Here is a 576,716-nt window from a genome sequence, read left to right as displayed (position 1 = left end):
TTGCCCACATACCTTGAGCAAATATAGACAAGAACCCATCATCAATGGTTTGAAAGTTGAAGCATTTAGAGACACAGGGGCTAGCATCACCATGGTGGCTGACTCTATAGTCCCCTCTAAGCAACTTTTACCTGGTGCCACATACCAGGTAACAAACATTGATGGAATCCAGACAAATCATCCCATGGCAGTAGTAAGTCTCAGCTGGGGGGGTGTCACTGGCCCAAAGAGAGTGGCAGTGTCACCAAACTTGCCTGTAGACTGTCTACTGGGTAATGATTTGGAAATTTCAGCCTGGGCTGAGGTTGAACAGGAAATCCATTCTAGAATGGTAAACTCCAATGGAAAGGTTAGTGGGGCTGTACTGGCTATAGCCCCAATCCAAGATGTCCTTCCTGAAAAGGTTGGTAGGGCTGTGCAAGACTCAGCCCCATCTTTAGCAGAAGCTCTTCCTGAACAGAATAGCAAAGCTGTTATGATAACAGCAGATACCCAAACTGAGTCTTCTCCTGAAAAGGTTGGTGGGGCTGTGGTGGCCACAGCCCAAACCCAAACAGATACGGTTGTTGTGAAGCCTGAAATGATGGATCACTACACCCAAACTGAGAGCATGGAGGTGGAAGAGAAATCTTCCCCTCACCAGACATTAGGACAGGATCAGCCTCCTCAGGGAACTGATCTTACCCCTGATGAAGGAACTGCCCCAGAGGTTGTTAGGCCTGGCCTGACAGAGCCCCTGATGGCAGTGGACCCTTCTCAGGTGGGACCCAGTCTGGAGCAGGTAGCCTGCCCCTCTCTACATGGCCTTAGTCAGCCCAGCGCTGCAGAGGACAAGAAGGACAGTGAGACCCAGAGGGCCCCCTGTCAAATAAAGCACCCCCATCAACAGATTAGGGGCACCAAAACTAGTAGTCCTAGTAAGGTGAACATTTTAAAAACTCCTGAGGGAGCCTCCTTAAAAGTAGTTAGGGACCTCCCACAGATGGATTCTGTTGGGCACAGCCAAACCTGGGACCCAAAGGGCCCAAACCTGAACTGTCCCCCCAGCAAGCCAAACAGAGGGACCCAGCCTCCAGCTTTAGGTAGCCAGAGGTTGACCCTGAGAGCACAGTGCAACTCAGTTGAAGAAAGAAAGGCACACATGGTGGAAGATAATTGGAGGAAGCTGAGCCCCAAATTAGTGGAGCCTCACTTCAATACTCCATATCCAAACCAGCCTTTAACTTTGCATAAACACACCCAAGGTAGTGATTCCCTATGGTGGAGACCCTCTAATACCCCAAGGGTGAGGGACTGCTTAGTGGACCATGAGACAGGGGGTACCCATGCTAATGCAGGTACTTCCTTATATGGCCACTCAGGCAATAAAGGCTTACCTGGACAAGGATAGCCTTATCTCCTTTCGTTTGGGGGGGGGGGGTTGTGTAGGAAGGTGGCTACCTGACTATGGTTACCCCAGATTTTTTGCCTTGTGTTTAGCTGGTTTTCGACTTAGTTGGCCTGGTTCCCTGCTAATCAGGGCCCCAGGCTATCTGCTCTCTCTGTAAAATGGATTCCATGTACCCTAGGTACATACCACAATTGGAAATGGACTCCTTGTCAGCCCCTGTACCAGGCACTATAGGTGCTCAGGGCATAGGTGCCACCAAGGCCTACCAGGGGCTGCAGCATATCTTTTGCCACCCCTGGCTGGTTCTTAAATTGACACAACTGGCTGATCACTCAGCTGGGGCAAGTTGGTGTAAACACCCCTTGCTTAGATGTAGTATACCTATATCTAAACCTATATCTGGACACATATAAGCCTGTGAGTCACTCCTATGGAAGGCCTTATCAATCCTGAAGGCAGAGTGCGTGGTTTAATGTGAGATGGAGTTCGAGCATGAGCTGAGCCTGCCTCCAGCTGTCGGGAACAACTCCCTAAGCTGGTTCCGGGGTAATGCCATACCACATAATATTAAGTGCCTTATAATCCTCGCGGTTATATAGCAACTTTGGTTTGGCTTTATCAAAACATGTCGTGTAAGGTGTCATACGAATTGGAATACTACACCCTCACCAGTTCTGGCGACGGGGGTAGCATTCCACCCCTCTAGAGGGAGAAGACATGTTACTTTACTGAAACGCGGTTGATTTCTAACAGAGCCTTAGATCCACAACATGGATGCCTCTGCCACAGACACGGGTCTGACCTCCTGCTGCTGACCGAAACTCAGCAGAGGAGGCCTGGTCAAAGGGTTTCCTGTCGCAGGGCGGTGTTACACCACCCCAGACAGGAGATAGTGGATTGTAGCAGGGAGGTTTGAAAGAAACCAGACACTGCCTGGGGAGCACAAGGCTGCCCCTTGCATAATCCGGCCAAACTGGTTCTGGGGCACCCCAGCCCCAGTCCTAGCACGGCCAGGATCAAAGGAAAGGGGTGTATCCACCCCCTTCCTGGGTCCCACTCATAGGAGGGGGCCTAGTAGGTAATCCAGCCCACCAGATTCGAATAAGAGTGGGAGCAGTGCCAATGCAACTCAGATTATCCTGACAAAACATAAGAAACGAAACTCTGGACCCTTCGACATCCTACTCAACGTAGAAGACTGAAGAATCTCCCTTGTGGTCAAGGAGTGACCACCCTGTGCAAACAGGTACCATCCAGCACCTCAACGCCTGCTTTGTTGCAGTTCCCGCCGGAACTCGAGTGACAGAGATCGACGAGATCAAGCTTGCCTGCCTTCCTACAGCCCGATCCACAGTCCCTGCAGAGCTGAGACCCGTGGAGGCGACCGGACGCGTGGGGCACGCCATCTTGAAAAGACCACGAGACGCTGACCGTGCAGCCCACGAGTGACCCTCGAAGCTTTACACCGGGGTCTTAGAAGCCCCAACCCTGAGCTACTCTTGCACTGAAGCTCACCCCTCCACACTCGACGAGTGCTGCGTGGTGCCCTTCTGCTGTGCTGGCTCAACGTGTTGGCCCAGTCACTTGCCAGCTGGCTTGTGGCCCCTGTGCCGTTGAAAACCTAAAACCGACCTGCGATTCTGGTTGCTCCAAACTTGCACCAGCTCCTCTGAAAAGGAGCCCCCACTCTGACCCTCCTGGTCCGAGTGAGAAGCAATGTTCTGATCCCACGTGGATTACTCTTGCCAAATGTTGTTTGCTCCAATCTTGAAGCCGAAAATGCCGACGGTGAGAGCCTGCGTGGGACAGCTCGTGACCCGCTCCTGGACGTCGCAGATGCCCCAGAGCCCACGTGCCAGCGGAGAGAAGCCCCTTAACAACCACCTGATTGCGCCCGACATTGCCTGGTTCCATCCTGGTTCTACCCTGGTCACTGCTGAGTGACCCAGACTCTGTCCCCTCTGCTTTCAGGTACTTTTCTACTCTGATCCACCCTTGGATCACACCAGACACTTCTGCTTCCCATCGCCTGCAGCATCTTCAGCTTCAAGCACCAAGAACCTGCGTGACAAAACCCGACGCCACTTCGACCCTGTGCACCCACTTACTGTGGGTGAGGTAACATTGCAACGCCGGTGTTCCCACACTGGTACACACCTCTAGGGTCTGTGTCTAAAGTTTTGTCCTTCTAGGTTCAGCGGAAGTATCCTAAAACTCTACTTGTTTAACTTTTACGCACCATTGACATTGCATTGGTGCAAGCCGCACTTTACGTGCTGCACCCGAATCCCGCGGGATTTTCCCGACTTCAGCATTGCTAGTCCCGACTGCTCCCAGCGATTCCCTAGGCCCTAGGCCTTACCACTGTTCGATTGGTATCTCTTATACCACTTTCTTAATATATGGTTTGAGTGGCCACCCGCCCTTTTCCATAATTGTGCAACTTTGTATGTTATACTGTAATTTTGATTTAACGCTTGTGCCCCTTTGCTCATAAAGAGTACTGGGGATTATTTTAGAAATAAACACATATATTTTTATAATATATACTTGTGTGGTGTCCTTTCATTTGATATTACAGGATTGTATGTGGTAAAACAGCTCGCTTAACACGACCTCTTAAGTTAAGCCTTTAGGCTGCTTAGTCCATGCTACCCCTAGGATAGCTTGTCTAACAAGGTTGACTTACAACCAGACACCATAAGCGATTGATTGGACTGATACAAGGTGTTTCCAGAATTGGAAACATAATATATCAGGCCAACTTCTCACAGATCTTAACAGCAATTTCTTCTCTCCCGGACGGGAAAGCCGCAGGGATGGACAATATACCTGTAGAATTTTGCAAGATCTTTCGCAGCAAATAAAAGAAATATTCACTGAGATGGTGAGATCCATGTTTGAAGGTGCCAAACTTCCAGATTCCTGGTCATCAGCAAAAATAATAATCTTTCCCAAAAAAGACAAAGCACTGCTAGAAATGTCATACTGACTCATAACCCTAATCAATACTGACTCGAAAACATTTTCAAATATCATCGCTACCAGACTTGCTCCTAGCATCGAGCCTTTAGTCTCAAAATGGCAACATGGGTTTATACCTATAAAAAGGCACCACTGAGCACGTCCGGCGCACGAGCACCTTATTTGATGCCGCAGAGGTGTCAGGAAACCCGATCTCGCTAATTCTTCTAGATGCAGAAAAGGCATTTGATCGGGTCTCCTGGCAATTCCTATGGGCTGTCATGCAGCGGATCGGCTTTGGTCCAAGAGTAATCCAGGCATTTCAGGCACTCTATCTAAATCCTACTGCTAAAATCCTCATCAATGGTCAGATGACAGAACAAATTAAGATTACAAGAGGGACGAGACAGGGGTGCCCTTGTTCACCCCTGTTATTCGCAATGTATATTGACCCCTTAATAAAAAAAATAGAGCTAAAGCCTAATATCTTACCAGTCATGCAGCATGGCATGGACACAAAAATCATGGCCTATGCAGACGACCTCGCTATAATAACCCCTGAGCCTGAGACTGTCATTAGGGCATTAGAACTGGAAGCACAGGAGTTTGGATTAATCTCAGGCTATGCCCTGAATAAAACAAAAACACAAATAGTGGTAAATAGTAAGATAAGTTGGGCAGATAGTAGGATAACGGAAAAGGCAAAATATGTAGGAGTCTGTATAGTCTCTGATTTGGACAAGGTTGTCTCCGAAAACCTGACTCCTCTTCCTAATACAATGGAAAAATCTCTTCAGAAAATTGATAACTTGCACCTAACCTTAGTAGGAAGATGCAATGTTTTAAAGATGACGGGGCATATTACCAACAACTAGCGATAATTTTTGTCTCTAACTTGTTTAGAGACAAAAATTATCGCCGCACATCGGCGATTTTTATCGCAGATAAACCTTGCTATTAACAAGGTTTATCGCAAATGCGATAAAAAACGGCCGAAATGCATGAATATCGCTGAAAAGTCAGCGATATTCATGCATTATCGAGCAAATGCTCTTAGCCATGTTATCCACCTCCCATTGGATAACATGGCTAAGAACTGCTCAGGGCAGGTGTTAGCTTTTGGAGATATTCCCGCTTAGCGCGAATATCTCCAAAAGTTGGTAATAGGAGATAGCGATGTTAGCGACTGTTTTCAGTCTCTAACATCTTGGCACGCCCACTTTGCATCTCATTAGTGATAAATATCACTGACATGCAAAGTGGGGCCCAAGATGGTCGCTATCTCCTACTAGCTGTCGCTAACTGGTGTTAGCGACAGCTTGGTAACAGGGAGATATTTTTATCTCCGCTTTCTTGGCTTTCAAAACCAAAAAAGCGGAGATAAACCCCCTTGATAATATGCCCCGACATTCTTTCCAAAGCTACTGTATTTTTTTCGGACCATTCCGCTCGATTTCAACAGCAACTCAATGGCCATATTTGAATGAATATTTACTCGGTTTATTTGGGCATACATGCAGCCAAGTAGAGCATTCAATTTCCTCTCCCTTCCTAGGGAAAGGGGAGGCTGGGCTCACCCTAATCTAAAACTATATTATTGGGCCTCAGTACTGCAGTACTTCAGCAACTTATTACATGAAGACTGTTCACTAAGCTCGTCAGGGCTGCCCTCTCCTTATTTTTCGCTCCTGGGGCAAAATGCAAAGGGCTGCCTATGGCCTCAATTGGAACTGGGCTACTACAAACGAGTCCGATTCAAGACTTTGCGCAGCACTTACTGAGTCTTTAACAATGTCCGCAAGATCTTTGGAATCTCTAAATTAAACCACTACACCCCGGTTAGAAACAACGATAATCTGCCACAGATATTTCAAAGCATGTACTTGCAACAATGATACTTAGCAGGGATCGGCAAATTTGGGGAGTTCTTTAGCTACGGCCATATTCGAGCATTTCAAGACCTGCAAACCCGCTTTAAACTGGGTCTTAACCAGATTTTTCAATACCAGGCCATTACAAACTATCTTAAACATAAAACCAGCGGATCTTCAGGCTTCACCGCTGTGGGACTCATTGACAAATTAATAAATCCTAACTTGCCAAGGATAGGAAGCATTTATTCCACTTTGAATGAACAACAACCAGATGACTTGAATAAAATTTACATTAAATGGCAACTTTCTTTTTTTTCCTCCCCAACAACTCACTCCCTTCCTACTTATGTTGCCTAACCTGGTTTTCCCAGAATTTACCCGCTCTTAGGCTGTCTGTTCTCATTGGCATGATAGAATAGTACTTTTGTATATGTACCTAAATGTACTTAAATGCATATATGTATTTTTTTTGTTTGTTTTCTTTTCTTCTTGCTGGTTTCAACGGACCGAGGAGAGGAGGGTGAGGTTGACTCGAAAGTAACAAACATGAATTGTAAATTGCTAGAATTTAAAAAAAAAAATGAATAAATATATTTAAAAAAAACACCCACAGGAAGAAGGACTGGGTACCTTTACAGTCTTACCTTGCTTCCAGCAGAAGAGGGGAGAGTCAGACCCACTGGAAGAAGGACTGGAGACCTTTACAGGCTGCACCCCTTTACCTTGCTTCTGGGAGAAGAGGGGAGGGTCAGACCCACAGGAAGGACTGGGGACCTTTACAGGCTGCACCCCTTTACCTTGCTTCTGGGAGAAGAGGGGAGGGTCAGACCCACAGGAAGAAGGACTGGGGACCTTTACAGTCTGGACCCCTTTACCTTGCTTCCGGGAGAAGAGGGGAGGGTAAGACCCACAGGAAGAAGGACTGGTGACCTTTACAGTCTGGACCACTTTACCTTGCTTCTGGGAGAAGAGGGGAGGGTCAGACCCACAGGAAGGACTGGGGACCTTTACAGCCTGCACCCCTTTACCTTGCTTCTGGGAGAAGAGGGGAGGGTCAGACCCACAGGAAGGACTGGGGACCTTTACAGCCTGCACCCCTTTACCTTGCTACTCAGAGGAGAGAGGGAGAGAGAGACCTACAGGAAGAAGGACTGGGACCTTTACAGGATGCACCCCTTTACATTGCTTCCGGAAGAAGAGGGGAGGGTCAGACCCACAGGAAGAAGGACTAGGAACATTTACAGGCTGCACCGCTTTACCTTGCTTCCAGGATAAGAGGGGAGAGTCAGACCCTCAGGAAGAAGGACAGGGAACCTTTACAGGCTGCACCCCTTTACCATGCTTCCAGGAGAAGAGGGGAGAGTCAGACCCACAGGAACACAGACTGGGGACCTTTACAGGCTGCACCACTTTACCTTGCTGCTGAGAGAAGAGGGGAGAGTCATACCCACAGGGAGAAGGACTGGGGACGTTTACAGGCTGCACCCCTTTAAATTGCTGCTGAGAGAAGAGGGGAGAGTCAGACCCTCAGGAAGAAGGACAGGGAACCTTTACAGGCTGCACCCCTTTACCATGCTTCCAGGAGAAGAGGGGAGAGTCAGACCCACAGAAACACGGACTGGGGACCTTTACAGGCTGCATCCTTTTACCTTTCTGCTGAGAGAAGAGGGGAGGGTCAGACCCACAGGAAGAAGGGCTGGGGACCTTTACAGGCTGCACCCCTTTACCTTAAACCCAGCAGAAGAGGGGAGACTCAGTCCCACAGGAAGAAGGACTGGGGACCTTACAGGCTGCACCCCTTTACCTTGCTTCCGGGAGAAGAGGGGAGGGTCAGACCCACAGGAAGAAGGACTGGGGACCTTTACAGTCTGGACCCCTTTACCTTGCTTCCAGGAGAAGATGGGAGAGTCAGACTCACAGGAAGAAGGACTGGGGACCTTTACAGGCCTCACCCCTTTACCTTGCTGCTGGGAGAAGAGGGAGAGTCAGACCCACAGGAAGAAGGACTGTGACCTTTACAGTCTGGACCACTTTACCTTGCTTCCGGGAGAAGAGGGGAGGGTAAGACCCACAGGAAAAAGGACTGGTGACCTTTACAGTCTGGACCACTTTACCTTGCTTCTGGGAGAAGAGGGGAGAGTCAGACTCACAGGAAGAAGGACTGGGGACCTTTATAGGCTGCACCCCTTTACCTTGCTGCTGAGAGAAGAGGGGAGAGTCAGACTCACACGAAGAAGGACTGGGGACCTTTACAGGCTGCACCCCTTTACCTTGCTGCTGAGAGAAGAGGGGAGAGTTAGATCTACAGGAAGAAGGACTGGGGTCCTTTACAGGCTGCACCCCTTTACCTTGCTTCTGGCAGAAGAGGGGAGAGTCAGACCCACAGGAAGAAGGACTGTGACCTTTACAGGCAGCACCCCCTTTACCATGCTTCCAGGAGAAGAGGGGAGAGTCAGACCCACAGGAACAAGGACTGGGGACCTTTACAGGCTGCACCCTTTTACCTTTCTGCTGAGAGAAGAAGGGAGAGCCAGACCCACAGGGAGAAGGACTGGGGACCTTTACAGGCTGCACCCTTTTACCTTAAACCCAGCAGAAGAGGGGAGACTCAGTCCCACAGGAAGAAGGACTGGGGACCTTACAGGCTGCACCCCTTTACCATGCTTCCAGGAGAAGAGGGGAGAGTCAGACCCACAGGAACAAGGACTGGGGACCTTTACAGGCTGCACCCTTTTACCTTTCTGCTGAGAGAAGAGGGGAGAGCCAGACCCACAGGGAGAAGGACTGGGGACCTTTACAGGCTGCACCCTTTTACCTTGCTGCTGGGAGAAGAGAGGAGAGTCAGACCCACAGGGAGAAGGACTGGGGACCTTTACAGGCTGCACCCCTTTACCTTGCTGCTGAGAGAAGAGGGGAGAGTCAGACCCACAGGAAGAAGGACGGGGACCTTTACAGGCTGCACCCCTTTACCTTGCTTCCGGCAGAAGAGGGGAGAGTCAGACCCACAAGAAGAACAAGCATTTGCAATGCAATAGGGCTCGCATTAGTAAAGTTAGAGGTATTAATATTGTAAATGACACATTTTTTATTTATGTTTTTGTTTTGAAAATAGCTAAATTAATAACTTTGTCATTTACAATGCCAATAGAGTTAACTTTTGCAAACGTGACACCTATAGCATTTGTAATGCAATATGTGTTGTATTTACATGACTTAGATGTATTAATATTAAAAATAACAATGGGTTGTATTTTCTTCAATATTTAATACTTAAATAAAAGTTATTGTAATTTATAATGGCAATAGCTTAAACTTTTGCAAATAACTTTTTGGAAGATTATGTTTAGTGTATTGTATTGTGATGAAAATACAAGAACAGAAGTGAAATATTAACTTTTTTTGTGACATTTGTAAAAAAGTTTGAAACATTGAGAGAACATATTTGAATCAGTTGTTGAATGGTTGCACAGATTGATGCTGTGGTGGCTCTTAATGATGTTGTGGTGGCGACGAGTAATGCTGTGGCGTTCAGTGATGCTGTGGTAGTGCATAGTGATGTTGTGGTACCCCTGAGTAATGCTGTGGTGATGTAATGGATAGTGAGGGCGATAGATAGATAGAGGGAGGGCGAAAGATAGATAGAGGGAGGGCGAGAGATAGAGGCAGGGTGAGAGATAGAGGCAGGGTGAGAGATAGAGGCAGGGCAAGAGGGCGAAGGATGGAGTGTGGGCGAGGGATGGAGTGTGGGCGAGGGATGGAGTGTCGGCGAGGGATGGAGTGTGGGCGAGGGATGGATGGAGTGTGGGGCAGGGGAGGGATGGATTGTGGGGCTGGGGAGGGATGGAGTGTGGGGCGGGGGTATGGATGGATGGATGGATGGAGTGTGGGGATGTATGGATGGAGGGGGGATGGGTGGATGGAGTGGGGGGATGGATGGATGGAGTGGGGGGATGGATGGATGGAGTGGGATGGGATGGATGGATGGAGTGGGGGGATGGATGGATGGAGTGGGATGGGATGGATGGATGGATGGAGTGGGATGGATGGATGGATGGATGGATGGATGGATGGATGGATGGATGGAGTGGGGGGGTGGATGGATGGAGTGGGATGGATGGATGGAGTGGGGGGATAGATGGAGTGGGGGGGATGGATGGATGGAGTGGGGGGGTGGATGGAGTGGGATGGATGGAGTGGGATGGATGGATGGATGGAGTGGGATGGATGGAGTGGGATGGATGGATGGATAGATGGAGTGGGGGTGGATGGATGGAGTGGGATGGATGGGTGGAGTGGGGGGGTGGATGGATGGATGGATAGATGGATGGATGGAGTGGGATGGATGGATGGATGGATGGAGTGGGGGGATGGATGGATGGAGTGGGGGGATGTATGGATAGAGTGGGGGATGGATAGAATGGATGGATGGATGGAGTGGGGGGATGGATCGATGGAGTGGGGGGATGGATGGATGGAGTGTGGGATGGATGGATGGATGGAGTGGAGGGATGGATGGATGGAGTGGGGGGATGGATGGATGGAGTGGGGGGATGGATGGAGTGGGGGGATGGATGGATGTGGGGGGATGAATGGATGGATGGAGAGGGGGGATGGATGATAGATGGAGTGGGGGGATGGATGGATGGAGTGGGGGATGGATGGATGGATGGAGGGGGGACGGATGGATGGAGTGGGGAGGATGGATAGAGTGGGGGGGATGGATGGATGGAGTGGGGGGATGGATGGATGGAGTGGGGGGATGGATGGAAGCAGAAGGCAAGAAAACGAGGGCAATCAGGGAGCAGAAGGCAAGAATTCGGAAAGTTTGAGCTATTGGTCTTGTAAATGACACATTAGCTTTGTCATTTACAATGCCAATACTTTTAACTTTTGCAAATGTGACAGCTATAGCATTTGTAATGCAACTTGTTTTGTATTTGCGTGACTTGGATGTATTGATATTACAAATAACAATGGCTTTTAATTTTTTAAAAATAATTAATACTTAAATAAAAGTTATTGTAATTTATAATGGCAATAGCTTAAACTTTTGTAAATAACTTTTGTGAAGATTATGTTCAGTGTATTTTATTGTGACGAAAATTTAAGAACAGAAGTGAAATATTAACATCTTTTTGTGACATTTGTAATAAAGCTTGAAACATTGAGAGAACTTATTTGAACCAGTTGTTGTTGAATGGTTGCACAGATTGATGCTGTGGTGGCGCTGAGTGATGTTGTGGTGGCGACGAGTGATGCTGTGTCTTTTAGTGATGCTGTGGTAGCACATAGTGATGTTGTGATGCCCCTGAGTGATGCTGTGGTGGTGCGATAGATAGATAGAGTTAGGTCGATAGATAGCTAGAGGGAGGGCGAAAGACAGATAGAGTGAGGGCGATATAGATAGATAGATAAATAGAGTGAGGTCGATAGATAGATAAATAGAGTGAAGGCGATAGATAGATTGATAAATAGAGTGAGGGCGATAGATAGATAGATAGATAGAATGATAGCGATAGAGAGAGTGAGTGCGATAGACAGATAGAGTGAGGGCGATAGATAGACAGATAGAGTGAGGGCGATAGATAGACAGATAGATAGAGTGAGGGCGATAGATAGATAGGTAAATAGAGTGAGGGCGATATATAGATAGATAGAGCGAGGGCCATAGATAGATAGACAGAGTGAGGGCGATCGATAGATAGATAGAATGATGGCTATAGATAGAGTGAGTGCGATAGACAGATAGAGTGAGGGCGATAGATAGACAGATAGATAGAGTGAGGGCAATAGATGGATAGAGTGAGGGCAATAGATAGACAGATAGATAGAGTGGGGGCGATAGATAGAGTGAGGGAGATAGATAGACAGATAGATAGAGTGAGGGTGATAGAGTGAGGGCGATAGAATGATAGAGTGAGGGTGATAGATAGATAGATAGATAGATAGAGAGATAGATAGATAGATAAATAGAGGGTGATAGATAGATAGAGTGAGGGCGAAAGATAGAGTGAAGGAGATAGATAGACAGATAGATAGATAGATAGATAGATAGATAGATAGATAGATAGATAGATAGATAGATAGATAGATAGATAGATAGAGTGAGGGCGATAGATAGAGTGAGGGCGATAGATAGATAGAGGGCGATAGATCGATAGATAGAGGGCGATAGATGGATAGATTGAGTGAGGGCGATAGATAGATAGCTAGAGGGCGATAGATAGATAGAGGGCGATAGATAGATAGAGTGAGGGCGATAGATAGATAGAGTGAGGGCGATAGATAGATAGCTAGATAGCTAGATCGATAGATAGATAGATAGATAGAGTGAGGCCGATAGATAGATAAAGTGAGGGCGATAGATAGATAGATAGAGTGAGGGCGATAAATAGAGTGAAGGCGATAGGTAGATAGATAGATAGATAGATAGAGTGAGGCAGATAGATAGATAGATAGATAGATAGATAGATAGATAGATAGATAGATAGATAGATAGATAGATAGATAGATAGATAGATAGATAGATTGATAGATCGATAGAGAGTGAGGGCGATAGATATATAGCGTGAGGGCAATAGATAGATAGAGTGAGGGTGATAGATAGATAGATAGAGTGAGGGCGATAGATAGATAGATAGATAGATAGATAGATAGATAGATAGATAGATAGAGTGAGGGCGACAGATAGATAGATAGATAGATAGATAGATAGATAGATAGATAGATAGATAGATAGATAGATAGATAGATAGATAGATAGATAGATAGATAGATAGATAGATAGATAGATAGAGCTAGGCCGATAGATAGATGTGTGTGTGTGTGGTTGCGTGTGTGGTTGTGTGTGTGTGTGTGGTTGTGTGTGTGTGTGTGTGTGGTTGTGTGTGTGTGTGGTTGCGTGTGTTTGGTTGTGTGTGTGTGTGGTTGTGTGTGGTTGTGTGTGTGTGGTTGTATGTGGGTGTGGTTGTGTGTGTGGTTGGGTGTGGTTGTGGTTGGGTGTGGTTGTGTGTGTGTATGGTTGTGTGTGTGTGTGTGTGTGGTTGTATGTGTGACTGCGTGTGTGGTTGTGGTTGTGTGTGTGGTTGGTTGTGTGTGTGTGTGGTTGGGTGTGTGCTTGTGTGTTTGTGGTTGTGTTTTCGGTTGTGCGTGTGGTTGTGTGTGTGGTTGTGTGTGGTTGTGTGTGTGTGGCTGTGTGTGGTTGTGTAGGTGTTGTGTGTGTGGTTGTGGTTGCGTGTGGGTGTGTGTGGTTGTGTGTGTGTGTGGCTGTGTGTGGTTGTGTAGGTGTTGTGGTGTGTTTGAGGTTGTGTGTGGTTGTATATGTGGTCATGTGTGTGGCTGTGTGTGTGGTTGTATGTGTGGTTGTGTGATGTTGTGTGTGTGGTTGTATGTGGTTGTGTGTGTGGTTGTGTGTGTGGTGATGTGTGTGCTTGTGTGTGGGGTTGTGTGTGTTTGTGTGTGGGGTTGTCTGTGGGGGTGTGGGGGTGGTTGTGTATGTGGTTGTGTGTGTGGTTGTGTGTGTGTGGGTGGGTTGTGTGTGTGTGGGTGGGTTGTGTGTGCGTGGGGTTGTATGAGTGTGGGGGGTTGTGTGTGTGGCTCAGCGAGATCTAAAATAATAGACACTACATGTAAATCATTTTTCCCGTTTTTCAATCCGAGATAAAAAATCCAAACTCCAATTCGAGGGGTAATGCTTGCTGGGTGAAAATAGAGTACCCTTTCCTCCCTGAAACGAGATTTTGTGCGATTGGCATTGTAAATGACAATGCCTTTTATTTATATGTTAAAAAACATACAATAATAATAGGCATTGTCATTTACAATGCCAATAGCACAAAATCTCGCAAATGCAAGACGTAATGCATAGCAAATGCTTGTTTTATTTATGGTTGGGGAGTAACACAAACAATGGCAGAGTGAGAGCTGGGGTGAAGAATTAACACAGATAATGGGAGGGTGAGTGGAAAGAAGGAAAAAACGAAAAAAGCAGCAGGAATAAAGAAAGAAGCAGCAGCAATACTGACACACATAGAAGGGGAAACGGGGGTCAGTGGACTTGACAAATACTGCGATTCTGTGGAACTTTTGGTGGTACAAATATGAACATATTCAGAAGATGCTCTGATGCTTTTTATGTCACAATCTTCTGCTGACAGCACAGCCAATCTTACATTTTAAATTGAAGGAAAGGTCCTAGAGGGATGTTCTTGGCGAGTGCGCAGAAATATTTTAAACAAGGTACCAGCTGATGTTTATAGCACACTGCTCCGTGACAACTGAGACAAGTTGATAGGAAAGTGTAAATAGTCACAGCATGTGGCTGAAAGTCAGTCCGGAATGGTTCGCTTTTAGCTGCTAATTCCTGTTGTCTAAGACATGGTGAGATAGATGAGCATGAAAGGCCTGCTTTGGAGCCAGTGAAACAAATTGCTTCAGGGCATGTATATGTCCCGTATGCAAGTGCAACATCTAGTGATGGAGTGATATGCAGGGGGCCCTTGACGATTCAAATGTCCTTTGAACTAAGAGCTTTAACAATATTTGGTGAGAACATGCTTTCAGCAACGTGTCCCTTACGTTGACACCTTGAGATTATGAGTAATGGGTTCATGCATGAGCATGTGAAGACTATCTGTGACACACATGTAACATGCAGAGTCTGCCCACAGCAATGCAGTGCTGGGTAGTTACACATGTAAGGTGGGCATTACAAGGTTCTTTTCTCACGTAAGCAATGCACAACAGACTTCTCCTGTAAAAACAAACATCACGTTTTCTACCCACTAGTTACTTTCCCCTAAAAGAATCAATTCTTTGGATCAAAAAAAGACAATGGTGTTATTGGTAGGGGTTGGAGGGCTTCAAAGGGGTGAGAATGCTTCGACTTTGTTTTGCCTGGTAACGGGCAAAAGGAAGTCTTGGTCCAAAAAAAGGATGAATAAACCAGCTTTCTGACTGCATTCCCTTCTCGGTGAGTTTTATGGCCACCATTGATTATCCTTGCTTCGTACCACAGAGGAAAGGGATCGTAAAAACCCTTCGGCATCTGGGTTCCTGTCCCGGTAAAGAGAAAATATGGCTTTCTCTTCCACATGGAGATGGCAAATGAAAAGCGTATGTGAAAACAGGAAACTAAGGAGAGAATGCGGGCAAGAAAAAGTGAAGAAAAAAGACAAAAGAGGGTACTGAATTTGCAAAGAAGGAAACAACGAAAAGGGATAGAGGACAAGAAAGATACAAACAAGCTCTGACTGCAGGCAGAAAATGCTTGACGGACGGCGGAGGAAGGGACCATAAAAACCCTTCGGCATCTGGGTTCCTGTCCCGGTAAAGAGAAAATATGGCTTTCTCTTCCACATGGAGATGGCAAATAAAAAGAGTATGTGAAAACAGGAAACTAAGGAGAGAGGAGACTGACGAGAGAATGCGGGCAAGAAAAAGTGAAGAACAAGCTCCTGGCATTGCTGTGGGGAGGGGAGGAAGAGAAATGCACGGCCGTGAAAGTGGCTCTCGGGGCGCATTCCTTTGAAGTGTCGGGTCTGATGCAATTATGCGAGGCAGGCTGGTTAGGAAGCAAATGGCAAGGGAGGGAGGCTGAGGCTTTGATGTGGGGAGTCACAAGTGAAGTGAATAATTAGGGGAGGAGAACTGGCAGGCTGATAGGCAGAAGGCTCAGGCAAGTTCGTGCACGAGGCGGCGTGCACTTCCCAAAATCCTCTGAGAGCCCTTGGCCTTAAGAAATGGTTTGACTGCATTAGGGCTCGTTTCCTATTCCTGCGGAATAGGAAAGGACGAGCCCTAAAAACTGGTGACCTTTACAGTCTGCACCCCTTTACCTTTTTACTGAGAGAAGAGGGGAGAGTCAGACCCACAGGAAGAAGGGCTGGGGTCCTTTACAGGCTGCACCCGTTTACCTTGCTACCGGCAGAGGAGGGGAGGGTCAGACCTACAGGAAGAAGTACTGGGGACCTTACAGGCTGCAACCGTTTACCTTGCTTTTGGGCAAACAGGGGCGAGTCTGACCCACAGGAACAAGGACTGGGGACCTTTACAGGCTGCACCCCTTTACCTTTCCCTGGCAGATGAGGGGAGAGTCAGAGTCACAGGAAGAAGGACTGTGGACGTTTACAGGCTGCACCCCTTTACCTTGCTTCAGGCAGAAGAGGGGAGAGTCAGACCCACAAGAAGAAGGACTGATGACCTTTACAGGCTGCAGCCCTTTACCTTGCTACTCATAGGAGAGAAGGAGCGAGAGACCTATAAGAAGAAGGACTGGGACCTTTACAGGCTGCACCACTTTACCTTGCTTCTGGCAGAAGAGGTGAGAGTCAGACCCACAGGAAGAAGGACTAGGAACATTTACAGGCTGCACCGCTTTACCTTGCTTCCAGGAGAAGAGGGGAGATTCAGACCCTCAGGAACAAGGACAGGGGACATTTACAGGCTGCACCCCTTTACCATGCTACCAGGAGAAGAGGGGAGATTCAGAACCACAGGGACAAGGACTGGGGTCCTTCACAGGCTGCACCACTTTACCTTGCTGCTGAGAGAAGAGGGGAGAGTCAGACCCACAGAAAGAAGGACTTGGGACCTTTACAGACAGCACACCTTTACCTTGCTGCTGAGAGAAGAGGGGAGAGTCAGACCCACAGGAAGAACTGGGGACCTTTACAGGCTGCACCCCTTTACCTTGCTTCCGGGAGAAGAGGGGAGAGTCAGACCCACAGGAACAAGGACTGGGGACCTTTACAGGCTGCACCCCTTTACCTTGCTGCTGAGAGAAGAAGGGAGAGTCAGATCTACAAGAAGAAGGACTGGGGACATTTGCAGGCTGCACCCCTTTACCTTGCTTCCGGGAGAAGAGGGGAGAGTCAGACTCACAGGAAGAAAGACTGAGGATGTTTACAAGCTGCACCTCTTTACCTTGCATCCCGGCGAAGAGGGGAGAGTCAGACCCACAGGAAGAAGGACTGGGGACCTTTAAAGTCTGCACCCCTTTACCTTGCTCTGGCAGATGAGGGGAGAGTCAGGCTCACATGGAGAAGGACTGGGGACCTTTACAGGCTGCACCCCTTTACCTTGCTGCTGAGAGAAGAGGGGAGAGTCAAAACCACTGGAAAAAGGCCGGGGGACCTTTACTGGATGCACCCCTTTACCTCGCTTCCGGGAGTAGAGGGGAGAGTCAGACCCACAGGAAGAAGGACTGGGGACCTTTACAGGCTGCACCCCTTTACCTTGCTTCGGGCAGAAGAGGGGAGAGTCAGACACTCAAGAAGAAGGACTGATGACCTTTACAGGCTGCACCTCTATACATTGCATCCTGGAGAAGAGGGAAGAGTCAGATCCAAAGGAAGAAGGGCTGGGAGCTTTAAGTCTGCCTACCTTTACCTTGCTACTGAGAGAAGAGGGGAGAGTCTGATCCACAGGAAGAAGGGCTGGGGACCTTTTCTGGCTGCACCCCTTTACCTCGCTTCCGGCAGAAGAGGGGAGAGTCAGACCCACAAGAAGAACAAGCATTTGCAATGCAATAGGGCTCGCATTGGTAAAGTTGGAGGTATTAGTAATGTAAATGACACATTTTTTATTTATGTTTTTGTTTTGAAAATAGCTAAATTAATAACTTTGTCCTTGGACCGAAAACAAGCATCCTGGGACTGGTTTCCGGCCAATCAGCCGTCATCAGGCAGGCTAACTTGAATCCAGTGGCAAAGTGAGCAAGGGACCCACGTCAAGGGCATACCCTTCCAACTTAGGGCGAACAAAGCAATACCAAAGGGGATGATGGACGGAGCGCTTCAGCAAATCAAACACTCACCCCCAGTCAACTGATCTGGGTTTAATCCATTATCATTCTTTAGCTCACTCGACCAACCCAGTTCAGACATGGCCGTATGCAAATTAGTATGACCCTGTGCCTCATGGGAACAGTCCAGCCCGAAATGCCAAGCCGTGTATTCCCTGGACCGGAAAAAAGCATCCCGGGACCGGTTTCGGGCTAATCAGCCATCATCAGCCAGACTAGCTTGAATCCAGTGGCAAAGTGAGCAAGGGACCCACGTCTGGGCATACCCTGCCAACTTAGGGTGAACAAAGCGATACCACAGGGGATGATGGACGGAGCGCTTCAGCAAATCAAACTTTCAACCCCAGTCAACTGACCTTGGTTGAATCCATCATCATTCTTTAGCTCAATCCACCACCCCAGTTCAGATATGGCCATATGCTAATCGGTCTGAACCTGTGCCTCATGGGAACAGTCCAGCCCGAACTGACAAGCCATGTCTTCCCTGGACCGGAAATAAGCATCCTGCGACCGGTTTCTGGATAATCAGCCGTCATCAGCCAGGTTAGCTTAAATCCAGAGGCAAAGTGAGCAAGGGACCTACATCTGGGCATACCCTGCCAACTTAGGGCGAAAAAGCGATACCAAAGGGGATGATGAATGGTGCGCTTGAGTAAATCAAACACTCAATCCCAGTCAACTGATCTGGGTTTAATCCATCATCATTTTTTAGCTCTCTCCACCATCCCAGTTCAGGTATGGCCATATGCTAATTAGTCTAACGCTGTGCCTCATGGGAACAATCCAGCCCAAACTGCCAAGCCATGTCTTCCTTGTCCTTGAAACAAGCATCCTGGGACCGGTTTCTGGCTAATCAGCCACCATCAGCCGGGCTAGCTTGAATCCAGTGGCAAAGTGAGCAAGGGACCCACATCTGGGCATACCCTGCCTACTTAGGGTGAACAAAGCGATACCAAAGGAAATGATGGACGGAGCGCTTGAGCAAATCAAAAGCTCACCCACAGTCAACTGATCTGGGTTTAATCCATCATCATTCTTTAGCTCACTCCACCATCCCTGTTCAGACATGGTCATAATCAAATCAGTCTGACCCTGTGCTTCATGGGAACAGTCCAGCCCGAGCTGCCAAGCCATGTCTTCCATGGACGGGAAACAAGCATCCTGGGACCGGTTTCTGGCTAATTAGCCATCATCTTCCAGGCTAGCTTGAATCCAGTGGCAATGTTAGCAAGGGACCCACGTCTGGGCAGAACCTGCCAACTTCGGGCAAAAAAAGTGATACCAAAGGGGATGATGGATGGAGTGCTTGAGCAAATCAAACACTCAACCCCAGTCAACTGATCTGAGTTTAATCCATCATCATTTTAAGCTCACTCCACCAACCCAGTTCAGACATGGCCATGTGCAGATCAGTTTGACACTGTGCCTCATGGGAACAGTCCAGCCCGAACTGCAAATCCATGTCTTCCCTGGACCGGAAACAAGCATCCTCAGACCGGTTTCTGGCCAATCAGCCATCATCAGCCAGGCTAGCTTGAATTCAGTGGCAAAGTGAGCAAGGGACCCACGTCTGGGCATACCCTGCCAACCTAGGCTGAACAAAGCGATACCAAAGGGGATGATGGATGGAATGTTTGAGCAAATCAAACACTCACCCCAAGTCAACTGATCTGGGTTTAATCCATCATCATTCTTTAGCTCACTCCACCACCTTAGTTCAGACATGGCCATATGCAAATCAGTATTACCATGTGCCTCATGGGAACAGTCCAGCCCGGAATGCCAAGCCATGTCTTCCCTGGACTAGAAACAAGCATCCTGGGACTGGTTTTGAGCTAATCAGCCGTCATCAGCCAGGCTAGCTTGAATCCAGTGGCAAAGTGAGCAAGGGACCCACGTCTGGGCATACCCTGCCAACTTAGGGTGAACAAAGCGATACCAAAGGGGATGATGGACGGAGCGATTCAGCAAATCAAACACTCACCCCCAGTCAACTGATCTGGTTGAATCCATCATCATTCTTTAGCTCACTTCACCACCCCAGATCAGACATGGCCATATGCAAATCAGTCTGAACCTGTGCCTCATGGGAACAGTCCAGCCCGAACTGGCAAACCATGTCTTCCCTGTACCCGAAACAAGTATCCTGCGACCGGTTTCCGGATAATCAGCCCGTCATCAGCCAGGCTAGCTTAAATCAAGAGGCAAAGTGAGCAAGGGACCCACGTCTGGGCATACCCTGCCAACTTAGGGCGTAAAAAGTGATACCAAATGGGATGATGGATGGAGCGATTCAGCAAATCAAACACTCAACCCCAGTCAACTGATCTGCGTTTAATCCATCATCATTTTAAGCTCACTCCACCACCCCAGTTCAGACATGGCCATATGCAAATCAGTCTGAACCTGTGCCTCATGCGAACAGTCCAGCCCGAACTGGCAAACCATGTCTTCCCTGGACCCGAAACAAGCATCCTGCGACCGGTTTCCGGATAATCAGCCCGTCATCAGCCACGCTAGCTTAAATCCAGAGGCCAAGTGAGCAAGGGACCCACGTCTAGGCATACCCTTCCAACTTAGGGCGAACAAAGCGATACCGAAGGGGATGATGGACGGAGCGCTTGAGCAAATCAAAAGCTGACTCCCAGTCAACTGATCTGGGTTTAATCCATCATCATTTTAAGCTCACTCCACCACCCCAGTTCGGACATGACCATATGCAAATCAGTCTGACCCTGTGTATCTTGGGAATAGTCCAGCCCCAACTGCCAAGCCATGTCTGTCAAGACTGGAACCATTGTGGGCCGCTGTCCGCGCAATGCGTAGGACTTAGCAACCACTGCTATCGGAACTACAATTCCCAGATGGCCATGGGGTCACGTGGCGCAGGACGTCAGCGGCACAACCCCGGAATTTAAACCAGGAACCGGAGACGAATGGTGCCGATAATTTTTCCTGTGTGTGTGAGTCGAGGTGGGAGGAGGACGTATCGTCGGAGCCACAGTGAGTAGCTTGTTCGTGTGTATGCCGGCTGGAAACACACCGACCCCGAGTCAAGCGGAAAGGCACTACGTCCTTGTTTGGATGACATACACGGCTGTGTGTGTTAGAACCCTGTGAGTCCTGGCTCTATTTGTGAAGGTTTGCCCCTGCTGCGGAGAATAGCGGCTGCGTTCTCCTACAGGGAAGGAACTCTTAAGAGACTCTTGTGTTTTGGGAGCAAACAATAACGAACTCGGTATAAGCAAGTCGGAGAAGTGCAACATGGGTATTGAACTTACTCTTCTGGTCTCACGCGAGTGGGAACATATTTGTATTCAAGGAAGAGTGCCCGTATGATTCCGAGTTGCGGTGTGCAAACTTTTCCTTAAAGACACTTTATCGTTTGTTTTGGAAGGCTGGGAACGAAGGTGCTGAGAACCTTCAACATATCGTTTATTATTTGTTGCCTGCAAAATTTTTGTGCTTTCTTCACTGTGCAGGAGAGGAAGAATCGAAGGGGGGTACCTAAGTACACAGAGGAGGTGGCGCAAAGCAGAACACTGTCAGAAAGTGGTATGTGAGGAGCTGTAAGAAGCTTATGAAAGTGGTAATAAGGATAGCTAATCTTATGTTTACTCTTGTTCCTTTGTTTAGCTGATCGCTGCCACAGATAGGACCCTTACCGCCCTCTCCTGTATACAGCTCATGTTATTTTCCTTTTCAGGTATGAATAGGTTTGGGTAAGAAGGGAGGTGGTCTATAGAGATCGTGACTCAGAGTTGTAGAGTAGATAGGGAGGGGTGTGATTTTAAACACCTTGTCTTTCTCGTTTCAGATCTCCCTCCCCGCTGTTCCCTTCCTTCCCCGCGATCACGGAATCCTCCTGTTGGTCTGTGATATATACCGGGCCGCGGGGTGGTTGCGTGTGCGTAGGGATAGGTCTCTCATCACAGCCCCAAGGAGAATTGTGGCAGAGCCTGACAATGTCTTCCCTGGACCAGAAACAAGCATCCTGGGACCGGTTTCTGGCCAATCATCTGTCATCAGGCAGACTACCTTGAATCCAGTGGCAAAGTGAGCAAGGGACCCACGTCTAGGCATACCCTGTCAACTTAGGGCGAACAAAGCAATACCAAAGGGGTTGATGGATGGAGCGCTTGAGCAAATCAAAAACTCACCCCCAGTCAACTGATCTGGGTTTAATCTGTGATAATTCTTTAGCTCACTCCACCACCCCAGTTCAGACATGGCCATATGCAAACCAGTATGACCTTGTGCCTCATGGGAACAGTCCAGCCCGAACTGCAAAGCCATGTCTTCCCTGGCCAGAAACAAGCATCCCAAGACTGGTTTCAGGCCAAGTAGCCGTCATCAGCCAGGCTAGCTTGAATCCAGTGCCAAAGCGAGCAAGGGACACACGTCTGGGCATACCCTGCCAACTTAGGGCCAACAAAGCGATACCAAAGGGGATGATGGACAGAGGGCTTGAGCAAATCAAACAATCACCTCCAGTCAACTGATCTGGGTTTAATTCATCATCATTCTTCAGCTCACTCGACACGGTTGATCACACCATCCTTCTTTCCCGTGTCGAGGCGGCAGGCGTCGGGGGCTCCGCCCTGTCTTGGGTCAGATCATTTCTTAACGACCGTACCCAAGCTGTCCACCTGGCGGATTTTTCTTCTACTGCTCACAAGGTACAATGTGGTGTCCCTCAGGGCTCTTCTCTCTCCCCCCTTCTTTTTAATCTTTATATTTTTCCTCTTATTTCTGCGTTACAGCAGATGGAGGTCACAGTGTTTAATTACGCTGATGACCTCCAGCTTATTTTTAATTTATCTGAATCCTCTCTTTCTATTTCCAACTTCCAGTCAGTGATGGTATTCATCAGGGATTGGATGAACACCAATCATCTAAAACTTAACCCTGATAAGACCGAGCTTGTCCTGACTGGTGGTAAACTTAATCCTTGGTCTGCTGCTTTTTGGCCCTCTCTGCTTGGTTCCCCCCCCCTCCCTTCTTTCTCTGTCAAAACTTTGGGGATTACTTTGAATCAACATCTTACTCTTCATTCACACGTGAGCACGGTGGTCTCGGCCTGTTTTTTTGTCTTGCGCACCATTCGTAAAATCTCACGTTTCTTTTCAGTATCTGCCCTCAAACTTATTCTAATGGCGATGGTCCTTTCACGATTAGATTATGGCAATGCACTATATAACGGCATTCCCAACTACGCTTTGCGCCGACTCCAACTGGTGCAAAACCAAGCGGCCCGCCTGGTCTTCAGTTTACCTAGATCTCACCACATTACCCCTGTTATTCGCTCTCTCCACTGGCTCCCAATCAAAGAGAGAGCTTTGTTTAAACTTGGCTGCCTCGCCTTTCAGGCTTTGGCTGGGACAGCCCCGGCGTTTATGATTGCTCACATTCACCCCTACATTCCAAGCAGACAATTGCGATCCTCCGCCCTCTCTCTTCTGGTGGTTCCTCGCTTTAGGAGGAAGAGGTCGGGAGGATGCAAGTTTGCTGTCCTTGCCCCGTCCTTTTGGAACTCCCTTCCCCTTTCTATCCGCACCTCAGTATCCTACATGGAATTCCGAGGGAAACTGAAAACTTTTTTATTTTCACAAGCATTCTCAACCTGAGCCAGTCTGGAGTCTCTGATTAGATTTGAATTGAGTTACCCCACAGCGCAATGAAACCGTCCGGTAAACGCGCGCTTTACAAATACTTTTAAATTCAAATTCAAATTCACTCCACCACCCCAGTTCAAACATCGCCATATGGAAATCAGTCTGACCCTGTGCCTCATGGGAACAGTCCAGCCTGAATTGCCAAGCCATGTCTTCCTGTAGATTAGTTCCTATATCCCCAATAGGCTCTGTGCATTGGAATAACATATCCTATAGATGTGACGTAGGACTGAGGTCTACTAGGTCTCTATCGCATATATTAGACTTAATTGTGAGTGCCAGTTAGCTCGGAGGTCACTAGAAACTTTCCTCAAATTCACAAGAAGGGATTCGTTTCTGACAACCGCATAAACATTACAACTTTGTTTCCCCAAGGTAAAACTGATCATCGGAGTCGTGGAAACAATGGATAGATATTTCACTCAGTCAATCGTGCATACTTCATTTCACTAGAGGTGCAGAGAAATAGATAGGCGGGCATCTTCTTTCTCAAGCATAAGATATGAACTGCTACAATGGTAAAACTGGTTGTAAAATATAATACATACAGTATAAATAGTAGAATAAAATAATACTGTAAGAGCATTTGTTATGGCTGGATTTTTCCGCTTAGATGGGATCAGCCCCCAGGGGCCCCTTATGACCCAGCCAAAACGTACTCACCTTCCCTCCTTTGAACGTATTCACAATGGATAGATATACAGATATATATATATATAAATCACACCTAAGGATGGGGAATAAATCACACCTAAGGATGGGGAATAGCAATACACATGCATAGATTTTCTACAATATCTTATTCACATCGGTTGGTCTCGCGGCCACCCCGACCCAGACCGGTCTACCCTAGGGCAGATATTGCGCACAATCCGGTGCGACTACACATGGGCCTGCAGAACCCAATGCTCCCTTTTCCAAACGATCAACAATCCTGTCGATCTACACGCCAGTGTCCCCCCTGGCGCTCTCACTTATGCAAGCCACAATCCTGTGGGTATCCGCGCTGGTAATCCTCCCCAGCGCTCTCACTAACGCCGCATATCAACGACGACCACATTCCTATGAACAGTCATCAGGACAAAGTCTCAGTTACCTACCCGGGATAAAACTATAATAATAACTTTTGATACTGATCCCAAATTATATAATGTACCTCCTATTCTTGGCATCAAAGGTCCACTCACTTCCTCTTTGTTCGATCACCATTTACCTGATCGGGATTTCACATCCGTTCACATAAACAATTCCTGACTAGAAGATGCATTTACCGAGATTGAACAGGAACACGAGGCACACGATAATTCTATAAGAATTAGGATATTTATTGACAATAGACACAAATCACATTACTATGCAAAATAATTTCTGCAAAGAAAAGGTAAAGATTAAAGTGGGAAAAGGACTGAGGTCACCTGGTTAATATGAAGCCTGGACTCGGCAGTCATCTAGGTTCCCTTCTCGTCTCTGTGTCCTGGCTCACCTTGCAGTCACACCCCAGCCGTCACAAGTACACGTCTGCACCGCTAGGCTCAACCTCGTCTGCTTCCCTCCAGGGCACCGGAACCTTGCTGGTTATTAGCTACCGTCTCTCTCTCTCTCTCTGTATCAGTGCGCTCCGCGCTAATTCTCCTTCAGTCTTTCTCAGAGAGTTTCGGTCTTAAATCTTTCTCGGACTTCAAAGATGGCGACTGTCCGCCATGAGATAATTAATGGCAGAGATGCTAACGGCTAGATGCCGCCTACGGACTAACTCACAACTGACTAACACCTTCGCTAATATCAAAGCCCGTTCCTTCATGGAAAGCTACGGCCAGTAACCTGCCGCCCACCAAATTCTTGTACCTCCCCGTACCAAGGACACGTTCCCAGCCGGCCGGCCTGAAGTTGTGTCTTCGGAGTGGAGAAAAATACATTCCTTCGATAAGGGCCAGCCTGAGCCGGTTCTCTCCAAGCGAACAACAGCTTAAAACTAAACATTACACTTCACCTAGAAAGCCTTCTCGAGCAACCGGGCAGAAAGCAAAATGGAGTCTGTCTCGTTTAAGGCCTACGGAGCCCACAATATGCGTAACTCCATGGAAAATATCCTAGCATGTTAACAAATGGGCAAATCATGACTAATACTTATATATCTATCCCCTAACTTAAATTCATAAGCCCTACATTAAGGAAAGTGACACGAAAATGCCCTAATATATGTAAGACAGGGGTCCTGTCTATAGTCCTACTCCCTATACTATGGGGATGATAGGCTGGAGTCACTCTCCATTATTCTCCCTCTCAAAAGAGCCAGAAAAGGGCAGCCATTACATTACACCCCTTGACTCCAGTCTATTAACCACAAACTAAATGAAACTAACATCAGTAGAAGAATAATAGGAAACAAAATTAACTGATCTATGTCTCTTACCAAATTAAAAAAATTGGAGCAGGGAAGGGATGCACTGAATAAAGCAGCAAATAGCTATCAAGACAGAAACAGCAACAATAACTCCCCCTAAGATCTGTCGTAAGGAATGCAAGTCGGGCAGCCAATTAAAGAGCCAGTCAAAGAAGCCCTGATCTATATGTTGTCTAATTTCTGCAGTCAAGTCGTGGAGTTTGTCAATATGGGATTGGATAGATTTAGAATGGTCAGACAAATTAAAACAGCATAGACCTTCAAAATCAGAACATTCGTGTCCATGTTTTAACAAAAGATAGTCAATAGCAGCTCTATTCTGCAAAATAGCTCTACGTTCACCTTGGGCATCTAATAAAAGATCAGACAAAACAGTAGATGTCTGATTGATGGACTTAACCATCCAACAGGCCATTTTGCCGATTGTCTTGGCATTATAAACGGCCAAAGCAGGCACTCCAATAATAGAAAAAGCTAAACCAAGGTATTCTGATTTAGAATAGAGGTGAACAGAGGAATCGCAATCTTCATGCAATGACATTGAATCACGTACAATACGGGAATGTGAAGTAGGACGTGAGGAAAACATTAATAGGCTCAATCTAGTGATGGCACATGGGCCACCAGAAATATTTGCAGGAATATAGGGCCAAGACGAATTCCCGCAGGAAAACAGCCATCCAGCTGGCAGCAACATTGAACGATAATGACTAGGGGCGACTAATAAACATTTACATGTCATGTTGTTCTTCACAGAAAGACATGAATTTGGAAGTCTCTGTAAACACAGCAATCGTTGATGAGCTGAAAAAGAAGTAGCGGCCTGAATCTTCAATTTTAAACATTCAGTAATAGCCTTAGGGTCACATGTCATTATAAAGCATAGATCTCCAGGGGTAATATTAAAAGTAGTGATTCGGGAATGAATAGGGATATCAAGGTCTGGAAGAGCAGTACATGAGGGACAAAATTCATGGGCCGCAAAGTCGCCCAGAATAACATTAGGTCGGGCATTCGAGATATTAAAAATATGTCGCAAAGTCTCAGTAGATGCAGGGACGGCAACCAAACAGGTCGCTAAAATGTCAGTGACAGATTTCATTGGGGTAAGACAGAAATGCGGAGAGTTCGTCACCCGCTTTGCGAGTGTAATCCAGAAGTTGGAGGATGCAGCCCACGCAGACCGCGGGGCTCGGATTATCCCATCAACCGGCGTCGGTGGATCCTCTCCTCTCCCGGCGTAGCAGGCCAAAAGGAGTCCAGCGCCGACACATCCTGCAGCAGCAGTCCAGAGAATGATCTGAAAGAATACAAACACAGGCCTTAATCATTCTCGTAAGTAACATTTATCAGCTGGGACAGCTTCCCAGCCATCTTTCCCTGGCTTCATCACCAAAACGGTGTTGTCATGGCCGGTCGCAATAATATCAGCCTGTTCAGGAGGATTTTTAGGCGATTGCACCCATATCTTAGCTCCAGGAAGATCAGATGATCCGAAGCCTTTTTGTCCTCGCACAGTTAGCAACGTTGGGGCAGAGCCTTTTTTGATCTCACCACTGAAGACAGGCATAATCAGTAACTGAGCAACACGGTCAGACTTTTTAATAAACAAGTCAGTCTCACTGCTATTAAGCAGGAGAACCTTAATCTCTCCCTGATAGTCACTGTCAATTACTCCTCCGAGCACTTGTACACCTTTCAGGGCCAGGCCAGATCTAGGGGCAATTAATCCAAAACTACCGGCAGGTATACAGACACCAATGCCAGTTTCAACAATGATTCGATCTTTTCCTGGAAATTTCGCATCATTTAAAGCATGCAGGTCGAGGCCTGCGGAACCTGGGGTTGCTCTACATGGAGCTAAAGCACCGGGGGTAATTTCCCAATACATGACAGTGTTTGATAAAGAATTAGGCTTCACATCAACATTCGGAGGAAACAAATGCATTAAAGGGGATTCAGCATGTAACAAAGGGCGATTATTCAGGATCAATAAAGCTTGAAACAGGACATCCCTCCACTGGCTGTAACGATCATCAGTCAGCTTGCGCAACTGTTCTTTCAACAAACCATTCATTCTCTCAATCAGTCCTGAAGCTTGTGGGTAATATGGAATGTGAAACACCCAATCAATATTATTTTCCGCACAGAATTCCTGCACCAATCTTCCACGAAAGTGGGATGCGTTATCTGATTGAATTTGGAATGGGACACCATAGTACAGAATAAGTAGCTCCAGGGTCTTAATGGTATTCACTTGGGTAGCGTTCTTACAAGGGAAAGCGACCAAAAGGCCACTATAAGTGTCAACCACTGTACAGATATATTGACAATTTCTGCTCATAGGGAGCGGACCGATATAGTCAATCTGCCAAATTTGAGCGGGCAATTTACCTCGATGCAAGTGGCCTCGAACAATCTGAGGCACCTCCTTTTTCCTAGAATGCTGACAAATGGGACAATGTAAAATGACATCTTTTATCAAAGAAAAAGGAATATGAATTCCTCTATCGGCAGCCCACCTGCTAGTGGCTTTTTCTCCAAAATGTCCTGCTTTCTGATGGGCCCACTTCGCCAATCCCGCCAAATCAGAATCCTGCATGTCCACCACTGCCTCAGCAATTTTAGACTTTTCATCTGCAATGTTATGGAAAAATTTGTCAAGGGAGTCAATTGGAGTGTGAGCATCCACGTGAAAGATTGTTACAGTACTCTGCGGGAGCAACTCCCAAATTTCTCGCCACAATTCCTTACCCCACAATTCTTTTGAATGTAATTCCCAATTATGAGAATGCCATGTTGGTAACCATACCGCCAGTCCATTCGCAGTGGACCAGGAATCAGTGAAAATATGACATGTGCCAGGTAGTTCCTGTTTCAAAACTTGGTAAATTGCATAGAGTTCAGCATACTGACTACTCTTACCATCTCCAGTTGTACTCAACAATTTCTGCGTGATTGGGTTATAAGAAACAGCTTTCCAATGTCTTTTGTCACCAATGAACTTAGCTGAACCATCCGTAAACCACACATGTTTTCTATCCTCCACGGACAGATCATCAAATGATTTACCCCACTTAACGGGAGACTCCTGCACCACGGGAACCGAACACTCACTGTCAGTCTCATTGGAGGGCGCCTGCGCCACTCGCTCATGTAAAACCGCCACACCTTTCGGACCCACACGTGCCCTGTCCTGAATGTACCATTTCCATTTAATCACACTAGCCTCCTGAGCATGTCCAATTCGATGGGACTTCGGTGAACTCAAAACCCACTGCATAATGGGAATTTCGGGCCTTAAAATCACAGCATGGCCTAGAGTCAATTGCTCGGTATCCACCAGAGCCCAATAACAAGCAAGTAATTGTTTTTCAAAGGGTGAGTAACGCTCACCAGCCTCGGGTAACTTTTTGGTCCAAAAACCTAATGGCACTTTTTGTCTGCCCTGCTTTTGCCACAGGCTCCAATTGGCATACAGGCCTTCCACGGACACATTCAGATCCACATCACCTTCACTCACGGGCCACAAATCCAAGGCATACTGAATAGCTTCTTTAGCCAAATTAAAAGCAGTCTGTTGAGACTCACCCCATTCAAACGCATACTTTTTACGAGTGACTCGATACAATGGAGCCAAAATCTGACTTAGATGGGGAATATGCTGGCGCCAAAATCCAAACAAACCAATAAAGCATTGAGCCTCTTTCCTGTTTCTGGGAACTGCAAAATCAAGTATTTTTCGTTTTACCTGTGGGATCACCTCTCTGTGACCTTCATGCCAATTAATACCTAAAAATTTCACATTCTGGGATGGAGTTTGTAATTTATCAGGATTAATTTCCCAGCCTTTCGCTCGCAAACAGTCAATGATCTGATCTAAATGGGACTGTACCTGGTCTTGCGTTTCACCTTGAATCAAAATGTCGTCAATATAATGACAGACTTGAACTCGTGGATCCGTGGGTACTTCAGACAAATGCTCTGCCACCAGCCGGTGACAGATCGTAGGACTGTGTACATAGCCTTGAGGAAGACTCCGGAACGTCATTTGACGTCCATTCCATGTAAAACTGAACTGTTCCTGACATTCGGGGGCAATCGGGATTGAAAAGAAGGCATTAGCAATGTCAATAGAAGCATACCACGTACCTGGATGCTTTTGAATTCTCTGAATTAGCGTGACAATGTCAGGCACTGCAACAGTCAATTTAGGTGTGTGTTTATTCAATTCTCGATAATCAACAGTCATGCGCCAAGAATTGTCACTTTTGCGCACGGGCCAAACGGGATTATTCCAAGCAGATGTGACCGGAGTTATGACTCCCGCGTCAACCAAATCCTGAATTGTAGCAGTAATCTCTTCATGACCACCTGGGATACGATATTGCTTTTGAGAAATCACTTTCGTGGCTAAAGGTATTTTAATAGGTGGCATGCGTAAGCGGCCAACCCGTACGGGTCTGGTCGAAATGTACTGTCTAGTTCCAAATTGATAACAACCATCATCCAAATGCAAAGTCATTCCTTTTAAAATGTCAATTCCAATTATGAATTCCAAAAGTGGTACAACCAACACAGAGTATTCTCTACGAGGAATCCTACCAATTTTAATTTCGAGTGCAGTTTGAACTGCGGGTGTCTCTTTACCACCCAAACCAGTAATCGTAAAAGACTGTCCATGAAATTTTTTTGACTTACCATGAATTAAAGTGGCCTCCGCCCCAGTATCAACCAATGCTCGGGCCCTTTGGATATTACGATGTTTCCAAAAAGTCTCAATATCTACATAGGGTCTGTTATCTCTGTGAGCCCACTTGTGTACCGGAGCTTGACCTATTTCCTAGTCATTTTTCCTGCGTTCCGTCAACCAAGACAAATCAGGGTAAATGCTCTCAGTTTTCTTTAGTATCAAAATATCTTGTTCATATCCGTCTCCAGTACGAAACGGATTAGTGTCATGTTCAAAAAATTGTGAATTACGGTCAGAAAGTCTGTTACGATCCTGTCTCTTTCTCATGTCAGGGGAATAACTCCGTTCATCTTTCCGTCTATTGGAACCATGATCATCTCTTCCCCTCTCACGGTCATCCTCTCTCCCCCTCCCATCATTACGATGAGGGGATCCATCACGTTCATAACGCCGATCATCACGGCGATCAAAATTCACACGTCGCCTCTCATCACCACTGTCATCCGAACCACGGTCATACTCATTCTTTCGCACACGACGGGCACCATCCTTTCGATCCAAACCACGCTTACGAAACATGTCCCATAAGCGATTATTAGGCTCACCGTCAATGTCCTCCCTTTTGACACCATCAGCAATGAGAGCAAGAAACATGTCACGTCTAGAGAACTTATAGTCCCCACCAGTACGACCCTCAGGTCGAGATTGTCTTTCAGGTTTAAACCATTCACCCAGCTCACCAAGCTGACGAACGGACTCAAGCACAGCAGACAAAGGATTACCAGTTTGGTTAATCAATAATGCCATCATGACCTGCTTGTAAGCAACAGGAGAAGAACGGATAATGCGATTGCGCACAGAAGATGTTAAAAGACCATCCAACAACCTATCAGCAGTACTAAGAAAGATAGCCGTTTTCATGACTTCCTCCTTTAAACGTTGCGACGCATCGCGCAAAGTGTACCATGGTTTCTCATCAGTGGGCCAATCAGATTCAGTTGGATATTTATGATTACAGCCGTCAGACGCAAGCTGGAGCAAAGTAATTTGACCAGCGCCATTATAGTTTCGGAAATGATCCTGAATCGTAGAATCAGAACTTAAAGAGCAAAATCGTAAGCAATCAACAGCATCGAGCATAATACCGGCAGCGCCAAGTTCATAAAGACGCACCATCCAGGTAAGCAAGGCCTCACCAGGCCGTTGTCGAAATCGTTGTAAAATGTCACTAACCTCCTGCTGAGTAAAATCTTCAATACAATCTAAAGCTATACCAGCCGGGTTACCAGGGGCTTGTTGTAATTTTCGTCGAAAAACAGGGTGAGCAGAAACTTCAGGAAGAGCTTCCGAGGAAGCCCGCATCTTAGATTTAGTAGCACAATCAGTGCAAGCTACGTCATCCGAACGGGAAGAACGAGCACGGTCGTTGTCAGGACCTATATCAGTACACGAAGCAGATTTACAATCACGTCCGGAGCGAGAAGACTCGCGCTTGTCACCCTCCTCTGCCGAGGAGTCAGAAGTATGAGAATCCCAGATATTACCGTCCCACTCATCGGGGTTCCAATCCATTCCAGCTTTCGCTACAACCATACGCACTTTGCGTGTAGATAAACGAACACGACGGTATTTATACTTATATCGTGCAATACGGACCGCAGCTCTTTCGGCAATGGTCTGATATGTTTCAAGTTTGTCGGCAAGCAATTTATTTTGACAACGCAACAGAGTATGTGCATTTTGTAATTCAACACACTGTCCTTCCATATCTTTAAACTGCTTCTGTAGCTGAACAAACTTCTCATGCAATATTCTGTATGCATTAAGAACAATCCAACCTCTGCGTCCTAAAATAGGAAGCTCATCACCCTTCACTACTGGCGCTTTCTGCAAGCACGATACCACATCGGCAGGCTCCGCCTGCTCCAAGCATGAAGACCAATTTTCACTCAAACCAGTAGAATCAGCCCACTCACGGGCCAAGGCCTCGTAAGGGGTACATTCCCAGCCGGGAATCTGAATCGGTAATCTGAAAACCGACGATGATTTTTTCGCAAACATATTGACACAAAACAAACAACAAAAAAAAAATTATATACACAACTATAAACAAAATTTAATACGTATAAGCCGAGCGCAAACCAACAAGGTTAAATCAACACAATGCACACAGGCTTCGTAAACAGTTCGTGACGCCAGATGTTATGGCTGGATTTTTCCGCTTAGATGGGATCAGCCCCCAGGGGCCCCTTATGACCCAGCCAAAACGTACTCACCTTCCCTCCTTAGAACGTATTCACAATGGATAGATATACAGATATATATATATATATAAATCACACCTAAGGATGGGGAATAAATCACACCTAAGGATGGGGAATAGCAATACACATGCATAGATTTTCTACAATATCTTATTCACATCGGTTGGTCTCGCGGCCACCCCGACCCAGACCGGTCTACCCTAGGGCAGATATTGCGCACAATCCGGTGCGACTACACATGGGCCTGCAGAACCCAATGCTCCCTTTTCCAAACGATCAACAATCCTGTCGATCTACACGCCAGGGTCCCCCATGGCGCTCTCACTTATGCAAGCCACAATCCTGTGGGTATCCGCGCTGGTAATCCTCCCCAGCGCTCTCACTAACGCCGCATATCAACGACGACCACATTCCTATGAACAGTCATCAGGACAAAGTCTCAGTTACCTACCCGGGATAAAACTATAATAATAACTTTTGATACTGATCCCAAATTATATAATGTACCTCCTATTCTTGGCATCAAAGGTCCACTCACTTCCTCTTTGTTCGATCACCATTTACCTGATCGGGATTTCACATCCGTTCACATAAACAATTCCTGACTAGAAGATGCATTTACCGAGATTGAACAGGAACACGAGGCACACGATAATTCTATAAGAATTAGGATATTTATTGACAATAGACACAAATCACATTACTATGCAACATAATTTCTGCAAAGAAAAGGTAAAGATTAAAGTGGGAAAAGGACGGAGGTCACCTGGTTAATATGAAGTCTGGACTCGGCAGTCATCTAGGTTCCCTTCTCGTCTCTGTGTCCTGGCTCGCCTTGCAGTCACACCCCAGCCGTCACAAGTACACGTCTGCACCGCTAGGCTCAACCTCGTCTGCTTCCCTCCAGGGCACCGGAACCTTGCTGGTTATTAGCTACCGTCTCTCTCTCTCTCTGTATCAGTGCGCTCCGCGCTAATTCTCCTTCAGTCTTTCTCAGAGAGTTTCGGTCTTAAATCTTTCTCGGACTTCAAAGATGGCGACTGTCCGCCACGAGATAATTAATGGCAGAGATGCTAACGGCTAGATGCCGCCTACGGACTAACTCACAACTGACTAACACCTTCGCTAATATCAAAGCCCGTTCCTTCATGGAAAGCTACGGCCAGTAACCTGCCGCCCACCAAATTCTTGTACCTCCCCGTACCAAGGACACGTTCCTAGCCGGCCGGCCTGAAGTTGTGTCTTCGGAGTGGAGAAAAATACATTCCTTCGATAAGGGCCAGCCTGAGCCGGTTCTCTCCAAGCGAACAACAGCTTAAAACTAAACATTACACTTCACCTAGAAAGCCTTCTCGAGCTACCGGGCAGAAAGCAAAATGGAGTCTGTCTCGTTTAAGGCCTACGGAGCCCACAATATGCGTAACTCCATGGAAAATATCCTAGCATGTTAACAAATGGGCAAATCATGACTAATACTTATATATCTATCCCCTAACTTAAATTCATAAGCCCTACATTAAGGAAAGTGACACGAAAATGCCCTAATATATGTAAGACAGGGGTCCTGTCTATAGTCCTACTCCCTTTACTATGGGGATGATAGGCTGGAGTCACTCTCCATTATTCTCCCTCTCAAAAGAGCCAGAAAAGGGCAGCCATTACAGCATTGATTGGTTCATAAACCATAGATAAATACATACATAAATAACATAGGCTAAAAGTACTCAACTGGTGCTTCTGAAATAGGCCTACCCCGATGTACCTAACCTAAGCTTAGTACGAGGGAAGAAGTAAGTGAGGTGTAGCATAAATATAGTATTCTTTTGCCAAGAATCTGTCCAAGATTTCTCTTAGGGTCTAATCAGCTCCGTACCTTAGTTTGGAATGAAGAAGGTCAGTCTCGGGACTCGATTTCCGCACCACCCGCAAGGGTAGCTTGGAAACACTGGAGCTGGATTTCTTGGCAGGAGAAAAGACAGCGTCTCTCTCTCAGTGCGTCTGCTGGAGGGTCGGCTTCCTTTGGCACTTGCAGTAGCAGGGAGCGTCGGGCAAGTATATAGTCGAAATGCTCCAAACCACCATGTGTTTGCTAAGGCAAGTGCACATATGTACCCAATGTTAACTGCCCAAGCAAGATCCCTGATTTCCAGAGGCATAATACTAAGTAAACTGGACTATTGCAATGCTCCCCTCCTGGGAGCCCCTAATTATCTACTAAAGAAATTGGAATGCGTTCAGATAGGTATAGCTAAATGAACACTAAATAGATCTCAGAATATCTCTGCCTCTGATGCTCTTAGAGATCTCCACTGGCTACCTATTAAACAGAGAAATTATTTTTAAATCACTCTGAATTATTATTAAGGAATTGCATATGTATGTATGTATGTATAGCATGTTATATAGCGCGTACTGTCACCCGAAGGCTATCCTGGCGCTTTGACTCCAAAATCGCAACACAAGCAGAGGAAGATCAAACCGCCCTAGTAAAGAGGTGAGCCTTCAGACCCTTTTTGAAATGAGGCAACTCATTCAGCTTCCTTAAAGAGAGTGGAAGAGCATTCCACAATTTAGCGGCAGTAAAGCTGAAGGAACGACCACCCATTCGTATCCTCTGAACGCGAGGGACCCCGACCAAGAAGGCAGAAGAGGAACGTAAGGGCCTAGCTGCAGAGTACCATTTAAGCTGATGTATAGGCAGCCAATGAAGGTCTTTAAGTGCCAAAGATGAAGAAGCAGAACGTGCACATGAAAGAGCCAGCTTGGCTGCCGTATTCTGGATCCGCTGCAGTTGTTTTATCAAGGAGCTAGGGCCTCCTGGAAGTAGTGCGTTACAGTAGTCTAACCTACTGAGTATGATACTGCGCACTACCTCAGGTCTCGCCAGCAAAGGTAACATGGGGAGAATTTTACGCAGCATTCTTAGCAGCATCATGCAGGTGAGAATAGTCTTATTTACATGAGCATCTAATTGTAGATGGGGACCAAAAATTACACCCTGATTGCGAGCAGAGCCAGCTGACTCAACAGTGTCCTTAGTGGTAGAGGGCCAGAAATCGTCAGGCAGAGGGCGGGGGATTTTATCTAGTGAGCAGTATAAGACCTCTGTCTTAGATCCATTAAACTGGAGGGAATTTTCCCTCAGCCAGCCCGCCGTGGCCAACATGCAACGATGGAAGGTCTTGGTAGAGACAGCATCTTTACCCTCAAAAGAGAAAATAAGTTGCGTGTCATCTGCGTAGTTTATTACAGTGATACCAAAAGATTTAATCAACTTGAGCAGGGGGCAGAGGTTAAGATTAAACAAGATGGGGCTGATCGCTGAGCCCTGAGAGACACCTTGACCTACCATTCTATTATCAGACATGAAAGGGGGCAGAGTCACTACTTGGTCTATTATGGAGGTAGGAGACTCACCAGTCCCGAGCTGTACCAACCACCCCACTGTCCTCCAGTCTCCTGATCAGTATAGAATGGTTCACGGTGTCGAACACGGCTGACATGTCGAGCAGAACCAAAAATGCCACTCGACAACTGTCGACTCGCGAACGTAGGTCATCCAGAACAACTACCAGCGCCGATTCTGTACCATGTGCTGGTTGAAAACCGAACTGGGCCATATCTAGGCAGGCATTCTCCTCAATGAAGTAGGAGAGAGACTTAGTTACAAATTTTTCCAGAATTTTGATTGGGAAAGGCAATAAAGAAATGGGTCTATAGTTCGCAGGGCAGAGAGGGTCCAGAGTGTTTTTTTTTAAAAGTGGCGATACCACTGCCAGTTTCCAGCTATCAGGAAGAGTGGCAGCTCTCAGAGACTGGCAGCAGATCGAGTATAAACGAGGAAAAAGCTCAGTCTGAAACAACTCCCAAAACGTGTGGGGTAGCAGATCAAGCGAGGAGCCAGATGACACACTGTTAGCCATAGTACAAAAATCCTCATATGAAGGGGGAGTAAAACTAGACAGCACAGTGAGCACAGTACGTTCCCCCCTAACAGATGGAGTTCGTGCAGGCGATGGCCCTGCAGTAGCCTGATTGTTGAGAACACTTGATACAGAAAGTCCAGTTAAAATGGAAGTGATCTTGTCCTCAAAACTAGAAGCCAAAGAATCACATAGTGCCTGTGAAGCCGGAATACAATTAATGGCACAGGCAGGGTTAGAAAGATTGTTAACAATTTTAAAAAGGGTTTGGGACTTATTAGCCGACTGAAGTAACATGTCCTCTAAGTACTTAGCTTTGGCGCTTTTGATCTGTGCTTTGTTGACCTGGAGCGACTGCTTTAGATGAGTTTTATCCGACTCAGTATAGTGCTTCCTCCAGGTTCCTTCAGCTTGTCTACAGCACAATTTCAGCTCACATAATTCCTTGGAATACCAGGGAGCAGAACGTTTAGATCTATCCTTCACTTTCCTTAAAGGAATAATTTTATCTAAAGAATCTGTTATCTGCGAACAGAGACTCCGATAGTTATCTTCCACCCCCTTATCCAGAGTAAATCCACTTGTAACCAGACTAGGTAATGTAGGACATTCCAGAAGCTTAGTCCACTGCCGACTGAGATGAGTGTTAGCTGAACTATTATCAGTATGAGGCACATTGGGGAATTGTAGCGAAAACTGAATAAGGGCATGATCGGTCCAGCATTGTACAGTTACATTCTTGACCTTAATCCATGTTGCATCCGCAAAAACAAGATCTAGGATATGGCCCTTCAAATGTGTAGGAGAGAGCACCAGCTGCTGAAGATGAATGTTACTGCAGGCTTGACACAGCATAGGCTGAGTCAACGGGCCATTCAACCAAAGATTAAAATCCCCTAAAATCACGAGCCTAGCATGAGAATTAGAAAGATCATAGATGAGATCCACCAGTTCATGTGAGACTGTCGTGGCACTGCAAGGGGTTTCTATAACAAAGCAGGCCCAAATAGAGAGCTCCCCTGTGACCTTTGAATGAAAAACCCATCAGTTCCATGCCTTGAACATCTTTGACCTCAAAGTCCATAAGATCGAGGGCCTTCTTGTAAATAAACCCAACACCCCCACCTCTACCATCCACTATAGGTTTATGCCTAATCTTATACCCAATGGGACAAGCAAGGCTAAGCTCAACCCCGCTATCTGCCCTTGTCTAGGTTTCTGTCACAAACAGTACATCCAGACAGTAAGTTTCAATAAGGAGTACTATTTCCGAATGGTGCATGCACAGAGACCTCACATTGAGCAGACCGCAAGACAAAGTTGTTATGGAGTTGTTAGTACCATTAGGTTGGACTTTCGGGCCATGTTGTTGATTTACCTGAATAAGCTCTTCCCTGGTATAGACATAATGAGCTGAGAGAGTTGGCCAGCATGACTGGCGCTGGTCGCGACCGGTGCGCGGACGGGCGCAGACGGGCTTGCCTTTGCTTTAAATCCCCCATTGAGCGCGAAAATCCGAGGAGTCAGCCTCTGGACCCGCGACCAAAATGGCGCCTGTTGATGGCACCTAACGAGTTACTCCACCCAAGATGGCGGCAAAATAGCTGCTGCGAGGTGCAGATCTGCCTAAATCCTGCAAAATGCAGGGTGGTATATACTTTTAAAGTCCGGGTAAGATCTAGCTCGTATTATCAGGGCAGTAGCAAGATACGTTAAAACAGCAGCACAATTCAATAAACAATCGACGGCACAAAGGACAAGAAAAGACTTCTAAATGATTAAAAAAAGTTTCAAAAGTATTCAATGGAGGAGCGGGCAGAATTATCGCACGCACTGCCGAATTAGTAAAATGAGGTCTCATTTTGCTAACAAAGGACTAAAGCTTCTGCAGGCCAGATTGAGGAGATACATTCCCGGCAGGTCTCTCTGTTCAACCACACTTAACTTTGTCCGTGAACAGAGATTCAGCATATTATGTCAGGTAGGATGTGCCTTCACTGTGAAAGCAGCGCACCTATGGATAACGTTATCATTCCAAGTAAGATCCTAAACCGACCTGCTTAAGTTTAGGAAGGCCCTGAAAAGTTTTCTTCATTAATTATTGGGATGAAACTCTGGTTCTTCGATGCAATTTCCTCTTTAAAATACTTATGTCCCTACAGATGAGTCTTTCAGCTATCTAGCAGCAGGATACCATTCTGGTCACAATGCGCTCTATAAATAACTGATACAAATACATTTTCAACTGTAACATGCCCAGAAGTAGCTGCTGCATCTTGTTATGGGCCTTGTATAGTTTTGCGTGTGGTTGCAGTTTTAGTGCTAGTCTTAACTTCAAATTTATTTTTAAAGTTTGAATTTATTGAATACCAGGAGAAATAGAACAGCATATATAATAAGTATAATACATCTCAGTTACATATAGAGATTATAAAAGAGGGAAAAGGTACAATGGTTATCATAAAACATGCTGTATGAAGAAAGAGAGTAAAATTAAAGAAAAATAGAAGGAGAAGGAAAGGAAAAGAGGGGGAAAGGAAGAGAAAAAAGGGATGAAAAGTATATTATGACTATACCACTAGAAGAAAAATGATATATGAAATTAATCACTGTACGCATATTAAACATTTGGGAAAAAATAACATAATATAATATAAATACATAAGTGAAAAACAGTAATGTCTTAATAATTTAAGAAAAAGACAACAGGGGTTGTCGGACTTTAAGGACTTTGTCCGAGGTATGTACAACATTATCAATAGAAGAAGTGGACCAGGTCAAGTAAGTAGTCAAAGGGAGTCATAAAAGATCTCTTTTAATTAATCGAGAGATTGGGGTGACATAATCGGTATCGAGTCTGTGATGAAAACACACCTCATTCCACCAGACTATAAAGGTGACTTTGTCTGCATGTTTCCAATTTGAGGTTAATAAATGTAAAGCTAGTAATAGATCTATCAACTTTAAGTTAGATGGGGCCTGGGGCATTGAGGTGACAAGGAGCCTAAGAAAATGTTAGGTAGAGAGAAAGAAATGTTAACTTTAAAAATCTTTTAAATTTGGGGCCAAATTAATTGCCAAAACTGATAAATACTAGAACAATTGAAAAGCATATGTTTTAAATCAGCATTAGAGCAGGGACAGGACCAACAGGTAGATGGATTGTTAGGAGAGAAGGATGCTAGTGTTGCGGGAGAAAATAATAGGCATTGGTAAACAAAATAAAGGGTTTGGGAAGTATTAGAGGTTCTTGATTTTTTGTGAATCTTAAGCCATAATTTATTCCAGATGGAGGTTGGCCAACATTTCCCTTGCCAATTCAGTCTTTGACTCATCTCTGTCAGAAGGTAGTAATAAGTGCTTATAAATAGAAGATGCAGAAGGAGAGCTATTTAATATGGAAAAAAGAGTAAAACATGCCATAGCAGGCTTGGGTGCGAATGATGGTGAGTGGAAATATTGATCAGGAGAGGGGAGTAAAAGATTATATTGAGATTTAAAGGAATTAGGCAATTCAAATTTGGTTTGAAGATCAGTAAAGGATAGGGAAAAATTCTTAGTTAAGAGTTGTGAGATCCAAAACAACCCTTTGGATCTCCAAGATTTCCAGTAAATGGTACGATTTTTGATACGTAAAAATTCATTGCGCCCAATGGGTTATTAATCAAGAGAGGTAGATGAAGGATAAGAATATGGTAGAAGAGGATTTAGAAGTTTACGAGTATGGGAAATAACTGGAGGATGAAAAGAGGAAATGTTATTAGTGAAGGCAAGAGTTTCTTGAAAGTCAAAAGGGGAGACAAGAGATTTCTCTACAGAAATCCACACTTGGGGATGGGTAGAAGGATCAGAGGAAAGCCAACGGTAAGATTGTTCTAAAGAGCAAGCATAGTGCTAAGATTTGAAATCAGGGAATTTAAGGCCGCCACTAGATTTGTCTAGTCGAGGGGGCTTGCCTTTCCAGAGAAATTTTGTTAAAAGTGAATCAATTTTCTTGAAATAAAATCAGGGAATATGCACTGGGATCATTGAGAGAATATATTGAATCAGAGGAGTAAGCATTGTCTTAATTGAATATAGTCATTCCCACCAAGAGAGGAAAAGATGGTGACAACGTGCCATAGTATCATTGAATGTTTTTATAATATGATCAAAGTTTAGTTTTATAGTCTCTGGGATAGATGAAGAGCACCATAAGCCCAGATATTTTAACTTAGAAGGCTGCCAGGAAAAACCGGTAGGGATAAAATATTGTTTAAGGCATAACACACTGAGAGGCAAAATCTTACATTTATCTGGATTAAGGCAATATCCTGATATTTGTGAAAAAATTTCAACCTGATGTAGAAAAGAGGGAGGAGAAGTTGCAGGATTAGAACATTATAGTACAGACATTTTAACTTGATGTAAATCGAGTTGAAAATCAGAGATCTGAGCATCCTGTCTGATCTTAGTTAAGAAAGGTGCTAATGCTACCACGAATAACAGGGGTAATAATAATAATAATAATAATAATAAGCATTTATTAAGCGCCTGGCTGCACAAAACTGTGTGTCCCCGCGCTGACTGCAAATGCAAACCATCAAGAAGAAAGAAGTCGGGCGAACGGGGATTAGTTTTTGGGAAATAGGTGAGTTTTGAGTCTGGCTCTGAACCTTGTTTCGGATGGCTCCATTCGCAGCTGAATTGGCAAGGCATTCCAGAGCTTGGTGGCTAAATAGTGGAAGGATTTTCCTCCCATCTTAGCTTTGATGATGCGAGGGATTTTAAATAGCATCATGCCCGCTGATCTAAGATTTTTGATCGGCCTGTGGATGGTAATGAGGTCTCTTAGATAGCTAGGGCCTTTATTTTGGGCAATGCGATGTGTGTAGCAGAGAGTTTTGAATATAATTCTTTCTTTGATAGGGAGCCAGTGAAGCTTGGCAAGCGCATTTTTTGTCGATGCTCTCCGAGGGAGACCGAGCACCAGTCGCGCTGCAGAGTTCTGTATGCATTGTAACTGGTGCAGGCTCTTTTGATTGAGACCAAGTAGGAGAACATTACCATAGTCCAGATGGGGGGATATTAGGGCATGGACTATGGTCTTTCTCGCTTCAATCGGAAGAAGGTCAAGTACTTTGCGCAGCACTTTTAGGGTGCTGTAGCATTTACTTGTCACTTTGTTTACCTGGGCTCTACCTGAGAGATCTGGGTCAAGCATGACTCCGAGGTTCTTCACCTTCTCTGCAGGGACAGGTAGTTCTCCCAATTCGCTAGGCCACCAGGCATGTGACCAGACAGAGGGATTCTTCCCAACAATCAGTACCTCTGTTTTATCTCCGTTTAAACGGAGGCAGTTGGCGTTCATCCATGTCGCTATCCTTAGCATACAGTTTGAGAAGTTGGAGGCTAAGTCTCTACTGTCTGGCGTTATTTTGAACAGCAGCTGGGTGTCGTCAGCATAGCTGACAATGCCCACCCCAAATTCCTCCACAATGTGTGCCAGGGGTTCCATGTAGATGTTAAATAAGGTAGGGCTCAGACTTGAGCCCTGTGGAACCCCATGGCTAACACTGCGAGGTGATGACTTGAAGGGTGGGCAATGAAGTTGGAAAGTTCTGTCAGTGAGGTATGATTGGAACCAGTTCAGAGCAGAGTCTTTTACTCCCATGTCTGAGAGCCGAGACAGCAGCGTGGTGTGCAGCACGGTATCAAATGCTGCACTTAGGTCCAATAGGACCAACGCTGCTGTCTCTCCCTCATCCACCAGTTTCCGAATCTGTTCGGTGGAGAACAGAACGGCTGATTCCGTTGAGTGGCCTGATCTAAACCCTGATTGGGAAGGATCGAGGAGTGATTCTTTCTCCAAAAACTCCATGAGTTGGAGATTGGCCACCTTTTCTATGATCTTAGCACAGAAAGGGAGAAGAGAGATTGGTCGCAGATTTTGAAGCTGGGTAATTGGGATGTTCGGTTTCTTTTTTAGTGGTATTACCTGGGCAGATTTCCAGTTTCTCAGGACAATGCCTTCACGGAATGAGGTTGTGATCATGTTGCTTATATGATCCAGTAATACGCTTTCCATGACCGCTTTGTACTGTTCCGGAGGGCAGGCATCCATAGGGGAGCCTGAAAAAATAGTGTTTATAATTTTCATCAGTTCCTGTTTATTGGGAGTTCTGAAATTGGTAAGCTGGGGTTTGTGGGGGCAGGCGTCTAGAGTCTCTACCTTATTATTATCTGACCTGGTACTGCTGGAAAACGTGGCATGAATTTTTTCTACCTTTTCCACGAAGAAATCGGCTATTTGTTCACATATCTCTGTGGAGTCGGTGTCTTTAGTATCCAGGCGAGATGGTATGGTGATTTCTCTGTAGATACCGAATAGTTCCTTGGTAGGGTTTTTGGCTTCCATAATTCTGCATTTGTAATAAAGACTCTTTTCTAATCGTACCATTTTTTGGTATTTTTTCAGCTCGGTTCTATACTTTTCTTTGAGTTCTGGGGTGTAGTTTTTCCTCCACATTCATTCAATGGATTTGCATTGTGCTTTAGCCTTTTTCAATTTTTCAGAGAACCAGGGGGCATTTTTAGTTTGTCGAGCTGGGGGCTTGGTCGTCCAAGGAGCAATTTTGTCTAACGCTTTAGTTAGCCATGATTCAAAGTTGTCCCATACCTCCTGTAGGGAATCGCCTGTTGCCAGGGGATGTTCGGTAAGTTCCTGCAGCAGCACTTCAGGGGTGCACTTTTTAAAGTTACGGCGTCTGCAAGGAGGGTTTTTCGCATGTAACTTGGTGATAATGTTTTTAGCTATTCTAAATGGCACCATACTATGGTCAGACCATGTCAGTGGAACTGGTGGGGAAGTTTCAATGCCCTCACAGTTCGTAAATATCGGATCTAATAGATGCCCTTGTTGATGCGTGGGCAGGATGGATAGAAGCTTCAGATCGATAGCATTGAAAGCATTCAAAAGGAGTTGCGCTTCCTTGGAGTGGCTATCCTCTAAATGGATGTTAAGGTCGCCCAGTATGATGATATTTTTATGTCTAACGGCTAACTGAGTGGCCAGTTCAATAAGTTGGCCACAGAAGGATGTTGCAGCTCCAGGAGGTCTGTATATTAGTAATCCTGTGATTGTATTGGTGGTGTCTAATTTGATGGTGAATCTTCCGCACTCACTATCCTTGATTTTTTGTTCAATTAAAGTGCACTCAAAGTCATTTTTGAAAATCATTGCCAGTCCTCCCCCCCGTTGTTTCTGACGGTCTATTCTCAGAAGGCAATAGTTGCTCGGTATAGCCTCTAAGATCTCCGGGGAGGAGGCTTCATCTAACCATGTTTCAGTTAGAAACACGATGTCATGATCTCCATTAGTCAGCAGGTCGTGAATTTCAGTTTTATGCTTAGGCATAGACCTACAGTTCAGTAATATCATGTTTAGGTGCAGAGTTTTGTTTGAGGTGGAGTTACTATTGGAAAGTAATTGATGGCATATATTGCATTGTGCGGGTAAAGATAACGGGTCTGTAGCATGCAAACAGTGGGATGATGCTGGCTTACCAAGATTCAGCAGGTTGGCTTTAGTGTAATGATAGCGAGGACTCTGAATGTTAAGTGGCAGCATAGGTGATGGGAAAGCGGATCTGTGGAGTCCTGCCCCGAGCCCCGTCCGGTCGTGGACGGGTGCAGACGGGCAGGACTCTGGCTTGACTCCGGCGCGCGATCGGCGCGCCCGCAATGCGTATCCGCTGCGCGGAGGCATGGACGTATGTATTTATGACGTCGTCCGCCCGACGTTCTCAGCGAGCGCTCACTAATATGGCCGCTTTTGTGTTCACCCAGTCCCTGCAGATGACGGCCCTGTAATCGGCCACACCCACCGAGAGAGTCCGAGCAAGTAGGCTGCTCTGGCTGGGGAAACGGAGCGATTCTCTAGGTGTCAAGCCCCCTTCCTCCCAAAAGAAAGTATGGGCGTAGCTACGTGGCAGTAGTTGGTTATTTTAAAAATAAGCACAAGGCAAGATCGCGTCTAGCCCTTTAGCGCGATGGGGGGAAAGGACACACAGGGAAATTCAGCAGGTCACAATTTTAAAATTAGAGCGAGCTAAAATTGACATAACCTCCCGGCTCAAGCCTCAGGAGGGAAAGCAGCAGTCTTTAAAAGACACCCTTGTCTCACTCCCCTAAAGAGTGGAAAATAATCCAAAATATTTTCGTTAATGAAGATAGAAGCTCTGAGTCCCGAATATAATAAGGAAATTAAGGAGATCAATTTGGAAGGAAAACCTATGCATTTTAAAGCATGAAACATAAAATCCCAGCCAATCCTGTCAAATGCTTTTTCAGCATCTGTAACGACCGGATTCTCGGACCAGATAGAATAAGCTCATCAGAGCACCACCAACCCAGCCGGAACATAATCACCTCCCTCCTTAGGACCTATTTACAACAGGTAGTATAGTGTATAATGTCTCCTACCCAAGGATGGGGAATTAGCAATGTACATGCCTAAGTTTTCTACAATATCACACTCATACCAATTAGTCTCGCGGCAACTCAGGCCCAGACCATTCTACCCTGGGGCAGTCCTGATTATATACCATTACACACTGGCCACAACCAGTGCTCTCTCAAGCCACAATCCGGTGGGTATATACACCAGTATCCTCCCTGGTGCTCGCCAAACAAGCCACAATCCGGTGGGTATATACACCAGTATCCTCCCTGGTGCTCACCAAACAAGCCACAATCCTGTGGGTATAACGCTGCATCCCAAAGACGATCACTTTCATATGAATACCATTAGCTCTCCTTAGGGAATCTCTTGCTATGTACTAAGGGTAGAATACTACAATATTATGAGTCACAACGATAACCAAATTAGATGATATGCGACTTATCCTCTACTTCAAGGGTTACCTTTTTTATATAAGAATAAGAGGCACATGCCGGTTCACTAAGAACTGGGGTACTTTATTACAATATAACAATAATATCAATATGACACTATACTATAACACATAGCCTGCAAAGGAAAATGAAAGGTTAGAATGTGCGCATTACAAAGAAAAGGGTCGATATCACCTTAGTCATGTGAAGTCTGGACTTAGCAGTCATCTGGGTTCCCTTCTCGTCTGTGTCTTGGCTCGTCTTTAGGGTCACACCTCTGCAGTCACGGATACACGTCTGCACCGCTATGCTCTGTCTCATTCGCCTCCCTCCAAGTCACTGGAACGTTCCTCTCATCAGCTGCATTCTCTCTGGCTGTTCTGCACTACTTCTCTCTCCTCTCAATCACGGACAATCTTCACCTCTCATCTTTGATCTTATAATTCAGTTTCAACCGCTCTGGTATTCGTTCTCCTAACTAACTGCTTCACTAGGAATGCTCTGATCTTAAAGGTCAAAGCTCGCCAGCTGCTCCAGCTACAATAACTTCAATCTTTCTAAGAGAGTATCAGCTTCTCGATCTGTCTCAGACTTTTAAAATGGCGACTGTTTGCCCTGAAATAATTAATGGCATTGATGCTAACGGCTAGCTGCCGCCTACAGACTGACTCATTCACTGCCTCATGCTTTCACTAATATGGAAGCTTGTCCCTTCATGGAAAGTTACGGCCAGTAACCTGCCGCCCACCAAATTCTTGTACCTCCCCGTACCAAGGACACGTTCCCAGCCGGCCTGCCTGATGGTGTGTCTTCGGAATGGAGAAAAATACAGTCTTTCGATAAGGGCCAGCCTGAGCCGGTTCTCTCCAAGCGAACAACACCTCGTAACTAAAACATTACATTTGACCTAGAAGCATCTCAAGCTGCCGGGGCAGAAAGAAAGATGGAGTCTCTCCCGTTTGAGGCCTACAAGGCCCGAAATAAGCATAACTCCATGGAAGGTATACTAACACTCTTACAGAAGGACGGATTATTACTAGTATTAATGAATCTGTCCCCTAGTATAAGTTTATAAGCCCTGATCTAAGGAAAAGGGTACAGAACTAATCGGCACGCCTTGTGAATAGGCTCTATTTACGGTTCTAATCCTTTCACTAGAATGATAGTAGACTAAAGTCACCTCCAATCACCTTCCCTCATGAAAGGGCCCAAAAAGTCGGTCAGAACATTTCACCCTTGAATTTAGGCTACTATTCATTCGCTAAATGGAACTAACATCTGCAGAGGAATAATACGAAATGAAACTAACTGATCTATGTCGTGTACCAAATCTACAGTATTGGAGTAAGGAAGGAATGCACTGAATAAAGCAGAAAATGGCTACTAAAACACTAATAGTAATCATAATACCCCCTAATATCTGTCGTAGAGAATGTAAGTAAGGTAACCAATTGAAGAGCCAGTCAAACCAGCCCTGGTCAATTTGTTTTCTAACCTCTTCAGTCAAGTCATGAAGTTTGTCGATATGAGCCTGAATGGATCTAGTATGGTCTGACAAATAAAACAGCAAAGGCCCTCAAAGTCAGAACAGTCATGTCCATGTTTGAGTAAAAGATAATCAATGGCAGCCCGGTTTTGCAAAATAGCTCGACGTTCACCCTGGGCATCTAGTAACATGTCATACAAAATTGTAGAAGTATTATTGATGGACTTGACCATCCAACAAGCCATTTTTCCGATGGACTTAGCATTGTAGACAGCCAAGGCTGGAACACCAATGATTGAAATAGCTAGACTAAGGTATTCAGATTTGGAATATAGATGTAAGGAAGAATCACAGTCCTCATGTAACATCACAGCATCACGAACAACACGGGAATATGTATTAGGATGTGAAGAAAACATCAATAAAATTAGTCTAGTGATGGCACACGGGCCTCCGGAAATGTTTGCAGGAATGTAGGGCCAGGAGGTATTACCACAAGAGAAAAGCCATCCAGAAGATAACAACATTGTACGATAATGGCTAGGGGCAACTCCTAAACTTTTACAGGTCATATTATTTTTAACAGAAATACATGATTTCGGAGGTCTTCGGGAGCACAACGTTCGTTCATGAGTTGAAAAAGAAGTGGCTACTTTGAGTTTCAAATGCAGACACTCAGTAATTGCATTAGGATCGCATGTGAGAAAGAAACATAGGTCACCCTCAGTAATATTATAAGTGGTTATTTGGGAATGAATCAGTGGAATCGGATCTAAAAGTACAGTACATAAAGGACAATATTCGTGTGTCGCGAAATCGCCAAGGATAATGTTGGGACGGGCATTTGATACATTAAAGATATGGGTTAGAGTCTCCAACGAAGCAGGGACAGCAACCAAACAGGTCGCTAGAATGTCAGTCACCAAACGCATCGGTGTCAAGCAAAAATGTGGAGAATTGGTAACTCGTTTAGCTAGAGTAGTCCAAAAATTAGATGATGAATCCCACGCAGCGAAGGAACGCGGTACTCGGGTTATCGAATCAACCAAAGTCTGTGGGTTCCCTCCTTTCCCAACATAGCAGGCCAAAAGGAGTCCAGCGCCGACACATCCTGCAGCAACAATCCAGAGAGTGATCTGCTAGTGGCTCTCTCTCCAAAATGTCCTGCTTTCTGGTGGGCCCACTTCGCCAATCCAGCCAAATCAGAATCTTGCATGCCCACCACTGCCTCAGCAATTTTAGATTTCTCATCTGAAATGTTATGAAAGTATTTGTCAAGAGAGTCTATTGGGGTATGAGCATCCACATGAAAGATTGTGACAGTACTCTGTGGGAGCATTTCCCAAATCTCTTGCCATAATTCTTTTCCCCACAGTTCTTTTGAATGCAATTCCCAATTATGAGAATGCCAGGTCGGTAACCAGACCGCCAGTCCATTAGCAGTGGACCAGGAGTCTGTAAAAATATGACATGTGCCAGGTAACTCTTGTTTCAGAACTTGATAAACAGCATATCATTCAGCAAATTGACTACTCTTTCCCTCACCAGTTGTACTCAGCAATTTTTGTGTGATGGGATTATAGGACACTGCCTTCCAATGCCGTTTCTCTCCTATGTACCTCGCTGAACCATCCGTAAACCACACATGGTTTCTGTCCTCCGCGGACAAATCATCAAATGGCTTACCCCATTTAACAGGAGATTCCTGTACTACAGGTACGGAGCAATCACTCCCAGTCTCAATCGATGGCACCCGCGCCACTTGCTCATGTAAGGATGCTACACCTTTCGGTCCCACACGTGCCCTGTCTTGTATGTACCATTTCCATTTAATCACACTCGCCTCTTGAGCATGTCCAATTCGATGAGTTTTCGGCGAACTCAAAACCCACTGCATAATCGGAATTTCAGGTCTTAAAATCACATCATGTCCCAAAGTCAATTGCTCGGTATCCACCAGAGCCCAATAACATGCAAGCAACTGTTTCTCAAAAGGTGTATAATGCTCACCAGCATCGGGTAACTTTTTAGTCCAAAAACCTAATGGTACTTTACATTTGCCCTGTTTTTGCCACAAACTCCAATTCGCATAAGGACCTTGCACGGACACATTCAAATCCACATCACCCTCGCACACAGGCCATAAATCCAAAGCATACTGAATCGCTTCTTTTGCCAAATTAAATGCATCTTGTTGTGGTTCACCACATTCAAATACATTCTTTTTGCGAGTGACTCGATATAAAGGGGCCAATATCTGACTCAAATGTGGAATAGGCTGACGCCAAAAGCCAAATAAGCCAATGAAGCTTTGGGCTCCTTTCCTGTTTCTCGGGACTGCAAAATCTAGAATTTTCTGTTTCTCTTCTGGAATCACTTCTCTGTGACCCTCGTGCCAATTAATACCTAAAAATTTCACATTTTGAGATGGACCTTGTAATTTGTCGGGATTGATTTCCCAACCTTTTTCACGCAAGCAATCAATAAGTTGATCTAGCTGGGTCTGAACTTGATCTTGTGTCTCACCTTGGATTAAAATGTCATCAATATAATGACATATCTGAGTTTGTGGGTGTACAGGTATTTCGGACAAATGTTCCGCCACCAGCCAGTGACAGATCGTAGGACAGTGTACATAGCCTTGGGGAAGACGTCTAAACGTTTAATGACGTCCATTCCATGTAAAACTGAATTGTTCCTGACACTCAGGGGCAATCGGAATTGAAAAGAAAGCATTGGCAATATCAATGGACGCATACCATGTACCTGAATGTTTTTGAATTCGTTCAATTAAAGTAATGATGTCTGGTACTGCAACAGTCAAAGAGGGTGTATGTTTGTTCAATTTGCGGTAATCAACAGTCATGCGCCAAGAATTTTCACACTTGCGTACGGGCCAAACGGGATTATTCCAAGCAGAAGTAACCAGAGTTATAACTCCTGCATCCACCAAATCTTGAATTGTAGCACTAATTTCTTCATGACCACCTGGAATACGGTACTGTTTCTGAGAAACAATTTTTGTAGCCTGGGGAATTTTTATGGGGGGCATTCTTAAACGACCAACCCGTACAGGTCTGGACGATAAATAATGTTTAGTTCCAAATTAATAACAGCCGTCATCTAAATGCAAAGTCATTCCTTTTAAAATGTCAATTCCAATTATGTATTCCAAAAGTGGCACAACTAGTACAGAATATTCTTTTCGGGGAATTCTGCCTATTCTCATTTCAAGTGTAGTTTGCACTGCGGGAGTTTCCTTTCCACCTAAACCAGTAATTGTGAAAAATTGGCCTTTAAATTTCTTTGATTTTCCATGAATAAGAGTGGCCTCCGCTCCCGTATCTACCAATGCTCGGGCCCTTTGGATATTACCATGTTTCCAGAAAATTTCAATATCTACATAGGGTCTATTGTCTTTGTGAGCCCACCTGCGAACCGGAGCTTGACCTATTTCCTAGTCATTTTTACCGCGTTCTGTCAACCAGGACAAATCAGGATAAAGACTCTCATATTTCTTGGGTGTCAAAACATCATGTTCATATCCATCTCTATTACGAAATGGATTTCTGTCATCTGTATGATATTGTGAATTTCGATCGGAAAGTCTGTGTCGATCCTCCCTTCTCCTCAACTCAGGGGACTGATCCTTTTCCTCTCTATATCTGCTGTTAACACGATCGTCTCTCCCCCTTTCTCTTTCCCCCTCACGCCCTCTCTCTCTTTCACGGTGAGGGGACTCATCACGCTCACGTCGTCGTTCACCACGATGATCAGAATCATCACGATGTCTATCATCCCCACTGTCATCAGAATGTCCACGATCACAATCATTCTTACGCACACGTCGGGCACCCTCCTTCCGATCCAAACCACGCTTGCGAAACAAGTCCCACAAGCGATTATTAGGCTCACCATCAATGTCTTCCTGTTTCACACCATCAGCCAACAGTGCAAGAAACATATCACGTCTAGAGAATTTATGCTCACCAGGAGTACGAACATCGGGTCGAGACTGCCTCTCAGGTTTAAACCAGTCACCCAACTCACCAAGCTGACGAACAGATTCAAGCACCATAGACAAAGCATTACCAGTTTGATTGATCAACAAAGTCATCATAACCTGTTTACAAGCAACAGGGGAAGAACGGATGATGCGATTACGCACAGAAGAAGTCACAAACCATCCAACAGCCTATCAGCTGTACTCAGAAAAATCGCAGTTTTCATCACCTCCTCTTTCAGCCGCTGCGCCGCATCGCGCAAGGTGTACCACAGCTTGTCATTCACAGGCCAATCAGATTCAGTAGGGTATTTGTGATTACAGCCATCAGTCGCTAACTGGAGCAGACTAATTTGGCCACCAACATTATAATTCCGAAAATGATCTTGTACAGTAGAATCAGAACTCAAAGAGCAAAATTTCAAGGCATCTCCGAGTTTTATATAGCGACTGGTTACCAATAAGCATCCCCATGCTTATCATCTCCTGCATCTAACATGATACCTGCAGCGTCTAGCTCATAAAGGCGCACCATCCACGTAAGCAAGGCCTCACCAGGCCGTTGTCGAAATCATTGCAAAATTTCACTTACTTCCTGTTGTGTAAAATCCTCTAAACTATCCAAAGGAATACGATTCGGATTACCAGGAGCTTGCTGTAATTTACGTCGAAAGACCGGATGCGCAGAAACCTCCGGACGAGCATCCGAAGAAGCCCGATCCATTGATTTAAAAGAAGAATCAGAATGTAAAACGTCATCAGAACCGGAAGAGCGACCATGGTCGCCGGGATCATCATGTGTATCACCAGTAGCAGATTTACAGTCACGTCCGGAGCGAGAAGACTCGTGCCTGTCAGACTCCTCAGCCGAGGAAACAGAATCATTTGAGTCCCAGATATTACCATCCCATTCATCAGGGTTCCAGTCCAGTCCGGCTATCGCCACGACTAAACGCACCTTCTGTTTAGAAACATGACCATGACGATTCTTATATTTGTATTTCACAATTCGAACCGCAGCCCTTTCAGCTATCGTCTGATAAGTTTCAAATTTGTCGGCAAGCAATTTATTTTGACAGCGCAAAAGAGTATGAGCATTCTGCACTTCAACAAACTTTTCCTCCATATCCACATATTGCTTCTGCAATTTCAAAAGCTTCTCATGTACAATCCTGTACGCAATTAAAACAATCCAACCTCTGCGTCCTAAAATAGGAAGCTCCTCACCCTTTACTACTGGCGCATTCTGCAAGCAAGAAATCACAGTAGCCGGCTCCGCCAGCTCCAAACAAGAAATCCAATTCTCACTCAAACCAGTAGAATCGGCCCACTCTTGGGCCACGGCCTCGTAAGGCATCGATTCCCAGCCGGGAATTTGAACAGGCAATTTCAAAGTGGATTTCGATTTCCGCGAAAACATTTTGAAAATCAAAAAGATATATAAAACTATGAACAAATAATATACAAAAGAAACCACGTACAAGCCGAGTGCAAACCAACAAGATAAAAACAATACAGCGCACACAGGCTTCGTAAACAGTTCGTGACGCCAGATGTAACGACCGGATTCTCGGACCAGATAGAATCAGCTCATCAGAGCACCACCAACCCAGCCGGAACGTAATCACCTCCCTCCTTAGGACCTATTTACAACAGGTATCTATGTCTCCTACCCAAGGATGGGGAATTAGCAATGTACATGCCTAAGTTTTCTACAATATCACACTCATTCCAATTAGTCTCGCGGCAACTCAGGCCCAGACCATTCTACCCTGGGACAGTCCTGATTATATACCATTACACACAGGCCACAACCAGTGCTCTCTCAAGCCACAATCCGGTGGTTATATACACCAGTATCCTCCCGGGTGCTCGCCAAACAAGCCACAATCCTGTGGGTATAACGCCGCATCCCAATGACGATCACTTTCCTATAAATGCCATTAGCTCTCCTTAGGGAATCTCTTGCTATGTACTAAGGGTAGAATACTACAATATTATGAGTCACAACGATAACCAAATTAGATGCTATGCGACTTATCCTCTACTTCAAGGGCTCCTCTCTCCCTCATTATTCGGTCACTGCTTACCTGATCGGGAGTTGCGTCCGTTCGCGTAATAGTAACTGACTAGAAGAACAGGTTACCTTTTTTATATAAGAATAAGAGGCACATGCCGGTTCACTACGAACTGGGGTTCTTTATTACAATATAACATTAATATCAATATGACACTATACTATAACACATAGCCTGCAAAGGAAAATGAAAGGTTAGAATGTGCACATTACAAAGAAAAGGGTCGATATCACCTTAGTCATGTGAAGTCTGGACTCAGCAGTCATTTGGGTTCCCTTCTCATCTGTGTCTTGGCTCGTCTTTAGGGTCACACCTCTGCAGTCACGGATACACGTCTGCACCGCTATGCTCTGTCTCATTCGCCTCCCTCCAAGCCACTGGAACCTTCCTCTCATCAGCTGCTTTCTCTCTGGCTGTTCTGCACTACTTCTCTCTCCTCTCAATCACGGACCATCTTCACCTCTCATCTTCAATCTTATAATTCAGTTTCAACCGCTCTGGTATTCGTTCTCTTAACTAACTGCTTCACTCGGAATGCTCTGATCTTAAAGGTCAAAGCTCGCCAGCTGCTCCAGCTAAAATAACTTCAATCTTTCTAAGAGAGTATCAGCTTCTCGATCTGTCTCAGACTTTTAAAATGGCGACTGTCTGCCCTGAAATAATTAATGGCATTGATGCTAACGGCTAGCTGCCGCCTACAGACTGACTCATTCACTGCCTCATGCTTTCACTAATATGGAAGCTTGTCCCTTCATGGAAAGTTACGGCCAGTAACTAGCCGCCCACCAAATTCTTGTACCTCCCCGTACCAAGGACACGTTCCCAGCCGGCCGGCCTGATGTTGTGTCTTCGGAATGGAGAAAAATACAGTCTTTCGATAAGGGCCAGCCTGAGCCGGTTCTCTCCAAGCGAACAACACCTCGTAACTAAAACATTACATTTGACCTAGAAGCATCTCAAGCTGCCGGGGCAGAAAGAAAGATGGAGTCTCTCCCGTTTGAGGCCTACAAGGCCCGAAATAAGCATAACTCCATGAAAGGTATACTAACACTCTTACAGAAGGACGGATTATCACTAGTATTATTGAATCTATCCCCTAGTATAAGTTTATAAGCCCTGATCTAAGGAAAAGGGTACAGAACTAATCGGCACGCCTTGTGAATAGGCTCTATTTACGGTTCTAATCCTTTCACTAGAATGATAGTAGACTAAAGTCACCTCCAATCACCTTCCCTCATGAAAGGGCCCAAAAAGGTCAGTCAGAACAGCATCTAAAGCTATGGCGGCAATAGGATAATCCAGGATAGAAGCCTTACTAAAGACGTCGAAAAAGACTCTAGAGTTGTCGGATGATAATCAACCTTTTACAAATCCAGATTGTTCAGGGTCAATAGGTTTAGGTAAAATAGGGTCAATGCGAAGAGCCAGGATTTTTGCAAAAATCTTATAGTCTGTGTTGACTAAAGAGTTAGGGTGATAATTTTTACAAAGGGAAGGGTCTTTATCATCTTTAGGGATTAAACATATCATGGCTTCCTGAAAGGTGCCGTGAGATGAACCATTTGTAATAAAAGAATTACATAAAAGTAAAAGTTTTGGAAGGAGAAGTTTAGCAAAGTGTTCATAGAACTTGACAGTAAATCCATCAGGTCCAGGTATTTTCTCTCGCCGTAGTACCAATACTGCATGGGTAATTTCTGTTAAAGTAATATCAGATTCCAAATAATCAAAATCGATATGTTGAGAAGGAGGAAAATTAATAGACTGAAAATAAGAGGATAGATCTGATTGAATTGACTGCGTCCCTGGAGTATATACATTTTCATAAAAGGAAATTAATTCATTTAAGATATCATTGTCTTTAAATAATGAAGTACCGGCAGCATTCCGCAAAGATGCTATTTTAGTTCTTTCTTGTCCTATTTTAAAGTAGTTAGCCAGTAATGTCCCCATTTTATTTTGGCCTCCATAGTATTGAGAGCTGCTTTTTAAAAGATAGGAGGAAGCGGCCACAAGGATATTCTGTTAAAAGTGAGCTTCGCATCAAGAAGATTTTTTAAAGAAGATTCAGTATTAGAGTGGTAATAAGTATATTCCAGTTTTTTAATCTTAGTGAGTAATTGAGTGGTTTTGACTTCAAAAGATTTTTTTCTTTTGTGAAACAAAATTCATTTTGAAGCCTTAAGCGGCTGCCTTAAAAGAATCCCAGACCTTTACAGCGGAAGAATCTGGTGTTGAATTAAGAGTGAAAAATTCCGGGATAAAACAGCTGAATTAGCTAGAGAAGTTAGGTTAGCAAGTAATGAATTATTAAAATGCCACCTACCAGCATGTGAAGTAAAAGGTATCAAATCAAAGTCAACTTAAACCAGGGCATAGCTAGATCTTATCTCGGAATGCAGAACATGTTGAGAAAAGGACTTACTTAAAAAGAGGTAGTCAATTCGGGATTGTGATTGGCGTGGGGGTGAGTAGAAACTGTATTCTCAGAGTACCGGATGACAAAGCCTCCAGATATAAACTAGCGATTAACAATGTATAGTGGAGGTAAACTGTGAGTGCATTTTAATGTTGATACATTTAACTGATAAGTGTCTGTCCAATATGCGGTCAAGTATTTGATTGCAGTCGCCACCAAAAACAATATAGTAATCATCAAGTAAAAGTAGTTTATCAGAGATCTTAGTCCTAAAAACATTGTCAATGGAAACTGGGCCACATACATTAAAATAACTAATGGTATTTTATCAATAAGAAGTTTAACAATAACCCAACGGCCAACAGAATCGGATTCTTGATGAAGAATTGAAACATGAAATTTCGTCTGACAAAGAATCAAAACACCATTTCTCTTACCTAGGGCCGGGGAAGAAAATAAATTGCATACCCAACATCTCTTTAGTTTAGATGCTTTAGTTTCAGATAGATGTGATTCCTGAAGTAATGCAATGTCCGTTTTTAATGGGTTAGTACCCGGTGTCTCTTAATGGGATTAACTAATCCCTTAATGTTCCATGTAGTAACTCTGATTGTAACCAAAAGGTTTTAACATGAACAATCAGTAAGCGAACAGTGATACAACTGAATTCAAAATTGAGAGAAGTTGAAAAGATAAAAGTATAGAGACAAAAGTGCTCTTTGAATAGGAAAGAAAGGAGAGAGAAAGCGACAGAATAGTTCCTAGGAAGAATGTTAGGGAATAGAGTTATGAAATGAAGAGATAGGGAGAGAGAAAGAACATAACAGAGAACAAAAAGAAAGTACAAGTCAAACAAATGACGACTGAAAAACATACCTACAAAACACAAGACCAAAGGGGTGGGCGACGCCCAGCAGCGACAAAAACAACATCTGAGTCCCAGCAAACAGAAGGGCAGCTTGGAATAAGAAAAGTGGGGTAAGAAAAAACACCTGTAAATAGGAAGGAAGAAATAACATCATAAGAGAACACAGAAAAATCTACAGAATAACTAGAACAAAGATCAGACAAAATATACATAACATATACACAACATAAGCCTATACCCGCTTCGTCGTGGCGCACATTCCGCCGCGGTGCGGCGGAATTTGACGCGTGCGCAGATTGGACAGCCCCCGGCCATCCGACGCATCGAAGAGGATAATAAATAACAAGGAATCAAATAATTATTTAATTAAGAAGGTTTCGGAGTGTCCATGACATCTGCACTGACTTGTTGAAGAAATTCTTTCAGAACCACTGGCTCATCGTAGATGGTCTTTTCTTTGTAAGTTACTTTAAAAAGACAAGGATGGATAACGGCCTATCTAGTGTTTATGGATCGTACTTAATGACGAAGATAAAGAATTTGTTTCCAATGATCTGCAGTGATTTTTGCTACATTCTGTGAAAAGAACAAGCGGTGACCCTCCCAGGAAACCTGTTTTTTGGCTTTAACAGATAACAACATTTGTAATAGATCTGTATACTGTAAGAATTACAGGATGACGCCACAAGGTCTTGATGAAATCCTGGGACCAAGCCTGTGAGCTCTTCGAATATTGATGGAGAGGGAAGGGTACAAATCCAGAGGTTTTGGTAAAAAAAGTTTGGAAATAAGCCTTCGGATTTGATCGAGGAAAGACCATTTACTGTCAAGAAATTGCATAGTCATGTGGTTTCTTCCATAAAAGCTTTCAAAGCTCGAATTTCTTCTAAAATCAAATCCAGAGATACTGTAGAGTATGTCCTGGGGATGGAGGGTCTTTTTTTAATCATTTACTAGAGCTCCCAAGTGGTTTTGTTCAAGGATACAGTTTTGAAATGGCGCCTGATAAGGGTTCAGGTTTGTGAGTAATATTATCCTCCATGTCGTTATGTAAGGAGTTAGTCTCTGAGAGAGTAACATGCTTAGAGGTAGCAGAGCTTGAGATTCTTTAATCTTCCCATAAGGGGGATAAAGAATTAAAAAGGAATTATTGTGTGGCAAAATAGACACAGACTAAGGTGAAGAACAATTAAGTCACACATATTTGAAGGGCCAAGCAGGCAGAGTAATGAAAAGTCAAGTTAAACAATATTTGTCACAAACTGCCTTAGAGTTCAGAATGCAGAAGAAAAGATTGAATTATCCACACAAAAGTAAAACATTTATTCCTCAATGACAAAGGGAGCCAAGAGTGTTATCTATGATGTGATTGCTGAATATACTCTCCTGTAAGAGAAAATTCATGAGAAAAACACTTGATGTAGAAGTTGAAGTTAAAACATTTATTAAGCGCACGATTAAGCAACAAGCCGAAACCCATCATCCACCTCCAACCAACTCTACAAAGAAACTGGAACAAAATCACCACAGAGCAGATCTCCACATCACTCCTTCAAACCTCCCCAACCCCATCTTCTAACGCCAACGAAGCCGCCTCCAACCTCACCCTTTGGTTATCCAACACCGCCGACACCTTAGCACCACTGAAAAAACATCAACACAAACTTGGCATCAAGAAGGCCTCATGGTTCAACGATGACCTCAAGAAGTCCAAGAAACTGTGCCGCTCCCTTGAAAAGGCCTGGAAAAAAGACCCATCCACCAGCAACAAGGACGCCTTCAAAAGCGCCATCCGTACTCACCACCAACTAATCCGAAAAGCCAAAAAAACAGCATTCAAGGATCGACTTGACAACAACGCCCACAACAGCAAGGAACTTTTCAACATCGTCAAGGAATTTTCCAACCCCTCGGCCAACTCCAACGACATCACCCCCTCTCAAACTCTCTGCGACTCCCTAGCCTCTTTTTTCCACAACAAGATTGCTGACATCCACAACAGCTTTGACAACCAACCCGGAAGCCAACCCACCCTACCATCAGCTGACCACCCTCCCCCCGTGAACACCCTTAACGCCTGGAACCCAATCTCCACTAAGGACACCATCCGCCTGATGAATTCCATCCACTCTGGATCCCCCACAGACCCATGCCCTCACCACATCTTCAACAAAGCAGACTCCGTCATAGCTCCGCACCTCCGAGACGTCATCAACTGCTCCTTCAACTCCGCTACCTTCCCAGAAGACTGGAAACACGCTGAACTCACCGCCCTTCTGAAAAAACCAACAGCAGACCCCACCGAACTCAAAAACTACCGCCCCATCTCGCTTCTTCCATTCCCGGCCAAAGTCATCGAGAAAGCCGTCAACAACCAGCTCGCCGCCTTCCTCGAAGCCAACAAATCACTCGACCCCTCACAATCTGGCTTCCGAGCCAAACACAGCACTGACACCGCCCTCATCGCAGCAACAGACGACATTCGAACACTACTGGACAATGGAGACACAGTCGCCCTCATCCTCCTCGACCTCTCTGCAGCCTTCGACACAGTCTGCCACAGCACCCTTTTACAACGCCTCAGAAACATCGGAATCCAAGGAAAGGCACTGGAATGGATCACCTCGTTCCTCACCGGAAGAACCCAGAGAGTCCGCCTCCCACCATTCAAGTCCGAGGCATCTGAAATCATCTGCGGCGTACCACAAGGATCCTCACTCAGTCCCACCCTCTTCAACGTATACATGAGCCCCCTCGCGGCCATCGCCCGCCAACACAACCTCAACATCATCTCTTACGCAGATGACACTCAACTGATCCTATCTCTCACCAAGGACCCCAGCACCGCCAAAACTAACCTACACGAAGGAATGAAAGAAGTCGCCGAATGGATGAAACAAAGCCGTCTGAAACTGAACTCAGACAAAACAGAAGTCCTCATCTTAGGTAAATCCCCCTCTGCATGGGACGACTCCTGGTGGCTGGAAGCCCTCGGAAACGCACCCATCCCGACAGACCACGCACGGAACCTTGGCGTCATCCTGGATTCTTCACTCTCAATGAACAGACAAGTCAGCGCCGTATCCTCCTCCTGCTTTAACATTCTTCGCATGCTCAGAAAAACATTTCGCTGGATCCCCACCGAAACAAGGAAAACAGTCACCCACGCTCTAGTCACGAGCCGACTGGACTACGGAAACACCCTCTACGCAGGCACCACCGCTAAACTCCAGAAGAAACTTCAACGAATCCAAAACGCCTCAGCCAGGCTCATATTAGACATCTCACGCAACGAACACATCTCTGGCCACCTTAAAGACCTCCACTGGCTACCCGTTAATAAGAGGATTACTTTCCGACTACTTACCCACGCACACAAATCACTCTACGACATCGGACCAGATTGCCTCAACTCTCGACTGTCCTTCTACACCCCCTCCCGCCAACTTCGCTCTTCCAGCCAAGCCTTCGCCACTGTACCTCGCATCAACAAGACCACCATGGGAGGCAGATCCTTCTCATACCTGGCTGCCAAAACATGGAACTCACTCCCCGCTTACCTTCGCCTAACCCAGAATCACCTAGCCTTCAGAAAGCAGCTTAAAACGTGGATATTTGACAAATAATCCTCCTCCCCTTCCTAAGCGCCTTGAAACCCTCTGGGTATGTAGTGCGCTATATAAATTTTATGACTTGACTTGACTGACTTGATTACCAGATGGTTCCTTGGCGCTAGGAATGCACACCCAGGAGGACAGGGGAGGGCGTTAGAGCGGGAAGGCTTCTGAGAAAAGTAGGGTCTTCAGCGCTTTGCGAAACTCAAGGTAGGAGGCAGAGGACCTGATGGTGGAGGGGAGGGCGTTCCAGAAGTTGGGGGCAAGGACAGAAAACTTCATGCCCCGGATATTTTCTTCCTAAAACGAGGAACAGAAAGGAGGGACTGGGTGGAGGAGCGCAGCTCTCTACTAGGAATGTAGACTTTAATTTCAGAATTGATGAAAACTGGAGCGGTTCCGTGCGAGCCTGGAAGGTCGTACAGCCCATCATGAAGAGGGCGCGTTCCCGGATGGGGAGCCAGTGCAAGGTTTTAAGTAGGGGAGTGACGTGATGGGGTTTAGAAAGACCGTAAATAAGACGGGCAGCTTGGTTTCGGACCAGTTGAAGGCTCCGGAGGTCATAAGCAGGAACCCCATAGTACAGAATGTTGCCATAGTCCAGGGGTGACAAGACCATGGCCAAAAGAATCAGTTTGAGAGCAGAAAAGGAGAAAAAATGGGATATCTTGCGAATAGTGCGGAGAGTCAGAAAACAAGATGAAACCACTTAACTAATCTGGGAATGGAGAGTGAGGTGTTTATTGAGTGTTATCCCTAGTGTCTTGACTGAAGGGGAGGGTGAAGGAGGGGTACCCAGGGAAAGGGGCCAAAACAATGGGGTCCAGTGGCTGGAGCCCCCACCTGTAAGTACCAGTTCGGTTTTATCTGGGTTTAACTTAAGGTGGTTACAGTTCATCCAGTCCCTGATGAAAATCATAACCGATTGGAAATTGTGAATGGACTCCGGGGAGGGGGAAAGATTGAAAATAGGCTGGAGGTCATCGGCATAATTGAATACTGTGACCTCCATCTGCTGTAAAGCAAAAATGAGAGGGAAAATGTATAAATTAAAAAGAAGAGGGGAAAGGGAAGAGCCCTGGGGAACACCACATTGAACATTGCGTGAGGGCGCGGAGAAATCGGCCAGATGCGTTCGATCCCTCAGAAAGGAGGTCAGCCAAGCCAGGGCGGGACCCCTGATGCCGGTCGCCTCAACACGGGTGAGAAGGATGGAATGATCAACCGTGTCAAAGGTGGCGGACAAATCAAGGAGGACTAGTGCCTGGGGCAAGTTAACATCCGTCCCCTCTCTGAGTTTGTCCATAACGGAAAGGATTATCATTCGGTGGTGTGGAAAGGACGAAAGCCCGCCTGACAGGGGGCTAAGCTGCCGCTATCCTCCACAAATACGCTAAGGACTTTAGTGACGTGGCATTCCAGGACTTTGCCCAAGAACAGAAGATGGGATATGGGACGGTAGTTGGTGGAGGAATTTAGGATCGGCACCAGGCTTCTTTAGAATAGGGATTATGAATGCTGATTTGTGGAGGTCGGGAACAATGCTCTGTGCCAGAGAGTCATTGGGAAAAGTAAGGGGGGGCAGAGGGCAAGCCAAAAAGATGTCCCTCAAGACATATGCAGGGCAGATGTCAGAGGGGGAACCTGACTTGACCTTTGCAATCAGAGACAAAAAGGTTTCCCGAGTCAGGGGGGGTATTTGGTCCAAATGAAACAGATTGGGCGGAGGTTGAAATCAGTAAAGGAAGGGGAGGGCAGTGGACTATTAGACTTAATAGCAGCGTTTTTTTCAATAAAATAGTCATTGATAGAATCACAGAGGGATTGGGAAGAGGAAGGTTTGAGGGTGACCCTATCTGAGGAGGCTAACTCATGGACAGTGGCAAAGATTTCCCTAGGTTGGTTTTCGTCCGAGAGAATTTTTGAGGAGAAGTAGTCGGTCTTAGTAAGAAGTATGGCTTTTTTGTAATCTTTAGAAATAGAAATGTACTGCAATTTTAACACAGGGCAGTAGGTGCGTCTCCAGGCGCGCTCAGCCTGCAGCACTGTGAGTTTTTTCTCCTTGAGCTCGGCGTTAAACCATCTATTAGCGTCATGTGCACACCTGGTTCTTACGCGTCTGAGCGGGCCACTTGGTCACATGTTGTGAACAACCAGTTGTTGAAGGTGTCTGCTTGAGATGAGGGGGAAAGGTCTGCGAGGTTGGGACAGGAAGCTGAAAGGGAGGAACAGAAAGAAGGCATGTCTACATGGTTCCAATTGCGGCCCAGGTGTTTCTAGGATGGGGAGGTCTTTTGACGAGACTTTGGTTAAGGAAAAATGAAACCAGGGAATGATCGGACCAGGATCAGGGCATGACAACCGGGGGGGGACAGTGATATTCATTTACCAGCGCTGATCCAAGATGTGACCTCAGACATGGGTGGAGTATGAATATGTGATAGAAAGTTTAATCTAAGGAGAAGTTCGGTAAAATCTTTTGACATAGAGTCTTCAGCAGGATGGGAAGGCCAAAAGTTGAAGTCTCCAAGCAGCAGGACAGATGAGTTTTTCACTGCTAAAGTTGCCAATAGATCTTGGATAGCGGAGATAAAGTGCGGTGTTTGCGTTAGTGGACGATAAACAAGTACACAGGTGATAGGGACTTGAAAAGAGGCAGAGTGAACAACTAAACAGTCGACCGCCGTGATAGAGGGGGGATGATAACAATTGAAAGTGAAGTCCAGAATGAACTATCAGGGTGACACCGCCTCCAGCCTTCCCCGCAGGCCGGTCGGCGCGTAGCACATAGTAGGAGGAAGGGAGGGCCGCTAACACATTTGGCAAAGAGTCTGGGCAAAACCAGGTTTCTGTAAGAAAAAGAAGGTCTGGTTTATAGGTGTCTAGGAGGACAAAGAGTTCAGAATAATGTTTGACAGCCAACCTAGTGTTGAGAAGAAAAGCCGAGATTGCGGGTGCGGGGCAGGGCGAGGCGAGGCAGAAGGCCCCCATGCAGTTGCTGAGGGGGGGGGAGTGGTGAAAGCATATTTGCAGGTAGAGAGGGGATGGGGTTGATCTGGCTGAGTCCGACTTTAGCAATGTAGGCAGCCGTAGGGGCACCTAGCGGCCAGGGGCCTTGACATGAACAGAGTTGTTCTGAGGAATAAGTTAATAAACAGGCATAGTGGGGTGCGCATGGGGAGAGATTTAAGAAGGTCAGGAGCACGAGAACTGCAGCGCTGACCTATGCAGCCACTAATGCCCCTATCCAATATGGCGCCAGCAACCCTGTCAGCCCTCCGGTTTCAAGCGGGACTCAGCCGTGCCGGAATGAGGCTAGGGGAGCTGGAGGATGGCAGGTAAGAAATAAGCAGTTCAGGTAAAAAAAGAACAGATAGTTTTTTAAAATACAGCTTTTTTAAAACAAAATGCCAGGGCAAGCCTCCACGCACGACCGCAGCTGGCGCGAACCCTCTGCCACCAGGTTATGTGCGTCCGCTGCTCGTGCGCATGGGGCGAGCTTTAAGAAGGTCAGGAGCGCGAGACCTGCAGCGCTGACCTATGCAGCGTCTAATGCCTCTATCCAATATGGCGCCAGCAACCCCGTCAGCCCTCCGGTTTCAAGCGGCACTCAGCTGTGCCGGAACAAGGCTAGGGGAGCTGGAGGATGGCAGGTAAGAAATAAGCAGTTCGAGTAAAAAACAGAACAGACAGTTTTTAAAAATACAGCTTTTTTCAAACAAAATGCCAAGCAAGCCTCCACGCACAGCCGCACCTGGAGCAAACCCTGCTGGAAAGCAGGTAGCACAAGGGAATGGTGAATGCAACAAGACGCTTTCACCTCAGGAAATACCCTTCAGTGCTGTGACATGATCTGACATGCCAAGGGTAAACACTTCTGCCTGCCAAATAAATTCAACCTACTGTTTTCCTCCAAGAAACTTCATTGCATCTGCAATTACAGCCACACATGAGGAAGTTAAATGAGCCCAAGTGCTCTTGTTGAAATTATTGCATTCTCAATATTTCATATCCTGTCCATTAAAAATGGCGGACGCTACCGTTGATATGCAAAGAATACCCTGGGGCCATTCGGCTGTGGTGCACTGGCGACTCACCATCGTTCTCGTTCTTGTTCCTTGGCGAGTGACAGCGCGGTCTCCGGAGTTGTTGGAGGTTCCTGGTCCACCGAAGCTCAGTACGAATTTGCAGGTCGCTTCCTAAAGGGGGCATGTGTTTTGTAATGTTTTCCTGCCCACCACTGGGGGTAAATCGGCCCATTTTTGGCTATTTTGCCCCCGGGGGGGCTTAAAATACTGCTAGCCACCAGGGTTTCCATTTGGGGACATTGAAATTTGGATGGAAGTGATCCCATAGGCAAGGGTTGCTTTCAAAGGTGAGCATTTCTTTTTGATGTTTGTCTGCCCTCCTGTGGCAGATCTGCCTGTTTTTTTATTTTTGGCCTTTCTGGGAGGGTGGGAGGGTAAGGCAGAAAATCCTACTAGGCACCAGGGATCTATTTTTTTCCCAAGGAGCGATAAATATCTGTCTCTTTTCTGCCCCACGTGGGAGATAGGGTGGCTTGGTGGCAAACCTCACCTAATCCCCATTTTTCTCAGCCATATTTGAAGGCCCATCTGGCCGAACGACCATTTGGGTAGCGACATTGTGTGTTATAATTTTAATTGTCATATTGTTGGTGAAATGTAATAGTAATTTTTTCATTTCTCTATTTTATTCTAGTTCAAGGATTTTGCTGTTTAGACTGTTCCAGATTGCAGTTTTGTTACAGCTGGTTTTGCAGCTTGTGTAGTTGCATGTGCTTTGTAAGCGATTTTATTTTATACTATTTACTCTAAATTAGTTTAATTTCCCTGTATGATTGTGTTTTTTGCAAATGGTGTAGTAATTACAGTATGTTTGGCTTCTGTGTTTTGATTGTCAAAATCGTTTTGCACAGAAGAAGAACTTTTATAAGAAGGACGGTGCCGCCAAGAAGCGCAAACAAACCAACACAGCCGGAGAACCAGAGTCCAAAGTAGCAAAGAACGAGGAGGGTGATGAAACCACTGGAGGTAAAAAAAAAACATGTAATAGAATACCTTATGCTTTGCATAACATTCACAGCAGATTTACGTTACCATCCTTTATTAATGGCCTCGGTCACATTTAGCTGTGGAAAATAACATACTACAAGCAATCCTTATAGTTCAAACCTATATGTTTAGCAATGCCTGTTTTACGTGTAGTCTCTGCCCCTTTTTTATTTTTAATCCAGCTGCAATTCTCTGGGAGGCTCTTCCCTGTTGCAGTACTTCTAACTGCATGTACTGTGGTTGATACTATGAGACAAATTGCTTTATTTGATTTGCTAGTACATCCTGCTGCCAGTGATCAAGAGTTTGAGCCCACTGCTGATCAGAATACTGTGCACCCTTGACCTAGACTCTCGTAATTCGGGACTGTCCATTCATTTGTGTGCCTACCTAGAACCTGCTTAACATTGTGACCCAGGGCTGGGTGGATTTTCACAGTTTCCAGAGTTGTTAAAGTATCATGTGTTAAAAAAATCATTTTCCCTTTCTGTGGTTACTGTCTTTGCCTGTGGGTGTTCTCTTCTATGAATCCTAACAAGTTATTTTATCCACAATGTCCTGCAAACCTCAAAATGTCTGTCACATTTTCCTTGCAATATTGTGCCAAAATTCTCATGCTGCAGAAATAAACTACTAATTATCTGAAAACTACCTGGTTTTGCAAGGGGGTCACCTGGGTTTTTGGCCCCGTGCTCGGTGTCCATTTAGGGAAACCTACAAAACCCATACAGTTCTGAGCAGGAGAACATGGCGGCTAGCAGGCGTGGCTAGTCGCGAGGCTCGGAGTTTCGGGCGCTCGGCACTGCAGGAATGGCGAGAGTGGAGGCGGCGTAGAGAAGTCGAATCAGCCGTTTTTTCTGCCGTTTGTGAGCAGTAGCGGCAGCCGCGAATGCCGCGAACGCCGTGAATGTGCTGGAGTTCCTCTGCGGCATTATATTATAATCAGCCCGTAATTGCGTTTCGTCTAACGTGACGCTGAAGGCAAGCACAGGCAAACACACGCCGGCATTAACACCAGGACGCCGGAGCCCGGAAACAGGTGGAGCGCAGACAACTCGAGCACTGCAGAGGCTGTGGCAGACAGTACAGAAAATTATAGGAAATTACCGCACACAAAGTTCTTTCTTGCAAGTAGCCAGATCAGCGGTATAACAGAAGCAGTCTGTCACTCTCCCTGCCAGATGTTTGGTGTTTGTGGCAGCCCATAGAGGAGCATTTAAACTACAGATTTCATTTTCATCTTAAAAAAGGTAGGAACCTCTCATGCTTGCAAAACAAGGCTTAATACGGTGGGTCTATGCGGCACTTGAGTTGAAGAAGGGGAGGAAAGCCGGGTACAGACACCGTAATATTGAAAGCATTAAACACTCTAAATTAAAACTACAAATCCCACAATGCAATGGGCTATGAAAAATTTTCATTAAACTAGCTTCTCCAGCTTCCCTTGCAACCTTAAATCCTGAACTGTATATGTCACAAAAACAGTCAACAGATTCCCAGGGCCTGGGGTATACCCTTAGGAGTAGAGAAGGGAAACAAAACACGCTAAATGTGTCAACAGAATCCCTGCCGTTACCCAAAACTAAGGCAAAATCCATAAAGAGAACTGGTAAAAAGAACTTAAACGCACAGAAGACAGCTGAAAGGGTAAAGCCACCTCCGTCTTTGAAGGCATATTTTAAAACTGTCCCTACAGTCCTGGAACTTAAACCGTCTGATGAGGTCTCTGCAGAGGCGTCTATAAAAGGTCTTCCAACTTCCAACAGATACCAACCCCTAGAAGGCTTAGAGATGGAACCGTTATTGGAACAAGTTATAGGGTCAGCCACAGGGCCAGCAGAAATCCCCAAACAACTTCAAACATATTGTGAGGATAAGGAACCTGAGTTTGGACCTGATCCTTATTTAGAGGGGGGAGTACCAGTTCAATCAGCTCAGACAACGAACACAACCAGTGAGAATGACATATTCAAGGTCCCACCGAGCGCAGAAAATATGGATCAGTCAGTTATATCAATGTTAAAAGCTCTGAGTTTCGAGGTAAAAAGTGGTTTTGAAGCCACACTAACCAATCAGCAGGAGCTAAAAGAGAAATTTGACGCATTAGCCACCAGAACTTCCGAACTGGAGTCTTCAGTTGTAGATTTAAAAAAGCTTGCTAACCAGCATAGCAAGAAGCTCGAGGATCTCAAACAAAGGGAGCAAGGGCTCCAGGAAAAGATGGAGTCCCTAGAAAATGCGCAAAGACGCAATAAAATGCACCTCCTGAAGGTTCCGGAAGGGGCAGAGGCGGGCAATATTAAGGAGTTTGTAGCTAGCTTGATCAAGCAAACTATTGAGCTGGAGATTTCAGAAGCAGAAATAATAAAAGAAATCCAGCGAGTTCACAGGGATCCATTCAGGTTGAAACCGAATAAAAGTAGACCTAGAAAGATCCTGGTGTACTTTAAGACTTATACTTTAAAAGAGGAGATCCTTAATAGAGCTTTAAGAACTAGAGAACTCTCGTCGGAAGGATTCTCCTACCAGATCAGGTCTGATGTCTCCTCCATTACAGCGTCTAGGCAATGGGAGCTTGGTAAACTATTAGAACCTTTTAAACAACTAGGCGCTACAGCCCAGCTCAAATTTCCTGCATCACTGAAAGTGATGTAGAAAAATAAAATGAAAGTTCTAAAACGGTTAGATGAAGCAGAGGAATATCTTCAACTACTTACAGATGATCATCAGAGAGAACAAGCTAACAATCATTCAAATTACTAAAAGATTCTAGATGAGGCACCCTCTATCACTATCATCATATTTTTCTAACTCTCTTTCTATATATAGTTGGCTGAATTTCTTTTCTACCACTCACAACTTTATACGATACGCCCGGACAAAAGAGTCTCGATGGCCAAGTTAGGCCAAGAAAAGGAGGGGGTTCTACAGGGGAGCACAGGGTGTTCAGGGGAGTGAGGGGGGAGGTGGGGACACTGGGTGGGGAGCATGGGGGAAAAAAACAAAAAAAACCTCCAAATCGCCAGATTCTAATTTTTTCTGTTTATACCTTTGTCAGGACAGATAGCGCAAGGTAGGGTAACAACAGCATCATGTATCAAGATTCTATCATGGAATGTGAATGGGTTACGAGTTAAACATAGAAGGGAGAGAATCCTTCAGTATTTAAAGGACGCACCCAAAAATATATTCATTTTACAAGAGACTCATTCTACTGAACAAGAGCTAAGAGACATCTTTGAGAAAAAAAAATGGATCCAACAGATTATAACTTCTTCTCAACAGTCCTCTATAAAGGGGTTGCTATATTGATTAAATCTAATTCAGGGATAAATCTGATACAGTCTGGGTCTGATAAAAGGGGAAGATGGGCTATAGCAAAGATAAAACAACACATACATAAATTTACGATTGTAGGATATTAAGGTCCAAATACAGATGACCCCCTACCTTTATCCCTTTAGGTGCTACGCACGTTCACCGGCCGATGGCACCACTACCTCGGGAGTGCTGCCGTCGGCCGTTGAACGTTCGAATTGCACCTGCGCAATGGAACGTCCAGCACTGGAGCTGGACGTTCCATAGCAGCTAAGGTGTTAAAAGAACTCCTAGTTGAACTTTTAGATTTTGAAGATCCAATCATTCTTGCATGGGACTTTAATCTAGTAATTGATCCAAAAATGGATAAAACCTCTGCGGCCAGGTTCTCTCATGATCCTTAAACCAGGGCAATATTATTTACTGCAATAGCCCAGTTTGGCTGGAAATATATCTGGAGACAAAAAAATGGTATAAAAAGAGAATTCACATTCCATAATAAGAAACTCCGTCACAAATCGAGATTAGATTTTTTTCTAATCACAGAACATTTAGTCCAACAAGTGGAGGAGATAAAACATCTTGCTGCCCATATCTCCGATCATTCAGGGGTTACTTTAACTTTAAAGCTCTCAGGACCCCAGCTGGTCAAGAGATGGACTATAGATAGAAGCATCCTTTTAGATAAAGAAGTAACAAATAAATTGATTGAAGAATCAAATGAGTTTTTCACGTTTAACTTAGACACAGCCGCACTCCCAATAGTCTGGGACACGTACAAAGCCTTTTTGAGAGGGGGATTACTAGCATATCAGATTGCAAACCATAAAGCATACAGGGCACTAATAACACAGATCGAAGAAAGAATAAGGGCCTTAGAACAAGCTGTGCTAGTCCCCAGCTCCCCAGACGAAGAGAACAACAATAAAAAAGATCTCCTAACCTGTAAATTAGAACTAGAGCAGGTATTAGACGGAAGGCTGAGGAAGCACTGGCAGGCTAGTGCATTCGCACATTTTGAATATGGAGAGGCCAGCGGAAAACTCTTAGCCTGGAAAACAAAGAAAGATAATGAAAAGAACTCCATAAAGGAAGTGCAGATCACAGACTCGGATGTGATTTCTGAGAACAGGCTAGATATTGAACAGGCCTTTTTCCATCACTTTGACAAAGTTTATATAGAAGATGTACACCCTCAACAACAATCAATATATTCATGGCTTGACCAATACCAGGTTCAAGCTTTAGATGATCAGTCCTCTCTTAATCTTAATAGAGAGATCAGTTCCACCGAAATAGCTGTGGCCATAGATTCCGCCAAGAATAGTAAGGCTCCAGGCCCTGACGGGTTACCATCAGAAATTCACAAACTATTAGCTCCAGTAATTATACCCATTTTGAAAAGACTATTTTCCGGTATATTTGAGGAAGGGGATAATATTCCTGTTTCTTGGAACGAGGCCATAGTGGTTCTCATTTTAAAACCAATGAAGAGAGCATACCAGTGTGACTCATATAGGCCCATCTCCCTCCTTAACACTGATTATAAGCTTATGGCAAATATACTAGCAAAAAGACTAAACGGATCGGCAGCCAAACTTCTACATTTAGATCAGAAAGGCTTTATAAGGGGTCGTTATATACAAGAGCTTACACAAACATTGGTGGGAGCGATAGATGTTGCTTCTCAATACAAAATCCCATTAGCGGTTATTACCTTAGACGCCGCAAAGGCTTTTGACCGTGTCAACTGGGAATTTCTTACTGAAGTATTAGCAAAGGTTAACCTGGGAAAAACCTTTGTTGCACAATAGCAGTATTTTGTCAAGCTCCGACGGCCAGATTATTGATAAATGGTAGTCTATCTTCTCCTATAAAAATTCAAAGGGGGACAAGACAAGGGTGCCCGCTATCACCTTTACTATTTGATTTATACATGGAATCATTCACAGAAAAGATCAGACAAGATCAAGATATCCCACCCTTTAAATATAAGAACTGGGTGAAGAAAGTTGCCCTTCATGCGGACGATTTGATGTTATATACCATTGACCCTATCAAATCAATCCCACTTATCTACAAAGCGGCAGAGCAATTTGGTCAAGTTTCTGGATGCCTGATTAATCAAGCTAAATCAGAGGGTATGTGTTGGAATATTCCTCAGATTAATCACATTCCAATCCTGAAAAACCAAATCAGATATCTGGGAATCCAAATTACACAGGACATAAACCAACTTGCAGGAAAAAATCTTGAAAAGATCGATAAAGAATTGGCGGATTCCCTAAAAAAATGGTCACTCCTGCCTCTGACTTTAATTGGTAGGATTAATATAGTAAAAATGATGTTGTTACCCAAAATGATATATATATTTCAGAACATTCCACTTGCTTTCAAAGAAGCTAAATTAACTAAAATACAAGGTAAATGGAATTCGTTTATCTGGGCCTCAAAAGGAATAAGAATTTCTTGGAAAAAACTACGAAGGAAAAAAGGCAAAGGTGGGCTATGCGCACCTGATCTGAGAGTGTATGCCTGGACCCTATTATTGAAAGCCGGAATTAGTTTATTTGATACTTTTGGGGATACAGAAACAGACATTATGTTTCAAAATATGCTTTCTGAGATTCAGGGAGGGTCTCATGCATTTATCTTTAAGTTTGGAGATATGCGATTTTTTAAAAAAGTGGGTCTAAAGGTTCTTAGAGACATGGCATATGTATGGGCCAGAGTAATGAAAAAGCTTAACATCCAATATTACGCCAACTTAGCACCAATTTGGGACTCTCCGGGCGCCCCAGAATGGACTAAAGATCTATTATCCCTAGCTCTCCAGAGTGCAAATATCAGATTATGGGGCCAGCTAATGCCTGAAGGTAATCTTTTGAGCTAGGAAAACATTTCTGCTCTCACAGATAAAAATCTATCCAAATTTAAGTATTTACAAATAAAAAGTTGGGATCAGGCTGTCACAGAGGGCAAAGGTGCTAAATCTATCCTGGATGAACTACTAATGAAGAAAACAACTCCGCTCAAAACATCCACTCTATACTGGACAATACTTGAAGGAGAGGATGGAGAGTTCAGCCTTCCAGAACATCTATGGAGAGACCAAGTTCCGGATGCCGACTTGCAGACCTTATGGCAAGTATCCTTTGATTTGCTATACCTTACGGTCTCACCTGCCAATTTAAAGCGGAAACACTTGTTTATTCTCCATAGGGTATACTGGTCTCCGGCCAGGATTGCTAAATTTTCAAAGGGGCCTACTCCCTGTTGTCCAAAGTGCCATCTGGAAAAAGCAGACAATCTCCATATGTTTATGACTTGCCCCGAACTATCGCAATTTTGTTTTGAAGTACAAGAAGGTATGAAAGCCCTCTTTGGGTATGAAATACAGGTTAGTACACAACAAGTATTTTTGGGAATTCCCCCCAATTATGAGGAAGTATCTCAAGATAATATTAGGTTATTTTTATACTTTATTATTTTAGCACGTAGAGAAATATGTAAATTGTGGTTGAGTACTAAAGCACCAATATATTTAGATTGCGTTAGGGCAATCAGACATACTCTTAGCTTAGATAAAGTGGTATGGAAGAGAAGGAAGCATTTTTGGACTCCTTGTATTAATTGGCTCGATGGACTATAAATGAACTTTGTCCAATGATTATGCCTTTTTGCGGAACGAATCACCCTAAAATCAGTCCAAGGGTCTGGTAAAGTGTAAGACTGAGCTGACTATAGACATGGTGGTACCGTAAGATTTATATTGGGTGTCTGCAAAAAGAGCTTCCATAAAGATTCTTAGTATAATCAATACCGAAAATACCTTTGTTGGCGTATGAGGACAAAAAAAAAAAACCCATACAGTTCTGAAAATTAGACACCCGGGGGATTCCAGGGAGGTATGGCTTGCGTGGATCCCCCAATGTTTCCTTACCCAGAATCCCCTCCAAACCTCAATATTAGTTGAAAAAAATCACTTTTTCACACATTTTTGTGTGGGAAAGTGTGGCATCACCGGGCTCACACAAAGCTCCTACCACCCAGCGTTCCCCCAGGTCGCCCAATAGAAATGGTGCCTAACTTGTGTGGGAGGCCCAGGTACCCACGACAGGCAAGGACACAAAATGTTTTGAGGCAACATCAAAATTGCCAATCTCAAAACCACCTGGTTTTTCAAGGGAGGTCACCTCGGTTTTTGGACCAGTGCTCGTCGGCCATCAAGGGAAACCTACCAAACCCACACATTTCTGAAAACTAGACACCAGGTGGCTTCCAGGGAGGTATAGCTTGCGTGGATCCCTCAACGTTTCCTTACCCAGAATCCCTTGCAAACCTCATTTTTAGCGGAAAAAAACACTTTTTTCACATATGTTTGTGTGGGAAAGTATGGCATCACCAGGCTCACACAAATTTCCTACCACCCAATGTTCTAAAAATAGTGCCTCACTTGTGTGAGAGGTCCAAGTACCCGTGACAGGCAAGGACCCAAAACATAGTGAGGCAACATCAAAATTGCCTATCTCCAAAACCACCTGGTTTTGCAAGGGGGGCCACCTGGATTTTTGCCCCGTGCTCGGCGGCCATCTAGAGAAACCTACCAAACCCACACACTTCTGAAATCTAGACACCCGGGGGCTTCTAGGGAGGTATGGCTTGCATGGATCCCCCAACGTTTCCTAAACCAGAATCCCTTGCAAACCTCAATTTGAGCTGAAAAAATCACTTTTTTCACACATTTTTGTGTGGGAAAGTGTGGCATCACCGGGCTCACAAAACATTTTTTGATATGCAATGTTGATATTGCCTCAAAACATTTTGTGTCCTTGCCTGTTGTGGGTAATTGGGCCTCCCACACAAGTGAGGCACCGTTTTTATCAGGAGACCTGGGGGAATGCTGGGTGGTAGGAAATTTGTGTGTGCCCGGTGATACCACACTTTCCCACACAAAAATGTGTGAAAAAAGTGAACATAGGACTGACAGGAGGATTCCTAGACTGCATGGGTAGTAACTGGGTATTTAGAAGAGTGAATCAATGGTATGTAGCTGGTTAGAGGTTTGCATGCATAGAGCACAGAATATTGTAGCTATACTTGTGTTACTGGCTAGGCCATTCCATAAGTGCATGACTAGTAACTGAAACGATTACAGTGCTGCAAACAGAGTGCATGGGGAATGTATAAGTTCTTAGGTTTTGGTGCAGTAACAGGATAAGTAGATCGTGCTGGATGGGTGATTGGAGAAGTGGATGGGACTAACATGGGTTCTGCAAGGGTTCTAACTAAGTGTACCAAAAGTATGTAGCTGGTTAGAGGTCTGCATGGAGAGTGCAAATGTGATTGTATCACTGCATGTGTTAGTGTCTGGGTCAATGCATGAGTGCATGGGTAGTAACTGGATGATTATAGTACTGCAAGAAGAGTGTATGGGGAATTTATAACTGCTTGAGTATTAGTGGACAGATTGGATTAGTTTATGGTACTGGCTGGGTGACTGGAGGTGGGCATGGGGAGTGATAGTGTCTTTGATAGACTGCATGGGTAGTAACTGGGTGATTTTTTTCACTTCTTTTTTTTGTAATGTAAATTTTAAATATTTTAAACTTTATTAGTAGGGTCTGTAAAAGAGAAGAAAACAATTCTGTTATTACATATACTTTTTCTACTTTTTACAACACAACATAAATACACAATTACATCACATATTCAATTTGCCTTTTTTGCTGTCTTCAGATTCTATTGAATTTCACCATACATAGGGGCCCATTAGGATGGCCGGCAGATCGCCCACGCCGGGCCGATGGTAGTCACGCCGGCCCGTTGGGGCTGATCCGCCCGCCATCCACACTTCAAAGACCCCTCTTCATATTTGGATGGCTGAGGGGTCCGCGGCCAACAGAAAGACCGGATAACATCGATAATATGGTGGCGGTGTCTGCAAGACGCCGCCATCCATATTACGATGACTGCAGAGATCAGCCTTTTTATGGTGGCACTGCCGCCATGGAAAGGCATGTGGTCTTTGCCTTTGGGGGCCCGTAGCGGGCCCCCCAGGAAACTGAGGGGGTGCACCTTCATTACTATGCCCAAGGTGGCAGGCACCACGCGGTGCCTGTCACATTGTGAATGCAAAAGCACGATGGGCATTCCGAGCATTGTGGCGGACGGTGCTGTGATCACCACCTGCCACAATGATGGGGATAGGGTTTGCCACTGCCACTGTGATGGTGGCATCCTAATTTCAGGTGTGGGACCGCCGCACCCCTTGCGGACGGTCCCGCATTCCGATGCGGTGGTAGGCAGAATTCGTCAGCCCGCCATCATAATAGAGCCCAAACGGCCACATGCATCAATGTTCCCGTTTGCAAATTCTTAATTGTGAAAATTACGGAATCGCAATTAAGAATTCCCAAACGGCTATGCATTAAGAAATCACATTTGTTTTGCGATTTCTTAATTTTCCTTAATTGCGATTTACAATTTGCGAATCGCAATTAAGGAATCCCTTTCCATTGATTCCTATGGGTCTGGAGGCCCCTATGAATGAATGTGAAGGCATTCTCATTTTGCGATTCGCAATTAAGGAATCGCAAAATGTGAATGCAATTTCAAGGGTGCTGGGGGGGGTCCTTTGGACCCCTCCTGCACCCTTGAAATTGCATTCTTGATATTGATTTCATTTTACACACACACATGCCCTTGGGGCATGTGTGTGTGAAAAAAGTACTTAAAGATAGATTTCAGGGGTGCAAGGGGTCTTTGGACCCCCCCTGCACCCCTGAAATGTACCTTTAAGTACTTTTTTCACACATACATGCCCCAAGGGCCTGTGTGTGTGTAAAATTAAACTTTCAAAAATGCACTTTTGTGCTTTTTTGAAAGTTTTTGCAAATTACCATGAAGGTTTACTTCATGGTAATTTACCACTTCCTATTTGCGATTTCGCAAATTTAAAAAAAATCATGCATTGCATTTAAGAAATTGCAAAATTGTGATTTCTTAAATGCAATCGCAATTTAAGAAATCGCAAATAAATTGCGATTTCTTAAATTGCGAAAAAAGCAAAAACCGTAATGCATCCCAAAAAAGGGATTTGCATTCGCAAACGGCCATATGTTGCGATTCGCACCGTTCGCAAATGCAAAAACCCTTGATGCATGTGCCCGATAGTGATTTCAATGTTGATCGTTAGAAGACAGCGGGCAAAAAAATACAATCAATAACATTGGTAAAAAAAAAACATATTTCTCTTCAAAATATCTACAACAAACTCAACTTTGTATTTACATTTTCACAAATGAACATCCTTAGTAACATAGTATGTAATACAAAGATCAAATAAATGACCACTTTCTTTCAAACACAATTTGCCAAAAGCAATACGAAAGAACAGAATCAATAATTGAAACTGTAATTATCAACATCTTCCCAATAGGCCGAACAATGTTTCTAAAAATATTTCCATTGAGTATTTCCAAAATAAACACCTGAATTCATATTCACACCTTCCCAATAGACCAAATGATGTTTCTGAAAACAGTGGCAATGAGGATATCCAAGATAGACTTCTAAAATCATATTCACATGTTTCCAATAGGGCGAATGATGTATCTAAAATCATTTGTAGTGGAAACCTCCAAAATATACTCAGTAATTCATATTGATATCTTCTCAGAATTTTGGCATCAAAAATATTAAATATGAATTTAATAATTCATTAGGCAACCGAAATTTGAACTCTAAATTTCCATCATTACATAGTGTCTATCCTTTATTGCCTTTTAAATACACAGTTTATTGTCCAGATGTTGAAGTAGGTCCATCGTGGACAACAATAGCCACTGTTTTAAAAGTTCTTCCTGAAATTGACACTTGACCTGCGACAAAACTTTTTATTTTGGTTTCCAATTTTGTTCCATCTGCTCTACAAGGTTGCAGCATTAAAATATTATATTGTCCACAACTTTCTATAAATAATGTTGACAACATTTCCGATTTGCACTGAGTCTCTGCAATTAGTCCAATTCTTTTTAATCTGTACCTAAGACTGCTGATCTCGTTAATTAAAAGCTATAATATCCAAATGATTAACTACGCCGACGACACGCAGCTGATCCTCTCCTTAGAGGGAGAAGATTCTATCTCTATTGAGACTTTTCACAACTGTCTGCGTGACACCTCTTGCTGGCTAAAAAACAATTCCCTCCAATTCAACGCAGGAAAAACTGAGATACTTTTTAGCACTGGTAGTAAGATTCCTCGGCCTTTTCCAGACAACTTTTGGCCACCTGAATCAGGGACCATAGTTCGCCCAGTAGTTTCAACTCGCAACCTTGGGGTTGTGCTGAATCAGGAACTCAGTATGGAGACGCACATTCAAAAGACCACTGGGTGTTGCTTCGCTATCCTCCGCTCCCTAAGGAAGGTATTGCCCCTCCTCCCCATTCATGCACGTGCCCAAGTGGTACGCTGTACCATTCTTAGTCGTCTAGACTATTGCAACGCCCTGTTGTTGGAATCCCCTGGGTTCCTGCTAGACAAACTTCAAAGAGTCCAATCAGCAGCTGCAAAACTGGCACTGGGGCTTCCTAGAAGAGCAAGTGGAGCTTCCTCACTGAGCATACTCCACTGGCTACCGGTGAGGCAAAGGGTACAATTTAAAGCCCTCTGTATAGTGTTTAGGGCATTACATGCAATAGGCCCTGCCTCCCTCCAATCTAAATTTGCTTGGTACATCCCAGCTAGGCAGCTTCGCTCCTCTGAAGCCAAGCTGGCAGTGGTTTCAAGATTCAAAAAGATCAGATCCGGAGGTAGATCCTTCGAAGTAGCAGCTGCCAAGCTTTTGAACACACTTCCAGCGGAAATTAGACATATCTCTGAATTTCTGCCTTTTAGGAAAAGAATAAAAACCTGGCTTTTTCCCAAGACAACTGTCCATTAATCTTTCGTCTCTGACGTCTATAACTCCAGCGCTCCATCAGTATCAGTCAGCGCCAGGATGCCTGCCATGGTGACAGTGCGCTTAATAAATGCTTAAAATAAATAAATAAATAAATACATTCCATATCTTGATTAGCTGATTTCACTAGATCATTGAAAGACACTGTTTTCAAATCTGGTATTGTCAAATATATGAATCGTTCAGTGTCTATTTTAGAGGAAGATGAAAATGAACAGTTGTCACATCTAAGATCCCATCTGTAACATAATCCAAACAGATTTTCAATTTGTATTCCTTCATCTTCCAATACTGCAAGCATAAACATAAGAAATTCCTGAGCATCTTGCTGTACATTCTGTGTAAATTGTGAAGAACCAGAACATATATCCAGAGGATTCTGCACATCAGAAGCAGTATGTATTTTCGTTTTATCAGTTTTCAACTTTTCAAAAATATAATGTAACAAAGAACAAAATCTTTTTTCTCAATTTTCCATAATTGCATTCTGTAGATTTTTTTTAAAAAACACAACATTCACGATTACATTAGGATAGCAGTTGATACCTAAACCATTTTCAAACTGATATCCTACAATATTAGCAACCGTGTCCCCTTCTATTTTCTTTCCAGACTCATCATTCCTTTCAATTCTTTTTTTCTATGCACCGTCAGTAAAATGTTTATCATATTTTTGTTTTGGACATATTAAACGTTTTTCATGAATATGATATTCACCTAAGCTAGGAACATAGAAGCTTCTTAACCTATTGTACTCTTTTACACAATTTACATCTGCACTTATCTTTTGCTCATCAAAATGAATCAAATACAATCCGGATAACGTTCAGACTCAAGACAATGCAACACATGCCTCACCCTCTTTAAACACAGAACTTCCAATATTTAACAAAGCACTGTTTACACTTAAACCTTGAGATGTATGAATGGCTACTGCATATGCTAAACAAGGAGGAAACTTTTCTACGAACATACACATCTTTTACAAGCAAGAAAAGAACAGAACAACTTCCAATGTGTTTCACCTCTTCAATCTGATCAAATTTAGTCTTCAAAAATTCAATCCCATCTCTATTTGCATGAGGAACAAAGTCAACAACTTTCCCCATTGCTCCATTTACTAAACCTTTCTCAACATCTAAATTACGTCGTAACACTACCCAGCAGTTTACAGATACATACAAGGTCTTTTTCAAACCTGCAGTCTTAGATATTGTTTTTTCCAGAGTCTCATTTTTACTGTAATTTCTCTGACAAAAGAATTGTTAATCATTCATGTTCTATTTTATCAATGACTACCATTTTCATTATTGGTTCATTCTCCAGTTTCAACAGTTCTTCATTGAATGTACAGCATTCTTTCAGTGTTGGCATAAGGCAAATTATAGATTTGTTTTCTGCAATTCTTTGGTAGATTGTTTCAGGTGCAATATTTTCTTTTGGAAACAAGTTTCTTAGTAGCCGACTTTCTAAAGCATTTTTTCCATCCTTTGTTAAGACACCAATTCTAATATTTTGAAGAATGTCTCCATAATCTTCATCATTTGCTTGTCACATGTTCTTAATTAGTTCCTTATATTCAAAATAAGTCCAAATGTTCACATTTCCAATACGTCTCATAGATTTTTTAGTGTCTTCATGAAGAAGGGTTATAGAAAACAGTTGGCCTTTCACAGGTGTGAGTTGTAGTAGATCACCAAATACAATTACATGTTTTACTCCAAATAAAACATTGTGATTTGTTTTTAAAATCTGCTGCATCCTCAAATGTACAAACGCAAGCATTACGTTTGAGACCATGCTTACTTCATCAATTACCAGAAGTTTCATTTTCTTCAGTACTCTTGAAATTCGAAACAAGCTTCTCCAGATAGCTTGTGATATTCCAACTTATTTTCATGTTCTAATGGTAACATAAGTAGAAAATGTAATGTAATCCCTTTAATGTTGTGTGCTGCTAACCCAGTTGGAGCAGTTACAACAAAAAAACGTGAATCTGTGTTTTCTGTAGATAACTTAACAAACATTTAACACAATAAACTTTTCCCCGCTCCAGCTTGTTTACTAATGACATTGAGAATAGGTCTAAATGATGTACATTGGCAATCATTCTTTTCATGCAGTAATCCATGTTGTATCTGTTGTGTATTTTGGTGATATATTTCTTACTGTTCACTATTCAGACGTTCATCAACATTTTCTGAATCAATATTCTCCTGTTGTGCTTGCTGCATCACTGTTTCCACTTCACTCATTGCTATTACTGCCTAATTATCAAGTATGGCTTCTCCTAGTGGATCGTGACTTAGTGGAGCAGAACTCGGACTATCTTGAGAACTCTCTCTAGCTATTTCAGCTGCAAGATATCTGGAGACAAAAAAATGGTATAAAAAGAGAATTCACATTCCATAATAAGAAACTCCATCACAAATCGAGATTAGATTTTTTTCTAATCACAGAACATTTAGTCCAACAAGTGGAGGAGATAAAACATCTTGCTGCCCATATCTCCAATCATTCAGGGGTTACTTTAACTTTAAAGCTCTCAGGACCCCAGCTGGTCAAGAGATGGACTATAGATAGAAGCATCCTTTTAGATAAAGAAGTAACAAATAAATTGATTGAAGAATCAAATGAGTTTTTCATGTTTAACTTAGACACAGCCACACTCCCAATAGTCTGGGACACGTACAAAGCCTTTTTGAGAGGGGGATTACTAGCATATCAGATTGCAAACCATAAAGCATACAGGGCACTAATAACACAGATCGAAGAAAGAATAAGGGCCTTAGAACAAGCTGTGCTAGTCCCCAGCTCCCCAGACGAAGAGAACAACAATAAAAAAGATCTCCTAACCTGTAAATTAGAACTAGAGCAGGTATTAGACGGAAGGCTGAGGAAGCACTGGCAGGCTAGTGCATTAGCACATTTCGAATATGGAGAGGCCAGCGGAAAACTCTTAGCCTGGAAAACAAAGAAAGATAATGAAAAGAACTCCATAAAGGAAGTGCAGATCACAGACTCGGATGTGATTTCTGAGAACAGGCTAGATATTGAACAGGCCTTTTTCCATCACTTTGACAAAGTTTATATAGAAGATGTACACCCTCAACAACAATCAATATATTAATGGCTTGACCAATACCAGGTTCAAGCTTTAGATGATCAGTCCTCCCTTAATCTTAATAGAGAGATCAGTTCCACTGAAATAGCTGTGGCCATAGATTCCGCCAAGAATAGTAAGGCTCCAGGCCCTGACGGGTTACCATCAGAAATTCACAAACTATTAGCTCCAGTAATTATACCCATTTTGAAAAGACTATTTTCCGGTATATTTGAGGAAGGGGATAATATTCCTGTTTCTTGGAACGAGGCCATAGTGGTTCTCATTTTAAAACCAATGAAGAGAGCATACCAGTGTGACACATATAGGCCCATCTCCCTCCTTAACACTGATTATAAGCTTATGGCAAATATACCAGCAAAAAGACTAAACGGATCGGCAGCCAAACTTCTACATTTAGACCAGAAAGGCTTTATAAAGGGTCGTTATATACAAGAGCTTACACAAACATTGGTGGGAGCGATAGATGTTGCTTCTCAATACAAAATCCCATTAGCGGTTATTACCTTAGACGCCGCAAAGGCTTTTGACCGTGTCAACTGGGAATTTCTTACTGAAGTATTAGCAAAGGTTAACCTGGGAAAAACCTTTGTTGCACAATAGCAGTATTTTGTCAAGCTCCGACGGCCAGATTATTGATAAATGGTAGTCTATCTTCTCCTATAAAAATTCAAATGGGGACAAGACAAGGGTGCCCGCTATCACCTTTACTATTTGATTTATACATGGAATCATTCACAGAAAAGATCAGACAAGACCAAGATATCCCACCCTTTAAATATAAGAACTGGGTGAAGAAAGTTGCCCTTTATGCGGACGATTTTATGTTATATACAATTGGCCCTATCAAATCAATCCCACTTATCTACAAAGCGGCAGAGCAATTTGGTCAAGTTTCTGGATGCCTGATTAATCAAGCTAAATCAGAGGGTATGTGTTGGAATATTCCTCAGATTAATCACATTCCAATCCTGAAAAACCAAATCAGATATCTGGGAATCCAAATTACACAGGACATAAACCAACTTGCAGGAAAATATCTTGAAAAGATCGATAAAGAATTGGCGGATTCCCTAAAAAAATGGTCACTCCTGCCTCTGACTTTAATTGGTAGGATTAATATAGTAAAAATGATGTTGTTACCCAAAATGATATATATATTTCAGAACATTCCACTTGCTTTCAAAGAAGCTAAATTAACTAAAATACAAGGTAAATGGAATTCGTTTATCTGGGCCTCAAAAGGAATAAGAATTTCTTGGAAAACACTATGAAGGAAAAAAGGCAAAGGTGGGCTGTGCGCACCTGATCTGAGAGTGTATGCCTGGACCCTATTATTGAAAGCCGGAATTAGTTTATTTGATACTTTTGGGGGTACAGAAGCAGACATTATGTTTCAAAATATGCTTTCTGAGATTCAGGGAGGGTCTCATGCATTTATCTTTAAGTTTGGAGATATGCGATTTTTTTAAAAAGTGCGTCTAAAGGTTCTTAGAGACATGGCATATGTATGGGCCAGAGTAATGAAAAAGCTTAACATCCAATATTACGCCAACTTAGCACCAATTTGGGACTCTCCGGGCGCCCCAGAATGGACTAAAGATCAATTATCCCTAGCTCTCCAGAGCGCAAATATCAGATTATGGGGCCAGCTAATGCCTGAAGGTAATCTTTTGAGCTGGGAAAACATTTCTGCTCTCACAGATAAAAATCTATCCAAATTTAAGTATTTACAAATAAAAAGTTGGGATCAGGCTGTTACAGAGGGCAAAGGTGCTAAATCTATCCTGGATGAACTACTAATGAAGAAAACAACTCCGCTCAAAACATCCACTCTATACTGGACAATACTTGAAGGAGAGGATGGAGAGTTCAGCCTTCCAGAACATCTATGGAGAGACCAAGTTCAGGATGCCGACTTGCAGACCTTATGGCAAGTATCCTTTGATTTGCTACACCTTACGGTCTCACCTGCCAATTTAAAGCGGAACCACTTGTTTATTCTCCATGGGGTATACTGGTCTCCGGCCAGGATTGCTAAATTTTCAAAGGGGCCTACTCCCTGTTGTCCAAAGTGCCATCTGGAAAAAGCAGACGATCTCCATATGTTTATGACTTGCCCCGAACTATCGCAATTTTGTTTTGAAGTACAAGAAGGTATGAAAGCCCTCTTTGGGTATGAAATACAGGTTAGTACACAACAAGTATTTTTGGGAATTCCCCCCAATTATGAGGAAGTATCTCAAGATAATATTAAGTTATTTTTATATTTAATAATTTTAGCACATAGAGAAATATGTAAATTGTGGTTGAGTACTAAAGCACCAATATATTTAGATTGCGTTAGGGCAATCAGACATACTCTTAGCTTAGATAAAGGGGTATGGAAGAGAAGGAAGCATTTTTGGACTCCTTGTATTAATTGGCTCGATGGACTATAAATCAACTTTGTCCAATGATTATGCCTTTTTGCGGAACGAATCACCCTAAAATCAGTCCAAGGGTCTGGTAAAGTTTAAGACTGAGCTGACTATAGACATGGTGGTACCGTAAGATTTATATTGGGTGTCTGCAAAAAGAGCTTCCATAAAGATTCTCAGTATAATCAATACCGAAAATACCTTTGTTGGCGTATGAGGACAAAAAAAAAAACCAGCCCATACAGTTCTGAAAATTAGACACCCGGGGGATTCCAGGGAGGTATGGCTTGCGTGGATCCCCCAACGTTTCCTTACCCAGAATCCCCTCCAAACCTCAATATTAGTTGAAAAAAATCACTTTTTCACACATTTTTGTGTGGGAAAGTGTGGCATCACCGGGCTCACACAAAGTTCCTACCACCCAGCGTTCCCCCAGGTCTCCCAATAGAAATGGTGCCTCACTTGTGTGGGAGGCCCAAGTACCCACGACAGGCAAGGACACAAAATGTTTTGAGGCAACATCAAAATTGCCAATCTCAAAACCACCTGTTTTTTTCAAGGGAGGTCACCTGGGTTTTTGGACCAGTGCTCGTCGGCCATCAAGGGAAACCTACCAAACCCACACATTTCTGAAAACTAGACACCAGGTGGCTTCCAGGGAGGTATAGCTTGCGTGGATCCCTCAACGTTTCCTTACCCAGAATCCCTTGCAAACCTCATTTTTAGCGGAAAAAATCACTTTTTTCACATATGTTTGTGTGGGAAAGTATGGCATCACCAGGCTCACACAAATTTCCTACCACCCAATGTTCTAAAAATAGTGCCTCACTTGTGTGAGAGGTCCAAGTACCCGTGACAGGCAAGGGCCCAAAACATAGTGAGGCAACATCAAAATTGCCTATCTCCAAAACCACCTGGTTTTGGAAGGGGGTCACCTGGATTTTTGCCCCGTGCTCGGCGGCCATCTAGAGAAACCTACCAAACCCACACACTTCTGAAATCTAGACACCCGGGGGCTTCTAGGGAGGTATGGCTTGCATGGATCCCCCAACGTTTCCTAAACCAGAATCCCTTGCAAACCTCAATTTGAGCTGAAAAAATCACTTTTTTCACACATTTTTGTGTGGGAAAGTGTGGCATCACCGGGCTCACACAAAGTTCCTACCACCCAGCGTTCCCCCAGGTCTCCCAATAGAAATGGTGCCTCACTTGTGTGGGAGGCCCAAGCACCCACGACAGGCAAGGACACAAAATGTTTTGAGGCAACATCAAAATTGCCAATCTCAAAACCACCTGGTTTTTTCAAGGGAGGTCACCTGGGTTTTTGGACCAGTGCTCGTCGGCCATCAAGGGAAACCTACCAAACCCACACATTTCTGAAAACTAGACACCAGGTGGCTTCCAGGGAGGTATAGCTTGCGTGGATCCCTCAACGTTTCCTTACCCAGAATCCCTTGCAAACCTCATTTTTAGCGGAAAAAATCACCTTTTTCACATATGTTTGTGTGGGAAAGTATGGCATCACCAGGCTCACACAAATTTCCTACCACCCAATGTTCTAAAAATAGTGCCTCACTTGTGTGAGAGGTCCAAGTACCCGTGACAGGCAAGGGCCCAAAACATAGTGAGGCAACATCAAAATTGCCTATCTCCAAAACCACCTGGTTTTGGAAGGGGGGTCACCTGGATTTTTGCCCCGTGCTCGGCGGCCATCTAGAGAAACCTACCAAACCCACACACTTCTGAAATCTAGACACCCGGGGGCTTCTAGGGAGGTATGGCTTGCATGGATCCCCCAACGTTTCCTAAACCAGAATCCCTTGCAAACCTCAATTTGAGCTGAAAAAATCACTTTTTTCACACATTTTTGTGTGGGAAAGTGTGGCATCACCGGGCTCACAAAACATTTTTTGATATGCAATGTTGATATTGCCTCAAAACATTTTGTGTCCTTGCCTGTTGTGGGTAATTGGGCCTCCCACACAAGTGAGGCACCGTTTTTATCAGGAGACCTGGGGGAATGCTGGGTGGTAGGAAATTTGTGTGTGCCCGGTGATACCACACTTTCCCACACAAAAATGTGTGAAAAAAGTGAACATAGGACTGACTGGAGGATTCCTAGACTGCATGGGTAGTAACTGGGTATTTAGAAGAGTGAATCAATGGTATGTAGCTGGTTAGAGGTTTGCATGCATAGAGCACAGAATATTGTAGCTATACTTGTGTTACTGGCTAGGCCATTCCATAAGTGCATGACTAGTAACTGAAACGATTACAGTGCTGCAAACAGAGTGCATGGGGAATTTATAAGTTCTTAGGTTTTGGTGCAGTAACAGGATAAGTAGATCGTGCTGGATGGGTGATTGGAGAAGTGGATGGGACTAACATGGGTTCTGCAAGGGTTCTAACTAAGTGTACCAATAGTATGTAGCTGGTTAGAGGTCTGCATGGAGAGTGCACATGTGATTGTATCACTGCATGCGTTAGTGTCTGGGTCAATGCATGAGTGCATGGGTAGTAACTGGATGATTATAGTACTGCAAGAAGAGTGTATGGGGAATTTATAACTGCTTGAGTATTAGTGGACAGATTGGATTAGTTTATGGTACTGGCTGGGTGACTGGAGGTGGGCATGGGGAGTGAGAGTGTCTTTGATAGACTGCATGGGTAGTAACTGGGTGATTTTTTTCACTTCTTTTTTTTTGTAATGTAAATTTTTAATATTTTAAACTTTATTAGTAGGGTTGTACTTTTTACAACACAACATAAATACACAATTACATCACATATTCAATTTGCCTTTTTTGCTGTCTTCAGATTCTATTGAATTTCACCATACATAGGGGCCCATTAGGATGGCCGGCAGATCGCCCACGCTGGGCCGACGGTAGTCACGCTGGCCCGGTGGGGCTGATCCGCCCGCCATCCACACTTCAAAGACCCCTCTTCATATTAGGATGGCTGAGGGGTCCGCGGCCAACAGAAAGACCGGATAACATCGATAATATGGTGGCGGTGTCTGCAAGATGCCGCCATCCATATTACGATGACTGCAGAGATCAGCCTTTTTATGGTGGCACTGCCGCCATGGAAAGGCATGTGGTCTTTGCCTTTGGGGGCTCATAGCGGGCCCCCAGGAAACTGAGGGGGTGCACCTTCATTACTATGCCCAAGGTGGCAGGCACCACGCAGTGCCTGTCACATTGTGAATGCAAAAGCACGATGGGCATTCCGATCATTGTGGCGGACGGTGCTGTGATCACCACCTGCCACAATGATGGGGATAGGGTTTGCCATTGCCACTGTGATGGTGGCATCCTAATTTCAGGTGTGGGACCGCCGCACCCCTTGCGGACGGTCCCGCATTCCGATGCGGTGGTAGGCAGAATTCGTCAGCCCGCCATCATAATAGAGCCCAAACGGCCACATGCATCAATGTTCCCGTTTGCAAATTCTTAATTGTGAAAATTACGGAATCACAATTAAGAATTCGCAAACGGCTATGCATTAAGAAATCACATTTGTTTTGCGATTTCTTAATTTTCCTTAATTGCGATTTACAATTTGCGAATCGCAATTAAGGAATCCATTTCCATTGATTCCTATGGGTCTAGAGGCCCCTATGAATGAATGTGAAGGCATTCTCATTTTGCGATTCGCAATTAAGGAATCGCAAAATGTGAATGCAATTTCAAGGGTGCCGGGGGGGTCCTTTGGACCTTTGGACCCCCCCTGCACCCTTGAAATTGCATTCTTGATATTGATTTCATTTTACACACACACATGCCCTTGGGGCATGTGTGTGTGAAAAAAGTACTTAAAGATAGATTTCAGGGGTGCAAGGGGTCTTTGGACCCCCCCCCCTGCACCCCTGAAATGTACCTTTAAGTACTTTTTTCACACATACATGCCCCAAGGGCCTGTGTGTGTGTAAAATGAAACTTTCAAAAATGCACTTTTGTGCATTTTTGAAAGTTTTTGCAAATTACCATGAAGGTTTACTTCATGGTAATTTACCACTTCCTATTTGCGATTTCGCAATTTAAAAAAAATCATGCATTGCATTTAAGAAATTGCAAAATTGTGATTTCTTAAATGAAATCACAATTTAAGAAATCGCAAATAAATTGCGATTTCTTAAATTGCGAAAAAAGCAAAAACATTAATGCATCCCAAAAAAGGGATTTGCATTCGCAAACGTCCAAATGTTGCGATTCGCACCGTTCGCAAATGCAAAAACCCTTGATGCATGTGCCCGATAGTGATTTCAATGTTGATCGTTAGATGACAGGGGGCAAAAAAATTACAATCAATAACATTGGTAAAAAAACCATTTTTCTCTTCAAAATATCTACAACAAACTCAACTTTGTATTTACATTTTCACAAATGAACATCCTTAGTAACATAGTATGTAATACAAAGATCAAATAAATGACCACTTTCTTTCAAACACAATTTGCTAAAAGCAATACGAAAGAACAGAATCAATAATTGAAACCGTAATTATCAACATCTTCCCAATTGGCCGAACAATGTTTCTAAAAATATTTCCATTGAGTATTTCCAAAATAAACATCTGAATTCATATTCACACCTTCCCAATAGACCAAAATATGTTTCTGAAAACAGTGGCAATGAGGATATCCAAGATAGACTTCTAAAATCATATTCACATGTTTCCAATAGGGCGAATGATGTATCTAAAATCATTTGTAGTGGAAACATCCAAAATATACTCAGTAATTCATATTGATATCTTCTCAGAATTTTGGCATCAAAAATATTAAATATGATTTTAATAATTCATTAGGCAACCAAAATTTGAACTCTAAATTTCCATCATTACATAGTGTCTATCCTTTATTGCCTTTTAAATACACAGTTTATTGTCCAGATGTTGAAGTAGGTCCATCGTGGACAACAATAGCCACTGTTAAAAGTTCTTCCTGAAATTGACACTTGACCTGCGACAAAACTTTTTATTTTGGTTTCCAATTTTGTTCCATCTGCTCTACAAGGTTGCAGCATTAAAATATTATATTGTCCACAACTTTCTATAACTAATGTTGACAACATTTCCGATTTGCACTGAGTCTCTGCAATTAGTCCAATTCTTTTTAATCTGTACCTAAGACTGCTGATCTCGTTAATTAAAAGCTATAATATCAAAATTATTAACTACGCCGACGACACGCAGCTGATCCTCTCCTTGGAGGGAGAAGATTCTATCTCTATTGAGACTTTTCACAACTGTCTGGGTGACACCTCTTGCTGGCTAAAAAACAATTCCCTCCAATTCAACGCAGGAAAAACGGAGATACTTTTTAGCACTGGTACTAAGATTCCTTGGCCTTTTCCAGACAACTTTTGGCCACCTGAATCAGGGACCATAGTTCGCCCAGTAGTTTCAACTCGCAACCTTGGGGTTGTGCTGAATCAGGAACTCAGTATGGAGACGCACATTCAAAAGACCACTGGGTGTTGCTTCGCTATCCTCCGCTCCCTAAGGAAGGTATTGCCCCTCCTCCCCATTCATGCACGTGCCCAAGTGGTACGCTGTACCATTCTAAGTCGTCTAGACTATTGCAACGCCCAATTGTTGGAATCCCCTGGGTTCCTGCTAGACAGACTTCAAAGAGTCCAATCAGCAGCTGCAAAACTGGCACTGGGGCTTCCTAGAAGAGCAAGTGGAGCTTCCTCACAGCAAACTCCACTGGCTACCGGTGAGGCAAAGGGTACAATTTAAAGCCCTCTGTATAGTGTTTAGGGCATTACATGCAATAAGCCCTGCCTCCCTCCAATCTAAATTTGCTTGGTACATCCCAGCTAGGCAGCTTCGCTCCTCTGAAGCCAAGCTGGCAGTGGTTTCAAGATTCAAAAAGATCAGATCCGGAGGTAGATCCTTCGAAGTAGCAGCTGCCAAGCTTTGGAACAGACTTCCAGCGGAAATTAGACATATCTCTGAATTTCTGCCTTTTAGGAAAAGAATAAAAACCTGGCTTTTTCCCAAGACAACTGTCCATTAATCTTTCGTCTCTGACGTCTATAACTCCAGCGCTCCATCAGTATCAGTCAGCGCCAGGATGCCTGCCATGGTGACAGTGCGCTTAATAAATGCTTAAAATAAATAAATAAATAAATACATTCCATATCTTGATTAGCTGATTTCACTAGATCATTGAAAGACACTGTTTTCAAATCTGGTATTGTCAAATATATGAATCGTTCAGTGTCTATTTTAGAGGAAGATGAAAATGAACAGCTGTCACATCTAAGATCCCATCTGTAACATAATCCAAACAGATTTTCAATTTGTATTCCTTCATCTTCCAATACTGCAAGCATAAACATAAGAAATTCCTGAGCATCTTGCTGTACATTCTGTGTAAATTGTGAAGAACCAGAACATATATCCAGAGGATTCTGCACATCAGAAGCAGTATGTATTTTCGTTTTATCAGTTTTCAACTTTTCAAAAATATAATGTAACAAAGAACAAAATCTTTTTTCTCAATTTTCCATAATTGCATTCTGTAGATTTTTTTCAAAAAACACAACATTCACGATTACATTAGGATAGCAGTTGATACCTAAACCATTTTCAAACTGATATCCTACAATATTAGCAACCGTGTCCCCTTCTATTTTCTTTCCAGACTCATCATTCCTTTCAATTCTTTTTTTCTATGCACCGTCAGTACAATGTTTATCATATTTTTGTTTTGGACATATTAAACGTTTTTCATGAATAGGATATTCACCTAAGCTAGGAACATAGAAGCTTCTTAACCTATTGCACTCTTTTACACAATTTACATCTGCACTTATCTTTTGCTCATCAAAATGAATCAAATCCAATCCGGATAACGTTCAGACTCAAGACAATGCAACACATGCCTCACCCTCTTTAAACACAGAACTTCCAATATTTAACAAAGCACTGTTTACACTTAAACCTTGAGATGTATGAATGGCTACTGCATATGCTAAACAAGGAGGAAACTTTTCTACGAACATACACATCTTTTACAAGCAAGAAAAGAACAGAACAACTTCCAATGTGTTTCACCTCTTCAATCTGATCAAATTTAGTCTTCAAAAATTCAATCCCATCTCTATTTGCATGAGGAACAAAGTCAACAACTTTCCCCATTGCTCCATTTACTAAACCTTTCTCAACATCTAAATTACGTCGTAACACTACCCAGCAGTTTACAGATACATACAAGGTCTTTTTCAAACCTGCAGTCTTAGATATTGTTTTTTCCAGAGTCTAATTTTAACTGTAATTTGTCTGACAAAAGAATTGTTACTCATTCATGTTCTATTTTATCAATGACTACCATTTTCATTATTGGTTCATTCTCCAGTTTCAACAGTTCTTCATTGAATGTACAGCATTCTTTCAGTGTTGGCATAAGGCAAATTATAGATTTGTTTTCTTCAATTCTTTGGTAGATTGTTTCAGGTGCAATATTTTCTTTTGGAAACAAGTTTCTTAGTAGCCGACTTTCTAAAGCATTTTTTCCATCCTTTGTTAAGACATCAATTCTAATATTTTGAAGAATGTCTCCATAATCTTCATCATTTGCTTGTCACATGTTCTTAATTAGTTCCTTATATTCAAAATATGTCCAAATGTTCACATTTCCAATACGTCCCATAGATTTTTTAGTGTCTTCATGAAGAAGGGTTTTAGAAAACAGTTGGCCTTTCACTGGTGTGAGTTGTAGTAGATCACCAAATACAATTACATGTTTTACTCCAAATAAAACATTGTGATTTGTTTTTAAAATCTGCTGCATCCTCAAATGTACAAACGCAAGCATTAAGTTTGAGACCATGCTTACTTCATCAATTACCAGAAGTTTCATTTTCTTCAGTACTCCTGAAATTCGAAACAAGCTTCTCCAGATAGCTTGTGATATTCCAACTTATTTTCATGTTCTAATGGTAACATAAGTAGAAAATGTAATGTAATCCCTTTAATGTTGTGTGCTGCTAACCCAGTTGGAGCAGTTACAACAAAAAAACGTGAATCTGTTGTTTTCTGTAGATAACTTAACAAACATTTAACACAATAAACTTTTCCCCGCTCCAGCTTGTTTACTAATGACATTGAGAATAGGTCTAAATGATGTACATTGGCAATCATTCTTTTCATGCAGTAATCCATGTTGTATCTGTTGTGTATTTTGGTGATATATTTCTTACTGTTCACTATTCAGACGTTCATCAACATTTTCTGAATCAATATTCTCCTGTTGTGCTTGCTGCATCACTGTTTCCACTTCACTCATTGCTATTACTGCCTAATTATCAAGTATGGCTTCTCCTAGTGGATCTTGACTTAGTGGAGCAGAACTCGGACTATCTTGAGAACTATCTCTAGCTATTTCAGCTGCAATAGTTCTTTCTTGATTAATCGCTTCATTCAACATTTGGAGATAAGTTGGAAAAAATGTACGTTCAATGCTATCTTTACATGCATTGAAAGAATCTTCATAGTAGTCACAATCTCCAAGTAATTCCATTTCAGTCCGCAACGGTTTGAAGAGTTGCAGAAGAGCTAAATAGAAAAACTCTCTTTTATCTGGAGTATTGCAACTTAGTTTCCTATGACTAATCAGATTTCCTTTGGCATGCTTTACTAAACATCCTTCAGATCCAGTTACAGCGTATTTTCCTTCATTTATATTTTCCGTTACATTTTTTTTTAAACTATAATGTTGCAGTATATCACATAGACATATGTTTTCCAGGTATGGACTTCTATTTGGATAGCACATATCCAACATATTTGTTTTCAGAATATCTGTACTTTCCAGTTCATTCAGTGCCAAGTATTCAATTTTTTTGGACAGATTTCAAAACTTGATTTTGTGTTGCAGCAAGACCTAGACTTATCCAGATGATACCTCTTGACTTTGAATATAAACTTGCAGAGGTCAATTGATCTGAACATTCATACGATACAATTTCTCGATTTGAAAGCATCTTCAAGCTGAACTGTACCATTTTTTGCTAAGTGTCTTCTCCTGTGAAATGTCCTCCCACATTTCTTTCAATTCCGTCTTCTCAGATTTGGTAATATATGACGTGACATAGTGAGCAACAGCAATTGAGATATCTGCAACATATTGTATGTCCATATTTGCATTTAACATCTTCAAAATCACCGGATTGTAATCATTAATGTACTTCAATTCTTCTGTTCTTTTTATATTATAAGTATTTTTTGGTGATTTTCGAGTGATCGTATGCCTCACTGCTGACATAAAAATGTTCCCTCTTCCTTTGGAAATTACTGGACGTGGAAAACCAAATCAACATTTTGTGTAAAATGTATCCTTTGACTTATATTTCCATCGGCAATATTTTCCACATCGATGACTTTGAAACCGTAAAACTTGCTGTCTTCAGATATTTTCTCCTCCTGTTTTCTGAATCACACAGGTAACATAGTTTTCAATAAAAGATAAAACAGTCTATTCTGAATCAGTTCCAAATTTGGGTGCATCCTTGAACCATAAATGTATATGTATATGAGAAGCACCTCTAGCTTGATATTCCTTTCTCCAAAAGCAATCAATAACTTCGCTAATAGGTGGATTTTTTTATATTTACAGATGAAAGACATCATAGCTTCAAACCCATGATTAAAATGTCTGCAAACATTTACAGGATCCAGGGAACACAGTTCTCCAGCTGTCTTCAATTCAATATTTTCTATATTTGAATTTGCTTCTCGTAACAAATCCAGTAAAGCATCCCATGCGTATTCAGCACAGCGAAGTGTAACAAACCACGTTAATACCAATATCCATTAGTGCCACGTTGACATGCCATCAAATTAATTAACTGTGATTCTAAATGTTAATCTCTTTCTTCAACTTTGTCCATAAATTCCTTTGCAGAAACATGTGAAAGATGTGTTCCTGTTTTTAATATATGGTTGACTGCATATGAAAGTACACACAGATCACTTTCAAATAAAAGATGAAACAAATATGGAATACACTGGCAACATTTTGGTTCTTCCAAGTATAGTTGTAAAGTACGATATTCTGAAGCTGGAATTTGAACTGGTGGTTCATCATGTCGTTCACCTTTTCCAGTAGGGAACCGCTGTGGAAAACATCGAGCTTCTAAACACTCATGGGAATTTCTTTTTGCTTTTTTCATCTGGAACAAATCAATAGTATCTCCTATCAGTTCTTTTGAATGTAGAGGGTGTAATATTAGAGTGGAGAAGTGTGGCTCAATGGTTAGAGTGGCAGACCCTGATGCAGAGGTCTAGCCCGGGGCCAGGGTTCAATTCCCCGCCTCGGCGGGTCTTGAGCTCAAAAATTCCACGGACCTGATAATTCTTGCCTCGGTGCCTATTCTAATCATAGAGTGCAACTCTGGGCAATAGCTTGCTTAATCTCCACAACGGCCCCCACAACGCTAAGGATGCCTGGCCTCCACCCTGGGGGTGCCCAGGATTGGATACCTCACAGGGAAAGCCAGGATGGGTTCCACAGCGGTATTCGTACAAGCACCTTGAGACTCTTGCGGGTGAGTAGTACGCTATACAAGTATCAATTTACAATTTACATATAGTATAATGTTCATAAAATTCTTCTTTTCTTGTGGTCGGCAGGGGTCGCGGCTCCACCACGTCCCTAGGTATCAAACCATTGATTTTTTTAATTTCTCAGTAACTACTGAACGGATTTACACCATTTAAAAAAAACTCGCTTTCTGATCCAAGCACTACCTTCTATTTTTTAAGAAGTGCCCCCTGGACCTAGGCACCCGGGGGCCTCATTAAAATAAAATGCCAGAACCCAAGCTTCATTTTTTGCTTCTGGGACCCCCTGAGCAGGCCTAGGGAGTAAGGGTGTGTCTACCCTGCCCCTTCTCTTCTTTTGTATCTCTGTTTCTCTGTTTTCTGGTGACTCGCTTCTACCGAGTCACAAGATGGCTGCCAAAACTTCCTGATTTGGGGTGTTGACAGCGAATTAGAATGAAGCTCATGGTCATGGCAGCCACATTAGAATGAAGCTTGTGGTCTGGAGGGGACGCAACTCCACAGTGTCCCTAGATATTGAAACTTTTATTTTTTTAATTTTGAACAGATTCATACCATTTAATAAAAAGGTCACTTTCAGATCCAAGCACTACCTTTTTGCCAAATTTGGGGTAGTTCCGTTCACTAGTTTCGGCTGTAGCCTTGCCCAAAATTCCCTATGGAAAATTGATTTTTTGACTCTTACTTTTTGAACTGCTCAAAAACTACTGAACGGATTTACACCATTTTAAAAAAAAGTTGCTTTCTGAACAAAGCTTTACCTTTTTGACAAATTTGGGGTAATTTAATTCAGCAGTTCGACCTGTAGCCCTCTCAAAATTTCCTACAGAAATGAACATGGGAAAAATGCATTTTGAGACCCCCCTTTATTGTCAGCCCCCACTTGATGAATCAACCCCAAACTTTCAGGATAGGAGCTGACCTGGATAGATCTTTTTTTGGAGAATTTCGCGAAGATTCGTCAAACGACGCCAAAGTTATTAGCAAATCAAAAAATGCTTTTCCTATTAAAACTAGGTTCTGACTATAATTACCTACTGGCGCCCCTATAATGAGCACCTCTGTTTTTGTTCCGTTTAATTTGAGGCAGTGCTCATTCATCCATATAGCCAGCTTGCACATACAGGATTTAAAATTATCGGCCTCAGAGGAGGGGGATTGAGACAGGGAGATCAGGAGTTGAGTATCGTCGGCGTAAGAGACAAGCTCTACGCCGAACGATTGGACCACCTCTGCCAAAGGTGTCATATATAAGTTGAACAGGGTGGGGCTCAGGCCAGAGCCCTGAGGTACCCCTGTTCTAAGGTCAAGCTATCCGAGAGATAGGTCCCTCTTTGGACCTGAAAGCTTCTGTTGGTTAAGAAAGCTTTCAGCCAACCTAGAGCCTCTTTAGTGACTCCCGCTCTGTTTAGACACTGTAGCAGTATGGAGTGAGCTACAGTGTCAAACGCGGCACTGAGGTCCAGCATGATCAAGGCCATGGTTTTGCCTTTGTCGGCTCCCTCCCGCAGAGTTTCAGTTGCTCTTAGAAGTGCTGTCTCTGTGGAGAAGCCTGATCTGAAGCCCGATTGTGAGGGGTGAAAGGTTTTTTGGGTTTCGAGATGGATCATTAGTTGAGCATTAGCTACTTTCTCAGCTAATTTAGCGAGGTAAGGGAGTAGAGAAATTGGACGTAGATTCTCCAATATATCCTGGCTCAGGTTCGGTTTTTTCTTGATGTGGAACACTATAGCTTTTTTCCAGTCCGCAGGGAGGGTAGCTGTGGAGAATGATGTTTGCAACATGTGTCTAAAGTGCGGCTCCAAGACCGGGAGGCTAGCAGTTAAAATTTTAGGAGGTGCGGGGTCGCGTGGTGACCCAGATTTGATACTCTTACAGATTTTTGTCAGAATTTCAGTTGGAGGTACAGAGAAGGCACATAGGTGGACAGGAGTGCTTATATGAACTTCGTTCTCTGTAAAATCATTGCCAGATTTTATGTTGCTGGAAAAATTTGCATAGATGTTGGTAATTTTATCAGAGAAATACTTGGCAATTTTATTGCAAGTATCCACTGAATCATTCTGGGAGGTGGGGTTGGACTCAACTATAGAGATCTCCTTGTATCTGGTTTTTATTTCGGGACAGAAATTAACGCGCCAATCTCTTTCGAGCTTTTTACATGCCGTTTTAGCGATCTGGAGCTCCTGACTATACCATGGGGCAGTTTTTTTAGTTCTTGTGGCATTAGTTGTAGTACGGATGGGAGCGGTAGCATCCAGTGCTTTTGCGATGTTGTCCTGTAGATGAGCATATGCAGTCTCACTATCAGATCCTTTTGGGGGCACAGCACCCTGAATAATATGAGAAAATGAATCAATGGAGACATTTTTCCAACTTCTACGCTTGAAACGTTGAGAGCTTTGATTGTACTGCTCAGCCTTTTCTAGTTGGATGGATATAGGAACTATATGGTGATCAGACCAAGGAATTGGCTGAGGAGCTAAGGTCTGAATTCCCTTCCAGTTTCCAAATACAGGGTCTAATAAATGTCCGTGTTGGTGTGTGGGATCAGTATTTTTTAGCTCTAGTTCTAAAGAGAGTAGCTCAGATTTGATGTCAACCGCCTCTTTGTTGAGCGGATCGTCAAAATGGACGTTTAGGTCACCTAGAGCTTATGGGGATATGTGAAGGAGGTCCCCCAGACACACACACATTGACAGCAATCCTCCTTTAACTAATGAATTACTGAGCTCCGATATGTTGGGGCTGCCACCCTAAGCTGGTGATAGGTATGGCTTTGGGATGCGCCTACTGTCTGGAACAGTCAACTGCCTGCTGGGAGTTAATACTGGTAAACTCCCGCCCCAAAGATATATGGTCCTACTTGGAGTAGTTTCTCGCTATCGAGGTGCTGTCCACATGCATCCCCGGCTTTGATGTCGGGCCCAATCTCGGGAGCCCCACAATGAAACGTCTTCAGTTTTTGTCATAGTAAACAATACTTCCCACACATGGAACTCGGGGGAAATAGTGTGGGCTTTGTGTGCTCGTACTTACCTACAACTCTTGCCACCCCATAATTGGACCATTTATCATCTGAATTTTTAATCCCTGATAAAGTTCAATGGCAATTGAACAAAAGAAGTTGGCTGGAGCCTGTTTTGTGATTTCATTGAAATAAAGGAAAATAAACTCAAAGGAACAGTTGTACGTCTGTATCTTTTGGAAGAGACACCTCAGTGGTGCACCTCTCCATACTGATTCAAGCTTTGCAGATGCTACATCACTCAGGGTAACTGGCCAACCAGAGCCCTCTACCACTGCGATCCCAGCTCTATAGTTTTACTGGTTTGATTGCAATCCTATGTGACTGTCAAAATCGTCTGAGCATGTGCCATCGAGATTTCTTTGTAGAGTCTTTAATTGTTTTCCCTAGCTGAGCAGTTTGCCCCCTCCTTTTTTCTCTCCTCATTGTAGTTTATCAATTGTGTGAGTGGCGGTTCTGTAATTTCAGATGTTATTTGCAGGACACACTATCCTCAACATTATAGTATGTACTGGGTTGTATACTGCATGCTTATGCTTTGCTGAAATCCTTATTATTTTTTTGAAAAAAAAAGTTGCTACAAGGTCAAAATCCTATGTTTTGGAGGGCCTATGAAAACAGTGTCAAATCTTGGACTTTCAGAGTGCTTTGCATTGGCGTCCAGTAAGGGCTAAAAAAAAAGTATGGCTGCTTTGACTACTGTAACAAGCCACCAGTTTCTTGAAGAGATAAAACAATTTGTGTACTCCACCAGGGTGTTGACGTACACAGAGTCACAGTCTATTTGATTCCTTTTAGTCTTATATCCAATAATTGGTAAGCCATAGTATGTCTTCTATCGGAATGATTTACACAATAGCATTCATTTGACATGTAGACAGGTGAGCTCCACATTGGAAATTATCATACATTCCAGAAACAGAGATAATTGAAAATCACAGAAAATAACTGTTTAACATAAAAGGTAAAACGGATATATGTACAGGGAACGATTGCACATAGCAACTGTGGAAGCCACAGGCAGACAACATCAACTTAACACAGTAATTTATTTTCCTGGTACATAATTACTCAACAACATATTTAGTTGATAACTTTTAGTTACATTATGAGCCTTTGTGCTGAGCTCTTTACCATGTTTGGGATATGAGTGAGTAATTCAATTGAAACAGTAATAGATTTTCTAACAGAAAAAGATGGACAAGCTCTTTGTCAAATCCCATGATGACAAGGGTATACATTCGATACTGTGAATATAAATTACTTCTGACTTTTAAATGCATCTTTTGTTGATATCTGGTCTGAACAGAATGATGTAACACTTGGGAATGAATATACAGCCCAGCAGCCCAGCACTGGAAGCCAAGATGGCGAAGATCTCCACGGCCACCATGTATCTACCCTTAGTGCTAAGGTAGGCTGGAAGGAAGGACACCCAGACGCTGCAGAAGACCAGCATGCTGAATGTGATGAGCTTGGCCTCATTGAATCTATCAGGAAGGTTCCTGGCGAGGAAGGCCACAGTAAAGCTGGCAAAGGCCAGCAGACCCATGTAAGCAAGCATCCCATAGAAAGCAGTGACAGAACCGTTGTCACATAGTAGGATCACCTTTCCAATTTCAGACTGAGTGTCAGTGGCTGGATGGGGAGGATAAGTGAGCAGCCAAGTGAGACAAATTACTACTGACCCCAGTGTGCACACGAGGACCATAGATGCAGACACCTGAGATCCCAGCCATCTGCTTAGCCTGCTACCTGGCTTGATGGCATTGAAGGCAATTACAACAGTGATGGTTTTCACTAATACGCAAGATACAGAAACAGTGAAAATAATCCCAAATGCAGCTTGTTGGATCAAACATGTCAATAATGCAGGGCGTCCAATGAATAGAAGAGAGCTGAGGAAGGCCAGCAGCAGAGATAGAAGGAGAGCGTAGCTGAGATCCTTGTTGTTGGCCTTCACTATTGGGGTTTCCATATATCTGAGAAAGATTCCCAAAACACCAGCTGTGGACATGGATAGTACAATAGATACAGATGCCAACACTGCTCCAAGGAAATCACCATAAGCGAGATAAACAATGGCTTTCTGGATACAACCATCCTTTCTGTCATTGGGCCACTGGTCCTCCGGGCATCTTACACAATTTTCCATATCTAAAATATAAAACATAAGAAATTTTTTTTGTTAAAAACCTAAATATTGCAAAATGACTGATTAACATAACACAACACACATGAAACTGAAGCTTCCGTTTGATAAGAAATGTTCCAAAAGTTTCCCCCTGAAAGAGCTATAGCTGCTACTGGCCTGTAAAGCACAGTGATACTAAGGGGTCAATACATCACACAATTATATTTCCTGTGAACAAGATAGCACTGTCACAACACAAGTAATTACTGCAATTTGCTTTTCGATTTCTCAATGTAGACAATCTGGTGTTGAGTTTAGAGAATTTCGATTAGATGCAATCCGAGGTGCAAATATTGATCAATGTGTTGCTGTACGATAACGATAAATCATTTAATGCTGTTGCGTTACACGCAATTTAGAATGCACCCCTCTTATTTCATGCACATCAGGTTTCCTATTGAGTGAATGCTATTCTCATTGTTATGTTATGTTATTTGGGAATTTATGGAAGCGCACGTACACCAGCAGGTTTCTTGGCGCTGAGGTTCAGAAAAAGTGAGATCTGCTAATCAAAGAAGCGACTAGTATTAGGCCAAATTAAACAACCATGTTTTGAGCTGCTTTCTGAAATGCATGCAATCCACCTTAAGCCTCAATGAGATGGGCAAAGAGTTCCAGAACCTCTATCCCAAGAAGGAGAAACGGATGCCGCCAGTGCGTATGCGTTTGAATCTGGTAACCACCAGAAGATTCAAGTGCATAGATCTCAAAGTGCGCTGGGGAGAGTACTTGCTAATTCGTGAAGAGATGAAATTAGGCCCTGTTCCCTGAATAGCTTGAAAGAGAATGCAAACATGGCTCTCTGTTCCACTGGGAGCCAGTGAAGATCTAAAGTCTTTTTGATTACTATAAAACTACTAAAATAAATGGAACTTGGGACAAGACATGCAAAGCATTTTTGAGGTAGCAAACTGCTCAATTCATAGAATCAGGCTGGTTGCAACCTTAAAATACATTTTTGGAGTACAAACACCAAAATGCTATTCTACAGAATCATAATTTGGGTTTGTAATGCAGTATTTAGAAGGAGATAATAGTGAAACTGACTCTCCTTTGTATGTACTAATGTTTTGCAACCGACTTCCATTTGAAACACATTTATATTTTACTACCTTCTCAAAGGAGGTTGTAACCCATTTGCAAACAAGAAGGGATGGCTAGTGGATCCCTTCACCATTGAGAATGTGGGAAAATGAAGGGTAAAAATGTCATTGTTTTCTTGTGAAACACAACCCATTTTCCTTTGAGGAAATCATCTAGGGCCAGATGTAGGTAGCCCTTTACCGATCGGAATCGGACGAAAATACCGATTTTCGTCCGTTTCCGATCGGTAAAGGGCTATGGAGATGTAGGTGCACATATTCGGTAATTTTACCGATTCGGTAATATTACCGAATCCGTAATTTTACCGAATCGGTAATATTTACCGATTCGGTAAAATTACCGAAAATGCTAGATTGATATGTGGGTAGCCAATTTTCCATTGGCACATGGCTTTCAGAATCGGTATTTTACCATGGAATACAAATCCATGGTAAAATACTGATTCCTGTGTACATGCACATCTGTGCATGTACACATGTGCCATGTGACAGACAGACGTGCCCTTAGGGCATGTCTGTGTGCCACATTGCACACATGCCGGTTTTGGGGGTGCTAGAGGGTGTCAAAGTGACACCCCCTGCACCCTTGACAAATTCGGTATTTACCGATTCCGTAAATACCGAATCGGTATTTGAATTGAATCCTATGGGCTTCAAGGCCCATAGGATTCAATAGCAAATACTGATTCGGTATTTACCGAATCGGTAAATACCGAATTTTTAAGGAATCAGTAACAAATCCAGATGTTGGTACCTACATCCCATTTACCGATTTTGAAATACCGAATCGGTAAAATTCGGTATTTCAAAATCGGTAAATGTGATTTACCTACATCTGGGCCCTTTAATTTGTTTTGTAAAGGGTTGTTCTTTTATTTAAAAAAAATATTTTTTTATTTTAAGCAATCATAAATATGGTGATCTTCTGACCCAAGAAGACCTATATCTCTGTGATGGCCATCATTTCTAGTGGGTCTCTACTGTGACCTGCATCATTAATATTCATGAGGTAGGTCGATTTGTGACCCAGACGGAATTTAATGTAAAAGCAATGCAGTATTTTTGGCTGCTGCACTGCATTGCTAGAGAATTTGGTAAATAGACCCCTAGGTCAATTAATTCTCAAATGTTTATAAGAAGGGTGTGCCATAGAAGATGATAGTGATATTAAACATTTTTACCAGATTTGCCACTTACAGGTTATATTTGCTTTACACTCTTCAGCATAATATAACATCAGTGCTATTGCCGTAATGAGACATGAAACAGGCAGTAGTATGCATTTTAATTACTTTTTTCACCTGTGCTATTTGAAAACTCCCCTTCTGCACATGGCAAACACTCAAAGCAACAGATGGGCTTCCCTTCTATAGGAGCTTTACGGTATCCAGGAAGGCAACTCTCAGTGCAGGCTGAGCGGGGCATCTGTAGCAAAACAAGAACAGAACAAGGAACATACCTTTGAGAAAGAGTGTGCTATTTAAACAAAATCACTGCAAGAAGGGAAACACATTCACCTACTGATCAAATAGATATTTATCACAAACATCAGCTCACAGAGTAGATTTAACAGGAACATGCTGTTTGGTGGATTTTAAATGAGGTCGGAGGATCCTTTCACTCAGAACAGTTAACACTAAACATAAAGTAGGTTACATGAGGATAACAGATGAAAATATAAATACTTATTTAAAAGGACACTTTTTTGTATGAAACCGGTTGTGTGCAGCACTGGATTTGAGAATGATTCCAAGACCTAGATGCTAAGTTTTCCACTGAACATTTAATTGGGACCCATCAGAGTTCTTCTAGGACTCAATTCGAATGGTTGTTCTTAGGGTAAATATAAATTTAATTGAAAATTAATTTGACAAAGAAAGAAAACTCATTCAACCTCAGAGTTAACAATAGGATGTGCAGTGAGCAATCAAAGGTTTCTAAGAGCTTCAAGTAAAAAATATTCCAAGTGAGAAATCAAAAATAGCAACTAACAATGATTTGAAATTAATGATGTCTTATTTGCAATTTAGTGAAATGAATGCTGGAAAAGTGGTTGCAATTTGCGCTCCGACTTCAACGGAATGCTTGGGTATTTTGAAAACTGGCTTATGTACCAATAGGTCAGTTCACAAAAAACTGAATTATATTTGGTCACAATATGACATTCCCTCATCAATATTCATGAGTTAGATTGCAAATTATCGCACACTACAATTGACACAATGAGAGGGATGGTTGCTGGGGCTATCAGACTGCCATGTCTGTGGTTGCTTTTAAATAAAGCAATATCATTTTTTTTAAGTAGTTCACTTTTCTTAAAGGAAAACAGAAAAATTACACAAACATTTCTTCTGAACAATCTTTGTCCACATTGATTGAAATGGGACTCACTTGCCACCATTGCAGGATTACCCCTAAACACTAGGGTTTTTGGTATTACTTTAAAGTAGGTCCTAAGCAAGGGGGTCACTTTGATCTTATGCGCAGCACTACCTCTCTTTAGATTTTTTTTACGAATTGTGCTTTCCTTACCCAATAATCCTCCTCTAGGTTTTACTTCCTTTACTTCTTTCCTGCTCATTCCTCACTCTTTAACACCTTTATGAGTATTATCCTGCAGCTTGGGGACTTCCACCCTGCTCCCCTTACCCACTCTCCTCAACGAGTATCGGGAGACTCCCTTTGCACTAGTATTTACATCAGTACCATTGCCCCTTCCCCCACTTTCTGTACTTGCTTTGTTATTTATTGCTCATTTTTCTTTACCAATTATCTTCAATTCTGGGGGCCCTACTGATAGAGGCACCACTAGTGCCTGTGCTTGCACCTCTGTTGTACCAGAAACAGAGTGGTCCTTGCTGTTATCGATACCCCCTCTAAACTCAACAATTCTGCTGACGCCTCCACCGTTTCCCTGGAAGAGAATCCTTGCAGCTACCCAATGCCCCTCGTGCAGCTCCAGTGACGCTCTCAGCCACGGCTGCTATGCCTTGGTTGCTCTCTCCTCAGGACTCCTCCCATCTGAAGGGACTCAATAGAGTTGTGATTGATCTCCCCTGCCTGGCCGCCTGGGTACTTTAAAGCTCCGAGCCGAACATAGAATATACCGGTAAGCTCTGTTAGTCTCCAGCCGTAACTGTCTCTACTGCTACCGCTTCTGTTTTTTGGTTCCTTTACTCCCCGCAATCAATCACAATTAATCGCGGCTCCCGCTCTCCATCACCAAAACGCAAAAATGCAAAAACTTCACTGCATGCCTCCCAGTTCACCCGCGACCTGACTCTAGCCGGCCGCCATGTTTTCCTCTTGCACAGCACCTATGTTTCAAACAGTCCTGTTGTTGAAACATCAATTAGTTGGAGAAGGGAATATAAGTGGAGTGCCGAATCTGAGGAAATGGACAGGCCATTTGAGCCCAAATCGTTTTCAGGTGTTGGCCTCAGAGATGGGGGGAGTAGATTATTCTCTGGAGGGGGAAATTTCTCCAAATGCCAGTACGGACTTTTAGACCAGTCCTCCCCTGACTCACAGGGTAGATCCCGAAACAAAAAAGCGAGCCAGATTAAGCTAATGTCTGTGGACCATCCTAGTGCTGCGCAGAAAGAGATGGGAAATGTAGGTACAAACCACATGAATAGGGATACCTCTATCACTGGTCTGCTTGCCAATCTCACACTGGAGATACGTATCAGAGCTGAATCAGAGAGAAATAAGGTCAGTGTGTAATGTTTTGGAGAAGAAGATAGATGACATAGGTGGAAGGACTCTAGCTTTAGCAGCAGAAGTAAGAGAACTTAAAGAAGTGGTGCAAGTCAACAGAAAAGAGAAAGAAGGTCTTAGCACAAGGGAGAGAGATCAGGATGAAAGAGTGGAGTGGCTGGATTATTTCCAGAGGAGAAATAAATAGAAAATTTTAAGACTCCCTTAGGGTAAGGAAGGAAGTGATATTAAGAGTTTTGTGGTTCATTCAAATGCTTAAAAAGGAGCTTTAGGTGGAGGAACCAGAAGATGAAATTGCCAGAGACATTCAAAGTATCCAAGAGACCCGTTCAGGATAAATGCAAACAGATCTAAACCTAGGAGAATTTTTGTTAATTTCCTCTCGTATTCGTTGAAGGAAAAGATCCTGGCTAAGACCTTGAAGAATACATCATTAGATCTGGATGGAGCAAAAATTGAAATAAAAATGGATCTCTCAGTAGTAACATCCAATAGGCAATGGGAGCTTGGAAAAGAAAGGAGCCTTTAAGAAAGTCAGGAGCTTCGATTCAGTTGAAATTCCCAACCCTACTTAGGAGTCAATTCCGATTACGTTCGGAAATCGGCCCGACCGACTCGTACCGGGAACGGGGTATGACCGACACCTACCGGCACCGTATGACCCGTGCAGTATGATGTAAAACCCCTGACCTACAACCGAGCCGTACGGAAAACAAGCCGTACGACCGAGCCGTACAAAAATCAGCTATCTGGATGGAAAATGGACACGAACCGCACTGACCGACACGAACCCGGAATGAACCCCACCAATACGTACCTGTGATGTCCGACATGCACAGTACGATACAAAAGACACGAAACACCCAACCGATTCGCACGGAGCCCAAGCCGCATGACCGACATGGCCCAAAAACATACCTGATGCGAGAGATACCACCTCGATTGACTCGCATGCAACACAGAACACAATCAGCGTGAAAGACACGGAGCAGCCCCCACAAGCCAATATGAGCGTCCGACTTGGTCAGAAGAATGCCTTCGACATGCCCACAAAAACAATGGGAAAAACACAAAAAAGGACCAAACAAGCTATGACAAAATCAATAAATAACAAAACAAAAAAAAGTCACAAAGACACCCACAAAAGGCAAAAATGCACTACAATGATCCTTTGCAAATACAACAGAGCAGCCAGCACAGAACAACCTGAGATACCAACCACAGACACACACACAACTCACCCATCACACAACCTACACACCATCAGCTCCCCTCCAAAAGCTCTCACACATACACCTACCAAAACAGACATTCACTTGCACTCACACTCAAACCCATCCACATCACTCCTCACCACCACCCATCACCATGCCACCTTTGGAGCCACATTTGTTTGGCACATTGGTACAAAGGACCCCCATGTCACATAAAACAAGGATGTGGGAGAGGATCTTGGACAAGGTGAATGCACACCCACCAGTGTATCATACAAAGACCGACAACCAGAACAGGTGGTATGACATGCGCAGGAGGGTCAAGAAGCTCCTCTAGAAGGAACATGCCTTGAGCCAGCATACTGGCAATGGCCCTCCTGCTAAACCAGTCTACATCAGGTCCTGGAAGGATAAGATGCAGGCCCTCTTACAACCAGAGGGCATCCATGGCCTAAAAGACAAACCAGAGCCTGGTGAGCAATATACTCAATAGTTTGTCGCAATACACACACATCACCGTTAAGGGGACAGTGAAACCATGCACTGACAGCAAAGGCATAGTAAACAAAACTCAATCAGCCCAGCAACTCAATGCTAGTCAGACAAACACAATGATGGCCGCATCATAGTGATTTTTAAGTGTGTCATGACATATACAAACCTACCAACAAATAGGGCAAGGCAGTGGCACTAATCTGAGTAAACACTGTCAGACATTCTTTCCACCATAACCACTATCTCACAGTGAAGCTGACTGACAGGAAGGAATAGTGGGTATGCTGGTGAAGTGAGTGTATACAAAAGCATGATGTGGCTGTTGTCACAGATAATGCCCCCCTCCCATTTGGACCATCAGCATCTCTCTGAAGAATGCTCACCTCAGAGGGGGTGGGAATGAGCTGGTAAGTACCCTGGGACTGGGTTCTGTTGTGGGGCGCACAAGGCCCTGCTGGTAATTGGCCACCACCAAACACCAGAACTCCACTGTCTGCCATCTTGTCAGCACAGGCCCCCCCTTCTCACAGGGAAGCAGAGTCAGAAGGAGGGATGTAAGGGCATGCTGGGAAGGGGGTGTAGGCCAGAGCATGGTGGGAGTTGCAGTCACTCACAAACCTCAGCCACCTACATGGCCCAGCAAGCCCACACTGCACCATGCTCAACTCAGAGGGGGTGGAAATGGGCTGGCAAGTACCCTGGGACTGGGCTCTGTTGTGAGGAGCAAAAGACCCTTCTGGGAATTAGCCACCACCAAACACCAGTACTCCACTGTCTGCCATCTTGCCAGCACAGTCACACACCCTCACAGGAAATCAGAGTCCAATGTTGACAGGGATTACACTCTTGTGTCAGCCACCTGATGGCCTTTGAGGACCAATGACCATGTACATCACAATCCATACATGAGCTGGGTATGCACACACATCAACATGCACATTGAAAGGTTTCATGTTGGCAGGGCAATGTGCTACCACAAAATCAATCTCTGTCTGTGACGACTGAAGACAATGCAGTGTTCAGGCATGCATCCTGACGTCCTGTTGTAAATGTCATGTATATCAAACATTGTTACAAAAATCAAGGAGGGGTGAATGGTTCACTCTTCCAGTGCAACCTGGTTCATTACTGATAGTGTTGCCTCCATTGAAAGCCTCAGATATGTACACATGCATAATGCGTGATATCATGCTTTTCCGCATCAGTGTACTGTAGCTGCATCATCATTGGCTCCCCATTGTTGCAAATATTTATTTATTCCATATAGTCATTTATATAGCGCACAGCTACCTCCAACGGAAGTGTTCCGGCGCTAGTCACAACTGCAGAGACCAAAGACCCCACAAAGAGCGGGAGACCAGCCTAATCCAAACAAAACAACCATGTTTCAGAGCTCCTCTGACGGCCAATTCCTGAAGAATTTTCCTAAGCTCTTCAGGCATCGAGTTCCAGAGCGAAGGGGTTCGTACTGAGAAACCCCGCCTGCCCCAACTTTTGAGAATCTAGGGACCTTCAGGAAGTTCTGATGATTGGAACATAATGTCCTTGATTGCACGTGCCTCTGGGTTCTAGCTTTCAAATATTTTGGGCCAACATCATGCAAATCCCGATGAACCAACATCAGTGTCTTAAAGAGGACTCTATTCTTTATCGGCAGCCATTACAAACTCACCAGATGAGGGGAGATGCTATGCATTATCGGAACATTTCTGATAAGTCTGGCTGCCGCATTTTGAATTATCTGAAGACTGGCCATCAAATATTCCGGAAGTCCAATGAACAGACTATTAACATAGTCTAGGCGTGATGTTATGACTGCATGGATGACTGTTTTCCGACAGTCTACCGGGAGAAAATGGAAGAATCTGCGCAGGGTCTTGAGTTTCCAAAAAAACACTGCTGACACCTGCGCAATGTGCTCCTTCCTGAAAGTGCGATATCCAATTTAAAACCTAGGTTCCCGGCAGTCCTGACCGGTGTTGGGGGAGGATTAAGTTTGGTTGGCCACCACAGAGCCGATTGCAAGGGGGATTTGTTGTTGAAGAAAAGAACTTCAGTTTTCTCTGTATTCAGCTTCAAACAATTGTCTGTCATCCATGCAACAATGTTTAGCAGACAAGATTTGAAGCTGGCTAAATCCACACACTCCTTTTCCTTAAACGAGAACATCAGTTGCGTTTCATCTGCATAACTAATGATTTTCAGACCAGAATTCTCCACCACTGCAGCTAAGGGGGCCAGATAAATATTAAAAAGTGTGGTGCTTAGAGCTGAGCCCTGAGGAACTCCGCACGAGAGCCACTTGGTTTCGGAGGTAAAAGGTTGAAGAACCACATGTTGTGACCGACCTTCAAGGAAAGTATGAAACCAGGATAACACCTTGCCCGACACTCCCAGACTTTCTGATCTGTGCAGCAGGATTTTATGGGACACAGTGTCAAAGGCTGAAGGGAGATCTAATAACACAAGCATTACACAGTGTCCCTGATCCAAGGTTTCCCGCAGAGTCTCAATGACTTCTAGCAGAGCTGTCTCCGTAATTAAACCCACTCTGAGACCTGACTGAGAACTGTGCAACAAGTCATTAGAATCTACGAAAGCAGAGTACCTCTTTTTCCAGAATGTTTGCGGTGGCTGAGAGCAAGGAGATGGGACAAAAAATGTTCAAGACCGCGGAATCAGCACCTTCTCTTTTTAGAAAATATGCTGTGCCTCCCACTGGAGGTAAAGTGGCTGGTTCCCCAGTAGTGCCCAGAGAGTAAAACTGAGAGTGTGTGTCTTTGCTCAAGTGCTGTGAGTCAAAATCACTTACAACACCCAAAGGCAAAGAAAAATTGTGTGCATTGTGATGTATGAAGTTAAAAACAAATGTGTTGCATGTGTGGATCCAACTACTGATCCACTGCACCAGGGTCGGTCACTGTTGGTCAACATGTTCCAGTCTCATGTGATCCTAGAGCTAATTTCTCCTCTGGACACTACAGGGAAAGCAGCCAGTCTACCTCAAGGTGGAGGCACATCATATTTGCAACAATGGTGACCAAAGTAAATGCTGCTACAGTACACTGAGGTGGCAATTCAAGAATCACCACCCCATTCCTGTATACATATATGAGGGAATTTACTAAGGAATTAAATCATGTAAATACCATGGCTGCACAGGATGAGTGATCCCTTGCCCCCTCCTTCATTGTTAGTACTACCCATTGCAAGATGAATATATCAGTACCTCTCCTCCCTCCCTGTTGCAATATACATAGGTTAACCATTGATGTCTGTAGTAACATAACTGACAATGTCTGTCTCTTCTAGACACAGGTGCTACTGGAGAAACAGCAGCCATTGAAGAGTAGTCCCTGTCACAGACTCTGGTGGAAGATGAGCTCTCTGGTGTGGATCTGGCTCTGTCCTCTTCGGATGACGAAGATCAACCTGGCACCTCCGGTGTGAGTCATCATGCAGCCCCACCATCAGAAACACCTGCACCCCTTGCAGCAACACCAAAAACATCTGGCCACAGACCTAACACCCCCACCAACATGGACAGACCTAGGACACCAAATTCAAACAGCACAGGGCCACCGGCCACCCAGGAAGCTACGAAAAATGACACCAGTAGCAACACCCAAGGGGGCCCAGGGTCTACTGTGCTTGCCACCACAGCTCCAGCCCCTGTGTTTAAGGGTGGTGGGAGAGGTGTTAGGCAGAGGTCACGGCCTGCAGAGGGGCCTGGACTGCCTGATGACCACCAACTGGTACGCCTCATAGATGCATACCAGGATAGCACCGGATGATTCAGGCAGGTAGTGGGGATCCTCAAGGACATTCAACAGGAGCAAGCTGGCCATCATGTACGCATGGAGGTGAAGTGGGACAAATTTACTGCGGTGCATAGCGACATCTTGACCTGTCTCCACCAGAACAGCAAAAATATGCCCACAACTCCCTGTGTGCCCACGACATCTCTTGCAACAACATCTGCAAATTCCACAGAGGAGGGAGGATGAATCTGGTGGAGAGTCTGATGCACTGCCGAGGTCTGCACTTGAGGATCCCCCCCGAAGAAGAAGAGGGGTCATCCGAAGAGGGACATGTGAGCCACAGTTGCCCATGCACATCCCCCTGAAACACAGAACCTGTTTTGGATATTGGTCTTTATGTGCAAAGCGTTCACCTTGTTGCACATCACACAACTCCCTAACATGACATGGAGGTTACATGTAGTACCAATGTAGAAGATGAATGTCCACTTAACTCTGGACATTTCATCTACCAATACTTCAAACTCATCTGTGAACTTTGGATTCTAAACCTCATGTACAGCACTATCTCCACACATGTATGTAAATAAACTCACTATTACACTATACTTGCCTTTTTTGTGATTCAAACTTGGTATGTGTCATGGAGATGCTGAAATGCCGAAGTACACAGTGCATGCTGACTACTACAGCAATGTCAGTACCGTTATGTGACTCATGTTGATGTGACACACATGAGGGAGACACACCAATAGGGTACCACAACACATACTCACCATGGAAATGTGACACATTACCTACAAAGATGTTTGCCAGATATACGGTGAAATGTAACTATGGGCAAATTTTGCAAATTCGCGTTCCGCGAATTCGAGCGAAATGGCAAAAATATATGCGAGTTCGCGAATTTTCTCGCAAACTCGTGGATTTTTGGGCCATTTGCACAAATATGTGACCACGTGTGTCTGTAACTTTGCCACCGTGCCGAAAGGCGCCGAGGTCCCTCGAGGGAGCTGTCAATGATAGTGAGGAAAGGGTGGGAAGACGTTGCATACCCTAGTGTATGTGTGGCGGGGCCAAACGGATGGGGCTTCCATGCAAGTTCACATGCCTGTAGTTTGTAAAGGGTAAGCGACCGATCAGAGCAGCAGAAGAGAAGGAAGCAGACTCCTAGTCAAAGGGAGTACACGGGGATTGCGCTCGAGAAACTCGTGGATGCAAAGACCTCCATCAAGGATTACATCTAATTGTAGGCGGTAGATATTAAGCATGGGCGTAAAATCCGTTCCGCTCGCGGAATTTGCGGATTTTCGGCAAATTCGCAATCCGCGAACTCTCGCGAATTTGACGAAAATTCGCAAATTCGCACGCAGCGGATTTTTTTGCTTGGTGATACAATATTGCGGCGCGCGGCGTTCACTTACCGTCATTCAGCGTTTGCAGAGTTGTTTTTCTCCATATTTTGCGTGTGCTGCGCCATTTTGGATCTTGCTGCGGGTTCCCGCGGGAGTTTGGCGACCGTGATTACGTCATCGCGGCTTGCCACCTTGAACAGCACGCATCGCGAGAGCTCGCAATTGCGAATACGTAGATGCGGCGGGCAGCAACAATCTCGCAATAGCGAAATTGCAGAATTTGCAATTCTGCACAAGAAATCCAACAGCAAGCAGCATAAACCTTTTGAAAATGAGGATTTTCATCAGAATAACTCCTCAGGTTGACATTTGCCTGCACTTTTTTTTGCAAGGAATCCATTGGGGGGGGGGGAAGGAAGCGCCCCACAGTCTCCAACTTCCTGTTCCTGTCCAGCAGGCTCCTCCCAGTGCTTTCTTCATGTGCTGGTCACTTTCATTTGGATCTTGACCTGGAAGGATTACTTTTTGTGGATGCTGCTGGATATTTGGATTTGAGGCCTTTTTGACTTTCTTTGGATCACTTTTGGATTAGAAATTTCACAAGTAAGTTTGTTTGGGGCATTACAGTTGCTGCAACTACAATTGTGGAATTTTCGATTTTTGGGCTGTTGTTGGGGCCTTTTGCCCAGGGGTACTCAGTGGTGGATGGACTGAGTCTTTCTGTGGGGTCTCTTTAATGTAAACATCATGGAAGGCATGGATGGCATGGGATTGCGCTGATTTTTGTGTGTTTTTTTATTTGTGGGGGTGTTGATGGGGACTGGCCATGTTGGTGGGGGCCATTTTGAGTGCTGGTACAGGCAGGCCCTGGCCATGTGCTGGGGGGCAAGGGGTCATTTTGAATGCCAGCAGTGTTCTCAGGCCTGCACCCATTTTGCCTAGCTTTCATCCATTATGCCCAGGGGTAGTGAGTGGTGCATGGGCCTAGTCTTTCTGTGGGGTGTCTTGAATTTAAGCATCATTGAGGGCATGGATAGCATGGGATTGTGCTGATTTTTGTGTGTTTTTCGATTTTTTTGGCTGCTGTTGGGGCCTTTTGCCTAGGGGTAGTGAATGGTGCATGGACAGAGTCTTTCTGTGGGGTCTCTTTAATGTAAACATCATGGAGGTCATGTAGATAGCAATTATAAAGTCAGGAGCTAATAGCCGTATTTTATTTGTGCATTAGGTATGATACAATTCTGTGGAGAAAACATATAGAGACTGTCCTGAAGAAGGAAGCCATTATCAACTTAAGCTTCCGAAACGCGTCGGCGCACTTTCATCAAGTCATATTCGGTGTTGCCAACAAATAACCTGGTTTAAAGGAATATTATTCCCCCATTGTTGTCAAACGAGGGCCCGAAATGACATAACTAAGACAGATAGCAGTGTCTTTTTCGAAAAACTTTCTCCATATCCACATTAGGTGGTTTTATTTGTGTATTTCATGTTTTTAACTGGCTATACATAGGAATTCATATGTTTTTTATTTATAATAAATTGTATACTTTTTTTAAAATAGACTGTTTGTGTTCCTTTCTGGTAAGTGTTCTCCCATCCAACAAGATGCAAGACAAATGAATGTTGTGGATTGAGTTTGTCGCTTTGAGTCCTGGTTTAGGAGCAGGAAATAATACCTCCCATAGGGAAAACCTTTTTGCTTTACTTTACAGGCAGGCCCTGGCCATGTGCTGGGGGGCAAGGGGCCATTTTGAATGCAGGCAGTGTTCTCGGGCCTGCACCCATTTTGCCTAGCTTTCATCCATTATGCCCAGGGGTAGTGAGTGGTGCATGGGCTAGGCATTCTGTGGGGTGTCTTGAATTTAAGCATCATTGAGGGCATGGATGGCATGGGATTGCGCTGATTTTGGTGTGTTTTTCGATTTTTTTGGCTGCTGCTGGGGCCTTTTGCCCAGGGGTAGTGAGTGGTGCATGGACTGAGTCTTTCTGTGGGGTCTCTTTAATGTAAACATCATGGAGGTCATGGATGGCATTGGATTGTGGTGCTTTTTGTGTGTTTTTGGATTTTTTGGGGTGTTGATGGGGACTGGCCATTTGGGTGGGGGCCATTTTGAGTGCTGGTACAGGCAGGCCCTGGCCATGTGCTGGGGGGCAAGGGGCCATTTTGAATGCAGGCAGTGTTCTCGGGCCGGCACCCATTTTGCCTAGCTTTCATCCATTATGCCCAGGGATAGTGAGTGGTGCATGGGCAAGTCTTTCTGTGGGGTGTCTTGAATTTAGGCTTCATTGAGGGCATGGATGGCATGGGATTGTGCTGATTTCTGTGTGTTTTTCGATTTTTCTGGCTGCTGTTGGGGCCTTTTGCCCAAGGGGTAGTGAGTGGTGCATGGACCGAGTCTTTCTGTGGGGTCTCTTTAATGTAAACATCATGGAGGACATGGATGGCATTGGATTGTGGTGATTTTTGTGTGTTTTATGATTTTTTGGGGTGTTGATGGGGACTGGCCATGTGGGTGGGTGCCATTTTGAGTGCTGGTACAGGCAGGCCCTGGCCATGTGCTGGGGGGCAAGGGGCCATTTTGAATGCAGGCAGTGTTCTCAGGCCTGCACCCATTTTGCCTAGCTTTCATCCATTATGCCCAGGGGTAGTGAGTGGTGCATGGGCCTAATCTTTCTGTAGGGTGTCTTGAAGGTAAGCATCATTGAGGGTAAGCATGGGTGAATTTTGCGAATTCGCGATCCGCGAATTTGCGGATTTTCAAATTTGCAATCCGCAAAATTCGCGAATTTGTGCGAATTTGCGGATTTTTGTTTTTTTTCGTGTTCGCGGGGCTTTTTGCGTCTTCGCGAGCCGCTTGCATAGCGAAGTTACCCATGCAGTCGTTTATGGGAGAGGAAGAGGGAGAGAGAGATAGATAGATAGATAGATAGATAGATAGATAGATAGATAGATAGATAGATAGATAGATAGATAGATAGATAGATAGATAGAAAGAGAGAGAAAGAGAGGGAAAGAGAGAGGGAGAGAGAGAACGAGAGAAAAAAAGAGTGGCCGGATCTCTGAAGGGCCAGATTCCTGAGTTGCCCCTACAGAACATACAGCTTTTTATTTTTAGCAAAATGCATATGAAAATTGTGCTGTAAAGATCTCTTTTAGTTTAACCCCTCCTGACAACTCAAAATGGGTGTATTTGCATCCTCTCCCTTCTTCCTGTTTTTTATATCTGTAAGTGCTTCCTGATGAGGTTTAATTCCTTGGACAGGTGCCTCGTTGCCTACTTGTAACTATTCTCTGACCCTGCTTCAAGGGTCAGAGCAGGGTCAGAGAATAGTTGCAAGTAGGCAACGAGGCGCCAGGAAGCAATTAGCTCAAAACAACGAACAAGGGCTTTGACTCACCACCAGTAAAGCAGAGTCTAATATTCAAATTAACAAAAAGGTGCCAGTACTGGGTCTGATTTTGTAAAAACCAGCCTAATCCTGTGCTAATAAGCAATCAATTATTAGCCAGAAATTGGAATTAATCCATCATTATTTATTTCTTTTCCGAGAAGAATTTTTGAAGAAAAACACAACCACAATAAACAACTTTATGTATATATATGACAGACAGTGAAGGAAAAAAGAAGTATTTCCAGGGGGGTAAGGACAGATACTCTAAACAATAGACAATGGAAGCATATATATTTTCATCCTCACTCAGACATCATACGTGAACCAGACATTCTTACACTCCTTTCTACTCACAGTATACCAAACATATAGCACAATAGACAACATAGAAGGGAAAGACAAGAGGTCAGTAAATTAATCCATATACTATTTACAAAAGCATAGAAAAAAAACTGTTTTCAAAGAATACCAAATATAAACCAGTTTAAAAATTGCAAATATATACAATTTTTGACAACAAGTCAGACAGATAAGGTCGACGCGTTTCGAATCGGACCCTTTGTCCGATTCTCATCAGGACCAGACAGAGCTCCTTGGTGTTTAATCTATCCGGAAGGGACCTGACAAGAACAGAGACCCTTGTGTTTGAAAAAGGACTCTCTTTTGTCCCCTCAAAGAGAACCGATTTTGTGAAAATGAAATTGGAGGTCCTTGAGTTCTGTAGAAAAATCAGACTTAAGACCTTTTTCAAAGACCATGAAATAGAACCAAGTGGAGAGGTCACTGGTTTACGTAAGAAATCATCTTTTTGTCCAACGGGAAATACAGTACCAAAGGAAATCCTAACTTTTGAAAAAATGGTATTATCCGCCATCACACAAATGGAGTCAAAAAAACAATACGTCAAATTTAATCTATCCAAGGATCAAAAGGACGCCATCTTCTCCCTAAAAAATGATCCATTGTTAACAATAAAGCAAGCTGACAAAGGAGGAGCAGTAGTGGTTTGGCAAACGGATAAATATAAAGCAGAAGTCATGAGCCAATTGGATAATACGGACTGCTATCGTAAAATCAGAAGTGACCCAACAATTGATCTACAAGGACAACTTTCAAACATCATACAACGAGGGCTGGAAGAAGGTTTCCTCAGCCCAAAAGAATCATCTTTTCTGCATAATAAAAGGCCTCGCATACCAATTTTTTATGCATTACCCAAAATCCATAAAAATGAAATAAATCCCCCGGGTAGACCCATTATTTCGGGCTGCGAGTCACTTTGGGAACCAGTATCTAAGTACATAGATTTCTTCCTCAAGCCTCTGATCTCATTAGTCCCAGCACACCTACAGGACACCACGGCGTTCATTAACAGACTGGCCAACATTACGTTCGACCCATCTACTCAGTTGTTGGTGACTATGGACGTTATTGCTTTATACACCCAGATTCCACAAGAAGAAGCACTTGAAGTCCTTACCTATTTTTTAAACATAGGAGAAAAGCCAATGAGGGTTCCTACAGACTTCATCATCTCTCTAGCTGAACTAGCATTGCAAAAAAACTTTTTTTAGGTTTGGCTCAGACTTTTTCTACCAAATCAAAGGGGTGGCCATGGGCTGCCCCTTTGCACCGGAACTGGCCGTATTATTTATGGGCCTGTTTGAGGCTAAATTTATCTTGGACAACAATCCATTTTCGCCATGCATTAGCCATTTCATGCGGTATATTGACGATGCCTTTTTCATTTGGAGCGGCAGCGAGGAACAACTCAATGACTTTCTGGGTTGGCTAAATAGACGCACCACGAACATCCAGTTTACTATCAACTATAACAAACACCAAATCACTTTTTTGGATGTCAAGGTTTATTCATCAGAAGGGACCTTGGCCACAACTTTATTTAGAAAAGAAACAGACCGCAACCGGGCTTTACATTATACAAGCAACCATCTGCGAAATCTCCGTCAAAACCTGCCATTTGGTCAATTCTTACGAATTAGGCGCAATTGCACGTTTAAAGACGAATATTTTGACCATGCCCAAAATCTGATGGAACGCCTCATGACTCGTGGGTACCCAAGGAAACTTCTAAAAAATGCAATGCGTAGAGCATGGTGGACCCCGCGTGAAGCCCTTCTGGAGAAAAAAGAGAAACAACATATTGAAAGGACGGTCTGTGTGACCACCTTCTGCCCGCATGCCAACCAGCTTAAGAAAATCATCAATCAGAACTGGCACTTAGTGAAGAACTTAGAGGACAGCTTACAACAACCACCTCTTTTTGCCTTCAAAAAAGAAAAAAGTATTGCGAATTTTCTAGTACGCGCGGCGCTACCCAAACAGGAATCACCCACACTCAGGAGTATGTTTTCCCTCCAGCCGGTCCGGGGGCATCACAAATGTGGCACTTGTGCCTGTTGTGATAAAACAATTGAGGGTGACATCTTTGTCTATAATAACATTTCTTGGAAACACTCAGCTTTCACAAACTGTAAAACCAAAAACGTGGTATATGGAATTCTATGCCCCTTCCACAAACTGTACGTGGGAAAGACATCACAAGAAATCCGTCAACGAATTTGCCAACATAAATCTAGAGTTAGAAGAACCGTAGCCAACGCACCTCTAGTGAATCACTGGACAGAAGCAGGTCACACTGAGTCTGATATAAAATGGACGGTACTATTCAAATTGGAAATGGATACCAGAGGAGGCAACTTGGAATCGAAACTAAGTCAACATGAGGCAACTCTCATCCTGCGATTCAATACAGTCATCAATGGATTAAACGAACTTTCAGAGGTTTCCCGCGTCTACTGACAAAACTTCATTACATGTTGCCTGCCTCTGCTTAACTGTGCTCTTCCCCCGGTAAACATGTGAAACCACGCCGCCCTGATCTTTAGAAGTGCCCAAAATTCATCACATGTTGCTGGCCCCTGTGCAACGGTGCTCAACCTTCAATAACCATGCGAAACTACGTCTCCCATAACTCTTTGCGTTATCACATGACTTTGGACATCCAATGGTCAGATTCATTTATCCCAGAGGTGTCATGGCCTCCGCACTCCTGGACCCCGGCGCGCACAGATTGGCGTCCCGGATCCCCGCAGTCTGAGAGTCCTGATTAAGGTATGCCCGCTCGTAATGGGGAAACGCGCTACTAACCCGCACCCTTGCCTTTGCGTTCCATAAACTAAAACCAGGCTCTCTGTAATTTTTTCAGCCTGACACGGACTGCCGCGCACCTGTCAACCCGACCAATTCAGGGTCTACACACAAAGGATTGAATACAAACCTCTTTCGGCAAATATTAAAGGTAAACTGCAACGGCCTCCTGTCCCCGCTGTACGCAATCCTTGAATTCTTTGTATACACAGTTCTCCTCAAGCGGCACTCATTTCTTTGTTTTTCAGCCGCACCTTCTCGACCATTTTGGCGAGTTTTGCAGTCTCTGGAACCATTTCCCCACAACTATTTGCAGAGGAGTTACATTTCCACACAGATTGTGATCAGGTATACGGACCTTTTGCTTTTGTCGTCCTCATAGAAAAAAACACGCTATACCCTGTCAACTAACTTTGGGTTAACTTTTGTTCACAGATACTTATCCTTCTTTCAAGTATTGCACCACTCAGGTAGGGATTTCTGCATGGTGTGGCGTGTCGCTACTCTCTCCACTGCATTAATTAGTTCTAGCTATACTAAAAGGACACTTGTTTTGATTTTTCAGATCTTCTGTCTGGTCCTGATGAGAATCGGACAAAGGGTCCGATTCGAAACGCGTCGACCTTATCTGTCTGACTTGTTGTCAAAAATTGTATATATTTACAATTTTTAAACTGGTTTATATTTGGTATTCTTTGAAAACTATTTTTCTTCTATGCTTTTGTAAATAGTATATGGATTAATTCACTGACCTCTTGTCTTTCCCTTCTATGTTGTCTATTGTGCTATATGTTTGGTATACTGTGAGTAGAAAGGAGTGTAAGAATGTCTGGTTCACGTATGATGTCTGAGTGAGGATGAAAATATATATGCTTCCATTGTCTATTGATTAGAGTATCTGTCCTTACCCCCCTGGAAATACTTCTTTTTTCCTTCACTGTCTGTCATATATATACATAAAGATGTTTATTGTGGTTGTATTTTTCTTCAAAAATTCTTCTCGGAAAATAAATAAATAATGATGTATTAATTTGAATTTCTGGCTAATAATTGATTGCTTATTAGCACAGGATTAGGCTGGTTTTTACAAAATCAGACCTAGGAAGCAATTAGCAGCAGGTGTCCAAGTTGAAGTTAATTTGTTTGTAACCCTTTTGTAAAAGGTTACAAAGAAATTAGGTTCAACTTTTTCACCTGCTGCTGTAACCCTTGCTTGGCTGAAAATTCGTCCCCGCTGATTCGCGGATTTTACCGTGATTTCGCGAGATTCGCGGATCGCGAAATTGCGTAAAATCCGCAAATTTGCCTGCGAAACAGATTTTACGCCCACCCTTAATTGAGGGCATGGATGGCATTGGATTGTGCTGATTTATGTGTGTTTTTCACTTTTTTTGGCTGCTGTTGGGGCCTTTTGCCCAAGGGTAGTGAGCGGTGCATGTACCGAGTCTTTCTGTGGGGTCTCTTTAAAGTAAACATCATGGAGGGCATGGATGTCATTGGGTTGTGGTGATTTTTGTGTGTTTTTTGATTTTTTGGGGTGTTGATCGGGACTGGCCATGTGGGTCGGGCCATTTTGAGTGCTGGTACAGGCAGGCCATGGCCATGTGCTGGGGGGCAAGGGGCCATTTTGAATGCAGGCAGTGTTCACAGGCCTGCACCCATTTTGCCTAGCTTTCATCCATTATGTCCAGGGGTAGTGAGTGGTGCATGGGCCTAGTCCTTCTGTGGGGTGTCTTGAATTTAAGCATCTTTGAGGGCATGGATGGCATGGGATTGTGCTGATTTTTGTGTGTTTTTCGATTTCTTTGGGTGCTGTTGGGGCCTTTTGCCCAGGGGTACGGAGTGGTGCATGGACTGAGTCTTTCTGTTTGGTATCTTTAATGTAAACATCATGGAGGGCATGGATGGCATTGGATTGTGGTGATTTTTGTGTGTTTTTTGATTTTTTGGGGTGTTGATGGGGACTGGCCATGTGGGTGGGGGCCATTTTGAGTGCTGGTACAGGCAGGCCCTGGCCATGTGCTGGGGGGCAAGGGGCCATTATGAATGCAAGCAGTGTTCTCAGGCCTGCACCCATTTTGCCTAGCTTTCATCCATTATGCCCAGGGGTAGTGAGTGGTGCATGGGCTGGTTTTTGTGTGTTTTATGACTTTTTGGGGTGTATAACTGATGTTACTCTGTCTTCCATTGCTTTTAGGTGCACAAGAGAACCACCAGTGCCAGGAAGAAGTCCTGCAGCTGTGTGTGCAGCATAACGTCACGCCACGTCACGTGAGGCCACAGACAAGACAACTCTGCAACTCGTGCAACTGTGGCCTGCTGTTTTGACATCTGAAGAAGATGGCCCCAAAAAAAAGCAAGAAAGTTGCCAGTAAGGAGCAGAAGAAGCAAGTGGCGCCACTTACCAAGGAGACTGGTGTGCCGGCCTCCACATTTTTTTGGGAAAAAAAAGTACGCCTGCAGCAGCAGCGGGATCTGCTAGGGACCAAGCTGGGAGCAGCACCCCACTCCATTGGGCTCAGTGCCACCACCACCACGCTAAATTAAGTCCAAGCCCTTGAGTGCTTTAGAGGCAGCCGTATAGTTGTGCAATCACCATCGACCAGTGATGTTGGCTCATCGCCAGAAAGTAGCAGCATCCCTCAATCAACACAGGTTGTTATAACTCATCTGACGAGTGTTCAACAACCACAGCCGCAACAACAACCACATGTGCAAGTACAAGCCCAAGTACATGTGGAAGGAGAGGCAGCACAAGGAGATGCGCAAGCAGAGGTGCATGGAGCGGCACAAGTGCCCTCAATAGTTGTTCCCCCCGAAGTAGGGGCACATCAGGAAATCGACATTCAAGCGGAGGTATAATTTGAGGAAGCCACTCCTCCTGATCATTCATTGTCTTCCAGATCCCTAGCAAGGAAAAGATCAAGGTTGGTGTCTACATCTTCTTCAAGCACGCTTCCTTCTGATGATATGGATTAGGCATGGGCGAATTTTGCGAATCTGGCGTTCGCGAATTTGCGTATTTGCGAACTCGCAATCTGCAAAATCCGCGAATTCTCGCGAATTTACGGATTTGTTTTTTATTTTTTGTGTTTGCAAGGGTTTCTGCCAGTTCGCGAGGGTTTTGTACCAGTTCGCAATTGCGAACTTACTTGTTGGCTCGCAACGGTCGTGACTATGTTGTTTCTACGTCTGGTTCATCATCACAGGTTCACAGCACCCTCTGTTTCACCACTGCCACCCTGTTTCACCCATGCCACCCTCTGGTACATCAATGCCACCCTCTGGTTCATCACTGTAGATTATGGGGGGGAAAAGCAAGCACACCTGCCCTGCTTCAACTGACATGAATTAATTTAAGGTTGATTTATTAATGTGTCACTGTTTTAAAATTCCAGTCTGGCACCTGCTTCTTTATCTGTAATTTGCTTTCTGTTGCAGTGCAATTTTTTTTCTATGAGCCTGCTGTGAGGGTCAGAGCAGGGTCATAGAATTGTTGCAACTAGCAACTGAACTCTGGAGGGGCCCCAGTCAGGAAGCACTACAGGGAATGGTTACTAATGATGAGTTTGAACTTTTGCACCTGCTGAGTGCTTTCAGTTTTGCAAAACCCGTTTTTCTGCAATTTCGCAGGATTCGCCGGGCGCAAACTTGCGCGAGATCGAATTCGGAAGCCGCAAATTTGTGCGAATATGCGATTTGTTTTTTGCGGCGTGTTAGTTCACAAGGTTTTGTGGGTTTTAGCGAGCCGCTTGTAGCGCAACGGTGCGAAGTTACCCTCACGGTCGGTCACGGGTGCGGCCATCTTGTTTGCATGACGTATTTCCGTTTCCGGGGGGGATGTGTAATCTCGCAAAGTTTGCGGCTCGCTAGTACAAGTTCGCCTGTGATCGCGAGGAAAATCTCGCGCGAACTTACCCACGCGGTCATGAACGGGCGCGGGCATCTCGTTTCTCATTCCTTGCTATGGTTCTGGGCATGCTTTTTGTATCCTCTCTGAATCTCTGCCATCCTTTGCTTTTTTGAACTTTTTTTTAATCTATTTTACTTATTATCTATTCCTCTATTTTTCTAGCTCTATATTTTTGTGTTTTTTGCTACTTTTGGTTAATTTTAAACTACTTTTTTAAACTCTTTTCTTCTTCCCTATTCTATTTTTTCTTTATTATTTAGCTTCCTTTCTGCCCAGAACATGGTAAAGGGAGCCGGGAAGCATCCCGAGAAGGGGAAGGGTCCCGCACCCCGTGCCCGGCTCCATTGTGGGCGTTTGAGGGGGGAGCAGGTCGCACCCCGGGAGATCTTCAGCCCGGAGGAGGTGGCCGCACTAATCTTTTATGTTCAGCGCCGCATCCCCAAGACCATCATGGCAGGCGGCAAGATCGCTAGCGGGTACGGGATCCAGGAGCGCCGGAAGCGGTGGGAGAAGGTGTGCCGGACCATAAACCAACACTCTCGGGTCCGGCGCACCTACAACCAGGCCACCCACCGTTGGACGGATATCCTGGACCGGGAACGCGATCTGCTCGACCTGCTCGGCCTTGAGATCCCCGGGCTTGGTGAGTAGTAGTAGCTATTTCTTTACTACTCTGTTTTCTCCTGCTCTGTGTGTTATTATATTGCAAATTTGTGTTTTTTACCAAGAGCATTAATGCTGCTGATTACATTGTAGGTAAATTATATTTGAAAATGTTCTGTGCATTTCAGGTGTACTGCTCTCCTTCTCAGTAGCATTGCTATTATGCTTATTTGTTTTCGATTTTGTGTTCATTTCATTGGCCTGTGAAATTATGTATGAGTGTAGTTTAAAGAACTGCGTAATGTTAGACACTAAGGGTCAGATTTTTAATTACCGGCGCATCCCCGCAAAGTAGCGGGGATGCGCCAGTAATTGTGCGCCATGCCACCACCACCCTTGGTGCGCCGTATTTACAATGCGGCGCACCATGGGCCCAAAACATCACCAAAGCGTTCACATCTGTGCCGTAAAGGCGGCGCATTGCTGGAGTTGCGTTGCAACGATGGCGCAGCTCCAGCAATGCTCTGGGGTGCCCTATCTCCCCAATGCTGCGTCAAGCCATATGTTTGCTTCAAACAGGCGCAGAGTTTGAGTCACGCATCATTGTCCTCAAAGTGACTGATTGAAATCTTGTAGATTTCACTCAGCCACTTCTAAGATGCGTTCCTGCGCAGTAACGCCCTCCCTTGCGCCGGAACGCCCCCTGATGGCGCAGGGCTTTATAACGTGATGCATCTCCCATATGCGTCACGTTGTTAATATACGCCGCACCATGGCGCCTCTTTTGTTCTGCCGCTGCGTCACAAAAGTCACGCAACAATGGAGCAAAAGAGCCGCAAGGGGCTTCTAAATCAGCCCCTACAGACTCAAGTCCAGTCCTTTCTTTGTACACATGGCGATAAGAAGAAATAGTGGTGGTGGATTGATAGTTTGAGTATTTTAATGACTGGTTAATGTAGTAGGAAACTTTTTAGTGTTGTCGCTCAACTGCAATCACAATGGACTTTGTCTGTCACTTCGCATGCTGCGGACTGCTGCCTGCCAGTCCTAGGCGAATCTTTTTAGTAGTTTGTTTAGTGAGTTACATAAGAACTTTCCAAGTCGACGGTCCGCAAATCAAGCAATACTAATAATGTAGTAGACCACATGAGATCGGTCAATATATCCCGTGGAATAGTTGTCTATTTGCTATTTCGCCAAAATATTTTGTTATTGTTCTTTTGAAATGTTTCATTTGGTTGACAACAATCATCCATGTTTTCGGGTCTTTCTTTCTTTCATGTTGTACATCAGCTCCCCCCAGGGGCAAGAGAACAGAGGAGGAGGCTGCTGGTGCTGTGCAAGGCCAGGATCAGGCAGACGAGGGCTCCTTTGCTGGCCCCGGTAAGTTTTAATTTTAATATAGAGTACCTATTTTTTCCTAGCGTTCCTCATTCGATTCTTTCTAAATCGTCTTTGATCTTCTTGTAGACTGTATCTAAATTCTTATCCTGCCTCGACTATGACTCCCTGTGGTATTACTAGATTATTCTTATTAGTCTGTCTGTGTAGCTAACTAAGATTGCACATTTGGCAATTCCATTGGACTCCCATTCTAGTCAGCAATAGCTCTATGCACTGAGTGCAGTCCTCTGGGATTGTCCATAATGTCTTTTCAAGTCTTCTAAATGTTTATGCTTTGACAATTGCCAACAATAAAAAGGTGAATGACCACCAAGAAAGAATAAGATACTACTTTACTTTTGGTTTGGATAGGAGGACAATCCATTCTACTACTGTTGCAGGGACAAATCTGCACAAACAGAACTATGGACACTAAATAATGCATTGCTTAGCTTATCAATTATATTTGGCGCTGTTAGACTTTCCACATGCAGTGATAACAGACTTTGTAGTTGAACCCCCAATCTCCTTACTGACTAGATAGTGTGGCAGAGTCATTTAGCTCCCAAAGTCACCGATGATTGATCCCCAATGATGATTATCCAACGCAGGACAAGAGTACGGAGTCAGAGTCAAGAAGTGTCAGAGGCACGGACTCATGCTTGGAAAAATTGCAAAACCTTTAGCTCAGCCACTCTAGTCTGGAGGATCAAAAACCACAGAGTCTATTTAAGTTTAAAAGCTTTATTAAAAGTAAACACATTTATTAAAATCAAGTTTGTCATAAAACTAAACGTTTAACTGAAAATGGAAAAGTGCTTAGTGCTGACGATTAATTGAACACATTTCTTATGGTCGAGCAGAGCTCTCACCTGGTTTGAACTTGATCTTGCTCGTGTTCTTAGAAGTCAAGCTTCTGTCTGTTAGGAGAAAAAGTGGTGCGTGTTAAAAATAAAAAGCAAGCATTCATCAGTTGTGCCAAAAAGTGCAGCAAGACAACAGCCTTCCCTGGAAAAAGGGACATTTTTACTTTAGAGTAGACAGTCACAAATTATTACATTGTTTTCTGTTTTTTTCACATTTCTTTATTCCTAGACCAAATATTATATAGTAGTGAGTGGTGTATTCTAACATTCTTAAATGTACTTTGTAGGTGGAACATCTGGTGCTGGGCCCAGCGCGGAGGTGGAGGAGGAAAGTTCTGGGGAGGAGGCGGTGCAAGTGCCGGACGACACCAATGTGCCTGTGAGGGTTCACATGGTGGTGGCGGGTGGAGGTAAGCTATATATTCCTTACTTATTGAGAGTGAAGACTGCAGAGTGTGCTTTCTGCACGGGGTTGGCAATCCTGGGCGGATGAAATGTCCTCATTGCGGTGGTACTAGTGGTGTGACACAGTGGCAGTTGCATGCCTATGGAAAAAAAGAAAATGAAACCTCCTTTGTCCTTACTGGAGCATTACAACGGTACGATAGAGAATATAGCAGATGACAGTACACTAGAACAGTGCCACAATGTAGCCTAACAAATGGTAAAGTATTGAAAGTATAACTAGTACTTGCGTTGAATTTCTTTGACATTGGCTACTACTACAAGAAATAGTACTGAAGCTGAGTAAGTTTAGAATATATCCTCGGATTCCTTCACCAGCCTGTTGCTATGACCTTATCCTCCCCAGCAAGTGTGTGAAATTATTGCTGTCATTTAGTCACACATCAATCAAAACCACACAGCCCGGGGGAAGAGGGTTAGGGTTTGAAAAGTGGATGGGAATGGGGGTTTCTTTTTGGGTAAGTTTTGTTGAGAGAAGAAAAAAAAAGCACAGCATGGAAAAACAATAATTGAAGATAAAGAAATCTTTGGGCACAAAGCTAACCATAAATCTTTTAAGTGACATAAAGGAAGTGCATGCACTACTGCATGCATTGTTACTGAAAAGTAAGTAGTACTTTCGACAACCGTGAATGACAGAATGCGACAGTACAGGGCTGCAGAGTTTTCACTTGCCTATCTCTGCACTCAGAGAAACACTTCTTACATTAAATTAGGTTTAAAAAATAGCCGAGGTAAAACCTATAGAATGACTTTAGGGATCAATTTAGAAGCAGAGAGAGATCCAAGAAATGCAGAGTCACACTCATAGAAGTTCACAGCAATAACATTACTTAAAAAATAATTTGAAAACAATGGATACTGTATCTGTATGTTGTTGTAGTTGTCCTGTTGAATTTGGTAAGTTGCACACATCAAACCATTCCTCTTATTAGCAGCACTCCTCCATTCCAGCTGACGCCCCGTCCATCAATGTTGGTGACCAGAAGACACCCTGTTCACTGCCTGCCTGGCGGATGCTGAATTGCGGCTCGCTAATGTGAAGCCTGACTTCATCCTTTTTTTCCCATTGCACAGACTGAAACCCGGCCTGTAATTATTGATGGAAAAACAGGAAGTGATATTAGAGCACCACTGATAAATAAATATAAGGTATGTACGCTGTGTAGTGCAAATAGTCACACTTTGAGTTTCCTAATAGACAGTACAATATTTTTGAAAGTGCGTACTCTGTCTGAGTCTCCTTTTGAAGGATAAATAAGTATGGGCAAATTAATTTAGCGGATCTTTCCCCTCAAGCTAGGTATACTGTAAACTGTGTTTTAGAACAAAATTAGACCTTCCCAGCAGTGCTCCCACCCAGACCCTTACTAAAGCCAGTCGCAAAAATGTAGAAGACCCCCAATCAGATCTCAAAAAACGAGGCCTAGTAGAAAACTGGTGACAAAACGTACTTTGAAAGTAAAAGTAGGCCCAAATACCCCCTTAGCCACCGTGGATTGTATTCAAACCACTTGCAAGCAAGCAAAAGTATCCATACCCAGCATCGCTCCAAGACTCGCAAACCCCCCCACAAACAGCCCCCCACCCAAACACATGCAATACAAATACTGCTAACCCTAACGAGCCCTAAGTTAAGAATAGTGGCAAACACTTTTTTTAACTATGCCAAATCCCCCCTTTCCCACCATGGATTTTCTTCAAATCACTTGCAACCAAAATTACACATTCCCACGAGTGCTCTAAGACCCCAGAACTCAGTTGCAAAAATCTAGAAAACCCCGAAACACATGCAATCCTGCTGCTAGGGCTAACCCTAACGAACCCTAAGTTACAAAAAGTGCCAAAATGCTTTTCCTCATGGATTTTGTCCAAACCCCTTCTATCCGGTATTAGACCTTCCCAGCAATGCCCCAAGACCCGCTAACCCACCCGCAAAAAAGCACAACACCCCCAAAGAGCCAAAAAGGAAAATCTCATACTTACAATATTTATCGGCCTTCGGTCCAAACGCGCTGTGCAGCTAGGTCATAACTCCCGTTTTCCACCACGGATTTCCTGAAAAGCAAATGCAATCAAAATTAGACTGTCCCAGCAGTGCTCCCAGACCCCAAAACCCACCCACAAACACCCGGAACCCCCCCAAAGAGCACCTCAAAGGCAAGCAAGTCAGCAAAAACGCAAAAAAAAGTTCGCCTCCGATTTGGTCCAAACCACTTTTATCCGGAATTAGAGCTTCCCAGCAATGCCCCAAGACCCGCCAACTCACCCGCAAAGAAGCAGAACAACCCGACAAGTGCAGAGTCTTTCTTCATTGGGCGTAATCCAGCAATCTGCTTTGAGGGAAATAGGAGTCTGGAGGAGGAGGATAGAGGAGCATGCTCTTGTGAACTTGTGAACCTGAGGAATGCAGACTGCGGCACCTTCAAATCAATAAGCAAACAAGTGAAGACAGTTCTGCTGTTGGGCTTGTTTTTGTGATTAGGTGATTAAAGTTTTAATTATATTAACTGTGCAAAACAAAGAAAGACAGACACGCAGGAATAAAAGTGAAAAAGGACGAAAAAGAAAGTGATTGATTCATTGGCTCATTTTCAGGGCTCGGTGTCAGGGAATAAGAATAAGAGTTCGTCCTCATACTCTGCGAATTCAGGCAGGAGAAGGTCAGTGTCACCTAACAGAGAACAAATTCCCTCATCTAAGTTGCTGTCCTCCTCGTCTTCATCCAGCGTTTGTTCTCGTACGTTGTAATCTGGTGGTATGAGGTGCTGATTCATCTTGATCATTGTTAACCTCTCCACATTTTTTGGCGAGAGGCGGGTCCGTTTGGAAGTTACAATGCCACCAGCAGCACTGAAAACACGTTCAATAGACACGCTTGCGAGTGGGCAAGACAAGTAGTTTATAGCCAGGTTGGAGATCTGTGCCCCCAATTCTTTTTCCATGCCAATACGCCAATGGGCCAGCATTAACATAGACCTCTGTTGAGTCATTCAGATAGTCCTGCACCATCGACTCAAGGTCCTCCAAGGTTCCTCCACTTTGCTTACTTTTTGCTGGGACCTTTTGAGAATCAAACCAAAGCCAAGTTAGCCAATCCTCTTCTGCACCCAATGTTACTGTTGTGTTTGGTGCAGATGATCCGGTTGCCGGTGTCTTTAACGGCTGAGAGGTCACTTGTGCCACAGCCACAGGTGCACAAGTGGATTCTTTTGACTGGGGATGGCCTGCTGATGCTGATGTACTGCCTTTTCCTTCAATTTGCTGCCGTTCTCTTTCAAACCTCATGGCTGACAAGGCTAGCCAAAGTTTGTACTTTGTAACATCTTCATCATCAAAAGGAAAGAATGCTCGGCCTGCCAGCGCCTTTTTGTAGCATGGATCCAGAATAGTAGTACAAATGTAATGCTGTTCTGAGTGGATCATTCTAAGACGTTCATCGCCAAGTAGGCGCTCTAATAATTTCTCCGCCAAAACAAAAGCGTCTTGCTTTTTTTCATCTTTTTGAAACATAGAAGACACCGCCTTCAGTTGGTGCTCCAGCATGCGCAACAATGGGATAGCTTTTCCCAAATTACAGTCCTCCTTGCTGACTGCAAGCGTGAAGGAGTGCTGGAACCGCAACTCTGGCAAAATAGAACCGGCTATCGCCATTTGTAGCATTTGTAAGCATGCAGTTAGTCGTGGTAAGTTTGGTACCAACTATGGTACCGGAGGCCAGAGAGGTCATCTTAAGAGACAGCATGCTGTCCAATGGTTTGCGCACCTAAAGGAGATCAAGGAAGCCCGAATTGCAAGTCAAGAAAGCGTTGATGTTTCATCTGATGATGACGAGGAGGAAGAAGTGTCAAACACTTCACTTACACCCAGTACCCCTGTCAGCAGCACACCCCCTGTGAGCCACACTAAGAATGTGGGAGAGAGTGAGACACCAATGCGAAAAAGTTCATCAGCGAGCATAACTGGGTCGAGTTGAATGTTTTTTTCTGAAATTTAAATATGTTTTCTATATGTGTTTTGCAAGGTCGATGGAAGCATAAATGGATAAACAATTGTCTCAATGGATTTTTTTTGTAAAAATGATTGCATAACTGACTTATTAAGTGTATCTTAGTGAAAACATGTATTAGCGAGTAATGTTTAAATATATAAATATCTGTATTAGTGTCTCACTTTGTCTATAATTGGCTGCATGGGTTGGTGAGTAGCTACATGAGTGTCTATATGAGTTATTAGTTGGCTTTTTGTGTATCAGTATGAGTGTCTGTATGGTTTGGACGGGAGTATTACTTAGCGCATAGATGCATGAATGAGTGACTCACTGATTGTATGTGTTTTGAAGACAGCATATATGCAGGACTGTATGGGTGCACGAGTGTGTGTATGGCTGTGTTAGTGAGAGATTGACTGTCTCAATAGTATCTTTATGAGTAACTACATATGTTTTAATCTACTATATATGAGTATTGATGTATATAAGTGATTATATGTGAGATTGAGAGATTGGAAGAGTTCCTGTATAAATAAATATGTGTTTCTGTAAGTGATTGTTTAAGAGAGTAAGTATATGTACGTTTCTGTAAAAGTAAGTGTAGTGCTGTGTGTATATCCTGTATATGCAAATAAATGGATGTTTGATAGTTTATTTGCATATGTGAGTATGTGTGTGAGTAAGTCTATCGATGACTGTCGGTGTGTAACAGGATGTATAAGTGTATGAGTACATCTGATCAGTGAGTACATGTATAAGTGACTATATAGAACTGCTGGTGAATGAGTGGATGTGAATGTAGATGGTGGAATTACTGAATAGCTTGTTGGTAAGTGGTATCGGTATCTCCATTTTTATGAAAATTGTAGTTTCTATTTTTGAAGGTGTGTATCAAAGGTTATATTACACTGAGTGGAGGTCTGCCACTCTTTCACAAGGATGATATCATCAGTGATGTCATAGTGATGTCATTTGAGATGTCATCAGTTATGTCATGAGTGATGTCACTGACCATGTCATTAGTGATATTATATGTGACGTCATTAGTAATGCATTGCTTGCACACGAGTTATAGTTAGCTGAAATAACTATAACAGGGAATTTCAAAGGTTTTGTATGAGTGAAATGTCCAGCTAACTATAACATGTGTGTTTGTGTGATGTACTTGTGGCACAAATGACATTTTGAGTCTCCCTCTTTTTTTTGCTCCGCCTCCAAGTCTTATTGACTTACTCCTCATGAAACTTCCCTTCCTTCGGTCCTTCTCCTTGACTCTAAAATACAGTTTCCCTTTTACAATCTGCAGGACATCTTATATTCTCCTGCATGAATGAAAGGTGAAAGTTTACTCAAGACTCATGCTTATTTATCGGACCAGTCAGACACAAAAGAGTGGACATTCCCGTAGAGAATGTAGATGCACCACCTAATTTTCTTTTAAAAATCATATTTGGAGATTTGGGTGGGTTGGTTCACTCCCCAACTTTGAAGACAGAATATTTAGATATCTGATAACTTGGGTCTTGGGGGCAGAATGTCTATTTGCAATGCATTATCTGTACTCTGTCATACTCATGTCTTTGTTTCCTTCCGCAACAGATTGATGATGAATGATGTTCTGCTCATTGCCTAGATTAATGTTGTCCTTGAGTAGTGTTTGTCTTTGTTAAACCTTTCCCCAAATCCCCCTTCCCATCTATTCATCGAACGCATAGCATTCTTCCCCCGGGCTGTGTGAGTTATTCTGATGTATATTAATTTATATCATCAATAGATCACACACTTGGTGGGGTGGATGTGGTGAAAGCAACACCAACTTACTGCAGGATCTTCTAAGCAAGAGCTCACACTGGCCCGTTTACCCACCCGCGCATGAAAAGTGATCCATATCTTAGATATAGAATGAAAAACATCTGCATCATCATTCAGGCCCTGTGTTGCACAACTGTAAACGACACTTCAGACTTTGAGTCCCTGTTTTATAACTCAAGGATTTTGCAAATACTTCTAGCTCCCCCTTTGACAAAAAGCACTGATATTGCTATTTTTTTTGTATTTTAGCACTATCAGGTATTCTTGCTATTTCGTCATGTAGTACTCTGGTGTCAATTCTTTGAAAAGCTTTCATAAAAATATAACCAATTAACTCTTTTTTATTTCCATTTAGTTGCCGACTATGGATAATCAATCATTCAGATGAATCCCTGGGTAAAACTGGAAGTGGGACCTCCCTTGCAAAGTTGTGATGCCTTCCCTGTTATTGCTTCATCTATATTCAGTTAAGACAACTAGTATGGATTCAATTGAATGAGTGAACTTAGTAAGTAAGAAAATAACTGCTACTATTGTTTATCAAGTTTGTTGTAGACAATATAGGTCATGGCAGCATTCCCTATAAGCTCTATACTCTTTCTTAAGCTACAAACACATGAGCAGGCTGCGTATAAGCTGAAGACACAAGTGCAAAGTAAAAGTTAAACTAACTACTTCACGCATAAATAAAGATGAAATAAAATAGGTTCCCCCTTTAGTTTTTTACAAAGAAACCCACCAAACATGCACAAACCTCTCCCCAGTTAAACTGACTCAAGCCCCAATGTCCCAAAATTCAAAATGTTCAAAGAAAGCTAAACCTGGTCCCAACTCCCTTATCACCCTCGTCCCAAAAACAAGTCCCTCCCACCAAAACAAAAAAATGTAAAAAGGGCTAAAAGAGGGTATTTTTTATATGTCGGTCTAGAACTGGTCCCGGATCTGCTCCATTGTGGTGAGCCGACTCTTGATGGAGTCCAGTCACTGCAGGATGTGGTTCAGCAATGGCCTGGTGGGTTGTCAGTGTGGGAGGGGGTGGCAGCAGTTGATGAAAGCTGGCAGCGGCTCTGACAATAGAATTGCCGGGAGGCTGTGGGGGGCCTACTGCAGCGGGGCCCTGTTGAGAGGCATTTGTTGCTTACTCCTCCACTTCCAGGACCACCAACGAGCAGCACTCTTGCTGGATGTGCTCCAGCCTCTGTTGGTGTAGATGGGTCACTAGCTCCTGCCTTTTGTGGCCTATGGGTGGGCTAGCAGGAGTAGCTATATTGAGAAAAAACTAAAAACACAAATTGTAAATAATGCTCTTTGCAAATAATTCTTGTAAATGACTGCGTAGCAAAGGAGCAGTACATTGCTGTACCACCAGAGCCATTGGAATTTAATGTGATTATGATTAAGAGAGTCACAGGACTAATTGCATGTTTTACCCACAACCTCCAAAAGCAGGGTTTGTGTTTTGATTGTAATGATGATTGCACGCATGGTGCGCTGTCGTCATTACAATGAAAACAAACCCCAACTTAGTTTCAGTTTTTCAGTTTTGGTGCTTGTGGGGCTATCTCAGCCCCCTGAGCCCTGAAACACATGGCAGAGGTATTGTTGGAAAGAGGAGAATCTCCCCTTTCCAATGTTACCATTCCCTAGTGAATCCTTGCTTGGGGATTGCCACTTGGGGCAATCTCCAAACTGGGATCCACCCACTAGCCACCAGGGAGGGCGGAGTGGCCCCTTGGGCAAGGGCCTTTGTTCCCCCATAACATATTGCCACCAACAGTCTTTCTGCCCACCCCCGGGGGGAAGATGGGGCAGTAGCCCCAATCCCCCCAAGGTGGAGGGGGCAGAAAGCACCTGGATGGCATGGATAATTTACTTATAGGCCGGGGGGATTGCCCAGAATGGGAATCCCAATGCCTCCTATCCAACCCCCCAAAGTAGGAAAAAGACTTTCAGCCCCCCCCCCCAAGAGGCAGATGGGGCAGAAAGCCCACTAGGCACTAGGGATTTTTTTTATATAGGTAATAGTGGGGGCTGCTCATAAAGGGCATGCCAATCCCCCACCTAAAGAAAATATGTTACAGTCTTTCTGCCCCCACCTGGGAGGCTGATGGGGCAATAGTCCCTTATATGCCCCCACGGGAGGGAAGAATGCTCACTAATCACAAGGGATTTTGTTCCCAAAGTTCAGGGTGATTACTGCCCAGAATGGCATGCCAATGCCCCCACCCCTCAAAAATTACCACAGTCCTTATGCCCCTGATCTGGACCCCAGGGGGCAGAGAGCCCACTAGACATCAGGGTTTTTGTATATGTAGGGGTGGGAGCTGCCCAGAATGGGCATGCCAATAACCCCACCCCACCCCACCGCCTAAAAATTGCCACAGTATTTCTGCCCAAACTGGGATTCATATGGGGAAATAGCCCCTTATCTGACCCCTTGGGGCAGAATGCCCACTAGGCACCAGGGGTACATTTGTTTCAAAATGCAGGGGCGGGTGCTGCCCGGAATTGGGATGCCAATGCCCCCACTACTCCCATAAATATTCCACAATTGCTATGCCCCTCCAGTTGGCAGATATGAGCAGAAGTCCCTGATCTTCCCAATGGGGGGGCTGAGAGCCAACTAGGCACCAGTGATTATGCTGGCTTTGTTATCCATAGCGGTGGGGGCTGCCCAGAATGGCCCAAATCGAGGTTTGCAGGGGATTCTGGGAAGGGAAATGTTGGGGGATCCATGCAAGCCATCCCTCCTTGGACTCCTCCTGGTCTCAATTTTTGAGACATGTGTGATTTTTTAGGTGTCCCTAGATGGCCACCAAGTCCAGGACCAAAAACTCAAGTGACCCTCCTTTCAAAAGTAAATCGTTTTGTGATAGTTCATTTTGATGTCTCCACAATACGTATGGGCGCTTGCCTGTCGTGGGTTCTTGATCTACCAACACGAGTGAGGTACCATTTTTATCAGGAGACCTGGGGGAACGCTCGGTGGTAGGAAATTTGTGTCAGCCCAGTGATCCTACAACTTTCCCACAGAGAAAGTTGAGAAAAAGTAGATTTTTTCAGCAAAATTTGAGGTTTGCAGGTGATTCCGGGTAGGGAAACATTGGTCGATCCATGCAAATCATACCTCATTGGAATCCCTAAGGTGTGTAGTTTTCGGAAATGTGTAGGTTTGCTAGGTTTCCCTAGATGTCCATGAGTCTGTGGCCAAAAAACCTGGTGTCCCCTCCAAAACCAGTTAGTTTAGTGATAGGTAATTTTTGAATGTCCACAGTACGATTTGGTCCATTTGCCGTTGCAGCCACTATGCCTATCCACAAAAGTGAGCTTCCATTTTTGATGGGAGACCTGGGCAAATGCTACGTGGTAGGATATTTGTCTCAGCCTGGTGATCCTACAACATTCCCACACAGAAAAGTGAGGAAAATGTGACTTTTTCAGGACAGTTTCAGGTTTGTAGAGGATTCTGGGTAGGGAAACGTTGGGGGATCCGTGCAAGTCATACCTCCCTGGACTCCCAAGGGAGTCTTGTTTTCAGAAATGTGTGGGTTTTGTCAGTTTCTATAGATGGCCGCTAGGCCCGGTGCCAAAAACTCAGGTGTTCCCCCTTGCTAAAGCAGGTTGTTTTGTGATAGGTAATTTAAATGTCTTAACATATGTTTTGGGCCCTTACCTGTCACTGGCACTTGACCCACACAAACAAGTGGGGTATCATTGTTACCTGAGGACTTTGAAAATTGCGGGGTGGGCGGAATTTTGTGGATCCACGCAGAATTTAGAACTTTCTATCAGAGAAATGTGGGGAAAAGGTTTTTTTTTTTTTTACAAAGTTTGCAAGGGATTCTGGGTAAGAGAACCTGTTGAGAGTCACACTAGTCACCTCATCCTGGATTCCTTTGGGTGTCTAGTTTTCAAAAATGTATATGCTTGCTAGGTTTCCCTAGGTCCCTAGGTGTTACCTTTTGAGCAGTTTCCTGTCACGGACACTGGACCTACCAACACAAGTGAGGTACCTTTTTTGGGGGAAGACTATGTGGAATGCAGGGTGGGATGAATTTTCTGGATCCACACATATTCCAGAATTTTCTATCACAGTAATGTGAGGAAAATGTGATTTTTGACAATTCTTTTTTATTTTTGAAGGGATTCTGGGTAAGAGAACCTGGTGGAAGCCAGGCAAGTCACCCCATCCTGAATTCCTTTGGGTGTCTAGTTTTTAAAATTTTATTGGTTTGGTAGGTTTCCTCAGGTGCCGGAGAGTGCCAGGGTTAAAAATATTAATCTAGACACTTTGCAAAAAAAAGAGTCAGTATTCACTGTAAAAATGTTGTGTGTCCATGCTGCGTTTTGTGCCGTTTCCTGTCGTCGGCACTAGGCCTACCCTCACAAATGAGGTACCTTTTTTCTCATTTGGGGAATGCAGAGTGGCAGGAATTTCATTGATCCATGCAGATTCTAAAACTTTTCTTCACAAAAATGTGAGGAAAACGTGTTTTATTTTTAATAAAGTTTGATGTGTGCGAGGGAATCTGGGTAAGAGATGCTTGTGAGAGCCACAAAAGTAACCCCATCCTGAATTACTATTGGTATCTCACTTTCAAAATGTATAGGTTTGCGCTGTTTCCTGTTTCGTGCACTAGGACTACCCATACAAGTGAGGTACCATTTTTCTTGGAAGACTTTAGGAAATGCAGGGTGGGAGCAATTTTGTGGGTTCACTCAAATTCCAGAACTTTCCATCACAGTAGCTTGAGGAAATTAGTTTTTTTGACAACATTTTAAGTTTGCTAGGGCTTCTGGGTAAGAGAACCTGGTGAGAGGCATTCAAGTCACCCCATCCTGAATTCCCCATGGGTATCTAAATTAAAAAAATTTATAGGGGGGGCGTGGCCAAGATGGCGTCGGAGTAAGACGTGCTTTCGAGTCGCTCCGGCGCCCGACCAGCTAAGCTTTGTACAGCATCGCCTTCAGGGCGCCAATCGGCTCTGACACGGTCGCAGAGGCCAGCGGCGTCGAGCGGAGTGGTCCGGTGTCCCCGGTGAGTCCCGGAGTGGCCGTACAACGCCACCAGGTGCCCTTCGTCATCGGGCCTGTTGAGCACCGGCCTTGCGTGGGAGCGAGGCCGCCGTGGAGTGCAGTGACTCGGCGCTGGATGGGCTTGGCTTCACGGAACAGCGGACGTCTTCTGCCTTCCCTCGCCATCGTGTTCCCTCCTCTACAGCGGGACACTGGTTTGATGGTGAGCTCCTTGCTTTGGAGGGCTGAGAGGCTCGACAGACGGCTGGCCACGTGGGAAGTGAGCCGTGGATCTCTGGCGGGCCGTGCGATCTGATCGCGGCTACTCCTGACCAACGCGTCGGCGCCCTTGACGGCCTTTGCTGGGTCGGAGGGTCCTCCCCGTCCCTGTGAGTACTGTACTGCTTGGGGTGGCCTCGTGCCCTGCATCACCTGCAGCTCGGGGCTGCTGGGCCTGTGCGGAGCGCTCGGGACTGGACATTGGCTGATTCAGAGGCCTGCTCTGCTCTGCGAACTGCTTACCCGGCCCGCACTGCCCGGTGATAGTGGACTAAGCTGTGCATTGGCGGTGTCGAGTGGTTGTATTCGTGACCCGGCTGTGTGAGACGGGAACTCCGGGCCTGCTGCCGTCCCTCTGGATCCTTGACGGGAAGCCTCCATGCCGCCATTTTCTCGGACGGCTGCTGCTTGTGACGCAGGTCTCTTGAGCGACCTACATCTTGGGCAGCCTTGCTTCCACGGCTCCGCCACGATGTCAAACTTGCCTCGCAAGGGGAGGACAGTGAAGGACGGAGCCTCTAAAGCATCGCAACCGCCATCTTCCCCCGGAGCTAGTGGCTCGACTAGACAGTCGGACGAGGAGGCGCCCGCCACCAAGGCGTTCATGTCGGAACTCTTTGCCTCGATCAAGGAGGATATCTCTGAGCTTCGTGCTCAACTAGCGTCGGACCTACGAGAGGTCCGAAGAGATGTGGACGGAATTGGTGAACGGGTGGCCACGTTAGAAGATCATGACCTAAGTATGGCGAATGACATTCACCAATTGCAACAAGATGTTCTTCGCCTTACTGACCAGAACCTGAACCTGCAAGCATACGCCGAGGACCTGGAAAACCGCTCCAGGAGAAACAACATCCGTATCAGAGCGGTCCCTTGGGACGGGGAGGCTGGAGACTTGAGAGAATATGTGCAGGCCATCTTCCTACAAGTACTGGATGAGGAGGACGTTCAGGAGATCAAGTGGGATAGGGTGCAGAGAGTCGGCCTGCCCAGGCGGGGTGGCCCCCCCGGACATCCTCGCGTGTGTCCATGACTTCCAAACGAAGGAACGTCTCCTCCGGAAGGCCAGGGCCATCACCACCCTGCACTTTTGTGACCATCGGCCGCAGCTGTTCCAGGACCTGGCGGCGTCCACGCTTCAAAAACGGAGAGAATTCCGGCCAGTGACTACTTTTCTGAGGGAGCGTGGCATCTCCTACTCCTGGGGTCACCCCTTCCGGATTATATTTAGATGGCAGAACAGGTTGGCGCAGATCCGCTCCCTGAAGGCCGCGAGGGAGCTGCTGGGGCTAGAGGAGGACCCATCATCTCAGGCGGCACAGTCTTCACCATCACAGCGACGGCGTCGCTCTTCATCTTGGCACCGGGTTGGCACTTCTCCGGATCGAATGCGTCCGGACCACTCTATCAGCCTGCAGGAGAGGGGGTCGGCGGTGGCGTCGGTGGCCTCGGCCACCCTTGCGGACACTCAGCAGAGCTCTGGAGCGGCATGATCCCTGACTTCCTTGATAGTCGGGCGCAGGAGGGCCTCTGTCCCCACGGCCCTGGGGTATTATGGTACTTTTGGAGAAGACACCCCGGGCCTTGGCCCTGGGGGCCCCCGAACTGGTGCCCCCACCCTGATTCCAGTCTGATGTGGACCGTGTGACCTGTGGCCCATTGGAACTGCTGAACGTTCGATTCAGGTTGCGGGCCTTGTGCTCTGTTTTTTTGGTTTTTGGGTTGTTGCAGGGGGGTGGGTCAGTTGGTGCTCTGAGTGTGGGTACAGCGGCAGGGAAGTTGGGGTTGGGGTTGGGGGTAAGGGGGGTGTGGTGGCGACCGTGTGTGTTGGATGCATGATGTTGGTGACTTCAATGCTATTCACCCTTGCGTTTTTTCTTTTGCTCTATGATGGTGCTTCCTCGGCTCTTGCATTTTCTGGAAGAAGGACCATCCTGGGAGGCTTGGGGAGAATGTGTATGGTCCCCTCAGTGTGGTTGTGGCTCGGGTCTTTTCCTTGGTTCCCTATGAGTGGATGTCCCCGATGGGATCGGGACCCGGTGTGTGTCGGGGGTATGGAGGTGGAGCGTGGATGTCTGGACGTATACATGGCGTGGAGTTTTAGTTCCCCATTATGCCTGTTAGCATAGGCACCTGGAACGTGAAGGGCCTCAATTCCCCACAGAAGCGGCAGAAACTTTGGAAGTACATTTCGGACCATCACCTGGATGTGGTCGCTCTTCAGGAAACCCACCTGGCTAGGAGGGACGAAATTAGACTTCGCCATAAGCAGTTCCCCCTTATCTACAGGGCGTCCGCGCCCACGAAGCATAGAGGGGTGGCCCTCCTCTTCCGGGCTTCCCTCCACTTTCAGCCCCTGGGGGTGAGTGTTGATAAGGAGGGTCGCTGGCTGATGGTGAAAGGGACGCTGTATGGTCGCCTGTGTACTTTTGTTGTAGTGTATGCTCCGAATACAGGTCAGAATGGCTTTCTGCAGGGTTTGTTAGATAAGATGGGGGACTTTGTGTATGGGCACCTGATTCTGCTGGGAGACTTCAACATGGTGTGGGACAGGGACTTGGATAGTTCTGGGGCGCACAGGGCGGACACTGGCGTCTTCTCGGAGGAAACACAGCGTCAATTGAGTGAAGTGGGGCTAGTAGACAGTTGGCGCTTTGTCCATGCACAGGCCAGGGACTACACTTTCTTCTTTCACGTTCATCATTCATATTACCGCATAGACTGCATTTTGGTTAGCCAGGCTCTCAGGGGGGATTTACAACTGACTGATATCTTTCCGCTCTCCTTATCGGATCATAGCCTGGTGGTTCTGGGACTGCATTGGGCCACGGGGGGAGATGGTTGGCGAAAATGGTACTTCTCGGCTGCTCTGGTGAGGGATGAGGTGTCCTGTAAGGCATTACGCAAGGCTATTGGTGATTTCTTTCTCCTCAATCCTCCTTCTGACACGTCGGTGTATAACACGTGGGACGCATGCAAGGCCTCCTTGCGGGACACGTGCCTCGCTCTCAACGCGAGCCTGAATAAATTGCGGCGGGAAGAGAGGGAAGCTCTGGAAACGGAACTTGCCGCCTTAGAACAGGCCCACAAGGCGAACCCCTTCAGGGTGACCCTGCGCCCCCTGACGGCGGTGCGAGGGAAACTGAAGGCCCATTATAACAACAGGGCTGAATTCACTCTTCTGCGCCTTCGGCGTGCCTCCTACTCTCAAGGCAATAAGATTGGGCGCCACCTCGCTCGGCAACTTCGTGACAAACGCGAAAGGGATTATATAGGGGGCGTGCGGGACCACGCGGGCTCTATTCAGCACAAAGACGCGGACAAGGCGGCCATATTTGGTCGCTTCTATGCAGCGCTCTACTCGAGCGACGCTCTCGACCCGGAGGCTCAATCCGAGTTTCTGGAGGGTCTGCCTATCCCGAAAGTCTCCGGAGAATGGAATGACTTGTTGTCCTCCCCCATCACTCAGGAAGAAGTTTTGGATGCTATCAAGGCCTTGAAGCTGCATAAGGCCCCTGGGCCTGACGGCTATACGGCCCTCTTCTATAAGACGTTCGCACCCGACATTTGCGACTACTTAGTCTCCCTCTTCAACGCGATGGCGACTGATGGTAGAACCACGGACTCCATGGCCGAAGCGTTGATTACTATTATCCCCAAACCGGGTAAGGACCCTACCTCTTGTACATCTTACCGTCCGATAGCGATCCTCAACCTGGACGCTAAACTGTACTCCTCCATCCTGGCGGGCAGGCTGCAAGACCTGATGCCTGCCCTGATCCATCCTGATCAGTCTGGGTTCATTAAGGGTAGGCAGACCCATGATAATCTGCGGCGCGTCGTCCATCTCATTGAAAAGGCGGAACGGTTCCACATACCAGCAGTGTTGGTAGGGCTTGACGCGGAGAAGGCCTTCGACCGCGTTGATTGGGGGTTCCTGCACCGGACGCTGGTGGCCTTCGGGTTCTCGCCCCATTTCATAAGGATGATTGAGGCCAATTACAATAGCCCTACCTCCCGAGTGTTGGTTAACGGCCATAGGTCCGGGAGCTTTTGCCATTCCCGAGGGACGCGCCAGGGCTGTCCCCTCTCGCCCCTCCTTTTTGCCCTTAGCATAGAGCCGTTGGCATTGGCGATCCGGGAGAGTGAGCGGATTCTAGGGCTCCCCTTTACGGGCGAGCAGCATAAGATCTCGCTCTTTGCTGACGATGTCCTGTTGTCCCTTCGAGACCCGGCGTTGTCGCTACCCCATGTCCACTCGGTACTCTCTGAATATGAAGCGGTGGCGGGATTTAAGGTTAACTTTGACAAGTCCTACATCTTAAATCTGACCTTGCCACCGGGGGAGGTGCAACAGATCCGGCCGCTTACTCCGCTCTCGTGGACGTCATCGTCCTTGCTCTACCTGGGAGTGCGCCTGACTTCCACCATAGGTGCCTTATTTCAGGCTAACTTTCCCCCGATGTTGGCATCGATTCGGGCAGAACTGGACCGGTGGAAGCCCAAATTTATCTCATGGCTGGGTAGGGTTCATGCACTCAAGATGGTTCTTCTGCCCAAGCTCCTTTACCTTTTTCAAGCCTTGCCTATCCCGATAGGGCTGGACTACTTTCGTCGGCTGAAGACCGTGATGCTGAAGTATGTCTGGCAAGGCGGCCGGGCGCGGCTTCCGTTTACGGTTCTCCGGCGCCCGCGATCGGAGGGAGGAGTGGGCTTTCCGGACATGCATTTGTATTACACGGCTGCCCAATTGAGAGTCCTCGTGGAGTGGTCCCAACAGCTTTCGGAGAAGCACTGGCTCCACATGGATCGGAGTGTTGCGGGTCGTTCCATCTGGGACCTGGCCTGGAAGCCTAAGGTGGACCTGCCCAGAAACGCGTACATTAGCACTCCCACCGGCACGGTGTTGAAGGTTTGGGACACGGTGAGTAGCGATGACCGGTGGACCACATTCCCGTCCCCGTTCACCCCGATCCATTTTAATCCGGCCTTTCCCCCAGCGTTGACGGAGGGTCCTTTTGAGACTTGGAGGGAGGGTGGCTGTAGAGCCCTCACCCACCTGTTCCATGGCACTGAACCCCTCACTTTCCACAACTGTATGAGGGATTATGGTGTTCTGCCAACGGAGCGCTTTAGACATCTACAACTCCTGCACTGGGCGACGTCACCTGGTGTAGTAGATGCCGCTACCAGACCCTTGACGAAATTCGAATCTTTCCTCCTTCGCACATCCACCATGAAGGGAGCGATCTCTTTTCTATATGGGCTGCTGCTAGACACTACTATGTCTCCACGGCCGCGATATCAAGATCACTGGGAGACCACACTGGGGAGGGACATTTCCGACAGCGAGTGGAGGAGCTTATGGCGGGACGTGACGGCACATAACCACTCTACCGACCTCAGGGAGGCCCATATGAAGCTGCTCTTCGACTGGTATTTATATCCATCTAAACTACACCGCATATTTCCAACGGCTTCGGATAGGTGTTGGCGAGGCTATGGGATGTTGGGGGACTTTAGCCATATATGGTGGGACTGTCCCACCATCCGGCCGTTCTGGACCGAGATTCTCTCCCACATTAAAGATATTCTGGGTTACCTGCTCCCCGATTCCATGGATTTTGTTTTACTAGGCCTTAGGGACCCATTGCTTGAACACCAGACTAGGGCGGATAAGCGCATTATGTGGTTATGTTTGGGGGCAGCTAAGTTGACTTTGGCAACCTCTTGGAAAAGCCCGCCTGCCCCCGCTGTCTCCTTGTGGCATGCCCGGCTGTGGCGTTTGTTGAGTTTGGAGCGTCTCTCAGACATCTTCCTAGGGAATTTTAAAAACTTTATGTGCAATTGGGGCCCCCTGGTGAGGTTTTTGTCCCGAGGCCTGCCTTCGGCGGTTTGTCCATCAGCGCTGCAGGCACTTCATCTTTTCCAAATTTGATTACGGATGTGACTGTTGTGGATTGTGTGAATGCTGGTCGCCACCACTGGGTGGGAGATGGGTGTTGGGGAGGGACGGAGGGTAGGGGGGGTAGTTGGGGAAGTTTTTTCTTTTTTTCTCTCTCCTGTTGCGACTTGCTGTGCCCTCGGAATGGACGCTATGTCTCAGATGGGGCTTGGGCTGCTCTTCCCGGCTGGGGACAATACATCCACTGTTGGAGTTCCAGGCACGGTTTGGACACTGCGGCGGACGGGCCTTCATGTCCGCGCTTCCGCTGCTCTACCTGGCTACCGCCATCTTTGCTGTGGATTTTGATGCTCTATTGCCCCTCCCTTTGCGAACATGTTCCTTTTTTTGGCACCCCCTGTGTGGGGATCTGTGGCGGAATGTCGCCTGTTCTTCTTTCCTTTCTCTTTCTTGATCCCCTTGCTCTGTTCCCCTCCCCTTTTCTATTTTCACCTTGCATACTACAAAATAAAAATGTTATAAAAAAAAAAATGTATAGGTTTGCTAGGTTTCCCTAGGTACCGGCAGAGCTAGGATTAAAAATTCACAGCTAGGAACTTTGCAAGAAAAGAGTCAGTTTTCACTGTAAAAATGTGGTGTATTCACAATGCGTTTTGGGCTGTGTCCTTTCCCGGTCACTAGACCTACCCACACAAGTGCGGATCCATTTTTATTAGGAGACATAGGGGTACACAGAATAGTAGAGCATTTGTTATTACCTTTTGACTTTTGATGAATTTCTGTATTCCAAATGTAAGACATTGTGGAAAAAAGGGTCAGTTTTCACTCTAAAAGTGGGGTATGTCCACGTTGCATTTCGGGCCGTGTCCATTTGCGGGCACTAGACCTACCCACACAGGTGAGGTAGCATTTGTATCAGGACACATAGGGCAACACATAATTGTAGAGCAACTGTTAATACCTTTTGACTTTTGCTGCATTCATTTCTACCTTCCAAATGTAATACAATGTGTTAAAAAGAAGTCACTTTGAAAATTATCCTATCATTCACATGCTAGTATGGGTACCCACAATTTTGGAGAAGCGCAAACAGCTACTGTTTCTAAACTCTATTTTTTGTTCCTATTTCAGAAATACATAGGTGTATTTTATACTGATCTTTCACTATTTATATTTTCCCAAATGAATTGGTTTATACCCGGTTCGCAATGAAAAACCATTGCAAGATGCTGCACAGTTATTGGCTCTGGGTTCCTCAGGTTCTTGGTGAACCTACAAGTCCTATATATCCCCACAACCAGAAGAGGCCTTTAGATGTAACTTAATAGTGCTTTTAAAAATCTGAGCTACTTAGAAGAAGTTACAGGCGAAAACATTAGCACAAATTGCTGTTTCTTTCAACTCATTTTTTCTATTTTCAACAGTTAGTTTCTATAGGAAAACCTTGAAGGATCTACACAAATGACCCCTTGCTGAATGCAGAATCTTGCCCACTGTTTAGAAATGTATAGCTTTCCAGGATCCATTATTGCTGTTATACCCATGTTTACCATTATATGGAAGGAGGTTGAAAGCACAGAAAATAGCAAAAATAGTCTATGACTTAGTAACATGCCAAAACTGTGTAAAATATTTAGCTTTTCTGACAAATGTCTTTCAGTCCCTGAAAGCAGGATGGATGGTGATTTAATCACCATAAATCCATTGTTGATACCATTTGCAGGGAAAATACCTGAAGATTTCAACTGCAGCACTTTTTTCCCATTCATATTTTTTTCTGATTTAGTTTATTTTGGCATATATCTGGGTCCTCTCCAGGTCAATCAACAAACCCTTGGTACCTCTTAAATCCCCATGATGTTGGAAGAAAAAGATGCAAATTTGGTGTGGATAATTATGTGGTCAAAATGTTACAGAGGCCTAAGGGCGAACTACACCAAACAGTCAAAAAAAGTCTTAGCACAGGGAGGGAAAAGGCCTTGCAACAAATAGGTTAATGCCACCAGAACATCGCAAAAAGTGAAATTCCGGTATCACTGATTCACTATATTGGCAGGGGAACATTCTGCAAGGCTTCTTACTTAATTAGCCAAAGCAAGCGTCAGTGATAAGTACAATTAGGTACCGCTGAGCACCTGCCTAGCAGAAACAAGACACTAGATCATGCAATAATGTTGCAACGTAACCTAAGCGTAAGTTACTTCTGAGTGTAAGCAGCATGCTATTTCGATTTTTTTTTCTATTGTAGAACACAAACAGAGAAAATATTTGTAAATACACACAGAGCCCTAGAATCTTGAATCTTAGCAGATCGAGCAGTTCCTGTCACTGTCAAAAATAGCCATCCAGCAGTGCGTCAGCTGCTGGATACTGCGCCTAACCTGGCTGATGCACCACATGCACCGGCGCACACTCCCCCATCATCGCCGATGCTCTGTGCAAGAGTGCAACTGGGCCTGCCAGCATGAGTGGAGGTGGCACTGCACAAAAAACAGTGTTGCCACGTCATCCTCACCAAAGATCACACGGGGTTGCACACCGGTGAGGCGGTGCAGCCCCCAACACAGCCACCCTGCCTCTGCTATTGCACTGGGTGGGGTTGAATAAAAAGAAAAGGAAAGCAAAGAAGAAAGATCAGCAAGAAAGGGAAAATTAACAAAATGTCACAAAAAACACAAACAAAATCCCAAAAACATAAAATACACAAACATAAAGATACACACTAATATAAAAAATTAAAATGTTATGTTGTGTTGAGTGGCTTTTGTAAAGTACGCAGCTACTCAATTGAGTCTCCCGGCGCTGAGGTGTGATAACAACATTAGCTGTGTGCTATGACAGTCCAGGTTGATTGTTATTGCTGGAATAACCAAGTTTTCAAAGACTTCCTAAATGCAAGAAGGTCTTGCATTAGTCTCAGTTCCAGTGGCAGACTGTGCCATAATTGAGCCGCTTGTACCTGACAGGAATGTCCCCCTATCCACGCTTGAAGGTATCTGGGGATGCATGCCAACTGAAGTGTTGAGGACCTTAATGTACGTTGAGGGCAGTAGAACTGGACTCTCTACTTGATGTACCCGGCACCTATGCCGTGGAGAGCTTAAAAGCCAGGCCCATGGCCTTAAATTGGATCCTCTTGTGGACTGGGAGCCAGTGTAGGGATTTCAACTGTGTGGACATCCGTGCACTTGGGCCAAGCATGAGTATTGCACTGGCTCATGCATTCTGAGCCACCTGCAGCCCTGCTAATATATCCTCTGGCAACCCTAGGTACAGTACATTTATGTAGTCCAACCTGGAGCCTACTAGTGCTTGAACCACCGTTTTCGTATGCCTTACATGCAGGAGAGGCAGAAACTGCTTTAGCATTTTCAACACGCCAAAGAAGGATTCAACCACTGCCTGAATCTGTACCTGCATGGAGAGATTCTCATCCAGCTTCACGGAAGTTGTAGGGGGAGACATATCAGCTGGCCATCAGTTATGCCAAAAGTTGCTGGGGGTGGCCAAAGAAGATGATCTCCAACTTTTCTGGATTACATTTAAGCTGATTATACTGGAGCAAGGAGAGCCCTTCTGTTAAGCAGGAGTTAATTATGTCTCCTTTAAAATCTGTATCTTTGTCGCAGGTAAAGAGCAGCTGCGTATCGTTCACATATGATACCATTTTAGCTCCAAGCCCCTCTGCCAGAGTAGCTAAGGGTGACATATATAAATGAGAAAAGGGTGGGAGCCCTGAGGAACTCCCACCTCCAAAGGGAAGGTGGGGCAGCAAAAGGCAGGGACCAAACTGCTTGCTGGCGATCCTTTAGAAAGGAGGCAAACCAGTTGAGTACCGTACCCCAAAAACCGCACTCCTGAAGTCTTACTAGGAGTCAGTCATGGGGAACGGTATCAAAGGCCGCAGATAAGTCCAATAGTATCAGCACGGCCTTGCCGTCCTTTTCCGAAATGTCCTTTATGGCCTTCCACACTTCCTGCAGCTCCGTCTCAGTGCTGAAATTTGCCCTGAATCCAAACTGACTCTGGTGGAGTATTGAATTAGTTTTTACAAATGAGGTGATGGCATGATTCACAAGTTTTTCCAGGGCCCTAGAAAAGAAAGGAAGCAGAGGTATCGGCCTGTAGTTAGAGGCTAGCTCTGGGTCCAATGTCGTTTTTTTAATAAGGTAAGAATTTTTGCCCTCTTCTATCTATCGGGGACCTGCCCCACCTGCAGAGAGAGATTAAGGATCCGATTTACCGCTGTATTAATAATATCCGCTATTGATGCCAGAATGGTAGTAGGGCATGGATCAGGGGGAGAGCCGGATTTTAGGCCTTTCATGATTTCTAAGGATTTGTCCATGGAGACCAATGGGAACTGTTCCAGAGACGGTTCTCTGACTTGAGTTAAGGAGGAGTCAAACTCACAACTGTCTCTGAGTCCCGGAGATGTTGTCAGGAAGTTCTCCTCTATATTTTTGATCTTGGCATGAAAAGAGGAGGCCATACGGTCAGTCCATGCCTGAGAAGGGATGAATGACTTGGCTGCCACTGCAGGGGAGGAAAGTTCACTAACTATTCTAAAAATGTCCTTGTTTGTGTTCGTTTCAAGTTCAATTTTAAAGGAGAAAAAAATTGTCTCCACAAGAACTTGTTTGCAGTGAGCCTTCAGTGCCTGTTTATAAATCATTTTTCATCATTCGGGTCAAAGTGCTTCCGCCCGATCCTTTCTAGGTGTTTGCAGATCCTCTTACTTTCTTTAAGGGTAGTCATAAACCAAGGTGCAGAGGATCGGACAGTCTTCCCAGGACACAAATGGGTGCAAGTTCCCCTGCCTGAAGCTGGGGACAGTTATGCAGGCCCCCAACATCCGCCTCCAAATCTCTTCTAAATGAATCGGATGCCAGTTGGTGGCAGTACTCAATGCATCAGGAGTAATTAGATAAAAAAGAGGGGTAGAATAGTTTTAAAGGGGGGAAGTTTAGACAGATAAAATAGAGATTACATTTTATGCCCAGTACCATACTGAGAGCAGACAATCAAGATGGCCACGCCAATGCGAATTGTGTGGGCTAATTCGTCCAACATTTGGAATACAAGTACGCACTTGAGAACTGCGTGATGTTGTTTGCATGTAATATGGAATAGGAGAACGCACACTGTGTTCCCATTGCAATGCGAACACGTGTGCTGGCAAACTTCGTCCGCGAGTGGAACTCCACTTAGTGCAGCAGACGTCTTTTGCGACTTTGCACAACTCACCGAATTCCGCCCATGGCTAGTAAGTAATCTTCACGTGCCAAAACAGTCATCTTCAAGCCAAAATATCATAAAACTTTTTGACCATGCACATGACTCACATGTGAGGCATCTCTAATTTGGGAGAATGCTCATTTAAATGAATCTCTAATGTCTGGTAAGAAGGAAAATATTATGCCTGAGGAAAAAATAAATAAGGGAAAAATATATTTTTTGTTAATTTCACTATGAATTGTTCAGTAACGTGACATCTATAGAGATAATGTGGTGAAGTACATCCATGAGCAAAGCATACACAAAAACATGGTCATCAATTATTTCCATATATTCCTGTGACTTCAGAGTCTATGGATGCAAATGGAATAACAGACTTCAGAGATTATGTAAAGATTTATACATTTAAATAACTGACTCATATAAAGAAACCCATAAGTTATTCTTCTTTTGTAATTACAACAACTGAAGATAGATTTAGTCAAACATCCTCACTGTATTAAAGTGTACGCAGGGCATAGCTTAGAAGGGATACCTGAGGCAGATTTGCAATGACAGATCCATTTTGTGACCCATTGAATTGCCAGATGAGGGTGCTCTCATTTATGGAAAGCTGATGTCCTGGTGGAGCTGATTGATCAAAAGTTCCAACTTGGACTCTTGAGATGGTTCCATTAGGAAAGAAATCCCAAGACATAACATCAAAAACAGCTGGCACTTCCCCATTGTCATTAAAACCAAACTCAGCTCCAGCCGGTGTCTTGAAATGAATCTTCTGAAGGAATTCATTTACCTAAAAATAAGATAACATATATTTGATATGGGTGAGAGTTAAAGTATGATAGCATTATTGTGTGTATACTTATGAGTTATCAATTATTTAATGCCTGTTGAAAATTACATTTGTTAATGAGTGAGATACATTCTGGCACACTAGTATTCCACATTTTTTAGAGCTTCTATTTATTGATTTTGGGTGAATAAAAATAAATTGAGTGAGAAGAGAACCCATTATGAATATTTGCACTTTATTCATGCCAATTACAGTTTCAAGTGAACTACAGATTAAAGTCAAGTGGGCCAGTGCAGTTTAATTTTTAGATGGAGCATAGTTCACAAAGCTTGGGGTTGAAGAGATACTCCTTAATAAATAAGGTAAATCTGTGTGCACCTAATGTAGGTTGCAGAAGTTGTTTGCACTTAGGTCCACAAACCAAGTGGAACAGTGTCACAGATATTATGTGATGTCATTAGTGATCTGTCGGATGTCATCAAAGATGATATTTTAGATCATGGTGCAAGAGTACCTGTGTTGTAAGCAGGATTGTTTTTGGGAAGGAAGGTGCACCTTCCTGCACAAAAACAATTCTCAGAATGCAGTACACATAGAAATTAACAATGAGAAATAAAGGTATTCCTCCTTCTTACGCCTCACCAGGGAAGGCGTACCATTTTGACTCATTCCAATGTCGGCCAGTTATGATAATATTAAATCTTGGAATGTACCAAAATCCACTGTTGAATATGTGCGAACCCCATGCCCCACCTAAGGAACACCTCCCTAGGGCAGACTAATGCAACACAGTGATTTGCACTGCATCGCATTACTCTATATTCATCAAGCCATGCAATGCTTGACAAATCTTACATAAAAGTTGCATCGCTCTTGCTCCACATTGCGTAGCGCAAGGGCGATGCAATGCTTTAAGAAATATGCCACTAGATATATAGGCAATTTGGGGCCATATGTATGAAGGTACCGATTTGCGATTCGGAAATAGCGATTATTAGGAAATTGCTATTTCAGAATTGCAAATTAGTATGTATGTACAAATTCGCATTTTTTTAGCAAATTCTTGGTATTCCTTAATTCTGATTAGCAAATTGCGAATCGCAATTAAGGAATACTTTCCCATTCATTTCTATGGGCCAGGAGGCCCATAGGAATGAATGGGAAGGTATTCTCAATTTTGCGATTCGCAAATTGAAAATCGCAAATTGAGAATAATTTCTAGGGTGCAGGGGTGTCCAAAGGACACCCTGTTGCACCCCTGAAATATGCATGGGTCGACATGTGGCGCACATACGTGCCCTCAGGGCACGTATGTGCGTCACATGGCACTTTGAAAAATGCTGAAATGTTCATTTTTCAAGGAATTCCCAACTTACCACCAACTAGAAGTTGGTGGTAATTTGCGATTCCTTAAGGGCATTTTGCAATTTTTTTTTGCTTCATACATTGCATTTAAGGAATCGCAAAATTTGCGATTCCTTAAATGCAATTGCAAAATAAGGAATAGGAAATTTTGTGATTCATTATTTTGCACCAGATTTTACTTTATACATACCATTTTGCAAATTCGCATTCGCAAAGGCCAAATTTCGGCCTTTGCGAATGCAAATTTGCTTCATACATATGGCCCTTGATGTCTACATTGATCTTCCCACAGAGTTTAAATGATGTTCCATGTTGTGTTCTGTATTGCAAATACATCTACACGTTGCAGATTCAAACAAGATGAAAAGGAAGGGCTTTCAACGTACTCAGATGAAATGCAAAGATCTAATGCACAAACTAGAAAATTTCACTGAGCGTGTAATAAGGTGCAATGACATGTGCAGCCACATAGTCTCATGGTCCCCTTTTGATACCTGGGATGCCCGTGTTTAGGGCTGACAAGAAAAGTGGGAGTTTAGGAATGCCTCTTTTAGAGATAACAAATGATAAAAATATGTTAAGTATATTTGGTCCAGGGATATGGGGTGATGATCAGGTACTGGACCAGGTACTGGATTATCAGGCAATCTTAATTCCTGTAAAAATGGATAATGTAAATAATTTTCAAGGTGCTCAGAGCCCTGCAGATCTTTCATTCTCAGACAAATATGACATTTTACCCAATGTTGATGGTCACATTATAAAAAATATAAACAAATATCTGTGTATTGAAAAGTGTACTAAATACAATGAATGTTATAACAAGGTGCACTTGACTACCATTCAAATAAAATTGAAATTTAGGTGGATCTGTTAAATACTTTCGCAGTCTATGTGGCCGGTATTGACTTAAAATTATAAAACCTGACAGGATTGGTGGTTAAGGCCCAGGCTGAGGTTAATGACCAATTTATAAGATGTACATGTTCTTATATGTTGGATAAAATGTCTGATCTCCCAGAAATGTTAGGTTCTCTTGTGAAAGACGTTAAAAAAAACAGCAGGGAAACTGGTTTTGGATAGAAACTTGGTTTGTACAAAGGGAGGGGGTGATAGAGTATATTGTGAAAAGAAGTTGCGGCGAAAGTGGGTTGTGATAACTCCGGTTTGCTAAAGCAGGTAGATGGGGAGACCGAGGTCAGTCTATGTCTAGCTGTACATTTTTGAGGATGGTCATGTCTCTAATGGATTCAAGAAAGGCAAGTCAATATCTACTGCCAAACCCCTGTGCATAAGCTTCAAGGAAAAGGGTGCGGAAAGAGCAGAATAAGGCCAGAAGGACAGTTGCCTTACCAGCTACAGCAGCAAAGTCCACAGATTATTATCCTATATTTAAACCAGCTGTTAAGAAATGCTTACGTCAGGTCGATGTTGTAGCAGGTGGGGATTCCTCTATAGTATTCTTGTTACCAATGAGGGATAATGATCAGGGATCTGCAAACGGTAGTAATATTTATGCTCTAAGACCTAACGGCATAATAAAATCAGACTTGTTAGATATCAGTAAGGAATGTGGGATTAAATTGGAAAATAAACCCCAGGTGCCAGGACTTTTTCCCAAAGAACACGTTGTTGATACATGGAATTGGTTAAGTACCATAGAAATGCTAGAATCTACAAATGCCCAGAGTATATCCCCATAAAAAATATTCCCTAAATCTACTTTACCTAAAGAAAGTAATTTAGGTTTGTTAAGCCCCATGTGTGGCCATCAGGAATGCAGAAATGGGGACACCAAACTAGTAATGCACCCCTTGCATGTATCCCAGGGATCCTATGATAGCCTCAACAGGGGTTTAATATTGAAAATCATTTCAACTATCCCTGACTTAGCATATATTAAATCCACTGATTTGGTGTTGGTACAATTTTGACAGGTACAGCCCAACACTCCTCGAGAGTTCACTATTACAACTTGGTCTTCGAGTGATATAGTGACTAAGATTTTAGGATCAACTATGCACTTTATGGAATGCAGAATTAGGGTCAAGATCAGGGCCAGTGTACAATATCCCCTGATCTTGAAGGTATTGGCCCTTAAGGTGGATACATTTTGCAAAATAGTTGAAAGTAACAAGCCAAATCCAGCACTTAGAGGAGCAGCGGGTCAATCAAATAACCAATCTTGCAGTTCTGGTCTGTTTATTACCAATCCCCAGTGAGGGGGTCGTGTTTGCGAGTGGCTACCTGAAAACAACGTGCGAATGGAGGACTGGTCTTGGCTGCCAGCATCATTGGCAAAGGTGCCATGTGGAGATAGCAACTGAATAACCGGAGCTATTGATATTACCGTAAATGAGATAAGTCTATGCTCCTTGAATGTCCAAGGACTGAATAATTTATTGTCTGACCCAGATACAATATTAATTTTAAATTCATTTGAATTTTTATTATTCCAGGAAACATGATGAGAACAAATGACTCCTTTATCTGGATTTAATGAATATAGTATTCCGGCAGTAAAAACCAATACATTTGGCCATGCAAAATGTGGATTGGTGTGTTATAGTGCAGCCAACTTAAACCTAGTTGTGGAAGTGGTAGACTTTAATTTGGGTTGGCTACAATGCCTTGTGGTAAAGATCATTTACCATTGATTTAAGTTGAGTTATTCTTAACGTGTACCTGAGTGCCAATAAAAATAAGTCTGCACAGTTTTATATCCTGCAGGATATTCTGAGCGCAATAATAATCCTATATCCAGGTGTTGGCTTAATAGTATCAGGTGATTTTAATTTGCAACTATTTTGGTTTTCAGAATCTAATTGTAAGTCGGGAGGTCTGGCAAAGAACTGATGTGACATTATGTCTGAGGCTGGAGCCAGCCAGTTAAAAGAAAAATCTAGATTTTCTCCCACGTTCAGGAATTCTAAGCAAGGTTTAATCATTGAGTATACATTCATTTCAGACAATTTGAGATCAAGTATATCTGAATGCAAGGTAATCGGCCGGGCACAAAGTGATCACAACCCCTAGGTTGTAAAGTTGTATTTTTCTTTAGAATGTCATTCTAAATCCAATGATCTTCCCAACATGGCATATTCTGCATATACTAAATCTAATCAGGAGGGAGAAGGAAATTGTGATCCGTCCCGTTTCCTGTATATCTAATCTCATAAATCACTTAGGGAAGGATCACTTGTCCTGCATAACCTGGGTATACAGGTGATGTTTGTGTATGTCCCAAGATAAAAAAACCCTCATGCACGTGTGAATTGGATCGAGTTAGCAGTGTATCTTGGTTCTCCGCTGTTCATTCAAGTGACTGCATAATCATTGGGTTAGTTGTTATGCAACCTCCACCCGGAGTTATTTACCCTTGGTTAAAAACAGTAGTGATCAGTGATGACTGGTAGGTGAATTAATCTAAAATACTCAGACAGCCAGACTTCTTATTTATTATTTCTGGATTCAAGTAGGTTGTCAGAAAATGTATAGATGTGCGTACAGGGAATGATTAGGATTCTTACGCACTCAATTTTCGTGATTATAAAAAGGTCGACATGTTTCAGCCCTTGGTTGCCTTGTCAGGTCATGTGGGCTTTTTTCAGGACCATGTGAAGTGTAGTGGTGTCTCATATATAAGAACTTCTTATTATGATGAAAGGTGTAGCAAAGTGACGTAATAGTCCTTCACCTCAGGGATGTCTCGTAGTACCTGCTACAATAATTGATATAGAAAACCAAGGGGGAAGGAAAGCCGGGAAGGAAAGAGAGATGCAGAAAGAGGCAAGAGGGGTACATAAAGAGGCAGGAGGGGTGCAGAAAGAATAAGAGAACTGCAGAATGAATCAACAGAGGTGCTGAAAGAGGCACACACGGTGCATAAAAAGACAAGACAGGTAAAAAAAGAAGGAACAGAAGTACAGAAAGGCAAGAGTGGTGCAGAAAGAGAGAAGAGAGGTGTAGAAAGAGGCAATAGAGTTGCAGAAAGAGGGACGAGGCGTGCAGAACCAGGCAAAAGGGGTGCAGGAAGAAGAAAGTGAGGTACAGAAAGTGGCAAGAGAGGTGCAGAAAGAGGTAAGAGAGTTACAGAAAGAGGCAAGTGAAGTTCAGAAGGAGGCAAGAGAACTGCAGAAAGAGGCAAGTAAGGTGCAACAAGAATCAATATAAGTGCAGAAAGAAGCAACACAAGTGCAGAAAGAGGGAAGATGGGTGGAGAGAAAGGGTTGCAGAAAGAAGCAAGATAGGTGCAGAAAGAAACAAAAGAAGTGCAGAAAGAAGGAACAGAGGTGCTGAAAGAGGCAAAAAGGGTACAGAAAGACATTTGAGGGGTACATAAAAAGGCAAGGAAGATGCAGAAAGAGGGAAGAAGGGTGCGGAAAGAAGCAAGAGGGGTTCAGAAAGAAGCAAATGAGGAGCAGAAAGAGGCAACAGATGTGCAGAAAAAGAAAGAAATGTGCAGAAAGAAACAACAGAATTGCCGAAAGAGGCAAGAGATGCACATAAGGAAGCAAGAGTGGCTTGCACACCATTAGTACCAATTTAACACCCACATGTAGCAATAAGTAACAGGTGACCATTCTTCGCTGTAACACTTGTCGCTGCATTTTTGGTAACGTTTGAGCCATTTGACATCGAAACAAGGCTTATTTTGTTCTTGCGATTAGGGAGCAGATGGTGAATTATGTGGTTAATGCGGAAAAGGTATATTTGCACTAAAGTCCATCGGAATGCCCCCATGGTCCCTGCTGGCTCCCCACCTCCTACGGGAGCCAACATTGCTTTTAGGCAAGGGGAGCTGCTAACATGGCCAAAAGCAATTCTGCTTTGCTTCGTTGAAGTGAGAGCAGAATTAATATTCTTACAAATTAACAACCCGGTTACCCCTATAATGCATTTGATACAAAGGTGCATAAAGACCAGGTAAATCCATTAGGACACCCTATAATTTCAACTATGGGTAGTGCCCTAGAAAATACATTGAAGTTTGTAGACTAATTTCTTTGTCCAATAGTTGAAACCCTTCCATCTTACATTTAGGACACAGGGGATTTTCTAAAGTGGGTCTATGATTTGCCATGGGAAAGTGATTTCCGATTAATGTCACCACACTATATACCAGCATCAAGCATGAAGATGGTCTGAATGCGGTTAAATATTACCTAGGAGGCAGACCTGTAAAATTCTGGTCTCATACACAAATGTTTATTGCAATGACTTCCATTTACCTAAAAAATAACTATTTTCTCTTTAATGGCGAATTGTTTCATCAGACATATGGCTCAGCTATGGGCACCTGCTTTGCCCCCAGCTATGCAAATTTGCATATGGGCTGGTGGGAGGAGCAGGTGGTCCAGAAGCTGCACCCAGATGAGTGGCAAAACAATGTCATGCATTGGAGTCAATTCATTGACGATTTATTCGTCATATGGAGAGGCTCAGACCAGTCACTAATTGATATTGTAAAGAAATTTCAGATTAACAATTGAAATCTTAAATTCAATAGCACGGTCGGCGCAACTAGTGTTAATTTCCTTGATTTGACAGTGTATATAAAAGATGGGAGGTTGGAGACTTTGTTATATCACAAATCTACATCTGGTAATACATTGCTAAACGCAACAAGGTGACCGTTGACCCGGTCGCTCCACTACCGCACGGCCCCTGTGTGCCCGGATTCTGCTGCCGCTGCCTGCTTGGCCCTCTTCCCGCCGCCTCTCCTTAGGGCCCCTGCTCTCCAGGCTTGCCCCGATCTCCAGGCTTGCCCTCGCTATCCCCCGCTTCGCTTTCCCGCTCTTCCCCCTCTACTCCCCGCCGCTGCTCTCCTGCGGCCCGCCCCCCTCTCCTGTCTCCAGCTCCCCATTCGCCGCCCGCTCCCGCCGCCCAGCTGCTCCTCCCTCCCACTTTGCCATAAATGGCGGTGACCGCGCGTACGTGCAGCGGCAACGCCCAGCGGGCGAGCCGATTGCGCTCCAAAGGCGTGCCAAAGGCAAGCCCGTCTATGCCCGTCCACGCCTGGACCACAACCAGTGCCAGAACCTCTGGACCCCGCCAGAGCCAGCCTACCCAACTGAGCTACGCACTCAACACTGGCCGACATCCAGCCTGCTACCAAGCCACCCCAAAACGCACCCACGGAGCCTTCACCTGCCATGTCTGCTTCTTCACCTGCACTTGGTCCTGCACCGCACCAGCCAACACAGCCCCCAACAACAACCACCTCAAGTGCATCCTGCTCAACACCCGCTCCATCCACAGGCACGCCGTCGAACTATGGGACCTCCTGGACAAAACGGCACCAGACGTCGCCTACTTCACAGAAACCTGGATGAACGCCTCCTCAGTCCCCGACATCACCATTGCCATCCCGGACGGCTACAAGATCATCCGGAGGGACCACGTCAACCAGACCGGAGGAGGCATCACCATCGCCCACAGAAACACTATCCGCATCACGACCAACACCGACGACACCCTCGCCACCGCAGAGCACCTGCACTTCCAGATTCACACAGTCCCCAAGACCACCCTCAGAGGAACCCTCATCTACAGACCCCCTGGACCACGCTCACAATTCAGCGAGGTCATCGCAGACTTCATCAGCCCGCTCACCCTCACCTCCCCTGACTACATCCTCCTAGGAGACCTCAACCTCCACCTGGAGAACGACCAGGACAACAACACCACCGCCCTACTATACAACCTTGCCAACCTCGGATTCAAGCAACTGGTCAACACCTCCACCCATTACGCCGGCCACACGCTCGACCCGTCTTCTCCTCCAGCAACCACATCTCCTTCAGCCACACCACTGAGCTCCATTGGACCGACCACAGCTGCGTACACATCAACTTCAGGAAAACAATGACCCACCACCGCCCTCAACAACCCCCCCGAAGATGCTGGAGCAAGATCACCACCGACCAACTCACCACTCCCCAACGAAGGAGCCCGCAACCTCACACAGTGGATCACCAACTGCACCGACACCCTTGCTCCAATGAAAAACCCTCCCAGCAACCTCAACAGCAAGAAAGCTGCATCAAAGACTCCAAGAAATCCTGCCGTGACCTCGAGAAAGCCTGGCACCACAAGCAGTCAACGGATAACATGACAGCCCTCAAGAACGCCACTGCAAACACCACCAGCTGATCCGCACCACCAAAAGGTCATCCTTCAGAGAACGACTGGACAACAACACCCACAACAGCAAGGAACTCTTCAACGTCGTGAAAGAGCTCTCCAACCCTAACGCCTTCTCAAGACCTCTGCAACTCTCTGACCACCTTTTTTCACTGTAAGATCGTCGACATACACAACAGGTTCGGCGCTCAGAACACGTACCCCACCACCAATTCTACACCCCCCACCACCACCATGTGCGCCTGGACTGGTCAGCACGGAAGAAACCACCCACACGATGAACACCATCCACTCGGGCTCCCCAGCCGATCCCTGCCCACACCACATCTTCAACAAAGCCGACTCCATCATCGCACCCATACTTCGGGACATCTTTAACAACTCCTTCATATCCGCCACCTTCCTGGAGAGCTGGAATCACGCAGAGATCAGCGCCCTCCTGAAGAAACCCACCGCTGACCCCTCAGACCTCAAGAACTTCCGCCCCATCCCGCTCCTCCCCTTCCCTGTAAAGGACATCGAGAAAACCGTCAACAAACAGCTGACAGCCTTGCTGGAGACGAACAGCTCCCTTGACCCATTGCAGTCCAGATTCCAAGCAAACCACAGCACCGAGACCGCCCTCATCGCGGCCACCGATGACATCCGGTCCATGCTGGACAACGGAGAAACCGCCGCCCTCACCCTGCTCGACCTTTCGGCTGCGTTCAACACGGTCTGCCACCGCACCCTGACAACCCGCCCCCGCCACGCCGGGATCCAAGGAAAGGCCCTGGAATGGATCACCTCCTTCCTCTCCGACAGAACCCAAAGAGTCTGTGTCCCGCCATTCGTCGCAGAAGCCACCAAGATCATCTGCGGCGTACCTCAAGGGTCCTCGCTCAGCCCCACCCTCTTCAACGTCTACATGAGCCCCCTCGCAGCCATCGCATGCAAGCACATCAACATAATCTCCTACGCTGACGATACCCAACTGATCCTCTCCCTCACCAACAACCCCACCTCCGCCAGAGCCAGCTTCCAGGACGGAATGAAAGACATCGCAGACTGGATGAAGCTCAGCCACCTGAAACTGAACTCAGACAAGATGGAAGGCCTCATCCTCGGCCCATCCATCTCCGCCTGGGACGACTCCTGGTGGCCCCCTGCTCTGGGCCCCCCACCCAAGCCCTCAGACCACGCATGCAACCTGGGCTTCATCCTTGACTCCTCCCTCACGATGGCCAGGCAAGTTAACGCCGTTACCTCCTCCTGCTTCAACACACTCTGCATGCTCCGTAAGATCTTCCGCTGGATCCCCACTGGAACCAGGAAAACGGTCACCCAGGCCCTCGTCACCAGCCGTCTGGACTACAGGAACGCCCTCTACGCTGGGACCACCGCCAATCTACAGGAAAGACTCCAGCGCATCCAGAACGCCTCAGCACGACTCGTCTTGGACATCCCCTCACACAGCTACATCTTCGCCCACCTGAGGGACCTGCGCTGGCTCCCCATCAGCAAAAGGATCACGTTCAGACTCCTCACCCACAAGGCTCTCCACGACTTGGGCCCCGAATACGTCAACAACCGCCTCACGTTCTACACGCCAACCCGCCAGCTCCGCCAGCCTCGCCCTCGCCACCATCCCACAGATCCACAGAACCACCACCGGAGGAAAATCCTTCACCTACCTGGTGTCCAAGACCTGGAACACCCACCCCACCCACCTACGACTCACCTAGGACCATCTCTCCTTCAGGAAGCAACTCAAGACCTGGCTTTCGAGCAGTAGCAGCCCCCCCCCCCCAGCGCCTTCAGACCCTAGCGGGTGAGTAGCGCGCTTTACAAATACTCTTGATTGATTGATTGATTGAACAAGCGTCCATCCCCAGAATTTAATCGAAAGTTTCCCCTATGGGGAATGCCTGTAGACTATGCATAACTGCAGTAATCAAGAAAGTTGTAATAATGAATTGGAGGTTTTAAAAGCACACTTAAAATCTAGAGGCTATTCTGAAGGATGTATAAAATCTGCCATCTACAAAGCTGCCACCCCTGTCTCAGCATAGTCAGACATAGTCAGACCTCACAGAGGTCTGACTGAGCAAACTCGGAGAAAAAGGACCATTGGGAAGGGGCTGAGAGTCAGGTGCGTATCCGGCCCCTGGGGGCCCCGGCGGCCAGGCCCGGGTTCTGCCTTTCCCTGTTTCGGAATCGCCGGACCTCAAGGAGGTCGGACTGAGGAAAAAAACTCAGAGAAAAAGGACCATCGGCAATGGGCTGAGAGACAGGTGCGAACCCTGGCCCCTGGGGGCCCCGGCGGGCAGGCCCAGGTGCTGCCTTGCCCATCTCAGCATCGCCGGACCTCATGCAGGTCTTCCTAAGCAAACTTGGAGAAAAAGAACCATTGGCAAGGGGCTGAGAGGCAGGTACGTACCCAGGCACCTGGGGGCCCCGGAGGGCAGGCCCGGGTTCTGCCTTCCCCTGATTCAGAATCGCCGGACTTCATGGACGTCTGACTGAACCTCTCCCTAGTAATATGGAGGAAAATAATCCCCCTTTCTTGTAATCCGTGCACACGAGGTGACAGAGGGGATCCAAGGCACAAAAGTACCCGACCTCCGGAAGCCCTCGCTGGGATAGGGGAGGCAAATGGTACCTCATCCGGACTTCCAGGAAAGTCCGGCCATCTGATCACCCCATAGGAAAGCATTGGGTGTGACCAGATGGCCAAGAGGATCAGTGTGACCAGATGGCCGAGGGGAAAGGTGCGACCAGATGGCCGGGCATGAAAGGGAAGCCATCTGGTCACTCTGTTGCCCAACGAAAGAGTGAGCGGGTGCCGGGGAATGGGGGACCAGAGGCCCTGGGCCCCAGCTGGGTCCCAGCCATGGAAGCTGCGAAGGAGACCCGACGGGCCTTCCGACCTGGGGCCCGCAGTCACCTTGACAATCAGGGGAGGCCTTCATGGGACCGACGGATCCCTGTCCTGGGCCCTTGGTAGAACAGTAGGCTGGGGGATGGGGCCTAGGGCCGGATCACCCAACCCGGGAACCAGCTGGTGCTCCCAAACCTGGAGGAGCAGGGGAAGCCTCCCCGGGCCTGCCAGACACCATCCCGGGCACCCTGCCACGTGGCAGGACAGAGGACCGTGCCCACGGTGGGGAGGCCAACCTCCCTGGGGCCCTCAGGGGCCACGAATGGAGCTCCTTAACCCAGACAAGAAGGGGCAGGCTCCTTGGGCACAATGGAACCCCATCCTGGGCCTTTGGCAGGGCTGCAGGCTGAGGGATAGGGTCCACGGCCAGAGCACCCATCCCGGGGCCCAGACAGGCCCCTGGACCCAGTCGGGTCTCCCAGGTACGGAGGCGCAGGGGAAGCCTCCCCGGGCCTGCGAACACCATCCCGGGCACCCTGCCACATGGCAGGACAAGGACAGAGCCCGGAGTGGGGAGACCACCCTCCCTGGGGCCCTCAGGGGCCCCGGATGGAGCTCCTGAACCCATCCAAGCAAAGGGAGGCTCCCCGGGCACAACGGAACCCCATTCTGGACCTTTGGCAGTGTGCCTGGCTGGGAGACAGGGCCCAGGGCTGGAGCACCGAACCCGGGGCCTGGCCGGGCCCCTGGACACAGCTGGGGCTCCCAGGCCCAGAGGCGCATGGGGAAGCCTCCCCGGGCCTGCCGAACACCATCCTGGGAACCCTGCCATGCAGCAGGACCGAGGACGGAGCCCAGGGTGGGGAGGCCACCCTCCCTGGGGCCCTTAGGGGCCCCAGATGGAGCTCCTGAACCCAGCCAAGCATGGGTAGGCTCCCCGGGCACAACAGAACCCCGACCTGGGCCTTTGGCAGTGCAGCAGGCTGGGGGACAGGGCCCAGGGCACCCAACCCATGGCCCGGCTGGGGCTCTGGACCCAGCCAAGCCTCCCCGGGCATGCTGGACCCCATCCCGGGCACCCTGCCACACGACATGACTGAGAACAGAGCCCTTGGTGGGCAGGCCACCCTACCCAGGCCGCAGGGAGCCACTGGACCCAACCAAGCAAGGGGAGGCTCCCTGGGCATGATGGAACCCCGTCCCAGGCCTTTGGTGGGGCAGCAGGCCGGGGGTGACAGGGCACAGTGCTGGAGTACCCGGGCTGCCCGGGCTCCCGGGCCCAGAGGCAAATGGGAAGCCTCCCCGGTCCCACAGGACCTTGCTCTGGTGCCTTGCCATCGATCAGGACCAAGGACAGCACCTGGGGTGGGGAGGCCAACCTCCCCGGAGCCCCTGGACCCAGCCCATCAGGGGGAGTCTCCCCCCGGGTCTGCCGGACCCCATCCTGGTCAGCCTGCCATGCGGCAGTCCCAGGGAAAAGACCCAGGGCCGGGGCGGCATCCAGGCCCAATCCAGCTGCTGGCTAATGACCACAAGGTTGAGAGGGGTACCAAAGTACCTTGTCCCTAGTAATCCGGAGGAAGGCTTTTCCTCTTTATGGGAACCCCTGCGTACCGAGTGACGGAGGGGACCCAGGGCGCAAATGTGCCCGAGCTCCTGGAGCCCTGTCTAGGATCGGGGAGGCAAATGGTACCTCATCAGGACTTCCAGGGTGGCCCCGCCATGAAGTCGCCCCATTGGAAAGCATTGCGTGTGACCAGATGGCTGAGGGGAGAGGTGCAACCAGATGGCCGGGACCAAAAGGACTCCAGTCTGCCTGCCCCGAGCTAATCCTTCCCGGTAGGGCTCCCACCTGTCCTAGCAGGGCTCTGAGCCCTCGGCTGGGCCTCAGGCACAAGGAGGACCACTGGAGCCCTGGGGCCCAGACACCCAGAGGAGGACTGGAGGAGGGAGCCCCGGACGCCAAGGGGAGGACTGCCCGGGACCCATGGAGCATGTCCCGGGCACTTTGCCACGCTGTTGGCCTGGAGGAGGGAGCCCCGGATACCAGGGGAGGACTGCCCAGGACCCATGGAGCCTGTCCTGGGCACTGTGCCATGCCGTGGGCTGGAGCCCGTCCCGGACGGAGGAGAGGTGTTGTCGAAGCATAGCCCATCTGGTCACCGGCAGAGAACTGTGAGCCCAAGAGGAGTGCCTGGGCATTCCCTGCCCCTAGTAATCAGGAGGAAGGCTACCCCTCTTTCTTGGAACCCGCACGCACAGAGTGACGGAGGGGACCCAGGGCACAGAGGTGCTCAACCTCCTGGAGCCCTCGCTGGGATCGGGGAGGCAATTGGTACCTCATCTGGACTTTCAGGGAAGACTGGCCATTATGGTGGCCCCATTGGAAAGCATTGCGTGCGACTAGATGGCCGAGGGGAAAAGTCCGACCATATGGACAGGACCAAATGAACTCCCAGCTGGCCACCCGATCCTTCATGGGAGGACTCCCACCTGCCCTTGTAGTGCTCCGGGCTGTAGGGCGCCGGGGCTGCAGGGCTCTGGGGCTGCAGGGCTCTGGAGCTGCAGGGTTCCAGGGCTACAGGGCTCCGGGGCTGCAGTTGTCAGAGGGGCTACAAAACCCCACGCTGGGCCTCAAGAATGGGGAGGCACGCAAGCGCTCCTGGGGCCCAGCCTCCCGGGGGAGGACTGCCCAGGAGCCTTGCAGTTCTCCGATGCCCTGCACCAGGGACCCTTGTCCCGGGCAGATGGACTCTTGGCAGGCCGTAGAACAGGGGCTCCCAAACCCAGGCCCCCAGGCTGGTCCCTGCTTTCCAACCCAGCCAGGCCAGGGAGATCAGGGAGCCTGCCCAGGCACGAGGGGCCCCTTTCCAGGGCACACAGACCCTCAGGACGTTCCCTCATTTTCCACACATTTTTTTCCAAAATTCTGCGTAGTGGTGCTTCGCAAACTAAGCCCAGCCCTAGTTATTATCAGCAAAGAGATCCGCCATCCAATTTAGTAATGGAAATGAACATACATGTTTTTCGATAGCAGAAGCCTTTAGCACAATCAGAGGACAACTTGTGTTTTCTTCGAGATAACTTTGCTCCAGGAAGTCATGTGCAGCCGCACATATGTCCCAATTTGCCAAAACTCTCTGCACCGCCGCACAGGTCATAATCCCGATTCCAGAACAAGTCAACTCATGAGCCACTAAGGGACTCATTAGATGATCATAATCTGGAGCAGGAGACACCGTATTTGAGAGACCAGGCCATCGAACATGGGCTGAATGCAAGTAAAATATGAAAAGCGGAAGGATAATCTGTATGCCACGCTCAATGTGGCCAATGGCAGCACTGCATAGTCTTCAAGCATACGATCACTGAGCAGGCTCAGCCGGGGTCGGCTGTCTCTTGACACAGACAGTGCAGCCATTTTGGAGCAAGCAAATAAACAGAAGCACACAGGCAGCCAAGGCGGAAATTAGAGGGAAGTCGCCAAAAATGCTGGAAAAAATGAAATGAAAAAATGCTGGTATCACACTAAATATAGTTTGGAATGAGGTCACAAGGCTGGAGCTAACAATGTTACAAAAATGGGCCAAGCCTGTAGGGGTAGAGGCATTAAAGATAGTGTAGATCAAAGCTCCAAAATGAAGTGGGAGATCCGTATTTAAAAAAGCATGTACCTCAATACGCGTGTTAGCAAAGTGAAGGATGAATGGTTCATGAGAAGAAGTAAGAGGGACTTCTTTCTGGGACAATAGAGCCCTTATTCTGTTTAACTTGTTGAACTCTGCTTTTAGGGTCAGAATGGATGGCCAAATGGAGATATCAAGCCTCCCATGCTGGGGTGGGAAAAGGAAATAATTTTCAGCAAACTATGCTCTGTATGACAGTGACGTTGTAAGGGATCCCAGCCAACATATTGCAGCAAGCTTCATTATTCAAAAGTAAATAGCTACCATTAGCTAACAACGGGAAAATTGGCTTGAAAGCTGGCACTGGATTTCCTTTTAAAATGCAAGCTAAAATCGGAGCCTGCATGTTACAGGCGCCGTGCGATTGTATATTCTTACACACAAGGGAGTGATCAGGCGTTGAATTGCACTCTTCCCCCTTTAAGTAAACCTCTTTACCATCTCTCAGACATCTGTATGAGAAGGTCAGAGACCAAACATCGTGGAGAAAAGTGGTACCCAGTGGTTCATACCTACCCAGGGCATAGTGCTTCATACATGAACTAAATCGAAACAGAGGAAAAGGCAGTGTTATTCAACCATGGATGAGTCACTCAGCTGAATTTGATTTGGATACAGAAAATGGTCATGGTTCCAATTTTTCAATATGCAATAAAGAATATGTTGCATCCTCGTTAAAAAGTGGGTTTCTTGATACAAATGATGAAGTGGAACCATATAGATTAACATGATGATTTATTCTTCAAGTAGTAAGGATACAACAGCTCATCCACCCAACTGTCCCGGGCTCTGGCATCATCTCACCACAAAGATGTAGAGCTTATCTCAAGTCCTGAATTCCATTCCAGAACTAAGCTAAGTCATAGGCAGAACATGAACAACATAAAATAAATAATTAAATATGAACTTTACAGCACATCTCCCTCCTTTATGGATAAATAAAACGAGCTAAAAAAAAGATTCTAAAGGTCACAATGTGACAATAACAAATCGTACAAAATTAACATATCACAAGAACATTGAAATAACCATAAAATATTCTAAGTTGTATATTCCTGTAAATATGAAGGACTACGAGTAGTCCTAGAAGATTTTCGTACAACAGGAACATTTCTATCAGTCAGAACTTTCGAATAGCAATCATCACCATCAACTAGAACTTTAGATGAATTGTCAGGAACGACTTTACCTTTGTACACAGCAGCATGGTTCAGATTCCATACTCTATGGTCAGATGTGTTTATAGCATTATTAAAAACTTTGAATACTTTAAATGGTTTAGAAAACTTAGAACCAGAAACACAAAATCATGGTCTTTTAATCATTACAAAGTCACCAACAGAAACTTTGGTTGATTTGACAGCATGTCTAGTAGCATCGTACTCCTTACTCTTAAGACACCTTAAATCTTCTTTTTCTTTCCACAAGTTTGAATCTAAGACATAATTTCCTAGTGAAAGAAATGTATTAACCCATGGAGGTTCAAGGAACGTGTCAGCTTGTCTGCCACGAAACAAAAGAAAAGGAGATTTTCCAGTAATGGAATGAGGAGCGAATGGATATACACATACACTTTTGGAAACCTCATCTTTCCAGTTAAGCCCTGTGAGAAGTTGGCCTGGCATATGATGTCCACTAGTTCTAATGGGCACCTTGCACCAGTCTAATCAACCCTTATTTATGGTGGTTGTAAAGTCAACCTTATAGACAAGCTATCCTAGTGGTAGCATGGACCAGCAGTCATAGGCTAAGACTTCGCAGAGCATGTGAAGCAAATTGTTTTACCATATGTAATCCCTTGAATACCAAATGAAAGGACACCACACAAGGTATATATCAAATATATATGTATTTATTCTAAACACAACCCCTCAGGACTATTTATAAGGTCACAGGCAAAAGTACATTACAAGTTACTTAATTGGCATACGATAAGTTGCACAAATACAGTTTTGCCCTAGGGGCCTCACAAACCATATACTAAAATAGTGGTATAAGAACCACGCCTGAAATAGAAAGTAGACCTGGGGCCTAGGGAATCACTGGGGCTGCACTAAACAACCAAAGGTTAGGAACCACGGGAGATGCGTGCAGTGTTAAAACACAGCCGCGAGCTACCATTCACTTTCTATGGGAAACGAAGCAGTTACAAAGTTACTGTTTAATGACAATTCTGTTTGGACTACGATGTAACCCCTTTAGACGGACACTTCGAGAGTCAAGACCCACGGCAGCACTGGACTACTCGTGTGACCTCACCCAGGGAATCCTGGTGCATTAGTGTCTTTTTGTGTTGGGTTTCGTCATTGTTTTCAATGGAGAGCTGCAAAAAAGTGCTGCAGGCGATCAGAGGTAAAGTGTCCTGGTGGATCCAAGGGTGGATCGAAGATCTGAAGAACCTGAAAGCAAAGGGGACAGAATCTGGGTCACTAGCCAGTGACCAGGAAGGGACCAGGAAGGAACCAGGCGATGTCGCGATGATCTCAGATGAAGAGGTGAAGCTTGTCTCTGTAGCCACCAGGACCAGGAGGCGTAGACGACAACCAGGAGCTGGATTCGAGCTGTACCACAAAGGATTTAGTTGACTGCTGTTTCGGTATCCGGATTAGACCCAACAAGCCTTGGCAAATGCAACCCATGCAGGAAGTAAAGCCTGGAGCAACCAGAAAAGCAGTTCATTTTCAAAAGTAAGTCTTCAGGGGCCTACTAGCCAACAGGCAAGGAACCAGGAAGACGCGTCGAGCTGAAATTCAAGAGCAGGCCCCACGCGGCACTTGTGGAGTATGGAAGGATGAGCTTCAGTGCAAATGGTGCTCGGGTGTGGGGCTTCTTGTACCCCAATGCACAACTGCGACTTATCTCAGGAGTCAATGCAGTTAGCAAAGTGCAGGATGTCCAGGAGTTCCGGTCCCACGTCTCTCATGCCCGCCACGGCTCTCTGGTTTTCTGGAGTCGTTGAGCAGGGTCAGAGATGTCTGGAAGTCCAAGTCCTGTGTCACAGAGTCTTCAGGTTCATTCGGGAGCCTCGACAATGCAGACCGGCAAGTTACTGGTGGTGCCTGTTTGCACAGGATGGTCACTCCTTGACCACAAGGGAGATGTCTTCCATCTTCCAGTCGATATGGAACTTCGAAGGTCCGGATATATGTATCAAAGTTTCATCCAGGCGAATCTAAAGTCCTAGGAACTCATCTCCTATACCTATACTAAGAAAAGGGGTTGGATTACCTGCTAGGTCCTTCCTATGGGTGTGTTGAAGTCATCTTTTTCTTTGATAACAAATGTAGTAGCTTCAGGCCTATTAACGTAGCCTATATCTAAAAACCTCCATCTTGGGAAGTTTTGCCCTTTCACCGTCTGAGAAATACTGTAATTGCATTTCTCTACTCCCAGACGAGATACATGACACACCGCTTGCACAATACATTTTATTAGAAATAACAGAATTTGCAATATTACTCATCGCCTTGCTTATGTCGCAGTTTTTTATGGAAATATACCAGGCCATGGCAGCTCGCATTTTAATTGACTGACCCCAATACTGCCCATTCAGATCACATGGGTAGCTACAGTATGTGTGCATCAGATGTATCAAACCTTACAAGGAGTTATTTTGTTACAGATCTTTGTCCATTGGCTGTGGGAATCATGGTGGACTGCACTACTTATAATACTTCTTGCTACGTGTCATATGGGTGGTCTTGTGGTTTGAGTCTATATAGTATACCAAACACATAAAATCCTTAGACATTCAGGCTTCTATGCTGATTGTCTCCATGTTGCACGTTAAATTGCTATTTGTTGTGCTAATAAATCTACCTTCTTCTGAGCTGACAAAGAGCTGTGGTTGTGTTATCTTTCTATCATTTATTATTCCTTATATTACAGGTTTGACTTCTACAGGTGGACCTGGGAAGGGGTTGGTTACACCCCTTTCCCTTTGTCCAGTTTCATGCCAGAGAGGGGCTGGAGTGCGCCAGCAACTGGTTTGAACCGGACTATGCATGGGGCACCTTGTGTGCTCCAGGCAGTGTCTGGAAAAGCATCTGCTGATGCAGCACTCCCTGCCCCAATACACAAAACCCTGTCTGAGGAGGTGCTGGCACCTCCCTGGACAGGAAACCTATTTTTCAGGCCTCCCCTGCCGGAGTTTCATCCAGCAGCAGGAGGTCAGATTTGTGTATGTGGCAGCAGCATCCATTTTGCGATGCTGAGGCTCTGTTTAACTTTAACTGGGTAAAGCAGTAACTACATTTCTTCTCCCTCTATAAGGGTGGAATGCTACCCCCGTCACCAGAACTGGTGGGGGGGGGGTGTATTATTCCAAAGTGTTTGACACCTTACACAACATGTTTTTAATAAAGCCAAACCAAAGTTAGCATTAACCGCGAGGATTAAAATGCACTTAAGAGTATATGGCATGGCAATATCATAGAACAGGTATAAGGAGATGATTCTGAAAGCTGTAGAAGGGCTCATCTCATGCTAGGGCACCCTCTCACATAAAACCAAGCACTCTGCCTTGAGGATTGTTAAGGCCTGCCATAGGAGTGACTTATAGGCTACTATGTGTCTATATATAAGGTAGATATTGGTATACTAAATCTAAGTAAGGGATGATTACACCACCTTACCCAGGCTGGGTGACCAACCTGTGGTGTCAGTTTAGAGAGCCAGCCAGGGGTGGCATAGTACATGCTTCATCCCCTGGTAGGCCTTGGATGCACCTATGCCCTGGGTACCTAGGGTACACTATACAGGGGCTCACAAAGGTGACCGAGTAACCAATCTGGTGTGTACTTAAAGTACATGGTATCAATTTATAGAGAGAACAGCTACGCTGTGGTCCTGATTAGCAGGGCCACAGCCAGTCTAAATTTGAAAAACCAGAAAATCACAGCAAAAAGTGGGGGGGGGGGACCATAGGAGCAGACACTACTCTCCTACAAGCCCATTTTGTTTTGCTAAAGAAACAGTTTCTTTCAACACACAATTGAATCTCTCGTCTGTGCCATTAGATTCAGGATGATAAAGTGCACATTTTTTGTGAATAATTCCACAATTATTAAGAAAACTTTCCATATTATATGAGACAAGCTGTACACATTGTCAGTGAGTAATGTTTCAGGTATCCCTTGTCTTGCAATGAGCGACTTGAGGAAATTAATTACAGTATTGGTTTTCACATTCTTAGTGAACAATATCTCTGGCCACCTAGAGTAAAGATCCATTGTTACTATGATATATCTGAACCATCGCCATGAATTGGTCCCAAAATATCAAGTGCAATGTCCTTCCAAGGACCACTTGGACGAGATCTTTTTTCCATGGGTTGTGTTCTTATTTTAAGACTTTTCTCAATTAAGGAGCATTGAACACATTCCCTGACTAGTCTTTCAATCTGTAAATCTAGACCCAGGCACCAATAGCTAGGACAAACCCTTTCTTTGGTTTTTTTAAATACCCATATGGGCTTCATGGGCCAAATCTAACAGTTCTTGCCTCAAAGATAAAGGAGGAACTAGTTTATGACCCCTCAAAAGTAACCCATCACAGCAAGAGAGCTGATCTTTAACACTCCAAAAATCTTTTATATCTGGATCAGACTGACCTTTGTGATCCCAACCACCATGAATGTGTTTAAACAGATTCAGAATGACTACATCTTCTTTACACGCATCCAGCCATTTCCTTTGTGAAATAACCTTGTAATCATTTTCACAAACAAAATCATGTGCATTTTCAAAAGTTGTGTCAGAAGAAGGATCAGAATTGTCAACAGGACGTAATCTTGAAAGTGTGTCTGCAACAAAATTATCAGAACCAGGAACATGTTTTACAGTAAAATCATAACCTTGTAAACCAATTATCCACTTAAAGATTCTTGGAGAAATGGCATCAATACCAATTAACCAAAACCTCACACAGAGGTTTATGATCAGTTCTGATACTAAAAGAAGTTCCCCATAGAAATGTCCTCAGTTTCTTGACAGCCCAATAGACAGAAAGGGCCTCCCTCTCAATAACTGAATATCTAGATTCAGCTCCTTTTAGACTTCTGGAGATAAACATTATAGTGTTCTCAGGAGCAGTCCCACCTTGATACAGGACCTCCCCCAGACCCTTTACACTTGCATCAGTAGGGATGATAGATCTCATTGTTGGATCAAAATGTCTTAGATTAGGGGCATTTTTTTTTATTTCAACGATTTATTTTTCACACAGCTCATTCCATAAAAACCTGTAGCATTTCTTCAATAAACTTCTCATGTGAAAAGTGACTTCAGAAATTTTTTTAATGAACTTATTATAATACTCAGCCATCCCCAAAAAAGCATAAGCTCTTCTTTTGAGATGGGTGTATTCAAATTTGTTATTGTGTCTACCAAATCAACCTTTGGAACCACACCATCAGCTGTTATAGTGTGACCCAAATAGTCAATTCTATCAAGACCAAATTTACATTTTTCCCGCTTGATGGTGAGATTGTGAGAAGAAAGCCTTTTGAATACCTGTCTAGCTCTGTTATCATACTCAAGTTCATCACACCCATACACTAGAATCTCATCTTGATAGACAGAGACACCTTGAATATTCACTAGAACTTTTTCCATAACCCTTTGGAAAACGGAGGCTGCAGAGACCACCCAAAGGGAAGTCTCACAAATCTAAAAGTACCAAAAGGTGTGACATACGCTGTCAAATCTTTGGAAGACTCATCTAACAAAATCTGATATACTCTATGGTCAGATGTTTTTTATAGCATTATTAAAAATGTTGAGAACCAGAAACACAAAATCCTGTTCTTTTAATCATTACAAAGTCACCAACAGAAACTTTGGTTGATTTAACAGCATGTCTAGTATCATAGTACTCCTTCCTCTTAAGACACCTTAAATCTTCTTTTTATTTCCACCAACAATCTTTCATGGACATGAACTGTTGTTTTTTGGTTAAAGGTAAAAACAATGATGAATTATTCATGTGGTCCCAAGGCAAACAGGATTACGGAACGCAATTGATTTTGACCATGGTACAAAACGGACACTTCATCTTGAACAATATCCACAACAGATGAAACAATATTATCTAAGATGTAAATCCTGGAGGAAAGCATAATAATGCTATTATCAATGACAACAAGCACTTTTTCCAAATTTGCCTGGTCTATTGCTCTTAAACGGGAAGCAGCCTCAATTGGCGACAGTTTCCAAATTTCATTGTAAATAGCATATATATAGTGTAGTGTGGGCTATGTCTGGTTTGCACACATTGCTATGTTAGCATGGCCTATTAGAAGTTTAAACGCCATTTTACCTTTTGCTGCTTTTGCACACAACACTGCATATAGATGTTTTGTAAGTTAGGCTGCACGAATGTCTTCACATGAGAAAGGCTTGTTTTCAACATCCCTTGACTTACATCGTGACCCTTGTCTGCATAGTGAGTGCCCAAGCCTCCAAGGTTATCATAACAAGGTAGCTGTTGTTCGAACTGATCAGCTCATGTTTTTAGACACAACACATGGCAGCTACGAGCCAACTGAGATTCTGGCACCCTTATTATTGCACTGTAGCCATGATTTTACACACTTGGAAGATTTCCGTTTCCAGGGATGCAGAGAGCTTTTGCTGATCCTGATGTGATACACTCTTGCATAGTTCCTAGTTAGGGAGGGTGTTATAACTAGGCACTATAAGACCTGTTTTCACCACCATTGTAATGTGACTTCTCCCTTTGTGTTTTGTGGAGTTGTAACAATGCTTATCATATCATTTCTAATCATATGTCTGCTTATGTTGGCAAAGATACTGCATCTGAGAGCACGTTGTTAAAATAAATATTTTAACCTTTCCTGTGTCTTTTCTACTTCTGTTGTGGACTGGTATGAGAGTATAGCGAAAGAGTGTTCTCACTTTCCACAATTCTGAGTATATCCTAAGTTGCATGTTGTCTAATCATTGGTTCCTTTGCTATAGGACGAGGAGCTAATGTGACACTGATTCTAGCTGGTTGGGGTTCTCTAGGTACTGAGGTGAGTTTTTGGTACACCACAATTCACTGAGGACCTGGGTCTCTGTCCACGGTTCTGTGTAGGAACAGAATCCTTGCAACAATAACTCTTGGATCTGTTACCCACAGGACCTTTAACAAAATCAGTCAAGTCAACTTTGTCGGTTAGTAAAGATAAATGATGTTTAAAAGACGCTAGGGTGCCAATGTACCTTTCCTGCCTGTTTTTTGCATCTCACTTGCCTCTTTCTGCACTCTTCCTGCTTCTTTCTACACCTCTGTTGCTCCTTTCAGCAATTCTCTTGCCTTTCTGTGCACTTTTCATGCCTGTTTCTGCACCTCTCTTGCCTCTTTTTGAATCTCTGTTTTCTCTTTCTGTACCTCACTAGCTCCTTTCTACTTTTCTCTTTCTGCACCCCTGTTGCTTCGCAGGCACCGCGCAGTGCCTGCTGCTTTGTTTATGCAAATGCATATATGCATTTTTAACATTGTGGCGGGCGGTGCTGAGAGCACCGCCCACAACAATGTTAAAAATGCACGATGCGCCCGCCACTGTGGAGGGCACATCCTAATATGCAGTGCGGGACCGCCACTCAGCTCGCAGGTGGTCCCGTTTTCCGCGAGAGTGGCAGGCGGGCAAAGTCCGCCCGCCAACCTAATGGGGGCCCAGGGGTGGGTCTAATTTGCATAGTAGCGCTACGCAAAGCTCCGCAAAATGGTAAAAAATCTCAGCGACCACACAAAAGTTCTGTGAAAATTGCTTATTCCGCCCACTCGTGATGCATTTTTCCAGTTCGCAAACGCTGTTTGCGAGCTCAGGGAGAAATATCTTGCAAACACGTATTTTGAAAGCGCTAACAAGCAAAAAATTCCGCGAAGCAATGGATCATGGTATTTTTGGCAATTCCCCCTTCTCCGCGGAAGGCAAAATTACCCAAATTCTTTGAGCGGAACTTACTGCCCAAGCCTAGTTGGCACAAGTCCTACCACAAGGCGCAACCGCCTAAGCCAACACAAAAAATTGCTTTTTGACCTTTGAGAGAGCGCAATTTGAATAAAAAGTATATCTATACCATATTCACAAGCATATTGCATAAACGTAGAAGTTGTAATGTGAAATAGCACTTGTAGAGTAAAATTAGCTGAAGTAACAAATGTAATAGGAAATGTATTTGTATTCACTTTAGAAAATGCTTTAAATTAGAAGGCCCGTATACGTAGTGGGCTAATATAGAAGTGTAGAGATGCTTAAGAATGATTAAACGTGCTAAACTGAATAGAACAGACGTATGTAATTATAAAGAGGAGAAACGTTACGAAATGTAAAGCGAAGAAATGTGCAGCATATATAGCACGGTGTAAGCATGAGAATAAACGTTGTATTCTATGTAAAATGTATTCTATGTAAGATGCATTCACTTATAATCAAGTGATTTGCTAAAATTCGATTATATATAAATGTGTGTTAAAGGTTATACTGTGTAGAAGAGTTTGTAGGAATGTTAGAAGAGTTTGGTCATGTGTGATTTTAACCTAAGCTGACCAAGGGTTCGCAGGAGTGTAGTCCGCTGTATGTAATTTAGTGGGCTCACAGGAATCGTGGATAGCTTTGATCTAAACGTGCGAGCCAAGAGTCAAAGGTCTTGTTAAATTTAAGGTGACAATGCTAGACGAAGTTTATGGCTTAAGTGAGATAAGAGATGTTTGGAATTTGGGTCTTGTTTAGAAATGACCGTTCACAGGACCAAATGAGGTTACGAATACAGTCGTAAAGCATAGAGTTCTGATGAGGTGATAGACTTTGCTCTGAAAGTGTCAACCGGAATGTCAATGAAGTCACCAGCACGAAGACGAAGATGGCGTCTAAGAAGAAAGGTCAACTTAACGGACGACGCGAAGAGACGAAGCTATGGAAAGACCTAGAGAATGACATCATATGTATGTGCATGTGGTGGGCGTCAAGGGGCGTTCCACCTATACGGTGATTGTGTATTTAGGGACAGCACCCTGGGGAGAAGGGCAGCACAAGAGCTCAGCGCAGATGGCTTGAGGAGTCATAGAGAGAAAGAGCAGAGCGCAAGAGAGCAGTAGGCCGAGGACCCTTAGAGAGCGGATGGGTAGGCAGAAAGGGTACTGCTTCTCGACATAAGTTACCATTAGAGGCTAAGAGAGTTTGAACTTCTTTGGAAGTCAAACTGCTGACACCTTTTTAGGGTAAAAGGAACTTGCGAAGTAGGGATGTCACCTAGCATAGAGTAGGGGCAGATATAACTTGTTTATTCTTTTTTATAGATGACGCAACGGAACCACTTTGTGTCTATGCTTTTTTATCTGCTGATTCTTGAATTGATATTAATTGTGTTCTTTTGTAGACTTAGGTTCTTTAGGGAATTTATGTTCCTTCTAGTTCCTGTGTATTTGTTGAATCTTATCCTGAGAGGATTGTATATGCACTTAATTCTGATTTTATATTAAACTTTTAAAACTTTATCAGTCGTAAGTGGTTCTTCAGAGTTGTGTCAGTCTATGGGGTTGATTTAACCTATGTGGGGTTTGCCTTTTACTCAATGACAGAAAATAATCGATCCAAAATAGATGAATGAGATAGGTATCAAAGTAATCAGAAAAGATATCAAAATCTCATTCCCCGCAGTTGGTAGCAGAGAAAGATGGTTTTCTTCTTGAGGAAGGCAACCTAGGTCAGGTCTAGATTACCCCAAGGTCCCTAGTCATCGGCGACCAGAAGAAGAATCCCTGCCGAAGAAGGTGCTGACGGTGCGTCGGGAGAAAAGCAGCAGAATCGGTCGAGAGTGAGTATAAGGGTCATGCGTTGCCAGATTGCGGTGTTTTGTGTTGTACCTGTGTTGTAATGTCAAGCGGAGTTGAATGCCTGTAGTGTGATTGAGGGAAGGTTGTGAGCGCGCGCAACCGGAAAAAATCTTATGTCCAGAGAGGGCTTAAGTGGTTCGGGTGTATCGAACACCCAGAGTAATTTGTCTACCATTTTAAAGGGGGTCATGAGGTACCATTGATCGCCCGCAGACCGATGATAGGGGGAGTGTTTGAGCGAGTGTATGAGTAACGGACGCTGGTCGTACGTTTACTGTGTGTAAGTAACCTATCAGTTAAGGCGAGCGTCTGAAGTGAGAGGAAGACGTCTCGTCAGTTGAGGTGACAATTACAGTTAGACTGTGGCCGTACAGTCAGAGAAAAGTGATCGCTTGGACGGAAGTAGTCATTTTTCGGCGTATGAATGAGACGTATGCAAGACCGCGAGGCAAGCTGAGAAAGGAGGGGAACTGCTGCAGAGGGGACGAGTGACGTCAGCGTAGAGCGGCGCTGAGATTGGCCGGTTGGTGTAGAACCGCGCTGGGATAGGCTGATCAGCGAGAGCCGCACAGGGATTGGTGGTTTGTCATCGGGACGTAAATAAGGAAGAGAATTAATAAAGGAAAATCGTAGATTCTTGAAAATGAAGTGTTTTAAGCGTTTAAGGGCGATCTTTAAGAGAGATAGAGGAAATTTGTATGCAGGAGAAGAAGCTCCACCAGAAGGCACACCAGCTTATTATATGGCTGTGAATGTAGGGTTACACTCAATACTATGGATCTCCGAGTAGAATAAGCTAACAGAAGGGAATAAGGAACTGATGTTCCCGAGATACGGGACGTTTAAGCTAGAAGCATTAAACCAACTGAAAGCGGTAATGCTCGCAACGAGACCTCTACCGAGGCCAACACAGTTCGAAGCCCTTAATGCATGGTTTAGAGCAGCACACGAGAAGAGCTTGAATAGGCGCCAAGAAAGAGTGAGACGATCAGTAAAAGCAGTGCAGGATGCTAAATGGGACGATGAAGCTAAAAAGTGGAGAGTGCAAAAGATAGAAGCAGATAAACTGTTCACAATGCTAGAGACTACGGGAGAAAAGAAACCTCTAGAAGAAGATGAGGATAGCGAGCCAGATGAGGATCTGATAGAGAGGCTATTATAAGATAGACCACCTCCTTACAACAGAGAAGCCAAAAGTCCCGAACTACAGCAAGGGAACGGAGCTAGGTGGGGGGAATATAAATCGCTCCCCACATCAGAGTGGGATCCCAAGAAAGGTGAGGAAGTACCTCAATCTAGTCCCGTACAGAGAGTAGTAGGAAGATTCGTGGTCCAGAAGGTGCCAGAAACGGAGCATGCAAGGTCGTATCAATTGCCGGATGCTCTACAAGTACCTGTTACCATAGGTCCTATAGTGTCAATCTACAACCCAGAGGGAGCCCAGCAGGAGGAACAGGCACGATGGGACAGGGAAAGGGCAGAGATGGAAAGTAGGAATAATACGATCAATTCCCAAAGGCAGTTGCTAGCACCAAAGAGTCGGAGTACCCCATTAGATTCAGCAACGGGTCCCTGGATAGAACAGGGGGGTCAAAGAGGACAGATGGATTTGAGGGGACCGAAACCGAAAACCTTTAAGGAATTAAGGGAGTACTTGAAAGAATGGGATGCTGCCGAAGAGACTCAGAATAAAAGATTAGAAACAGAAGCAGAATGGAGAGATCAGGATAACAGGATCCTCTCTCATTGCGGAGCTGGCGAAAGCAGCCCGGAGTGGGAGAGAGGGAGTCAAGGAAGCAAAGGAGATACTTGCCATACCACCAGTGGCAATAGACAAGTGTGCGATGACAGGAGCGCAGGGTGTGGGGGAGTGCCTCGCCTCATCCCTAGTGAGGGAGAACGAAAGACGCAGGAGTACCGAGATAGTTTCAGGTGCACTCACCATGCCCCGGGCGAAAATGTGTGACATTGGAGTCACGAGAATATAGGGAGTCGCGAAGGGTCTTGCCATACATCCGGTGATCACGGACGAGATCGCGGGAACATGGAGGACCGTGAAGGATCTTATCGTTTATTGAGCGACACCAGACAGCAAGGGAGTTGCAGTGCTTTAGAACAGAACGGAGGATCTTATCTCGCACCTAAAGAGTCCGATCCGAAAAGACAGGATGCAGTAATGGGGAATAGATCCTTGTTCCACCATACCCCAAGGGAAGATGGGAAAGCTTGGGATTTAGAGAGGTGGGAACAAAGAGAAGCAAGAAGGACGCCTCATAACTCACCTGTGCTCAGACGTAGGACTCGTAGTTGGGGTGAGAGGGATGTAAAAGAACCACCTAGGAATGAGGTACTGAGAGCCGAGATAAAAGCGAAACGGCTCGATGTAATGAGTTTAAAATCAGATTTGGAGGACATAATAGACGGTACCTTGCCAATGGAAAGGTTAGAGCTGTATGAACCGGATGAAATACTGTATATGTCTAAAGATGTTACTCGAAAGGCGAGGTCAGTTCATGAAAATTTATCTAATTTGGCAAACAGGTATATGATAGACCTTTCACGAACTAAAGCTTTACAGGGTAACCACAGACTAACTTGCACGGATCAGGATCTAGATGAGCGTAGGACGATTGGGCTGAAAGTGCACATAAAGGAACTGATCCTGAGTATCAGAGTATGGAGGGATTTGGATAAATGGGAGGAAAGATGGTCCAAGAGGGGATCCGTCAGAAGGAGTACACTTACGAGGTCCCCGGATGGAGAGCTAATGCGAATGGAAGCTTTCCCTTTGCGAGAAATCGCGAACGGAAGCTACGTTCATGTGCCCTGGAGTAGGGGGGATTTAGCGGCATTTACCAATTCCTTTCCAAAGCTAAGAGAGAACCCCGTTGAGTGGTATAAGCAGGTAGAGAGATTCGTGAAGATCTCTAAGGTACTGTGGATCGATTTGAATACCCTGTTTGATATCGTAGTACCCGGAGATTTGTGGACGGCATGCAAGCTTAGTATCGAATGGCCCACTTGTGAACCCGCGAGGGATGCACAGACGAATTGTCCATCAGAGAGAGTCATGGAAAAGTACGAGAGGGTAATTGCATGGCTAAAAGAGAAAGTGCCGGTGCAGGATATAGACTGGGTTAAGATAGATCGAACAACTCAGGAACCTAAAGAGACCGTTCACGAGTTCTATGAGAGACTGTTGAAAGCATTCAAACAGTACAGTGGATTGGACGTGATGGATCCCAAAGACATAGGACAGTTTGTGTCGAAATTTGTCCTAGGATTGCGACCAGACATAAGCCTGATGATACAACAGCATTTGATCTGTTGGCAAAACAAACCTTTAGATGAGATTCTGAGGTATGCGAGGTACTGTAGCGATGAAATAGATTCGAAAGCAAAGAAACTTAAGGAAAAGCTGATGCTAGTGCAGATGCAATCAGCTGGAAAGGGTGGACAGCGACAACAGGGAACAGGAATGCTAGGAAAGAAACAGAATAATCAAAGCAGAGATGAGGAGGAAAGACCGAGACCGAGGATAGATATTGCGACACTGAAAAAGACAACGAGGTGCCATCAGTGTAACGAGGTGGGACATTGGAGACGCGAGTGTCCATATAATGTCGAGACGGGGGAATTAGAACAGGAGGAGGATGAGGTTCAAACCAGCATGATAAAGGGAACAGCAGTCCCAAAGGGAAAGTTTATCAAAGGGGGGACTCAGACTCCTCGAGCCCCATTCCCTCAACCGCCTCGAATTGCAAATGGAGGAAAAACTTACAGACAAATGCCACTGTTCGTAGGAGGAGAAGAATGCTACTACGTTGATCCCCTTACGGGACAACGAGTGAATAGAGAAGAAGACTGTACTCTAGGAGCAGCCCTGGAGGTAGATCAGAGAGGACCATACGTAGAAGCTGAAGTAGCTGGATGTCCTACGACCTTTTTGGTGGATACGGGGGCCACACGATCCACTTTGAGATCAGCGGTAGTCCCAGGTCTGCCAATGTCGGGAGAGACGATTCAGGTGGTAGGAGTCGCAAATAGGAGAATGACGAATCCTCTGACAGAACCAGTGTCAGTGAAAATAGGGAATTACAGTGATGAACATCAGTTTGTGATTTGTGATTCTAGTCCTGTGTGTTTGCTAGGAAGAGATCTGTTGTGTAAATTAAATTGCACAATATATTGCACACCTGAAGGAGTAGAAGTGCAGACTAACGATGATGATGCCGATTTCAAGGTTGTAAACTCGCAGGAATGCGTGGAACTATATCCTACCTTAACGGTGGAGGAGCTTCCACAGGATTTGAAGGAGACTGTGTCAGCTGAGGTGTGGGATTTTACTGGAGAAGAAATAGGACTGATCAAAGGAGTAGAACCGGTAAAGATCATGGTAAAACCCAATGCCGAATACCCAAGAACACCACAATATAAGTTGACACCGGAGACGATTGCAGGAATAAAGCCTGTGATCGAGTCCATGATTAAACAGGGAATACTGAAGGAAATCGTGGGAAGTTCATGTAACTCCCCGATTATGGGTTTGCAGAAACCTAGTGGGAAATATAGAATAGTGCAGGATCTTCGAAAGATAAATAATATCGTTGTTTCATGTTGTCCAGTGGTACCGAATCCATCAGTGATATTGTTTCAGATACCGTTCCAAGCTGAATGGTTCACAGTGATAGACTTATGCCAGGCTTTCTTTTCGATTCCTTTAGATGAGGATAGCCAGTATCTTTTCGCTTTTAAGCTGGAAAATCGCGTTTTAACATGGTGTCGTATTCCCCAGGGGTATACAGAAAGCCCATCGATTTTTAACCAGCTGCTGAAGAAAAATCTTGAAAGTCTAGTACTGCCCAAGAGCTCAGTTCTGGTCCAGTACATAGACGACCTCCTAGTGGCGTCAGAAACTGAGGAAGCTTGCAAAACAGACACCATCACCTTGTTAAATCACTTGGCCGAGAACGGGCACAAGGTGTCTCCAAGTAAATTGCAGTATTGTCTGACTGAAGTGCAATACTTGGGCCATAGGATTGAAAAGGGAAAACGGAAGGTGTCTCCAGACAGAATAGAGGCGATCATGAAAATGAATGCGCCTAAAACACAAAGAGAAGTCAGGATGTTTCTAGGCATGGTTGGTTATTGTCGGCAGTGGATAGCCAACTTTTCACTGAAGGCAAAACCGTTACTACAACTGACGCACAAAGGAGTGAGTGATCCGGTACCATGGGACAAAGATTGTTTGATGGCATTTTTGCAGCTGAGGGAGGACTTGTGTCGTGCCCCGGCTTTGGGAATGCCTGACTATGAGAAGCCATTCTTGCTTTACTGCTGCGAGAGAGAAGGTTGCGCTTTAGCAGTTTTGGCCCAGATACACGGCAATGCGCGTAGGCCAGTTGCTTACTTTTCGGCTACATTAGATCCAGTAGCCGCAGCGTTGCCCGGATGTCTCAAATCCGTAGATGCAACGGGTGTCAGCATTGAAAGATGTGAAAATGTGGTTATGGGACATCAGTTAGTGGTGTACGTACCGCATTCTGTGGAATTGTTAATGACCAGGACCAAGACTCAGCATCTGACGAATAGCAGGCTCACACGCTACGAGCAAGTCATATTGGCTGCTGAGAATGTGACCCTGAAGAGATGCTCTGTTTTGAATCCTGCTACTTTGATGCCACTTCCAAGTGATATTGATGATAAATTTGTACAGATCATGACTGCCTTGATGTGACTGAACTATGCACCAAACCGAGACCAGATATCGTAGATGAACCATTGACTGACCCTGATGAAATATTCTTTGTTGATGGTTCATGCGTAAGAGACGATATTGGTCAGCTGAGAGCAGCATATGCAGTTTGTACAATTACCAGAGTTGTGGAAGCCGCTTGCCTGGAAGGAGTACATTCCGCTCAGGTAGCTGAAATTATTGCTTTGACGCGTGCTTGTCTGGCAGGCAACAAAATTCGAGTCACCATATACACCGATAGCCAGTATGGTTTCGGGGTAGTTCATGACTATGGGCAGTTGTGGTCTCAAAGAGGTTACATGACCTCCTCGGGTTCTCCTATTAGGAATGGAGAATTCGTGAGATTATTGTTAGAAGCATTACAAGGACCAACAGCTATCGCGGTTGTCAAATGTGCCGCGCACACAAAGAATGTAGACTTTGTGTCGCAGGGCAACCGATACGCAGATGAAGTTGCACGTTATTGTGCAGAACAGGGGTATTCTCACACCAATGTAAAAGTGGGGGGAATACAGGAAAGAACTGATTTGACAATGTTGTTAGACACTGTGGATACGTGGGACGAATTAAAATGTGTTCAGGAAAATGCACCAGATGATGAGAAAAAGGGCTGGGAAACAGCTGGATGTACAAAAAGTGAAATTAATTTTTGGATTTCTGCAGATGGGAGAGCAGTTTTACCAAACGAACTTGTTAGTCCAATGGCAAGGAAATTGCATGGATCAGCACACATAGGTAGAGATGCTATGGTGAGAGTATTCAGACAAACGTGGTTTAATCCGAAATTTAGAGTAGCGGCAGAAGCAGTATGTCAGCGTTGTGCGATCTGTCAGCAACTAAACGTAGGAAAGAGAACACCAGTCACATTGAGTCACATAGGGAGGTCTGGGGGGCCTTTCAATAGAATGCAGCTGGATTTTATTGAAATGCCCAAGTGCAATCGACTCAGATACGTTTTGGTGATTGTCTGTATATTTTCTAGATGGGTTGAGGCTTATCCTACACGTAGGTGCGATACACTTACAGTAGCAAAATTGTTGCTTAGAGAGTTAATACCGAGGTTTGGGGTGCCATCCTCTTTGGAATCGGACAGAGGAACTCATTTCAACAGCGAAATAGTGAAGATGCTATGTTCAGCTTTGAGTATCTATCAGAAGCTCCATTGTAGTTATCGACCAGAAGCTTCAGGGATTGTAGAACAAATCAACAGCACAATAAAGTCCAGACTTGCCAAAGTTTGTTCATCGACATCCCTGAGTTGGCCAGACGCACTTCCTTTGGTTCTTATGAGCATACGTAGTACACCAGATAGAAGAACAGGTCTCTCTCCACACGAGGTGCTAATGGGGAGAGCTATGAGATTGCCATCGGTTCCGACTGCAGCATTGTTGAACATCACAGACGATTTGATCTTGGACTACTGCAAGGGACTATCTGATGCCATTCATTCTGTGTCCCTCCAGGTCCGGGCTGCAGAGGTTCCGTCAGCTCAAGACCTATGCCATGACCTGTGTCCAGGGGACTGGGTCCTGGTGAAGAAGCATGTCAGGAAGAACTGTCTAGACGTGCGCTGGCGAGGACCATTTCAAGTCATACTAGTTACGAACACTGCAGTAAAATGTGGAGGCTTGCCCAACTGGATACACGCCTCACACACCCGAAGAGTGCCAACACCTCTGGGAGAAACAGCTCCTCTCTCGGATGAAAATCCAGCAGAAAACGGAGAAGCCACAGAGAGGGAAAGTCAAGCTGTAGAGGTGATTGAAGAGGCTGAACCTGTGTCGGAGCAGTCCGACGACGGTCAAGACACCAGTGAGACCGAAGCTGTCTCAGAAGAGGAAAGTAGCTGGGAGTTCGAGTCAGACACCGAACAAGCCGTAAGTGATCAAGAGACGAGTCCAAGAACAAGGAGCAGGAGGACAAGGAATGGAGAAGCTAGTTGGCCAGAAAGAAGGAAAGGGTCAACCTTGAGAGCAAATCCAGAGAGACCCCTTGTCCCGATCGCTGAAGATTCAGAGCAAGACGAAGAAGCCACGGATTCAGGTTCTGAGAGTCCGAAAAGATCAAGAAGGGTACGTGTGCCCTGCAGAAGATACGCCACCCCAGAGTGGACTTATCTAGCAGATGTCTTGGGGACAGAGATCTGGGAGAGTGAGAGACGTGAAGGTGATCAATCTTGATCCATTTGTGGCAGTGGAGATATGGATGTTGACGCCTGGAATCGAGACTGAGGGGTTACTGACTTTCACACTTCCCATACCCCCTTACCTAAGTCGGATCAAAGATCTAGTGCTAAATCGATTAGAGTTTCCGACTTTCGTTTGGAACTATTGGAATATGTTATTAAAGCTGCAGGTACGAGAATAATTGTAGATGCATAAAGACTTTTGTGTTTAAAGCTATTAAGAAGAAGATAACCTAGCGCCGAGTGGAAAGAAGAATAAAATTAGGGATTACATTTAGAGGACGGAGAAGGGTTAGGGTTGTCTGTTGCTAAAGGTAAAGAGACTTTTGTTGATTAAAAGAGTTTCACAGACTGAGAAATCGAATAAAGAAAATAAAGACTTGAAAAAGAAAACTTTTCCTCGAGAAAGAAAGAGCTACGCTGTTTGATGACATGGAGAACGGCAACCCAAACCGAAAAGCCAAATGCATAATAGGTACACTAATAGCAGTAGTAATTTTTCTCATTATTACAGTAGTTACCATATCATACATAGTAGGACATACAAGTGAAAAGGAGACAACAGATGTAAAGCCTGTAACGACTTTGAAACCTGCTCTTGTTGGGAAGAAGGAGGAGAGCAATGAAATCCGTGAAAAGGCGTTACTGGCAAATGAAGCTCGTAGGTTACACGTAGACGAGTCACAGGGAAATTTCAGGTCAAATGCATATGCCAAACTATTGTACGAGTATATTGATGCCATGGAAGCCAAAGATTGCTATGTTTGTATGCAATTGCCGGCTTCTGTAGATGAAGGTATCAGATATCATCATCTCCCACTGACATATGGGATAACATGTAGTTTACTGCTCAGTATATTTTATGGTAGAGAAGGGTTTGAGTACTACTTTTCGAATTATGATTCGGTACTGCCTGAAGTCCCGAATTATAAACAAATGAATAAGTGGGACTATTATAAAAAGGAAGATAGATTGGCAAAATTCTTTCTTCCTTGGGATACACTAGATACTTCATATGCACGCTGAAATAATCTGACTTGCAAAGTGTCAGAGATAGAGAAGAAATTCATTGGACAAGTAGATGACAGATACAGGAGACAGAAGATTCTAAAGATGTCAGGACAGTGGAAAACCGATGGACCGAAGAAGAAAAAGCACATAAGAAGAAGGGTAGCAATGGTCCAATAGCTTTGGATAGAACGCAGAAAGGAAAGTTATGTTTAACTCGAAGCAAGACATATTATGAGAGTGTATTTGTAGGTGAAGTTAATTGCGAACATGCTTTTAGATTAGAGTACTATACGAAAGATTTTATGAAAGAGATGCAAGCTATTCCTAATGTATATTTTGTATGTGGAAGAAATGCCTATGTAAAACTGCCTGACAATTGGTATGGTTCGTGTTACTTGGCAATTGTCTTCCCCAAAATATATCATGCAAAGGATTTAGCGATCATAGAAGGAAAGGCTTCGACAAGAACGAAAAGGGAAATAGGAGATGCTGAAGTAGTTGGAGACATATTTGGAGCAATGTTTCCTATGTTAGGTTTAATACTTAACGATGTTAAGATCAGGAGACTAGCTACAGTTGTAGATAGATTATCTGCAAGTACTGCAAGGTCATTGATGCTAGTAGAAGGAGAGATGCAGTCGATTAGAGCAATGGTTCTTCAGAACCGTCTTGCTTTAGATGTTCTGCTAGCAAAAGAGGGCGGAGTCTGTAAGGCTCTGAAGGTCCAAGAATGTTGTACTTACATTCCAGATAATTCAAAACCACTTGAGAAAGTCATACGAAACATTACACAGATACACCAAGAAATCGAAGATTTAACAAAAGTAAATGTTTGGGAAAAAGTAGGCCATGGAATGGGAAAAGTTGGAGATTGGTTTACCAATCTAGGTAAAAGCATTGTGTGGTATATATTGAAACCTGTCTTAATAATATTGATTTGTATAATCACATTGTTAGGGTTAGTGAAATTGTATAAATGGTATAGGACGAACCGGTTACAAAGGTCCATGAGAGAGCAGGAGAGGAGATTAGCTGCTTTACAAGATCAACAGTATAAAAGTTTAAGAGCTCTCGAAACGATAAAAAGAGGGAATCTTGTAACTAGTTCTGTGTAAGGTGTCATTCAAATTGCATTTTAGTGATGACCCCTAGAGGTCATCAAAGGGGGGGACTGAGAGAGCGCAATTTGAATAAAAAGTATATCTATACCATATTCACAAGCATATTGCATCAACGTAGAAGTTGTAATGTGAAATAGCACTTGTAGAGTAAAATTAGCTGATGTAACAAATGTAATAGGAAATGTATTTGTATTCACTTTAGAAAATGCTTTAAATTAGAAGGCCCGTATACGTAGTGGGCTAATATAGAAGTGTAGAGATGCTTAAGAATGATTAAACGTGCTAAACTGAATAGAATAGACGTATGTAATTATAAAGAGGAGAAACGTTACGAAATGTAAAGCGAAGAAATGTGCAGCATATATAGCACGGTGTAAGCATGAGAATAAACGTTGTATTCTATGTAAAATGTATTCTATGTAAGATGCATTCGCTTATAATCAAGTGATTTGCTAAAATTCGATTATATATAAATGTGTGTTAAAGGTTATACTGTGTAGAAGAGTTTGTAGGAATGTTAGAAGAGTTTGGTCATGTGTGATTTTAACCTAAGCTGACCAAGGGTTCGCAGGAGTGTAGTCCGCTGTATGTAATTTAGTGGGCTCACAGGAATCGTGGATAGCTTTGATCTAAACGTGCGAGCCAAGAGTCAAAGGTCTTGTTAAATTTAAGGTGACAATGCTAGACGAAGTTTATGGCTTAAGTGAGATAAGAGATGTTTGGAATTTGGGTCTTGTTTAGAAATGACCGTTCACAGGACCAAATGAGGTTACGAATACAGTCGTAAAGCATAGAGTTCTGATGAGGTGATAGACTTTGCTCTGAAAGTGTCAACCGGAATGTCAATGAAGTCACCAGCACGAAGACGAAGATGGCGTCTAAGAAGAAAGGTCAACTTAACGGACGACGCGAAGAGACGAAGCTATGGAAAGACCTAGAGAATGACATCATATGTATGTGCATGTGGTGGGCGTCAAGGGGCGTTCCACCTATACGGTGATTGTGTATTTAGGGACAGCACCCTGGGGAGAAGGGCAGCACAAGAGCTCAGCGCAGATGGCTTGAGGAGTCATAGAGAGAAAGAGCAGAGCGCAAGAGAGCAGTAGGCCGAGGACCCTTAGAGAGCGGATGGGTAGGCAGAAAGGGTACTGCTTCTCGACATAAGTTACCATTAGAGGCTAAGAGAGTTTGAACTTCTTTGGAAGTCAAACTGCTGACACCTTTTTAGGGTAAAAGGAACTTGCGAAGTAGGGATGTCACCTAGCATAGAGTAGGGACAGATATAACTTGTTTATTCTTTTTTATAGATGACGCAACGGAACCACTTTGTGTCTATGCTTTTTTATCTGCTGATTCTTGAATTGATATTAATTGTGTTCTTTTGTAGACTTAGGTTCTTTAGGGAATTTATGTTCCTTCTAGTTCCTGTGTATTTGTTGAATCTTATCCTGAGAGGATTGTATATGCACTTAATTCTGATTTTATATTAAACTTTTAAAACTTTATCAGTCGTAAGTGGTTCTTCAGAGTTGCGTCAGTCTATGGGGTTGATTTAACCTATGTGGGGTTTGCCTTTTACTCAATGACAGAAAATAATCGATCCAAAATAGATGAATGAGATAGGTATCAAAGTAATCAGAAAAGATATCAAAATCTCATTCCCCGCACCTTTGACCTCAAATTATACTTGTCTAGGTATTTGATGGTCATTATTGGACTACCCTTGGATCAATTGTTACTAGTGTTGCATTATTTTATTTGTCTTGAACAATACTTACATTTTCATTGGTTAAATTTGTTTTGAGGGATTATGTCTGTTGACCTTTGACCACTAATTTCACTATTTTAAGTCTGCACATCTACTTACCTCTGCTGTCATTGTCCCTACTGCAACCTCCGGAGCAACACCTGTTGCGGGTTTGACAAAAGAAGAAACTCTATTGAAAAGTATTAGGCTCTAGATGCTTACGTGGTACCCTGCATCCAGCCCCCCTGTGCTGCTGGGGGTGTATGTTTGGTGCTGCCTTGCTGGCCCATGCGCTTGTGCTAACCCCCAAAGCTAGGTTCCTGCAACCAATCTACTTACCTGTAAGCAGTGTGGATCCAGGCAACCCCTGTCTCCATTGGAAAATATTAGACCAAACTCTGACTTTGACCTCTGAACCCAGCTGCCCTTGTGCCACTGGTGGTGCAGATTTTGTACTCACCTGAAACTTTGCCCTTGCTGATCTTTGCTCCTGAAGACTGGAACTGTAAGTGTGATAATTACCTGTATACCTGTGAAAGTGTTTTACCCATAGGATAACACTGAACTGTTGTGAAAATATTTAAAGTGTCAGCTTTTGAAAGTGAAAAGTTTTTTTATTTAAAAAATCTGATTGTGAAGATATAAATCTTAAAATAAAATACAAAGTATATTTTTCTAAATTGGTGTGGATATCCTTTTTGAGTCATGTGTCTATTATTGATCAAGGTGGAGCAATAAATGTCTTACGCTCCTCTGTGTTAGGCTTAAGGCTCCTTGCCCAAACTTCAACTAATTGAGCATTTTGGGTTTTACATAGAGCCCTGTACACTTTTGGGGAACCCCTGGACTAGGTGCATGTTATTACCACCTAGGGGCAATATCATATACAGAGCCAGCTTCCTACACTTTTTCACATAATTCACGTTCAAAACTTCTCTCACTTTGCAGTCAGAGAAAGAAAAGTAAACACCAATGCTGCAGCAATTCGTCAGAAGACATAGCCAGATATTTGAACTCTGTCTCTGAATTACTTTCTAATGTGGAAAGTTAAACACAGAACTTATAGCCACATTTTTTTTGTAGGACTTTCCCAAACCACCAAAAATGTCACAAAGAGTGATTGAGGATGACACCTTTTCATTGCACCATTCAACTTTGCCTACAATCAAACACCAATGTGCTCAGACACCCATAGAGCCCACTGCTTTAGACATAGCTACAAGTTGATTATTTTTGACAAATGGATTGCGTGATTCATACCGACAGAGAACCCTTTCTTTGTTAAATGCCTGGGACCTGTTGCTTGTGGGAGGTGACTCTCTGGGCGATGCTGCCTTTGTGGTAGTGAAGACCAGATACCATATGACACCACTAAGGGTCTACTGGAACAGGCCCGCATGTTGGAATATAAATGAAGACATCTGCTGGAGGTGGCTATTCTCTCACTGCTGTGTTCAACTAGAAGAAGGTAGTCGAGACCGATAAAAGAATGCATTTTTCTGCTATGTAAACAGAAACAGAGCATTGCAGTCACAGGTGCCCATGGAGGTAGGAATTTATTACAGAAGACCAAAGGCTTTGATTACTGCCAGGTGTAAAAACGAGTGAGAGGGACTCTACTATACTATGGTGCATAGGCAAGGATCTGATTATTTGGGTCCAGTGCCCTCCCCTTTACTCACCTTTATTTTACAAAGTGTATCACAGAGTTGGTGGAGATCTGCTTCCTTCTTGGCCCGACTCAGTACCCCTTCCCCAGCTTGAGCAGGGGATGGCAGCACAATAGGCATCCTGTCACAGGGAGGTGTGATCTCCTCCCAGACAGGATTTAGTATTTTAGGGCTGGGCGGGCACGCTCGCCAGTGACTGAAAGTGTGCATGAGGGGCACATTTTGAGTCCCTGTGCATAGTCCAATTCAAACCAGTCCTTCAGAGCTGTTGGCTCCAGCTCTGGTGAGAAACTGGACAAAGGACGTGGGAGTAACCTCCCCACTGTCCAGAACCTCCCCTGGGAGGATCCCTGAATCTTTCAACCCCCTTCTTTGGGTACTATGGGGCTTACCTGGCAGAAGAGCCTTAGAGCAGATAAGGTCAAGATTCTGAACCAGAAACCACTGAACTTCGACCATCTGGACACTCTGGACTTTGCTGGACTTCGTTTGGGCCCGACTTTGTCTCCCACTCAGTCTGCTGCATCGTCTGTGCCCGGGCACCATACCGGATCCATTCAGGACCTGTGGAGTATCAAGGAGAACCGAAGATATCTCCCTTGGAGTGACGGAGCCACTCCGCTGCATTCGCAGGCACCGCAACACTGCTGTCTGGTCTGCTGATCCTGAGCTCATATGGACTCCAAAAGCTTCAGCAACACACAAGGTGGGTTTCTACTACCCTCGAGGTCTGAGCTGCCCTCTCACCAAGTTTGAGATCAGAATCCCTCATGGGGGCCTCAATACCCGAACTCTTGCACTTTGCATACATTTGCAAAATGTGATGCAGTACAGGTTTTGATTTCGATCCTAACACGTATAAGGTCCTTAATATGTACATATATTGGAGAGCTTAAATACTGTTACCCGGCAAACCGTGTCAATTGCCTTCTCATGACTAAAAACATCTATTAATTGCCATAATTCTAAATAGAAGACATTAAAAAAATGTTTAAAAGCGGCACTTGGGGGCATCAGGAAGATTAAGTGTGGTCATCAGTGTTGTTAACTGTGATGTAATTTGATATTTCATCAGTGATGTCACTGACCATGCCATGAATGTTGTAATAATTGACATCATCAGCAGTGCATTACGGGCGCGCGAGTTATAGTTAGCAGAACTAACTATAACAGAGGAATTTCTATGATTTGGAAGAAGTGAAATGTCCAGCTAACTATAACACCCCTGAAACCTTTTGGTTCTTTCTGTGAATTTCCAATGTTTTTTAAATGCTAATTTCTAACTATAACGTCTCTGAAACTTATGTTTTTTTCAGTGAATTTCAAAGCTTTTTTAAATGCTAATTTCTAACTATAATGTCCCTGAAACCTATAGTATTTTTAGTGAATGTCAAAGGTTTTTTAAATGCTATTTTTTAAGTGTGATAGTAGTTATACCAATTTTTTTGCACTGATTTTCTACACTTTTTTAACAGTTTATTTTCAAATATTTTATTAATTAAATAACATTATGTATTGTTCTGAAAATTGCAAAACACTTTTTTTTAAATTAAAACTGAAATATTCAAATATATATATATATGTATATATATATATTTTAATATATTTATATTACTTTATTTTTTAATATTTTTCCACATTTTTTTCGGAGTCACGCTCCCAAAGTGTACATATCACGGTGGGTGCGCAGATTGTAGCCGCCGGAATCTGCGGTGTGGAAATTTTTCACTTTTCCACCTGGAGAGAAGAAAGTAGATGCGAGAAAGGTGACATGCAAAATTTGTGACGAGTCCTGTAAGAGGTAATGAAAATAAATACTCTTGTGGCAATGCTTCTATGTACAAGCATCTCTGGACCACACATCATCTCAATCTTGCTTGGGAGGAAATGAGGTGAGCTGCTTTGAACCCCTCACCTGCTGTGGAAAGTATGTCTGGAGCACCCTCAGGAACACCTGCAATGGATATAAGGCCAGAATTTGCCTTTCTCAAGCAACACTGTGTGAAGTGTAAGAAACGTATATGCTTCGGTCAGCAGTCAGTGGATGCAATTTGTGCTGCACAACGCAACCATTGTTGTTAATTTTTTTGTTTTTTTGTTTTTGGAATGATATGTAATTCCAAAAGTTCCCTGTTTTATTTGTTCTTTTTTTTAAGCACCAAAAAAATACTAAATTGTTCAAAGAAATAAAAAAAATACAAAAGAAAAAAGAAGAAAAAAAAGTTCTTATCAGAACTACCTTATCTGGTTGAAGAAAGATCTATAACTGCAAGGTGATGTTTAAAAGTTTGGTTGAATACATGTATACAGCGTGATTGACTGAAAGAATGTATTAGTAGTGTATGGTGAATTTATAGGTGAAGATTTATGAAGAAATACTGCAGCTTGACACTGCAAGCTCTTTAGCTGCACTGTACTATGGCACTTCCAAAGCACAGGGATGTGACATATGTACATGAATATGTTGCAACCCTGTGCTTCCCTCTGCACTGATGCACTGTTGTTTTATATTTTTTTCATTATTTTTCTGAACATTTTTTTTAAAAAATTGTGTTTTTGAACAATTTTATATTTTTTGAGGGTTTTTTGAGGGAACAAACAAAAAACAGGGAATTGGAAATGGCTCAACAGGAGCAAAAAAAAGAAAAGAATTACTGTTTTCTTTCCTTGCTGCATTTGTGGTTGTCTATAGCAGTATTTATTAAGGTGACGCTAAGTTCACCATAGCATAAAGTTTTGCCGCACAAAATGCAAAGAAATTTGACCTTGCCAAATTTTGGTTGAATATTTGGCACCATTTGCCGTTCTTCTGGTCCAGAAAGTGAAGGTACTGAAGAGGAAGTGCTGGCCACAGGGGGTGGGTTGTGCCGAAGGTCCCGGACTTCAGCATGGGCCAAATTATTGGGATGCCACCTCTCCATGTGGCGGATCATGGTATAGTCACCAAAAGAATATTTCTTGGAGGGATTGCCCCTGGAGAGAACTTTGTCACAGATGAGACAGGTGACTTTGGGGGCGTTCACCTTTTTTTGGTCATCCGAAAAGAAAAAAATTGCCAAATGAACTGCACTTTGACGTGCCTTTGTCTTGGTTCTTCTGGGAGGTAGACCCTTTGATGTTGATCCTCCTCCTCTTCTTCCTCCTCTTCTTCTTGTCCTCCAAGAAACTGTGGTGGTGGACCTTCTTTTCTGGGTGGTGGGGGTGGTGGTGGGGGTGCACCAGCTGCAGCAACAAGTGATGCCAGTCTTTCCTCCAAAATAGCTCTTGCTCTCTCAATGAAGAAAGTAAGAATGAGGAAAAAAGGAATGGGCTTTCAGTATTTGAATGGAAATTTAAAATGAAGAGATCCAATGAAAAGTGTTATTTTCAAGTCACATGACCCGATGCGCTTACGTTACGTGCTCCGGCGCGCTTACGTTACGCGCTCCAGGCCGCACCGCGGAGCGCTTTCGGGTGCGTTTATGCAGCGCGTCATAAGACGCATCACGCGGCCACGCGATACGTCACGCTTACGCGACGCGTCACGATGTTGTTTTCGATCGCGACATTGGCGCTAACGGGACGCTTCCCGGTTCGCGCACCGGGGCGCTTCAAAATAGTACGCTTTCCGGAGCGCTCATCGGGGCGCGCACCGGAAGCGCTCAAAAAAAAAAAAATGTCTCAAGATATATGCTCCAGTTGTTTTTAAGAAAATTAACTTTTTAAAAATATATATTGGCCTATATTTGGGCTTTATATATGTTAGAGCCCAAATGTAGCCCAATGTAGCCCAATGTAGCCCAATGTAGCCCAAAGATGGCCACCAGAGACAAAAAATACAAATGTAGCCCAAATATCAGCCAGATGTAGCACAACTATAGCCCAATGATAGTATGTACCAGAGTGTTCTAAAGAACAACTAGAGCGGTAACAGTCTTACTTATAAAGTGAGACTTTTAGTTAGGAATTAGCATTTAAAAAACCTATGAAATTCACTGAAAAAACCATAGGTTTCACACCAGTTACAGTTAGGAATTAGCATTTAAAAAACCTATTAAATTCACTGAAAAAAACATAGGTTTCACACCAGTTATAGTTACCTTGAAATTTTACTGGCATAAAACCATTGAAATTCTCACGTTATAGTTAGTTGGACTCACTATAACTTGCGCGTGTAATGCACTGCTGATGACATCACATATTACATCACTCATGACATGGTCAGTGACATCCCTCATGACATCACTGAAGACACCATCCAGTGAATGTGTGTCTTTCTGAAAAATAAATTTGTTTTATATATGTATATGTAAAAGTCGATGGAAGAATAAATGTTTAAATAAGTGTCTAAATGGAGGTTTTTTTAATAAAAATTGATTAGTTAACTGGCTTACTAAGTGTATCATAGTGAATACATATATTAGCGAGTATTGTTTAAATATTTAAATGTTTGTATCAGTGTTTCACTTTGTGTATAAGTGGGTGCAAGGGTTGGTCAGTAGCTACATGTGTGTTTATATGGGTTATTAGATGTTTTTTTTAGCATCAGAATAGGTGTCTGTATGATTTGGTGGGGGTGTTACTTAGCACACAGATGCATCAATGACTGACTCACTGTTTGTATGTGTTTTTTAGACAGCATATGTGCCGGACTGTATGGGTGAATGAGTGTGTATATGTATGTGTTAGTAAGTGAATGACTGTCTTACTAGTGTCTTTTTCAGTAACTACATATGTTTTAATCTAGTATATGTGAGTATTGGTGTATATAAGTGAGTATATGTGAGAGTCAGAGATTGAAAGAGTTCTTGTTTAAATAAGTATGTGTTTCTATAAGTGATTGTTTAAGAGAGTAAGTATGTGTAAGTTTTCTTAGAAGTAAGGAGGTAGTGTGTGTATAGTTGTATATGGAAAAAAAAGGATGTTCAATATTTTATTTGCATGTGTGAATATGTGTGTGAGCAACTTTTGGAATACTGTCGGTGTATTACCGGATGTATAGGTGTCTCACTACATATGATGACTGAGTATATGTATGACTGACTATATAGAACTGTTGGTGAATGAGTGGATGTGTATGTAAATGGTGGAATTACTGAATTGGTTGTTGTAACTGGTATAGGTATCTCCACTTTTTTGAAAATGTTAGTTTCTATTTTTGAATATGTGTTTCAAGGGTTACTTTACAGTGAAAGGAGGTCAGTCTCTCTGTCACAAGGATGGTGTCATCAGTGATGTCATGAGTGATGTCACTGACCATGTCATGAGTGATGTAATATGTGATGTCATCAGCAGTGCATTACACGCGCAAGTTATAGTCAGTCCAACTAACTATAACGTGAGAATTTCAATGGTTTTATGCCAGTAAAATTTTCAGGTAACTATAACTGGTGTGAAACCTATGGTTTTTTCAGTGAATATATATATATTTATATATATATTCACTAAAAAAACCATAGGTTTCACACCACTTTTAATTAGCTGGAAATTTTACTGACATAAAACCATTGAAATTCCACGTTATAGTTAGTTGGACTCACTATAACTTGCGCGCCTGCAATGCACTGCTGACGACGTCACATAATACATCACTCATGACATGGTCAGTGACATCACTCATGACATCACTGATGACACCATCCAGTGAATGTGTGTCTTTCTGAAATATCAATATGTTTTATATATGTATTTGTAAAGGTCGATGGACGAATAAATGTTTAAATAAGTGTTTTAATGAATGGTTTTTTTTTTAATTGATTGGTTAACTGGCTTATTAAGTGTATCTTAGTGAATACATATAGAAGCGAGTAACTTTTAAATATTGAATTGTATGTATCAGTGTTTCACTTTGTGTATAAGTGGCTGTATGGGTTGGTGACTGACTCACTGTTTGTATGTGTTTTGAAGACAGCATATGTACAGGACTGTGTGGATGGATGAGTGTGTATATGTGTGTGTTAGTGAGTAAACAACTGTCTCACTATTGTCTTTATCAGTAACGACATATGTTTTAATCTAGTATATGTGAGTATTGATATATATAAGTGAGTATATGTGAGAGTGAGAGATTGTAAGAGTTCCTGTTTAAAAAAGTACGTGTTTCTATAAGTGATTGTTTAAGAGAGTAAGTATGTGTAAGTTTCCTTAGAAGTAAAGTAGTAGTGTGTGTATAGCTGTATATGCAAATAAATGGATGTTCAATAGTGTATTTTCATGTGTGAATATGTGTGTGAGTAACTTTTGGATGACTGTCGGTGTGTAACAGGATGTATAGGTCTATCACTACATATGATGAGTGAATATATGTATAAGTGACTATATTGAACTGTTGGTGAATGAGTGGATGTGTATTAGATGGTGGTATTACTGAATTGGTTGTTGTAACTGGTATGGGTATCTCCACTTTTTTGAAAATGTTAGTGACTATTTTTGAATATGTGTTTCAAGGGTTACTTTACAGTGAAAGGAGGTCTGTCACTCTGTTACAAGGATGAGCTAGCTCTTCCAACTCCACCAGGTCCAGTCTTGACAGCTTTTCCGCCACTTTTGGCACCTTCATCACTGGCACTTATGGCCAATCTTAAATCTGGGTCGCCTCTTGATCCATGCCCGGCCAAATTTTTGGCGAAAATGGCGGCTATCGTAAATCCTCTCGCAAATCCGCTCTTGAATCTATCCTTGAGCCAGGGGGTTCTCCCGTTGGTGTGGAAGCAGGCAATGGTCATCCCTCTCCTTAAGAAGCCGAGCCGTGCCCCGGAGGCTCCCGCCAATTACAGGCCCATCTTGCTCCTCCCCGCATCGACTAAGATCTTGGAGAAACATGTACATTGCGTGCTCTCCAACTTTCTGGAGTTTCACGATTTGCTACACTCCTCCCAATCTGGCTTCCGCTCCAATTTAAGCACCGAGACGGCGCTGTTGGTGGTGTCTGAAGCCATTAAAGAGTTGCTGGATACAGGAGGTAAAGCTATGCTGGTCATGCTTGATTTGTCGGCGGCTTCCGACACCGTCCCCCATGAGGGTCTCCTCTCCAGACTTTATGAGATCGGTCTGAGGGGGACGGTGTTCAGCTGGTTTAGATCCTTCTTGGCTGACCATCGACAAACGGTCTGGGCCTCTTCTAGCTCCGCCGAGATGCCGCCACTGTGAGTCGGAGTCCCTCAGGGCTCCGTGTTGAGCCCGACTCTTTTTAACATCTTTATGACCCCTCTGGCGACATTGGTGGTGTCTTTTGGGGCCCGGATCGTATCTTACGCCGACGATACCCAGCTCCTCTTCACTTGCCGGAAGGGAGAAGAGTTTGATGGAGAGAGTATCCGTGAGTGCCTTGGGGCTGTTTTCAAATGGTTCCAGCTAAACAGCCTCAAGTGCAACTCAGATAAATATGAGATACTCTTCTTCGGCTGCCCTTCTGACCCAGACTGGCATGAATGGTGGCCTGCCGACATGTTCCCTCCAGCGCACTCGTCCCAGCTCGCAAAGAACCTGGGAATTAAGATTGACAACGGGCTGACGCTTAGACCTCAGGTTATTGCTCTTACGGGAACCTGCTTCGGCATCCTCAGGATGCTCCGGATGTTTCTCCCTCTGCTCTCCGAAGAACATAGGAGGATTACAGTTCAGGCCTTAATTGGCTCAAGATTTGATTATTCCAATATACTATATCTTGGCCTGCCGGAGTATCTCCTGCAACGCTTACAGGTGGTACAAGACACTGCTGCACGGGCCATCTTTGGCCTCCACAGGCGGGCCAGAGTCTCTAGCCTATTGCAGTCGCTCCATTGGCTGCCTATCCGGAAGCGGATAGTGTTCAAGGCTTTGACACTGGCCCGCAAGGCTTTGTACGCCTCGGGAGCCCAATATCTCCAAAGGAGGCTTGCCTTTTACCATCCGGCCCGATCTTTGAGATCGGAGTCCCTGTTACTGGCCGTGGTTCCCCGAGTAAAAAAGGCCGCATTGGAGGCCGCTCTTTTAGGCTGCGAGCTCCGCAACTCTGGAACTCCCTCCCTTTGACTCTACGCAGTACATCTAATCTATTGGCTTTTTAGGAAGGGCCTCAAGACATTGCTTTTTGCCCCCTAGGGCGCTCCTTCTATAGTGCTGGATTCCTTCAGCCCTCTGTAACCAATCTATTTTGGTTCTGTTGTTGTTCTGTCTTTTCTGGTCACCAATAAAAGCGCCGGGACAGTCTTTTGGAATAGCCGTGCGCTATAGAAGACCAATTTAGCATTAACATTAACATTGACATGGTGTCATCAGTGATGTCATGAGTGATGTCACTGACCATGTCATGAGTGATGTAATATGTGACGTCATCAGCAGTGCATTGCAGGCGGGCAAGTTATAGTGAGTCCAACTAACTATAACGTGGGAATTTCAATGGTTTTATGTCAGTAAAATTTCCAGCTAACTATAACTGGTCTGAAACCTATGGTTTTTTCAGTGAATTTCCTAGGTTTTTTAAATGCTAATTACTAACTATAACTGGTGTGAAACCTATGGTTTTTTCAGTGAATTTCATTCGTTTTTTAAATGCTAATTCCTAACTATATATAAGGCCCCAAAACTATGTTTTTTTCAGTGAATTTCAAAAATTTGTTAATAGCAAATGTCTATAGCTATGAAATGTAATATTTTTGTAAATGAATTAATCCTATATTATATTTGCATTTAAAACAATTTTTTAAATGTATATCTTTTTTTTTTTTTGCCCTTAAGTGCTCCCGGGGCGCGCCCCGGAAAGCGTAGTCTTTTGAAGCGCCCCAGGGCGCGCTCCGGAGAGCGTCCCGTTAGCACTTTTGCCGCGAACGAAAACATCATTGTGACGTGTCGCATAGCCGCGTCCACGTGATACGCACAGCGTAAGCGCACCCGGAAGCACTCGAGCAAATACGATCGCGCAACGTAAACATCCGACGTACTTATGTGACACGACCCGGGGCGCGCCTAAGGGCGCCCGGGGGCACGTCGCGTAAGCGCGTCAGGTCAGGTGACCTGAAAATAACACTTTTAATTGGTGCAGAACAGTTTTGGTTTCATAATGATGAAATCCCTAGTCTTGTGACCTGAAAATAACACTTCTCATTGGTTCAGGACATTTTTTTTTCCAAATGATGAAAGACCCCACCTTTTTTCCTGATTCTGACTTTGTCCTTTGACTGAGGAAGACCTGTTTTGCAATCTTTGAGATATATTTTGTACTTTGAAATGGCTACAGTAGCAGCATCAGCTGGAGCATCTCCACCACCACCACCACCAAGAGGACCACCACAACATCACATTGGTGGTCAAGAAGAAGAGGAGGAGGAGGAAGAGGAGGAGGAGGAAGAGGAGGAGGGGACGAGGAAGAGGGGACGAGGAGGAGGTGGCTGGAAGTACACAATACCCCATACCAACCCAAGCCACACTTTGTATGGGAGTTTTTTTCCATCTCTGAGGGAAAAAAGTAAGTGAATGCGGCAAAGGTGACTTGCCTTATTGGTGACACGGAACTCTCAAGGGGTAACCCAAATAAAAAATATTTATTTGGGAACAATACCATGATAAGGCATATGCAGCGCAAGCATCCTAACAACTATGCTGCCGCAGAAATGAGAGAACTGGCCAGCAACCCTCCCCAATCTACACCCAGCACCTCCAAACGAAAACAACCCACTCCATCGGGACCAGAGACAAGGGAGACAATCCCTTGTATTCAACCACGGTTTGGAGAATTTAGGGTCACCTGTATTTTTTGTGGTAAGACCATCTCCTATGGTGAGCAGAGCCTAAAGCTCATCCTCCTTGCTGGTGACAACCACAATTGCCCCAAAAAACCCTAATTTTTTCCTGAATTTTTTTTTGCTCCTGTTGAGCCATTTTCAATTCCCTGTTTTTTGTTTCTCCCCATAAAAATAACCAAAAAAAATACAAAATAGTTCATAAAAGCCAAAAAAAGTACAAAATGTTCAAAAAACATTAAAAAAATATAAAACAACAAAAAGAAGAAAAAAAACAGTTATTTTTAGAACTACCTCCAATTTCTAAAAAAAGGCTACATTTTTAAAAAGTCTTTCATTCATTTTCCCCCATAGAACGCTCCCCGGTCCGCTCCCGGTGCGCGTACCAGGCCCTCCCCACGAGCAAATACCAAAATTATTTTTTTTTTCAACCGGGGGGCCCTTTTATAGCCCCCACATCAAACCTAGGGGGTCAAGGGGTGTCTACTCTGCCCCCTTATTGTCATTTCCCACTTTGTTTTTCCCACCTCTTGTGTCTCGATCCTACTGAGACACAAGATGGCGGCCGCTCCGGACTGTTTTGAATGTTTACAGACACCCGAGAGCCAATCAGCTTTCCATGCGCACCTCGCATGGCGCGCCCAGAGCGCTCCCCGGTGCGCGTACCGGGGCGCTGCCATAGATATATATATATTTTTTTTACCTAAATTACTAAAAAACCACTGGAGCACATGTCTTGAGACATAGCAAAGGCACATCGGGCTACCAGTCCCTACAATTTTGCCAAGTTTGGTGGAAATCCATTCAGCCGTTCGGGCTAAAAGTGAGTTTGACCGCCCTATGGAAATTAACATGGGGAAAACACCTTTTATCTCGGCCCCCGCTTCACGAATCCCCCCCAAACTTTCAAGGAAGGACAGGACCTCCGCAAGGCAAATTTGAGGAAATTTTCAGGCAGATTCGTCAACCGGCGCCAAATTTATTCACAATAAAATTTTGAGATTTTGCATTGAAAAAACTCCTAACTATAACTAACTACTGGCGACCGCCAGTAGGTAATATATATCTATATATATCTATATTCACTGAAAAAAACGTAGGTTTCACACCAGTTATAGTTAGGAATTAGCATTTAAAAAATCTAGTAAATTCACTGAAAAAACCATAGGTTTGACACCAGTTATAGTTAGCTGGAAATTTTACTGACATAAAGCCATTGAAATTCCCATGTTATAGTTAGTTGGACTCATTATAACTTGCGCGCCTGCAATGCACTGCTGATGACGTCACATATTACATCACTCATGACATGGTCAGTGACATCACTCATGACATCACTGATGATACCATCCTTGTGACAGAGTGACAGACCTCCTTTCAGTGTAATGTAACCCTTGAAACACATATTCAAAAATAATAAAACTAAAATTTTCAAAAAAATAGAGATACCCATACCAGTTACAACAACCAATTCAGTAATGCCACCATCTATATACACATCCACTCATTCACCAACAGTTCTATATAGTCACTCATACATATACTCACTCATCATTTTGTAGTGATACAACTATAGATCCTGTTACACACCGACAGTCATCCACAACATGAAGGACAAATGTTTCTCTAGCAGATGTAAGAGCGACCTCTTTTTGATACAATAACGCTCTTATACGGCTCATTTGGTTGACTCTTCTTTCAAGGTCGGAATCGACGGCCAGATGGAAACATCCAGCTTCCCATACAGAGGACTAAACACAACTTTTTTATAGCAAACCACACGCTCAGTTACCGTAATCATGTAAGCAATGCCTGCTAACATCGCACAATAAGCCACACAGCTGAATCGGATCTCCAATAAGTGACCACTTCTAACTATTCTCATAGCGTGCCCTGTGCTCTGATTTGACAGTGAGAGAGTGATCGCACCATAGTTTCTACTGCTAATCAATCTCAGCATAAGCTACGAATACGATAAAACGGCGATAATTTTAACACCGGTCCTTGATAATATGCCCCGAATTCGTAGCGCGCCCTGCATCGCAAAACGCGATGCAGGGCACGGAACGAAGAGGAATATTATCAACAACATAAGGCGATACATTATTGCTGGTTTTATTGGTAGGAAACTGCTGATAAAGCGACGATAATGGGCTTGATAATAGGCCCTTGTAAATTCCCACAGCAGCCCAGGTTCTGGTGTTAACCTTGGCTGCTATGGGAATTCAAAAGGGCATATTATCAAGGCCATTATCGCCGCTTTATCGGCAGTTTCCTGCCGATAAAACCGGCGATAATGTATCGCCTTATGTTGTTGATAATATGGCCCGAAATTCGTTTTATTAATTTAATTGTTTACTTACCTACAATCATCCAGATTGCGTTGTTTATCACACTGCTCCTCAACAAATTTAGACTATGGATAAGCACTTACTTATAAGTACCAATAAAGCAAAAACGTCTCATTACAAGCAACAAAGAGAAACACACATAAACCTGATAAATATCTGTAAAAGTTGTATTTTTAATTCATTTTTCTTGCTTACATACGCTTATGGAACAACTTTCAAAATTCACACTGTACGCGCACAATAAATATACAGTAAAAAAAAAAGCATACATCACTCATTTTTTACAATCACCCGACACCCCATCCACCAAGCCTCAAATAATATGTTCAACACCGTAGGTAGAGCCCCAAATCCACCATGGTACCAGCCGCCTCCCTGCATCATTCGGGAGCCGGAATTGCTTTTGGTCAGAGAAACTCCCTTACAGACTGCTCTCCAGGCAAGGTTCTAGCGAATGGGCCGGGTGGGCCAGGCCCACCCAAACATCGGCCTGGCCCAACCAAACATAAACCCGGGCTCTGGCAGTGACGTCAGCAAGACCAGCAGAAAATGGCCACTGCAATTTAAAATATTCTCTGAACGTTATTTTTCTTCTTTCTTTAGGAGTTGTGTGATTGGGCCTGGGCTCACACACCCAATTACGTATCTCCTATTGGAAAGGTGGGCTTTGTCTCCGCCCACTCGTGCAGGTACAATTGGGGCATGGCGAAAGGGACAAATCCTTTCCTTGGCCCTTGATTTGTGTACCGTCCTGCTGCGTGGATACTTCATTCTTTTCAGCTGTTGCAGAGGACTTTGTTTTTGCCGATTCATTTTCCTGACCTTCCTGAACCCTTGAGCTGTTTGTCAGATCGGACTGTGCAGAGTTCGTAATTAGCAGGTAAGAGACTGTGTGGCTATTGTTGTGTTTATAAACCTGTGAGCAAGACACAATCTTTAAGTGCTGCATATACTTCATTTAAATCGTTTGTTAAAATCGTATCATTATCATTCATGACTTGTTCTGCCAAGGATGCACGGCAACTAAATGTCCACATAACTCTGGGGATTAATATACTGCTGGCGTGCAATCTTTTGTCTATTTGTAGTTTTTAAATGCAGAGAAACTGCAGTTAACCTGGATAGCTCAGTGGGTTACTGCCTTTGTCAAAGAGATCCTTTGATTATTTGCAGTTCAGAAGTTATAATCCTAACATAGGACAGTGAACTATGGACTGTCATCAAAGACCTGCATTCAAACCAGAATGGTATAATTAGATTTTCTTTGTTTGTTTTTGTATTGCCAGTTAGTTTGAATTTTCCCAGTCTTTCATTATTCTAATGTTGCAAAAAAGAGTTTGGCGACATATACATTCTAATCAGTAAAGCCAACCACTGGGGTATGCTTTAAATTCTGTGTGTGTGCTTCTCCAGACCCAACACTCGTAAAACATATTCCCCAGCAGCATGGATGACATGTGATTCCTACACCAGCTAATCCTCATGTGACATTCACTATCGGCTGATTTGTATGAATCATTTCCCTGCATAGTGTGTCTGATGTACAGTACTGTGACACCCTACACTATGAGTAGCGCTATACAACAAATAAAATGCATATGAGAGAGGGGCTACGGAGAGATGATGGGCACTGTTGGAGGGTGACAATTAAGGAATCCAAGGGGGACATCATGGAAGTGCGGCTTTGGAGAGATGAGGGACACTGGTGGAGGGTGACAATGAGGTAATCCAAGGAGGAGGTCCTGGGGGGTGGAGATACAGAGAGATGAGGGGCACTGGTGGAGGTTGTTTGTGAGGGAATCTGAGGAGGAGGTCATGGGGGTGGGGCTTTGGAGTGATGAGAGGCACTGGTGGAGGGTGGTAGGGAGGGACTCTGAGGAGGAAAGTGGGACTCTGATGAGAAGGTCATAGGGGGAGGGCTATGGAGCGATAAGAGGGAAGGGGCTTTGGAGCAGGGAGGAAGTCTGAGGAGGAGGTCATGAGGGGAAGGTCATGGGGGGCTTTGAGTAATGAGGGGCACTGGTGGTAGTGGGGGAGTTTGGGAGGAGGGTGGCAATGAGAGAATCCGCAGAGGAGGTCATGAGGGAAGGCGCTTTGAAGCGATGAGGGGCACTGGTAGAGGGTAACAGTGAGGAAATCAGAGGAGGAGGTCAATGGGGGAAAGGGCTATGAAGCAATGAGAGGCGCTGGTGGAGGGTATTTGTGAGGACGTCTGAGGAGGAGGTCATGGGGAGGGGCCTTGGAGGGATGAAGTGCACTGTTGCAGAGTGGTAGTAAAGGTGTCTACCGAGAAAGAGTTCAGTGGTTGGACGCCAATACATACTTTCGCACCAGAGCTAAAATAGACCCTGTAATGGCCTTTCTGTTTTTGCTTATTTAATTAGCAGTTGGGTCATTAGGGCCACAGTGTAACATATTTTTAAAGTGTGTGCTAATTATATTTCCTTTTATATTCACGGTTTTGAGTTTGAAGGTGATTTTACTAATGTTTATTTAGTGGGAATTTTGGAAAATGAAGCCGGGTGTTGGCTGATATGGGGCTGGGGACCAAGGTTAGCTGTGAGATAAGGTGCATGGTAGAGGGATGGTAGAAAATTGATAATCAGGCCTTGAAGGGGGTGTGCTGCAGAGTGTGGGTCAGGTGGATGTATTAATTAAGAGAGATTCTCTCTGAAGGCTGGCAACGAGGGAGGCTGAGTAGTGTTACTTGCCTGATACTCCCACCTCAGAAACCTCCTCTTCCCATCAAAGGGACCTTACATGGGGAACAAAACACTTTTTGAGAGAGTTCACAATTAGAAAGATTTGCAAAATAATGCATTTTACTGGGCCTTGTAAGACTAAGGAGAGATAAAGAAGGGCCCTGAAGTAGGCCTTGCTAGATATATGGCCCATCTCTAGGGGTGGTTGGGACAACAAATTAATAGGTAGAGCCGAGACAGTTGAGCTATCTGTTTGGCTTGGTTCAAAGACCCTGGCAACAAGTCGAGAACTGAAAGTTTGCACTGTAAATTGTACAGCATACCACCTGTGAAATGTCTTCAATATTAAAAAAGTCCTTTCTTAAATGTTGAAGAGATTTTCCAGAGGGGTAACATCACTTCTCTGGAGGAAATAGGTTCTCTGCATAGAGAGTACCAGCACTTCTAAGGAGCAAATAGGTTCTCCGGAAAGAGATTACTGCATGTTCTCAGGAGCAAATAGTTACTCTGAATAGAGAGTACTACACTTCCTTGGGGCAAATAAGTATTCAGAAAATAGAGCTCCTGCACTTCTGGATTCTGATATTTCTGCATTAACAATCACTAAAGTCCTTTACATTACATTTAAATGGTGACTTGTAGTACTCCTGCTTTGCCGTCTTGAAAACTGCCTCCAGGCAGATTATTTCCCTAATGTTTTTGAACTTTTAAATACTCACATGTTAAACCTCACTCACAGTTCACTCGGTCCACATCAACTAGGATTCTTGCCTCCAGTGCTATTTCTGTATTAATCAAATCTGAACTAAAAGGCCAGCCGTTATGTGTGACCTACTTGTGGCTTAGATTCTTAGTGCAGAAGAAGCATTATTATACTATACTAAATTAAACAGAAAAGGTGTTTTCTATGGTGCACAGCTACAATACATGTATTTGAAGGTGCACTCTTATGTGATGATGAATAAAGGAGGCTGTTGGAAGTAAAGATTTGGCTCAGATCACACAATTGGTTCAAGCTTGGAAGCCAGGATTGATCCCACGTTTTGTAGTTTCACATTGTGCAATTCACTCAATAGGTAGGTTTTGGGCAAGCTACCTTTCTATCCACCTTACATCTTTGCAATCCTATGTTTTTCTGAACTTTTTGGTTTTTTTTTGCTTATTATCTCTCACTTCAATTTCCTACATCTGTATTTTGTGTTTTTTTAAACTTTTTGTTACTTTATTCCCTACTTTATTTCTTTTGCTCTCTCTCTTATTTTTTTCACACCTATTCTTCTTTCCTTCTTCTTGTGCCCAGGACCATGGCTAAGGGAGGCGAAAAGGGCAAGTGGAAGGGCCCAGCCCCACGTACCCGGCTCCCTTGTGGGCATTGGAGGGGGGAGGAAGTGCAGCCCAGAGAGATCTTTTCTCCGGTAGAGGTGGCCGCCTTGCTGGTTTTTGTCAAGGTCCACCTCCCTAAGACCGTGGCAGCAGGTGTGCGGATTGCTTCCGGTTACGGCCTCCGGGAGCGTCGCCAGCTGTGGGAGAAGGTGTACCGGCGCATGTATAAGGAGTCTGGAGTCCGGCGCACCTACCACCAAGTGACGCACCAGTGGACTGACATCTTGGACCGGGAGCATGACATGCTCGACCTGCTTGGTGTGGAGATCCCTGGGCTTGGTAAGTAGCTATTTAATAACTACTTTTTTTCCTTCTGCTCTGTTATATTGCTAATCTATTTTTTTCCTGAAGAGTACGAATGCTGCTGATTAGATTACATTGCAGGTAAATTAATGTTTAAATAGCTTCTGTCATTGCAGGTGCTCGCATGGTTATTGGCGTTGCTACTATGCTTACTTGTTTGCAACTTTTTAGTCATTTGAGAGCATTACTACGTAATGCTAGAGACAGTAGACTCAAGTCTAGTCCTTCTTTGTACTCCTGCTGCTGCCACTTTGAAGGGATAGTGGTGGATTGATACGTTGAGTATACTATTTATCACTTGTTCTAGAACATTTGTTAGTGGTCTGCAATCATGATGACGGACTGTGTCTGTCACGCGACATCTCGTGCTGCTGAGTGATGACAGTCGTAGTAGAACCTTTTTGTTGTTGATGTAGTTAGTGAATTACATAACTATCCTATTAGACGGTCTGCGAATCCTGCAATACTGTACTACTATCCTCTTAGTTGACCAGATCAGATGCAATTGATGTTAATTTGTTTCCCCGACATAATTTTAGATTGAGTACAAAGAAATCAAATATTTCCCAAAAAACAATCATCCATGTTGTGTTTCTTTATTTCATGATCACCAGCAACTCCCAGGGGCAAGGCGACGGCGGCAACAGAGACTCCGGTGGCAGAAGTTGGACAGGAGCAGTCCCTTCCAGGCCCCAGTAAGTTGTCTTATTGTTATCTTAATACTTATACTTCCCTAACTTTTACAGCTCCTATTTATTATAAACTGGTTCCTAATAATTCTATGTTTTACAAAATAGTCTTGGATCTTCTTTTAATGTAGACTACTTTCTACATTCTTATCCTGCCTCTACCATCACTCTCTGTGCTACTACTATTTACAATTATGAGTCGGTCTGTGTAGGTAGCTAAGCTTGCCCATTCGGCAAACGGTGTGAAACAAAACTCTGATGCAGCAATAGCTCTAGGCATGGAGTGCAGTCCTCTAGGTTGCCCTTGCTGTCTATTCCAATCTTCTTAATGTAAGTGTTTTGACAATTTGCAACAACAAAATGTAATTGTTTACACCAAGTAAAAGGTAGGAGTGTCCTTTTTGATTTGAGAGGAGCACATCCCATACCGCTAGTGTTTCAGGGACTATTCTGCACACAAAGAAGTATGGACAAGATGATAGGTGCAGTTCGTCTTTTGACATACCTCAGTCTGAACAGAAGTTGAACCCCCAATCCCCTGACCGACTATCTAGAATGTCTGACCAATGATTTTTACGATCCAGAAGACTACCTCCGAGTCCCTGCCTATCTGAGTCACTGAAACATGACTGCCAAGTGCAGTATTTCAAACCTTTCCGCTCACTCACTCGTAAACAAAAACCACACAGTTTTTGTTAGTTTTAAAGTTTTATTTTCAATTAAGAAATGAAAACACTATTTCTTTATTTTTAATAGCGTAGTATTCTGATGGATGAAGATGACGTTAAAGTTGCAACAACATTCCAATGAATGAAATTAGTATGACTCAAAATTAATAATAGTTAACAGACATATGAAATTATTAGAATAACTGTGCGGGAGCCCCCACCTTCTTTAAAGTACTTAAAGTACTGCTGGTGATGACTTACTAGTAGTTGGAGAATTGTCTGGCAGAAGGGCAATGGAATCTTCTTTCTGTAATGAGAAAAATGGTGCCCGTTAAGCAAGCATTCATCAGTTGTCATAAGAACAAGTGTAGCATTTAATGGAATAAGCATATAAAAGGTTAACACCCTCCCCAAAAACGTTACTTTTTTCAATCCCAGTCATAAAAAAAATGTGTTATGTAACATTTTCTTCCGTTACGAGACAAAATAGGGGTTGTGTATGGCATCTGAAAAAATGACATGTTTTTCCTAGACGTCACAACATCTGACACGGCACAGATGACAACCAGTGCCGGGGCCAGCAGTGCGGAGGGGTCCACTCAGGATGCGGGGGCGCCAACAGGAGGAGCTGGGGGGAAGACTCAGCGGCGGCGGACGTTGGTAAGTTATTATACGCCTTACTTATTGAAATTTTTTTGAGTAGCCTCGCAAAGGAGTGTATGATGTACTGTACAGTAGTACACAGTACACTAGTATAAGTACACTGTACTGTCAAGAACATTTACTAATTTAGAACTACTTTTTGGGCTATCACGGAGAAGACAGTCAACCTGGACTTTTAATAGCATTAGCTGCGGTACTTCTCTGGTAACCAATGGCCCCCTCTATTTCACTTCAACTCAGCTGGCAAATTTTTATTGTAATTTGTGAAGCTAAGTCATATTAGATGAAGTTTAGGGATGTGAAGAACGAAAAGTTAAAGAAGGGTGAAACGAAGGACGAGCGAGTCTTAATATTTATGACCGTAAAGAATGGTTTTGTTGAATGCAATTCAACATAAGAAGACAGCGCTTTCCAAAATATAATGAAAAGGATGTTAGTTGTTTTTTGACAAAAATAAATGTTGGTACATTTTAGACATCAAGAAGAATCATAGACGTACTTTCGAAGCCTGGATGTCATGCCAAAATGTTATACTGTTACAACAGGTATCTGTGCACACGTTGCCTTTTACAGAGTAAATGCTGTAGGTAATCAAACAACACAACCAATAGACAAACAATGTGGAAGTAGTCTTGATAGAAGTTTTTCTTCAATTCAGATTTTATCCACCACGCCCAGCCAACACGTGTTTCGTCAGGGCTAGTAGCCCACGACTTCATCAGGGCTCCCGCGGACAGCGGTTCCAAAGCTATTGCCACAATGGCTAGGTGCTCTCAGCCGCTTCCAATTCCGACCCGGCTCCCGGGACCTGTGGAGGTTCTCGCTGATTCGTCCCAGCTGTCTCAGCTTTACAGCGTCACCGCGTGTAAACTGTAAATGACTTCCGCATTTACACGCGGAGACGCTGGAAAGCAGTACGGCTTAACCTGCCGCTCACACGTATACTCCTATGGTGTGTTGCATCTTTGGTATTAACCATCACACGGATGGCTGAGACGAATCAGCTAGAACCTCGACAGTACCCGGTAGCCTGGTCGGAATTAGCATTAGAAACAGTAGAATAGATAGTACGGTACAGAACAGTACCCTAGCCCAAGCAGTGTCAACGTAAGGTAAGCATTAATCATTTCATTGTTGTTAACGTCGTGTAGGAGGAGGATGTTCTTATCAATCCACGATGGCGCACATAAACTTCTGGTTGCTTTGACCTTATCCTCCCCAGCAAGTGTGTGGAATTTAATGTTGTTGTCAGTCACACCTCAATGAAATACCACACAGCCCGGGGAAGAGGGTTAGGGTTTGAAAATTGGATGGGAATGGGGGTTTTTGGGAACGTTTGGTAGAGAGGAAAAAAACACAGCATGGCCAGTCAAACAACAAATGAAGAGAAACAAATCTTTGGATTAGAAGATATTGATAAATCTTGAAAGGGACATAAAGGAAGTGCACTACTGCAAGCCATAAGTAGTAAATGGATGGTTAGGTTACTGAAAAGTAGTACTAGTACTTACTGCAACTTACTAGTAACTACGAAGAAACAAGTTGACAGTACAGGGATGCAGTCATTACGCAATTTCACTTGCCTCTCTGCCCTCAGAGAGAATAAACACTTAGAAAATTAAATTGGTGTTAAACATAGCAAAGATGTATCTAATTGCTGGAGGGAGGGATGAATTTGAAGCAGAGATCAAACAAACGCACAGAGTCACACTCGTAGAAGTAAGTTCAAGTTCACAACAATATCATTTAAAAGATAAGGAGAATTTTGGATACTGTTATTGTTTTTTGTAGTTGTCCCGTTTGAATTTGTGAAGTCTATGCATCCAGCCATTCCTCTTATTCGTGGTACTCCTTCATTCCATCGGATGCTCCGTCGATCAATCTTGGTGACCAGTCACACTGTCCACTGCCTGCCTGATGCGGATTTGCGGATCGCTAATTGTAAGCCTGAGTAGTACATCGATGGCACAGGGTAAAAGCCTGCCTGTAATTGATGATGGAAAAATACAACAGTAAGTGTTAAAGACACCTCGGAGAAAAAAATATGTAAGGCCCGCTGTGTAGTGTAAAAATTATACTGTCACTTTCAAAGATGACAATCCCCAAAATCTAGAACTCCCCACATTACCCTCCCAAAAACGTGCAGAATACTGCTGCTACTTCAAAGAGGCCTAATTTCAAATCGTGTCAAAACGCACTCAGAAGGTATGCCCAAAACCCCCGTTTCCCACCATGGATTATGTTCAAACGACTTGCAATCAAAATTAGACATTACAAGTTTTCCAAGACCCCACCCAGTCGTAAAAATATATAACCCCCGCCCAAACACATGCAATACAATACTGCTAACCCTAACGAGGCCTAAGTTAAGAATAGTGGCAAACGCTTTCTTTAACTAGGCCAAATCCCCCCTTTCCCACCATGGATTTTCTTAAAACCACTTGCAACCAAGATTACACATTCCCACAAGTGCTGTGAAACCCCAGAACCCAGTTGCAAAAATCTAGAACACCCCAAACACATGGAATACTGCTGCTAGTGCTAACCCTAACGAACCCTAAGTTACAAAAAATGCCAAAAGGCTTTTCAGCATGGATTTTGTCCAAACCACTTTTATCCGGTATTAGACCTTCCCAGCAATGCCCCAAGACCCCAACCCACCCGCAAAAAAGCACAACACCGCCAAACAGCCAAAAAGCAAAAATGGAAAATCTCATACTTACAAAAATTTTCGGCCTTCTTTCAATTCTGTCCAAACGCGCTGTGCAGCTAAGCCATAACTCCCGTTTTCCACCATGGATTTCCTGAAAAACAAATGCAATCAAAATTAGACTGTGCCAGCAGTGCTCCCAGACCCCAAAACCCACCCACAAACACCCGGAACCCCCCAAAGAGCACCTCAAAGACAAGCAAGTCAGCAAAAACGCAAAAAAAAATTCACCACCGATTTTTTCCAAACCACTTTTATCCGGTATTAGACCTTCCCAGCAATGGCCCCAGAGCCGTCAACCCAGGTGAAAACAAGTAGAAGACCCCCAAACAGCCAAAAGTAAAAACTACAAAAATGGGGACTAAGTCATTTTCAGGCCAATTTCCAAAATCACTCCGCGCGCGCTCTGCAGCTAGGCCCTAACTCCCCGCTGCCACCATGGATTTGCTTCAAACCTCTTGCAATCAAAAGTATCAATAGCCAGCAGTGCTCCCAGACCCCGAAGCCCACCCACAAACACCAAGAAGCCCCCCAAACAGGCACCCGAAAATGCTAAATTGAGCGAAATGTCAGAACAAGCAAAAACTTGTTCCTCATGGATTTTGTCCAAACCACTTTTATCCGGTATTAGACCTTCCCAGCAATAGACCCAGAGCCGTCAACCCAGGCAAAAACAAGTAGTAGACCCCCAAACAGCCCAAAAGAAAAACTACAAAATTGGGGACTTAGTCATTTTCAGGCCAATTTCCAAAATCACTCCGCGTGCGCTCTGCAGCTAGGCCCTAACTCCCCTCTGCCACCATGGATTTGCTTCAAACCTCTTGCAATCAAAAGTATCAATACCCAGCAGTGCTCCCAGACCCCTAAACCCACCCACAAACACCAGGAAGCCCCCCAAACAGGCCCCAGAAAACGCTTAATTGAGCGAAATGTCAGAAAAAGCAAAATCCTTTTCTTCATGAATTTTGCCCAAACAACTTTTATCCGGTATTAGACCTTCCCAGCAATGACCCCAGAGCCGTCAACCCAGGTGAAAACAAGCAGAAGACCCCCAAACAGCCAAAAAGCAAAACTACAAAAATGGGGACTTCGTCATTTTCAGGCCAATTTCCAAAATCACTCCGCACACGCTCTGCAGCTAGGCCCTAACTCCCCTCTGCCACCATGGATTTGCTTCAAACCTCTTGCAATCAAAAGTATCCATACCCAGCAGTGCTCCCAGACCCCGAAACCCACCCGCAAACACCAGGAAGCCCCCCAAACAGGCACCCGAAAACGCTAAATTGAGCGAAATGTCAGAACAAGCAAAAACTTTTTCCTCATGGATTTTGTCCAAACCACTTTTATCCGGTATTAGACCTTCCCAGCAATAGCTCCAGAGCCATCAACCCAGGCGAAAACAAGCAGAAGACCCCCAAACAGCCAAAAAGCAAAACTAAAAAAATGGGGACTTATTCATTTTCAGGCCAATTTCCAAAATCACTAGGCGCACGTTCTGCAGCTAGGCCCTAACTCCGCTCTGCCACCATGGATTTGCTTCAAACCTCTTGCAATCAAAAGTATCCATACCCAGCAGTGCTCCCAGACCCCGAAACCCACCCACAAACACCAGGAAGCCCCCCAAACAGGCCCCCAAAAATGCTAAATTGAGCAAAATGTCAGAAAGAGCAAAAACTTTTTCCTCATGGATTTTGTCCAAACCACTTTTATCCGGTATCAGACCTTTCCAGCAATAGCCCCAGAGCCGTCAACCCAGGCGAAAACAAGTAGAAGACCCCCAAACAGCCAAAAAGCAAAAGTACAAAAATGGGGACTGAGTCATTTTTAGGCCAATTTCCAAAATCACTCCGCGCGCGCTCTGCAGCTAGGCCCTAACTCCCCTCTGCCACCATTGATTTGCTTCAAACCTCTTGCAATCAAAAGTATCCATACCCAGCAGTGCTCCCAGACCCCGAAACACACCCACAAACACCAGGAAGCCCCCCAAAGAGGCCCCCGAAAACATGATAGTGAGCAAGGCAAAAACTTTTTCAAGTCTGATTTTCGCCAAACCACTTTTATCCGGTATTAGACCTTCCCAGCAATGGCCCCAGAGCCGTCAACCCAGGCAAAAACAAGTAGAAGACCCCCAAACAGCCAAAAAGCAAAAGTACAAAAATGGGGACTGAGTCATTTTCAGGCCAATTTCCAAAATCACTCCGCGCGCGCTCTGCAACTAGGCCCTAACTCCCCTCTGCCACCATGGATTTGCTTCAAACCTCTTGTAATCAAAAGGATCCATACCCAGCAGTGCTCCCAGGCCCCGAAACTCATCCACAAACACCAGGAAGCCCCCCAAACAGGCACCCGAAAACGCTAAATTGAGCGAAATGTCAGAACAAGCAAAAACTTTTTCCTCATGGATTTTGTCCAAACCACTTTTATCCGGTATTAGACCTTCCCAGCAATAGCTCCAGAGCCATCAACCCAGGCGAAAACAAGCAGAAGACCCCCAAACAGCCAAAAAGCAAAACTAAAAAAATGGGGACTTATTCATTTTCAGGCCAATTTCCAAAATCACTAGGCGCACGTTCTGCAGCTAGGCCCTAACTCCGCTCTGCCACCATGGATTTGCTTCAAACCTCTTGCAATCAAAAGTATCCATACCCAGCAGTGCTCCCAGACCCCGAAACCCACCCACAAACACCAGGAAGCCCCCCAAACAGGCCCCCAAAAACGCTAAATTGAGCAAAATGTCAGAAAGAGCAAAAACTTTTTCCTCATGGATTTTGTCCAAACCACTTTTATCCGGTATCAGACCTTTCCAGCAATAGCCCCAGAGCCGTCAACCCAGGCGAAAACAAGTAGAAGACCCCCAAACAGCCAAAAAGCAAAAGTACAAAAATGGGGACTGAGTCATTTTCAGGCCAATTTCCAAAATCACTCCGCGCGCGCTCTGCAGCTAGGCCCTAACTCCCCTCTGCCACCATTGATTTGCTTCAAACCTCTTGCAATCAAAAGTATCCATACCCAGCAGTGCTCCCAGACCCCGAAACACACCCACAAACACCAGGAAGCCCCCCAAAGAGGCCCCCGAAAACATGATAGTGAGCAAGGCAAAAACTTTTTCAAGTCTGATTTTCGCCAAACCACTTTTATCCGGTATTAGACCTTCCCAGCAATGGCCCCAGAGCCGTCAACCCAGGCAAAAACAAGTAGAAGACCCCCAAACAGCCAAAAAGCAAAAGTACAAAAATGGGGACTGAGTCATTTTCAGGCCAATTTCCAAAGTCACTCCGCGCGCGCTCTGCAACTAGGCCCTAACTCCCCTCTGCCACCATGGATTTGCTTCAAACCTCTTGTAATCAAAAGGATCCATACCCAGCAGTGCTCCCAGGCCCCGAAACTCATCCACAAACACCAGGAAGCCCCCCAAACAGGACCCCAAAAACGCTAAATTGAGCAAAATGTCAGAAAAAGCAAAAACTTTTTCCTCATGGATTTTGTCCAAACCACTTTTATCCGGTATTAGACCTTCCCAGCAATGGCCCCAGCGCCGTCAACCAAGGCAAAAACAAGTAGAAGACCCCCAAACAGCCAAAAAGCAAAACTACAAAAATGGGGACTCAGTCATTTTCAGGCCAATTTCCAAAATCACTCCGCGCGCGCTCTGCAGCTAGGCCCTAACTCCCCTCTGCCACCATGAGTTTGCTTCAAACCTCTTGCAATCAAAAGTATCCATACCCAGCAGTGCTGCCAGACCCCAAAACCCACCCACAAACACCAGGAAGCCCCCCAAACAGGCCCCCGAAAACATGATAGTGAGCAAAAAGGCAAAAACTTTTTCAAGTCTGATTTTTCCTCTACAGATCTAACAGTGTTACCAGGTGTCATGAAGGAATGAAGCTACAGTATATGGAGACTTATATCCTTTACTGTCAATAATATATCACTGTAATATTTTCTTTCAAATTGAGTTTTTCACCAACACTAGTTTTAGCAGTCGCATTAGTATGAGAACAGAGGCCCTGAAGAAAGCCTAGGGTCAAATTCCCGTTAAGGCTGAAACATGTTGGCCCTTATGCAGATATTTGTTAAACTGCAGGAGTAATGTTTTGCGCTGTTCCTTGTTTTTAGTTAGGAAGAGGTCTTGGCTGAATAAAAACCATAATGAGATTCTCTATCCTATTTTAATATTTCACGCACTTTTCTTTTTTTGCACTGCACTCACCCTTCAGATCAGATTCCTATGGTTTTCCAAGTGTTGGTACGTGTGAACTATCAGTCCGTAGAGGGTACCATAGATGTCTCAGTGATCAAGAGACACAAGACCCAGGACGGAGGACCACATGAGAATATTGATCATACATGATATTGATGGGAATCCAAATATAGTTATTCACTTTGCTAACACAGGGTTAACCATCTTCTGTATGACGCCTTGAGTCAGAACTCTTGTCTCTGAATTCTTTCCAGCATATCCATCGGTTGCTGAGAAAGAAGTTGTATTCCTGATAAGTTTCTCAGATCATAGACCCATAGGTTTGTTAGGTTGTTTGCATATTGATATATGGGGGATACAACCTATGCAGGTCTCTAAATATCCCTGAGGCCCTCCCCAATTTGTGTGTTATATTAAGTCTGATTTTCGCCAAACCACTTTTATCCGGTATTAGACCTTCCCAGCAATGGCCCCAGAGCCGTCAACTCACCCGCAAAGAAGTAGAACACCCCCACAAGTGCTGAGTCTTTCTTCATTGGGCGTAATCCAGCCCTCTGCTTTGAGGGAAATAGGAGTCTGGAGGAGGAGGATAGAGGAGCATGTTCTTGTGAACTTGTGAACCTGAGGAATGCAAACTGCAGCACCTTCAAATCAATAAGAAAATAAGTGAAGACAGTTCTGCTGATGGGCTTGTTTTTGTGACTAGGTGATTAAAGTTTTTATTTATATTGACTTTGCAAAACAAAGAAAGACATACACACAGGAATGAAAGTGAATAAGGACGAAAAAGAAAGTTATTGATTCATTGGCTCATTTTCAGGGCTCGGTGTCAGGGAAGAAGAGTTCGTCCTCATACTCTGCGAATTCAGGCGGGAGTAGGTCACCTAACAGAGAAGAAATTCCCTCATCTAAGTTGGTGTCCTCCTCGTCTTCTTCCGGCGTGTATTCTCATACTTTGTAATCTGGTGGTATGAGGTGCTGATTCATCTTGATCATTGTTAACCTCCCCACATTTTTGGGCGAGAGGCGGGTCCTTTTGCAAGTTACAATGCCACCAGCAGCACTGAAAACACGTTCAGAAGACACGCTTGCGAGTGAGCGAAACAAGTAGTTTATAGCCAGGTTGGAGATCTCTGGCCACAATTCTTTTTTCCCATGCCAATACGCCAATGGGTCATCATGAACATAGACCATTGTTGAGTCATTCAGATAGTCCTGCACCATCGACTCAAGGTTCTCCAAGGTTCCTCCACTTTGCTTACTTTTTGCTGGGACCTTTTGAGTAGCAAACCCAAGCTGAGTTAGCCAATCTTCTTCTTCACACAATGTTACTGTTGTGTCTGGTGCAGATGATCCGGTTGCTGGTGTCTTTAACGGCTAAGAGGTCACTTCTGCCACAGCCACAGGTGCAGAAGTGGATTCTTTTGACTCCGAATGGCCTGCTGATGCTGATGTACTGTCTTTTCCTTCAATTTCCTGCCGTTCTCTTTCAAACCTCATGGCTGACACAGCTAGCCAACGTTTGTACTTTAAAACTTCTGGGTCACCAAAAGGAAAGAATGCTCTACCTGCCAGTGCCTTTTTGTAGCGTGGATCCAGAATAGTAGCACAAATGTAATGCTGTTCTGTGTGGATCTTTTGAAGACGTTCATCGCAAAGTAGGCGCTGTAATAATTTCTCCGCCAAATCAAAAGCTTCTTGCTTTTCTTCATCTTGTTGAAACGCAGAAGACACCGCCTTCAGTTGGTGCTCTAGCATGCGCAACAATGGGATAGCTTTTCCCAAATTACAGTCCTCCCTGCTGACTGTACGCGTGAAGACCTCAAAAGGACGAAGCATGTCTGTCAGGCTTTTAACTAGCTTCCATTGCTCCGCATGTAACCTCAGGTCCTTCATAGCTGTACCCAGTGTAAAGAAATACTGATCGACTACCGTAAACTGCTCATGCAGACGCTCAAGCATGTAGAAGGTTGAGTTCCAACGTGTTGCCACCTCCTGGATGAGTGCTTTCACTGGCAGTCGACGTTCATATAGCAGGCCCCTCAGATGCTTCCGGGCCTTAAAAGAATGGCTGAAATGTGTGCACATTCTTCGGCAGGTGGTCAGTAACTCGCACACTGGACTTTCTTCACTCAAGAATTTTTTAACAACCAGGTTTATAAAGTGCGCCGAACACGGCACTCTGAAAGAGTTACCCTTATCCATGGCCTTAACTACATTGGCGCCATTATCCGTTGAAACATAACCAATCTTGCGTTTTTTTGGGGACAGCCATTGAAAGACCTTTGTGTTAAACTCCTGCAAAATGTTTTCTGCTGTATGACTTGACTCCATGCCAACCATGGCTAGCGTTGCATGTTTCCGAGCAGCTTTAAAAACGTTGTCCGGGTCAACACCTGCCCTTAGCTTTGCTGTAACTCCTGAAAAAGAGACCCAGTGTGCAGTGATGCACATGTAATCAGTGCCTGCGCCACTGGTCCACATGCCTGTTGTCAGATGTATAGTGTGAACAGCACTCTTCTGCCCCAATCACCTCCAGCACATCCGCATGTAGTGCTGGAACCGCAACTCTGGCAAAATAGAACCGGCTAGGAACCTTCCATTTAGGGCTGAGCATTGCCACTAATTCAAGAAAACCAACCCCTTCCACAAAAGAAAAAGGGAGAAGGTCCAGAGCTAGCATTTTAGCCAGCTTAGTGTTATACAGACGCGTCATTGGGTGGTTGCGTTCAAATGGCGTTTCTGAAAACAACATGCTTCTAATGGTGGGCTGGACCATGATTTTATGGGATGATGATAATGACTTCTTCGACCCAGTTACGCTCGGTGATGATGAACTTTTTCGCATTGGTGTCTCACTCTCTCCCACACTCTTAGTGTGGCTCACAGGGGTTGTGCTGCTGAAGAAATGTTTGACACTTCTTCCTCCTCGTCATCATCAGATGAAACATCAACGGATACAGTTTGTTGACTTCCAATTCGGGCTTCCTTGATCTCCTTTAGGTGCGCATGCCATTGGACAGTGTGCTGTCTCTCAAGATGACCTCTCTGGCCTCCGGTACCATAGTTGGTAACAAGCTTACCACGACTAACTGCAAGCTTACAAATGCTACAAATGGCTATGTTTTCCCTTGTTGTGCAAACACTAAAGAAGTCCCAAACTGCGGACTTCAAATGTCTGTGGGGGGCGGAGGAGGCGATACTGGTCATGCTGCTAATGCCAGATGAAGTGGGGGATGTGTGTTGCCGAACTTTACTATGTTGTGTACTTGCACCACCACTAATTGAGGTCGAGGTGGATGGAGGTCTCTTCTGGCGAGAAAAAAATATGGAAGCGGTAGGCGGTGGTGTACTAGTTAACTCCAATGATGGTGGTCCCATTGCCTCCTCGTCGACATCACGCTCAGCAGCTTTTCGGGCTAGGGTCAAAATGTCTGTTTGCTGCATGCCCGCTGAGGCTGGAGTGGCGTGTATGATGACTGCATCGTCGTCGTGAGAGTCTTCATCAGCAGGAGTAGTATACGCCCCTTCTTCAGCGTCATCATCACACCCCATAACTATGAGTCTTTCGGGGACCTTCCTTTTACGCTTAGCTACCTTTGTCAGATCACGGTGTGCCTCACTCTCAGACGGCAGTGGTGATTCCCAAGTTGGATCCATATCATCAGAAGGAAGGGGGCTTGAAAAAAATGTATACTTCATCCTTGATCTTTTCCTTGCTAGGGATGTGGAAGACAATGAATGATCAGGAGGAGTGGCTTCCTCAAATGATAGCTCGGCTTGAATGTCGATTTCCTGATGTGCCCCTACTTCGGGAGGAACAACTATTGTGGGCACTTGTGCCCCTCCATGCACCTCTGCTTGTGCATCTCCTTGCGCTGCCTCTCCTTCCACATGTACTTGGGCTTGTACTTGCACATGTGGTTGTTGTTGCGGCTGTGGTTGTTGAACATTCGTCAGATGAGTTACAACAACCTGTGTTGATTGAGGGACATTGCTGCTACTTTCTTGCGATGAGCCAACATCACTGGTCGATGGTGATTGAACAACTAGACTAAGTGCCTCTGCAGCACTCAAGGGCTTGGACTTAAGTTGGCGTGGTGGTGGTGGCACTGAGCCCAATGGAGCGGGGGTGCTGCTCCCAGCTTGGTCCCCAGCAGATCCAGAGGCTGCTGCAGGCATATTTTTTTTTATTCCCAAAAAATGTGGCGGGCGGCACACCAGTCTCCTTGGTAACTTGCTTCTTCTGCTCCTTACTGGCAACTTTCTTGCTAGAGGAGCTACGGGGAACTTTTTTGGGGCCATCTTCTTCAGATGTCTGAACAGCAGGCCACAGTTGCACGAGTTGCAGAGTTGTCTTGTCTGTGGCCACACGTGATGTTGCATGACGTTATGCTGCACACACACCGCTGCAGGACTTCTTCCTGGCACTGGTGATTCTCTTGTGCACCTAAAAGCAATGGAAGACAGAGGAACATCAGTTATACACCCCAAAAAGTCGAAAAACACATAAAAATCACTACAATCCCATGCCATCCATGCCCTCAATGATGTTTAAATTCAAGACACCCCACAGAAAGTCTAGGCCCATGCATCACTGAGTACCCCTGGGCATAAGGGATGAAAGCTAGGCAAAATGGGTGCAGGCCTGAGAACACTGCATGCCTTCAAAATGGCCACTTGCCCCCCAGCACATGGCCAGGGCCTGCCTGTACCAGCCCTCAAAATGCCCCCCACCCACATGGCCAGTCCTAAACCCCCCCCCCCCCCAAAAATGAAAAAGACACAAAAATAAGCACAATCCCATGCCATCCACGCCCTCAATGATGTTTAAATTCAAGACACCCCACTGAAAGACTAGGCCCATGCACCACTCACTATCCCTGGGCAAAAGGCCCTAACAGCAGCCATAAAAATCGAGAAACACACAAAAATCAGCACAATCCCATGCCATCCATGATGTTTACATTAAAGAGATCCCACAGAAAGACTCAGTCCATGCACCACTCACTTCCCCTGGGCAAAAGGCCCCAACAGCAGACAAAAAAATCGAAAAACACACAAAAATCAGCACAATCCCATGCCATCCATGCCCTCCATGATGTTTACATTAAAGAGACCCCACAGAAAGACTCAGTCCATGCACCACTCACTACCCCTGGGTAAAAGGCCCCAACAACAGCCCAAAAATCGAAAATTCCAAAATTGTAGTTGCAGCAACTGTAATGCCCCAAGCAAACTTACTTGTGAAATTTCTAATCCAAAAGTGATCCAAAGAAAGTCAAAAAGGCCTCAAATCCAAATATCCAGCAGCATCCACAAAAAGTAATCCTTCCAGGTCAATATCCAAATGAAAGTGACCAGCACATGAAGAAAGCACTGGGAGGAGCCTGCTGGACAGGAACAGGAAGTTGGAGACTGTGGGGCAGTTCCTTCCTCCCACCCCCCCCAAAAAATGGACTTCTTGCAAAAAAAGTGCAGGCAAATGTCAACCTGAGGAGTTATTCTGATAAAAATCATAATTTTCAGAAGGTTTATGCTGCTTGCTGGTGGATATCTTGTGCAGAATTGCAAATTTTACAATTTCCCGAGTGCGAGATTGTTGCTGCCCGCCGCATCTACGTGTTCGCAATTGCGAACTCTCGAGATGCGTGCTGTGCAAGGTGGCAAGCGGCGGTGACGTACTCGCGGTCGCCAAACTCCTGCGGGATCCCGCAGCAAGATCCAAAATGGCGCAGCACACGCAAAATATCGAGAAAAACAACTCTGCAAACGCTGAATGGCGGTAAGTGAACGCCGCGCGCCGCAATATTGTATCACCAAGCAAAAAAATCCGCTGCGTGCAAATTTGCGGATTTTCGGCAAATTCGCGAGAGTTCGCGGATTGCGAATTTACCGAAAATCTGCAAATTCCGTGAGCGGAACGGATTTTACGCCCATGCTTATAACAGCTATAATACAAATAACGGTGAAGAATAACTAAAATGGCGGTGGAGGGAGTACGTAATCAACGTTTGGCGCCTCGACACTACCTTTCAAATAAATATAGAAAAAATATGATTATTAATATATTACAAAAGTACAGCAGCGGATGACACACACAACACGGAAAAGGAAAGCAACAAATTAACTACCTGAAATAAACAAATGTTTGCTTGTTGAACTTCAAGAAAAAGAAAAAAATGTGGACTTCGAAACGAGGCTGCGCATGCGTAGAGAGTACAACTGCTACACAGAAAAAAAAGGAAAGTTTTACATACCATAATAGAAATGAAAGGGCATATTATCAACAAAAAGCGATACATTGTTGCCGCTTTTATCGGCAGGAAACTGCCGATAAAGCGGCGGTAATGGGCTTGATAAAATGCCCTTGTAAAGTCCCATAGCAGCCCAGGTTCTGATGTTAACCTGGGCTGCTATGGTTATTCACAAGGGCATATTATCAAGCCCATTATCGCCGCTTTATCAGCAGTTTCCTGCCAATAAAAGTGGCGATAATGTATCGCCTTTTGTTGATAATATGGACCATTGCTCTTTTTTTTGACCAGTAAACTTAGGTGCATATTATTAAGGACCAGTGTTAAAATTACCGTGTGTACGGGGACAAAGAGAGAGAGAGAGCTCAAAACATATTTTTTTTTTTAAAAGACCGATGGGTGCTGCTCCCTGAGACTGCGGGGAGTAGGACCGTAACACCCCCGGATACTTCAAAATAAAACCAGAGAAGTGCCATTCCCCAGTGCTCGGGGCACCTTACAAACTCCCATTATGCAAAAAAAATGACCCCCCTAATTTGCCCACCCAGGACCTAATGAACAAGTACTGCACGAGTACCCCACCATTTTTTATTTTTAAAAAATTAAAAATTGATTCTAAACATCCATGTACGACCCCTTGAGCAAGCCTAGAGGTTCAGAATGTTTCTAGCCTACCCCCTTTCCTTATTTCTCAACTTTGTTTTACTGTTTTTTTGTGACTCGGTTCTACCGACGCACAAGATGGCCGCCTACACTTCCAGGTATCAAGAGTTGACAGACAGTTCACAGCCAATCAGCATGCAGCTCGCGCTCGCAATTGAAGGGATTTCTGTACGCGTGCTGCACTCCGTCTCTAGATGTCGCCATGATTTAACTTGCAATTTTCTCAGAAACTACTGAATGGATTTACACCAATCTGGAAACCAAACTCTACCTCTCTGCAAAATTTAGTGTAATTCCGTTCAGCCGTTCAGGCTGTAGCCCTGGCTAAAGGTCCCTATGAAAAATTGCATGGGAAAAACACGTTTTGGGACCCCCCCTTGTTTCTCGGCCCCCGCTTGATGAATCACACCCAAACTTTTAGGGAAGGAGCGGGATCGAGCAGGCCATTTTTTTGAGAAAATCGCGCAGATTTGTCCACGGGCGCCAAAGTTATTCCAAATAGAATGTTATTGATTTCCTATGGAAACTAGGTCCTAGCTATAACTACCTACTGGCGACCGACAGTAGGTAATATATATATATGCCACTCGCCATGCACGTATGCACTCCTTGCCTGCACAGATACGGACACTGTATCGTTAATCCAAAGAGATTTATTTAAAGTGCATTATAAGCCAAAGAAAATACCCTATATATATATATATATATATATATATATAGTACCTACTGGCGGTCGCCAGTAGGTGTATATAGTTAGGATTTTTTTGAATAGGGTTTTCTTAAAATTCTATGTTGAATAACTTTGGCGTTGATGGACGGAATTGGCTGAAATTTTCAGGAAAATGGCACATTTTGTTCCTGAGCGTCCGCCAAAAGTTTGGGGGGGTTTCGTCAAGCGGGGGCCGAGAAAAAAGGGGAGTCCCAAAACATGTTTTTAACATTAAGTTCTCCATAGGGCGGTTGGACTCACTTTTAGCTCGAACGGCTGAATGGATTTCCGCAAAACTTGGCAAAATTGTAGGGACTGGTAGCCCGATGTGCCTTTGCTATGTCTCAAGATATATGCTCCAGTGGTTTTTACGAAAATTAACTTTGAAAAATATATATTGGGCTACATTGGGCTATATATATGTTGGAGCCCAAATGTAGCCCAATGTAGCCCAATGTAGCCCAAAGATGGCAACCAGAGACAAAAAAAAACAAATGTAGCCCAAATATCAGCCAGATGTAGCCCAACTATAGCCCAGTGACAGAATGTCCCAGAGTGTTCTAAAGAACAACTAGAGCGCTAACGGTCTTACTTATGACAAAAGTATGGCACACCTGAAGTCATCTTGATTGGAATAAAGTGTTAACACTTAAAATATTTAATTTGCAAAGGAACAAAATGAGGGGTTTCATTTTGCCATAGAATTTATGATTAGTGCTGAAGAAAGAAAAATTAGGGCACATTTTGAGTGACTTCTCAAATCCTCTTATATTTCATTAAAAAAATTCTGATATGCAGTCTCCCAAGATGGCCACCAGAGACAAAAGAGCCCAAATGGAGCCCGAATATCAGCCAGATGTAGCCCAACTATTGCCCAATGACAGAATGTCCCAGAGTGTTCTAAAGTACAACTAGAACGCTAACAGTCTTACTTATGACAAAAGTATGGCACACCTGAAGTCATCTTGATTGGAATGAAGTGGTAACACTTAATACATTTAATTTGAAAAGGAACAAAATGAGGGGTTTCATTTTGCCATAGAAATTTTATATATATATACATATAAATAAATATATATATATATATATATATATATTCAATGAAAAAACCATAGGTTATAGACCATATATAGTTAGGAATTTGCATTTACAAAACCTTTAAAATTCAATGAAAAAACCATTGGTTAAAGAACATATATAGTTAGGAATTTGCATTTACAAAACCTTATTTTACTCGCATAAAACCATTGAAATTCCATATATAGTTAGATGCGCTAACTATATATCGCGCACCCGCAATCCACTGCTGATGATGTCACATATTACATCATTCATGACATGGTTAGTGACATCACTGATGACATCACTGATGACATCTCAAATGACATCACTGATAAAATCACTGATAACATCTCATTTCACATGACTGATCACATCACTGATGATATCTTTCATGGGATAATACCATGAACCTCTTCAGACTCTAATATAACCTTAGATACAATCAGTGTAAACAGACAGTCACAGACTGTCACTCATCCATGGAGTTACTCACACACCTAGTCAGTTATGCAAAAAATCAATCACACCTCTATTTTCTCAACTACACAGTTATACACACCTTACTTATTCAAACATATACTAACACATATTTACTTTACTCTCTTATACAATCCCTGGTACATGTTCACAATGATCCATACAACCACTCACACATTCACTGGCTCTTATGCACAGTTATTTATATATGTCAACTCTCACATGTACTGTGTTTTACATATGTACTTACTTTGACATGTAGCACTGAGATATCCATTCACTCACCAATACACTCATGCACACAGTCAACCGCCCATACAGCTGTTTCCACATGTACTTTTGAAACCATACATCTAGTGAATCAACTGCTCATACATCTATGCACAGAGTCATACACCTCCCAGCCACCCATACACACACACTCAGTTTCCCATACAAATACTTGGGCAACCAATCAATAACCCATATAGTTACTCATATAGCTACATATCAACACATGCAACAGTTTACAGAACAACAGATATAATGATGCACAAATTAAGACAGTTTAGTCACTAACCCATGCACTCAGTGAGACACATTTAATCACTCACTCATACAGTCAGTCATGCACCTACTAAATCCTTCATCCAGACACTTATACATCCACTCATTCTTCAATATGTAAGACATATTTTAACTTTACAGAAACATACAGTCACTGGATGTTGTCATCAGTGATGTCATCAGTGATGTCATTTGAGATGTCATCAGTGATGTCATCAGTGATGTCACTAACCATGTCATGAATGATGTAATATGTGACATCATCAGCAGTGGATTGCGGGTGCGCGATATATAGTTAGCGCATCTAACTATATATGGAATTTCAATGGTTTTATGCGAGTAAAATAAGGTTTTGTAAATGCAAATTCCTAACTATATATGTTCTTTAACCAATGGTTTTTTCATTGAATTTTAAAGGTTTTGTAAATGCAAATTCCTAACTATATATGGTCTATAACCTATGGTTTTTTCATTGAATTTCAATGGTTTTTTAAAAGCTAATATCTGTAGCTGTAAAATGTATTCTCCTTTAAATCTTGAAATATATTTTTCATGTACTTTAGACAATTTTTTTAAAACATTTTTTTTTGTTTCGCTCCCAGTCCGCGAACCGGTCTGCTTCCCGTTAGCTCAATTTAAAGCCGCGGCTTAGTACGCGAACCGGTAAACGTTCCTTTAGCGTAACTGTTACGTTCGCATGACGTTTTGCGTTATCGCGTAATACGTCATTGGACGCGCCAAGTTAGCGGACCCGGAAGTGGACCGGAAAGCGGAGCAAAGCGCGAAACGTAAATACAACAGGTCATGTGACTCGATAATAACACTTTTCATTGGTTCATTTCACTTTTGGTTTCCTGATGATGTAATACTTGGTCATGTGATGTAAAATTAACACTTTTCATTGGCTTAGAATTTTTCCTTCTCCCAAATGATGAAAACCCCTCCTTCTTTCCTCACTCTGACTTTCATCTTGGTGAGAGAAAGACCCCTTTTGATTCTTCAGCAATGGCTTCAATGGTTGCTTCAGCCAGTGTGCCCCCACCACCTCCTCCACCTCCTCATGGGAAGAAAAGACCACATACTTCACTAATTATAGAAGAGGAAGAAAATCAAGAAGAGGAGGAAGAAGAAGAAATTCCTGAGTTTTTGCCAGAAGAGCCCAGGAGATATAACAGGAAAGAAAATTACATCTGGCAATTTTTTAAATTTCCAGCTGACCAAAAAAAAGTCAATGCCAGATACGTCTTTTGCCGCATTTGCGGCGATCGTCTTTCCAGGGGTACTGACAAAAAGTACAGCTATGGGAATTATACAATGCACAGGCACATGGGTCGGTGGCACCCTAACAATTACAGCAATGCCCAGCTTCGCGACCAACAACAAAATCCCCCAGAAATGTCGAGAAGATCCGTTGTTCAGGAGGTATCGGGACCGGAGGCGAGGGAGGTGATCCCGAACATCCAAATCAACATGGGGGAAGTGAAGCAAGTCTGTGTGTGGTGCAACCAGACACTTTGCTACAGCGAAAGTAGCATTACCCTTATAATGAGAGCCATCAACAATCATGTGTGCCCAAAACGACCCAAGAAATAAATTCTTCTTTTTTTCGTTGCTCCTGTTGAGCCCTTTTCACTGAATCATTTTTGTTTCCCCCCTACCCCCCAAAAAATACAAAAAAATACAAAATGTTCAGAAAAAAACAAAAAAAAATAAAAAATGTTCAAAAAAAATAAAATAAAAATAAAACAACAAAAACAAAAAAAAAGTTCTTTTCAGAACTACCTCCCCATTATTAAAAAAAATTGGTAGAATTCTTTGAACTCTGCCAAGCTCTATTTCTATTAGTTCGCTCCCAGTTCGCACTCCGGTACGCGAACTTTGAGCGAACCAAAAAAACATTTTTAAAAAAAAGAACAGTAAGTATAAGGAAAGGAAACAGACAGTTATGTTACAAAAAAGACAGCTATAGGGAGTAAAGAAAAGATACTGTTACCCGCAATTCACTTCTGATCATGTCATATATTACATAATTTTTGACATGGTCAGTGACATCATCAGCAGTGGATTGCGAGTAACAGTTTTTTTTATTCACTTCCTATAGCTGTCTTTCTTGTAACATAAATGTCTTTTCCTATCCTTATACTTACTGTTCTTGTTTTAAAAATTTTTGGAGATCATTCAGAAACAGTAACATTAATAGAGACAGAATTAGTGAATAATAATGACGAAGTATGAGAAGAGAGGGAGTGAGAAAAATACTGGAAGGAGTAGAAAAATTAAGTAATAGAGAAAGGAATGAGAGAAGTAGCAAACACAGGAAAGTAAAGATTAAAGAAATGAAGCAGTAGAACTAATAGATGTTAAATGTGATAGATTAAATGATTGATTGAGGGTGACGATAAGGTGTGTCCTCTCTAAAAGTTTGTTTAAGGTGAACCGTACTCTGGGTTGCATATCAAATTTATGCTTGTTGAAGAATACAGAGGAGATAATAGAGGTGAAGACCTACCATTGTAGTAAAACATGCCCACTTATTACATCATTCATAACATAGTCAGTGACATCATCAGCAGTGGAATGCGGGTTATAAAAGTAGAAAACATTTACCTTATAATTCTTGATAACTTTTAAAGAAAATTTTTCATATATTCAATCTGTAAATGAGAGAACAAACATTTCCAAAAATATTAAAACATGTATTTAAAAATTAGAAAAAAGAAGGGAAAAGGTTCAAGAAGAAACAGTTTTTAAACAACTTTGACACTTACAGAAACCTCTACTTCTCTACGACCCGTACACAATCCTAAAGATATTTATTTTAAACAAACAGTATCTTCATGCTGATGAAATGAGGCCTATTTTGAAACATGATGCTTCTTTTGCATTGCTTATGTCTCACAATAGTGATGCAATAACAGCGCAAAAGAGATGTAAAACCATCATAAAATTGTGTCTAACATTTTAAATGATTGTTTCAGGATGCAAATAAGATGTGTGCTTTCAAGAGCTTTCTTAGAGGTGAGGCCTATTTCTTTTTTTTCAAAAAAAACAGTACCCAGAAGTACAGCACTGTAAGCATTAGAATTGACACTTACAGAAGACTCACTTTTTCCATATCTACCTCACATTTCTAAATGTATATCATAAGTACAAAAAGCAGAACATTAATTATACATGTTAAATGGTTTATTTTTGCTGTTCTCAGAATGTATCAAATTTCACTTAAATCAGTGATTTGAAGGTATTCATCATGTAACAGCGGGGAAAAAAAACCACAATCAAAATGATTGTGTTTAAAAAACCCATACAACATAAGAATTCTGAATTCAAAACTCCTTAAAATTAACTTACTTTCAATAACGTCAAAGGATCTCCTATGAACAGCATCCACTCTGTTGTGCTATAAATATTTTCATCCCGGCACTTTCTGAAAGAAAACCTCCATCATTTCGAAAAATATGTCACATACAAAAAAAGACTTCTCACATTCTATCACATGTTTCCACTAGGCCAAATCATGTTGCAGCGATTCCCAAATCTTGTAATTCTTCAAATCAAATCCCGTCATTTTCTATTTTCGCATCTTTCAAAAAGAAAACATTTGAGAATATTTTCACAATCCTGGACTACTAATATCTTACTCTTCTTTGTCACTCATGTTCTCCTTTTCCTATGACACTGATACTGCTTACTATGAAGCAGACTTACTTGCATCAGGTTTATATAGTTGGATTTTAAAATTGACATTATAATTAAAAGTTTTGGACCAATAATCTAGACAGCATTGCAGACTTACATTCCCTCTACTTGATGAACAATTTCCAATTCCTCACAGGAAATCCCCAAAAACTTTCTTTAAAATTTTGGTTTTAAAAACACCAGGTAAGAATTTTTAAGGTCAAACGGCAATTTTTTTTTTAAAGTTACAACAGAATCATTGCAGAATGACCAGCCGTTTCGAGACTTTAAGTAAGCTGTATAATGTCCTGATGTTGTTGAAGGACCATCGTGATAGATAATTGCTACAGTTACAAAAGTCCTCCCTGATATTGACAGCTGAGAAGCCACAAATTTTTTTATTAAAGTTGACAATTTTGATCCATCAGGCTTACATCGTTGGATCATTAAAATGACATACTGGCCATATCTACGTATAAATAATGTTGACATCATATCACATTTACATTGGCTACACTCCATGTTGTGATCCGCTGCATTTACTAGCTTATTAAAGGACACTGATTTACTGTCTGGCAAAGTTAAATATATAAATCTTTCTGAGTCTACACTAGTAGTACTTGATACCCTACAGTTCTCGCAGTCATGCTGCCATTGATAAGAAAGCCCAAACAGGTGATCTACATCTACACCCTCATCTTGCAATACATCAAGCATATACATTAAAAACTCCTGACAATCTTGCTGATTATTTTCAGAGAAGTCTGTTTGACCTGAACATTCATCTAACAGATAACGAACTTCAGACACACTTTCTACTTTTGTTCGATCAGTGCTACATTTCTCGAAAACAGAATTCAACAAACAGCATAAAATTTGTTCTGAATTCAACAGAATCTGTTCTTTTAAACTCTCTAGTGAAAAGAGAACATTAACCACTACATTTGCATAGCAGTTGACACCAGAACTGTTTTCAAATTGAAAACCGACAACATCTTCAACAGAATCCACTTTCTTTCTGCTAACAATTTTCGCTTCATTGACTTTTGGTCTTTTTGCTACAACCTCCCTACTATTACTGATATTTCTACGTTTCCGGCCTACCACACGTTTCTCAAACAAAGGATATTGAGGCAAATGTGGCGCATACTCTCTTCTTAACCTATTGTATTCCTTAACACAATCTAGATCCGCACAAATGTTTGTGACATCACAGTCAATCAAGTACAATCCCGATAAAGTTCTAACTCGTGACAATGCCACATATGCCATACCCTCCTTGAACACAGAACTGCCAATATTCACCAATGCACTGTCTACACTTAAACCTTGCGATTTATGGATTGTCACCGCATATGCCAAGCAAACAGGAAACTGTTTACGGCGAACATATAAGTCTTTAACAAGCAAAAACCTAGCAGAGCAACGACCAATTAGCTGTACTTCCTCAATGCCATCAAATTTAATTTTTAAAAATTCTATTCCATCTCTATTTCTGTATTTCTCAAAATCAACAACATTACCCATTGATCCATTTACCAGACCTCTTTCTACATGTAAATTCCTTCTCAAAATGATTCGGCAATTTAAACACACATTCAGAGTCTTTTCAAAACCCGCTGTTTTAGATATAGTCTTCTCTAATGAATCCAATTTTGATTTCAAATTGTCTGACAAAATAATTGTTGATCCCATATGCTCTATTTTGTCGATAGCTTCAAGTTTCACAATCTCTTGCTTTTCTAAATTCAACATTTTGTTGTTGAAGATGGCACATTCTGCAAGAGTTGGCATCAAACATATCCCGGATTTCTTCTCAGTAATTTTCTTAAAAATATTCTCAGGCACAATCTCTTGTTCGGAATATAAATTTGACAGTAATCGTGCATTTAAAGCTTCTTTCCCATGCTCGGTCACTTTTCCAATTCTAATATCTTGTAGAATATTCTTGTAATCTTCATCCTTTGCCTGACGCATATTTTCATGCAGTTCAGCATAATTGAAGTTTAACCATATATTGACGTTGCCAATGCTCCCTAGGCACTTCCTGGTATCTTCATGCATGAGTATTTTGAACACAGGTTGACCTTTTACTGGTGTCAGCTGCAGAAGATCTCCGAAAACAATGATGTGTTTGCCACCAAATAACACATCATATTCAGTTTTAAGTACTTCTTGCATTCTCAAATGCACAAAGGCAAGCATGACATTGGAAACCATGCTTACTTCGTCAATGATAAGTAGTTTCATTTTCCTCAAGACTCTTGAAACTTCACAGCAAGCATCCCCAGATAACTTGTTGTATTGTAATTTGTTGTCATGCTCCACCGGCAGCATCAGTAGACGATGCAAAGTAATACCTTTAATGTTATGTGCTGCCAGTCCAGTAGGAGCGGTGACAACACAAGACAGCGATGACTCAGTCCTTTCCTGCAAATAACAAGAGATTGCTTTAATGAGGAAACTTTTTCCAGTTCCCGCTTCTCCACTCACGTACAGTCGGACAGGCTTCAACGATGTACATGAGCACTCGTTCTTCTCATGACTTAATCCGTGCTCAATTTCCTTGGTAACTTCATCATATATTTTCCTCTGCTCAACGTTGAGTTGTTTTTCCAAGTCTTCTAAGTTAACTGAATCCTCCTGAGCATGTGCCATGGCTCTTTCTACTTCATTCATAGCAGTGGCAGCTTCATTTTCGATAATAGGTCCTCCAAGTGGATCTTGACTCAATGAAACAGAACTCTGACTGTCCTGAGAACTGTCTTTGGCAATCTCGGCTGCAATCGTTGCTTCCTGCTCAATTTCCAAAGTTAGCATTTCTTGATATTTAGAAAAAGCAGGACATTCTATGGACTCCTTGGCTGCATTGAAAGAGTCTTCGTAACAGAGGAAATCTCCAAGCAGTTCCTCTTCTGCACGCCAAGGCTTGAAAAGTTGCAAAAGTGCTAAATAGAAAAACTCCTTTTTTTCTGGAGATTCACCACTCAATTTTCGATGGTTTACTAATTGGCATTTTCTTTGCTTGACCAGGCATCCCTCACTTCCAATTACAGCATACACTCCTTTCTCAATATCTTCTTTGATGTTCCTCTTGAATATATAATTTTGGAGAACCTCATATAGACAAACATTCTCAAGGTGACTGCTTCGATTTGGATAATATGTATCCAACATGTTGGTCTTCAAAATGTCGGTACTGTTTGGTTCCTTTTCTGCCAAATACTCAATTTCCCGGACAGGTTTTAGAACTCGATTTCGCGTTGCAGCAAGACCAAGACTCGCCCAAACGAGACTCCTGGATTTGGCATAGAGACTTGCTGAAGACAATCGATCAGAACATTCGTAAGCTCCGATTTCTCGATGCGACAACATCTTCAGACTGAAACTGTACAACTTCTTGCTGAGGCTCTTTTCATGGGAAATGTCCTCCCACATATCCTTCAGTTCGGTCTTTTCTTTTTTGGTGATGTAAGATGTCACATACCGAGCCACAGCCATACAGTTGTCAGCCACAAACTGTATATCCATGTTAGCATTCCACATGGACAAAATCACTGGGTTGTAGTCATTGATGTACTTGGACTCTTCGTTCCTTTTCAAATTGTATGTATTCTTGGGTGATTTCCTCGTCACATTATGTCGCAGCGAAGACATCAAACTGTTCACTCTTCCTTTAGAAATCACCGGTCGTGGAAAGTTGAAACGACATTTGGTGTAGAACTTGTCCTTGTTTCTGAATTTACGACGACAGTACTTTCCACAACGATGGCTTTGGAAACGTAGAACTTGTTCTCTTAGGCTTTTCTTCTCCGTTGCGTTTGGAACAGCACACGTAGAATACTGTTCTATGAAATTCATCACTAAGTCATCCGGATCTGTTCCAAATTTAGGTGCATCCTTGATCCACAACAACATATGTATATGAGGGGCACCTCTTGCTTGGTACTCCTTTCTCCAGAAGAAATCCAACACCTCTCCAAGAGGTGGATTCTTTTTATTTGTGATGAAAGACATCATAGCTTCAAATCTATGATTGAAGTACCTGCATACATTCACTGGATCCAAAGAACACAGTTCTCCAGGTGTCTTGAATTCAATGTTTTCAATATTTCCATTTGCCTCTCGTAGAAATTCAAGTAAGTCTTCCCAGCCATACTTGGCACAGCTCAGAGTGAGGAACCAAGTTGGAGTTCCTAAGTTCCTCAGCATACATTTTAAATCACCATGACGACGGTACCAGTACTCATTAGTACCACGCTGACACGCCATGAGATTAATTAAGTGAGAATCCAAAATACTGTCTTGGACATTGACTTTATGCATAAAGTCACTTGCCGAGATGTTTCGCATCTGTATACCACTTTTTAAAATGTGGTTCACGGCATATGACAGTCCTGACAGATCGCTTTCAAACAAGAGATGAAACAAATAGGGAATGCATTGACGAAACCTAGGATCTTCTGCATACAATCATAAAGTCCGGTATTCAGACGCAGGAATTTGATGAGGTCGCTCATCATATCTTCCTCCTTGACCTGTGGGAAATAGCTGTGGGAAACACCGAGCTTCCAAACTTTCCTCCCAAACACTAATGGGACTCCCTTTGGCTTGTTTCATTTGAAACAACTCAATTGCATTCCCCATGACTTCCTTGGAATGCAAAGGATGAACACTATAATGTTCATATATTTCTTCACTATTAGACACCTCTACTTTCTCAATTTGGCCAGCACACAAAACGCTATCCTCTTCATCATTTACTTCCTCTTCTGCAACATATACATTCTTATAGTACTTATTATTTTTCTTCAAATACAAAGTTGCATTTTTCACTTTCCTAACATCCACTAAATCTTGCCATATTTTCTTATTCTTTGTCGGAACCCCATTAACCAAGATAACCAGAGGTTCCTCTTCCACTTTCTCAACTCCAATTGTGTTAATGTTTTTGTTCAAATCTAGAGGCAAATAAACAACTCTTCCCTTTAATCCTCTCTGTAAATCTGCTGGAGGCAACTTCCCTGTCTTTGGCTCCATTCTTACAATAGCCTGAAAGGGATGGATACTTTGAATCAAAATAGATTCATAAGTATTTAAATCCTTCAATTCTGAAGGAATCTCAACCAATTCCAGATTATTATGAACCGCCCTAGCAGGCATCTGGTTTTGATTTAATTAATTACAACAATAAGTACACACACGTTGGTCCACTCCCAAATCAAAACAATTTTCTACCATCAAGTATGTGGCAAAATCCTTCCATTCACTATTATTTTCCCTTTCACTTTTTGCATATAAATCCACTAACTTAGTCTGATTCTTATAATAAGTGCGTCGACAACATACACAAGTGAAATTAGGCCTCTCACTTGATTTCATCTGAAACGTGGCAATTTCCTTCTGAAAATAATCTGTACTGGAAACCTGTACATTATCTTCAACATTACCCTCTACTTCAGGGTCAATTTGAACATTCTCATCTTTACTACCAAAGTAACAAAACTCAATTTCTTCACAAATATTCTTCACATCTATTTCAGAACCATGCAAAAGAGCAGCACATAATTGTTTAAGCATAATTGCTGGACTCTTAGCATAATACAACATTCTCACTAATTTTCTCACTTTATTAGGATGCACTGCTAGCATCCTGAAATGATGAAAAACACTCTGGCATACTCTCCTGGAAAGACAAGCCAGTGAATGACCACGCAAACCTGTCATTTGTCTCACTCTGCAAGGATCTAAATCTTGCAACAACTTCATTTTCTGCTTCAAACTTTTCTTATTAAATGTCCGTATAAAATCACAAAGCAAATTGATGGAAACCTGTCGCACACTGCAAATAGAACTACACTTCCAAATGTACACAGGACCCTTAGGACGTCTTCCTAAAACCTCATCACTTAGCGCCTCTTCTGTCTCTGTTGTCACAAGTTGTTCTTTTTCAACTGGACAACCATCCTTCACTTCATAAGCTCGACCACTGGTGTCAACTGCAAACACCAAATCATTATCCTGAAAATAACTCTCCTCATTAAAAAATGCCTCACAACTTGAACTATGCATCCATTCTCCGGAAAAAACTTCACAAAAGTTAGTACGATTTACTACTCTCTTCCATCTACTTTTTGTTTTGAAATCAGAAATTACCTTGCTTAGTTTCCTAATTCTATTGATTACCAAAATAAACAACTTTCGCTTAATTTCAAAAGCATGATCAATAATTTTCTCTACATTTTTCTTCTTCTTATAAAATGCCGCTTTCTGTTGGCCTTTTTTTTAAATATTTTTCAATAAATTAACTATTATCCTGTTACGGAACATTCGATTTCGAATGTCCCTAAACTGTTGTTTCCTTCTACTATCATGCACAGAGTTATCTCTTCCTCTACCAGTAACATTTTTGATGGGTCTCTCCTTTCCATTTAAATTGCTTTTCTTTTTGTGGACTGAAACATTTTTTGGAGAAAAACTTTTTTTAGTACAAATATTTCTTAAGAATGATTTCGTGCTCTTACCCGGACCTTTCTTGGTGTTTTGACAAGTATTTGGGGAAGAGGACTGCTGCAATAAAACATCATCCTGCTGTCTTTGACGTTTTCTAGCCTTTCTAATTCTATTTTTTGTAGGCATTTTCCAAACTATGAAAGAATCTGCAGTTGAATCTGTGGAAAAATATAATAAAAAATGTTATTAACCACTATTACCAAACAGTAAATGAATAACAGTCATCTAAAACTTAATGCCCTACTAATTATTTAACATAGCAAATGTTTTCCACCAGCACTGCATCACAAAAATAACACTCAATGGTACAAAACAGGCATAGAACAATCATAAATCACTCCCTAATATTTTAAATGATTAATTCAGGATGACGATAAGATGTAGCCTATCTAAAGATTTGTTTAGGCCCAGATCTTTAGACTGGGGTGAATGTGTGTCAATGATCCACATTCGGTCCATCACCTGTTTTGTTTATTTGAGGTGAGGCCAACACATGGTTGCAGATAAGATTTTCACTGAAAAAAACCAAGGTAAAAAAACATGTGAAGGCCTACCAATGAAGTAAATCATTAAATGAAAACCAATACATTTCTGGAAATATGCACTGCTAGTGCTTCATAAGTTGTTTTGGGTCATATTTATAAGGCATTTGAGTGTCTATTATGCTATTTTACGTTCTTCATGGTGCAAATTTCTTGTAAATACGCTCCCACCTGCGGTTGGCAAATTTAGATTTTGATTATGGGAGTTACATAGGCATGTTAATAATTTCCCAAAAATGGTGTATGACCCCAAACAACCTATGAAGCTCTATTAGTACATATTCAGAAATTTAATTGATTTCAAAATTCGTTTTTAAACACAGCATATAAATCAATTGTATACCTGCATTCAAGAGGAAATGACTGAAAATGTCCTTGAGACACATGAAAGCGTTTTTTTGAATGCCCTTGCACCATTTTTGGGACATTTTTAACATGGCTATGTAACTCCCATAATCAAAATCTAAATTTGCCAAGCACAGGTGGGAGCGTATTTACAAGACACTTGCCCCATGAGGAACGCTTTCCATTTAAAAAGGGAAAAATAACATCAAAAACACACAAATGCCTTATAAATATGACCCTAAACAACCTATGAAGCTCTAGCAGTACATATCCAGAAATGTAATTGATTTCAAAAATGGTTTTTAAAAACAACATATCTGTTTCAGCTTACATAAGAGACCATGGAATGGGCTTCATATACAACAATAACTTGTGTTACTGCATGCCAGAATGGTACACCGAATATGCAATTACAATTTCTCAAAGAAACAAAATCTATTTCTATATCACTACAGACAAAGCCACAGTTTAAAAACACAGCTTTCTTCATCATTTTCTCCTTAGCAAGATTTATCGCAAATGCGATTAAAAACGGCCGCAATGCATGAATATCGCTGAAAAGTCAACGATATTCATGCATTATCCAGCAAATGCTCTTAGCCATGTTATCCACCTCCCATTGGATAACATGGCTAAGAACTGCTCGCAAATGCGAAAAAAAAACGGCCGCAATGCATGAATATCGCTGAAAAGTCAGCGATATTCATGCATTTTCCAGCAAATGCTCTTAGCCATGTTATCCACTTCCCATTAAATAACATGGCTAAGAACTGCTCAGGGCCCCATGAGGAACGCTTTCCATTTAAAAAGGTAAACATAACATCAAAGACACTAAAATGCCTTCTAAATATGACCCCAAACAACCTATGAAGCTCTAACAGTACATATCCAGAAATTTAATTGATTTCAAAATTCGTTTTTAAACACAGCATATAAATCAATTGTATACCTGCATTCATGAAGAAATGACTAAAAATGTCCTTGAGACACATGAAAGTGTTTTCTGGAATGCCCTAGCACCATTTTTGGGACACTATTAACATGGCTAGGTAACTCCCATAATCAAAATCTAAATTTGCCAAGCGCAAGTGGGAGCGTATTTACAAGACACTTGCCCCATGAGGAACGCTTTCCATTTAAAAAGGTAAACATAACATCAAAGACACTAAAATGCCTTCTAAATATGACCCCAAACAACCTATGACGCTCTAACAGTACATATCAAGAAATGTAATTGTTTATCGCAAATGCGATTAAAAACGGCCGCAATGCATGAATATCGCTGAAAAGTCAACGATATTCATGCATTATCCAGCAAATGCTCTTAGCCATGTTATCCACCTCCCATTGGATAACATGGCTAAGAACTGCTCGCAAATGCGAAAAAAAACAGCCGCAATTCATGAATATCGCTGAAAAGTCAGCGATATTCATGCATTTTCCAGCAAATGCTCTTAGCCATGTTATCCACTTCCCATTAAATAACATGGCTAAGAACTGCTCAGGGCCCCATGAGGAACGCTTTCCATTTAAAAAGGTAAACATAACATTAAAGACACTAAAATGCCTTCTAAATATGACCCCAAACAACCTATGAAGCTCTAACAGTACATATCCAGAAATTTAATTGATTTCAAAATTCGTTTTTAAACACAGCATATAAATCAATTGTATACCTGCATTCATGAAGAAATGACTAAAAATGTCCTTGAGACACATGAAAGTGTTTTCTGGAATGCCCTAGCACCATTTTTGGGACACTATTAACATGGCTAGGTAACTCCCATAATCAAAATCTAAATTTGCCAAGCGCAAGTGGGAGCGTATTTACAAGACACTTGCCCCATGAGGAACGCTTTCCATTTGAAAAGGAAAACATAACATCAAAGACACTCAAATGCCTTATAAATATGGCCCAAAACAACCTATGAAGCTCTAGCAGTACATATCCAGAAATGTAATTGATTTCTAAAATCGTTTTTAAAAACAACATATCTGTTTCAGCTTACATAACAGACCATGGAATGGGCTCCATGTACCACAATAACTTGTGTTACTGCATGCCAGAATGCTACACCGAATATGCAATTACAATTTCTCAAAGAAACTAATTCTATTAGTATATCACTAGAGACAAAACCACATTTTAAAAACACAGCTTTCTTCATCATTTTCTCCTTAAATCATACTATTCTCTATCTAAATTAAATAAATCTTTTCTCACCTTAGCAAATATTTTTTGAGTTTTGAAAACAGTCTCAGAAATACACCAAATTGTCTTCAGCAGAAGAAAAAGGATGCACTCCAAAGGCTGCAGCTATTGAAAGCACAGAAATACAGATATTCATTTCACATATCTCTCATATTAGCCAATCATAACTCTTCCCTCACTTTTTTCAAATCAAAACCCTCCCCCCTCTGCCCTCTCTGCCTTTTTTCCATAGCAACCACCTCCTGGAAGACCTCTCATGTTTGCAAATTCACACAACAATGTTTCAATTGAACTCTGAACTCTCAGTGCACCTGCGTATCCAGTGCAATCTTTCATTAACTGTTTCTTCCTTGACCATTCAAATTACATCTTTCAAAGAACACATCCATGCACCCTAACTTTCTGTTTTCAGAAATGGAAATGCACCAATCACTGCTAATGATTCATTAGCATTGGAAATCCACACTTTTTTTTCTTTAGAAACTCCTACTGTTTCAACTGCCCTTTCATTACCACACTTCATCTGACTGCAGAACAATCTTCTCCCACCATGTTTAAGGTCTGGATTGTTGGACATAGTTACATCCACTGGGCTCAAAGGTATGCTGAGAACAGAAATTTACCTAACCTCAATTTACAAGATGTGGAAATTAAGTGGTTGGGCCAAAGAGGATTAAAATGTCACCAATTGATACCATTGGTGAAAACCTTTATGCATTTGCCAAAACCTGACCTGTTAATAGTGCACTGTGGAGGTAATGATTTGGGCACTTTGACAGGGGTAGGTCTGGAAATGCTTTTAAAGGACACCTTTGAGCAATTAATGACACTTTTTCCTCAAACTGCCTTGGTATATTCCAATATATGCCAAAGACAGAAATGGAGGTGGTCCAACCAATTTTCTCCACAAATTGAGAAAGCGAGGAAGCATGTAAACAAATCTGTTTCAGCTTTCATGAGAGACCATGGAATGGGCTCTCTGTACAACAATAACTTGCGTTACTACATGCAAGATATCTACAGAGGAGATGGAGTTCACTTCTCAGATGAGGGCAACAGAATTTTCATTCTGAATTTAAGACTGTGCATTGGTACCTACTTATAAGTACCTAAATGTACCATAAACCCAAAAGCTCTTCTCAGAGCTACCCTTCATCTGATCACACACTTTTATTATTTTTTTTCTAACTTTTTTCCTGTAATTTTCAACAAAATACGCTCAAAGAGCGCTATCCGGTACGCGAACTGGAAGCTAACCGCGCAAAATTTCAAAAAAAAAGTTTTTTCTTCGCACATATAGTCCTCCTCAGCCACCCTCAGAAAACGTAGGGGGGCAAAATACTTGTACCATGCCCCCTTCTACCCATTCAGAACATTATTTACCCTCCATTTTATACCTTGATTCGACCGAAACACAAAATGGTGGACTCCCGTTACGCTCCTAGTTCGCGGACCGGACCGCTTCCCGGGAAGCGGTCCAAAAAAAAGGTGGGAAAGTAATTTACAGAAAAACGACTAGAGACACTCTCACCAAATATAAATTAGCTCATACTACATAACAATCCCTTTCATTCTCACAAATTTGATTGAAATTTCATTTAGCCATTTAGCCTGTAGACCTCTCCAAGTACCGTGAGGTAAATTACTTCACAAAACACATCTGAACTGTTGGAATTGACAACCAATGAAAATGTTACTTTCATTTTCTACTTTTATTACCTGACATTTGATTGGTTATATACCTGTATATATATAAAGGAAGAGAAGGAAACACAGCCATTTTGACCACTACTTCTTGTTGTACCTCACATTTCAATAGCTTCCAAAAACTTCAACTTCTTTGTGAAGGTAAGTTATAATTTTTAAAAATGAAATATATTGTGCACTATAACTTAATATAGTAGACTTTTTCTGCTAGATATACACTATCCCTCTGCAGTAGTAATGTATTTAGATAGACTTCTCTGTTATAGTTATGAATGGAGTTAGGCTTGTCTTGGTTACATCACATACACTTTTTTATAGTCCTATTTCCACTCTGATACTATACACTGCCAAAAGATAAATTCACTGATAAAAACTGACTATCTAAAATTAATCCCAACATTGCCCTATCTCTACTAATATATATTTTTTTAATCCAAATTTCAGGCAAAATGGAAGGCGAAAACCAAGTTTCTTTTGAAATGGACCTGCAAGAGAGCAGCCAAGAATTGATTGAACAAATTGACATGGAATTTATGGATGAAAGCTTGGATAATGAACTGCTGCAATGTGTCCAAGCAGTAGATGCCCTCCTTGCAAATGAGGACATTTTACAACCTCACAGATTGCAAACAATATTTCAAGAAAATAATGACATTTCAGACACTGAAATGTTAGAAAGTTTAATAAATTATGAAAAACAATCAAAATAAAAAAAAAAAATTTAAAAATAAAGAAAACAAAAAAAAACAACAAAAACAACAAACAATTAACATACAGTCTTTGAAAAGTGTATCATTCTATTATCCTTATAGTACGCTGCCCAGAACGCTTTCCGGTTCGCGTACTAGGCGCTAACCACGCAAAAAAAAAAAAAAAATAATTTTGACCCTCCTGGGCCCTTTTAAAACCTCCACATAAAACCTAGGGGGTCAATGAGGATCTACTATGCCCCCTTATGGTAATTTCCCCCTTTGTTTTGGCCTCCTCTTGTCTCTCGATCCTACCGAGAGACAAGATGGCGGCTGCACCGGACTGTTTAGAATGTTGACAGACACCGAAGAGCCAATCAGCTTTCCGTGCGCAAAGTTCCGTAACGCGAAAAGTACGCGAACCGGATCGCTGCCCGGAGCGCTGTTACAGATATATATCTTGATTTAAACGTTAATTTCTCAAAATCCACTGAAGCACATATATTGAGACCTAGCAAAGGCACATCGGGCTAACAGTCCCTACAATTTTGCCAAGTTTCGTGGAAATCCATTCAGCCGTTCGGGCTAAAAGTGAGTCCAACCGCCCTATGGAAATTAACATGGGAAAAACTCGTTTTGGGACCCCCCTTTTTTCTCGGCCCCCCCTTGACGACCCCCCCAAAATTTTCAGGGGCTGCTCAGAAACAAAATGTGCCATTTTCCTGAAAATTTCAGCCGATTCCGTCCACAAACGCCAAAGTTATTAGACATAGAATTTTCAGAAATCCCATAGGGAAAAAATCCTAACTATATATACCTACTGGCGACCGCCAGTAGGTAATATATATATATATATATATATATATATATATATATATATATATATATATATATATATATATATTACCTACTGGCGGTCGCCAGTAGGTATATATAGTTAGGATTTTTTTGAATAGGGATTTCTGAAAATTCTATGTTGAATAACTTTGGCGTTGATGGACGGAATTGGCTGAAATCTGAGCGTCCCCTGAAAGTTTGGGGGGGTTTCGTCAAGCAGGGGCCGAGAAAAAAGGGGGGTCCCAAAACGTGTTTTTAACATTGAGTTTTCCATAGGGTGGTTGGACTCACTTTTAGCTCGAACGGCTGAATGGATTTCTATGAATCTTGGCAAAATTGTAGAGACTGTTTGCCCGATGTGCCTTTGCTAGGTCTCAAGATATGTGCTCCAGTGGATTTTGAGAAATTAACGTTCAAAAATATATATATATCTGTGACAGCGTCCCGGTTAGCGCCCCGGTTCGCGTACCAGACGCGTAACGGAACTTCGCGAGGAGAAGCGGATTGGCTCTCCGGTGACTGTCAACATTCTAAACAGTCCGGAGCGGCCGCCATCTTGTCTCTCGGTAGGATCGAGAGACAAGAGGTGGAAATAAACGAAGGGGGAAATGAATGAAAGGGGGCAAGGTAGACCCCTCCTAACCCCCTAGGATTTATGTGGGGGCTATTAAAGGGCCCCGCAGGGCAAAAAAAAGAATAATTTTTTTTTCGATTTTTCGCGGTGGAAGCGCTACCCGGTACGCGAACCGGGTAGCTCACCGGTAGCGTAACGGGAGTCCACCATCTTGTGTTTCGGACGAATTTAGTCACAAGATGGAGGATAAACAATGTTGGGAATGGGTATAAGGGGGCACGGGAGACATATCCTGACCCCCTAGGTTTTCTGAGGGTGGCTGAGGAGGCCCATATATGTAAAAAAAAAAAACCTTTTTTTTTCAAATTTTCGCACGGTTAGCGCCCGGTCCGCGCCCCGGGTAGCGTTCCGGAAAGCGTAACAAGGGGAAAAAGTTCTGCGAGTCTGCATCATCATGGCCTTTGTCTGTATTTCTTGGGTGAAAGCAGAGTGAGCTGCCATTATGGCGGCGAGCACAAGTTCACGTACCAGTGATTTCTTTTGCAACCCAAGAGAAAAAAAGTTAAAAAATGCCTTTTTTTAGTACTCTCTTACTATGTATGTAGTAGTGAGTCCACCCATAGTGCTGCTAGAGGAATTACTGAAACTCCCAGTAATGTCACAGGCTTACAAAGACGGTGGAAAGATACATGCCAAAATGTTATACTGTTACAACAGGTATCTGTGCACACGTTGCCTTTTACAGAGTAAATGCTGTAGGTAATCAAACAACCCAACCAATAGACAAACAATGTGGAAGTAGTCTTGCTAGAAGTTTTCTTCAATTCAGATTTTATCCACCACGCCCAGCCAACACGTGTTTCGTCAGGGCTAGTAGCCCACGACTTCATCAGGGCTCCCGCGGACAGCGGTTCCAAAGCTATTGCCACAATGGCTAGGTGCTCTCAGCCGCTTCCAATTCCGACCCAGCTCCCGGGACCTGTGGAGGTTCTCGCTGATTCGTCTCAGCTGTCTCAGCTTTACAGCGTCACCGCGTGTAAACTGTAAATGACTTCCGCATTTACACGCGGAGACGCTGGAAAGCAGTTTGGCTTAACCTGCCACTCACACGTATACTCCTATGGTGTGTTGCATCTTTGGTATTAACCATCACACGGACGGCTGAGACGAATCAGCTAGAACCTCGACAGTACCCGGTAGCCTGGTCGGAATTAGAACCGGCTGAGAGCACCTAGCCATTGTGGCAACAGCTTTGGAACCGCTGCCCACGGGAGCCCTGATGAAGTCGCGGGCTACTAGCCCTGACGAAACACGTGTTGGCTGGGCATGGTAGATAAAATCTGAATTGAAGAAAAACTTCTATCAAGACTACTTTCACATTGTTTGTCTATTGGTTGTGTTGTTTGATTACCAACAGCATTTACTCTGTAAAAGGCGACGTGTGCACAGATACCTGCTGTATCAATTATGTTTGGATCTTGGTCCTAATTGGAGGTTTAGGTTCTTCCTCCTATCTGGGGCACCCTCAAAATAGTGGTTAGAAATTATAAATAACGTCACATACGAGAGGCGCCAGTTGTGGATCGACAATCAAAAAAACCTGGTCCGGTATTTTCAAAATATTATACTGTGTTTGCTACTTGCTGGTGTCACTGATGCTGGTGTTACTGAGTGTCAACTTTCTGTTGAATTATTTTGACTTTATGTTAAAGACTATTGGCTACAGTATTTTTCTTTCTTTTTTCATAGATGCTACTCCCAAAAAGCTCACCCGTAAGGAGATAGCTGTCCGGGCCAGGGCACATAAGCAGGAGGCTATTTGTGTCGAGTATCGACGGTTGTGGGCTCTGGAGCATGGGGAGGAAACTACAACAACCTCCAGAACATCCTCCTCCACTGCCCCCGGGTCCACCAGCCACAAGCCTCCAGCCAAACGGAGCCGTGGCCCGACAGCCTCCCGCCGCCGCCGCACAGCAGCAAAAACAACAGCTGCCCCCCCTGAGCCTGGATGGTACGCCAGCGCCGCCTCCGAAAGCGAGTGGACTACCTGGAGCGGTTGGCCGAAAAACATCAGCGCCAGCTCCGGGACCTCCGCAAAGAGCTGCGGGACGTGCAGCACCAGCTGTCCTAACGCCACCAGAGGAAGTGACTGTCCCTTGTCCCTTTTTAAAGACTGTTGTGGGGGGATGGGACTTGAGTTTTTGGGAAAGGGTACTTCACAGAGGCCTAATTTCAAATCATGTCAAAACGCACTCAGAAAGTATGCCCAAAACCCCCCTTTCCCACCATGGATTATGTTCAAACGACTTGCAATCAAAATTAGACATTACAACAAGTTTTCCAAGACCCCACCCAGTCGTAAAAATCTATAACCCCCGCCCAAACACATGCAATACAATACTGCTAACCCTAACGAGGCCTAAGTTAAGAATAGTGGCAAACGCTTTCTTTAACTAGGCCAAATCCCCCCTTTCCCACCATGGATTTTCTTAAAACCACTTGCAACCAAGATTACACATTCCCACAAGTGCTGTGAAACCCCAGAACCCAGTTGCGAAAATCTAGAACACCCCAAACACATGGAATACTGCTGCTAGTGCTAACCCTAACGAACCCTAAGTTACAAAAAATGCCAAAAAGGCTTTTCAGCATGGATTTTGTCCAAACCACTTTTATCCGGTATTAGACCTTCCCAGCAATGCCCCAAGACCCCAACCCACCCGCAAAAAAGCACAACACCGCCAAACAGCCAAAAAGCAAAAATGGAAAATCTTATACTTACAATATTTTTCGGCCTTCTTTCAATTCTGTCCAAACGCGCTGTGCAGCTAAGCCATAACTCCCGTTTTCCACCATGGATTTCATGAAAAACAAATGCAATCAAAATTAGACTGTGCCAGCAGTGCTCCCAGACCCCAAAACCCACCCACAAACACCTGGAACCCCCCCAAAGAGCACCTCAAAGACAAGCAAGTCAGCAAAAACGCAAAAAAAATGTCACCACCGATTTTTTCCAAACCACTTTTATCCGGTATTAGACCTTCCCAGCAATGGCCCCAGAGCCGTCAACCCAGGTGAAAACAAGTAGAAGACCCCCAAACAGCCAAAAAGTAAAAACTACAAAAATGGGGACTAAGTCATTTTCAGGCCAATTTCCAAAATCACTCCGCGCGCGCTCTGCAGCTAGGCCCTAACTCCCCGCTGCCACCATGGATTTGCTTCAAACCTCTTGCAATCAAAAGTATCAATACCCAGCAGTGCTCCCAGACCCCGAAACCCACCCACAAACACCAGGAAGCCCCCCAAACAGGCACCCGAAAATGCTAAATTGAGCGAAATGTCAGAACAAGCAAAAACTTTTTCCTCATGGATTTTGTCCAAACCACTTTTATCCGGTATTAGACCTTCCCAGCAATAGCCCCAGAGCCGTCAACCCAGGCGAAAACAAGTAGAAGACCCCCAAACAGCCCAAAAGAAAAACTACAAAAATGGGGACTTAGTCATTTTCAGGCCAATTTCCAAAATCACTCCGCGTGCGCTCTGCAGCTAGGCCCTAACTCCCCTCTGCCACCATGGATTTGCTTCAAACCTCTTGCAATCAAAAGTATCAATACCCAGCAGTGCTCCCAGACCCCTAAACCCACCCACAAACACCAGGAAGCCCCCCAAACAGTTCCCCGAAAACACTAAATTGAGCGAAATGTCAGAAAAAGCAAAATCCTTTTCTTCATGAATTTTGCCCAAACAACTTTTATCCGGTATTAAACCTTCCCAGCAATGACCCCAGAGCCGTCAACCCAGGTGAAAACAAGTAGAAGACCCCCAAACAGCCAAAAAGCAAAACTACAAAAATGGGGACTTAGTCATTTTCAGGCCAATTTCCAAAATCACTCCGCGCACGCTCTGCAGCTAGGCCCTAACTCCCCTCTGCCACCATGGATTTGCTTCAAACCTCTTGCAATCAAAATTATCCATACCCAGCAGTGCTCCCAGACCCCGAAACCCACCCGCAAACACCAGGAAGCCCCCCAAACAGGCACCCGAAAACACTAAATTGAGCGAAATGTCAGAACAAGCAAAAACTTTTTCCTCATGGATTTTGTCCAAACCACTTTTATCCGGTATTAGACCTTCCCAGCAATAGCTCCAGAGCCATCAACCCAGGCGAAAACAAGTAGAAGACCCCCAAACAGCCAAAAAGCAAAACTACAAAAATGGGGACTTAGTCATTTTCAGGCCAATTTCCCAAATCACTTGGCGCACGCTCTGCAGCTAGGCCCTAACTCCCCTCTGCCACCATGGATTTGCTTCAAACCTCTTGCAATCAAAAGTATCAATACCCAGCAGTGCTCCCAGACCCCGAAACCCACCCACAATCACCAGGAAGCCCCCCAAACAGGCCCCCGAAAATGCTAAATTGAGCAAAATGTCAGAAAAAGCGAAAACCTTTTCTTCATGGATTTTGCGCAAACAACTTTTATCCGGTATTAGACCTTCCCAGCAATGACCCCAGAGCCGTCAACCCAGGCGAAAACAAGTAGAAGACCCCCAAACAGCCAAAAAGCAAAACTACAAAAATGGGGACTTAGTCATTTTCAGGCCAATTTCCAAAATCACTCCGCGCACGCTCTGCAGCTAGGCCCTAACTCCCCTCTGCCACCATGGATTTGCTTCAAACCTCTTGCAATCAAAAGTATCCATACCCAGTAGTGCTCCCAGACCCCGACACCCACCCGCAAACACAAGGAAGACCCCCAAATAGGCACCCGAAAACGCTAAATTGAGCAAAATGTCAGAACGAGCAAAAACTTTTTCCTCATGGATTTTGTCCCAACCACTTTTATCCGGTATCAGACCTTCCCAGCAATAGCCCCAGAGCCATCAACCCAGGCGAAAACAAGTAGAAGACCCCCAAACAGCCAAAAAGCAAAACTACAAAAATGGGGACTTAGTGATTTTCAGGCCAATTTCCAAAATCACTCCGAGCGCGCTCTGCAGCTAGGCCCTAACTCCGCTCTGCCACCATGGATTTGCTTCAAACCTCTTGCAATCAAAAGTATCCATACCCAGCAGTGCTCCCAGACCCCGAACCCCACCCACAAACACCAGGAAGCCCCCCAAACAGGCCCCCAAAAACGCTAAATTGAGCAAAATGTCAGAAAAAGCAAAAACTTTTTCCTCATGGATTTTGTCCAAACCACTTTTATCCGGTATTAGACCTTCCCAGCAATGGCCCCAGAGCCGTCAACCCAGGCAAAAACAAGTAGAAGACCCCCAAACAGCCAAAAAGCAAAAGTACAAAAATGGGGACTGAGTCATTTTCAGGCCAATTTCCAAAATCACTCCGCGCGCGCTCTGCAGCTAGGCCCTAACTCCCCTCTGCCACCATGGATTTGCTTCAAACCTCTTGCAATCAAAAGTATCCATACCCAGCAGTGCTCCCAGACCCCGAAACACACCCACAAACACCAGGAAGCCCCCCAAAGAGGCCCCTGAAAACATGATAGTGAGCAAAAAGGCAAAAACTTTTTCAAGTCTGATTTTCGCCAAACCACTTTTATCCGGTATTAGACCTTCCCAGCAATGGCCCCAGAGCCGTCAACCCAGGCAAAAACAAGTAGAAGACCCCCAAATAGCCAAAAAGCAAAAGTACAAAAATGGGGACTGAGTCATTTTCAGGCCAATTTCCAAAATCACTCCGCGTGCGCTCTGCAGCTAGGCCCTAACTCCCCTCTGCCACCATGGATTTGCTTCAAACCTCTTGCAATCAAAAGTATCCATACCCAGTAGTGCTCCCAGACCCCGACACCCACCCGCAAACACCAGGAAGACCCCCAAATAGGCACCCGAAAACGCTAAATTGAGCAAAATGTCAGAACGAGCAAAAACTTTTTCCTCATGGATTTTGTCCCAACCACTTTTATCCGGTATTAGACCTTCCCAGCAATGGCCCCAGAGCCGTCAACCCAGGCAAAAACAAGTAGAAGACCCCCAAACAGCCAAAAAGCAAAAGTACAAAAATGGGGACTGAGTCATTTTCAGGCCAATTTCCAAAATCACTCCGCGCGCGCTCTGCAGCTAGGCCCTAACTCCCCTCTGCCACCATGGATTTGCTTCAAACCTCTTGCAATCAAAAGTATCCATACCCAGCAGTGCTCCCAGACCCCGAAACACACCCACAAACACCAGGAAGCCCCCCAAAGAGGCCCCCGAAAACATGATAGTGAGCAAAAAGGCAAAAACTTTTTCAAGTCTGATTTTCGCCAAACCACTTTTATCCGGTATTAGACCTTCCCAGCAATGGCCCCAGAGCCGTCAACCCAGGCAAAAACAAGTAGAAGACCCCCAAATAGCCAAAAAGCAAAAGTACAAAAATGGGGACTGAGTCATTTTCAGGCCAATTTCCAAAATCACTCCGCGTGCGCTCTGCAGCTAGGCCCTAACTCCCCTCTGCCACCATGGATTTGCTTCAAACCTCTTGTAATCAAAAGGATCCATACCCAGCAGTGCTCCCAGTCCCAGGCCCCGAAACTCATCCACAAACACCAGGAAGCCCCCCAAACAGGCACCCGAAAACGCTAAATTGAGCAAAATGTCAGAAAAAGCAAAAACTTTTTCCTCATGGATTTTGTCCAAACCACTTTTATCCGGTATTAGACCTTCCCAGCAATGGCCCCAGAGCCGTCAACCAAGGCAAAAACAAGTAGAAGACCCCCAAACAGCCAAAAAGCAAAACTACAAAAATGGGGACTCAGTCATTTTCAGGCCAATTTCCTAAATCACTCCGCGCGCGCTCTGCAGCTAGGCCCTAACTCCCCTCTGCCACCATGAGTTTGCTTCAAACCTCTTGCAATCAAAAGTATCCATACCCAGTAGTGCTTCCAGACCCCAAAACCCACCCACAAACACCAGGAAGCCCGCCAAACAGGCCCCCGAAAACATGATAGTGAGCAAAAAGGCAAAAACTTTTTCAAGTCTGATTCTTCCTCTACAGATCTAACAGAGTTACCAGGTGTCATGAAGGAATGAAGCTACAGTATATGGAGACTTATATCCTTTACTGTCAATAATATATCACTGTAATATTTTCTTTCAAATTGAGTTTTTCACCAACACTAGTTTTAGCAGTCGCATTAGTATGAGAACAGAGGCCCTGAAGAAAGCCTAGGGTCAAATTCCCGTTAAGGCTGAAACATGTTGGCCCTTATGCAGATATTTGTTAAACTGCAGGAGTAATGTTTTGCGCTGTTCCTTGTTTTTAGTTAGGAAGAGGTCTTGGCTGAATAAAAACCATAATGAGATTCTCTATCCTATTTTAATATTTCACGCACTTTTCTTTTTTTGCACTGCACTCACCCTTCAGATCAGATTCCTATGGTTTTCCAAGTGTTGGTACGTGTGAACTATCAGTCCGTAGAGGGTACCATAGATGTCTCAGTGATCAAGAGACACAAGACCCAGGACGGAGGACCACATGAGAATATTGATCATACATGATATTGATGGGAATCCAAATATAGTTATTCACTTTGCTAACACAGGGTTAACCATCTTCTGTATGACGCCTTGAGTCAGAACTCTTGTCTCTGAATTCTTTCCAGCATATCCATCTGTTGCTGAGAAAGAAGTTGTATTCCTGATAAGTTTCTCAGATCATAGACCCATAGGTTTGTTAGGTTGTTTGCATATTGATATATGGGGGATACAACCTATGCAGGTCTCTAAATATCCCTCAGGCCCTCCCCAATTTGTGTGTTATATTAAGTCTGATTTTCGCCAAACCACATTTATCCGGTATTAGACCTTCCCAGCAATGGCCCCAGAGCCGTCAACTCACCCGCAAAGAAGTAGAACACCCCCACAAGTGCTGAGTCTTTCTTCATTGGGCGTAATCCAGCCCTCTGCTTTGAGGGAAATAGGAGTCTGGAGGAGGAGGATAGAGGAGCATGTTCTTGTGAACTTGTGAACCTGAGGAATGCAGACTGCAGCACCTTCAAATCAATAAGAAAATAAGTGAAGACAGTTCTGCTGATGGGCTTGTTTTTGTGACTAGGTGATTAAAGTTTTTATTTATATTGACTTTGCAAAACGAAGGAAAGACATACACACAGGAATAAAAGTGAATAAGGACGAAAAAGAAAGTTATTGATTCATTGGCTCATTTTCAGGGCTCGGTGTCAGGGAAGAAGAGTTCGTCCTCATACTCTGCGAATTCAGGCGGGAGTAGGTCACCTAACAGAGAAGAAATTCCCTCATCTAAGTTGGTGTCCTCCTCGTCTTCTTCCGGCGTGTATTCTCGTACTTTGTAATCTGGTGGTATGAAGTGCTGATTCATCTTGATCATTATTAACCTCCCCACATTTTTGGGCGAGAGGCGGGTCCTTTTGCAAGTTACAATGCCACCAGCAGCACTGAAAACACGTTCAGAAGACACGCTTGCGAGTGGGAGAAACAAGTAGTTTATAGCCAGGTTGGAGATCTCTGGCCACAATTCTTTTTTCCCATGCCAATACGCCAATGGGTCATCATGAACATAGACCATTGTTGAGTCATTCAGATAGTCCTGCACCATCGACTCAAGGTTCTCCACGGTTCCTCTACTTTGCTTACTTTTTGCTGGGACCTTTTGAGTAGCAAACCCAAGCTGAGTTAGCCAATCTTCTTCTTCACACAATGTTACTGTTGTGTCTGGTGCAGATGATCCGGTTGCTGGTGTCTTTAACGGCTAAGAGGTCACTTCTGCCACAGCCACAGGTGCAGAAGTGTATTCTTTTGACTCCGAATGGCCTGCTGATGCTGATGTACTGTCTTTTCCTTCAATTTCCTGCCGTTCTCTTTCAAACCTCATGGCTGACACAGCTAGCCAACCTTTGTACTTTAAAACTTCTGGGTCACCAAAAGGAAAGAATGCTCTACCTGCCAGTGCGTTTTTGTTGCGTGGATCCAGAATAGTAGCCCAAATGTAATGCTGTTCTGTGTGGATCTTTTGAAGACGTTCATCGCAAAGTAGGCGCTGTAATAATTTCTCCGCCAAATCAAAAGCTTCTTGCTTTTCTTCATCTTGTTGAAACGCAGAAGACACCGCCTTCAGTTGGTGCTCTAGCATGCGCAACAATGGGATAGCTTTTCCCAAATTACAGTCCTCCCTGCTGACTGTACGCATGAAGACCTCAAAAGGACGAAGCATTTCTGTCAGGCTTTTAACTAGCTTCCATTGCTCCGCATGTAACCTCAGGTCCTTCATAGCTGTACCCAGTGTAAAGAAATACTGATCGACTACCGTAAACTGCTCATGCAGACGCTCAAGCATGTAGAAGGTTGAGTTCCAACGTGTTGCCACCTCCTAGATGAGTGCTTTCACGGGCAGTCGACGTTCAAATAGCAGGCCCCTCAGATGCTTCCGGGCCTTAAAAGAATGGCTGAAATGTGTGCACATTCTTCGGCAGGTGGTCAGTAACTCGCACACTGGACTTTCTTCACTCAAGAATTTTTTAACAACCAGGTTTATAAAGTGCGCCAAACACGGCACTCTGAAAGAGTTACCCTTATCCATGGCCTTAACTAATTTGGCGCCATTATCCGTGGAAACATAACCAATCTTGCGTTTTTTTGGGGACAGCCATTGAAAGACCTTTGTGTTAAACTCCTGCAAAATGTTTTCTGCTGTATGACTTGACTCCATGCCAACCATGGCTAGCGTTTCATGTTTCCGAGCAGCTTTAAAAACGTTGTCCGGGTCAACACCTGCCCTTTGCTTTGCTGTAACTCCTGAAAAAGAGACCCAGTGTGCAGTGATGCACATGTAATCAGTGCCTGCGCCACTGGTCCACATGCCTGTTGTCAGATGTATAGTGTGAACAACACTCTTCTGCCCCAATCACCTCCAGCACATCTGCATGTAGTGCTGGAACCGCAACTATGGCAAAATAGAACCGGCTAGGAACCTTCCATTTAGGGCTTAGCATTGCCACTAATTCAAGAAAACCAACCCCTTCCACAAAAGAAAAAGGGAGAAGGTCCAGAGCTAGCATTTTAGCCAGCTTAGTGTTATACAGACGCGTCATTGGGTGGTTGCGTTCAAATGGCGTTTCTGAAAACAACATGCTTCTAATGGTGGGCTGGACCATGATTTTACGGGATGATGATAATGACTTCTTCGACCCAGTTACGCTCGGTGATGATGAACTTTTTCGCATTGGTGTCTCACTCTCTCCCACACTCTTAGTGTGGCTCACAGGGGTTGTGCTGCTGAAGAAATGTTTGACACTTCTTCCTCCTCGTCATCATCAGATGAAACATCAACGGATACAGTTTGTTTACTTCCAATTTGGGCTTCCTTGATCTCCTTTAGGTGCGCATGCCATTGGACAGTGTGCTGTCTCTCAAGATGACCTCTCTGGCCTCCGGTACCATAGTTGGTAACAAGCTTACCACGACTAACTGCAAGCTTACAAATGCTACAAATGGCTATGTTTTCCCTTGTTGTGCAAACACTAAAGAAGTCCCAAACTGCGGACTTCAAATGTCTGTGGGGGCGGAGGAGGCGATACTGGTCATGCTGCTAATGCCAGATGAAGTGGGGGATGTGTGTTGCCGAACTTTACTACGTTGTGTACTTGCACCACCACTAATTGAGGTCGAGGTGGATGGAGGTCCCTTCTGGCGAGAAAAAAATATGGAAGCGGTAGGCGGTGGTGTACTAGTTAACTCCAATGATGGTGGTCCCATTGCCTCCTCGTCGACATCACGCTCAGCAGCTTTTCGGGCTAGGGTCAAAATGTCTGTTTGCTGCATGCCCGCTGAGGCTGGAGTGGCGTGTATGATGACTGCATCGTCGTCGTGAGAGTCTTCATCAGCAGGAGTAGTATACGCCACTTCTTCAGCGTCATCATCACACCCCATAACTATGAGTCTTTCGGGGACCTTCCTTTTACGCTTAGCTACCTTTGTCAGATCATGGTGTGCCTCACTCTCAGACGGCAGTGGTGGTTCCCAAGTTGGATCCATATCATCAGAAGGAAGGGGGCTTGAAAAATATGTATACTCCATCCTTGATCTTTTTCTTGCTAGGGATGTGGAAGACAATGAATGATCAGGAGGAGTGGCTTCCTCAAATGATAGCTCGGCTTGAATGTCGATTTCCTGATGTGCGCCTACTTCGGGAGGAACAACTATTGTGGGCACTTGTGCCCCTCCATGCACCTCTGCTTGTGCATCTCCTTGCGCTGCCTCTCCTTCCACATGTACTTGGGCTTGTACTTGCACATGTGGTTGTTGTTGCGGCTGTGGTTGTTGAACATTCGTCAGATGAGTTACAACAACCTGTGTTGATTGAGGGACATTGCTGCTACTTTCTTGCGATGAGCCAACATCACTGGTCGATGGTGATTGAACAACTAGACTAAGTGCCTCTGCAGCACTCAAGGGCTTGGACTTAAGTTGGCGTGGTGATGGTGGCACTGAGCCCAATGGAGCGGGGGTGCTGCTCCCAGCTTGGTCCCCAGCAGATCCCGAGGCTGCTGCAGGCATACTTTTTTTTTTATTCCCAAAAAATGTGGCGAGCGGCACACCAGTCTCCTTGGTAACTTGCTTCTTCTGCTCCTTACTGGCAACTTTCTTGCTAGAGGAGCTACGGGGAACTTTTTTGGGGCCATCTTCTTCAGATGTCTGAACAGCAGGCCACAGTTGCACGAGTTGCAGAGTTGTCTTGTCTGTGGCCACACGTGACGTCGCGTGACGTTATGCTGCACACACACCACTGCAGGACTTCTTCCTGGCACTGGTGATTCTCTTGTGCACCTAAAAGCAATGGAAGACAGAGGAACATCAGTTATACACCCCAAAAAGTCGAAAAACACATAAAAATCACTACAATCCCATGCCATCCATGCCCTCAATGATGTTTAAATTCAAGACACCCCACAGAAAGTCTAGGCCCATGCACCACTGAGTACCCCTGGGCACAAGGGATGAAAGCTAGGCAAAATGGGTGCAGGCCTGAGAACACTGCATGCCTTCAAAATGGCCCCCCTAACTATTTCTTATAACATATTCGGAATATTCTCAACCCATGATTCAATCCCGGACAATAAAGTGCAGTTTTCCTGGAATGATTGAATTATTTTTATAATTTCACTCACATACCACCCACTATCACTAATCACTACTGTTTTTAACCTAGGGTGTTCTCTTCCTGGTGGAGGGTGCATACCAATTGATCCTATGATTTTGCACAGACGTGTAAACAAAGGCGGAGAATCAACATATACCGCCCATACCACCACTGTTACACGTAAATGAGGGTCTTTTACCAAGGGACATCCCAGTTAGAACTGTACCCAGGTTATACAGGACAAATGATCCCCCCTCCCCCTTTTGATTGAAAATAAATTCAAGGCACCCCACAGAAAGACTAGGCCCATGCACCACTCACTACCCCTGGACAAAAGGCCCCAACAGCAGCCAAAAAAATCAAAAAACACACAAAAATCAGCACAATCCCATGCCATCCATGCCCTCCATGATGTTTAAATGCAAGACACCCCACAGAAATACTAGGCCCATGCACCACTCACTACCCCGGGCAAAAGGCCCCAACACAGCCAAAAAAATCGAAAAACACACAAAAATCAGCACAATCCGATGCCATCTATGCCCTCAATGATGTTTAAATTCCAGACACCCCACAGAAAGACTAGGCCCATGCACCACTCACTACCCCTGGGCATAAAGGATGAAAGCTAGGCAAAATGGGTGCAGGCCAGAGAACACTGCCTGCCTTCAAAATGGCCACTTGCCCCCCAGCACATGGCCAGGGCCTGCCTGTACCAGCCCTCAAAATGCCCCCCACCCACATGGCCAGTCCTAAAACCCCCCCAAAAAGTCGAAAAAGACACAAAAATAAGCACAATCCCATGCCATCCACGCCCTCAATGATGTTTAAATTCAAGACACCCCACTGAAAGACTAGGCCCATGCACCACTCACTATCCCTGGGCAAAAGGCCCCAACAGCAGCCATAAAAATCGAAAAACACACAAAAATCAGCACTATCCCATGCCATCCATGATGTTTACATTAAAGAGACCCCACAGAAAGACTCAGTCCATGCACCACTCACTGCACCTGGGCAAAAGGCCCCAACAGCAGACAAAAAAATCGAAAAACACACAAAAATCAGCACAATTCCATGCCCTCCATGATGTTTACATTAAAGAGACCCCACAGAAAGACTCAGTCCATGCACCACTCACTACCCCTGGGTAAAAGGCCCCAACAACAGCCCAAAAATCGAAAATTCCAAAATTGTAGTTGCTGCAAGTTGTAATGCCCCAAGCAAACTTACTTGTGAAATTTCTAATCCAAAAGTGATCCAAAGAAAGTCAAAAAGGCCTCAAATCCAAATATCCAGCAGCATCCACAAAAAGTAATCCTTCCAGGTCAAGATCCAAATGAAAGTGACCAGCACATGAAGAAAGCACTGGGAGGAGCCTGCTGGACAGGAACAGGAAGTTGGAGACTGTGGGGCACTTCCTTCCTCCCACCCCCCCCAAAAAATGGACTTCTTGCAAAAAAAAGTGCAGGCAAATGTCAACCTGAGGAGTTATTCTGATAAAAATCAGTGATGTCATCAGTGATGTCACTGACCATGTCATGAATGATGTAATATGTGACATGATCAGCAGTGGATTGCGGGTGCGCGATATATAGTTAGTGCAACTAACTATATATGCAAATTTCAATGGTTTTGTGTGAGTAAAATAAGGTTTTGTAAATGCTGATTCCTAACTATATATGGTCTATAACCTATGGTTTTTTCAGTGAATTTTCAAGGTTTTGTAAATGCTAATTCCTAACTATATATGGTCTGTAACCTATGGTTTTTTCAGTGAATATATATATATATATATATATATATATATATATATATATATATATATATATATATGTTAGAACTGGCTATTTCGGGTTGGCTAAGGCTGAAGCCAAAGCCAGGCAGAAACCACCATTCTAGTCAGGGCAAGGGAGTCACACGCCAAGATAACCCCTGCTCACCCACTGGTAGCTTGACACGAGCAGTAAGGCTAAACTCGGAGGCAATGTGTAAAACATTTGCGCCAGCACACAACAGCAACAACATCCTAGGGACACCACAAAAGGAACTCCACATAAGATTATTATAAAATAACTTTTGTATTGTAAAAACACATCAGATAGTATCACACAAAATACATGGTGTCAACTGGCACGGGCAATATTCACAAGGGATTATTTACAGGAGACAGGGCCATGTGGGCCACTGTCAGAATCAGAAATAGCACTTCTAGAATAAAGAATAATACAGGATAAAAATCATAGTAGCACGAATTAGCAACAATGGCACACAACCAGTAACCACTGGTAACAGGAACCAGGACCTCGCTAGGACCACCTGTACTAAAAAGAACAACCACCTAAGTATCACACAGCATTTAGGGGTATAAGCACAACACATTACACATGATGCATGAAAACACATTCAGCGGTGTAGTAAAGGGAAACACATGATGCCTAAGAACATTCAGAGGTGTAAGACAACCACCTAAGTATCACACAGCGTTTAGGGGTCTAGGAAAGAACACATTACCCATGATGCATAAATATACATTTAGAGGAGTAGTAAAGGGAAACACATGATGCATAAACCTACACATTCAGCGGTGTTAAGAACAAGGCACATGATGCATCACAAACACATTCAGAGGTGTCAAGAACAAGGCACATGATGCATCACAAACACATTCAGAGGTGCAGCGCTAGGAGACACATGACGCCTAAAACATTCAGAGGTGCAGCACAGGGAAAGAAAGACACATGATGCATAAAAACATTCAGAGGTGTAAAATCAAGCAAGACACATGATGCATTAAAACATTCAGAGGTGCCAGAACATAACTCAATAGCGCAAAAAACACCTTAGCGAATACTATTAAAAACATAGAAATTACATAGCGCAGAAATCACATACCAGCCCCCATCTAATAAAGTGTCCAAAATGTCAGGGCGTGCTGCCAAGCAGCGCCAGTCAGGGGTGCGCCAATGGCGCAAAACCTAAACGTAGCAGGTGCCCACTACTTGCTGGGCACCTGGAACACTCACAAGACCTAAACGGTGCAGCTGCCCACTAATTGCTGGGCAGCTGAGAGTCCAAACTGCGACAGGGTCCTCACTGACCCTTAGGCGCAAACTGCGCCCACTGCTGGAGCCACACAGGCTCTACATCACACTGCGCAGACCGTTGGAGCCACACAGGCTCTGGACATCGCACATGTCCCAAACGTTGGAGCCACACAGGCTCTGAAACTAGATATGGCCTTTGGAGCCCTCAGGCTCTGCAAACAATGGCCCCCCAAGCCTCGCTGGGCTCGTAAATACAACTGCCCTCAAGAGCCTCACTGGGCTCTAAATAACGACGTGCCCCCTAGAGCCTCCGTGGCTCTAAACACAATCTGGGCCCTGAGCCTCTCGTGGGCTCTAAAGAAATGCCCCCAGAGCCTTCGCGGCTCTAACAGAGAATTGCCCCTCATTGGAGTCCCCCTGGGGGACTCATTATCAAGTGAGGCCCCCCCGGCCTCCCAACACCCAGGCACCGGTGCTGGAGGAGAGGGGTGGGCACAGGCAATGTGCCCCGACGCCCCCTCTCCCTCAAGTCACTCACCTGCTGTCTGCGGCTGCTGCGGGGACGGGGAAGCACTCACTGCCAGTCTCTTCCTTTGGGCAGCGCGGGGCTCCTCTTCCACCACGGAGCCCCGCCTGCATTCTCAGCTACTCTCTGCCGCTCTCCCTTCGCATCAGGGCTATCCTCTCGCTCCCAGCAATTCCGGTCTCCCTCTCCACACGGGAGACCGGCAACGAGGAAGGCAGGCTTCTCCCAGGCAGGGGGAAGCGGAAATGGCCACTTCGAGGCCCCGCCCACGTCGCGCCACTGTTTGCCTGGTTTACTGTGCTGAGGGCCGCTAATGGCAGCGTGGCCCTTGGCAGGGAGGCGGGCGCAGCGCCTCTACCTCGATCTCCGGGCCAGCGGCGGTGAGACACGGGGGTAACACGAGGGGTGGGCACCCTCGCCATAAATATAAAAATAAAAGTGCTACTAAGCGCTTGGGGGGCAAATTAAAGTGCTCACAGCGCTGCAAGCACAAATAAAGCGCTCTCAAGCGATGGGGTAAATAAAGCGCTCCAAAGCGCTAGAAAACAGACAGGGCGCTCCCTGGCGCTCAGGGGGGAAATACAGCGCTCCCCAGCGCTATGAACCACAAGTTCAGCAGAGTCCTTCAGGGGATGCAGCAAAGTCCTTCCAGGCAATTTAGGCTATAATAAGCCTTGGTAAAAGCAAGAGAAAGTTCCCAGAAGTCTGTAGCAGGGGACCACAGGCAAAGGTCCCCAGGGTAGGTCCATCAGGTGTCCAGGGGCTGGGCAGGGCCCATGGATTCCCCTGGGCCCAAGCAGCAGCAAGCCCCTGGTAGGATTCAAGTCAGAAACAAGAACATTTTTAGAGTGTCACAGCACCCTTTTTATACAGAGAAATCCTTTGTCTAAAGAGTGCAGGCAGTGTGAGAACCAGCTAGAACTGGTTATAGGGAACTCCCTTCATGGTGAGGGGCAGAGGCGACAGTCGCCCAGCAGGAGGTGGAGCCAGCATTGTGACAGGCAGGCACAGCCCTCTTCACTCCCAGGTGCCATTTCCTCCCACTTCCCTGGCAGCAGATGCAGCCTTTCATCCACGGGCTGACTCAGACAATCTGCTGGGGCTCCCCAGCCCCTGTCACCCTCAAACCAGACAGTCAATCCACAAGCAGGCCCAGGCACTCCTGGACCAGGCTCACCAGCCAATCACACGCCAGACACAAATTACACAAATATGCCAACTTCTAAAAGTTTCACTTCTACACTAGACACAGTCATGCCGCATATATCATTTTGCAGCATTCAATCTCAACACTCTAAACCAGAATGTCTTGGCAGCCATCTTGTGATTTGGTAACGGAATCACAAGAAAAAGGTTGAAAAAAAGAAAAGAAAAGGGGGCAGGGTAGTAACACCCTGACCCCTAGGCCTGCTCGGGGCTTCCCCCAAACCCCAAAAGAGCATATTTTTTAAACAGCAAATTCGCACTGTGTGTGCGAATCCAGCTGAGAACATTTAAAAAAACAAAGCGTGGATCCTTGTACTTAAGCCCCCAGGTGGGCTAGGTTTCCGGGGGCAATCAATAATTATTTAATGAATCCGTTTTAAAAAAAAAATTATTTTTTATTGATTGTTATACAACTTTTCGCTACACAGTGTATAGCACAGCGCAAACTCAGTGGTATCTATCTTAGTTATACATGGTTACAAACAGTTCAAAGAAATACGCCTCTGGAATGCCGAAGATCTATGAGCGTTCCTGCATAGCTATGTATAGAAGTCTGAAACCGGAATACGAATCATGAAAAGCAATCTATCTCAGGTAGTTCACACCATTGTCGGTTGCACTAGTAAAACAGTATAACTTATCATTATCCATTAGCTCTATCAACATCCATTACCTTTACAACAATCTAACACAGCTCACCCATCTGTCCCTCCCACCCACGCTCGGCCATAAACAGCTGTAATAATACATTATGACACATATCTATATGAAAATCTTATATGTTTCGGTACCACAGTCTGTCTGAAGTGTACAAAGCAGTCTCGCTAAGCAACTAATAATAAAGCCTGCTGGTGTTATGAGAAGCCAACACTCTTTGTGGCTGTCATCAAAACCCCCCATATTATTGACACCACTCCCTAATAGGATAAGATATCTATTGCAGCATATTCCTCCATCATTGGAGGCCCCTATATTCCTCTCTCCTAAGTTCAGTCCCTTCTGCCCTGCCCCATCTCACCATTTCCGTATGCCAGTCCTGTAGGGATTGGGTTCTGGTAGCTTTCCATTGTGTGGTTATGGCTCCTTTAGCTAAATCGAGCGCACGATTAGCAAAAATACAGGTGGAATTTCCTTTCTTATCACGGGCCCTAATCCCAATATGCAATATTCCAAGGTGTCGTTAGAACGCACCGGGGCTATATCCGACAGTATTTTGCACATCGTCGCCCAGTAGTGTCCCAGACGAGGGCAGTCCCATATCATGTGTATCGGCCCAGCATTTGGTGTGTGGCAGCGTGGGCAGGAATCGTTCGCCCCTGGAAACATAGCACACAATCTACGTGGGGTTAAAGAAGCTCTATGCAACTGCATCAGTTGAATCAATTTAAATTTTTGATTAAGAGATACTTTCTTGGGGTATCGCAGTATGGTGTCCCATTCCCTAACTGTAAGTTCACGGCCAATGTCCTCTTCCCACCTGTCCCGCAACTGTCGAAGTGAGATCACCTTCTCAATTCGAATTCCGTGAGTCAACCATTTTGTCAGGTGTGCCCTGTTACCCATGAGGTATTGCATGGTAAGTAGCATATTCGTGCATTGTTCAGTGTCATCGGGTGACCAGATGGTGCCTATATATCTGGATATGTGTGCATGTAACAGGAACAGTGCATCAGAGGCACCATGTACGTGTACAAATGTTGTATGGGACATTAACACACCCTCAGTAAAAAAATCTCCTATCGTGGTGACACCCGCGTCCGCCCACGTCTGCAACGCACGGTTAGTAATAATTCCCGATTGCGTAAGGAGACCCAATAACGGAATAGTAGGATCATACGGTGTCTTATGTCCAGTGTATCTCACTGCATGTTTCCAGTAAGTAATGGCTATCTTTAGCAAGTGGGGTGTTCATATCGGCAGTGGCCTTGAGGTAGTAAGAGCTCGTGGAGGACCCCTTTGTCCCTATCCCGCAGTGACATATCCCTTTCCTGCAAATTACAGCCAGCAAGCCAATACGCTAGCCACTGCAACTGGCTAGCATAGAAATACGCGCGTAAATCCGGCACTCCCATTCCCCCTTGCTTCATAGTCAATTGTAACTTTGCGAGGCTTATACGGCTGCACCCCGTGCCCCATATTAGGTCTATAAGCAGAGAGTTCAATACTTTAAAAATTCTTGATGGGACCAGTATAGGCAAATTAGTAAAATAATAAAGCAGCCGCGACAGTAGCACTATTTTAGTGATGGGAACTCTGCCCGCCACCGATAGGGTCAGTGAAACCGAGAATTGGATCTGAGATTTGAGAGCATTGATTGCGCGTGTCAAGTTGCCATCTAGTAGGTCCGTGGCAGTGTGATAGATCTGTGTACCGAGGTATTTAAACGTGTCAGGCACTATGTGGAAGGTCCAGGGGCCGAAAGTAAATTGACCGCTTCGCGCCGTATTATCAAAGAAATACGCATCCGACTTGGCTGCATTAATAGCCAGGCCAGAAAGTTCCTGGAATGACTCAAAGATGGTGGGTATCGGGTGTGGATCTACGTTCATGTCTTTGATATAAAGAATGAGATCATCTGCATATGCGGAGACAGTGTGAGATACACAACCCGCATTATTCCCCTACATCCTGCAAAAGAACGGAGTCTGTGCAGAAGCTGCTCCAGTGCTAGGATAAATAACAACGGGGACAAAGGGCAGCCCTATCTTGTACCCGGGGCCACAGTGTATTGCCTCGATATATGATGACCCGTACGTGCCCGCGCCATGGGATTCGTGTATAGCAGACGCACGCATGCAATGTATTTCTCAGGGAGACCAAATCGTGTGAGGGCATAGAACATATAATTCAACGCAAAGAGTCGAATGTCTTCCTCAAACCAAGTGATATGCAGCCTTCTCTGGTACCCGTGCCAAGTGTGCCCAGCATGACCCGGTGCAGGCGTCTGATGTTAAGTGCCGGGTTCCTACCACCCACAAACCCACATTTATCAGTATGAATTAGTGTGGGGATAAACTGACAAAGGCAGATGGCCACACCTTACTCAGAATTTTATAGTCTGTGTTAAGGAGTGATAAGGGCTTATAACTCTAAATGAGCAAACCATCCCTCCCAGGTTTTAGCAAAGAAACCACTAGTGCTGCAATGAAGTAGCAGGGAGCCCACCCTTCTCCAATGCCTCATGATATATGCCTTGTAAATGAGAGACTAACAAATCAGAATATATTGTGTAGAACTCAACTGGTAGGCCATCGTTCCCCGGGGTTTTATTGCGCAGGAAAGCTTTAATTGCCTGTCTGATTTCCGTCCCAGTTCTTGGTCGTGCTAATTCATCACTCCGTTCTTGTGTGAGCTGCGGTAAGTCTAGTCAGTCGAAGAAGGGTTCAAAATCAGTGTCGGTCCCTGCGATGAACCATAAAGATGCTCATAATAGTCCCTAAACGTGGTATTAATGTCTATTTGCGTGTTTACCACAACACCGTCCTCATTGCGAATTTCCAATGTGGGTGTGGGCGAAGGAACGTTTTTGACCAACCGTGCCAGTAACTGCCCTGATTTTTCAGCTTGTGTGTGTTGCTTCTGTGTGTACAATCGGTGATCAACAATGCGTAGTTCCTGTAGTAATTCTGTGTACTGAATGTTAGCCTCCCGTAGTTGCGTCAATTGCTCATTTGTCCCTGAAGCCTCCCCTTCCAATGCAGCCAAACTACCCTCAACCTTGGCTATTCGGTCCACCAGAGCAATTCAAACCCCAGTTTAAGTGCTATTAGCCACTCCCCTGATGACCTTTTTAAAGGGATCCCATTCCATCTGGCGAGTACTAGCAGTCCCCGTGTTTTTTGAGAAATAACGTGCAATCGCTTCCGATTTGGCATCACGGAATACTGGGTCCTCTAGCATCAGGGGTTGCAGTTTCCAAGTCGGTATGGGAGTCAGAACCTTGCCCCACTGCAGCATTAATTCCTCTAAGTAATGAACCAATAGGGTTTTGCCTAAAGGGAGCACAGAAGCAACAGGCCCCATCAGGGCTCCAGAACCAGAGGAATAGATCTATCCTAGTGTAGAGCCTGTGTGGGGGTGAATAAAAAGAATATTCCCTGTGTCCTGAGTGTTTTACTCGCCATCCAAGTTGAATTTCCCACCACTCCGTCCACCCCTTGAGTGCTTCAGCTTGTCTTTTGCTTTCCGTAGCATGTAGTGGGGGATGAGACTTGTCTAAGTCAAAACTTAATACTGCATTAAAGTCACCCCCTAGCACCCAGGGGTATTCCGCCCAGTCAGTCAATTCTATACTTAGGGTAGCCAAATATTTATCCTGGTCAATGTTTGGTGCATATATCAAACCCATAGCCACATGAGCCTCGTCCAACAAGCCATGAAGTATCACATATCTACCATTAGCATCTATTTTCTGCCCTAGAAGCCTAAATGGAACATTACTTCGCACCCACACTTCCGTTCCCCTGGAAAAAGCTGAGTACGTTGTGGCAAACAGTTGTCCCCTCCACTTCTTTTGCAGTTTGGCTGCCGCAGCAGCATTAAGATGGGTTTCCTGTAAGTGAGCTATGGCAATCTTCCTCCTATTGAGTTGTGCCAGGTTACAGCAGTGTCTTTAATGGATGGAACTCATGCCCCTCACGTTCCAGGTGCAGTAGGTGTTCTCATTAGGTACTGCCATTGTGGTGCAGATAGTATAGTTGCCACATGACATGTGGAGACCAAATACCTGTAAACATGAACTGCATATAAGCCGAGCGTGCTAAAACATATGAATACTCCAATACTACGTTTCCCCAGAAAACATCAGAGGACCAAACTTGAAACAGAAATCCAACATGGATTATGAACAAGACATGCCATATCGCAATCGCCTGGGGGGAGAAGGCCTGAACTGTGTCAGTTCGTATAAACAACACATTGCCCATTTGGAACTGTCCTTGTTACAGTAGCATAGTTCCCTATATAGCTACTTCACTCTGGACGCACTCATGAAGCCACTCTACATAATATACATTGCAGAACCCCTTTATACGTTAAACTCCCAGACATCACAGAACACAGCATTAGAAGTCTCTGGCAATCTGAGCTGTAATTGAAGGGAGTAGCATTATGCTAGTCTCGGAGTCAGAGCTCACTGTGTCCGCATCCGATGAGTGCACAAAAGTCGCCACATCTGGGGCATCGTAAGCAGCCAACGCCGCCGCCATCAGTAGTGCATCCTTTTGGCTGTTCGTGATCTGTTCCAACGTTGGGCCAGTGTCCATAGTGTTCCCACCACTGTCATGACTCGGTCCAGGTATTCCAGTAGATCGTATAGGAGAGGCCCGGTGCAATTGTCCCGATGGAAATGAGGTCTGAGAGGTCGCCGGAGTAAAAGTTATTTCAAGCTAGTCTGCTGCTTCCTCTGAGTGTTCAAAGAAATATGATTTTTGTCCATAGACTACTTTCAGTCGGGCTGGGAAGAGCAATGTATATTTCAAGTTGCATGCACGTAAGTTCTTCTTGACTCCTAGAAAACTAGCTCTGGCTTTCTGGACTACCGGGGCAAAATCCGGGTAGAGACATTGTCTTGTTCTCAAAGCGTATGGGAGAATTCTCCCTGGCTGCCCGCAGGATCGTGTCACGGTCCTTTTAATGTAGTATGCGTGCCATCAGCGGACGGGGCAGTGCACCAAGCTGGGGAGGTCTGGATGGTACCCTGTGCGCCCTTTCAACACTGTAAAGGGGCGTGAGGCCCTCTTTCGCCATGTGGTCCATTAACCAGTCCTCCACAAACTGTGCAGGGTTAGATCCCTCACGGCGTTCCGGTATTCCAAGTGTGCAGACGTTATTGTGCAGGGCCGCCCTTCTGCATTGTCCAATCTGTCCTGTAAACCCCTCAGTTGACGTTGATATTGTTCCAGTTGAGTGGGTATGAGATCATCCAGCGCCAGTTTATTCGATGTGACCGTCTCCTTCAGGATTAGGTCCAGCTTGGCATCATGGGGTCCATCCCAGTGGGAGGTATCACATAATTTTTCGAGGTGTTGGAGGGGTCACTACCAAATGCAAGCCATTATTCTCCATCTGCGGCTTTATCCACTAGCTTGTTTTTTTGGCTGCACCCCATCATGCCATGGCATCCACCCATCCGTCTCTGCCACAGAATGTTCACTTGGGGGTCCACCAGGGCACGGCAGTATACAACAGCAGGCTCACAGTAGGCTCAGAGTAGCTGCATGCACAAACTATTTCCGCAGGCGTAAGTACCTCAACTCAGTGCATTCTCAGCCATGCAACAGATATCCACTCATGCGCTCACCTCCAGGAATGCCGGTCACCGCACCTCCAGTAGGTGTCAGAGCAGTCCCAACTAAACTATGAGAAATTCACTGTACCCTCAGTCTGGCTTCAGATGTGTTTCCAGTGTTGGCGGGCTACAGTATCGCCGGCATGTGTGGTCGACAAGCACAAGGTCAGAGTGTGCCAACGTCCAATAGTAAACCTCATATTAGTGCAACACCCAGGGAGGGGGGCTCCACTCATGATAATGCACCACTTCCCTTCACAAAGGCTCGTTTTATAGGCACCAGGTACTAGCTCAGTGAGTGGGGGGAAGGGAGGCGCTCGCAGTCCCAGTGCTCCGCTTTAGTGATGCTCCCCGTGGTCGCTCACCCCAGTGCAGCGTCTCCCGTTGTCGCCTTCCCCAACGCCACTCAGAGGCACAGTCAGCCGCATCTGCCATTTTGAGACCCGCAGCCGTTTTCATTGTGCAGTAAACAGGCAAACAATCTGCCGCCAAAAGGCGCCCCCTACTTCCCCTCCAAATCAGAACAGTGTCCCGAGCTCCGCAGATAATGCCTCCTTCAAGTGTCGTATTCATGGCAGAGGTCACGGAGAGAATCGGGTTCACCTCGCATCACCCGTGTCTCCGCCCCTCATCCCCTCACAGTTCCGGTGCCATCCCGGAGCAGCGTACAATTCAATAATATTCGTCAAAACACCACACCGTTCAAACTGCAGCTAACGGGTCCTGAAATATTCCGGTTCAAAAATACGAGTATACCGATCAAGCATGTCCGGAGTTATGCAGGATAATTTGGCTGAATTTCAGGGCAGAGAACGGAGCTCTTTCAGCTCACGTCCTCTATGCCCGGGAGTTGACCACGTCCCCCATTTAATTAAATAGTTAATTGCTTCCAAGATGCAAAGTAGAATTGCTTTTGGGCAAGGGGAGCTGAATATTAGCAGCTCCCTTGCCCAAAAGCATTGTCATCACCCGCAGGAGGTGGGAAATCGGCTGGGACCTTGGGGGCATTGATGTTCCCCCAGAGTCCCCTACATGAGGCCAGCATGATGGGGGATGGAGTACCAGGGGCCAGAAGTGGACAAGGGAAGGGGGGCCATATGGCCCCTTTCCCTAATAAAAAAATACAATCATTTAAAAAAGAAAAGATCAAGATCAACGGTAGTAAAATAATGCCTACATAATAGGGATTTAATTCTAATGTCTTGCCATTCCGCTTTCTAATCAATTAGACTGCCGGAGTAAACATATTTAACAGGCATGTTTTATGCAAACCAAGCATGATGTAGACGCTGGCAGACATGATTTTGACAGGCATTTTTTTGCAAAATCAAGCTTTGAGTAGACACTGGCACACATGATTTGATATTTTTCCACATGGCAATGAAACGTGAAAATATAAAAAGTGTTACCAGATTAATGAAGCATCTTTTCAAACATTGTAATTGGTTCCCTGGGTGAGATAAGTTATGTTTATAGTCTCTGCTAACAACCAAGTACTTTTCCCAGCATGGTGTAGGGTCATTTGACTGTCGGCTAAATGCATTGATTTTTACAGTGCTGATTAAACTAAATTTTGTCATTAATATCGCTCTTGTTGGGATGTAATTCATCCCTAGGACGATTTATTAAATCTTATTTAATCTCTACACTAAGAAGGAAAATAACGTTACACGCTTTACCAAAACTACAATTCCTATCATGCCTGAGGGTCATGTGACCGAGTGTCACATGCATCGGCCCACTTGGGATCAAAAATGGTGCCTGCCAAACATCCGGTGCCTCCCCAGACAGCGCGGACGCTAGTCCGGAGACACCGACGGAAAGGTAGGTGCCGGGATTGAGATATTCCTCCATGTGGTGTCACTGAGCGTGGTTGAAATGTTAAGCGAAGGGGCGGCTTGTGGCGGTTTTGTATCACTGTTGTCACGCCACAATAACATTAATTTGTATATCCCGCTTGGTTTCGCTAATGTATAATAACGGGGTAGATTTGGATTGAAGTGAAAACTAACGATTATGAGTGGCGGGTACAACATCGCCACAATGACATTGACTCTGTCGTCCCGCTTGATACGGGTAATGATAAAATGAAAAAGTGTGTTCCAAGTGTAATACATTGCAGTAACGTTATAAAAAGCAGCTTGATAACATTAACGGGAAAACAAACGGCAACCGATTTCCGGCCAAGCAGGCATGATTCTGCCCACAAGCCGGGCCGAAGTTGCCACTCATTCATTTTTTAGCGAGGGTGAAGACTAAGAATCCATAGTGTTCACAAACGCGGGTCAAAGAAATGCTAACTAGAAACGGATTTGACCAAACTTTATTGTTCCGTTTTGGTTTGGTGAACAAAAATGCCAAGTGTCCCCACAAGCAGTGTTATACAGTATAGCACCTGATTTGGATAACACCATTATATGATAAACGACGTATAGAGTATACAGTTTTTATAGATTGGTTAATAGAGCGGTTGAGTCCTACTCTTAAATCTGCGACTCGTTTTTAAATACAATAATAAAGCCTCTGAACGTCTCTCTACTTTTAATCTAGAGCGGTGCTCCTCTAAACCTGAGCTGCTGCCAGGTGGGGTGAAGCGCCATCACCACAACTAATGGGTGAGTGGTTATATATATCCTGTAGTAGTACAACTTTGACATGCAGTGATGTTGTGGAAACTAATTCCAACATGATGTGAGGAATTGACTACATCAATGTATTGTGAATGTGACATAATTGTGTCAATTTTTATGTTATTTTTCATTTTTCTCCTGTGGATGTCGTGTCTTCAACATGATGTGGTGATAGTATGTGGTGGAGTACATAACATGAACATTGCAGGTGATATCTTTTTAAATTGCACATTATATAAGCAGTAGTTATCATCGGGTCCTGAAGAAAGCTTTGGTACTTTTCCACTTGAATGCTGAAACATGTCGACCATTATTGCTCACAGATATTTTGTTAAATCTGTTTTTTCACTTGATTTTTAGATTTGGAAAATTGAGAGATAATATTAAATTCTAATATCTACTCAAATTATCCAATTTTATCCCTTTTCTCACTGATTACTTTTCACTCACATTTTTGCACTGCTTATTCAGTGGCCACACATATATTTAAAACCTTTCAAATACCACCCTTCTTGATAACACATTTTGTTAAGGTTTATACACAGCCTTTTGAATATCTGGAGGTTGTGTTCCTTTGTCTCCTGGGCAAGGAGAACCCACATGATGTTAAAAAGGGCGGCACAGAGCGGCTACTGATGGGAATATTCACCCATGCCCTTGAGTCTTAGCTCAGAGAATATATGTCACACTTAGTAGCTTTTTTGGGTTTCCACTGCTCTTTTGTATTGTGTTGAGGTCGGTGTCCACAGTTGAGTTACATCATCACTTGACCCCTAGATACCATTTGTGTTAATAGTATTGTCGATTGGAGCACGTATCTAGGTTGGGTCATTAAACTTGCCCTAGGACCCTCCTTTTAAGCGGTTAGTTTTCTATGATCCCCCACAGTCCCCAACATGAGGCCTTGGCCCAGGAGGATGGGGTGCCTGGGGCCAGAAGTAGACAAGGGAGGGGGGTCACGTGGCCCCTCTCCCTAATTAAAAAATACAATCATTTACAAAAGAAAAGATTGAGGCGCAGTCCCGGGGAATGGGGCCCCCCTCCAAAAATATTTTAAACATTTTTAAAGGCTGGCCAGGCCTCAGGGGATGGGTATCAGGGCAGAAGTTGCCCCCTCCCATAAGTAAAAAAAAAAGAAACCGGCAACCCGCTCTCTCCCTGCATGACTGCAAGCTCGCCACCTGGGGCATCACTCTGCAAATGTGCTTCTTGACACATTGTTGGTGGGTCCATGAGGTCCTCTTGTGTTCTGGGGAACTCAGGACACAAGTGGACTTCATCCCCCGAGCAGCAGTGCGCCAGGAGGTGCATTTGCAGAGTGGTGTAAAAAGGCGGCGTGGCCTTGGACCACTCTCTGCAATCCAGCTGTCTGGGGCTTACTGGAGGTAACGTGAGTGCTAGTTGGCTCCCAGGGACCCTCAGGAGGAAAGGGGACTTCATCCCCCAACTTAGAATGCGCCAGGAGGCGTGTTTGCAGAGTGGTAGGGTAGGGGGGCGTGACCTGTGTCTACCTCTCAGCAATCCCAGTATGTCAGGCTTACTGGATATTAGAGGTAGGCTAGTTGGCCCCTAAAGGGCCCCCAGCAGTGAAGTGGACTTCAAACCCCTTCTAAGAGTGCACCAGGGAGCGTGTTTGCAGAGTGGTGGTCAAAGGTGGGGTGGCCTGTTATGAGAACTTGGCAGTCCTGCTGTGTGGTACCTCCTGGAGGTAATAGGCGGGGTAGTTGGCCCTAAGGATGTCCTTGAGGGCCAACTACCCCTCTTGTTACCGCCAGTAAATCCCACACGGTAGGATTGCTAAGACGTCTTCGGAGGCTACACCCCTTTTCTCCACCACTCTGCAAACGCGCCTCATGGAAGACTAAGGGACAGGGGATGAAGTCAACTTTACTCCTGGGGGACTTTGGGGGCCAAGAAGCCCTGCTGGAACCTCCTGTAAGTCCTACGTGGTGGAATTCCTGATCCCTGGTCAGAGGCCAGGCACCCTTTTTCTCCCACTCTGCAAACATGACTACTAGATAAAGGAGCATCTTCCTGCACCTCTGACTTAGAGGTAATTTTAATCCCCCTGCCCTATTATATACTAGGGCCTTACAGAGGATGTCATGGCAAATGCAGGGGCTCCCCAACGCATAGTGTGCCGTAGTGTATGTATGTGTTTTCACTGTATTCTAAGTGTCTTTTAGCATAGCACTGGCTCCGGGCCTGGTTAGCCAGTGTCAGTTACCCCCAGTAACCATCAGCAAAAAGGTTGGAGGCACAGGATGACTTTGCAACAAGGCCTCTTTCTGCACCTCTGTTGGTTCTCTCTGCTTATCTCTTGCTTCCTTTTGCACTTGTTTTGCCTTTCTGGACTTATGTTGCCTGTTTCTGCATTGCTCTTGCTTATTTCTGTGCCTTTCTTCCTCTTTCTGAACACGTCCTACCTCTGTAGGCATACTTAGAAATCAGCAATTAAAAAGCTTAGAAATTCACTGAAAAATGAATAGGTTTCAGGGACATTATGGTTAGCAAATACTGTTTTAAAAACCTTTGAAATTTACTGAGAACACCATAAGTTTCAGGGATGTTATATTTAGAAATTAGCATTTAAAAAACTTTTGAAATTAACTGAAAAAAGTTTAGATTTCAGGGATGTCATAGTTAGAAATCAGAAAAGGGGGTGGTGATGAACAGAGTGTCTGAATTAAGCAGACCACTCTTACCCAGTCCAAAGATCAGGGCTTGATCCATCACCGTTTTTTAGCTCACTGCACCATCCCAGCTCAGAACTTGGCCATATGCAAGCCGGGCCGAAGACGGCTGAAATGCCAGAAACCGGTCCCCGGTAGCTTGTCTCCTTTCTGGTGAAGAATTGGCTTGGTAGTTTAGTCTGCCCTGTTCCCATGATGCACTGGGCCAGGGACAGACTGATTTGCATATAGCCAGGTTCTGAGCTGGGATGGGGCAGTGAGATAAATAACGGTGATGGATCAAGCCCTGATCTTTGGACTGGGTAAGAGTGGTCTGCTTAATTCAGACACTCTGTTCATCACCACCCCCTTTTCTGAATCGATTTTGGCCACTATAGGTGTGGCAGGGTATACTCAGACATGAGTCCCTTTCTCACTGCTCCATCAGGATTCAAGCAAGCCGGGCCGAAGACGGCTGAAATGCCAGAAACCGGTCCCCGGTAGCTTGTCTCCTTTCTGGTGAAGAATTGGCTTGGTAGTTTAGTCTGCCCTGTTCCCATGATGCACTGGGCCAGGGACAGACTGATTTGCATATAGCTAGGTTCTGAGCTGGGATGGGGCAGTGAGATAAATAACGGTGATGGATCAAGCCCTGATCTTTGGACTGGGTAAGAGTGGTCTGCTTAATTCAGACACTCTGTTCATCACCACCCCCTTTTCTGAATCGTTTTTGGCCACTATAGGTGTGGCAGGGTATACTCAGACATGAGTCCCTTTCTCACTGCTCCATCAGGATTCAAGCAAGCAGGGCCGAAGACGGCTGAAATGCCAGAAATCGGTCCCCGGTAGCTTGTCTCCTTTCTGGTGAAGAATTGGCTTGGTAGTTTAGTCTGCCCTGTTCCCATGATGCACTGGGCCAGGGACAGACTGATTTGCATATAGCCAGGTTCTGAGCTGGGATGGGGCAGTGAGATAAATAACGGTGATGGATCAAGCCCTGATCTTTGGACTGGGTAAGAGTGGTCTGCTTAATTCAGACACTCTGTTCATCACCACCCCCTTTTCTGAATCGTTTTTGGCCACTATAGGTGTGGCTGGGTATACTCAGACATGAGTCCCTTTCTCACTGCTCCATCAGGATTCAAGCAAGCCGGGCCGAAGACGGCTGAAATGCCAGAAACCGGTCCCCGGTAGCTTGTCTCCTTTCTGATGAAGAATTGGCTTCGTAGTTTAGTCTGCCCTGTTCCCATGATGCACTGGGCCAGGGACAGACTGATTTGCATATAGCCAGGTTCTGAGCTGGGATGGGGCAGTGAGATAAATAACGGTGATGGATCAAGCCCTGATCTTTGGACTGGGTAAGAGTGGTCTGCTTAATTCAGACACTCTGTTCATCACCACCCCCTTTTCTGAATCGTTTTTGGCCACTATAGGTGTGGCAGGGTATACTCAGACATGAGTCCCTTTCTCACTGCTCCATCAGGATTCAAGCAAGCCGGGCCGAAGACGGCTGAAATGCCAGAAACCGGTCCCCAGTAGCTTGTCTCCTTTCTGGTGAAGAATTGGCTTGGTAGTTTAGTCTGCCCTGTTCCCATGATGCACTGGGCCAGGGACAGACTGATTTGCATATAGCCAGGTTCTGAGCTGGGATGGGGCAGTGAGATAAATAACGGTGATGGATCAAGCCCTGATCTTTGGACTGGGTAAGAGTGGTCTGCTTAATTCAGACACTCTGTTCATCACCACCCCCTTTTCTGAATCGTTTTTGGCCACTATAGGTGTGGCAGGGTATACTCAGACATGAGTCCCTTTCTCACTGCTCCATCAGGATTCAAGCAAGCCGGGCCGAAGACGGCTGAAATGCCAGAAACCGGTCCCCGGTAGCTTGTCTCCTTTCTGGTGAAGAATTGGCTTGGTAGTTTAGTCTGCCCTGTTCCCATGATGGACTGGGCCATGGACAGACTGATTTGCATATAGCCAGGTTCTGAGCTGGGATGGGGCAGTGAGATAAATAACGGTGATGGATCAAGCCCTGATCTTTGGACTGGGTAAGAGTGGTTTGCTTAATTCAGACACTCTGTTCATCACCACCCCCTTTTCTGAATCATAGTTAGAAATCAGCATTTAGCAAACCTTACAAATTCACTGAAAAAAACGGTTTTAAGGACGTTATAGTTAGTTGGACATTTCGCTCGTATAAAGCCCGAGAAATTCAGCTGTTATAGTTAGTTGCGCTAACTATAACTTGCGCCACCGCAATGCACATGTTACATATTACATCATTCATGACATGGTTAGTTACTTCACTGCTGATATCACTGATGACATCTCAAATGACATCACTGATGACATCACTCACGTGATATTCTGATGCACCTCCTCATACCCTAATATAGCCTTTGATATACCCACTATAAAATACTGACTACCATTTTTGAAGCAATAGGTACACCAATACCAGTTACTACATACCCACTCACTGATTCCTAGGTCTACACACACATCCACTTATTCCCCCATAGTCACTCATACATGCAGTCACTCATCAACAATAAGAGAAGCACTTTTACAAAGAAAAGAGAGAAACAACACAGAACGACTGGTATGCGTAACCACGATCGGCCCCCGTACCAACTTTTTGAAAAAGGTGATCAACCAAATCTGCCTCCTGGTTCAGAAGGTACATAATTCCTTCACAAGACTGTTGTTTGCCTTAAAAAAAGATTAAAGGATTGGAAATTTGATCATCCAGCCAGCAGTACCCACATCAACGAACAGGAATACCTTAATGGCACAACTCAGTTTACCCCCTATTGTGGGACACCACAAATGTGGCACATGTGTGTGTTGCTCACAAACGATTGAGGGATCACTCTTTACATTCAAAGATACCAAATGGAAACACAATGCTTTTTGGAACTGTAAAACAAAAAAAGTTGTGTGTGGCATTTTGTGTCCATGTCCCAAACTTTACATTGGGAAGACAAACCAGGAAGCTTGTCAGCGAATTATACAATATATGTCAAGGATTCGCAATAAACAGCAAATGCACCACTAGTCAATCATTGCACAACACATAATCACACTGTAAATGAGCTCAAATGGAGCGTGCTGTCAAAAATCGGAAAAAAAACATGGAAAGAATATTAATGCAAAGATAAGCAATACTAATTGTTAAATTTAACACCACTGTAGACAGACTGAATGAGCTATCAGAAATTGCATTATTTATTACACATTCTTGCAGTGCTAACCTAACAGACTGAATGAGCGACTGAAAAATATGACTCATGATACATGCTTGCAACACCGCGCTACCTGGGAGCGATAGTACATGTCCGACTATCTTAGTTTGTACACCTCTCTTAGATAGAAGTGGAGTCAGAAGAAGGATGCCAGCCCACATTTATTGATTTTGAGCTTAGTAGGCACTGACACTCACAAGTGCCCATGCCATCCTGTTATAGTTACATTGAAACATAAATATGTTATGCACAGCAGGCACAGACATCTACACGTGCCCTTGCAATCCTATTACGGTTATAGTGAAACATGTTGTCCAAATAAAAGTGTATGGATTTTGACAATCCTTTTTAAGCAAATGTAATGTTTTTTAACAAACATCTAGTGTTTCTTAATCGTTTGTCTCCAACAGCTTTAATCAGATATGTGGATTGATATAATCCCATCTGCATGATTGTAAGCGCAATGGGAACAATAACATTTATTGAGAAGATCAGACGCTGTTCCGCATCATCAACCCGCGGGCACAGCTTCTTTGTCATGAATGGGCAGGCACGAAGAAACCAGGAAGCGGCCACATTGCGGTGGAGGAGAGATTCGTAAGTTGCTCAGTGGAGCAACAGCTTTTTAAACAGCAAACAAAAGGCCCCATTTCTATTCTGCTCCAGCTTGTCATAGCCGATAAAGGATTTTAAGAGCAGTTTCCCCTGGTGGTTCCTTTTTTAGATTACATTCACAGTCATTTTCACAATGGACATACGCGTACCGTAGATATCTCGTTAAGGTAAAACAAAGCTCCTTTCATTTTTCATGTTAGTAAAATTGGGCTCCTCCGGGGCCGGTTTCAAGGTTCTAAGTAGGGTTTAGCCCATCTCTTCAAACTTTGGGTTTTATTTCAAAACAAATACAACTGCTATCTCAGTCAGTGTGTACACGTTTTCTGCCTCAGAACTAATAACCAAACTCTTTGATCTTCAAACGCAGACATTTTGTAGCATAGGCGACAGCTTGGCATAAGAAGCCTTCTTGACTGATTATCCCTGCTTCCTTCCTCAGTTTGAAGAGTATTTACAAAGCTCAACTTTCACCACAAACAAGCTTGATTTTGAAGATAACCTTGTCATGCAAGTGCTTTTGTAACTCAAACATTTCTGACAACAGGAGCTTGTGTAATCCAGAGACATGTGTAAATCTTGAGACAAACTGACACGGTCCTTTTCCATATATATGTTTTCCTGCTGACTTTCTCCATTTTTTTTTCTCTATTGTTGTGTCTACAGTTATCAGCCTAAGTAAAGGTGGCACAAATACTGTGTTGGATGATAGCCCATATAAGGTAATTATGAACTTGGGGAAATAGGTTAGGAGTGTTTGGATAAATGAAAGGATGGATGGTCACACAAGCACCTTTTTCTTTTCTGTGTTTTAGCTCACCTGGATCAAGGTCCTGAGGAGAACCCTGTCCAAAGTCTATTAGGGGTTTGAAACACATTAATCTGTCAAACCTGTCCATACTAGCTAATTAGAGAATAAAATATCAGGCTACCCCTTCCGTTTTTTTATTAGTGTATCTAAAAAAAGAGTCTGAATCTTGTTCCATTTTTAGCATCATAGCGGCCTGAATATATTTCAATTTGTACAGTGCCCTTTATGGTGTCGTTCTTGAAATCTCAAAAAGTTGGATTCTAAAAATAATTCTCCAACCCCCTCTTGTGGGTTCCTTTTCTTTTTATGTTTTTTTCTTTTTTGGAAAAACTTTATTTCATTTATTTTATTCTTTTATGTACTACTAAACATAGGGAACCTGAGCTTGCACATGCATTAATTTATTTTTTGCCCTTTGCGGCATGTGATGTTTATTAAACATGTGAGTCAAGAGTAATGTCATATATCTGTTGAATTTTGTCTGTGGTCTATTTGAAATAGTTGAATTGGTTATTGAATCACAAACTGAATTGATAACGTTTTGAGGAAATTGCATTTTTTACAAAACAAAAATTTAAAATAACAATATTTTTCAGTCACTAGGAGTGTCACGTGTGATTTTTAAAATAATTAATATAGTGAACATCAGTACTGGCAATAGTGTTGTTAGAGACTCTGATAAATACAGCACTATTATATACACTCATACACCTATACAGAAACTCACACACTGCCTCTCATCCATAGAGTTACTCACACACCTAGACAGCCATGCAAAGCATAAATCACACTCCCATTTACACACCTATACAGGTATATACACACCACCTCACTTACTTCAAACAGATACTAACACAAACTTACTCTTTTATACAATCACTGATATAAGCACACACTCATCCATACAGCCACTCTCAAAATCACCCACTCTCACATATAGTAATTTATATCTTCCAACACTCACATATACTGCCTTTCACATATGTAGTTACTCACACATATACCACTGAGACATCAATTCGCTCACCAACATACTCAAACACACACTCACCCACCCATACAGCCCTTCCAACATACAGTCTGAACTCACACATTTATGCACAGAGTCACACACTCCCCACCCACCCAAACAGTCACTCAGGCACCATTCAGATAGTCAGACAACCAAGCAATAACCTATATAGAAACATATGGAGGTACTCACCAACACATGCAGCCACTTGCACACCAACTAACAGACTGATACAGACATTCACACAGTTTAATCACTTACCCATGCATTCAGTAAGACAAGCTTAATCACTCATTAATACAGTCAGTCACACACCTACTAAATCATCCATTTAGACACTCATACACCCACTCATTTTTCAATACAACTTGGCAATTAAATGTATAAAACATATTTAAACTTTACAGAAACTCAAAGTCACTGCATGATGTCATCAGTGTTGTCATTTGAAATGTCATCAGTGATGTCCCTGACCATGTCATGAATGAGGTACCATGTGACGTCATGAGCAGTGCATTTTGGGGGTGCAAGTTATAGTTAGCTCAACTAAATGTAATAGACAAATTCCTCTGGTTTTGTATGAGTGAAATGTCCAACTAACTATAACGTCCCTAAAACCTATTTTTTTACAGTGAATTTCTAAGGTTTTTTAATGCTAATTTCTAACTATAACGTCCCTGAAAGCTATGGCTTTTTCACTGAATTATAGCTGTGTTGGTGAGTGAATGGATGTCTTAGTGGTATATGTGTAAATAACTACCTATGTGAAAGGCAGTATATGTGAGTGTTAGAGTACATAAATGAGTATATGCGACAGTGAGTGATTGTGACAGTGGCTGCATGGATAAGTGAGTGCTTATGTCAGCAATTGTTGAAGAGAGTACATATATGGAAATATATGTATGAATAAGTGGGGTGTTGTGTGTATAACTGTATAGGGTGAACATGGAAGTGTAATAAATTGTTTGGGTTACTGGCTACGTTTTTGAGTAACTCTTTGGGTGAGTGGCAGTGTGTGAGTGTCTGTATGGGTGTATGAGTGCATGTGTGTGTATGCTTTTTCCTATTGACAAGTTAAATGAAAATAAACATACAAAAACTTGTATATAATATTTACTACATGCCCTGCAGTTCCGATTACTGTATGCCAATTCTGTCATTTATGTGTTAACTGTTGATATCTCATATCTTGGTGAGTTATAAATTGTAAGATCCCTTTGGGAGGTACAAAGGCAGGACAGGGCTGGTGAAAATCACAAAATATGATGGCCAGGTTGGCTGAGGTAATTACCTCTACCACCTTAATTGATGGAGTGTAGCATTCCATACTCTAAGGATGCCCTACATCAAAAGGTAAACTTTTTGACTCAGTCGATGCACTAAACTAAAATTAAATATACTGTTCTCTTGTTAACTTTTCTAGATAGCAATTGATTGAGATATTGTATATTGCGCTGTTTTTTTAAAAACTTTTTTTAGTGTGTTGCCTGCTGTGTACCATATCCACCATGGGTTGTAACTTTGGATTAAGATGAAAACTTTGTGGACTTAGGACCAGATGTACGACCTTTTTACATGCCCAAAATTGTTCGCATAATAATTTGCCCGCACAAAAATGGTTGTATACAATGTGCTAAAGGCAATTGCAATTGCCCTAATTCATTTATGAGCAAATACTGAGTCGCAAAATTGGCGCACACTTTTTGCGTTACCAATTTGCGACTCGCAACATGTGACATGCAAAATTGCATTTACAGAGCAGTCGCAAATTGAGACTAAGCGCAAAAAGGTACATTTGTGCATGCAAATTACTACTAAGCAGAAACAGGTGGTAATCAGGAACAACCTATAAAAACAGACCTAGAAAGCATCACAAACCTTTCCACAATGGCTGCCCTGTCTGTGTTAGCAAGAAGGGGGTGGATAATGGTGGCATTGCAGAGGAGGAGAAGACAGAAGAAGATATTCATAGTCAGGCTGACTTTGTTGGATAAGGCAAAGGAGGAGGTTTATGAGCAAGCCAGGCTAAGTAGCAGGGTCACACTAGACCTCATTGACACCTTGAAGCCACAACTTAAGAGCAGAACCTTGCGCAGAAATGCAATTCCCACACATATACAAGTATTGTGCTCCATCCACTTCTTGGCCATTAAAGTGGCTGGTGGGGTGTCACAGAGTGCGCTTTCATGTTTTTCCCATCATTTCCTAGGCGTAATGCTATACCACATCCATCAACACGTATAAATGACCAGAGATAATGAGGAAGTAGACCAAAAAAAACTAACATTTTACAGATAGCAAGATTCCCACAGGTCACAGGGAGTATAGATGGGACCCATGTGCTCGAATGTCCACCATCCATTTTTGTAACAGGAAAAGCATGCATTCCCTCAATATCCTAGTAGTGTGTGACGCTAAAAATCTCATCACACACAAATTCCCTGGAAGTACTCAGGCTGCATATATTTTCAGGCACAGAGGGCTATACCAAAGGCTAGAAAGAGGTGACTTTGATGATGGATACCTCCTAGGAAATGTTATTACAAGTCCCCAGACAAATGTTTATTCACTTGTATGTTTGTAAGTATTTAACTTCACCATCACATATTTCACAGCAGGTTACAGTGCATATACCCTGCGTCTGTGTGGATCCTCACACCGTATCTGTCTCCCATCAATATACATGAAAGACAGTACAACACTTCACAGAGGCGCACAAGGAGATTGATTGAGTGTACTTTTAGAATATTGAAATTGTGCTTCAGATGACTACATAAGAGTGGTGGAGCTCTGCAGTATGCACCAGATACAGTTTGTAAAATTGTGGCAACATGTGCCATGCTGCACAACATGGCTTGCAGGAGTGGGATGTCCATGGATGTGTCTTCCACAGATTCTAAGGATGAAGACCCGGGACCACCTGCCATACATCAAAGGGATGGTAGCGCTGCAGCAGAGGGGAGAAGGTGCAGGGACCATATTGCCAAAACTATTTCTGAAAGGTACATACACATCAGTTATACACTCAGCTGTACATAAGACAAGACAATTTGTGAATATCAGTGGGTGCTTTAATTTTCAGGCATCCAATCTCAAACTTAGGATAACATGTCCATCAGTAGATGTAGGCATAAGCAAAGAAAAAAGTACTTTGGGGTTGCATCACCACAGACGTTAAAAATTAAGTAATTGAAAGGATGATTTGGGACACAAAAAAGTTAATTTCCTGCCCCTCCGTGTAGCCTGGCCGGAGATGACAATACCCAACCCAAGGTGTTGGCTGCTGCTTCAGCGCATCATTGGTGTCTCTGTGGCTGAAATGCTGCTACGGCTTCACACTTCACTGTCAGTGCCACCAATGCCAAAACCACCAATGATCTGATTGCTCTGCAGTGTTTTCATTGCTGCAGTTACTTTCGCTAGGCCACAAGCTATGTCCCCACTGTAGTGGCCCATCTTTACCTACAGCCCAAGTGTGCGCTGGCTGTGTTCATTTGTATTATTCGCCAGCCTATTGATGGCCCTGCTCAAAGTATCAAGTTTCTGGTCCCTGCTGCGCTCCGTGCACCTAAGACTTGCCATTTCTTCAGACCTCTCTTATGATAAACCTGCCTTAGTGTAGGTGAGGGCATCCAGTTTTGATTCAATACTGGCCTGATTCTCTGCCAACTTGTTAGTGATCATGCGGAAGCCCTGGGACAGCCTGAAATGTGGTTGTCTTTGGATTTTGTTTTGCAGGCGCTGTATTTGCAGCAGTTTACGGTCTAGTGAGGCAGACATGGCCTGACTAGCTGATTCAGTGGAGGACAAACCTTTGTTCTGATGCAGGGACTGCTGTGTTGGCCATGAGAAATGCAAATGGTAGACCGAGGGCCTTGTAGTGTTGTGTCCTGCTGTGCAGCTGAGGTGACAGTGGATGTGGACTCAGAAGTGGTTGCAGCCACAGTAGATGGGATATCAGATGACCTGTGCCCACCTGTTTCCCCAACGTCCTGCCCTTCCTCTATCTGCTCCGGCTTGTGGCTACCCGCTGTGTCATTATCAGTGTTGTCTGCTTCCAATGGTGCATCTATGTGCCAAAAAATTATAGAAAATAATAACAAATGTTTTTCACTGTTTCAGTGGTGTTGAAATGTTTATCAGCTAAAGTCATTCCCTCACTACATTGAATTTGTCACAGACTACATCTCCCATGACGCAACACTAGTATTCTTTGTTGTTTGTACATGGATGTTTGCTTGTGGTTGATTAGTACGCATGCACAGTACAGGCGTTAGTGGCTATTCACAAAATACATGCACATTTTTCACTTACCAGGATTTATTGATGGCTGGGGTGTATCAAGGCTCCCAAAGCCTGCTACAGCTTCCCTCTCCAGGGTAGCTACCACCATTGCTTCAGCTGGTGATGGCTCTGCTGAAGTGCATGGTCCCCCTCCGGTTATTTTAGTCTCTTCCAGCCATATTGCCACCCTCTCCTTTGCCCTTGAGGGAAGATCATACAAGTGCTTTTTAATGTTGTCTATGGAGCGGTGTGCAACTCCTAGCGCATTTATCCCTTGCTGCATACGCAACCAGATTTTCCTCTTCTCTGTCTCGGGCAGACGGTGTGAGGCACTACTGAAGAGCTCCTTGTGGTGGTTGCAGCATTCCATTGTGATTATATTCACCTCTTTCTCTGAAAACTTCAGCTTTCTCAGCCTCGCCTTGCTTCCCTTCATGCTGTCCTTGCTGATCATGATGTCTCTGGTTCTCAATCAGCATGTGTAACAGTGCTGCTGCACCTGAACATATGACTGATATTTGTTTAGGAGTATCCTTGGGCACTGCTTCCTGTTTTGGGGTCCTTCAGCTAAAAGAGGAAGTGTTTACTTTTATTTAATGGATTTCGCTTTTTGTGAGTGCCTTATTGGCCTGTTTAATGCACACTCGCAAATAGCGGATGCAAAATAGTTATTTTTGATGAGACATTAGTGACTCGCAAATAGCGAATGAGCCAAATAGCGTTATGAGTCAATACCGACTCGCAATCATGTTGTCTGTGGTGTTAGTATGTACCAAATAGCGACTCACTATTTGCGAATCCCAATTTGTCAAAAATAGCGAGTCGCTATTTTCATGGGTGGTACATCTGACCCCTATTACTTCTGGTGGATGTAAATCCACTCAAACTAATAACCCTTACAAACTCTCAATTGTTAGTTAGATAAGATCCACAAATTGATATCCAAAGTAATGTTTATAGGAGCAAAATCTCCTGGTCCAATGCAGCTGTCTTGAAGAAAGTAGAGGTGCTGAGAAAGTTGGGAAATAAAACAATCTGTGGTGTGCAGTTCTGATTCGCTAAATAAAATTGCAAGACTTAACAACAATTCCTGCCAATTGGGCTATATTCCTTGATGTTAAAAAATCTATACCTCATTTTGAAGCTCACTTTGTGTCTGGGTAAAAAGTTTATACACCCATAACATAGGAAGAAACTAGGTCCTTGCTTTCATTACCTGGGCTATTGAAATTACCAGTTATTGATAAAATGAACCAATTGCTTTATATGCATTACAGCCAGGATGACATTGCGGTGGTGCAACTATTACAGCAGCACTTCTTCTGTATAAACAAGAACACCTTTCTCACTCAACATGTCAAATGATCTTATCAGTATCGAGCAGCTTTGCCAAGTGCCATGGGATGTTTCTTGTAATACTCACATTTCTAAGTTGAATATAAGTGTTCATAGTTTTGAGCCTCTTAAAATATTTCATAAAATGTATTGAAGTTGAAATACTCCTATTGTGAGATAGATTTAGGGATATTTGAAAAGGTTCACAAATGCAATATATGCTGACATGGACCACTGAAAACGCAACAGGACATTAATAGTACTTTCAACAGATAATGTTGATAAAATATTTCTGTTGTAGCTTACTGTTGTGCAAAAGAAGCGAGAGAGTACCTATAAGAATCCGGACACTCCTTGGTTCGAACCATTAAAAATCACCTCAATAAATATTTTGAACTATGATCTCAAAATTTTCTTCCAAAGCAGATACTCAAAGAAGAATTTTCTCCATGTATGTATGATATTATCCTTAAGATGCTGTTGTGGTCTGTTGCACCTCACCACAGCAGTATTTCACTATAAGACATCCACCTTGATTATACTTATTTTTCTCAAAAACCTCCCCACAGGATGTGTGTTTACTTGCTGCTAATCATTTTGAAAGGGTATTGTTTCAATTAAACTTCTCAATGCTGTTTATTCAACACCTATTTCATTGTCCTTGACATTTTGGGGTCACACCTAGTAGATTGTCAAAATTAAGGTACACCCTTTCCAGAGATATTAATACCTGGCACAAGTCTCACAGCACTCTCACATAGCTATGCTTCTGTGGGTAGATGTGTTCAGACAACAAACCGGCCAGAAAATCACTTACCTTCAGGTAATTTTATACCGAGTCTCATAATAACTATTCATATGTGTATTGCTATTTTATAATTCAGGAATATGCTTTTTTCTTTTATGTTCCACTCTTACGCACAATGATATATTATTGCCATCATTATAAATTATTAGAAGGGTGATGTCAAATACACTTCAATCACATTCCATTACAATTTGGAGTCAGTGATCGACAATTCACTATCTCATTGATTGATTGTGTATATTTTATACCAACCTGCGTACAGCCTAGTAAATACTTTGATGCCATTAGACCTAAAGCTTGAGCAAGTTTGTAATCATCCCTTTCATCCATCTTGGCCCACTCTAATGAGATATACTTGTTATACTTTTTCATTATATGCTTATTTATAGAGAAAATATACTTTACTTGTGCTCAAGTCCTTATTTGGTTGTATCTCATAATAAATGCAATCTAATTAGTGTGACATAAGCACAGTATTTTAAAATAAACAATACACATTGTGTCAAAATTGAGAAAACAAAAATAAAGTGTACAGAATTTTGCATACATAAATAATAATACTTAGCTCTTTCCTTTCAAACCAAAATATTTTATTTACATTTCTAATTATATGATCAATATATATTAAGAAAAATATATTTGGCAAATTATTGATTATTTAAAGTAACAAAATCTTGCACGTTGTTTAGCAGCCTATATTTTTGCCTAAAATATATGTGTTGTTCGGTAACTACACATAATCATTAGTTTATTAAGAATTATTTAACTGTACGAAACTGTTCTTCAAATTGATATTTTTATATCCAAAGGGCGCATTGTTCTTTACTACCTTGGAATTTACTATGATGCCTATTTGTCATAACTATTTTAAATTTCTGTCTAAAATGTCATAAACATTTCAGGAATCATTTTAAATTTTATATTAAAACGGTGAGTGAGCAGTGGCAGGGCTCACAGCTGCTTTGCGCGCTGTTAATGTGTAATGTTTTTTTAATTGTGCTCACGTAGTGTTTTTACGGACTGTGCTGCACAGCATACCTCATTTTTAAAACTTTATTTCTGCACGGAAAACGGATGCACTTTTAGCGGTGTTTCCGCTAAAGCCAAGCCCTTAGCGGGCTTAGGCTTCTAGAATCCCCCCCGGACTCCCTGACTCACCAGACGCATTGGGGTGCCTGTCTTGTCTTCCCTCCTCCACGCCTCGGTCCGACAGGGTGGCTAGCACCGTTGAGCGGAGGGCGTGGAGGTGAGAGACAGTCACTTCCGTTTCCGCCTGCGAGTGACCGGTTAGCGGTCTAGTCGCGGTGAGACAGACGGGCTGAGGGCTTTAAAAGGAGGATGTCATACCGGGAGCGCAGCGGACGAGCGCAGCGGGCGCGACGATGGCGCGCCGAAGTGTCGCCAAAGTCGAGCCCGTCTGCGCCCGTCCGCGGCCGACAGCGGGCTAGGGCGACAACCCCTGGTCGTATGATCCGCTGGTCTAAGGAGCAACTCCTTGGCTTCCGTCCTCGCATTACATCCATATGTCTGTATGGCATGCCGAGTGACGATAGGGAATGTCCTCACTGCGGCTACTGTTTTACTACTCTGCTGCGGGATACTACGGAGCAAGCACTTTCTTGTGGCCTCCTTAATGTAGGATCACTACGTAAACATAGACTCGACGTCTATGAGATGATCCTAGATAAAAAGTTTGACCTTATGTTTCTTACGGAAACTTGGTTAGACCAGTTTTCCGACTCGGATATTATCGAGGCCACGCCGGAGAACTATTCTTGGGTTAGGCAGGATAGGCCTGAGGGGGTGGGAGGGGGGATTGCTATTATTTTTAGGAAAACTTTGGGCTGTTGTCTAGAGCGCACGATGATTGTGGAGAGTGAGGCGGGAGTCTTCACGATCCAAATCAACGGGGGCACGACGATCAAAGGCTGTCTGATATATCGGCCGCCAGGGGCCTGCACTAAGTTCAGAGAGAGCCTGCTAGAAAGCCTTATGGAGGCTACCCTACGTAGGGATAAATTTCTCCTTTTAGGAGACCTGAACATTCATTTAAACTGCCCTGAGGATACAGGGGTTAAGGACTTCTGCCGGGACATGCTAGCTCTTCAACTCGAATTGAAGCTATCAGACCCCACGCACCGCCAGGGACACCTTCTGGACCTGGTTTATGCTAACTGGGGAGGTGTGGAGGTGTCCGGAATAGAGCCTATCCCTTGGACAGACCACTTTCTGGTGGCATTTTCCATACAGAGCTTAAAATCCAACAAAGTCAGTCAGGCACCCCCTAACTATCTCAGGAGGAAGTGGGTCAAATTTTCGGTGAAGGATTTCAACCAAGCTTTAAGTAAGGGTGGCCAGCCTGGTGGCGAAGACGTAGAAACAGCGGTCTTAAACCTGAATCAGCGCATCACTGAAGCGCTTGACCAGACAGCCCCTCTCTGCCGCACATCCACAGGTGCTCGGAAAGAACGCTCTGCCCCATGGTATAGTGGTGAGCTGAGGTTAACAAAGGCAGATTGCAGGCGAGCTGAAAGAGCCTGGAGGGTGTCGTATGACAATCAGGCCAGAGAACTGTTCTTGGAAAAAAGGCGCCTGCACCATAGGCTGATCAAAAAGTCTAAGGCAGCCTACTATGCTGGACAAATCCTGGGGTCGAAGAATTCGGCTAAAGAACTCTTCGGTATTTACAAGTCCTTGACCTCGGTAAATTCACCTACTGAGCCGGAGAGTTCCTCTACGGAGTCATGCGACCGTATTGCCGAATATTTTTCAACTAAAGTCGAGAAGATCTACTCGACTTTCCCCAATCCGACACCAGGGATTGACTTCGAAGCAGCATTTGTGGACACGGAGTCGGCAGGGCACCTTACTAACTTCCACACCCCTCCATCTGAGGATTTAGTAGTGGTGTGCCGCTCTGTTAAATCAGGGTCCCCGTGGGACCCAGTGTCTCCCAAACGCCTGGCGGAATGCCTTGAAGTTTTGGAACCTTATATGAGGCACGTCCTGGATATCTCCTTCAGTTCGGGGAAGCTGCCTGAGGGGTGGAAACAGGCGGTGGTGCTCCCGCTCCGGAAGAAACCCCACCTAGGCTTCGAGGTATTAGAGAATTTGAGGCCCATCTCCCTCCTGCCGTTTCTGTCCAAAGTGGCAGAAAAGGTGGTTAATACCCAAATCATGAAGCACGTGGAAGAGACGGGATTGCTCCACGCGACACAGTTTGGCTTCAGGCCACGCCATTCCACCGAGTCTGCCCTCCTTATGGCTACGGAACATCTGAGGGAGGGGGTGGATGCAGGCCAAACTATGGCTCTGATCTTGTTGGACCTCAGCGCGGCGTTCGACACTGTAGCTCATAACATCTTGCTACAGTGTCTGAACAGAGGTGGCATCTCTGGCATCGCGCTGAGATGGATCCAGGACTTCCTCATGGGGAGAAGCTTTCGAGTTAGGCAGGGAGACTGCTATTCAAAGGGGGTTCCCCTGGGCCAAGGCGTGCCGCAGGGTTCGTCATTGAGCCCGACCCTTTTTAATATGTATGTCGCGCAGGTTGCCTCGATTGTAGAGAGTCATGGTCTCCAATTGGTCTCGTATGCCGATGATACGCAGCTGGTGATCTCCCTATCGCACGCGCCCTGTCTTGCTGCCGATGGCTTCCGCTCGTGCATGAAAGATCTTGCCGAGTGGATGGCTATCAACTGTTTGAAGCTTAATGGCAGCAAGACAGAGGTGCTGGTGGTGGGGAGAGCCCAGTCTGCCTGGTCGTCGGCATGGTGGCCACCCTGTCTTGGACCAACCCCGACCCCCTGTCAAGAGGCACGCAATCTGGGGGTGTGGTTTGATGCGGATCTTACTTTTGGCCCCCAGATCAATCGGGTGGTAGGAGTCTGCTTCGGGATTTTGAAGAAGTTGAGAAAGGTCCTCGACCTACTCCCGATTAGTGCCCGTCAAACCCTGGTTCATGCCCTGGTGACAGCTAGGTTGGACTATGGGAACCTGCTGTACCTGGGGGCTCCGGAGAAAAGCATGGCACGCCTGCAAGTGCTGCAGAATGCGGCAGCTCGTTTGATTCTCAGGCTGCCCAAAAGGGCGCCTTCTAAGGCGGCCCTTCAGAAGCTACACTGGCTCCCCGTGAGGAGAAGAGTGGAGTACAAAGCCCTCTGCACCTGTCATCGAATTCTGAATGGCAGGGCGCCCGACCCTCTGAATAAATTGATCGAAGTGTATCAACCAACACGTGCGCTTCGATCCGCAGGGTTAAGAAAGCCCGCATGGGAGGCAGGTCCTTCAGATGCTTAGCGGCCAATAACTGGAACAAACTTCCAGTGGACCTGCGCTTGGAGCCGGAGGAAGCCAGGTTCCAAGCGAGATTGAAAACATTCCTCTACACAAAATAATTGTCTGCTCTGTCTTTGTGATCCCTGCTCGCTGCCTCTTCCTCTTTTAGCGCGTGGACACGCCGGTGTGCGTAACGCAGCGCTCTACAAATGTCCCAATAATAATAATAATAATATAGATGACAAAATGTGAATGTCCTATACTAATCCACTGCTACAAACAGTGGCGCAATACATAATCCAGTTTATTTTCAGTAGAATTCTAAAAAATAGAGAAAATGCACAGTTTTCTGGACAGTAATTTACTTTTTTAATCAGACACCAATCATTTGAGGAAGCGCATACATTAGGAGACAGTGGTAAACATTTTTCTAACTCTAGCAGAGTAGCATACTATTCACTGTAGAGCACTTCCATGCCTCCTGTGGGGATATATTAATGGTTTTACAATCCAAAATACACTAAGATTAAAGAAGTTATGTAAATGTGGGGGGAATCATATTTACTATTTTAACTCAATCCCCAAAAGACTGTGAAAAGTGCATAAATCATACTATTTTAACTTGACTGTTTTGGGGTGAGGAGTAAGAATAACTAATTTTAATGTAAACCCATATGCATAGTGGAGAGTTCCTACAACTAGGGGTGGGGTTAAAATGCAATAGTATCTATCATTTCCTGCAAACATTGTCAAAAGCGCTCACATTTTGAGGTGACTAAATCCACTTTTATAACTCCAGTCCTACAATCAATATGGAAAATATACATTTGAAGGGATGAGATTTACTCTTCTAAATATTGTCTAAGAAATATTAGGCAAAATGCATACATTGAGCGGGAGGGGAAGGACGAGGTTTGAATGATGTAACTGCAGTCCTTCTAACATAAAGAAAAGGGCATAAATCAAAGGGGTGATATTTATTGTTGTAAATTGCAATGACACGAACATTGGGGAAAGCGCTTATGTTTGTGAAATGGGGTGTTAGATTTACTAATGCAATTCATATCTCACAAATAAAGGGGACAATGCATAAAAATGTAGGGGTTCTGAGTTACTATTCTTTGTCTCCGCTCTGAGAGACGTAGTCACAGCTTATACGGGAGTGGACTCCCTCGGAGGTCTGCAGCTGGAGGTTGATGCAAATTAACCTCCCAAAGATTTAGGCATGGAAAATGTTGTGATTAAAAATTCAGTTTTACCTTCAAACTGGATTTTGAATAGAAATTACAACAATTGTTGAGTTATAAGATGATATTTTCCTATATGAAACCCCAATCAGATGGCATGGAAAACTACCAAACTCCATGAGAATAGTCATCCTCATGGAGGAAAACCAGGAAAGACCCCAAGAATTGGTATACATTCCTGTAGGGAAATGGACTACCTCAACTCTTTAGGATTCTCACCTCACATATGCATCAGCTATCGGGGTGTCCTGTAGTCTGTCTGAACCTGGAAATACGTCCCAGATAGGTATGGACTCAGATTTTTCAGTGTATAGACAACTGCAAATACCTCTCCCTCAATTGAACTGCACCTGTGCTCCCTGGATGTGGTCATCTCTCATGTAGTTCCCACTAATCCGTAAAACCTGCACATTTGTTTGGACAACACAACCTTGGGTGAGATGCCTAGAATGATTCCAGGTACCCCACAGGATATGTTGGAATAGACACCAGCTAGCTCAGAGTGCTAATTTTAGCTCCCCCTAACTTTACCAGGGAGTGAATGGTTTTTGGCAACAACTAAGCTTGACAACCCTGACTCCTCAGAGATTTTGGAAACAGATCCGAACCTCTCGCTTAGTCGCTAGTCCTGACTTATGCTCAGATAAATACACAAAATACATAGTGGGACTTTTTCAGCATATTTATTGAACCAACGTTATTCCTGTGTAGAATACTTGTGCTGTCATAATCAGTAGACAGGAGCAGATAACAGTGATTGTGAGCATCGAACGAGTAAATACCAGGTACAGCTCTACCATGGTGCTTAAACAATGTATACATGCAGGCATATAAAGAAGACAATAATCTAGTATACTCCTATTATGGAAACCCCTACTCTAAGTACAGCTAGAGGGTGTGTAAGTGTAGAACCAAGAATCGCCCCCAGGGATGATTCAACCTCATTACCTGGCGGGTGGAATGAAGGACCCCGTCTTTGTCAAGAAGTGGACACCCCATACGAGATGTCAGACCACTGCATGGTAGAGCCTCAACATGCAGGGACTCTAGGTGTCAGCTAAAGTACCTCCTCTGCTAATCTATCGGGATGCTCATTCTTTATGATAGAAAGCAGCCTTGTGATGTACGTTGTAGATAAGTGATGTTACGGATATGTAGATAGCTCTGTCGCCCAATGGATAAAGACTGAACAACATTTGTACATAATGCGTCAAGAGGCCTAAAGCATGTTGTTCAAGGCATCATGATAATGTTGTGCGCAGCTATATGTGTAAACAAAATAGTTTCAGAGAAACAAATCCAACATTGTTGTGTATGAAAATATGTGCAAAAGTTCACAGCAGAAACATTATTGTGAAAAAGTGGACAATGTCATGAAATGAGCAGCTTCAATACATGAGCCTAACTCAGGAACATAACAATCTACTGATGAAGGCTACAGGTTAGTTTTTCCTTCCTCATTGGGCTGTGAAACCATTGCCTACGCAAAAAATGCATTACATTGGGGAATCAGCTCTGTCAGGGGTAATAGAATGGTGCCATCACACCTTGTAAAGCCCTATTACTATCCAATGAGGCTTAAAAAGGCTCTTACCTGGGTCTTGTTGAGGAGTCTCCTAGGCCAGGATGGTCTGATTTTTGGGATGAAGAGGCTGTACAGATCCAGAAACAACTAGGAGACCCATATACACAAGAGAACAGTGCCCTATCTAGCATATGCAGGTCTTGATAGTCATGTCTGACTACTTCAGGAACTTAAGTAATTCATTTACATTGATCAGGTGGAGCTGAATACAGCTATGTTATCCAGGTAGGTAGCAGTGAAGTTTTCCTATGTAGCCAGGACCCGGTTGACCAAACTTTAAAAAGTGACAGCAGCAATCCTCTAACCAAAGGGCAGGACATGGAACTACAAGTTATCTTCTGGTATGGGAAATGCTGACCTTGCATTGGCTGCCTTAGTTAGAATAATCTGCCAATTCAGTAATGTCAAGTAAAAAGTACTGAGGAACTTGGAAGCTTCTAACCTATCAAGAGCTCATCAGTACCAGGGATCTGGTGTATCAGTTTTTTTGACTGGATTGAAGCCCGTGTCGTCCACATAAAACCACAGTACTGGAGTGCTACTTGGTGAGGCAGCCTTTAATACCATTACCACTGTGCTCAATCATCTGTAGATCTAATATCGTGGACACCTAATGCTCGATGCTGGCCCTCACCCTATCAGACAGCCTGTAAATTTAGTTTTTGATGGGCCTTGTGTCCCCTGAATAAATTTCACTGTTGCATCATTTTCTGAGTAATATGGTTAGTAAGAACATTGAGGCAAATTGTCAACTGTCAGCTCAGAACCATTAAGCCAACTACTACAAACTTGAGAAGCTAAGCCATGCCACTAAGAACCCCTCCTTCAGAGCCGCTCACAAAGCAGCCCTCAGCAACTACCGCCTGTGCATCAAGGAAGCCAAGAGACCAGCCATCACTGCTATCATCGATATCTTGGCCAACAGGGAGGAGCTCTTCAAAATAGTCAAGGAATTCTCCAACCTGACAGCACAGAGAACACCATCCACCCTTCTCAATACCTTTGTGACACTCTCTCTGATTACTTTCACAACAAAATAGCCCCATCTACAACAACTTAAACTCCCATACCACCTCTCTCAGCCTCGACAATCTCAACCTCACAGTTGTTTCCAAACATTTTGCATGCTCCGCAGAATCTTTAGCTGAATCACAATCAACCACAGAAAAACCGCCACATAGGCCCTCGTCATCAGCCGCCTCAACTTTGGCAATACTCTCTATGCTGGAATTTCCACAGAGCTCCTCAGAAGACTCCAAACCATATGGAACATTGCAGCTTGACTCCTCTTGGACCTCCCCAAATGGACCTATGTCACCCTCACCTCGGAAATCTCCAAGGGCTTCCCATCCAGAAAAGATGCCAGTTCAAGATCCTCACACACGCCTACAAAGCTCTTCTTGACCAAGGAACATTCTACGTCAACCACTGACTGAAACTTTCATCTGCCTTCAAAACACCTGAGCTTCTCCTCACCTACTCTTGCACATAACCCAAATCTACTACAGACATAGCGGGGGCTACTCCTTCTCCTACATAACCACCAAGACCTGGAATGACCTGGCCATCCACCTCTGAACAAAGCCCTCCCTGGGGGACTTTAGAAAGAAACTCATTATCTGCCTTTTCAACCAAGACTTGGCATCCTCAGCACCCAGATACCCTTATGGGTGACAGTGCTGCACTTTACAAATATTGACTTAATGGTCCCTCTGATGGCCTGCTGTCGGTGTGGGGGACAGAAATAATCTTTGATTTCATTCAGCCCAGTCCACTTATATTGGAGCGTTCAGAGCTCCATGGGTTCTACAATTCATACTTCATGTCCAGGTTGATATTCCACTAGAGTGGCCTACTGGTCATGCAATTGTTTGATCATTTCCTGACTGTCCTCATTTTCAGTGGCCTATTTCATGCAGCATCTACATTTTATGAGGGTTGTTGCTTTCTCCCATCCCTCTTTCACAAGAATGATAAGTCCTTTCACAGAGTGCCCAAAAAACCCCTCAAAGGCACTAAAGCCTGCTACCTTGTGTACTACCACTCTGTAAGCAAATATTAGGCATGGTAACAAGGCATCGCAATTGCTTTTTAGAGGGTGAAAGAGGCCCATGATTATATCCCTCAGGGTCTTGTTAAATTTCGCAACAAGTCCATTGGCCTTGGGATAGTATGTCTGGAGACCTTGTAGGTAACAGCACACATTATCCACATGGCCTTCATGTACTATCATATGAAGTTGATAACTCTATCTGACACTACCCCAATAGGGACCCCAACAAAGGTAACACCATCCCCATCAGTGCCATGGTTACCATGGGTATGACCCTTGCATACAAGGTGGCACTGTCTACCAACACTAGGATCAACCTGTTCGCTGGGACTATCTTGTGATTAATGGGACCAACAATGTTTACACCCACACTGTCAAAGGGAGAGCTAACATTGGGAAATTCTGGAGGGGAGCTGTGCACTTCCAAATAGACTTTTCAGTGGCCTGACAAGAAATACAGGATCTGTAGAATACATCAGACTTGATCCTTATCTGAGGACAATGAAATTGGATGACCAGGCAGTCAAGGGTTGTCGGCCTACCCTAGATGTCCTTCCAACGGAATATCATGAGCCAACTACAGTAGGAAGGACCTATAAACCTGGGGGACCATCAGCACTCTGTTTGACACAGGCTTAGAGAAATTAGCATCACTATACAGGAGAACATTCTAATAATAAATGAGAAAATCACTCCAAATGTTTCAATTTTCTGGGCCTCAGTCTGTCACAATAGGCCCCCAGAATGGGACACTCCCTCTGCCCCTTGCACAACTATGCCTGGGACAGTCCTCCTGCAGTCTGCCACCCAGCCTTGGTCAGGAAGGTCTTCCATGGCAGAAATGTATTCACCTGTAGTTAGGATATCAGGTCTTCCACCTCAGGATTTGACTCCTTTTTGACTCTGGAAAATATTTGGTCCGATTTCTCATGCAGACTGACCCCTCTCTCACTCTGGCATATTCTGGCTCCACTGCTTCAGGTTCTGGGTCCTTCCGACTCCCACAATAGGCTGCCCTGGACACTTTGGTCATAAGCACCCACTCAGACAGTCAAACATCTTATGATGTAACTAAAGCTCTACCTCGTTCTCTTCAGGTCATACCCTAGCAGACAGTCACAGGTATATCTGGAGTCACAGCTACCTTCTGTCAGCAGAGGAAGGATGAGATTTCATTTTCTAACTCCTATCTCTCCAAAATTGACAAAAGTGCTTAAATTAACAGGGTGAGACTTATGGTTCTAAATTACAATAGCACAAATATTGGGGCAGTCCATATATTTGTAGAATGTGGTGTCAGATGTACTACTGTGAGAAATAATTGTGTCAAATAATACCTTATCTACTTGTCATTTCTTTTCATTTCAAATCATTCCTATTTGTGTAGGGTTTGTAAGACATTTCACGACAATACTTATTATATTCAGAATGAATCATCCATACTCATTCAAACACTGGCTGACTGTCATTACCCTCCATCATGTTGTACTATGTGCTGGCTTGTCTCTCTAGTGTCCTTTTGTAATACAGCTTAGAATGTGTTCAACAGAATGTGTTAATACTCAAAAAACCCGTTTTTACTTGTTGCACATGTCTGTACACTACTCATAGTTTAAAAATGGTTTTCATTTTCTTTTCCTAGGGAAAATACTGGCATGCTTGTCACATTTTATCATTATTGTGGCTTTTTTTAAAGTCTTCTCTCATGCCACATCAATCAATCAATCAAAGCATTTATATAGCGCACTACTCACCCAGAGGGTCTCAAGATGCTGGGGGAGGGGGTAGGGGGTCCGCTACTGCTCGAACAGCCAAGTCTTGAGCTGCTTCCTGAAGGCAAGGTGGTCCTGGGTCAGGCAGAGGTGGGTCGGGAGGGAGTTCCAAGTCTTGGCGGCCAGGTAGGAGAAGGACCTTCCTCCTGTGGTGGCTCTTCGGATGCGGGGGACGGCGGAGAAGGTCTGGCCGGTCGATGGAAGCTGGCGTATGGGGGCGTAGAAGTTGAGGCGGCTGTTGAGGCATCCTGGGCCTTGGTTGTGTAGGGCTTTGTGTGCGTGGGTGAGGAGACGGAAGGTGATTCTCTTGTTGATCGGGAGCCAGTGCAGATCTCTCAGGTGTCTGGAGATGCGGCTGCGACGGGGGATGTCCAGGATGAGTCGTGCTGAGGCGTTCTGAATCCGCTGGAGTCTCTTCTGGAGTTTGGCGGTGGTTCCGGCGTAGAGGGAGTTGCCGTAGTCCAGACAGCTGGTGACGAGGGCCTGGGTGACCGTCTTCCTGGTCTCGGTGGGGATCCACCGGAAGATCTTACGTAGCATGCGCAGGATGTTGAAGCACGACGAGGAGACAGCGTTGACTTGTCTGGTCATGGAGAGGGAGGAGTCCAGGATGAAGCCCAGGTTGCGTGCATGGTCTGTTGGCTTGGGTGCGCTGCCCAGGGCGGGGGGCCACCAGGAATTGTCCCAGGCGGAGGGTGAAGATCCCAGGATGAGGACTTCCGTCTTGTCCGAATTCAGTTTCAGGCGGCTGTTCATCATCCACTTGGCTACGTCTGTCATCCCTTCATGTAGGTTGGCTCTGGCGGTGGCGGGGTCATTGGTGAAGGAGAGGATCAGCTGGGTGTCGTCGGCGTAGGAGATGATGTTGAGGTTGTGTTGGCGTGCGATGGCTGCGAGGGGGCTCAAGTAGACGTTGAAGAGGGTTGGGCTGAGCGAGGAGCCTTGAGGAACACCGCAGATGACTTCGGTGGCTTCTGATCTGAACGGAGGGAGGCGGACTCTCTGTGTCCTTCCAGCGAGGAACGAGATGATCCATTCAAGTGCCTTCTCCTGGATTCCGACGTTGCTGAGGCGCCGCACTAGGGTACGGTGGCAGACAGTGTCGAAGGCCACAGAGAGGTCTAGGAGGATGAGGGCCGCTGTTTCTCCGTTGTCGAGCAGGGCTCGGATGTCATCGGTGGCTGCGATCAGGGCGGTATTGGTGCTGTGGTTGGCCCGGAAGCCAGACTGCTAGAGGTCGAGGGATCCGTTCGTCTCGAGGAAGGCGGCCAGCTGCTTGTTGACGGTCTTCTCAATTACTTTAGCAGGAAACGGGAGCAGCGAAATGGGGCGGTAGTTCTTGAGGCCGGTGGGAAGGTAGCGGTGTCAAAGGAGGTGTTGATGATGTCCCGCAGGTGGGGTGCAATGACAGCGTCGGCCTTGTTGAAGAAGTGGTGAGGGCAGGGGTCAGTCGGAGATCCGGAGTGGATGGAGTTCATCGTGCGGATGGTGTCTTCGGTGCTGATCGGGGTCCAGGCGCGGAGGGTGGTGGTGGGGGGCGGTGGTTCAGTCATGGCGTGCGTCGGTTGAGTGCTGAAGCTGTTGTGTATGTCTGCGATCTTGTTGTGGAAGTAGGAGGCGAGGGAGTTACAGAGGTCTTGTGAAGGGGTGATGTTGTTGTTTCCGGCGTTGGGGTTGGAGAGCTCTTTGACGATGTTGAAGAGTTCCTTGCTGTTGTGTGCATTGTTGTCCAGTCGTTCCTTGAATGCGGTTTTCTTGGTAGCGTGGATCAGTTGGTGGTGTTTTCGGGTGGCGAGCTTGAGGGCCGTCATGTTGTTCAGTGTTGGGTCTCTGCACCAGGCTTTCTCGAGTGCTCTGCAGTTCTTCTTGGAGCTCTTGAGTTCGTCGGTGAACCATTGGGCTTTCTTGCTGCCGGGTCTGCTAGGCGAGGTGTTCGGCAGGTGCGAGGGAGTCGTCGGCGTTGGTCGTGATGCGGATGGTGTTCCTGTGGATGATGGAGATGCCTCCTCCTGTCTGGTTGACGCGGTCCCTCCGGATGATCTTGTAGCCATCCGGGATGGCGATGGCGATGTTGGGCGCTGAGGAGGCGTTCATCCAGGTTTCCGTGAGGAAGGCGACGTCAGGGGCAGTGGTATCGAGCAGGTTCCAGAGCTCGACGGCGTGTCTGTGGACGGAGCAGGTGTTGAGCAGGATGCACTTGAGGTGGTTGCTGCTGGTGCTCGGCTTGGTCAGTGCTGGTGTAGTGCAGGTCCGGATGCAGTTGAACTTGCAGGAGTGGCAGCAGAAGGGTCCGTGGGTGCGTCTCGGGGTGGCTCGATAGCAGCCCGGGATTCGACCGGCATTGAGTGCGTAGAGTTCGGTGGCATCGTAGGTCCGGCGGGTGGGGTGGCCTCTGCGGGGACCAGGGGTTCTGGCGCTGTCCAGGCGCGGATGGGCGCAGACAGGCTTGCCTTTGGCGCACCGTCGGAGCACTTAGGGCGCGCCCGCTGCGCGTCTGCCACTCTGCCATATGAGGAGAGTGGGGGGCAGAGCGAGGGAGGAGCAGCTGGGAGGCGGGAGCGGGGCGGCGAATGGGAAGGGAGATAGAGGGAAGGGGGGCGGGGCCGCAGGGGGGCAGCGGCAGGGATCGGGCGGGAAACGCGACCGGGGCTGGAGGGGGAACAACGAGGGGGACAACGAAAATCAGAGGGCACAACAAGCGGACAGCGTAGAAGGTAAAAAATGCACAAAACAAGATACTTAGAGCTGGGGGCAACACAGGGAGTAAACGATGGGGAAAACAAACGGGGGGCAACGCTGACACAAGCGACGATGATTACCGCAGCGCAGCAGAGGAACTACCGCTCCAGCAAACCAGGAGCACGGCTGCGGGCAGTGGCGGCAATCGGCAGGGTTGGAACTGGGCTCACTCGCAGAGAGTGTGCGCGGTGCGTGGGGTGACCGGCCCGGAGGGTCAGAAATCCATATATGTTCACATAGGTTCACATATGTTTTTCACATTGTATGGAATAATCGGGAAAGAAATCAGCAGTTTCTGGGTATTGTCCAGTAGAAGATGGACTGATAAAAAACTTCAGGTGAAATTTCAGATTGCCTAGTGGTAGGTTAAAAAAAAAATTGGGAATCAAGATGGCTGCTGAGACTTTAATATGTTTGTTTTGATTAATTATGATCCTGTTAGTTTACTTGATCTCTTAACCTTGCATGGACTCATCTATCTGTATGATGATGTATTCTACACATTTGTATAATATGTTGCTCTAAGATAGCACCAAAATAAATATACATTACACCCTTCTATACATCAGACGGCCAAGAAACATCTGATGCCACCGTGCTCCTGTGCATACAATAGCTCCCCGGCGTCCGCACACATGGCACAGGAAATCCCTCTGGTGCCCCCTGTGTACTGAGGCACGCTATAGAGGTATCATTCCAAAGAGGAGAATCTCCTCTTTCTAATGGTGCCCCTCCCTAGTTATCCCTGCTTGGGGATCACTGATGAGGAAACCAGGGATTTTTATTTTTATACATTGAAGGGTGGGGTCTGCCCAAATGGGTGTGCCAATGCCAACACCTGTTAACAAATTTCCACAGTATTTCTGCCCCTCCCTGTGAGACAGATGGTGGCAGTAGACCTTGATTGGTCCCCTCTGGGGCAGAAAACCCCTAAGCACCAGGGATTATGGGTTTTATTATGCCTAGGGGCTGGGGCCTATCATTCCATTTTGGGCAGCCCTCACCCCCTACTAATTAGACAGTCTTTCTGCCCTTCTTGGGGGCAGATGGGGAAATAGTCCCAGATCTGGGGGCAGTAAGGCCATTAGGCAGCCAGGAAAAATGTTATTTTGCTGTTGAGGACTAAGGCCTGCCCAGAGTGAGCATGCCAATCACCTCAACCCCTAAAACAATTTGCCAAAGCATTTCTGCTCCCCTGGGATGCAGGTGGGGGCAACAGCCCCTTATCTGCCTCCAGGGAGGGGGGGAGAAAGCCCACTAGACACCATTTTTTTTATATATACGTAGGTATGGGAGCTGTCCAAAATCTGAATGCCATGACCCCACCCCTCCAAAATGAATTGGAGAGCTGATGGGGGTAATATATCCTGATATGCCCCCCTTAGGGCAGAAAGCACACTAGGAAGCCAGGGACACCTCTTTTTGTAAATCAGGAGTGGGGGCGTCCTAGAATGGGCATGCCAATTCCCCCACCCCCCAAAAATCACTGTAGTCTTTCTGCCCCCACCGGAGGCAGAAAGCCCACTAGGCACCAAGGATTATGTTTTTTTATATGTAGGGGTGAGGGCTGACCAAAGTGTACATTCTGGTGCCCCCAAACACAAACTGAACAGTCTTTCTGCCCCCCTTGGGGGCCATATGGGTGGTATTACCCCGATCTGCCCTAAAGGGGGGGGGGCAGAAAGCCCACTAGGCACCAGAGATATGTTTATCTGCATGTCAGAGTGTGGCCCCATGGACAAGGGTTGCCCACCTTTTTTAGGGACACATTTAATCTATTTTTGCCCCCTTCTGGGGCAGATAACCAATATTTAAGGGCTCATCTGACCACCATGGGGGGGAGGGGGGTGGCATAAAAACCACTACATACCAGGGAAGGTTTGTGTTGTGTTTGTGTGTTTGTGTGTGTGTGTGTGAAGTGGAGTTCTGCTGACAGTCTGCGTGTACTGGCATTTGGCTGGCTGCATGTCTACTGGTATTTTGTTGGCGGTGTATGTGGACTTGTACTTGGCTTGTGGCATGTCTATGGACTGGTGCTTGCTTGATGGTGTGCATATACTGGCGCTTGGCTGGCAGTGTGTGTGGACTGGTGTTTGGCTGACGGTATGCATGGATAGTGCTTGGCTGGTGGTGTGCACCACAGCAGCGGCTCCTCCACTATGGCAGAGGATCATCACCCCCAAAAAAAGGGCAAGAAATTAAAAATAAAACATTGTTAAACACACAATTTATTTGCCTTTTCTAGCCCAGTCTATGGGACAGGGCAAGGTGGGGCGGCTGAGGGGTGGTAGATGCCCTCACTTCAATGTCCATAGCTATTGGCCAGTCGTCTCAGGTTGGCCAAATCATCAGGTGCAGTGGAAGCTCTCTTCGACCCAGCAATGCAGCTGAGAGCAGGCACAAACTCCCAGTTTATCCTGGAGAGCCAATTAAGGGTGTTCAGGCCAATCCTAATTCTGCTCTCATGTGTGAGTGCTGCTTCAGGATTGACCGCAAGGCATTCAGGGAGCCTGTGCTGCCTGAAGAAGAAGAGGAGAAGAGCATGGCACGGCCAGCTCGAGATACATTTAATATTTTTATTTTTTATTTTTCCAACCTGTGACACCTATGCCTGCCCCCTTCGCCAATGCCACCGCTCATTCAGCACACTGGCTGTGCCTGGGTGTGCACAAAGAAGCTGTGTGGCTTCTGTGGATCCCCCAGTGCTTTTTCTTACCCCAAACCTCATGTTTAGATAAAATGTAACATTTTCTGAACATTTCTGAGTGGAAAAGTTGTGAGATCACTGATGCCTGTACAAATTTCCTAACACCCAGTGTTCCCCTTGGACTATTGATCAAAATGATACCTCCCTTGTGTGGGTGTCCAATGCAGAGCCAGCCGAAAACATATATAAAAAAATAGTGCTTGGAGGACACTCAATCTTCATAATTTTTGCCCTTCCCTGTCACTATCTCTTCGCCCACTAACACAAGTAAGGTACCATTTTAATGCGAAAACTGAGAGGAATGCTGGCCGGTAGAAAATTTGTGTGGGTGCGGTGATCCCTCAAAGAAATATGAGAAAAATTTGTTTTTCTTAATCTGAATTTGAGGTTTGCAGGGCAATCTGTGTTGGAAAACATTGGTGGATCCATGCAGATGACAGCTCCTTGGATTCCCCTGGGTGTTGTTTTTCAGAAATGCCTGACATATTGTTTTAAAAATATGTAGAATACATCATCATACAGCTAGTGGAGTCCATGCTTCAAGGTTAAGAGATCAAGGAACTGATAGGATCATAATTAATCAAAACAAACATTTTGAAGTCTCAGCCGCCATTTTGATTCTCAAAAATATTTAAAACTACAGAGAGGAGTATTCCTTGATATGCAATCTGAAATTTCACCTGCAGTTTTTTATCAGTCTGTGTCCTAGTGTACAATACTTTAAAAGTGTAGATTTATTTTCAGATTATTCCATACAATGTTGGGAACACATTTGTCAAAGCATGAGTACCCTAAGAAAGGAAAGAAGATTTAAAAAAGTCGAATAAATGATAAAATGTGACATGCATGCCAGGGTTTTCATTTAAAAAAGAAAATGAAAAGCATTTTCAAACTATTAGTAGCAGACGTGTGAAACCACTAGAAGGAGGCTGTGAGAGGATTCACATGATCTGTTGAACACAGTCTGAGGTGTATTACAGAGGGACACTAGAGAGACAAGCCAACACAAAGTACAACAAGGGTAAAAATGAGGCCTGTGCAAACGTAACTACGCTGGAGTAATCAGAGTAATTTCAAAATTACACATTACTCTTGAAATGCAAAATTACTGATGTTACACATTTACTCCAGCTCGAGTAATTAGGAGTAATTTGGGGCAAGATTACTACTGCAGGAGCGCAGGAACAAGGATCTTATAGAGAGCAGAACGTCTGGTGGCTTTGCATTGCCTGTACCATTTAGAGCTATTGTCTTAGTGCAAAATCTATCCTCAGGCCCAGTTTGGACACAAGGGTGTATGTCTAAGAAAATATTGCTAAATGCAGGATTATGCTTCTCGTGTAATTACGCATAATTATGATAATTGCAAGTAATTGCGCTATGTAGAATTACTCCAGTGGTGGCAAGCCCTAGTGAAATCCATATATGGGATTAAACACTATGTAGTATGTTTTCTAACACCATTCTATTGAAGATAATATGACATATCATGTCGGTGTAGCTCATATCAGTAGAGGTTTGATCTGCCAGTATTTAACCGTTCCTTCAACTGAACATCCAAAGAATGCTTTACTCTATGCAGCAAACTCTCAACAGATATATTTAAAATCTATATTAAATTAAATACAACAAGCTACTGTAAAAAAGTCATGGCAAGCAGTTCAATGTCATTGTGGAAAGAGCCACATATGACATTGTAGGTGTTTGCAAGATCCCTTACCTTCCAGGGCTTGAGATCCTGATGGAGGCTCCCAGCAGCACCAGCTGTTCCTTCCTTGGAGTGTGATTCAAGCATCTCATGTAAAGCGTGTGCTAGAGCATAGACAGCTGTGTAGACACTAAATGTTTGTCTGAAGTTCACAACATCATAGTCAGCCACATCAACACCTTGCAAAGTTTCATTTCCTGAACAAAAAGGGTAATTAAACTCACTCTTATTCCCTCTTCCAGCTGATATACATTCAAAAAACCTTTCCCAGAGGACATCTAAGATATTGTACTCTGGAAACATGGCAGGATTGATACCACGAAGAACATCTTTAAATCCAATGATTTCCCCTTTCTTGATTGAAAATTTTATGATTTTATTAAATGTTTTCCAGGCACCTGTTAATTTAAATAGGTTCTCAATAAAGGCTTCCCCGAATACAATCCAAACTTTCTGAGGCACATGGTTCCAAAGAGCAAAATTAAAAAATTGTGCCATTACTGTGCCGGTGTCATACAGAATGATGACCTGAGCGGTGAATCTCTTGATAGCCCTTGCGATCAGTTCCTTTCTAATACTATTCGTTTCTGTAACTGCAACAGGTAACATATAAAAGAACTCAACACATCCTCCGCTCTCGGTGATCAACGTCATCAGTTGTCGCAAAGCTCTCTCACCGCTGTCATTCTCTGGAACAAGAATCCCAACCCAGCTCCAGGAAAAAAAATTTAACAACTGAGAAATACCTTTCAGCTGGGAGAATTCATTGGGAACAGTCCGGTAAAAGGATGGGAATCTCAATTTGTTACTAAAAATGGGATCCATAGCCCCAAAACTAATCTGTAAACGAGAACAAAATATAGAGAGAGCTAGTGAAAACGTTTAACACACTCTTATATGGGCTATGAGAGAAACACAATATTTTAACATGAAAATGGGTAATTAAGAGAGTAAACATACAACAAAATATCCCTGGTTCGAATGAAGTAAAAATATTGGAATACCAAACTCGATCTTCAAAAACAATTACTAAATATTTAACAAAAAAAAGATTCTAATTAAAACATTTTGTGTCAAGATATTTTAGGTAAAATACCTGTTTCACCTCTGGTTATTTGCAAAGCATGTCTATAAACAGTTGGATTGAGAATTTCATCTTAGAAAACGATGGCACATGATCGATCCATCAGGTTGGCCACACATTTTCCAGGAGTGATCTTTATTTTTAGGACTAGACTAGGCAGCGCTTGCGCTGTCTCGTTGAGACGTGCAGTATACACTTTAGTGTATGTAAGCTCCGCCCACTCTCCACCCATCATTTTCATTTACTGGTGTCTTAAATGGTGTCTTCCGATTGGTTGTAGGTTTTGTCCTTCCATGGCTATTGGCCCCTTTACTGCACAAACTACTTTATTCTGATGCCTTCTCACACCCCCATACTATTGCATTTCCAAAGTTTGTTTTAATTGTCTCTGCCAATGCTACTTTTTATTTGTCTGTCCCCACAAGGGTTGTTTTATTTTTCTCTCATCTGAGATCTCAGTTTATTTATTTATTTATGATGAATACATCCCAAGCCTAAAACAGCCCACGCTGAGGACCTTCTTTTAATTATTTATAATTAACACAGCCCAAGCCGAGGATCAAACTCTGCTCTACAGCTCCAACATTGGCAGCTTTATATGTTACGCCACCTCTCCTCCTTTCAATACAAACCCCTTAAAGGGGGTTATCTTTGCTTTCATTGCGTGAACTTTACAGTGCCCCTGGGGCACAAGCAGGGACCTACTAGAGTGCTTCTCTATTAGAATGCACTGTGTCGGTCTCCTGGGGCACAAGCAGGCATCCACTTCAGCATGCCTAAGCAAGCCTGTGATAAGTGGATGCGTGTGTGTTTCCGTGCGGAAGCGAGGCTGCAGGAGTGGACGGATGGCGAATTTCATGATCGCCAGGCAACCCAGAATGTTTTAATTTATCTGCTGCCCCGGGATCGGACACCAGTGTCGGGAGCCCTGAAATCAGCCAGGAATGAGGGAGATAGGCGGGAGGGGACAGTAAGTGGGGAACCCGGTTGGAGTCTCGCATTGGCTCACCATCTTGAAATCCTGTTTTTTAGTTGCAGGCAAGCGCGTGAGCGTAATATAGACACAGTTGAAATACTTTTTGTTACTGTAAGGCAAACGTCTTTATTGACAAACCTCTAACATTTGAGGTTATGCCGAGTGTGTTTCCAAGCACGTAATCTTGTTTTACATATTAGTATTAAAGCCTTGAGCATCTGGGAACACTAGGATCCATGTAGGGATCTGGCATAAAATTAACTAATTTGTTCACTGCAAGAGGCAAGTAGACACGCTCACCGGCTTTGCCGGATTGTTTTAAGCCTGACCCAAATATGCCCGTTGTTAGCAACGTGGCTCCTCCCTGACGCGGGACTGCACAGGCGCAGTGTACTGTATGCTGCCTCCTCCCCCTCCCAAATGGCTATCAGCGGGAAACACTCCGCCAATCAGAACGCTGCTAGTTTTGGCGCCCGCCGACCTTGAAGGTGGTCTGTGGAAGAGCAGGCTGACACTGGTGTTCCCTTACAGTCACACTCACAATCATGCCCCCCTCCCCCCTTTACCCTTAAAGTGATCACAGAGGACAGAGGAGGTGTCTTGGAAGTGTAAGGGACGAGCTGTTCACCAAAGTTGAGTAGATATTTGGGTCGATGGAGACGAGAGCCGTGATGTGGTAGATTTGGGGGTCTTAAGTTGACACAGGTAGGTACTTGTGACAAATAGGGACCCTCTTCTTTAGTCAGGGAAAGTGGGATTACACTCCTAAAATAACCCCTGCTAACCCTCTAGGCTGCGTGGCGAGAGCAGTCAAGGCTTTATTTCAGAGGCGTTGTAAGTTAAGCAGGTGTGATCACATACAGTAACCTAGTGACAACACTACAAATAGACACCACACAGGTTTTATATAAAAAAATACGTAGACTTTATAAAGAGTTACCACAAGACCATAACCGACAAAAATACACACAACATTTTTCATGGTTCAGACAGTCAAAGGCCGAGCTTAGTTCTACAAAACATAAATCTAAATTTTCTTTTTTTGCCTGTAGGAGAGTAGGGTCTGCTATCCTATGGTCACCCCAAATTTTTGCTTTTTGCTTCACTGGTTTCTGACTTAATTTGGCTGTGGGCCTGCTAATCAGACCCACAGCCTGCTGTTCTCTCTCTAAATTAATGCCAATGCACTCTAGGTGCATTACGAATTGGAACTGGTGCACCTTGTGAGCCCCTGTATCAGAGCACCATAGGTGCCCAGGGCATAGGTGTATCCAAGGCCTACCAGGGGCTGCAGCATGTATTGTGCCACCCCTGGCCTGGCCTCTATATTTGACACAACTGGCTGATCACTCAGCTGGGGTAAGTTGGTGTAATCACCTCTTACTTAGGTACAGTATGTCTGTGCCTAACCCTAAAACTGGACACATATGTTCCTATCAGCCACTCCTATGGAAGGCCTCATCAATCCTGGAGGCAGAGTGCTTGGAAATATGTGAGATGGTGCTCTAGCATGAGCTGAGCCTGTCTGCAGCTGTCGGGAACCACTCCCTAAGCTGTTCTGGGATATTGCCATACCATATACTCTTAAGTGCATTATAATCCTCGCGGTTATTTGCTATCTTTGGTTTGGCTTTATCAAAACATGTCGAGTAAGGTGTCATACGAATTGGAATACTATCCCCTCGTCAATTCTGGTGACGGGGATAGCATTCCACCCTTCTAGAGGGACACGACATGTGTGTAGCCTTAACCCCGGTTAAAGTTAAACAGAGCCTCAGCATCACAAAATGGATGCTGCCACCACAGACACGAGTCTGGCCTCCTGCTGCTGACCGAAACTCGGCAGATGGTGGCCTGGACAAAGGGTTTCCTGCCTTGGGAGGTGCGAGCACCACCCCAGACAGGGTTTTGTGTATTGGGTAGGACAGGGCTGAATAGAATCAAACATGCCCGGGGCACACAAGGTGTCCCCGTGCATAGGCCAGTCCAAACCGGTCCTGGGACTTTCCAGACCCAGGCTTGGTGCGGAACTGGACAAAGGAAAGGGGGTGTAACCGCCCCCCTTCCTGGTTCCTCCCAGAGGAGGGACCTAGTAGGTGATCCACCCCTCAGATTGGGAATAAGAGTGGGAGCAGTGCCATTGCACAGCAGATCATCCTGAATCAACTTTACACGAAGAAGAAGACTGGACTTCGACATTCTGCTGCACAGGAGACTGAAGAGAATCTCCCTTGTGGCCTAGGAGTGGCCACCCTGTGAACACAGGCACCAACCAGCAACTCGACGTCTGCTTTGCCGCCACCGCCCGCCGGAGCCCGAGCCCAGAGCCCGACAAGAACCAGACTCCCAGACCTCTCAGAGCCTGATCCACAATCCCTGCAAAGAAGGGACCCGTGGAAGCACCGAGTGACGTGGGACCGGACCTCTTGGAAGACACTCGAAAAGCTGACTGCACAGCTTCTGAGGCATCCTCGATGTTGAGCTTTGGGTAATGAGAACCCCCACCACGGAGCAGCCCTTGCACCGAAGATAAGCCCTCCAGCATCTCCACGATCTGCGTGGGGCCCTTTTGCATTGTGCCACTCGACGCGCCATCCCGACCACTAGCCACGTGGTCAGCGGCCATATTGGCGATGAAACCGACGATTTACACAGCAGGTCTGGTTGCTCCAGACCTACCCAAGCTCCTGTAAAAAGGAGCACTCGCTCTGACCTTGCTGGTCCGAGTGTTAAGCATCTTTCAACTTCTGCGTGGCTTGCATTTGCCAAGGCCTGTTTGCTCCGATCAGGTCGCAGACACCGCCAACAGTGAGAAGCCTACGTGGGACAGCTCGTGACCGATTCCTGGACGTCCTCGACCCCGGGTATCCACGTGGCTGCAGAAAGAAGCTACCCGACAACACCTGTTTGCACCCGACATCACCTGGTTCCAATCTGGTTCCACGGTAGTCACTGGCTAGTGACTTTGAACACTGTCCCCTCTGCTTTCAGGTCTTCACATCTTCAGATCCACCCTTGGATCCACCGGAACTCTTCACATCGAGCCGCCTGCAGCATCTTCAGCTCCAAGCACCATTGACCAGCGTGACGAAACCCGACACTACTTCGACCCTGTGCACCCGCTTCCTGTGGGTGAGGTAACTCAGCTCCGCCAGTGCTCATGCACTGGTACACATCTCAAGGGCCTGTGTCTTAAGTTTTAACTCCGTAGGTCACTCGGAAGGTTCCTAACTTTCTAACTTTGTACTTTTTACGCACCATAGACTTTGCATTGGAAAGTGCGTGCACTTTGAACACTGCACCCGAGTCCCGTGGGCCTTTCCCGACTTAGTCATTGCCAGTCTCGAATAGCTCCAGCGATTCCCAAGGCCCTAGGCCTGTTCCCTTTCCTACTGGTATCTCTTATACCACTTTCTTAGTATATGGTTTAGGTGGCCCCTAGGGCTCATCCATATTGTGCAACTTTTGTGTATTTTAAACTGTCTTGTGATTTAACGCTTGTGCTTCTGTGCTCATAAAGAGTCCAGGGGATTTTATAGTTAATAAATCAATATATATTTTCAATATATATCTGTGTGGTGTCCCTTTCATTTGGTATTCAAGGGGGTTGTGTATGGTATAACAGCTGGCTTCACATGCCTTTCAGAGTTTAGCCTAAGACTGCTTTGTCCACGTACCACTAGGATAACTGGTCTACAAGGTTGAATTACAACCATCATCATAAGGGTTGCTTGGCATGGTACAAAGTGATCACTAAGAATTAGTGAGCATTATATACCAGGCCAACTTCTCACATTGGTGAGCAGCGGATTGGGATCTGAGCTTGCTGTTGTTTTACCATTACAATCTTTGAGATTATCATTTGAAAGATCATACAGGTACCTGCTAGGTACATATAAAACAAGACTAGTATACTTAAGTTCTACTGAACTTAGTTGTTGTAGAGCAAAGGGAGTAGCACACCCTAGCTACAACTACTAGATAGGTTTCGTAGGTAAACACCAGTGTAGGTAGACTGCAACACATCCACCCACACTAGAGCAATGTCTGGAGCAGAGGGTTCCACTGGGAACATCCCTGTTGAGAGTGACCCTCCAAGGGCACCATCCAAATTTGCTATTTTCTCCTTTAAGGAATTAAGACAGCTTTGTGTCTTAAGGGGTCTGAAGACAGGGCCTTCCCCTACTACAGACCACCTAAGAGAGCTCTTAGACCAGTCTGAGACTCTAAAGCCCTCTAAGGCAAACCCCACAGGGAATGCTGAAGGAGGCCATCCTTCAGAGGATGGCACTGTAGGCACCCCTGCCCCTATCATCCTGGTAGATGAGGAAGCCTCCACCACTGTAGCTCCTCAGGTAGATGAGGAGGAAGAGGAAGAGGAAGAGGAGGAGGTGGAAAGCAGTGAGTCAGATGATGACAGAAATAGTCAGGTGCTGGTCAGTAGACTGAACCAGGCTAACTTAAGCTTACTTGGGAATGAATCAGGTAACAACCCATTCATACCCCCAGGTGGACTTAACCAGAAGCCTAGGAGGAGAAGGACTCACTCAGGTGACTCTGACAACTCCCATGCTTCTAGAGGTTCTCATGGTCACTCCAGGAAGGAGATGACTAGCCCTCAGAGAAGGGAACATGAGGCCAAGATGAGAGAGGCTGAGTTTAGGATCTAGAGGCAAGAGTTAGAGGTTGCCCTGGCCAAGGAGAAACTTGCTAGAGCAAGACAGCCTAGAGAGAGTGGGGTAATGGAACCCACTGGTGGCAGCAATATCCACAAGGATAAAGACAGGTCTTTTGATAACAGAAACCTGAGTAAGATTGTGCCCCCCTACAAAGCTGGGGATGATATCCATAAATGGATTACTGCAATGGAGAGAGCCTGCAGAGTGCAGCAGATCCCTCAGGAGCAGTGGGCAGCAATCTTGTGGCTCTCCTTTGAAGGTAGAGGCCGAGACAGACTCCTCACAGTTAGTGATGGGGATTCTAGAAACTACCTGGTCCTGAAGAGTGCTCTGATTGATGGGTTAGGCTTAACCACTGAACAGTACAGGTTAATGTTCAGAGATACCCAGAAGACACAGACTCAGGACTGGTCTGAATTTGTTGAGTGTGCCACTAAGGCTCTGGAGGGATGGTTGCTGGGAAGCAAGGTTACAGACTATGAAGGATTGTATAATTTGCTGATGAGAGAACACATTTTAAATAATTGTCAGAACCAGCAGTTGCATCAACATTTGGTTGACTCAGATTTGACCTCTCCCCAAGAATTGGGAAAGAGGGCAGATAAATGGGTAAGAACCAGAGTTAAGCAAAAGAACCAGAACCAGAACCAGGGTGGTGACCAGAAGAAAACAGACCAGAAGGGTGGGGAGCAGAAAGCTAAAGACCAGAAGTCTTCAACAGGGCCCCAAACTGAGACAGAGGGTGGGTCCCAAACTTCCAAGAAGAAGAAGAAAGAAGGTCAGAAGAAACCCTGGTGTAAAACTTGTAAGAACACCTCTCACTGGACAAGTGAGTGTAAAAAGGGTGGAGCCCCCAGCACTGCAGCCCCTAAGGCACCTGCACCCACTAGTACAGTTAGCAGTGCTGGTCCTCAAGCCAAGGGATTAGTGGGTATCACTTTGGGAACTGAAGGAGATTCTGACCTAGTCAGAGCCCTTACACAGGCTGTACTGATTTGTGAAGGGGACATAGATTTGACCCCTGACATAAGTCCCAGTAACCTGGGCAAATACAGACAGACACCTTTGATCAACAATAAAGTGGCTCAAGCTTACAGGGACACATGTGCCAGTGTCACTATGGTGACACCTAACTTTGTGGACCCTGGACAATACATGCCAGGCGATGATTACCTGGTGACCAATGCCAGCAATGTCACTACTACACATAGTGTGGCACTTGTTAACTTTTCCTGGGGAGGGGTAACTGGCCTAAAGAAAGTTGTGGTTAGTGCTGATCTCCCAGTAGAATGTTTGTTGGGCAATGACCTGGAGAACTCTCTATGGTCAGAAGTTGAGTTCAAGACTCATGCAGAGATGTTAGGGATATCATCACATGTCCTTGCTGTGACCAGGTCACAGGCCAAAAAGTGCCTCTCTGAACCTCAGGTCTTCGATCCTGGAAAAATGGACCAAGTGCCTTCCAAGAGAAAGAACAGGAGGGTTAAGGCTGTGCCTTCCCTACTGCCTACAAGTGAGGATCAGGCTTCACAGGAAACTGATCTTGAGACCCCTGAAGGAACTGTCTCTGAAGAACTTGAACCTGATCAGGTTGAGTTTCTGGGGACAGGGGGACCTTCTAGGGCAGACTTGGGGCAGGCTCAGTTAACCTGTCCTTCTCTTGAACCCCTCAGACAGCAGGCTGCTGCTGAGGCTGCTGGGAATGCTGAAGGTGCCCATAAAGTTTATTGGGATGAAGGACTCCTTTACACAGAGGGTAGAGACCCCAAGCCTGGTGCAACCAGGAGGTTGGTTATACCTCTGCAATTTAGGGGTTTCCTTCTCACCTTAGCCCATGATATTCCTCTGGCAGGACACTTAGGCCAGAACAAGACCTGGGACAGGCTTGTCCCTCACTTTCACTGGCCTCACATGTCTGAAGACACCAAGGAGTTTTGTCGCTCCTGTGAAACCTGCCAAGCCAGTGGTAAAGCAGGTGGAATAACAAAGGCCCCCCTGATACCACTACCTGTGGTGGGGGTTCCCTTTGAAAGAGTGGGGATTGATATTGTTGGTCCAATGGATCCCCCTACAGCATCTGGGCACAGATTCAAACTGGTGGTAGTGGATCATGCCACCAGGTACCCAGAGGCAATTCCCCTTAGGACCACAACAGCTCCTGTTGTGGCCAGGGCCTTACTTGGAGTTTTCTCCAGAGTGGGGTTTCCTAAGGAGGTAATATCTGATAGAGGGGCCAACTTCATGTCAGGATATTTGACAGCTATGTGGAAGGAATGTGGTGTCAACTACAAGTTCACCACTCCTTATCACCCACAATGCAATGGGCTTGTTGAGAGATTTAACAAGACCCTAAAGGGCATGATTAAAGGATTACCTGAAAAGCTCAGGCGAAGATGGGACATCCTACTGCCCTGCCTTTTGTTTGCTTACAGAGAGGCCCCTCAAAAGGGGTTTGGCTTCAGCCCCTTTGAATTGTTGTTTTGGCACCCTGTAAGAGGACCCCTGTGTCTGGTGAAGGAAGGATGGGAGTTACCTCTCAAAAAGCCTAAGCAAGACATAGTGGACTATGTACTTGGTCTCCGCTCCAGGATGGCAGAGTACATGGAAAAGGCATCCAAAAACCTTGAGGCTAGCCAAGAATTACAGAAAGCTTGGCATGACCAAAAGGCTGTCCTTGTTGAATTTCAGCCTGGACAGAAGGTATGGGTGTTGGAGCCAGTGGCCCCAGCAGCACTCCAAGACAAATGGTCTGGACCCCATACAATTCTGGAGAAGAAGGGAGAGGTTACCTACTTGGTGGACCTAGGAACTCCCAGGAGCCCCCACAGTGTGCTCCATGTAAACAGATTGAAGGCATATGTCAGCAGGGCAGACATGGGCTTGCTCATGGCTACAGATGAGGGACAGGAGGAAGAGAGTGACCCTCTCCCAGACCTGCTCACTCAGAACCCTGAGGATGGCTCAGTTGATGGTGTGGCCTTAGGTGGAAGCCTCACTGAACATCAGCAACATGACTGCAGACATGTTCTACAGGCATACAGGCATATGTTCTCATTGACACCCAGTCAGACTAACTGGTGTACCCATGTGGTGGACACTGGTGACAGTCTTCCTGTAAAGAGCAAGATTTACAGGCAACCTGACCACGTCAGGGACTGTATAAAGACTGAGGTGCAAAAGATGCTGGAATTAGGTGTCATTGAGCCTTCAGAGAGCCCCTGGGCTAGCCCAGTGGTTCTGGTCCCCAAACCTCACACCAAAGATGGCAAGAGAGAGATGAGGTTCTGTGTGGATTACAGAGGACTCAATGCTGTCACCAGGGCAGATGCACACCCTATTCCAAGGGCAGATGAGCTCATTGACAAGTTGGCTTCTGCCAAATATTTGAGCACATTTGACTTGACAGCTGGCTACTGGCAAATCAGGTTAGCTGAGGGGTCTAAAGCCAAAACAGCATTTTCTACCCCTAGTGGGCATTATCAGTTTGTGGTGATGCCCTTTGGTTTGAAAAATGCACCTGCCACCTTCCAAAGGTTGGTGAATCAAGTCCTTACTGGGTTGGATGACTTTTGTGCAGCTTATCTGGATGATATTGCTGTCTTTAGCTCCGCCTGGGAGGATCACCTGGTCCACCTGAAGGAAGTGCTTGAGGCTCTGCAGAAGGCAGGCCTCACTATCAAGGCAACAAAGTGCCAGATAGGGCAGAGTAAGGTTGTGTACCTGGGCCACCTTGTAGGTGGAGGCCAAGTTCAACCACTGGAGAGTAAGATCCAGACCATCAAGGACTGGTCCCCTCCAACCACCCAGACTCAGGTCAGAGCTTTCTTGGGCCTGACTGAGTACTACAGGAAGTTTGTTAAGAACTATGGGTCCATTGTGACTCCTCTTAATGATCTGACATCCAAGAAGATGCCCAAAAAGGTTCAGTGGACAGAAATCTGTCAAAAGGCATTTGATGACCTGAAGAAGGCCATGTGCTCTGCACCTATCCTGAAGAGTCCTGACTACTCAAGAGAGTTCATTGTCCAAACAGATGCTTCTGAGTTGGGAGTGGGAGCAGTGCTTTCACAGCTTAATGTAGATGGCCAGGACCAGCCCATTGCTTTCATTAGCAGAAGGCTGACCCCCAGAGAGAAACGTTGGTCAGCTATAGAGAGGGAGGCCTTTGCTGTGGTGTGGGCCCTGAAGAAGTTGAGGCCATGCTTGTTTGGTACTCACTTCAAGATTCAGACCGACCATAAGCCCCTCTTATGGCTTAATCAGATGAAGGGTGAAAACCCCAAACTACTCAGGTGGTCCATTTCCCTACAGGGGATGGACTTTACAGTGGAGCACCGCCCAGGGACTGACCATGGCAACGCAGATGGTCTCTCCAGGTACTTCCACTTAGAACATGAAGACACAACTGGTCAAGGTTAGTCTAATGTCCCTGCGTTTGGGGGGGGGTTATGTAGGAGAGTAGGGTCTGCTATCCTATGGTCACCCCAAATTTTTGCTTTTTGCTTCACTGGTTTCTGACTTAATGTGGCTGTGGGCCTGCTAATCAGACCCACAGCCTGCTGTTCTCTCTCTAATTTAATGCCAATGCACTCTAGGTGCATTACGAATTGGAACTGGTGCACCTTGTGAGCCCCTGTATCAGTGCACCATAGGTGCCCAGGGCATAGGTGTATCCAAGGCCTACCAGGGGCTGCAGCATGTATTGTGCCACCCCTGGCCTGGCCTCTATATTTGACACAACTAGCTGATCACTCAGCTGGGGTAAGTTGGTGTAATCACCTCTTACTTAGGTACAGTATGTCTGTGCCTAACCCTAAAACTGGACACATATGTTCCTATCAGCCACTCCTATGGAAGGCCTCATCAATCCTGGAGGCAGAGTGCTTGGAAATATGTGAGATGGTGCTCTAGCATGAGCTGAGCCTGTCTGCAGCTGTCGGGAACCACTCCCTAAGCTGTTCCGGGATATTGCCATACCATATACTCTTAAGTGCATTATAATCCTCGCGGTTATTTGCTATCTTTGGTTTGGCTTTATCAAAATATGTCGAGTAAGGTGTCATACGAATTGGAATACTATCCCCTCGCCAATTCTGGCGACGGGGATAGCATTCCACCCTTCTAGAGGGACACGACATGTGTGTAGCCTTAACCCCGGTTAAAGTTAAACAGAGCCTCAGCATCACAAAATGGATGCTGCCACCACAGACACGTGTCTGGCCTCCTGCTGCTGACCGAAACTCGGCAGATGGTGGCCTGGACAAAGGGTTTCCTGCCTTGGGAGGTGCGAGCACCACCCCAGACAGGGTTTTGTGTATTGGGTAGGACAGGGCTGAATAGAATCAGATATGCCCGGGGCACACAAGGTGTCCCCGTGCATAGGCCAGTCCAAACCGGTCCTGGGACTTTCCAGACCCAGGCTTGGCGCGGAACTGGACAAAGGAAAGGGGGTGTAACCACCCCCTTCCTGGTTCCTCCCAGAGGAGGGACCTAGTAGGTGATCCACCCCTCAGATTGGGAATAAGAGTGGGAGCAGTGCCATTGCACAGCAGATCATCCTGAATCAACTTTACACGAAGAAGAAAACTGGACTTCGACATTCTGCTGCACAGAAGACTGAAGAGAATCTCCCTTGTGGCCTAGGAGTGGCCACCTTGTGAACACACGCACCAACCAGGAACTCGATGTCTGCTTTGCCACCGCCTCCCACCGGAGCCCGAGCCCAGAGCCCGACAAGAACCAGACTCCCAGACCTCTCATAGCCCGATCCAAAATCCCTGCAAAGAAGGGACCCGTGGAGGCACCGAGTGACGTGGGACCGGACCTCTTGGAAGACACTCGAAAAGCTGACTGCGCAGCTTCTGAGGCATTCTCGACGTTGTGCTTTGAGGACTGAGAACCCCCACCACCGAGCAGCCCTTGCACTGAAGATCAGCCCTCCAGCATCTCCACGATCTGCGTGGGGCCCTTTTGCATTGTGCCACTCGACGCGCCATCCCGGCCACTAGCCACGTGGTCAGCGGCCATCTTGGCAACGAAACCGACAATTTACACAGCAGGTCTGGTTGCTCCAGACCTACCCAAGCTCCTGTAAAAAGGAGCACTCGCTCTGACCTTGCTGGTCCGAGTGTTAAGCATCTTTCAACTTCTGCGTGGCTTGCATTTGCCAAGGCCTGTTTGCTCCGATCAGGTCGCCGACACCGCCAACATCGAGAAGCCTACGTGGGACAGCTCGTGATTGATTCCTGGATGTCCTCAACCCCGGATATCCACGTGGCTGCAGAAAGAAGCTACCTGACAACGCCTGTTTGCACCCGACATCGCCTGGTTCCAATCTGGTTCCACGGTAGTCACTGGCTAGTGACTTTGAACACTGTCCCCTCTGCTTTCAGGTCTTCACATCTTCAGATCCACCCTTGGATCCACTGGAACTCTTCACATCGAGCCGCCTGCAGCATCTTCAGCTCCAAGCACCATCGACCAGCGTGACGAAACCCGACACTACTTCGACCCTGTGCACCGCTTCCTGTGGGTGAGGTAACTCAGCTCCGCGGGTGCTCCTGCACTGGTACACATCTCAAGGGCCTGTGTCTTAAGTTTTAACTCCGTAGGTCACTCGGAAGGTTCCTAACTTTCTAACTTTGTACTTTTTACGCACCATAGACTTTGCATTGGAAAGTGCGTGCACTTTGAACACTGCACCCGAGTCCCGTGGGCCTTTCCCGACTTAGTCATTGCCAGTCTCGAATAGCTCCAGCGATTCCCAAGGCCCTAGGCCTGTTCCCTTTCCTACTGGTATCTCTTATACCACTTTCTTAGTATATGGTTTAGGTGGCCCCTAGGGCTCATCCATATTGTGCAACTTTTGTGTATTTTAAACTGTCTTGTGATTTAACGCTTGTGCTTCTGTGCTCATAAAGAGTCCAGGGGATTTTATAGTTAATAAATCAATATATATTTTCAATATATATCTGTGTGGTGTCCCTTTCATTTGGTATTCAAGGGGGTTGTGTATGGTATAACAGCTGGCTTCACATGCCTTTCAGAGTTTAGCCTAAGACTGCTTTGTCCACGTTACCACTAGGATAACTGGTCTACAAGGTTGAATTACAACCATCATCATAAGGGTTGCTTGGCATGGTACAAAGTGATCACTAAGAATTAGTGAGCATTATATACCAGGCCAACATCTCACATTGCCATAGTATACTTAGAAATAATTAATGATAGGTTCAAGCCTTGTTCAGTAGTATGAAGTCCAGCCCTGAACCCATACTGGAATTGTGAAAGGACATCTTGACCTTCAGCCCATAACAACAGTCTGTTGAGTATGACTCTCCCCACGACCTTCATTAGTGAATCCAATAAAGATATAGGTCTATAACATTTTGGATCACCAGGGTCACCTTTTTTAAAAATTGGAATAATAATGGCATCTTGCCATGTAATAAAAAACCCATTATTATTACAGCTGTTTAAAACGTTTGTTAAAAGTGGGGCCCATGGTTCTAAATTAAATTTAAATACATCTATTGGTACCCCATCCGGTCCCGGTGCTTTCCCAGCAGCGCTATTACTAATGGCCTGTTGAACCTCTAAAAGAGAGAATTTTACGTTTAACAGAAAGATTTTTGGGACAGTGGCCATTGCAACAGAGTCATTAGTGGAATTTATAGCTACATGTCTTTCAGGACTATTTGACAAAGCGATTTTCCCCAATGAGGACCGTTTGTTAAACAGTGGGTCCGTTGAGAGCTGACGTTTGGTTAGTTCTATTTCTCGAGCTAAAACAGATGCAGCTCTAATAATGAAATTGTCTAATGGTCCGGACACAGAGGCTCCATGAGTGTTAGTTCTTACAGAACGTTCCGCCATGTTGTTAAGTACATACACACCAAATGCGTAATACCAATGTGTATTAATGTTCTATCCACTTACTCGGTTAATTGCTCTGTCCAGATGTTAAGGGGCTGGCCCTGCCCGGCCTCTCAGGCCTCGAACGGGCTCAAACGGGCCCGCCCTTGGCCCAGGCTTAGCCCGGCGTCGCCCGCGTGAGTCCAGCGAAGCGGGGGCTGGCCTGATTCGTAAATCGCCTCCAGGCGCGCGACTCAGCTGTGGTGGCTCCTGCTGCAAAGCAGCCTGGATCAAGAAGTCTCCCTCGTCGCTGCGGCCGAGCCGGGATGGAAGAGGCTGCGGCGGTGGGGGGAGTGAGGAGCCGGTAGCAGGTAAGGAGCAGAACAACCATGGGACAACCAGCAGGACTACACAAAGGAAAATGGTCCGTGGTTTAATAAGTCTTTAAAGGCTTTAAAACTTGCCTGTAAACAGGCTGAAAGGAAATGGAGGCAGGGATATACTGATGCTAGTAGATTGCTCTGGAAAGCTAAACTTTCCGAATGTAAAGCACTGATTCACAAATCCAAATCCGATTACTTCTGCTCCACGATATGTACCGCTGCAAATAGTCCTAAAAGCATTTTTCAGATTTTGAACGGTCTAATTCATCCTGACTACTCAAATAAATCGACCCCTCCTATGCAGGCTCTCTGTGATAACCTGGCTCTGTTTTTCAATGATAAAATAGAGACCATCATCCCCTTGTCCGGAGAACGGAGGTACAGATACTGGAGTTGGGAGCCCAGGATGGCAGCCTGCAGACTGTCTGTTGGAGTTTTCCCCTATTACGGTGGAGGATCTTGACAGATTAGCGCGAGGTATATCATCTGGATTACCTTTGGACCCTGTCCCTCATAAAATTTGGAAAGCCTATGGAGATGAACTTTTCCCTACTCTCTGCAGGATTTGTAATCAGTCACTGGTTAGTGGGACGGTTCCTGCATCCTGGGAACAGGCTCTGGTATCTCCACTGTTAAAAAAACCTTCCTTAAATCCAGAGTGTTTACAGAATTATAGACCCATCTCCCTGTTACCGTTTCCGGCAAAAATCGCTGAACGCTGGGTGAGCTCATGTCTCTCCAAACATTTGCAACATTATAAATTTCTGGACGAAATACAATTCGGTTTTCGCCCTGCCCATGGGACCGAAACAGCTTTACTCACTGCTATGGAGGATCTTCGAATGCTTGCAGACAGAGGTCAGGCAGTGGCTTTGATTCTGCTTGACCTGTCTGCCGCATTCGACACAGTAAATCATGGGATCCTCCTGGACGGACTAAGTGAGGCCGGGGTGGGAGGTGGGGCCCTGCGGTGGTTCCACTCTTTCCTGCTCGATAGGAAGCAGGCTGTGTCCCTCACCCCGTTTCGATCTGCTTTCTCCTCGGTGTCCCATGGGGTGCCCCAAGGTTCGGCGGTCAGCCCGATTCTATTTAACGTTTATCTAAAACCCCTGATTACGTTGATAAAATCTCATTGGCTTAAAGCCATTAACTACGCAGATGATACTCAACCCATCCTCTCCTGGAACGGTGAGGAATTGATTCCTTTGGAGTCTTTCTATGATTGTCTGCGAGATACGGCTGGCTGGTTACATAACAACTCATTACAGTTCAATGTCACCAAAACTGAGGTACTGTTCTGTGTGGGAAGTCGGATTCCCTGCCCCTTCCCGGTTGATTTCTGGCCTCTAGAATCAGTTACAAAACTCAGCCGGTTACCACTGTTCGCAACTTAGGTGTTATGATGGATAACAAACTGAGTATGGAAGTCCAGGTTGAGAAAAAGGGTGTCTACTTGTTCTGCCCTAATCTGGTCCCTACGTAAGATCTTACCACTACTTCCCTTACAGGCCCGGGCTTTAATAGTCAGGTGTACCATCTTAAGTCGCCTTGTCTACTGTAATGCGTTGTTACTGGAGTCTCCAGGCTTTTTGTTAGACAGACTTCAAAGAATTCAGTCCGCTGCCGCAAAATTGCCCCTTGGCTGGCCCAGAAGGTCTTCAGCCACAGCGGCAATGGCTGAACTCCACTGGCTCCCGTTAAGGCAGCGTGTGTCCTTTAAATCTCTCTGCCTCATTTTCAAAGCCCTGCATGGATCTGGGCCCAGCTCTTTGCAAGCCAAGTTTGCCTGGTACACCCCAACCAGAGCACTTCGTTCAGCTATGGCTCGTCTTGTGAGAGTGCCTAGATTTAAGAAGGCTAGGGCCGGGGGCAGATCTTTCGGAGTTGCTGCTGCTAAACTCTGGAATAGTCTGCCCCTGGACATCCGCCAAACGGAAGAACTTCTTCTTTTCAGGAAACGTGTCAAAACCTGGCTGTTTCCGAAGGCTTAACTTGCTGGTCACTTTTACCCTCTGCTTATCTATCGTGTGGCCACCCCCGCGAAGTCTCAGCGCCAGGATACCTGTAAGGTGATAGCTGCGCTATACAAATATTTTAAATAAATAAATAAATAAATAATGGTGAACACCGCTCCCCCGGGGCTGGCCTGATTTTTAGATCGCCTCCAGGCGCGCGACTCATCTGTGGCGGCTCCTGCTGCAAAGCAGCCTGGAACAAGAAGTCTCCCCCGTCTCTGCGGCCGCACCGGGATGGAAGAGGCTGCGGCGGCGGGGGGAGTGAGGAGCTGGGAGAAGGTAAGGAGCAGAACAACCACGGGACAACCAGCAGGACTCCACGAAGGAAAATTCTTAGATGCAACACTCTGCGTCAATGTACCTTAGGTTGCGTTGCGCTTCCACGACAAGCAATGCCGCAGCGATAGGAAATGCAGCAAAGTTCAGATACAAAGAAATAAAGATGTGAAGCTCTTCCAGATGCGGCACGCTTCTCTGGGATGCGAGAAGTTTCTCGGTTCGATGCGTGGACTACAGCGGTGACATCCAAGATGCGTCGGCAGCAGCTCCAGCGGCGACGCTCTTCTACCACGATGCGTGAAGGTTCCGCTCGATGCAACAACTACAGCGGCGACATTCAAGATACAACGGCAGCAGCTCCGACGGCGGTGCGCTTCTCGGGGATGCGGGGTGCTGTTGATCGATGCGGTGCAATGCGACAGATCCAGTGGCGACACCCTCCTTCTACAGAGTTGCAACAGCAGGCACAGCGATGGCGAAAAGCTCCGACCTCGTTGCGAGATTCTTCTCCTGATGCGGTGCAGTGCGACAACCACAGCGGCGACACCCTCCTTCTTCGGAGTTGCGACGGCAGCAGCAGCGATGGCCACACGCTTCCTCTTCATTGCAGCACGCTTCTCTAAGATGCGGTGCAGTGCAACAGTTCCAGCGGCGACACCCTCCTTCTCTGGAGTTGTAACGGCAGGCACAGCGACGGCAACACGCTTCTTCTCGTTGAATCGCGCTTCCAGCTCCTTGCGACAAGCAGTTCCTCAAAAGGCCCAAAAAAGCAGCAGGCACTTCCACAAGAACCCCTGGGGAGCAGGGGGTGAAGTCCGTTGTCCCTGAGACTTCAGCAGGAGGCAAGCTCTTTTTCAAGCCCTTGATGATCCTTCACAAGTTGAAAGCAAAGTACACAAAGTTCCTTTCTCCCCCTCCTTTGGCAGTAAGGCAACCACTGCAGGACAATCCCCCAAGCAGTACTTCAGCTTGGGAATAGTATGTTTCTTCATGTAGTCCAAAAGTGATCTAATTTCATGGGAGCAAGGTCCCAATATTTATACACCAAAATCCTTTGTTCTCTGAGCGGTGAGGGGCCTTTGCACAGTCCAAACCAGTTCTGAAGCACTCTGTTTACCATGCTTCTCCTTTCCTTTCACAGTGCAGGGCAGAAACATCAGACGCCCCACAGGAGGAGAAGCCAGCATTGTGGAAGGCAAGTACAGTCCTGGAGCACTCTGTTGACAGGACTCCTTCTCTTCTTTCAGTGTGCAGGGCAGAGACATCAGCCGCTCCCCAGGAGGTGGAGCCAGCATTGTGGAAGGCATGCACAGCCCTATTCAGAGTTCAGGTGCACTCCTCCCTCCCATCTAGATGCAGATCTCTCTATTCACCACTGGGTGACTCAGCCTGTCTCCCTGAATTCCCCAGCCCTGTCACTCATTAAACCAGACATAGGAATACACAACCTAGCAGAGGTAGGCTTGAATGGTTAGACAAGCAAATACCTACTTTCTAAAAGTGGTATTTGCAAACACAGAATATTAAAATACACTTTACTAAAAGATGTATTTTATTATTCTGAGTTCAGGCATACTAAACTTGAATTTCTACCATGTTCTCTGAGCCTGTGAGGATTGTAAAATGTAACAAATTCTAACAGCCCATTCTGGCTTATGGAGAACAGGTAGCCTTGCAATAGTGAAAAGGGAAAATGGCTGTAATTCACTATTAGGACATGCCACACACACCAGGGCTTGTCCTACCTTATACTTACAACGCACCCTGCCCTTGGGCCTACCTTAGGGGTGACTGATATGAAGAAAAGGGAAGGTTTAGGGACTGGCAAGGGGGTGCACTTGCCCAGTCAGCATGACAGTACCAGACTTCACGCAGGCTCTGTAATGGCAGATCCTAGACACACGTTACAAGGCTGCTCCTTTGGGTGGCACAACCAGTGTTGCAGGCCCACCAGCAGCATTCCGATTACACACCCTGAGCACACACAGTGCACTAGACTAGGGTCTGACAAGTAAACCAAATAGCCAAACATGGAGCCACTAATCTATAGATCAATCTACAATACAGCACACTCACACTGTGGCACTAAACAGCAGTGGCACAGTGCCTAAAGCATCTAACACCAGCAAAAACACATGAGGCAACAGCAAAAATGGAAGGGAGACCCACGCCAATGGTGCCAGGTCTAACATGACGTATATGGTCATAACTAGCTGTGCTGTGCTGTGCTGTGCTGTGCTGTGCTGTGCTGTTATGAAGACCCTCAGGCGGGTGTCTTTCAGGCGCACCAACGATGCAAACCGCTGGTTTAACGAGGAACTGAAGGCTCTCAAGCTCAGTGTCCGCTGTGCAGAAGGAACCTGGAGGCGAGACTACTGCCCGAACCTTAAAACTCAGTACATCTCCCTTCTGGCTTTGTACAAAAAATCAATCTTGGCGACTAAGTAGGCCCATTTCTCCGCCAAAATCCAAACTGCTGAAAATCAACCCAGGGAAATCTTCTCCATCGTGCACGATCTTGCCTACTCTGACCGTGTCACCCTTAAGTCCCCTCCTTCCCAGCATTTATGCGATTCCCTTAACTCCTTTTTCCTAGACAAAATTTCTAATATTAAAGCAAACATCCCCCCCTCTCCCTCCTTTGTTGACCCCAGTGCCCGCCAGTCTTAGCTCGCCTTTACTCCATCCCCCTTCTTACAGAAGAATCTTTCCTCTCCCTCCTGCCTATGGTCAAATCAGGCTCCCCCCTGGACCCTTGCCCTGCCCACATCTTGAAACAGATCTTTTCTGCCTGTGTGTCGCCCCCTCTTAATTTTCTCAATAGCTCACTTTCATAGGGCATTGTCATTCCACCTCTCAAATCGGCCGTCATCCTCCCCATTCTCAAAAAAACAGGCGCTGACCCATCTGTTCTTGGCAACTATCGCCCCATCTCCCTACTGCCTTTTTTGGGGAAGGTACTAGAGCGCCATGTGACCAGAGCGCTTGGCTCCTTTGTGGAGGAGAACAGGCCACTAGCCCCCCGTCAGGCTGGTTTCCGCCCCACACACTCCACGGAGTCCGTCGTGCTATCGGTCCTTGACAACCTCAGAGAAGGTATGGACACTAACCATCCCCAGGCCTTGGTCCTCCTCGATCTCTCCGCCGCCTTTGACACGGTTGACCACTCCATCTTAATGTCCCGTGTCAGGGCGGCAGGGATCGGAGGATCGGCCCTGGTCTGGCTATCCTCCTTTCTGAGCGACCGTACCCAGGCAGTGCGCCTAGGCGACTTTTCGGCGGAATTCCGCTTAGTCCAATGCGGGGTCCCCCAGGGCTCCTCCCTCTCCCCTCTTTTATTTAATTTGTACATCGCCCGTCTTATTTTCGCCCTCCAGCAGATGGAGGTCTCCGTCTACAACTACGCGGACGACCTCCAGCTAATTTTTTCTTTATCCACATCCCCCAACTCCATTTCCAACTTTCAGTCAGTGATGCTTTTCATCCGCGACTGGATGAACTTCAACCACCTGAAGTTAAACCCCGACAAAACGGAGTTGGTTCTGACAGGTGGTTGCTCCAGTCCCTGGACCCCCCTTTTCTGGCCCCCTTCCTTAGGCCCCTCCTCCACCCCCTCTTCATCTGTTAAAACTCTCGGCTTCAAACTGAACAACCAACTTACCCTTCACTCCCAAGTCAGCTCTGTCGTATCCTCATCCTTCCTTTCACTCCGCACCATTTGCAAAGTTTCTCGTTTTTTTTTCCTTCCCTGCTCTAAGCACATAGTCCTGGCGATGGTAACCTCTCGTCTGGACTATCGCAATGCCCTTTACTGCGGCATGCCCGCCTACAGCATGCGACGGCTCCAGCTGGTTCAAAACCAGGCTGCCCGCCTAGTTTTCAACTTGGCCAAATCTCATCATGTCACTCCCCTCCTCAAGCCCCTACACTGGCTCCCCATCCGAGATCGAGCTCAGTTTAAGTTGGGCTGCATCACCTTTCAGGCTCGTGCCGGCAGAGCACCTGCCTTCATTTCCTCAGAACTCAAACCCTATGCCCCTGTCAGAGAGCTACGCTGATCCGCCCAACAACTGCTTACAGTTCCTCGCTTCAAACGCAAAAAGCGGGTTGGCATGAAATTTGCTACACTTGCCCCTGCGTTCTGGAACTCTCTTCCCCTTCATCTCAGGTCCTGCACCAAATACTCACTCTTCCACAAGGTGTTAAAAACCTTCCTCTTTTCTCAAGCCTTCTCTCCATAACTTCCTTCCCCCCTCCATCCTCCGCCTTTTGCCCTCCTGTGCTCAGTACTCCACAGCGCCAAGAAGCCGCCAGGTGTACGCGAGCTCCATAAATATTTTTTAAACTAAAGCTTACATCAGACTGTGAAGATGGGGGGCCGATGCGGGAGCTGGGACTCCCAATGCTCGATCCCAGCTGTGGGTTAGCAGTCACGAGAAGCTGGGGGCCGGAGAAACTGCTCCGGACCGGGAATGTTTCACTGTATTCCCCTCTGGCGGTGCAACGGCCACGTCGAGATACCTATCGCTACAGCCGCAGCCTCGAGGAGCTGCTACTGGACGCCCATCAGCTGTGGTAGCTGCTCAAGGTGAGAGGGTGGGGAGAGCCTGTGTACCCAGGGTCAGTCACCTGGGGAGGCGTGTGCAGAGGCACCTGTGTCCGTCGTTAGCACAATGCATCAGGACAACATGGAGGTGGAGGGAATCCCTGGCCTGGCTGCACCCGGGAACTCGATGCTGGCATGAGAATGACTGCAGACTGCAGCCTGTTCCTGCTTTCCTCCTGCACTGTGGCACAAATGCAGCCTTTTGTGGACAGCTGTGACATGTTAGGACTACTGCAAGCAGGCTTTTATTCTTCCCGAGGGACAGACACTGTCCTAGATCTCTTCATGAGTGAGTTATGAAGAGCAGCACACTCTGGCCGCGGCTGTCCCCGGCAGTGCAGCAGTTGACCGCTGGCGGGGAGTGCCGCAGAGTAAACATTTGTACTTGTTCGATTACGTGGGAAAAGAGCCAGAGATATTGACTCGCAGCTTCATGTCATCTTTTATATATGTTGATATGCGTAGCTCCTTTTGTTCTAAAACATGAGCACAGTTTGGATTTAAACTCACGACAAACCTCTTCCTTGAAATACGTTATTAGCACCAAAAGCGCTTAGTTTTTCATTATAATTTAGGATTAATACGTGAGAACCGGAAATAGAAGATTCCCGCGCGCAGAATCATAAACTGCTTCCTGGGTGAAGAGAATTTGTTAATGACCAAGTGTGCACCAAAAGTACAACTTTTAGTTGCATTTTCCTTAGTGGTCAGATTTAATGTAACCAGGTACGTTTTTTAGCGTGAAAAAATATTTTTGCAACAAGATCTTTCAAGCTCTGTTATAGTTTATAAGTCCCCTACTTTCTTTTCAGTGATCTACTTTTGTTTTGGAAGAAGTTGACATCTATTTATTTTTCCAGTAGCACTATTGCCAGTTTTATTCAAACATACAACTGTTTTGGGCAGGTGTCCCTGTTTGATTTGTTGGGTCTCGGCTGACACGATTCTGAGCTACACTTCTTGTGGCTTGTGACAGGTTTTGAAAACTGAGTAGAGTACGGGAGGTACTGGACTGAAGTTACAAAGCGAGGCCTTCATCACTAGATTGCTTTGTGGTATTAGATTATGATGGTTTCATATGGTCAGGTGACCTCTGCTCTATGTAATCTATTTACGGCATTATCAAAATCATTTTTTTTCACATCTTGTATTTTCAATGAAATAACCACCGAAGACTCTGTTTTTATATTAAAAACATAGCTTTGGACTATACCATTTCCCGCTGAAAGGCAATACTTCTCTCCGTGTGTTCCCTCCCATACCTGGCTTGTCATCCAATTTGGTGCTTACTTTTCTCCATATTAAAAAACAGTAAATGTTTGAGCACCCAAACTAATGTGCTGCATACCTAAGTACATACAAGGCCCCAAAGGTGAGACCGAAGCATTGCAAATACTTGTTCTATCTGTGCCACTCGTAGAGTGATAACACGAGGTAACCTGGGGGACGTATGCAGTTTTCTTAATGTGATCAGATGCAAGACGTCTTACCTTCTAAGGACAGCACATAAAAAGGCTTAGTGTAAGGTTCTGATTGTCTTCATCACTGGGGTTTTAACAGCTCATGGTCTTTAAGTTTCTTTAAGATTGAAAAGGGCTACACAAACCTGCTTGAGCACTCAGTACAGCCTAGAATGTGTTGTAATTGAAGATTCCTCCTTAGTAAGTAGGAGTCAGATAGCCAGTTTGCGAAAGTTACCAGGTCAGAGGTTTATTGAAGAGGTTACAGATTCCTTAATAGAATACCCCACCAGGAGCCGCATCCTCTCTGCTCAGCCCACTCTCTCTATTTCTCGCCTTCAGTCCACTCATCAACATTCTATGTCATCATACACTGGCAGGGCAGGGGAACAGTGCATAGAATGCATTCCTTCCACAGCTGAATATAACACATCCCTTCCCTTAGAAAAAAAATAAAAATACAAACAGAACTAATAAAAAATACAAACAGGATAGTAAGAGACTGTATTATTATTATTATTACATTTATTGAGCGCACAGCTACCCGGAGGTTTCCCGGCGCTTGCCTTAGGAACCCGTCCTGGCTTTTCCCTGTGAGATAGCCCCTACAGGGCATCCCCAAGGTGAAAGCCAGGCATCCCACCGCAGGGGGCTGTTGTGGAGATTAAGCAAGCTTAATGCCCAGAGTTGCAGAGTGAGAACCCATGATTAGAGCAGGCACCGAAGCGAGAATTATCGAGTCCGCGGACATTTGAGCTCAAGACCCTGCCGCGTCGGGAATTGAACCCTGGTCCCGGGTCTGACCTCAGCTTCCGGGTCTGCCTGCTCTACACCGTGAGCCACACTTCTCCACTGAGCCACACTTCTCCACAGCTTTGATAAGCCCTATACATAATTTACACAACAAATAAAAATACAAATAGACATGTAAAACACTCTAACTGTGATAAGTGCTATAAATTATTCACACAATGGTATTATCCGACCCCATCCATCCGAAACCAGAAGCACACCCACTTGCAGGTCACACATGAGCCATCCACACAAAACCTCTATCATATGCAATACCTGGGGAACAAAATGCTCTCACCAGTGACACATGCAATTTACATACCTTCTAATTCATGCTCTTGTTGGACCAAGGGCACATACTCACATACGTTCCACTGCACTCTCCGGCAGGAACAGGCACATGTTCTACACATACCCTCTACTGCCAGCCAGCCGGTCACAGGACTAGGGACACAAAGCATACACTTTCTCTCTAATGCACACTTCTGTATATTGCACTTTTGTAGGACCACAGAAGAAAAGTACAAACTCCCCCTTTACTGCACACTCTTGCAGGACTGGGGACACATTTATTTAGAAATCCTTTCTCTCTTCTGAATGTTTCTCTAACTGGTCACTGTCGCTGCCAAGTTCCAACTTCCTTCAGTAAAGAATCACAGCTACACAAGTAAGAGTCACTAATCACACCAGATACCAAAAATACATTCTTGTGTGGATAATATAGTGTGGTTTAACGTTTGTTCTATCTCAGCTGCTGCTTTCGTTTTGACCAGCAGCTTCAATGTCTCAAAGTGCTGCCAAAGTATGTGTAATGTTGTGCGTGTATCCCCCTGTTTTACCTCCGTCAACATTGTGCAAGTTCTTCCTGGTTCGCCGGTACTGATGCTACTGACACTCTATGCATGTGTGGGCATATTCTCAAGACCGTGCAATAATCATCGCGAAAATAGGTTAACGCAAGTTCTCATATCGCTGTCTATCATGGAAAAATAACTCTGTGTTACATCGTTTTCTCAAAACGACGTTAGCATGCGATAATCTCCCGATAAAGCGTCAAATGTCCGCAATAACATTACCGGGACAGCGATAAAAATCTCAACCTGAACGTGAAAAAAGTTGGGATGTGCCCAACCGCGATACAAAAATCAGCAATAAGCTGCGCCAGGCCTGCAATTTACACACATCAGGCAGGAAAAATCACTATAAAAGCAGAAAAAATAAAAAAAAACACAAAACAGCTGCGAAGCACAATGGAGGTAGTCAGAGCAGGAACAGAGGACAACCAGAACCCCACAAGCCCCTCGGAAGACCAGGCCGGGACCTCGGGGTCAGGGAAGGGCAAGGACAAGAAGAAGACGCGGTTCAGTCCGCAGGAAAACAGGATCCTGATAATGGAGGTGATAAAATACCATCAACAACTGTTTGTCACCTCCAATGTGTCAATGGCGACAAAAAATGTAATATGGCAGTACATTGTGGCCAAGGTGAATGCTTTCAAAGTGCTGAGGAGAACAATGGAAGAGGTCAAGAGGCGCTGGAATGATGTGAAGTGCAAAGTCAAGCAGAAACTCAGCAACAACCAGAAGGCAGCAATGCAGACTGGAGGAGGGAGTCCAACACCACAGGAGGATCTGGATGAGATGGAGGAAATGGTGTCCACAGTCATCAGTGTGGAGATGGTGGCAGGAGTTGGGAGACCAGACACTGCTCGACATGACCTGACACAACAGCAAGAGGGTGAGTAACGTCCAGGGACTGGGGGGACTGGGGAGATGGGCACAATGGGACACATGCACAATTAAACATAGCACAGTGCACACACACAATGACTCTGAAGCATGTGCCTGATCCCCTTGGCACACTGCCGCACAACTAGAAACTGCAAGTAGGCCCCCGACGACTATGTGCCCAGAGGAGTCCCTTCCAACAATCTCGCAACCAACCCATTCACATGTGCCAAACCCAGCAAAGCGGCGAGCTGTGAGCCACACTGTACATTGTCATGCAGTCCGTTTGTTAACTTGCACAATGCGTCAACATACATGTGAACACAATGTTAAACTGCATCTCCCCTTTATATTGCAGAGGTAGAATCAACCCCTCCTGCAGAGCAGACTGTACACCTCTTCACTGATTATGAAGAGGACCTTCCCTCAATTGACACCGATGCCCTCCAACGGCTCATGGACAGCTTTGGCACCCCACCTCCAGGAGCAGGGCAGCCCAGCTACATCAATCAATCAATCAATCAATCAATCAATCAGTGACACTTATAAAGCGCGCTACATACCCGTGGGGTCTCAAGGCGCTGGGGGGGGGGGAGCCGCTACTGCTCGAACAGCCAGGTCTTCAGCTTCTTCCTGAAGGAGAGGTGGTCTTGGGTCAGGCGCAGGTCGGTCGGGAGGGAGTTCCAGGTCTTGGCGGCCAGGTGGGAGAAGGACCTTCCTCCTGTAGTCGCTCTTCGGATGCGGGGGGCGGCGGCGAGGGCGTGGTTGGCTGATCGGAGGTGGCGTTTGGGAGCGTAGAAGTTGACTCGGCTGTTGAGGTAGCTCGGGCCTTGGTCGTGTAGGGCTTTGTGTGCGTGGGTGAGGAGGCGGAAGGTGATTCTTTTGTTGACGGGGAGCCAGTGAAGGTCTCGCAGATGTCCGGAGATGTGGCTGGTTCGTGGGATGTCGAGGATGAGTCTGGCTGAGGCGTTCTGGATCCGCTGGAGTCTCTTCTGGAGCTTGGCGGTGGTCCCGGCGTAGAGGGCGTTGCCGTAGTCCAGTCGGCTGGTGACGAGGGCCTGGGTGACGGTCTTCCTGGTCTCGGTGGGGATCCACCAGAAGATCTTCCGTAGCATGCGTAGGATGTTGAAGCATGCCGAGGAGACGTTGTTGACTTGCCTGGTCATGGAGAGGGAGGAGTCCAGGATGAAGCCCAGGTTGCGTGCATGGTCTGTCGGTTTGGGTGCGGTGCCCAGGGCGGGAGGCCACCAGGAGTCGTCCCAGGCGGAGGGAGAGGAGCCCAGGATGAGGACCTCCGTCTTGTCCGAGTTCAGTTTCAGGCGGCTGGTCGTCATCCACTCGGCTACCTCTTTCATCCCTTCGTGCAGGTTGGCTCTGGCGGCGGCAGGGTCGTTGGTCAGGGAGAGGATCAGCTGGCCCGACCCCTGCACATACCACACAGCAGGAAGCACCCGCCACCACAGCTGTCTCCCAGGATCCCCATGAACAACACATGGCCTTCCAACGCCGTGTGTTAGAGGGCCAGGAAAAGATGGCTAATCAGGTGCAGGTGTTGTTCGACCTCATGGCACCCAAACTCAATGCTATACATGGGTGTCTATGTCCCATCAGAGACCACTTACAGTCCCTAACGGACACCCACAGTCCACTCCATGCTCTCGAATGATCCATGGATGACATTGTTGGAGTCATGACTCTGAGACAAGAACAACTGTCTAGTCAGAGTGGCTCCAGCGATCCCATCCAGGAGTTGGGACACATGTGGAGGGCCAAGGAGAACATGGAGCAGAGGCAGGTGAAAAGAATGGCTGCCATGGCTGAACACCAGCGAGATGAGGCTGGGACCTTCCATGCCTTGCAGATCCTCATCAGGACATTGCTGCCACAAGGCATGGTGACGATGACTGCTGCTGCTGCTACTTCTACATCCACATCTCTGCCCCATGATGTGTCAGTGCCACACAGTGCGGTAGACATTCCACCTCTGCCCACATGTGAGGCACATGTGAGGCACATGTGAGGCACATGAGACATCAGAGGACGAAGATGTGGATAAATCTGACTCAGTGGTAAGAAGGAGCCAGTAGCATTCATCTCCGCCATATGGCCTCCTTCTGCTTGGTTCTGCCTTCTGCTCATCACCATCCACTGTCCCCCGATGCACTCTGCGACACTCACCTTGGCCCTCGACATGGACTGCCAAATTCTGTTTGGTCACCAATGACACAGCTATCAGACTGCAGACTGAACTCTTCCTCTTTCGATGTGCTTGTCATTCCCTGAAAGACTCTGGCTTGCCCTCCACGGGCCAAAAATGTAAAGTGGGGTTTGCATGGCCCTGTACTGCTCCAGCTACAACACTCCACTGAAAGGGCATTTAACATTCAAATTCGCACAGATGCGTCATGTCTATGATCATTCAAGTATGAAAGTATAGATGAATGTGGGGTCAGGGATTCCCCCTTATGTCCATGTTGCTCATGCTGTAGTACTTGAGTCACAGGGTGCAGCATTACAGATTGTGGTCTGGGTGGCGCCGACACTCCAACAGACACATAAGCATTAGTTACTTTCTTGTCCAGCCTAGTACTGAACCACGCCCTGAACCCCGGCGTCATTGTTGACACCCCTACGCTGGACTGGCATACGCCAGGCCAGCCAACTCCGCTTACACCTACAGGGGGGGGGGGGGGTGGCAACGAAATATCCCAGGTCTTCCCTGTAGTGATCTGCTGATCACAGATTTAGTTTTTAGCATGCCACTCCCTGAAGGCTGGTTTACACCCACACCGATCCAGCACATGCATTGCAGAACATGTGACCTCACCAAGAAAAGGGGCCGGGCGCACATGCTCGAGTCTATTTCCACTATTTATCTGAGTGTGTCCGTGTGGTCATTATTTATGCATGAGGTCCTAAGGCCATACCACATCCCATTCCCCACAGCGGGCGGTGACATGATGGTGTCCGCACCACAAGATTCAATCATAAAGGACCCATGACTTATGGTGCACAGAGTTAGTGTCAGCCAAGGCACTTTGGCCAGCACGGGCCTACCGCCACGGGACAGTGACTTGCAGTGCACAGAGTTGGTGGCAGCCAAGGTACTTTGGCCGGCACAGGCCTACCACCATGTGATGGTTAACTTGTGGTGCACTGAGGTAGGGGCACCGGAAGAGCTGAGCGGGTGTGCAGCCTGCGATGATGTGTAGGCCTCGATACACTGTCCTGCCAATCAAGATTTGATTTGAATTGTGAGCCCAGCTGGACCGCAGTGTACACTGAAGGCAGCAGGCTGCACAAACATGATTACGCGACGTGTTACAGCAGGGTGGACTGGGGGCCTGTGGCGTGGAATCCAGTGATTGGCTGAGGAGGTTGCACTGGCATGTGGTGGTCCCTCTTGGAGACACACAGATGGGGCGGGTGAGCATTGAGACCTGGGTGCACAGGGGCGGGCAGTCATCGCTGGGTGGTGGAACGGTCTGGGGACCAGGGCTGGGGTAAAGCAGGCGCACCCCAGCCCTGGTCCAGGATCTCGTAGGCACCACCAGTCACGGCAGCGCCCTGGACCACGCATAGGCTGAGATTCACAAAGATATGAAAGAGATAAACCAGTTAAGTCACAACACAATACTTAAATACTCATGTAATCTTCTAAAGATTAGTGAACTACGCTTTGGTTGAGCTTCATAAAGATTCCAGAAGAGAAATACCGGCTCAATGATATTTCAGTACTTGAATACTCATGCACTTTGAATACTGCCTAGCATTTACCAACACTTGAAGTGTCCATACTCAATTTAAACCCTGAAGAAGTCCCCTGCATGGGACGAAACGCGTTGGCTGTATGGTGTTCTATTTACACGCATGAAATGAAGATCTGAGAATCAAGAAATATCATCGCACAAGACTTATTGCAGAATTGATATTGTTAATTACATTGTGGTGCATCTGTGTTGTTGTAAAAATTTTTATTGAATTCCCTACGGAACAGGCACGATTCCGGTGGGTGCCATTCAGTGTGCATACAACCCCTTATCTGATGTTTAGGGGAGTAAATATATATGGGGTTATTATCTGATAGGTGCTGTTAAGAAGTAGGGACCACCGTTAGGTCTGTGCTATGCTATGTTCAGATCCCATAGTTTGCTGTGAGTTAGCAATACGAATTTACATGTTTTGAAATGGTGAGATTTCAAGTTACTTTACAGGTATATTGTTAGGTAAATTGGCATACACATTACATGCTATTTTGCTCTTGTTTATTTAGCTTTGTTAACAGTGTTTGAGTGTGGCTGTGTATTTGTTAACATTATTGGCTATTCGAGTATGTACTCACCAGGCTCTGGTGCTCCTGGTATTACATAGATGCCCTACAGGGAAGGATGGCACGCACCTTCTCCATCCAGGAAGTGAAGTGCATGAGTGGTGCAGGAGGGCCATCGCCGGTCCGCTGACTCAGGGCATGGTCTCTGGCCAGCAACTTCTTGACCCTCCTTCGCACATCATAGTACCTGTTCCTGATATTATCCATTGTGCCAAGGTAAGGTGCTTGAGCATTCACTTTGTTGACTATCCTCTCCCATATCTTATTTCTCTGGGACAGGGGGGTCTACTGTGATAATTTCACTTCCAACTTCTTCTCTGTGAACTTCATGATTTTGGCTCTTTATATGCGTAAAGTTGTGGGTGTGGTTGATGATTAGATTAGTTTTTTTGTATTGTCAATGCTTGTTTGGACATTTTCTGTCTGTTTCTGTTTTACTTTACTGATCAAAACCAACACGTTATATTGACAACACCGGATGCTTAATCATGTATTTGCGGTGTGGTCTGAGTGTGTCCCATACACGCTAAGCTATCTTTCAGCATTTACTTACGAATCTGTCGCATCTGCTTTGTTTAATGAGGATTCGCTCAGATGTATTGTTTCCATACAAGTTGGACATTCGTGTTGTTCTCTGTGCGAGTCCTTTGGATTTGACATGCATTGCATCGTACTCCGTCGTTTGGACTGCGCACGTATGAGTCCTTTGGAAGGCATTCCCGATCCGAGTCGTTGGTAAGGCTTTCACAACGAGATCGTAATCAGGCCTTAAAATATAATTAAGTTAATTCCCACAATATAGCCCTACAATACACACAACCCACTCCTAAATGTACTTAACAAATCATTATTTACATAATTAACATAATTAATTTTCAATTTATAATTAATATAAATTAAAAATGAATTATTACCTAATTAAAATGTATTTACTCCTCACTCTATACTCCTACAAATCCCACAACCAGCACATAACATTTTACTTAATAAAGAAATGTCACAATTAACTTAACAAATTATCAAATTGTTGATAATAATTAAAAACATATTGTTATTAATAATTATAATTACATTATTGCCCCCCTGAATGCCTATAAACCCACGAACCACACCTAAAATATAACTTTAAAAAACGTATTGCATAATTAACATCATTATTTGAATTCAGAATTTGAAACTACTGGTGAGTGGGGAAGAAGCTCAATGAGTGAGCTCTGAGGGCTAGGGATCAAAAACTAGAAAATATCCCTGTTTAGCCCAGGCAAGACCCACCGATAGACCAAACATCAACTTACTGTCCATTCCAGGTTCATACCAGCTGAGTGGATCTCGCAGAACGCCAAAGAAGCCAGGATGACGGTTCCACAGAAGGTAGGACGCTGAACCGAGGAGGACACGGTCGTGCTTGAGCGACCTAACAACGAATGCTGATCACCAACAGTCAGAGCAGCAAGGAGAGCCCCTTCAGCAACGAGGATCAAGAGGAAACGGCGATCAGGAGTAAATGGCGATCGGGAAAGTCCAGAGTCCCCTGTTGTCCCCGTAAGCCGGAATACACAGAGAACCCAGACCCCTGCATAGAGGATCCTAACGCAGGAGCAGTCCAGACCGTCGCCGTGGGCCCAGCTGAAAGAAACATTGGAGCGGTCTGCCCTGGTGCCTGGGATCCCGCATTTCCCTGAGAAGACACCCGCAGCAACTTCAAGGTAACCTATCGAGTGTGGGCACGAATGTCACTGCCCCAGCAACCCCTGCCATTCCCTGGCCTCACACATACGTCTGGGCAGGCCTGAGCCACATCTATTAACCTGCTATGCCCGTGTATACACGAGGAGACAAACACACTGAATAACCGATGTGGTGTAACACTCGGTTTATTCAACTCTCAAGCTGCACTTCACCATTTGTCTAGTGCCATGAACTTCAATGATGAACTGGCAGTGGAAGGGCACCCAGCGCAGTGCCATGAAACATACTGATAAAAGGGATCAAAAAACCCCCACCATTTTCATTTTTTATTTCATCTTCTAACTATGGCACCCCAAACTTTCTAATTGGCTGTAGTGGTAACTAAGAGAAAGGACCACTCACCTCAAGCTACAGCAAAACACAAAGAAAGGACCACTATACACTGCTAAACTCAGGTCCTATAGTACTCAGAACACCCTCAGACAGAAAGAAAGGACCATAATGTTCATATAATCAGACAAAGGACCATCACTGGTTAGCTTTGTAGCATGGAGAGAATAATAGGACTGATTAGTGTTGTAGCATGGAAAGTGTAATAGGACTAGCTCCTTCTTCAGTACTAGTTAAAGAAGCAGCCATCTTGGAACGATAAATTCATTATTCAACGTTCACAGAGCTTATCCACTGCTCTCAATTCACAACACTCTAACCCTCAAATTGATTGATATTATTTAACCTGTTACATAAAGAGAGGCCTTCAACGTCGCCTTTCCATAACACTCATACCATATTATGGAGCCTATGGGCCCACACACCTATTCCATCAAATACCCTCCCAACCTCACAAAAAAGGCAGCCAAAAGCCTCAAACATCGCCTACTAAAACTACACCCAGAAACCCCAATTTCTGACCCTTACTTCTCAAAAATCACATGACACATAACTAACGACATCATCTTCTACACCAAAAGGAGGGCACAATGGTGGAAAGCCTTTCTCGCCCTTTTCTCAATTACATCTTCCAAAAAAAACGCGTATGGCCTCACACTAATTATCACTCATTCCACGCTCTTCAAAGCAACTGCTACTTTTACCATTTATCACACAGGGATTATCCTCATGCAGGCAGCAGACCATAACTTGAATCTACTGGACAACATCTTCCCTAGCATCAAAGCGAAGGTTGCAAGATCCCACTCCGTTCCCTCTGCAAACCTTTCACCGACCACTCTGTCAGACTCGTCACCTGTCGACCCTTCCCCCTTCCCTAGCCTCTGCACCATCTCCCCGATATCCACCTTGCCTATAACCCACATCACGTCACCCCCAGTTCTCCCTCATGCCCCCGTGACCTCCACTACCCCTTTACATCTCAGCAACCACATCGCCACCCACCTCACTGCGGGTGCTACCCCAATCGCATCATCCCACACTATAACTCTAGATCCATCCGAAGGCATATCTTCTCCCTTTCCCTGCAATACAAATCTCAGTGTCCCTCCTCACATAGCTCATACAAATAACCCCTCTCATCCCCTCCTCACCTCTCATGGCACACATTGAACTAGACCCCACCAAAGTACACAGCAACACCCCCTCACATCCATTCTCCACCCAGCCCTCTGCCATAGACTACCACAAGGAAAAACCCACACGTGGCAAACCAACTCACTTATTGCCCCAGAACACCACACTAGCTATAACCCCTCCTCGTCGTAACACAGCTCAAGCCACCAGCATGGTAACTCCAACACCTGACCCTAGAATTGACGAAATACTTTTATCTCTCCAACAAATAAAAGAGGACATCCAACGCTACACGACCTGATCTGGCTTCAGCCTAGCCCATTAACTAACCCTATGCACCGGAAATGCCCTAGCTCCCGAACGCAACTCCCCAAATGAAATACAGTACCTTACCCTAATTCCTCATCCCGCCCGATCAGGAAAAAGCTAACCCTTTCTACGAGTGAGCTCACTTCCCTGCTTCATTCCTACAATCTCCCCTCCCTTCCCTCTACTCCAACACACACAGAAAACACACAGACACCATCCCTAATTCAACCCATCCAGCCCAATGCTTCTAGAAATGTAAGACACGCCCCCAGAGGTATTAATGAAAATAACCTCAAGAGAATTCCCATCTCCCACGACCAGAGCTCCACTCTGACCAAGGCCCAGCTAAAATGTATCCTACTTAACTGTAGATCAGCATCGTGCCATGCCGTCGATATAGCTGACCTCATTTTAACTAATGATACTGACCTTATCATCCTGATGGAAACTTGGCTAAGTGAATCATCGTCACCCGTCTTAGACATTTTAGTTCCCCCAAATGATTTAATCACAAGACTTGATCGCTCGGACAAGATAAGGGTGGCATCGCCTGCATTCATAGAAACAACCTCTCGGTTAACCGCTCCATTTCCCCGGTACTCTCCTCATGTGAATACCTCTGCCTTAACATCTCAAGCAATAACAAACCTATATGCTCACTTCACTCATTCTACTATCCTCCTGGTGACAACCCTACCTTCATTGAGCACATCATGGATATTTTAGCAACAAAAGTCGGTCAACAGATGACTCAGATCTTCCTAGGGGACTTTAACTTCCACTGGAACGATGTAAATGACTCTGAGGTCAATAGCCTCCAAGCTTTCCTGTCTGATCTCAACCTGACCCGAATTTGCGATAGCCCCACTCACGATAAGGGCTCAACACTTGATCTGGTGATCGCCAAAGATGAATCTATTCAGCTTGAATCGATTCTCCCTTGCGACTGGTCCGATCATCACATATTACTTTCCATATCAAGGTAGTAGCGAAATTACTCTCTATCCAACCTAAGCGAACAACAATATGGAGGAGAAACCTAGATAACATCAATCCTTCCACACTCACCACCGCTGGAAGGACTTGATAATGTACAGGAGCTAACCAATCACTACTTTAAGTCTATGAACATGATACTCGACAACATAGCACCCCTTCAATAGTCACCACTAAAGATTCAAACCCTTGGTACGATGGTAGGCTAAATGAAGACCGAAGATCGCTGAGAGTAATTGAAAGACAATGGAGATCCGATCCATCAGTGGCCCTCCTCAAATTACTAAGGAGTACCAGAAACTCATACTACAGAAAGATTAGACGCTCAAAAGCCGACTACATATGTAAACAATTTGACCAAGCTAAAAATCGCCCAAAAAACTTTTTGCCATAATCAAGACCCAATCAAAGGGGGTATCCCACTCCACCCAAGCCATTCCGAAAACACTCCCCAACTACGAGGATCTGGCCGCCTTTTTCACCACAAAGACTGAGAACTTAAAGACAGACCTAAGTAACAACCCATTATCCCACATCCACACGTAAGCTATTACCACGCGGACCACACCTTTGACCCTGACTAACTTTTCTCCAAAGCACGACCTCAAGAACAATGCTTCCTGGGCCACCTTCAACCTCTACAGCGAAGACGTCATCTTGAATACGCTCATGGCTCTGAATCCCTCTAACCATTTCACAGACCCTCTCCCAGCTACCCACTTAAAGACCTTCATGCCACAGCTAGTGCCCCTATGGACCAGGATTATAAACGCCTCTCTTTTACAAGGAACCATTCCAGACATCCTCAAAACTGGCCAGGTAACCCCGATTCTAAAGAAAGTTACAGCCGACCCGTCAGACCTGAACAACTATCGCTGCATTTCCAACATTTCGACCTTAGCGAAACTGCTCGAAAAATGCGTCCACATACAGCTCTGTAACCATATCGACCACTTCAATCTGCTAGATCAATTCCAATCAGGCTTTCGATCTGGGCATAGTACTGAATCAGATATGACCCACATCATAGATGACGCCCTAGAAATACTGGACCAAAATAAAGCTTTTTTGCTAATCCTACTTGACTTATCCTCAGCCTTCGATACAGTCAAACACAGCAACCTACTAGAACTCCTAAAACATAGAATGGGCCTATCAGGAACAGTGTTAAACTGGTTCGCTTCCTTCCTTCAAGACAGAACGCAAAGGTTCAAGATCAACCAATCCTTATCTAACCCCACCCCAGTCTCTTTGGGAGTACGCCAGGGCTCCTCCCTCTCTCCTACACTCTTCAATTTGTTTATGGAACCACTCACTGAGCTTCTCAACTCCCCAAATATCCAATATCACATGTACGTTGATGACACACAGCTCTACATCACGGTCGACACTACTGAAGACATCAAATACCTTAACTCAACGCTCCCAAAAAAACAGATTTGGCTGGCAAACAACCATCTAAAACTTAAGACACTAAAAACAGAATTCCTCCTCATCGCTCCCCCCAAACAAACAGACACGATCCGCGATTGGATGCAGCACCTAACTGCACTAGATGGTCAACCGCACGGTATTGATTCTGCGAAATCCTTAGGAATAACTCTGGACAACAATCTAAACATGCATAAGCACATCAGTGATGCAACTAAAGGAGCCAATTTGCAGATGAACACCCTGAGGAAACTTAAACTATTCATACTTGCGAAGGACTTCAAACAGGCAGTCCAAACGCTAGTAATTCCAGGAGTGGACTATGGAAATGTCGCTCTCTGCGGCCTTCCTAGATCTTCAACCACTCCGCTAAGAGCCTCAATCAATACATCCGCTAGACTCATCACAGTTCCCAGAAGAAATTACCATGTTTCTCCCGACCTTCGTGCCCTCAACTGGTTACCTTTTGAGGACAAAATCCACCTGAACATTGCATGTATGAACCATAGAGCATTGCACCAAAAAACACCAAGATAACTAGCGGAGAAACAAGTACTAACGGGTGGTAGCAGAACAACCAGGAGTTCACAGAACCTTCTTCTTAAACCACAACGTTTCTCCAAGAAAAAAAACTACAATCGTACCTTATCAGGAATGGCCCCCAGGATTTGGAACGCCTTACCCGCTGAAACTAGACTGATTCCGTCCGCTGCTTTCTTCAAAAAAGAAGCGAAAGCGATCCTCTTAGCGAGATTCACCTGAACTTTTTGAGATGTATACTTGTTGCTATGTGTTAGTTGCTAACTTTTACTAGGATTGTATTTGCATAAGTCACTATATTCGTATGTATTTACCATATCACCTTTATGTGCCTTGGAAAGCGCTCTAATACCCGCAAGGGTCTTGTTCGCGCTATACAAAACTGTCAAAATAAAAAAATTATATTACCAAATAAATAAATAATATTAATAAACAACTGATTGTTTATTGATTAGAATTAAATTAATTTCCACCCTGTACCCCTATAAACGCAGAACCAGCTACGGTACTAAAAATCAAAAAATTTAATAAAATGAAACTTGTTATCTACTAAAAATGAACAAGCATATTAAAAAACATAAACAATAATGATTCAAAAACTTTACAGAATATATATTTAAATATATACTAAAATATATTACAAAGTATTGATATTATTAACAACTATATTTTTGCACACACTATTAATGACTTCGATATTTTCAAAATTAATATTATTTTCCTGAAATCGATCTTCTTGACAATGATATTCTTGCAGACCATCTTTCCATATCACAATATTTTTTACACAACATTTTGCAAGGATGATATTTTGGTTTTGATATTTTGTTTGAGTACATCCAGGAAATGTAAACTTAATACTGATACGTTTAATTAACTTTAAAAAAACATTAAACATTTGGAACATTTATAGTATACTTCTAATTTCAAATTCCAACTCAACAAGTTACTTAATGCTGAATGCCATTTTATTGAGATTTCTGCTGAACATGCAACTGTTTATTTACTTAAGTCTAGTGCCAAATACTACAGCTGACAAAAAAGCCAGTAAAATCTTAACCAATTATCTTAAGATTAGGAAAGAGTGCATTAGAGTGGACTTTGTTTTAAAGGAGGACAATAACCCTCCAGCTGGAAACTCTGAAAACTTGAAGTAATTTTATTTCTATTATCCTAATGTATACACGTAAGAATCACTCCCTTTCTCCTCAATCATGTTCACAATATCTATCTTCTATTTATAGAGATCACAACTCCTCTATTGACCTCTATCCTTTGGAAAGAGAAGATTACTGTTCATGAAGTCATCATGTCAATGAATGTACTCAAGAAAGACAATGCTCTTGGTCCTGTTGAATTACAAATTGAATTTCAAAAATCATATTACCTAAACTTTTCAAGGTATTTTCATTTTTATTAATAATAAACCAACAAAGGGAACATTCTAAGAAGCTTTAATCTGACTTATACTAAGGAGGGTGAAGATCCCACATTTTGCAAAAAATATAGACCATCTGGATTATAAAATGTTTGGAAAACTCATTGCTTTTTGGCTTATTGGTTGAGAACAAAAAGGATTTTTTAGTGGCAGGAACCTGATGGACGACTTTATCTTAATATAATGAGCAAATCACATTAATTTAAATATTCTTCAGCAGGGACCTCTATAGAAAGCTATTGGCCATATCAGTTGGTCCTTCCTTTTCACTGCTCTTAAATGGTTTGGTTTTGGTCAGTATTTTCTTAGTTTGGATACTCTCCTATACTCATCTCTGATGCCTAATATCTTTGTTGAAGTTCTGCTTTCAAAGCACTTTTCATTATACAGAGGGTCAGGCAAGGCTGTCTGCTTTTGCCTCAGCTTTTTATTTTGGCTATGGAAACCTTTCCTCTTTGGGATTTGGCCAAATGTGTCAAAGGGTTTTAATATGGTAAGAGACAGAGATTACATTAGCTGTATATGCAAGGACATGTTGTTGTTTGTATCTAACTGATCCTCTTCCTTGCTGACTATTTTTAATGAAGTAAATATTTTTGCTATGATTTGCTATGATTTCGGGTTATAAAAACTGACAAATGTGAAATTCTCCCTTTCCATTTTTCTTCCCTTTCCCATTCTTTTTTCTCTGCTATTTTTAATATTTCACTATTGTCAAATAGTCATCAGTTTTTGTTCTATATGTTATATATCATTTTATTGTTAAGCGATGACTTGTTATTCATTGCGTCTTAGAGGCGATTACAATGCCGGACGGACCTGAGTCCGCCGGGCATCCGTCTGGAACTGATACCTGAAGACCTCCAGTCGTCGGTTCCAGCCCAGGAATAAGGATGCGACTGAACAGGAGTTTGGTTGCAAACCTATACTTTGCTATGGGAGCATGCATTCTGAATGGAATGCATGCTCTCATAGCAAAATGCTAAGGTGCAGTTCATCCCTGCACCGGAACCAGGCACCTCAAGGTACCTGCCACTGGGTGCAGGGATCAACATGCGGGCACCATAGGTGCCCCCAAGGATACCATCCAATGGCCTTGCACCCATGGGGGCCGTGCTGGGTACTCCCAAAGCTGTTTCCATTGTCTTTTTGTGCCGGAAAGGCAATTACAAAATAGCAGTGGAAACTGCCATCATAATCTCGTGGCCAGAAAGAGGCGGCATGGGGATTACATGTGGGCTTTCTGAATGGTGGTCGGGGTCTCTAAGCCCATCGTAAGCCGATCAGAAGACTGGTTTGGATTTCCTTCTGACTGAGCCCATCACAATGGCCAAGTCCGTGAATCTGAACAATTGATTACGATGCGGGCAGGAGGACTCCTGCCCGCATCGTAATCGCATCGTAATCAGCTCTTTTATCTATGATAACGTTTTATTCAAACTCAGTTCTGCCCTTCTTATAGTGAATGTAGAATAAAGTGCCTATTTAGAATGTATTCACAGCTACAAATGTGCAATTGAGGTGTTCCCAGAAAGAGAACATTATGGGTGTTCCACCTTGTTGAAAACAATACCATCTTCCATCTGACCAATTGTTATCTCATTTCTCAAATAGCTTCTCAGGATTCATGTCTGGGATTCTGAGCTCATTGGTAGCTCTGCCCTGGTCCAAATCATCTTTTTGTTTAAAGGGCAGCACAGTGTGAAAGGAATGTGCAGTGGTCTACTGTTCCAGTGCTTCTCTAGATGACTCTGCGTTTTGCTGCTCATCAGCAGAGGATTTCTTTGTCCGCGTCGTCTTGTTCTGAAGAACAAGAATATGTTCTTCTTCTTGCGGAAATTAAGCACAGACATTATATGGACTAACAATATGGGTCATTTGCATTTTATGATGATGTCTTGGAGAAGCCTCTAACCGTTTGGTCTTTAGGACAATAGCATGCAGCTTAAATGATCAAAGTGCTGCATAAGGGCTCTATGACATTGAATTGTGTTTTCCAATGGCTGTGCTGGCTGAGTTCTCCAGGCATAGAGAGAGTGCTGGAAAGGAGGAGAACAGAGGGGAGAAATATATTATGTAGCCCAAGGCAAAACCATATTCAGAACTCCTTACTGCGGGTGTCATTATCTCAGCACAATAGGGGTGCATTCTGTTCCCTACCAGAATCTAACCCATTCCCCCCAGGAGCAGACACCTTCATAAGTTTCAATGGCAAAGCCAATCAGTCTTGCTTTGCTAATGTCTGACATTGCTAGTTGTCTCTGCATATGGTTCAAAAACGGTCTAACAAGTACTGAAAAAATTACAGCAAGCGCATATCTTGGAGTGATAACTTGTATTCTTAAGACATTGCCGTGACTTTGTGTCTTGGTGTAAGCTGATAGCCACCTTGTAAGAGTGTTACTATAAAGCATACAATATAACTTTCCAAGATAGAAGCCGTGTTATATCTAAATAAAAAGTCTATTTTAGAATGCTAAAGCATGTATTTTGTGCACTTATTGGTATACTGTTCCAACATTAGAGTCATGTTGAGTCCACACGCAATGTAATTACCATCTCAAAAGTACACAATCTAAAATTCCAAGATGATTTTGCCAATGTTGGTGCAATTCTTTTAGAATGAGTGAAGCCAATGGAAACAGTGGCAGGCAGCAGTCTGTTGGGTGAGGTTATGGAAAGAAAGGGAGGAGTGAGAGACACTTAGGACCTTATTACGATGTCAGGCTATCCCACTCGACCGATTACGATGCAACTGAACATTGTTTGGCCGGAGTCCCATTGTTCCCTATGGGAGCCCGTGTTCTGCCATATAACACAGACTTCCATGGGGAAATGGGTTTTGTGTGTAAAACCATGCACCCTGTTGCAGGCACCCCATGGTGCCAGCCACACAAGTGCAGGGTTTTACAGGGGGGTTCCTCAGGTACCCCCTCGGCCCCCAACTGGAGACCGCAGGATAAAGGGGGGCCCGCTAGTGGCCCACAAATTCACTTTCTGACAGCCTTTTCATGTCGGACATGCCGACTCAGAAAGGCTGTTGGAAATCGATCTTGTAATCTGTCAGCTGGAAACACTGTTACTAGAGGGGCAGGATGCAGTTCTGACTGACACAACTTCTCAAAGAGCCAGTCGTAACAGATTTGGAATAACTACACAGTTTACCTTCCTACCATGAACAAATTGTAAACCGACTCACCAAACAAGTTTCCTACCTGAGGATACCTGTAGATTCCTAGGAGCTCAGCCATTGAGAAGGATGTTGTAGATGACAGATCTCCAATAAAGCCAACCAGTGTGCCATTACTCTGGCAGCTGTAGTTTGGAACTGGATACTCCCTCATTGACAATATGTTTAACGTGGCTTGAAGAGCTTTCATCACACTATTGCAAGAATCATAGATCTGATAACCCAGTGTAAAGTTTCCTAAGAGATTAGGGTTTCTGTTGATCTCTTCTGTGGCATAGATTAGAGCCAGCAGGTGCCGAAGATGGCGGAAGGACTCCCTGAAAGATAAATAGCTAATTTGGCCCATGGTTCATAAAATTCATATTTTAGCAATTAAAACAATAACATTAACACTACCAGTTGACACCAAATTTAAATGTGTTGTATGTATTCTCCTTAGACTGTGTTGCAAAAAATGAGTCCCTACTGATACCATGAATCCACAAAAAAAGTGCATTTAAAAATAGATAATGGTAACGGAATGTGGCATAAACATACACAAATGGGAAGCTGCAGGTGCTAAAAGCATTGATGTTATACTATGTGAAAGTATCATTGCCACTGGGTGTATTGGTCTATGCTATGGTGTTCAGTTGGGTTAGAATAGTCTGAATAGTTTCAACAAACTTTTTCTTCCTGATAGCAAAAGTCACCAGTGCCCAGATTCTTTATGTAGTGCATGTCAAAGAAGTGATATTGTGAAGGTGTTCTTGACATGTTGTTTGGGGTAAAACTCTAACTGTCGTGATGAAAGGAGTGATAGAAGGAAGGGCTTTATATTATTATTCTCCTCATTGAGGACATAGACTGCAGACACAAACTGACTGCCTGATCATGGAAAACCACAGCTTGCAGTTCTGCAAAGGGAGACCTGCACACCTTCAACACCTCATCAGAAACAAACTGGAATAAAGTGTCCAAATGGTTGACTGTGTGTGTGACCTGAGGCAAATTGCAGTGGAAGTTATCACCTGTCAGGCAGTAAGATCTGCAGAGGGGGGGCACAATCTGCAAAGCTAGTGGTGTCCCACTGAATAGTTAAATATGAGCATGACAAGCTATACCGATGAGTTGTAGATTTTACAGTTCTGATTTCATGGAGACTGATTCTCACCTCCATCCATGAGGAGACAGTAAAATACAGCTTTACAACAGGTACTGGGTACACGTATAATAAATAATTCTGATGGCACAGTAGTTGAAGAAAAACACGATTGCCACCGGTAGAATGATAAAACCAATAAGTGATGCTTTATGTAGTTCTTTTTTCAGATTTTACAAACGCCAGCCGACACGTGTTTCATCAACAGGGCGAAGCTTGTGACTCATCAGGGGTATATATGGCGCGGTACAAAATCGGGGACCGGTGATGGTAGGAATCAATAAAGGTATAAGGGTAGATCAATGGTACGAAAAGGATAGTGTCCTGTACGAGATGCAGTCGGGTATGACTGTCAAGCGGTGACCTCGAATGATGGGTCACGGCGGGGCTGTGTAATGGGATAGTTCCTACCATCACCGGTCCCCAATTTTGTACCACGCCATATGCAGCCCTGATGAGTCACATGCTTCGCCCTGTTGATGAAACACGTGTCGGCTGGCGATGGTAAAATCTGAAAAAAGAACTACATAAAGCATCACTTATTGGTTTTACCATTCTACCGGTGTCAATCTTGTTTGCCTTCAACTACTGTACCATCAAAATGATTTATTATATGTGTGCCCAGTACCTGTTGTATATTTGTATGGTGTCAAGGCATCTTGCGCCTAGCACCTTTTAGAGGTTGTAGGGTTCTCCACTACACTGATGTCCATGGACGCCGTGCCGGAGATGGAGGTGCAATGGCAGTGAGTCCCATGGTCCAGCCCACCCTATTACAAGTTATGTTGTCTGCCAATCTATGAACACCTGCTGCTCCGCCAACACTGAGGTAATTTGAATTTTATGGTCAATTGTGTCCCCTAACGTAGACCCCAACGGCTCCATGTACGTGCTTCAAGTACATGTAATTTCCCTCCATGACCAGATATGAAGACGCAAATACATTTGCGTCTAACGTTAACATGTCCTCTTTCAGATCCACCATGAATGGATCGATAATTCAGTTCCTAAGTATGCCTTGCCACCGTCTTTACATGGTGCACTTTCACGTTTTCCTGGCTCTGTTGAGTTAGGCCCTGATTTCTGCCATCGAGCCCTTTCTGCCTTCTGCCTCAGAAAGCTACAGCCTGGATCTGCATCCCTGACCTTTACCTTACTCCCTGCGCGGCGAGCGGTGCCCGGCTCGGCCTGCTTGCCTGCCAAAGACAGTATTTTGCCTTCAAGTTATCTGCTCCGCTCCTCGAAAATACATTCCTGTCTAGTGATTTAGGTAAACATCCCCCCAGCTGCAGAGCAAAGGGCCCGGCCTTTCTGTCTCCGTGCAAGTAATTCATCGCTCCAGTTACCATGGTAGGCCCATGGCCCCTCGCCTTACACGCAGACATGTAGACGCATATACACGCACTAGCAGTCAGTATAGAATAGCCTCTACCCGAAAGACCTTTCCTTCTAGATAATATAGTTCCTCAAACACAAGATATCAGATATGATTGGGTTTAGGTTGTTCTGACACGCCAGACTTCTGTCTCCTCTTTTGGAGCTAAATGTCAAGTCCCCTTCACCCTCCAGTTTCACGTCAATCACACGTCATGTTGCCTGCGCGCGCATCCAGCCATATATTTCTGCTGACACTGCAGGATTCCTCTATGAATCCACCCACTTGTGACACTTTCATGTGACGTCTCTAGCACACACCTCCGTGTATGCCTCCGTGCACGCCTTCTGTTACGCACATGTGTTCTTATCTCGTTTTCTTTCAGCTGTTACGCCTTCTGTATCCATCACCATTGTATGCATTGACTATATATATTGTACACTGTTAATAAAGCATTGTCTATCCCTTCCTGAACCTTCGTGGTGATGGAACATGATACCATGGTTCGAACCATTCCATTACATGAAATAAAACCCTTATAAACTCAGACTCCACGGACTCTGCCTCTCATTTTGATTGAGCTATTATTGAACTTATACCGCATAGAAATTCAGTATACGGTAAATCTTTATTTACCACATAATTTGGCGCCCGAATAGGGACCCCTCCCCCACCCCACGCGCCGGAGATGCGTCGCAGGTTCTGCCCCCGACTACAGCTGTGACGGACCCCATGCGCATCTGCAGGATTTCCTGTGTCTCCCTCAGGCCTACGGAGGTGACGGAGACTGCGGCCGACATCCAGACGAGGCGGTGAGGAGTGCGGAGGATCCCGACCAGAGCCCAGCCGAGAGAGCAGTGTCCGAGGTATCGAGAGGCCCACCAGTAGAGTCAAGGCGCATGCGTAGTGCGCAGCAGAAGCAGTGACGTCAGTCCAGTCGAGTTTCCGAGGCCTTCCGTTCCGTGCTTCCCGGTGAGTACCGTTGCTGGGGACGCATCTAGACGGGTGCATTAATTTGTATCCGGTCAAGACGGGTTTGGGTACGCAGACCCGGTCTGCACTGTTTTAGCAGTGTATCTGTACTGTTTAGCAGTGCATCAAGTATACGGTGTTTGTTGTTCGTTTTAAAATGTTTCAATGTGTTTTAATGTCGTGGTATGAGTGATTGTTCGCATTTATTCCTACTGTGTTTATTGTGTATAGTGTCTAGAGCGAGGCAGCAATGCCTTTATTTTCAAAATTACGTCAGATAGGAACTAGAAAAGGGATACTTGAGGCGGCTGTTCCCATCCCACCCAGGGACACTCCTGGTCATTTTATGTACCACAAGCACGGCTTAGATGCCATATTATATCTTGACTTGTGGGTGGATTACACCAAGGACTTGGCAGAGAATCAGAGATGGCCCGTTACAGGGACATGGGATGCCGAGTGCATCATGAGAGTAGAAGAAGCGTTGTGGAAGAAGAAAGCCAGACAGTCACAGAAAGATGCCATTGAATTATGGCGTAAAGAAGCACACAGACGGACAGAGAAAGCAGAGAAAAGTAGAGAGGATTCTGAAAAAGCCAAAGAAAAAGAACTACTAGAAGAAGGAGAACGAGTTAGAATGGAACAACACGACAGACAGAGTAATGCCATTTTGACAGGACTGTATCCAGTCCTGGCCGAGGGCCTGCCCAAGGCGACTCCGGAAACCCCCCCAAAAGATCTGCCCCCTCCATTGGTTCCAACCAAATTACGTCATAAGACCGCAGCAGACATTTTCCTTTCTTCCTATTTAGACGATGTAGCTCCTGCTTACACCAATGCACCTGGCCATGTGCCACCTGCTAACAATAACCTACCACCTGATAATCATGAGCCCCCCGGTCCTCAACAGCAGACCCCTCCCGCACCGCTTCCTGCACCCGCACCCGTTGTTCCCCCTGGTATTCAACAACTGCATCCACTTAATCCTTTTGGGACTGGCACGGTCCAGGTTCCAACCCAGTTACAGCAGATACCGACCCTACAGTCAGGTTATGCTCAAGCCTCCGCCTCGGGAGGTGCTACAGGAGGTTATCAGACCCCGCCTCCGTTACATCGAATGACAATGAGAGAATTAGCGATGGCACGGACACCTAAAGGTGCCCCTGCCGAACAGCTTAGAAAAGAACTTACAGATTGCAGATATGACACAGTGCCTGGTAAAACAGGACCCATGTTGTTAGCGTCACTACGTTTAAGACGTGTTACAGAGTATTTGCTATTACTACCAGAAATGCCAGATCATCTAGACAAAATGCATCATTTTATTAGAACAGGAGAAGGACTGGAGAGTGTTGGTGACGCCATGTCACACCAGAAAGTTGAGAACAAAGGTTTAATTATGCGGTTTTTGGTTAATTGTTTGATAAGAGAACAAGATCAGGCAGGTTTTCCACAAAGTGAGATGGATAGATTGACCAGATGGAGCCAGAATATTGCGGAGGGTAAACATGATAGAGAGAAAAGGGTACATGCTATGGTTAGAAAGATCCGTAAAGAAATAGTAGATATACATGCCCGTCGAGAACCTGATGAGCCACTCGAATCAGACGAGCCAACCTCCTCGCAGGAGGAGGATGATACAGAGGATTTGGCAGAAACCTCGCAACAGTCAGATAAAAAGGTGATAGCATATGTAGGTAGAGAGAAACTTCCTAGACCACATCCTTTTGATAGGCCCTTCGATAGACCCATTCGTAAACAAGAGACGTTCGAAAACAAGAAACGTTACCTTTGTCCAATACCAGAACGATGTACCATTGAACATGTATTCCAAATGACTGACAAAGTACTAAAAGAAAGGATAGGTTATCAAGAACTCAATACCCTACGTGATCAGGAACTAGCCCGGTCCGCAGTACAGTGGGCCGGAGATGACAGCATATATAAAGACGATTCAGTAGTGCAAACGTTTTTAAGTCTTACTCCAGAGGAACAGCGATTAGCTGGTATATACATGACCCAGCATCTCATTATACAGTATGAAAACCAAGCATCTGATCCAGGTCCGCTATATAACTTATTGCAAGACTTACTCCTGCGACGATGGAGAGGTCTAGGTACCGATCTAATTGAAACAATTTTGGAACAACGTCACAAATACAGAACCTTCTTGACTCAACACCTTGTTTCCGTTCCACCCCCAGTCTGGAAACCATTTCACTTTGACTTTGACAAACAGAATCCCTTACGAGAAGTGCACCCAGTCAGGAATAATGATGATACCCTTACACGTGTGTATGTATACACCCCCATAACTAAAATGGAATTATTGGAAATGAAGAAAATAGTGCCCAGCCATGATAAAGACCCTGCAGGTTTTCACCGTGAAATTAAAGACATGTTACTCATGGGAGATTACACCTATCCCGACATTATGAAAATATTGAAAGTATTATTGCCTGCCGGTATTTACGAGAAACTCAAAGAAAAAGAATGGGAGGTGGGAGACCAAAAGATTGATTGGGCTGCATTAGAAACCGAAGAAACTGGTCAAAACAAACCCCAGGTTTAGGTCTTGGGGATAAAACTAAAGCATTACCAGGATTGTTAGTACAGGTTTTGCCAAGATTATTAGCAACTAAAAAGGAGGACTGGGATGCAATCTCAGCCTGCAAACAGAAACCCGATGAAGACACTAGTGATTTTTATTCCCAATTTGAGAAATGTTTTATTATTAATAGTGGCCTGAAAGCAAGTAGTGAGTCATACCCACACCTTTTTGTATCCAAATTAGTCGAGAATTCCCTGCCCCAGGTTAAGAACCGCGTACTGAAAGTCGAGAGCACATGGCAAGCTAATTCGCCTTCACAAATGTTACAAATGTTACAGTATCACCAGAACAGAATCAGGGAAGAACATGACCACGAACAGAGACGTATGAAAGAGACGAAAATGAAAATGCTAGTTGCTCAGTCAGTTCCAACAGACGGTCATAAAAAGGGTACGACACAATCACAGTCCAATACTTCAGCAGCTCCTGTTAAAGGGACATGCAACTATTGTAAGCAGCCAGGTCACTATGTTAATGATTGTGCAGTTTTGAAACACAACATAGTCACAGGTAAAACTAAAGAGAGACCGCGTCCTCCAAGACAGGACCAGGCCCAACAACACGTTCCACATAATATACAGCCTATGCAGGTTCCACAACAGAGCGTAGCGGTACCACAACCACAGCCCATTGCCGCAACACAACATGCAACACAGCAGATGTACCAATATGCACAATCTGACTATCCCGATTATCAGCGATACACATGAAACAGCCTAGAGAGGGAGGTTGGCTTGCCTCTTATTGAGGTTCCTGTAGATCAAGAGGGTCCTTATGTACATAGTCAGGTATTAGGGAAAGATAGAAAGTTTTTGATTGAGACAGGGGCAAGCAGAACAACAATCAGTCACAACGAGGTTCCAGGGGCACCCCTCTCAGGCTCACAGAATGTTTCCCTTGGATTTTCAGGAAAACCTATTGTTAATGAAGTGTCGAAACCAGTTCCCCTTGTAGTTGGTCCATTGTCCCGCTCTACAGATTTATTGCTCACGAAATCATGTCCAGAAAACTTACTTGGAATTAAGACTCTGAAAGCTCTAGGAGCTGTAATTTGTTGTTCTCCGGAAGGAGTAAGACTGTTTCTGCGTGACTTTAAGGGTCACTATGTGTTGAGAGATATTGATTCCAGATTACAGAATGTTCCTGCACATTTATGGGCACAAGGCCCCACTGATGTAGGTTGTATGCACATTACTCCATATCGTGTCACACTCAAGCCAGGAGTAGTACTACCACGCATTCGACAATACAAGTTACCACCAGATGCTGTAGTGGCTTTACTGAAAATCATTGACGAGCTCATTGTACAAGGAGTGGTTGTAGAAACCGACTCCAATGTTTGTAATTCCCCTATCATTCCAATTCTTAAACGTACAGACCCAAATGCACCTCCAGTTTATCGATTAGTTATCGATTTACGGGAACTGAATAAATGCATTGTACCACAATATCCCGTGGTCCCGGACATTTCGTCTCTATTGACTGCTATTGATTCCGAAGCGACGTTCTTTACTGTGATCGACCTCAAGAACGCCTTCTTTAGTGTCCCCATCGATCCGGAAAGCCAATATCTTTTCGGATTCTGTTTAAATGGCCGAAGCTTCAAATTTGCACGCGCACCTCAAGGATTCACAGAAAGCCCCAGCATCTACAGTCAAGCATTAAAACGACAACTAGACAGTATTCACATGCCACCCAACACTGCCCTACTTCAGTACGTCGATGATCTACTGATCACCGCCCGTAGCGAACCTGAATGTGAACAGGCATCACTGACGGTCTTGTTTTTCTTGGCGGACAAGGGACACAAGGTGTCTCCTTCGAAGCTACAATTCTGTGCTCAGCAAGTGGTGTACCTTGGGCACTTGCTGACCAAGTGGGGTAGGCAGCTTACACCTGAACGAATACAGTTAATTGCACATCTTCCGCAACCCAAGACACAGAAAGAAGTACGAGCCTTTATTGGACTCACTTCCTATTGCAGACAATGGATTCCACAATATGCATTCCTAGCTAAGCCACTCATACAGTTGACAACACAGGAGGCAGCGTCTTCGACTGTCCTCCCTTGGACTCAGGAACATACACAAGCCTTTGACGAATTAAAGAAAGCCTTATGTCAAGCACCAGTTTTAGCAACACCATGTTACAACAAGCCTTTTACACTTTTTGTCACAGAACGCGAAGGTACTGCATTGTCAGTACTCACCCAGGATCAAGCAGGTTCACACAAACCGTGTGCTTATTTTTCTAGTACATTAGATCCAGTAGCCCAGGCTCTGCCTGCGTGCTTGAAATCTGTAGCAGCAACAGCTCTAGCGATTAGACAAAGTGATTCCATAGTGTTAGGATACCAATTGACAGTACAAGTTCCACATGCCGTGGAAGTCCTTTTGAACAGAACACAGACTCAGCATTTGACTATAGCACGACTGACAGGTTATGAATTGACATTGTTTCAGCCACACATAGAAATCAGGCGCTGCAATACATTGAATCCTGCTACACTTCTGCCATTAAGTGAGACAGACCCTTTGGCACATGATTGTGTTGAAGTCATTACTATTACGACGAAACCCAGACAAGACTTGACAGATATCGCATTACCAAATCCAGACCTGACACTTTATGTGGATGGTTCATGTATGAGAACAAGTACAGGAGAGTTAGTGGCCGCATATGCAGTCACGACAGAAACTGAAGTCATAGAAACACATCGTATTGACACCCTGTCAGCTCAAGCAGCAGAGCTCATCGCTCTGACCCAAGCCTGCATTCGAGCCAAGAATAAGAAAGTTAACATATACACAGATTCCCGTTATGCCTTCGGAGTTGTACACGACTTCGGAGTCCTCTGGCAAGAGAGAGGTTTCTTAACTTCTCACGGTGCCAAGATCCAGCACGGACCCCTCATTCAAGCTCTGTTAGAAGCAATACATTTGCCAACAGCCATAGCCATCATGAAGTGCAAAGCACATACGAAAGTTACAGATACCATTTCCCAGGGTAATGACCTGGCAGATCGAACAGCCAAGCATACAGCTCAGACTTATACTCACACAACTGATATGACAAAGACAGTAGTCCCGACACCGACACATTGCATGACAGTTAGGGATCCCGCCCTAGATGTAATTGACATACAGACACATGCTACACCAGACGAAATCAAGAAATGGACTGAACTAGGAGGGATACAGACAGAACAGGGATGGATGACGAAGGGAAAAGCCACATGGTTTCTCCCCGACTCTATGGTTCAAGTTATCATTAACACAGTACATAGTCCTGCACTTTTAGGAGAAAAAGCCATGGTAGACAGTATTCAAAACCTTTGGTTCAATAAGCATTTACGAGCAGCAGCAAAACAGAAAGTGCGTACTTGCATGATCTGTTGTCAGTTCAACCCAGGTAAAGGCATTCCCGTAGAGCAAGGTGGATTTCATCCTCCCGATTACCCTTTTGAAGTCCTCCAGATGGATTATATCCAGATGGAACGTTGTCGAGGATTCAAGTATGTCCTCGTAGTTGTATGTGCACTTTCCCGATGGACAGAAGCATATCCAGTCCCAGATTACACTGCTCCGACCACTGCCAAGCAGCTGGTACGTGAATTCTTCCCACGGTATGGTTTGCCCCGTATCGTGTACTCAGATAATGGTCAGCCATTCTCGTCCGAGCTTATGAAGCAGGTATCACTCCTGCTAGGATATCAGTGGAAGTTTCACTGTGTCCGACATCCCGAGGCAGCAGGTCTCGTAGAGAGACATAACCAGACCCTGAAAACGCGCCTTGCTAAGATTTGTGCCGAGAAAGGTGTAGACTGGATAGTTGCATTGCCAGTTGCACTCTTTTACATGAGAATGGTAGCTCATTCCAGGACAGGGCTATCCCCGTACGAGGTGGTCTTTGGCAGGCCACCGAATATGTGGGGGACGCCTCTGCCTCGTAAGATCACAGATGTTGACTGTAATATGCTGACAGATTACCTTGCCTCCTTGATGTCTGCACTACAATCTTGTCGTTCACAGGTAGCGGCAGACTTTCCCGACAACACCGAGGTGAAGCCACACGAGATCGTCCCTGGAGACCTAGTGTTTATCCGGAATTTCGATAGGAGGAGTCCGCTGGAGCCCCGCACATGTGTTCTTATCTCATTTTCTTTCAGCTGTTACGCCTTCTGTATCCATCACCATTGTATGCATTGACTATATATATTGTACACTGTTAATAAAGCATTGTCTATCCCTTCCTGAACCTTCGTGGTGATGGAACATGATACCATGGTTCGAACCATTCCATTACATGGAATAAAACCCTTATAAACTCAGACTCCACGGACTCTGCCTCTCATTTTGATTGGGCTATTATTGAACTTATACCGCATAGAAATTCAGTATACGGTAAATCTTTATTTGCACAGTGCATCTTAATGTAAAGTAACAAGATGATAGTTTAAATATGCTAGGTCCCCTTGTTGTGTCATATGTCTGTATAACACAAGCAATTACGTACATAAATTGGCATGTGACAGTATGATGATGAAACTGAAGGTGACATCTGCATCAATTTGTATACACCAATGACAACACCATAACACACTGTTAAATTTCACACACACTTGACATTTTATGACTTAGGAACTACACAACTATATGTCACAAATCGGGCACCTCATCGTTGTAGAAATATAGCCAAAGTCCCTTGAGAACACTACAACTACCATTTTGCCTTGCTTTCCAATCTCTGATCAAAATACCTCACTGAACATCACACCATCACATTGAACACATCCTCCACCGCAAATGGGAAGGGGTCCCCAGGGGACCCCTTCCCCTTTGCAAATGCATGCAAAATAATTTTTACGGGCAGGCAGTCCGCTGCCTACCCTTAGAAAATGAAACAAAAACGTTTCATTTACTTTTTTTTTTTTAAATGAATGGTAAGCAGGGTGCATTTTTTTTAAAACTGCATTATTTAAAAGCAGTCCCAGACATGGTGGCCAGCACAGCCCAGCAGGCCACCACACCTGGGAGGGCAGGCATTCCCAGTGGGCTCGCAAATTGCGAGAGGCTTATTAATATTAAGGAACCTCGCAATTTGTGACCCCATTGGGAATCCCAAACAGTGTTAAACACACTGTTGTACATTTCATTTAGCAACTTGCAATGTGTTGTCAATTGCGAGGGGCTAAATGAAATGGTCGTACATCTGGCCCCAAAATCGTTAGTACCTTGAGTATTTGTTTTGTGTGCACACGTGTGTATTTTTTTAAATTACTGTTTTAATATTTGAAATTTAACTCCTACAAATTGCTTGGGGGTCCCTGGCATCAAGTGGTGACTCAATGGGGGTCCTCAGGGGTCAAAAGTTTGGGAACCACTGAACTAGGGCGTTCTGGGGTCTGGATTGGGAGGATATGGGTCGACTATGGAAGAGGGGACAGTGGTTGGGGTTAGAGGCAAGGTTAAGGGGAACCAGAGGAACATTCGTGGGAGTCAGGACAGGTGAGATGACAAAGGGTATGCTTTCAGAAGTAGAGGGAGTGTATGTCTCTGTCATGGATGTGCCTATTGATGGTGCTGACTTCTGTGGTCTGGTTTTGGTTGTGTTTGAGCCGTGTTTGTTGCTGCATGCTTTGTGGGTATGAGTGAGCTGCTGGTGCTAGTGAGGATGGAATGTTTGGTGTGTGCTTGCGTGGATGTCTTACTGTGTTTCCAATACGGTGTGGAGCTGATGGATGTTGTTGTGCGAGCATGTTTGAATCTGTATAGCTCTGGGACAGGTATGGGCAAAGGGATTTGGCTTTGGAAGGAGGCAGGAGGTATGGTGTAAAGCTCAGTTGGGGGAAGGCTGCTGTCAGTGAGGAGGCCAGAGCCAGAAACGATCTGTGTGGGGCAACATACCAATGTCAATGCCCTCAAAGAAGTCAACCGTCTAGGCCATCTCACTGGACTGACCCTGGATGACACTCAGCAGTGCATTCTTTCCAACAGAGACTCATCTCAGGAGGTTAATAGCCCACCCACTCAGAGCAGCTGGGGGCACAGGGGCAGGGGGTGAGGTGCCTGTACCAAGGAGCCGGACAACTTGGTGGGAATAAGCAGGGAGGGATAGAGGGGGAGGTGTAGAAGGAAGGTACAGTGGCAGACAAAGATGTTGTAGTTACTTGTCCTGTGGTGTCCGCCACCAACACAGAGCTGTCACTGGAGGTTGACTCAGATGATGAAGAAGAATTCTGTTCCCACAGAATGCTCCTCACACTCTGTGGCAGTGATTACATTGCTGTCATCCTCATGACAGGAGCCAATTTGCCAGCTGCATTGCCCATGTCACCAGCAACGTCTCCTATGCTAGCCTCATTCAATGCTAAAAGTGCAAATATTTGAAAAGCATCTGTTTAAATCCAATACACAAACACATTTAAATTATATCATCATCAAATTAGCACACAGAACTACTACAACAATGTCCTCTAAGACTTGCAGAAAAAGTAGGTGGTCAAACATTGAATGGCATTAGCACGACACACTCCTAGAGATATCCCCAGGGCACATTGTCCTTGGAAGTGGCATCATCCTCACATTGTGCATCAACAAATCTAAGTTAAGTAGGTAGCCATAAGATATTCAGCTAAGCTTCAGCCAATGAAATGGAGGTATCACTTGTAACTTGATGAGGAGGCATATGATATAACATAACATTCTTTGTCACACACAAGGAAGGACTATCATGGTGTCCCAAAACCCACATCAGTCAACACAACTCCTATAAGTCACTTACTAGGGCATTTTGGCAGTCAAACTATGCACCTTTAGAGAAAACATGCACTCAACCACTCTACACACATACACAGCAATGCTACTGAGGATCAGTCTTGTGCACACAAAAAAGTTCACAAATAAACGCTGATATTGCCAATGCCTTAGGTCAGAAGCTGCAAAATTGGACAATGTAACTACCATTTAAAATGACATGCACACGTGTCTATTCACTATTGTGTGTAGGTGAAAACATCCTGGATACAGTACCGGAAGGGACATGGTCTAATAAAATTTGGACATTTTCCTATAATGTGGAGGGGGCACAGCCTCGTACTACAAATAGACCATATTTTCATAAACTTTCCCTTTTGCAAATGGAACCTTTCAAAAGAGTCTTACAAGTTGAGCATGCAGTAGTCCATGGGGAACTTCAGATGTGTTGGACATACCTCACAAAACTAAGTCAAGTTTGACCCTTCTGCATCCTATGTGTACTGTATGCTATGTCATCATTAACAGCCTTCTGCGTCAAGGTCCACTGTATTAGTGCACTGTCACTGCAGACACAAACAATAAACCTTCTCAGTGTGGAACATTTGTTACAACCAACAACAAACATGTATCAGTGATTTGTCTCATCACTCTGCAAGGTGTCAGTACAACTCCGAAATTTAATGTGTATACAATAAGCTTTGGATGTGGACCACAAGATAGGAGTCTTGAACAGAAACAATGCACCTATGTCAGAACACACACAAGAAACAGATTAAACATCTCTACAAATTAATCAAATCTGAGATCAAAATCAATAATTGGACACAGGAACATACAAATATCCTGCGTTCACTTCAAGCTGACATGTTAGCAACAAATCACTTACAAATCACATTTATACACACAAGCAGAAATGCGATTCACTTCAACAGAAACAATTCTGACAGCAGTTCAAACCATTGTAGCAAAAGAAAGAGCTCTAGCCTAGGGGAAACGCATTATTGTCGTGACTTCGGTATCAGCCTTAGAGGCGGTCACAAATGCGAGCATTCCAAATGCAAAAGCTTTAACCGAGATGGATACAATTGGTTAATTATCTTGCTGCAACTGATGTTGAATATGTTTTTGATCCTCATCTAAAAACACAAGCATTCCTACAGTAAAACAAGAATGTCCTTTGCCCACTGAGATTCTGCCCTCTTAATCAGTACGAATTTATGATTCATACTGACGGATCAGCACAACCCACAACAGAAAGTGAGCAAGCTCACAGTGCAGCATGCGCGATCGTTATAGGTCGTATGTGCAATGGTAAATTCTGACCAATGGTCACAAAAACACAATCTCTAGGAGATTGTACAGCTCAGCGAGCTGAACTACAAGCATTCATAATGGCACTTGAAAATACAGATCGCAAATTCCCCATGCTCATAGTGGGCGATTCTTTTTTGCTCAGTTCAATTGTGTAATGAATATTTACAGAATTGGCTTCAATATGGATTGAAGATGCAAAAGGTGGCACAATTAAGCATAAAACGCTTTGGGAACAAGTAGTTCAGTTGCGAAACGGACTACAAAAGACTCACGTGATACACAGGCTGAGTCATCAACGTGATGGCTTTCACGTTGCAGGGAATTCATTGGCTGGTGAAGCCACGAAGGAGGCTGTGCAAACGGCATGGGTGGTATTTGTTTTAGGGCCCCCGGCATGCCCAGAGCCTGTGCGTGCCCCCACCACTTGGGGACTTATTACTTTAAGGGTCCTGACTATAAAAAGGGGTCAGAAGGGCCTGTGGTCTCTCTAATGTTGGGGGCAAGTTCTTTCCATGTATTGGGCACATTGATTTACAGCACCAGCTCGCTCCACCCTGTTTAGGCACATGCTTATTTTTCAGATGGCTCCCACGCTGTGCATCATGATTCCTAGAGCCCAGGTGGCTCCAACGTGTGGCACATTTTGTCCTAAGGGCTACTGAGAGTCCCTGCCTCATTTGCTAACTTTTCCAGCTGCCCAGCAAGTAGTTTTCAGCTGCGCCGTTTAGGCGCATTGAGAGCCTGTGCCCATTATTTGGATTCTACAGCTGCCCAGTAAGTAGTGGGCAGCTACTATGTTTAGGCCTGTTCTCTTGAGTTGTTGCTTTTGGCTGTGTGCACAGCGAGCCCTGACTGTTTGGGACAAAGGGTGTTTGAGCCCCTTGAGAGGCCAGTTGGCCTGGGGACAGTTTTCCTTTTTTTTTTATTAATTCAGTTCAAAGCCACATAAAACAGACAAATTTATAGAGCAGATACACAATCAAAAATAATCAAATATTTAAAAAAAACAGTATCAAAACATGTTATATAAGCAGCGATATCATCATATTTAACCAAAAATAGAGAGAACAGTCATTTTTTCATGGATCCAAATGATCTATCATTGCCTGCCAAATTTTATACCCTTTTTGCATTTTCCTAACAGATTTAATCCGGTAGAGGTTAAATTCTAAATAAAAAACATTGTAAAACTTTGCTCGCCCCATTTCATATACAGGAGCATCTGGCTTCAACCACATTGAAGATATACATAGGCGAGCTACTGCCATAGCCATAAATAAAACATATCTGTTGTTTTGATACCCTAGAAACAAATTATTATCATTAGATACACCAAAAAAAAATCTCTCTTGGAAAGGGGCGACCACTCGGCCCCCCCGAACGTATGGTTGGGTGCCCCGATCCCCCCGGGAAATCATTTTGGGCGGGAGTCGTGGCTCGGCTGGTATGCCCGAAGTGCGTAGCCGGGGCGCGCCTTTTCCCGCCCAGGAGGGGTTGTCCTAGACTCCCGCACGGAAGACCACGCCCAGTAGGCGTACCGGAGGAGGGTCCCCACCCTCCCGCAGAAGGATAAATAGAGCGGGAATCCGAAGAAGCGTCCTCTTGTTCCTGTGCTCTGAAGGCTGCACCCACTTGTTGCTCGTGAGCCCTCGACGGAACAAGCGGCAATTTTAAAAACTTGTAATCTTGTTGTTTCTCTTTCAGTTATTTGGAGTACGAAGGATCCAGGACCTCATTGATCAACTAGAGCAGAGTACTCGAAGCCATGGCCGGCAAGAAAGCAGGAAAGGGCTCCGAGATAGAGAAGGTATTGCGCCATTTGTCGAACCGAATGGCGAGCATGGACCGAAAGCTCGGAAAAGTTGACTCAATCGGCTGGGGTTTGGCCGAAGTTAAGAAACAGTTAGTGGCCCAGAACAGCTCAGGCCGCCCTAAAAAAGTAATAGGCCCAGCCTTGCCGGGAGTAGTCCCTGAGGGTAGGGGGAAGCGTGTGAAGAGGAGGGCGGTTTCTGGGGAAGATCCGGTTCCCGAGGTACCCCCAGTCGCCCCCATTACACCGTTGGTCACCCCGGTACCAAACCCAGATATAGGTTTACCAATCCCGGTTGTAATTACCCCTGTTAATGACGGGGAGCTGCCCCCGGAACTGGCCATCCAGTTAGCGGCAGTGCTGCCCTGGCTCAAGAAGAAAGCGAGTGGGGCAGTGGCCGCGGGAGACCCGGCCGAGGAAGCTAGGCTAATAATCGAGCAGTTACGGCAGTCGAGAGAGGCCGCGACAACGAATGTTCCTCTTGTTCCTCCACAGGTGGGGACGGGAGGACCTGCAGTTAGCCGGGAAAAGGTGGCAGACACGACGGTCGAACCTGGTAAGCACACATTGCCAATGGCAGGGGAGGGTTCCTTACCTTCAAGGCGTGAAAGGGTGGCCCAGCACATCCCTGCGGCCACGAAGGAGCTGATATGGGGGGAGAAATATGTGAATATGTTTTCCTTGTTGACTGACCATCGCGAGATGGAATATGCGAAATCCCAGAAGGATTTATGGCACCCCAGTGTATGGCGGGCCAAGATGGCGGAATTTAGGGTCAATGAGACTGTAGCAAATTGGGTCAAGGCCTTTTCGATGTTTACGGCAGTCATGGGGGAACGCAAACCAGAAGTCATGACCGAGTTAACCTGTTATCAGAATAGGATTATGGATTTTTATACCATGTATGAGGGGGATGAGTGGAAAGGATATGATATGAAATTCCAAAAAGCGAAAGAGTTTGATGCGACTCTGACCTGGGATTGCCTCGACTCGGTGTCATGGCACAAGCAGCTCTTGCCTGGGGCAGCAGGTACGTCCTCGCCGGGCGGGAGCGGGTCAGGGTCAGTCCGCCAAAAACCTGCGGTGCCCTTTCGAGCGGGCGCCGGTGGGGAATATCAGCCCAAGACTGGCGGGAATGGCGGCAAGCGGGGGGTTTGTTGGGGCTTCAATAGAGGCAACTGTAGCAAGCCCCAGGGAACATGTAGGTTCCGGGAAAAGTGTGCGGGCTGCAGGAACTCCTCACACCCGGAGAGTAGCTGTAGATCAAAAAACAACGGAACGGGCGGAAAAAGGGGGTCTAAGCAGGAGTGAGGTGGTACATTGTACCCGGTTGCCTACACCTGTCGATATCATGGCACTGACTCCCTGGTTGAACAAATACCCTGATCATGTGTCCGCCGGGGTGTTGAGGAATGGATTCCTATATGGCTTCAACATCCCGGTGGGGGATTTTCGGGGTGACTCCTTTTGTAAAAATCAGTTATCTGTCCAACATAATCCAAGTGTAGCTGCAAGAAAAATCTCCAAAGAAGTCAGCTTGGGGCGGGTGGCGGGGCCTTTTCATCGCCCGCCGGTGGTGGATTTCGTGTGTTCTCCGCTAGGGGTGGTACCGAAGAAAGACCCGGGGGAGTTTAGACTCCTTCACAACTTGTCTGCCCCAAAAGGTGCTTCGGTGAACGAAGCCATCGACCCGGATATTTGTTCAGTGCAGTACGCATCGTTCGTCAATGCCGTGGCCATGTTAAATCACCTGGGCCCCGGAGCGCTGATGGCGAAATCAGACATCGAATCGGCATTCCGGTTGCTCCCGGTACACCCGCGCGATCAGCGATTGCTAGGTTTTGTTTTTCAGGGGAGTTATTACAAGGATAAATGTATGCCTATGGGTTGCTCTATTTCTTGTGCCTATTTTGAAATGTTCAGCTGTTTTTGGAGTGGGCATTCACAGAGGCCACAGGGCATAGGCATGTTATGCCCTATCTGGATGACTTCCTGTTCTTGGGTGCAGCAGGCGATACGAAATGTGCGCAGGCGCTGCAGGACTTCTGCATCCTCATGCGGGAGTTTGGAGTCCCATTGGCACCAGGTAAGACGGTCGGACCATCTACTTCACTGGAGTTTCTGGGAATTGAGCTCGATTCTGTGGAGGGATGTTTCCGTTTACCGAACGAAAAGGTGGCCAAGTTTAGGGCTTCCTTGACACAATGCCTGGGCAAGAAAAAGGTGACCCTGCAGCAGTTACAGCAAACAGTGGGTCAGCTTAACTTTGCCTTGAGGGTGATACCAATGGCCCGCCCCTTCTCACGCTCTATTGCACAAGCTATGGTTGGTCTCAAGGAGGGACGCCACCGTACGAGACTGTCGGCAGAGGTTCGCCAGGATATGCGCATTTGGTTGGCATTTCTGGCGGACTTCAACGGTCGAGTTGTGTGGAACAAGCCACCAGCGTCTTCAGAGGAACTAGGTCTGTGGACTGACTCAGCTGGGAGCGTGGGATTTGGCGCCATCTTTGGTCGGCGCGAGTATGGCCGACGTGGTGGCACTCCAGCGGTCTGACAGGTAACATTGGGTTCTTGGAACTGTTCCCCATTTGAGTTGCTCTGATGGCATGGCCAGACCATTTCAGGGACCGCTCAGTGGTGTTTTGGTCTGATAATATGACTGTGGTTGAGTGCATTAACCAGCAGGCAGCCCGCTGCAAGTGGATCTTGAGATTGTTGAGAGAAATTGTACTACTTTGCATGAGATTGAATGTACAGTTCAGGGCAAAACATGTGCCAGGCGTACTGAATCATGCAGCTGATGCACTCTCTCGTTCACATATGCAGGCGTTCAGGGGCTATCTCCCCACAGCGGACCTAGTGGCAGCACCATTCCCCGAAGCACTATGGCTAATCGGTGCCCCGGATTACAAGACCTCGTGCCAGCCAGTTTAGCCCCCAGGACAAGGAAGGCATACGAAGGAGCGTTCCGTTCCTACTGCATATTTTTGGGTCCAACAGGGAGACAGAGCTGGGATCAGGAGGAATCCTTCCTGGGGTTCCTTGTAGCGCTGCACAGAGAAGGCCGATCAGCGGCAACGGCCAATAGACATAGGGCGGCCATTTCATTCATGGTGCAGGTGCATGGCATAAAAGACCCAACGGGCTCCTTTCTTGGTTAAGAAGGCGCTCCGCGGTTGGCAACGCCTCGAGGGTCGCAAGCAGGATGCGAGGTGCCCGATTGGTTTAGACAGGTTGTCTCTACTTGTAGCAAAGCTGGATGAGATGTGCTCCTCCCCTTTCGAAGCAGTTCTGTTTCGGGCAGCTTTCGCCTTGGCATTCCATGGGGCTATGTGGGTGAGCGAACTCGTCGCAAAGAACAAGAAAGATAATGAGGGAGGCTTGTGCAGGGATCACGTCCAAATAAGGGGTGATTCAATGGTGATCTCAATAGCCAGGTCCAAGACTGACCAGGGAGCTATGGGAAATAGTGTTATCGTGCAGCGCGCGCGAGGGTCCCCCATGTGCCCGATAAAGTGTTTAGAGGAATATTTGGCACTAAGGACGGCTACATGGGGGGGAAGTTTGCTTAGGCACAAGGATGGCACCCCACTGACGAGATTTCAGTTTCAGACCAATGACAAATGTAAGCACTCAATTTTCTCAAGTTGGTTTCTAACTGATTGTAATATGTCTGACCAATTCACTGGGCCTAACTCTTGAAGCGACAGTGTAATTTTAATGCCAAGGTATTTAGCCTCTGTGGTAACCCGATTGTCATTAGGGCAAAGTCCTGGTGAGCATATAACCTGTGTTTTCTGGATATTGAGTTTATACCCTGATACATTACCAAAGTCACGAGTCAGATTTTCGATCTCGCATAATGCAGATTCTGGATCTGATGTTATGATCGCTACATCGTCAGCGTAAGTTAACACACCTACATTGCCCCCGGGTAAAACCATAGATTGTATATGAGGAGCTGCCATCAGCATTTTTAAAAGTGGTTCTATGTACATGGCAAATAGTAATGGTGAGCATGGGCACCCCTGCCGTGTGCCCCGGGTGATGTTGACTGCTGTTGATTCTTGACCTGGCAAACATATCTTGGCCCTGGGATGCCTATATATCACTTGTAAAGCGTATAAAAATCGTGGCCCAAACCCCATTTTTCCCAAGATCGCCCATAAAAATGCCCATGCAACGCGATCAAACGGTTTTTCAGCGTCTAAAAACACCAAACCAACGTTTGTACGATTTGCAGTTGCATAATCTAAAGTTGCAATTACACGATGTATGTGATTAATAGTACCACGACCTGGAAGAAAGACATGTTGTTGTTCGGAGACAAGTGCCAGAACAACTTGAATCAGCCGATTCGCAAGGATTTTAGAGTATAGTTTCGCATCTACATTAATAAGGGAAATAGGTCGATATGACCCAGGAAGATGCGGTGGCTTATCTTTCTTTTTAAATACAATTATACTAGCATCTTCCCATGATGGGGGGGATTTCCATTTTGGGCATCTAAAAATGTCGCCAGCATATCATCTTTAATAATGGGGAACAACATATGGTATATCGCTAAAGGAAGTTTATCGGGACCGGTAGCCTTCTCCAGCACTAATTCTTTAAGGGCACTTTCAAGTTCTTGCATTGTAATTGGCAGCTCTAAATCTTCTTTATTCACGGAGTCTAATTGAGTTAAGTCAAGTCTGTCTATATATTGATCAATTAAATCAATAGAAAAATTTTCTTGGGTATAAAGATCTGTATAATAATCATGAAATACCTGAAGAATACCTTCTGGTGACTCTACTAAAGTACCTTGGCTATTTTCTATAGAAGTTATACGCTGTGCTGTCTGGCGCCCCTGCATTCTTTGAGCTAGACATCTTCCCACATTCTCCCCATATTCATATCTTTCAGCACGATGACATTTATATTGGCGTGCTATATCCTGGCTCCACACCCCATTTATTTTAGCTTTGCATTTAGCAACTTTGTCTTGTGCGTCACTACTATCTCGGTGTAGGCTAATTTCATGTGTTAAATCATGCTCTGCATGTGTTAAATCCTTCAAAAGTTGCGCCATTTTTTTTCCCTTCCTGTTGAAGACTACAACCATAGCTACAAGTTTCGCCGTGTAAACCTGCCTTAAAGCAATCCCATACCATTGCATAGGAAGTAGAACCCCTATTTAGATCAAAAAACTGCTGAGCCCATTCTAAAACTTCTTGCAAATAGGTTTCATCTGAGAGAAGTTTCTTATTAAATGATAAAGGCCTTTTTGTACGCTGGATTTTAAGCAGGGGCATGTCTATAACAATAGGGGCATGATCAGATGTGATACGTGGCATTACAAACATTCGGGATCCTTCTGCCATATACCGAGCTAGAAAAATATAATCAAGACGCACAAATTTCTTGTGAGGTGAAGAAAAAAAGGTAAAGCCAGAGTCCCTCGGATTAGCCAAAGGCCACCCATCAATCAAACCATGTTGACGTAGTAGTTGCCATAGTTCTTTAAATACTTTGGGCTTCCTACCTAAATATTGACTAAACCCCCAGTCCCATGTATTCAACTCCCCGTGGATATTAAAATCACCAAGTAGAAATAGTGGAGTACCCCATAAAGCCAGCTCTACATTCAAAAATTCTATCACTGCAGTGTCATTGATGTTGGATCCATATACCGTACATATAGTAGCCACAACGTTCCCTATGACACATTCAACGATTGCCCAACGCCCCAGACTATCCACTTTGATTTTGCCTGTCGCGGCTATAGATTGTCGCCCCAATATAGCCACTCCTCGATTCATAGTATATTGTTGAGAGGCCGCTAATACGATCATTTAACACTTTTCTATTCGACCATGGTATATGCGTTTCTTGGAGACATATTATATCCGGTTGAATCAAACGAATCTCATGCATCACACATTTTCGCTTCTCAATATTATTGAGGCCACATACATTAAATGAACACATGCGGAGATTACAGCTAGTCATGGCTACTAAACGGGTTCCTTACGCGATTGCACCCAAAAAGAAACAATGTGTTTAGACTAAACATTCTATGGCTTTGACTGAATTTTTTCCCCCTTTTTCTCCCCAGCACACCCCCGTGCCTCCCCAAACCCACCCCCCCACCCCCAGTGACCCTCCCCCAAAATTAAGGCAAAGGGGCCTATCGCCCCGTTGATGCGTGTGAGATCGCCTCTCAAGTTTGGGCGTATCCGTTAACCTATAAGAGAAAAGCACGAGGAGTAAACCATATAGACAAATGAATATTCAAAGTTAATAATTTTTCCTTCATGCTAAAGAGTTTAGATATTCCTTCGCTGGAGCCTCAGTTGTGAAGAACCGATTCTGCCCTTTATATATCGTCTTTAATGTAGATGGTTGAAGGAGAAAAACTTGAGCGCCCTTCTTTTGAAATGGAGCAATCAGCTGGCGCATTCTCCAGCGATTTTCTACGGTGGCATGACAGTAATCGGGGCGTACAAAAAATTCAATACCCTTCCCGGAGCGCTTTTTATCTGGTCTTGCAAGATCATATACTTTTTGTCTTGCCAGAAAGTTATTGAGAGGTATCAAAATTGCACGGGGGTATTGATGACTTTGGTTGCCCCGTATTGTTTGCTTGCGAAATGGAAAGCGATGTGCCCTTTGGATCTCTTGAAACCACTGCCAGTCTTTAACCTCCGGGAAAGCTTCTTCAAAAAGTTCGACCACAAACTGTCAGATGTCCTGTCCCTCACGTCCTTCGGGTACACCCAAAACTCGCAAATTGTTACAGCGTAACTGGTTCTCCAAATCCACCAACTTTATATTCACGTCATCTTTCTGAGCCTTTATTCCATCAATATCAGTTCTATTATGTGTTACTTGATCTTCCAATGAAGAAATACTTCCTTCCGCTTCTACTATTCCATCCGTGAAATCGTTACATGATTTCACCAGCCGTCGCACGGTGTTTTGAAGTTTTTTACAGGCATTATGTGTTTTCAAGTGTTCAGCTTTAGCCTCCAGGCGTTGATCAGAAATGCCTTTCAGAATAATGTCTACTGGGGTTTGGCTGGGGATTGGCTTGGAATTCCAGGGCTAAAACTATTTTGTTCAGCAGCATTTGCTTGATCTTCCTGGCGGCATTGATCCAATATAGCCTCTTGATCTATTGCAGTCGTATCTCCATTAGATATTTCCTCACTCCAATTACTGTCCACTTGTAGATTAGCTGTATTTTCCAAAGAGGAAGTCTCCACTTCATCCTCTAAGTCACCCTCCAAATCAGAGCTTTTGCTTTTGGCTGTGTGCACAGCCAGCCCTGAATGTTTGGGACAAAGGGCGTTTGAGCCCCTTGAGAGGCCAGTTGGCCTGGGGACAGTTTTCCTGTGTTGTGCCCCCGCCTGGGGCGCACTGTGTCTATGCCTAATGTGATTTGTGCCTAATGTATGTATGCACCCTGTTTTAGACCTCTAACTGTGTTTTCATGCTTAGGAGGTTTTTTGCCTAGTATGGTTTATGCTAGCGAGTTTATGTTTACCTGCGTGATCTTTGCCTAAGGTGATTAGTATTGCATAGTGTCTACCTACCTTTTACCAGTGGTTACTGGTTGTGTTCTACAATAATTATTTTGTGCTATTTCTACTAAGTGCTGATTCTGACAGTGGCCCACGTGGACCTGTCATGTGCATATAATCCCCTGTAAATACTGCCCAGTGCTAGTTGGCACAGTGTATCTGTGTGATTATGATCTAATGTGTTTATGGTAATACAAATGCTATTTTATATACAACCTTGTGTGGAGTTCCTTTTTGTGGTGTGCCTAGTGTGTTGCTACTTACTCTTTACACATTGCCTCCGGGATAAGCCTTACTGCTTGTGCCAACCTGCCAAGGGGGTGAGCAGCGGTTATCTTGCCGTGTAACTCCCTTGGCCTGACTAGAGTGGTGGTCTCTGTCTGGCTTTGGTGCAAGCCTTAGCCAACCAGAGATCCCATTTCTTACAAAGATGGTTTGCAGGACTTTGGCTCCGGCCTCGCAGCGCTTCCTGCTTCTCACACCACCCGCCTGCGCAGTCCTGTGCATTTAATTATGACCCTAGCTTGCGAGAAAATGAGTAATTACCATGCCGTACATGGGAAAGAGTAAGTCGTAGAGACTCAGTGACTGACCCGGTTGAGCAGCACAGCCGCCAGCATAGACTCTGTGTGCTGATTGGACTTAAGACTGAGCAGACTGGACTAAGGATGCGGGTGGCAAACCAAAATATTTGCCCCCACTGGGTCAGAGTGGCTCGCCACCTGAAAAGCCTGGCTACTACATTGTAGGCAATAGGCTGCGGGTCTTTCACAGAGGTGGGGTGGAGGCACAAGGTAGCAGTCCGTGCAAGTTCTAGCCCCCTGACACAGTTGAGGACTTCTGCTGCCCTGACCTCAATGCCGCTTTTGCCTGCTTTCTGCTGAGTGCCCAGAGTGGTCTGCTTAATTCAGACACTCTGTTCATCACCACCCCCTTTTCTGAATCGTTTTTGGCCACTATAGGTGTGGCAGGGTATACTCAGACATGAGTCCCTTGCTCACTGCTCCATCAGGATTCAAGCAAGCCGGGCCGACGACGGCTGAAATGCCAGAAACCGGTCCCCGGAAGCTTGTCTCCTTTCTGGTGAAGAATTGGCTTGGTAGTTTGGTCTGCCCTGTTCCCATGATGCACTGGGCCAGGGACAGACTGATTTGCATATAGCCAGGTTCTGAGCTGGGATGGGGCAGTGAGCTAAATAACGGTGATGGATCAAGCTCTGATCTTTGGACTGGGTAAGAGTGGTCTGCTTAATTCAGACACTCTGTTCATCACCACCCCCTTTTCTGAATCGTTTTTGGCCACTATAGGTGTGGCAGGGTATACTCAGACATGAGTCCCTTGCTCACTGCTCCATCAGGATTCAAGCAAGCCGGGCCGACAATGGCTGAAATGCCAGAAACCGGTCCCCGGAAGCTTGTCTCCTTTCTGGTGAAGAATTGGCTTGGTAGTTTGGTCTGCCCTGTTCCCATGATGCACTGGGCCAGGGACAGACTGATTTGCATATAGCCAGGTTCTGAGCTGGGATGGGGCAGTGAGCTAAATAACGGTGATGGATCAAGCCCTGGTCTTTGGACTGGGTAAGAGTGGTCTGCTTAATTCAGACACTCTGTTCATCACCACCCCCTTTTCTGAATCGTTTTTGGCCACTATAGGTGTGGCAGGGTATACTCAGACATGAGTCCCTTGCTCACTGCTCCATCAGGATTCAAGCAAGCCGGGCCGACGATGGCTGAAATGCCAGGAACTGGTCCCCGGAAGCTTGTCTCCTTTCTGGTGAAGAATTGGCTTGGTAGTTTGGTCTGCTTTGTTCCCATGATGCACTGGACCAGGGACAGACTGATTTGCATATAGCCAGGTTCTGAGCTGGGATGGGGCAGTGAGCTAAATAACAGGGATGGATCAAGCCCTGATCTTTGGACTGGGTTAGAGTGGTCTGCTTAATTCAGACACTCTGTTCATCACCACCCCCTTTTCTGAATCGAGTGCCCAGAGTCTAGCAGAGGTCCAATGATGCATTGGTGTGCGCAAGAAAGAGCTATGCAAGGAGTATAAGTGAGTTCAGCTCATAGTACTGCTGCAAACTACAGTCTTTGAACCACTATTGCTTATGAGCAACCGCAGAAAAGCCAAATTGCTGCCAAACAACTGTTTATAGCTAGCAGCCTACAATTGGTATCCTACAGCTATAGTGTAGACAGGGATGCCTGCAAAGAGGCTGGTGTGATCCCCTGTAATTTGTATCACCAGAACCCTTGCAGACTACTCGCCTACGCAGTCATGGTGCCTACTTACTAAAAGTTAAGTATTATTATTATTATTAAATGGGATTTATAAAGCGCACTGACACCGTGGGTTTCCTGGCGCTGTGAAACATCAAATTCCAGAACTGAGGGTTAGTGCAGGGTTAGCAGGGTGGGGGGAAGAGAAAAGTTTTTAGCAGCTTCCTAAAATGGAGGAGGGAGCTGCTAGATTTGATGCACAGGGGAAGGGAGTTCCAGAATTTTGGGGCCAAGAATGCGAACCTTCGTCCGCCGAACTTATTGGTTCTGGTTTTAGGTATACTGAGTGATTTGAGATGGGTAGAGCGGAGGTTGCGATTTGGACAGTAGGGGGTGATCAGAGAAACCAGGAAGGCAGGACTGGGGCAATTGAGGGCTTTGTAAGTGAGACAGCCCAGCTTAAAGGCCACCCTTTGTTCGATGGGTAGCCAGTGCAGTTTGTGTATCATGGTTCTGGCAGATTGCCATTTGGGAAGTTTGAAGATGATCCGGGCTGCCTGATTTTGAACCACCTGGAGACGGTGGAGGAGAGTTTTGGGGAGTCCATGGTAGATGCTATTAGAGAAGTCCAAACGGGAGAGCACAAGAGAAATGATGACCTGTGTCAGGGCCGGCGTGGGAAGGAGATGGCAGACCTTCCGGATCTTCCTAAGCTGAAAGGAACAGGATGAGATCACGGAACTAATGTGGGGTCGGAGGGAGAGCTCGGCGTCAATTATAACGCCGAGGCTTTTGACAGAGGTGGAAGGGGACGGCGGGGGGCCCAATTCGGACGGCCAGAAGTGAGTGCCCTAGGCAGAGAGACTGGCGCCTGGGAGGAGGAGCTCAGTTTTCCCGGGGTTCAGCTTCAGTTGGTTGGAATTCATCCACTCTAGTATGTGGCGCATAGCAGAGTGGAAGTTGTCTATTGCATCGGGGGAGTTGAGTGGAAAGATGATCTGCAGATCATCTGCATAGTTAAAAACTGTAATGTCCCACTTGCGAAGTGAGTGGAGTAGGGGACAGAGGTATAAGTTGAACAGCAGGGGTGATAGAGAGGAGCCCTGAGGGACTCCACAGGTTGTGGGGGTCATAGGTGCAGAATAGGGGCCCAGGCGGACAGCTTGGGATCTGTCAGTCAAGAAGGAACGGATCCAGCTGAGAGCAGAGTCGTGGATGCCAGCCTGTTCGACACGGTTAAGTAGGATGTTGTGGTCAACCGTGTCGAATGCGGCCGAGAGGTCTAGGAGGACGAGAGCCTGGGGGGTTCCTGAGTCGGCATTTCTTCTCAGCGTGTCGAGTACAGCCAGAATGACAGTTTCGGTAGAAAAAGAAGGTCTGAACCCGGCCTGATTAGGCTCCAGATAGCATGAAGACTCAATGAAGTTGGAGAGGCACCTGGTGACATGTGCTTCAAGGAGTTTAGAGAAGTAAGGCAGGAGCGAGATAGGGCGGTAATTGGACAATTCCGTTGGGTCTGCGCCAGGTTTCTTCAGTAGCGGGACGAGGACTGCTTTTTTGAAGGAACTCGGGACAGTGCCTGTGCTGAGTGAGCAGTTCAGGAGGGGTAGAATGCATTCCGGTAAAGAATGACAGACTCTTTGCAAGACTGATGGAGGACAGCCGTCAAGCGGGGATCCAGATTTTATCCGGGAGGCAAGCTGTACTAGGGAGGTAACATTGATGGGGGGAAGTTCAGTGAGCGTAGAAGTGTTGTTAGATGGGGTTTCCAGAGTGATGAATTGAGGGACCGTGGGAATGGATGCCTTGATTTTATTGATTTTTTCGGTGAGAAAAAGGTTGATGGCGTCACAGGATTCTTGGGTGGGAGTCTGGCCTGGGAGTGTTCTGTCGTCAGATGTTAGTTCGTTCATGATTTTAAAGATTTCTTTTGATTTGTTATCTGAGGAGGAGATTCTATCCGAGAAATGGGTCGATTTGGCAGAGACTATGGCTATTTTATAGTCTCTGCGAGCTGAAGTATATTGTAGTCTAGCTGGTTCGGAATAGTTACGTCTCCAGGCCCTTTCCGATTGACGTACCATCAATTTAAGTTTTTTTAAATCATCCGAGAACCATCTGTGGGAGTGTTGATGTCTGGTCGGGGGGAATTTGGTGAGAGGGGCAAATTTGTCACTTGCTGACTGCAGCCAGAGGGAAGTAATGTTTTCTAGATTGTCCACATTGATGCATGGGACAAAGACAGGGCGAGTATCTGACAGGTTCATGATGAATCCTTCAGCGTCATAGGCCTTCCATTTGCGGGATAGACCACCAGCCATCCTAGGGGTGGGGGAGTGGCCGCTAATCGAGAAGGTAGTATCAATTAGATGGTGGTCGGACCAAATACAGGGTGAGACGGAAGGGGAGGAAAGAGTGAGGTTTTGGGTCCATATTTGGTCTAAGATACGGCCCTTGATATGTGTGGGCGAAGAGATTTGTTGTGACAGGTTCAGGCTGGAGAGGGCCTCAAAGGTCTCCAAGGCGTGGGGTCCAGCATCGGGGTCATTGAACCAGTAATTGAGGTCGCCGACAAGGGCGAATCTGGGGTGGGAGGTGAGAAGGTTGATCAACAGATCAGACAAAGTGGCTGCGAAATTAGGCATCGGGTGAGGGGGGCGGTAGAGAAGGAGAAAGGTTAGGGCCCCGCTATCTGTGTTCAGGCTGAAGATGAAATTGTCAACTCCCGGGAGGGGGATGGATAGAGTCGGGGTGGAGTGCAGGTGTTTGGAAATTATGGCGGCTACCCCACCCCCAGGACGGTTTCCTGGCCGGTCGGCGCGGCAACCACCGCGCGGCAACCACCACCTAAGTGTGTCAGCCATCTTGATACACAAATTGCACGCGATCAGAAAGGTGCCCATAGCCTACACCCACATCTCTGCAATGCCCCGCAGCCCGACCGGCCAGATCAATTAGTTGTCACTAACGTCATCAACCTTTTACTTCTCCAGGCACATATGCAGCCTGTGTGGCAGGTGTTTCGCTTTCCTTTCCCAGCCAAGCACACAGCACTGTTTGAGTGACACACAGCTGATGAGAGTTGGGGTCCTTGAGTCTGCAGCTGTGATGCACCTCTTCAAAATCTGTTTTACGTAAATAAACTGGCAATTTGACATCCACTTATCACAACGAGGACCTCCCGCGAAGTGATTGCCCTTCCATTTCTGGTGTTTTGAAGTAGTTTTAAGATGATCCTAGAGTTTCTCGTAGCTGTGGTTGTACTGTCATTCATGGTTGCTGAATGTCACTCATAAGTATACTGACATCTTGAAAATGTCACACATTAGCAATCTGAAACCTTGGCAGCTATGAGCCAAGGATTTCAAATTGGTTAAGTACGTCCTAACTGCTTTTCATGGCAACCGGGAACCAGTGTTGCCAGATTTTTAGACCCATCCCAAGCCCAAAGCCTCTGAAATAGAAGGCCAAAATAAGCCCAATCAGATCAGATGGAGCCCAAAAAGCAGCCCAAACTCGCAACTCTCAAATTAGGCAGAAATAGTCATCAGAAACCACTTAAAGGATGAATATTAATTCTATTCAATACACAGATAGTGGAAAGGGGTTAACTGGGCACCTGTGTTAATTCTACTCATTTTCCAGACCCGTCACCACTGTGACAGTGCATGGCTGCCAAGGTTTCAGATTGCTTATCTTTGACATTTTCATAATTTCAGTGTAATTATGAGTGACACTCAACGACTATGAGTGACACTTTCTCGCGAGCGAAAAACAAGCATTGAAGATGAGGGAAACATATCTAACAAATTAAAGCAATTTAAGCAACAAGAAACTCTACGAAGATCTTAAAACTATTGCAAAGCACCAGAAATCGAAGGGCACTATTCAGCATTAAAACAGACTGCATAGTTGCCACGTTTTAAGAGTGCTTAGGTGTGACATTTTCAAGGTTTCAGAGTACTTATGAATGACATTCAACTGTTAAATGTATGACACAAAGTGTCACTTTTGCGAGCAAAATCAAGAGATTAAGTTCATGTAAACAGATAAACATAAGAAATGACACTCATTAAAGCAAGGACAAGCAATGAATGAAAAATGAAACTGATGGAAATCAGCTGATCCTACTGACAAACAATTGTATACCCACAATCTAATCCTAAATGCTTTTACACTTGTGATCACCACTGCTGCTTCCAGAACCACCGAGAAATTGCACTGACAGTGTAAAGTTGCCAGACCATGACTGGGTCAGCAAGGGCAAATGCTAGCAGCTGTAGAACTTAAGTTTACACAGTGCGCTATATGTGTCTTTTAAAAACAGCCTCACTGTGACCGAAAACAACCTATGAAATGACCCAAGCAACATCTTTTTTAAAGTTACCTACACAAGGATGTCATGGAGGAGAACTAGAGTTGAGGTTGAGAAGGCTCTTGAGATTAGGGGAGATTGTAATCAGCCAAAAGTCAAAAAGCAGGGTAACTTCAGGATGGAAAGTCCAAAACCTGGAAAACACAGCTGCAAAAAAAACAGCTGCTCACTTTTGTACCTACGCACAAGATAGCTTGTAATGCTAAAAAAAGAAATGTTCATTATGCCAAGTGCAAAAGTTACCAAAACAGAAACTAACCAGCTTTAGAAAACAACAAAATCTTTCACTCTTACTATAGTAATAATATGACTTAAATTGCATTGACTGCAGTTTTGCTGCACTGTTTCTTTTTGACAACTTGTCTGAAACCCTTCCAATCAACCTTTAAAGGATGAAGGGGTGAGGTGGCCTGCCTGGATCCGAACATGTTCACAATTATTAGCTTGGAGCACTTAATTCATTGCCATAGCTCAAAGCAGCTGAAATATCCAGGTGAAAAACCAGGGACAACTTAAAACTTAGCAGAGAATAGTATCGAAAATTACAGATTCCACCACAAATTTTTATTTCTAATGAGTCCACCAAGGTGCCAGTAGTAACTCCCTCCCCTTTCCACCCTCCCAAGTTATTCTAACCCTCAGAGTTTGCTTAGAGTAGTATAAGCAACTCAGAGAGGCAAAAGTATGTGATTGCGGGCATATTCAACAGCGCATAGCACCTGAGACCCCACTTAATACCTGCCCGTTGAAGCTCTCCGCTTTATACCTGCCTTCTCCATTCAGGAATCAGATCAGCGCAGCACAGGGCTGTCAATCATTGGTAGCTTTTTCCCGCGCTACAAGATTGACAGCCTTGGGGATTCACTTCAGCCCCCACACACTACTACCAAGCTAGGTGGTGGTTGTCATCTGGTGCAGTGCTGCGCATGTGCAGGTGTGCTTGGCTGCACTTCACAATTTCACGCGCAGGCTACACTGTGATGGGAGGGTAGAGGGTGGGTTAGGTCATGTGCACACAGGCAAACCTTGGTGGGTCCTCCTCCAATGATTTGCACTGTGCTGTCTGCACTGATGTTAGCGCGTGCAGCGTGCTCATTTGCCAATGGGCCTTCTGCACCATTGTGATAGGCACACGCCACGGGATGCCCGCCCCAGCCAGTAAATTCTGCACATAGGCTTAAAACCCGCACAAAAAGTAGCCCCCCGCCAGGCATGGGTTTTTCCCGCACACTTGGGAAAAATGCTGCCCAATTGTGCGGGAAATAGCCAATCTGGCAACACTGCCGGGAGCACGTATATCGGAAACAGATAAGGCGCGACCTGGAAGTGTATAAATAGGGAGCTACGAATGTGGAAAGCGAAATAGACTAGGCCGCTACTCTCGATTGGCACTTCTACCGTGAATGCGTGAGCTGGTAACTTGGCATGCAAACGCTGATAATGATCAATGCTTCAAAATAATCAGACAACTTGAAAGCATTTTTTTAAGGAGAAGGTATCCTAAAGTACATGTTAAATTGAATGATTAGGATTTATAGAAGAGACATGCGAGAAAGAGTTAAGGCTAAAACATCTCTGACAATTTGCATAAAATAAGGGAAACCAATGTTGGAGCTGAAGTTCAAACGTATTTTGCATGTAGTCCAAATGCACCTAAGACATAGAGCACTAGGCAAGAGAGAAAAGGATCGCGTATTATATAAATATCTAAGTGTGATTGAGAGATAGTTATATATGTGAACATTAGAAATGGATCGCCTATTGCATAAACATCTGAGTATGATTGAGAGAAAGTAATATAAGTGAAAATAAGAGTTTAAACACAAGTCTAACGTAGTAATTTTGAGCTTCGGTTGAGATAATATGTACATCGTAACAGATGACTGACAGTGATTAGCAACAAACCAATAGTATTAAGAATGCTGAGAGGGCATGTACACTTACGACGTATCAGGCATCATATAGTGTCCTAAGCGTGTAGTGGACAAAACAGGTGCATTAAAAATACAGCTGCAAATACACATACAATAACCTGCAGATTATAGCAAGTAGAATCTAATCATATCCTCACTACATTGGTATGAGTTCCCAGGACTTGGTGGAACATAGACTAGAAATTCAGAATGACAGTGGGGTTAGAAAGTATTAATGTAAAGTTATTCTCACATTCTCAGTCACCCAGGAAATAGTGCATCTCACGATCGCTGTTAAGACCCTGCTCATAAAATTTCAAACACATTATCCCAAATGCTTTGGAATGTCTCAGGCGTAACTCTCTACTTCCTCCTCTTGGACTGTGTTCAGTAACAACAATTCTATAGAAATGAAATTGTTTCTGTGGACCTTGGGAGGGACAACCCCATGCATGCAGGGGTCCTGTTGTTTCAAAGCTCAGATATGTTCTTCTATTCTTTCCCTAAGGGTCCTGGTGATAATACCAACATACTTGCCCCCGCAGACACATTCTAGTACATATACAACACATTTTGCAATGCAGTTAATGTTATGTCTAATGTGATATGTTCTGTTGGGACCAGAAAAGGCTCTCCTGCGGTTGTTAGCCCATCCACACATTCCACAAGAGCCACATTTATAGAAACCCAGTGTGTGAGGTGTTAGCCACGTGTCTCTGTTTTGAGTTCTTGGATAGCTTGGACCTAATCTTGTTCTTAATGTTCTACCCATTCTATTGGCAATTTGTGGTCGACTACCAATGTGTTCAGCTAAAGTGGTGTCATTTGTGAGCAGTGTTTGTTCAGACATTTTGACAAAGCCCCACTGTAACCATTGAAGTAAGTAACTAGTCTAACTGTCATTTTCTCAGTGTTACGTGTTCTGTCGCAAAACGTTTCTTCTCTTTGAGTATGCTTAATTTTGGTTTCTGCTTTGGTAAGATTCAGGTGTGTATAGTCCCTTTTTCCAAATCTCAGTTTCCTTGCTGATAGACAGCTTTCTTCATGTTTGTGTGTTGCCACTGTGATGAAGCTCTTTTATGCAGAAAGTGTGAAATTGCTTCAATACCCAGATCTGGTCTAATGCTTGTATAAAGCCATACCACATCCAAGGTCACAAGGGTCATGTTGTCATCCCATGTGTGAATTCAGATAGAACACTGAGTGTGTGCTTTGTATCCCTGATAGATATGGGGAGATTTTGGACCAGAGGTCCCAGGAAAAGATCCACTTATTCCGCAAGCCGCTCGGTGAGACCTCCTATTCCTGACACAATTGGTCTGCCTGGGGGCAAAGGTAAGTGTTTGTGTAGAATAGCTTGAACTTCATCTCCAGTTTTACTCATGGGAGTAATTCTTACACAGATTTAAAGAATCACAGAAAATTCTTCACAACGCTGTGAGAAAATATTTCTTTAGGACCGGCTGGGTCGGAATCTTCACCCGTGGCTAGGTGAGCATTACACACCGGTTTCTCTGCGCAGATATTCTCAGGCCACTATGTGACTTGATGTTTTATCAATTACATCTGACATTGTCTTACCCTGTTGTTTCTTTATCCTCCTCTAGGTCCCAACTTTAGTACAGGTATGCTTGGGTGGAGCTCGTAGTTTGGGATGAATAATCTCTTCACGTACAGGCACTGATGTTTGTCACCAATAATTTAGGCTCTCGCATTGATTGTACCCCATTCCGGATTTGGGTCTAGGAGTGTACCTGATCATTTTCACTGTTCACGAATACATGTATCTACCCTATCACCCCAGCTTCTCCACTGATTTTCTTATTTGGTGTGGATGATCTGTGATTTACCACAAACAACGACTTACCGGCACCTCGAGTAGACTCCACGACACATGTGATTGTGTACTGCTTTAATGCACGTATTAATTATTATTATTGGACATTTATAAGCGCCTGGTTACGCCACCGGCGTGTCCCCGCGCTATGATAAGTGGAGTAGCCGCCCCTCCCGCCCTTTAAGAAGTCTACCTACTATATAAATGGGTTTTGAGTTTCTTTCTGAACATGGTCTCAGACGGTTCCAAGCGCAATTCTAAAGGTAGAGCATTCCAACACCTGGGAGCGAGGTATCTGAAGGATCTCCCTCCCATGCGAGCCTTCCTTACTCTTGGAACCTTTAGCAACCCAGTTCGGGAGGAGCGAAGATTGCGCGTGGGCTCATACCAAGTCACCAGACTCTGAAGCGGAGCAGGAGCTTTGCCGCTCAAAATGCGATGACATGTGGAAAGAGCTTTAAACTCCACCCTTTTCCCCACAGGGAGCCAGTGCAGAGCCTGAAGCGCTACTTTAGAGGGACATCTCTTAGGGAGCCTTAGGACTAAACGCGCCGCGGCGTTTTGCAGCACTTGTAGGCGGCCCACGACCTTGCCCGTTGCCCCCAGATACAACAGATTCCCATAGTCTAGTCGCGAAGTGACCAGGGCGTGCACCAACGTCCTTCGAGCCGCGATAGGGAGGAGATCTAATACCTAATGCAACAGTAAGCTTCACAGTGGATCATTTGGAACTTGCTTCTTCTTTCTTTGTGTGCTTCCTTTCGCGTATGTTTTATTAGGTCCTTGCGCATGTTTGTGCATTAAGACTTGGTTGGTCACAGACCTGTAACTCTATGTATATTTGCTGGTGAATTTTGTAATTTTCCTTTTTTGCTTCCAGCCCTGAAGAAGTCAAGTTGAGCCGGTTGACATTGAGCTGCTTTTGCCGTGGGACCAGGGGGGACGAATGTAGATGAGTGGACATACACATCCACGCTGTCTGGGGTTATATATGCCCCGTTACTCACTTATTTGAGCTGAACAACTGCTACCTTGGTCGGTAGCTTAACTTTAGTCTGACAGAGGGGTATTTATTGAGCTCATAGAACACTTTGGATTCAATATAGGCTCACAACAAACAGAAGTGTCCCAATTCTATGCAGAATATAACCAGTGATGCCTAGCTCTTACCTACAAATATAAAGATCTACTATTGTTTGTGGTCGAGACCTGCCATGAGTCTGGAGACACCAGGTTGCCTATATATGCTGCTGCCTGTATTCAACTTATATAAATCACTAGAGAATGTGACCCAGCCACACTGTGGAGGCTTCCTATATCTAGCTTCTGATAGTTTTTTGGGATTTTCAAGAGATTGCTAAGCCCTGATGAAGTTCCGCAAGGAACGAAACGCGTTGGCTGAGGCCTTTTAAAGATTGAATAAATAAAGGATTTATTTCGCACAAAACTGCAAAGCTCTGGACTTTTATCTTTGGTGCACCTTCCTTGTCTTCAAGATTCGGTATCTGTCTCTACAGTGGAGCGTTTGTTTGGCAAGCTCCGGATGTTTTGTGCACAAACCCAGTACTGATAAGCCTACTTCGAAACTGATGTGCTTAACCGTGGTCAGCCACACACTTTGTTTTTTACAATAGAAGTCAAGGGTTTTACACCAACTTGACGAAACATGTGTTGGCTGGTGTTATATTCTGGTCTTCTCCTTCTCTGCTGCTCAGCCTGTGTGTGTGATGTCATTGGAATGTTCGTGTATGCATGGTTTGAATGTGTGATCAGTTTGAGTGAGTGGGGCTGAGCAGCTGGATGCTGCTCCCGGTGGGGCCTTCCTTACTATCAACTATGTCTAATAAACCAACTTAAGAATACCTACTATTATTGGATTTACTTATTTTACAATGTACATTTAACATTGTAACAATGGCGACGAGGGAGAAAGAACTACGTGTGCAGGAACTACATTTGAAACTTGAAACATGGAACTACAAAAATGATTGCAAATTAACTGTGGAAAAAGCTTTAAGAAGACAAGCAACGCTTTTGATGCCCCACCGGTGTCATGTTACATCTGACAGCCATCCATAAAGACATCCATAAAGGTATGTTACAAGCGTTGGACTTTATATGGGTTTTAAAATATTAGATTGAATTTTCTGGACCGTCGGACTTTGACATAAAAAAGGAGGAGTTTCAGCCTGAAGCTGTATTTCAAATTGTGGGGCTGGTATGCCTGGAAATCCAATGCCATTTGTAACGTACTGTACTTTGCCTACCGTCATTTCCAACTGTCTTTTTCTTCAGCTGAAGATCTGTTTCTTGGCCGGCTGAATGCTGAATGATGACGCAACAGAATACTGCCACAGTATTGGTGATTCTGTAGAACACGTTGTCATCTATGGACGCGCGTCAGCGGCATGAAGAGTCAAGTTCACGCAGTGTTTATGCGCACGTACGTGCATCATTGGCAACAACTGACTGCCTAAGTTCTTTCATTGTGCTCCTGTCTCCTCAGTAACATCGAGCGGATTTTCAAAGTGTTCTTCATGAGAAAGGTATTGTGTTATTAGACATTTTGACTGAGATTGATTTTGAAACTGCCACAGATTGCTCACCAGAGCTGTTTTCTTCAGAAACTTCCAACATTACGTGCTGCATACATTAATTCTGTTCCATCTTCACCATCTAGTGTCTATTTTTCATTATGGCACGACTACAGGAAAATATTATCCATTCGATTTGGACACTGTGGATTCAATTCTGTGAATGTCATTTACCTGCCTTGCTGAAGAGGTGGAGCTGTTTATCGTGACAACGGTGACTACTTTTATTGTTTTAGTTTCTTGTTTTGAATTAATTGCTAATCACATGTGTACTTGTGATGATATGTTTACGCTTGTTTACATGTTATGTTCAGAGAGACTGATTTGATTTACTTTTACTACATGAACTGTTTATATGCTGAGATCTTTGTTAATGTGCTCCTTTACGGTCATTTTAATAGATTAATTTACGTTTACTGAATTGAGCTACTTATGTACTGGAACTTTTTTCCAGGTGCTCATTTGTTTTCTTTAAGTGATGATTTTTAGTGGTCATGTTTTACTACGCAAAGTCGTGGACGTTTTAGATTTTTCTTTTATAGTAATGAACCACATTTGTGCTCATTTTATTTGAGGAGTTCATTCTTTGTAGTATTGGCTTTAATTAGTTGAGCCATAGGAGTGCGCTATTTGAGTTGGGATGCTCAATTTATTTTTTTCCCAGTGATTATTAGTAGGAATGTGTGATTCTGCTATATGTTTTGGAACTGCTGTTGGTAGGTGTTGAGATTTATTTTGCTGTATGTTTTTGATGAACCACTTTTCTTAGTGCTCCATTCTAATAGAGGAGTTCACATTTTTACTGTGAGGAGTTGTGCAGGGGCTAAATGTTTCTTCTATTGCATTGAACCACTTTTAGTGCTCAAAATGTTTTGAGGTGTTCAATCCTAGTGTGAATTTTCTGAAGATTAGTTTTTCAAGTTTGGATTTTTAGTGTGTATCTTTTGCGGAGCCACATAGGTGCTCTTTGTTTGAGGTGCTCCATCTGTTTCAGGTTAAATTATATGGGGCTGCAGAGTCCTCGGTTCTGTTCATTCATGATTTTTTTTTGTTGAACCACGCAAGTGCTCTATTCAGTTACAGGTGTTCAGTTTTACAGAGAGCCGCTGGGGAGTCATGAACCTCGTGCGGAATGTTGTAATTTGAGTACATTAACTTAGGGTGTCATGTACCCCATGCACTAGGAGTTATGCGCCTTGTGCTGTGTGTTTTATTTTTATTGTGTTTCGGGTAGCGTGTGGGGACTTCTGCGTCCTATTTTTGTTATTCTATTGGGACACCATTTTATCTAGTTTGGTTCCATGTCTATTGCTTTTTGTGACGGTCTGGCCAACTGACATGATTTGTGATATTTAGGGTTTTGGTTTGTGATAGGGGATGGTGGTTATGTGAGGTCTATTTTGTCAGATTGTTTTGTTATGTGATGTCTTTGGCATTTGTTTTAATGCGAGGTGATTTTATCCCTCTTTTCATGTTTTGTGCAAAAATTCCTATATTATGCTTTATTGCTATTTCAGAATTTTTATTTGTAGTCATTCATTTATTTGTGTTGACTGCTTATTTGAAATCCTGACCTTGTCATCGTCAGGGCATAATGTAGCAAAGCTGGATGAGATGTGCTCCTCCCCTTTCGAAGCAGTTCTGTTTCGGGCAGCTTTCGCCTTGGCATTCCATGGGGCTATGTGGGTGAGCGAACTCGTCGCAAAGAACAAGAAAGATAATGAGGGAGGCTTGTGCAGGGATCACGTCCAAATAAGGGGTGATTCAATGGTGATCTCAATAGCCAGGTCCAAGACTGACCAGGGAGCTATGGGAAATAGTGTTATCGTGCAGCGCGCGCGAGGGTCCCCCATGTGCCCGATAAAGTGTTTAGAGGAATATTTGGCACTAAGGACGGCTACATGGGGGGGAAGTTTGCTTAGGCACAAGGATGGCACCCCACTGACGAGATTTCAGTTTCAGACCAATGACAAATGTAAGCACTCAATTTTCTCAAGTTGGTTTCTAACTGATTGTAATATGTCTGACCAATTCACTGGGCCTAACTCTTGAAGCGACAGTGTAATTTTAATGCCAAGGTATTTAGCCTCTGTGGTAACCCGATTGTCATTAGGGCAAAGTCCTGGTGAGCATATAACCTGTGTTTTCTGGATATTGAGTTTATACCCTGATACATTACCAAAGTCACGAGTCAGATTTTCGATCTCGCATAATGCAGATTCTGGATCTGATGTTATGATCGCTACATCGTCAGCGTAAGTTAACACACCTACATTGCCCCCGGGTAAAACCATAGATTGTATATGAGGAGCTGCCATCAGCATTTTTAAAAGTGGTTCTATGTACATGGCAAATAGTAATGGTGAGCATGGGCACCCCTGCCGTGTGCCCCGGGTGATGTTGACTGCTGTTGATTCTTGACCTGGCAAACATATCTTGGCCCTGGGATGCCTATATATCACTTGTAAAGCGTATAAAAATCGTGGCCCAAACCCCATTTTTCCCAAGATCGCCCATAAAAATGCCCATGCAACGCGATCAAACGGTTTTTCAGCGTCTAAAAACACCAAACCAACGTTTGTACGATTTGCAGTTGCATAATCTAAAGTTGCAATTACACGATGTATGTGATTAATAGTACCACGACCTGGAAGAAAGACATGTTGTTGTTCGGAGACAAGTGCCAGAACAACTTGAATCAGCCGATTCGCAAGGATTTTAGAGTATAGTTTCGCATCTACATTAATAAGGGAAATAGGTCGATATGACCCAGGAAGATGCGGTGGCTTATCTTTCTTTTTAAATACAATTATACTAGCATCTTCCCATGATGGGGGGGATTTCCATTTTGGGCATCTAAAAATGTCGCCAGCATATCATCTTTAATAATGGGGAACAACATATGGTATATCGCTAAAGGAAGTTTATCGGGACCGGTAGCCTTCTCCAGCACTAATTCTTTAAGGGCACTTTCAAGTTCTTGCATTGTAATTGGCAGCTCTAAATCTTCTTTATTCACGGAGTCTAATTGAGTTAAGTCAAGTCTGTCTATATATTGATCAATTAAATCAATAGAAAAATTTTCTTGGGTATAAAGATCTGTATAATAATCATGAAATACCTGAAGAATACCTTCTGGTGACTCTACTAAAGTACCTTGGCTATTTTCTATAGAAGTTATACGCTGTGCTGTCTGGCGCCCCTGCATTCTTTGAGCTAGACATCTTCCCACATTCTCCCCATATTCATATCTTTCAGCACGATGACATTTATATTGGCGTGCTATATCCTGGCTCCACACCCCATTTATTTTAGCTTTGCATTTAGCAACTTTGTCTTGTGCGTCACTACTATCTCGGTGTAGGCTAATTTCATGTGTTAAATCATGCTCTGCATGTGTTAAATCCTTCAAAAGTTGCGCCATTTTTTTTCCCTTCCTGTTGAAGACTACAACCATAGCTACAAGTTTCGCCGTGTAAACCTGCCTTAAAGCAATCCCATACCATTGCATAGGAAGTAGAACCCCTATTTAGATCAAAAAACTGCTGAGCCCATTCTAAAACTTCTTGCAAATAGGTTTCATCTGAGAGAAGTTTCTTATTAAATGATAAAGGCCTTTTTGTACGCTGGATTTTAAGCAGGGGCATGTCTATAACAATAGGGGCATGATCAGATGTGATACGTGGCATTACAAACATTCGGGATCCTTCTGCCATATACCGAGCTAGAAAAATATAATCAAGACGCACAAATTTCTTGTGAGGTGAAGAAAAAAAGGTAAAGCCAGAGTCCCTCGGATTAGCCAAAGGCCACCCATCAATCAAACCATGTTGACGTAGTAGTTGCCATAGTTCTTTAAATACTTTGGGCTTCCTACCTAAATATTGACTAAACCCCCAGTCCCATGTATTCAACTCCCCGTGGATATTAAAATCACCAAGTAGAAATAGTGGAGTACCCCATAAAGCCAGCTCTACATTCAAAAATTCTATCACTGCAGTGTCATTGATGTTGGATCCATATACCGTACATATAGTAGCCACAACGTTCCCTATGACACATTCAACGATTGCCCAACGCCCCAGACTATCCACTTTGATTTTGCCTGTCGCGGCTATAGATTGTCGCCCCAATATAGCCACTCCTCGATTCATAGTATATTGTTGAGAGGCCGCTAATACGATCATTTAACACTTTTCTATTCGACCATGGTATATGCGTTTCTTGGAGACATATTATATCCGGTTGAATCAAACGAATCTCATGCATCACACATTTTCGCTTCTCAATATTATTGAGGCCACATACATTAAATGAACACATGCGGAGATTACAGCTAGTCATGGCTACTAAACGGGTTCCTTACGCGATTGCACCCAAAAAGAAACAATGTGTTTAGACTAAACATTCTATGGCTTTGACTGAATTTTTTCCCCCTTTTTCTCCCCAGCACACCCCCGTGCCTCCCCAAACCCACCCCCCCACCCCCAGTGACCCTCCCCCAAAATTAAGGCAAAGGGGCCTATCGCCCCGTTGATGCGTGTGAGATCGCCTCTCAAGTTTGGGCGTATCCGTTAACCTATAAGAGAAAAGCACGAGGAGTAAACCATATAGACAAATGAATATTCAAAGTTAATAATTTTTCCTTCATGCTAAAGAGTTTAGATATTCCTTCGCTGGAGCCTCAGTTGTGAAGAACCGATTCTGCCCTTTATATATCGTCTTTAATGTAGATGGTTGAAGGAGAAAAACTTGAGCGCCCTTCTTTTGAAATGGAGCAATCAGCTGGCGCATTCTCCAGCGATTTTCTACGGTGGCATGACAGTAATCGGGGCGTACAAAAAATTCAATACCCTTCCCGGAGCGCTTTTTATCTGGTCTTGCAAGATCATATACTTTTTGTCTTGCCAGAAAGTTATTGAGAGGTATCAAAATTGCACGGGGGTATTGATGACTTTGGTTGCCCCGTATTGTTTGCTTGCGAAATGGAAAGCGATGTGCCCTTTGGATCTCTTGAAACCACTGCCAGTCTTTAACCTCCGGGAAAGCTTCTTCAAAAAGTTCGACCACAAACTGTCAGATGTCCTGTCCCTCACGTCCTTCGGGTACACCCAAAACTCGCAAATTGTTACAGCGTAACTGGTTCTCCAAATCCACCAACTTTATATTCACGTCATCTTTCTGAGCCTTTATTCCATCAATATCAGTTCTATTATGTGTTACTTGATCTTCCAATGAAGAAATACTTCCTTCCGCTTCTACTATTCCATCCGTGAAATCGTTACATGATTTCACCAGCCGTCGCACGGTGTTTTGAAGTTTTTTACAGGCATTATGTGTTTTCAAGTGTTCAGCTTTAGCCTCCAGGCGTTGATCAGAAATGCCTTTCAGAATAATGTCTACTGGGGTTTGGCTGGGGATTGGCTTGGAATTCCAGGGCTAAAACTATTTTGTTCAGCAGCATTTGCTTGATCTTCCTGGCGGCATTGATCCAATATAGCCTCTTGATCTATTGCAGTCGTATCTCCATTAGATATTTCCTCACTCCAATTACTGTCCACTTGTAGATTAGCTGTATTTTCCAAAGAGGAAGTCTCCACTTCATCCTCTAAGTCACCCTCCAAATCAGAGCTTTTGCTTTTGGCTGTGTGCACAGCCAGCCCTGAATGTTTGGGACAAAGGGCGTTTGAGCCCCTTGAGAGGCCAGTTGGCCTGGGGACAGTTTTCCTGTGTTGTGCCCCCGCCTGGGGCGCACTGTGTCTATGCCTAATGTGATTTGTGCCTAATGTATGTATGCACCCTGTTTTAGACCTCTAACTGTGTTTTCATGCTTAGGAGGTTTTTTGCCTAGTATGGTTTATGCTAGCGAGTTTATGTTTACCTGCGTGATCTTTGCCTAAGGTGATTAGTATTGCATAGTGTCTACCTACCTTTTACCAGTGGTTACTGGTTGTGTTCTACAATAATTATTTTGTGCTATTTCTACTAAGTGCTGATTCTGACAGTGGCCCACGTGGACCTGTCATGTGCATATAATCCCCTGTAAATACTGCCCAGTGCTAGTTGGCACAGTGTATCTGTGTGATTATGATCTAATGTGTTTATGGTAATACAAATGCTATTTTATATACAACCTTGTGTGGAGTTCCTTTTTGTGGTGTGCCTAGTGTGTTGCTACTTACTCTTTACACATTGCCTCCGGGATAAGCCTTACTGCTTGTGCCAACCTGCCAAGGGGGTGAGCAGCGGTTATCTTGCCGTGTAACTCCCTTGGCCTGACTAGAGTGGTGGTCTCTGTCTGGCTTTGGTGCAAGCCTTAGCCAACCAGAGATCCCATTTCTTACAAAGATGGTTTGCAGGACTTTGGCTCCGGCCTCGCAGCGCTTCCTGCTTCTCACACCACCCGCCTGCGCAGTCCTGTGCATTTAATTATGACCCTAGCTTGCGAGAAAATGAGTAATTACCATGCCGTACATGGGAAAGAGTAAGTCGTAGAGACTCAGTGACTGACCCGGTTGAGCAGCACAGCCGCCAGCATAGACTCTGTGTGCTGATTGGACTTAAGACTGAGCAGACTGGACTAAGGATGCGGGTGGCAAACCAAAATATTTGCCCCCACTGGGTCAGAGTGGCTCGCCACCTGAAAAGCCTGGCTACTACATTGTAGGCAATAGGCTGCGGGTCTTTCACAGAGGTGGGGTGGAGGCACAAGGTAGCAGTCCGTGCAAGTTCTAGCCCCCTGACACAGTTGAGGACTTCTGCTGCCCTGACCTCAATGCCGCTTTTGCCTGCTTTCTGCTGAGTGCCCAGAGTGGTCTGCTTAATTCAGACACTCTGTTCATCACCACCCCCTTTTCTGAATCGTTTTTGGCCACTATAGGTGTGGCAGGGTATACTCAGACATGAGTCCCTTGCTCACTGCTCCATCAGGATTCAAGCAAGCCGGGCCGACGACGGCTGAAATGCCAGAAACCGGTCCCCGGAAGCTTGTCTCCTTTCTGGTGAAGAATTGGCTTGGTAGTTTGGTCTGCCCTGTTCCCATGATGCACTGGGCCAGGGACAGACTGATTTGCATATAGCCAGGTTCTGAGCTGGGATGGGGCAGTGAGCTAAATAACGGTGATGGATCAAGCTCTGATCTTTGGACTGGGTAAGAGTGGTCTGCTTAATTCAGACACTCTGTTCATCACCACCCCCTTTTCTGAATCGTTTTTGGCCACTATAGGTGTGGCAGGGTATACTCAGACATGAGTCCCTTGCTCACTGCTCCATCAGGATTCAAGCAAGCCGGGCCGACGATGGCTGAAATGCCAGAAACCGGTCCCCGGAAGCTTGTCTCCTTTCTGGTGAAGAATTGGCTTGGTAGTTTGGTCTGCCCTGTTCCCATGATGCACTGGGCCAGGGACAGACTGATTTGCATATAGCCAGGTTCTGAGCTGGGATGGGGCAGTGAGCTAAATAACGGTGATGGATCAAGCCCTGGTCTTTGGACTGGGTAAGAGTGGTCTGCTTAATTCAGACACTCTGTTCATCACCACCCCCTTTTCTGAATCGTTTTTGGCCACTATAGGTGTGGCAGGGTATACTCAGACATGAGTCCCTTGCTCACTGCTCCATCAGGATTCAAGCAAGCCGGGCCGACGATGGCTGAAATGCCAGGAACTGGTCCCCGGAAGCTTGTCTCCTTTCTGGTGAAGAATTGGCTTGGTAGTTTGGTCTGCTTTGTTCCCATGATGCACTGGACCAGGGACAGACTGATTTGCATATAGCCAGGTTCTGAGCTGGGATGGGGCAGTGAGCTAAATAACAGGGATGGATCAAGCCCTGATCTTTGGACTGGGTTAGAGTGGTCTGCTTAATTCAGACACTCTGTTCATCACCACCCCCTTTTCTGAATCGAGTGCCCAGAGTCTAGCAGAGGTCCAATGATGCATTGGTGTGCGCAAGAAAGAGCTATGCAAGGAGTATAAGTGAGTTCAGCTCATAGTACTGCTGCAAACTACAGTCTTTGAACCACTATTGCTTATGAGCAACCGCAGAAAAGCCAAATTGCTGCCAAACAACTGTTTATAGCTAGCAGCCTACAATTGGTATCCTACAGCTATAGTGTAGACAGGGATGCCTGCAAAGAGGCTGGTGTGATCCCCTGTAATTTGTATCACCAGAACCCTTGCAGACTACTCGCCTACGCAGTCATGGTGCCTACTTACTAAAAGTTAAGTATTATTATTATTATTAAATGGGATTTATAAAGCGCACTGACACCGTGGGTTTCCTGGCGCTGTGAAACATCAAATTCCAGAACTGAGGGTTAGTGCAGGGTTAGCAGGGTGGGGGGAAGAGAAAAGTTTTTAGCAGCTTCCTAAAATGGAGGAGGGAGCTGCTAGATTTGATGCACAGGGGAAGGGAGTTCCAGAATTTTGGGGCCAAGAATGCGAACCTTCGTCCGCCGAACTTATTGGTTCTGGTTTTAGGTATACTGAGTGATTTGAGATGGGTAGAGCGGAGGTTGCGATTTGGACAGTAGGGGGTGATCAGAGAAACCAGGAAGGCAGGACTGGGGCAATTGAGGGCTTTGTAAGTGAGACAGCCCAGCTTAAAGGCCACCCTTTGTTCGATGGGTAGCCAGTGCAGTTTGTGTATCATGGTTCTGGCAGATTGCCATTTGGGAAGTTTGAAGATGATCCGGGCTGCCTGATTTTGAACCACCTGGAGACGGTGGAGGAGAGTTTTGGGGAGTCCATGGTAGATGCTATTAGAGAAGTCCAAACGGGAGAGCACAAGAGAAATGATGACCTGTGTCAGGGCCGGCGTGGGAAGGAGATGGCAGACCTTCCGGATCTTCCTAAGCTGAAAGGAACAGGATGAGATCACGGAACTAATGTGGGGTCGGAGGGAGAGCTCGGCGTCAATTATAACGCCGAGGCTTTTGACAGAGGTGGAAGGGGACGGCGGGGGGCCCAATTCGGACGGCCAGAAGTGAGTGCCCTAGGCAGAGAGACTGGCGCCTGGGAGGAGGAGCTCAGTTTTCCCGGGGTTCAGCTTCAGTTGGTTGGAATTCATCCACTCTAGTATGTGGCGCATAGCAGAGTGGAAGTTGTCTATTGCATCGGGGGAGTTGAGTGGAAAGATGATCTGCAGATCATCTGCATAGTTAAAAACTGTAATGTCCCACTTGCGAAGTGAGTGGAGTAGGGGACAGAGGTATAAGTTGAACAGCAGGGGTGATAGAGAGGAGCCCTGAGGGACTCCACAGGTTGTGGGGGTCATAGGTGCAGAATAGGGGCCCAGGCGGACAGCTTGGGATCTGTCAGTCAAGAAGGAACGGATCCAGCTGAGAGCAGAGTCGTGGATGCCAGCCTGTTCGACACGGTTAAGTAGGATGTTGTGGTCAACCGTGTCGAATGCGGCCGAGAGGTCTAGGAGGACGAGAGCCTGGGGGGTTCCTGAGTCGGCATTTCTTCTCAGCGTGTCGAGTACAGCCAGAATGACAGTTTCGGTAGAAAAAGAAGGTCTGAACCCGGCCTGATTAGGCTCCAGATAGCATGAAGACTCAATGAAGTTGGAGAGGCACCTGGTGACATGTGCTTCAAGGAGTTTAGAGAAGTAAGGCAGGAGCGAGATAGGGCGGTAATTGGACAATTCCGTTGGGTCTGCGCCAGGTTTCTTCAGTAGCGGGACGAGGACTGCTTTTTTGAAGGAACTCGGGACAGTGCCTGTGCTGAGTGAGCAGTTCAGGAGGGGTAGAATGCATTCCGGTAAAGAATGACAGACTCTTTGCAAGACTGATGGAGGACAGCCGTCAAGCGGGGATCCAGATTTTATCCGGGAGGCAAGCTGTACTAGGGAGGTAACATTGATGGGGGGAAGTTCAGTGAGCGTAGAAGTGTTGTTAGATGGGGTTTCCAGAGTGATGAATTGAGGGACCGTGGGAATGGATGCCTTGATTTTATTGATTTTTTCGGTGAGAAAAAGGTTGATGGCGTCACAGGATTCTTGGGTGGGAGTCTGGCCTGGGAGTGTTCTGTCGTCAGATGTTAGTTCGTTCATGATTTTAAAGATTTCTTTTGATTTGTTATCTGAGGAGGAGATTCTATCCGAGAAATGGGTCGATTTGGCAGAGACTATGGCTATTTTATAGTCTCTGCGAGCTGAAGTATATTGTAGTCTAGCTGGTTCGGAATAGTTACGTCTCCAGGCCCTTTCCGATTGACGTACCATCAATTTAAGTTTTTTTAAATCATCCGAGAACCATCTGTGGGAGTGTTGATGTCTGGTCGGGGGGAATTTGGTGAGAGGGGCAAATTTGTCACTTGCTGACTGCAGCCAGAGGGAAGTAATGTTTTCTAGATTGTCCACATTGATGCATGGGACAAAGACAGGGCGAGTATCTGACAGGTTCATGATGAATCCTTCAGCGTCATAGGCCTTCCATTTGCGGGATAGACCACCAGCCATCCTAGGGGTGGGGGAGTGGCCGCTAATCGAGAAGGTAGTATCAATTAGATGGTGGTCGGACCAAATACAGGGTGAGACGGAAGGGGAGGAAAGAGTGAGGTTTTGGGTCCATATTTGGTCTAAGATACGGCCCTTGATATGTGTGGGCGAAGAGATTTGTTGTGACAGGTTCAGGCTGGAGAGGGCCTCAAAGGTCTCCAAGGCGTGGGGTCCAGCATCGGGGTCATTGAACCAGTAATTGAGGTCGCCGACAAGGGCGAATCTGGGGTGGGAGGTGAGAAGGTTGATCAACAGATCAGACAAAGTGGCTGCGAAATTAGGCATCGGGTGAGGGGGGCGGTAGAGAAGGAGAAAGGTTAGGGCCCCGCTATCTGTGTTCAGGCTGAAGATGAAATTGTCAACTCCCGGGAGGGGGATGGATAGAGTCGGGGTGGAGTGCAGGTGTTTGGAAATTATGGCGGCTACCCCACCCCCAGGACGGTTTCCTGGCCGGTCGGCGCGGCAACCACCGCGCGGCAACCACCACCTAAGTGTGTCAGCCATCTTGATACACAAATTGCACGCGATCAGAAAGGTGCCCATAGCCTACACCCACATCTCTGCAATGCCCCGCAGCCCGACCGGCCAGATCAATTAGTTGTCACTAACGTCATCAACCTTTTACTTCTCCAGGCACATATGCAGCCTGTGTGGCAGGTGTTTCGCTTTCCTTTCCCAGCCAAGCACACAGCACTGTTTGAGTGACACACAGCTGATGAGAGTTGGGGTCCTTGAGTCTGCAGCTGTGATGCACCTCTTCAAAATCTGTTTTACGTAAATAAACTGGCAATTTGACATCCACTTATCACAACGAGGACCTCCCGCGAAGTGATTGCCCTTCCATTTCTGGTGTTTTGAAGTAGTTTTAAGATGATCCTAGAGTTTCTCGTAGCTGTGGTTGTACTGTCATTCATGGTTGCTGAATGTCACTCATAAGTATACTGACATCTTGAAAATGTCACACATTAGCAATCTGAAACCTTGGCAGCTATGAGCCAAGGATTTCAAATTGGTTAAGTACGTCCTAACTGCTTTTCATGGCAACCGGGAACCAGTGTTGCCAGATTTTTAGACCCATCCCAAGCCCAAAGCCTCTGAAATAGAAGGCCAAAATAAGCCCAATCAGATCAGATGGAGCCCAAAAAGCAGCCCAAACTCGCAACTCTCAAATTAGGCAGAAATAGTCATCAGAAACCACTTAAAGGATGAATATTAATTCTATTCAATACACAGATAGTGGAAAGGGGTTAACTGGGCACCTGTGTTAATTCTACTCATTTTCCAGACCCGTCACCACTGTGACAGTGCATGGCTGCCAAGGTTTCAGATTGCTTATCTTTGACATTTTCATAATTTCAGTGTAATTATGAGTGACACTCAACGACTATGAGTGACACTTTCTCGCGAGCGAAAAACAAGCATTGAAGATGAGGGAAACATATCTAACAAATTAAAGCAATTTAAGCAACAAGAAACTCTACGAAGATCTTAAAACTATTGCAAAGCACCAGAAATCGAAGGGCACTATTCAGCATTAAAACAGACTGCATAGTTGCCACGTTTTAAGAGTGCTTAGGTGTGACATTTTCAAGGTTTCAGAGTACTTATGAATGACATTCAACTGTTAAATGTATGACACAAAGTGTCACTTTTGCGAGCAAAATCAAGAGATTAAGTTCATGTAAACAGATAAACATAAGAAATGACACTCATTAAAGCAAGGACAAGCAATGAATGAAAAATGAAACTGATGGAAATCAGCTGATCCTACTGACAAACAATTGTATACCCACAATCTAATCCTAAATGCTTTTACACTTGTGATCACCACTGCTGCTTCCAGAACCACCGAGAAATTGCACTGACAGTGTAAAGTTGCCAGACCATGACTGGGTCAGCAAGGGCAAATGCTAGCAGCTGTAGAACTTAAGTTTACACAGTGCGCTATATGTGTCTTTTAAAAACAGCCTCACTGTGACCGAAAACAACCTATGAAATGACCCAAGCAACATCTTTTTTAAAGTTACCTACACAAGGATGTCATGGAGGAGAACTAGAGTTGAGGTTGAGAAGGCTCTTGAGATTAGGGGAGATTGTAATCAGCCAAAAGTCAAAAAGCAGGGTAACTTCAGGATGGAAAGTCCAAAACCTGGAAAACACAGCTGCAAAAAAAACAGCTGCTCACTTTTGTACCTACGCACAAGATAGCTTGTAATGCTAAAAAAAGAAATGTTCATTATGCCAAGTGCAAAAGTTACCAAAACAGAAACTAACCAGCTTTAGAAAACAACAAAATCTTTCACTCTTACTATAGTAATAATATGACTTAAATTGCATTGACTGCAGTTTTGCTGCACTGTTTCTTTTTGACAACTTGTCTGAAACCCTTCCAATCAACCTTTAAAGGATGAAGGGGTGAGGTGGCCTGCCTGGATCCGAACATGTTCACAATTATTAGCTTGGAGCACTTAATTCATTGCCATAGCTCAAAGCAGCTGAAATATCCAGGTGAAAAACCAGGGACAACTTAAAACTTAGCAGAGAATAGTATCGAAAATTACAGATTCCACCACAAATTTTTATTTCTAATGAGTCCACCAAGGTGCCAGTAGTAACTCCCTCCCCTTTCCACCCTCCCAAGTTATTCTAACCCTCAGAGTTTGCTTAGAGTAGTATAAGCAACTCAGAGAGGCAAAAGTATGTGATTGCGGGCATATTCAACAGCGCATAGCACCTGAGACCCCACTTAATACCTGCCCGTTGAAGCTCTCCGCTTTATACCTGCCTTCTCCATTCAGGAATCAGATCAGCGCAGCACAGGGCTGTCAATCATTGGTAGCTTTTTCCCGCGCTACAAGATTGACAGCCTTGGGGATTCACTTCAGCCCCCACACACTACTACCAAGCTAGGTGGTGGTTGTCATCTGGTGCAGTGCTGCGCATGTGCAGGTGTGCTTGGCTGCACTTCACAATTTCACGCGCAGGCTACACTGTGATGGGAGGGTAGAGGGTGGGTTAGGTCATGTGCACACAGGCAAACCTTGGTGGGTCCTCCTCCAATGATTTGCACTGTGCTGTCTGCACTGATGTTAGCGCGTGCAGCGTGCTCATTTGCCAATGGGCCTTCTGCACCATTGTGATAGGCACACGCCACGGGATGCCCGCCCCAGCCAGTAAATTCTGCACATAGGCTTAAAACCCGCACAAAAAGTAGCCCCCCGCCAGGCATGGGTTTTTCCCGCACACTTGGGAAAAATGCTGCCCAATTGTGCGGGAAATAGCCAATCTGGCAACACTGCCGGGAGCACGTATATCGGAAACAGATAAGGCGCGACCTGGAAGTGTATAAATAGGGAGCTACGAATGTGGAAAGCGAAATAGACTAGGCCGCTACTCTCGATTGGCACTTCTACCGTGAATGCGTGAGCTGGTAACTTGGCATGCAAACGCTGATAATGATCAATGCTTCAAAATAATCAGACAACTTGAAAGCATTTTTTTAAGGAGAAGGTATCCTAAAGTACATGTTAAATTGAATGATTAGGATTTATAGAAGAGACATGCGAGAAAGAGTTAAGGCTAAAACATCTCTGACAATTTGCATAAAATAAGGGAAACCAATGTTGGAGCTGAAGTTCAAACGTATTTTGCATGTAGTCCAAATGCACCTAAGACATAGAGCACTAGGCAAGAGAGAAAAGGATCGCGTATTATATAAATATCTAAGTGTGATTGAGAGATAGTTATATATGTGAACATTAGAAATGGATCGCCTATTGCATAAACATCTGAGTATGATTGAGAGAAAGTAATATAAGTGAAAATAAGAGTTTAAACACAAGTCTAACGTAGTAATTTTGAGCTTCGGTTGAGATAATATGTACATCGTAACAGATGACTGACAGTGATTAGCAACAAACCAATAGTATTAAGAATGCTGAGAGGGCATGTACACTTACGACGTATCAGGCATCATATAGTGTCCTAAGCGTGTAGTGGACAAAACAGGTGCATTAAAAATACAGCTGCAAATACACATACAATAACCTGCAGATTATAGCAAGTAGAATCTAATCATATCCTCACTACATTGGTATGAGTTCCCAGGACTTGGTGGAACATAGACTAGAAATTCAGAATGACAGTGGGGTTAGAAAGTATTAATGTAAAGTTATTCTCACATTCTCAGTCACCCAGGAAATAGTGCATCTCACGATCGCTGTTAAGACCCTGCTCATAAAATTTCAAACACATTATCCCAAATGCTTTGGAATGTCTCAGGCGTAACTCTCTACTTCCTCCTCTTGGACTGTGTTCAGTAACAACAATTCTATAGAAATGAAATTGTTTCTGTGGACCTTGGGAGGGACAACCCCATGCATGCAGGGGTCCTGTTGTTTCAAAGCTCAGATATGTTCTTCTATTCTTTCCCTAAGGGTCCTGGTGATAATACCAACATACTTGCCCCCGCAGACACATTCTAGTACATATACAACACATTTTGCAATGCAGTTAATGTTATGTCTAATGTGATATGTTCTGTTGGGACCAGAAAAGGCTCTCCTGCGGTTGTTAGCCCATCCACACATTCCACAAGAGCCACATTTATAGAAACCCAGTGTGTGAGGTGTTAGCCACGTGTCTCTGTTTTGAGTTCTTGGATAGCTTGGACCTAATCTTGTTCTTAATGTTCTACCCATTCTATTGGCAATTTGTGGTCGACTACCAATGTGTTCAGCTAAAGTGGTGTCATTTGTGAGCAGTGTTTGTTCAGACATTTTGACAAAGCCCCACTGTAACCATTGAAGTAAGTAACTAGTCTAACTGTCATTTTCTCAGTGTTACGTGTTCTGTCGCAAAACGTTTCTTCTCTTTGAGTATGCTTAATTTTGGTTTCTGCTTTGGTAAGATTCAGGTGTGTATAGTCCCTTTTTCCAAATCTCAGTTTCCTTGCTGATAGACAGCTTTCTTCATGTTTGTGTGTTGCCACTGTGATGAAGCTCTTTTATGCAGAAAGTGTGAAATTGCTTCAATACCCAGATCTGGTCTAATGCTTGTATAAAGCCATACCACATCCAAGGTCACAAGGGTCATGTTGTCATCCCATGTGTGAATTCAGATAGAACACTGAGTGTGTGCTTTGTATCCCTGATAGATATGGGGAGATTTTGGACCAGAGGTCCCAGGAAAAGATCCACTTATTCCGCAAGCCGCTCGGTGAGACCTCCTATTCCTGACACAATTGGTCTGCCTGGGGGCAAAGGTAAGTGTTTGTGTAGAATAGCTTGAACTTCATCTCCAGTTTTACTCATGGGAGTAATTCTTACACAGATTTAAAGAATCACAGAAAATTCTTCACAACGCTGTGAGAAAATATTTCTTTAGGACCGGCTGGGTCGGAATCTTCACCCGTGGCTAGGTGAGCATTACACACCGGTTTCTCTGCGCAGATATTCTCAGGCCACTATGTGACTTGATGTTTTATCAATTACATCTGACATTGTCTTACCCTGTTGTTTCTTTATCCTCCTCTAGGTCCCAACTTTAGTACAGGTATGCTTGGGTGGAGCTCGTAGTTTGGGATGAATAATCTCTTCACGTACAGGCACTGATGTTTGTCACCAATAATTTAGGCTCTCGCATTGATTGTACCCCATTCCGGATTTGGGTCTAGGAGTGTACCTGATCATTTTCACTGTTCACGAATACATGTATCTACCCTATCACCCCAGCTTCTCCACTGATTTTCTTATTTGGTGTGGATGATCTGTGATTTACCACAAACAACGACTTACCGGCACCTCGAGTAGACTCCACGACACATGTGATTGTGTACTGCTTTAATGCACGTATTAATTATTATTATTGGACATTTATAAGCGCCTGGTTACGCCACCGGCGTGTCCCCGCGCTATGATAAGTGGAGTAGCCGCCCCTCCCGCCCTTTAAGAAGTCTACCTACTATATAAATGGGTTTTGAGTTTCTTTCTGAACATGGTCTCAGACGGTTCCAAGCGCAATTCTAAAGGTAGAGCATTCCAACACCTGGGAGCGAGGTATCTGAAGGATCTCCCTCCCATGCGAGCCTTCCTTACTCTTGGAACCTTTAGCAACCCAGTTCGGGAGGAGCGAAGATTGCGCGTGGGCTCATACCAAGTCACCAGACTCTGAAGCGGAGCAGGAGCTTTGCCGCTCAAAATGCGATGACATGTGGAAAGAGCTTTAAACTCCACCCTTTTCCCCACAGGGAGCCAGTGCAGAGCCTGAAGCGCTACTTTAGAGGGACATCTCTTAGGGAGCCTTAGGACTAAACGCGCCGCGGCGTTTTGCAGCACTTGTAGGCGGCCCACGACCTTGCCCGTTGCCCCCAGATACAACAGATTCCCATAGTCTAGTCGCGAAGTGACCAGGGCGTGCACCAACGTCCTTCGAGCCGCGATAGGGAGGAGATCTAATACCTAATGCAACAGTAAGCTTCACAGTGGATCATTTGGAACTTGCTTCTTCTTTCTTTGTGTGCTTCCTTTCGCGTATGTTTTATTAGGTCCTTGCGCATGTTTGTGCATTAAGACTTGGTTGGTCACAGACCTGTAACTCTATGTATATTTGCTGGTGAATTTTGTAATTTTCCTTTTTTGCTTCCAGCCCTGAAGAAGTCAAGTTGAGCCGGTTGACATTGAGCTGCTTTTGCCGTGGGACCAGGGGGGACGAATGTAGATGAGTGGACATACACATCCACGCTGTCTGGGGTTATATATGCCCCGTTACTCACTTATTTGAGCTGAACAACTGCTACCTTGGTCGGTAGCTTAACTTTAGTCTGACAGAGGGGTATTTATTGAGCTCATAGAACACTTTGGATTCAATATAGGCTCACAACAAACAGAAGTGTCCCAATTCTATGCAGAATATAACCAGTGATGCCTAGCTCTTACCTACAAATATAAAGATCTACTATTGTTTGTGGTCGAGACCTGCCATGAGTCTGGAGACACCAGGTTGCCTATATATGCTGCTGCCTGTATTCAACTTATATAAATCACTAGAGAATGTGACCCAGCCACACTGTGGAGGCTTCCTATATCTAGCTTCTGATAGTTTTTTGGGATTTTCAAGAGATTGCTAAGCCCTGATGAAGTTCCGCAAGGAACGAAACGCGTTGGCTGAGGCCTTTTAAAGATTGAATAAATAAAGGATTTATTTCGCACAAAACTGCAAAGCTCTGGACTTTTATCTTTGGTGCACCTTCCTTGTCTTCAAGATTCGGTATCTGTCTCTACAGTGGAGCGTTTGTTTGGCAAGCTCCGGATGTTTTGTGCACAAACCCAGTACTGATAAGCCTACTTCGAAACTGATGTGCTTAACCGTGGTCAGCCACACACTTTGTTTTTTACAATAGAAGTCAAGGGTTTTACACCAACTTGACGAAACATGTGTTGGCTGGTGTTATATTCTGGTCTTCTCCTTCTCTGCTGCTCAGCCTGTGTGTGTGATGTCATTGGAATGTTCGTGTATGCATGGTTTGAATGTGTGATCAGTTTGAGTGAGTGGGGCTGAGCAGCTGGATGCTGCTCCCGGTGGGGCCTTCCTTACTATCAACTATGTCTAATAAACCAACTTAAGAATACCTACTATTATTGGATTTACTTATTTTACAATGTACATTTAACATTGTAACAATGGCGACGAGGGAGAAAGAACTACGTGTGCAGGAACTACATTTGAAACTTGAAACATGGAACTACAAAAATGATTGCAAATTAACTGTGGAAAAAGCTTTAAGAAGACAAGCAACGCTTTTGATGCCCCACCGGTGTCATGTTACATCTGACAGCCATCCATAAAGACATCCATAAAGGTATGTTACAAGCGTTGGACTTTATATGGGTTTTAAAATATTAGATTGAATTTTCTGGACCGTCGGACTTTGACATAAAAAAGGAGGAGTTTCAGCCTGAAGCTGTATTTCAAATTGTGGGGCTGGTATGCCTGGAAATCCAATGCCATTTGTAACGTACTGTACTTTGCCTACCGTCATTTCCAACTGTCTTTTTCTTCAGCTGAAGATCTGTTTCTTGGCCGGCTGAATGCTGAATGATGACGCAACAGAATACTGCCACAGTATTGGTGATTCTGTAGAACACGTTGTCATCTATGGACGCGCGTCAGCGGCATGAAGAGTCAAGTTCACGCAGTGTTTATGCGCACGTACGTGCATCATTGGCAACAACTGACTGCCTAAGTTCTTTCATTGTGCTCCTGTCTCCTCAGTAACATCGAGCGGATTTTCAAAGTGTTCTTCATGAGAAAGGTATTGTGTTATTAGACATTTTGACTGAGATTGATTTTGAAACTGCCACAGATTGCTCACCAGAGCTGTTTTCTTCAGAAACTTCCAACATTACGTGCTGCATACATTAATTCTGTTCCATCTTCACCATCTAGTGTCTATTTTTCATTATGGCACGACTACAGGAAAATATTATCCATTCGATTTGGACACTGTGGATTCAATTCTGTGAATGTCATTTACCTGCCTTGCTGAAGAGGTGGAGCTGTTTATCGTGACAACGGTGACTACTTTTATTGTTTTAGTTTCTTGTTTTGAATTAATTGCTAATCACATGTGTACTTGTGATGATATGTTTACGCTTGTTTACATGTTATGTTCAGAGAGACTGATTTGATTTACTTTTACTACATGAACTGTTTATATGCTGAGATCTTTGTTAATGTGCTCCTTTACGGTCATTTTAATAGATTAATTTACGTTTACTGAATTGAGCTACTTATGTACTGGAACTTTTTTTCAGGTGCTCATTTGTTTTCTTTAAGTGATGATTTTTAGTGGTCATGTTTTACTACGCAAAGTCGTGGACGTTTTAGATTTTTCTTTTATAGTAATGAACCACATTTGTGCTCATTTTATTTGAGGAGTTCATTCTTTGTAGTATTGGCTTTAATTAGTTGAGCCATAGGAGTGCGCTATTTGAGTTGGGATGCTCAATTTATTTTTTTCCCAGTGATTATTAGTAGGAATGTGTGATTCTGCTATATGTTTTGGAACTGCTGTTGGTAGGTGTTGAGATTTATTTTGCTGTATGTTTTTGATGAACCACTTTTCTTAGTGCTCCATTCTAATAGAGGAGTTCACATTTTTACTGTGAGGAGTTGTGCAGGGGCTAAATGTTTCTTCTATTGCATTGAACCACTTTTAGTGCTCAAAATGTTTTGAGGTGTTCAATCCTAGTGTGAATTTTCTGAAGATTAGTTTTTCAAGTTTGGATTTTTAGTGTGTATCTTTTGCGGAGCCACATAGGTGCTCTTTGTTTGAGGTGCTCCATCTGTTTCAGGTTAAATTATATGGGGCTGCAGAGTCCTCGGTTCTGTTCATTCATGATTTTTTTTTGTTGAACCACGCAAGTGCTCTATTCAGTTACAGGTGTTCAGTTTTACAGAGAGCCGCTGGGGAGTCATGAACCTCGTGCGGAATGTTGTAATTTGAGTACATTAACTTAGGGTGTCATGTACCCCATGCACTAGGAGTTATGCGCCTTGTGCTGTGTGTTTTATTTTTATTGTGTTTCGGGTAGCGTGTGGGGACTTCTGCGTCCTATTTTTGTTATTCTATTGGGACACCATTTTATCTAGTTTGGTTCCATGTCTATTGCTTTTTGTGACGGTCTGGCCAACTGACATGATTTGTGATATTTAGGGTTTTGGTTTGTGATAGGGGATGGTGGTTATGTGAGGTCTATTTTGTCAGATTGTTTTGTTATGTGATGTCTTTGGCATTTGTTTTAATGCGAGGTGATTTTATCCCTCTTTTCATGTTTTGTGCAAAAATTCCTATATTATGCTTTATTGCTATTTCAGAATTTTTATTTGTAGTCATTCATTTATTTGTGTTGACTGCTTATTTGAAATCCTGACCTTGTCATCGTCAGGGCATAATGTATTTATTTCCTCTTGCTTTCTTTTCTTTTCTTTGTTTTAAAAGAGGGAGATGTGTTATATTATGGCCTTCTCCTTCTCTGCTGCTCAGCCTGTGTGTGTGATGTCATTGGAATGTTCGTGTATGCATGGTTTGAATGTGTGATCAGTTTGAGTGAGTGGCCTGTGAAGTAATACACTATTAAATGACAACACGTCAAGAAAGAACATTTGTTTACATCTTTGTCATCAATGACATTGTATTTTGTTTATCTACTCATTTGCTTGTGCACAGGGCCTGTTGTTGTTTCAGACGGACCTTGGTACTGATTGGGGGTTCAGGGGTTTCTCCCTCACCTGTAGCACTGCACAGGTATTTCATTTGTGAGCTAATCTCACGTGATCTGGGAAGAACCATTCATACCCTGTGATAATAACACCCCCTCTTGTTGTTCCAAAGAGGGGGCTGTCGGCAGAAATGTGAGAACATTTGGGCAGCTGGGGCTCGGGGACCACTGAAGAGATTTGGCAAGGTGGCACTGTTGGGGCGTTCACCTGCCGGACACAGCGGGGTGAGTGATGGAGCGAGTAGGACCATGCACCTGGGCGATGGGCTGGATGACTACCAGCTGTTGGAAACCTTGTGTTCCACTGTCGGACCTTCGACTGTTTTATGGGAGGTTGCGGGGGTTTGATGGGTGCTTGGGGTGCAATGTAGCACGATGCTTGCATTTGTTTGTTTTGCTCTGCATAAAGAAATAAACACATTGAAACAACAAATATGTGACAACTCAGCACATATAGTTTGTAAGTCGACATGAAGTAAGACACCCACAATAGACATAGTCTGGCCTGTTTGCTGGCCCTTAACTCTCTGGTGCACACTCCCAGGTATCCAATGAACTAACAGTTAAATAACATTGCCTGTGTTGTAGGCAGCATTATTTAAACACATAAGAAAGCCAGAGCACACATCACACTAGTATGGTGCAATCATTTCGAACAACCTATAAAACTGCTTTTAACCATATATTTACCTCCTTCCTTATCAGATCAAGGTTGTGTTGACTGAATGGGGCCCTGATGGGTCAAACTTTATTTTCTGGTCTTGAGAAAGTGTTGCAACGGTGTGAAGGTTGGTGCATCATGAGGGGGGGGGACTTACTTACCAGGGCAGAGTTAGCATTAGACCACCATTCCTGACTCTTGTGGTCAAAGGCCCCCTAGTGGTGAAAAGCAGGGCTTCCTGCCTCTCAGAAGGGTTGATTGACAGGTGTGATGGCAGGGTTCAGGCTGCAGCAGTCAGGCTACACGTGCATTTAGAGCGTTAGTGATACAAGGGGCCCAGGGTTCAATGCCTTCCTTATAGAGTCTATAGGGACCCGCCTGGGCTGGGATGAGTGCACAGGTCTGACTTTAATGACCTCGAACATGTCACGGAGCTGAAATCTGATGTATGAGGGGAAGGTTGGGTGCCTTATGACGAATGTGTGTGTAATGCAGAAGAGCATCAGAGTAGTGCGCGCTTCGAGATAGGTAAACAAGGAATAACTTACTCTCCACAGGTCCATAGTCCCTCGTAAAATATGTCCTCCCCCTTCTTCCATGGTTGATCAAGAGTGTCCACATGTACAATCCCTCCGAGCATGAAGTCCCCCTCCTTGTAGTATCTCGGCTGGAAGCTGCTGTTCAGGGCGCAGCCAGATGTTTGCGTCACCGCCTCCCACAGTGAACACTGAGGCACCAGTGACAGCAGCAGGAAACTCTGCCACAGCACACTTTTAAAGCAGCTCATGTCCAGGGCTTGCATTGCTGCTGGAGGTGGAGGGCAGGGAGTCAATGACGTCACACAGAAGCAGACTGATGCACCTGCAGTGTGACGTGGATCTGTGACCTCTGACGTGGATCTGTGACCTCTGACGTGGATCTGTGACCTCTGACGGTGCCTCGATGCCTTCTTCTTCTGCTTCACCCTGAAAACTGAAACACAAACTCCCTTCAATCAACAAAATACAACATCACATAGAGACGGCTCCTACTCTTGCACAGTGATTCACAAGGGTCAGAGGGCAGCTGTCTGTCTCTGGCTTCACCCCAGCTGCACCTCTGATGATTAGAGCCTCAAGGCGCTAGAAGTACAACCCTTCCCTGGACTCTGGGTCAGAGTGCAGCTGTCTCTCTCTGGTGATAAACATGTAATTCACAGAATCATCCGGTTGGTGCCTCGAAAACTTGTCTTAGTGCTTTGAACTCTCTCACTTCACCTTCTTCCCACATAAAGTCACTAATGCCCCCTGTACTGATGGTCACTCGACCTTTGCACAGGTCTCACTGCAGCTTCCAATGGTGAAGGAAACACACGTAAACACTCAGCAAGATCCGTGTGAGTCAACCAGGCTGTCCTGGGATCGAGCGAGGGCAGCCTCTCGTTACCCCCCTCTGTGAGCCTCTGTCTGGCCTCACACTTGCCCCCTCTCCCCTCATCAGCTCATCCCTCCACTGACCACTGCACCCAGCCCCTCCTCTCCTCACCCCACCACTGACCTCTGCCCCCTCTCCCCACATCAGCTCACCCCTCCACTGACCTCTCCCCACCCCCTCCTCTCCTCACCCCACCACTGACGTCTGCTGCGTCACCCTAACCTCATGCACGTTTGTTGATTCTGCTCGATTTGTGGAGCTCACATTTCATCTCCATCAGCTCCCTCAATCAATAACATGACCATGTGCCGAGGGTCACACGTCCACGTGCCCTTCATTTCACAGCCTGCCCTAAATGAAGACTCTGTCAGTCTGCCCACAACCTCTGCTCCACAGCAGAGAAAGAAATGAGAATCCTCGCGGTTTAAACTATTATAACATATTCCACATTATCTTCCTCTCATGTGTCTATCTCTCCCTCTGTCCCAAGCAGGCATTTCGATGCTGCGAAGCAAAGCTCTACTTATCACTAATAAAAACCCCAAGTAAACAAGCACAAGTAAAGCACACAGGCTGAGCACTGCTGACATACCTGGAGCCCGGCTTCACAGCATCAGCACCTCTGCTCTTGGACACATCTTCCTTCTTGCAGCAGAAACAACACCTAAGAGTTTGTGAAATGGGGCAGCAGGAAAGACTGCACACGGGACAGGCCATGCCCTCTTCTTATAGACGAGACCAGCTCCATGTGATGAAATATTGCATCAGGATTACAGACCTCAACTTCAACCTATTCATAGAACCCAGGGCAGAGAACTAACATGTTTGTTTAGATGGACTTACAGCACAGTCGATTATTCCAATTTAATACTTCATTCTGAAGGGGATACTGATAAAAACATGTTTGTATCTTGAGGTTTACATCTCTGAGGTTTGCAAAGTAGAGCACAAGGGCAAAAAAGAAATTGTGGAATTGTACAACCATCATCACGGATTTAAGGAAGGTCTCTGGGCCTGATACGTGAAGGGCAACTTACACTTTAGTGTAAATTTACAATTGTTTGCTATTCACAAAGATATTTTACGAGTAGTATCTTTCCTACAGAGAGTCTCTGGGCATAAAAAGATCAGACTGTCCTATCTGTTATGAGTAGAGACTCAGCTGTAGTAAAGATACCACTCGTAACATATCTTTGTGAATAGCAAACAAACCTAAAGTAACACTAAAGTGTGAGTTACCCTTTGTGAATCAGGCCCTATGTTTGAAGACATTAACGCACTGACAGACAGGACTATTGCAATTCTACCTGCAGCGCCGGTGTTTGTGCTAAACTGACCAAACCTTCCAAGGTAGATCAACAGAGCAATTTGCAGAGAGAATGCATAATGCAATAATACATGGAAAAAGGTGTATTTCACATTAATTTTAAGATAAAGGATTAATACAACACACATAAGGCTCACAAAGGGTTCAAAATAGATATTGCAAGAATTCGCTAAATCATGTTGTCACAACTCACTACAAACCTTATGTAATCACAATCTACCATGGTATCATTTTGTTAAACCATTTTCCTTAACACAACTCCTAATAGAAACCTTTTCTAACAGGGGTACCACCATATTATGAACACAAATCACCCCTGTTCCCATTGAATGTCTACCCCCAACAAGTCACTCATACCAATGTCGGATTTGCTCACTATGATCTTATTCACAGACTGCCCTCCTTCTTAATCACAGTCACCATTTGTATTAACACAACTTGTGAGCAAGAGACTTATTGCGATGGATGAAAGACCACCCCCAGTAATTAGGTCACTATCTTGTTATATCCAGTTAAAGGTTTCAGTCATTTAAACCTGAACTCAACCCTTAGGGTCACCTTGCCATTGAGCAGAGAGCTTTCGGGTGCGCGGGGCGAATCAACTTGGAAGGTGGGTCCTCTGGGATGCTAAGAAAAGTCCCTTTAGATACAGGCCTTTGACCCAGGACCTCAGGAAAAGCATTTGAGGTTGGAGACTCACTCTAGCCCAGGCCATCAGCATGGTCAAGGCCAGGCCCGAGCTAGTCATGTTCTGCAGGGTGCTTCAGGAAAGTCCTCTTGCAGCTTGTTGAGGCCCTGTAGCTTATTGAGGAGGTCAGCCACCTCACCTAAAGTCCACTTGGTAAATGTTGGAGCAGGTACAGCCCTCCAGCTATCCTCTCAGATCCCAAACCACAGGTAAAGTTCATTTGTATGCTGTGGTGGCTACCAGGGGATTCCACGGGAATTCCTAGCAGTAGCTTGTGGGTGGGGGTGACTCCTGGTCACTCCCTAAACCAGTAGCGAGAAGGTGCCAAGGGTAACGCTGCATACCTTTACAGCAATTTTCCTGCAGTTCATCTCTCAGCTACTGCAAACAATCACTCACTAACTCCAAGTTGAAGGAACCCGTCTTCACTTGTGCAGAGCCTGTGAGCCTACCCAGAGGTATGGCTAGGGTAGTAAGTAGTCCAATCCCCAGTGCCATTTTCCATGGGTGACTTTTAACTTTCCATTCAATGGGTGTATTTAGGAGCACCATATACCATAGCCTTGTAGGGAAGTTGAATGTGACATTGAGGAGTGAGGAAATGTCTTCATGTTTTACAGGTCAGAGCATGTGTACTGGAACTGAATCGCAGTATCCAATTACACAAAGCAAAATACCTTCAGCAACAGTACAAAGAAAACAGGGAGAAAAGAGGCACTTTCTAAAATCCTAGTTGAAAGGTGAGGCACTTCTTTCCTCCCATCTGCATTAGCCACCAGAGTTTGTTGTTTGTTTGAACCTGGAAGTGAGTCTCAAACAGGTAGTGTCTGTGGAGGAAGGTTTGTCCTTTCTCATGAAACACAAAGCAGCAAGGCAAGTAGCTGTATGGAACTTCATGAAAGGGAGAGTGCAGGAATGCAGCATATCTATCAAGACATGGCTCATTCCTGTCCTCTACCTGTGATGGTCCACAATCCACAGCCCGCGCTGATGGAGCACTTTTGGGGCATGGATCGTCTGTATTGCCAGCAGGGTTCTCTTTGTGCAGGAAGGGCCCCTCCCTGCACAAACAAATATTTATAGGATTTCTCCTTTTTTAAAGAGTTCTTCAGAATGCAGCTCACTTAAAATGAGGAAACGAGGAGAAATACATATTTTTCTCCTCATTCACCTCTCATGGGAAGGCGTACAATTCTGACACTTCCCACCAACAGTGTTGCTAAATCTAAGAATGTTTCAGAATTTATGGGTGGATGTGTGGGAACACCCAAGCTCCACCCGCGTACCAACTAATCACACATAATAACGCAAAGCAGCAACTTGCACCGCCTGGCATTGCTCGAGATTTGCCAAGATCCCTGATCATGGTCCCCCTACTGTGACTCGTTCCGCAGGACTCCCATCTGTGCAGCTCGTGTCCATACTACTCTGTCCTGCGATGATTATTAGCCCAGCCTTGCACTGCTCCCGTTCACCAAGCTCCAAATTTATCAAGATCATTGATCAAGGTCCCCACACTGGCGCTTGTTCTGTAGGTCACCCGAATTTGGAGCTCTTGGCCCCACTGCTCTGCGTTTAATATAAGCCCAGCCTTACATTGCTCCAGATATTCCAAGACCCCTTATCATGGTCCCCAGTGCCACTCGTACTACAGGTCTCCTGAATCTGAAGCGAATGCCCGTATTACTTTGCTCTGCGTATATTATAAGCCCAACCTTGCATTACTCCAGAATTACCAAGATCCCTGTTCATGGTCCCCTCACTGCCAATAATTCTGCAGGTCTCCGAATTTGGAGCTCATGTCCCTACTACTCTGCTCTGTGTATATTATAAGCGCAGTATTGCATTACTCCAGATTTACTAAGCTCCAGATATACCAAGATCCCTAATCATGATCCCCCCACGGCACTCGTTCTGGAGGTCTCCCAAATCTGGTGTTCATATCCCTAATACTCTGCAGTGCATATATTATCATGTCCCTACACCGTTCTGTGCATATTATATGCCCAGCCTTCCTTTGATCCAGATTTACCAAGCTCTAGATTTACCAAGATCCCTGTTCATGGTCCCCCAACTGCACTCGTTCTGCAGGTCTCCCGACGCTGCAACTCATGTTGCTACTACCCTGAGCTGCGTATATTATAAGCACAGCCTTGCATTGCTCCTGATTTACCAAGATCCCTGTTCTTGGTCCCCCAGTGCCAGTCATTCTGCAGGTCTTCAAATTTGAAGCTCTAGTCCCTACTGTTCTGCTCTGCATATATTACATGTAGGAGAGTCGGATATTCTTACTAGGGTTACCCCCACTTTTTGCTGATGTTTCACTGTTTTTCGACTTTAGTCTGGCTGGGGCCCTGCTAACCAGGACCCCAGCCTAACTGCTTCCTCGCTAAATTGATTGCCTGTACATTAAGTCAACTACAAATTGGTTACTGGGTTACCCTTGTGAGTCCCTAGAATATGGTACCTTAGGTACTAAGGGCATACGTAACCCAGAGACCTACCGGGGGCTGAGGCATGTATTAGCCACCCTTGGGAATCCTTCCAAAATGGCACCACAGGTCTTCTACTGCAGCCTGGGTAAGGTGGTACATGCATCCCATACTACGATATAGGTTACCTGTATCTACCTGTAATCACTGACTCATTTACACCTATAAGTCACTCCTATGGCAGTACTTATCAATCCTGAAGGGAGAGTGCTTGGTTTTGTGTGAGAGGGTGCCCATGCAGGACCCCTCTGCAGCTTTCAGAATCAATTCTCTGTAGCTGTTCTGTGATGCAGCCAGACCATATACTCTTAAGTGCATTATATCCTCGCGGTAAATGCTAACTTTGGAATGGCTGCACGGAAACATGTTGTGTTTGGTGTCAAACATTTTGGAATCTGCCCCCTGCCATTCCTGGTGGCAGGGGTAGAATTCCACTATTCTAGAGTGAGAACACATGTACATACTTACTTAACCGGTATTACTTTAAACGAGCCCCAGCATCACAAAATGGATGCTGCATCCACAGACATGGGTCTGACCTCCTGCTGCTGGATGAAACTCTGGCAGGGGAAGACTGGACAGCAGGTTTCCTCCTAGACAGGCTTCAGTGTAGTGGGGCTGAGTGGGTGCATTCAGAGAATGCTTTTTCAGACTTTGCTGGTGGGACACTTGGTGTCCCTGTGCATACCCCAGTTCAAACTGGTTGCAGTGGTGCTCAGCCCCTACTCTGGTGCGAAACTGGTCCAAGGGAAAGGGGTGTAACCACCCCCTTCCTGGGACCACCCATAGGTGGGACCCTAGAGTAAGTCCAACCCCTAAACTTAGTGTAAGTATGAACAGACGACAGAATACATGACAGCCCTCAAGAACGCCACCCGCAAACACCACCAGTTGAGCTGCACCACCAAAAAGACATCTTTCAAAGAACGGCTGGACAATAACACACACAACATCAAGGCACTGTTCAACATCGTAAAAGAGCTCTCCAATCGCAACACCAACAGCAACGACATCACACCATCACAAGAACTCTGCAACTCCCTCGCCACATTCTTCCACCGCAAGATCGTCGATATACACAACAGCTTCGGTGCCCAGACTCCCCACCAGCCACCAAAACAACACCCCCCTACAACCATCCTCAACGCTTGGACTCCCATCAGCACTGAAGACATCGCCCACGCCATGAACACCATCCACTCCGGCTCTCCTTCCAACCCATGCCCTCACCACATCTTCAACAAAGCCGACACCATCATCGCACCCCACCTCCCGAACGTCATCAACAGCTCCTTCACGTCAGCCACCTTCCCTGAAAGCTGGAAACATGCAGAAATCAACGCCCTTCTGAAGAAACCAACAGCGGACCCTAAAGACCTCAAGAACTTCCGCCCCATCTCTCTTCACCCCTTCCCGGCTAAAGTCATCGAGAAGACCGTCAATAAACAGCTGACTGCATTCCTCGAAGCAAACAACTCCCTCGACTCATGCCTGTCCGGATTTCGAGCCATCCACAGCACCGAAACCGCCCAAATCCCAGCCACTGATGACATCAGGAGCCTGATGGACAACGGAGAGACAGCCACTCTCATCCTCCTGGACCTCTCAGCAGCCTTTGATACCGTCTGCCACCGCACCCTAATAACCCGCCTCTAAAACACTGGGATCCAAGGAAAGGCCCTGGACTGGATCACATCGTTCCTCTCCGACAGAACCCAGAGAGTCCACCTCCCTCCCTTCCGCTCCGAAGCCACCAAGATCGTCTGCGGCGTACCCCAAGGCTCCTCACTCAGCCCAACCATCTCTCTTCTCCCCTTCCCGGCTAAAGTCATAGAGAAGACCGTCAATAAACAGCTGACTGCATTCCTCGAATGCCGCTCCCCACAGCCACTGGCCCTTGCTACAATCATTCTACTATTCACATAGCACCGCTGACCGCATTTGTTATCATACTACTGCCTGCATTTTGGAGCGTGCTGCTGCATTTGGGTATCGTACTGCTGCCTGCATTTTGGAGCGTGCTGCTCGTGTTAATCACTGTTGTAATTGCATTTAATAGCGCACTGCTGACTACATTTTGGAGCGTGCTACTCGTGTTAATCACGGTTGTAATTGCTTTTAATAGAGTACTGCTGACTACATTTTAGAGCGTGCTGCTCGTGCTAGCATTGCTGTAATTAATAGCGCCTGCATTGCCTCATTACAGCAGAAAATAACTCGCCTCACATAACGCTCGCCTGAATTGGGAACTTGTAGCATCAACTTATTAAATTAATGTGATTTAGCCTCTGCCCTCAAAGCTTTCACTGTTGTTGGCCCCAACCGGTTCCGGTTTCGATTCTCTAGCCATTTAGGTGTTGTTGTGCCTCGGAGCCCGTCCCCTCCACCACGCACCCGCCTCCCAGCTGACCCTCCCTCGCTCTGCCCCCTCCACTATCCATTTATGACAGATGGACCTCCGTGCAGCGTCCACGCGCAGCGGCCGCGCCCCATGCACGCCGAAGGTGCGCCAAAGGTAAGCCCGTCTACGCCGTCCACGCCTGGACCGCGCCCAGCGCCAGACCCCCTGGCCCCCACAAACTGCTCTCCTCCAGCATAACGTATGACGCCGCCACCCTCCTAGCCCTTAACCCTGGACGCACACCTCAATGCTACGAAGCTACACCGGGTCGTACCCACGGTCCTTTCGCCTGCCGCTCCTGCAAATTTACCAGCATCAAGACCCATACCACTAACCACAAACACAGCTCCGACTCCAACCACCTGAAGTGCATCCTGCTGAACAACCGATCGGTCCACAGACACACCACCGAACTGTGGGATCTACTAGACACTACATCACCGGACGTCGCCTTCCTTACTAAAACATGGATGAACGCATCATTAACACCTGACATCGCCATAGCCATCCCGGACAATTACAAGATCATCCGAAAAGACCGCACCGTCCAAACAGGAGGAGGCATCGCCATCGTCCATAAGTACACCATCAAAATCACGACCAGCTCTGACGATAACCTTACAACCGCCGAACACCTCCACTTCCAGATCCACACCGACCATAGGACCACACTTAGAGGCACCCTTATCTACAGGCCCCCAGGAACCCGTAAAAAATTCAGCGAAGACATCACTCACTTCATCAGTCCACATGCCCTCGCCTCCGAAAACTACATTCTACTAGAAGACCTCAACTTCCACCTGGAAAAGAAAAACGACTGCAACACCACCACCCATCTTGACAACCTGGCCAATCTCGATCTGTTGACATCCCCACCCAGGTTGCCGGACATACGCTCGACCCAATCTTCACCTCCAGCAAACACATCTCCTTCGATCGCACCACAGCTCTCCATTGGACGGACCACAGTTGTGTTCACTTCAGCTACAAAACCACTCGACCCACAACCCCCCACAACCTATCCCCCGAAGAAAATGGAACAAAATCACCACCGACCAACTCCTCACATCGCTCAACCAAAACCCACCCGCCCTCTCATCGGACCCAAACCAAGATGCCATCAAATTCACTCAATGGATAACTCACAGCGCCGACAAATTAGCACCCTTGAAAAACCATCACACCAAACAAGACAGCAAAAAGGCCCCCTGGTTCAACGATGACCTTAAGAAATCCAAAAAGCTATGCCGTACTCTCGAGAAAACATGGAGAAAAAACCCAACCACCGACAACATGACCACTTTCAAGGCAGCCACCCGCAAACACCACCAGCTGATTCCATTCACCAAGAAATCAGCATTCAAGAATCGACTCGACAACAACGCCCATAACAGCAAGGAACTATTCAACATCGTCAAAGAATTCACCAACCCCACCGCAGCCTCAAACGACATCACTCCCTCCCAAGACCTCTGCAGTTCGTTATCCTCCTTCTTCTACAACAAAATCGCCGACATACATAACAGCTTCGAAAACAGTTCCAACGAACAATCCTCTCCACCCCCCTCAGAACCTAAACCGCCCTCTAATAACCTCAGAGCCTGGAACCCAATCACCACTGAAGACACCATCCGCCTAATGAATTCCATCCACTCTTGCTCGCCAACCGACCCATGTCCCCACCACATCTTCAACAAAGCAGACTCCATCATCGCACCCCATCTCCGTGATGCCATCAACCGCTCCTTCATCTCTGCTACCTTCCCAGAAAGCTGGAAACATGCCGAAGTCAGTGCCCTCCTGAAGAAACCCACAGCAGACCCCGCTGAACTTAAAAACTACCGCCCCATATCCCTCCTCCCATTCCCGGCCAAAGTCATTGAGAAAGCCGTCAATAGCCAACTCGCCGCCTTCCTCGAATCCAACAACTCCCTCGATCCCTCACAGTCCGGCTTTCAAGCCAAACACAGCACCGAAACCGCCCTCATTGCAGCAACAGACGACATCCGAACACTACTGGACAACGGAGAAACAGTGGCCCTCATTCTACTCGACCTCTCCGCCGCCTTCGACACTGTCTGTCACAGCACCCTCATACAACGCCTCAGTAACATCGGCATAAAAGGAAATGCCTTGGACTGGATCATCTCGTTTCTAGCTGGAAAGACTCAGAGAGTCCGACTTCCCCCATTCAAATCAGAAGCCACCGAAGTCATCTGCGGTGTACCACAAGGTTCTTCACTCAGTCCCACCCTTTTCAACGTTTACATGAGTCCACTCGCTTCCATCGCGCGTCAACACAACCTTAACATCATCTCCTACGCTGACGACACCCAGCTGATCCTTTCCCTCACCAAAGACCCCAACACCGCCAAAACCAATCTTCACGAAGGCATGAAAGAAGTAGCTGTATGGATAAAAAACAGCCGCCTTAAAACTAACTCAGACAAAACGGAAGTGCTCATCCTAGGATAATCCCCCCCGGCCTGGGACGACTCTTGGTGGCCTGCGGACCTGGGCTCAGCACCCATTCCCACAGACCACGCACGTAACCTTGGCTTCATCCTAGAATCCTCACTCTCGATGACCAAACAAGTCAACGCCGTCTCATCCTCCTGTTTTAACGTACTTCGCATGCTCAAAAAAATCTTCCATTGGATCCCCGCCGAAACAAGAAAGACTGTCACCCACGCACTGGTTACGAGCCGACTAGACTACGGAAACACCCTAAACGCCGGAATTACTGTCAAATTACAGAAAAAACTCCAACGCATCCAAAAAGCATCAGCGAGACTCATTTTGGACATCCCTCACCAAGATCACATTATCGGCCACCTGAAAGACCTCCACTGGCTTCCCGTCAACAAGAGAATAACATTCCGTCTCCTCACCCACGCACGCAAGGCCCTCTACAAACTAGGGCCCGATTGCCTCAACACTCGACTGTCCTTCTACACACCCACCCGCCAACTAAGATCCTCCAATCAAGGCCTCGCCACAGTTCCGCGTATCCAAAGATACACCATGGGAGGTAGATCCTTCTCCTACTTGGCGACCAAGACCTGGAATTCACTCCCCACTCACCTCCGCCTTACACAGAACCACATCTCCTTCAGAAAAGAACTTAAAACCTGGCTATTCGATAAATAATGAACCCCTCCCCAAGCGCCTTGAGACCCTCTGGGTGAGCAGTGCGCTATATAAATCATTGAACTTGAACTTGAACTTGAACCCTCTTCAATATCTACATGAGCCCCCTCGCCACCATCGCACGCAAACACAACATCAACATCATCTCCTATGCCAACAACACACAACTGATACTCTCCCTCACCAAAGACCCATTCACCGCCAAAACCAACATCCAGGACGGAATGAAAGATATCACAGAATGGATGAAGCACAGCTGTCTGAAGCTCAACTCGGACAAGACGGATGTCCTTATCCTTGGACAATCCCCATCCACCTAGGATGACTCCTGGTGGCCCACGATGCTGGGCACCGCACGACACCCACGGACCACGCACACAACCTGGGATTCATCCTGGACTCCTCCCTTACAATGACCAAGCAAGTCAACGCAGTGTTGTCCTCATGTTTCAACACCCTGCACATGCTCCAAAAGATCTTCCGGTGGATCCCCACCGAAACCAGAAAGACGGTCACCCAGGCCCTCGTCACCAGCCGACTGGACTACGGGAATGCCCTATACGCAGGAACCACAGCCAAACTTCAGAAACCCCTTCAGCACATACAGAACGCCTATGCACGACTCATCCTCGACATCCCTCGCCGCAGCCACATATCCGCCCACCTGAGAAACCTGCACTGGCTCCCCGTCAGCAAGAGGATCACGTTCAGGCTGCTCACCTACGCACACAAAGCGCTCCACAACATGGGCCCCGAATACCTAAAAAAACGCCTCTCGTTCTACACCCTCACCCGCCAGCTCCGCTCCACCAGCCTCACCCTCGCCACCATCCCACGGATTCGCAGAACCACCACCGGAGGAAGATTGTTCTCCTACCTGGCAGCCACGACATGGAACTCCCTCCCCGCACACCTATGACTGATCCAGGACCATCTCATCTTCGGGAAACACCTCAAGACCTGGTTATTCGAGCAATAGCGGCACACCCCCTCCCTACAGCGCCTTAAGACCCTCACTGGTGAGTAGCGCGCTCTACAAATGTATTGATTGATTGATTGATTGATCATCAAGACTCATCATCATCATGGTATTGGCAAACTCAATGTTGTTCATGCAGTCACAGTCTACACACAGTGAGTCCAAGGACATTTTCCGTATTAAAAAATGCAACGTAGTGGTTCCTGCAGTAGAAGTACAATTTGCATTAAACAAGGTAAACAGAGTAGACTTGAGTTACATTTAGTGTGTAAAAGATTAAATAATAACAGAACACATAGATAGGATTCATTTCATGCACAACAAACAAACAGCAATTGCTTTCATCAGAGCCAGACAGCCAGTGTTGTCCACCGCATGCCATCTCATCATTCATTACCTGTTCCACTTTTTGTCAGCCTCCTATTCTTAAGTGAAGGGCCACAAGGCAGCCTCTCGTGTCAATTTCAAAAGTAACAGTCAGCATAGTCAGTCATTCCAGTCCCACTTCTTTTGAGGGGACTCGTCTACAAAGAGACAGTTTCGTGATTCTGGCCATCTGCCTTGAGGGAAATGGATAGGGGGAGTCTGGAGGAGGAGGATAGAGGAGCATGACTGAGTTGTGAACTTGTAAACTTGCAGGAATGCAGACAGTGGCACCTTCAATATGGAAATAAGATGAAGAAAGTGCTGCTGATGGATTTGTCGTGATTAGAGTTTTGTTGTGCTAAACGTTACAAAACAAAAAAAGACACACAGAAATAAAAGTGAATGAGGACAAAAAAAAAAATAAGTATTTCAGGCCTAGGTGTCAGGGAAGTAGAGCTCGTCCTCAAACTCTGTGAATTGAAACAGGAGTAGTCAGTTAACAGAGAAGAACTTCTGTCACCTAAGTCGGTGACCTCTTCTTCCTGCGTGGATTCACGTATTTTGTAATCTGGTGGTATGAAGTGCTGATTCATCTTGATCATTGTTATGCCTCTTTTATTTTTGGGTGAGAGGCAGGTCCGTTTTGAAGTTACAATGGCATCAACAGCACTGAAACCACGTTCAGAAGACACACTTGCGAGTGGGAAAGCCAAATAAGAGTGTCCTTTCCATTCCTAGAAATATCGCTGCCCCGTGCTCGAGATAACACACACAAAAGGGAGCCAATATTTCCAAAAAAGGAGGGACGAAGAAAAACCATCAAATAAGTCCCAAAAGTAGTCAACAGGGAGAAGGTCGAGTCCAGCTGGAATGTGGAGGAGTTACGTGGAAAAAGATCAATATGATATCTGTCAATGAACAATGAGTTAAGCAAACACTAAACTCCCACACTATGTATTGTACACTCCTCCAACTTACTTGTGTGAAGAACTAGTAGAATACGATGGTCTTCTATTCTCCGTAGAGAACCCACAGTCTTGGGCCAGTAATGAGTGTTTATGGGCTGGAGTTCTAGGAAGAGCTTGTAGAATTTCCAGAAGAACATAAAATAGCACAATGTCCAATTACAACAAAAAAACAGCGCGCCTGCGCTATCAAAAATAAGTATAATAAGGCAAGCTCCAGTGAAATATGATAATACAAAATACCACGCGCCTGAGTATTCAATCTCACAAGCCCCACACGGGGCCAATGCCAAAAATACAAAAGAAAAGGCTCCAAACTAGGATCTCTAAGAAAAGGAAGGCGGGTTGTCCCCCACTGGCATCAGCTGCTTGATAAACAAACAACGCATACTCGCGTTCACAAAAAAAATTGCAGAGTAGGTTTAGCAGAGTTATCCTACAAGTAATGCTGGTACGGGGAGGGCAACTCACCAAGAGCAGGGAAAGTCAGCCAAGAGTTTACACAAGGAATGATGCTCTGCCACGGCAGCGAGGTGGTACAAGCTGATGAGGCGGCTTCTCAGCTAGAGGGGAGATTTTCTAGGGGTAGTGGGAGGAAAAATGAAAGAGGACAATTTCCAACAAGCCCTCGCATTTCGGTGGACTGCAGGTAGAGAAAGGAACTAGCGGGACCATGCGCTGCGGAGGGAAACAAAATCAGGAATCCAACGATGGGCTCAAAATAGCTAGAGAGGCTGCACAAGAACAGGAATCAAAAACCAGGAGAGCTGGGCCACTGCCAAAACGATGAAGGCCAAGCACTGGGGTCCGATAACTGCTCGCCTATATCTTCACCTTTCGCTAACCAATTAGAGAGCAGTATGGGAGAGTGCACAATCCCCTTCTGCCTGCACAATCCCTTTCTGCCTGCCTGTAAGCCTTCAGGGAGATATAGTCCATTAGTCGTGCATGAAGCCAGACTCCTAACAGTCTACCCCAGTGTACCTAACCTAGGTCTAGTACAAGGGACTGAGTAGGTGCTGTTTTAGCTATAGTTTAGTTTTACTAAGAATTGCCAAAGGTTTCTCTAAGTTCTAAACTCCATACCTTAGAATGAGAGAGGTTGGTATCTCTTTCCCTGGACTCGATCTCCCCAAACGCGGCAAGGGGAGTCAGAAGCACTGGAGCTGGATTCTCGGCAGGAGGATGACAGCGTCTAGTCAGTGTATCAGCTGGAGAGTTGGCTTCCTTTGGGACTTTCTGTGGCAAGCTGCGTCGTGCAAGTAGGTAGTCGAACTGCACCGAACCACACCGTCCTTTGCCATAGCAAGTGAATGTATATTTATACCTTGAAATTGTTTAGGAATGCCAGTATTGATGTAAAGTCGGTCATATAAATGTCATGAATGAACCCCTAAGGAATAGATGCATAATAAATGATTACTTGGAGAAATCAATATCCGGGCAAGGGGAAGTCCCTAACGGCTTAAGAGTCTGGTTTTCCAAGAACTCGTTGTGACGTAGATGAACGGATGGAAGTAGCCAGGCCTGTTTTTGGGTAGCATAGACTATGCCTAAGTAAGGACTGGATTTCTATGCTTATATAAGGGCAATGTGAATTGTACCTATATAAGGGCATGAATAAGGAAATGCTTACAAAATCTAAATCGACATACAACAGGACCATGCCACTAGGTACACAGAGGCAATTCCCCTTAGGACCACTACAGCACCTGTTGTGGAAAGAGCCCTCTTGGGAGTGTTCTCAAGAGTGGGTATCCTCAAGGAGGTAGTATCTGACAGAGGTGCAAACTTTATGTCTAGCTACTTGACTGCAATGTATAAAGAGTGTGGAGTTAACTACAAATTCACCACACCCTATAGCCCACAGTCAATGGTTTAGTTGAAAGATTCAACAAAACCTTAAAGGGTATGATCAAGGGTCTCCCAGAAAGGCTTAGGCGGGTCCTACTACCCAGCCTTTTATTTGGATACAGGGAGGTTCCTTAGAAGTGGTTTGGCTACAGCCCTTTTGAACTTGTAAATGTAAATGTATTGGCATTTATATAGCGCACTACTTACCCGGAGGGTCCCAAGGCGCTTCGACCGCTGCGAAACCCTTCCTGGCTTCCCTGAGAGATGGTCCCTTAATGGGTATCTCCAGGGTGAGACCAGGCATCCCCGGCGGTCTGGTGGGGCCGTTAGTGAAGATGAGGCAAGCTAATGCCCAGAGTTGCCGAGTGTGAACGCTGATCAGAGTGGGCACCGAGGCGAGAGAATTATCGAGTCCGCTGACCCTGGTCCAGAAACCTGCCGCGCCGGGAATCGAACCCTGGTCCCAGGCCGTCCTCTGCTCTCGGGTCTGCCGCCTCTAACCAGTGAGCCACACTAGCCATCTGTTTGGGCATGTAAGAGGCCCTTTGTGTTTGGTTAAGGAGGGATGGGAGTTACCTCTCAAACCCCCTAAACAGGACATAGTAGACTATGTACTTGGTCTCCGCTCCAGGATGGCTGAGTACATTAAAAAGGCAACTGACAACATTGAGGCTAGCCAGGAATTACAGAAAGCCTGCCATGACCAAAAGGCTGTACTTACTGTTTACCAGCCAGGACAGAAAGTGTGGGTGTTGGAACCTGTGGCCCCAGCAGCTCTCCAAGACAAGTGGTGTGGACCCCACACAATTGTTGAACAGAAGGGAGAGGTTACCTATTTGGTGGACCTAGGAACTCCCACGAGCCACCATAGCCTCCAGTAAATACACAAGAAGCAGAAAACCTTATCCAATGTGCTAATGTTAGCACAAAAGCCTGCTTGCAATTCGCTCAGTATGTGATGATCTGAGATCCAAACCTGGACTTGTTGCAAAAACGGCTTACAGAAAATGTTCTGCTATGAGTCTATTAGGCTTATGGCCCAATGGCTGGCTGGGTTGACTCTGTCACCCTTCTTAAAAATAGAGATTATCTCTGCTATGCTCCATGCGGGGGTAATGTTCATGCCTGCTATGATGGCAGTTGTAATAATATTGATATAGGAAGTCCAGATAATTATATCCTCTTTATACAAATTGTTTGGGATTCGATCAGGGCAGGGGGTTCTAGCTGCAATGCTAGAGGCGATTGCCACCTGGGTCTTTCCATGGAGAACACCAGGTCCTCCACAGCATCTATCTGGTTTACCCCCCTCTCTCCAAGTGGAGGCTCTATCTCAGCACTATCGAGTGTATAAAGCCCCCCAAAATGAGTCACCCACTCTCTGGCTGAACTGTAAACTCCACTTTTGGCTTCGTACCATTTACCCTGTTAGCCGCTTGTTTCCCAACGTTTTTAGAATCCTTGATTGATGATGCCTTTTGAAGGAAGGACCAAAGTGAGTCTTACAATCCCTTCTTAGCTAGCTCTAGAGATGTCCTGTAGCTTTTTCTACATGACACTAGATCAAGGTGAGCATTAGCTTTAGCTGTCCGTACAAGGTCGGCCTTAGCTTTCCTACAGCCCACATTATGCCGGGCTGCTTGGCGCTCTTGTTTAGTCTGGATCTGACAATACTCCGGTTTCTACTTCCCACATAGTTTGGGCCAGTAGATCCCTAATGTAATTAAATGTGGTTTTGTGCCTGATGGGCAGTTTATTGAATATATGATCTTGTGGGAGTTTTTGACTAAATCTTTGAAGAGTCCATCTAGCACTCTAGTATTTATTACATTCTTGTCTTGTTTATTTCATTCGTTGTTGTGCAGCATTAACCCAGTGTTTAGTCTGGAAACACTTTAAAAACATGCAAAAGATGCATATGAACGAATCATAACATCTGAAAAACATGCAAAAGATGCATATGAACGAATCATAACATCTGAAATTCAGAAAATCAACTATTCCAGTGGGACCACCAGTAATTTTTCTAGAAAAGAATGGCAAATCCTACAAACCTTAAGAGACGCAAACGACATCACCATAATAAAGGCAGACAAAGGGGGAGCAATAGTGGTGATGAACACGACCTATTACAAAGAGAGTGTACAGGCTCATCTACAAGATGAAAACATATATCATAAGTTGGATCAAGATCCGACTGAAACCTTTGGAATGACACTTAAAATAATTCTTGACAAAGCCCTGGAGATGAAATGGATCACTCTGAAGACATATCAATTTTTGAATACCAAATATCCTAGGAGACCTCAATTTTACATGCTCCCAAAGATACATAAGGACCCCAAGAGACCTCCTTTCAGACCTATAGTCTCTGCATGTGGATCATTATCAGAACCACTGGGTCAATACCTAGATTGGTTCCTACAACCTTTAGTGCAGAAATGGAGCACACATATAAAAGACACCACCTCATTTCTCAATATGTTATCCACAGTGAACATCCCAATAAATGAAGAAATATGGCTGTGTTCAATTGATGTAACAGCACTCTACACTTCGATCCCACATAGCGAGGGAATTGAAGCTATGGAATGGTGTTTACTGGAAAATGAAGTGATTGGTGGAGAAAAAACATTAATGTTGGAACTGTTGCAGTTTGCTCTATTACACAGTTACTTCAACTGGGAAGACAACTTCTATGAACAATGCAGTGGTACCTCCATGGGGTTTGCGGGGCACCGTCCTACGCGAACACCTTTATTGCAAAGTTTGAGCATGATCATATAATCAATAACACCAATTGGACAACGGGGTTAATGGTATTCAAACGATACATCGACAATATCTTCCTCATATGGAAGGGCAAACAGGAAGAACTAATCGACAATATTCAAAGATTGAATGCAGTCCATGATCGAATCAAATTCACTCACCAAATGGATCAGAAAGAATTGGCATTTCTAGATGTAAAAATCCACCTTGAAGAAAACAGGATAAGAACTAGTGTGTACACAAAAGAAACAGACAGAAATAGTGGTCTACACTACCAAAGCTTTTACCATTATTCTCTGAAGAAACATCTTCCAATGTCTCAATTTATCCGTCAAAAAAGGATTACCTCCGATCCACAAGACCTACTCACCACCATCGACAAACAGATCCAGAAGTATTTCCAACGATGCTATCCTAAACCATTACTGGAAGAATCCAAGATTAAAGTTTTGAACATGAAAAGAGAGTCTTTACTTACAACCAAAGAGAGAAGTGAAATTAACAAGACAGTATGTGTTCTGAAACATTCTACACAATCAGTGAAGATAGCTAACATCATGAGAAAACACTGGGCACTCATTTCACAAGAACCAGATCTAGAACCATCAGTTGCCAATCAAATAACGTTTGCATATAATCGTTCTAAAAACATGAAAGAACTACTGAAAAAGAAAATCAATTTGAATAAAACCAACTACAAAGGCATGCAGAGATGCGAAAATTGCATACATTGTAACAACGTGATGGTAGGACAAATATTTACGCATCCTATGACTGGAAAGAAGGTGACTTTGTTACATTCAGGAACCTGTGATACTAAAAACGTTATTTATGGCATTAAGTGCCCGTGTGGAAAGTTGTACATAGGCCAAACTGAACGGAAAATAAAAGTAAGAATAACAGAGCACAAGAGCAACATTCGGTTGAAAAATCTGAAATCCACATTAACTGTACATTGGTTGGAAGCAGGACATAATGTTGCACAATTACGCTTCACCATACTGGAAGTCATTAAACATCACCCTGAGAGAGACTCTCACAAACAAAGACTGAGATCCGAATATTTTTGGATAAAAAAGATGGGCAGCCTACAACCAAATGGATTGAATGACAGGATAGAATTATCCTGCTTTTTATAAACAGACTTTAGGAGAGCTGACAGTATTTCCTTGCATGACCTGAAGTATGAAGAACTTCCCTACCTAAAATGGCCGACAAAACTTGGTTTGAGTGTTTTTCGCTATAATTATGAATGTTTATGCTTTTGTTTCATTTCATTTCATTTAAATTTTTTCTGATTTACTGTTGACCAGCATTATCCAGGGTCACTGACCTATCTGCATTAAGGTAACATAGTTGTGAGTAATATGAAGAAACATTTTTTATGCTGTAATTTTCCACAATGTAATTTTTCACGATGATTGTTACTGATGTTCAAGCATAATAGTAAGTCTTCACAACATTTAGCGATTTTATCATCGTCATTTTGTAGTTAGATGATGGTTTAACATTAGTCTAATATCGCGATCATGTGATCGCAAGCTTAGCCAATCTCAGCGCGCAGAGCTTAAAACAGCCGCACACCAAGTGTTTTGGAGTAGCGGATTGGATGACAGCTCGAATCGCGGGACGTTCGCATTTCCCAGTAAGTGTAGCACGAACGACGAGCAGTTTTTTGACATGCTCGGGAAGCTTTTTTAAGTTAACGGTTATTTTTGTTATAATGCGTTTGCACGGAGCACACAGTTAGAATTCTGATAGTTTGCTTTGGAAGCGTTTTTAATTTAACGGGCAGCTTGTTGTTAGTCATGTTCATGGAGCACGGAGCGAGAACACTGATAGTTTGGCTATGTAGGGATTACCGGGGTAATTTATGAAAGTCCATGTGATCACATGAAATGATTTTTGTTTGTTTAATAGTCACAGAGTTAACATAAATAATGTAATTTGATGTTGTGATATATGCATAGAGCTGGCTATGAGGCTGATAGTATGTTCCTTGATTTTTCTCATAGAGACCCCCGAGGAAGGGTCACCATAGACCCGAAATGCATTGGGTAAATGGGATGTGTTAATATGAAATGTCCTGAAATAAAAGGATTCGCATTGATTAAGAAGATGAAATAAATACTAAAGATTACAATAAGAATAAACATATTGAATGGAGTATTATTGTTTATAAATATACCGGAAGAGAACCCAGGTGGTTCGAGAAAAATTGTGCACAACATTACCACCTAGACAGCGGGATTGCCCGCTGACTCCAAATCTTTTGCTTGTGGGAGTTTTGACATCTCTACCACATGTTGGCGTACGATGCATTTCTCGAATTCCAAGGCCTCAGGATGTTCCTCCACCCAGTCCCATCTAATCATTCTCATATTATTCGTGATGGTCTGTTCTCTCAGATCCTTCTTTCCCCGGCTACCTAATTCAGTAGTGTTATCACCCAAATTTCTTAGGTACAGGGTCAGGGCATTGTGGTCGCTATCTAAGTGATTGACCACTGCCATATCATGAACTGGTGGCCAGAGCAACCCGACAATAGTGATTCCTACCGGCATATCCAAGTCTGTTAAAAGTTAGCTCCCCTTTTTTATTGGATTTTGTTCTCCCATTTGTAGCTCTCAAGTCATGTTGCAATGAGAGGGCCAACACCTGATTACCTCTCTTTGTCCACCTAATTAGTGGGAGATCTAGCTGTGGTACGTGCCAGACACTATCCCACTTCTTGGGATCATGGCTTGGGGTTTAAAGGTACAATTTGGGTCACCTGCTAACAGGGTTTGGGCACTATCAGCGGTATCAGAAAGTATATGGTCTGAACGTTTGATAGTGTTCATATCTTCAGAGCCCAGTACAACTCGATTATAGAAATTGTAGATACTGATTTTCAAATCACTACATGTTTTCAGATCTACAGCTAATAAATCCTGAGAATCTATAAAGACCATGTTTATTTTTGTAATTTGTAATTTTGTAATTTGTAATTTATATTTATATAGCGCATTATCACCAACGGTCTCTAAGCGCTTGCTTTGGGAACCCGTCCTGGTTTTTCCCTGTGAGATAACCCGTACTGGGCACCCCCAGGGTGAAAGCCAGGCATCCCGCCGCGGGGGCCATAGTGGAGATTAAGCAAGCTATTGCCCGGAGTCGCAGAGTGTGAACCCGTACTTCGAACAGGCACCGAAGCGAGAATTATCGAGTCCGTGGACATTTTGGGCTCAAGACCCTGCCGCGTTGGGAATTGAACCCTGGTCCCGGGTCAGAGCTCTGCTTCATGGTCTGCCTCTTCTAACCATTGCGAAAAAGACTGATTCTGTCATTCTACAGACGACCGGGAAAACGCTACCGAGCGGTTTATCCTTCTAAACAGGTATCTCCCTGTTACATCGGCACTGACCACAAGCCCTCATATAGGACTACCACACGACTCCATGACAGTGTGCCCGGCTGGGTTCACTGTAAGTTGTTCCTAGTATTACTTTATCACGCATGGGTTGTAATTAAAGACACCACGAGATGTCCCTCACTGTCTAGTCCTGACGAGACCTTCATCTAATAGGTCGAAACGCCGTCGACGCCATAGGGAATGAACCCTTAAAACACAGTGCTCTATGATTGTAGATAGTCACTGATGACAAATTGATTTATTGTTGCGTTTGGTCATTTCACTCTTGTAAATATCCATAGTCGAAAAATTGTACAGCTCACCTATTGTCTATGTGGTTGTTGTTTTCGCTCACAATATCACTGGGGACACATTGCACTTCTTTGGTTGTATATATGTCGTTGATATAACTGCCTTATGTGAATTACAAAAGCATTTTTCAGAATCTGGTATGAGTGTGCTTTTTTCTTTGCCAAGCCCCTTTTTCTATGATAATTAAAAAACGCCATTGAGCTGCTGTACTAAATATAAATTGTACAAGTTGTTATGCCACAGGAACCATTGTTCTTTGGATATACATCTTCTAACCATTGAGCCACACTTCTTTTAAACCAAGAGCATTTTTGATCCAAAAAGCTAGGCCTCCCAATGGCCTCCCATTCTCTTTCTTGGTAGCATTTACGCTGTAGTTTAAAAACCTGCTCCTATTGAGGGTGTGCAGACGCCATGTTTCCTGAAAGAGTATTACATCATGATAAGATTTGAAATCCCTGCGACATTCCAGTCCAAAGTTCTTACTTGGCTTGGATAAGGATTTGTAGGGATATAGTTGTTGTTGCTCTAGACAGATACCGCCCCTAACTCAGTATTGGGGAGACCACTAACTCCCTCCCCTCCTACGTCCACCTTCAAATGCACACCTGTTCCCTCGATGATGACAGGCCCCTCATCCCTGTAGGAGCTTGTGCTACAGACCTTTCCAGATTTTAACCAGAGAGGATTACATACTCATCAGGGGACAGCATACCTCCTCTCTGCAGTCATACCTGTGCTCCTTGGCCACTGCTTTTGGTTCAGGCCCCCTACTCAGGGCAGACCCAGGAATCCTTGTTAGCTCATTGTCAATTCCTGCTGGTGGTCTGTACCTGATTATAATAGAGGTGTTAGCAATAGGAATAGTACCGAAATCAATTGAAATTAGACCATCAAAGGAGACCAAACAAAAGAACAAGAATATAATCACATCCTTTACTGACCCCTCAAATGTCACCTCTTATGATTGAGTAGCAGTGTCGGATGTCCCTGATCCAGTAGGTAACCTTGTTTTTGAGTGAGTCACAGTCTTTATAACCATCCTTTGGTAGTCTGGGTACTTCAGTCAAATATATTGCATTATTGTTGTCTTGCTGGTGGGACAGCATATACATTCCAGCCACAATTTTACCCTTTCCTAGTAGCCCCCCAGACATAGTAGGTCACCTTTCTAGTTAGGGGGTTGTACTCTCCACTACCACCCCTACCTCCCCCTTCCCTGGAGTATTCGTTGGCCATTTTCCTGGCAGGTAGGGTGATTTAGAATAGGCCTAGGCAGGGAGTCATAGTGAGGCATACTTGGACCAGGGTATGCAGGGCTGCCTCTATCCACCGCTATGGGCCAAGGGCCTGCGAGTGCTCAACTCTTACAAACTGTAGGCATAAATTCTAGGTCGGCTTCACAGGGTTAGACTTATCGGTCTTGCTTCTTCCTGTTAGATCTTTAACTTCCTTCTTTAGAGCTGCTACCTCATCTCTCAGAGAGTCAATAGTGTTTTTTAGAGCCAGCAGTAGTCCACCCAACTCATTGTTTCCATCTCCTTGAACAGCCATCCCACCCAACGTTTCTATATTGGCCCTTACTGTAAGGACCTAAAATCTGTTATGGCACTCTAATCAGACCCCCCAGGATATCGCGATTTCGCGATTTCGCGATTTGCCGCGAAATCGGCACTTTTTAAAAAATGCCGCGATTTTTACAAAATGCCCGCGAAATCGGCATTTTTTGTAGAAATCGTGGCATTTTTCGCTATATCCTGGGGGGTCTGCTTTATGTGGCTATCGCCTGTGAATTGGGCTAGCAGCCAAGATACTCAGCAGCATTGGAGAGGCACAGCGGGGTGGCAACCCTCACACCTCCAGCCCTTGATGACCTGTTAAGAGGTGCTTCGAAGGTGATTGAGAGGAGGGGGGGGGGGCAGCCCTGACACCTCCAGCCCTTGCTGACCTGTTAAGAGGCGCTGCGAAGGTGACTGAGAGGGAGGGGCTGCAGGCTCAGGAACAGCGACATCTATTGACATGCAAACAGCCCTGAATGCATCATGTCTCTGCTATTTGGAGGGGGCTCGCACATTCCATTTCTACCCTGGGCCCCAAACATCCGAGACTCGGCCAGATCCCTGATTACACCGAGGCAGCACGTGGTTCTCTTCACAGAGTGTAATTACTGTCACTTAATTGTAAGCAAACCTCGGTTCTTCAACATGCAGTCTATAATGTAAGAAAATAAAGAAATGGCACAATCGCACCCACACTGATTAACAAAGTATGGTGGACAATCAGTTCAATCAGTTCTCTTAGAGTATCTCCTGTAAGTACTGTACATCACAGTGGGGGGTGGCATTTTGGACAGAGAGCCTGTCTTCTCGTTGTCTTGTGCAGGAGGGGGCGAGGAGCCCAAGATGATACTAGAATACTGCATGCCCACCCCTGTGCCCACCCTGGTGGATCCTGTTCCCTCTCCTGTGATGGCTCCTGCCCTCCCCTCAGTGATGGCTCCAGTCCACCCCCCCCCTCTGTGATGGCTCCTGTCCCCCCATGTTGTGGCTCCAGTCCACCTACACCTGTGATGGCTCTTGTCCCCCCCTGTGGTGGATCCTGTCTCCGCCCTGGGTGGCTTCTGTCCCAGTCCTGGAACGGCCCCTGCAGCGAGGGTGAAGTTCTTGATGGGCCTCTTCTCAAAAGGGCTCAGCTCAAGATTAATATGGAAAGGTCGGTGAATAAGTAAGTGAAGGGATGGGTGAATGGCTGGATGAATTAGTGAAAGGGTGAATGGATGAATGAAAGATTGAATAAATGGATAATGAGAGAGGATGGATGGATTGATGAGAGGGGACGGATGGAGAGAAAATGTATGGGTGGAAGGGTAGCTGGATGATGGATGAGGGGAAAGATGGATGAGGGGAAGGATGATGGATGAGGAGAAGGATGGATGGATGGAGGGGGAGGATGGATGGATGAGGGGAAGGGATGGATGGATGGATGATGAGGGGATGGATGGATGGTTGATGAGGGGGTGGGGGAAAGGATGGATGATGAGGGGAAGGGTGGATGGATGGATGAAGAGGGGAAGGGTGGATGGATGGATGAAGAGGGGAAGGGTGGATGGAACGATGATGAGGGGGTGGGTGAAAGGATGGATGGATCGATGAATGATGAGGGGAAGGATGGATGGATGATGAGGGGAAGGATGGATGGATGAAGAGTGGGTGGGTAGAAGGATGGATGATGAGGGAAAAGGATGGATGGATGATGAGGGAAAAGGATGGATGGGTGATAAGGGGAAGGATGGATGATGAGGGGAAGGACAGATGGATGGATGGATGGATGATGGGTGGGTGAAAGGATGGATGGAAGGAAGGATGGCTAAGTGAAAGGGTCGATGGAGAGAGAAAGGGAGGATGGATGGATGACTAAAATAGTGGATGGGTGGAAGGATTAGTAAGTGAAAGGATGTCTGGATTGGTGAAAGGGTAAATGGCTGAATGGATGAGTGAATGGATGGATGGGATGAGGAGTGGATGGATAAGTGTACAGATGGATAGGGTAAAAGGGTGGATGGATAATGGAGATGAGTGAAAGGCTGGATGAGGGGATGGATGAAGGGATGGATGAGTGAAATGATAGATGGAAGGATAAATGATGGATAGGTATGCAAACGGTTGAATATGTTTGGAAATGGCTGGGCTTACTTATATACTATTGCGCGACCTCTGATGTGTTGAAACGTACCTATTGTCCTGAAGTTATGTCCTGAATTTTGACCTCCTGTCCTGAATTTGTGTCCTGAATTTTGACCCTTTGTTCTGAATTTGTACACTCGCCGTCCTGAATTTGCACCAATGCCAGTTGGTCACCCTATTCGCGGGCTTGGAGACGGAGCGCCGTGCAGAGAGGTCTGTCCCTCAAGATAAACAGACAGAACCACTCAGCCGAGAGAGCTGAGGCGTACACGGGACGGGGTATCTGCAGAGGCGCGCTGGACAAGGGATGAAGTCAGAGGGTTGAGCTCACCTATTGCAGACCATTTCCCCCTGGGAGTGAGCCATGGGAAAAATCCTAGAGGCGAGAAATTTAACACGGGTGTCAAGTGGCCCCATGTCATGGGTGTCAACTTCAACCAGTCCCCGCTTTTAAATCAGAGACGATTTGCAGGCTGACATTTTGCAACGAAACTACAAGTACCAACATGCAGTTCGCTACTGTTTAGCAAGTGACCACTTGGCGGTTTTGACTGCTCTTTCTCTAGTGTTTAGATCTGTCGAACGGGCATCCGGTGGGATATCAGGTCGTGTTCAAAATACACTGTAAAGGGGCGATAGGTATAGCCATCATTAGTGCAGCAGGTACAGTGGCACCAAGCTCTAAGGCTATTGCAAGACACAAACTGACCTGCAATGGTACGCCTCTTCTGGCGCAGGGCTTTGCAACGTGACGCATCTGGGAGATGCGTCACGTTGTAAATACCCCGCACCATGGTGCATCTTTTGCGCCGCCGCTGCGTCACAAAAGTGATGCAACGGCGGCGTAAAAGCAGTGCAAGGGGCTTGTAAATCTGCCCCAAAGTGTCTACATTGTAAAGAAACCAAATATACATAGCTTCATGTTGTTAAATAACTAAAAAAACTAAGATATCTGTGTTTGTTGTAGGAAAAATGGCCACATAAAATGCCGCAAAATTGCCGCTAAATTTCCATATTTGTGCGGCTAAATTTCCATTTTTGTGCCGCTAAATTTGCTAATCCATGCCGCTATATCCTGGGGGGTCTGTCTAATTGGGTTGCATACACCTCCTAATTAGGACCCTGCGAGTCACTAGAGGGTGGCGATAATTTGATTTGGGGCATAGGGTCAGAAGAACTACTTCTGGGCCTCTTCCTTTTTTGTGATTTCTTAAACATCGAAGGGATTTCGAAGGGATTTGTATGCTGAGGGAGGCAAGGGAAGGGGTTCCTGCATGGTCCCAGAGTTAGAGTCAGAGCAAGTGTAATTTGCTAATTTAGCGTGAGACATGGGACTTTATGAACTAGCTAACTCAAGACATTCAGGAGAAAGAGCCTCAATCCCATCCATCGACTCATGGCAGACAGCACCAGTGCCGCGCTTTTTAGAGCAGGGCGCATCCTGGACTTTGTCTTGGCCCTTCCTTTTGCCCATAACCTTTTGAACCCTTGGGGAGAACCCCTTAGTACATGAGGTATACAAAAACCTCAAGTATTTGTTCACTCCACTCAGTGTCAACAGTGCCGCAGTATCCCCTAAGATGTTCGTGCCCACTGCTGATTCCCCTATAGTTCTGCTTGGGGCAGTTACCAATCTGTTCAGGAGGCAAAATATAAAACAGTATTATTTGAGGTAGTCAGTGAAAGGTACCTGCAGAATTGTAACAGTACCTTATTGTTGGTAGTTTCTCCGTGGTGATTGACAAGAAACCAAGGAGTGCTCACCATCCGGCTTCACAAAAATCAAGGAGTGTGGCCCTGCCCTGTCTCTTCCTGGCTTATACGGGTATTCTTTCATACTCCAATTTTCAAAACGTAGCCTACTTGTCCAGAGGTAGTGTGAGCCTATAGTCATAACAGTTATCATAAAGAGGATGACAGTGTTCTTTGAATTAAATATAACACATCTGAAAACTGGCTTCATGCAATATTCAGTAATGGCATTTCCTTACACCAGAGCCATTAGAGTCATGCTAGCTAAGGGGGAAAGATAGCGGGACAAAGCCTTGCAATTGCACTGTTAAAAGTGCTTAAATTAGCATATTTAATACTGGCCTGTACCAGTGGGGCCTGCATCCTCAGGCCACGTCCTGAACAGTGCTTGTTCAGTTCTTACCATATTGTTCCGCTTTTATCTGGGGGGATTTTAAAGAGTTTATGGGGAATGATTTGTTGAGGCACACTGACACTCTTACCATCCTTTGATCGTCCTCACTCGGCACAGCCGCTTTTGCCGACACTCGGCGGCGGTGGGCGCCATCTTTAGTGAGGCGGGGAGAGCGCTCTAGTCGCGCCGTCCTCCCGCCCTATTTGATTATTTAACTGATCCTTCCCTCACGCTCGGTGCCTTACAGAAGCTCTCCCTGGTGAGGGGAACTGGGGCTGCGAGCTACGTGTATTCTACAAACATGGTGATTAAATCTGTCACTTGGTTCTATTTTTTCACCCGCACTTGGAGCGCTTTTAAAATTGTTCAGTTCTTACCATATTGTTCCGCTTTTATCTGGGGGGCTTTTAAAGAGTTAAGGGGAATGATTTGTTGAGGCACACTGACACTCTTACCATCCTTTGATCGTCCTCACTCGGCACAGCCGCTTTTCCCGACACTCGGCGGCGGTGGGCGCCATCTTTAGTGAGGCGGGGAGAGCGCTCTAGTGTCGCCGTCCTCCCGCCCTATTTCATTATTTAACCGATCCTTCCCTCGCGCTCGGTGCCTTACAGAAGCTCTCCCTGGTGAGGGGAACTGGGGCTGCGTGTATTTTACAAACGTGGTGATTAAATCTGTCACTTGGTTCTATTTTTTCACCCGCACTTGGAGCGCTTTTAAAATTGTTCAGTTCTTACCATATTGTTCCGCTTTTATCTGGGGGGCTTTTAAAGAGTTAAGGGGAATGATTTGTTGAGGCACACTGACACTCTTACCATCCTTTGATCGTCCTCACTCGGCACAGCCGCTTTTGCCGACACTCGGCGGCGGTGGGCGCCATCTTTAGTGAGGCGGGGAGAGCGCTCTAGTCGCGCCGTCCTCCCGCCCTATTTGATTATTTAACTGAGCCTTCCCTCGTGCTCGGTGCCTTACAGAAGCTCTCCCTGGTGAGGGGAACTGGGGCTGCGAGCTACGTGTATTCTACAAACGTGGTAATTAAATCTGTCACTTGGTTCTATTTTTTCACCCGCACTTAGAGCGCTTTTAAAATTGTTCAGTTCTTACCATATTGTTCCGCTTTTATCTGGGGGGCTTTTAAAGAGTTAAGGGGAATGATTTGTTGAGGCACACTGACACTCTTACCATCCTTTGATCGTCCTCACTCGGCACAGCCGCTTTTGCCGACACTCGGCGGCGGTGGGCACCATCTTTAGTGAGGCGGGGAGAGCGCTCTAGTCGCGCCGTCCTCCCATCCTCTTTTCTCCCTATAATATGTGCAGGCCGGCCAGACGGCGCAGCGGGCTGGCGCAGCGGGCGCGCCGGACGCGCGCCGAAGCCGCGCCTAAGCCAAGCCCGTCTGCGCCCGTCCGCGACCGGACCGCGTCGGGCGCAGGGCATGCTGCCCAAATACCCCCCACCATCAGGTATGATAGCAAAGATTTATCCGCTTTACGTTTTATAACAGGCAACCCCTGTGAGGACTGTCCCCCCATTGATCCCCTTTCCAGCCCCTTCTCATGTTTACATTGCAAATGGTCGCCCCCTGCATTAACCTCTGAAGCACTCGACTCGCCTTCCCCTTTAAAGAATAATCCCATTTACTTTAAGGGAGGTCTTATTAACGCTAGGTCTCTAGCCTGTCACAGCCAAGACATACATGATTTAATATTAGGCCACAATTTGGATGCTCTTTTTATAACCGAAACCTGGCTCAATGATTCATCCAATCCTGATCTGGCTACTGCCCTCCCTTCAGATTTTACTATTTTTAGGCGGGACAGACCTCTTGGGCGTGGAGGTGGGGTAGCACTTGCCATTAAAAAATCCCTCCCCTGCCATACATTTGATTTAGGCTACCTTAAAGACAGCGAGGGCATAGGTTTCTCAATCAAAATTAATGCCTCTACCTCCTTCTCGGGGGGACTAATATACCGCCCTCCTGGCAATGCCACTCCCTTCCTAGACTCTTTGGATGAGGTCCTTGGAGCACTTATGCTACATTATCCCAACTTCACTTTATTAGGAGATATGAACTTACATTTGGAGTCTTGTGTTGACCCCCACACCATTTCCTTTCAACATTCGTTAAATATTTTTGGATTATCCCAACTTGTCACTGCTGCTACTCATCTTGCGGGACATACCCTCGACGGCATCTGTTCTAATCTTACAACTTTGACCACGTCCCTCCTGATACCTCAAATTTGGACTGATCACTGTTTTATTCCATTTGATATCGAGATAGAAAGCCCCTGCCTTACCCAGCAGGAAGCGCTCCCACCCCTCCTTCACAGTCAACTGGAGGAAAGTGACGGAACGCATTAAGCTGGACTCTCAACCCTTACCTAAATCCCCAAAACTAACTGGAGACGTAGTAGTTGACTCCCGCAACTTCCATGCTTGGATGGATCAAATTGTTTCGGATAATTCCGAACCTAAAAGCCATCATGCGAAATGTCATAAAAGAAAGCCTAACGCACCTTGGTTCACCCAGACCTTATCCGATAGCCATCTTCTTTGCCGAAAATTAGAAAGAAAATGGAGAAAAATGTATGATGAGGCTGCAAGAGCACTTTATGTTCAACAGAGGAAATTATATCTCTCCAACATAAAAGTGGCAAAAAAGGAATATTTTACTAAAGCCATGAATGATGCCCACCAAAAACAAAAAACTGTCTTCACAATAGTTAAGTCCTTCACCCATCCCAAAGCTCTTACGCCCGAAATCCCACCATCGGAAAGCCTGTGTAATCAAATCGCAGACTTCTTTGTAGATAAAATTGTTAACATCCAGAAAGACTTCCCTCCTCCTTCGACCACCTCTTATGAGGTAACGGATAACTGCCTCCCGCTTTCCAGTTTTAAACCTGTTTCCCTTCAACAAACAGGCAAGGCAATTCTGGCATGCAAATCAGGAGCCCCCACCGACTCCTGTCCTCCCAGCATCCTGCATTACCTGATCGATGCAGTAAATCCTCACATTAACACCATCATTAATGAATCTCTTGAGTCCGGGATAGTGCCCAACGATTGGAAGAAGGCTATTGTGAAGCCCCTGATGAAGAAGCAGAACAAATCTCCTACTGATCTTACCAACATGCGCCCCATTTCACTAGTACCTGTCCTTAGTAAGATCACGGAACAGTTAGTGCATGGAGTGTCGCAGGGTTTCCGTTCTCTCACAGAACTGTGCACAGAGATCTAGAACCTGGGTGAGCCAGGGTGACCCACAACTCACCTATGTTTCAGAAATCCCCTTACCTAGCTAGCTACAGTGTCGCATCGGTAGTATATACTTCCCAATGTCTTAGACAATCCAGAACATGAACTTAGAATACCTCAGGTATCGTGGAACACATGAACACTCTTTCGTTATATTATCATTCCAAACCGAAACTGGGAGGCAATGAAAACACGTGCGAGTTTGAAATGTTTATTTTTCAATGCAGCATTCTCAAACGCAGTATCTTGTATAATATCAACATACATATTATAATAATCAGAGTCAGCAGCATAGTCACTAATCCATAGTAAGCAAATGGTGATAACATATTATGATGCAAAAATCTATAGAATTCTGTATCACCTATATTTCGCGTACCCTAATTAGCATATTATATTATATCTAAGAAGGTCTCATCTGGGCTCTTAGCTGGGCGGACCCATACCTCGAATTCTCAGTAGGAGGAGATCACATCAACAGCTACCAGCTCTCAGCATGTCCAGCATCAAGTGTAATGTCTCATTCTCTGTAACTGTATCTTGAACTCACGTAAAGCCAAATGTTGGCACAAACATTATTTGTGTTATGACTAACGTGGTGCGAGGATCAGGCCTGCAGCAACCTTGTGTTAGGTTATTCGAAGAGTGTGCAGTTCTCAGTGTGCAGACAGTTGTACCAAGTGTTCCAGGCACGACTGATACCAGGGCAATAACATATTATTCTCAAATAAATCACATCTTTCGTCTAGGTTAAAAGCTGTAATAACAACTAGGTGTCGTGTGCAAACCGAAGCAGAAAGAAAATATGGCGTTTAAACATTTAATAAGCACATGCTAACTTAACACAATATATAGAAACGTAATAACCATATGACACCCCCCCAATGATCCGAGGACGGTCAAAAGACAAAAATATAAGCCAATACTCTATGAGAGGCAAGACATGATATTGAGCCAAGCTAAATGTATGTAAATGTATGTAAAAATCAAAAACACAAAATTATATGTATGAATGCCTAAAGTGGCCACACAAAATATAAAAAGTCGAACTTGAGGCCTAACTATTAATAATAGGCCTAGAACATATGAAAAAATCGAATGTTCGTATTGAAACTGGCACCATTCAGAATTACTAAAAGTCACGTGCCATAATGATGGAAGTATTCAGAGTCATTCCCCGTTGAATGAATATGCAAAATAGGTAGCAACAGCTTCCAACATGAAATCACTGCCATCATCTGAAAACAGTTCAGCCATCCAATTAAGCAATGGGAAAGAACATACGTGCTCCTCCAGCGCCGAATCCTCTAGCAACATCAGAGGACAACTCAGTGGGTTCTCGAGAACGCTCTGTGCCAGAAAGTCATGCGCCGCCGCGAATATGTCCCACTGACCCATTAGTCCATGCATCGCTGCCACAGCCATAACCCTTTCGCCAGAACAGACCAACTCATGAGCCACTACGGGGGACATCAGCTGATCAAAGTTGACGTCAGGAGAAGTCGGTAAACAGAGACACAAATCAATGGCCCAGTCGAAATCACAGCTCAGGCAATGAAACACAGGCTGGACACAGGTGAAATAGGAAAATCTGAAGGATAATCCAAAAGCCGTGCTTAAGGTCGCAAGCGGCAGGGATCCATAATAATCAAGCATCTGGTTGCGAAACTGCATCAGTAGGGGCTGTGCGTTTCCTTGCGCAGGATGGGCATCCATGTTTTATGAAATAAAATATCACCAGAACGCCTGCAGCCAAAGCCAGCAAAACAGGAAATCCGCCAAACAGGCTAGCGAATATAGAATGAAAGAACGCAGGGATAATACCAAATACTTTTTCAAATGTAGTCACAAGACCACTGCTAACCATTTTAAAAAAATGAGCCAGGCTAGTTGTGGAGGAGGCATTGAAGATTTGATGAACCAGCTCGCAAAAATGAAACGGCAAATCAGTACTTAAAAGTGCTTGTACTTCTGTGCGTGTGTTTGCTATGAGAAGGACATAAGTTTCGCGGGCAGAGCTCAGAGCCACCTGTTTTTGAGACAAAAGGGCTCTTATACGGCCTAAACCATTGAACTCAGCTTTCAAGGTTGGTATTCTTGGCCAAATTAAAACTTCTGAATTCCCATGCGTGGGTGGATACAACACATTTTTGCAGCAAACGACCCTTTCAGACACGGTAACCACATATGCGATACCAGCCTCTAACCCACAACAAAACTCGTTATTCAAAAGTAAATAACTACCGTTGGACAACAACGTGAACGTGGGAACTATTGCAGGAACTGGTGTCCCTTTCAAAACACAGGCCAAATTAGGTTTGTCCTGATTACAAGAACCATGCAACTGGATGTGTCTGCAAATAAGTGAGCGGTCAGGCGACTGTGTACATTCTTCACCATTGAGATTCACTTCCTTCCCCTCCTTAAGGCATCTGTAAGTGTATGGTAAAGACCATGTCTCATGGAGGAAAGCGCTGCCTAATGGTTCATATCGCCCAATGGCAATATATTTCATACAATTTGTAAATTTATACAAAGCAAAAGGTAATGTTATAACACCATGAATAAGCCATGTTGCTGCAGTCACTTCAGCCACCGAAAATGGCAGGGATTCTAATTTTTCAATATGTAACATAGAAAATGTTGCATCTCTCATTGACAACATGCGCTGTTTTTCAGTCAGATTAAATGGGGCAAATAATGATGAGACGTTCATAAAAGTCCATGGCACTCGACCAGACTTAAGAGTCTGTAGTGTCCACGCAAACTGCATCACAGAACGCAATTGATTTTGACCATGATATAACACGGACACTTCATCATGTACAATGTCAACAACAGAAGACACAATATTATTTAACGTGTAAATTCGGGAAGAAAGCGTGTTAATGCTGTTATCAACAACTGCAAACACTTTCTCTAAATTAGCTTGATCAATAGCTCTCAGGCGTTTAGCAGCCTCAACCTGGGTAACTTTCCAAATTTCATTGTAAATCGCATACAGCCATCGTTTAGATCTACCTTTAGCCGGGCCTTTTATAAAATCGTTCAAATCCACATTATCATGTAATTGAGACAGATGTAGTTTAACTGCAGCTAAAGTGGAATGTTGTAACCAATTTTGACACAGCTTCCCCACAGAATAAGTCGTGACAGTATAGTCTTCTTCAAAACGTGAACCCCTCAGCCAAACCCATAAAACGGCGCTGGCAAGAATCAGCACTCTTTTGCCATACCAGCCAACCCTTGGACGAATTGTGTAAAAGAGTTTGCAACTCTTGAATGGAGGAATCAGTGAAATTACCCCAACCTGTATATTCATTTAAATCAGGGATGGTCGGTGTATTTAATTTTTTAGAAGTGGCCAATCCAAAGCATGTTGTCTGGAAAATGGTCGAATTTAAAAACAACATGTGATTCGGGATGAGACATGCTCGGTGCAAAGCCTCAGTGCCTTGTACCTGCCAATCTTTGGTACCCCAAACCGATTTAAGGTCAATTGTTCCTTTCCAGAACTCGTAGCCATCTACAGCCAACCTGTCTAAAAAGGACTTTGAATACAGCAATTTTGTATCGGTAAGTCTAACTTTGGAAATGGGCTTTTGTGTCAGTTTAAAATAAAATGACTCAGGATTAGACTGATCAAAGTCTGTAAAATAGGTATATTTTTTCAGAAATGTATTGGAACTGCCTTTGAATGGAGCAGGGCAATGTTCCCATTGTGTATAATTTACAGCAACCCTCCTGGAATTTGTCTTATGTAAAAAATGATTACCATAGTGTTGAAAACAAAACAAATCACCATAATTAATAGAATCTGTATACAGATCCTCAGCATCGAAGGCAGCATAATACTTCAAATCCGAGAATAATGCTTCTACGGCCTGAATATCCCAATCATCAGAACGTATATTTTGTTTAATCACATCTCCCATGTTTACTCTAAGCACATTTGGAACATTAATCACTTCAGTAGGCCCATGTATCTGAAATCTAACCGCATCCCACACAATCCCATCAAGGACAGGCCAAGCAGTAATGTTAACTGTATTTAAGTTTCGTTTCAGTCTGTGCGCAGAATGTGAAGAGGAAAGAGGGGCCAATGTTCCATTAAGGTACCGAATTCCTGTTCTTTCTTTAACGTAGTGACCATCAATCAGGCGGAAAAAATAAAACACAAAACCAATTGACATAAAAAGATAGAATGAAAATAGGATCAACCAAATGTATGTCCAAGGCGGAATTAAAAAATGTTTTTTAAACAACGTGGCATATCTTGCAATGTTTGTGGGTTTCTTTGAAGTTTCCGAAACAGAGTCAAAAGAGAATCTGGACTGGCCTGCCAAACGGGTCTGTAAATCAGGCATCGATAAATCAGCAGGATAAGTGTAGTTTAGCTCATCAATGTTAGTATCAGGAATAGTATTTAATAAAGGACTGGATATGGCAGGCATCTCGAGGGACACCTCCTGTTCTGCACCAGATGTAATAGCCAGCACAGAGTGCCTCACCATGGAAGGACAGGATACAGCCGGTGTCATGCTATGAAGAATCGGCCACCCTGTGTGTCTTGACATTGTCAATAGAAATAAATCTGTTTTCCTTACGACCTGGAAGTGGTGGTAAAATGACTGTTCTTGTGCCCTTCACTCCAAGGACTCGAACTGGTGCTCGATACGAGGGACCAAACTCTTTCTTGTTATCGATCTTCTCTCCAACCAGTTCTCCAACTTGGGGTAGCCAGCCAACTACCGGGATCTGCAACGCATCATCCGATGTGGAGGGCAAATGTTCCTTTGCAAGACTGTCTCTGGTCTTTTGTAGATTCTGTAAAACATTGCAATGTTCATCTACGTCAAAGGCCCCGGCCTGGGCCTTGTAGTCCGGCCCATCAAGGTCAGGTACATACATCTTGATACCAAAGAGCATTTCGTATGGGGTCCGCCCACCCAGAGACTTTCTAGGGAGATTATTAAGCGCACGCTGCACGCCTATGAGGTGGGCTAACCAGTTACTGCCAGTGCCTATAACTCGAGCTGTCAAAGATTGCTTTAAGTCGCAGTTCATTCGTTCTACTACACTATTACCCTCAGGTCTGTAGGGACTCGAAAATTTGACTTGGACCCCCATCGAAACCATAGCATCCTTATACGCCTTAGAGGCAAACGCCGGACCCTGATCCGAATGGAAGGTACCACAGGCAAAAATTCCCACAAAGACTCGCAAATCCTTAATGACAGTACGTGAATCAGCGCTCCGATGTGGCCATACCCACACAAAGCGTGTGCATGAATCAACTGCTACTAAGATGTACTTATACGCAGTATCAGAAGAAAATGGACCGCAGTGATCCAAATAAACACATCCAAGTGGTTTATTCGAGATGTACAACTGTGTCTGAGGCGGACGCGCAGCAGTCGAAGGTTTAATCTGCTGGCAAATGTCACATTGAAGAACATATTCAAGCGTCTGTTTGTACAGTCCCCGCCACCAGAATCTCTGTTGTAGCTGAGTTACAGTTGCCGAGACGCCCGCATGCGCAGACGCCACACCTTCATGTGCCGCTGTAATCAAAGCAGCTCTGCGATCCGAGTTGGGAACCAAACGCTCGCCAACTTCAGGGATTTTCACATAAGGAACCTTATCGGGACTTAAGTGGTATGTGTATTTAGAAGGGAATCCCGCAGGATATTTACCTCCCTTCTCCGTTGCAGCTATAGCTGCCAAGATGTCATCATCTATTTTGCTATTGGACCTCGTGACTGCTGCAAATAAGTATTTTGATACCGCTGACTTCGCTGCTTCATCAGCAAGCGAGTTGCCAACAGCGTGGACCCCCACGCGCTGATGACCGAGAGTATGAATTACAAACACGAGTGGCAGCTTCTCTTTAAGTTCCGCCACTAGGACCCAGATCGTTTTATGTTTTATTGTGCTACCTTTGGAGTCACGAAAATCATTCTGAATCCAAAAGAACAAGTTTTCATTGTAAGACTGGACACAGTAGTAAGAATCACTTACGATCAAAGTCGTCACACTAGGATCTGCGTACTCTAATGCAAGCATCAGAGCACGAAGCTCTGCTAATTGTGCGGTGCAGTCACCAAGCGTCTGCGTGTGCACGACACTGGACTCGAACTCATCGTTCACCATGGCACCGACCACAATGGCGCAAGCGGAAACGTAGGCATGTTTAGAGCCATGCGCAACCTGCGCCGAACCATCAGTGTAAATGATGCAATGGAAATCCTCCAACGGCCGCATTGCTAATGGAGCAGGATGAACAAATTCATACTGTAAATACTCCTGAGACCGTAAAGTGGCGTCAAAAATAAACGTGACATCCTGGGACGTCAAGGACGCAGCCCATTGAATCCACCGAGGGTGCAAAGCTTTGGAATTAGGTACACTGGCTTTCGTAACCGCCTCTAAGGCAGGACACGGGGTAACAACCAACATGCGCTTTCCTTGTGACAGGGCACGTTCTTTAAGAATTGCCATCTGCACAGCCGTTAAAACTTTCTCCACAGTGGAAAAACGCAATTCAGCCGAAGTGTACAAGTGTGACTTGTAAGCAATAGGTACTGTATCTCCTTCATTAAAAGTCAGGTACGTGAAACCCACCGCCCCAGGGATAATCCTTATCACCAGGTTGGTCTGGTTATCACGAGTCTGTAAGTATTCAGAAGCGAGCAAATCAGCCTGCAAAGACTGCAGAATGGCCGAATGCTCAGGCAGCCAGCATGATTTGGAAAAAGATGGTTGTATCAAAGCATACAAAGGCTTGATACGCTGGGCATATTCCGGAATGTATGTCCTCCCGAAATTCAGAAAGCCCAGAAGAGATTGTAATTTTTTTTTCAGTGTTGTCGGAGAGCACAAATGTGCGCATTTCTCCAGGAAATGGGGTGCTAAACCCTTCCCTTCATGGTTAAGCTCGTAACCTAGAAACAACACCGTGTACTCTGCAATGTGCGACTTTGCAAAGTTAAACTTGTAACCCATGTCAGCAAAGTTACAAATTATGCTATTTTCCCGACACAGATGCTCCCAAAGATCGTTTTCTGTGAGATAAATGTCATCCACATACGAACAAGCAACTGGGTCGAAGCTCTCCAAAAGAGAGACTATGCGTGCGGAAAAAACTCCAGGACTGTTCTTGTAGCCCATTGGGAGTCGTTTAAACATTTTTTGCACACCGGCGCATGTAAAACTGGTCCATTGGGAACTTAGACCGTCTAATCTATGTGCATAAAAACCATTGGAAATGTCAAGCGTGGTTTTGAACCGTTTACGCTCAAGACTATTCACTAACGCAGAGCCGTGCGTATTCTGTACTGCACAGTTACGGCAATGCGAGTTCAAATGCCTATAATCCAAAACCAAACGATATGAGCCGTCCGGCTTGTTCACAGTAAAAAGGGGGTTATTCATCGGTGACACACACGTTTCAATTACACCTTGATATTCCAATTGTTCAAGGATAGCTGCGACTGAAGCTTTCGCTTCACGCCGTATGGGATATTGAGGTTGAGGCTGTGGCTGTGACAGTAAAGGAATCTCATGGCTTGGTGACAATTTATCCCAGCCACATTGATTGCGGTACACAGCCGGCGCAAGCGCCAGAGCCCACTCTTCTGCAAAATGCAGCGCCTCCACCCTCGGCACAGTGTGCGCGAAGCTGGGTAGGATTACCTCCTCCCCTCGCGGAGCTGCAAGAACAGAAGGTGGGGGCCAGTCAGCCTCCGAAAGCAAAATGTCATACGTAGACGAGAGATTTTCCCAAAATACCCCTTTTACAGTTCGCTGCATGTCACCTTCAATTAACAGGACAATTTCAAAAAGTCGTTCAGGGGGAGCAACATGCGTATCTGCTGTTTCAATCACAACATAAGTGTCAGTCGCTGTCACCTTCAACAGTGGACGGAGGGCCTCTCTCACTATGGTAATCTCTGCTGCGCTGTCTAGCAAGGTCAGAGCCCACGTCAGATTCCGAAGCCGCGTTCTCACTATCTTCGGCATAACGATGCGCGGTCAGGGCAGCGACTTTCTTCGTGGTAAACTGTGGTCTCTTGGGCGTAGAGCCTTCCTGCTGATCTCCACTGGCACGTGGGCGGGGCTGACCACGTCCTTGCTGGCCACCCCGGCCCTTGCCGCCCCCTCCACCACCGGTTGACGGAGCCGATGAGTCCTGAAAGGAACGAGGAGAGCGTTGGTCAGAAGCCTGAAACCTCTCAGGCGATTTAATCATCGTGCGGTCGCGCAAATCATAAACACGATCCGACTGCGCAGGCAATGGAGACGCAGGAGCAGAAACCTGTGTTTGTTGTTGTTGTTGCTTACCCTGATTCTGCTTTTTAGGCTAATCTTGTTTTTTGGACTTTTGTTGACCACTAGTTTCCGATGTCTGACCCTGGGGCTGTTTCTTCTCCTTGTCAGGAAAAGATTTAACCCCCTTTGCATTGCGGCCCACCATTTTGTAAGCAGTCACAATAATCTTTGCCAACTGTCACGAAAATCATTCTGAATCCAAAAGAACAAGTTTTCATTGTAAGACTGGACACAGTAGTAAGAATCACTTACGATCAAAGTCGTCACACTAGGATCTGCGTACTCTAATGCAAGCATCAGAGCACGAAGCTCTGCTAATTGTGCGGTGCAGTCACCAAGCGTCTGCGTGTGCACGACACTGGACTCGAACTCATCGTTCACCATGGCACCGACCACAATGGCGCAAGCGGAAACGTAGGCATGTTTAGAGCCATGCGCAACCTGCGCCGAACCATCAGTGTAAATGATGCAATGGAAATCCTCCAACGGCCGCATTGCTAATGGAGCAGGATGAACAAATTCATACTGTAAATACTCCTGAGACCGTAAAGTGGCGTCAAAAATAAACGTGACATCCTGGGACGTCAAGGACGCAGCCCATTGAATCCACCGAGGGTGCAAAGCTTTGGAATTAGGTACACTGGCTTTCGTAACCGCCTCTAAGGCAGGACACGGGGTAACAACCAACATGCGCTTTCCTTGTGACAGGGCACGTTCTTTAAGAATTGCCATCTGCACAGCCGTTAAAACTTTCTCCACAGTGGAAAAACGCAATTCAGCCGAAGTGTACAAGTGTGACTTGTAAGCAATAGGTACTGTATCTCCTTCATTAAAAGTCAGGTACGTGAAACCCACCGCCCCAGGGATAATCCTTATCACCAGGTTGGTCTGGTTATCACGAGTCTGTAAGTATTCAGAAGCGAGCAAATCAGCCTGCAAAGACTGCAGAATGGCCGAATGCTCAGGCAGCCAGCATGATTTGGAAAAAGATGGTTGTATCAAAGCATACAAAGGCTTGATACGCTGGGCATATTCCGGAATGTATGTCCTCCCGAAATTCAGAAAGCCCAGAAGAGATTGTAATTTTTTTTTCAGTGTTGTCGGAGAGCACAAATGTGCGCATTTCTCCAGGAAATGGGGTGCTAAACCCTTCCCTTCATCGTTAAGCTCGTAACCTAGAAACAACACCGTGTACTCTGCAATGTGCGACTTTGCAAAGTTAAACTTGTAACCCATGTCAGCAAAGTTACAAATTATGCTATTTTCCCGACACAGATGCTCCCAAAGATCGTTGTCTGTGAGATAAATGTCATCCACATACGAACAAGCAACTGGGTCGAAGCTCTCCAAAAGAGAGACTATGCGTGCGGAAAAAACTCCAGGACTGTTCTTGTAGCCCATTGGGAGTCGTTTAAACATTTTTTGCACACCGGCGCATGTAAAACTGGTCCATTGGGAACTTAGACCGTCTAATCTATGTGCATAAAAACCATTGGAAATGTCAAGCGTGGTTTTGAACCGTTTACGCTCAAGACTATTCACTAACGCAGAGCCGTGCGTATTCTGTACTGCACAGTTACGGCAATGCGAGTTCAAATGCCTATAATCCAAAACCAAACGATATGAGCCGTCCGGCTTGTTCACAGTAAAAAGGGGGTTATTCATCGGTGACACACACGTTTCAATTACACCTTGATATTCCAATTGTTCAAGGATAGCTGCGACTGAAGCTTTCGCTTCACGCCGTATGGGATATTGAGGTTGAGGCTGTGGCTGTGACAGTAAAGGAATCTCATGGCTTGGTGACAATTTATCCCAGCCACATTGATTGCGGTACACAGCCGGCGCAAGCGCCAGAGCCCACTCTTCTGCAAAATGCAGCGCCTCCACCCTCGGCACAGTGTGCGCGAAGCTGGGTAGGATTACCTCCTCCCCTCGCGGAGCTGCGAGAACAGAAGGTGGGGGCCAGTCAGCCTCCGAAAGCAAAATGTCATACGTAGACGAGAGATTTTCCCAAAATACCCCTTTTACAGTTCGCTGCATGTCACCTTCAATTAACAGGACAATTTCAAAAAGTCGTTCAGGGGGAGCAACATGCGTATCTGCTGTTTCAATCACAACATAAGTGTCAGTCGCTGTCACCTTCAACAGTGGACGGAGGGCCTCTCTCACTATGGTAATCTCTGCTGCGCTGTCTAGCAAGGTCAGAGCCCACGTCAGATTCCGAAGCCGCGTTCTCACTATCTTCGGCATAACGATGCGCGGTCAGGGCAGCGACTTTCTTCGTGGTAAACTGTGGTCTCTTGGGCGTAGAGCCTTCCTGCTGATCTCCACTGGCACGTGGGCGGGGCTGACCACGTCCTTGCTGGCCACCCCGGCCCTTGCCGCCCCCTCCACCACCGGTTGACGGAGCCGATGAGTCCTGAAAGGAACGAGGAGAGCGTTGGTCAGAAGCCTGAAACCTCTCAGGCGATTTAATCATCGTGCGGTCGCGCAAATCATAAACACGATCCGACTGCGCAGGCAATGGAGACGCAGGAGCAGAAACCTGTGTTTGTTGTTGTTGTTGCTTACCCTGATTCTGCTTTTTAGGCTAATCTTGTTTTTTGGACTTTTGTTGACCACTAGTTTCCGATGTCTGACCCTGGGGCTGTTTCTTCTCCTTGTCAGGAAAAGATTTAACCCCCTTTGCATTGCGGCCCACCATTTTGTAAGCAGTCACAATAATCTTTGCCAACTGTCGGGGTCGGTCGGCCTCGGGAACCAATGTTAATGCGTTAGCAACTTGAAAGTTCACTGCATCCCCCTTGACATTCGCAAGGATCAGATCGCAAACCACATCAAAGGAGCCACACAGGCGCATGCCCAATTCAACAGCCGCCTCCGGTCCGTGTTCGTCCTGAACACGTTTAAGGACCCCACCTAGATTGGTCACAGACGGGGAGCCATAGCACCTCGAATAGACCGCTGCAAAAGTTTTTCCCCAGGTCTCACAGTCAGCAAGGTCAGGAGCCAGATCAAGGTAAGAATCCGGTGTTTATCACCCGGACTCGTATTGGGAAACACAGCTTCAAGCTGGCCGAATTTCTCAGCAAGCCAGAAGGGAAAATCGTCCTTTTCCTGGGGCTTCTTACCCATCACGGAATTAACCATGACCGGGTTGATTTTCAGACCAGCATGTTCTGCTCGAAGCTGTGCGCCTCTAGGGGCCGCGTCCTGAACATTACGGCCAATGTAATGAACAAGCGCTCTAATCACTCCCACCGCGACTTCATGAAGCCGCCGCAGATCCGCCACGTTACAAGTGGCACGTTGAGGGTGAGGAGTAAATCCAGCCAAAGCAGGCCAAGTAGTGCCCGGAATGGACAAAGGACCTAACCTCGGAGCGGTTAAAGCGTGCGGTAGGGCGCCACCAAACCAAACTCCATGCTGCCAAGCGTCAATAGGAACCTCCAGTGCTCTGTACGGAGCGTACGCAGCCGGTACATCTAAAGCAGTGTATGTGTGGAACACACCAGAATTAGCGTCCACTGGTGGAAATGTCACCCACGAATAAAACAATTCGTACGGGTAAGCATGTTCCGCACTCACCGCCAGAATCACAGCCAAGCCTTCCACAGGAACATCATACATCCGCAAATGGTCATGCACCGCAATGCGACTATGCTGCGGGATGTCCACGGCTTGAGCCATGTTAGCACAGGAACGAGAAAAAACAAATTAGACTTTGTAGCACAACTGGGTAGTAATTCAAAGAAACCGTTTTAGATAGATTCAAGCTTGAAAAGGACCTATTTCAAAAATAGGTAGGTTTTTCCGACACTGCCGTTTTCCGGAAAGGGAATGTAGGCGTTAAGGTTTGAATGATATACTACTCGAGTGTCATGTTATAAGGCCAACCAACGTATGGGCGCCATGTCGCAGGGTTTCCGTTCTCTCACAGAACTGTGCACAGAGATCTAGAACCTGGGTGAGCCAGGGTGACCCACAACTCACCTATGTTTCAGAAATCCCCTTACCTAGCTAGCTACAGTGTCGCATCAGTAGTATATACTTCCCAATGTCTTAGACAATCCAGAACATGAACTTAGAATACCTCAGGTATCGTGGAACACATGAACACTCTTTCGGTATATTATCATTCCAAACCGAAACTGGGAGGCAATGAAAACACGTGCGAGTTTGAAATGTTTATTTTTCAATGCAGCATTCTCAAACGCAGTATCTTGTATAATATCAACATACATATAATAATAATCAGAGTCAGCAGCATAGTCACTAATCCATAGTAAGCAAATGGTGATAACATATTATGATGCAAAAATCTATAGAATTCTGTATCACCTATATTTCGCGCACCCTAATTAGCATAATATATTATATCTAAGAAGGTCTCATCTGGGCTCTTAGCTGGGCGGACCCATACCTCGAATTCTCAGTAGGAGGAGATCACATCAACAGCAACCAGCTCTCAGCATGTCCAGCATCAAGTGTAATGTCTCATTCTCTGTAACTGTATCTTGAACTCACGTAAAGCCAAATGTTGGCACAAACATTATTTGTGTTATGACTAACTTGGTGCGAGGATCAGGCCTGCAGCAACCTTGTGTTAGGTTATTCGAAGAGTGTGCAGTTCTCAGTGTGCAGACAGTTGTACCAAGTGTTCCAGGCACGACTGATACCAGTGCAATAACATATTATTCTCAAATAAATCACATCTTTCGTCTAGGTTAAAAGCTGTAATAACAACTAGGTGTCGTGTGCAAACCGAAGCAGAAAGAAAATATGGCGTTTAAACATTTAATAAGCACATGCTAACTTAACACAATATATAGAAACGTAATAACCATATGACAGGAGAGCTAAAAACATTTGTAGAGATCCACAACATCCTGCATCCTCAACAGTCGGGATTTCGCTCCGGTCACTCTACCGAAACAGCTTTGATCGAACTAGCTGACTCCATCAAGTTCTTGCAGGATGAAGGAAGGCAAGCCGTCCTCATCCTGCTTGATCTAACTGCAGCGTTTGACACTATCTCGCATGTCAGCCTGATTAAAAGACTGCGAGAGATCGGCGTGACAGACACAGTCTTGGCATGGGTTAAATCTTTCCTATCTAATAGGTCCCAGACTGTGTCTTTGGGTCCCTATCTATCCAGCGAAAAACCCATCACATCAGGAGTGCCCCAGGGGTCCATATTAAGTCCTCTCTTTTTTAACATCTATATGGCTCCCCTTCTCGCTGTGATAGAATCTCATGGGATCCTCGTCACGTCATACACTGACGACACACAACTTGTCGTCACTATTGACAAAAAGTGTACGGACGCAGATTTACGATTCCAAAATTGTCTCTCAGATGTATTTCAGTGGTTGAACAAAAACCATTTAAGATGCAATAGTGCCAAGACTGAAATCATACCGCTGGGTAAAGATCTATCTTTCTGCTCGAAAGATTGGTGGCCCAAAGGATCTGAGGCCCCACCCAGTGCTGTATCCTCAGCACGGAACCTGGGCGTGCAATTCGATTCATCCCTTTCTTTCGATGACCATGTCAGGATCACTGCTGGTCGTTGTTTTGGACTTATTAAATCTTTAAAGAAATTCTTTGCTTTCCTCCCCATTGCAGCTAGAAAATCAGTCGCGGTAGCTTTAATACTCTCCCGACTTGATTACTGCAATGGATTAATGGCTGGAGTGAAAAAGTCCACCCGTAGAAAGTTGCAGAGCATACAACATGCAGCTGCTAGATTGGTTCTGGGACTCCCCAGAAGGTCATCAGCTTCAGCGGCGCTGAATTCCCTCCACTGGTTACCGTTACATAAAAGAATTCTTTTTAAACTTCTTCCTACTGTTTTCAAATCCATGAAAAACACAGGGCCCCATTACTTTGCAAATCGCTTCACGCGCTACAACCCCTCGCGATGTCTGAGATCCTCTGGTACAAATCTCATCACAATTCCAAGATTTAAGTACAAAACTAGGGGTGGGAAAACCTTCACTGTTCTGGCAGCTAGGGCATGGAACAACCTACCCATCAACCTTAGATTAATTGAAAAGGAGAGCGTTTTTAGAAAACTCCTTAAGACATGGGTGTACCAACAACCAGACACCTCTGTATTGGCAGCCATCTAGATCCAGTTTTTCACCACGTATCACCTTTCATTTATTTACTGCACGCAAGTTTAGCGCCAAGATGCTCCTTTCGGAGCGAATGTCTGCGCTTTATAAATACCCATAAATATCAAATAAATACATATCAAATTGTGGAAGACTGGTGTTATCCACAGTGGTGGCTGGTGACATTTGAAAGTGGTGAGGCATAAAAGTTCAGAATGAGTGTCCTGTGGTGAGTGAGCATAGCAAGTGAGCGTGACTGCTGTAAGGGGTCTCTGGGGAGGTTCCTACACCCAAGAACATTTTAAAAAAGAGTGGGCAAGTGGTGCATTTTCAAGCAAAATTGTGAAACCAAGAAGGTTAATAAAGCAAATATGAAATTGTAGTTATTAAGCTTAGAAAGCTTTATTGAAGTGATAAACATAGTAAATCATCAATACAGGATATATATTGAGAGGTGGCAATTCTCAAATAAAACGAAACATGAGGTAAAAGCCTTAAAGGAGACAATATAACTCCACAATACAATACACACCGCAATCTAACACACATGACCCTTATCATACTCACTCTCCTACGAACTGCTGCTTCTCGCCGCACCGTCACTCTCCGTCATTTTCCGTAGAACGCCATCTTCCATCCGCAGTTTTGCGGACGCACATCTCCAGATCTCTGTTGGGATTTAGCACGGTCTGCGCTCAGTCCTCTCTCTCTGCACATGTCCAAAGGTACACCCCTCCCCCTTTTTGCCCATGTGATGGTTTTTAAGGCAGTGGGACCGGGCTATCAGTGCTTGGTTTTAATTCCGGTCACGTTTGTCTTTCTGGGAATCGTGTACCTGATCGGGTTGCTGAGTTCGTGTTTTTTTTTCTCCAAAGGACGGATTTGGTGTTGAGTCAGAGCGAGGCTTCGCTCTGACCGTGAAGTACGTCTTCGGGATTCTTGATGGGGATATCGCAAGTGACTCATTAACTTGCTCAAAGACAAGGAAGTAGGATTCCGGTGCGCGGCTGCGCACGAACATTGCATTCTAGTGAGTGCATTCATTTCCGGGTGTTTTGTGACCCTCGGCGTTCTTGAGAGTGACATTTGGGTTCAGGAAACGAACCAGCTTTACGCTAACGTTTTGTTTTTCGGTTTTATCACTGCAAGTGGCCACGGGGTTTTTTTGGGCAGTGGATAATTGTGGAGTTTGTTTTGCACACATAGCGAGAAAAACGGGGTTTTTTCAGTTCGAGGACTTTTTCCCCAAGAAGCGTGCAGCACACAGAAAGGAAAACTAACCCGGCTGGGTGTTTATTTTTGAAGGCTTCCGGATGGACTCTGAGGAATAGAGTCTCCTATGCTGCCCGGCTCCAGTCATTATTGGGTAAGAAGGAGTGAAGAGGTTGTGTTTAATGCAGGTAATTGAATGTGCAAAGAGAGATTGACATTGGAAGGGATTCTCATGATTGCTCGTTTCTGCTTATGTTTCCTATGCAGGGTGCGAGGTTCCTTATATGCTCTTGAAGCTTAGGAGAGCGGTCAGGAGATTTACTGGGTCTACAAGCCTTCTTCACCTTCCCTTCCCCCGGGGTATTTATTTTTACCCTTCCCTCTCTCCTGGCCCAGGCTGTAAAGTGCATTGGTATTCATACGTGGCCTGCAGCCTGTGCGGGGGTAGAGAGAGGGGACTATCATCGCTCCTGCAGCGTGGTTCCGAGTGGGAGACAGCTTGACAAAAAACCAAGCCCACGAATAGTTGCGCTGCCCGAGCGAGGATGGATGTGGAAAAGAATGAGGATAATGGGCAGGAAGAGAGGGTTCCCACTATGCAGGAGTTAATGGGGGCCATCACGGCTTTACAAGCACAATTGCAGGATGTAAAACATGAGAATCAGGGATTGCGTAGGGAGTTGGATGTGGCTAGGTCACGTGATCAGGGGAGTTGGGGAGCAGGTAAACCTGTGATACACCCTGCTACTTTTCAGTTTGAGAGGGGAGCTAGTACTAGCTCCACTCCCATGACAGTGAATGTTACCACCCCTACTCCTGTCCCTTTAGCGGTTCCTGAGCGTTTTTTTGGTGACTCGAATAAATACGCTGTTTTTATGAACCAGTGCCATCTACACTTCTTATGCAGGCCCGCAGCTTTCCCTAATGATTCCGCTAAGGTGGCATTTGTAATCTCGTACTTGGCGGGGACTGCAGCTACTTAGGCCGTGCCTTTGGTGGAGAATGACGATCCCGTTTTGAACAATTATGATACGTTCAAGGAAATGATGCATGCCTTGTTTGCTAAACATGCGTTTATGCAGGCCAGTGACGCAGAATTATTGAAATTACGGCAAGGTAAACAAGATCTCCTTACTTATATTTCTACCTTCAATAGATTAGTGTCTGAAACACATTGGCCTGTTGATAAACGTACCTCCATTTTCTATCAGGGATTATGTGAGGAGCTAAAGGATGTGGTTTCCCAGGTGGTTAATCCTCCTTCGGATTGTACGGAGTTCATTGATTTGGTAGTGAAGTTGAATCACCGGTTGACGGAAAGGAAGGGAGATAGACCTAGACCCTTTCTTTCTCGCCCTTTGTCTTTTCGGAAGGATTCTCGGGGTGTTGGGGGGATCTAAAACTGACCCCTGAACCGATGGAGATAGGTGGTATTAGAGGACCGTTAACCTCAGTAGAAAAGGAAAGGCGTAGATCTAACAACCTGTGTTTGTATTGTGGCCAGGCGGGTCATTATGCAAGGGATTGTCCTGTGAAGCCTTCGAAGGAACCACCACGTAAGGCGGTGGCTTGTGTGCATCGGGACGCCCTGCAGGTGGACTCTGTGGTTCCTTGTACCCCATATCAAATACCTGGCATAGTGAAGAGGGTCCCCAGACATTTTACTATCACCGTTTGTTTGGTGATATCTAACAATCACAGGGCTCCGGTGTCAGCACTATTGGACTCCTGAGCTACGGGAAACTTTATGGACATCAAGTTGGCTGAGAGAATCGGAGTTCCCTGGGTTTACAAGGAACAACCAGAACCTGTAAGGGCTATTGACGGGACAGAATTGCCATCTGGTACCATCACTCGTCAGACTGAACCTTTATGTATGGTAGGAGACAATGGTCATTCGGAGGAAATAGGATTTGATCTGATCGATGCCCCTTCTTTTGGTGTGGTTTTGGGAGTACCGTGGTTGCAGACACATAATCCCAATATAGATTGGATTAGGAGAACAGTGACCCTTGACTCCGTTCATTGTTTGCAGAATTGTTACAAGGTCGCAACAGATTGGATAACCCCCTTGACTTGTGCTGCGACTTCAGGTGAGATGGGTGATGAGTTGAGAGTCCCTGAATCCTATTCGGCCTTTAGCGATGTATTCGATAAAGGGAAAGCTAGAGAACTACCCCCGCACCGTTCATTTGATTGCCGGATTGATTTGATGCCAGGGGCTACGTTACCCTGTAGTCGTGTCTACGCTTTGTCAGGCCCTGAGGAACAACATTTGAAGGGGTATATCGAAGAGATGCTGGAGAAAGGGTTTATTCGTCCCTCCTCCTCGACAGTGTCATCGGCTATCTTCTTTATTCCGAAGAAGGAAGGTGGACTACGGGCGTGTGTAGACTATAGAGCGCTCAACAAGGGTACGATTAAGAACAAGTACCCTCTTCCCTTGATACCTGTGTTGCTTGATCAACTGAAGCATGCGACAGTTTTCACCAAGTTAGATCTTAGGGGTGCGTACCATCTCATCCTCGTCCGTGAAGGTGATGAATGGAAAACTGCCTTCCGGACCAAATTTGGCCTTTATGAGTATTGCGTTATGCCCTTTGGGCTATGTAACGCTCCGGCTGCATTTCAGTTTTTCATCAATGAGGTGTTGAGGGAATATTTGGATTTGAGCGTCATAGTCTACATCGACGATATCCTTGTGTTTTCCACCACTGTTGAGGAACACGTAGTCCATGTAGGGCAGGTCTTGCAGTGCCTAAAGGAACATCAGCTGTATGTCAGATTGGAAAAGTGTAGCTTTCACACGCCTAAGGTGGAGTTTCTGGGATTTGTGATTTCCGAGCAGGGGATCATGATGGATCCCAAGAAAATAGAAGCTATCACTTCCTGGCCGTCGCCGACTTGTGTGAGAGATATTCAAGTCCTACTTGGGTTCGCCAATTTCTATCGGCGGTTTATTTCGCACTTTTCAGAGATCATAGCCCCCATGACAGTATTGCTGAGGAAAGGGGTGCCTTTTGTGTGGTCATATCATGCTCAAGCATCTTTAAATCTGTTAATCGAGAGATTCACAACGGCACCTGTTTTGGTTCATCCTGACCCTTCATTGCCTTTTTTTGTGGAAGCTGATGCTTCCTTGTGTGCTGTTGGGGGGGTGTTGTCTCAGAGAGATGTGGAGAACGGATATATGCATCCGATCGCCTTTTTCTCTAAGACCTTGCTGCCCGCCGAGAGGAATTACACCGTGGCGGAGCGGGAATTGCTGGCCATCAAACTGTCTTTTGAGGAGTGGCGCCATTATTTATGGGGCGCTCGGCATCCGATAACCATCTTCACTGACCATAAAAACTTAGAATTCTTCGGGTCAGTGCGCGCCTTAACCCCTCGGCAGATGAGGTGGGTCTCATTTTTTAATGAGTACGACTTTATCATTACTTACAGGCCTGCTGCGGAGCAAGTAAAGTCGATGCATTGTCCCGTATCCATGTGAAACACCCTGACCTGTCCAGTGAGAAAGTGAAGTGTTCCTTCATAGCTCCTGAAAGAATAGTGGGCAGCATTTCCATTGATGACTTTAATGAATTGGTTCGGGTAGAACTGGCAAAGATCGATCTAACACCTTGGATGTCTCAACCCTTGATATCCTTAAGAACTGGGTTGCTGTATCATGAGGACAAACTGTTTATTCCCCCTAATCTCAGAGATATGGTATTGGAATGGTGTCATTCTTCTTCTCTGGCTGGTCATCCAGGTTCCACCAAGACCATAGAATTCTGTTTGAGGTGGTTCTGGTGGGAGTCAGTGGCAAGAGACGTGCAGTCGTATGTAAAGGCCTGTCCCGTGTGTGCAGTGAATAAACCAACACATGCTAAACCCTCAGGATTGTTGCATCCTCTCCCTGTCCCTAGGGCTCCCTGGCAAACAATAAGTATGGATTTTGTGACGGGCTTACCTCTGGAGTCTGGTTTTACAGCCATATTAGTTGTAGTTGATTCCTTCACTAAGATGGCACATTTCATTCCTTTGGCCAAGTTGCCTACTGCTAGAGAATTGGCTACGATCTTTTTGTCTTCAGTGGTACGCCTACATGGATTGCCTCTGGCCTTTGTTTCCGATAGGGGGGCTCAATTTATCTCTCATTTCTGGAAGGAGTTGTGTGCTGCTTTAAAGATGGAGTTATGTCTGTCCTCCGCATATCATCCTCAGTCGGATGGTCAGACGGAGCGCACCAATCAGACCATGGAGCAGTATTTGAGGTGTCTGGGTACATCATTAGCTTGCAATTGGGTGGCGGCTCTCCCGCTGGCTGAATTCGCCTATAACAACAGTGTGCATTCAGCTGTGGGAATGACCCCTTTCTTTTGTTCCATGGGGTTTCACCCTCGAGAGATTCCCATTCAGCCTTCAGGCCAGGTACCGGCTGTAACTGCCTTAGGTCTTTCGTTGGTTCAGATTTGGAATACAGCGTTGGAACATTTAGAAAAGGCTAAGGTAGACATGAAGAAGCAGGCAGATAAACATAGGGTCCCTGCTCCTTCCTATCGGGTGGGAGATAAGGTGTGGCTTTCCACCAAGAACTTGAGATTAGGTGGGTCACGTAAATTACAGCCAAGGTTTGTGGGTCCTTTTCCAGTACTTAAGGTAATCAATCCAGTAGCAATGAAGTTGGGGTTACCTGATGAGTATGGGATCCATCCTGTCTTTCACACCTCCCTTTTGAAACCCTATGTAGTTACCACTCAGGTTTTGCCCCCTCCTCCCCCTGTGATGATAGGAGAGGAAGAGGAGTTTGAGGTTAGTGCTATCTTGGACTCAAAGAGAAGAAATGGGAAACTGATGTATTTGATAGACTGGAAGGGGTATCTCCCTGAGGATCGCACCTGGGAGGCTGCTAGTGGGGTACATGCCCCTAGATTGGTAAGACTTTTCCATCTACGTCACCCTTCCAAGCCTCGTCCGGTAGGGAGGCCTTTGCGGGGAGGTACTGTTGGGATTTAGCACGGTCTGCGCTCAGTCCTCTCTCTCTGCACATGTCCAAAGGTACACCCCTCCCCCTTTTTGCCCATGTGATGGTTTTTAAGGCAGTGGGACCGGGCTATCAGTGCTTGGTTTTAATTCCGGTCACGTTTGTCTTTCTGGGAATCGTGTACCTGATCGGGTTGCTGAGTTCGTGTTTTTTTTTCTCCAAAGGACGGATTTGGTGTTGAGTCAGAGCGAGGCTTTGCTCTGACCGTGAAGTACGTCTTCGGGATTCTTGATGGGGATATCGCAAGTGACTCATTAACTTGCTCAAAGACAAGGAAGTAGGATTCCGGTGCGCGGCTGCGCACGAACATTGCATTCTAGTGAGTGCATTAATTTCCGGGTGTTTTGTGACCCTCGGCGTTCTTGAGAGTGACATTTGGGTTCATGAAACGAACCAGCTTTACGCTAACGTTTTGTTTTTCGGTTTTATCACTGCAAGTGGCCACGGGTTTTTTTTTTGGGCAGTGGATAATTGTGGAGTTTGTTTTGCACACATAGCGAGAAAAACGGGTTTTTTTCAGTTCAAGGACTTTTTCCCCAAGAAGCGTGCAGCACACAGAAAGGAAAACTAACCCGGCTGGGTGTTTATTTTTGAAGGCTTCCAGACGGACTCTGAGGAATAGAGTCTCCTATGCTGCCCGGCTCCAGTCATTATTGGGTAAGAAGGAGTGAAGAGGTTGTGTTTAATGCAGGTAATTGAATGTGCAAAGAGAGATTGACATTGGAAGGGATTCTCATGATTGCTCGTTTCTGCTTATGTTTCCTATGCAGGGTGCGAGGTTCCTTATATGCTCTTGAAGCTTAGGAGAGCGGTCAGGAGATTTACTGGGTCTACAAGCCTTCTTCACCTTCCCTTCCCCCGGGGTATTTATTTTTACCCTTCCCTCTCTCCTGGCCCAGGCTGTAGAGTGCATTGGTATTCATACGTGGCCTGCAGCCTGTGCGGGGGTAGAGAGAGGGGACTATCATCGCTCCTGCAGCGTGGTTCCGAGTGGGAGACAGCTTGACAATCTCTATGGGCCTTGGGGAAATCTTAACCTGTTCTAGATTACCCTCACTCCAGAAGATAAACCATCCTACTCTGCTACCAACTGAAAAGGTGGGATATACACTCTAGAACCAAGACTATTTCTAGAATCCCGCCACAGGCCGACTAGACCTTTTTACCTGTCATAGAGTGTAGAAGGCAATCTATCTTGACATCAAAATCTCAGTTCTCACCAACCTCATTCCTTTCCCCAAAGAACCAGTGACAAAAGGTCACGTTTGAATATTTATTATAAAGCCAAAAACAATTGTGTATATAAACACCTCAGTAAAAGATTCAGGAGATATACAGGTACTAATACAAACATAATCCTACGGAAAAGCCTCAAGCGACTAAGAAACAGAACAAGTATAATCTCCAAGACCACTAGACTTGCAAGAATTGCTATGATCTGGGTCTTGGAAGGCATTGAAGAATAGAAGTAGTACATTCAAATTAATCTGTCCCTACATTATACTAAATGACATCCCTACACAACAGGTTCTTCCCTTACAAAGGTGTCAGCCGTGGTGACTTCCAAAGAAGTTCACTCACTCCATTCGAACTTAGCCCAGGAACCCATCTTCACATAGCAACGCTCTCTGCCTACCCAGCATCTCTCAACGCCCTCGTGCGCATCTGCTCTGCTCTCCTCGGGATGCTGTCCCTAATACAAAATCCACAATAGGGGTGACACGCCCTTAGGTACGCCCCTCTCTGAGGTATTAGTTTTCAAAGGAATCCTCATCATGATGTCTTCATCTCTGTTCGTTGCGAAGCGTCCTTGGGTCCCACAGTCGTCTCCTCTTGAAGTTGCTTCCCTAAAATTCCACAGCCACTCCTCCATGTCTAGAACTAACATCCTGACGCTCATATACAATGGGCCCTTCTTTACTATCTCTAGCTAACCTTGCACCTGCAAAGGAACGCACATAAATTGGGTAACAGTTACATGCTACTTGCAATTAATTCTTTAAAACAACCGTCTAGGAACAGCATTTCCATGATTTAATGTTGGAAAGTAACATTCCTAGTTCGGCCTACACAATCCTCTCCTCCCACCTGGGCCTCTGAGCGTTTCGAGATGTCCCCCTCTAACATTGGCAAACATTTCCATTCATTGGGCCTACCTCATTATAACAAAATAAATTTTCCTTAATACATTAATAACTTATGCGTCTCTACCTAGTTAAATGAATACAATATGGAGTTTCTAGTCATACATTTTAATACATTTAGTAGATTGAATAAATAATTCACTGCAACCAATAACTTCAAATCAACATGACATTAGTATATTCAAAGAAATCATCTTAAGTCACTCTATGAAATTTAAAACACATTAGTTCGTAATTCTAAATCATGATTATACACGATTATAGTCCTTTATATATGTGGGTGCTGGTTATACATGATTATGGTGCACCCCTACATTTCTAACTAAAATTTGCGCTCTCTCAGTCCCCCAGTGAAGTAGTGTGGCTCACTGGTTAGAGGCGACAGACCCGAGAGCAGAGGACGGCCCGGGACCAGGGTTCGATTCCCGGCGTGGCAGGTTTCTGGACCAGGGTCAGCGGACTCAATAATTCTCTCGCCTCGGTGCCCACTCTGATCAGCGATCACACTCGGCAACTCTGGGCATTAGCTTGCCTCATCTTCACTAACGGCCCCACCAGACCGCCGGGGATGCCTGGTCTCACCCTGGAGATACCCATTAAGGGACCATCTCTCAGGGAAGCCAGGAAGGGTTTCGCAGCGGTCGAAGCGCCTTGGGACCCTGTGGGTAAGTAGTGCGCTATATGAAAAAAAGTCTTTTATTCGATTAATCATTTTGATAATCATAAAAAGTACACAAATTGTTTAAAACACATCATCATGAATAAGGCGCATTATTGTTATTACAATACATTATTACAGTACAAGTTAAAATAAATGAATAAATGAGAAAGAAATACATTGGGGTTCGCGGAACGTGATAAGTACAGATATACAGATGTTCAATTAGGGATCAGTTCTATAGCTTTGCGAGTTGATAGGCTTAATTTCAAAAACATAGCTAAGCTTTTTGCCACATATTGAGTATCAAGCTGTTGTAGCGCTAGAAACGCCGGGCGACAGGTCCTCAACCCCATCTGGCGCAGCACTGGTAAAACCCAGCGCCTACGTATTTCAGTGTAATAGTGGCAAAACAATACTGTATGCATGGTTGATTGCGAGGATACTTTATCACAAGGACATTTCCCCAGATCATGAGTCCAAGTTGACATTTTTGGGAAAGAAACCAAACGAAAAAACAAATTAAATCGAAACCTGGTTAATAAATACCTTTCGTGATTGGTTATGTAATATGTAAGGTAAGGCTGTATGCCTGGTGACACTTGAACCATCAGAATATGTGCATTAGATTGCTTGGAAACTTCACCAGACAAGCGCATTTCCCTTAAATGACTGAGACATAGGTTTTTCAAGGATTTTCTGCTTATCCCACCGATAGTATATGGCTCGATAATATACTCAGTGAGATCCAGATCTTTCAGGAAGTTAACCACATACGCCAGCCACGGGATGTTTTTCCAGGCTGACATCTCTAAACATTCAGAGATCAGGGCACGTGTAAGATGACATTGTGGTTTGGACCAAACACGATGCCACAAGAGTACAGGTTGGCATTTGATGTGATCTACCAAATAGTCAATCCCGAGCTCGATGTGACATCCATAGGTGGGGGCACTCTGTGGGAGGGCCAGCAGATATTTGGTAAAGACATTTTGGACTTTTTGCAGTTCCATAACATTAGCATAACCCCATACCCCAGCTCCATACGTGGCGATACTCTGACATTTGGCTTGGAAGATCTTGAGGAGCGCTGATGGAGTTGGTTTACCCAGTTTTCTGGAAAATGAAACAAGGGCAGAGGTAGCTCGTTGAAAGAGTAATTTTCTGGTTACCAATGCCCTTTTCCATGTCAGGTGGTCGTCTATTAGGATACCCAAATAGGGGTATTCCCTCACACGTTCCAGTTTGGTGAGCTCGATACAGAGATGTTTGGAACTTTTTACCTTGGGCCCGGAGTGCATTACAAAGGTCTTGGTCTTGTTCACCTTTAGCCCAAGCGAAAGCATGTAGGTACAATATTTGTCGAGCTGTTTCTGGAGCTGTACTAGGGTCCTAGCAAAAAGTACAGAATCGTCAGCGTAAAGTAACGCTGGAATAGGGGGGTGATTAATGGTAGGTAGGTCCTGACTCCCTTCTAGCATGGCTTCTTCCAAACCGTTAGTGTATAAGTTAAACAGGAAGGGAGCCAGGACACAACCCTGCCGTACTCCACGAGTTACTGGAAAGGAGGATGTTAACTCTCCACCCCTACCATATCTTACGCAAGCCGAGGCATCTGTATAAAGCTCGCGCAGAAATTTGATGAGGGGAGGATCAACGCCCAGCTCCTCCAGAATGGACCACAGCTTGACGTGAATTACGCAGTCAAACGCCGCACTAAGGTCGACGTAGACCATGAATAGGTTGCCCCGTTTTACTCCCACATATTTCCCAATAAGAAGGGTGAGATTCAGAGCCTGTTCAACAGTACCCAGTCCCTCCCGGAATCCATATTGGAGGTCAGTAATGATGTTCTTTTCTGCCGCCCAATCCTGTAAGCGTTCCAGAATTAGGCGACCGGCGACCTTACCCAATGAATCCAGGAGGGAAATGGGTCTGTAGCAGGCGGGGTTGTTTCTTTCACCCTTCTTAAAAATTGGAAGGAGTATCGAGGAAGACCAAGAATCCAGAAGGCCGATGTTTAAGACTGCGGCCATCAGCTGCGTGATGACTGGGGACCATAGTTCCAAGTTACATATAAATATGTCGAGCGGTGCACCATCCGGGCCCGGCGCTTTACCTGTTTTAGAGGAAGAAAGTGCACTTATAACCTCTCCTAGGGTAAAATGAAGATCAATTGGATAGACCCTTTTTGTTGGGGAGTCGGTTATTGAGGTGGATTGTGCAGAGTGTTCCGGGGATTGATCACTAAAGATCTTGGAAAAGTGAGACACCCACTCGTCGGCAGTCACGGCCACATCCAGGTGTTGGTGTGAGCTAGCCTCCAGCAGGAATGGGGATTTAACAATCTGCCAGAACTGAATGCTGTCCTTACTCTGGCAGCTCTCATGTAATTGGGCCCACAGTTTATTTTTGTGATCTTTTTTACAACTCGTTTGGGCCTGCTTGTATTCTGTTCTTAATTTAGCTACAGTATCTTTATCTCTATTTGGGTTGTGTAGCTCTTTTTTTAAAGCGGTTAGGGCTTTCCGACAAGCCGTGTTGAACCATCGAGGCTCAGAGTGATTACCTGGATTGGGCTTTCGGGTTAATACCTTCTGGATGGTATTGAGGATTTCTCCGAAGCTAGTAATAATTTGCTCATGGGAGGAGTCCTCATCGAGACAGGTGGAAATCCAGGGGAGAGCCTTAGCTATGACCTTACTTGAGGTAACTGATGGGTCAACACTTGACCATTTCACAGAGTAACCGTTTGTTTTATCCATTGTCAGTGCTTTTTGGGTCAGCAAACTCTTCTTCGGTGTATTGGGAGCAGTCGTAGGTAACTTGATCTTAATACTGTTAGGGAAATGATCGCCGGCTATTTCTGAGCCTGTAGTAAATTGGTGAAGCGTACCCATTACAGGATAAGAACATAGTATAAAATCTATGGTGCTACGACAACCCCTGCCATGAAAGGTAGGTCTAAATTCCACAGGTGGGTTTACGAGTTCATTTGCGAACATCACTTCTAGGGACATTAGGCTATCATTAAAAGAGTCTCCTACAGGGGTATGGGTAAAGTGGGTCAACGGGGAATCATGTTCATCTAAGAGGCCACAGACAGTTTTCTTATAGTTAGGGCACAGTTGTACATTAAAATCCCCTCCCCATATTACATTGCTCATAACTAAAGGATACTTAACACGTTGTTCAGTTATATACAAAGAAATATCAGACACAGTCTTTGCACAATCTGCTGGTGTTAAATTGTTGTAGAAGTTTATAAGAGTGTAAGATGTACCATTTTTAAAAGTGAGCAGAATAATTTGATAATTTGGTGTGGTACGTAGGGTTATGGTTTTCTTTGCTGCTAAAGTGTTAGAAATATAAACCACAAGGCCCCCCATGGGTCTACCATGTGTTGTTGGACTGGCTGGGGAGTGAAGTGTTATGTATCCTTGTATATGCAGTGGGTTAATTGTCCAGGTCTCTTGCAGGCAAATTATCTGATGCGTGATGACAAAGTCTAACCAAGGTGCCAATACAATCTTGGATCGGAGACCTGCAACGTTCCAGAATATTATTGAAACTAGGTGGAACGACGGGGTTTCAGTACCATACGCTGGGCATCCTATGTGCGAAGGAGTCTTAGTTATTGCGCATGGATCGAAATTTGGAGAGAGGGACAAAATGTCACCTTGCGTGTTACATATGATAGCGGGACTGGGCTGAATATCAGCGCTTTGACAGAGGTTTATATCATCTGTGGCAGTTGTAGCTAATGTAATTAGTGGTGACCTTATTCGGGTCGATGGGCTTGGGAGTTGGAAGGAACTTACAGGCGACAAGGATAGAGGGCTGGAGGGGGATATATTCCTGTCTTCCAAGACGGTGGAGAGTGGTGGTCAGTCCACCATTTCTAGGCAGTCAAACCTATTATAAGTAGGGACGCCCCCCCCAATCTAGATATGGCATGTTATCTCTGCCTCCTTGTCCTGCCCAGTTTGACCAATCCGAGTTACTGTTCCAGTTGCCTACCTGGGTCCAGTTCCACTCGGGGCTTGGTTGCATGGGTTTAGCTGGAGGATAGAAAAAGGCTAGTCTTTTAGTGCCGATTCCCTCAGGGGATGTTTGGGGACCCCAAGAGGAGATCAACTCGACAGTTTGAGGATCCTCAAAGTTTATAATTATACAATCTCCTGGGATCGTTTTACGCTCCCTCCCGATCCACGGGACTCTGCGTACCGAAACAATTCTGTTATTAGAATATGGAGGAAGTGGGCGATTCAGTGACAACCAGTGGATTATTTTGTTTTTTAGAGACCATCCCGGTTCTTCAGAGTTGGTACGCAGAACTGGGACCCCGGTCATAATGATAATGTACGGGGTCGCTTCTGGGGGAAGGTGAACTACTTGCAATTAATTCTTTAAAACAACCGTCTAGGAACAGCATTTCCATGATTTAATGTTGGAAAGTAACATTCCTAGTTCGGCCTACACAATCCTCTCCTCCCACCTGGGCCTCTGAGCGTTTCGAGATGTCCCCCTCTAACATTGGCAAACATTTCCATTCATTGGGCCTACCTCATTATAACAAAATAAATTTTCCTTAATACATTAATAACTTATGCGTCTCTACCTAGTTAAATGAATACAATATGGAGTTTCTAGTCATACATTTTAATACATTTAGTAGATTGAATAAATAATTCACTGCAACCAATAACTTCAAATCAACATGACATTAGTATATTCAAAGAAATCATCTTAAGTCACTCTATGAAATTTAAAACACATTAGTTCGTAATTCTAAATCATGATTATACACGATTATAGTCCTTTATATATGTGGGTGCTGGTTATACATGATTATGGTGCACCCCTACATTTCTAACTAAAATTTGCGCTCTCTCAGTCCCCCAGTGAAGTAGTGTGGCTCACTGGTTAGAGGCGACAGACCCGAGAGCAGAGGACGGCCCGGGACCAGGGTTCGATTCCCGGCGTGGCAGGTTTCTGGACCAGGGTCAGCGGACTCAATAATTCTCTCGCCTCGGTGCCCACTCTGATCAGCGATCACACTCGGCAACTCTGGGCATTAGCTTGCCTCATCTTCACTAACGGCCCCACCAGACCGCCGGGGATGCCTGGTCTCACCCTGGAGATACCCATTAAGGGACCATCTCTCAGGGAAGCCAGGAAGGGTTTCGCAGCGGTCGAAGCGCCTTGGGACCCTATGGGTAAGTAGTGCGCTATATAAATGCCTATACATTTACATTTACATTTACATTTACATTTACATTTACACATCCCCTTTGATGACCTGTGTCATCACCACCAACCCACATTTCTTAAGGTAGGGACTGATCTACACAGCACTTGTGGCAACATTTCCTCGCCTGAGCATTTCCATTGCCCTTAAACTTCTGTATTTATTGTCCTGTAAGCTTTCCATTCTCTGCTCTTGTACCCTCATAGATCTCGCCAACCTATTTCATCGATACCATTTGTACAGTCTCACTAAACCCCATAATCCGATAACACATGCCACTATGATGAGAAGGGGTTCTAATATGAATTCAAGGAAACTCTTTCCCAGGCTTGCAAACCAGTTTCCGATGCTCCCAAATCCTTTGCCAACTTTCTCCCACGTATTCTCTTGTGTCAAATCCTCAATTTCGTAATGGATCGCAGTAATGTTGCGTATATATTTCTTCAGCTCCTTAAAGTTATCTGGAATATAGGTGCAACATTCCTGAACCTTCAAAAGTTTACAGACTCCGCCCTCTTTTGCCAGAAGGACGTCTAGAGCAAGACAGTTCTGCATAACCATGGCTCTAATCGATAACATTTCACCATGAATCAGTACTAGTGACTTAGCTGTACTCATTGAAAGCTCATCAACCACAGTTGCCAATCTTCGTATCTTCACATCGTTTAAAATCACTCCCAACATTGGTATCGCAGCTCCAAATATATCTCCTACTATTGCACCCGCACTTTCTCCTCTCTTTACCCTTGTTAGTTTTCCACCCTCCACCTGATCAAAATCCTCAGTGTGGTATATCTTAGGGAAGATGTAAATGTAAATGTAAATGTATTTGAGCTTATATAGCGCACAGCTACCCGCAGTGGGTGTCCCGGCGCTTGCTTAGGGAACCCGTCCTGGTATTCCCCTGTGAGATAGCCCCGGCAGGGTATCCACAAGGTGAAAGCCAGGCATCCCGCCGCGAGGGGCCGTTGTGGAGATTAAGCAAGCTATTGCCCAGAGTCGCAGAGTGTGAACCCGTGAGTCGAGAAGGCACCGGAGCGAGAATTATCGAGTCCGTGGAATTTTTAGCCCAAGACCCACCGAGGCGGGGAATTGAACCCTGGTCCAGGGCCGATCTCAGCTTCCGGGTCTGCCGCCTCTAACCCCTGAGCCACACTTCTCCACACTTCTCCACAGACAATCGCCAAGTAGCATGTCCCATACCACTTATCTGGTAGTCTCACATACGCATTCTTCCCACAGACAAAATACACTGTTGGAATCACTTGCACCACGCTCTTCAGGAAATCCTTTTTTGAAAGTGTGTTCACAAGTTGTTTTGCCCATATACACATTCTCGTAATATGTCTTTGGCCTATGTAGACACAACTTCCCCTTCTGCTCCATGTCCAATGCTATCGGACCATAGCTTCCCTTTGACTTATGTCCGAGCTCCTCATCCGTCCAATCTACCTTGCCCTGACGTCTGTAACTGCTTCTGTTTTTGAGATCTGTCTTCAACTTGCTCTACAAACTTCTTCTCTACCTCTGTCAATGAGCAGGTCAGGTTGTGGCGGTGTGCGTAGGAGGTATCTATGGTTTTCGTTGGGATGAAAAAATATCTAAGTCTATCCTCTGACTTATAGTAGTCCCATTTGTTCAGATGCTTATAATTTGGGACTTCCGGTAACACAGCATCATAATTTGAAAAGAAATATTCAAAATGAGTTCTCCCATAAAATATGCTAAGCAGCAAACTACATGAAATTCCATACGTTAATGGCAGGTGATGGTATCTAATACCCTCGTCTACTGAAGCTGGCAATTGCATACACACATAACAATCTTTCGCATCCATCGCATCAATGTACTCATACAACAGTTTAGCATAAGCATTTTTCCCAAAGTTTCCTTTGGACAAAACAGCATGCAATCTACGGCTTTCTTCTGCTAGCAAAGCTCTCTCGGCTCCTATGTTTACCTCTTTCTGGCTAGGAGTGGTAGGCGTAGGTATTCCCTTGACCTCCGTTTCCTGCTCTTGCGGTGCTAAATAAGAAACTAAAACTACAACAATTATAAAGAAAATCACTAACCCTATGAGTGTACCTATAATACATTTTGCCTTACGAGTCGGGTTCCCGGCCTCCACGGTCTCAAACAGTGCGGTTCGTTTTAGCAGCAACACAAAGTCCCTTCTTTGCTTTATGAAAAGTTTGAACCACACCTGGAAGCAGGAATCCCCTTTCAATTTTTCATGTCCATTTGTGCTCAGGTGGCCCTGACCCTTCTCCGTCCTCTAAGGGATGTCCCTAAGTTTCTTCTTCTTCCACTCGGCTCTAGAGGTAGTTTTCGGCAGCTATTTACAAAGTCTTTTTACTGCGAATCAATGATAAGATTTTCTGCAAGCGCACAGAGCACGTAATCCAAGAGTTCCATGTGTAGGACTATTGATTCGTAGGCAGGTATTTCAGGGCCAAATGTAGAAAAAGTCAGTCTATTTAGGATCAAATCATTTATCTTGCTCAGGAGAGGGGGATTTGGAACAGTGATTGTCAGTAAACCTTCGATTTCCAGTCCAGGTACCAACAATATCACTTCCAACTTAAAGTTCGGGGCTGTATCGGTCACCAGCACCGATCTCACCCTCACGGATCTCAGTACACCCGGCATTGGTCAAAGGGTAGGTCCACTCCGGAGTGGCGTATCTTCTGCAAGGTATTCTCACCCTCCTTGATCTTCTCGGGCCCTTTTCCTCTGACCCTTGGCTTTCTCCTTCCGGGTCTGATTCTTCAGATACGGGTGCAAGATCTCTTTCAGCAGTCAGTCTCACATTCAGCCTTTGCCCTTTACTCCTCTGCTCCTTGTCGGCACAACTTGCTAGTCTCGACCTTCAGCTTCTCCAGAGTTGGAGACTCCCTCACAGCAACTTTCCCATTCGGTGGCAGTTTCAGTGTCGCTGCCGCTGTGATCTCCCTCAGCTCGGTCGGATGAGTTACCAGCTTCTCCAGGCAACCCCACAGCTTGACTTGTCCCCTCTAGTGGATCTTCTTCCACTGCTGGATTTTCATCATCGAGAGGAGCGGTTTCTTCCAGGGGTGCTGGGACTCTTCGGGTGTGGGAAGCGTGGATCCAGTTTGGCAGTCCACCACACTTCACAGCAGTGTTCGTTACCAAGATGACTTGGAACGGCCCTCGCCAGCGGACGTCCAGGCAGCTCTTCCTCACGTGCTTCCGCACAAGCACCCAATCTCCGGGACACAGGTCGTGACAAAGGTCTCTAGAAGTCGGGATTTCCGCAGCTTGCACCTGAAGAGACACAGAATGGATGACGTCAGACAGTCCTTTGCAGTAGTCAAGAATCAGATCATCTGTGATATTTAACAGGGCTGCTGAGGGGACGGACGGCAATCTCATAGCTCTTCCCATCAGCACCTCATGGGGTGAAAGGCCTGTTCTCTTGTCTGGTGTACTGCGCATGCTCATAAACACCAATGGCAAAGCATCTGGCCATTTCAGAGACGTGGATGAACACACTTTCGCCATTCGTGCCTTGAGTGTCCCATTTATCTGCTCCACTATGCCAGAAGCCTCTGGCCGATAGCTACAATGTAGTCTCTGATCAATATTCAGTGCGGAACAGAGCATCTTCACAACTTCACTGTTGAAATGTGTTCCTCTGTCCGATTCCAAAGAGGTTGGGACCCCGAAACTAGGCACTAACTCCCTCAACAATAACTTTGCTACTGTGAGTGTATTGCACCTGCGAGTTGAGTAAGCCTCAACCCATCTGGAAAATACACATACAATGACCAGAACATATCTGAGGCTATTACACTTCGGCATCTCAATGAAGTCCAGTTGCATTCGGTTGAAAGGGCCCCCAGACCGCCCAACGTGACTTAGTGTTACTGGTGTCCTCTTCCCAACATTCATCTGCTGACACGTAACACATCTCTGACATACCGCTTCTGCAGCCATCCTGAACTTGGGATTATACCATGTCTGCCTGAACACTAGTATTTTCGCATCCCTTCCCAGATGCACCGGACCATGGATCTGTCGCGCCATCGAACTCACTAGTTCATTTGGCAACACAGCTCTCCCATCTGCTGAAATCCACAAGTCCAGACTCCCTTTGATACAACCAGAAGTTACCCATACCCTTTTCTCAAAGTCTGAAGCTTGCTCCTGCATCTTCCTCAACTCCTCCCAAGTATCTGCCACTTCAAGTATCATGTTTAGCTCAGTCCCTCTTTGTATTCCCTCAACAACCTGGTCGGTGAACGAGTAAGCTTGTTCGGCACACTAACGTGCGACCTCATCCGCATACCTGTTCCCCAGAGACACAAAATCAGCACCCTTGCTGTGTGCTGTACATTTCACCACTGCGATTTCTGCTGACCCTTGTAAAGCTTCCAGCAGTAATCTAACAAATTCTCCATTTCTGATAGGGGACCCTGATGATGTCATGTAACCCCTCTGAGAACACAACTGACCGAAGTCGTGAACCACACCAAACCCATATCGGCTGTCGGTGTATATGGTGACTCGAATTTTGTTGGCTGCCAAACAGGCACGCATCAGCGTGACTATTTCAGCCACCTGAGCGGAGTGTACTCCTTCTAAGCAGGCAGCTTCGACTATCCCATGAATCATGCAAACGGCAAAAGCCGCTCTTAACTGTCCATCATTGTCTCTTATACATGAGCCATCAACAAAAAGGATTTCATCAGGGTCTTCCAAAGGCTCATCGACAATGTCTGGTCTGGGTTTAGTGCAGAGTTCAGTCACCTCAAGGCAGTCATGGTCTTCACAATCATCGTCTAACACATTTGGCAATGGCATCAAGGTAGCAGGGTTCAAAACAGCGCACCTCTTTAGGATCACATTCTCCGCAGCAAGTATAACTTGCTCGTAGCGTGTGAGCCTATTGTTGGTCAAGTGCTGCGTTTTGGTCCTGGTCATTAACAGTACTACTGAATGTGGAACATGTACCAACAAAGGGTGTCCCATCACGATGCTCTCACACCTCTCAATGCTGACACCTGTTGCAGCAACGGATTTGAGACATCCGGGCAACGCTGCGGCTACTGGGTCTAAAGTAACCGAAAAATAGGCAACTGGTCTATGGGTCCCCCTGTGCTCTTGGGTCAAAACTGCTAACACGCAACCCTCTCGCTCGCAGCAGAATAGTAAAAACAATTTGATGTAATCAGGCATTCCCAGAGCCGGAGCACGACATAAGTCCTCTCTCAACGTAAGGAAAGCCATCATGCAATCGGTGTCTCATGGTACCGGATCACTCACGTCCTTGAGCGTCAGTTTCTGTAAAGGCTTCGCCTTTAGTGAGAAGTTGGCAATCCACTGTCGACAGTAGCCAACCATCCCCAGGAACATTCTGACCTCTCTTTGCGTAGATGGCACCATCATTTTCATTATTGCCTCTATTCTATCTGGGGACACCTTCCTTATTCCCTTTTCTATTCGGTGTCCCAGATACTGTACTTCCGAGAGACAGTATTGTAACTTGCTAGGAGATACCATGTGACCATTTTCTGCAAGATGGTTCAACAAAGCGATAGTGTCTATTCTACAGGCATCCTCTGTCTCTGACGCAACAAGGAGGCCGTCTATGTACTGTACAAGAACCGAGTTCTGGGGCAGCACTAGACTTTCAAGATTTCTCATCAATATCTGATTAAAGATCGATGGGCTCTCTGTATACCCCTGTGGGATACGACACCATGTTAACACGCGATCTTCCAGCTTAAAAGCGAAAAGAAATTGGCTCTCCTCATGTAACGGTATTGAGAAAAAGGCCTGACATAAATCAATTACCGTGAACCACTCTGCCTGTGCTGGAATCTGAAACAGTATTACTGATGGATTCGGTACCACTGGACAACATGGAATAACAATATCGTTCACCTTTCGTAAATCCTGCACAATCCTAAACTTCCCGCTTGGCTTTTGCAAGCCCATGATCGGAGAGTTACACGGCCTGCCCATAATTTCCTTCAAGATTCCCTGTCAAATCATGGATTCAATCACGGGTTTTATTCCTGCAATCGTTTCTGGAGTCAGCTTGTACTGGGGTGTCTTTGGAAATTCTGCATTAGTTCTCACTCGTATCCTAACTGGCTCCACACCTTTGATCAGCCCGATCTCTTCTCCTGTAAAGTCCCAAACCTCCTGCCTGACTGTCTCTCTCAAATCCCAAGGGAGTTTCTCCACTGGTAGTGCAGGATACAACTCAATGCACAAACGTGTGTTTGCAACCTTAAAGGCAACATCATCATCGTTCGTCTCTAACAGTAGATGGTGCAGTTCAGTTTGCACAACAGATCTCTTCCTAACAGGCACACAGGACTAGAATCACATACCACGAATTGGTGGTTGTCCCTGAAGTTCCCTATTTTTACTGGGACTGGCTCAGTCAATGGATTTGTCATCCTTCTATTTGCGACTCCCACAACCTGAATAGTTTGTCTGGAGAGAGGCAAGTTAGGGACCACTGCGGATCGTACAGTAGAACGAGTTGCACCCGTGTCTACCAAAAAGGTGGTGGGGTGTCCGGCTACATCAGCTTCCACAAAGGGTCCCCTCTGATCTATCTCTAATGCTGCTCCTAAAGTGCACTCGTCCTCTTCGTTCGTGCACCTCCCTGACACTGGGTTTAAGGCATAGTACTCGTCTCCATCTATCAAAAGGGGCATCTGTTGGTAAGTCCTGTTTCCTGCCGAAATTTTCGGTGGCTGGGGAACTGGGGCTCTAGGAGCGGAAGTCCCCCCTTTTGCCGCCTTAAGCTTTACCACTGTTGTTCTTGGTACTTGAGACGCCTGACTCTCCTCTTCCTCCTGTACCTGATTTTCCGGGTTATAGGGACACTCGCGCCTCCAATGCCCGATCTCGTTACACTGATGGCATCTAGTTGTCTTTTTCAAAGTCGCTAGGTCTATCCTTGGCCTAGGGCCATCTTCGCTGTCCCTTTTCTGGCTGCTCGATCTCCTCCCTAATGTTCCACTTCCAGACTGACCCTGTCCTCCCGGTTGCATCTGGACCAGCATTAGCTTATCCTTGAGCTTCTAAGTTTTAGAGTCTATCTCATCGCTGCAGTACCTGGCATACCTCAGGATCTCGTCTAGGGGTTTGTTCTGCCAGCAAATCAAATGTTGCTGTATCATGAGACAGATCTCAGGTCTCAATCCCAAAACAAACTTGGACACAAACTGTCCCATGTCTTTTGGATCCATCACATCCAAGCCACTGCACTGCTTAAATATTTGCAACAGTCTCTCATAGTACTCATGGACTGTCTCCTTCGGTTCTTGCCTTGTTCGATCTATTTTCATCCAATCTATGTCTTGCGGTGGTACCTTGGTTTCCAACCACGTAATCACTTGCTCGTACTTTATCATAACTCTTGGTCCATTTGTGAGTGCTTCTCGCTCCGGCTCCTCTGTGGGCCATTCAACACTGACCTTACACGCTACCCACAGGTCTCCCGGAACCACAATGTCAAACAATGTGTTCAGATCAACCCACAGTACTTTAGAAATTTTGACGAACCTCTCTACTTGCTTGTACCATTCTACTGGGCTCTCTCTCAACTTGGGGAATGTATTCGTGAAGGCAGCCAAATCTCCCCTACTCCAGGGTACATGCACATATCCCCCGTGCGCTACCTCCCTCAAAGGATATGCTTCAGCATGCATCAGCCCGTTCCTGGAGATGCCTCTATCATGCTCCGCCTAACACTTTTTTTCTTTGACCAGTTTTCCTCCCATTTCTCCAATTGAACCCATATTCGGATTCCCACGACTAATTCTCTGATGTGGGTTTTTAATCCAATCACTCTCTTCTCGTCTAGATCTTGGTCTGTGTACTGCAACCTATGGCCACCCTGAAACGCCTTTGTCCTGGTCAAATCCACTGAATATTTGTTTGCTAATTCAGTTAGTTTCTCGTGAGCTGCCCTAGCTCGGCGAGTAACATCTTTCGCTACGAACAGTAGTTCATCTGGTTCGTAAAGTTCTATTCTCTCCAAGGGTATTGTACCTTCCACTATCTCTTCTACCTCTGACTTGAGTCTTAGCACATCTATTCTCCTTGCTTTTATCACTGCTCTCAAAGTGCCTTGACTAGAGGTTTCGCTCGGGTCTTTCCCTTTACATTCCTGACTCACTCGTCTGTCTTCTTCAGGGGTGTTATGGGGAGCGCTTCCTCTTCCCCATCTTTCCCCATCCCTTTCTTGTCTTCTTTCTGTGTTTCCGGAGTTAAACGTACCCCTACTTTCCTCACCTCCACAGTTCCCTTCCTGTCTGCCTCCATTAGAACTGCACTGGGATATTTCTCTGTTCTCTGAACCCCAATGTCTATCCTCGTCTCTTGTCCTGTTACTCCGGGTATCTGCAATTGTTTTCCAAGTCCTCAAATCTGGCCTCAATTCTCTCATCGACCGGGGCCGTGGTCCTCTCAGATCCATCGGTCCTCTTAAACCCCCTTGTTCCCTAGAAAAATCCGCAGATGCTGCCAAAGGGGTACTCCTTTCTACGGGTCTGGACATTGGTTCCATTCGTCCGCCACATTGCTTCTGTTTTCGCTTATATTTCTTTCCCTAGCTGCTTGTGGCAAACCCTCAGATTGTGTCTGTTCTGGGTTGTACACTGATTCTATCGGACCTATGGTAACAGGTACCTCTGAGCACTCGCCCCCTCTTCACAATGTACCTGCTGTACCGTGAACCTTCCCACTACTCTCGCTTCTGGGGTCCGTTGAGGTACCCCCTCACCTTCCACTGTGCTAGTTCTGTTCTCTACCAGACCCAGGTCGCTCTCTCTCAGGACTCCACCATCCACTGCCGACGTCTCTCTTCCGGTCGGTGGTGGTGGGCTCCCTCCTATTTCTGTGTTATAGGGCGGTGGTCTGTCTGACAACATCCTCTCTATCAGACTGTCTTCTGTTTCACTGTCATCCTCTTCCGTATCCTTGTTCTGTACCCCTCCTTCATTAGTTAGCAGTGGGTACAGCCTATCTCACTCTATGGTCTGCACTCACCATCTCTTGGCCAGTGCATCCCACCTCGCGTCATGTACTGCCCTGACTAATCTGCTCACTCTTTCTTGTCTCCTTTCCCTGTTCTTCTCGTGGGCTGCCCTAATCCATGCATTCAATGCTTCGAACTGTGTTGGCCTAGGCAAAGGTCGCAAAGAAGACATAATCGCTTTTAGCTGGTACAACACCTCTAATCTGAATGTCCCGTACCTAGGAAAGGTCAATTCTTCATTCCCGTCTGTCATCTTACACCAGTTCTCAAGCCACAGTATAGTATGCAACCCCACATTCGTGGCCATGTAATGAGCTGGCGTATCCTCGGGTGGAGCCTCCTCCCCACCCCGAGGTTCAAGTCTCTTCTCTCGCGAAAAACAACTTCGCAAACTTTTTAGACATTTCATGATGAAATCCACAACAATTTCTTGTTTACTACGCTCGGTTACTTCACAATGACAATCCACCAATCTCAGCGCGGCTTCACTCTAACCGCCCTATCCCAGCGCGGCTTTTCCTGACGTCATTCGCTTCCCGCTAACCGCCCCATCTCAACGCGGCTCCACACTAGCCGTTCTATCCCAGCGCGGTTCCTTCTGACGTCACTCCCCTCCGTTTTGCAGCAGTTCCCCTCCTTTCTCCTCTCGTCTCTCGGTCATGCATGCGTCCCAATCATACACCTTGAAATGATCACTTCCGACCAAGCAAATCACTTCTCTGACTGTACGTCCACAGTCTGACTGTAATTGTCACCAATTGGCAAATGTCTGTCCACTTAACGACCGGACAATCGCCTCTCTGATAGGTTACATACACACGGCAACTTCCGACCAGCATCCGTTACCCACGCATTCACACATTCGTTCCCCCTATCTCGGTCCTGCGGGAAATTAATGGTACCTCGTGATCCCCTTTTAATGGTCAACAATTACTGTAGGTGTTCGACACACCCAAGCCACTTAAACTCTCCTTGAGTCTAAGATTTTCACCGGTTGCGCGCGCTCACAACCTGAACTCCTTTCACACTCACAGGCACACAACTCCGCAAGACAATATAACTCCACAATACAATACACACCGCAATCTAACACACATGACCCTTATCATACTCACTCTCCTACGAACTGCTGCTTCTCGCCGCACCGTCACTCTCCGTCATTTTCCGTAGAACGCCATCTTCCATCCGCAGTTTTGCGGACGCACATCTCCAGATCTCTATGGGCCTTGGGGAAATCTTAACCTGTTCTAGATTACCCTCACTCCAGAAGATAAACCATCCTACTCTGCTACCAACTGAAAAGGTGGGATATACACTCTAGAACCAAGACTATTTCTAGAATCCCGCCACAGGTCGACTAGACCTTTTTACCTGTCATAGAGTGTAGAAGGCAATCTATCTTGACATGAAAATCTCAGTTCTCACCAACCTCATTCCTTTCCCCAAAGAACCACTGACAAAAGGTCACGTTTGAATATTTATTACAAAGCCAAAAACAATTGTGTATATAAACACCTCAGTAAAAGATTCAGGAGATATACAGGTACTAATACAAACATAATCCTACGGAAAAGCCTCAAGCGACTAAGAAACAGAACGAGTATAATATCCAAGACCACTAGACTTGCAAGAATTGCTATGATCTGGGTCTTGGAAGGCATTGAAGAATAGAAGTAGTACATTCAAATTAATCTGTCCCTACACTATACTAAATGACATCCCTATACAACAGGTTCTTCCGTTACAAAGGTGTCAGCCGTGGTGACTTCCAAAGAAGTTCACTCACTCCATTCAAACTTAGCCCAGGTACCCATCTTCGCATAGCAACGCTCTCTGCCTACCCAGCATCTCTCATCACCCTTGTGCGCATCTGCTCTGCTCTCCTACCAGGGTGCTGTCCCTAATACAAAATCCACAATAGGGGTGACACGCCCTTAGGTACGCCCCTCTCTGAGGTATTAGTTTTCAAAGGAATCCTCATCATGATGTCTTCATCTCTGTTCGTTGCGAAGCGTCCTTGGGTCCCACAGTCGTCTCCTCTTGAAGTTGCTTCCCTAAAATTCCACAGCCACTCCTCCATGTCTAGAACTAACATCCTGACGCTCATATACAATGGGCCCTTCTTTACTATCTCTAGCTAACCTTGCACCTGCAAAGGAACGCACATAAATTGGGTAACAGTTACATGCTACTTGCAATTAATTCTTTAAAACAACCTTCTAGGAACAGCATTTCCATGATTTAATGTTGGAAAGTAACATTCCTAGTTCGGCCTACACAATCCTCTCCTCCCACCTGGGCCTCTGAGCGTTTCGAGATGTCCCCCTCTAAAATTGGCAAACATTTCCATTCATTGGGCCTACCTCATTATAACAAAATACATTTTCCTTAATACATTAATAACTTATGCGTCTCTACCTAGTTAAATGAATACAATATGGAGTTTCTAGTCATACATTTTAATACATTTAGTAGATTGAATAAATAATTCACTGCAACCAATAACTTCAAATCAACATGACATTAGTATATTCAAAGAAATCATCGTAAGTCACTCTATGAAATTTAAAACACATTAGTTCGTAATTCTAAATCATGATTATACACGATTATAGTCCTTTATATATGTGGGTGCTGGTTATGCATGATTATGGTGCACCCCTACATTTCTAACTAAAATTTGCGCTCTCTCAGTCCCCCCTTTGATGACCTGTGTCATCACCACCAACCCACATTTCTTAAGGTAGGGACTGATCTACACAGCACTTGTGGCAACATTTCCTTGCCTGAGCATTTCCTTTGCCCTTAAACTTCTGTATTTATTGTCCTGTAAGCTTTCCATTCTCTGCTCTTGTACCCTCATAGATCTCGCCTCCCTATTTGATCGATACCATTTGTACAGTCTCACTAAACCCCATAATCCGATAACACATGCCACTATGATGAGAAGGGGTTCTAATATGAATTCAAGGAAACTCTTTCCCAGGCTTGCAAACCAGTTTCCGATGCTCTCAAATCCTTTGACAACTTTCTCCCACATATTCTCTTGTGTCAAATCCTCAATTTCGTAATGGATCGCAGTAATGTTGCGTATATATTTCTTCGGATCCTTAGAGTTATCTGGAATATAGGTGCAACATTCCTGAACCTTCAAAAGTTTACAGACTTCACCCTCTTTTGCCAGAAGGACGTCTAGAGCAAGACGGTTCTGCATAACCATGGCTCTAATCGATAACATTTCACCATGAATCAGTACTAGTGACTTAGCTGTACTCATTGAAAGCTCATCAACCACAGTTGCCAATCTTCGTATCTTCACATTGTTTAAAATCACTCCCAACATTGGTATCGCAGCTCCAAATATATCCCCTACTATTGCACCCGCACTTTCTCCTCTCTTTACCCTTGTTAGTTTTCCACCCTCCACCTGATCAAAATCCTCAGTGTGGTATATCTTAGGGAAGACAATCGCCAAGTAGCATGTCCCACACCACTTATCTGGTAGTCTCACATATGCATTCTTCCCACAGACAAAATACACTGTTGGAATCACTTGCACCACGCTCTTCAGGAAATCCTTGGTGTAATATTCTATTTTGAAAGTGTGTTCACAAGTTGTCTCGCCTACATACACATTCTCGTAATATGTCTTTGGCCTTTGTAGACACAACTTCCCCTTCTGCGCCATGTCCAATGCTATCGGACCATAGCTTCCCTTTGACTTATGTCCGAGCTCCTCATCCGTCCAATCTACCTTGCCCTGACGTCTGTAACTGCTTCTGTTTTTGAGATCTGTCTTCAACTTGCTCTACAAACTTCTTCTCTACCTCTGTCAATGAGCAGGTCAGGTTGTGGCGGTGTGCGTAGGAGGTATCTATGGTTTTCGTTGGGATGAAAAAATATCTAAGTCTATCCTCTGACTTATAGTAGTCCCATTTGTTCAGATGCTTATAATTTGGGACTTCCGGTAACACAGCATCATAATTTGAAAAGAAATATTCAAAATGAGTTCTCCCATAAAATATGCTAAGCAGCAAACTACATGAAATTCCATACGTTAATGGCAGGTGATGGTATCTAATACCCTTGTCTACTGAAGCTGGCAATTGCATACACACATAACAATCTTTCGCATCCATCGCATCAATGTACTCATACAACAGTTTAGCATAAGCATTTTTCCCAAAGTTTCCTTTGGACAAAACAGCATGTAATCTACGGCTTTCTTCTGCTAGCAAAGCTCTCTCGGCCCCTATGTTTACCTCTTTCTGGCTAGGAGTGGTAGGCGTAGGTATTCCCTTGACCTCCGTTTCCTGCTCTTGCGGTGCTAAATAAGAAACTAAAACTACAACAATTATAAAGAAAATCACTAACCCTATGAGTGTACCTATAATACATTTTGCCTTACGAGTCGGGTTCACGGCCTCCACGGTCTCAAACAGTGCGGTTCGTTTTAGCAGCAACACAAAGTCCCTTCTTTGCTTTATGAAAAGTTTGAACCACACCTGGAAGCAGGAATCCCCTTTCAATTTTTCATGTAAATTTGTGCTCAGGTGGCCCTGACCCTTCTCCGTCCTCTAAGGGATGTCCCTAAGTTTCTTCTTCTTCCACTCTGCTCTAGAGGTAGTTTTCGGCAGCTATTTACAAAGTCTTTTAACTGCGAATCAACGATAAGATTTTCTGCAAGCGCACAGAGCACGTAATCCAAGAGTTCTATGTGTAGGACTATTGATTCGTAGGCAGGTATTTCAGGGCCAAATGTAGAAAAAGTCAGTCTATTTAGGATCAAATCATTTATCTTGCTCAGGAGAGGGGGATTTGGAACAGTGATTGTCAGTAAACCTTCGATTTCCAGTCCAGGTACCAACAATATCACTTCCAACTTAAAGTTCGGGGCTGTATCGGTCACCAGCACCGATCTCACCCTCCCGGATCTCAGTACACCCGGCATTGGTCAAAGGGTAGGTCCACTCCGGAGTGGCGTATCTTCTGCAAGGTATTCTCACCCTCCTTGATCTACTCGGGCCCTTTTCCTCTGACCCTTGGCTTTCTCCTTCCGGGTCTGATTCTTCAGATACGGGTGCAAGATCTCTTTCAGCAGTCAGTCTCACATTCAGCCTTTTCCGTCTTTCAGGCCAACTTGACTCTGTGCCCTTTACTCCTCTGCTCCTTGTCGGCACAACTTGCTCGTCTCGACCTTCAGCTTCTCCAGAGTTGGGATCTTCCTCACAGCAACTTTCCCATTCGGTGGCAGTTTCAGTGTCGCTGCCGCTGTGATCTCCCTCAGCTCGGTCGGATGAGTTACCAGCTTCTCCAGGCAACCCCACAGCTTGACTTGTCCCCTCTAGTGGATCTTCTTCCACTGCTGGATTTTCATCATCGAGAGGAGCTGTTTCTTCCAGGGGTGCAGGGACTCTTCGGGTGTGGGAAGCGTGGATCCAGTTTGGCAGTCCACCACACTTCACAGCAGTGTTCGTTACCAAGATGACTTGGAACGGCCCTCGCCAGCGGACGTCCAGGCAGCTCTTCCTCACGTGCTTCCGCACAAGCACCCAATCTCCGGGACACAGGTCGTGACAAAGGTCTCTAGAAGTCGGGATTTCCGCAGCTTGCACCTGAAGAGACACAGAATGGATGACGTCAGACAGTCCTTTGCAGTAGTCAAGAATCAGATCATCTGTGATATTTAACAGGGCTGCTGAGGGGACGGACGGCAATCTCATAGCTCTTCCCATCAGCACCTCATGGGGTGAAAGGCCTGTTCTCTTGTCTGGTGTACTGCGCATGCTCATCAACACCAATGGCAAAGCATCTGGCCATTTCAGAGACGTGGATGAACACACTTTCGCCATTCGTGCCTTGAGCGTCCCATTTATCTGCTCCACTATGCCAGAAGCCTCTGCCCGATAGCTACAATGTAGTCTCTGATCAATGTTCAGTGCGGAACAGAGCATCTTCACAACTTCACTGTTGAAATGTGTTCCTCTGTCCGATTCCAAAGAGGTCGGGACCCCGAACCTAGGCACTAACTCCCTCAACAATAACTTTGCTACTGTGAGTGTATTGCACCTGCGAGTTGGATAAGCCTCAACCCATTTGGAAAATACACATACAATGACCAGAACATATCTGAGGCTATTACACTTCGGCATCTCAATGAAGTCCAGTTGCATTCGGTTGAAAGGGCCCCCAGACCGCCCAACGTGACTTAGTGTTACTGGTGTCCTCTTCCCAACATTCATCTGCTGACACGTAACACATCTCTGACATACCGCTTCTGCAGCCATCCTGAACTTGGGATTATACCATGTCTGCCTGAACACTAGTATTTTCGCATCCCTTCCCAGATGCACCGGACCATGGATCTGTCGCGCCATCGAACTCACTAGTTCATTTGGCAACACAGCTCTCCCATCTGCTGAAATCCACAAGTCCAGACTCCCTTTGATACAACCAGAAGTTACCCATACCCTTTTCTCAAAGTCTGAAGCTTGCTCCTGCATCTTCCTCAACTCCTCCCAAGTATCTGCCACTTCAAGTATCATGTTTAGCTCAGTCCCTCTTTGTATTCCCTCAACAACCTGGTCGGTGAACGAGTAAGCTTGTTCGGCACACTAACGTGCGACCTCATCCGCATACCTGTTCCCCAGAGACACAAAATCAGCACCCTTGCTGTGTGCTGTACATTTCACCACTGCGATTTCTGCTGACCCTTGTAAAGCTTCCAGCAGTAATCTAACAAATTCTCCATTTCTGATAGGGGACCCTGATGATGTCATGTAACCCCTCTGAGAACACAACTGACCGAAGTCGTGAACCACACCAAACCCATATCGGCTGTCGGTGTATATGGTGACTCGAATTTTGTTGGCTGCCAAACAGGCACGCATCAGCGTGACTATTTCAGCCACCTGAGCGGAGTGTACTCCTTCTAAGCAGGCAGCTTCGACTATCCCATGAATCATGCAAACGGCAAAAGCCGCTCTTAACTGTCCATCATTGTCTCTTATACATGAGCCATCAACAAAAAGGATTTCATCAGGGTCTTCCAAAGGCTCATCGACAATGTCTGGTCTGGGTTTAGTGCAGAGTTCAGTCACCTCAAGGCAGTCATGGTCTTCACAATCATCGTCTAACACATTTGGCAATGGCATCAAGGTAGCAGGGTTCAAAACAGCGCACCTCTTTAGGATCACATTCTCCGCAGCAAGTATAACTTGCTCGTAGCGTGTGAGCCTATTGTTGGTCAAGTGCTGCGTTTTGGTCCTGGTCATTAACAGTACTACTGAATGTGGAACATGTACCAACAAAGGGTGTCCCATCACGATGCTCTCACACCTCTCAATGCTGACACCTGTTGCAGCAACGGATTTGAGACATCCGGGCAACGCTGCGGCTACTGGGTCTAAAGTAACCGAAAAATAGGCAACTGGTCTATGGGTCCCCCTGTGCTCTTGGGTCAAAACTGCTAACACGCAACCCTCTCGCTCGCAGCAGAATAGTAAAAACAATTTGATGTAATCAGGCATTCCCAGAGCCGGAGCACGACATAAGTCCTCTCTCAACGTAAGGAAAGCCATCATGCAATCGGTGTCTCATGGTACCGGATCACTCACGTCCTTGAGCGTCAGTTTCTGTAAAGGCTTCGCCTTTAGTGAGAAGTTGGCAATCCACTGTCGACAGTAGCCAACCATCCCCAGGAACATTCTGACCTCTCTTTGCGTAGATGGCACCATCATTTTCATTATTGCCTCTATTCTATCTGGGGACACCTTCCTTATTCCCTTTTCTATTCGGTGTCCCAGATACTGTACTTCCGAGAGACAGTATTGTAACTTGCTAGGAGATACCATGTGACCATTTTCTGCAAGATGGTTCAACAAAGCGATAGTGTCTATTCTACAGGCATCCTCTGTCTCTGACGCAACAAGGAGGCCGTCTATGTACTGTACAAGAACCGAGTTCTGGGGCAGCACTAGACTTTCAAGATTTCTCATCAATATCTGATTAAAGATCGATGGGCTCTCTGTATACCCCTGTGGGATACGACACCATGTTAACACGCGATCTTCCAGCTTAAAAGCGAAAAGAAATTGGCTCTCCTCATGTAACGGTATTGAGAAAAAGGCCTGACATAAATCAATTACCGTGAACCACTCTGCCTGTGCTGGAATCTGAAACAGTATTACTGATGGATTCGGTACCACTGGACAACATGGAATAACAATATCGTTCACCTTTCGTAAATCCTGCACAATCCTAAACTTCCCGCTTGGCTTTTGCAAGCCCATGATCGGAGAGTTACACGGCCTGCCCATAATTTCCTTCAAGATTCCCTGTCAAATCATGGATTCAATCACGGGTTTTATTCCTGCAATCGTTTCTGGAGTCAGCTTGTACTGGGGTGTCTTTGGAAATTCTGCATTAGTTCTCACTCGTATCCTAACTGGCTCCACACCTTTGATCAGCCCGATCTCTTCTCCTGTAAAGTCCCAAACCTCCTGCCTGACTGTCTCTCTCAAATCCCAAGGGAGTTTCTCCACTGGTAGTGCAGGATACAACTCAATGCACAAACGTGTGTTTGCAACCTTAAAGGCAACATCATCATCGTTCGTCTCTAACAGTAGATGGTGCAGTTCAGTTTGCACAACAGATCTCTTCCTAACAGGCACACAGGACTAGAATCACATACCACGAATTGGTGGTTGTCCCTGAAGTTCCCTATTTTTACTGGGACTGGCTCAGTCAATGGATTTGTCATCCTTCTATTTGCGACTCCCACAACCTGAATAGTTTGTCCGGAGAGAGGCAAGTTAGGGACCACTGCGGATCGTACAGTAGAACGAGTTGCACCCGTGTCTACCAAAAAGGTGGTGGGGTGTCTGGCTACATCAGCTTCCACAAAGGGTCCCCTCTGATCTATCTCTAATGCTGCTCCTAAAGTGCACTCGTCCTCTTCGTTCGTGCACCTCCCTGACACTGGGTTTAAGGCATAGTACTCGTCTCCATCTATCAAAAGGGGCATCTGTTGGTAAGTCCTGTTTCCTGCCGAAATTTTCGGTGGCTGGGGAACTGGGGCTCTAGGAGCGGAAGTCCCCCCTTTTGCCGCCTTAAGCTTTACCACTGTTGTTCTTGGTACTTGAGACGCCTGACTCTCCTCTTCCTCCTGTATCTTATTTTCCGGGTTATGGGGACACTTGCGCCTCCAATGCCCGATCTCGTTACACTGATGGCATCTAGTTGTCTTTTTCAAAGTCGCTAGGTCTATCCTTGGCCTAGGGCCATCTTCGCTGTCCCTTTTCTGGCTGCTCGATCTCCTCCCTAATGTTCCACTTCCAGACTGACCCTGTCCTCCCGGTTGCATCTGGACCAGCATTAGCTTATCCTTGAGCTTCTTGGTTTTAGAGTCTATCTCATCGCTGCAGTACCTGGCATACCTCAGGATCTCGTCTAGGGGTTTGTTCTGCCAGCAAATCAAATGTTGCTGTATCATGAGACAGATCTGAGGTCTCAATCCCAAAACAAACTTGGACACAAACTGTCCCATGTCTTTTGGATCCATCACATCCAAGCCACTGCACTGCTTAAATATTTGCAACAGTCTCTCATAGTACTCATGGACTGTCTCCTTCGGTTCTTGCCTTGTTCGATCTATTTTCACTCAATCTATATCTTGCGGTGGTACCTTGGTTTTCAACCACGTAATCACTTGCTCGTACTTTATCATAACTCTTGGTCCATTTGTGAGTGCTTCTCGCTCTGGCTCCTCTTTGGGCCATTCAACACTGACCTTACACGCTACCCACAGGTCTCCCGGAACCACAATGTCAAACAATGTGTTCAGATCAACCCACAGTACTTTAGAAATTTTGACGAACCTCTCTACTTGCTTGTACCATTCTACTGGGCTCTCTCTCAACTTGGGGAATGTATTCGTGAAGGCAGCCAAATCTCCCCTACTCCAGGGTACATGCACATATCCCCCGTGCGCTACCTCCCTCAAAGGATATGCTTCAGCATGCATCAGCCCCGTTCCTGGAGATGCCTCTATCATGCTCCGCCTAACACTTTTTTTCTTTGACCAGTTTTCCTCCCATTTCTCCAATTGAACCCATATTCGGATTCCCACGACTAATTCTCTGATGTGGGTTTTTAATCCAATCACTCTCTTCTCGTCTAGATCTTGGTCTGTGTACTGCAACCTATGGCCACCCTGAAACGCCTTTGTCCTGGTCAAATCCACTGAATATTTGTTTGCTAATTCAGTTAGTTTCTCGTGAGCTGCCCTAGCTCGGCGAGTAACATCTTTCGCTACGAACAGTAGTTCATCTGGTTCGTAAAGTTCTATTCTCTCCAAGGGTATTGTACCTTCCACTATCTCTTCTACCTCTGACTTGAGTCTTAGCACATCTATTCTCCTTGCTTTTATCACTGCTCTCAAAGTGCCTTGACTAGAGGTTTTGCTCGGGTCTTTCCCTTTACATTCCTGACTCACTCGTCTGTCTTCTTCAGGGGTGTTATGGGGAGCGCTTCCTCTTCCCCATCTTTCCCTATCCCATTCTTGTCTTCTTTCTGCGTTTCCGGAGTTAAACGTACCCCTACTTTCCTCACCTCCACAGTTCCCTTCCTGTCTGCCTCCATTAGAACTGCACTGGGATATTTCTCTGTTCTTTGAACCCCAATGTCTATCCTCGTCTCTTGTCCTGTCACTCCGGGTATCTGCAATTGTTTCCCAAGTCCTCAAATCTGGCCTCAATTCTCTAATCGACCGGGGCCGTGGTCCTCTCAGATCCATCGGTCCTCTTAAACCCCCTTGTTCCCTAGAAGAATCCGCAGATGCTGCCAAAGGGGTACTCCTTTCTACGGGTCTGGACCATTGGTTCCATTCGTCCGCCACATTGCTTCTGTTTTCGCTTATATTTCTTTCCCTAGCTGCTTGTGGCAAACCCTCAGATTGTGTCTGTTCTGGGTTGTACACTGACACTATCGGACCTATGGTAACAGGTACCTCTGAGCACTCGCCCCCCCTTCACAATGTACCTGCTGTACCGTGAACCTTCCAACTACTCTCGCTTCTGGGGTCCATTGAGGTACCCCCTCACCTTCCACTGTGCTAGTTCTGTTCTCTACCAGACCCAGGTCGCTCTCTCTCAGGACTCCACCATCCACTGCCGACGTCTCTCTTCCGGTCGGTGGTGGTGGGCTCCCTCCTATTTCTGTGTTATAGGGCGGTGGTCTGTCTGACAACATCCTCTCTATCAGACTGTCTTCTGTTTCACTGTCATCCTCTTCCGTATCCTTCTTCTGTACCCCTCCTTCATTAGTTAGCAGTGGGTACAGCCTATCTCACTCTATGGTCTGCACTCTCCATCTCTTGGCCAGTGCATCCCACCTCGCGTCATGTACCGCCCTGACTGATCTGCTCACTCTTTCTTGCCTCCTTTCCCTGTTCTTCTCGTGGGCTGCCCTAATCCATGCATTCAATGCTTCGAACTGCGTTGGCCTAGGCAAAGGTCGCAAAGAAGACATAATCGCTTTTAGCTGGTACAACACCTCTAATCTGAATGTCCCGTACCTAGGAAAGGTCAATTCTTCATTCCCGTCTGTCATCTTACACCAGTTCTCAAGCCACAGTATAGTATGCAACCCCACATTCGTAGCCATGTAATGAGCTGGCGTATCCTCGGGTGGAGCCTCCTCCCCACCCCGAGGTTCATTTCTCTTCTCTCGCGACAAACAACTTCGCAAACTTTTTAGACATTTCATGATGAAATCCACAACAATTTCTTGTTTACTACGCTCGGTTACTTCACAATGACAATCCACCAATCTCAGCGTGGCTTCACTCTAACCGCCCTATCCCAACGCGGCTTTTCCTGACGTCATTCACTTCCCGCTAACCGCCCAATCTCAACGCGGCTCCACACTAGCCGTCCTATCCCAGCGCGGTTCCTTCTGACGTCACTCCCCTCCGTTTTGCAGCAGTTCCCCTCCTTTCTCCTCTCGTCTCTCGGTCATGCATGCGTCCCAATCATACACCTTGAAATGATCACTTCCGACCAAGCAAATCACTTCTCTGACTGTACGTCCACAGTCTGACTGTAATTGTCACCAACTGGCAAATGTCTGTCCACTTAACGACCGGACAATCGCCTCTCTGATAGGTTACATACACACGGCAACTTCCGACCAGCATCCGTTACCCACGCATTCACACATTCGTTCCCCCTATCTCGGTCCTGCGGGATATCAATGGTACCTCGTGATCCCCTTTTAATGGTCAACAATTACTGTAGGTGTTCGACACACCCAAGCCACTTAAACTCTCCTTGAGTCTAAGATTTTCACCGGTTGCGTGTGCTCACAACCTGAACTCCTTTCACACTCACAGGCACACAACTCCGCAAGACAATATAACTCCACAATACAATACACACCGCAATCTAACACACATGACCCTTATCATACTCACTCTCCTACGAACTGCTGCTTCTCGCCGCACCGTCACTCTCCGTCATTTTCCGTAGAACGCCATCTTCCATCCGCAGTTTTGCGGACGCACATCTCCAGATCTCTATGGGCCTTGGGGAAATATTAACCTGTTCTAGATTGCCCTCACTCCAGAAGATAAACCATCCTACTCTGCTACCAACTGAAAAGGTGGGATATACACTCTAGAACCAAGACTATTTCTAGAATCCCGCCACAGGTCGACTAGACCTTTTTACCTGTCATAGGGTGTAGAGGGCAATCTATCTTGACATGAAAATCTCAGTTCTCACCAACCTCATTCCTTTCCCCAAAGAACCACTGACAAAAGGTCACGTTTGAATATTTATTACAAAGCCAAAAACAATTGTGTATATAAACACCTCAGTAAAAGATTCAGGAGATATACAGGTACTAATACAAACATAATCCTACGGAAAAGCCTCAAGCGACTAAGAAACAGAACGAGTATAATATCCAAGACCACTAGACTTGCAAGAATTGCTATGATCTGGGTCTTGGAAGGCATTGAAGAATAGAAGTAGTACATTCAAATTAATCTGTCCCTACACTATACTAAATGACATCCCTACACAACAGGTTCTTCCCTTACAAAGGTGTCAGCCGTGGTGACTTCCAAAGAAGTTCACTCACTCCATTCGAACTTAGCCCAGGTACCCATCTTCGCATAGCAACGCTCTCTGCCTACCCAGCATCTCTCATCGCCCTCGTGCGCATCTGCTCTGCTCTCCTACCGGGGTGCTGTCCCTAATACAAAATCCACAATAGGGGTGACACGCCCTTAGGTACGCCCCTCTCTGAGGTATTAGTTTTCAAAGGAATCCTCATCATGATGTCTTCATCTCTGTTCGTTGCGAAGCGTCCTTGGGTCCCACAGTCGTCTCCTCTTGAAGTTGCTTCCCTAAAATTCCACAGCCACTCCTCCATGTCTAGAACTAACATCCTGACGCTCATATACAATGGGCCCTTCTTTACTATCTCTAGCTAACCTTGCACATGCAAAGGAACGCACATAAATTGGGTAACAGTTACATGCTACTTGCAATTAATTCTTTAAAACAACCTTCTAGGAACAGCATTTCCATGATTTAATGTTGCAAAGTAACATTCCTAGTTCGGCCTACACAATCCTCTCCTCCCACCTGGGCCTCTGAGCATTTCGAGATGTCCCCCTCTAACATTGGCAAACATTTCCATTCATTGGGCCTACCTCATTATAACAAAATACATTTTCCTTAATACATTAATAACTTATGCGTCTCTACCTAGTTAACTGAATACAATATGGAGTTTCTAGTCATACATTTTAATACATTTAGTAGATTGAATAAATAATTCACTGCAACCAATAACTTCAAATCAACATGACATTAGTATATTCAAAGAAATCATCGTAAGTCACTCTATGAAATTTAAAACACATTAGTTCGTAATTCTAAATCATGATTAAACACGATTATAGTCCTTTATATATGTGGGTGCTGGTTATACATGATTATGGTGCACCCCTACATTTCTAACTAAAATTTGCGCTCTCTCAGGAGAAAGATAAAGAATCACACCTTAATTAAAACTAAAAACTATACAAAGTCAAATGCATTTTTTGATTTTAAGAAGAAGGAAAAAAGGGAAGAGAAAAAAAAGGAAAAGAGAGAAAGCAAGAGCGAGGGGAGGAGAAAAGAGAATAGAAAATAAGGGTCAGATTCAAAAAGGAAAGATGAAAAAGTAACAGTGAAAGAATACTGAGGATGAGAAAACTAAGATAACTGCATGTATAAACATTAACTGTTTGACTTAGAAAGAAAAGAAGTTAAAGGCAACCATAACAAATCCTTTTTGATTAACAGATCAGTAGAATTAGCTCCAGTCTGTGATGATGACAAAGTAAATTCCACCAGGCTTGAAAGGAGATCTTTGAAGTGTCTTTCCAGGTGGTAGTTATAATTTGAAGAGTGATAGCAACAAATAAATCAATAAATGTACCCACCATACCATGAAAATTCCAAACATGAGAACAACTACCCAAAGATGTGAAATCTCAAACGTAACAGTGATAGATAAGATATCATTCAGTTTTGACCAAACCTGAGTCCAAAAAGCTTTAACTAGAGGGCAAAGGAATAACATAGGAAGGAAGTCACTGTTAGTGTTAGGGCAGGACCAACATGTTGAGGAATCTATTAATTTAAATTTATACAATTCACATGGGGTGAAAAAAAGTCTATTATAAAAATAATATAAGGTCTGCGTAGTGCTAGCAGAATGTGAAGAGGTGTGAAGTTTTGTCCAAATGGAATCCCATGTGCATAGAAGAAATGTTAGGTCAAGATAATTTTCCCATACAAGCTCTAATTTGGATTTGGTCCTAACCTGCAATGGACGACAAAGTATTTTATAAATAGTAGAAGCTTTGAATTGAGTGGAGAAATCTATAGAGGAAGGGAGGGTTTGATCAGGTGTGTAAGCGGGGGGGGGTACTGTAGGGAAAGGCGAATGAGAGATTCTTTGAGTAAAGGATATTGGGGGGCGTAAGAAGAGGAGACGTTATAGGAGGTTTGGCAATCTAGAAAGTCCATAAAAAGAACTATCTTACATTAAATGGTGAGGTGTAATAATACCTTTCTCGATCCATTCTTTCCAAAATAAAGAACGATTATTAATCTTAATGTATTTATGATACCAAATAGAGGTGCTTAAAAAAGGATCAGCAGAGGGTAGGTGAGAGTGCAACAGAGAGGTTGTTATTGCTTTGGAATGGGTAGATAGGAAATGAGAAGCGATAAGGAGGTTGGGATAAATAAACATCAGAGAGAAAAGAGAAAGGAGAGTATTGAGCTGGTTCCAACGAGCTCCATGCTGTTAAAGGCGAATCCGAGGACTCAGATAAAAAAGTCCAAATTTGTTTTAGAGTGAAAACGGAATGGTAGCTCTGACTATTAGGAAAATGAACACCACCAAGGTCTTTAGAGGACTGAAGATGAGCCAATGAAATCCTGGGTTTGCGATTGTTCCAAAGAAACTTGGAGACAGAACTATTGATAACATGAAAAAAAGAGTTGGGAAGCGAAACAGGAAGCATGGAGGAGTAACAATTAAAAATAGGAAGGAGCATCATCTTGATGAGGGCTAATCTACCCCACCATGAGAGAAAAAGTGGGGACCAACCATCAGTCAGAGTAGACAGTTTCTTAAGGATGGCAGCAAGATTAATTTTAATGGTTTCTTTGATGGTGTTAGCATAATGAATACCAAGACATTTGATATGCTTAGAGTTCCATTCGAAACCCGCAGTAGAGAACATAGAAGGAAGACAAAATGTATTAAGAGGTAGGATCTCGGATTTATCTACATTAAGTTTATATCCGGAGTCACTTGAGTATTCCTGCAAAAGTGAAAAAAAGGTTGGCAGAGATGTAGATGGATTAGAGACGTACAAAAGAATATCGTCAGCATATGCAGTAAATTTAATGTCAAGGGACTTGAATTGAAGACCCGAGTAGTGGGGGGAGCGTCTGATTTATTCTAGGAAAGGTTCTAATGCAAGGATAAAATGAAGAGGGGAAAGGGGGCATCTCTGTCTGGTCCCTCTAAGAAGAGGGAAGTAACAGGACTGACAGCCATTTACCCATACAGAGGTCGTCGGAGCCGAGTAGGAGGGCCAAAACTGTGGCATTTTAGAGCGCCAAAGACAAAGTCCCAATTAACCCCATCAAACACTTTTTCAGCATCTAACGTTATGGTGGCTAAAGGAGAGTCTAGTTTATGGGCCAGATGGATAATTTTAAGGAAGGTACGCAAATTATCTGTGATGGAACAGCCTTTAACGAATCCAGATTGGAATATATTAACTAGATCAGGGATAACTTTATTAATACGTATGGCGAGTATTTTTGCAAAAATGTTACAATCTGTGTTAATCAAAGAGATGGGCCTATAATTTTTGCAAAGGGACAGGTCTTTATCTTTTTTTGGTATCAGGCCAAGCATGGGCTGAGTAAAAGTACCCTGCGCTGAGCCAGCGGTAAGAAAGTGATAACTTAAAGAGAGAAGGTGAGGAATCAAAAGAGATTTAAATTATAGAAAGAAACAAACGGAAAAACCATCTGGGCCTGGAGTCTTATCTTTAGGCAAAATGGAGATAGCATTCATAAATTCTTGTTCGGAAATCGGAGAATTCAAAGAAGAAAGATCAACTTGGTTTTTGGGAGTCTTAGGAATACGTTGAAAACAAGACTTGATAAGATCAAGAGAGGGGGAAGATTCTGGGGTGTACAAAGAAGAAGAAGAATTAGTAAAGCTGTCCAGAATTTTGGAGTCTGAGAGATGCAAAACTCCCAAAGGGTCCTTAATGGCAGCAATTTTGGTTTTTTGCTTTTTGATTTTGAGATAATTGGCGAGAGATCTACCAGCTTTATTCCGACCACCAAACATTTTTGCATTGAATTTAAGAAAATTATTGCAGGCCGACTCTAAAGAATATTTGTTGTATTGCATTTTTGCCTTAATAAGGTTGGATAGGGTGTCCGGACAACTAGCGGAAAAAAATTGATGTTCCAGCAGTTTAATTTGTTTAAGTAGTGAAGTAGATTTTGAAAGAGCTTTCCTCTTTTTCCGGGAGACACAATCTATAATAAATCCTCTAGCGTAGGCCTTAAAGGCATCCCAAATTAAGTGAAATTGGGAGACAGCAGAGATATTATGGAGAAAGAAATCTTGAGCAAAAAGTGAAAATGTTTCCAAAAATAGAGGGTCTAAAAGAAGAGAGTTGTTAAAACGCCAACGCCTAGAGGATGCCATAGAAGAAGGATGATCTATGTCCAAAATTATAGGGGCATGGTCAGAGATATGAATGGAGCCAATCTCAATGTTATTCATGAATTGTAAGGTATGTTGAGTGAGGAAGATATAGTCAATCCGGGAGTGGGATCTATGGGCAGGAGAAAAAAAGGAATATTCTAGAGTATCAGGATGCAAGGTTCTCCATGCGTCAACTAAACCTCTTGAAGTGATTGTTTTAAGAAAGGTTTTTTGCATCTCGTTAGGGACATATTTAGTTTGGGATTTCCGATCTAGAAAAGGATGCAGTCGGTTGGTTGCAGTCACCACCCATTATCAAATTAGCGATAATATGTGAGGAGAGAAGAGTGGACAAATGTGACCAAAAAGTTGAATCAACGTTATTAGTGCCATATACATTGCAAAAAGAAAGAGGCATATTATTAGCTGTAACATCCAAGAATGGCCATCTACCATTAGTGTCTTTGGATTAATTTTGTAAATGAACAGTCAATGACTTATGGAATACAATGATGACACTATTCTTATTACCATCAGCTGGGGAGCAGAAAACTTCACCAACCCATTGTTTACGTAATGATGGCAAATCTTGTAACCTGAGGTGTGATACTTGTAACAAGGCAATGTGACATTTCAATTTAGCACGGGGAGACAGTACTCTGTGCTTCTTAACAGGATTATGCTTACCTTTAACATTGCATGAAATAATGCAGAGATTTGTTATAGGAACAATTCAAAAACGGGTATACAATTTTTAAGTAAAACAGGTGAAAGAAAGATATAGATAAAAGTATTGAGAAATCAAGAGTAGCCTATGAAAGTGCATGATTCAGCAAAAGGGGTGAGTAAGAATAAGAGTACAGAGTTGCAATCATAAAAGAGTAAAAAATCAACAAATGAGTTTAGTGCGAAAAAAGACCCAGGAATAAGAAAAGGAAAGGTGAAAGAAAGATGAAGTAAAGGATATTGGGAGAAAGAATACATTCGCCAAATGAGAAAAGGGGAGAAGAAGAAGACTAGAAAGAAGGGGAGAGAGGGAGAAAAGGGAAGGGGATGAGGAGAACATAATCTCCCATAAAAAGATAGGAGAAAAACGATGACAAAAAGTCCGAAGGCTTTAGTCAAAGGAAACACTGTAAAGAGAAATATTAACAAGTGAAAGGGGGGCTGCGAGAACAGGAGAACCAACCGAGGAGGGAGACTCAGAGAAAAGAGCAAGATTACCTTTGAAAGATGGGAATAACCATGGAAGAAAAAAAAGAACAAGAGACAAAGTTAAACAATGGAACAAAAGGAAGGGAACTTACCAAACACTGAAGATGGAGTGCAGCAAATTAGTGAAACATTACAGACAAGGGGGTAACATAGGTGAGAAAAAGCAACTGCAAATCCATGGAGGGACAACCTGAAAAATATAGGAAACAATAGACGGAAAAAAATTAGGGGTAACAAATTACATGATAGGAACAACAGAATAGATTAAAACAAAGTGTCATGTTTCACATGTCTGCTTCGTGACGGCCGTCACCGAGGTCACACGGCCAGCCTCAAACTGTTCTTCTTTTAGGTATCAGAGCTGGTCGGGAGACAGAAACTACCACTCCCGGCATGCTAGCACGGGAGAGACGGAGCGTCAGGCGTCCTGCACGTGGTGACGTCATTTCAGGAAGTAAAGGGAGTCCAGAAATACAGAACGCTGCCGATAATTCTTCTAGTGTTTGGCGTGTTCCAAAGAAGTCCGGTAAGGCTGTTCCGTGTTCTCCTTGACTTGGTTCCTGTATTTGTTTTACGGGTTTGACGAAGAAGAAGGATTCTTTGTCTTCCCGTGATTAAGGTGTTTAAAGTGCGATATTGGAGTTGGAGCGTGACCCAACATTGGTTCTCAAGGAGAAGTCAGACTTGGTTATCAAACCCGCAAAAAGGGGATTATTACTTCCCTCATTATTGACTTTGTTTCTTTTGGCATTTCCCATGATTGGGGACTCTTTGCTAATCACAGCGGACTCTGAGGTTAAGAGTCGTAAATTGGTGTGCGATTCATTGGTTTGCAGAGACTAAACGTGAGGGGTGCTTTGTGTTATAGCTGCGAACATTAGTGGCTATACTTTGCCCTTGGTTTTGAGGCCAATACCTTCTCATTCTGCACACTGTATTTTCATTCTGGAGAGATGAGAAACCAATATTAATATCAACATTTTCAAAGTTAAGAATTATTAACTCACGAAGCTGCACAGTTTATTTTCAAGTGTATTCCTGTTTATATTTTATAGGAGAGAAAGAACGGAGGAACTGTCAGTGGGTTTGGTTAAGCAATAAGACTAGATTCCCAGGTGTGTTTCCTAACTGATCAGAATCCTCTTCTCAACGTGCAGAATGTTTATCTAATGTTAAAACACGATTCTTGTTTTCTCCTTTTTCCCAGTGATCCAAATTCCTTGTTCCATTCCTAGAACTCTCCTACCTAAAGCCCATCGTATTTTTCTTTACAGGTAGGCAGAGAGTAGAGTAGCAACAATAGATGGAAGGAATGTGATTTTGGTTATGTATGCACAAAAGAAACATTGTGTTTGAATATCTATTACTTGTCGTTACAGATCTCCCTCCCCGCTGTTCCCTTCCTTTCCTTCCCGGCTTTCTATCTTTCTGTTTTCTTATTTCTCCCTCGTGTGACTATCCCAATAGTCTGTGTACACTACTTCAGACTTTGGGGCCGTCATGAGATGGAGCCCATAACATCATCGGTGTAATCCTGAAGAGTCTTGGACCGAAGCCTGACACAAAGACAACATATAGCAATTAAGGCTTGCTCAGTTCCATAAGTTTGTATTTATGTGTATGGATAAACTTCCGGAGGTCAGAAGGATCATCAAAGCTGAAAGTTTATTCTTTATACTTTACTTTAAAAAAACAAGGATGTGTTAGGCCATAACAAGCATTCATGGATCTCTGAGCGGACAGGAGGTCAAGAAATTCCTTTCGCCGGCTAGCAGTTGATTTAGAGACATCTTGACTGAAGAAAACCTATGGCCAGACCAAAGCATCTGCTTTTATTGTTTAGCTGTGGTCAGAATAGCGATGAGATCTGAATAGAGTAGGAAATAGTCAATTATGCCTCTTGGTTTAGATGAGGAAGATGCACTTCGCGGACCAAGTCGATGAGCTCTTTGGATGTTAAAGTCTGTGGATTTTGAAAGACCAACTATCTAAAGAACTTGAGTTTTCAAAAAAGTAATCATATCTGATCCCTCAGACCCTTCAGGAATACCATAAATGCGTAGATTATTACGCCGATTATGATGTTTCAAATCTTCAGTAGATTTTTGAGTAAGCTGACTTCTTTGGAGAGGCAATCGACTTTAGCGAGATCATCTTGAGCATCACTAACCTTCTGCTCCACAGCCGAAAGCCTTGAATCTAGACAAGACCACTTTTCATCTAGGCTTTGTAGAGTGGCAGCAGTGTCAGACATGAAAGGACGAATAAGGCGTAATTCCTCCATTATATCTTCCAGCGTGAGGGGGAGACGTGATTTAGAAGGAAATGGGGGAGTCCTTCTTCATGCGTTTACCAGAGCCAGTGGTTCATCTTTCCACCCTACAGAAGAAGCCCCCTGTGATTTACTTTGAAGGTGAGAGTCCATGATGGCAGCAAAAAATGACCAGCAATATATCACCAAGTCAGGTATAAGGTTAAATGCAGCACTGGTGGGAGCGCAAAAGATATTAATAATGAAATGTGCCTGCAAATAAGTTTTTTGGTACACAACACTTCAGAGGATAGGTGATAGTATCCAAAGAAGTGTGTAAGGAAACTGGTCCCACAAACAAAAAGGCTCTCACCAATTAATTACCAACTTCTCCCAATAAAAAGAGCACCAATTAGTCAAATTAACTGCCACAGTTGAATAAGAGCAGTAATATGATCAGAATTTAAAGCGAGAAAGAAAGTTCCATGGATTTTATAAAGAGAACATCCTCTCGTGGGCTAGAGGAAAGCCGGTGTAAGAAGGCACAGAATGGCGGCCGTTATGAGGCAAAAATGAATGGAGCTGAAGAGAGAAAAAAAAGATCCTCCTGAGGATTAAAGACTTGCTTGCTGTTCTGCTCCTGGACAGTTTTAATAATTATGAAAATATGCACAGCTTCAAGTAAAAAAAAGAGATAGATATAATTTTGCAAAGAAAACTGATAGCATCAATGGAAGGATTATCACCAAGTAATTGCCAGATATTCCCTGCCAAATGAGAGACGTTGTGTTAAATTAGCCAGTCTCGATGATGTTTGAGAAATAACATAATCAGCCTTAAAAGTAGGAAGAAAATGTCTGTGTATTTTATAAGGAAAACATCCACGTCATGGTCGAGAAAAATGCCGGTGCAGGAAAGCAAAAAATGGCGGCCATCATTAGGAGAAAATGGACTGAGCTATTTAGAAGATAGAAAGACCCTCCAGAGGTCTAAAAACTTGCTGGTCTGCTCAAGGACATCTCCAACATCTGAATCTGCCGGTTTTCATGCAGAAGCACTGCATGAAAAACGTCCCTTCGACAAAGTGCGGAGCTCAGTGTGTCGGAGCTCTTCAGGTGGATTCTACCTTGCTTCGCCGCCGCGTGCTCCAGCAATTAGTTTTGATATCGAGAAAGAGATTTCAATTGATAATAATGTAGATAGCTCCCTATTTAGTGTAACCAGTAAACGTTTAACATATTTTGAAATAATGATGCAGTGAGAATCTCACAGATTTATGTATTTATTGATATACATTTACATATTAAATTTACCAAGATAACACAAATTATTGTTATCTGTCTGACTAGGTACAATGAGACAGTTTTTTCTCTTCTTGCAATATTTGCACAGTGGCTATCCACACTATTTGACCTGAACAAAATTATTAGGTCTTTTAATGAATTGAATTGAATTGTTTTGTGTTGAGCTTTTGAATCTGTGAACTACTTTTAATCTGAGTGTGTTAAACTCAGTTTGCCGGCAGCTGATGGGGGCTTTTTCTCATGAGGCGGCCATTGTTCTATTTAAATGAGCAGGCTACGGACGTGCAGCACCTGACTGGTTTTTCTCTTGTTGCGATATTTGCACAGTGGCTATCTGCACTATTTGCACTGAACAACATTTTTCGGTCTTTTAATAAATTTTCATTGAATCGTTTTGTGTTGTGCTTTTTAATCTGTGAATTGCTTTTAATCTGAGTGTGTTAAACTCAGTTTGCTGGCCTCCAATCTGGGCTTTTACTCCTGGGCGGCCATTTTTCTGGTGCCATGCGCTTCTCAGTTAGTGCTCTAGTGGCTGCACGCCAACCTCTCTCATTTCCTATTTAAACTAGCGGGCCCGTCCCGACGTTGTCCAGGAGCAATTAGGCTTCAGGGCCCCCGCCCGCCCCGACGTTGTCCGTGGGTCCCCCAGAGCCTTCCTCCATATATTGCAGTATTATACCTCTATGTTTACTTTATACGCTTTTGTAACCTGCACACTTCACTTTTTCCTCCTATACCTCTATGTTTACTTTCTACGCTTTTGTAACCTGTGAAGGACTGGGTTCTTTTGGACCCAGCGGTGCCAGGGCACAACACCTAAAACCTTCGTGGGTAACCTGCTCCGGCGTACAAGTCACAGAGACACGGGACACTTCCTCTGACGTCAAAGATTCAAGGTTTATTTGCTGCAGGGAACACAGAGATCACGACAAGTACACAGCGTGCAACTTGGGGAGACTGCTTCAAATTGGTTCTGTGGATCGCTCCTTTTATACAGTTTTTACCCATAGGGTAACATTGAACACAAAAGTTTACAACCCAGTTCCCACAATTAGCCCCCAGAGGGGTCGCTTTGGTCACTTTGAAACACATGAGGTCCGGAACATGAGTGCGGAAACATTTGGCGGTTCCCAACTATAAAAACCATCTTCCCACCATTAGCAAATTCCAATCGGCAGTAAAGTAGATCGAAATAGGAATGAAGACAGGTGCAGAGGAAGACGGAGACAGTGGGGAGATCGGAAAGGGTGTAAAAGGGGAGGTATCGGGAAACACGAGATACAGACATCAAAGAGACGTGCCTAATGAGATGCACGGCTGAGACAATAAGTCCGTGCGGCAAGATGAGCCTCGAGCGGCGCAATTTGCCTTACAGCAGCATCCCCCTCGTCATAAAGACACTTACAAAGAACATGTGTCTTCCGCAAATATCTTGGGAGTCCCAGGGTCGCGAAGCGGACAGTGTCCGTTCGCTGGCTACTTGAGGGCAAGAGACAAAATGGATGCCGTATCTAAGATGGAACCCGTGGGTACAGATGAAAAACCCACGTAACAAACGAACAGAGTTAGTTAGCACAGCGAAACCGCGCACACTTACTAAACTCGTCATTTGCGGTTCATAGATACCAGACTCGACCATATTCGTGCGAGTCGAAAGCACCACTTACAATTGTCACGGAACCTCAGACGCTCCTTTTGCCCTCATGTAGGCAAGCACTAGTCGGAATCATATTCGATATTCATCAGACCCTCGAGATGTTGCTGTAACATAGCTCTGTCCAATCGAGTCCCCTTGGTAACAGATGGTTGTCTCATACACGTTGTAGCACAGAGGCCACATAAGGCAGGACCACACTGTACACAAAGGCAACACGTGAACAGGAACACTACCACAACTCCAATGATCATCAGAATTTTCCAACCCCAAGTCGACATCAGGCCCAAAAACCATCCAAGTAGCGTCCAATCCCCTACATCCACGTGTATGGATTCGGAGATCTTATGCAACCTCGAGATGGCTTGATAGACAGTAGGAGCATTATCTGGGATGAAAATGCAGCAGCTCGAATGGATCACCTTACATACCCCACCGCGATCTGCTAGGATGACATCTAAAACCATTCGGTTTTGTAACGTCATAAGCCTCTCCGCCTGAAGTTCTGTGGTGATATTACCAAGGGCACTGGCAGTAATATTAGCTGTCGATTCTACCACTCGAGTCAACTGTCTCAGGTTCCTACTATTAACCATAGGTCCCCAAAACGGGAGGAAACCCTTGAAAAAGTCTCCTGCCTCTTGACCGGCAGTGTCCTCTTCGCTAATTACGCCTCGCACAACTCTAGTCTTATGATAATCGGCATCTACAGTGAACGTCGGAGGCAACAGATTTGCAATAAAACATGTGCCCATGAAGTCTGCGGGCAACCATGTGTATGCACGATCATAACAGATAAAGTAGGTACCCTTGGCAGCCAGAAACACAGGGGATGAGAACATCGGCAAAATGTAATTTTCGATGCAACCACTTGCTCCAAGTCGGGCTTGCGATCTTCGGCCACGACCCATGATACAAAGATTACCAGTGTGGGGTACGACCCATATTGGAGGCGAGCTTTTAAGCTGCTGTTCACTAGTGAACACACTATATTCACCTCTACTTAGGACCTTATAGGCTCGTACCTCTTCCTCAGGGATAAGCGAATAGTCATGGATCTCACTCTCCATATCCTCTATTGCTATCGATAAAGGCTTCTGATACGAGGTGGGGCCAGAGTAGGGGGAATGTGGTTCTCGAATGGGGTGGAAACCCAGTGCGCTTCGAAACATTGTTTGAAATGCTCGAGCTGACCCTTGGGAACTATACGGTAACACCAGATATGGAATTCCCTTATCTGTAGTATGTGGCATCAACCCACACACCCAACAATTAGTAGTGTTAACCACTAACTGATGTTGATGAAGGAGCTGAATAAAGGAATTATTGCGGAATTCTACACGTCTAACCTGCTCGTGTTCCGGTAACATGTGAAAAGAATGGGGAGAAGCAGTAGTGGTAAAATTAGGGTAAGGAATAGGAGTAGGTGTAGCTGGTAAGAAGTAGGACATAGTGTAATACACCCCACCTGCCAATAATGCAGAAGCAGTCAAAAACAACATAAACAATCGAAATATGAAGCATTTAGTACGACTGAGTTGCTGCAGCTTGAGTCTGTAGTCTTGAGCTCCTTCCAAATCATTCAGCTTCGAGAATGCCATTCCCTACGACCGTCCGCAACGTTTCTTGACGCACTCCGTTCTGTGCAGCAATAGTCAATCCCTAGGAGTTCCTAGGAACCGACGGCCTTTAACCTAGCGTCAAGACCTACTATCCAGAAGGAAGTACGCGCGCGGCCCTACGGCCTTCAATACACAATACGTATATTCAAGCACAAAGTCTCTCTGCTGAAAAATGAAAAAGGTACAAGGAGGAAGCTCAATATATGTACAAAAATTACAGTGATACGAATGTTCAAAACTGATCACGGGAAACGGGGATAATGCAGTTTTCGATTTCAGCAAAGTAAGAAAATTTTATTTGTCCTTAGTGTGAGATCGCAAAGAATATCGATGTTTCCCGGGACGTGTCTGCTCGTCGAACAAAGGATCTGTTGAAGAGACAGCGTCCTGCTGATCAGTTGATTGATCTGGTCTCGAGTCTTTTGCTGACAAATGTTCAACAGTGGCTGTCTGCTGCGCTGAGGATTCTCCAACAGGCTGTGCGTCGCTGAAAGGCACAAACACCGGCAATGTTTCTGTCTCTGATGATGCAATGCCTTTCCTTACCCACGGGTCTGCCGGCAAAGGAATAGGGACTCGCTTACAATGGGTAGCATGTACCCAATTTTTCCGCCCCTCAAGACGAACGGCAGTCCTCGTGGCCAGGAGCACCTGGTAAGGTCCGGTAAACCGGGGGTCCAGATTATTCTTTCGTGAAAAGTTGCGTGTAACCACCCAGTCTCCGGGCTGGAGCTGGTGGCCTGGACCCTCCGTCTGCGTCGGCAATGCGTCGTAAACCTGTTGGTGAATTAACCTCAGTTTAGCAGTCAAGTCATGTAAGTAGTCAATCAGCATTGGATACTCAAGATCAGAAAATATCCCTGGCCTAGGAACCCCCCACACATTAGCAGGACGGCCGAACACTATTTCGTAGGGACTAAGCCCTATTCGGGAGTGTACAGTCGCCCTAGTTGACAGTAATGCTAGAGGCAAAGCGTCAGGCCACGAAAGACCAGTCGTAGCCTGAATCTTCGCTAGCTTCAGTTTAAGGGTGCCGTTGTACCCTTCTACCAATCCAGCTGACTGGGGATGATTGGCGCTGTGGAATTTTTGATTAATTCCAAGGCCCTTACACACACTCTTCATCACACTTCCCACAAACTCACTTCCATTATCTGACCACACAACTCTAGGCATTCCATACCGAGGAAAGTATTCCTTCAGTAGTATTTTCGCAGTAGACAAAGCAGTATTGTCTCTGAGAGGATAGGCCTCGATCCATCGGGAAAATGCGCAAACCACAACTAAAACGTATTTTAGGTTATTGCATCGCTCCATATGGATGAAGTCCAATTGAATCACCTCAAAGGGATGCGAAGGAGGAGCAAAACTGCCAGGAGGAGTTGGGGTTCCTTTGCCAGGATTGTACATTATGCACACCATACAGTTCTTCACCAACCGTTCAGCACATTTCGTAATTCCATCATTCTTCCACACAGGCGACAACAACTTACAAATACCTTTCGCGCTAATATGTGCCAACCCATGTGCCATTGTCACAACGGCCAGTACATACGCGTCAGGCAACATCCATCTTTTCTGATCCGACAAATCAATCCAACAACCATTTGCATCCAACTTTCCCGTACTTTCTTTCCACTTCGTCTTTTCAGTGTCGGTGGCCTCATTCTGAATTGCTTTCACGCTCTCAACAGTATCTTCACACATACTTGATTCTGTAGGCCACCTGACCGAACTCGTCACATACATTCGAGTGCTAAGGTTCCGGGCAGTCTCCTTAGCAATCTCATCTGCAAACGCATTACCACGACCAACATCATCCGTCACTTTACGATGTGCACTACATTTAACAATCGCAACTTGCGTAGGCAAAGTCAATGCATCCAAGAGATCGTTCACAAGCTGGCCATGCTGTATCTTCGTACCGTGCGACGTCAAGAAACCACGCTCTCGCCACAATCGTCCAAAGCTATGCGCCACACCGAACGCATATTGACTATCAGTGTACACATTCACACGTTTCCCTTTCGCTAACACGCATGCTCTAGTAAGAGCAATCAGCTCCGCAGCTTGGGCAGAATTCTGATTCAATCTTGCAGTTTCAACAACAGTGTTCAGTGTTACAACAGCATAAGCGGTAGTCACATCGCCATTCGACAACTTAAAACATGACCCATCCACATACAGAGTGCCATCCGGATCGTCCAATGGGGTGTTTTTAAGGTCCACTCGACCTTTCGTTTCCTCTTCTGTCCGCAAGTAACAGTCATGTTCTGCTACTTCATCTGACTCTGTGCTAATTGGTAACAAAGTTGCCGGATTTAGGACATTACAACGTTTTATCTGAATATGGCTTGCCAAGAGCGTCAATTCGTACCCAGACAACCTCGCACTCGTCAAGTGCTGAGTTTTCGTACGATTCAACAAAGTATCGACTGCATGCGGAACCATCACCGTAAGCATATTATCCATGACCAATCCTGCTGATTGTCGGATGGAGACCGCAGCTGCCGCAGTTGCTCTCAAACAACTCGGCAATGCTCTAGCTACTGGGTCCAAGGTCGAGGAAAAATATGCACATGGACGTTGCTTACCACCGAAAGGTTGCGTTAAGACACTCAAGGCACAACCTTCCCTCTCGTGAACATATAGTGTAAACGGCTTACTGTAGTCAGGGGTACCTAGCACAGGAGCCGAACACAATGAATCACGTAATTCAGAAAAACTTTTCTGACATTCTTCCGTCCATGGTAAAGGAGTTGGAACATCCTTGCACGTAAGAGCCACCAATGGTTTCGCTAGCAATGAGAAATTAGGAATCCATTGCCTGCAGTACGACGTGATACCTAGAAAGGCACGCACATCTCTTTGGTTTTGTGGCACAGCCATTCGCGCAATCGCTGCAATCCTCTCTGGGGTCAACCTCCTTCCCTCCTTTGACAATAAGTGACCTAGATAGGTTACTTCTTGACAACAATATTGGAGTTTAGAAGGTGACACCTTGTGATTTAACTCACAGAGATGTTGCAGCAACGACACCGTAGCAAGCTTGCAAATGTCCTTAGTATCAGCAGCCACCAATAAGTCATCGACGTATTGGATTAAGGCCGCACCAACCGGCAACCGAAACGCATCCAGTTGACCCTTCAAGGCTTGACTGTAAATCGATGGACTTTCACAGTAGCCCTGAGGAGCGCGTTTGAACCGGAAGCTACGCCCACCGAGAGAGAAACCGAAAAGGTCCCTACTCTCTTCGGCAATCGGGATGCTGAAAAACGCATTTTTCAAATCAATCACCGAAAACCATGATGCCGTAGCTGGAATCAGAGTCAGTAGCGCCGTGATGTCGGGCACAACAGGAAATTGAGGAACCACAATTTTATTTACCTCCCGTAAATCGATAACAAAACGATAAACAGGCGGTTTGGTAGGATCAGTACGTTTAAGAATGGGCAGTACAGGGCTATTGCACACGTTTCCCCGCGTCTCTTCAATAACATCTTTCTCGATCAAGTCATAAATGATCGCTAACAGTGCCCGTTCACCATCAAGGGAGATACGATATTGGGGAATACGTGGCAATCGCACATTCGATTTCAACTGAACAACATAGGGAGAGATATCAAGTAGGCCCACATCATTTGGACCCGTCGCCCACAAAGACGCAGGAAGAGAACTCAATTCCGGTGGAAGCCTATCGAGAGACAAATACATAGGAGAGACAACCCTCTCTCCTAACGTAAGCTTCACACCCGCAGGAGAACAGTACAAAGTTGCATACAAACGTTTAAGCAAATCCAGGCCCAATAGATTTTCACCACAACCCGTGGTTAAAATCAACGGAGCTTGGAGCTCACGTGGCCCAATTTGAAGGGGCAAAGGGCGAGAAACTGGATTGCTAACGGGGGCGCCAGAAAATCCAACGGAAACATTTGTTAAGCCAGACAAAGGTGCGCCAGGGAGTTTCGAATGCATGATAGAACTTTTTGCTGCACCAGTGTCCAACAGAAAAGGCTCAACGACGCCCGATGTAGCAACTGCGACGTAAGGCCCTCTCTGATCAACCGGAACTGATACCACTCCCTCTCCTTGTCTATGGCTGTCCTAGTAATTACTGTCGTCAGTTCCCTGATCGACGTAATAATCATCTACAGTGTACTGCGCCGATCGCCCTTGCGACGATCCACGTTGATCGAAACAATTATTAAAATTAGATGAGTTGTCTGAGCGATCATTTTGAGCACCACGACCTCTACCACGTGGTGCCTGCTGTGAACCACCACGGCCTCCTTTAGACGAATTACCACTATTACGTTCATTTAGAGCAGGACAATTGAATTTGATGTGTCCCTCTTGTCTACAATAAGCACATTGATTATACCCTAACGAGGACCTTTGGAAGGAGGAATCATTACGCGACTGTGATCTATTCGATTGCGACTGCGACCTATTCTGTTGAGGCGCATTCTGATTAGAACGCGGCGGATACGCTTGTTGCAGCAACACTTTAGTTTTCAGCTCTTTTGTCTTTTTGTCAGCACGGTCATTCTCTTCTTTCTCCCTATTTTCGTAATATTGTGCCGTAGCCAATATCTGAGCTGAGGTAGAAACGGCCCATGCACTCTCTGAATTCTTCAATTTATTGCTCAAATCGGGCAACAAATTCGACACAAATTTATCCACAAACAACCTCTGTCCACCCTCAGTACCCATATCCTGTCCACTATGGTCAATGAATGCTTCCTCAAACCTCGTAAAGAAGTCGGAAACAATCTCATCTTTCTTTTGTTTGCAAGCGGACAGTTTGTCCCAATTTACTCTCATAGCTGGCATAAGCGTTTTCATAAGCGTTATTATTCTTTGAGGGAGAGCAGTAATCAATTGATCGGGTTTAGTAGCAGCCACTTGTCCAGCATCTGCCGCTGTAATGGCAGCCCAATCACCACCTAATTCATTTGCGTGATCTTGGTGACGAATCTTAGCCCATACCGGCTGCGGTACGACGTTGCCAAACAACATGTCGATATCGGCAAGATTCATCACCGTAGCATCTACGAGCTGCGATAATTCTTTATAATACCCTGTAGGATTTTTACGAGGATCGGGCAAAGATTGTTTCACCTGAAGCACTTCCGATCGTTTCCATGGGAGGTGTATCCACACTCGCTCAAAGTGCGCCAATACCGGAGGATTAGCATTAGCATCAGCTGGTATCCAAACCGGCGGAACTTCACGCATAGGATATTGGCCAGACTCGTCTTGTTTTTCAATATCCTCAACAAACAGTGCATGAGGAATAGGAGCGGGACGAAGAGATAGCAACCGCTCAATAGCACGTCGGACATTAGTATCCACTATCAGCCCAGTTGCGAACTGAAGCCGAAGGTCAGACAGGGCGGTCAGCACCTCGTCAGGCGCATCGGCCGCTATCTGATCATGTAGGAACTTGCACATCTCATCAAACACATACCTTTGGGTCGGTATGTTGAATTGATTAAACGTTTCGAGAACAACACGGGGTGGATTTCTAAGGGGGTTTACCATCCAACCCATCGCCATATTATATAGTGCAACACGTTCTCTGTTTCCAGGAAGCTGGCTACGTCTCTGAGGACCATCAGAGCTAGCAGACCCATGAACAGGTCCGAGCGACTGAAAGAAACTAGCTGCAATAGGAGAATTACGACTACGAGTAGAGGGAGAAAGATAAGACACAGGACTAACAAGAGAAGGAGTAGAAACAGTAGCAGCAACAGGGGTTAACAAAACAGGAGCAGTAGCGGGAGCAGGAGTATGTGGAAGCGGAGGGGCAGTAGGAATAGAAACAGACAAAGGAGCAGGAACAGTCGGAAGAACGGGTGCAGGTTGAGGAACAGGTGGAGGAACAATAGGTGGAAGAACAGGTACGACAGGGACCACAGGAGCTGCGGTACCCTGAACGTACGGAGGTGGCGACTTCATTAGGTAGGACATTAAAGGATCCTCAACTGCCTCTTCCTTCTTATCCGACTCCGTAGGTAAAGCAGGATAACATTTATCTATGGTCATACGCTGTAATCTCTCAAACACTTCCTTATCCTTATCCTCCTTATCACGCTGGAACTGCTCTGCTTTCTTCACTATGGTAGCAACATTATCTCGCTGACTACGTTTAGTCTGTCTGATTTCTTTCTGTCGGGCTTCTTTGCGCCACAACCGAAAGGCATCAAACATGGCCGGCCTTGATTTTCGTTCGAACAACTTCATTTCTAGATTATCTAAGATTGACGCCTCGAAGCTACCGTGAGGTGGCCAACGAAGGTCGCCGTCTTTCTTTGTATATTTAACCCAATAATCATTAAAGGTAATCGGGCCTAGCCCATGTTTGCTATATAGATCATAAGTAGGAGTTCCAACCGGAGGTATCGGACACGAGTCCTCCAGCAGGGAATCCGCACCACAAGGTCTGAAACAACTAAACAAAGTACTACGACCAGGCATCTTGCACACTAGCCGAGTTTCACAAACTTCAAGGGTTACGGGATTTACCAGGTCCCAGCAAAGAACAAAACCCTCGGTTTTTGGCGGCTGCAGTCGTCAAATAATACAACAACAAAGTACGCTAGCAAAGTGTCACCGACAAAACACTCACACAGCGCGAACAACAAAAACACTCGCTAGAGTGTCAACAACCAAGAACCATGGGAGCGACCCACAAATACTTAACTCAAAAATCGATGGCGTCACCAGGAAGGCCCGTCTATCGTCTCGCTCTACCAAGGTCTACGCCAGGCGCCAAAACAGGTCTACAGTCAGGGCAGCAGTCCGTCGCAGCCGTCCGGAGGCGGGAATCTTCGCGGGAAAAGTCTTCGGGCCACTTATTTCGACAACAGGATCGATGAAGCGGGGTGCACCTTCCCTCGGAGATTTCACACGAAGTTCCTCACGATCGTCGGGCTTGGACCGGTACCACTGATGCAGCCCCACGTTGGGCGCCAACTGAAGGACTGGGTTCTTTTGGACCCAGCGGTGCCAGGGCACAACACCTAAAACCTTCGTGGGTAACCTGCTCCGGCGTACAAGTCACAGAGACACGGGACACTTCCTCTGACGTCAAAGATTCAAGGTTTATTTGCTGCAGGGAACACAGAGATCACGACAAGTACACAGCGTGCAACTTGGGGAGACTGCTTCAAATTGGTTCTGTGGATCGCTCCTTTTATACAGTTTTTACCCATAGGGTAACATTGAACACAAAAGTTTACAACCCAGTTCCCACAATTAGCCCCCAGAGGGGTCGCTTTGGTCACTTTGAAACACATGAGGTCCGGAACATGAGTGCGGAAACATTTGGCGGTTCCCAACTATAAAAACCATCTTCCCACCATTAGCAAATTCCAATCGGCAGTAAAGTAGATCGAAATAGGAATGAAGACAGGTGCAGAGGAAGACGGAGACAGTGGGGAGATCGGAAAGGGTGTAAAAGGGGAGGTATCGGGAAACACGAGATACAGACATCAAAGAGACGTGCCTAATGAGATGCACGGCTGAGACAATAAGTCCGTGCGGCAAGATGAGCCTCGAGCGGCGCCATTTGCCTTACAGCAGCATCCCCCTCGTCATAAAGACACTTACAAAGAACATGTGTCTTCCGCAAATATCTTGGGAGTCCCAGGGTCGCGAAGCGGACAGTGTCCGTTCGCTGGCTACTTGAGGGCAAGAGACAAAATGGATGCCGTATCTAAGATGGAACCCGTGGGTACAGATGAAAAACCCACGTAACAAACGAACAGAGTTAGTTAGCACAGCGAAACCGCGCACACTTACTAAACTCGTCATTTGCGGTTCATAGATACCAGACTCGACCATATTCGTGCGAGTCGAAAGCACCACTTACAATTGTCACGGAACCTCACCTGCACACGTAACTTTTTCCTCCTGTAATGCACCGTTTGGTTCACTTTTGTAATGCTCCATTTGCTTCCTCTTGCTCACGATTGTCATTTTTGCTTCATTTTTTCGCCGCTCACCGCTCCTAACTAAATAAATAAATAACCTACCTCATCCGCTGCTCACCGCTCCTCCCCGCCTGTCCGTCGCTCCTCACCGCCTGTCCGCCGCTCCTCACCGCCTGTCCGCCACTCCTCCCCGCCTGTACGCCGCTCCTCCCCACGCCATGTCCGCCGATCCTCCTCACGCTCCTGGACGCCGCTCCTCCCCGCGCTCCTCACGTCAGCATGCACGTCGCGGCCGGCGCTTCTTCCAAGGGACTACTTTTTTTCTGTACATTTTTTAAATAACGTATATTTATTAAATTTATATAGCCTATGTCCATCTGCACACCCTGACGATTACAACGATGTATCGGGTGTGTGGATTGGCGCTGTGGTTCCGGAGTTTACCCGCCTCAAAGATTCAAAGTTCTTCCTTTATAATAGTAGTATAGATGAGCAATGAACGGACGCGCAGCGCCTGACAGGTTTTTCTCTGGTTGCAATATTTACACAGTAGCTATCCGCACTATTCGCACCAAACAAAATTATTAGGTATTTTAATATATTTGAATTGAATTGTTTTGTGTTGTGCACCTGATAGGGACTTTTTCCCCTGGGGTGGCAATTTTTTGGGTGCCACACACTTCTCAGTTAGCGCTCTAGTGGCTGCACGCCGACCTGTCTCATTTACTATTTAAATGAACAAGGAACGGACGAACAGCGTGTGCGTCAATGGCGTGCCAAAGGCAATTCCGTCTTGCCCCGTCCACGCCAAAATGGGACCAGGGGCCAGGAATTATTGTAAACAATTTGGAAACATATTATGCTATTCTCTTAAGCAATTGCTAGAGTACCCCAGTACCCCGTACTCCAATTGTAAATTACGTCATCCTTTGAAAAATGGCACCAGCTGCCCCTGCTGTAACTTTAGATTTCACCCACCGACTTCTAGGGAATGTAATGCCTCAATCCCTATTACATATACTATCTCATTCAGATTTAATAAGGAATTCACCTTTTGGAGTATTAATTGTCATTCTCTCCCCAAACACAAAGCGAATATCTTTGACCTCATAAGCAGCGAACAGCCAGATGCTATTTTTCTGACTGAAACACGAGTTCTGGCCCTGATGTAGCCTCTGCTTTACCACCTGACTAAGCCATAGTTAGGAGAGTTAGAGACCATAATAAAGGGGGAGGCATCGCTATAATTTACAACAAATCCTACTCATGTAAATTGTAAGAGTTGCCTTTTATGGGCTGTGAGGTGGCTTTATTCAAGTTTGCCTTGGCCTCCCAATTCACCTATTCAGGTACATTAATCTATCATCCCCCTGGGCCGTCTGGCCCTTGGGCCTCCTCATTTTCTGATGTAATTACCCCTTACCTTCTTAACGCTGCAAATTTTATTTTTAGTGTGGCTCGCTGGTTAGAGGCGGCAGACCCGAGAGCAGAGGACGGCCCGGGACCAGGGTTCGATTCCCGGCGCGGCATGTTTCTGGACCAGGGTCAGCGGACTCGATAATTCTCTCGCCTCGGTGCCCACTCTGATCAGCGATCACACTCGGCAACTCTGGGCATTAGCTTGCCTCATCTTCACTAACGGCCCCACCAGACCGCCGGGGATGCCTGGTCTCACCCTGGAGATACCCATTAAGGGACCATCTCTCAGGGAAGCCAGGAAGGGTTTCGCAGCGGTCGAAGCGCCTTGGGACCCTACGGGTAGGTAGTGCGCTATATAAATGCCAATACATTTACATTTACATTTACATTCTGGGGGATCTTAACCTTCATTTTGCTCACCCAGCATGTTCTATCAGCAACACTTTCATTGCTGATTTGGCAGCTATGAAAATTTTTCTCTACAATTCTGGACCCACCCATGTGGCTGGTAAGCGTGGGCGTAAAATCAGTTTGCGCGGGCGAATTTGCGGATTTTTGACAATTTCGCGAACCGCGAATCGCGCAAATTTACCTGATAATCCGCAAATTCGCAAGCTACGAATTATTTTGCTTTGTCGCGCATGAAAAATACAATATTGCGCGTGCGGCGTTGACTTACCGTGATTCTGAGTCCGCCGAGTTGTTTTTCTCCCGGTTTTGCGTGTGCTGCGCCATTTTCGATCTTGCTGCGTGATCGCGCGAGAGTTTTCGAACGCAATTACGTTATCGCGACTTGCCATCTTGTACGGCGAGAGTTTGACAACGCGATTACGTCATAAAGGCCCGCAACGGCTCGCAGCTGACTTCCAGCGGGAGATTTGAACAGCTCGCGTTCCCAAAATTGCAAAAATTGCAATTCTGCGCAAGAAATCCACCGCAGGAAGCATAAACCTTGTTAAAATGATGATTTTGATCAGAATAACTCCTCAGATTGACATTTGGCTGCACTTTTTGGTGCAGGAGTCCATTTTTTGGGGTGGGGTGGGAGGAAGTGCCCCACAGTCTCCAACTTCCTGTTCCTGTCCAGCAGGCTCCTCCCAGTGCTTTGTGCATGTACTGGTCACTCTTCATTTGGCTGTGGAGCTGGAAGGATTACTTTCTGTGACTTCTGCTGGATTTGTATTTGAGGATTTTTTGGACTTTGGAGTTTGGATCGCTTTTGGACTTGAGATTTTACAAGTAAGTTGGTGTTGTTTGTTTGGGGCATTGCACTTGAGGCAACTACAGTTCTAAAACTTTTTTCACAACTTTAACAAAATATATATTGTGGTGGGTAGCCACAGTATCCAGTAGGCCCAGGGTTAGTCATGGGTGCATGATAAAACTGTTTCTGTGATTTGTTTTTTAACTTAATTCTTATTTATGTCATGGAATTTTAGCTCACTGTTATATGTTGAAGTTTTAAAAAAATGTTGGGGTGCCTGTAAAGCCTCACTAGCCAGTAGGCCCAGGTGTAGTGAGCGGTGCATGGGCCTAGTCTTTCTGTGGGGTGTCTTGAATTTAAACATCATTGAGGATATGGATGGCATGGAATTGTGGTGATTTTTGAGTGTTTTTTGACTTTTTGGGGTGTTGTTGGGGCCTGGTCATGTGGGTTGGGGCCATTTTGAGGCCTGGTACAGGCAGGGCCTGGCCATGTGGTGGGGGTCAAGGGGCCATTTTAAAGCCAGGCAGTGTGCTCAGGCCTGCACACAGTTTGCCTAGCTTTCAAACTTTATGCCCAGGGGTACTCAGTGGTGCATGGACCTAGTCTTTCTCTGGGGGTGTCTTGAAATTAAACATCATTGAGGGCATGGATGGCATTGGATTGTGGTGATTTTTGAGTGTTTTACGACTTTTTTGGGTGGTGTTGGGGCCTGGCCATGTGGGTGGGGGCCAATTTGAGGCCTGCGACAGGCAGGGCCTGGCCATGTGGTGGGGGTCAAGGGGCCATTTTGAAGCCACGCAGTGTCCTCAGGCCTGCACCCAGTTTGCCTTGCTTTCAACCATTATGCCCAGGGGTACTCAGTGGTGCATGGGCCTAGTCTTCCTCTGGAGTGTCTTGAATTTAAACATCATTGAGGGCATGGATGGCATTGGATTGTGGTGATTTTTTGTGTTTTTCGACTTTTTGTGGTGGTGTTGGGGCATGGCCATGTGGGTGGGGGCCATTTTGAGACCTGGGACAGGCAGGGCCTGGCCAAGTGGTGGGGGTCAAGGGCCATTTTGAAGCCAGTCAGTGTGCTCAGGCCTGCACCCAGTTTGCCTTGCTTTCAACCATTTTGCCCAGGGGTACTCAGTGGTACATGGGACTAGTCTTTTTCTGGGGTGTCTTGAATTTAAACATCATTGAGGTCATGGATGGCATTGGATTGTGGTGATTTTTGAGTGTTTTTCGACTTTTTGGGCTGGTGTTGGGGCCTGGCCATGTGGGTGGGGCCATTTTGAGGCCTGGGACAGGCAGGGCCTAGCCATGTGGTGGGATCCAGGGGCCATTTTGAAGCCAGGCAGTGTGCTCAGGCCTGCACCCAGTTTGCCTTGCTCTCAACCATTATGCCCAAGGGTACTCAGTGGTGCATGGGCTTAGTCTTTCTCTGGGGTGTCTTGAATTTAAACATCATTCAGGGCATGGATGGCATTGGATTGTGGTGATTTTTGAGTGTTTTACGACTTTTTTGGGTGGTGTTGGGGCCTGGCCATGTGGGTGGGGGCCATTTTGAGGCCTGGGAAAGGCAGGGACTGGCCATGTGGTGGGGGTCAAGGGGCCATTTTGAAGCCAGGCAGTGTGCTCAGGTCTGCACCCAGTTTGCCTTGCTTTCAACCACTATGCCCAGGGGTACTCAGTGGTGCATGGGCCTAGTCTTTCTGTGGGGTATCTTGAATTTAAACACCATTGGGGCATATATGGCATTGGATTGTGGTGATTTTTGAGGGTTTTTCGACTTTTTGGGGTGGTGTTGGGGCCTGGCCATGTGGGTGGGGGCCATTTTGAGGCCTGGGACAGGCAGGGCCTGGCCATGTGGTGGGAGTCAAGGGGCCATTTTGAAGCCAGGCAGTGTGCTCAGGCCTGCACCCAGTTTGCCTTGCTTTCAACCATTATGCCCAGGGGTACTCAGTGGTGCATGGGCCTAGTCTTTCTCTGGGGTGTCTTGAATTTAAACACCATTGAGGGCATGGATGGCATGGGATTGTTGTGATATTTGAGTGTTTTTCGACTTTATGGGGTGTATAACTGATGTTCCTCTGGCTTTCATTGCTTTTAGGTGCACAAGAGAACCACCAGTGCCAGGAAGAAGTCCTGCAGCGGTGTGTGCAGCACAACTTCAAGTGACGTCACGTGTTGCCACAGTCAAGACAACTCTGCAACTCGTACAACTGCGGCCTGCTGTTCTGAAATCTCAAGAAGATGGTCCCAAAGAAAGTTGACTGTAGCGCCTCAGCGAAAAAAGTCACCAGTGCCACTGCCAGTAAGAAGGAGCAGAAGAAGTAAGCGGCACCACCTACCAAGGAGACTGGTGTGCCCACCGACCCCTTTTTTTGGGGGAAAAAAACTATGCCTGCACCAGCAGCGATGTCCTCCGGGGACCAAGCTGGAAGCAGCACCTCCGCTTCATTGGGCTCAGTACCACCACGCCAAGTTAGGTCCAAGACCACCATGAGTGCTACTGCGGCAGCCACTTTGGTTGTTGAATCACCATCGACCAGTGATCTTGGCTCATCACAAGAAAGTACCATCCAATCAACGCCTTGTGTAACTCAGCTGACGAGTGTTCAACAACCACAGCCACAAACACTGGTGCAACTAGTACAAGCGCAAGTACATGGGCAAGGAGAGGCGCAAGTAGAGGCGCAAGTAGAGCCGCAAGGAGAGGCTCAAGTACAGCCGCAAGGAGAGGCGCAAGTAGAGGCGCATGGACAGGTGCATGGAGAGGTGCGACTAGAAGTTCATGGAGCGGCACAACTGCGGCACAACTTCCTCCATCCCTAAGGCTCTCACCCACCTCAGCCGATCTTAACGCTGTCTTGGGTGGCCGGTATTACTCCCGTGGCCATCTTTGATTGGGGTAGCCTTCAAAGGCACCCGTTTGGCCAGTATAAAAACGGAAGGCTATGCCTCCGCACAGCGGACGCAATCAGCGGACGCGCCGGACCTGTGCCAGAGTCGTGCCAGAGTCCTGCCCGTCTGGGCCCGTCCGCGACCAGACTGCGACCACAGACGCAGGTATTGTTACGCTTAGTAATCCTTCCCCCCATCTCCTATGACAGTGTCACGCTCAAGTCCCTGAAGCCCCGACAATGTATTTTACCTTCGATCTCACCCATGGATGATAGCCCTCTTTTACCTCTTATAAAATGTCCCTCAGAACAACCTGACGACCTAAAGCATAACTGCCTTTTCCTGCAGACAACCCCGAACCTGGCACGATTTAAAGCCGGTTTGTTAAATTGCCATTCCCTAGTAAAACATTCCCTTGATATTTCCCACACTTTGGAAGAGGACAAATGGGATCTGTTGTTTCTTACCGAGACTTGGTTAGGAGATGATACTAATCCTGCGTTACACTTAGCTATCCCCTCCGGCTATAGTATATTGTGTGCTAGTAGACAGAACTTACATCCTGGGGGCGGTGTTGCCTTCATATACAGATCCCACTGGACTATTTCCTCTTTCCCCTACAATCAATTGGAACGCATTGAAGCACTCCCTTTTTGTATTAAAACAGTGCCTAATTTTACCTTCTCTGGTCTTCTGGTTTACCGTCCCCCCAATTCTAATATATCTCATCTCCCTGCATTCCTAGACTATGTTCTACAAGCCACACTGCGATACGCCAATTTCACTCTCCTTGGGGACTTTAATCTCCATGTTGACAATACCCTGGATTCTACCTTCCTTAATTTTCTGTCCACCTTAGCAGATGGAGAACTTAACCAACTTATTAGTTGCCCTACACACAAAGCGGGCCATACCCTCGATCTGATCTGCACCAATTTGGACGGTCTGGCCATTTATTATCCGGTTCCAGTGATTTGGTCGGATCACCTTCTTGTCCCTTTTTCATTCTCTTGCCATCGCAAAGACCGCCACATTTGCCCGGTCAAACTACAGGGCAGAAATTGGAGCAAGATCTCCCCTGACTGCCTTGCTTCTCATCTCCAACCTACTGATCTCTTAGATACGAGTTCTGATCTAGATACTCGCTTGACCAACTTTAACGGTCGGATCTCTTCTGTAATCAACCTTTTTGCCCCAACCAAGCCAAATAAAACCTACCGCTCCGCTCCATCGGCCCCATGGTACTCTAATGACCTCCGAAAACTCAAATCAGAATGTAAACGCCTTGAGAGACGTTGGAGAATAACCTACTCACCTGATCGCAAATCTCTCTATAAGTCTGCCTTAAAAAATTATAGGAAAAAGGTCATTGAACATAAAAGAATTTTTCTTGAAGAAAAAATCAACCGTTCACAAGGCTCATCTAAGGAAATATTTGATATAGTCAGATCTTTTACGGATCCCTTGGCTTTAAAACGCCCTTCAGTGGTATCGCAGACTCTTTGCGATAGCCTTTCTGATTTTTTTGGGAATAAAATAGCCATCATTTATGATTCCTTTCCCAGTAACCCCCATTTAAACAAAAGTTTCATTAACTCTCCTATCCCTGGTCCTGGGTGTACGTTCTCTGACTTTTCAGAGATTACTCTGGAACAATCTCTTATGGAACTTCTAAGAAGCAAATCCGGCTCTCCTCTTGACCCTTGGCCTGCTAAGTAATACAAGTCCCTAGCTCCCATTCTTAATCACACCTTGAATGGGATCTGGAATGACTCGCTACAGATGGGAGTATTCCCAGATTCCTGGAAGCATGCGCGACTAGTCCCCATAATCAAGAAAGCCAATGCCGACCCTAGTGAACCCTCCAACTAAAGGCCAATTTCTCTTTTACCAGCCCCCGCTAAAGTGCTCGAAAGACTCGCTCAACAACAATTAGTGGGTTTTTTAGAAACTTCAGGTGCCTCCCATGACTCTCAGCACGGATTTAGGCCAGGATACAGCACTGAGTCTGCATTAATCGAGATGGCAGATGCAGTACGAGGGAGGATGGATGAGGGATCAAGAGCGGTGTTGGTGCTGCTGGACCTGTCAGCAGCATTCAACACCGTCTCCCACCCCCTCCTCCTAGACCGTCTCCAATCTAACGGTATCCAGGGTACGGCCTTAAAATGGATTTCATCTTTTTTGCCCAACCGTACGCAGGCACTGTTTACTCCCCCATACACCTCAGATAGCCGCCCGCTTCGGTGGGGAGTCCCTCAAGGCTCCTCGCTGAGCCCCCTCCTTTTTAATGTTTATTTTTCACCTCTTTTCGATATCATCGCCCAAACTGGAATAAAGGCCACCTCTTACGCCGATGATATTAAACTTTTGTTTTCATTCAACAGTATTACCCCCACAACCTTTGATCCCCTAAAAAACTGCCTCCGCACAATTGCCCAGTGGATGGACAACAATTTTTTAAGGCTAAATGCAGGAAAAACTGAGGTACTCTTCTTCCACCAGCCATCTCCACTTGACCCCAACATCTGGTGGCCTCTTGATTTGAGTGCTCCCCCTCTGCCCAAAGACTCTGTGAAAAATTTAGGGGTTAGATGGGACTCCAACCTCACACTCCACCATCAAGTCCACACAGTCTCCACTGCATGCTTCGCCAAGATCAGAATGGTAAAAAAGTGTATTCACTTCTTGCCCAGCAACAGCAGGAAGATTGTAGTCCAGGCATTGATTATTTCGCACCTGGACTACGCCAACGGCCTGTATACTGGCCTGTCTCTGGGGCTCTGTCATCGCCTCCAGACAGTCCAGAATGCCGCAGTCCGACTAGTTGGTGGTATCCCCTTGCGTGGGCACATTTCGCCCCACCGTCGTAGACTTCATTGGCTGCCGATACATAAAAGGGCAGAATTCAAGGCTCTGGTACTGGCTCACCGTGCATTGAGAGGCAAGGGCTCTGCTTATCTTTCCACCTGTTTGATTCCTTATAACAACATTAGGACTCTTTGTTCCTCCTCAAAAAATCTCCTCACTGTTCCCAGATTTAGGAAAACTCGCTCAGGCGGGAAAACTTTCCAAGTGTTGACCTCGGCCCTCTGGAACAAGCTACCAAATGCCATTCGGCTGATTCAGGACGAACAACCTTTACGGAGAGCCCTAAAAACTCACCTGTTTTGTTGATCATTTCTCTTCTTAATAACATCTCAGCCAGCATGTGATCACTCAGGAGCGCCGGGATACCCCGTTGGGGTATCTGTGCGCGATATCAAAATACACTAAATAAATAAATACAATGCTTGTTCCTCCAGAAGTAGGGGCACATCAGGAAATTGCTATTCAAGAGGAGGTATCACCCGAGGAAGCCACTCTTCCTGATCATGATCCATTGTCTTCCAGATCCCCAGCAAGAAAACGGTCAAGGAGGGCTGCTACAAGCTCTTCTTCAAGCCCCCTTCCTTCTGATGATCTTGATGTTGATTGGAACCCACCAATGCAGTCTGAGAGTGAGTCACGCCATGAGCCGACAAAGGTAGCTAAGCCTAAATAGAAGGCTCCCGCAAAGCTTCGACTTATGGCTGATGACGACGAACAAGAAGTGGTGTCTTCTTCTGCTGATGAACAGTCTGATGACGACCCAGTCATCACAGACATCACTCCAGCCCCAGCGGGCATGCAGCAGACACATATTTTGACCCTATCCTGAATGGCTGCTAAGCGGGATATGGGCGGCGTGGCACTGGTACACCACCGTTAACTACAACACCAACACGACCTACAGCTTCCATATTTTTAAGTCAGAAGGGCCGGCTTCGACCTCCATCCTGCTCGACCTCAAGAAGTGGTGCTGTAAGTGAACAACAGAAACAAATTCAACAACGCCCATCCTCCACTTCATCTGGCATTGAAAGTCAAAGTAGCACCTCCACCTTCAGCAGACATCACCAGTCCCCAGTTTGGGACTTCTTTACTGTTAGCGCAAAGGCGGAAAACATGGTCGTGTGTTCGATTTGTAAAGCATGCGTTAGTCGGGGTAAGCTTGGTTCCAACTATGGTACTGGAGGCCAGAGAGGTCATCTCAAAAAACACCACAATATCGAGTGGGAAGCACACATGAGGAAGATCGAGGAAGGCAAAAGAAAAACAAATCCAAATGTATCCCTTGATATTGCATCTAATGATGATGAGAATCTGATCGTGCAGGGGGGAAGTGAAGAAGCGACAAACATTTTTTCTGGTACACCCAGTTCTGTTGGCAGCAGCACTGCAGTGGTATCGCCCACACCCTCTTCCCCTGCAACATCTATGAGGCACACTAAGAGTGTTGTAGTGACACCAATGCGAAAAACTACATCAATGGGCCTAACTGGTTTGAAGACGTCATCATCATCATCATCACATAAAATGATCCAGCCCACCATTTGCGGACTGTTGTGGTCGGAGGCACCATTTGAAAGCAACCACCCAACGGTCCGTCTGTATAACGCAAAGCTGGCTTAAATGCTAGTGCTGGACCTTCTCCCTTTTTCTTTCGTGGAAGGGGTGGTGTTTCTAGAATTAGTGGCAACAGTCTGCCCTAAATGGAAGGTTCCTAGCCGGTCCTATTTTGCCAGAGTTGCGGTTCCAGCACTACATCAAGATGTGCTGGAGGTGATTGGGGCAGCTTTGCAGAAGAGTGCTGTTCACACTATCCACTTGACAACAGACATGTGGACCAGTTACCAAGCCCTTGATTACATGTGCATCACTGCACACTGGGTCTCTTTTGCAGGGTCTTTTGCAGGGGTTAGAGACAAGTCAAGTGCAGTTGTTGACCTGGACACAGTTTTTCAAGCTACTCGGAAACATGCAACATTAGCCATGTTTGCCATGGAGAAAACTCATACTGCAAAAAACATTTTGGAGGAGTTTAACAGTAAGGTCTATGAATGGCTGCAACCAAGAAATCGCATAGTTGGTTATGTTTCCACGGATAATGGCAGTAATATAGTTAAGGCCATGCAGGAAGGTGAATATTTCAGAGTGCCGTGTTTGGCGCACTGTATAAACCTGGTTGTGCAAGATTTCTTGAAAACTGAAAACCAAGTCAAGAAGTTACTGATCACCTGCCGAAGAATCTGCATACATTTCAGCCATTCTTTTAAGGCCCAGAAGCAGCTGAGGAGCATTCAACATATACGTAAAGTGCCAGTCAAAGGACTCATCCAGGAGGTGGCAACACGTTGGAACTCAACCTTTTACATGCTTGAGCGCCTGTTTGAGCAGTGCAGGGTAATCAATGACTTTATCTTTACAGCAGGTTCTGTTATGAATGACATGAGGCTAGAGTTGGAGGAATGGCAGCTAGTTAAAAGCCTGACAGACATGCTTCTTCCTTTTGAGATCTTCACGCGTGAAGTCAGCAGGGAGGACTGTTCTTTGGGCAAAGCTATCCCATTGTTGCGCATGTTAGAGCACCAACTGAAGGCGGTGTCTTCAACGTTCAGAGATGATGTTGGAAAGCAAGCTGCATATCTGTTGGTGGAGAACTTACTAAGCCGCCTAGTTGCCAATGAAAGGCTTCAAAAGATACATACAGAACAATATTACATTTGTGCCACTATTCTGGATCCACGGTACAAAAAGGCAGTGGCCAGCAAAGCATTCATTTCTTTTGATGAGGCAGAAGTTTCAAAGTACAAACATTGGATAGCTGTGTCAGCCAGTCGGTTTGAAAAAGATCGGCAGAAAATTCAAGGAGCCGTCAGAAGTCCAACTGAATCAGCAGGCAATCCAGCGTCAAGTTCCACTTCTGAATCTGTGGACGAAGGGAGTAACTTTCCCTCACAGCCGTTAACTACACCAGCAGCAACCGTATCATCATCCTCACCTGCACCGGGCCCACCCATAATATTGTCGGAAGCGGATTGGCTAACTCATCAAGGGTTTGTTCGTTCCAGTGTTGAGAAGGCCACAGATGGTACGCAAAGTGGAGCAACCGTGGAGAACCTTGAGTTGATGGTGCAGGCCTATCTGGATGAACCAACACAGGTTTTTGACAATACGAACCTATTGCTGTATTGGTACAGGAAAATGGCTCTATGGCCACTGATCACCAACCTGGCTATAAATTATTTGTCTTGCCCACTCGCAAGCGTGTCTTCTGAACGTGTTTTCATTGCTGCTGGTGCCATTGTAACTTCAAAAAGGACCCGCCTCTCAGCCAAAAATGTGGAGAGGTTAACACTGATCAAGATGAATCAGCACTTGATACCACCAGATTACAAAGTACGTGAATGCACGCAGGAAGAAGAGGACACCGACTTAGGTGACGGAAGTTCTTTTCTGTTACCTGACCTACTCCCGTCTCAATTCATGGAGTTGGAGGACGAGCTCAACTTCCCTGACACCGAGCCCTGAAAATGACTTCCTTTTTTTCGTCCTTATTCACTTTTATTCCTGTGTGTCTTTCTTTGTTTTGCAACTTTTACCACAACAAAACTCTAATCACCTAATCACAACAAGTCCATCAGCAGCACTGTCTTCATCTTATATTCCTTATTGATTTGAAGGTGCCACAGTCTGCATTCCTGAGGTTCACAAGTTCACAACTTAATCATGCTCCTTTATACTCCTCCTCCAGACTCCCCCTATCCATTTCCCTCAAGGCAGATGGATGGATTACGACGAATCCCCTCAAGTGGGACTGAAATTACTGACTGGCTACATGCTTGCTGATTGCTGACAGAGTTACTTGTTCTGATATTGACAGGAGAGCCTGCCCTATGGGCCCTCACTTTCCGAAGAAGATGCGGACAAAAAGTAGAACAGGTAATGAATAATTGAGAAGATGACATGCACTGGACAGCAATGGCTGTCTGGCTCTGATGAAACCAATTGCTGTTTGTTTTTTGTGCATGAAATGATGATTCATATGTCTTGGGATAGCATGATTTTTATTGGAAGTGATTTGAAGAAAATCCATGGTGGGAAAGAGGAGTTAGGGCCTAGCTGCAGAGCTCGTTTGGACCGATGTTGACTGGTTGGCTGAAAATTATCTAAGTATGAGTTTTTGCATTTCTGCTTCTGCTTTGCGGGTGGCTGCAGGGGTCTGGGGGCATAGCTCGGAAGGTCTAATATCAGAATCAAGTGTTTTGGACCACATCGGAGGTGAAAAAGTTTTTGCGTTGTTGCTCACTTGCCTGTCTTTGGGGTGCTGTTTGGGGGGCTTCCAGGTTTTTGTGGGTGGGTTTTGGGGTCTGGGAACACTGCTGGCACAGTCTAATGTTGATTGCAATTGTTTTCCATAAAATCCATGGTGGAAAAGGGGAGTTAGGGCCTAGCTGCACAGTGCATTTGTACTGAATTCCAGGTAGGCACGAAATTTGCTGTCTCACTTTTTGCGGTTTGGCTTTTTGGCTGTTTGGGGGGGTTAAACTTGTTTCCACCTGGGTTGCAGGGTCTGGGGGCATTGCTTTGAAGGTCTAATACCGGAGAAAAGTGGTTTGGAGAAAATCGGAGGTGAAAACGTTTTTCCATTTTCAGGCATTTCGCTCACATTAGCGTTTTTGGGGGGCTGTTTGGGGGGGTCCTGGTGTTTGTGGGTGGGTTTTGGGGCCCTGGAGCAACGCTGGGTATGGATACTTTTGATTGCAAGAGGTTTGAAGAAAATCCATGGTGGCAAAGGGGAGTTAGAGCCTAGCTGCAGAGCGCCATGGAGTGATTTTGGAACTAGGGCTAAATATTTCTAAGTGCCCATTTTTCCATTTTTGCTTTTTGGCTGTTTGGGGGGGGGGGGGGTTAAACTTGTTTCCGCCTGGGTTGACGTGTCTGGGGGCATTGCTGTGAAGGTCTAATACAGGATAAAAGTGGTTTGGAGAAAATAGGAGGTGAAAACGTTTTTCCATTTTCAGGCATTTCGCTCACTTTATCGTTTTTGGGGGGCTGTTTGGGGGGGTTCCTGGTGTTTGTGGGTGGGTTTTGGGGTCTTGGAGCAACGCTGGGTATGGATACTTTTGATTGCAAGAGGTTTGAAGAAAATCCATGGTGGCAAAGGGGAGTTAGGGCCTAGCTGCAGAGCGTGCAGGGAGTGATTTTGGATTGAGGGCTAAATAATTCTGTGTCACTTTTTGTGGTTTTGCTTTTTGGCTGTTTGGGGGTGTTAAACTTGTTTCCGCCTGGGTTGACGGGTCTTGGGGCATTGCTGGGAAGGTCTAATACTGGATAAAAGTGTTTTGGATAAAATACATGTTGAAAATGTTTTTAACTTTTCAGACTTTTCAGTCACTTTTGTGTTTTTGGGGGCCTACTTGGGGTGGTTCCTGGTGTTTGGGGGGGTTGTGGGGTCTTGAAACAATGCTGGGTATGGATATTTTTGATTGCAAGTGGTTTGGAGAAAATCCATGGTGGCAAAGGGGAGTTAGGGCCTAGCTGCAGAGCGCGCACGGAGTGATATGGAAAATATGCAGAAATTTGTCTAAGTGGCCATTTTTCCATTTGTGCTTTTTGGCTGTTTGGGGGTGTTAAACTTGTTTCCGCCTGGGTTGACGGGTCTGGGGGCATTGCTGTGAAATTCTAATACCGGATAAAAGTGTTTTGGATAAAATCCATGGTAAAAAAGTTTTTCACTTTTCAGACTTTTCACTCACTTTCGTGTTTTTGGGGGCCTGCGTGAGGGGGGTTCCTGCTCTTTGGGGGGGGGGTTGGGGGGTCTTGTAGAAACTCTGGGCATGGATACTTTTGATTGCAAGTGGTTTGGAGAAAATCCATGGTGGCAAAGGGGAGTTAGGGCCTAGCTGCAGAGCGCGCACGGAGTGATGTGGGAAATATGCAGAAATTTGTCTAAGTGGCCATTTTTGCTTTTTGGCTGTTTGGGGGTGTTAAACTTGTTTGCACCTGGGTTGACGGGTCTGGGGGCATTGCTAGGAAGGTCTAATACCGGATAAAAGTGGTTTGGAGAAAAAATAGGAGGTGAAAAATGATTTCCATTTTCCGGCATTTCGCTCACTTTAGCGTTTTCGGGGGGCTGATTGGGGGGGGTTCCTGGTGTTTGTGGGTGGGTTTTGGGGTCTTGGAGCAATGCTGGGTATGGATACTTTTGATTGCAAGAGGTTTGAAGAAAATCCATGGTGGCAAAGGGGAGTTAGGGACTAGCTGCAGAGCGCGCACGGAGTGATTTTGGATTGAGGGCTAAATAATTCTAAGTGTCACTTTTTGTGGTTTTGCTTTTTGGCTATTTGGGGGTGTTGAACTTGTTTCCGCCTGGGTTGATGGGTCTGGGGGCTTTGCCTTGAAGGTCTAATACCGGATAAAAGTGTTTTTGGATAAAATCCATGTTGAAAAAGTTTTAACTTTTCAGACTTTTCGGTCACTTTTGTGTTTTCGGGGGCCTGCTTGGGGGGGTTCCTGGTGTTTGGGGGGGTTTTGGGGGGTCTTGGAGCAATGCTGGGTATGAATACTTTTGATTTCAAGTGGTTTGGATAAAATCCATGGTGGCAAAGGGGAGTTAGAGCCTAGTTGAAGAAAGCGTTAGGGTTAGCAGTATTGCATGTGTTTGGGGGTGTTCGAAATTTTGGCAACTGGGTTCTGGGGTCTACTCTTGGAGCACTTGTTGAGAAATGTCTAATTTTGGTTGCAAGTGGTTTGAAGAACATCCATGGTGGGAAAGGGGGGATTTGGGCCAACTTTACTTTCAAAGTACGTTGTGTCACCATTTTCCACTAGGCCTCAGACAGGTAGCAGAATCGCACGTTTTTGGGGTCTGATTGGGGGTATTCTACATTTTAGCATCTGTGTTTAAGGGTCTGGGAGCACTGCTGGGAAGGTCTAATTTTGTTTTAAAATCGTAGTTTACACTACACCTAACTTGAGGGGAAAGATCCTCAAACTTCGCCCATACTTATTTATCCATTAAAAGGAGACTCAGAGTACGCCCTTTCAAAACTATTGTTCTGTCGATTCTGAAACTGAAAGTGTGACTTTTTGCACTACACAGCGTACGTACATTATATTTTTTTCTCAGTGGTGTTTTAATATCACTTCCTGTTTTTCCACTAACATTTACAGGGCGGCTTTCACCCTGTGCAATGGAAAAAAGGATGAAGTCAGGCTTCACATTAGCGACCCGCAATTCAGCATCTGCCAGGCAGGCAGTGGACAGGGTGTCTTCTGGTCACCAACATTGATCGACGGAGCGTCAGATGGAACGGAGGAGTACCGCAAATAGGAGGAATGGCTTGATGCATGCAACTTCCCAAATTCAACAGGACAAGTACAACAACATACAGTAACAGTATCCATTCATTTATACTTATCTTTTAAGTAATGTTATTGCTGTGAACTTCTATGAGTGTGACTCTGCATTTCTTTGCTCTCTGCTTCTAAATTTGCTATGTTTACCAGTAATTTAATGTTCTAAGTGTTTATTCTCTCTTTATTCTCTCTGAGGCAGAGAGGCAAGTGAAATTGCGTAATGACTGCAGCCCTGTACTCTCAACTTGTTTCTTCGTAGATACTAGTAAGTTGCAGTAAGTAGTAGTGATACTTTGCAGGAACCTAACCATCCATTTAGTAAAGAACTTCTGGCATGCAGTAGTGCACTTCCTTTATGTCCCTTTAAAGATTTATCAATATCTTCAAATCCAAAGATTTGTTTCTCTTCATTTGTTGTTTGACTGTCCATGCTGTGTTTTTTTCCTCTCTACCAAACTTTCTCAAAAACCCCCATTCCCATCCAATTTTCAAACCCTAACCCTCTCCCCCTGGGCTGTGTGGTATTTCATTGTAGTGTGACTGACAAAAACTACCTTACTATCTAAGGTACTGTGTCTAATTCTACGCTCAGCCCACTCAATGTTTCATTTCCTTTTTTTCATATGGTGATACTGCCAGTGTGTACCACTACTGCTACCAGCACAACAATGATATTGCATCCGTCGAGGATTCAACTCAACAACCAACCTTATTCACCAACCGTGATTCACAAATCACAAGTAAGATAGGCATATTGGAGAGGTAGTAGAATAATGGGCTAGGACTAAAGTTGGGAGGAGAGCAGAGACTGACAGTACTACTAGTAAAGTACAGTAGTAGGGCTACTGAATTGACTAACTCGGTTATTTGCATTTTGGTACATTTCAAGACAAGATGTTTCATTCATGTTGGTAAGTTTCAAAAACCAAACGTCCAGTAACCACTGCCAACCCCCACACAAAATAATATGAGCGTGTATACTGTGTTTTGGTATGAAAAATATAATTATTAAGAAATATAAATTATGGATGTTGTTGTCACAAAAATAAAATAAATTACCCCAACTAAACCCCCTCACTAATCAAACCAATGTCCAAAAATCAAAAAGTCCCCTTTCCCAAAAACCCAATTCCCACCCCCCCAACAGTCTGTAAAAAAGGGGCAAGAGACAGTTACTTCCTCCGGTGGCGTGGTGTGGACAGCTGGTGCTGCACGTCCCGCAGCTCTTTGCGGAGGTCCCGGAGCTGGCACTGATGTTTTTAGCCCAACTGCTCTAGGTAATCAACTGGCTTTCGGAGGCAGCGCACACGTGCCATCCAGGCTCTGGGGGGGGGCAGCTGTTGTTTTTTGCTGCTGTGCGGCAGCGGCGGGAGGCTGTCGGGCCACAGCTCATTTTGGCTGGAGGCTTGCTGCTGGTGGACCCGGGGCAGTGGAGCAGGATGTACTGGTTGATGTGTCCTCATGCTCCCAAGCCCACAACCACCGATACTCGGCTCAAATAGCCTCCAGCTCACGGGCCCTGGCCCAGACAGCCATCTCCTTGCTGGTGAGCTTTTTTGGAGTAGCATCTATGAAGAAAGAAAGAAAAATACTGTAGTCAATAGTCTTTAACATAAAGTCAAAATAATTCAACGGAAAGTTGACACTTAGTAACACCAGCATCAGTAACACCAGCAAGTAGCAAACACAGTATAACATTTTGAAGATAACGGACCAGGTTTTTTGATTGTCGATCCACAACTGGCGCCTCCCATGTGTGACGCTATTTATAATTTCTACCCACTATTTTGACGGTGCCCCAGATAAGAGGAAGAACCTAAACCTCCAATTAGGACCAAGATCCAAACATAATTGATACAACAGGTATCTGTGCACACGTCGCCTTTTACAGAGTAAATTCTGTAGGTAATCAAACAACACAAGCAATAGACAAACAATGTGGAAGTAGTCTTGATGGAAGTTTTTCTTCAATTCAGATTTTATTCACCACGCCCAGCCAACACGTGTTTCGTCAGGGCTAGTAGCCCACGACTTCATCAGGGCTCCCGCGGGCAGCGGTTCCAAAGCTATTGCCACAATGGCTATGTGCTCTGAGCCGGTTCTAATTTCGACCCGTTACAGCGTCTCCGCGTGTAAATGCGGAAGTCATTTTTTACACGCGGAGATGCTGAAAAGCTGAGACGGCTGAGACGAATCAGCGAGAACCTCCACAGTGCCCGGTAGCCGGCTCGGAATGAGAACCGGCTGAGAGCACATAGCCATTGTGGCAATAGCTTTGGAACCGCTGCCCGTGGGAGCCCTGATGAAGTCGTGGGCTACTAGCCCTGACGAAACACGTGTTGGCTGGGCGTGGTGAATAAAATCTGAATTGAAGAAAAACTTCCATCAAGACTATTTCCACATTGTTTGTCTATTGCTTGTGTTGTTTGATTATCTACAGCATTTACTCTGTAAAAGGCGACGTGTGCACAGATACCTGTTGTAACAGTATAACATTTTGGCATGTATCTTTCCGCTGTCTTTGTAAGCCTGTGACATTACTGGGAGTTTCAGGAATTCCACTAGCAGCACTATGGGTGGACTCACTACTACATACATAGTCAGAGAGTACTAAAAAAGGCCTTTTTTACTTTTTTTCTCTTGTGTTACAAAATAAATTACTGGTGCGTGAACTTGTGGTAGCCGCCAAAATTGCAGGTCACTCAGCTTTCACCCAAGAAATACAGACACAGGCCATGATGATGCAGACTCGCAGTACTTTAAGCAGTACATGCAGGTGGGGATAGGAATGCCTTACTTTTCTATAGGGAAGGCACTGCCACTGGCCATACTTCATCCACTCAGTGTCTGCTCTACTACATCATACACCTCTGCTATCGATGAGGATAAAGAAGATAACATCCAAGCTTCCAAAGTACATCTATGATTCTTCTTAATGTCTCAAATGTACTAAAATTTCTTTTTGTCAACAACCAACTAACACCCTTTTCATTAAATTTTGGAAACCGCCGTCTTCTTATCTTGAATTCCATTCAACAAAACCATTCTTTACAGTCATAAATATTAAGACTCGCTCGTCCTTTGTTTCACCCTTCTTTAACTTTTCGTTCTTCACATCCCTAAACTACATCTGATATGACTTGGCTTCACAATAAAAATTTGCCAGCTGAGTTGAAGTGAAATAGAGGGGGCCATTGGTTACCCGAGAAGTACCGCAGCTAATGCTATTACAAGTCAAGGTTGACTGTCTTCTCCGTGATAGTAGCCCAAAAAGTTGTTCTAAATTAGTAACTGTTATTAACAGTACAGTCTACTTATACTAGTGTACTGTGTACTACTGTACAGTACATCATACACTCCTTTGCGAGCCTACTGAAAAACATTTCAATGAGTAAGGAGTATAATAACTTACCACCGTCCGCCGCCGCTGAGTCTTCCTCCCCAGCTCCTCCTGTTGGCGCCGCCGCATCCAGAGTGGACCCCTCCGCACTGCTGGCCCTGGCACTGGTGGTCATCTGTGCCGCATCAGATGTTGTGACGTCTAGGAAAAACATGTGATTAAACAAAAAGAACTAGCTTAAGTTGACCAAAGTGTTACAGTACTCAAATTAATTCTGTCAATGGGCACCTTGTTGGTGTATTCATGAAGTCCCTACCCACCAACCTAGTTGGTGGCATGCTTCATCCCAGTGACACCTAGTATGTCCCGGGTGTGCTACGACGCCTGATTACAGCGGAGCTGGTATATTGCTGAGAGTGCAGTGAGGTTGGGTGAGTTGTGATTTAAAACGGCTTGGCGGTGGACCCAGTACCCGAGGGTAAATAAAATGTTAATAACTGGGCCGTCACCAGTGGTTAAAAGTAAGGCTACAGGACGCGTAAGGGTGGCGAGTTACTGCCCCCTGCGTCCTTCAGATGGTCGACATGTTTCAGCCAGTGCCTTAGAGTATTCTAATAGTCTAGTAGACATACTAGGTGTCACTGGGTGGGCCCGATGATGAAGCATGCCACCAACTAGGTTGGTGGGTGAGGGCTTCATGAATACACCAACAAGGTGCCCGTGACAGAACTAATTTGAGTACTGTAACAGTTTGGTCAACTTAAGCTAGTCCTTTTTGTTTAATCACATATAAACCCTAGGGGACTCGGACCAGCTACCTACTCCTCTCTCTCCCTCTTATTATACGCACGTCTAGGAAAAACATGCCATACACAACCCCCTATTTTATCTCGTAATGGGAGAAAATGTTACATAACACATTTTTTATTACTGGGATTGAAAAAAAAGTAACGGTTTTGGGGAGGAAGTGTTAACCTTTTATATGCTTATTCCATTAAATGCCGCACTTCTTCTTATGACAACTGATGAATGCTTGCTTAACATGCACCATTTTTCTCATTACAGAAAGAAGATTCCATTGCCCTTCTGCCAGACCATTCACCAACTACTAGTAAGTCATCACCAGCAGTACTTTAAGTACTTTAAAGAAGGTGGGGGCTTCCGCACAGTTATTCTAATAATTTCATGTGTCTGTTAACTATTATTAAGTTTGAGTAATACTAATTTCATTCATGGGAATGTTGTTTAAACTTTAACGTCATCGTCATCCATCACCATTGCTCGCTCCGAATACTATGCTATTACAAATTAAGAAATCATGTTTTCATTTCTTAATTGAAAATAAAACTTTAAAACTAACAAACACTGTGTACTTTTTGTTCACAAAAGAGTGAGCGGAGGGGTTTGAACTACTGCACTTGGCAGTCATGTTTCAGTGACTCAGATAGGCCGGGACTCGGCAGTAGTCTTCTTCTGTTCTTCGGGGTCGTAAAATCATTGGTCAGACACACTAGATAGTCGGTCAGGGGATTGGGGGTTCAGCTTCTGTTCGGACTGAGCTATGTCGAAAGTCGAACTGCACCTATCATCAACAATGTCCTATTTATCTTGTCAATACTTCCTTGTGTGCAGAATAGTCTCTGAAACACTAGCGGTATGGGATGTGCTCCTCTCAAATCAAAAAGGCAACTGCTACCTTTTACTTGGTGTAAACAATGACATTTTGTTGTTGGAAATTGTCAAAGCACTTACATTAAGAAGACTGGTATAGACAGCAAGGGCAACCCTGAGGACTGCACTCAGTGCCTAGAGCTATTGCTGGATCAAAGTTTTGTTTCACACCGTTTGCCGACTGGGCAAGCTTAGCTACCTACACAGACCGACACATAATTGTAAATAGTAATAGCACAGAGAGTGATGGTAGAGGCAGGATAAGAATGTAGAAAGTAGTCTACATTAGAAGAAGATCAAAGACTATTTTGTAAAACATAGAATTATTAGGAAACAGTTTGTAATGAATAGGAGCTGTAAAAGTTAGGGAAGTGTAAGTATTAATATAACAATAGAACAACTTACTGGGGCAAGCAGAAGAGCCTGCAAGGGACTGATCCTGTCCACCTTCTTCCACCGGAGTGTCAGTCGCCGTCGCCGCCTTGCCCCCTTGGAGCTTCTGTTAAACATGAAATAAAGAAACACAAGATGGCCGCGCCCATGTACGACCGCATGGGTAACTTCGCGGTCGGTGCGCTGCAAGCGGCTTGCGACGACGCAAAAAAACCAGCGAACACGCATAAAAAAACAATCCGCTAATTTGCACGAATTCGCGGATTGCAAGTTCGATTTAGCAGGAATTTGCGCCCCGCGAATCTCGCGAAATTGCACAAAAACGAATTTTGCAAAACTGAAAGCACTTAGCAGGTGCAAATGTTCAAGCTAATTTGTAACCATTCCCTGTAGTGCTTCCTGAGGGGCCTCTCCAAAGTTGAGTTCCCTACTTACAACTATTCTCTGACCCTGCTCTGACCCTCAAAGCAGGGTCAGTGAATAGTTGCAAGTATGGCACAATGCTCCTGTAAACAAAATTAAACTGCAACAGGAAGCACTTACAGCTAAGGATGCAGGTGCCAGACTTGAAGCTAAAATTCAGTGACACATTAACCAGCCCCAATTGAATTCATCTCAGTTGAGACTGGGAAGGTGTGCTTTGCTTTCCCCCCATAATCTACAGTGGTGAACAAGAGGGTGGTATTGGTGAACCAGAGGGTGCTGCGATAAACCAGAGGGGACAGTGATGATCCAGAGGGTGGCAGTGGCAAACCAGAGTGTGGCAGTGATGAACCAGAGTGTGGCAGTGATGAACCAGAGGGTGGCAGTGATGAACCAGAGGGTGGCAGTAGTGAACCAGAGGGTTATGAACCAGGGGATAGCAGTGATGAACCAGAGGGTGGCAGTCTTGAACCAGAGGGTGGCAGTGATCAACCAGAGGGTGGCAGTGATGAACTAGAGGGTGGCACTGGTGAACCAGAGGGTGGCAGTGCGGAACCAGAGGGTGGCAGTGATGAACCAGAGGGTGGCAGGGATGAACCAGAGGATGGCAGTGATCAACCAGAGGGTGGCAGCCGTGAACTAGAGAGTGGCAGTGATCAACCAGAGGGTGGCAGTGATGAACCAGAGGGTGGCAGTGATGAACCAGAGGGTGGCACTGGTGAGCCAGAGGGTGGCAGTGTGAAACCATAGGGTGGCAGTGATGAACCAGAGGGTGGCAGGGATGAACCAGAGGATGGCAGTGATCGACCAGAGGGTGGCAGCCTTGATCCAGAGGGTGGCAGTGATCAACCAGAGGGTGGCAGTGATGAACCAGAGGGTGGCACAGGTGAACCAGAGGGTGGCAGTGATGATCCAGAGGGTGGCAGTGGCAAACCAGAGGGTGGCAGTGATGAACCAGAGGGTGGCAGTGATGATCCAGAGGGTGGCAGTGGTGAACCAGAGGGTGGCAGTAATGAAGCAGAGTGTGGCAGTGATCAACCAGAGGGTGGTAGTGGTAAACCAGAGGGTGACAGTGGTGAACCAGAGAGTGACAGTGGTGAACCAGAGCGTGGCAGTGGTGAACCAGAGGGTGCTGTGATGAACCAGAGGGTGGCAGTGGTGAACCAGAGGGTGGCAGTGGTGAACCAGAGGGTGCTGTGATGAACCAGAGGGTGGCAGTGATGAACCAGAGGATAGCAGTGATGAACCAGAGGGTGGCAGTCTTGAACCAGAGGGTGGAAGTGATCAACCAGAGGGTGGCAGTGATGAACCAGAGGGTGGCACCGGTGAACCAGAGGGTGGCAGTGCGGAACCAGAGGGTGGCAGTGAGGGGCCTCTCCAAAGTTCAGTTGCCTACTTGTAACTATTCTCTGACCCCGCTCTGACCTTCAAAGCAGGGTCAGAGAATAGTTGCAAGTATGGCACAATTCTCCTGTAAACAAAATTAAACTGCAACAGGAAGCACTTACAGCTAAGGATGCAGGTGCCAGACTTGAAGCTAAAATTCAGTGACACATTAACCAGCCCCAATTGAATTCATCTCAGTTGAGGCTGGGAAGGTGTGCTTTGCTTTCCCCCCATAATCTACAGTGGTGAACAAGAGGGTGGTATTGGTAAACCAGAGGGTGCTGCGATAAACCAGATGGGACAGTGATGATCCAGAGGGTGGCAGTGGCAAACCAGAGTGTGGCAGTGATGAACCAGAGGGTGGCAGTGATGAACCAGATGGTGGCAGTAGTGACCAAGAGGGTTATGAACCAGGGGATAGCAGTGATGAACCAGAGGGTGGCAGTCTTGAACCAGAGGGTGGCAGTGACCAACCAGAGGGTGGCAGTGATGAACTAGAGGGTGGCACTGGTGAACCAGAGGGTGGCAGGGCGGAACCAGAGGGTGGCAGTGATGAACCAGAGGGTGGCAGGGATGAACCAGAGGATGGCAGTGATCAACCAGAGGGTGGCAGCCTTGAACCAGAGAGTGGCAGTGATCAACCAGAGGGTGGCAGTGCTGAACCAGAGGGTGGTAGTGATTAACCTGAGGGTGGCAGGGATGAACCAGAGGATGGCAGTGATCAACCAAAGGGTGGCAGCCTTGATCCAGAGGGTGGCAGTGATCAACCAGAGGATGGCAGTGATCAACCAGAGGGTGGCACAGGTGAACCAGAGGGTGGCAGTGATGATCCAGAGGGTGGCAGTGGCAAACCAGAGGGTGGCAGTGATGAACCAGAGGGTGGCAGTGATGATCCAGAGGGTGGCAGTGATGAACCAGAGGGTGGCAGTAATGAAACAGAGTGTGGCAGTGATCAACCAGAGGGTGGTAGTGGTGAACCAGAGGGTGACAGTGGTGAACCAGAGAGTGACAGTGGTGAACCAGAGCGTGGCAGTGGTGAACCAGAGGGTGCTGGGATGAACCAGAGGGTGGCAGTGGTGAACCAGAGGGTGGCAGTGGTGAAACAGAGGGTGCTGTGATGAACCAGAGGGTGGCAGTGATGAACCAGAGGATAGCAGTGATGAACCAGAGGGTGGCAGTCTTGAACCAGAGGGTGGAAGTGATCAACCAGAGGGTGGCAGTGATGAACCAGAGGGTGGCACTGGTGAACCAGAGGGTGGCAGTGCGGAACCAGAGGGTGGCAGTGATGAACAAGAGGATGGCAGTGATGAACCAGAGGGTGGCAGCCTTGAACCAGAGGGTGGCAGTGATCAACCAGAGGGTGGCAGTGATGAATCAGAGGGTGGCACTGGGGAACCAGAGGGTGACAGTGATGATCCAGAGGGTGGCAGTGGCAAACCAGAGGGTGGCAGTGATGAACCAGAGGGTGGCAGTGATGATCCAGAGGGTGGCAGTGGTGAACCAGAGGGTGGCAGTAATGAACCAGAGGGTGGCAGTGATAAACCAGAGGGTGGCAGTGGTGAAACACAAGGTGATGAACCGGAGGATAGCAGTGATGAACCAGAGGGTGGCAGTGGTGAACCAGAGGGTGGCAGTGATGATCCAGAGGGTGGAAGTGGCAAACCAGAGGGTGGCATTGGTGAACCAGAGGGTGGCAGTGATGAACCGGAGGGTGGCTGCGATGAACCACAGGGTCGCAAACAGGCTGGACACGTAGAAACAACATGGTCGTGACCATTGCGACCACACAAGTAAGTTCGCGTTCCCGAACTTGTAAAAAAACCCCACGCACTGGCAAAAACAGCAAATTCGCAAATTCGCATGAATTCACGGATTTTGCAAATTGCGAGTTCGCACGAATTCACGAACCACGAATTTGCAAATTTCGCCCATGCGGTCACCTATTGAACCCTGTTTTTTCAAGTTTATCCAACATCCAATGTCCTCCTGTTCTACCTCTATGTTGGTCAGACCATTATGCAGTCTTTTTCCATTGTATCATCCCAGTGACCCTGCAGCTGCACCTAGTTTTCAGTAAAAAACTAGAAACTGGGGCAAATTGAACATTAAAACTTTCAACAACTGTTATATAATAGTGTTCCTACAATCAAACAAATGTCCACCACTTCTTTGGGTACAACTCAAAATTGTATTCAAAAGGCCATTGATGACTGTCTTCCACCCTCTACAAAGAGGATGAATAACCATCGCCCCCCTGCCCCTTGGTTTACTGAGAAGTTAAAAGCTGAGCAGGCTAAATGTAAAGCGTTGGAACGACGCCGGAGGAGGAACTAAGCGCCTGACTCCAAACTTGAATATAAAAAGGCCAAAAAAAGAGTAACGCACCCTCTGTAAGTCAGCTCAGGTAGCTTATGTTTCTTCTGCTATCACCAATGCACAGAATTGCTCACTGACCTTGTTTAGGATGGTCAAAGAACGATCTGGTTCAGACACGCAGACCATCCCTCCCACCTTTGATGGATTACAGTGTGAGGACCATGTAAACTTTTAAAGAAGGCCAATGCTGACCCTGCCCAGCTTTCGAATTTCCAGCCTATTTCACTACTTCCGGCCTTTTCCAAAATTCTGGTAAAACATATAAACCTACAGTTAACCCAGCTCATCGAAACTCCAATTTCTTTACATTCCTCTCAATCCAATTTAGAGCTGGCTTTTCAGCTGAAACTAACCTTCTTGAAGTTACGGAAATGCTGCGTCATCGCTTAGACATTGGGGACACGGTGGCCCTTATATTACTCAATTTGAGTGTTGCTTTTGACACAGTGTCCCACACCGTTTAAATAAAAGCCTTACAGTCTCCAGGGGTTGCAGGTCCGGCACTTGACTGGCTTACTTCTTTTTTTACCAACCGGACGTTCCAGGTCTTTTCATCTACGGCCACCTCCAAAATCCACTCTTCTTCCTGTGGGTTTCCCCAGGGCTCTACTCTTAGTCCCTTACATCAGACCCCTGGCTGAGATTGCAGAGGAGGCAGGATTGTCTCTATTCCCTTATGCGGACGACACCCAGATTATTTTCTTTCTCTCTGCCTAGAAACTGTCTGGACCTTCTGTTCTCCAGATGGGGTTAAGGAAGATTGCATATTGGATGCAAGCTAACCTACTTAGCTGGGCCGGATTGTGAGGCGCAGAAGTGCACGAACTGCGGTTTCGCCCCTGTGCTAACAGCCATTCGAGCAGATATCAGGCTTGGTCCCACTCTGGTCAGGGCTGGCCTGATTAACGCCAGATCCATGTCTAAACATACCGATGACATCTTTGATACCATGGGCGAAGGTGAGCTGGAGCTCCTTTTTATCACGGAGACATGGCTTAATGGCTCGTGCGCCCCTAGTATTGAACTTGCTGTTCCTAGAGGGTTTAAAATTGTTAGGGTGGACCGCCCGACGGGCAGGGGAGGTGGCTTAGCCATTATTCACAGAGAGGGATGGAGCCTTTCCACTGAACAGGCTGATGGTTTGGCGGATGGAGAGGTGCTCCACTTCTCCCTGGTGATTAATCCTCACTTTACCCTGGGGGGTCTCTAGTCTACAGACCACCAGGATATGCTGGCCCCTTTATTGAGTCACTGGAGGAGTGTATAGTGCCCAGAGTCTTGAGTTTTTCAAAGTACCTTCTACTGGGGGACCTTAACATCCACATGGAGGCCAATGATTCATCTATGGCCAGCCGTCTGGCAGAAATCTTGGAACTGGCCCAACTCAAACAATGGGTGGAAGGTCCGACTCATGTGGTGGGTCACTTACTCGACTTGGTCTGTTCCAACTTTCCCATTGTGGCACTTAGATCGGATAGAGTGACGTGGTCCGACCACAAACTGGTCCGTTTTGCCTGGCAGGTGGATGGACTCGATAGAGTGAGTACGGGTCCGGTCCTGGACCTCCCTCCAAAGATCAACATTGCCTCCTTTGAGCGAGCCTTAATTGAGTCCCGACCAATAATCAGGGGGGAGCTGGTAGAGGCGGTTAGTGGCTTTAATGGGTGGTTGGAATGTGCGGTCAAAGAATCCACAAAGCCTAATGCCCCGTCCCGACCTCGCTGCATCCCTTCTCAGCCATGGTTTTCGCCCGATCTAAGGGATTTGAAACGTGGCTGTAAGAAATTAGAGCGGGCTTGGAGACGAGACTATCAGCCAGAGGCTAAAGCAATCCTGAGAACTGCCCAGAGGGAATATCATGCCGCCATCAGATTAGCTAAGGGTGGTTACTATGCTGGGAGGATTGCTAAAGCTAGTAACAATAGCCGTGAGATCTTTTCTATTGTCAAAAGCTTTTTATCCCCTGTGGCAGACTCACCACTGCTTCCCTCTTCCTCTCAATGGTGCGAGGAGCTATCCTGTTTTTTCAGTGAAAAAATTGAAAAAATTCAAAGGGATTTGCTCGCTGCTTTGCCCATAGGCAATATTCTGATGACTACTGCCTCTCAAACGGTCCACTGCCCCGCACAGCAGTTTCTGGATTTTTCAGTGGCAGAGGAGCCTGATGTCCAGGCTCTCCTTCAGTCCCTGAAATCGGGCTCACCTTCTGACCCTTGCCCTGCTCGGGTTCTCTCTGGAGTGGCGTCTACTGTATGTACTGAGGTCACCCAGATTGTGAACCTTTCACTGTCTTCTGCCACGGTTCCGGGATGCTGGAAGTAAGCTATGCTGCTCCCTTTACTGAAGAAGTCAGGGCTTGAGGCTACGGTACCGGGGAATTATCGTCCTATATCTTTGCTACCTGCCCTGGCGAAGATCTGTGAGAAGGTGGCTTTTCGCCAACTGGACAGCTTTATCGAAAAATCCAATGCCCTGCACCCGGCGCAGTCAGGGTTCAGAGCGGCCTTTAGCACAGAGACAGCTTTGGTGGAGGTGACGGAGGCCATTCGAGAGTGCTTGGATGGTGGCGGCAGAGCGGTCCTGATTCTTTTAGACCTCTCTGCCGCGTTCGATACCGTCCCCCATAATCTCCTCCTTGCTAGACTGTCTGAGATTGGCATTGGCGGCAGGGTACTGGCTTGGTTGTCATCCTTCCTTTCTGATAGGACGCAGCAAGTATGGATGCCGCCGTTTGCCTCAAAGGCCAAACCACTCTGCACAGGGGTCCCTCAGGGCTCCACTTTGAGCCCGTTGATGTTTAACGCCTACATCACCCCTGTGATATACCTGGCCGAACAGCTTGGGGCTAAGGTCATCGGATACGCTGATGACACCCAGCTGCTCTTTACCTGGCCGGATGACCAGCTGGATACAACAGCTGTTCACCTCTGTCTTTCCTCGGTGTTTCATTGGCTGGCGATGGCCCAGCTTAAATGCAACGAGGATAAGTCAGAGGTCCTCTTCTATGCGTCCTTCCCCTCCAACTTTAAGAATGAGTTGTGGCCCCCTGATTTTCCTAGTCCCAAGGTGATGGGAGGACCGGCTAAGAACCTCGGAATTTGGTTTGGAGAAGACCTCAGATTTGAGAACCATATCAAGAAGCTGTCAGGGACCTGTTTTGATACGCTAAGGGCTTTAAGAAAATTCTTCCCTCTGCTGCCCAGAGAAGCTAGGGAATCGGTTGCGCGTGCCCTCATCTTGTCCAGATTGGACTATGCTAATGCTTTGTTTTGTGGTATCCCGGCGTATCTGGTCAAACGACTGCAGGTTGTCCAGAACGCCGCGGTCCGCCTTTTGATTAGCATTCCGAAATGGCAGAGTGTTCGGTCACACATGCGCGCACTTCACTGGCTTCCTGTAGCTCAGAGAATTATGTTCAAATCTCTTGTGCTGTCATTTAGAGCTGTCCACGAGCTTGGCCCCGGCTACCTGAGGAAGCGCTTCTCTTTCTACACTCCCTCTCGCTGTCTCAGGTCAGCCTCGCTGGCCAAACTGACTCTTCCCCGCTATAAGCGGGCTAGGCTGGGCGGCCAATCTATTTCTGTGGTAACTGCGAAGGCTTGGAATGCTCTCCCTCTTCATTTGCGTACCGCCCAGTGTCTATCCAAGTTTAAGAAGGATCTCAAGACCCATCTGTTTGTTTGTTAGGTCTAGGCTGTCTCTCTGTGTTATGTTTGGTCACCTCCGCAACGCGCCAGGATACTCCCCAGTAGCAGAGCGCGCTACAAAACAACCTATAACATAACATACTTAAACTTAATGGCGAAAAGACAGAGGTCCTGTTTTTGGGAACAAATAAAAATCCCTGGGTCCCCCAACATTGGCCTGCGGAAATGGGTACCTTACCCCAGCCTACCCATCAAGTCTGCAATCTAGGCTTTATCATTGAAGATCAACTATCAATGAGACAACAAGCTGTGAAGGTGGCAGCAATTTGCTTTACGATTCTGAAATGGCTTAGGAAAATTATCTGGATGCTCGCCGGCTCCACTCAAAGAACTGTAGTCCAGGCCCTTGTTACCTTTAGATGGGACAACAGCAATATTCCTTATCTGGGGGCAAATAATGATGTTACACGCAAGCTGCAAGTGCTGCAGAATTCCGCCGCCAGATTGCTGTGCCAGATCCCTAAAGCTGCTTCCATCTCTTGCTCTCTGCGTGATCTTCACGATCTCAGGGTAAAGAGGATCATTACATTTAAAACCTTGAGCCATATGTTTAAGATCAAGTCTGGCACTGCCCCTCACTACTTGCAAGCTTTAGTCCATCCATACTTGCCTCCTTGCCTTCTCAGCTCCAGTACTCAGGGAAAATTCTCTGTTCCTAGGGTTGGAATTTCACAGATCGGTGGTCGCTGTTTTTATTATCTAGGCCCATCCTTGTGGAATTCGCTCACTATGTTGCTCCATCATGAAACTGATTACAGGAACTTTTGTAAATGTTTAAAAACTTGGATGTTCAATCAATAAACCCCGGCTCTTTTTCCTTCTCCTTCAGGCTGGCACTGGGAAACCTTTGTTGGGTAGCTGTGCGCCTTACAAAACTAATCTAACATAACATTAAAAGGCAGTAGAACATCGTACAAGGCACTTTACATCTCATTCAGGCGATGAGGAAATAGGATTATATCACCCCATCCTGCTGGAAATTCCTTAGCTACCCTTGCTGGTCCACTCCATCCTCAAAAACTCCTTCACACACAGTTGTACTGAATCACAATTGCAACTGAAATAAGTGACCATGGCTCTGTTCAGCAGAGAGGCCAAGGATTGGATGACCAAGTACTCTGAATACTATTTTGACCCATTGACAGTAAATGTGAATAATTCTCACTGCCTTCTGTCTTTGCTATAGAGATCTCAATGCTGGCCTGTAATAACTACCTGGAGGTGACTCGGTTCAAAGTATGCACTCTGCAAGAGAAAAGATTTGCATTGCAAGCCGATGTCTGCAACTGACAATTTTTGGACCACAGAAACACCATGTTTTTTTTAATTGGCTAAACACAACCTTTGTTGTACATGTGCTGCTATGCCTTGAGGTTCATGGCACGAGACATAATATTTGCTGCTGATGCTGCTAAAAGAAGGGTGCATTATACTGGTGCACAGTGGCATGAATAGGACACACATGACTTTTAGGGGTATGGCTATTTGAGTCTGAGGTGGAGGCTCGAGAAATGTTGTATTAAGTTAAGCCCCTGAGCAGCACGCGCATGCAAGCAACTCAAAGACCACATGTGACTTGTTATTCCTGGAAACAATCATCACTGTCGAGCTGTGCAAGTCCTCATGTGTCAGCACTGTGGCGACTTGGGTGATCTTCTAGAATTTCATGAGACAGTTAAGTACACACTTTTCACAAAGGGTTGGTGCCATTAGGCAGTTGTAAGAAACAGTTCTACCCTACGCCCCTCTCCTGTATCCTTTGCCACATTGAAGCACAAGCATAGCATCTAATCAACGCAAACTCACAAAGGTCATATCACTTGTTACTGTAAACAGTCATTACTGTATCCAGCAATGCATGCTGAAAACTATATCTCCTATAGAGATAAAACAGAGTAGTAACAAGACCATGGCTCTCGAGAATAAAAGTAACATCAACTACGTGAACACTTGTTTGGTAATAAAACAGAACAATAGTCATATTTTAATCTGACCTCAGTCGTCTGAGTCATGGTACCACTGTCATGTCTTTTAGGAGAGTATCATCATGTACACCCCATTGTTACATACATTGTCCCATCTACACAACAATAACAATTCTAAACAGGTGACCTTTTACCTAGTCGAATGCTCCTGTCTCCTCAACACCAGGCTTTAAATATTCTATCATAAACCCTGTACCTTTTTCTTTTATACTTTTTTATTGATTTACTTTGGCAGTGGAAAGTTGTAAAGTACACATACAGAAATAATTCATGATAATAGAAAGCAGATAGAACACAGTTTCGAAATACTGTTATATAAGAAAGAAAATTTCATTGAATACAACGCAGCATTATACAGAATAAGGTTAGTTTTTTAAATCATAAAAAAACAGTTATATCCAGTTACCAATGGGTGATCATAATTTTTCCCCAAACATCCTCTTCCGCCGACCCTTAAGTCTATATACCGCACTTTTGAGCCGATAAACACTAAGTAGCTTTGACTGCCAGTGGTGGAAATCTGGGGGATCCACATCAAGCCAAGGGGAGGTTATACAGTATCTATACACTGACATGGCTATGAATAAGAAGCCTTCTTCTTCAACTGTTCTGATGCCAATTTGGTCGCTTCAGATTCCCAGTACCACTAATTCCGGTAGTAATACCCGTGAAGACTCTAGAATACTATCTAAAAAACTTTGTATTTCTTGTATAAATTGATTCAATTTTGGGCATTGAACAAACATGTGAATGGAATCGGCAGCTAAGAGCCCACAACGATTAAAACTAGTGCCCCCCTTAGCTTTCCATAGTACCAGTTTTGACGGTGCATAGTATAAGTCAAAAATGGCCATAAAGTGCTGGCTTTTAAAAGACCCATTGAATAACACTGTACTGGCCATTTCTAGAGATCTAGACATATCGATTTTTTCTATTCCCATCTTCACTTGCCATTTGTCAGCATATGTCTCAAGATCGTCTTTTGTTCTATTTAGCATTAGTTGGTATACCGCGCCGATTATATTTTTCCTAATACAACTTTCTAACACATCTATTTTATTCATAGAACTGGTATTAATTAAAGTTTTAGACTCTATAAAGCTTCGGATTTGGAGATATTTGAAAAATCTATCCTTGTTAAACTATAATTGACCTGCAGATACGAATATGATACCATTTGCCCATTCTGAAACAGATCTCCGAATGAGCTGATCTTAAGATCAACCCAGCTCCGCATTACGGGGGGCCCAAAAAATTTCAGGAAGCGAGTCATTTTTCAAGAATGGTGTGTAATAGTTCAACTTCATATTAAAACAAAACCTTTTACTGAATTGTTTCCAAATTTGAAATGCTGCGATCAAAACCTTAAACTTTGTTTTTTTATAATAACTTGGTTCTATGAACCAAAGTAAACACTATCGAACCTCTACTCCTAGCAGCATCTCATAAATAGAGGGTGCCATTGCTTCCTCTAGACAAAAATCTGGAAAAATTAAACTACCGATAGCTTTTAAAAAGATTGCCCAATAACATAATCGAAAATTCGGGAGCCCCAATCCTCCTCTTATTTTAAGCAGGGTGCACCATTTTAAAGATCTTCTAACTCTCCGATAGCCCCATATAAACCTAGAAGTAGTTCTATCTAATTTATTGAAAAAAGCAGAAGAGAATAATAATGGTATAGTACGAAATAAATACGAAAATTTAGGAAATATAACCATTTTTACTGCATTTGTACGGCCGTATAGTGATAAATGTAAACTGTCCAGCCTCTCAAGAGTCCTATTAACAGAAGATAGTAACAAATCTGTGTTCAGTCCAACAATATCTTCAACTTTAGCAGCAATTGTCACACCAAGATATAAAGCTGTAGAGGAGAATACTAGATCATCCGGCTTACCTACAGCCGAGTGTATAAGCTGGGTCTTTGAAATATTTCATTTATATCCGGAGAATTCCCCATATTCTTGGGCAAGTTCTATTATTTTAGGTATAAACCCTGTACCTGACGTACATAAACATGTCCCCAGGCATGGCAGATTTATTCTGTATAAGGGTCACCATTGGTGATTGTTTTCAAAATGTTTATGATTGTTTTCCAATTATCCATGATTGTTTAAAAAACATAGAAAAAGATCTGGAGTGACCACTTTATTATAAAAGACCCTCACTTCCACTGACAAATTAGAGGAGAATTCCTTCCAAGCTAGAACAGGGGTACTGCATGCCAAATCTCCGACACGCAGCCCTCTGACATCCCTTGTGGGCTGTCATCCTCAACACAGAGATGGAGTCCTTCATTCCCAACCATCAGGTTAGGGGGATAGTTCTTGCCTAGGGGTTTCTTGGCTACGGATACGCATAACAACATGCATATACATGTTACACCCACAAACTTAGGCTAGGTAAATTTCGACAAATTACTTAGGTCGTGCATTTTAGGACTATGCAAGTGCTACTGTTTTTATCTGAACTAATTAGGTTCATCTTATTAGCACTATGGTAGAAATGTATCTACTGTTTACTATATTGGTACTAGCAATCTCTTTCCTATACATCTGTCTCCTTATTGCCACAGCACATATGTTTTACACAAGATTGTCGTTGGACCAATAAATACTCCGTGAAATGTCCTAATCGCCATCCAGTGTATTTTCTCAGAGAAATCAATTGTTGCGTGTTTATCTAGGTCCCTGATCGATACTGTGACCTTATGCCCCTATTCGGCTATAAATCCATTTATTCCCTATATTGGCATAACCGTTCAAGTGCGATTTTCAGAAAAGTCATCTCTGGCCTCACACGAACAGAGCCACATTCCAGCATAGTTCTCTGCCACTTCCTTTGCGACCAATTAGTGCAATGACAGAGCAGAAGTCACTATCTGATATTCCTAGATTAACACTCCGAGTTCTTCAACAAGATAAAAACTCAGCAAACCTGGAAATCCCCGCTTGCTGTGTTTTGATTAGTAATGGAACTCTAATGAGCAACTGATAACTATCACTTCCTAGTGACATCTTTAATTGACGTCTTATGTCCAGCAAACTTGCGTCAAACCCGGCACCTGTCAGGTATAAATATTACCAACGTTGCCTTAAGCAATGAGCTACTGTTGCTGTTGCTAGCTGTCTGCAAGACCCCGTGTTGGTGAATCTAGAACCCTGTCGCTGCAGCCTGCTGTCCCTGTGGTGGTGAAGCTACTGATACCATTATCGCTGCTAAAGCGCGAACGATGGTGCAGTACGCTTAGGAGCTGAACAGCCGTCCCTCTGCGAAGACATCCAGCAGATTCCAGCTGCCCGCGGACGCTGTCCCCCCTCCTTCCTCGACGCGCTGAAGAAGAGCCGCTGCCTTTCTCCTGCAGAGAAATCCAGCTCCGGCGTTTCCGGTCTGCCCTCGCGGGTGACTGGGATATCGAGATTGCCCCCTGAAGGAGATACCAGACCTCCATCATTCTATTTAGAGGTATGGTGTTGACTAAACCCTTAGACGAGAATTCTTGAAGCAAACCTTGGCAAAACCAACTTAACTTAAAGCTACTTACTTACTCCCCTTCCACGTGTTAGGCTTAGGTCAGGCACACTGGGGTAGGCTTAGTTAGAAGCACCAGTTGAGTATGTTAGCCTAATGTATATATGACTGTATATATGTTTTATTACTTTTAAACCATTGTATGGCTAAGAAACCATATCAATGCTTTTACAGTATTATTTCGCAATTCTTATCTTACTGTACGTACTTTTTATAATAACAAGTCTTGCAATTGTGGCAATACATTTCTCTTGTACGAGAAGAAAGACTGTTCAATAAATGTTAACCCTTTATTGACAAACGCCCGTCTCTCTATTCTCTACATATCGTGAAAGTAAACTGCACTAAACTGATTGAGTGAAATACCTGTCTATTGTTTCACACGACCCTAGAGATTGACTCTTGATCTGAGGAGCAAAGTTGTCATGTTGCACGGTTGTTGGAAAGCTGAATCCCTTCTTGTCTGTGCCAGGGAAGCTGATCACTTCCCATGCAGAGAAGAAAGTTTCCAGTGACCTCTGAGCTAGTTGGCAACACACCCAATTAAGTTTAGCATAGTCAGTGGAGGCCTGGAATATCCGCAGTTCCACGTCGATACTACTGTTTATGTTATTCCAATGCGCAGGGCCTAGTGGGAAACTAGGAACTACACTACATGGCGCCCAAACGTTTGGTAAGGCGATAAACTAACGCAAGACGTTAGAGTAACTCAGTTGTGCATATTTCACACAGACCCCTTTCTCCCGTAAATACTCCAATAGACGTCTGGAGTGGGTGAAAGGTTAAAATCCGCCCGACCTTAGTAGGAAGAGATTCCTATGTAAAGCTCTGGTTCATTCAACGTTGAAGGATACAGTGTTCCAAAATATTGTGCACCTAATCTTTGTCTCCTTGGAGACCTACTCTGCAAAGCCTGCATTTATAAAAAATGACAGACAGTGAAGAAGAAAGGGAAGCAGTTAGACTGGCATCCCTACTAATAGAGGAGGACTCGAGTCTCCTACAGACTGACCCGGATGCTATCGACATCCCGGTCCACTTAAGAAGATCTATAACGTTAAAACTTATAGAAAACGGACTGACACCTCAAGGTGGTACAGTAATTTTCGTGATAGAGGCTCACGAGTATCGGCAGACAGAGGTATTCTATTCATGGATAAACTTTCCAGCGGTAAACGCTATAACAAAAGAGTTTCACTATTACAAAATAGAGAAACCTCCGGAAGAGTACGCTCCTTTCGAGGAGATTGAAATTCCACTTAAATTTCAAGAGCACCTGCTCTGGTTTAATGGCGCCCTTAAACACAATGATCACATTACCAGGCTCGGTCCACTAGGTAGACCAGGAGCCACGTGGCCGGTTCTAGCCAGCTACACACCACATCCGGACATTGTAAAAATGTCTAAGGAAGAGCTGTTAGTACAGCTAAACACATTAATAAAAATACATAGGCAATTAGTCCAATATGTAATGCGGACTGCAACAGTCCAGCCAGCTGTTAATGTACCACAGCTGACCCCTCATCAGGGGAACACAAATAAAATTACACCACAGAACATACAGTCATGTCTTGGTAAAACACCCGTAAAACGGAAACAAATTCCTTTCTGGTTAGCACAGAAAATCACTCAAATAGAGGCAGTATTTCCTGATACTACCCCTATAGAGAAACACAGAATCTTGACCATCTGCCTTCCAATGGGAATCGCACCACACGTGGAGGACTGCGACACTTGGGGTACAGTCTTTGCTTCCATTTACACAAAAACACACGGTGTTCCGTCTATGGCGGTAATACCAGAAGTGCTAAAACAGATTCAAAATGAATACGGTCCAGAGCCCGCTTTAAATCTTGGTATGAAATTACTGAAAGACTTCAAGCAGGTCTCGGCTATATTATTAGCCAATATAAAAGGAGAAGCAGCATCTGTGGCGATCCGCCAGAAGTTGAAGGAAACAGATATAACAGATCCTGTTGAGCTTGCAAAAATCATAGAAAAATGCTATGAAGAATTAGGTAGAGACAGCTTGGGTGGGAAACCAGTTAAGCCCCAACTGCTCGAAAATCCTGAAAAATTATTTATTAAAAATAATTTAAACACTCCTAAAAAGAGCTGGGATTGAAACAAACAATCCACTCCCAAGGAAAAAGTTTTCCAGTCCAGAGGAAGGTCTCCTCGACGGAGGGAAAGAACTCCGACTCGAGAACGCCAGTCTCCCCAGAGGGAGACCTCTGAGAAAAGATATAACCTTAGAAATAGGGATAATCTGAAAAAACCTGATAGATATCAAAGTATTGATACAAGTCCCTCTCGATCTTCTCCACAGAATTCGGAAAGAAGAGGACGGTCAGACCTAGGAGAGCACACCAAGTCCAAAGACAAGGAACCTGCTCAGAGTAAAAAATCTCAAATTCAGAAAAAGAAGGTAGCCAGTATTAGAGTAATCAACCATGCCGAGAATACTGAGGACACAGTTGAAAAACGGGGAGTGGGCATTGACAATGTTGGACAGTGCAGCAGAAATCAGTATAGCGCGCAAGATCTTGATGAGTCATCTGGAGACAGTGGACACGAATGAATTCATTCAGGTTGAAACTGCCGACACCAGACTTAGCGAGCCCCATAAAATATACGAAATAACATTGCGTATAGAGGGTGATAAGACTAGGAAAATTAAGGGTCTATTTTGGGATAAGCTCTCGAAAGGCTATGCTATTCTGTTAGCTGAAAAAGATTGGCCCCCAGAGTTTGTCAGGGAGTGCCCTCGTGGCGAAGAAGTGATTATGCCTGCCTTCTCGAATCACATTCCGATTCACAAAAAATATACTTATGCAAGGAAATGGGCAGTAGCCCAGGCACCTGCATTGTATAAAAATCATGTAGGATGGGATGAGGATTCACCTCCTCACAAAATCCAACTAAAAAGTGAACCAACTGCCCAACGGCAGTATCCCATAAAGCAAGAAGCTAAAAAACAGGTCAGGGAGATCTTAGATCAACTTGAATACCAGGGGGTGATTGAAACATGCACCTCTCAAATGAACAATCCTTTGTTTCCTGTCTCCAAGCCAGACAATTCATATCGTCTAGTTTTGGACTACAGACATCTTAATACATGTTGCAAAACTTTTGCAGTACAAAACTCGCATAGTGCAGCCCTAATGAATAATATAGTTAGGAAAAAATATAAAATGACATTAGACATATCTAATGGTTTCTTTTGTCAAAACATTGCACCGGAAAGCAGATATTTGACCGCTTTCTCTGCATTTGGGTCGCAGAAAAAATTCTGTCCACTCCCACAGGGGTTCAAGAACAGCCCAGGACTATTCTCAGCTAGGGTAACAGAGTTACTACAAATCTATGATGATGAAGCATTATCTTACGTAGATGATATTTATCTCACAGACGACGACTTGGATACTCACTTGAAAAGAGTGAACACCATCATACTTGGGTTCGCAGCAGAGGGTTACAAATTCAACTTTAAAAAGTCCCGAATTGCCCATCTGACAGTACTATTTTTAGGGTACGAATTATCAAGTGAAGGGAAAAGCCTAGCGGACAACTTCTTAGAGAAGTGCGCTGTACTCCAAGCTCCAAAAACGCTGAAGAATTTACAATCCATTCTAGGTTTTCTGAATTTCGGAAAAACTTACATCCTAAATTACGCAGAGAGGGTTAAACTTCTCTACGAACTAATTAAACCTGATTTTAAACAAATCAATTGGACTCAAAAACACACAGAAATTTTGAGATCACTGCAAACAGACATGTTAGCAAAAACAAAATTAGATACACGTGACAACACGATCGATCTTGTAATCCGAGTCATCCCAGGAAGATGCAGATTCACGTACCTGACCTCTAATGAGGGAGAAAAGGTACCTATTTCAATAAAATCTCACTTGTACACACAAGCAGAAAAAACATTCAGTCACACAGAAAGAACTGTGAAAGCAGTGCAAATCGCATTAGCAAATGAACGAGAACTAGCACACGGCAAACGGATTAATATCCTTACAGCGGAATCCGCCTTCGAAGTGCTATTCAGCCCAGTAAACCTGCCTACAGTGTCACTGGATCCGAAATGGATACAGTGTATAGATTCTCTAGGAGCGGAAGATGTGAAATACTATTTCGCCCCACAATTTGAAGAACTGAATGATTTAGAATATGAAGAAGAATATCCTCTGCCAATCGAAATTCTACCTCTCCCACAATACGCATGTATAATCTATACAGATAGCTTTGTACAGCATTTCAACGTAGAGAGAAAATCCTACGATGCAGCATGTGCGATTATTAAATGTCGTTGGCTGTGCGGTAAAATTACACCGAAAGTAACAAAAACTGAATCAGTAAAGTACTGTTCGGTTCAGAGAACTGAAATCAGATCTTTAAAGATGGCGCTCGAAAATGCAGAACGTGAATTCCCAACACTTATAGTGTGCGATTCTCATTTTTGCGTCAACTCTTACAACAATAAGCTGCAGAGTTGGATTGAAAACGACTACAAAGATAACACAGGTGCCACAATAAAGCATAAAATGCTATGGAAACAGGTAGCTCTTTTACACAAAGAACTACAAAAGACTCACGTGATTCACGCACAGAGTCTTCAACGTGATGGCGTTCACGTTGCAGGGAATTCATTGGCTAATACAGCCATAGCGGAAGCAACTAAACCGGCTTCCGTAGCCACAAAAAAGCGTACAGATAAATACATAGACGGGGAAACCATGCTGGCAGTAAAAACGACCGTAAAAGGCGACTGTGCAGCGCTACCCGTAAACTATCCACTCAAATATGCATACGTAATCGATGCAAACTCCGTTCCATTTGCTCGAATCCCTGGAGTGGGGGACAGAGTAATTCCAAACACGAACAGGAGAATATTTTTAATAGCAGACGCACATATGGGTTTGGGTCCTAGGCACAGAGAGATCAGGGAATCACTGACTGAATTGCAATCAGTATTCTGGTGGCCGGGAATGAGTGTAGAACACCAAATATATGCAAACAACTGCGAAAACTGTAATAGGGATCGCAGTAGCGAACCTTGCTACCGGCTACCAATCAGAAAAAGTGTAACGCTGCCTACACCCCATCCTGCGTCCTATTAACAGTTAAGACAAAAAGCACTTAAAAAATGAGGCCTCCCGCGCTCGGCTGACGCTAGAACGGTTATAAAAGATTTGCGAGTCTTTATCGGCACATACGCAATTACCACGTTCCATTCTGACCAGGGTCCTGCTTTTAGCTCTCGAGCTTATAAGGAGGCCATGGCTAGCATGGGAATTGGGTTGCGGTATTCTTGTCCGTCGCCCCCCCCCCGAAGGGAACAGTGTGGTAGAAAGAAAAAACCGGGACATAAAGCAATCTATAACAGCGAAGGTATTAGGTTCAGGCGCTGGGTGGGTCAAACATTTAATAAGCGTCCAGACTAGTCTTAACAACATGCCAAGAAATTCTCTAAAAGGTTTCAGCCCATACGAACTATTGTTCGGAATTAGAATGCGTATTCAGGACCTCGATAGTCAGATGTCAGTGGTACAAGAAAAAACAACAAACTTTGACATCAAAGATCGTTTGGCTGTTTTACAGGAACTGAATGAAACAAGAAAATCCTTAAGCAACATAAAGTTAAAGCAACAGCCAACTACCACTGACGAGGCACCACCAGCAACAGCCCCAGCAAGGCCTGTCTGGATTCCAAAGATTGGGGATCTAGTCAGAGAAAAGATCGCGGTTAAGAAGGAATTTGGGCCTTCTTACAGAAAAGCAGTACCTGTCTTGGCAGTCACCGGAACAAGATCAGTTGTACTACCGCCCCTTGCTGGTAAAAAGGAGAACAGAGTCGTGTCCATCGACCTGGTAAAACCACAAGCATGTGGCCTATAATCAACAGTAGGCCCAGTGGACTCCGAAGAAACAACAGAATACCCAAACTTGCAACAATCCAAGAGGTTCAAACTGAAAGACTAATCACATTCGATCAGCCTGCAGTGCACAATGAAGGACTATGCAATAGTGCCATGGAACTCGTGCCTCTTGAAACACAGATTGAAACAGTTCGTCAAGAAACAACACCAGTCTACACTAATGTGGCATCAGAAAGTGCTACCGAAAGACAGATTGAAAGAACAATCCCATCAATTGACAGAACTGCCTCTGGTTATTTCATCAACTTCGACAACTTCTCTGAAGATCAAAACGACCCCGAAGTGATGCCAGAAACAAAAAAGACTTTTAAAGAAAAAGCAACAGAACTCTTTCATCAACTGAAGGAAATCTACCTTATTTCACCTTGGTTAGAGTTCTGGTTCGGTCTAGGTGTATTTTTCCTCCTGCTTTGGCTCATCATGGTACTGTGTTTGGGAAAATTCATTGAGGGAAAATATATTACGATGGACACAGCAAGTCAGAACATCAACCTAGTCCTGAAACCACACAGATCATCCCACGTGAAGAAAAGAGAACTGTCAACAGTAAATGTCACAGCCATTCCAATACCTGGTGGGGTAGTATGGGAGAAAACAGACTATGAGATATATGATCCGGTCGAAATCCTGAAGTATCCTCATCAACTGAAGGTTTCCTTAAGTGACTTTGTAACACCTAGTACATTCTCTGATGATTGGGACTTTAACAGTATTAATGACATGATGTCTGATTTAGTAATGTCAGCTAGATTCACAGATCATGATTATTTACAAGGTTCATCTAGTTATGAGCAGTTATTCTGTTACACACACTATGGAGATCACTACTTGCATAAATCTGCAAAGCCTAGAAATGTTTTTATGTATAATCAATGGGAACATTGTTCTACACCACCTAAAAGCAGTTCTAAAGCATTTTTTGAGAAATTCAAGTACTTCTCAGGTTTTAACACCAGTAATGCAGAAACGTTTTATTACAAACTGTTAGATAAAACAGGAATAAAAACAATGCTGACAAATTCAAAATTGATATATTCAGAAGCATTTTATGACAAAATGATGACATTTGTTTTTGATTATTGGAAAAATAATATTGAAATGAAAACAATTTGGGGTACAAAAGATTGGCAGGTGCAAGGCATTGAAGCACTATTTAGAACCTGCATGATACCAGAACAAATGTTGTTTTTAAATGAGTCAATACACCAAACATCTTGTCTTGGCCTAGCTAAGAACAAAGACCTTAAAACACCGTCTATACCAAAGCCAATACCAGAAAATGTAACTGCAGATATTGAGTTAGACGTGTCATAAATTTTACATTTCAACAGAACACATCCTGATTGGAAAAAGTGGTTAATCTGGCCTACAGACACAAACAGCTGTCAAGATAGATTCCTGAATAAAACACAGGGGGCCTCATTTATGAAGGCCTTGCGTCAGTTTTGCGCCGCCGGTGCGTCACTTTTTGTGACGCACCAGCGGTGTTAAAAATGCGCCTCGTTGCGCCATAATTAAAAAGTGACGCATCTAGGTAGATGCGTCACTTTTTAAACCCCTGCGCCACATTATACCTGCGCCAGGTATAATGTATGCAGAGGGGGCGTTCCCCCGCAAAAAGCCTCGTAATAGTGACGCAGTGAAATCTATGAAATTCCACTGCGTCACTTTTAGAATGCTGTTGCGTCAAAATCTTGCGCCTGCCACACAGCAGGCGTAAGATTGACGCAAGCCCTTTCACATGGGGCTTTCCCCATGTGAAAGGACGCATTGCTGGAGTTGCGTCACTTTTGTGACACACTCCAGCAATGCGTCACTTTTGCGCTTACAGATACGTCAGAAATACTGACGTATCTGTAACTCCTTGCGACATGATGCGTCATACATTAAATATGACGCATCAGGAATGTCGTAAGGAGTGCGCAGTGAAAAGTGACGCATCGCTGTTTTCACGCAGCGATGCGTCACTTTTCATAAATGAGGCCCTGGGTTTAAAAATGACCAGATTAGACTCGAGATATTCCCAGAGACAACATCCAGGGATAATAACAACATACAGTGTAGGGAAACTCTGCCTTGAATGGCTAACAACATCCACACTGGCTGAAATTAAGCAACACTTGTCTTTACTAAAAGATGGTGCTGATTTGCGCGATTTCATTCTTGGACCACGCAAACAGCGTCAAAAGCGTTTCATAGCGACCAGTATCTATGCTGCTTACAACGAGGCTTGGAAAGTCAAACAAATTGAAACTGCTGAAAAAATACGAGAAATTGATCGTATTCATTTGGAGAAATCACTTTCTGTAGTAGACAATGGGTTAAAGACTCTGTCTTCCAGAATATATTCGTTGGACAATATTGTATCATCTGCCTTTGATGTGATAGACAGAGACTTGCTAATGTTACAACATGGCCAGTCGCAATTACGTTCTATTATAGAATTAGGCTGGACGCTGCAAAATCTTCGTTCAGGCTATGTGCCTTGGCGTTTAATCAACACAACATCATTATTTTCCATTTTTAATCTTACTGATAAACAGATCAGTTTGGCACAGAAAGGAGCAGACTATACAATCCTGAGCATCGAAAAACTCGAGAGATTACCATTGACAATGTCAGAGAGTCCTGTCATTGAATGGATAATACACGGAATTATCACAATTCCGATAACAACTTTCCGATTTAAAAAGTGCCTTGAATACATACCTGCTGGCCAGTATGAACAATTGGGTAAAGGATATGTAAAATCTGAATGGAAATTACCATACACTCATTCTTGCTATAGTGACAGCGACAAAAATGTATTTCTTAGTGGTGACAACTGTAAACATTCACTAAGCGGTATACTTTTGTGTCAGGGTATTAATTTACACGGAGCATGTGATGGAAATTCTAACAACCTTTCATGCCACCAGCTAGTCACACCTGCAACTCAGATAGAGCCCTTCTTTATGCAACTCGCAAACGGGAGTTACATTCTTAGAACGGATCACAGATGTTGTGGCCTCGTGCCAGGGAAAAGTTATCTAGTAAGAGTAACATCCATGGTCAAATGCTGTATGCAAGCATTGTTTCCGAGTGGGCCTGCAGACACAGTGACTCCCATCTGGCCTCGTCTGAATCTCTATTCTATACGAATTGATACTTTAAGCAAAATGAAATCTGTACTTTTACAGACAACAGTGCCTATAACGTCATCAAAAGAGACGTATGATCTTCTAGTTGCAAGGACAGCTACTGAAGTTCATGACCTTTTATCAACAAATTGCCCCGTGCATTTCGTACAAATGCTCGACCAACTCCTTAACATGTCTAGTGCGACAAGCATCCCAGGCATATTTAAGACAGTCTTTACGGGACTGCTAACACCCTTCCAGGCAATTTTGGGAATCGTTCCTAATTTTGTACACTCTGTTTTTGGCGGAATACCATTATTTTTGGGACTCGTCGCAGGGATTTTATTTTTGACCCTCCTGCTTCGTTATGGCAAGCCGAAACTCAGACATAGCTCCCATGGGAATGGAAGAGACAATCCTAGCAATGCGCTACCGGGACAGGATAACTAACGTCCTCGGATTGGCCAGGTTGAGAGATCTGAACATGACCTGGTTCCTTTCATTCAGACCTATATGGCAAAATTGCATTTTACCTGTACTACGGTGTATGCTTTGCGGCGATGAATGCGTGTTGGACATCTGTCTTTCACTTCCATCAGCAGTACCAATGGACGTCGATACTTTGCTCAGTCCAATAACGGCTCACGCATTGTGTTGTCCCCAGCGGCTACCAATCCTGATGACGGCATTTGTGGAGACTCCTGTGCTACGACTAGGTGGTAACAGTGGAGCAAGCGACAAAAGCAGCATCACCCAGGTACCACCATCTGTGAGCATTGCTGCTCCTGACTATAATGACAGCGATCATTCTCACACCTGCCAAGTTACAACGCTATCGAATTTGGTTGAACTGTCACCTGATTTTGTAGACCAATTTTTTGAGAGCCTGTCTGATACGATGTTCTCACCCGTACAGAAACAATAACTTTTGAGAAGCTTTCCGACACACAGCGTTCCCATGAAATCTGAATTCGGCCTTCAGTTTTGATCAACAAAAACTGCAAAAAGCTTTGGAACTCTATTTTTCCGTTCAAGCAATAATTCTTTTTGATTTGGACATTTTTTTAATATTGACCTTTTTTTGGCACAAACAATTCTTTGCTTAACGTAAAAACTATTCTTAGAGAACAGAAGCTTCACACTTCTATTTCTAAACACATCTAGAGACATAACAACATTACATCAGCCTCTAGCACATGTTATTACAATGCATTTATATGTGATGATTTATCTCGCCCTTCTTCTGTCAGAGATACTTCATGTGTAATTCTTTTGCATAATCGTTCATTGATTTCATATGCAATAATTTTTTGAATGATTTCTATGCTTCAAAAACGTACAGTACCTAAATTTCATGTATTACAAGTACGCCTATTTCGAATGCATTTATGTATTTTGGGGTGGGCAATGTTACACATGCGGCTAATTGCTCTAGTTTTAGTAATTTGATGGACATGAATACGTGGAGTGGGTGTTGCGTGTTTATCTAGGTCCCTGATCGATACTGTGACCTTATGCCCCTATTCGGCTATAAATCCATTTATTCCCTATATTGGCATAACCATTCAAGTGCGATTTTCAGAAAAGTCATCTCTGGCCTCACACGAACAGAGCCACATTCCAGCATAGTTCTCTGCCACTTCCTTTGCGACCAATTAGTGCAATGACAGAGCAGAAGTCACTATCTGATATTCCTAGATTAACACTCCGAGTTCTTCAACAAGATAAAAACTCAGCAAACCTGGAAATCCCCGCTTGCTGTGTTTTGATTAGTAATGGAACTCTAATGAGCAACTGATAACTATCACTTCCTAGTGACATCTTTAATTGACGTCTTATGTCCAGCAAACTTGCGTCAAACCCGGCACCTGTCAGGTATAAATATTACCAACGTTGCCTTAAGCAATGAGCTACTGTTGCTGTTGCTAGCTGTCTGCAAGACCCCGTGTTGGTGAATCTAGCACCCTGTCACTGCAGCCTGCTGTCCCCTTGGTGGTGAAGCTACTGATACCATTATCGCTGCTAAAGCGCGAACGATGGTGCAGTACGCTTAGGAGCTGAACAGCCGTCCCTCTGCGAAGACATCCAGCAGATTCCAGCTGCCCGCGGACGCTGTCCCCCCTCCTTCCTCGACGCGCTGAAGAAGAGCCGCTGCCTATCTCCTGCAGAGAAATCCAGCTCCGGAGTTTCCGGTCTGCCCTCGCGGGTGACTGGGATATCGAGATTGCCCCCTGAAGGAGATACCAGACCTCCATCATTCTATTCAGAGGTATGGTGTTGACTAAACCCTTAGACGAGAATTCTTGAAGCAAACCTTGGCAAAACCAACTTAACTTAAAGCTACTTACTTACTCCCCTTCCACGTGTTAGGCTTAGGTCAGGCACACTGGGGTAGGCTTAGTTAGAAGCACCAGTTGAGTATGTTAGCCTAATGTAAATATGACTGTATATATGTTTTATTACTTTTAAACCATTGTATGGCTAAGAAACCATATCAATGCCTTTACAGTATTATTTCGCAATTCTTATCTTACTGTACGTACTTTTTATAATAACAAGTCTTGCAATTGTGGCAATGCATTTCTCTTGTACGAGAAGAAAGACTGTTCAATAAATGTTAACCCTTTATTGACAAATGCCCGTCTTTCTATTCTCTACATATCGTGAAAGTAAACTGCACTAAACTGACTGAGTGAAATACCTGTCTATTGTTTCACACGACCCTAGAGATTGACTCTTGATCTGAGGAGCAAAGTTGTCATGTTGCACGGTTGTTGGAAAGCTGAATCCCTTCTTGTCTGTGCCAGGGAAGCTGATCACTTCCCATGCAGATAAGAAAGTTTCCAGTGACCTCTGAGCTAGTTGGCAACACACCCAATTAAGTTTAGCATAGTCAGTGGAGGCCTGGAATATCCGCAGTTCCACGTCGATACTACTGTTTATGTTATTCCAATGCGCAGGGCCTAGTGGGAAACTAGGAACTACACTACACAATAACGAGTGTTTAAGGAAAATGTAATGTACAGTTCTTCAGGGTTTTCATGTACAGTGGGTGCTAGACACTACCTACACCACTGTGGAATACAGGGGGTGGTAGTGGCACTGTATAGCTAGTGGGTATAACTGCTGTCATATCCTGTTGTTTTGACCAGAAGTGTTTAGGACACCTAGCCCTCAGTTTAGATCATGCAAAAAGCACAAGTCTTGGGGGACTCCTAGGAACTACACGACATGGTGATGAACATTGGTTTGGTTCTTATATTAACAGTGAAAATCTGAGTAGTTCAGTTGTGCTTTTTCAGAAAGCCCTACTAGCACCATTTCAAAGACGTCTGAAGTGGGAAGGGGAAATCCGCCTCAGCTGAGCAGATATACTCTGTGTATTGGCTCAAGGTTTAGCAAGCTTGTAAGGATAAACCGTTCCCAACATTTAGCAAAAATCTACCTCTTAAATTTACTCTTCTCTTCTAAAAATGACTGAGCCTGCGAGTAGCTCGGGGGAGGCTGAATTGGCTAACGCTCTTAACATTATAGAAAAATGCAGACATGCAGTGACTATGAAATTGGTAGAACACAGCGTACCCTTAACAGGTGGCTCGGGGACCTTTGTGATTGAGGCACACAAGGTGTTCTGATCAGAAGTATTCTATTCTTGGGTTCATTTCCCACCTGCAGATCTAGTGAATAAATTGTTCCACCCATACATTGCAGTTGAAACACTGGAAGAATACATTCTATATGAAGACATTGATGTCCAGCTAACTTACCAGCAGCATAACAACTGGTTTAAAGGTGCCCTCCCTCACAGAACATCTATTGTGAGACTCGATCCGCTCAGCTTAAAATGAGTGCCCTGGCTAGTTTTAGTGACATGCACTCCACATCCAGAGATAGATACACTACCAGTGGATGAAGTACGTACAATATACAAAGACATAGTCAGGATGTACAGACACATTGTCCAGTTTTTCATGCGAACATTGACAGTCCAACCTGTTAGAAATGCTCCAGCTGGTCCAACTCAGACCACACCTACAATTAACCCACAGACACTGAAATCAGTAATAGGAACAATTCCTTCCAAACTGGAGCAAATTTTGAAGTATTTCCCCAAACGGGTCAGCAGGAAAAACATAGAATGCCAGCAATTTGCTTGCCAATGGGGATGGTTCCCTCGATTGAGGATTTTACTACTTGGTGAACAATCTATGCTGCAGTTTACGTCAGAATACATGGTACTCCTTCCTTAGCAGTTGTTCCAGAAGTATTGAAACGAATACAGAATGAGTACGTGGGCAGTGCTTACCCTGGACTTCGGAACGAAACTGATGAGTAATTTTGCCTGCTATAATACTGAGCAATATAAAGGAGGCAGCAGCAGCACTGGCCAAACACAGCCCTGAAAGGGAAATAGAACCTAGAAATAGGGAGCGAGAATTACCAAAAATTATCAAAGAAACCTATACTGAATTAGCTAGAGATAATTTGGGAACCAAAGCCGGGAAGCCACAAATGGTGGATAGTTCCAACAAGGACAACTCGAAGCAAGCAGCCACTTCTTCTAAAAAGAAATGTGAAAACAAAAATTAAATCCCAAATCAGAAAAGAATTCACAACCAAGGAGTGGGTTTGCCCAATTGGAGTTCTCTGAAAAGAGGTACAACCTTAGGAATAGTGATAACAATAAGAAACCCGATAGGTATAAGGACTCTGATACACGTTCCTTTCTGGGTTAATCCAAAAACTCGGAAAAGGATGGGCGATCAGAACAAAGGACTGAAGATCGACCAAAGACAAAAAGGGAATCACATCACACTTCAGATTATATTATCAAACAAGAGGAGCAGCATAAAGCAAAACCTCAATTCAAAATGTAGCTTCTAAAAATTAGACAGTGCAAGGTTACTGAGGACTCAGCGGGGGAATGTGATCTGACGATGCTAGACAGCTCAGCAGAAGTAACAATAGCTTGCCAGAACCCGAAGGGTGTTCTGGTGACAGCAATATTGAATGAACGTATCACTGGGGGTGTGGCTATCTCAGTGTGAGGTAGAGGCTAGAGACATATCACTGTGGAAACACCTGATACCAGAGTGAGTATCCGGTATAGACTATACAAAATTATACTACAGATAGAGGGGGACATCTCAAGAAAAGTTAAAGGTCTCTTTTGGGAGAACTTAACATATAGATATGACATACAGCTAGCTGAAAAAGATTGGCCGCATGAGTTTGTGATGGATTGCCCAAGGGGGAAAGCGTCATTTTGCCTGCTTTCTCTGACCTAGTTCCAGCATCTATAAAACAATTACACGAACAGGAATGGGCGCTAGCGCTAGCTCCATTAGTATACCACAACCATATAAGGTGGGACATGGAGTCTACCACCATGAAAGCCCATTTAAATCTACTCCAAATCCACAGAGGCTGTAACCTATAAAAAATTATGCAAAAAGACCGGTCACAGAAATCTAAGACCAACTTGAATACAAAGGTGAAATTGTGACTTGCACCTACCCGATGAATAATGCTAGTAATGAAACCTGACAATAAATATCATCTAGTTTTAGACTACAGACACTTAAACACCTGCACACGAACATTTACAGTTAAAAATGCACACAGTGTTGTATTCATGAATAACATTGTGCAGAAGAAATACAAAACAACATTAGATATCTCGAATTGATTCTTCTGACAGAATATAGACCCAGAAGCAGATATTTGATAGTATTTTCTGCGCTCCACACTTAGCAAAATTTTTGTTGTTGGCCTCAAGGATATAAGAGCAGCCTGGGGATATTCTCGTCAAGAGTGTCAGAAATAATACAAACATGCAATGAGAAGACAGTGTCTTAGTGGATTATATCTGTTTGATGGACGATAAATTACTTGAACACTTGAGCAGGGTGAACAGCATAATTGTGTGATTCGCCAATTTAGGCTACAAATTTAATTTTAAAAAAATCTCAAATTGTCCATCGTAATGTCTTACTCCAAACTCCAAAGAATCTAAAAGGATTGCAATCAATATTAGGATTTCTGAATTTTGGCAGAAACATACATTCTAGATTACGCAATAAAAGTAAAACCTTTCTACGACTTAATCAGACCTGATTTCACACAACATCAGTGAACACAACAACACACAGATTCTCTCCGTTCAGTTCCGGCTGACATGATAGCATCTAAACACTGGCACACACATGCACTTGGTGATCCGGGTTTTCCCCGGTTTATCAGGATATACTTATCTCACTTTATATGAAGGTGACACAATTTCAACTGCATACAAATCACATTTATACACAAATTCAGACTGCTGTAGTGAGGGATAAAGCACTAGCACAGGGGATACGCATAATTGTTGTAACTCCAGTACCAACTTTAAAAGCTGTTACCAAAGCGAGCATTCTAAATACGAAAGCATTACATCCATGATGGATACGAAGGGCTAACTCTCTCTCTGCAACAGATGTAGATTACAGATATGATTCTGCATTAAAAACACATCAGTACATATGCAATTGGCTTGTTACATTCTGACCATGGCCCAGCTTCTAGCTCTCGCGCTTACAAAGAAGCCATGGAAAGTATGGGCATGGCCTTGCAGTACTCCTCCCACACCATCCCGAGGGAAATTTGGTGGAAGAGAGGAAAAAGCAGGACCTAAAGCGATACATAGCAGTAAGTGTATTAAGTGCGGGCAGTAGTAGGATGTATCACCTAAATGGGGTCCAAAGGGCACTGAATATTATATATAATCCTTGGTGAAACATACCCTCTATGAAATCCTGTTTGTGACAACATTGTTAGTACCTGACCTCAATTGTGCCAGCACAGCGGCGGATGTAAAACCATTTGAATTGTGTGATCATTTGACTGATTTACAAGAAGTCACAGGCACATGCATCAACCATTTTTGTAAGCGCAAACGGTGCGATTAGCAAAAATCAGCCGTTTGCACCCGCAAAAAGGGCATTTGCAATGCATCAAAGTAGAAGGCACTTGCATTTTGAGAATTTGCAATTAATTGTGATATCTCAAATTGCAATTGCATTTAAGGAATCGCAATTTGTGATTCCTTAAATGCAATGCAAGAACCACTTTAAAATAGTGATTTCACTATTAGGGGGATGCAAATTACCATGAAGTTGAAGTTGATGGTAATTTGCAATAACTTTGAAAAACGCACTAAAGTGCTTTTTTCAAAGTTGTAGGTTACACACACACATGCCCTTGGGGCATTTGTGTGCGCAACATGTGTGCTCAGGGCACTTTCAGGGGTGCAACAGGGTGCCCTTTGGACACCCTTGCACCCTTGAAATTGCATGCGCACTTTGCTAGTTCCATTTGGTACTCGCAAATTGTGTATACAATCTCCCATTCATTCCTATGGACCTGTAGGTCCAAAGGAATTATTGTAAAGGCATTCCTTAATTTGCGAGTCACAATTAAGGAATGTTTAGGAATCGCTATTTTAATAGCAGTTCCTATATGTAAATGCTTTTGAGAGTCCTTAAGACGGTCTTCGTTACACGGCGCCGGGAACTTCAAGAGGGAGAACAAAACTAATGAGGTGTACCCGCCTACATTTTGTTACCGAACATGACTGCCTAACCAGATTACTACCACTACTCTCTTCTCCTCCCGGTTAAAGCTCCAATCGTAAACAATTGAGATTCAACAAATCACACAGACAGCGAGTACGCACGTTTTGGAAACCCAAATGCAGGATTCCATGTATCGCCCCAACCGGGTGTTTACACCAACATAATTTCGCCCAATTCCTATGAGGCCCTGAAGATTCGCAGTCTGTTCCCTGCGATGAAACACGTGTTGGCCTGTACAAAGGAACAATAAACTGATTCACTACACCAAGAACAGAACGTCTTTTTGAACTTTTATATATCTATTGATGTTTTTTCATTCTCGAAGTTTTACACTGAAAGTTTTGATGTGCTCAATCAACCACTTCAACTGACACCAGCAGTACCAAGAATTGATTGACATTGTATAGTGCAGGGGCTTTGTTGTCTCACATTACCAGCACAAGTTTGTTTTAAGTTTATAATCTGACCGAAAGACAGTTGACTATGGCGTGCAGAGATGCAAAGTACACCATGCTGCCTTTTACTGTAGCAGAGTCACCATCTAGCGAATGGTTAATTCATGGCTATATCACCCTGCCAACCACAAAATTTCAGTTCCAATATTGCCTTAGATACATCCAAGCAGGCAGATATGAAGCTTTGGGTGAAGGGCTCATACAGGAAAACTGGGAGTTACTGTATAGATATAGGTACAGAAATAAGGACACTTGAGTTTTTTTTTAAGTGGAAAAGACTGCAGGAAGGCTTTAAGTGTGTAAAAAAGTGTTGCTTCATGTAACGTGCATTTCGTCAAAACAGAACTTATCTTGCTAATTGAAAGACTCCAAAGCTGCCGTGATTCATCCAGTTTTTGAATTGCATTCAAATGGAAATTATTTAGTGCTGAAAGATCAAGGCTGTTCTGGAATTGCACCAGGCATTGCATATATAGTTCCAGTAAACTTCAGGGTCGTTTGCTGTAGGCAAGTATTTTTTGCCCCGGATCGCACAGTTAGGAAAGCACCACTGTGACCTTCATTAAATGCTTCCAGTATAATGTTTGATTCACTGAGCAGATTGAAAGCCATGCTGTTTCAACAAAATGTGGCATTAACCTCAGCTCAAGAGACTTTTGTTCTCCATGTTGCAAGGTATTCAGCAGAGATAGAGACCCATGTCTTTATCAACTTCCAGATTCATTTAGGTTAAATGGTTAATCGTGTCTTTAACATGTCTGATACGATTGGGAACGTACACTTATTTAAGCAAATTGGATCAGATCTCTTAACCACCTTTTATACCGTATTCAGATTATTTCCAGCCTTCATATACTCTGTACTTCAAAGCGTTTTTGGAGTGCTTCCTTTGGTCCTGCCTTCAGTAGTGGGCATCCTGATTTTAATACTCTTGCTTCACAATTGACATTGCAATCCCTCATGAAATGGAGAGAAAACTTCTGGAATGGCGTTTTTGTGAGCTCATGGTTTTCTACCTGACTACACCTCGGCTTCGGGAGCTGAGTGAGCATTGGTTTCTGTCTTGCATGTGTTCAGTTGCCTCTTCTGCGGATTCAGCTGTGTGTTAGACCTGTGTCTGACACTTCCATCGGTTGCGTCGCTGGACATAGAAGCGCTATTGGATTCTTTGGAAGCCCACATGTGCAGTTGTCCACAGGGTATTACCATGTTGATGTCAGAATTTTTAGAGACTTCAAGGGATGATTCCCCTCCTGTTGGAAGGGATATTGACTCTGCTTCAGAGTTTCAGGCTTCGGTATCTGGTGTGCAGACGTCTACCTCTTCCCAAGCAGCTGTCATGGGAACCAGAGATGACCATCTTTGCTCATTGGACATGATACTGGACGTCCTTGAGGGACTGCCATCTGCGAATACAATGTTCAGAAATGTTGAGTCTTTAGCACAGGGTTCATAAAACAATCTGGCCTCTCCTGTTCTGAGAACCGTTTGGCAACTTTTTAAACATTTCCTAGAATTGAAGGTTGAAACTGACTTTGTTTTATTTTTCCTCTCCGATCTAACTGAGTTTCATGGCTTTCAAGGTGCTCAGTGCAATTATCACAATATATACAAGTTTAGACGTTTTGAAAAAATGTTGTGGATGTACATTTTTAAGGCTTTGAAGTCCTTTATAGTATGTTTTATTACTAATGATTGTATTCCTTTTAATAACGATAGCTTTATCACTGCCTAGCTGACCTTGCTGACCTTATGATGAGGAGTGTGTGTCTTGTTTTTTAGGATAGTCTCATCATGTATACCCCATTTTTACACCCATTATGCAATCCACACGACACTAACAATTCTAAACGGGTGACCTTTTACCTAGGAGCTCAGTCCTGTCTCCTCGACACCAGGCTCTAAATATTCTATCATAAACCCTGTACCTGACGTGCATAATCATGTCTCCAGTCACAGCAGATTTATTCTGTATAAGGGTCACCACTTTTTTCATTCTTGGCCAATAGCCAGCTGTGCACGATCACACTTGTTTAGAAAAGCATTGGTGATTGTTTTCCAAACATTTATGATTATTTTGCAAACATCCAAAGTTGTTTTAAAGACATATTGATTCTAGAAAATACCTGGAGTGACCACTTTAGTATAAAAGACCCTCACTACCCCCTACAAACTAAAGGAAAATTCCTTCCAAGCTGAGATGGGGGTTCGGCATGCAGAATCTCCAACACGCAGCGGTCTGACATTCCTTGTGGGCTGTCATCCTCAACGAAGAGACGGGGTCCTTCATTCCCAACCATTAGGTGAGGGACCTGATTTTTCCCTAGGGGTTTCTTGGCTACAGATACATATATAAACACAAATATACATGCTATATAATTAAGGCTTCTGGTTTTATGGTGTTTATGTTTTTTTAACATTAAAGTCTGCATTTATACATATTTATTTTTGACTATTGTAGGTGTATAAATGAAGTTGTAAAATTGTACATTTCCATATTAATTTAACTAATAGATACGCACTCATACTTGATGTCTATCTTGATTTAGCTATTTAAGATGCCAAATATTATGTAACAATACATTCACTAAATATTAGCATTATACTACAAATGTACGTTGATATATACCTGTTTTTTCAATTTCCCATGCAGGCCATTTGCTTAACTCTTGGGTTCCAGTTCCTTGGAAGAGATTCACTTAAATGAAGCACATTTTTTGGTATTTATACACTTTTAAAAATAAATGCAGACAGAAAACACATTGTTTTCTGTCTGTATTTATCTTTTAAAATATGAAAAAAGAGTAAACAGGGAGTCTTAACAATAATAATTTTTAATAATAATAATAATAATAATCTTTATTCAGCATATTAAAATATGACCATAAAACAGACAGTTTAAAATACACATACATTAAATGTAAACATTTTCAGTAGAACAACAAAGTGTACCAGGTAAAAATGCACGAAATTCCTGATATGTCATTATCACCATTGGTCTTTTAAAGTCCTAATACTTCCAATTGCACTTTTTCAATTAAAAAATATGTTCAATAGAATCCTGTAGCAGGAATTTCTGCTCCTATACAGAACTGTGCATAGAGACTTAGAACCTCAGTGAATTAGGGTGTGACAAAACTGAGCTTAGTATCCAAAATCCCATACCAGACTAGCTATCAGTGTCTCATTGGTACTTACAAAACCCCAATGATTTAGACAACCCAGAAAATGGATTTAAAACACCTCAGGTAACGTGGAACACATTAACACTCTTTCGTTATACTACCATATCAATCCAGAACAAGGATTCAATGAGGACACGTGAAAGTTTGAAATGTTTATTTCTAATGCAGTGTTCTCAAACGCAGTATCTTAGCTAATAGAAGCAAACATATTATAAAGAGCAAGGTTATAAGCATAGTTACTATTCCATAAAATACAAAAAGTGAAAGCATATTAAAATGCTAAAGGAAACAGGTCTAAATAGAACCTCAGTTTACCCTCCCTAGCTCATGTATTATATTATATCTACAGAAGGTCTCTTTGGGTTTAGAAGGGCGGACCCATAACTTTAGGTTCAGTGGAAATGGATCACATCATCTCCTACACCAACCCTCTGCATACGGATATTCATCAAGTGTGTGTGTCCTGCCTTCCGCAGTGCAATACTATTTGCGCCTAAAACCAAAGTGGGCCACAGCTGCATCCATATTATGTCTACTCTGTGCGCTGATCAATCCAAACAATAAGCGCTGTGTTGAGATAACCTTGAAGGCATCGGCACTCACTGTACAGACATAGCTTTACCAAGTAAAACTGATAATCATAAGAAAACATGTTTTTCTCGTGTAAAGCAAAATACCTAACTAGGCGAAAAGCATTAATAACAAAATGTGTCGTGTGCAGGGCAGCAGGAAAGGAAAAATGGCGTTTAAAACTCTAACACATGCCAACTTAACACAGTGCAAAGGGGAAACCATTGAAAAAGACAGCCTCCCATTGATCCAAGCACTGATAGGACAAGTATAAAGGGGTAATTTAGGAACGCAGATTTCAAGTTCGATAGTTCAAACACAAGTCTCTAATTTGCCACTTAAAAAAATCGAAGGAGATACAAAAATTGCAATAGTCATGAAAAAACTATGCAATGGACATTGATAAAATTAATAGTCAATCTTATAAAAAAAAAATGTTTCTTTTTGAGTGTCAAAAAAAAAAAATCAAATCCAACGAAATGTTCAGGTCAAAAACGGGTGACTGCAAACCCAGTTCATCCTAATAATGAATAGGCAAAATAAGCAGCAACAGCCTCCAACAGGAAGTCACTGTTATCATCTGAAAACAGATCAGCCATCAAATTTAACAGAGGGAAAGAACATACATGCTCTTCGATTACCGGAGCCTCTTGCACCATCAGAGGACAACTCGGTGGGTTCTCGAGGAAGCTGCGAGCCAAGAAATCTTGCGCCGCTGCGAACACATTCCAACGACCCAAAACACCATGCATCGCTGCAAAGGCCATAATCACTCCATCAGAACAAAGCAATTCATGAGCAACTAGGGGACTTATAAGCTGATTATAATCCGCTTCAGGAGATACCGTATTGCAAAGACACAAATCCATGGCCCATTCGAAATCGCAACTCAGACAATGGAAAACAAGCTGAACGCATGTAAAGTAGGAAAATCGAAACGATAATCCATACGCTGCACTCATTGTGGCAAGCGGCAGTACACCATAGTACTCAAGCATCCGGCCGCAAAGAAGCCCTACTCGAGACAGCCCGTCTTGCATTACAGGCAGTGCATCTATCGTGAAATAGACAGAACAGCAATAGTACGCCATCAGCAAGAGCCAGTAGTAAGGGAAATCCACCAAACAGGCTAGAGAAAATAGAATGGAAGAATGCTGGAATGACTCCGAAAATATTTTGGAAGGAAGTCACTAAGCCACTGCTTACAACTTTAAAAAATTGAGCCAGCCCCGAGGTGGAGGACGCATTGAAGATTGTATGAATTAATTGACCGAAGTGCAAGGGCAGATCAGTATTTAATAAGGCATGTACTTCTATGCGGGTGTTAGCCATGTGAAGGACAAATGTTTCACGAGCAGATGTGAGGGCAACTTCTTTCTGGGACAATAGAGCTCTTATGCGACTCATCTTATTGAACTCTGCCTACAAGGTCGGAATCTTAGGCCAGATGGAAACATCAAGTTTCTCATGCGGGGGCGGATACATTACATTCTTGCAACAAATTACACGTTCACTGACTGCAACGACATAAGAAATCCCTTTAATTAACCCACAGCAGTTCTCATTGTTTAAAAGTAAATAACTCCCGTCTGCCAGCAATGTGAATGTGGGAACTATTGCAGGCACGGATGTACCTTTTAAAACACAGGCTAAATTAGGCTTGTTCTGGTTGCAAGAGCCATGTATTTGGATATGTCGACACAATAAGGAATGATCCGGTGCTTCAGTGCATTCTTAACCATTTAAATAAACTTCTCTTCCTTCCCTAAGACAATGGCAATGGCAAAGTACTTCACACAATTCGTAAATGCAAATAAAGGAAAAGGAAGAGTAATCAAACCATGAAGAAGCCATGTAGCAGCATTGCCCTCAGCCACAGAAAACGGTAAAGGTTCTAACTTTTCAATGTGCAACATGGAAAAAGAAACATCCTTCATTGATAGTAAGCGTTGCTTGTCAGTCAAATTAAAGGGGGCAAATAAGGCAGAAGTATTCAAGTAATGCCATGGCACCTTAGAGGCTTCAAGTGTCTGCAATCTTTCAACAAATGGTTTGGGATGAGGCATGCTTGGTGCGAAGACTCTGTGCCTTGCACTTGCCAGCTTATAGTATCCCAAACTGATTTAAGGTCAATTGTATATTTCCGCAACTCAAGGCCCCCAACAGCCAACTGGTCTAGAAAGGACTTCGAATACAGTAATTTAGTATCGGTAAGTCTAACTTTGGATACGGATTTATCACCCATTTTAAAATAAAAGGCATTAGGATTAGATTGGTTAAAATCTGTAAAGTAAGTGAACCACTTCAAAAAGGTAGCCGAACTGCCTTGTATAGGAGCTGGACAGTGTTCCCACTGGGTGTAATTTACAGTGAGCCTCCTGGTATTAGCTTTATGCAGGTAGTGATTGCCAAAATGTTGATAAAAATACAAATCACCTTAATTAGCAGACTCCAAGTACAAATCTTCAGCATCAAAGGCAGCATAATCTTTCAAAGCAGAGAACAATGATTCAACGGCCTGAACATCCCAATCATCAGAACGTATATTTTGTTTAACCACATCCCCCATTGACACTCAAAGCACATTGGGGACATTAATAACCTCAGTGGGCCCATGAATTTGAAATTGAACCGCATCCCACGCAATCCCATCTAGGACAGGCCAAGCTCTGATGTTATATTTCAAAATAAAGACCCAGTCCAATCGCGTGCTGCTATAACAGTGACAAACAGGGGAGTATTTTTGGAAACCTTCTCCCAACTATACTCTTATAAACATTATAAGGAGGTAATTCACTGTGCTCCGCTCATATTAAAACACCTGTTCTCTCTGGTAACACCACAGAACACCCACTCAAAGTGAGCCAACCCAGAATTGGTCACACACGTCCACCACAAACATTAGACGTTCCTCATAATAGAGAGAAAATATGTGCGAGAAGCAAATGACCCCTCACGGAAACACCACCATCGGGGTAACTGGTATGAAATTTCCAGACAGGCCCCTGTCTCATCATCGGTGGTCACTTGCTTCTCAAAGAAAAGTGAGAGGAAAGAAAAGATGTGTCCAAAACAAACAACATTTAAAGTGACAAATAGTGAAGTGCAGAAAAATCTGCTGGTGACAAACAAACACAAATATAACAGAGTGCTTAAAAACACACACAGCACACCAGTCCCTTAACCAATTTTATTCATAGGGCGGTGATCGTGTGCTATTGGATGCTAAAAAGGCTGGTAGCTAATCATGCATACCATTACCTACTGCCAGTGCCGACATGTTTCACTGCTATGTTACGTTAAGCAGTTTCATCAGGGCTGCACTCAATTGCTGCCACTTCACTTTTTTGGACACTAGTTCTGTAAAATGCTGCCAGGAGAGAACAGGTAAGAGACAAGTTTAAAAACACGTAAACCCTGGGGTGGCAAGAAGCACAATAGGGGGATAGTAAGTATAGTAATATAATGTGTGGAGTATTACCAGGAGACAGCCAAACTACTCATACCGGCTGCTCGAGTTTCGACAAGGTCACCGGGTACTGTTAGCCTGGGAATATCCCTTGATCCTTGGAAAACTTAACAATCTGCCCAAAAGAGAAGTGCACAATGCAACCGGGCTTGTAAGTTGTGCTAAGTAGGGCGATGTTCTACTATCTCACACTATACACACTCAGAGTTCAAATCAAAGTGTTGTTGCCAGTGCCACCAGTATTATAAGGCGGACACACAGTACTTCCGAAACAATTCAAATCCCGGTGTACACAACACTCCATACTGCCCGTAAGCCACACTGGCCCGAGGTATTGGTCTAGCGAGTTAATATCACAGGCATCTCCTCATGACACTCTGAGTACTGCCCATAGCAAAAACAAACGCGCACAACACGCATTCTGGCTACATGGTACTTCCCTGCCAATTCACCCCCGGGACGACTGCTCCTCACCGTCACGGGCTCGGAAGACTCCTTTCATCAGCCGTGCTGGTAGCTTCTGCCGGCGGAATACAAACGCGAGGTGCGCGAGGACACGCCCCTCAGCACATCACGTGATCGCGACCCAAAGCGTGGCGGCCATCTTAGCCTAGTCACTCACATGAGTGCAAAGGGAAATTCATAGCATATTGATGTGGTAAGAACCACATGGGGATCACAAGGTGCCGCACTATTACCTGGCTCCTAGTCTGATACTACAAAGGAGATTTGGAAAAAGAACAACGGTGGAGGATTCCCATCAAAGAAAGCACCTGGTCAAATATTCTCACAAAATTAGTTTAGACCCACATTATAGTGCATGGGACAATATGTGTGCACACTTCAGTAACACCCACCGTTACAATGTTGATTCAAAACATGAACTATGAATTACTTTAAACAAGGTCAAGGTGCACCACTTTGGAGTTTGCATGAACTGACAACTTTGATGAGGTTAGCAGCAATGATCACATTAGTTGTTACTTGTGTCCTTTAAGAGTTCTTTTATTAAGTTCAGTTGTAAGTAACAAATCACACACAGGAGCTACAGCCGACGCGTTTCGTCCTCTTGGGACTTCTTCAGGGCTGTTTACAGAAAAATGACATACAACATACAATTAAAATTTACATTAAAAACACTTGTGTCTACAGAAGCACAAGTGTTTTTAATGTAAATTTTAATTGTATGTTGTATGTCATTTTTCTGTAAACAGCCCTGAAGAAGTCCCAAGAGGACGAAACGCGTCGGCTGTAGCTCCTGTGTGTGATTTGTTACTTACAACTGAACTTAATAAAAGAACTCTTAAAGGACACAAGTAACAACTAATGTGATCATTGCTGCTAACCTCATCAAAGTTGTCAGTTCATGCAAACTCCAAAGTGGTGCACCTTGACCTTGTTTAAACTACAAAGGAGATGTTTAAGAACAATTTGAATTAATAATATAATGTAAACTATTTGACCAGACAATGTGGAGAAAACGGATACCACCGATCAGGTGGTTGTAGGTGTAGTTCCAAAAGGAGGTAATGGGCAAAACACTTAATGAAAGAACAATTAATGAAAATGTCATAGCTGAAGTACAACCAGCAAACGCCCATACATCAGTTACGTCTGGAATAATACATCACAGTTCAATGAGAACCTAGATTCTTAATTCCAACGGGTCATGTTACATGTAATACATACCCTGTTACTCAACATTGAATCAACCAGACAGAGCCCACACATGACCCCTGTACTATAAGGCATTGGAGTTACATCTCTGCTGGCTGGGGAATATGAAGGAGCCCCCTTAGCATACGGGCACAAATGGTCCAACTACCCATACCTACTCCTAAGGGAGGTGAGCTTGTAAAGATAATGCGGAACAAGGGGTCATAAATAGACAGAGTGTCCTTCATAGTTTTATCCTGTTGCACTCAATAATCTTGTTGAGCCCTGTCCTGTCCGTTTTCTCGCTGTAAATCCAGCGTGCTTCTTTGGCTAAAAGAATGCCTTCAATGTTCTGCGGGGAACCCTTGATCTTCTCAAGCACTGTCCAGTTGAATGTATGTTTCTCAGTGAAACAGTGTTGAACAAGTTTATTAGTTAGTCTGCCCGCTCTGATGGTACTCAGATGCTCCTGTATGCGTATCTTGATCTTCCGGGAAGTGAGCCCTATGTAGTGGAGACCACACTGACATGTTAGCCTGTAAATCACTTGTGTGGAGTTACAATTGCTAAACGGATTGTGGAACCACTCCCTGCCAGGTACGAGTATCACGCTTTTGCTCTTCTTGGTGAGCGGGCACACAGAGCATGTTCCACGCGGAAAGTGGCCATTAGGTATGGTGGAATTACAGTCCATTCGTGTTACCTGGACCTTCGAGTGTACAAGTCTATCTCTCAAATTGGTCGCCCTCTTAAAAGCGAATCTCGGTGGTGGCATACGGAACTCTCTGTTGGACAGAATAGACCAATGCTTGCGAATAGACTGGCGAATTTTTGTGGCCATTGGGTCGTATGTCATGACCACTGGTACACAGTCATCCTTAGGTTTGACTACTTTCTCTAAGAGAGCGCTCCTAGGAGTGTTGAGAGCTCTCTTTTTTGCCTGTTTCACTATCTTCTTAGGATAGTTCCTGTTGGTCAACTTTGACGCCAGATGTTCAGATTGTTCTAAAAAGGTGTTGGTAGTGGAGCAATTGCGTCTGTACCTCAAAAATTGGCCCAAGGGCAGATTGTCCCTCAATGCCCTGGGATGGAAGGAATCATAAGAAAGTAGGGAATTCCTATCTGTGGGCTTTTGATGTACACGGGTGTTGATAGTACCCATGTTATGCTCAATGTCGAGGTCAAGGTACACTGCCTTGTGTCTATCATACGTCCAGGTGAACTTGAGGTTGTCATCTTGTACATTAAGCCAGTTGAGGAATTCCCGAAGGAGTTCTTCAGATCCTGACCAGATGCACAGCACGTCATCTATATACCGCTTCCAGAGCCGGAGATGGCTATGGAAGGGATTGTTGTTATGATAGATGACGTGCTCCTCGAACTGACCAACATAGATACAAGCTATGCTGGGTGCCATTGTAGCCCCCATGGATGTCCCAGACACCTGGAGGTAGAGCTGATCTTTATAGCCAAAGTAGTTCCTTGTTAACGCAAGTTCAATACACTGCAGTACAAATGTCTGGGTGGTATCGTAGAACCATTCCTGCATCCCCAGGGCGCGGGCTGCTTCCACCAGCGCCACGTCCTGGGGTATACAGGTGTACAGGGATTCAATGTCGATAGTGACAAAAAATTCATTAGCAGGGTCATATTGGATGTCCTCCAGTACATTTAAGATGTCAGTCGTGTCTTTGACAAATGATTTTTGATTGACCACAGATTCTCTCAGAAAGTAATCCGCATATTGGGATAACGGTTCAAGTATAGATCCGATACCCGCCACAATCGGACGTCCAGGAGGAGGGCGGGTGGGCGTATGGATTTTTGGTAAAATATAAAAGGACGGAGTCCTAGGGCTGGTATTTACAAGGAACTCCGCCTCTTTCACAGAAATCCATTTCTTTTCCTTGGCTTCACAGACCATTTCGCGAATGATTTTGGACAGGTCTTCCACTGGGTCTTTATTCAGTGGTACATAGTTAGTTCTAACACTCAGAAGGCGAAGAACTTCTGCTTCATAGTCTGTTGTATTGAGAAGGACAATTGCCCCGCCCTTGTCGGCCGATTTTATGGTCAACGTATGATTGTTTTGGAGGCTTTTGACTGCTTCCCAGTCTTCCTTCGTCATATTTTTATAGTTGGATTGACTCTGGGTCTGTTCTATTTTTTCTATGTCTTGTAGGAGAAGTGATTCAAAGACCACTACTTCAGGACCGACCGCTGCGGTGGGTGGACAGAATGTAGAGGGTGCTCTGATGTTAACAAAAGCCAAGTCTCTCTGCACTCTGTGTGATGAGGAATGGGGAGCCAAAGTTCCATTGATATGTCAAATGTCAGTTCTCTCCTCGACATAGTGTCCATTGACGAGACGGAAAAAATAAAATACAAAACCAATTGTCATAAAAAGGTAAATCGAAAAAAGCACCATCCAAATATATGTCCAAGGGGGAATCAAAAAATGTTTTTTAAACAGTCTTGCCAAATTAGAAATCTTCGAGGGCTCATTAAATGTGTGTGATACAGTGTCAAATAAAAATGTGGATTCTGTAGCCAAGCGAGTTTGTAAATCAGGAATCGATAAGTCAGAAGGATGAGTATAGTCTGTTTCATCATGTTGAGCACCAGGCAGTATGCTCAATAAAGGACTGAAAATTGCAGGCAACTCGAGAGCAACATCAGGCACAGGATTGGAAACCGGGGCCAAAACAGAATTCTCAAAACCGAAGGACATTAGACTGCCGATGTCATTCTAAGTAGAATCGGCCACTCTGTGCATCTTGACATTGTCAATGGAGATATACCTGTTCTCCTTACGAGCTGGAAGTGGTGGTAAAATGACTGTTCTTGTGCCCTTCACCTAAAGCACTGGAACCGGAGCTTGATAAGAGGGACCAAACTCTTTCTTGTTATCGATCTTCTCACGAACCAGTTCTCCAACTTGGGGTAGCCAGCCAACTACCGGGATCAGCAACGCATCATCCGAAGTGGAGGGCAAATGTTCCTTTGCAAGACTGTTTCTAGTCTTTTGTAGATCCTGTAAAACATTTCAATGTTCATCTACGTCAAAGGAGGTGGCATGAGCCAACGAGTCAAGACCGTCAAGGTCCGGTACATACATCTTGATACCAACGATCATTTCGTATGGGGTCCGCCTACCCAAAGACCTTCTAGGAAGATTATTAAGAGCATGCTGCTCGCCATTGAGATGGGCTAGCCAGTTCCTGCCAGTACCTAACTAAATTTCAGTTTATTTGTTCAACAACAGTATTACCCTCAGGTCTGTATGGAGACGAAAACTTGACTTGGACCACCAACAAAGTCATGGCATCCTTATACGCCTTAGAGGCGAATGCCGGACCCTGATCTGAATGGAAGGTACCACAGGAAAAAATCCCAACAAAGATATGCAAGTCTCTTATGACAGTCTGTGAATCAGTGCTGCTGTGAGGCCAGACCCATACAAAGCCTGTGCATGAATCAACTGCTACTAAGATGTACTTATACGCATTATCAGAAGAAAAGAGACCACAGTGATCTAAATAAACACACCCAAGCGGTTTATTAGAAATGTACAACTATGTCTGGGGCAGAAGCGCAGCAGTCGAAGGCTTAATCTGCTGGCAAACGTCAAATTGAAGGACATAATCACGTGTCTGTTTGTACAGTCCCCGCCACTAGAATTGCTGTTGTAACTGAGCTACAGTAGCCGAAGCGTCTGCATGCGCAGACGCAACACCTTCATGGGCTGCGGTAATCAGAGTAGGCCTGCGGTCCGCGTTGGGAAGCAATCTCTCACCAGCAACAGGAATTTTCACATAAGGAACTTTATCAGGACTTAAGTGGTATGAATACTTTGAAGGGAATCCTTTTGGATATTTACCTTCCTTCTCAGTTGTAGCAACAGCTGCCAAGATATCATCATCAATATTACTTTTGGACCGTGTAACTGCTGCAACCAAATATGTCGATACCGCTGATTTTGCTGCCTCATCGGCAAGCGAATTGCCAACAGCGTGGACTCCCACACGCTGATGACCGAGAGTATGAATCACAAACACGAGTGGCAACTGCTCTTTAAGCTCAGCCACTCGGACCCAGACCATTTTATGTTTTATTGTGCTAGCCTTGGAATCACGAAAATCATTCTGAATCCAAAAGAAAAGGTTTTCATTATAAGACTGGACACAGTAGAAACAATCACTCACAATAAGAGTTGACACACCAGGATCAGCGTTCTCCAATGCAAGCATCAGAGCACGAAGCTCTGCCAATTGTGTGGTGCAGTCCCCTAGAGTCTGTGTGTGCACGACTCTGGACTTGAACTCGTCATTCACCATGGCAGCTACCACAATAGCACAAGCAGAAACATATGCATTTTTAGACCCATGCGTAACCTGCGCAGAACCATCAGTGTATATGATGCAATGGAAGTCCTTCAAGGGCTGCATAGCAAAAACTCCTGCGACTGTAAGGAGGCATCAAAAATAAACATGACATCTGGAGACGTCAAAGATGCTTCCCATTGTATTCACCAAGGGTGCAAAGCTTTAGAATTTGGTACACTGGCTTTCGTCACTGCCTCTAACGCAGGAAAAGGGGTAACAACCAATATGCGTTTTCCATGTGACAGTGCACGTTCCTTGACAATCGCCATTTGCACTGCTGTCAAAACTTTTTCCATAGAGGAAAACCGCATTTCAGCCGAAGTGTACAAGTGTGACTTGTAAGCAATAGGTACTGTATCTCCTTCGTTGAAAGTGAGGTACGTGAAACCCACCGCCCCAGGGGTGATTCTTATCACCAGGTTGGTGTGGTTATTACGGGTCAGTAAGAATTTACATTCTAGAAGATCAGCTTGCAAAGATTGCAAAATAGCTGAATGTTCTGGCAGCCAGCAAGATTTGGTAATAGCAGGTTGTATCAGAGCATACAAAGGCTTGATACGCTGGGCATATTCGGGAATATAAGTACGCCCGAAATTCAAAAACCCCAGCAAGGACTGTAATTTTTTCAGAGTTGTAGGAGCGCGCAGTTGTGCGCATTTCTCCAAGAAGTGAGGGGACAATCCTCGACCTTCATTGTTGAGCTCACTGCGTACTCTGCAATGTGTGACTTTGCAAAGATAAACTTGTAACCGAAGTCCGCAAAGTTACAAATTATGCGGTCAACTCGATACAGATGCGCCCAAAGTTCATCGTCTGTGAGATATATGTCATCCACATACGAACACGCATCAGTGTCTATCCTCTCTAAAAGAGAGACTATAGGGGCAGCAAACACGCCTGGACTATTCTTATAGCCCATCGCTAAGCGTTTAAATTGGCGCTGTTTGCTGCCACAGGTAAAACTGGTGCACTGGGAACTCAGTCCATCCAAATTGTGGGCAAAATAAAATGTTGGATATGTCAAGTGTAGTTTTAAAACGTTTACGCACAAGACCATCCACTAGAGCAGAGCCGTGTGTATTCTGTACTGCACAGGTACGGCAATGCGAGTTCAAATGCCGGTAATCCAATACCAAACGGTACGAACCGTCAGGCTTGGTCACAGTAAAAAGCGGGTTATTCATCGGTGACACGGTCGTGTTAGGAAATACTGCTTCCAGCTGGTCAAACTTTTCGGCAAGCCAGAAAGGAAATTCATCCTTATCTTGGAGGCGCTTGCCCATCACTGCGTTGACCATGACAGGGCTAAGTTTCATTCCGCCCTGACCTGCAGGAAGCGCCGCACCTCCTGGGGCGCCGCCCAGGAGATTGCGGGTAATGTACTGCACGACCTAATTACATTAATTGCGACAGTATGTAACTGCCGCGAATCAGCAATGGCAACCTCTCCATGTCGAGGATGCAGTGTAAATCCAGCCAAAACAGGCCATGTAGTGCCTGGAATGGACAAAGGACCTAACCTCGGTGCCGTTAAGGAGTGGGGTAGGGCTCCATCAAACCAAACTCGGTGCTGCCAAGCATGAATAGGAACTTCCTGTGTCCTATATGTAGCATATACCTGCGGCACAGCGGTGGGAGTGTACGTGTCGAACACATTGGTATTAGCGTTCGCAGCCGGGAATTCAACCCACAAATAAAATATTTTGTATAGGTAAGCCACCACTGCACTCACCACCATAATCATGGCCATGTCATCCACGGGGACATGATAACTCTGCAAGTGATTGCGCACCGCAATGCGACCATGTTGCAGAATGTCCACCGCGGCCATAGTGACACAGAAAGAGAAAGGTACAACAAAAAACACGTAGCACAACTGGGAAGTAATTCAAGGAAACCGTTTAGGAAGTATCAAGCTTGAAAAGACCTAGATTAATATAGGTAGGTTTGTCCGACACAACTGTTTTCCGGAAACAATAGCTGTGAGAAGTTGGCCTGATATATGATGTTTCCAATTCTGAAACCACCTTGTATCAGTCCAAACAATCCCTTATGGTGTCTGGTTGTAAGTCAACCTTATTAGACAAGCTATCTTAAGGGTAGCATAGACTAAGCCGCCTTAAAGGCTTAACTCAAGAGGTCGTGTTAAGCGAGCTGTTTTACCACATACAATCCTGTAATATCAAATGAAAGGACACCACACAAGTATATATTATAAAAATATATGTGTTTATTTCTAAAATAATCCCCAGTACTCTTTATGAGCAAAGGGGCACAAGCGTTAAATCAAAAGCACAGTATAACATACAAAGTTGCACAATTATGGATGAGGGCAGGTGGCCACTCAAACCATATATTAAGAAAGTGGTATAAGAGATACCAATCAAACAGTGGTTAGGCCTAGGGCCTAGGGAATCGCTGGGAGCAGTCTGGACTAGCAATGCTGAAGTCGGGAAAAGCCTGGGGGATTCGGGTGCAGCACGTAAAGTGCGGCTTGCACCAATGCAATGTCAATGGTGCGTAAAAGTTACACAAAGAGAGTTTAAGGATACTTCCGCTGAACCTAGAAGGACCAAACTTTAGACACAGACCCTAGAGGTGTGTACCAGTGTGGGAATACCGGCATTGCAATGTTACCTCACCCACAGGAAGCGGGTGCATAGGGTCGAAGTGGCGTCGGGTTTTGACACGCAGGCTCTTGGTGCTTGCAGCTGGAGATGCTGCAGGCGATGTGAAGGAGAAGTGTCCGGTGGATCCAAGGGTGGATCTGAAGTGGTGAAGACCTGAAAGCAGAGGGCACAATGTTCAAAGTCACTGACCAGTGACCACCGTGGAACCAGATTGGAAACAGGCAAAGTCGGGTGCAAACAGGTGATGAGGCGTTGATTCTCTCTGCAGCCACGTGGACACGAAGAGGTCAAGGACGTCCAGGCGTCGAGGGCTGATCTTCGGTGCAAATGCTTCTCAGTTGTGGGGCTTCTCAAACCCTAAAGCACAGAGTCAAGGGTGCCTCGGGTGCTGCGCAGTCAGCGTCTCGGGGGTCTTCCAAGATGTCCAGTCCCACGTCTCTTGGTACCTCCACGGGTCCCTTCTTTGCAGGGACTGTGGATCGGGCTGTGGGAAGTCTGGGAGTCTGGGTCTTGTCAGGCTCTGCACTCGGGCTCTGGCGGGAGGTGGCGGCAAAACAGATGTCGAGGTGCTGGATGGTGCCTGTGTTCACAGGGTGGCCCCTCCTAGGCCACAAGGGAGATGCTCTTCAGTCTTCTGTTCATCAGAATGTCAAAGTCCAGTCGTCTTCTTAGTTTAAAGGTGATTTTAGGATGATCTGCTGTGCTAGGGCACTACCCCCACTCTTATTCCATTCTGAGGGGTGGATCTCCTGCTAGGTCCCTCCCTATGGGTGGGACCAGGAAGGGGGGCGGTTACATCCCCTTTCCTTTGTCCAGGTCACACTGGAGCTGGGGATGGTGTGCCCCAGAACCGGTTTGACCGGATTATGCAAGGGGAAGTGTGAGAAGTTGGCCTGGTATATAATGCTCACTAGTTCTAGTGATCACTTTGTACCATGCCAAGCAACCCTTATGATGATGGTTGTAATTCAACCTTGTAGACCAGTTATCCTAGTGGTAACGTGGACAAAGCAGTCTTAGGCTAAACTCTGAAAGGCATGTGAAGCCAGCTGTTATACCATACACAACCCCCTTGAATACCAAATGAAAGGGACACCACACAGATATATATTGAAAATATATATTGATTTATTAACTATTAAAATCCCCTGGACTCTTTATGAGCACAGAAGCACAAGCGTAAAATCACAAGACAGTTTAAAATACACAAAAGTTGCACAATGTGGATGAGCCCTAGGGGCCACCTAAACCATATACTAAATAAGTGGTATAAGAGATACCTAAAGGAAAGTGAAGAGGCCTAGGGCCTTGGGAATCGCTGGAGCTATTCGAGACTGGAGTTAACTAAGTCGGGAAAGGCCCACGGGACTCGGGTGCAGTGTTCAAAGTGCACGCACTTTACAATACAAAGTCTATGGTGCGTAAAAAGCACAAAGTTAGAAAGTTAGGAACCTTCCGAGTGACCTACGGAGCTGAAACTTAAAACACAGGCCCTTGGGATGTGTACCAGTGCAGGAGCACCGGCGGAGCTGAGTTACCTCACCCACAGGAAGCGGGTGCACAGGGTCGAAGATGTGTCGGGTTTCGTCACGCTGGTCGATGGTGCTTGGAGCAGGAGATGCTGCAGGCGGCTCGATGAGAAGAGTTCCGGTGGATCCAAGGGTGGATCTGTAGATGTGAAGACCTGAAAGCAGAGGGGACAGTGTTCAAAGTCACTAGCCAGTGACTGCCGTGGAACCAGAGTGGAACCAGGTGATGTCGGGTGCAAACAGGCGTTGTCGGGTAGCTTCTTTCTGCAGCCACGTGGATACCCGGGGTCGAGGACGTCCAGGAGTCGGTCACGAGCTGTCCCACGTAGGCTTCTCGCTGTTGGCGGTGTCGGCGACCTGATCGGAGCAAACAGGCCTTGGCAAATGCAAGCCACGCAGAAGTTGAAAGATGCTGTTCACTCGGACCAGCAAGGTCAGAGCGAGTGCTCCTTTTCACAGGAGCTTGGGTAGGTCTGGAGCAACCAGACCTGCTGTTTAAATCTTCGGGTTCGTCGCCAAGATGGCCGCTGGCCGCGTGGCTAGTGGCCGGGATGGCGCGTCGAGTGGCACAATGCAAAAGGGCCCCACGCAGATCGTGGAGATGCTGGAGGGCTGATCTTCGGTGCAAGGGCTGCTCGGTGGTGGGGGTTCTCAATCCCCAAAGCACAACGTCGAGGATGCCTCAGAAGCTGCGCAGTCAGCTTTTCGGGTGTCTTTCAAGAGGTCCGGTCCCACGTCACTCTGTGCCTCCACGGGTCCCTTCTTTGCAGGGACTGTGGATCGGGCTCTGAGAGGTCTGGGAATCTGGTTCTTGTCGGGCTCTGGGCTCGGGCTCCGGCGGGAGGCGGCGGCAAAGCAGACGTCGAGTTGCTGGTTGGTACCTGTGTTCACAGGGTGGTCACTCCTTGGCCACAAGGGAGATTCTTCTTCAGTCTTCTGTGCAGCAGAATGTCGAAGTCCAGTCTTCTTCTTAGTTTAAGTTGATTTCGGGATGATCTGCTGTGCAATGGCACTGCTCCCCCTCTTATTCCAATCTAGGGGGTGGATCACCTACTAGGTCCCTCCTCTGGGAGGAACCAGGAAGGGGGGCGGTTACACCCCCTTTCCTTTGTCCAGCTCCGCGCCAGGACTGGGGCTGGAAGGCCCCAGAACCGGTTTGGACTGGCCTATGCACGGGGACACCTTGTGTGCCCCGGGCATGTCTGATTCTTTTCAGCCCTGTCCTACCTAATACACAAAATCCTGTCTGGGGTGGTGCTCGCACCTCCCAAGGCAGGAAACCCTTTGTCCAGGCCACCATCTGCCGAGTTTCGGTCAGCAGCAGGAGGCCAGACTTGTGTCTGTGGTGGCAGCGTCCATTTTGTGAAGCTGAGGCTCTGTTTAACTTTAACCGGGGTTAAGGCTACGCACATGTCGTGTCCCTCTAGAAGGGTGGAATGCTATCCCCGTCGCCAGAATTGGCGAGGGGATAGTATTCCAATTCGTATGACACCTTACTCGACATGTTTTGATAAAGCCAAACCAAAGTTAGCATTTAACCGCGAGGATTATAATGCACTTAAGAGTATATGGTATGGCAATATCCCGGAACAGCTTAGGGAGTTGTTCCCGACAGCTGCAGACAGGCTCAGCTCATGCCAGAGCACCATCTCACATATTTCCAAGCACTCTGCCTCCAGGATTGATGAGGCCTTCCATAGGAGTGGCTGATAGGAACATATGTGTCCAGTTTAGGGTTAGGCACAGACATACTGTACCTAAGTAAGAGGTGGTTACACCGACTTACCCCAGCTGAGTGGTCAGCCAGTTGTGTCAAAGATGGAGGCCAGGCCAGGGGTGGCACAATACGTGCTGCAGCCCCTGGTAGGCCTTGGATACACCTATGCCCTGGGCACCTAGGGTGCACTATTACAGGGGCTCATAAGGTGAACCAGTTCCAATTCGTAATACACCTAAAGTGCATTGGCATCAATTTAGAGAGAGAACAGCAGGCTGTGGGCCTGCTAATCAGACCCACAGCCTGCTGTTCTCTCTCTAAATTGATGCCAATGCACTTTAGGTGTATTACGAATTGGAACTGGTTCACCTTATGAGCCCCTGTAATAGTGCACCCTAGGTGCCCAGGGCATAGGTGTATCCAAGGCCTACCAGGGGCTGCAGCACGTATTGTGCCACCCCTGGCCTGGCCTCCATCTTTGACACAACTGGCTGACCACTCAGCTGGGGTAAGTCGGTGTAACCACCTCCTTTGGTTTTAGAAGGGCGGGTCCATGCCTTTAGGTTCAGTGGAAATGGATCACATCATCTCCTACACCAACACTCTGCATAGAGATATTCATCAAGTGTGTGTGTCCTGCCTTCCGCAGTGCAATATCATTCGCGCCTAAAACCAAAGTTGGCCACAACTGCATCCATATTATGTCTACTCTGTGCGCTGATCAATCCAAACAATAAGCGCTGTATTGAGATAACCTTGAAGGCATCGGCACTCACTGTACAGACATAGCTTTACCAAGTAAGACTGATATTTATAAGAAAACATGTTTTTCTCGTTTAAAGCAAAATACCTAACTAGGCGAAAGCATTAATAACAAAATGTGTTGGGTGCAGAGGCAGCAGGAAAGGGAAAATGGTGTTTAAAACTCTAACTAACACATGCCAACTTAACACATTGCAAAGGTGAAACCATTACATAAGACAATACTAATTTAACATAAATTTAACATGCAAAAAAAACACCTGATCCTAAAAAATGACCCACATGTCAAGACTTGTATGGCAGCCTCACCCAGTGCAAAATTAGCACATACTCTTGCGACATTCAGTCACTTCTAGTAGTTCTTATCTTTAAAGGAGATCTTACAAAATTAGAAAAACAAAAAAGTGCAAAAACATCGGATGAAAGTTGTAAAAACAATAAGGCAACATGTGCCTGCCTAAATCTAAGCTTTTTTAAAAGTCCCTTAGGAAACAATCTTCTAGGATGTGAGTAATATGGACAGAGGATGACAAAATTGAAGGTATCCAGTGGAGACCTATTGTTGCAGTCACAGGGTCATCTATGTTCTCCACGTACCGTAGAGCTGATGGTTAAGGCCAGTAAGTGATGAAATAAGTTCAATCTAAAATGTGTAAATGCAAATCTATCATGTGATGTAAGGGATAAATAGTGTTCCATGCCATTTACTAAAATGTGTTCTCTGACCCTGGTTTTCCTGAGCTCCCTGTACTCAAGGTGGGCAGTAATATGTTTAAAAAACAAATCTTTAATAATCGCTTTTTCTTTAGATCCCACTTTGTCATGATTAGTAAACAGATCTTCGCGTCCTAATGCGGTGAGGGTGTCCTTTACATATTTTACCCTCAGAATTTTTAACACACAATCAAGGGGGAGGCAGTCCTGGATTATCAGCCTGTTAAAGCCTGCCTCCTCATTGGACCAGATCTTCACCTAAAGCAGGAGGGGTTTAACAGCCCCCATATCAGCGATATACTCAGACCCCATTCCTCATGTACACAGTATGCAGGGGTACTATGAAGGAATTTCAACACCGGCTTAAGATATTTATCTTCCTCAGTTTGTAATTTATTAACCACCTTATATTCCCATACCTCACTACCATATAAAACTTTAAAAATACAGGAGTTGTATAACTTCAAAGTAGTCTCAGGTGACCAGTTGACTAATCTATGAGAATAATTTGCAATTGCCTCAGTAGAGCTTGTCATTCCAAGACACTTCACCCCTAATAAATGTTTAAAACCCAATTTCTGATCAAATAAAATACCCAGATATGGGAAGGCTGGTACTTTCCCCAGACAATGTGTGCCTACTATATATGTATTGGTCTTCCTGCTCTGCTTTCCAATTTCTATTATGTATGATTTAGTTCAATTAGGTGACAAATCCATCATATCCATAAAAGTCACAAATCAATCTAATAAAAGCTGCAAGCCCTTTGGAGTACGTGCAAGGAGTAATGCGTCATCTGCATATAACAAAATGGAGACCGGTCTTGTGTCTATCCTCAGGGTGCCCCTCAGGGCAGAGTGAAGACCATTTATGTATAGTGTAAACAGAAACGGCTCTAATACACAACCCTGTCTGACACCTCTAGAGATGATAAAATGATCTGTGGTTTTCTGCTTCTGTGTATATCTGACTACTGCAGTAGTGTTGAAAAGTAGGGCCATTAGGGCATTAGTTATTGCCAGGTTCACAACAAGCTCTATAAGGAGTTTCCAGAGTTTCTAGCTGTTCACTCAATCAAAGGTCGAAGTGAGGTCCATAAACGCTCGATACAATGCCCCCAATTTAGCTATTGTGTATTTTGCAATTAAAAGGTAAAGGTTGAGGCATTGATCTGTAGTAGATTTACCGGCTCAGAACTCATATTGTACATCCGATATTGTATGGCTGGTCTCTGGTGGGATACCATCTGGTCCCGGTGCCTGTTTCTGCAAAAGTCCCTCAATTCCTAATCTGGCCTCATCTAAAGTAAAGGTATTGGGATCAGATCTATGGTCAGGGTTTTATTCCTGTAATTGCTCCTCTCTGGGAGAATGATTATGCACTTGAAGGGAGCCTGCCATTGCTCTGGTGAAATATTGTGGCTTAGCCCTGGTTTGTTCCAATCTTTAAAACATGAGTGTGAGAAGTTGGCCTGGTATGTAATGCTCACTAATTCTAGTGATCACTTTGTACCATGCCAAACAACCCTTATGATGATTGGTTGTAAGTCAACCTTATAGACCAGTTATCCTAGTGGTAACGTGGACAAAGCAGTCTTAGGCTAAACTCTGAAAGGCATGTGAAGCCAGCTGTATTACCATACACAACCCCCTTGAATACCAAATGAAAGGACACCACACAGACATATATTGAAAATATATATATGGATTTATTACTAAAAGTATCCCCTGGACTCTTTATGAGCACAGAAGCACAAGCGTTAAACACAAGACAGTTTAAAATGCACAAAAGTTGCACAATATGGATGAGGGCAGGTGGCCACTCAAACCATATACTAAGAAAGTGGTATAAGAGATACCAATCTAAAAGGAAATAGGCCTAGGGCCTTGGGAATCGCTGGAGATGATCGGGACTAGCAGTGACTAAGTCGGGAAAGGCCCGCGGGACTCGGGTGCAGTGTTTAAAGTGCACGCACTCACCAATGCAAAGTCTATGGTGCGTAAAAAGTACAAAGTTAGTTAGTTAGGAACCTTCCGGGTGACCTAGAAAGATGAAACTTGAGACACAGGCCCTAGAGGTGTGTACCAGTGTAGGAACACCGGCGGAGCTGAGTTACCTCACCCACAGGAAGCGGGTGCACAGGGTCGAAGTAGTGTCGGGTTTTGTCACGCTGATCGATGGTGCTTGGAGCTGAAGATGCTGCAGGCGGCTCGACGTGAAGAGTTCCGGTGGATCCAAGGATGGATCTGAAGATGTGAAGACCTGAAAGCAGAGGGGAAAATGTTCAAAGTCACTAGCCAGTGACTACCGTGGAACCAGATTGGAACCAGGCGATGTCGGGTGCAAACAGGTGTTGAGGTGTAGCTTCTCTCGGCGGCTACGTGGACACCGGGGATCGAGGACGTCCAGGAGTCGGTCACAAGCTGTCCCACGCAGGCTTCTCGCTGATGGTGGTGTCGGCAACTTGATCGGAGCAAACAGGCCTTGGCTAATGCAAGCCACGCAGGAATCAAAAAATGGTTATCACTTGGAGCAGCAAGGTCAGAGTGGGTGCTCCTTTCTACAGGAGCAAGGGCAAGTCTTGAGCAACCAGACCCGCAGTGTAGTTTGTCGGTTTCGTCGCCAAGATAGCCGCTGACCACGTGGCTAGTGGCCGGGATGGCGTGTCGAGTGGCACAATGCAAAAGGGCCCCACGCAGATCGTGAAGATGCTGGGGGGCTGATCTTCGGTGCAAAGGCTGCTCGGTATTGGGGGTTCTCAGTCCCCAAAGCACAACGTCGAGGGTGCCTCGGATGCTGCGCTGTCAGCGTTTTGGGTGTCTTCCAAGAGGTCCGGTCCCACATCTCTCGGTGCCTCCACGGGTCCCTTCTTTGCAGGGACTGTGGATCGGGCTGTGAGAAGTCTGAGAGTCTGGGTCTTGTCAGGCTCTGGGTTCGGGCTCCGGCTGCAAAGCAGTTGTTGAGTTGCTGGTTGGTACCTGTGTTCACAGGGTGGCCACTCTAGGCAACAAGGGAGATTCTCTTCAGTCTTCTGTGCGGCAGAATGTCGAAGTCCTGTCGTCTTCTTCGTGTAAAGTTGATTCAGGATGATCTGCCGTGCAATGGCACTGCTCCCACTCTTATTCCCAATCTGAGGGGTGGATCACCTACTAGGTCCCTCCTCTGGGAGGAACCAGGAAGGGGGGCGGTTACACCCCCTTTCCTTTGTCCAGCTCCTCGCCAGGCCTGGGTCTGGAAAGTCCCAGGACCGGTTTGGACTGGCTTATGCACGTGGACACCTCGTGTGCCCGGGGCATGTCTCAATCTATTCAGCCCTGTCCTACCCAATACACAAAACCCTGTCTGGGGTGGTGCTCGCACCTCCCAAGGCAGGAAACCCTTTGTCCAAGCCTCCCTCGCTGGAAGGACTCCCAGCAGCAGGAGGTCAGACTTGTGTCTGTGGTGGCAGCATCCATTTTGTGATGCTGAGGCTCTGGTTAACTTTAACCGGGGTTAAGGCTACACACATGTCGTGCCCCTCTAGAAGGGTGGAATGCTATCCCCGTCGACAGAACTGTCTAGGGGATAGTATTCCAATTCGTATGACACCTTACTCGACATGTTTTGATAAAGCCAAACCAAAGTTAGCATATAACCGCGAGGATTATAATGCACTTAAGAGTATATGGTATGGCAATATCCCAGAACAGCTAAGGGAGTGGTTCCCGGCAGCTGCAGACAGGCTCAGCTCATGCTAGAGCACCATCCCACATGTAACCACACACTCTGCCCCCAGGATTGCAGGGGCCTTCCATAGGAGTGGCTTACAGGTTAACATGTGTCCAGTTTAAGGTTAGATATAGGGATACTATATCTAAGTAAGAGGTGATTACACCAACTTACCCCAGCTGAGTGATCAGCCAGTTGTGTCAAATATGGAGGCCAGGCCAGGGGTGGCACAATACATGCTGCAGCCCCTGGTAGGCCTTGGATGCACCTATGCCCTGGGTACCTATGGTACACTGTTACAGGGGCCTATAAGGTGAACCAGTTCCAATTGTGTATGCACCTAGGGTACATGGAGTCCAATTTAAGGAGAGAGGAATTAGCCTGGGGCCCGGAATAGCAGGATCCCAGGCCAACTATGTCAAAAACCAGCTAAACACCAGGCAAAAAGTTTGGGGGTAACCATAGTCAGATATCCACCTTCCTACATAACCCCCCAAAAGAAAGGAGATAAGGCTATCCTTGACCAGGTAAGCCTATATTGCCTAAGTGGCCATATAAGGAAGTACCAGCTCTGGCTTGGTAACCCCCTGTCTCATGGTCCACTAAGCAATCCCTCACCCTAAGGGTGTCTGAGGGTCTCCACCATAGGGAATCCCTACCTGTGGTGTGTCTTTGCAAAGTTAAAGGCTGGTGTTGGGATAGACTAGTGAAGTGAGATTCCTCTGTAGGACTCAGCTTCCTCCAATCACTCTCCACCATGTGTCCCTTTCTTTCTTTGACTGAGTTGCACTGTGCTCTCAGCGTCAACCTCTGGCTACCTAAAGCTGGAGGCTAAGTCCCTCTGTTTGGCTTACTGGAGGGACAGGTCAGGTATGGGGCCTTGGGGTCCCAGGTCTGGCTGTGCCCAACAGAATCCACCTGTGGGAGGTCCCTAACTACTTTTAAGGGGGCTCCTTCAGGAGTTTTTAAAGTTTTCACCTCACTAGGGCTACTAGTTTTGGTGCCCCTAATCTGTTGATGGGGGTGCTTTATTTGACAGGGGGCCCTTTGGGGCTCACTGTCCTTCTTGACCTCTGTAGCCCTGGGCTGACTAAGGCAAGGTAGAGAGGGGCAGGTTACCTTCTCCAGACTGGGTCCCACCTGAGAAGGGTCCACTGACATCAGAGGCTCTGTCAGGCCAGGCCTAACAACCTCTGGGACAGTTCCTTCATCAGGGGTAAGATCAGTTCCCTGAGGAGGCTGATCCTGTCCTAATGTCTGGTGGGAGGGAGATTTCTCTTCCTCCTCCATGCTCTCTGTTTGGGTTGAGTGATCCATCATTTCAGGCTTCACTACCCATGTATCAGTTTGAGTTTGGGCTGTGGCCATCACAGCCCCACCAACCTTTTCAGGAGGAGACTCAGTTTGGGTATGAGCTGTTATCATGACCGCTCTGCTAATCTTTTCA

At 45.0% G+C, this 576,716-nt stretch overlaps 1 protein-coding gene across 1 annotated transcript; it reads right to left on the bottom strand.

Annotated features, from left to right (window-relative positions):
- Positions 1–97,955: 97,955 nt before the first annotated feature.
- Positions 97,956–397,792, bottom strand: LOC147725860 (vomeronasal type-2 receptor 26-like). Its single transcript, XM_086962808.1, has 6 exons — positions 397,539–397,792; positions 339,089–339,380; positions 297,771–298,598; positions 147,277–147,513; positions 101,439–101,562; positions 97,956–98,997 (listed from the first exon to the last, which is right to left on the bottom strand). The coding sequence occupies exons 1-6, from the start codon at positions 397,790–397,792 to the stop codon at positions 98,114–98,116; spliced, it is 2,619 nt and encodes an 872-aa protein (XP_086818934.1). The 3' UTR covers positions 97,956–98,113.
- Between the last annotated feature and the right edge of the window lie 178,924 nt (positions 397,793–576,716).

Source organism: Lissotriton vulgaris, chromosome 3_1 (genome assembly GCF_964263255.1).
Source record: "Lissotriton vulgaris chromosome 3_1, aLisVul1.2, whole genome shotgun sequence".
NCBI lineage: Eukaryota > Metazoa > Chordata > Amphibia > Caudata > Salamandridae > Lissotriton > Lissotriton vulgaris.
The sequence above is the reverse complement of the archived record's forward strand: the minus strand, read 5'-3'. Positions and strand labels throughout refer to the sequence as shown.

Coding starts and splice junctions, on each gene's coding strand:
- LOC147725860 (XM_086962808.1), bottom strand. CDS start 397,792: ATGCAAGCCCTGGACATGAGCTGCTTTAAAAGTGTGCTGTGGCAGAGT. Junction 101,563..147,276: donor ATGGGTCACAAAATGGATCT/GTCATTGCAAAT, acceptor GTTTTGCTACAG/ATGCCCCGCTCAGCCTGCAC. Junction 98,998..101,438: donor GGAGTTTTCAAATAGCACAG/GTGAAAAAAGTA, acceptor TTTATATTTTAG/ATATGGAAAATTGTGTAAGA.